This window comes from Leptosomus discolor, chromosome 11, assembly GCF_034619465.1.
Source record: "Leptosomus discolor isolate bLepDis1 chromosome 11, bLepDis1.hap2, whole genome shotgun sequence".
In the NCBI taxonomy this organism is placed as follows: Eukaryota; Metazoa; Chordata; class Aves; order Leptosomiformes; family Leptosomidae; genus Leptosomus; species Leptosomus discolor.
The window spans coordinates 8,057,538-8,559,004 of record NC_141401.1 but is presented as its reverse complement, the minus strand read 5'-3'; the positions used below and the strand labels follow the sequence as shown (position 1 = coordinate 8,559,004).

At 41.9% G+C, this 501,467-nt stretch overlaps 1 protein-coding gene across 1 annotated transcript; it reads right to left on the bottom strand.

Moving 5' to 3' along the window:
• Positions 1–222,803: 222,803 nt before the first annotated feature.
• On the bottom strand, positions 222,804–495,398 carry AGBL1 (AGBL carboxypeptidase 1). The gene is made up of 23 exons (XM_086471611.1): positions 495,345–495,398; positions 493,451–493,514; positions 491,989–492,135; positions 489,403–489,534; positions 486,886–486,979; positions 464,547–464,584; positions 453,428–453,636; positions 448,523–448,703; positions 447,492–447,565; positions 444,664–444,780; positions 443,086–443,687; positions 441,291–441,374; positions 440,146–440,232; positions 439,623–439,771; positions 436,284–436,371; positions 428,225–428,369; positions 424,632–424,785; positions 397,749–397,929; positions 357,373–357,502; positions 352,395–352,526; positions 348,173–348,349; positions 310,629–310,789; positions 222,804–223,110 (listed from the first exon to the last, which is right to left on the bottom strand). The coding sequence occupies exons 1-23, from the start codon at positions 495,396–495,398 to the stop codon at positions 222,804–222,806; spliced, it is 3,507 nt and encodes a 1,168-aa protein (XP_086327737.1).
• Positions 495,399–501,467: the final 6,069 nt, after the last annotated feature.

Sequence of the window (501,467 nt, the reverse complement as noted above, 5' to 3'; positions counted from 1 at the left end):
CTTTTCCTTCCAGTGACAGCAAGACTTGGGAGCAGGGGGAGAGCAGTCTAAGGAAGGGACTCAACTAGGACCTAGACTGTAAGGACACTTGTTTACCTACTAGGCTGTTGCCAGCTTCATACAGCAAGAAACCCACAGATTTTCATGAGCAGCTTCCTCCCCAGCTCTCTTGTTCCTGCTCCAGTTCTGAGGAATGACCTTCAGATGGCCTTCAGGTCTCCTTATCTTCACAGATCCATCTCAGGGGTATACAAACAGCCTGAAGAAAAGATGTCAGGGGCCGAATGGGTGTGTAATTCAGTGTCTGTCTCCCCCTTTTTCATCAGGGGAAAAGGCAGTGAAAGTGATAGAACAGAAAAAATATTTTCCTCAACAAGAATGATCCAGTTTCTTTTTAAACTCAGATACTTAAGATGCCATGCAGCGGTACCTATAAATATGCCTTACAATGTTGAATGAGCACAAGCAGTCTATTTGATTTTGTTTTTATGCCTGTTATTTCTCTCACCAAGAATTCAGCTGTTACTCAGCTCCCAGCAGGTTGTTCTGATTGCTGGAGAGATGGTTGGGATTGATTCCGGCTGTGATCTGTTCAAGTCCAGCCTCATTCTTATGTAGCTAGATTGAGACAATAGAAATAATCAGCAAGGGACTGAATTGTTGTTGCTGTATACTAAACCTTCTTGTGCAACACCAGGCTAAACCCTGAAGGGGTTGAACACCCACAACTTTGTCTGAAGTCAGTAAAGACTGTGGGTACTGAGAGGCACTGAAGATCACTATGATATTAGGAACAGAAAGGCAGAGAAATGCTACAGGAAAAAACCCTGAACATTATATCAGAAAAGACATTGGTTGGTTTATAATACAAGAAAATTCACTGCTGTACATGAGAAAAGACCCAATATTCACCCTGGCAACCAAGAACATTGGCCATCAGGACAGGAGCAGCTCTCTACCCTACAAACCTCTTCTCACTTTTAATTTCCTTTTTCTCCTTCTTTGGCTGATACAGAACAAATCCTGGCTTACAGCTTTCTTGAAAACTGAAATTAAGTGTAAGAGGCAGATTTGGGAGAGGAAGAGAGAGACCAGGTTCTGCTGGATGATACAACAGCGCTGCAGCCCAGCACCCTTTTCAGCAGCAAGTGTCTGGTGCTCCCATTCTTTTTATCCATTTTTTTTTCTCTCTGTACAACCGCTGTTTAGTGCAAGCAGTGTTCACAACGAGGACAAACCAGCTGGGTCCCCAAGGACAACCACCAGAAGGCTCCCGCTAAGCCGGGGCTGTTGGCGTAGCGGCGGCCGCCGGGAGCCGCGCCCCCGCGGGTCAGCACCGCGGACAGCGGCAGCCGCCAGCCCGCGCCCGCGGCAGCTCCGCGGCAGCTGCGCTCCTGGGGAGGGGCAGGGTCCTCCCTCTGCAGGGGCAGGGGGCTCCTGCCCACACCGGGAAGGGAACGGCGCTCTGGCCCCTCACCCTTTTCTCCCGTCCTTTTTTCTAGCCGGTGTCTTGTTTTCAAGCGATGGAGGTGGGATGGTTTAAAGCGCAAAACAATCAATCCAATGCAAGAGAGAACCGTTTTTCCTTCAGAATAAAACTCTCTGCTCCACTTCTTCCTGTACTGGTGTTCCACCTATGAAGGCTCCAACTCTAATATGGGCTGTGAAAGGTTCCTCTCTTTTTGTCTAGCAGGACGGTTTGGCAAACAGAGAGGTACTATACTGCTAGCCCTTCAGAAGTAGAGTATTTATTTTATTGGCAGCATCATGTGATTCAGCTTTGGCCATCAACTAAATTTGCTCGTCATAAAGGGTAATCAGACAAATCTCTTGGAAAATTCAAAGGGACATATTAATGACACCGTGGCCCCTGGAAGTTATTTTTACATCAATACACAAAAAAAACACATTACTGTGTAGTGGAGAGTTGTCAGAAGAATCAAAGATGAAGACCCAATGCAGGAAAGAGCAGGTGTCAACAGGCAAGGCTCCAAATGGAGAAGCAGTCATATCTCATATGATATCATATGATTCTATGATTCTGTGATGATGTCTCACGTACAAAAAAGGCAGGTACTTCAGTATCCAGCTTGCTCAGCCTGCGTACTTGGGATTTCATCCCACTTGTTTCCTGGGTCACAGTAAGGAAGGTATGCCCTCAAGTTAGGGTTGAACATCTCCTGAACCTCATCATTGTGGTGAGAAGCTATTGGGCAGGAGCATACAGGCCCATTCCATCCCTGAAAAATTCAGTGTGAGGATGAAAAGCCAGAAAAGTGGGCCAGAAAGTTGAGTTATTCCCCCCACCCAACACATGCTGCTTCCTAGAAGCAGTTTCCTTTCCATCTCATCTCCCACATACTCCCCAGCTGCGACTGACAGTTACTGCAATGGGACATCTGGATAGACACTCAGAGACAGAGAGGACTGGGAAGTGCCTGAGACACAAGACCTCAAAACTTATAAGTAACAATACTGAAAATGAGGAATTGAGGCCAGACTTCTGATGCTTAGGGCCATCTGGAAGTCAGAAGGAATGAGCTTGCATGGAGGGGATGGCAAAGATGATTTAATAAGATGCTCAGAGAACAAATGGTGCTAAGGGAAGGGAGCAAGGAAGCTTGCTGGGACACAGGGAGAGTAAGGAAATGGGCAAGGACTTAATTCCCAGTGGGGGGTCAGTAATCGCGAGGGTAGTGAAAGTCAGATGTGAGCTGTGATAAAGCAGAAGAGAACCCTACTCAGGTAAGAACTATGGATGTGAGGAAGCAGTCATTACAAAACAACGTGCGTGCATTTAAATGGGTCCTGAAGGTTTCTCCAGGTTTCTCCAGCCTTGCTGGGCTTCTCCCTGGCCCACCTTCTCTGCTTCAAACCCTTACAAATACCATAATTTTCACTGAATTTATTCTTCTCTCTTATGGCTCTGGTTTCAGTACAAGCAGGTTAGGAGGTTAGGTTCTTTTAGTTCCCTTCACTCCCCCTGCTCAGCCTCCACACCCAGCTAATTCCCTGTGTGAAGGAGAATTGCCTTTTTTTTTTTTTTTTTTTTTAGAAGTGTCCTTTAAATTTTCAGCTAAACTGGGAGGCAATTTCTTGCATGAGAGCTTTGTATAGATAGGCTTAAAGCAGAACAAAAATAAATAAATAAATACACTAAATTACCTTCTCCCCCACATTGTCTTAACAAAGTGCTGTTTTACATAAGAAATGAAGGATTTCTGTGCAGGCAAACGATTGACATTAATTTAGCTTTCAGCTCCCTCTGCCTCTTCTGTGTCAAGCAAGGAGGAAAGGTTTCCCCAGGTAAAGGCTGAGGATACACAGCCTCCTTGGGTGAGGGCTGTCTTGGGACCTTCAGGCCGTGTTTGGGATGGTGTTTAGGGGCTGCATTGTGCACTTGTCTCTGGTAATTTCTACAAAACATCTGTTGAAGCAGTATTATCCGTCAGTGGCTTGTGTGGCAATGTGACGACCTGGACAGAGAAACCACTGTGGTTTCCCTTGCTGGTACTCCTGCCACAAAGAGAAACACCCAGCCTCCAGAAAACTGCAAGGGTAGACTTGACTACCAGGAAACTACTCCTACTCCCAGCTGAACCGCCCTTCAACAGTGCAGGCATCCTTGGCCCCCAGAAGGTATTGCTCCACAGCTCACTCTGGCAGGCGAGCTTGGTTCTGAGAGGAGGATGGGGCTACATCTCAGAGGAAAGACATTTTGATGGCATTTTTGTTGTTACTATTATTTAAACCAGCTTATTTTAATCTCAGTTAATGTCACTGAAATTCTGCATGAGCAGAAAACAAATCCTCTGGTGATGTTTGCTGAATTGATTTTTTTTTTTGGCAGACTTTTTTTACCCCATGCACCAGCCCACATCTTTGCTTAGTTTGGGGCTTCTTTTGCATCTTTTGAATCCTATTTGCCATTTTGCAACTGAATTGCTGGTTCTCAACCTTTTCCATCCTGCAGTCTCCCCTTCTCCATATCAAAACTCACCATTTTCCCCTGCTGGGAACAACCCAGGTTACCCCTCAAGGGAGTACCTGGTGAGAGCAAGGTTCATGATCTCTGCCTGCCCATCCCACCTCCACTGGCTCCAACTCAGAGGATGAGGAACCCTGATCTGAGTGTTGGCCCAGGTAGGGTCCCTGCTCGTCCCCTACCTGCCACATCATGTGCATCAAGCACGCTGCTACCCTGGAAGGGGATGACTGATACAGTGTTAGTCAGACTTACAAGAAGACTTTTCAAATTAAGGATTTGCAGCGAGGTCAAGGGACCTTTTAAAGTGCTGAGGTATTTACCCTCCCCAGACCTTCCCTTCCTTCCTGCCCTGCTTTGTCCCTTCCTCTGACCCCAACCTTGAAATGAAACAGAAAATTATTTTTTTAAAACTGTGTCGATAACTTATGTTTAGTATAAAGGATGATTTAATGGCATCACCAAAGGTCATTTTTTTCATCTCTGTGTTACTGCCCCAGCCCCAGAGGCTGTGCAACCCCTCTTCCCCATAATTCCACTGCCCTCCCTTTCATTCACCTCACACATCCCTCTGTCACCACCGCACCACAGCGTACCACACACCAGAAACCTGCTTCAGGTTCAGCCAATGACCGTTGGAGAACAGAGATTTCAAACCGAAACCTCCACTCCAGACCACCACAAACTGGAACCATCTCCACCTTGAAAATAGTCAGTTGCTGCAGATGAAAGGCAGACTCATTTCTTGAATTATGTAAGTTTTTTTTTTTAAGCCTTTTATACCTATTTACGTGTGTGCGTGCGTGCACCACATGCACACGGTGGTATCTGTGTGCACAGATGCACACGAATCTCTCTCTCTCAAATATAAATATATTGTATGTTAGAGCTGTAAATAATCCTTGGTCATGTGTCTATGTCTTCTTCAAAGTATCATATCCTCAGTGTTATGTTAACAACGCCATTTATTGATTGATGAAACTGTGTGTAGACCTGTACCCTCCTGACATAGTTTATGTAGCTCTCTCTTCTCAAATAAAGTACAAAACTACCACTAGCAGGTCCTCCTCTCCTTTTTGTTCCATGCCAAACATTCAGCTTTAGTTCATAAAAGTCTATGCTGAAAATTAATGCAGTTTCCAGCTATCCCAACAGTGCAGGAACCTCCAGATGATGCTTTAGGGTTTGTGCATTGCTGGTCAGGCCAGCAGGCACAACAGTTGCTAACGAAATGTAATAATCTGTAGGTAAATTGTCCCGACTGCAGCAAATGAAGGTCTCACTATTGACCTGATTCGTTCTTCCCACCTACCAACAGCCTACACCAACCATAGTTCACTTCATCCTGGTAAAGGTGACAGGAGTCCATGCTGCTCCTCCCCTCTGTCACTGAATCTCCACATCATTACATCAAGCAGCCCTCCCGTGGTGCAGAAAACTCTCCTTGACTTAAAAGAATCCAGACATTTCTGTGTCGTGTTGTTGATATATTGTTGCCTGGATTGCTCAGCACCTAAACTCAGCTCCCCTGAGTAAATCTTGGGGCTAGGAACAAGACTTGGGATTATGGCAAAATCCACTACTATCACTCACTTCCCCTTGACTCTTGACACTGGCTTCATGCTGAAATCAAGGGACCAGATGATATTTACCATTGCAAGCTGAAAAAAAGCACAGATACACTTACTGGGCAAAACCATAAAGGTGATTTGTGAAATAACACTTAATTTACTGCAACTGACACCAGACTCTAGCTGCCAGGAATTTGACTGACAATTTCTATTTATTTATATCCTGCTATACAATATCTGCCTTAATGCTGTAAATTTTTCTGATTGGAATTTCACAGAGTCTGCCTGGATATTTATTGATCATAAAATAACCTGCACAACCTGTTAAAGTTAAGGCAGGGAGAACGGATGCCAGAGAAATCACTCGACAGGATCCGGGCACCACTGCCCAGGTAACAGAAGATGATTAGATGCTACTTTTACAGCATTATGTATTACTGAGAACCAACCTTTTGAACTGCTTTTCTGCTGTTTCCCAAAGGCTTTTTCTGAAATGCTTCCAAGAGCCTGGTGTTGAGTTCCTACCAGCAACTCCATATGGACCCTGCAACGTGCCTCATTTGCAGCTCCTTACCATTGAGAAATCCCACCTTTACAATGAAATCTGGTGTTTTCACAACTGTTCAGTAAGACAGCCCACATGGGAAATGTTTGGCTCTTTCTGCAGCAGTAAGACCACTTTTTTTTTTTTTTTTTAAAAAAATTATTATTTTTGGCAGGCAATGACAGAAGCATAAAATTTCTGCCCGCAGGGGAAAAATTGTGAAACTTGGTCCCAGTTGGGAGTTCCCATATTGCCCGGTGAACAGAGACTGTTATTTAGTTCACAGCTTCAACTACACAGCTTTCCAATATCTTCAATGGATTTTGCCTCCTGAGTTTGGGTTTTTTTCTTTTTTTGTTGTATTGTGTGTTGTGGGTGTTTGTTTGCTTTTTTTTTGCTAAGGAAGACTTTTGCTCCCCTGTGGAAATTAGAGGTGTATGCTCTTCTCCAGTCAGTGCACACACAAGCATACCTTGGTCATAGCCAAACCCACCGTTTCCCCAAGAAGTCTACACATCCCACCCCCAATCCAGCACACCCCCATCTTCTTACCAACAGCCTCCCAGTGTGACACCCCTCCCAAACCAGTGCACACACATATACCCCAGTACCCTAACTCACCACTCTTCTGCCTACCCCTGCTCTTGGTCAACAGAAGCCTACTCTTCTCCCCATAAATGCTGCACTAACTATCCATTCCTGAGCCCCAAACCGGGCTGCACCCTCACCCCTCATCAAACATAGCTCCCTTTCCTTTCTCTACATCAGAATAATAAACCAGAAGCTGATGATTTGCATTTTAGCACACTAGCTCTGGCTTGGCAGCCCAATGGACAGGGTTCCCTTTTAGTACTGATTTAAGGCATTTCTGTGATAGAGACTTTTGGAAATTCATTAAAAATACAATAAAGAAAAAAAAAAATCCTCACAATTTGACCGAGTTCGCTAGGATTCACCTCGTTCTGCTCTTCCCAGTACCTGTTGCAATTTGTCTTTGGCTATCCGAGACGAGGTGATTACACGAGCATGCAGTGGCTTGTGGAGTATCTAATGGGCTGAGAATAAAAACACACCAAAATAAGCAGCAGCTGAGGCTGCCTACAACTGGGCTGGCAGTCTACAGGCACATTGAACCAGACAGCATCCCTTGCGGGAAGGTGGGCAAAGGAAGGACTGGATCGACTCAGGGCTCCCTGTACTTCATTCCTGCCACAGCCACCCTGAATCAGCTCAGGCACACACAGTAACCTTTTCAAGCTCCATAAAACCCTTCACAGTTGTCGTGGTTTAACCCCAGCTGACAATTAAGGACCACACAGCCCCTCACTCACTCTTCTCTACAGTGGGATGGGGGAGAGAATCAGAAAAAAAAGCAGTAAAACTTGTGAGTTGAGATAAAGACAGTTTAATAGGACAGAAAAGGAAGGGATAATAGTAGTAGTAATAATCAATAGTAGTAACAGAAATGGCATGTACAAGTTATGCACCATACAATTGCTCACCACCCACTGCCTGATGCCCAGCCAATCCTATAAGCCATGGTGCCCCCCAGCCAACTCCCCCCAGTTTATATACTGGGCCTGATGTCATATGGTATGGAATACCCCTTTGGCTCGTTTGGGTTAGCTGTGCTTGCCAGTCCCCTCCCAGCTTCTTGTGCCTCCCAGCCTCCGCTGGCAGCTGAAAAGTTCTTGACTTAGTATAAACACTGCTCAGCATCATCAAAGCATCAGTGTGTTAGCAGCATCACTGCCATCCTAAATCAAAAACAGAGCACTATAGCAGCTACTAGGAAGAAAATTAACTTTATTCCGGCCGATACCAGGACAGCAGCTTACGCTTTAGAAATCAGGAAAGGCAAGCAGACCCCCGCATCCCCTCTGGTGGGAGGGAAGGGAGAGGTCCTGGCCTTCCCCCTCAGGCTGCAGAGAGAGCCAGACACTGCACGATATAATCACAAGGTAAAAGCGTAGGGCGGGAGTGGGGGAAATTGTTTCCTGTTGAATTGTGGCTGCTGTTATTCCCAGAGAAAAGCAGCAGGTATTCAGGAGCTTCTCATTAGCCAGCATGATTTCCATTAGGCTGTCTATTAACATTTTGTGGCTGTAATAAACACCTACATAATTAACACAAAAAAGGAGCCCTCTCTAGGCTAACACAAGTGTCCAGAAGAAGCTGGGAAAAGCACAGGCAGGCTGGTTCCTGCCTGGAAGATTCTGTCTGCAAAGGAATTGCTCCTTCCCTCCTCCTGGGACAAATTCCCTTCCAAAGAGTTATGCTTTAATGTTTCTGTCCTCCTGGCTCAGTTTAGGAAGACATCTACCTCCACTTTGCGGCTAGAAAAAAAACATTACAGAGCAGGGTAGAATTTGTCCCTGCAAATCTCACAGAGGAGATTCAGGAAACCCCAGCATTCCCTAGCCCTCAGCCATGGCTCTGAGGAGCCTTTTCCTGCTAAAAAATGACACAGAAAGAAATCCCTTTGGAACACGTGCATGATCACAGCTAGCAGACAAGGCTCAGGACCTTATACAAAGTCCCCATGGAAAGAAGACAGGGCTTGTTATAACTTGGGCATGTTTATATCTATGAGGTACTCTCTCTAGCACTTCAGGTCCACTGAGATCTGATGAATGATGGGGAAAACAAGCACAGAAGTAAAATGTGACCTTCCCCATGCCTCAGTCACAGGCTTGTCATGCCTCCTCCATCCTGCTAAGGTCATGAACAATGTTTCTGAGCATGGTACTCACAAGGAGAGCTCACAGGTAGCTGTGGCTCCTCCACAGCCCTTGCCCTCCTTCCCACCAATTGCCAAAGGTGCTCCTGCTAAGCCTGTGCACAGGAGATTGAGGACATGTCATTTTGACAGGGCTGCCTACCCCCACCCCCATTTCAGACTCCTGCTGCTAAGAATATATGTGCCCTTTATCGTAGCTTTGAAATAGAGAGAGACACTTTGGAATTCAATTAGTCAAACAGTTGCCACAGCAACAAAAACATATAAACTTAAATGATTTATGCTCACAGACACCGCTTCAAATAGGAATAAATTTAATACAGCAGCTGGGAATGAAATGCATTGTACAATAAGAAAATTGTATTTTTTCTCTCCCTGATGATAGGCCTCAAGGTCTTAATGCAATATAGATGAAAAAAGATATTTGGGCAGAAGGAAGCGGAATACATTGTGCTGTATGTACAATGCCTGCTTGGAGAGTACAACACATAATGAGCATGTACATCTAATCACAGAGCTGCAATTCTGTTTGCAGACAGCCACAGATCAAAGATTGCAGCTAGCAAATTGACTGCTTGGTTTCACTTTCTTTCTTCGGCTCTTCTCCCTTTCATGAAACCTTTCCTGTTAGACCCCACCCAGGAGAAAAACGAATCTACCCTTATTCCAGTAGCTTCTCCACCCACTACAGAGCCAGGTCCCAGCCTGGTAAAGAGAGGTTTGTGGGTTTTTTCTAGCAGAAATGCTTTGATTCAAACATAGTTCCGGGACTTGAAGTAGAGATTAATTCCAATAAATGTGCAGTAAAATTTTTCCTCTGCAGGAAAACTGCAAAAGCTTGCAAGGACATCTAGAATAGTCATTCAAAGTGACAATCACCTACAGTATTTTTGCACATGAAAGGCTGAACACGCAGTGAATGGCAGCCTCCCTACAGCTCTTCTTTGACTCAGAGATTCCCTGGAGAGAACCAGAGATACACGGGCTGTGGGAAGATAATGCACGTACAGACCACTGGCATTCGCAGAACCACAGAATGGCAGGGGTTGGAAGGGACCTCTGGAGATCATCCAGTCCAACCCCCTGCTAAAGCAGGGGCACCTACAGCAGGTCGCACAGGATCATGTCCAGGCGGGTTTTGAATATCTCCAGGGAAGGAGACTCCACAGCCTCCCTGGGCAGCCTGTTCCAGTGCTCTGCCACCCTCAGAGTAAAGAAGTTTTTCCTCATGTTGAGGCGGAACTTCCTGTGCTCCAGTTTGTGCCCGTTGCTCCTTGTCCTGGCCCTGGGCACCACTGAGAAGAGCCTGGCCCTGTCCTCTTGACACCTGCCCTTCGGGTACTTATAAGCATTGATTAGCATGTCTTCAGCGCATCCTCAGTCCAATACATACAAATACAGATTTTTCCAACCAGAAAAATTTTCATGAATGAAAAAGTGGTATAGGGACTTGGAAGTGCCTTATGGTTTGTTTCCAGTAAACAGGAATTGTCCAGAAAGTTGTGCAGAAGCTGCCTCCTTCCTTTCTAAAGGCACAGCAGCTGGTTTAACCCGGAATTGTGGAAAGTTGCATGCTTGCAGCTCATTTGCCTCTTTGTTGTAGTGCCAAAGCCAACTGCTGTCACACCTTGGCGGTGCCCGGACCAGAACCAGCCAAGCAGTGCCCGGAGTGCAAAAGAAAGTGGAGATTGAACCACTGGCTCTCCATTTTCCCCTAAGTGGAAGTTATCCTGTCTTCCTGGGAGGCATTTTGGATGTCATCACTTGCACCCACAAAGCCTGGGCACTCACTGCTACCAGTGGGAGCTGAGATTGCTAACATCCATGAAGGACTAATACAACGTTATGAGCAATTGTATGAGATCTTTCATCTGACCTGCTCAAACACACAGCATTTATAGCGGGAGTAAGATCTTTATTTCCTACCCAGATCATGCTCCTAGCACCTTACCCTGCGCTTCACAAGAACTTAAATAAGATGAATCCCATGTACTTTGGGACCCCTTGTGCAAAGGCAACTTCTCTCGCTTACGTTGTGTATCAAGTAAACATTACAATTCTAAGTACAATAGAGCAAAGGCAGCAAAGTAACTTTAAGAGAAACCGAATACTTTTTTCTAAGTATAAACCAACAAAAACACAGGCTGTAGCTCTAACAGAAGTTACAGGTTCCTCAATGTAGAAGATTATTGGGGTGAGTTTTTATGGTTTGTTTTGGGTAGGAGGTCAAGAGTGCTGCTCATTATTAGAGTTGGCAGGTGGGGTAGAGAGTTCAGGATGCTTTGGGCGCAAATCGAGATCGACACCTGCAATTTTCTTTGGCAGCTTTGGAAAGGAAAGCATGCAGATGCAGAACAACAACTAAACAAAGCTAATAATGAAATCATATTTATGTAGGCAGGAAGGAAGCTCAATTGCCAGGAGAGTACTAAAGTCTACAAGTGTAAATACATACCAAATAAGTCAGCTTGACGAGATGCCAAGTTTGTTCAGCAGAGTATGGCACTTTACTGCTGAAGTGCTCCTACAGGAGGGAAACCAGGAAAATGTCAAAAAGGTCAGTGGGTGAAATGTGTAGCTCCATCAGGAAACTATACAAACAAGCTCATGTCAGTAGGATTTAGCACTGTCTTGTGCGGTGCTTCTTGGTCCTGTCACATTAAAGCACAAGCATTTTGCTCCAGAGCTCTGGGTATTACTGATCTAGAGCTCCCTGCTCTCTTCACATGGCAAAGCAGAAAGTCCCACAATTTATAGATGAAGGAGCTGATGTACTAAGTTTGCCCACTTGAACATTCTAGATTTTAAGCACAAACTCAGAAAAACATACTTATTTCAGCTTGCAATGTTGACACCATGAGGGATGTCGTGGGGCAAGTGTGTGAGGATTTGTAGGACTTGTATGGCCAATATTTGACTATGAAACATCCAAGACAATAAAGGAAATAAAAAGTAGCTTTACAATATCTCTGAGTCTCACTCTCAGACCAGACTATTCACAGACTCTGAGTCAAGGCGAAAAAAAAAAATCTCCAAAAGAAGAACAAATACTACAAAGTATCTCTGGAGATGTTCAGGCTGGAAATCAGAGCCATCACAATATTTAGACCCTGGATCAATCTTCCACAGAGTTTGCAAAAGGCAAGATCCTAAACAGCTGAAAGATGGAGCTGAGCCAAAAGTATTCAGCTTGTAACAGCAAGTCTTGACTCAGCTGGGAAGTCCCCTTCATCTCCCTGTTCCTATGAAGGTAACATCTGTTCTACTCTTTCCCTGCTCCATCCCTCTTTCGTACGATGGCACAGAGAACAGCAGGCTGGCGTGTCCATCCCCACTCTGCTCCTTCTGGATTAGGGGATGGACCAGTTCAGCAGCCGGCTCCCCAAGCCACAAACTACACTTATCATCATCTTTACACGCCTTTACACAGCTGGCTCTCCTGATGATAATGTGTTCTACAGTTTCCCTTGCTGGCGTGGCTTATGTTAATACTCCATTAACATTGCTAATCAGAGACAGGCTTCTGGCAGCATCTCCAGGGGATGAGCAAATGTTGTCCTATGCCTTTTAGTTTAGGAGATCAGACTTTCAGATGAAATCCGTTCCCAACATCTCTGATTTCAGCAATTAAACGAAGCTGCAACATCTGGGAGCTGTTCAATGCTGGATGCATGTGGTTCTTACCACTCCAAAATAAGTCCTTTTAAACCCGCTTTTATGCCAATCCTCAGATATGTGACATTTGGAACTTTAATTCACTTGGGAAATCAAAGGCTGTTAGAAAGACGATATGGAATCAAATCAAAGATAAAAGGTACAGAAGGTCCTGAAGGTCTAAAAGTGCAGACAACTTCATCCCAAGAGATGAAAACCTCAGTATGGCAAACCTTAGTCACAAGAGGTGAAAACCCAGACACACGATGTGCATCATCCATTAGAGCCTCAAGCAGGCTTGCAGGGTTCCTTCTAATTGCAGTATGGCTACTGTAGTTCTTACTCCCTTAAAGTCCTGCCTTCTGGAGAAGCCTTTGGAAGGAGATGAGCAGCCAGTTTTTGAGCTGACCCTACTGCCTTTTGGAACAGCTTCTTTGCCCTCCCCTTCTCCAGCATGTTCCCAGGTCAGCTTACCCCATCCAGAAATCCAGATTTTAGTTTGATCTATTCCTTCTTACAGTTCAGGAATGCTTCCAAACACCCTTTAGCTTTTCAAAAGGAGTCTACTTTTATTTGAATTAAATAGAATCAGGCACTGTGATGTATTTGGTCTCAAGAAAGTGTTGGGAAGTTCTAGGCGCATAGGTGAAATGAAGGCAACTGCTTGTTAACTCATTTTCAAATCACCTCAGATTTTAGGTGCACTGCCATTCTCCACGGTATTCAGAGAGAGTATAAAACTAATGTTTGTTAAACAGAGAAGGCAAAAAAGAAAAAAACCCTACACAGTGGAAGTAACTTTATTTCCAAGAAAAGTATCATAAATGGGGCAGAATAAAACACAAATATCGAAAGATGTAATGCCTGTAAACCTCCCCAACTCCTTCAGCAACACGCAACAGCTGAACAGGAGGATGATGCAGTTAATCCAGTGAAATAGTGAGTTTGATCAGCAAATTTATGCTCTCATTCAAACAGATGCTTAAATCCGTTTAGCAGCCAAAATTAGGATATGCTTCCTGTCTACTTTTGCTTTTCCTCTCCCCTCACAGTCTCCCTACACCTCATGACTTCTTGTCTTAAATGGAAGGCACTTCCATCACAGGAGGGAATGCTTACTGGTGATGCCCAGTGATACAGATACAAGGAAGAACCGTTCAATTTTAACAAGCAGCTGCAGACCAGTTATATCTCACAGAAAAGCCAACACTTGCCTTTCCCAAAAAAGCCAACTCAATTTACAGAAAAAGGAGGAGAACTCACAAACAATCTACATCAGTATCGAAATGATTAAGTGCTATATGACTCATATCCATTTGGAAATGCTTCTCCAAAGCCCTAGAGGCCTCACCAGAACCTATTTAGATGCACAGCTCAGACATGCAGTAGCTGCAGGGGTTATTTCAAACACTTCAGGAGAGTGGTTTCTATGCCCACTCATTTTGAAGGTCTGAATTCCAATTTCAGCTGAGGGTATACCATGTTACTGAAGATGAGGAAAACTGCGTGCATACATGCAAGGTCCGTGGCACATGGATATGACCTTCAGTCACTGGTTGGAAGTGATTTCTAATACATCAGCTCATTGCTATAGTAATGTTCTTTGGAGCCATTAATTAACTCGCTGCTCTCTGAGGAAATGCTCGTTCCCTCCATCATTCAAGTCTGCTTAGAAAAACCACAGACCCGCAAAAGCTATGTGTGAAAGCCTGAGATTTCTGTGGGATGCAGCCAAGCAGACCGTGGGCAGGTGCTATGAAAACTTCCTCATATAGTGCTTCAGCACAGCTCCATCGCATCCCACAGCACCAGACCAGCGCTGCCAGACCAACACCCTCTTGCTCCGCTGAACTTAGTTCAACTGCCTGCCCCCAAAAACACTGCCAGCAGGACGTCCCAAATCTCAGTTCCACAGTCTCTGCCTCTCCAGCCTCACATTCTACCTCAGTGGAAAATGCCAATTAAGGCAAGATAAATAAAAGTCTAGTGAAAAAATCTGCCTGTTCCTCCTTGATATAAATTTTCATCTCTCTATTTATTCATTATTCAAAGGTTTTCACCAGCCTGTTTATGAATTTTTACCTTCTTGGACTGGAGCTTGTTTGCAAGTAGTTTAACACATGTCCTCCATAGTCAGTGCCAGAGCATGAGTGAACAGCTAGTTCACAGGTACTGCAAATCTTCCCTGGCTGGATGAGGGTTAACTGCCTTGAGCGAGGACTGAAACCCAAAAAGTAAAGGTAATGTGTGCCTCCTCTGCTCTTCTGCGATATTAACTATTCTGCAATTCACTTCTGTTTTGTTTCAGCAGCTTTCCTCACTGAATCATCAGAGAGCAAAATTGCTTCAAAATAATAACCGGCTACGTGGAGGGTTATTTGGAGAGGGAAAGAGCAGTTTTACTCTGGATTTACATAACTCTCAACTCACACATTTCACTTGCAGAGTAAAGTGTGCCTACACCTCTCTTCAGAGCTAGCACCTCCAGAGCCCACCCTCTCAACCTGACCTCTGCTTCCTCTCTTTATAGATGAAACACCCTCCCTTATGTAACACATATCACTTCTGCAGAGACTTTCAGCTCAGGAAGGGAATTTTTCCAGGTTTGGAACAGTAATGAATGGATTTTAGGCAAACTCAAGTCCCACACACCCCGACTAATATTGTGGAGCTGCTGCAGGTTAGTACTCCTGAAACCCGTAATAGACTAGTCCTGTCAAAGCATATAACATCTCTGGCGTTGACTAACATCACTGCACACTCTGAAGCAGCTCTATCCAGCAGATAGAAAGTACATTTGTAAGATTTCCGTTGCACTTGTCTCTCTCTTTCGCGCACAAAAATGAATCTTAAAGTACAGATTAATATTTAAACAATCAGGGCTACAAATATCTTCCAACCTTCCTGGGCAAGAAAGTTCTTGTATGGAAAAACAGAGTGGGGAAAATGCACAGGGGAAAAAAGACTCTTTTCAAATGGGAATTTACTTTTCATTTCCGCTCCCTTTGATATAACCAGGATTAACTGCATTTCATCCCCTTCTAAAGGACACGTTGGGTCCCCAGCTGTTTTTCCACTCTCAATCCCTGGAGAACAAAGCTTAGGACGTTAAATGAGTTTGGGAATCTCATCTTCACTTTTAATTAATTTGAAGCGAATGTATGCTAATGACAGCACCGCAGCAAGATTGCCAAAACTTTCCCTGTCTGCATAAGGAAGTGGTGAATACCAAGGAGCTCAGGATTTCACCAACAGCTTTAACCCTTACTTGCTGCAACTGCAGCCAAAACCTTGGGGTGGAATAGGGTCTGAAGTGTTCAGCAGTTGTCATCTCCGTACACCCCACGGAGAAATGCTGGCTACATCTTCTCCAAGCAGAGAGAGGAACTAGCCCTATAAGCCCTGTCCTGCTGGCTGTCAGAGTCCCGGCAAGAAGGACAATCAGAAATGCATCTCTCTGGGTTCAGACTGCGAGGAGCCGAACTGCCATTTCCCTCTTTAGAGCCACACTTCCAGCTCTTCCTCTTTGTTTTACATGAATTATAAAACTACAAATGCACTTCAAGTCCCTCATGTGGAAAAAATGACAGAAAACAGTCTGGTGATCTTATTTTCCTACCATTAGCTTCACTCATGGGTGGCAGCACCGGTAGCATCTTCAAAGGTTACTGCTTAGTTGGTTTTTAGAGGAAGAGAGTGGGGACAGATTAAGACAGAGATGAATGTTTGTTTGATTCTGGTGCTGACAAGGTAAGGTATGGCAGGAATGAGCGTTGGGGCAGGGATACTGAAAATCTGTCTCTGGAACTGGAGGCTGTTAAATCTGAGCACAGATAACTAATTTTAGCAGGGATCTTACAGGGGTTGAGGAAGCCATTCTGCAGAGACCACAACCCTCGCTGTCAGAAGTAATAAAAGCTCAGCTCAAACCATGATACAGAAATGGTTGAGGGAAAGCAAAAGCAGGAAAGTGGACTGGCTTTGCTGATCTTACAAGTAGATTCACTTATAGTCGATCTTGGTAAATGGAAAATAGAACAGGGAGCCATATCTGTACTGGAAATTAAGCCAAATGAGAAGTGAGATTAATGTGAGAGAAAGGATTTGGATCCATCAATCTATGTTAAAGGTCTTCAGGAGAGGCCTTAAGGACATTGTGGAGGCGAAGCAATGAGTTTAAACAGAGCAACTCCCACTGCCCTAATTCAGTGGGAACCATTCATCCATCACAGCCCTGCTTTGCCTCTCTTGTTCTGAGCCTACATCTTTGCAGGAATTATGCTCAGTGCATCCGTCCCAGCAGCATCTCCTTGCTTCCCTGCAGGACTTCTGCCTCTAGTCTCCTCCAAGCTCCCAGTTTGTCCATCATCTCAGTGCAAGTGTAGATATAGAGCATGTCTTGCTGCCCTATGGTGAAAGGATCTTGCTACCAAAATGGCAAGGTTCAGCACAGGAACATGGGTTACAGAGGTAAAGATGACCACAGATAGGAAGGAGGAGAATTAACTCATCAAACAAGCTTTGATATCCACCTGCTCTGGACCCTGTGTCCGGTTATGCAGTCAAGGAGCCAAACACTTGGAGATATATAGAAGTACAGGCTGTAACCACAAACATTTTAAAAGACCATGTTCAGAGGAGGCTTCTGTTCAGTTAAGACCTGAGGCATTAACATCAGCCTGGCTATGATCTGAATTTGTTTGTGCAGGTAACCAGCCTGCAGTCTGAGGTTAACATTAGAGTGCCTTTGCAGATGCGGAATGTGATTACCTCATTTAAATTAAGCAAAGATTCCTATAGCTGCTGTTGTGCAGTCACTTCCTCTCTGTAATTGAGCACCAGCATATTTACATCGGGGCTTTTGTGGTTGGGCGCAAGTCGTTTGCAAGATATTTTTACTGCTTGAGAGGGAATCTATGAGAAAGGATGAGGCAGAATGTCTTGGAATGCAAAGTACGGAGCTGGATTTTAACCACTGCACAAGAGCAAATGGGTTATGCTTGGCTTTTTACTATTCAGCTGGTAGCAATAAAACAGTGCTTGGCTTACTCCTTTACAGAGCCAAGTTCTTTATCATGAAAGAACAATAGTGAAAAAAGGCCTGTAAAGGAAGGAGGCAGCTTTCTGAAAAGTCCCCTTAAGACTGCCTCAGAGCTGAACACAGGAGACTTAACTCCTATGCCTCCAGCCCCTACGATGGCAGCTCTCTCCCCAGTTCCTCAATGCACCTCGGGTCAGAAGAGCAACAGTTAAGCCCTGTCTTGGTTAGTGAGATAAGCATGAACATGCCATTACAGCTACCCATCTTAAGGGGCAGGGAGAAAACTTCAGCTTCTTCTCAAGGCACTGCTCACTGATAAAGTGCAGAGGAAAGGTCCTTCCAGGCAGTAACGGAGAGCAGATCTGCCTCTGCATTCTGGGAGCTTTCCAGTAACGAATGCAGAAGTACCTGACTGCATCGTTGGTAGCACCGGTATCTGGAAGGATGATGTTCACCCAGAGGCTCCTAATCTTAGCATCCACTTAAGGCAGAGAAAAGACAGACCTCAACAGCAATGAATAGAAAAGGCTTCTTAAGTAAGACTGATGGGCACAGACGATCCTCTGGTGCTCTGCTTCCCCAGCTCCTAGATGTATATCAGTATCTCATACATTATACGGTCTTCTTACTCCTTGACTAGGGACAGAGTCATGGTTCAGTGTTTTAATTAGCCTACTCCAGGCTATCTCAGCCATAAAGGCTCACAGAGAGAAAGATAAACATTATGCAGAAATCATGTTAATTTATAAAATATTCAATTAAAGAAAACAAACAGTATAAACTAAGATCATCAGAGCTAGATGATGGGGAAACCATCCTGCTGGGAGTCAGCTGCCTCTGGCCTTGGGCAGGCTAACATATTACTCCTCTGCACTTCTTGCATCAGAAGGGGCCAGGGAGAAGAGAAACACCTGGGTGGTAAAGTTACAGAATGGGTCTTGCAGCAAGTGGTTTTGGCAGCTCAGTCCAGGGCTCCTTCACCTCCTCAGGGATCAAAACATTTGCCTTTATCTCAAGTTTTCTTCAAAGCAAGGGGAGGCACAGTCCATCCCAAGTTCATTAGTGTGTGGCAAAGTTCTGTTTCTTTACAGCCTAGCCCCACCATTTGCAGTTCTGCAAACTGCTGAAGTATAAAGCTGGCTTTCAGAGTCTTCTCTTGCACCCACACCAAACTGGGACTCTCAAGCTTTGCTGAGAAATCACTGTTTTCTAACAGGATGTGTGAAATGGGAGAGAGGATGCTGGGAACGAGAGCAGCAGCATGTTCTACCCCCAAGTTTGGGCACACAGCTGCAGGAGCAACACCTACATTCACATCTGGATCTCAAAGAAAAACATAGCATTTAGGGACAGAAAGGTCCATTTGCTCTCTCTCCTAGCCCCCCAGCAACAGATCTCTCCCCTGCGCTTGTCCTGTGTTTGATGACTCAAGCAACCAGTGCACTTCTACTTACTCTCTCAGGGAACAACTCTACAGCTTCAAGAATTTCCATGGGAGGAAAACTTAGAGGTGCAGCCTGTGTTTGCCCCAGTTGACTAAATAGGGTGGAAAGTGGAGATGAGGGTAAATATTGCCTTTAGCTTGTGCTGCGCCTCTGGAGTACTTGGGGCAGGCTTGTATCTGACCTCCCACCACCAATACTTCAGCAAAGTCCTTTTCGCTGGTGTGAGTCCCAGCTGAGAGCTCAGCATCTGGGCTGTAGGGACATGCCTCCTTCCCTGCCAGCCTGTGAAAAACAAGAGTCCCTCTGCATGTGCCCCAGGCAGTGACAAAGCAGCAAGTGGAGAGCTGCCTGTGCTGCTGGCCCTTGGCATTTCTTCTGCACCTTTTTCCAGCCTTTTTCCTGCAGGGCCAGTGTTGCTTTCAGAGAGGAAAAGGAAGCAGTGACCCTGCGAGTATTACAAACTGCTAAGCCTCTCTCTGGGGAATAGAGACACAGGACTGCTCTGGCCTCAGTAAGTTGCACGTTGTGTTACTATCTGAGATTCTCATTATCTCCAATGGAAGCTGTGATTTGTTTCTCAGTTCTCATTTCTCTTTGTACACAGTTACCTCTCCTTTTAAAGGCAGCTTTTCCTAGGAGCTCTGGCCTCAAAGGTTCCTTTTTCTTCATGTGTGAATTACAGATGTCACAAACACCTCCGACATGGTGCATGATTCCTCATTCAAATGCAGACTAGCTGAGGGGGAAAACAAGTCTTTAGATCTATAGCATCCCCTGGGGATATCAGCATAGGACACACACGTGTGCCAGTGATAAGCCAAACTAGACACTGGATGTCACCAGCACTCCACTGGAAACACAGAGGAGGGAGCAGGTATCTGGCAGTAAAAACCTCCACTCTTAAAGCAAGCAGTGTGGCTAGCTGAAAGAAGAAGTGTTGGCTGGGCATGAATTAACAAGGATCATCTAATGTACCTGAGAACCAGAATAAATCCAGCAAGAGAGACCCAAGCGAGGAGGTGAAGGAAAAGATGAAAGGAGATTGCTGTGCTAGCTTGGAGGGAAAAGCAAGACCAAGGATGGTGTAAGAATCTCCCAGGTATCCAACAGCCCACAGGCCTTAATAACTGTCAAAGAAAATAGGTGGTGCGATGGAGGATGGAGGAGGCCACCCCTGCCCCTGTAAATCCTGCATACCAACATGTCTTAAGGGCTTTCCAGAAGGGCCTTGCTTGTCAGTACAAATGAGAAATAACTTCCACCATGATCTAACATCTCTCAACGAAGAAAGCCTACCAATGCACATCAGCACCTTGATTTCCATGTTCACAGAAGCCTTTCACTCTTCTACCTCAAGGTCCTATGCCAGTATAAGAGAAGAGCAACCTTGACAAGATCTCAACCTGGCTGCTACTCAGATCCCAGCATGGGAGAAGAGGAGGAGAAGACTTCGGGCAAAGCCCCAGCTTGTTCTCAACAAGATCCATGCATTGAGGGACACAGAGAGGCAAGGTGTTTGAGGAGGAGACCGTGTAGCCTATATACACCACACCAGCCGTTCAATCCACAGTAGCACATTCACACTATGTCTGATGCTTTCTGGAAGGGTCCCCACCTCACAGACACATGTTCCACAGTTGATCTGGTTGCTTCCTGCAGAAGTGACTGGGATTACAGTGTGTGCAGCAGCTTGGGTAGACGTGATCCACACCACTGGGCTGCCAGATATGTGCAGTTCCTGGACAAAAGCATGGATCTCCTCATAGCCCTGTTAGGCTGCAGGCAGGTTCCTCTGACTGGAGATGCTGGAGAGCTTAATGTCCAAAGATGCTGTGTGAAAACAGGGATTCACACCTTTGTATGAGCATTGACAATGTTTCCTTCTGGATAGAAAGAAACAGCTCAACTGCCTGTTGTAGGCTCAGCCCTGCCAACATCCAGAGCAGAGTCCCTCATGAGAGGGCTTTGTTTTGGCAGCAAAAGGTGAGGTTTTGATACACACCTTCCTCCCAGCTCTGCAGCAAAGATTTGGGTGGGGGCTGTGAAATACAACACAAAGCTCAGGACAGCCATGGCTTTATTCCAGTTTGGGAGGTGAAGGCTCCCACCGAGCTTTTCCTAGCATGAAGAACCTCCTACCTGGCTGCGTAAATACTTTTGTGTCCAGCTGCTTTGTTTGGTTGCTTGTTTCAAGCTCGTCTCTCTCTAATACCTGGCTTTGCTGGAGTGCTGAGGGAGACAGGCACTTCAACCAACTGCCACCCTGCTTTCTCCTTCCATAAACGAAAGCATGGGAATGCTCCGCTGACCTTCTAAATACATAGGCTTCAAATTAAATTATAACATTGCTGATAATCAGCAGACCAGGGATTAAACTGATTGGGGCCCTGCCAGGCCAGATTTAGCTTTCATTAAGTTCTGCCCACAAATCAGACTTGCCCGTACCCTTGCTCTCTAAGTTATAACGTGCACAAATGCACAGAAGGAAAGCAAAAACCAAAGTACTTTACTGTTTAAAATTCTAATCCTTTCAAGGTCTGGAAATACCTGGGGTCTAGCTACCATGCTGTCTATCCAACATCTGCTGTTAGAAGTAAAAACCTGAAAGCAAGTCATTTACATGAGGGTTTAAGAGGGATGCAGAGAAACTACAAGAGCAGGGATATAATCAGTAGCACAGAGAAAGTCTGAAAGGAGCTTGTCGATCCCTATGAAATAGAGCAAGAGGCTTATTTAATTTTTTTTTTCTTATGTGTGTAAATTTCCTAAACAGCTGACCTAAATGAGTTCTTACCATGATCAGATAGCCTAGGACAACAGAGTAATCCTTCTAATAGGATTACAGGCTGTGCTAAAGGAGACTTCAGGCTTTTCTCCTCTGCATTGTAATATGTACACACATACACACACAGAGATTTGTGACTGGTACCTGCAAACCCGGCATTTTCCCCATCCCCTATTTATCCCTCCCATTACTCAGCCCTTCTCACCCGAATTCTCGTTTTCTCTACAATTGCTATAAAGTAGTCATTGAGAAAGGAGGAGGGAGTAAATCAGAGGTGAAATCGTAATACTGGACAGATAGAAATATGGGGAAATTAGCATCCAAAAATGCCAGTTTCAGTGGTGTTCCAGGGGAACTGGTATTTCCCAATGCCAGTCAGCCTTCCCAGTGCTGTTCAGCAAGGCGACATAAAATCCCTGCCACTAAGATTCGCAGACAACAGAAAAGCTGTCAGAACAGCATATAGCAATTCAGCAGGAGGTCCCACAGAGCTTTGCAGACCTCCTGGTATGCTGGACCTGTGCAAACCAAACACCTTAATAGAGACAAACACAGAAGTATGCATCAGAGGACAAACAAAGCAGGACAGATCTACCTACCAGGTGTGGGTGGAAAGCTGCAGGGAAGTGTGAGGGAGTCTCTGTGCATGGAGAACAAGAAAAGAAAGCAATGTACACACAAAAAGAGGAGTTATTTCCTAATATAGAAGTAACTGACTGTGAGGTCCCAGAGAAGGATATAGTCAGTAGTGCCTAATACAGTCTTTAGTCGCATGCAAAGGGATGGAGAAGGTGGCTTGTAACTTCAGACTGCATGAGTGAGACTGATGCTAGTGTGCCGATAACTGGTTTCACAAATACATATTTCAAAGGTTGCTAAGAAGCACTTAGAGATGGTGCTGGAGAGAATTACAAAAAAAAAGATGCAGTGGGAAAAATGCCTTGCTGTGAGGGACTAAGGAGCTCAATTCGCTTTATCAAAAAAGATAGTTGTAGGGGATAGCAACTTCCAGCAGCAAAGATCTCAAATATTAGAGAAGTTTCGGCTCATACACAGGAAGTCATAGTAAGAACCAACAGCAGCTGAAAGGTAAAGCCAGAAAAATCAAGCATACATTTGTAACAATGAGGAATAGGAAAAAAGGACAGGTTCTCTTTTTTTTTTTTTTTTTTTTATGCCTGCGAATTAAAACTTGGAAGACACGGAATTCTCCCTGGGAGGCATCCTTCAGCCAAACACATTCCTGCATTCAATGCAGAGGAAAGCAAATAAAATACACTGCCCTACTGTATTTCAAACTGCAGCCTAGATCAGGTGGTCATCTCTGCTGTGGGATGACTCTGTCCTGTCTGCCTTTCCCTGGAGATTCGCGGAACAACTGATCAACCAGCCAAAAAAAAAATCCACCCCAAGAGAGCCTACTAAAACAGGTGTCTCCTCTTGTGTTCATGCATGGACAGACACAAAGCAGTCCAGCTTCTTTTGAACACGTGCAGATCTGCATCTGAGAACATGCTCCTCAACACACACTAGCTCTCATGATTATGGTTTAGAGCAAGTGTCCCAGGTCTATTCCTAGTCCTGAAGGAGCACTGAAATGACAACATTTCACAGTGCTGAAGACTCACTTGAAGACCTGGGTCAGTTCACAATACAGGGCTCCTTGTTTTGGGCTCTCTCTTGCAGGACAGATGCCAGTCTTCCAAGAAGATGCTCTGATTAACCATATCATCTCCAAAGGACCCTCTGCCCAGCTCCCAGACACCACCACCTCACCCAAGGACAGAGGAACCGAGCTCCTCCATCTGTTACATACATACCAAAACTAGTTCTACAGCGAGGCTAATTTTTTTTCTTGATTTATTTTTAAAAAGAAAATTAATAAGAAGTATCAGAACAGACACTGCCTTTCTCTCGACATCATGGACTTCACTTACCAGGGACCGAAATGAGATCTCACAGCACAGCAAAGGGCTGTCAGATGAGAAGTTAATCCCCAAACCAACCGGAAAGGGAAAGAGATTTGAAAGATTTAGAAGTGACTTTTTGCTTGGCCTGGAAAAAACATCCTAGAGCCCTGGGTCAGCAGCTCTCCTGTGCCTGTGATTGAGTAGGTGAAATAATATAGATGACTGTGGCTGCAAATTAATTGGTGTTATATCCCTTATAAATCTGGACTACCTGGCCAAAGCATAATGCTCTCAGAGTGACTGAGAACTGCTGAAATATTTATAAGAATGAGATATTACTTTGGACTAGCTGAAACAGGGGATTGACTCCATCACTCCCTCCTCTCTCATCCCTTTCCCCCAAAATATGAAAAGAAGGAAGCAAAACGATTCCATTTCCACTTTAACCAAATGTTATCTTGAAATCAGAATTAATTTAACTTTTTGGAAGTGTATAATCCCTGCAGGCTGCATAGCCTCATAGGCGTGCCTTCAATATATAATACAACTAATACACAGACTAGCACCCCTCAGCTCCCCTGCAGAACCATACAGCCCCTCCAGCAGTAGGACCATACTAACAGAATTACTTTTGAAGGGGAAGAGAAGATGAAGGCATGGGATCCCTTTTCAAATGCTGCAATAAGCCATTAAACATGCTCACGTGGTTGAGGTTTACTCTAAAAGCTATCACATACACGGCAGTAGAAGGCTTGGACCTGAAGCTGATCTATGCTTTGGAAGGGGAAACTGCAAGAGATTTGCTGCTTCCAAGAGAAGAAAGCATTGCTGAAGGCCTGTCCTAGGTGAACCCAGGGTCTAACAAAGATCAAAACAGCACAGAAATCCCTGCAGGGCTCTAGGCCTTTCTTGTACAGATCTTTATGATGGGAGGGGAGAGGCTAGGGAAGCTGCAGTGATAACTAATCCAAGGAGGAGGAAATGAGAAGGAGAGAGGAAATTAAGAGAGAAGAAAACGGGTGAGGTGCTGAATGAAGAAAATCCAGGCGGTAGGAGGAACCTTCCCATGGGCACTTGGTGTGGCCCAGCATCTTAACCCACATCTCGCCAAACTGGTCCCCACCTAATGTTCCTCCTTTGCACAACAGATCTGAAATCTCCATCCATCTATCGCCTGTTCAACCAGTCAGAGACCTCCATGCTTAGCAGCACCCACTTGCTCACAGAAGCCATGTTTCTTTTAGGTCTCAGCAATAGTTATGAAAATGTCTACACACGATATTATTTGTAAGATATTTTATGATTCTATTAATAATGAAAAAGGAATCTCATCCATCTTCTTTCAGCACAGCACTGGGCTGTTTTGCATTGTGCGTGCAGGGAGCATTGTGCAGGCTGGCCAAAGGCCACCAGCTCCTTCTTCACTGATGTGTTTGAACCCTGACAAGACAGCATCTCTCACCTTAGAACTTGCTTCTTCTCAAGAGCTGTTTTTCACCCTTTAGACATACAGAACTGCAGCCAATTTCTTCACCAGTTGCCTAATAGCTATAGCAGTGTAGGGAAATGGGGGATATTTTTTCTCATGGGCCAAGGACAAAGCAACAAGAGTAATTGCCCGAGCTGGGTCTCCACACCAGGCTGAATCAAGTGCCTGTGTCCATCACCTACATGGTGGTAACAGCTCTGGCAAGTGCACTCAGGAATAACTAATGCCCCGCTTTTAGCTCTGACTTATCCCACCAGCTCTTGGCATCATGAGCCACTACTCTGAGCTAAATGAAGATTTAGCCTATGCTTGTTAACAGCCCAAGGTTTGGGAATGATCCCACCACCTCCTTATCAATGGCAATGGCTAAACTCCACACAAGGAATGGCCTGATCTCATTTCTTTGCTGGCCCATTTCTGTAACTGGGGAAGACATCCAGTACCCTCTCACCCACATGATCAATATTAATTCATTCCAAGTCCAGGTCTGCCCCCCTCCTCATTCCCCAGCTTCTTCCATCCCCAGCCAAGCATCATTTCCAACATACAGCACTTGCTGTGCAACCAAGACCCAGGACAAACCTGATCGTCTTCCAGCCCTAGGCCCCAGGACCCTTCCTGGCAGCTCCCATTGTCAGCAGGTCGATTGCAGAAAGGGTTATTATTAAAGCTTCCCTTTCTCCATTGTCTGGGGCTCTACCACAGCTCTGAGCCACACAAAAGCCACCGGCTGTGAGAATGACAGCACCAGGTGAAAAGCTTTCCCCTCTCTGTTGTGTGATGGGTCAGATGTCCAGCAGGATCAGCACTTCAGCAGCAACACAGAGAATTTTTAAAGGCATTTGTTTATCGTGGCCATATGCCACCATTTGATTGCCTGAAAAGCCCAGGAGGGCACCTAAACACAGTATCTCCCGGAGAGTGACAGTCAGGGCAGTCATCACTTGGTATTAAACAGACACCTTCAGTACAGATGGAAAAGACTACAAAAGAAGCATTCAAACAGCAGTTACATCCCTCTCTTACCCCTGGTGCCTGTTTCAACTTCTCAGCCTGTCATTAGGGGCTGCCATAGGGGACTGTATCACAAACAAACAGCATGAACGAACACAAGCAGAGAGCAGCTCTGCTCCCCTGGCACACTGCTGGCAAGAAAAGCCTCCACAGCAGCACAGGGCAACGGGGTACAGCTACCGGTACCCCTGCACCAGCCAGAGACCTCCCTTTTTCCCCAAAGGTGATGATAAAACATGGAGAAGGCTGTTTCTCAGTGCAAGAGAGGAAGCGCATTATGTAAGTTTGTGTTTGGATTTCTTGTACAGTTCTGCAAATGCACCAGTTCCCAGTTGTTCATGCTGGGAAAGGCATCATGATGGGCTCGCCTTCCATAGGCTTGCTTCCAACCACGGCTTTTAAAACTGGGAGAAATTTTTTAAAGCCCATTCTACCTCTCCAGAGAGCTGTCCACACACCCCACCCCAACTTGTTGGTGTTATTTTCCCAGAGAAACCAAAGACAGAAAAATAATTTTATACTAAGTTTGTGGTTTTTCCCTCCTCTTGTACTGCTTGGATGGAGAGGAAAACCCCAGAAAATTCTGAACCATCCAAATAAAAACCATATTCCTCATACAAATACTCTGAGATGGTTTAAAGCAATGAAACATTCTTCTTGTTCAAAACCTGCAGACTGTCAAAACTCCTCACAGAGCCATTTTGACAAGCTTAAACTATAAACCCGGTAAGGCTCGCTGCCCATTAATATTCTCCAAAGATTTCTTCCTCTATTTGACTGTCACCAAATGCAAACATCAGTTCTTCCAGACATTCTCATGTCTTGTAATGAACAAAAAGGTAAGGAAGTCAGAAAAATAATCTGAATATCCAAGATCTTGCAAACGAGCACTCAGTCTACCTGTAACTAGATTGCCTGAGTTCACCATCCTTCCTGACTGCTCTGTACAGGTAAACAACATGTTTTTTTACTCTGTTTTGCACAACCAATTTTGCACACAGTGAAACAGAGCTTATGAGGGCATCTCCCCCTCCAGCTTTCAGCATCACACACCTAGGCTTGTCCAACCAAAATGGACAGAGAAGTAATATCTGTGCAGCATAATTGCAGGGATCCCTCACAGGGATCTTCGCATCCAGGCTGACTGGGTAAGGACGTATCAGCAGCATCCAGCAAGTCCTACCAGCTAATCTGATCCCACAAGAACTCCTGAAAGGGGCCTATGGGCCCCACTTTGTGCACAGCTCTGTTACATGACCTGGAAATATTTGTGGAGAAGAAAAGCGCTTTTTCCATATGTCATGAGGCACTGTGAAGATCTATGCTTTGCACTCTTAAGTATTTTTAGTCAGTGTGGATCGCTGCAAGATGGACCACAAGCACCACATGCGCCTCCTTACTCAATGGCCTGTGCTTCACAGTGAGATCTAGTTGAGTGTTCGACAACGGCATAGATCAGCAAGGCTCTGCGCTCCTGTGGAAACTACATCAATAAGTGTACAGCTGAGACAAGGGAGTACAGGGACAAAAATATATATGATTAGATTCCCATCGGCTTGAAAGTTTCCCTGCACAGTCTGCCTCTGGGCTGCATCTTCCCAGCTAAGTTGAAGCAACAGATATATACTCTGGCAGGGCTTTGATATATTAAAAAAGGGAGGTGTCTGAGTCCACTCTAATCCTCTTAATGTGGCTCATTTTTAACCAGGCTTTCTCATAGGAACAGTCCCAAGGACACCTCCCTCCAGCTGAGTAGGGGCACCGGCATGCCTGCAATGCGCCAGTGACTGAAAAGTGTGGGAAATGTGCAGAAAAAGGCCTTTTTCTCTCTCTCTTCTCCCAAACATCGAGCATGACTGACTGCTGCCACTGCAGCTCCAATCCAACCGTGCAAATACCGGTCCCTATGCTAGCTGGGGAAAGCCACTGCCTGGATGCTGCAGGAACAGATGGAAATTTTACCTGGAAGAGAAGTGCATAAATAAAACCGATAAAAAGTTTATGCACATTCCACAAGTCCTAAGTGTGCTTTATCAGAGATATCAGCTCCTATGCTTAAACACTGCCAGTGGCTGCCAGGGAAAGAAAAATAAAAGGTCTCTTATAAAATTATTACCCTGTCACTTAAGTCAACAGCAGTGATACCATGATAGAAGCCAGCAGTTATGTCACATTGTTTTATCACTATAATTACATCAAGAACACAGTAACTGTCTGCGAGAGATAAGATGAGGGAAGCAGCTCTTCTTAAGCTTCCTGTTCACAGCACTGGGATTTGCAGGCTGTTTTGGGGTTTGGACATTACATACAATTACTGTCCTTGAGCTCTGAAGAGCCACATCACTGAAGAAATACAGCCAGAGGGCTCCCCTGACTCCTCCTGCTGCAGGTGAGTTTGTAGGAGTTGTCAAGGTTAGTCCTGAGGATCACAAAAGACCAAATTAGTGGAAATTTGCCTCCGGAGGCTCACAGGGAGCCCTAGATCCTAAAAGTTCGCAGCAGGGTTGCATGAACACTGCCACAAGGTGGTAGAGGAAAGCACGTAGCCACATCTGCTGAGCAGGAATCAACCTCTCCCCAGGCAGAAGAGATGTTTGCCTGGGACTACATCCATTTTGTAGGCCAAGAAAGGATTTGGCATGAAGCAGAAAAGCAATTCTGTGCAGCTTGTAGAGTCACATGCAAAGACACTGAAAGCTCTTCTCCTGACCCCAGATAGACCTGCAGTCCTATATCTCACACACATATACCCAAACCTCTCTTATACCCTACCGTGCAGATGCAAAGTGGTATAATACCTGCAGACCCCACTAGCTCCCCAAACAACCTGATGTCCTCCAAGTGCTTCCTTCAGGTGAGTGAATCCCTAATGCATCATGAGATTGTAACTATTTGCTGTTTTCTCATCCCACCTTTCCCCTTTGTTTTGGAATTCACTGCAATGTGGTTCCTTCAGCAACAGTGAACTCCTTGCTCCTATATCATGCTGACAACTTATCTCTTTTTATCCCTCTTTCCCATGGATCCCTCTATTTATTGTAAATTGTTCTGAGGCACCACGGTGTACAGCACACAGTACAATGGAGCCTGGAAAGCTGCAATTGCTACAGCTTTTAGTTGTCAAGTGAGATTGTGAAAACAAATAGTAAAAACGAGTTTCAGACAGTAAGTAGTTGTTTGGTGGATTTTTTTTTTTTTTAAAAAAAAAAACAGCAAAAGACAAGATAGGTCACAGACTATTGTATAAAGAGAGAAGCTGCCAGACTGGCCCAAAACCTGTTTTTCTACCACCCCCCTTACTCAGAAATTCATTGAATCATACAGTTATTAGGCCTTTCCACACTTGGACAAACAGGATTCAGGCAGCGAGTACATACAAGACTCTCCTGCATTCTGATCAGCAAGTGTGTTTTGATTGTAATTTGTTGTCCTCTGCTTAGCACAGAAAAAAAAACTCACAGTGGTACTACCCTTTTCATCCCAGAGTGGCTTTTCAGGGTTGGGTGGAGGTTGCCCTGCAAAGTCCAACACACAGACACTGACACCCTCAGTGGGAGTACTGATGGGAGGGATAGTCATCATCATGGTAGGCACATGCCTGGGAGGACGAGGGTGACACCTAACTCACCTCCTACAGAAGATGCTATTCGCCTTTCAGTACTTCATTAGTATTATTCGAGGCTGCAGAAGTCCCAAGGGAACCTCAGAGCTGTGGAATATGCATACAGGGACTCTCTTCTCTGCCAAACACAACACAGAGGAAGATGGTGCTGGGGAAAACAAACTGGTTTACTGTTTACCACCCTTTCTGCAGAAGTTTGAAATAAAATATCCTCTTGTCTGAAGTCAAGAGCAACAGTGCTGTTAAGGGTGATCTGTCATGCCACAGAATGTTATCATAGTAATTACATCAGGAACAGGTTTACTGTTTGAAAAAAGAAGAAAGATTGCAAGAAGCAATCCACCAAAACAGCAGCGGTGTCACAGCTGAGAGATATGCAGAGAAGAGAAATGCATTACATGGGAGTAGTTGAGAATGAATTCAGCATGGAGAGGGCTACATGTTGCTAGACTGTTTAGAGCACCGGTGAACATGTCTGTTTACAAGCCTGAATCAATGGTTCTGCAAGCACAAGGTTTCCATTTGCATCCACATGGGCACTTCTGCTAATTACACAAATGGATTTCCAGAGGGCCTTCAGAAAAACACAGAAGCACACAGAGATTTTTCCAGATTCCCAAAGAAATTAGCCTAATCAAAATCCCTGACAGCTACAGAGGCTGGAACTGTCATGCATCAAGAAAGGATTGTGCTTGCATGCCCCTTGACATCTCAGATTAATAGCAAAACCATGAGACTGAATGCTTGATCTGTCAGCAGCTCGGGGAAGGGACCTCTGTTGTTTTAAAGCCTTGTGGAAGCACACATGGGATACTAAACTGGGATCTTGTATTGAGCCTGTTCCCAGTATGGCAGGAGCTGACACCAGTGAGACAACATGCTTTCTTGCCTGCAGAGAAAGGGTCGTGCATCACTGAAAAAAATTATCTTTTTTTTTTTTTAATTTTTTCTCTAACTCAGCAAATTCCTGAGGAGGAGCATGACACAGCCCTTCTGAGATAAAATGAAGGTCATTACAGCCAGTCCAGTAGTAAGCTCCCAGCAGCAATATCATTTAAGGCTATTTCCTCTGCCTTAGAGTCACCCTGCTTCTTACTATGGAAACTTCTCCTGCTTACCTTGCGTGAGCTGCCAGGCATGTGCTGAAGGAGGCATAGGTGGGAGAGAGATTCAGAGGGAATGGCTAGCAGGGAAACCCACATAGATCATGATGATCCAAAGGAGACACAGCAGGGAATGTAGAAGGAAGGAACATTCAAGGCAGCGCAGCTTGCTACAGGCTGATGCAGGCACTAAGGCTTTCTACTTGGCAAAGTCAGGCTCTGCAAAGCCTGCTGCACGCTGCAAAGAGCTTGACAAACCTGGGTATTTCCACACCGCTTTCACCGAGACCTAGCCCTGGTGTGCCTTAGGATGTCACCATGCACAACTGCGCAAGAGCAGGATGAGAGATTGCATTGGTGTCCTCGCAAAGAGCCGCCCATTCATACAGGTCAGGAGTTTGACAGTCATTTATGGGGCATGCTCTGCAGCTGTGCCCTCACCTTCCTTGGACAGGAAAGCACAGAATGAAGCCCCACATGAAACAGGCTGTCGGCTTTTCTTAGGCCTGGATAAAATTGCTGTACAGCCCACAGCAAATCACCAGCCCAGTAATAAAGATTCCCCTCTCTTCCCTATGCCAGACCCTGATCTTACTCTTCTAAGCAACTCTAAACAGCACAGATCAGTTAGCAGACTCCAGTCTCACCTGCTGGCTGCTATGATCCTGGATCCTTTCCAGACCAGCTCCAGGCCATAGCATAATACACAGAAAACATGCATTGCCGGGGAAATTGTCCTATTATAGTGACAGATGGGTTCACTCATAGCTCTCTGGCTTGATATTTCCATGGTACCTCTAAACGCTGGTCAGCCAAGCATTCTCAGCCCCTCATCCTCAATACCCAGGAAAGCTCCCTGCCATGGGATACATCCCATTCAGAGCTACAAAGGCTCAGCCCCTCTGATCTTCAAGGCACTTTATCCCAGTGCCTAAACAGAGGTCAGTGTATGCAGCTGCAGGCATTCACTTTTGCAAGCTGCAGCTGGAAGAAGGCGCAGAAACATGGAGTTCATGCACTAGTAGAAATGCCATTAAACTGAAAGTGGAGCCAGGGCTCCGTTTGCCCAGGATAAGGAGTCCAACAGCCAATTCATCCTTTCACTGGGAAGTCTTTGTTCCTGCTGTTCCAGGTAACACTTTAATGGTTATGAGGAAGTCCTTCAAAGGTGCTGTAATTGGTGGTAATAACTTTTAAGTGCCCAAAGAAGCTGGTAGAAAAACAGGCAGATTAGGCATGGAGTCAGGACAGACGAGAGGGAAGTTTTAAGAACAATTTGCAAAGGACAAATATTTTGGTTTATGTTGTCTAACCTTCTGTTTCAAAAATCATCAACAGAGCAGGGAAAAAGCATTTTACGTGTGTGTGTTTGCAGAGGGCGGGAGGTGTAGAAAGTCAACTCTCCAGCAGGATAGCTGCGTTATTTATTAAATATACGGTAGAGTGAGGTAGGATTTATGACACAAGGTGTCAAGTAAGTTGGGAGTGTAAACACTAACCAGCTTTCCAATTAATTTAAGAAAAAACGTCCCTAAAACAAATAAAATGCAGGTGAGAGACCGATTCTCTAGTAAGCAAGTTTCAGTTATGATACTCTGCCCAAAAATATCTCGAGATATGGTGTGGGTAGCTACCCCCACCTCCATCAGCAGACCACTCCTGCAGTTGTGGCTGGGGTTCAGGTTAGGGCTGTAGCTCTTCCAAAATCCCACTGCACCCTGAGCACCAGAATAGGGGCTGGTGTCAGGATGAGGCTTTATCTCCATGCCTGTATTTCACAGATGAAGGTACACCAGTGTTGCTAAGGTCCCATCACCTCCAGAACAGGACTCAGAGTATTGATCAGGCAGGGCTTGCTGGGGCAGAGGGGAGAGCAGGTTCTTTACAGAGTTTTTTTGAGAGGCAAGGGGAGAGGTGACTTGTCCAGCCACCACATGTGTTTTTAAAGCCATCAGTGTGTTCACCCTAGCATTCAGATGGGTGAACACTAAAGGACAGACATACCAGGGGTGCACCTGCCACAAGAATGGTTTCTGCTTCCCCCAAAATCAAATCCTAACACAGCAGAGACCAGATTGAAGCCTAAGTTACAGCTAGCTCCAAGACAGCAGGGTCCTTGTTCTGTCTGAGTGCGGCTGTGAAAGACAGATTCAAAGCCTATGAAGTGTTTCTGGTCTTCAGTGCTTTACAGCTCAAGCACTTCGCTTCTGTAGTCCATTGAGCTCGTAAAAACAATGTCACACCCCCATAACAACATCACTTGGACTAACCAACACTGTCCTGACAGCCTCTGGTCAGGGCCCAGACAGGCTGACAATACACTTCTCATGAACACCCTTTGACAAAACCAGAAGCTCTCACTACCCAGGGCTTTCAAGCCAATACTTTCACTCAGGCTTTAATCTCTAAAATCAATTAAAAGCAAAGCAAATAAACCCAAGAGATCCTCTCCCCTGGGTTTCCTTCAGCTTCACAGGCAGGAGAAAAATTATCCTTCATAATATCACATTGAAAGCACGTACTGCAGATGGCTGTCACTCAGTCATTAAGTGCAGTATTGCAATTCCACCTATCGCTCTATGAACCAGGAGGATTTGTGCATACTTGATGCATGAGTAACATACTGGAGCATTCTGCATCCCTTATGAAAAGCCATTATAGATAAACCAGCCAGATCCCTGATAAGGCTTCAAAAGGCCTGGGAGTGTATTGCCTTCAAAAACATTGCCAGTCCCTTCCCGAGATAAGCCCCACTCCAACTCTGAGTCACACCTAAGCTCAGAGTTGCTTTCACACACCAGAGCTCTGCTTCCCATTGCTGCGACTAAACATGTCATCTCGTCTGGAAGGCAATAATGTACGACCAGGGAAGAGGCAGAACCCAGCTCTTACAGTAAAACGCCTCTTTAGTCAGAAACCAAGCAGACTTTTGTGACCGACAGATGCAAGCACAAGTTGTCAGACCCGGTGGGTTTTTACATGACACTAAAGCTGAGTCATAATGGAAATTTTAACTCAAGTCTTCACCTTTTGGTGCTGCCAGGTGTCACCTCCTGCATAGTTTGCATGCAACACTGCAAGACGGCAGTGTTGAGTCATCCAGTTCATCGTCCATCATGCTGTGACCAGTTTGCTGAAATTACTTGTGTGGATGTATGCCCGATTATTTTGTGAGTCACCATTCACAGATACCTGCTGGCCTGAACTATGAGGGAATATTAGCCCACCTCTCATCTGAAAAGTTAGTGCTATTTCTTGATGCAAGTGAATAGTCAACTAAGCCACATTGTATGCCAGTGATTGGAGGAGAGAGGAGCGTAAGCCATGAAGGTTGATAGCAAGACTTGTATTTGGTGCATTTTATAAGAAAAGATCATTTTTCAATAATGTTTGAGAAGTCTGACAATTTTGTGAAAGGAGCCACTAGGACTCTGCCACAGTAACACAACTCCCAAGCTCCTTAACACATCCATAACACATTTCTGAGCGTTCCCTTCAACTAGAGCTGCAGATACACCAGCTTGTTAATTATACTAAGATAAAGGGAAAATTTGGCAATTAAACTCTCATTTTTTGCTTATGTCCCTGTTAGGCTTTTGATAACACTGTCTGCTGCCTCAAGGCAACATTCCCCCACACAAGGTTTCCTGGAGACCCGCTGCTATGACTAAGCCTTCCATCACTGCTGTGTAATCACAGGCTCACACCAGGAGGTAAAGCTGCTCAGACTGTGTCAGCCATTGTAACTTGAACTTTCCTCACAGAGCATCTTAGGATGAGTTTCTCTAGCTGCTGAAAGCTCAGCAAAGCAGCTTTTAATGACTCTGCCAGAAGGAGCTGGTGAAATTTTTTGCCCCTTCGTCTAGGAAAGGTGACTCTCAAGGACCTATATTTGTGTGTTGGCTCTGGTGGTTCCTAAGATTTGACCACTGGAAAAGAAGAAGAGATGGAAAAGAGCAAAGCTGGTAATTTTGGTGTGCGCACTTGCATAACAATCCTCTCTAAGCACACACAAACATGCAGATAACTGTACAGCTCAAGCTGATCCCACTTCTTGTCAGTCTATCCCTATTCAAGCGAAGTCAGAGGCCATCAAGGACCTGAGTACAGTATTTAAGCACAGCTTTACTTTTGCCAGCAAAGAGCAGCCAAGCACAGAGGACAATAAGGCATCAGAAAGGGCAAAAGAATAATACTCTGTATTGTGCCTAACACATTGCCTCTTCTGGTTCAACAGTTGCTGCAGCACAGAGGGTTTAATTCTGGAGGCTAGTAACCCTTATAAAGCAGTTGGTATGTGCCACTGGCAGTGACGAGACACGGCAACAACTCATCCCCTTCTTAGTGAAAGAAGGTAAACTCTGAACTAAGGCAACGCAAGGTCGGTGAAATCTAAGACAAAGGTTAAACTTCTCCACATCTCAATGACACTAAAGACCTGTTGGCTGTGTAATTCTACACAAGGTTTCACAGTAAAAGCATCAACAGCATGGCGTGTTCCACCAGCTCAGCAAAGCAAAAAGAGCTATTTCTGGGTTTGTTACCTCCACCCAAGTTCCACCCTTTATCCAATAGCTCAGGGACAAATGAAAGGCTCCTTTCATGATTATTACAGAGTATTCCCCCAAACTGGCCCTCATCACTAGGGCAGACACACTTTGAAGGCAGGAACTGAGACAGATTCTCAGTTGGAGCCATTACGTAATGACACGCTGAGGACAGGTTGAGGAAAAGGGTGGTGTTCAAAGGAAACATTATATTTTATTTAACTTCTCAAATAGAGTAGTACTCAGTTTAAACTGTGGGCAAACACATTATCATACCTTGAACATTATTTAAGTATTTAGCTAGTTTCATGCCTTGGCCTGTGGAAGACTGACTTTTCTTCTACTTAGCTGAATTAAAGGACTTTTGCTCTTCCTCCTGCCCTCCAACTCCTCACCAAGCAAACAAGCTGTTTTCTGAAGAGCCAATATATTCTGCTGATCCCACCTGAGTAAATGCTGAAGTTTGAAGCTTCCATCAAATCTGACCTCAGGGACAAGGGGTAAGTTGGGGTTGAGGAAAATGAAGGGAAAAAACACACTTAGTTAAACGAACTTAGAAATATCAACCATCATGATCAGGAGGTGGATTCATACTTTTCGAAAGATTGTGAGAAAGAGGATGGAAGAAGTAAAAGAAGAGGTAAAGCCCTTTGGTATAGCACAAAGTGCCCATCAAGAGGCCCGACTAAATTTTCATTACATCCCGATAGTCACCGTAAAAGGAGAGGGCAATTCACCACCTCAGAATAAAGAGGAAAACCACTCAATTTGAATTGTCCATAAATATCCTGTACTTTGAGGCTTTGCACTGCTCAGCATTTAAATGGCACTTTAAAAAAGAAAATAAAGACAGGAAGGAGAAGGGAATATGTACCCTCAGGGGTAAATACAGCATGCCTAGGGAAAAGCAGGAAAACAAAGATCTTTATAGCTATTAAAGTTCATTTAAGCATCTGCCCTATCAAGAACTAATTAGCAAAGGAAAATTAATGTTTCTTACTGTTGGGATGTCTGTAAGTGGTGGTTTGTTAAAAGCAGCATTTGCTAGAGTGAAATTTAACTACATTACAGTCTGAGAAGCACATGCCTCATCTGTAACCTTTGTTAGTGCTACACGTGCTGCTGCTGCTTCCACCAGGGTTCAACCATCTTTGTGCTTGCTCTAATGCAGCGGCACTCGAAAGCCCCCTGCTGTGATCAGGGGTCTGTTGTACAAAGAACTGTACAAACACTCAATAAGAAATACTCCTCGTTCCATGAGCAACCAGCCAAACGGGCAGACAGACAAAGGCAGGAGGAAAAGTATCATGATCTCTATTTTTTGTACAAGAAGCTGAGCCTCAGAGAGGTGAGTGTGTACTTAGAGCTGATCTGTTGTGCCAGTGATATAATCAACATGCCTTTCTTGTTTACCTATACATGCTAGGAGGTCCTGATGCCTTTGTGATTCCCGGTGCTAACTGCACAGGCTCACAATCTTGTATTTGTTCGGATTTGACAACAAGCAGCAAACCCAGCCCTCCCAACTCCCACGAATGCCACACCGCCAGTGACTGTTAGAAAGCCAGCTAAATGAAAACTGAAACACACCAGTGATATTTAAAGAAATATTCGAGCCCTTGTAGTTAGAGCAGAAATGAATCCTTAAATTGACCTCCAATTCTGTCCATCCTAAAGCTCTCTTTGAAAGACAGCTCTTGCATCCCATCCTGATGGGCAACAAAACTGGGCAGTTCTGGAATGTGCTGAGTGAAGGTTTTCCAGCAGTGTCACCTACAAGTCCCCTACCATGGGATCACACGATCCCAGCCTAAGCATCCCTTGCAGAACACCACAGAGTGGGACAGGCTGCATTAGCAGGAGGTTTCAGGACATTTGCTGCATCACAGGTCACACACACCTGGCCTGATATGCATGCAGCGAGATCTGCATCTTGGCTATGAAGTGGGATGCTGCCTGCAGAGACATACTCTGGTACAAAGCAGATTAAGGGCAGCTTTGAATTTAATGCACGAGAACATACTGCTCAACCTGTCTGAAGGAAAAGCCCCTCCTGTCTCATCTAAACACACAGGGTCTGTCTTGACACTTGTAGGATGCCCTTCTATAAATCAGGCTCTAGCTGACTTGTGTGGTGCAAACAGGCTCTTTGGCCATGACTTGCAATGGGGCCAAAGTCATCAGACTCAGAAGAGATGAAAAGCACATTCTTTATAGTAGACATTATTCTTGCTATATCTCCCCACAGCTTTCCCTTTTAATATATTTGCACCATGCAGCTCTCCCTCAGCCTGACCCAGTACCAGCAAAGGCTGGAAAAAAGTCTGAGCTGCAGAATCCATGTTAGAAAACAAACCAGTCACTGGAGAGACCTTAACTTATGCTTTCCACTAACTCCTCCTCCTTCTCCCACGCATTGTCCAAGTAAATTGTATCCGTCAAGATCTCAGAGATACACTTCCCACTAGGAAAAGAAAGGGAATTTTTGCATGCAGTTCAGCACAGGATATAGGAACCAGCACTCCTGTCCTACCTAGTCCTCCCTCCATGGTCTCTAACACCTTCAATAGCTTCATGTAAATAGGGATATTCAGGAAAGCTGATATGTCTAATAATTGGTCTCAACTTTCTTGCAATTACTGTAGGAGCCAGGGGCTTTTATCAAACTCAGCTCTACCTTATCACCTCCTCACTGCTTCCCTCTTGCTTCTGACATCCTCTCCTGCAGGTGTTTCACTGTCAGCTTTGCACAGCCAGATACTTTACAGACCTAATAGAAGCAGACAAACAATGTCTATGTCTGAATGAATAGCTGATAATCACAGACATGGTCTTTGCCAAGGTTTTTTTTTTTTGAACACAGAAGCCCAGCTCAGCCTTCCTTCACCCCAGCATCCCAGTGCCAAAGCCCACAAATCACGTCAATGTAAGAAACGGGTGAAAAACAAAATCCAGTTCGTATTATCTGCCATCAAATGGCTGCTAAATAATGCAAAGAAATGAAAACAATTTGGTTTGGATGATTGATTATAGGGAAATTGCTCATACCTCCAAAGCGTGGCAATTCCAATCACATCTTTGTTTCATTTGTCAGCGAAGAAATTAAGTTCCTCTCCTGGCACAGCCCCTGTGCTGTCCTCTTAGCTACATTTGGCACACTGCATTGCTTTGCAGCAGTTACTTGTTCCACTTTGACACCTCACCTTGCCCCACCAGAGCTGCCAAGCAGCGACAACCTGGGACAAGAGATTCAGCTCCAGTTTAGCAGGCTACAGTGGCCCAGCTCTTCCCCGAGGCAGCTGCCCACGTTAACCCCAAACAGCCCTCACTCCAATCAGCACAAAGTGTTTGTGGCCTTGGAAAAGTCAAGAGCACCTGAGGATTTGCAGTCTGCTTCAAGAAGGTCTTCCCAAACTTGGATTTCCGTCCTTCACCTCTGTGCAATTATGCAATTTTAAACAGAGACGTGACCTTCTTCAGATCTTAAATGGAATATCGATAACTGCCTCACACATGAAAAAGAACAGGGATGAAAGAGGTACATTAGTGTCAATAAAAAGCAGAAAACAGTCCCACTCTTAGCTCTGAAAATCCAGTAACAAAAGGGATCTTCCAGTCCTGGACTCTGCTGTGACAGGCAGCAGTTCTCTATAAACCTTTGAATTAATTTAGCAAGTTCCATTTTAAAAACAAGTTCTGATTTTTGCCCCCAGCATTCCCATTATGAAAGGCTGTTTCAGAACATTGCTGTTCTGACGGTTTGAAACTTTCTTTCAATCTCCTGCCTAATTTATGCCTGGCCAGTTTTATACTTGTGTTGTTACACCAGTGCTGTTCTTTGGTTTAAAGAGTTCCTTTTCCTACTGATGTTTGCTCCACAATGATATATTAACAGAGCTGTCACATAAGGCACGTTTAACCTAGTTTTACCATTAAAAGATAAAGACTTCATCTAATTATAGATGGGTTTTTAACTCCTTAAGGAAGGGGCTATGTTTTTATATTGTGCTTCATTATAGATATATATGACAGAAAGGCATTTCATGGGATCATCAGAGGCAGGATCAAATATACTTAAATAACTATTTGTCCTAATAGTTGTTTGTCTAGCCCATTCCTAAAATTCACTAAGAAAGGGGATGCTACATCTTTCCCAGACAGCCCACTTCAGTGTTTTACATCTCTGGGGATTAGAAGGGTTTTACTAATAAACGTCTTAAATCATCTCTACTCTGAATTCAAGTACTTTTTTTTTTTTTTTTTCTTACACCAGTGACCATGGAAAATAGCTTATCATCAGCCTTTTTTATAAGTACTATTTATGTATAAGAAGACTGACTGCATCTCATTTCCATAATTTCTCTCATCAAATGAGAGAACAAATGCAGCACACCCCGTCTTTGTCTGTAGGACTTGTGTGCCTAGCCTCTTATCTTTCACTTATTTTGGTTTTCTTTTCACCCTGGACACTGTCTCCAAATTTCTTAATGGGTATAGGCAAGGTTTCACATCTGCTCCGGACACTCACACTTGGCTGAAGCTCTGCCAGCCCCAAGCAGGTTGTAATAATGGCATCTCATATCTGGCAGACAGCACTCTTGTTAATACAGTGTTGAATACAGTGAGTTGTTTTCCAGCAGCGTCACAGGGTTGACTCATATTCTACTTGTGAACCAGCACAACCCTGGTCCTCTCCTGCTGTACTGCTGCCTCATTGCATATTCCCTGTTTTGTGTTTGTGTATTCTGCTTTGCCTGCCTAAGAGGAGTGCTTTGCACTTGTCTTAATTTCATCTCTCTTGTTTTCAGGCAAGATCTCTCATTTGTAAAGACTGTTTTAAGTGCTGAGCCTTTCTAGCAGGGTCCCATATTTACCTGCCACAATGACAGGCAGTGTTTAAGACCTCCAGACAACAAGGCTACGATGAATCCTCTGCAGAAGCACACTGCCCTCCAGCACAGCTCAGCCAGGATACAAATGCAATCTCCACACCTAGTTACTTGCTCTTCCAACTAATATTCCGGTAAAGTTCTCGTAATCCTAAATTTTAGAGACTACTTCCCCCCAGAGGGATTACGTACCTTCTCCTGAGCAGTCTTCTACCAGAACATCATCTAATGACATTCCACAAGGCCTGCCTTTCAGACTCTCCAACTAACTAAACCTTCCCATCTACCCCATGATGCTTCCTCCCCATTCTATAGCCCTAGTCGCCCCTACCAACACCGTAAATCAGCCACAACCTTGAGGTGGGACCTCCACTTTCTTTGAAGCAGCTGCATGACACTGTCTGAAGCTGGAATACACTAATGCAAACTTTAACACAGGTTTCTTTTAAAGACAGATTAAGTAAGGGGTCAGAAAATGAACTTACCTTCTGGCCATTGTGTCCCTACAGCACAAGGTCCTCTTCTGCTCTGCCTCCTAGCAGCTTTCATTAGCTCTCTGCACCCAAATGTCCTCCTTCCCACCTCCACAAAGGTTGGCCAGGCCACTGCAAAGCTCTCGGGAGTCTTCCAGCCTGCGCTACTCCAGGCTGAGTATGTTCAAGAACCAGGTCTCAAAAAAACCGATCTCTGTAATAGAGGGCACTGCAAGATAAAGAGCCCTAGGACCCAGCCAGTGTCTTTTAGCATAAAAAAAAATCGTCTACAGGATCCCAGTGGTCAGGGAACATGCAAAGTAAATACTTTCATCACCCACCCACTTTTGTTTGTTTTGACATATTTCCATTTCTCTGCTCCCCACCACCTCACAGCTCAATTTTGTCAAGAAAGGCAGGGGGGTTTAAAGCTGTGAAAAGTTGTGAAGAGCAAAGCTTTCTAAATCACATTTCCCTGAAGGACATGGCACTGTCCTGGCATGCTTTCACACGAGGATTTCAAAGCACATCCCAGGGCTGTTACCTCCCTTGGCACTGCATTGACGTAGGGGTGCATCGTAGCCGTGTGCAAAGCCTGGAGAGGTTGCCTCAGATCATTCTTCTTGCAGGTGATGAGACCAACAGAAAGTGGATGAGTGCCCAGCTTAGAAGGGGAAGTAAACTCAGAACCAGAACTAGCGTGACAGCAGGTTTAAAGTGGAACATAACACAGGTTAAGACTCGGACTTGGCTTGCCAGTCCTCCCGGGGATGGCTGCATCTGCTCAGGTAGTGGGGGAATTAGAGGCTGGGTAATGGCATTCTTGTACCTCTTAGAGAGGCCTTCGCTGCACAGTAAGAACCACGGTCCTTCCCTAGAGGCTATCAGCTAGTTATCAACTAAATAAAAAACCCCATATCTTAGAGTACCTTGGTACTGGTGCTTGTGTGCCTGTAACAAGGAAGAGTAAGCAGTGTATCAGCAAATGTGCTGGCATAAATGGAGCAAAACGAAATCAGGTAGCTGTGCTGCTCCTTCTAAGAGTGATCCTTTAGGATTTGGCTGGAAAGTTGTGCTGAACCATGACCGTGGACAGAATGCTGATTCCAAGTTCAGCTCTCTCACCCATCGGCATTTTCCAAATGGCATTTTCTTGCGCTTGCTCAAGCGCCGAGCAAGCCTTCCTCCCTTCCCCCTGGAGTTGCCTGCTCTCATTCTCACATCTGCTCCCCATTCACACTAACTTAGGGCAGGATCTTTCCTGCTTGCCAGAGGTGTGAAGCCAATGTAAATTACTTTCCCTTTTGCATTGAGGGAAAGTCTTATTATCAACCTGTCAGATCTAGACAGCTGCCAAGATGCTTTATAAGAAGAATTAAATCAGGCACAATCTCAACAGATAGATTCTTGTCCCTCTTCGGGGGCCCATGCAGGGCTCTGGCCTTTGCCAGCAGCAGCAATGTAGATCAGCAGGTTTTTTTTTTTCTCTCAGCTGAGCTTTATCAGTCAAAGCCAAGCACGTGGGGGAGACTGCAGTAGCATAAAACAGTCCACTATCGTCAAACAGTAGGTTGTAAGAAAATTGTTTCCCAGGGTTTTAGCCAGAGACATCTCACAACAAGCTGACAGAGGAATTGCTTGGTTTCACCCTTGAAATGCAGCACTCATATTTGAAATTGGTGGTCAGTAGAGACGAGCATAGCCCCCAAAGCAGTTGGTATGCCAAAGAGAGGAGAAGACGGTACCCCTCACAGATAAAAGAAATGAAGAGAGAATTTTACATGACAGGACAAGATTATCTGCTTTGCAATCCAGCCAAGACATGGAAAGGAAACACATCATCTTCTCTCAGGCTTGGTAGTTTCTTTCCACACATCATGGACTCTGCTTCAAAGTGGAAGTGGTGGTTCTGGCACTGCTGTGACAGTGGTCAGGTAAATTGTAACCATTGTTTCTGCGGGATGCTCATTTGCTCAGTTGACTTCTCCAGCACTAAGTATCAACATATTTGCTTGGTTTATGAGTCCTGGTGAGTTCCCAAGCCACAGTTATGATGCTGGCATAGTGCCACAGATCCTGGAATGACCCAAAGACATCAGCAAATCCTCTTCTTCATGCTCTTGAACACAGGTGATTTATTCAGTCCTGAGAAGGTGGAGATCACAGGCAGAGGAAATTTTCCCGGATATTACTGGTCTACAGAAGTCAGATATGACCAGCTGAGGTTGCTTGGCCATGGTGCTCCTGGATGACATGGATGCACAGAGAGAGCATGACTTCAGAACACTGCAATGGTTCAGACAAGCAAATCCACTTCATATGATGATCCCTCCTTTCCCTGCTTCTGCAGTCATCCCTGGTCACCTCAGCACTTCATCTTCCCTAGGAGGAACAGCATCCTCCCTCCTCAGAACACAAAAACCTTTGGGGTAAGAGAAGCAGCAGAAACAGAAACAATACAGACACAACACTTTTGTTCTCTCAAAATGCTCAAATGGCAATTTACAGCCAACAGCTTTTCTGATGAGAAAGGAAAGCTGTTATTTGAATACCCTTGCACCCCAGCTGTGTTCCTCACTGCCTTTACCTCACTGCCTTTACAGCAACCACACTGACTGCAGTTCTGTGGGGGAAGGTTTTATGAAAGTCAGAAGTGGTAAAGGCAGTGGAAATTAGGAGGTAGAAAGAGTCCCTCCTTCTCTCATCATTTCCATCGCACTCCTGTAGTCTAGAGACTGGGATATGGCTATGCAGGATCACAGCTGCATTAGCTAGCTCTTGCTGAAATCACACAGATGCACACACGCTCACACTCCCATGGAAACGTGCTCCTGGCCTACGCCGATGATTTGTCTCATGCAGAACTGACACATTTTATGATCTAATTATTATCGCAAAGCTCTAAACATCGTCGAGTGAACTCTCAGCCTTTGCTCATCAATGCCCAACTGCTCCCAGTGATCTCTTCTGTTGGAGCAGCAGTTTGTTCGCTGCAGGAACTCTCTGTCATTTTGAGCTTGGGAACTAACAAACTAGAAAAAGTTCAGCCCAGGATTTGACATCTCCCTGCCAGAGGCTCAGATTTGATGTCCAAATCTGAGTTCGTGACATTCTGGGTATTTGGATTCTAGTCCCATGTAAGCCATGACAGACAGACCATAGCTTTCACCAGTTGGTTCTTGGCCTAGAAGGTTATAATTTCTGTTGAGGATCAATGGCATTTGAAATGGGATCAGCTGTATGCAGACAAAAAAATCCCACTTTCCTTTCTTATGTTTTGTACATAAATAGCCACTGTCCCACAAGCCCTGATGCCAGGATGCCCTGCTTGTCTGTAGCAGTGCTTTCGGAAGGAAGGATACTCAGTTTGTCACTGAGAAGGGAAGCCAAGGCATCTTGGATTCCTCCAGAGTTGCTGCTCCCTTCGAGCTGGCTGGATTATGGCCATCTGCGAAAAGAAACAGTTCAGCTATAGTTTTTACAGCACAAGTCTAATAGGAAGATTCCCATTGCCAGTGTGCTCTCAGGAGTCTGCAAGACATCAGCCTCCATGCAAGCTGGCTGGATGCTTCTCCAAAATCAGCCTACACACCTTGGCAGCACAGTCTGTCACTAATCCCTAGAAAACAACCCGCTTTAAGAGCTAAAAATAGATGTTTTGTTTTGTTGTTTTTTGGTTTTTTTTTTTAATTAATTACTCCTAAATGTCTATGTATTAGAACTATTAAGTCTGTAGTTTACAGCTGCCCTCAAATTAGCTTTTCACCTCCATTTACCTGTTTCCACACACATCGGTGATGGAAGAGACTGGCATATCCAGCCAGTGCCTGCAAATTAAGTGGCCTGTGAACCTTCTTAAGCCACAGAGGGAGAGGTATGAAGGTTGTGTGCAGAGACTGGTGCCATCAGTTTGTTGCTCACAGATGAGCAGCCCTGACTGGAACAAAAGCAATCAGCATAACCAAATACCAAGAAATAAGTAGTTAGGTATTTCAGCAAAGCAAATTCACATCCCTTACCCTTTTTAAATCTGTCTTTTTCCAATGGTCATGGGCAGCACTGAGGTCTTCTTAGCAGTTTTTAACACAGCAGAATTTCATGCCCTGGAAGTCTAGAAAGGAAAGGCAAAAATAAAACATAAAATTGCTCTCTCTGAACAACACACTAGTGTTACCTGGCACTGTGACTGTTTTGTATAGAAGCCTTGTCCATTAAGTACCATTCATAATTTTAGCAAAAACATGCATGTTTTCAGAAGCATGGAACTAATTTTTTTCAGCTACTGCTTTCAGTTTAGCTTTAGTAGTATGGAAAAGGAATGAGACGGAAAAGCCAGGGATGTTTCCATTGAAATCAATATATTTGCCCCAGTGAGAAATCACATTGGACCAACTTATAGCTGGTTTACTAATCACTATGAAAAGAAACTTTTTGTGAGCACCATCTCCTTTAGGGTCATGCCAGCTTCAACTAAACTTAAATGAAAAGATCTCCATGATTTCACCAGAAGCTGGATCTGGTCTGCAACAGAAACCTCTTCCCATCCAGCTGCAGGAATCCAAGTCAAATATCTGGGACCTTACAATCTCATTGCAAAATATCGTTTTGCCTGTCATACATCTTCCCTTACCTTGTGGTGCTTACAGCCCACCCCCCTGCCCCTCCCAAAGATGTCAACTAGAACAGCCTTATACTTGTTTGAGATTTCTGAGCTTGGTTGGAGCTCAGAGGCTGGAGGCGGGGGGAAAATAATCTCTTATTTGAACTTCAGCTCTGGTTCAATTACACCCTGGGGTAAAAGCTCAGGTTGATTTCATTTTATCCCAATGGCCTATTTCTTCTTTAATCTGCCCCGTTGTCCTTGCACCTGTTATGTAGACATATAGAAATCAAGAAGGCCTTAAATCTGCAGTCCCTCATTAAACAAGGCTCAGAGGTCTTTCAGAATAAACACAGATGTCTTTTTATTTCAATTCATCCATGTATACTGGGGCCTTCAGTGACTTTAATCATCACCACGACACTACAATTAAGATTATAAATTAAAGACCATTTTTGAAACCTGGCCTGGTTTCCATATCATAAAAACCCATAAGTTTAAAAAGGTGAAGAAACACTCACTGCACTGCATTGCTATCAACAGGCAATCCCTCTAGCTCAGCAGTCTTGGGTTTTATCACACACACGCAGAGCTCACAAGATCATAATCAATTAAGCATTTTGCTAAAGCACTTAGTCGGAATGGGAACATCTGGAGTTGAGATTCAATTGTCCAGAACTAGCTGCCTGATAATTAATATTCCTTCAAAAGGCTCTTCTATCAAGGTGTCCCTCCTGTTTCACCAGCCATTCCCCTGTGGCTTGGATACATTGCTGAGTAGCTGCTCGTCCCCCAGCCCAAGCTTGTATAGAAACAGTGGAGACAGAAGAGCTGGAGAACTTATGTTTCAGCATTACCCCAGGCACATCCACCAAGACTATGTATGAAAAACATCATCTCACTTCAACAGCAATGAGAAAAAACACACTTAAGGAAGTGTTCTAGAAAATGTATTTGTACTGCCTCCGTTGGACAAGTGCAAGGAGGATGGATTCACCATCACGAGACCTCATGAAAATTCACCTCCAACTCCAATATCTGCATTTCACAACTCTAAACGATCACAAACTTCAGTGGCCTTTGGACTGTGCTCTGGTGCAACTCAAATGCATCTTCTGCCATCACTAGTCAGGCCAAGCCCTGTATCTGTCTAGCTTACATGTGCAAGTTCAGGCTCTTCAAGCATAAATTGACATCTATATAATTGCTCCACACTTAGATAGTGGTTGCTGTTCCTTAATGCAGCCCTAAAAGCATGTCCAATTGAATTGCAAATATTTCTCTCTCACCCTGAGAGCAAGGGAGTCCCTTCAGCTGTCTGAAAAATGTCTGGTTTCAAAGAAACCTTGCTTTCTAGTTGCAGGGAAACAAAATAACTAGACTGAAGGGAATGCGTAGACACTGCATCAAGCAGTGATGTATCCATAAATATTGATAGAGCATATGGTAAGTACTGATAATGACCAGCTGGATATCTTCACCCAAAAAACCTCTTGGTACTTCTCAACTTTAACAGAGTTTGTCCACTATTTTCTTACCTTCTTTTTGCCCCAAACCATGTCCCCCTGCCAGATCTGCACACTGGTTTAGAGCCTGGTCCTGTCTTCACAAGTCTGTCCCAAAGCATCTTCATTGCTGTCTTCATTGAGCTCTGCCCTGCACCAGGGCAAAAAAAATCAAAATGCCCACACAATCTGCAAGTCCAGCTATGCCTATTTAGTTTCAAGTGCATTTCCAATCTCTTTAAGCTTCCAACAGGGAGAAAGGGATCTGATTCAATGCAATCTCATTCACACCTGTTCCCCTACTGCTGTGGAAGCATGATGTTGACTTCTCAGCAAACATAGCCCCATTCCTCAGGGTGTCTGCATTGCTTGCTTAGCTGAGCCCCATCAAATTATGTTCAAATCACACTAAGACAAGAGTAAGATCAGAATATGCCCCTTTCATACCTGGCTTTTTTATTTTTTATTTTTTTTCTAATAGAATCTATCTATCATCCAGAGAAATTTCAGTTTTTACAGAGCTGCTTCTTTTTCCCTCTGCAACTTGGGTCAAATCCTATAATTGAGCTGTGCTGAATTTGTTGCAATGTTCACATTGTTGTCCCCAGCTTGGTGGGGATGTGACAAATAAACGTTGCTGAGCTGTGCCCCAAATCCAAGATGAGAACACTAGAAGGGCTGTGGAAAAGAGCTGAGGCATCCTAGCCCAGCTCCAGGGACCCTGAAGCTGGAAGAGGATGAGGCAGGCACAGAGCAAATACTGCCCAGACCTTGCATGGGAAAGGAGGGCTGGAACTGCCTCTGCAGCTCCACATTTCTGGACACTGACACAGAGACTCTTCCGGATGTCCTGCTCTCTCAGTTGAGAGATATGCTGGAACCATCAGTCTCTAAATCAGAGCAGACATAGGGCCAGAAAGAAATAGAGGACGACAATAGAAGGTCAAATGGACAGAGAAGGTAAAATCACAAGGAAATAAAGAGAAACGAGGCTTTTTATTGGGCCCATTCTGAAGATGCACAGGTGGGAACATGACAAGGGCTGCTCTGACATGTAATTCAGGCTGGCTGTTGCTTAGAAATGGCTTAGAAAGCTGTTCTCCTCAATTATGTCTGGCTGGAAAACAGGCAGTGTGGAGAAGAAAGTGGACAGGAGGCATTACCTACGTGGGCCAACAGCCCGGAGCTTTGGAACAACAGTAGAAGAGCTTGGGTCACCTCAGGGGACAAATCTGGGGGCAACAGCACACTTCACCAGGGACTTCTACCCCCTACTTAATCAAGAGCAACTACAGATTTAAATAAGCATCTTCAGCATGGAAAAGGACTCTTTCAAGTTTACTACCCCCAAAGAACGTATCGGTCAACATGTGGGAAGGAAACAGTTCCCGTAAGGACACCACCCTCCCTTTCACCTCACCTCATTCTCACCTCTCCTTCCCTCCCTATCTCCAAACTCAAGAAGAAGAAGTGAGCTAAGAAGCCTTCTATTCCTGCTGTTCAGGGGCTCCCTGCACGGTTCGGCTGTCTTATTCCCTCATTACACTTATCATCTTTCTCATTATTATCCCAATGTCTCAGAGTCTGTGTGGAACATCAAGGACAGACTCCATATGGAAAACATAAAATCATAGAATCGTAGAACTGTTTAGACTGGAAAAGACCTTTAAGATCATCAAGTCCAATCTCTAACCTAGCACTGCCAAGTCCACCACTAAACGTGTCCCTAAGCATCACATCTACATCTTTTAAATATTTCCAGGTTTAGCTACTCAACCACTTCCCTGGGCAGCCTGTTCCAGTGCTTGACAACCCTTTCAGTGAAGGAATTTCACCTAATATCCAATCTAAACCTCCCCTGGCACAACTTGAGGCCACTTCCTCTTGTCCTATCACTTGTTACTTGGGAGAAGGGACTGACACCCACCGACCTACAACCTCCTTTCAGGTAGTTTAGAGAGCGATAAACTCTTCCCTCAGCCTCCTCTTCTCCAGGCTGAACAACCCCAGTTCCTTCAGCCGCTCCTCCTAAGACTTGTTCTCTGGACCCTTCCCCAGCTTTGTTGCCCTTCTTTGGACACGTTCCAGCACCTCAGTGTCCTTCTTGTAGTGAGAGGCCCAAAACTGCACACAGTATTCGAGATGCAGCCTCACCAGTGCCAAGTACAGAGGGACAATCTCTTCCCTAGCCCAGCTGGCCACATTATTTCTGATACAGGCCAGGATGCTGTTGGCCTTCTTGGCCACCTGGGCACACGTTCAGCCGGCTCATGTTCAGCTGGCTGTTGACCAGCACCCCCAGGTCCTTTTCCACCAGGCAGCTTTCCAGCCACTCATGCTCAAGCCTATGGTGTTGCATGGGGTTGTTGTGACCTAAGAGCCGGGTCCTGCACTTGGCCTTGTTGAACCTCATACAACTGGGCTCAGCTCATCGATTCAGCCTATCCTCAAGCAGATCAACGCTCCTGCCCAACTTGGTGTCATCTGCAAACTTACTGAGGGTGGACTAGATCCCCTTGTCCAGATAATTGATAAAGATAAACACACACCCCAGGAACTTCCTAGACTGTTTCCTCTGCTGTATTGAATTTTCAGCAGACATCTGATAAGTTGAAACCCCTCACAAGAGTAAGGGCTAGCAATTGTGAGACTTCTTGTAGCTGTTTATAGAATATTTCATCTGCCTCTCCATCCTGGTTTGGTGGTCTATAACATCATTCCACCATGATATCTGTCTTGCCGGTCTTCCCCCTGATTCTTACCTATAAACACTCAACTTTATTGTCACCTTCATTAAGCTCTAGACAGTCAATACACTCCCTAATATGCATGGCTATCCCACCACCTCTCCTTCCTTGCCTATCCCTTCTGAAGAATTTACAGCCATCCATTGCAGCACTCCAGTTGTGTGAGTCATCCCACCATGTTTTCATGATGGCAACTGTATCATAGCTTTCCTGCTGCACAATGGCTTCCAGCTCCTACTCATTTTTTGCCTGTGCTGCGTGCACTGGTGTAGATGCCCTTCGGTTGGGCTATTGATCCCACCCCCTTTTTGTGAGGAGAAGCCCTGATTCATATGTGACCATTCTCAGGCACTTCCATAGTTTCTAACACATCAATTACCTTTGCTTCTTTGCTGTCGCATGGAGCTCCATCCCCTACCTCCAGCAGGCTGAAGGACCGCCCTAGCATGCTGCTCCCAGGCTTATCTCTAGTGAGACTGGTTTTATCCCTTCGCCCTTCAAATCTAGTTTAAAGCTCCTTCAATAAGCCCTGGTAACTCCTCTGCAAAGATCCTTTTACCCCTTTGAGACAGGTCTACCCCATCTGTTGCCAGCAGGCCTGGTGTCATATAAACCAACCCATGACCAAAAAACCTTGAAATTCTGTCTGTGACACCAGACTTAGAGCCAGGTATTGATCTAGTGGCTCTTCCTGTTTCTTCCCCTCATCGTACCCTGCAACTGGAAGGATAGAGAACACTACTTGTGCTCCTGATCCCTTAACGAGTCATCCCAAGGCCCTGAAGCCTGTCTTGATTGCACTCAGACTTCTTGTTGCAACTTCATCACTGTCTTCCTGAAAAGTCAACAACGGATAATAATCTGAGGGCCATACCAGGGTAGGAAGCTTTCTCTTCACATCTTTAGCCAGGCCTCAGTGAAGAAACAGACTTCCCTAAGAGGGTCAGCCTGCATATTGGTCCTTCTGTTCCTTTCAGAAGGGAGTCCTCTAAGAAAATGACCTGTCTTTTTTCCATATGGAAGCAGTTTTGATGCAGGGCATAAGCTGACTTAACCTTGTCAACACCTCCAAGCTAGATGAACCATCATCCTCATCACTGTTCGGTTCCACCTGCAGAGCCTCACATGAACTATACAAGGGCACATGGGAACATGGGGTCATCACCCAGGAGACGTACCTGCTGCATCAGGCAGGAACTTCTCACCATTGCTCCCTATCCCTTAAGTCACTGCGTTCAGCCAGGTGGAGAAAGGATAGGGAATCCCTTGTATAGTTCATCCTGTCTGCCTCCTGGGCCTGTCCCAGGGAAGGCAGGGTGCAGCTGAGTAGCTTGTCTCTCTCTCATGCTCCCTGACAATCCTCAACCTGCTCGCCTCCTCCCAGATCTCCATCACTGAGCAAAGGAGTTCCTCTCCCTGGATGCACCTCCCACAGGGGTGCTCACTGCTGCCATCCCGTCCTGGCATAGGAGCAGAGCAGAGCCCTGGCACTGGGGTGGCAGCGTGTTCCCACCGCAGCTCTGTCTGGGCAGCTGTGTTGGTCGTGGTGGGGCAGAGTTTAGGGGGGCCATGGCTTTCTGCAGGGTGGATGGCATTGCTGCCTGGTCGACCTGGCAGGGCTTCAGCACCCTTCCTGCATGCCCTTGCTGATACACCACCCCCTGTTTCCCCACCCCAATCGCTGGCACTCCTTAATGGCTTCTTTTATACATGGGGGGCCCTTGCCCACCATTGCTCCTGGGTCCGCCAGGGTCTCCTCAGATGCTGTCATGCAAGCTGCCTGCTCCTGGCTGATCTCTCTGCTCCCCTGAGGTTCCTAGTTCAGGAACTGCCCCCCTCCCCATACACCCCACTAGAGCGCTCCGCCACAGATCCTGCTGGCACCAGAGCTGCTCACCTCGGTGACTGAGGGCCAGTGTCAGTCACAGCACCTTTAAATCTCCTCTGAGATTTAAATGTGCTTAAAGACTCCCCTGAGTCTTTAAACAACTCAGTCAATACATGGAGGACATATACCTTGGAGCATATGGCACATGTGCTGACTAACACTGTAGATAATGTCAATAATAAAGCTCTGTGGCACACACGAGCTGGGCTGCACAGCCTTCCATCTGAGGAGTTCAGTGCAGGCCTGGTTGCTGTGTCATATTTTTAATGCATGACATAAAATTAGAGAAGATGTAATGGGTTTATGTTTTCAAATAGGCTTCCAACTGTGCCACCTGGAAGTCAAGGAGGTGTGGGAGGATGAAAAACAAACCATTAGGTCATAAAAGCTCCAGGAGAAAACCAACCAGCATTTGATAACCCAGGTCTGTTCTCCAAGGTGCTCAGAGCACCCTGCAGTCTATGGAAATGCTCAGGGTTTATTCCTGAAAATTGCTACAGTCAGTGAGTTTCATGCTTTTGGAGTAAGTGCAGTAAATTGCCTCTTGGTAGGGAATAACAAGTCCTGAAGACAAATTGGTAACTGGACCTAATATCTCAGCTCCATGAGACTATATTTATTTTCTGTATCAGTTCTAGAGCTGAGACTCCCTGGCTTCCTGCCCCTACAACAGCCTCATCCTGGAGGTGATTTGCATCTCACACAGGGATACCCGAGTTGTGGGTTGATTTAGCACCTAGGGTTTTGTGGTTTGTAGTGGAGAGAGACTTGTGGAAGATACTTGGCAAAGTAAATAGTACAGAACTGCCAACAGATAGTCTTCTCCCTTTCACAGCCTCTAATGAGCCCTTTGCTTCTTATCAGAACAGCAAGGGAACAGACATCCCTCCAGCACATAACTGGCCCCTCTCTGAGGACCAGGAGATGAAACCGTAAGCAATGAGTTACAAACACGAAGTATTTCTGAACTCATTTGTCTGCTGATAGGATTCAGGCCTTATTCCAACCTGCAAATGGGATGTGCTTCAGTAGTTCTAAATCACTCAGCAGGTGATAAGTGGTTAACGCCTGGAGCTCTGAGGTGCCTTCAAAACGTAATTGCATACTAAAATAAAACAATAATTAAGTGGAAGATACAGAACCCTGCAATTTCTGAAAACCAGATCATTTTTTATAATGAATGTCTGAGGCTGGGAGTAGACAAGGTGTAGCCACAAAACAAGGGCGAATGGCTGAGTGAGACCTCAGGGCACGCGCTGCTCTGGCAGCTGAGGAAGGGAAGAAGTGATAGGACTTGAAAGCACCCATGGAAAGGATGCTCCAGGATGCCACCACAGCAGAGGCACAGTTGCATTTGATGAGCAGTGAGCCATTCAGGTTTGCACTTAAGGGGACAAACTTCAGGTTCGAAAGATCCAAAACCAAGACAACCGTGGCATTTTTTCAAAGTGCTGGGGGAAGAGGGAGGGGTTTACTAGGTGACAATTCCTGCCTTGTCAGCTGGCCATGGCCTTCATAATATGGATGGAGGGTCACAGCTTCTCAGTTCCCTTCAGGCTCCAATTAAACTGCCTCAGTAACTGTCACCTAGATCAAGCCCTTCTGGAGCCAGCGTAAATCAGATTTCTCACTCTCCTAGAACCATCCATCAGTGATTGATCTTGTCTGTGTGGGGATCCATATGCCAGTAATTCAAACAGGACATCCTTCACAGATTTTTTGATATCTGAGGTGCCAGAAGATATTTTATATTCCTGCATTTCCCCTTCCTTCTCTCCTTCCAAGTACAGAGACCAGAAGTCTCCATCTCTTCTTCAGGCAAGGTCTGCTGAACCTGCCCACCCCAAGAGCTCTGATTAGTCAGAGTAAAAGCCACTGCATTAACAGTTCAGTAAGTAAATACCCAATTGTTTTCATCCTCTTCACTACAGTGCGAACTGCATAGTTTTAATCATGCCTTTAGGCTTAATTCCGATTATTTCATTGCAAACAGCAAGAACGTATCATTACTTACAGTGCCATTCTAGGCTATGACTCAGTCCTTCAGGTCACCTGGTGATGAGGGAATCCTCATGTGTTACCAGCTTTCTGTGCCATTGCTTCTCATATGGTGACAAACTCCTGCAAGCCCTGAGCTGAGAATCAATGAGAAAGCATCAGCATAATTTAGGTCCTAAACTTGCAACCCTTCCAGCTTCACACACTCCTTGCAGATCTAATCCCACAGAAGACAAGCAGGGATAGACAAGTGAAAGCGTTACCATATACCTTTCAAACATGTGCCATGTTTTACAAGTTCACCATAGACAGTAACAGGGAGTTGGTATTTCACACGGGGCTGTCCTATATACCAGGCAGAGTATCGAGCTCAGTTTGTCTGTGTAGCAGCTTCAAAATATCTTTTCATAATCCAACCTGAGGTACCACATTGCGAAAGTACCTAGTGTTAATTGGCCCTTCGTTAACAACCTCCACAGAAGGTCAAGGCTGGAATGGGCAATGGAGAAGCTGTCTCCAGAGTGAACTTCTTACCCCCCCCCTTCCGAGTCAGGTTAAGGAGAAAACCAGATTCCACTGTCTGCCCTATAACTGTCCCCAGAGCTCCCCATACTGGCAAGAGATGCCAGACAATTTTGGCTTCTAAACATTTACACATTAAAAATGTCTGCCAGCACTTCAACAGATCTCCGGCCTCAGTGAGCAGGAAAGAGGCAGCAAGCAGCTAAATGCAGAGGTTATTTTTAACCTGGGCTCATTTCTTAGGGAAGAAATTATTCATAACCTGTATGCATGTGGTACATCGGATACAAGACAGGCTTGGCTGCAAATGCTCATTAATGGTGTTGCCAGCTCCCTTCTTTCTGCACTGGGAAGCAAGGGCTCTTCTTGCTGTCTTATAAGGGATTGCAGGGAAACTCTGAAGGTGTGAGATTACCTGTTCCGTGATCACCTCCACAGTGGATGCTTTGGTAGGAGAAGCAGCAGAGGCTTTGAGGCACATTGTAATTTTGGCACTAGCTGCCCATCTCCCATTTCATGCCACTCATGCTCAGAGCCATCCTTGCGACTTTCTTGCAGGTCCCGCTTCTGTTCCCTGCAGACACACTGTGAACACACTGGATCTTGCACCCTTCAGAGAGGTCTTCTTCCGAGACATAGACATGAGCTTAGCCTAAGGCAGCTCACATGTCTCTCCAGTCTTTTCTTTACATGGGGAAAGTCCAGGTTTCCTGCACTTGGAAAGCCTTTTCGTGCAGCCCTCTCACTTCCCCTAGCACTTATATCCTCCCTTGCCATAATCAGTGGTCAAATGCTTCTGGCCCAGCAAGGGCACAGATCACTTTGAACTGCAGTCCTGATAATTTGGTTTGGCAGGCAATATTTGGCTTTAAGACCTTTCTCATCTTTTTGATTTTACTTTTATAAAGTACATGCTCAAGGATTTCAACTCTGAAGGTAAAAAAGACTATTATGATCGTCTAATCTGACCTCCCACTTACATGTGGATATAAAAATTCACTCAGTGGTCCTTTACTGAGCTCAGGAACTTCTAGTTGAACTGGATTGCTTCTTTCAGAAAAGTGATCTGAACTTAATATATTGGATTTAAGTAACAGAGAGCTTACCGCATCCCTTCGGCAACCACTCCAGGGGTTCATCATCCCGTTGTTAAAAACATCCACCTCATTTCCCAATTGGAAATCAATGTTAGACAAACACAGACATTGGATCTTGTTACATCCCTTTCTCCACTGGCCTAAAAAGCCTTTTAACATTTGGTATTTTTGTGTATTTTCCCCTTAACTGTGAACAAGCTACTCCTACCATCTATGCAGTATGCCAGCTTTAGAGCAGAATACATGTAACACATATACAGCAGCTCTAAAACATATTGGTTCATCATCAGTCTCAGTCTGAGCAGCTTGGTTTTTCAATGTTTTTCTTCTTGGAGAGCCCTACTCCCATAGTTATCCCTAAGATCAGGTGGCTGCTTTCATGCCCTTACACCTTAGCCAACTCAGAGACACTATGCGCCACTGACCTCATCCTAACAGCTCTTTTGCTCACATTAAACATGAAAGTCAGGTCAGCAAATGTGCTTTTGGTTTGTATTAGCCTAAACCTCCTGCCATGTTTCAGGCTCCAAAAAGCTTGTGACACCATTGTAAAAACATTCAGTTCAGTTTAGCTGCTTAAAATTAGACTGTGAGTCTCCAGGTCCCTTGAGATGGATGTGTGCAATGGGGAGAAGGGAAGAAAAGAGAAAGAGACAAAGCTCAGAAATCAGCCAAAATACTTAGGCTCTAAGCTTAGCTCACAAACAATTGCAAACCATGTTTTCAATCTGTCGCTTAAGGACTCCTGGGATCCACAGACCACTTCTAAGAGTTCGTAACAGGTAGTTAAGAGAGCAAGTTGAGCCATAAATTCTTAGGAGACAATTCATCATGCCACTCAAAAAATTTTAGGGCCCATATTGCAAGTGGGGATAAGATCCATTGGTTACAGGACATGAGTACAACAATGCAGCTGAAGAGAAGCTTGTGCTCCTTTTCCTCCATGACAATCTGCTTCTAAGTGAAAAATCACACCTCAGTTAAGAAAGCATGGGCACTCCAGCTATCCACAGAAAGCAATTGGAAAAACAAAAGTATCTAATCAGCACATAGCTTTTGCTAGTTGCTCACACCAGACCAACAGCCCTCGCACATAACTTCCTCCAGAAACAACACTAAAGAGGAAGAAAAACAACATAAGCAACACAAAAGAAACAGTTATTTAAAGGGAATCAAAGCCAGCAACAAATCTTACAGCTAAAATCATCTAGAGCTTAAAGGGAAAAAATCTACCAAAAAAGCCTCCTCTCCTGACCGCCAAGAACCCCAAGCCACAGATCTGCATAGGCCTTTTCAGGGGGCAGAGGAAATTGAGGAGTTGAGGCAAGTGATGAATTGATGCCCAGCAGCTGGGCCGCTTGCTGGTCTGGAAGTCTGTGCACTCAGCCAAGCAGCTGTGTGCCTTCTCCCGGGCAGCTGAGAGGACTGTGATTAGCTACTTCTCCCCAAATTTCTTCCATGAGCAATTCACTCCAGCAAGCAGAAACACACCATGTATTGAACTTGCGTTTGTGAGGAAGGGGACAGCACAGGTGGGATGGATTAACCAGTATATAAATAAAAAGCCTAAGGTGCAGCAAAACAAGAATAAAAAAAATCCACTTGTATCATGAGCTCTGAAAAAAACTCTATCTTCAGATATTGTGGTGTATGCACACTTCCATCTTTCCCATGGCTAACAGTACTACACTACTAGCCTAAAACTTCTTTTCCTGAAAAGAAATATGTCTTTTTTTTTCTTTTTCTTTTTCTTTTTTTTGAGAAAAAGGACAGAGAAATCTTCATATGTATCCATAAAACATAACTTTTATTATCCCCCCATCTGCTTTCCCATCGGATGGCACGTATTTGCAAAGCAGCCTTTGGAGGCAAGGGAAAAGAAGGAAAGTAAGTAAGTTGCTGTGAAGAAATCTGAAGTGATGGGAAGATCCTAGGGTAGCTGTTGTAATTTATAATCAGCCCATTTAATACGGAACACTAATGCACAGCTGCTGAGCAAACTTGTCCAATATGTTTCTGCAACAGCAAAAAAGGCCTCTGAGGTCTTCTTGGCGCCTACATTACGCTACAAAGAAATTGTCTAATTGCAGAACCTTGTGTAGTTGTCAGTATTAACCTCTTTCCCTCACAGCCAGCCAAGCAACACAGCTCTCTTTTTTTTTTAGAAAGCCTGGAGCAAGAGGACCAAGGGAAAATGGATGAATAAATCCAACATGAAGAGTCTTTTACTGTTGATCCTAGATTTATATCGGGAATAATCTGTTTTTACCCCTGAGCAACGTACTAGGCCCATGATGCAAAGCAGGGCTCACCCTAAGACTAATAACATTTCCAAGCTCCCTTCTTCCATCTAACTTGCCAGTCTCTGCCACAAAATCTCTGGCTCATCGCGCAGGGGCTGAACCTGTAAATTGCCCTGATTGGGCAGAGAAAATGCACCAGAGTCCAGAGCTTTAATGCACCATTTAATCTTTGTGTACAGGGGACTTGACAGTGGTTCAGGCAGCTCTCAGGCTGGCTGCTGAAGGAAACTATTAGTAAAGCAACCCAGTGTCTCTGAAGAAGCCATAAAGCTTGGAAAGTAACTTAAAGTAACTTGGAGAGATGGCTAAGGAGACCTTTGAGCAGGAGTTTCTCTTTGTGGTTTCTAAAGCATCAGCGTCACAAGCTGAAATTAAATGACTTCTGTCTCAGAAGTCTAGGAGGTATCTGCAAACCTGAGGTTATGCACAAATGGGCCCCAGCTGACAGCCAGATCCCAGATGAAAAAGCAATGAGAGCTGTAATTTCAGATCTTAGGGGTCTACATGAGCATTTCAGTTCTCAGGGCTTCCACTTTGCTAGGGCTGTGTCTCCGAAAACTGGGTCTGAAACAGGCCTCAACACTTGCTCATAACTTCCATAACCTGCCTGGCATCCACCCAACCCTAGAAACCCTTGCTGTCTCTCTTGAAATTTGGCTTAGAAGACACAAATCCCAGCTTCAGGCTAAGTGAATATTTTGTGAACCATTCAGCAAGGCTGGCCCGAGTTCCAGTTTGCAGATGATTTGTTTTCTGTGGGAAGAGGCTAGCCAAACTCACCCACACAACATGAAGGCTGGTTGCTCAGCTAGAGTGAAGGTAAAGCTGAAACAGACTCTCTGTTCTTGAAGTCATGAGAAGTTCGTGATTGCTCAGGCAAGTGCTGTAACTGACAATCTTTAAAGCAATCAACTACACATAGAACGTACAGCTTGTAATTTTAGTTACAAACATATGAAATAAATTTAAGGACTTAAATAATCTTGTGTGTGTTGTATACTATTGTAACACAGACTTACAGAAACACTAAGTTTCTTAGTAACCTCCCAGAAGCCTCTGCAAGAAAACAAAACTGCCAATGAGCTTTGAATATTTGTTAATGCAGATGGTGCTGAGATTGTTAATCAAAGGACAAAAAATTATGGCTGAGCAGGCACCAGTCTGTCCACAAAGCCCTCTCCAATTAAAAGCAAAATGGTCATGTCAAGGATAAAGAAAAGGTTTCCCAAGGTATTAAATCTTGTCTAATTAACAATTGCTGAGAACAAGTGAGCATTTTGATTTGGATAAGTTTGAAAAACTCTGTGTTAACAAAACCTTATTAGAAATGGAAGTTATTCCAAGAGATCATGCAATAGAAAGACTTCACTAGGCTAGTAGTACAGTTTGGAAGAGCCTAGCTCTTCCCCAGTGGAGTTAGGTATCAGCCCTTGAAACATACTCGGTTGCATTGGGATAGTTATAGTGTGACGCAGAAAATGAGGCGGTTAAATAATAATTCTAGTAGACTACTCCTGATGTCTGTTTGTGGTGTCATGTTTGGTTTAAGGACACTAGAACAGTTTTGACCTTTTTTTTTTTTCTGAGGCTGCTCACTAACATACTCAGTCCCTTGGCTAATTAACAATCTCTACTAAGCACTATGGGATTCCTCCCTTTTGATCGCTGCCTACTGGCAGAGCAGTAACAGCAATGGGATCCAAAGATACGTTTTTTATTTTAAAATTGGTTTGTTGTTCTGTGGTTTAATATTTACTTTGCATTTGTGACCACAGCTCTCAGCTTGGGCCTTCAGAGCCTGAAATCCTCTCTTGCACTCCCAGCCCATCCTGGGACTAATTGTCTTCCAAGATCTGGACTGACTGCAGGCAGTCTGATGTGACCATAGGTGGTTGTGCTACTACAAAGCTCACACTTGCAGTTATTTTCCTAGCTACAAGAGGGTGACATTGTCACACATAGCTCGGCATTAATGCTATTTTAACCAGAAGACGACATGTTCCCTATCTTAGTTTATTCACGGTAGTCGTGAGGCAAGAGGGTTTAGACAAAGTCTACAAAGGCCACAAATTTTTGAGCCTGAACTTGAAAGTTCAGGGAGGAGAAATCCCTGTTTTATTAGCACTTCTAAAATTTACCTCCTTCCTAACATTGTAGCAATGGGTTTATTTCAAACTCCAATAATTTATGGAATAATTCAATCTATCAGTTTTCCTTTTGAAATACAGCTAGAGTCCACACATGAAATATGTTATGCCTGGGACATTTTCTCTAATTTCTGGAAGCTGCTATCAATTTTGTCCTGGAAGATATTTGGCTCTTTTTTACTACAAAAAAGGATTTAAAAATTAAAGAGAAAATAATCATTGATTCTTCACCTCTGTGAATCAAAACATCCTCATCCGGGTGTCACAGCAAAAGTCTCAACACCAAAGTGTCCAGAAGAACAAGAATCATTTTAGAGAGATTGGTAGGTGAAGAAGCTGCAAACAGGATTTCATGGAACCACTTTAGAGAGGATATGAAATATCCATGGGGAATTTATTAAAGCCAACAATGCAGCTATTCTGTAGCTTTTTGAGGGACACAGAGGATCAGGTCTTCAGCCTCTTTCAAGCTTCTTTCTGCACTTGAAATTACATTTGTTATCCACAAAACTGGCTGCAATTACTGTGCTGGAACAGGTTAGGTTGTGACTGACTGTATCTCTGCACACCCAGCCTCAGGAAAACTAGATGCAAATGCAGACTGTTTCATTTTGTGCATGAAAATTGGAATTTTTTATCAAAAAATGTGATCCTTACTGCCTCACCCAGTAAGTCAACCAGTTTGGAGTGTGAATAGATGATGAAAAAATGGGTCATCTATGGCTACTTCTAGTATTGATTTGCACTTCAAGTGAGTCATTATTGTCTGTCTTGTATTTCAGTCTGGACGTAAGAATACGTCATTAGCTCTGTAATTCATGGCAACTTGTGCTTATGGGGCATTTCTGAAGGGAAGCTGCTGCAATTATCTGAGCTAGACTTCTCCTCCATCCTTTCTTGGATCTTTTTCATTTCTCTTTCTCTTCTTTCCTTTGGGCAGCTGGATCCATGCGTTTTGCTTTGTGCCACAGCCACACATTGCTTTTTTCCTACTTTCCGTGCCTGCTTCCCAGACCTGAAATGGCACAGATGAAGCAAAGAGCATCACTCTCCCTGCCAACTCACCCTGAGCCACCCAGCCTTGATCAAAGCTGTGTCTCTGACTTCCTTCTCAGCCGAGCCTGCAGCCTAGCAGCTCTCCCCATTATACCACACTTACACATCTATGTGCAACAGCCCTTTAGGTGTGCTCTTTGGATGCCCTTTCCCAGACCTAACTACTAAATAGTTTCTTGCTGTGGTTAAAGCACTGGTTCCAATTCACCATCATTGCCTACTTCCCAGTTTCTACAGAAACAGCTGTTAAAATCCTCTTCCCAGTACCATATACTATGACATCCTTCACTCTGAATTCTTCTTGTACCAGGCTTCTGTGTGGGAAAGGATTTAGCTGATTTTCGACAAAAGTTACTGACTTTTTTTATTTATTTGTTTTATAATCAGCTAAGAGTAGGCTGTAGACTGGGCTCTTGGGTCAAATGCAGCATTAATGTTTCCTCCTTCTTCCACCTCTATTTTCTCCATATTCATTCAGGTGTAACATGAGAGGCAGACTCCTCCATCTCTTTCCATTCCTTATGCTAGCATTTCCCCACAGATTTTTTATTTGAATTTATGGTAATCACTTTTTTTCAAATGCTTTTTCATGACAGCGGTGATCTGCTTTTATCTTACCAGATCAGGTATGATCAACCTAGTACAGCCAAGTCGTGATCAAACCCATTGACCATTAAAACACCAATTCATATTTATTAGCTTGAAAAGTCTGGCTGTGCCCAGGCAGCTGGGACACGGAGTGGGACCCCGTGGCGCTGAGCCCTGGGTGCACGTGCAGGCACACGAGCAGGTCACTCTACTCCAGACCCCACTCAGTCACCGGCATGATTTCAAAGTGTTAAAAGTCTGATATAATTTATGAACTCATCTCAGTCTACACAAGCACTCAGGGAGTTAAAGCCAGCAGTTTATTTCATTTTTTTTATAGCGACTGTGTGCTTCTCAATTTCTGTATTATTCACACCTCAACAAATCTTATTTCATTAGATTTTGGGAACTGCAACAGTAATTTTGGTGATTAACTTTAAATTGGGGATAATGCACGAGCAGACATTAACATAATGTCAAAACAATTTTGTACAATTGTTACTTAACCTTGGTCAAATCATTTCCACCCCCAGCATCCTCCCAAATGGACCTTTATTAATATGACACAGACAAACACAAGAGAACCCTGGATTTTATGCAGGGAAATGATTAAACAAGAACGCTTATCAGAAATGATCACGCAGTGTAACAAGGCAGCAGGGCAAATCTCTGAATTCTCATATTCTCAGGGCTGCATCTGGCCTTTAGAGGAACTACATGAATGAGCCCTCGACAGGATGCTCGGGAAAGGTATCATAAATTGTCTTGCCTGGATGACAACTAGCGGAAGCTCAGCAGCAAGATGTTTAGCTTCTTGCATTTATTATACACAGGTGATTTTAAAACTGATGGATGGGTATTAATTACTGTGGAGACTGAAGATCTTTATTTCTATCCTGATGCCACAGCTAAACCTGAGAGAATCCATTTTTTAGGGCTGAAGGAGAGTTCATTCTCTGGGGCCTCTTCAGTCAACAGACAGATGAGAAAAAAGGCAAAAAACCCACAAGGAGTGATGTGTCAGGGACATGCTGGTGCCTCACACAGCTAGAGGATATGTTTACTCCTATGAAGACTCGCTACCTCCTCGCCGCAGGAGGCTGCTCGTATGAGCTCTGTTCATCGCTGCACAGGAACCACGTTCCCATCATACGCTGTAATTGTCAGAGAATCCTCCTGGGCTTTCATCTCGTTAACTGTCAGGGGAAAGTCAAAACGTTAAGCCAGGTGTCCAACTTCCAGTCTCACTGGATTTCCTAGGGCCCCATCTTGCAATTCCCAAAGCTTATTTTACAATTGATAGACCGGCTCCCGTTGGCATCAAGGGGAGTGGGATAACTCCCTCGTTGCTGATGCTGGGATGGAGGGGTGCTGGGTTTGTTGCAGCAGTGCTGGGAGACTGGCTGGCCAGGTACCTACTTTGCACCTGTACCTGCTTGAACACTCACTTCCAAAGCACACTAAAAACTGGAAATTGGTTGAAATTTGTGTCTGTCAATTCTGGCTGGGACGATTAAAGGAAAATACAGGGTAAATGGGAAAAAACCCTAATATGTCAATAGACCAGCTTTTATCCGAAGTGCAACCACAGAGATTAGTGCTCTTGGCAGAAGAACTCCCCTTTACCATCTAGCTGAGATGCTCCTGACCAGTTTGATGTTAGTTTGCATAGACCCATATGCTTGGAGAAGGAATCCCTCCCACAACCTCTGCTTGATGCAACACCTGGCAGTCCTTCAGGTCTGGACTGTGGCGAGGTTCCCATCAGTACCATCAAGCTCTGAAAATGTTTGGAAGTTTGAAAATATTTTGCTCTGTAAAGTATATCCTCTTCTATGTGTCCAGCCAGAGACACCCAACTTCCTAAGAGAGGAAGAAGCAAATAATCACCTTGCAATGACTGGGTGTGGATCCACAAATCACCTCCTGCAACTAAATTTCTCACATGAACCTTCATATAGATACTAAAATTTTGAAATGTTCAAGACCAATGATTGTTTTTGACAATGTTGACTTAAATTCATTCTGACATCTATTCCAAAAGTGTAGGGAGAAAGGTTGAATAACTTTTTGTTTTGTTTTGTTGTAGCTCATGATTTTATTAGAGATTTTTTTTTTTTTTTTATTTCACATAATCGGTCTGAATGGAACATAATAAATCTGAGAAGGTAATAAACAGCTCATAAAAAATCACTTTTCAAACTGTTGCTAAAACAACCTCACAACAGTTGGTGCACTAATGGCTCACTGGAGGGATCAGAGAAAGCTGAGGTGAGCTGTGAGCTTCAGGGTAACAAAAAGTGCTAGTTGTTAGCACAATACCATGGCTTTACATTAGGAAAAGTCAGTACCAGTGCATGTAGAAACCATGAGGTAACTATTAGGAGCTGTTTGCTCCTTTCTTTGCCTTTAATCTCTCCCATTTTTCTCTGTAATACACTGCAGTTTTGGTTTTGTCTTTTCTACACAGGGTCTGAAGTTGATTGCGAGGTCTTGCAGGGAGGTGTTTTGTGGCTTGCAGCAGGTAGAGTATGTGGCACAGATGTCCTGGGGAATCATCTGGACTGAACATCTGCTAAGGGGTTGGCAGTGATGTGAGGAACAAGATTTGATGTATGGGATGGTCTCTTCTCCATTGTGTTAATAGTTCCTTTTCCATTTGGAGGCCTTTTCTGTTTCAGACAGATGTGACTGATGCATATGCGTTTACCACGTCTGCATTTTACCAAACCCATATTCGTTAGGGGAAAAAAGAAGACATTTATGCAAACTCTCACAGCAAAGAAGTGTTTGGTTGAGAAGAAGCCCCTGTTACTGCCAAACCTCATTGCAACAACAAGCCCTCAGAGACACCGCGCATTAAACAAAGAGTCACGTTGTCTCTGCAAGCACCCGCTCGAGGAAGGAGGAACAAAGCATGAGTCACCATGACGTACACAAGTGAAATTATGAATAATAAGCTAAAAATAAAATGCTTTCAAATATAGTTGTGTTCCTAGTTCTGGCTGAGGAGCATATTCCTCCAGGGGAGATGATACCTTCCTGTCTCAACTGGGCAGCACCATCAGCCACACGCAGAGCCCCGAAGCAAGCAGTTCCCTAATTGCCCTGCAGCTGCAGCGCAGGACTTTGATCCTGCTAGATGATGCCAGCTACACTCTTCCTGAGGATGAGGCACTCTCTTGTTGTGGCGTCATCACTCTTCAGTCCTTTGAGGACAGACATTGCCCATTCAGAAGAGGCACCGTTTGTGTCAGCTCTCCTTAAAAGGAGACACAACATCTTGTAAGATTATCGAAATGTTACATTTTGAGCCTGCATTGAGTGGAGCCAAAGTTTCAGCATTAAATATCACCAACGATAGTCTTTTTCTCTGATAGGTACTGTGAGTAGCTAGTAAGAATATGTGAGCCAGGCTGTCAATGCAATGAATCTCCTCCTAAGCTTTTTAGTGCGCTGATATTTTACAATGTAAATTGCTGAGAGATGTCCCAGCAATGTAACAATATGAGCACATAAATTCTAAGGTCCTTGCTTGGTTTTCACAGCTTTTACATAGTGTTTAGCCACCTTGCCTGAGTAAAGGCAGGGTAAAGCCTAGGCACAGGCCTTAGCTGTGCTTGATACAGTTGAAAGAACCTGTAGCTCTTGATAACATTTCCAAGCATATAGCAGCTCCCGCTGGATGTCACTCAGAAGGGGAAGAAGACAAAAGATAAGTGGGCTCTTTTAAAGCTTATTTGCAAATTTGAACACCTCCCTCTGTTTTTGACTGTTTGCATTAAAAAAGGTAAATCTGACATTCTCCATGTGTGTAGTACATCGCCAGCTCAGCCTAAGATCCCACCACCTAGATGCTGGCAAATACTTGGAATTGTACCTGTACTCCAAATCTGGGTCAGACTGATATACAAGCCTAAGCAACAATGAGTGAGCAGAAGCCAAATATCAGAGAGACAATATTGGGCAAGCCTGGATTGACCTTGAAGTAGGGGAGGAACGAGCATCAGCATTTGGGTTGCCAGTGTGCAGTGCTGTTCCCCTCACCGTTTCCCAGGTGTAGTAAGAGCACTGAGGTGATAAATGCGCACTGAACAACTACATTAAGTGATTCATGAACATCTGCAGATATTATCACAGGACATGGGAGTCCAGGACACTTCTAAGGCTGTGAAACTCTCTGTGAAGAAGACAGCTGTGCTTGGATTTTGAAGACTAAATGTTTCTAACCTCCATGGGCTGGGAAGGGGACATCTCTCAGATCTTTAAAAGGAATGAGGAAACAACAGTGGTGTCTGACTTGTCTTTTTTTTGCTAATGAGCTATTAGAAGTTGTTTTTGAGCCGTACTCTTTGCCCTCATTATAATTGTGTTCCCATACACTCTGCCTGTTGTAATGAGGAAAAATCTGGACTGATGTGCAGTTTTAATGAGATACAGTATAGATGTAAAACAGAAAGACTAACATCTGAAACAAGACCTCAAAGTGGAGTAACAGAAACAGGTAGAGGATTTACCTCAACAGAGAAATCTGGGTATGAGACGAGGAAACAACCTTTTTCATGTCACAGGCAGAATAGATAAAACTTGATCCCAAAATTGAATGTGAATTCAAGAGGTGATATCTAGAAGGATTTAATTCACCAAGGGGAAAGGAGGGAAGCTAAAAGAGATCCAGCAGCTAATGACATCTACGAGTTGAATGGTGAGAGGAAATGCTCACTGTCGACAGCACCAAAGAGGAATGAAACAGCCAGCAGAACATTTCTTTTGTTCTTGTCTCATATCTTTTCATGAAAATTAAAAGGGCAGTTTTCACAGCTGGTGAAGGACTTTTTTTTTTCCCCTTCGCTCTGCCATCTGATGCTGTCTCCACTTTGAAAACAGCAAATTTATGCCTGAAGCTGAACGGGTAAAAATTGGACTCTGTTGCCTGTGGGTATTTTGCCATGAAGAGCAGCAGGATCTGATGAGAGATTTCATCCAGATAAAATCAGAGAATATTCAATGTCTCTGTTTTCTCAGAAGACTCTTCTGAGCAGCAAGAGTGAGCTAGGAGCCAGAGCTCAGCTGGGTGCACCCCAGAATGCTCAGGTCAGTCTGTGCTATGGGGGGAAAGAACAGGGTAGGACTGTCATTTTTTTGCCTGCATTCTCTGAACCCCATCTGCCAAAGCGAGAGAATTCCAGTCTGAACCCAGAGGGGAGGATTTCTTCACCATGCAACTATGTTATGTCTCGTGATGCTAAGAAGCAAGGATAAAACCTGTGTGAGTTCCCACCTTCTCAACAAACCTCTGTCTGATGGCACTCTTCCAGTGCACAACATTGTCCTCCCATCTTTGTAGCATCATGTTTCTCTTTGAAAGATCGGTAGTGAAACATTCACCAAGAAATACCCCAAAATATTTCCCATCAAATAGCAGGACAGGTCATGGCTCTTGAGAGAAGTAGGGGAAAAATCCCTTTCTTTCAGGAGGAACTGGGGCTCTTTTCTGAACCTGGATTTAGGGCATCACTATTGCTTTCTCTTTGTGCTTTGTACCTGCCTGCTGCTCTGAGCTGTGCATAAGCATATTCATATGGGGAGCAGTACAGTGGCCATGTTCAGAAGATAAGTCTTACAGCCATAAAGACTAGAGATTTCTGATAGTATCTTCAATGAAATTTTAAACACTGCAAATACTGATATGGCTGGTTCAGCATCCCAGTGCTGACTGGCTCATTCAGACTCTGGCTATGACTCAAAATGCTTTAGTCCCTATGTGTGTCCCTGAGAAGATTTCTGACCTGGGATGACTGTGGGCTTCAGAAAATCCCATGAGTGGAGGGGTTTGCTCACTGAATACCCAGAATTGCTGTTATCTCCCTGACTATACTAAATTGTGGCCAGATTTCTGTAGCTTCTCATTAGGAGAGAGGAAGCACAAACATTAAATGCAGGCTGCTTTCCGCAGTGCTTGGCCAGCTGCAGCTCTCAGTCCCAGAAGCCTGTTGTGGTGCATTTCCCAGCCTCTGTGCCTCCTGGGACTCACTCCACACTAAAAATTTCTCTGCTGTGACAGTGTTTCTCATTTTGCAATAGGACAGCCAACACGATGTTTTCACATGTCGTGCACTGTCCCTCGATGCAGCGTTTGGAAAATGCAGGATTGCTGTGGGTTTTTTTTGATCATTAGATGTGAAGGACTCAAAACTGGACAATTCTGAAGGGTTTCGTTATTGCAGATGCTGTTGGTTTGGGATGTAAAACCTTGCTCTGCTCTCTTGCATCCCACCTGGAGTGAGTTAGAGGAAGCAGACAATGAGAATTCTGCTTTTTACTATATTTTTCCCTGTTAGCAGTCATCAGAGCAGCAGCCACTGGCAGAAAGTTGGTGCACACGTTGGGGTGGGTGCATACACACTACAGAGTGTGTCAAACAAAGGTGAGTGCTTGCACATATAAAATACATGAAGTGTGGATCAGGCAACTGCACATCAATGTGCACATGATCAATGGATGTATTTGTGTGCATGTGGGTGCCTGAAGTGCCTCTACATTTTCGTGCGCATCTTTTATTTGTGTGCATGTATGTGAAGGCATATGTGCCTGAATTTAGCAGGGAGGAATTATGAAGAGTCACTTTGGGTCTAAGAAAGGGTCACTATTACTGCCTCTAGGAGTAGATATGTATGTTCAGAGGGAAGTGTGCTTCTGAAGGGCAATGCTCTCTTTGCATACGGCTGAAGGACTAAAGCCTCCATCTGGCATAGAAGGGATGAGGCAGGGATAGACCTAAGTCCGTTAAATGGAGGGGCCGTGAAGCATTGGCAGTGTTGTATGACCCAAGAATATGCCAATGGGGCTAAACTACCCTTGCCCCTGTGACAAATCCCCTTTAGGAGTGTCCTGACACCCTTTCAGACCCGCTGGGATGGTATTTGTCAGCTCTTGCAGCGTGGTCTGGATGTCGGTACCCATTCAGTTCTGGAGCATTTCCACTCTTGGCAAGAAGCTGTTAAAAATAAAGGGATGGCAGGGAGGGGGAATGTATCACCTAATTGATTAGCTCCGTGAATCACAGAGATGCCAGCCTGTCAAAGAGTAAATCACTGAAGCTGTCTTTGATGTCTCCTTCGGTCAAGGACACACCAGCCTGCTGCAAATGTTGTCTTTCCTTTAATGTGCTTTCTGCCTTTCTCTCTCTCTTTTAGACTTGTGCATGTGCATGCGGGGATTTTTTTCCACTGGATGCCTGCAGCTGCCATACCTTGTATTTTGATTCCCTCAGCAATTACTAGCTAAGCAGGGCTGGGTAGGACAGGCCTGCAGAGGAGAGATTACTAAGGAACGGGAAATACAAAGAGGGGTATTAGAGACCCCTCAAGGGATCTCTTTCCCTCCCACCACTGTGCTGTCACTCACTCTGAAAAATACCTCCCACTGCAAATAATCTTCCTGAAGGTAAAGAGGACCTCCAGTTAATCCCATCTTGTGGTAGCATCACTTGCTGGAGGAGACAGGAAATACAAATGAGGGTGGCTGTTGGCAGAAAGACATAGTCTCTTCGCACTATCTAAAGAGCTGTTGGTTGTTTCTTCCCATTTCCAGCATGGCTGGAGATTGACTAGCAGTCATGTAGTGCTGAAAGTCTACAATAAAAAGCTAAGTGGTGATGCAGCTTTTGTGATGGAATTTCAGCACTCCCAATAGGAGCTGAAGGCAGAAGCCACATGCAAAAAAAAAAAAAAAAAGTGCTATTCAGACAAAACAGAATAAGTTAACCAAATTCCTCTGAATTTCGAACCTGAGCTGGTTCCAAAGCTTCAGAAACTGTTTAAAGGCATATCTGATCTTGGTGCCAATACACACCACAACTCCTATCACGTGTGATCTCGGATGGAAGACTAGTCCCCAGGAATGAACTGCTTTTCTTTGGTTTCTTGCCAATGCCACCTGTCCGGCTCCATCTAGGTAAAGCAACACAGCAATAGCGAGCATTGGCTCAGACAGCGAGTCGGATCTGGGCCAGGCAGGGAGATGGCCTGTTAGTAGCTGTCGCTTGCTTGGCTGGGTTGGTTGTGAGGTGCTCAGAGAGGGTTCAGCAGTCGAAGGTTTCTGCCAAGATTTTCTGCACGACAGCACCCTCCTTACAGCAGTCTGTGGTCGGACTGAGCTTTTTACTTTGCTTCCCAAGAGCAGGCCTGAAAAGGGAAGGAGTTCTGACATTTCCAGGCTGTTCTCCTTTGAGGTCCCTGCAAACACAAGCTGCTCCCTGTCCCGGTGCATGCAGCCTATGTGTTAACAACAGAGAGGTACTGGCCACACAGGCAGAGAGAGTGGGGCTCTGGTGCTGGCTTCCTTCCTCAGAAGGTAGTCTGACCCTAAAAATGCTCATGGGAGTCTTGCAAGCAAAGCATGGTGCTCCCAGAGCATGCCTTGCTGTCGTTCACTCTCACTCCACCTCCCTGAAAAGCGACTCGGGGAATGTCATCACTCAGCAGGCTTAGGACAAGGCCAAAGTGTCAAAAATGAATGAGAGAAACTGCTAAAGGGCTGAAACAGCAACAAAGGTATTAGCTAAGAAGGATGAGATAAGCAGTAATGATGGAAGGATGCTTTATGCTAAATACGCTAAAATGCACTGTCTAGCTCTTATTTCAAACCACTGTAACTGGCGGTTTCTGTCTTCCAGGCTGAGTTTGCTGCCACAATGTTCCTCATGTAAGAGTTTTCAAATTGTGTCCAAGCCAACCCATCAACTGGTCTTTGGTAAGGTACCTGGGTGGATGTTGAGTCTAAAGTGACATTTCTTGTCTTTGAAACAGTTACTGAAGCACTTATCATTTGCCTACAGCTTTCTTGAACTGTGAAGACCAGTATATGGTACAGCTTTCCAGTGAGAATTCCGGCCTGTAGTTAATACCAGCTAGCTCTTCCTACTCTCCTTTCTCTTTGTCTTCAGCCTGTTACCTTAGGGGAGACTGAACACGTGTTCCAGCCTGTGATCACGCATGGACATGTGTTTCTGCTTTCCAAGAGAGCTAGAAACACCAGTCCTTGGAGACTGCACATGGAAACACTCTGAATGATTTGCCTTTTCATTCCCTGTCTCCATTTTGCGCTCTGTAAGTTTTAAATCCACTTCATCCATGCCGCGCTCATCCTGCATTGTTCTAAATTCCTCCTCAAAATGACAGTCAGTATCTGTTCAAATGCTTCATATGGCAATTGTGTTATCATTAGCAACCAAACGTGTAATTTTCTCCTCCTCTCCTCTCCCCAAAAGTATATTATCTTAGTTTATTAGACTCTGTTTCTATAAAACAAGCTACGGTATGAGGTACAATAAAAATATAGAGAAAGGTGATGAAGCATCTTCTTGTCACCTCTGAATTCTGACTGGTTTTCCAGATATGCAAGACATTAAGCCATTGTTAAGAATAGACATGTTAATCCCACTTGCAATCTTAGCTGCCAAAGCAGAGGTGACCACTTTTGGCTTTTGAAGGGCATAATACTGTTGAACTTAACAGGAATTTAACTTGCTGTGAATTCCTTGTGTATCTTTAATGAGAACTGCCTGACAAGATGCTAATGGCTGGATTCATCTACTGGAGAAGAGGTGATTATTAGAAATGTAAAGATGATGGTTTAACATTAAGGTGTATGTGTAAGTTCTTTATCTTGGCCTTGAGATCTTAAAGATCCTCTCAAAGGTAATCAATGGCACTTTAGTACCCTTTGAAGCTTTTATTCACAACACTTGCATGGTACTTTGTGCCACATTGACTTTACTATTTTCCTCCAATTTTGAACAAAATGACTCCAGACCTGCATTTAAGATGCTGTAAATGTGGTGATTTGTCAGCTTCATTCATGCAGTGCATCGGGGGCTCCCTTTCTGCAGTAAAATCTTGGGTCATCATTACATTATCCTGTGCTCTAGGACAACAATGGACTAATTGTTTAACTCTTCACCTGCCATTCTGTGAACTGATACACCACACATTAAAAGAACACAACAGGATCGGCATTGACCAACCAGAGAATTACAGCACTTGAAAGTGAAATTGATGTAATACTACAGTGAACTGGGCCCCAAGGCTCTGAAGGGCAATAATGTATATGCTAAGTGAATGACGGCTGGATGTTCAAACAGCTTCTTTAAAAATGCAAACCAATTTCTTAATTTTAAGTCTGCACATATATTTAGGGGTTGTTTTGGGACCTTATAAACAGACACTTTTTAATTTTTTTTTTTTTTTTAACTACATCTTCGATATCACACGGTCATATGAGCTAATCACTGTCAGAAACAGCTGCATGGTCCAAACTGTAATATCCTTCATGAGAAAGAAGAACCATCACAAACTACCTGTAAGAGATATTAGTCACATTCCTTGTTGTAATAGTGGAAGCACCCAGCTATAATGCTGGTGAAAGTGGTGTGAAAGCCAATTTAGAATGGAAAAAAATAGCTATGTGCAAGGTCTTTGAAGAAGAGACTGTAAATGTGCAACATGAAACAGGGAAATTGTTTTAGCTTCCTTATGATTTTAAGCCATATTTCATTTGCTCTGCCATCATTGCTGTCACAGCAGTAAGAACATTACAAAACCTACCAGAAGGAGCTGAGAAGGCTTCTTACACCACAACACCTAAAGATTCACTTTTTATAATCCCTAAACCCCACAGTACCCCAAGGAATCCCACCACCCTTTCTGTTCCATCCCAGAATCTGCCACTCAGGTTTTTGCCATTCACCTTGCCTATCCCACTCTGCAATGCTTAATAACCTCTTACTTTTCTCTTGATTTCTCTATATGGAAAAAGTCAAAGGCATTTATACCTCATGGATATAAATTGGAAAACTGCAGCTTTAAAAATATATCAAAAAGTGTAATTTATTCTTCAGCCTGAGAGATGCCATGAATCTCTCATTCCTCCATATCTTGTATTCAGCCAAGCTCTTTCCTGCAGCTGGTACTGTGAAGTGGTTTTCCTTGCAGCTTAAAAGGCTGGAGTCCACCTCACTTCAAAGGAGAGCTTCTTCCCAAGCACAGCTTTGTGACCCACCTGCAGGGAAGATCACGAAGAGTTCAGGGATCAGCGTCCCGAAGTTATGCATGGCCCAGGCCAGACTTGGCTACACAGTTCCTTCCGACTGGGAGCACTAAAAGTTTGGCATGATGTGTGAAATATTTAACCAGGCTGCCACTGTGTAAAAATTATAGAGTGTGCCTGAGCAGAACATCTGTCAGTGAGGTGGCAGCTGGCAGAGCCCGGCAAGGATTTTCTGGAGAGAAATGGGGCATTGCTTCCTAACTGAGCTGCAATGCTGAGCTGTGTGGAAGGGTGAGGGGAGCGTGTGTGAACAAGAGTGTTGCTCGCTTGATGAAGAGCCACAAGAACAAGTGCCCCAAGGAACCTCGTTTCAAAGGGCAAGCATGAATGCTGCAGTGTGAGAGAGGAGGTATGGATGTGTGTGGGAGCATGTGTGTTCAGCAGGGCGATTCCTCATGGCCCAGGCAATGGTCTCTGATTGCCCACAGGCTCTTCCTACCCTGGTTCTGTCAGTGGAGCATGACCCTAGACTTTTTTCCTTGCAGGTTTTTTTGCATGTGCAGGGGTCCAGCTCCAGGCCTTTTAAGAAGGGGACACCTGGAGCAAGCTGATGGTTTTACCGTGGGCCCAAGCCCTTGTCTTAGTGGTCTCAGTGCAGATGGGGCTAAGCAGTCCAGTCCACAGGCAGGTATCCAGGACCTGGCTCAGCAGAAGGCAAGAGCTTTGAGTTCAAAGATCATCCAACATAGTATGGGGAGAGATGGCTTTGATACTGCTCTCCCATTTGTACTCCTACTGCTCTCAAAGAAGCTACAGTTGACCTTCTCCAGGAGCAGAATTTGGGTGACCAGTGAGTGGCTTGCTCCTTACTCCTACCAAGAACCCAGTTCTCCCAAAACTGAGCTCACGGTAGAGCTTCCATGGGAAGGGACATTTGTGATCAGAAGGGAATTATAGAGCCCTAGGATCTCCCCTCAATGGCACAGGGAGGTGAGGCTGGGGGAAGGACAAGTACTGGAGGGAGGCGAGCAAGAAGAGGCTGAATCCAGCTTTTAGAGGGGGCAGGCTTGTCGGTGCTGAGGAGGGATATTTGGAGAGAGAACTTCAGGGGTGAGATGGCCTGTAGAAGTAAGTTTTGTTGCAAAAGCTCTTTGTCACTACAACAGGGCTTCAGTTCACCATTTCAATGCTTTGGCTCGTGCCAGGGTAACTCCTTACATGCACACATATGTGCCCACACCCCCACTCTCTTCTTTCACCAGATAAGGCATTGGTTAAGAAATGCAGTAATTAATTTTCCCATCATTGCCACTGCCATCCTACAGATACTTCTGTTGGCTTTTGAATTTAGCAGTACACTGAAAGTAAATATTTCCACTTTTTGCATTAAGGTAGAGATTGCCAGGCACTGAGAGTTTTATCCATGATGCAGGTCACTAGAAAGGGTTAATCAGCCAGGGGTACATATTGTTTAAGAGCAGAAGTGTGGGAGTGAGACAGTAAGAGAACAGAGTTGGACTCAACTTCTTTGCATTCTCCCCCACGCTCCTTTTGGAGGGTGTTTCAGGGACAGGCTGTGAGGAATGCACACTATCTAATCTGCATGTATAATGTAAATATGCACATTTTTATTTGCTCTCTCCATCTGCAGGGAACTTGCTGGCATCAGAACAGCCATGTGGTCTCACAGCAAAGTTTCCTTGTAACAGGGAAGGAGGAGACTTAGCAAGGCTGCTTGCTTTCTGCCTCATGCATACTGTGCAAATGGGTGCACAGAGTCTGTCCTACTCACACGTTCACATGTGTGCTCTTTGGTCTCAAGACCTGGGAAAAAAAAGCTGAACTGGGCTCCGTTTCAGGGAGCTGATTCATTGACTGAGCTGGAGAATCAATGTGGAGGGAAGGAAGAGAAGAAATTGCAGTTGGCCAACCTTAAATGATCATTTAAACCAATTTCTCTAACAAAGCAGAAAGTTGAAAAATAATTAATATTTAGGATAGGACAAACAGTTTTCGCCATTTGGAAGAGACAACGTTAAATGGATGCAAATTTAAGAATGCTAAGCTTTTCAGCATGAGGAAATCAAAATGTTTCATGTGCATTGTCAAAATAAAATGTCTAGGCTCTATGTTTTGCAGGATTTTTTCCTGTTTGCATTTGAAGCAAGTTGACTAATTTGCAGATTGACTAAAGCAGCCGGATTCTGCATTTTTACGTAAAAAAAAAAAAAGGAATTTTCATCAAGAGCTCTTACCCAGCTCCATTGTGGCCTTCTGAACAATGCTCATTATACTGGCTGGGAAGCAGCAGCAGCAGCTGGAGTTGCTTGCCCAGCCGTCAATAGCTTGCAGCGCTTGAAGTCCTGGATGTCCTATAAATTGCCTAGCTCCTGACTGGCTGTAATATCTGACTTTGCTCTGCAAAACATTTTGGTCACTTCAAATCAGGAGGAGGTGTTGCTGTACAGAAGCTAAGAGTGCAAAAACATAGAAGTTTGCACAAAGTCACCAGGATCTAGTGAAAAGTTCCTTCATAATGTCTTTCAAGAACACAGATCTGCCTTTACATGGATTTTTTTAAAGGCATAACTGACTGAGAAGGGTTTTTAATCTATTTTCCTTATTGTTCCACAGCATGCATGTGTATTTGTGTGAGGTATTTGTGTGTATGTGGTTGTCACAGTATAAATATTAATAGCACAAGGGTGAGAATACATGTGGCCCTCAAATGAGGTTATATAAACACACATCTGCTGCGCTATTTGTAAATTTATAAAGACACATTTCCATCAAGAGTGTGAAAGTCAAATAAGCGTGCAGAGAGAAAGAGCATGTATGTTTCACAAACTGCACAAGCAGCCTATAGGAATTACATGGTGCTACTATAAATCCCTGTCCCACTGAGGTCAACTGGAGCTGTGTCACTGACTTCAGGATCAGGACTTGGCACAGTGCACTTGCTGTGATTTCCCTGGATAAAGCAGACTGAGCTACTGGTGAAACAAAGGTCACACTGCTATCACAGCAGTGAAAAGTGCTGATCCCTCGTGGCTTGCTGACGTCTGAGCCTGATGGGGATGATGCAGCAGCGTAGCACCCCACAGAAGAAAGCTTTCAACCTTGCCTCCTGCGGACTCTGGTGTTCATGGGAAAAAAGGATCTGGAGAGGGTGGTGAACTAGGAGGAAAGCAGCTCTGCATTTGCATCCCTGCATTCCCCTACGCACTGAGCTCAGCTAAAGAGGGGCAGTGCTGGCACATCAGCAAGGCCAACAAAAGAGCATCACTTGTGTGTTTACAAAAGGGTGACATGTCAACAGTGTGCAGGCCAGATCTGTGGACTGTCACACAGTCCAATTTGTGCGGCTTTGCACTCACAGTCTCCCCAGGGAGGTTTTGAAGTCACTGTCAGACTACATTCTGGATGACAGGAGTTGATGGGTCTAAGGTTTCATCCCATGGACAAGGTGGAGCATGAAAGGAGATGAATCAGAGGCAGGAAGGTTTTAGACACAAGCAGGAATTGTTTTGTCCGTGAAATGGATCAAGAAATTAAAACCCCTTCATTTTCTGGGACTTTTAAATTCTGAGGAGCAATATTACACTCTTCCTACTGCAGAAGATGCTACTCAGACCCCAACGGCAAGTCTAGGATCATTATTTGGGCTCATAGAATTACCTTGGTCATTATTGTAGCCTTTGAATCAGGGGCATCTTCCTAAGCGGATTTTCTCAGCCTGCTGCAACAAAGCAAGACCATGACCAACTCAGATAAAGGCCCAAGCACGTTGGAATTTGTCTGAACCTTTTCCACATTCTGTTTCCCCTCAGGTTTGGTAGAAGTGTCTGAGAACGAGCTCCATAGGCTTCCTGAGGCAGCCTACCTCATAGGAAGGGTGCTGTGCAAAAATCTGCTGCTCTTTTTGTTTTGTTTTGTTTTTTAGCATTACTGATGTTTTAATAATTGGGCTAAAATGTAGTCATGTAGTCACTCAGCCCTGGGACATTCTTCATGGGCACAAAAGGCCAGGATTCCCCCTTTGTGTCTTCTTCACCAAGGTGTCTGAGTTGGTATAAGGTTGTGCCAGAATCCCTGGGTAACCAGTGAAGAGAAACAGGCATGTCCAGATGACAATTCAGACCTTAGGTGAGCTAAGGAAAGTGGGTTGAATCCAAACTTTGTTCTGCCTTTGATCAGGAAAACTTATCTTCTAATGGTCTAACTTTGTCCTCAATGGAGGGCATCCATCTGGGGGAGGTATTATGCAACAGGGCGGGTTGTAAATGTGTACTGGAAAACACTGCACACTCACCTCCCTCTGCAGACAAGACCTTATACTGAAATGAGAATAAGAGCTTTTCAGGTAATTGAATTTTCGGTTCACTAGCAAGAACACTTCTTTTCTGTGTTGTTTTTGACCGGTTATTTTCAAGCCAAAAGTAAAGGAAAAAAAGCATCTTGGTTTGAGTAAAACATTTCTTTTGTCCCTTTGTAAGAAGTAACAGATGGGTTTTGAGCACACCTTTCAAAATAAAATGGAAAGCAATTTCTAACCAAACCAAATTTACAAAGGAAAGATCAAAATATTTAGTTTGAAAGTGGCAAAATGAAATATTTAGATTTGAATAACAAATTCAATGTCAAAATGAAGTTTCTAAATTCCCCTTCCAGCCTCTGAGAAGTATTCAGTGAAGCAAATATAAATTTGCAAAGAGTTGCTCTTACCAAATCTGCATTGCCCACTGAAGGAAAATAATCCCCAAATGTCTTTCTGATCTAAAAATGATTCTACAAATGCAAAAGATCAGGCAGCTGTTTCTTGGACACAGTGCAGAGCTGTTTTAGCTAAAGTTCCAGCAAGGCTTTACAGTAACGTCTCTGCTCAGTGATCATGAATCCCCTGTAATTTGGTACGTAAAATTGTTCTTGTAGTGCCACATAGATAGAAGAGGGTCACCCATCCAGACTGCAGTATGAGAGCCACCTGGGCTTGATTTGTCTCACCTTTCTTTAAGTTATTTGTATATGTTCCAACCAGCAGACTGGCTTTTGCTATATTTAGTTTCAATCTGGGGAGAAGGGCTGAAGGGAATGATACAAATTTTACAGGAGTGTTTCGTGTTTTATCACAAGCCCTTCCTTCTTCCTTGTGCCAAATAAGAGTGAAAGAACTGGGTGGGGAGAATTAGTGGTTTCCCAGACTAGTACAATTGTGGAAATGGAGGAACCACATGGATTTGGCAGCGAAGGACTGGGGATAAGTTATAGAAAGGCACGACAGATGTTGATCTCCCAGTCTGCAGGGTGGAGGGAGCACCATTGGCCATTGGTCAGGAGCAAGCCCTTTTCTGGTTGCGTGACACACTGGCAGGTGGGTATGGCCGAGAAAAGCCTGGAGATGGAGACTTCAACTGACCTATGGACACACACAGAAAAAAAATGACCTTTCAGTATCCTCTAAGTCACGCATCATCATGGACATCTCACATTGCCTTGCCTGTGCTGGGATTAGAGAGCGCATGGGGGCAAAGAGCTGCTGCCTGATCCCAGCCGGCCGAGGCGCAGGTGATTGTGTGACGCCGACGGAACCACTTTTCTCAGCTGCCTCATCGCCCTCAACACTGTTCTTCAGACATGTACTTAGCTCAGCTGGATGTCCTGGCCTGACGCACCCTCTCCGTCATTATCTAGACAGGGATCTCAAAAGCCTTTTGAAATGCCCGTGATTGTGCGTGCGTTAGGTGGCAATTTGCCGGCTGGGGCCCCACGTTGCAGTCGGCAGTCGGCAGGACGGCAACTCACCTTGGGCAGGCGAGAGGTGTGTGTGTGTGCATGTTCCTCTTTTGCCCTCTCACTGTTGTTCCCTGGGTTTCTTCTTTCTGCACTGGAGAACAGCCTGTGGCAAAGCAGGGTCGCTAAACTTTTTCCTCCAGCCCTCTCCGAATACATTTGATAGAGGGGATAATTTATCTCTTCGTGGATGAACTCAGGAGCTTCAGAGGTTGAAATCTTTGCTTAGTTTTAGATGTCTATACATCTGAAATGCTTTTTGATCCATGAGGCCAGGGATATGAAGAAGACTGTGTGTTACCACTGGTGAAGTTATCCTGGACTTACATCACTGCACTGAATACATTGCATGGATTTTTGCTCCCCTCTGCAGTCTGCAGGGAGGTGTGTTTCTACATGGGGCCATCAGTCTGGAAGCTTCCATGAGCTTTGCTCAGCTGATGTGTGAGTGATGTGCTCTGCCTGGGGTTGGTGCTGTTGCAAGCTGTGGCCTGACCTTAGTGCCACTGTTTGGACGAGAATCCCCTCTGATTTTTTACAGGCATACTCTGTATAAACTAATCAAGGGGCGCTGGCTGCTGTCCCTCTGATGCATGCGCTTCTCACTTTGATTTTCCTCCCCTGTCACACATGGAGCTGCCAAGCAACCAGGCAGTATGATTGCATATTCCCCACATCCCTTCAGGATGGATATTAATCTGTTCAGCTGTATTTCACTCTGACTTCCTTCAGTAAGCACTGGGCTGGAGCACAGGGGAAGATGAAAGGAGGCATTGTGCAGTCAGGCACGATCCCTGAAGCAGCAGGGATTCAGCAAACTGTGGCTCCCCCAAGAATGTATCCTGGGCTAGGCTGGGAGTGATATGTGAGAGGTAGATATGGGTAAAAACACTCCACCTGCTGAAGAATCACATGAAAGGGGCCATCCTCAACAGGGAAATATGTAGATATTTGGGGGAAGGAAAAGTGTTTTCCCCAAAGGGCAACTTGTGTGGTGTTACAGAAAGTCACTGATAGCTGAGAAAATTGGTAAATCCTCCAAATGAACAAGAGCATTTGGGAATTTCTCTAGGAAAACTGCATAGAATAAGTGAATTTGCTAATTGTTCCACACCAGGTTATTTCATTTGGCTCCGGTTATGTCCTTCTAGCAAAATAAACTGTTTCTCATCCTCTCCGTGATAAGTGAGCAATGGAGTAATTACCTGAAATACTGCATTTGAATAGGAAAGCCACCAACATTATTAAAGCTACAACAAACAGTAGGGTCCTGCTGACTCCCGCTATTCTCACTGCCATATTTGCTTATTGTGTAACTCCAGATCTATGACACCTCTTCTCTGTCTCTTTGAAATAATGGTGTTTGCCTTTATACATCACTTTTCCACCACAGGTCTCAAAGCACTTCACAAAGACAAGTATCATTACTGTCATTTTACGGATGAGAAATACGGACAAAGGGATGTTAACCACCATTGGACCATCCTATTTTTACTCTTCTAACAACAGACCATCCATCTATGATGCAGGTCAAATTTCTCTCCTTCATTCCTGGATTGCTCTCTCTTGCCTGTTCATCCCAATAGAATCCAAAAGCTTATGCAGAGGTTTAAATTTATGTGGAGTTATTGACACTGTGTTCTGCTCTTTGTCTCCCTGTGGTTCCTGGAAATTCTTCTATTCCTGCCTGCTTTAGAAAGAGCTGAGATAATTCCTTTTCCTATGAGCACAGATTACAAAAACAGATCTGGTTCATGTATCTCCTAAACTCTGAAGGAGCCTGACTGTGGGAATCCAGTTAAGTCTGTTTGCAGGATAAAGGATAATTACAATATTCATTATTTTAGACTCAGGTTTCTACTCTAGCATTGCACCTGGCTTCACAGGGTGAAATGTTGTCTCTTTGTATTGGAGTCTTGTTGGCCCATCTCTACTCAACAATGCTTATGGTTGTGTTTAAAAATTCAGAGGAATTATATTTTAGACAGTAGCCTGTGCCTGACCTTTTTCACCCAGCATCAATTGTGGTGAGGAGAGAGAATGAATCTTTGCCTTTGAATGATAAACTGTTTAAAAATAGGGCTTATAATGGTAGCACTGACAGACTTTCATTTATAGCGGCTTCAGTAGAATGAAGATAGTATATTTCATGGGACAGAAGAGAGCGACAAGAGAAAAGAGAAAAAGAAAAGAACAATATTTATCTCTGAGGTGTTCCCCCAGCAAAACCAATTACCGGTCCTGTTTTTCTGCAAGATGTGAAATGGCTAGCAAAATATCAAGCAGTGGTGGAGAAGATGCTTTTTGTCACACCTGAATTTCCCTTTGGGACTTGGATAGGACACCAAAGACAGAAGAGATGAAAGGACATAATTCAGTCGGTCTCAGTAGATTTGCAGATGCTTATTTGTGTCAGAACCTTCACCCTCTGAGATCCTTTTCTGTTAGTGCAATGTACACTTTGGTGGAAGCAGGTTGAACTCAGAACATCCTCATCAGAAGGCCATTAAAATAGCTGCCCAAGGGGCAGCTGTCCCAGCAGGTTCTAAAAAAGAGCATAAGAACAGGCCAAGAATTTATGATGCTTTCTTTACATCTTCCTGAATCCCTGATGGTTTTAGCCCTTCATTGCTCTAGTTCTCCTGTTGCGCTCCCTGTGTACAGATATTTCTGAGTGCACAACATGATACTGTACAGGCATTTACATCTAAATTTTGAATCTGAACAACAAACCACATTGTGTAGGATCCCTGCAAACCAAGGTCAAAGCCACTTGGATCACAAATAGAGATGACTACACAAAGGCTTTAGAGTAAATTCTTAAGGAGAGAATAATGGAGACATGGAAGTAAATGTAAAATGGGATAAAACGTTAGATAGGTTTACCAAAGACACAGAGAGTGCCAGACTAACTCGATATCCTTCTTTGATAAGATAATTGATTTTCTAGACAAAGGAAATGCAGTAGATCTAATCTATCTGGATTTCAGTAAATCATTCGATACGGTGCTGCATGAGAAATTATTAGTTTTGTTGGCAAATATGGGGTTTAGCACAGGAACTGTAAGGCAAGCAAGGAAAAAAATGAAGGAAAAACAACAATAGGTTTGTTTAAAGAGAAAAACTTCAGATGGAAAGATGGGTAATAATGACAGTCCTGAAGGGGCTTCCTCGAGTCTAATCTGGCTCAAACATTCATGAATATTGTGTAGAAAAAGTGTGTATAACATTTGTACCTGTGGTACAAACCTGGAAAACGTTGCAAATGGGAAGAAGAGTTGGAATATTGTATGAAGAGTTAGATGATTTTGAGAGTTGGAGTAACAGAAACAGGATGGAAGATGCTAGTATAAACTGCTGCATCATGTATTTAGGTAACAGTAGCAATGGTTTTTACTATGATCTGTGGATCTGTCACTTAGCAATGACTTTAAAGGAGAAAAATACAGGTGTAACAATTGATGACAAGATATCTATGACCCACCAATATGATGTCAACATTAAAAAGTCAGTGTGGGGTTTGAGTATGACAGCTGGTATACTCTACTTGAAACAGAAAAGTACTGTTGCTGTTGTGCAAGGTGAGATCTCCTGATCTGGTGTCCGACGGTCAAGAGGGGTGGATTCAAAGTGGACCAATTGTGGAACAGGACAATATGACTGAGAGAATAGAGAGCTAGTCCTACCAGAAGAATTAGGAAGACCTGGCTTGTACAGACTCAGATAGCTATGTAGTGCTGTAAATACAGAAGAGGGCAAAAGAACTTTAACATAAAGGACAAGAAATAGCTGTTGGTAAAAGATATTAATAAACACATCCAGCTTAGATTTCAGAGGACAATCTCATTCCACCAGAATACTGAAAGTCAGTTAGGAGAAATGGTTTTTAAAAGGACTGCTAATTTAAAGACGGAAAGGGATTGGTTGTGGAAGAGCTGTTTTGGGGAGACTTGAACAGCACATGCCCAAAAGATTCAGTCTCCAGCACTGTTTTTTAGTCTCTTTTTAATCATCACAGAGAAATGAAATCATAAAACAGTGTGAATAAGGAAACAAACAGCCAGTCTCCTGGTTATATGTTCTATCAGTCCCCTGCTGGTGCCTTGGCTTAGAATTATTTGTGTTCATTCTCAGCATCTCATATCTTACCAGTTCAGCTCGATTTCTAGCACATATTTTTGCATTGCAGTTAGGTACATCTAGCTGAGACTGATATGCAATATTCACAACTCCCTGATAGCCATGAGATTCCTTTTAATATGGATTCCAGAGGTAAATTCTGCCCCTCAATGACAGGGGCATGTTATTCTCCTTTTAAAATGACCTTGCCTTTCATCCAGACCTCACTGGTCAATCTAAATTGTGTTGCTCCAATAAAATGTAGTTAGCTGATGGGGCCAGAGACATTTTTTCATCCGTAGGCATAGCCTGCAGCCTTAGTTTACAGTGGGTTAGTTGGCACTGATAGAGTGATCTCTCCATTGGAAAAACAGATTGACATGATGGGCATGAACAGTTTAGCAGGCTGGAGGCAGGGAAGCAGGAGTTTGCAAGCAAATTGGTTTAAGTACAGATTGTTTCATTTTTAAGAACAGCAGCGGGGTGCTCCGAAGTTGCATGCTGTTGCAGCTGTTTAGCCATTAGTTGAAGAAAAAAAAACCCAAAATGACAAGACACAGAAATAATCTTTGAATAGCGTCAAAATATTTCAAAATAGGATAAAAACCTTTAAAGAGCATCTTTTTTGAGTGGTAGGGGACAAGAGGTGAGATTGGCATCAGAAGATAAATAGGGGCGACGACATAGATTAGACTCAGAGAATTCACCCTCTATACTAATCCATAAAACAACAATTCAACACCCTGGACTAGGAATCCGTTTAATAGACATGAGGATAATGCAGAGTGAGCAGTGTAAATGCAGAAATGGAGTAAACCCAAGTAGAGTTAAACCAGAATGGTCTGCTGTGAGTTTACAAACAGCATGACTGTGACAGAGATTACACAGCGCACAGCCCTGTAGGGCTCTGTCCCTGCTATGTACATCAACAGATCAAGACATTGCGGTAATGTCAACACAGCTGCATTTTAGAACAACTTCAGCCTTTCATCAGGGAAGGCGTAAGCTTCTCTACTCACAGTCCCTGCTATTAGGAACTTAGAAGTCATTTAAAGATTAGCTGAGATGTTATTTCTATCAAGCACTCTTTAAGCTTAGCCATTAGCAGCAAATTGGCTGTGAATAGTGTCAGAGCACCTTTCATTCTGAAAGACAGATTACAGGTGAGGGACTTCCTGAACTAGAGGTGATACCCTTATATTTAATAATCCCTTACAGATTTTTCTCTCCTTATTTACCCAGCCGCTTTTTAAACCCGTATAAAAATTTAGCATCCACAACGTCCCATGGCAAGGGGTTCGAAAATGCATTGAGTGCAGAGTAATCTCCTGATGTATATTTTGAACTTGCCATCAACTAAATTTATCTGATAACGCCTCGTTCTCTTATTGAAAGAGCTAGTGCATGATAATTCCCTGCTTATATTTTCTACAGTGAAATAACAGCAGAAGGAAACAATCTCCTTGTGTGTCCGTAACGTATCTAATTTTGACCACGACAGACTCTGGCTTTGAGGGCATGTCAGATAGTGGGTCACAAATATCCCTTTGCTGCACAGCTGGAACAATGGGATGGCAGAAATTAGGACATCTTGAAGACCTGTATTTTCTGCTTCTTTTCCCTTCTCTCCATTTCCCAGGCTTATTTTGAGACTGATCTCTCTTACAATGCCTATGTAACTTGCAGGTGTTTCATGTCTGACCACATTGGCTGAAGCTTCTGTTATATAAGGAACAAGGCATATGCACAAGAAATCTGTATTTTTTTAGCTCAAGATGATAATAATAGTAGCTTAAGCGTCACTTATTTGTTGACAATGTCATAACTTGCCTATGAATAGCAGCATAGCGTAGTCATAGAAGTATAGCTAATTGAAGTCCATTTTGGTGAAACTACAAGAGAATTTGGCCTCTTGTTTAACAGCATTCACTTAATTTACTATGTTCCAAAGTAAGGATCAATAAACAAAAAAGCAAGCAAACAAAAGCTTTTGAGTTTATTCAGCAGAGAAAGAATTATGACATGAAGGATAATGTCTCCCTATTTTATAATACCTCTGGCAATAATATAGTGAAATTGTTATGAAGCCATGATCATATCAGAGACTTTGAGCAAAGAAACAACCACAACAAGACTCAGTTCTACATATATCCCTTCTCATGAGAGACAAATCAATCCATTCTCATAAATAATATACAAAATCCTTTGAATAGCTCAAGATTCAATACACTTATTAGAATGTCACTAGAGCCCTGGGAACCATGTGCATAAAAATGTAGGTGGAAAGAATGATCCAAGCTCCATCATTTCAAAAATTCCTAGATAAGAAGTGGTCATTAAAGATCCCATCTGATTTTATTGGAGGGAAGAGATTTAAAATACTGCAAGGACCCCACTCTTTGCTCTCATGTTGGTCAGCTGTGCTTGTTGAGAGGTTACTAAGTTTTATGCAAGGCAGATGAAATTGGATGAGGATGTGGGCAAGACTGGGGATTAGACATGCAATTTATGATGCTCTTTGGGCAGAGAAGATAGTAAATCTTTTGTAGTCATTTATAATATAATTTTTCCCTGGTTTGGATAACCTTTGTCTCCTCAAGGTCATATATAAAGATCTTTTTCAAAACAAAAGGCCCTCCTTTTTGTCTTCGTATCTGTCAGGCATGCTTATATCCTGGTGCCCCAATACGAAAGTGCTATGGAACAAGTTCTGAGTGTCAAAATGAAGTCGGCTTATTCAAGTAAAGGCTGTTGAAATAGCAGATCTTTTACTGGTCATATCTGGCAGACTTTACATACAAAATGGGTTAAATGAAGATCACACATGGTGCTGTTCCAAGGCAGAGCTGTTTCATATTTCTTAACTTCATGAGCCTTGCCTGTGCAGAATTAGTAGCTATCATGCCTGCAAGAGATAGACCTGTTCTGATTGCTTTCACAAAGGTTGACTTTTGTCTCAATTTATATTAATAAATCCTCATCTTTTGGAGGAAGGACTCCACTAAAGCTGCTGGAGACACACAGGTATTACATGAGGATAGCAGGCCAGCTTCAATATGCTCAACCCCAATTTGTGGGTCACCAGCACATCTCTCATTTTAAACCTTTATCCACAGCATGGAAGAACAATAGGTATCTCTTGGGACAAATGTTATTATCACTGTAACAGAGATCTCTAAACTGAGCCTTAGTGCTGTTGTTACTGTCCCTTGAAGAACTGACGCACCAGAGTTCTGCTTCTAGATTCTTGCCCAATCCTGATCTGATCCTGCTTTGAGCATGGGCATTTCACAGAAGAGTTTTGGTTTTGTTTGGGTTTCTTACTTTGCTAGTAAAAATCTCCAGGCATTCCTGGTAGTAACTCCTCTGTACCAAATACTGACCAGTATGAAAAAATCCATGTACATGGCAGGATACATCCCTGTGTCCTCAAAATCCATCATATGTATATTTTGCCTCCAAACTTCTGTTGTTTGTTGATATTCCAGTAATCCTGAGTCCAGAAAACCCCAAATCCTTTTGGTTCTTCTGCCTTCCTCCCTCACACCCCATCCCCAGTGACACAGTAGGCTGTCTTGTCCTCCAACCAAGGCTACCTCTGGGGTGAGTATTCTGTATTTCCTCACCTAAACTTTCTCCAAAATTGCCTCCCCTCTTGCACAGGCAGAGGAGAGTGAAGGTGTCAGCCAGCCCCACACCAAAAGTGAGATATTGTGCAGGCAGTGAGGCTGAGAGAGCCACCAAACGGATGGATTATTTTATGAATTGTACTGTGTGTTTTTTAAATAAACTCAGGGAAAACTACATCTTATGCTGAGCATACGACTACCATAATAGTTTGTCTCACAACAAGATTGTTAGCCAGAAGGGAGAGTGAAATTGTTGGTTTTTATATGTGTAACTAACCATGCCCAGACGGAAGGGTGCATTTGGCATAATTTGAAACACTGATGCATCTCAGGAAAAGCTCCCCCTCAAGGCTGTGGGGATACCCCACTTGGTGCAGTTCGGGGAGCTGGAACAAACCCTGCACGTCGTGCATAGAAGTTAGAGTGATGAGTGAATTTCTCAAGTATTTTAGGCACAGATAAGCTTGTCTTGACAATGACAAGCATGTCAGGAGCTGAGATTCTGCATCTTGGAGACACTAAAGCAAATGAGATGAATCTTACTAAGTAGCTACCTTGGGGAGAATTGTCTTATTTTTCTTATTTTCAAATAGAAAGCTTTTAAATACAGATCCAAGAGGACTAACGTGTCAGAAGCACTGAATGCTGATTCTTCATCATAAAAACAAAACACTGACATGAATGAGAGAAGGAACAAACCATATCAGCGTAACTGGACAGCCTATCTTGGTGGTCTGCTTCTGTGCTTTGGATTAGAGTTCCTCCTATCTTCACAGCTCATTTAACCAAGCCCAAGTGCTTCCTTTCACTGCCTGCCATCCTAATCTATGTAAACCAGCTCAGTCAGGCATTTTTCATTGAATTAATACATATTAATGGACAGTAATATATTTGTACTATTGCATACATTTTCTTGAAGTACAATTTTCCACCTAAAGCATTTTATTCGCATTGCTGCATGGTAACTGCATCCACAATAGTATCTTTAGTGATGATTCATTACAGAATATAATACAACTGTGCCAAACACTGTATTTTAATGGCATTATTTTTTTTAGCAGAATACGCGATTATATTTGTAGACTATTTGTATTATTGTCATTAACTGAAGAAGATAATTTTCTGCTCAGCTGTTGGGAAAAGCAGTGGACAGGTAGAAATCTTTCAGATATGAACAGAAATTATTTTTAAGAAGAGATAGAAAACAGCGGATGCAGGGTTTAGACTAAGCTTGACTCCATGATTTGGATGTATAGATTATATAGCACATGAAATGTAGTAAACATACATCAACAGGTGCCAAATGTTATTATAAATTGGGCAAAATTGAAGCTTAGATTAGATGACTGGAAAGTTGTTAAACAGATACATAATTCATTCACATTGGGGCTTCCACGTACTTATAGATCTGGCAGACATCTCATCAAAGTCTGTGTTTAAACTCAGATAGAACTGGTTATGCACGAGGGACAGCTGCTGTTAATGGTCAAACAGTTGCTCAGTGTAACGCAATGCATGTGTAGTAAGTAGGTGTTGGACATTCCCTTGTTCCCTTTGAAATGAATATTGTGTAGTGGAGACATAAGCAGGTAAAGAAGGTGGTGGAAGTAAGTTTGGCTTCAATTCCCGCTGAGTGATCTTTTCTCTGGGCTCACCTTTCTCTTCGTGCCCTGTAAGAAGCCCTCACTCCATCACAGGGTACCCCTGGGAATGCAAACAGACTGTTCGGCATGCTTCAGTCAATTTGCCGCCACAGTAGGAAAAACCAGAGATACAAGACACCATGTGGAACAAGATTGATGGGATAATAATGTGTGTCCATCTTTCTCACTGGAAAACTTCAGCATCAATTATTGTGTCAGCTGTAATTGTGTTGTCTGTTGAGGAGAGGCAGACAATGCCATTGTTCTAACAAGTCAGGAGGCTCTGTCCTTTCGTATCATGATTCGATATCTTTCTGAAGGGAATAAAGGCATCTCTTGAAAACTTAGCCACAACTAAACAGGCAAACCGTAATTAGCTGCAGCAAAATAATTAGCAACATAAATACCTTCAGGCAATAAGCAATTCCAGTTACTCCTATGGAGGCAGTTTGACCTCACTTAGTGACTATTACACATAACTTTCTGGAATCTTATTGACACTGTAGTGCCAAGATCTATGGGATCTGCCAAAGTTTGTTTCCATCACTTACCAAGGAAACAGCAGTTCTACAGTTGCTTAGGAGATTAATTAACTTATCAAATAATTAAGTAGACAGCCTGTAATGGAGGTTCCCATTTCATAACTGATTTATCACTTCAGAAGCTTCCCAGATTTAGCTTCTTTACATGAAGACTTCTATACCAAGAGAAAAATATTAAGACATGTCTGAATTGAGAGGAGCTTTGTGTACATCTAACTTACATGTCCAGGATTTTTCCTGATTTTACTCTGGATTTGTGAGGAATGTGAGAGTGATGCAATAAAACCTACATATATTTCACTGGAACAACAAATTGCATGTAACGATTGAACTTTCAGGGCTGGATGACTGTTTTTATTTAGGTGGTAGCAGATTAGCGTTGGCTGAATAACAAGACCAGATTTTTTAAATGAGCTACTGCTGCTGCAAGTGTTAAAATTATTTGGTCATCACTTGCGTCAGCAAGGGCTCCATGCATTAGATCCTGATCCTTGTCTCCTAGTCTCCCAAGGAAGAGAAATCAGACCTTTCACTGCAGAATCACTGCGGATCCAAATAAATGGTATCAACTCGTTTACTTGCTGTTATTTTTTCGTCACAGTGAAAGAGCTCTAATGACGAGGAAAGTATACTTCTTTTAGAGAAGCCATCACATCATGTGAAGGTAGGTGTTCATTACTAGTAATGAGAGGGCCAACTGCCCTAGACTAAAAAGTCGAGCTGGTTGTGGGAAGAGATACATCTGTTGACATGGAGCTGTGAAAATTGCATGGGCACATAAGCGGAAGAACATACTTCTGATGTTCAGATCATGACTTAGACAGATCCTGGTTCAGCTACCTCCTCTGCTCTCCAGCTACCTTGCCTTCCTGTGAGATACTGGTCAAGTCATACAGGACTATGAGAGGTCTTGAGTATGAGAACCACATTCAGAAGAGCTTAGCTTCAACTGCAGCACTTAAAAGAAGATCTTCCAGTTTGTTCCCCCATCTAAAAGGCTGGAGTTTTCTGGGAAGCTAGTACTGACTGAGGGTATTGGGCTATTCAGAAAACCATTGGTTCTTCATTATATTGTACCTCATCTGTGAAATGGGGATAAATAGGATTGCCCAGCACCCTAAAGGAGGTGGGTCTTGTGGGAGATGATGAAGTGTTTACTGATGAGCTAAATATGGAGTGAATTAACACTTTTAATGTACAGTAGCTTGTATTTGTTTCACTTGAAAGCATTGGAGATACCTAAAAAGCTTCATGGAATTTGTAGTATTAAATCTCTGAGGTTTCACTGATCTATCAGTTCTCTGAGATGGAAGGCAGTAAATAGAAGTGCCGTGAACCATTCACCTTGCCCCTGAATGCAGAACTTCATGTGAAAGTGTGACACACAGGACCGTGAAAGCTGGCTCTGCTGGTAAAATAAGCTCATTTTCATTGATTTTCTTAGAGGAATATGTATTACTTATATGAATATGCCGACATTTTGTTGGAACACACGTGAAAAATCCTGCCTGTTTGCCTGCCAAAGACCTTCCCGGGAAAACAGTTGTGCTAACCTGTTTAAAGAAAGCATCCACCAGGATATTATAATCCTGGGTAAACAGAAAAATACATCAAGAAATAAGTCTGAAACTGGATTTTGAGTCAGCCTGTGTTCTGAGGGGACACTGGTCTGGGGCAGTTTATTCCATCCTCTAGTTAACATGAATAATTGTTTTGTTTCAGGCTAGAAACTCTCGACTATCAATAAAATGTAGCTGGTGTAGTCAGCCTCCTGTGGGGTACTTAATGATCCATGAAACTGTTTAAAGGGAAGCTGCCAACCTGATTTTGGCCCAATCTGTGATTTTAGTTTTGATGTATCTATATTATACACATGCACATTTGCATTTTTTGGCTGCAAAATGGAAACTTCAGAAAGTGTAGGGCTGTCTGTGCAAACTACATTTTCCTCTTTTATGCACCTGGAATTGTATATCTTATTTCATGACATGATCGCAACTGTAATTTCCAAATCACCAGTGTAGTGTCGTGTGATCCTTCTCCCAAAGCATTGGGAGGCAGGGCAACTTCATTATGGAAATGATGGAAAGATGCACAGGGCAATGAAAATGACCAAAGAAGCCTCCACCTTCGGTGCCTCTACAGATGTGCACGAACTTACTTAAAAGCATTACTACCACTTTGCTTGCCTGGCTGCAGCGCATTCATACATGCACCTTCTTACGTCCAGATTTGCTGAGGAACATGGGGCAAATACAATTTGTCATTGCGTCATGCGGCTGTAAAACCCCAGCACGCGAGCAGTGCCATGCACGAGGAGCGGGACTAGGACCTTGCAGGCAGTTGAGACCTGTCCGCCTCGGATGTGGCAAATGGTATGGCAAGACAAATTAACTTGAGAGCATCCATTTGTCTTGTCTTTGGCCTTGCTTCACCCAGCTTTGAATGTTTTCCACTGAGCATATCGGCATGGGAATTGGCAATGCAGATTGTTACCTCCCTGTTGCATTCCCCCCCGCTTCACTTTAGAGTGGTGCATCTCAATTGAATTTATTTGCTGTCATAGTCGATCTCTTTAAAGACTCAGGGAAGAACACTTTAATTAGCCCTGCTGAAGTGGCAGGAGCCAAGTGAAGCCTGGTGGCTCTTGCTCTCCTTATGTTTGCATTTCCTGCCGTGTATACTTGCTGGCAAAATTTTAAACCTGGCTAATTGCTCTTTGTGGTGTCTAGACATCTTTAGCGACTGCTTCTTCCTTTTCTACTAGTGCTTATAATTTACATTCGCATGCTCCCCCCATTCACCCTGCACAGTCTCCAGATAGATACACCACACAGCACTTTACTCTCAAAAAAAGAATGAAGACAAGCTTGGAGGAGTTTGGAAGCTGCACCGTAACAAGCAGCCATGTTGTCCCAGCTTCTCCAGTTCCTGATGGATCCTTGCACCAGTTTTGCATCACTTGCGTCAGCAAGGGCTCCATGCATTAGATCCTGATCCTTGTCTCCTAGTCTCCCAAGGAAGAGAAATCAGACCTTTCACTGCAGAATCACTGCGGATCCAAATAAATGGTATCAACTCGTTTACTTGCTGTTATTTTTTCGTCACAGTGAAAGAGCTCTAATGACGAGGAAAGTATACTTCTTCTTTTAGAGAAGCCATCACATCATGTGAAGGTAGGTGCTCATTACTAGTAATGAGAGGGCCAACTGCCCTAGACTAAAAAGTCGAGCTGGTTGTGGGAAGAGATACATCTGTTGACATGGAGCTGTGAAAATTGCATGGGCACATAAGCGGAAGAGCTTGTGACAGAAAGGGCCTTACCTTAGCACTTGATCCACCTAGGAGGTATCGCATTAGGGTGTTACAGAGAGCACAGGGTTCAAGCTCACAGCCTGTAACTCTGACATGTCACTGCATCCTGAAAGAGCACCTGGAGGTGCCCAGCTATCTCGAACCTTCACCAGCAGTCTGTTCAGCTCTCTTCACACCACACAGTGGAGCACAGGTGTGGCCCAGGGTATCACACGATCAATCCTTTCCCCTTCAGCTGACTCTTATTTGCTCCCTCTGCTCATGTGGAACATGAAAGGCATTGTAAGCTGTATTAGAAAGCAAAATCCCCCTTCTAATTTCTCCTTCAGGAGAAGAAGCACAAAGGAGCCAGATGCCCAGCATATGACTTCGTTAGATATTAGTCTAAGACAGAACAGATGATCATCCTGTTCTTAATATATCTTTCAGGAATATTAGCAGACTGCTATAGCTTATGTTAGTCTCTTGAAGCTAAGCTCCTTTTTCCTCTGTACATGTTCCATATTCACCCTTCTCTTTCTCTCCCTATAGATAAAGCCATCATTCAGATCCTCTTCATCTGCCACTTCATTTCAGCAATTTTTCACCAACTGATGTTTCAATGTCTTTCCTCAGTTTAGTCCCTAGGAAATGTAACATTAATAGACTAGTATCTAATATTCAGTTCTATACCAAGGGGAGGGAAAATGGTTTATTTCCATGGGACCAAAAATAACCTGAAATCATTGCAATTCAATTCCTTGCTTGCTTTGTGTCCACTTGGGAAAATTTGGCCCATGGCAATTAGGAAGAGAATGAGACGAACTAATTTTTGTGTATGAGCTGATTAGAATCTGTAGAGATGTTTCTGCAGATGAAATGCTGCTTTGGTCCTATCACAGTTGCTGTCTCAAAATTCATCAAGCGCAGTGCAAAAATTATATTAATCACCCTGAAACTCAGGCAGGATGTCACACATCATGAAGCCATAGTCTGCTACAAAATGATTATTCAAACCTTCCCCCTCCAGAGAGGGCAGTACCTAGCCATACCTGGGCAGATGTTCAGGTCAGAGCTGAGAAGCTATGTAATGTGTCTTCCATTAATTCTACTGTAAAATAACTGTATTTGAAGCTAGCAAGTTAAGGCAGTTACAACTTTTTGACTTCAAACCAAGAATAGATACGTATGTTGATGTGACAATCTTTGAGTGCTGTGAGGAATGAACACTATTATCGTGCTGGAAAAGTGTTCCTTGTTTTCAAGCAGCTCTGCTAGCTGAAAATGGACACTGTGTATATGTTGTCCTGAAAACATTCAGGAAAAACATTTCAGAATGACAATGCACAGGCATGAAAATGTGTCTTTAAACCCCCAAATCCAATAAACAAGGCAGGAAGTCTTCCAGGGAGATATAACTTCTTGACTAATTTCTAAAACAATGGCTCTGAAAATAGCAGATGCTTCCTTCTTGCTTCTTGTTTACCTCCCTTCTCACCTTTAGAAGGACTGGCATTCACTCATGAAATGCCAGATCAGAAACAACTGCTGCCACTTATTTATAAATACCTCCTTTTAAACACTCTGCGTAATGACTGCGGAAGACAATGGGCCCTGGGTGACTCTGCTCCTCTAGAACAGTTCATGGGCTTCACTGCAATTATTTCCAATGATAATTGTAAAGATAACACCATTTAAAATATCTAATGTTTTATTCAATATTTCGGTGAGTTTCAATTACTTCCAATTATAATTCAACAGCTTTCTATTTAAAACAATTATTGTCCTTTACAAGCTGTTTTGAGTAAAATAAATTGTTTGCCTTTATTAATCCTTGGCTTCTTCCATATGTATTCATTCTGAGTCTCCCTTTGGTTTTCCAGTTCCCCATTAACTTGTGTAGCCTTCCATTAACCCTTTATGTGCCCTCCTACTCTACAACACAATCAAGCCTATGACAAAAAGCTGTCAGTGCAGCCCCTGAGACAATCACAGTCACTTAAACTCATTACAAATCAATATGATTCAATTACAGGCAACAAGACACAATTCTGGTTGATTGAATAGTGCTGGGGTACTTGGAGCTAAGCAGAGGCCACTAGGATGAGGGTGAGCTCCATCTCTAGGAAATGAAGGTGTCACTATGAGCAGCAACTATTTACATTGTAATGGGTTTGCATGGCAAGGTTTGGTAGTGGTGGGGTTACAGGGGTGGCTTCTGTGAGAAGCTGCTAGAAGCTTCCCCTATGTCCAATAAAGCCAATGCCAACTGGCTCCAAGACAGACCTGCTGCTGGATGAGCTGGTTGGCAATGGTGGTAGCGCCTCTGTGGTAACTTATTTAAGAAAAGGAAAAAATTGATTGTGCAGGAGTGATGGCAGCCGGAGTGAGGAGTGAGAATATGTGAGAGAAACAACCCTGCAGGCACCAAGGTCAGTGAAGAAGGAAAGAGAGGCACTGGAGCAAGGATTCCCATGCAACCTACTGTGAAGACCATGGTGAGGCAGGCTGTCCCCCTGCAGCCCATGGAGGTCCATGGTGGAGCAGATATCTGCCTACTCCCCATGGAAGACCCCACACTGGAGCAGATGGATGCCTGAAGGGGGCTGTGACCCCATGAGAAGCCTGCACTGGAGCAGGCTCCTGGCAGGACCTGTGGCACCATGGAGACAGAGGAGCCCACGCTGGGACAGGTCTACTGGCAGGACTTGTGACCCCATGGGGGACCCACGCTGGAACAGTTTGTGAAGAACTGCAGCCTGTGGGAAGGACTCAAGTTGGAGAAGTTCATGGAGGATTGTCCCCCATGAGAGGGATCCCATGCTGGAGCAGGGGAAGAGTGTGAGGAGTCCTCCCACTGAGGAGGAAGGAGCGTCAGTGATGAACTGACCTCAACCCCCATTCTTCTTCCCACTGCACTGCTTGTGGAGAGGAGGGGGAGAAATCAGGAACAAAGTTAATCCCAGGAAGAAGGGAGGGGTGGGGTGAAGGTGTTTTAAGATTTGGTTTTATTTCTTATTACCCCTCTCTGATTTGATTGGTAATAAATTAAGTTATTCCCCAAGTCAAATCTGTTTTGTCTGTGATGGTAATTGGTGGGTGACCTCCCTGTCCTTACCTCAACCCATGAGCCTTTCGTTATATTTTCTCTCCCCTCTCCAGCTGAGGAGGGGGAGTGGTAGAGTGGCTTTGATGGGCACCTGACATCCAGTCAGAGTCGACCCACCACAGTCCTTTTTGCCACCCAACATGGGCACACAAGGCAGGTGAGGAGAATATTGCTACAGTCCATCTTAAAACAGGAATACTGTGAGGTAAGACCATCCTTTGGTTCATTGACTTTGTGGGGAGATAGTGCTTGAAAGGAAAGAGTCTCCCTAAGATGTGCTTGCAGGGATGTAAACCTGTATGTTATTTTCTTATTTCTTTGTAGTGTAAAATATAACCATGGCCTGATAACACGAATTGGTTATGCTGTGATTTTGAAAAAAAAAAATCTTGATCATAAAATTATTTGAATCTATGAAAAAACCCCTCCCTTTCGATATGGGACAGGAAGAAACCCTTCATTTGCAAATTGTTGTCTCCTTGCAGTTCTTTGAAGGTGATTGCTCCCAGTTCAATAGCTTTACGTAACCGTGAGAGCTAGTGGGGAATAAAAAAGTTTATTTTGTATAGATGTAGAACAGAGGCACTTTGTCCTTCATTTCACTCAGTTCCTTTTTTTTTTCTTGATGAAAACTTGCCACATGTAAAACAGAGTAATCTTTTTTTTTTTTTTTTTAAATGTCATTGTATTTCCAAAGAGGAAAAAAAAAACCCAACAATGCAAAACTTTCAATTAAAACCCACGATTTTTAAAATCTTTTTTTCCTAGTGGGATATTGCTAAAAATGAAAGCATGTGTTCTTTTGTTTGGATTTTTTTGCCACAGTGTTTTCATTTAAGTAGGATTATTTTCCCACAAAAAAAAGGAAATACACATTAGACTAAAAACATCCATAATGCTTAAAAAATTTCATTTGGGATTTTTCTTTGGAAATGGAAAATTAGAGAAAATAAAAATAGGTCAGGAAAAGATTTCCGTTTAGCCAAAACAGTACTTTTGAATTAATTTATTCTCAATCAAAACATTTCACTCGGCTCTAATCACTGGTCTGAAGTCACCCTGCAGCACTCAGATGGAGTTGACTTAGATGCTCCCATGGGTTCCCATGAATTGGAAAAATAATCAGTCAATCATCTTCCTGCTTTCACAGTTTGCTGTTGTGGAGTAATTCTCAAGATCATACTATTCTCTTGCCGAAACACTTTGTCTGGTTTATATTTTTACCTAGCATGATGACTGCAGTATCTACGGCCCCAGTCCAGCAACGCACTTACCACATATTTAGTAAGCGTAGTCTCCTTGATGTTAATGAGGTATTCATGTACCTAAAGTTAAGCTCAAGCTTAAGTGATTTGTTGGATGGAGTCCTAAGCCCTGGAAAGGGGAGGTGCTGAGATCTGTTTTGTGGAAGTGTCCACAGCTTTTAAAGAAGTGTGGTTTGGCAGTGGTCAAAAGTTATATTGATTCAAGTAAATCAGTTTAGAAATTGATGAAGATCCATCTAAGCATCTTCCTTTCAAGGCTCCTTTCTATGTGACCTTAAAGCTAATTTGATGAGGGATGATCTCCAAGTAGTTTAAGAGCGGGACTTCTCTGACTGACCAAGCTCTGTTCATGAATGATTTGCTGAGCTTCTGAAGGCGTCTGCAATGAGTAACAGCTTGTGCTGAAAAGTGTGATATTTGTCCCTGGGCACCCATAAGTAATCACCTTGCTAAAGAGGAGGTCTGAACAAGCAAAGTCAACTTCTGAGGTTTTATACAAATTATATACTTTATAGCCATTTTTTACTTCAAAGTGATCAACCTATTGTGATCAAAGCTCCATTTCAGGTGATATAACCTGGAAATTACTGTAATGTACTCTGCTCTACTATTACTTACATTAAAAAAACTCCACCAGTATGCATAGTTGGAGGGCAAAGAAGGTTATTCCCACCTTCTTGCACTTTGTAACCTTATGGATCCCTCTGAAATGTAGCAGGCGACATCAGTCAGGTTATATAAATACAGCTATACAGTGCGGTGCAGTGATATACCTGTCCCTAGGGCTGTCAGAAAAGCCCCTGTCTTCCCTACAGAGGAGAAAAAAACATATATTTTTTGACAGTCAACAATCAATTGCTTCAGTGTTTTCCTGCAGACCTTACAGAAAAAATGTTTTTGAAATGTCAATTCAACATGCTTCAGAGACAAGTTTTCCTGACTGGCAAAAGGAAACTCATTACTGACAGTGCTATAGGGACAAAAAATTCTGCTGAAAACCATCAGCCAATGCCTTTGCCTTGGTCTGGGAAGCAGATAATGCAAAAGGATTGTGCAATTTGATGTGGGTCCACTGTTGGGCCGAGCATATTACAGGCTTGGGTGATAGCAGTAAAGTACTTCTAAACCAGGCCCAATTCTCACCTGCTGCATCTAACATATGCTTCAGCCACTTGGATTTGGGTGGGTTTTGGTACAGGTGTAATAGGTTGCCATGAGCTCTTAGTTGATCCTGACAAAACCCAATCTGTGAGTGAGATATTCTGAAGTCTGTCAGGTACAACAAAGTGGTACAGCACATTTTACTGCTTGTATATTAATCTTTTCTCTCTACAGAGATAAGAGACGAAATATCAATGTATTAAATCTCTAATTCATTGATTTCAGAATTAGTTTTTCAATTTTATCTCTGTATCTGATCATAGCTATCCAGGCACAAGGGACATGGATAAGAAATCCATAAGTACCAGTATGTGTTCAAAGAACAGCTATTCAAGATAACACACAAACACTAAAACAACGACAGACTGAAGTCAATGTGCCCAAATGTATTTTAATCGCTTCTTAATAAGTGGATAATTTTGAGAGGCTTCCTAACTCAATTGTCTTCTGCTTTTTCCATTTGTTCTTTTACAAATCCTCTTCAGAACGGAAGGGGGAAAGGTGTTGGAGCACACCAGTGCCTCTTGCTGATGCTGGCTGGGCTCAGGATATTTTGGAGTCCATTAATCAGATAGGTCCCAGTGTATTCCCATGCCACTGACTTAGCCCAATAGAGATGTTGTGCTGACCCCTTCCTTTCTCCTCTGCCGTCACTGCCTCTCCACCTTCCTCAGAGGGGTGAGAAGGTGCATTTCAGCGTATCTCATCATGGTTCAGTCTGATCCCCCTCACAGCTCTGCCACCACATCCCTGTGCAAAGCCCAGCATCCCCGAGGCAATCCATGCATCTTCATCACTGAGCCTCAGCCCCCTCCTGCAGTCCTCTTCCCAGCTTGGGTAGCCAAGAGGACTTGGGCTGCTGCCTATCGGATCTGCCCACACACCAGCTCTCTCCTCAACCCTGCTCAATGCCAAACAGTTCCTTCCCGAAATCTGCCTGCCTGACAGCCCCCACTGGGAGCATCCCGATACGCAGCCGTTTATGGTTTACGTTAGCGATGGGGACAGATAGTCAGGGTCTGTTCACCTGAGGCAGGGCTGCTGCTGAGGTGAAGTGATTAAAGTATTAACTGCTGGAATAGCTGTCCATCCCACTCATCTCCATCAGAAGCAATTAATATGGATTATATATATTTTGCAAGAAGAATATCTTTCCTTTCAAACCTTGGAGTAACTCCAGAGAGGATTAGGTGGAAGACTGAATGAGATAATTTGCATAAATTAGGTAAAATGTGAATAGTAATTTGCATTCAGAAAGACTCTCTTTGACTCTTTATGATATATTGATGCCATCTGGAGAACCTAGTTATGAACCAGACATTTCTTGGACTGATTTTCCCCAGGCTGTTCCCACAAACTTTGTGGGTATGTTCAGGAAGATTCCCCTCCCCTCCTATCGCTTGGAGCAGGGTTAAAGACCTTTTTATATGATTGGCCTTTTTCATTCAACAGATACAATTTAGATAGCTTAAGGAGAAATAAACGGTACATTGGAAATACTCAAATTGCTGTTCTTCACCGGAGGCAAACACTCTCACAGAGTGCTATGTCAAATGCCCATGTTAACATGGCAGTAGGGTACCAGGGTAAGAAAAAGGTCAGACCGGAGTTTCACATCATTTTTCTTTTCTCATCTTACGTCATTTCTTTAGGATCGTATTTTATGATCTTCTTTTTGCCTCCCTTTTAGTCACATAGCTTTTCCTTGCATTATACTATTTTCAGCCCCAGTCTTTCCTTTATCAGGCAAGGAGATGTCCTATGTCCTACTGGATTTCTCACACAGTCACAAGGAGCTTGCTGCACCCTGTCCAACTCCATGTCCAACATGCCGGAGCCAGTAATGTCATAGCGACTGTCCCCAGTGCCTCCAGCAAAACATATTAGCTGATTGCCACCCTCTTTCTCTGGCTGAGTTTAGTGGATCACATCACAGGATCACAGAATCACAGAATCACAAAATGGCAGGGGTTGGAAGGGACCTCTGGAGATCATCCAGTCCAGCTCCCCTGCTAAAATAGGTTCACCTACGGCAGGTTGTACAGGATCGTGTCCAGGTGGGTTTTGAACATCTCCAGTGTAGGAGACTCCACAACCTCCATGGGCAGCCTGTTCCAGTGCTCTGTCGTGCTCAGAGTAAAGTTTTATAAAGGCAGGAACTGAGGCAATTTGCCACAGGCATTCTTAAATCTCCAGGGCTTATAAATACTCTTCAAGGCAACAGACTTTTTGCTGCCTCTTGGAGCTGCGGGTGCAGCCATCACTAAATACCTCTATGGGTGGTTAAACAAGTGGTCTGCAGACTCTCTTCCCAGAGCTGCTACTGTTGCTTGCAGTAAGAACCTGCTGAACCTCAGCTCGCTTCTTTATATAGACAAAATCATCTGGCTGGAGCTAGACCAGGTGAAGGTAACACAGTCAGGGCATGGACGAATGACAATTAATGACGTAAAGACTTTACATGCCCCAAGGTTTTAGGGCAAAGAGGCAAAGATAAAGGGTCAGAGAAGTTCAAGATGCCAGAAATGAGCAGAAAACCTCTTTAGATGTAACCTTTTTAAAGCAGGATGGTAAAGGAAGCTGGCATCAGGTTTTGAATGTGATTTATAGTATACTTATACAACCAGAATTGCCACCAGCCCCCAAGAAACAATTATTTCCACAGTTCTTCTCAAGACGAATGTGTCTGAGCTAAGAGACAAACGAACTGGGGCATGAGTCACTTGCTCATGCAGTTGCCAAGTTCACAGATTGAACTCCGCGACAAGTCAAGTCCGTATCAGCTGCGCATGCTTGAGATGCTGTATTTGAAATATCTGAGATGAGCAGCACTTGACTAAAACTGACAAAATTGGGCTAAAGGTAATAAGATCAGATTCATTCTACATAAACACCGTCAGTTAAAAGGACGAATAGGGATTTGGTGATTATTTGATAATCGTATAAACTTATATATTTTGTAATGAAATTCTGAGAGCTCTGGAAAACACTCTCAGAGCTGCTGAATTAGAGATCATTTCTGTGTGACCTGAAGGCTGAGATGGTATCAAAAATATCCAAGAGGTTTCAGGCTCTAGATCCCTGATTGTGCCTAACTCCTTTAGACCATTCTTTTTTTTTCCTTTTCAAGAACACCAGCAACAACTTTTTATGTAACTTTGTATGTGTTACATAAACTTTTAAGAGTAAATGGCAAGTTAGCAATTTTCAGCTTAAATGTTTTTTTTTTTTCTGTTGGTGAATGTCGGTAGGTCAATACAAAGTCTTCGTAGAGGGGCTCAGTTTAAACAAATTTCCCCATTTGAAGAAACCATAATTTTTTTAAATGGTAAAACATCCTATTTCCTCATTCTCAACAGCTAAGTTAATTATGTTTTTATTTCACAAAGCTCGCTACTGTCTAAATGAAATATTTTCAAGGTAGCTAAATGAATTGTGCATTGATCTCATCTGTAGTTTTTTCAGATTATTTGTTCACAAACACTAAGGAATCCAGAACAGGGAAAACCATTTCAAAATCTTGCAAATTCCCACAGACAGAAAAGGCCTTTCCTTTACTGATCTAATAACAAAGAGCAATAATAATGAATGTCATAATTATAGTGATTGTGAGGATAGTTATTGGCAATTTAAATCAAAACTCTCCCAGAAAACAGGAGGAGGTGGGAAGGAGTGAGGTGGGTGGATGACGGCTTAGAAGGATGGTTATTGATCAAGTCGTTCATGGTGGATTAACTTAGGAAGGGCAAGTTAGATTTATTTTAGCTTTATCTATGAAAGGACATTGAATATTTACTTTATTTTTTTGCATATGTACAGCATAACTCAATGATTACACAAAATTTATACAAAAATACCCATACCAAAGAAGTTAAGTACTCATTATATTAGTTTTCCTAGCTCAGGAGAAGGACTGGATACTTCCTTGGGGTCTCCTCCAGCCCCATCTTCTGTGCTTCCGTATCCCATAGACCAACGCTTACAAACTGGCCTTTACTGGGCTGGGCTCAGAGCCACCTGGACAGTAACAGGAATTTCCATTAAGATCCATTTTGAGTCCAAAGAGCATTTGGGAAGGTGGTTTCGCCAGGCAAAATGGGAGGCTGTCCTACACTATCTCTAGACTCTAGGACAATTTATATCCAAGTGTTTTTTATCCTTTTTCAATTCACTGACCTCTAAAACCTACTTGCTTTCCATGTGTGAGGCCTGTCCAGCAATTCTGAGCCTACTGCCAACAGCTTCATAATTTTGCAAGATTTATAGCTGCTCACTGCAGATCCTTTAGAAATAGCCCACAGACCCCCAGGCATCCTTGGGTCAGTGGGTTGAAAACCACTGGTTTGCACCAAAGGACTCCCAAAGAAGTCCTGCACGAGGGTGGTGTAGCATCCTGAATGTGCCGAAACTAAAGGGACAGGCACAAATCTCAGCTGGAGATAATGGAGTAGAGAAGCATTCATGGCTTTAAAACGGCCCACTTGGGTACCGGTAGCAATGACCTACTTTACTCTATTCTCAGGCAGATCTTACAGCTCCATGCTGCTGCTTGGTACCGTGGCACTGCCAGAGCTCTGCATTTCAAAGCCGACTTGCGACCCAGCTACCTCTGCCGCACTGCGGGCACTGGCTATCGGGGTAAGGAGAGCAGTGCAGGTATAGCAAGCATCAGGGCTGAGCCCGTGTTTTCCTTGCAGTCCTGGGGGTCTTTTCTATGTGTTTTAGAGCACGAGGCTTCAGAACTCCCTGCCAAGAAAAATTGTTGACTTCTTTGTCTGGGATAACACTGAAATGTCCCAACTCTGATTAAAGTTGGCTTGTTTGCTTGCCCTCTCTGTAGTTACATGTGGGTATAGGATTCACCTATATCTGCTGCACTTTTTCCCCTGGAGAAAACACTTCAGCAGTACCGAGAGGAGTCTAATCAGGTATTAAAAACAAAGTGAATTTCACTTGCTGTAGAATCAGGGGTAAATTACTAGTGCAATGATAGAGCCCCTCTCCTGTTTTAATCCATTTTAATCTCATTGTTGGGTTAATAAAACCTATTGGTTTACTAAATCAATGTAGGGTGTGATTCATTATTATGCGTGCTGGTACACAGATCCTAACGCAAACTCTCTGCTATAGACTGGAGCATTACAGATCCAATGGAAGTTGGCTCCAGGGAAAAATTACCTCTTACCAGTTGTCACAGAAAGATAGTCGCTATGGTAAATTTTTGCTTGTGTGAGACAGAGGTTTTATTTGACTCTGTTGATGCTGAATGCACTTGAAATATTTTTATAAATGATATCATCTACAAGCAGAAAAGAAATCTCCCTTTGTTTGAGTTCATATTGGATTCATTTGTGACCATTAAGCAAAACAGCAATGTCCTATAATGAAGAGGGATTAGTAGGGAAACAAATATATTTGTTAGTTTTATTCTGCCCTGTGCATTTATTAGAACAAGCCTGTTTCCAGTTTGCATTTCATTTACTTTATGGCAGGCTGCTGGAGTTGAGACGTAAGTTAAAAAGATAAATTTATATAAACTCTGAATTTTTGCTGGTTTTCTGTCTCAGATCATATCATTCTTGCCAACTGTCTTCATCGAGGAGGGTCAATCTATATTCTACTAGAGAAACAGACACTATTTTTTCATGCTGTTCCTCCCAATAGCTCTCTGAAAACAATGAAGTTCTATGAACTTAAAAAGTATCTCTCTATTTATAGCTTTGCAGATATCAGAGATTTGACAGAATCTTTTTCTTCTTTAAAATCCCTTTTCAGTTGTGGGTTTTTTTGGTTTTTTTTTTTTGATTTTATTTTTAATTCCTATAAAAGGACTTGGAAGGTCTTGAATCAGAAAACACTGGTCTTGGTCTCTTGGGAGGTGTACACTGGTTTTCCTTGATCAATAATAAGCATCCAATCTGTCATACCCCATTTAAAAATCTGGGTAAAAAAATTTGTGCTGTACGCAGTCACAAATTCTTGCAAGTAAGAATACATCCAAGGGTAACAAAACCAGGACTCCCAAGGACTTCATGACAGCTGTGAAGGACTCCAGGCTCTGACATATGATCAAACAAGAGCAACCTAACAAGCTACCAAACATCAGAAGAGCCGAGGTAGCAGTCTGGGCACATGTTCTTGTCTTGTGACAAAGATATAATAATGCAATTTAACTTAGTAGACAGTGAAACAAAGTGAAGCTACATCAGCTTATTTTGCATTAGCTCCAGGCAAAGAGCATATGTATGGACAGGTACGTTTGCTGTGCAATAACTTATTAAGCCTCCATGACCTTATGTTTTATCCAAACCCTCAGATCTTCTTGCTTCGAATCTCTCAAGCTTTTACCACATCAGCCAAAGGGGATTCTTTAGCCAAGGCTCATCAGTGAAAAGCAGCAGTGGCACACCACCCCCTGTGCAGATTAATGTAATGCAAACAGACTGCACTGAGCTAATATGAGGTCTGCAGTCTCAATACCAGTAACATAAGGAGACAACCTGGCACAGGACAGACTCAAATCTTCAAGATGAGATCAAACATCTAAACCTTAATTCAGACTCAGGTCAATCGAAACAGAGTCCCTCTACAGGAAGAGGCCTCAGCTGCACAGTTGAAATGCCTGGATTTCAGCCTCCTCACAAACATTAAGGGACTTTTACAGACTTAAATGGCCTTTGCCCTGTACTTGTTTGGGGTGCCCTCTCCAATAAATGGCACTCTAGATGCAGGCTTTCAAAGAAAAACCAGGAAAATGTAGGGAACTAACTTTGAAACAGGAGTATTTGGTTTGGGAATTAAAAAGAAAAAGAGATAAAATGAGAGCTTGAAGATGGAAAAATCAGTCATGATTTTAGTTCATTAGGGCAGTGACAGTCTCAGCTGAGAGGGCTGAGCCCCTCTGAGCTCCATTTGTACACTGGTATAGATTGCTCTGGTGTGGTTGTTGTTGCCCTATTTCCTCCAGAAATCTGGGCTGGATCTCGGAGGCTGGAGTCTTTCTGTAAGCAGGGCAGGATGGTGGGATTAGTGCTTACCTTAGAGGGCTAAGTTACGTGAGAAGAGAATCTGAGCACTGATTGAGTAGAGGAAGTGACAAGGAAGGCTTTATTTCTTGTATATCCAGAAAGCCACCTATCTCTCTGTCCCTGCTTTGATGGGTTACCTTCTGCTTTTGTCATGATGCCAGCAGCACCCAGAAGTGGCCAGGGATGGAATTAATGATGGGAGTGTTTCTGACAGATACATCCCAACCAACCTTCTGGAAGCTGTAACCAGACTCCTCCTTCCCAGTACCTTTTCAAAGCTTCTCTTTCTTGTCTCTACTGGGATCTGGGGCCATCAAGGGCTGAAGTTGTCTAGCTTCAGCCCAAAGCCTGGAAATCAGGTGGGTTGGAGGAAATAGGGATGGCCACTTAAACTGTCATCTATAGGAAGATGATGGAACCGGGAGGGAGAGGGCTGATATTTGGGCTCTGTATTATTCACAGAATAGCAAAGGAAAGAACAAGGCAAGCATAGCATGTGGGTGTCTAGTTGATTGAGGTTATAGTTGGGTCCTTATTAGATTCACTAATGGAAAGGAGGGGGGAGCAGGAGACAGAGAGAAAAAATTAGGATGCTAGTACCTATGATCAGTAGTACAGATATAAATATGAATTCAGTTATTCTGAGGAGACTGGAAGTAACAGGCAGGATCTAGGGGAGTATGACAATGAGGGGCTGCTGAGGTTCCCTGACACTCAGGTGAAATAATTATAAAAAAGCCTATGTGCAAAGCTCTGACCATTCCAGTGTATCTCTTCTACTCCCAGTGCAAAGCTCTTTCCTTGTGCATTTGTGCATGGATATGCCCATGTACCCTCCAGATTATCTTAAAATAAATCCCCCGTTGACTCCTGCAGCACGATCCCAGCTGGCAGCCGTCGCTCTGGGCTGGCTGTGGCTGAGTGCTGTGTGGGTTACGCTTTCGTGTTCCAGCACGAGGCGGATCCAGGAGGGAAGAGACACAAACTCTGTTTTGTGTCAGGGCCAGGAAAAAATCTTCATGCATAGAGCTTGTAGGCAGACAACTCAAATTGCTGGCACAGAGCTAAACTCTGGAGTCTTCATAGTACCTGGAGGATTGTTCTTCTTAACCTACTTGCATTTTATTTTACTTGTCTCTTATTCGCTCCTCTGCCACTCGAACTGCTAAGTTACAAATCTGTCTAGTAGAAGAATCTCTGTTCCTTCAAATGGCCTCCCTGGGCTTTAGAACTCCATTAATTAGCATCTTTTAAATGGTTGGGTAATATTCGTTTCTCCTTTTCGAAACCATTTCCCCAAGCCCTAATTTTAATAAAGCTGGTGCTCATGAACATTTGAATATTAAAGCCCTTGGTTACAGAAAAACGAAAGAGGCATTTTAAAAGACAAGGATTACTTGAATGGCTGGCATAGTTTTGCATGTATGTGTGTGTGTGTGAATGTGCAGCACCTCTAAGATAAAACACGGTCTTAAAGACATTTCTGTGTCAGTGTGTATAAGGTCAGAATAAGTGGAATTTGGGACACAACTGTGTCTGTCAGGATAATAACAACATCAGGACCCACCGGGAGATGTAGTACGGCACAATACGCTTGAGTGTGGATGATAATTTAATTGAAAACACACCAGAAAGGGCTGTGTTTGCTTTCTATAGTTGCATGTACCATTTCAGGTGAGAAAGGTGAACTGAAAGTTACCATATACTTAAAGATCTTGTCCTAGGAAGGTTGTTTTGTATTTTCCATTGAGAGTATAAAATTCAGGTTTCTTCACTCAAACTTTATAACTCCACCAGCTGGGGCGGAAGCACTGTGCTTGATTTTGTGCAAAGCCTTTATCTGAATGGGATGATGCTACTAAAATCAGGTAGTTATATAATTTAAAAAAAAAATTTTTTTTGCATTGTCATTAAAGACCTCCAGTTCAGCAGAGTATCACTAGCAGGGGTTTCCTCACCTTGCCAGCAAGGTTCAGCTTTGCCCTGAAGGAATCAGAGAGCAGCCTGGGCTGCATCACCCTCTCTAGTTTTCTCCTGAGGCTGACAACAGAGGTGTCAGACTGATGATGTTTTTTGTTACGTTGATATATCTTGTCAGCTCCGGACAGGACATAGACTCTCTGATTCATATCTCACAGGCTAGCGGATCAGATGGCAATGATTTCTGTCTTATCACAAATCTAAGGCTTGGTGATCAGTGAGGTATAAGTATTTCTTCAGATACTTCAGCCTGCCTGGGCAAGATTTACAGCAGTTTCCTTGCTAAAAGGTTTTATACACTGTCAAACCTCTCCTAAGTCAGAGAGCTGCCTATCAATGGACCATTATTTGCTTGGAAAGCAGCTGTGTTTTCCCACTAGACGTAATGGCACAGCCATGATTTGTAGCTGTTGTAAAAGGATGATAATCTGTTATTCACAGCCCACCAAAGTTGTGGTCACAGGGTTTTGTTGAGCTGTACCTACTACCCAAGATAATATAATATGTTAAAAGTAGATTGAAAAGTTGGTTCTTCCTTTAATTCACCTGGCATGCTCCAGTCTCACTGTCCTGTCTGATGTGGCCATTGCTGACCCTGAAAGCGTCCTGAGGAAACCTTGGGGAGCTGATCCCAGCTGCTGGCCAATTCTCACACTGGCAATGCTCCTCACCTCTGGTGGAGCTCAGCCTCACGCTGAAAGACTTGGGGGAAAGAAGTAACCTATTTTTCAATAGTTTCATTCTCTGTATTTGACTCAGTGATGGATTAAGGCAACAGTTTCAATTCTTAGACCATTTTCTTCTTAACAAAAAGGCTTTTCAGGAACGCTGAAGCACTCTCTGTCTCTCTTGTGCAGGAACAATGCTCTGTGTGACAAGAATGCGTGTACTGCACTGAGCCTTTGTCCCTTCTGCCAAATCATGGGCCCCTATCCACTTAACCTTAAGGAGGTGTTCCTTAGCTGACCCCACTCACAGAACGGTCACGGGAGGTCAACATTGTACATTGACTTGCAGACAGAAGGCCAGCACCTGTATTTGGAGGCCAGCATGTTGAATTTGAAGGAATTGCAGCAAAATGATAATGCAAGAGAGCCCTTAGGATTCCATGCTAGACCTAGGGTCATGAAGATGGCTCCTCGTTACTCTGCAATTTCCCTCTAAGCCGTTGAAAACGTGTATGGTGCAGAAAATCTATCTACAGAGGTGTGGCTGAAAACTTTTGGGATTCACGCTTTGCATGATCACAAAATCCAAATTAGTAAATAATCCTGAGTTTTTATTCCTCTTCCACCTGCTGCTTTGAATCGTCTGTGTGGGCTAGGCTTGTTTCCAAAGGATAATTTTACAATTCCAAACTCTGTGTGCAAATGGAGGTTTGGTGAAGCAGAGGTTAATCTAGATTTGCTGCACATGAGCCTAAATGCAGCCTAGAAGTTTGGAGCTACTAGTGAAAGGCTGAAGTGCAATGGGTAATACAGAGGAGTAAATGGCTGGCTCAAGTGGCAATGGCCACACTGTGGCTCTTCAGTTGCATGTGGATCAGGAGCAGATCTATCTTCCACGACCTTTTTCTTGAGAGGCAGACCCTCGTTCTGCAGTGGAGGAGCCCAGAAGAGCAGCAATTGTTGCACATTGCAGCTGAAGCTCCCCTGCATCCATCTTACCCCAGGTATGTGGGACCTGCATGTGAATATTTTGACCTCTGGTTGGGAAAAATCAGAAAATTTACCCTCTTGGAGGAGGTTGAGCTTCTCTACCTCAAGTAAGAGCAATCAGCTGCCAGGTCAAGGGACGCTACAGGAAATGCGTTGTGACAGACAAGGCATTTTGCTGAGGTTTATATAGGGTTTTACCAGCTCCAACCATCCCACAATGTGCAGGATGTGCCTTCCTTGTTTTCTGCACTGGGTGGTCTTGTTCTTCTCTTAAATTTTGCTTGTGGTTAAATCATTGGGTGGTTTGTTTTAAAACTTGGAAAGCTCTGCCTTGTCTGCACTCATTTTGCAATAGAAATCTGATTTTGAAAGACAGAAAGAAAACAAGAGAGAGAAGAGGAATTTTAAATACTCAAAGTCAAATATTTACTTTCTCTCTCTTATTTCTCTGCATCTGATAAAATAATTGCCTAGAAGTGGAAACCCTTCTAGGTGAGATGCAGAAGAATACATTTTTTTTCAGGGAGATGCATACTAGGTGAAAGAGATTATTACTGGTTCTAAGTGCAGAATAAAACCCAGCTTCAGGCCTTCTTGGCTTAGGATGAAAACATCTTTTGAAGATTTCTATGCACACAGAGGAATGTGAACCTTTTTCTCTTGTAGTAATTGCATTTTTAGTCACAATTGCCTGTTATCTTTGCATTTCCCACAAGTGGAGATATTGGTTTCCACGGAGGGTTCGCTGTAGCTGTTCATCTCTCAAAACTCTTTGTGATATTATGAAATACCAGGCTGCCAAGTAATCAGCATGTTTTTTTCTAATGAACACACATGCGCAGGCAGTAATTTGTTTATTCAACTCCTTGTGCAGGTTTGCAGTTTACTCCAAAAGCAAGCAGCAGCATACAGAGAGACCAGATTATGGTTCAGGGGAGAGATGGACTCCCTTCTCAGGGACTGCACTGGGAGCAGATCCAAAGGCCATTCGTTCACTGGCAGTCCGTGACCCCACCTGTGGGAATCTGTTTAACTTTCCCCCATTCAAAGAATTTGAATTTTTTATTTCTTTATCAGTAAGCCTTTCCTGCATCATTCATGAAGTCTTTTTGTCAGTGTGGAAATAATTCAAATCACCTAAGTTTATTTTTCTCTTGTTCTCTATTTTTCCTGCAGTTTGATGAAACTGGCTTGGTCGGCTTCCCATTTGTTAACAGGCAGATTCACTTTCTGATTTTGATTCACGCACAACATAGCAAGAAAACAGCTCATGGGGGCGATCAAAACACCTCACTGAAACCATTTCTGCTTATTTTGTGTTTTGCAATTATTCTTTTTTGCTTTTTCCTTCAGCATTATGGAACTATTGAGTAAAAATTAGGTTGCCAACATCACTTAAAAATAAATGAATTATTTTAAATCCCTAGTTGATGTTAGAATCCATAGGCAGTCTTAAAAAAAAGAAAAAAGGCAAATATTTATCCTCAGAATCAGCATAATTGACATAGTTATTCTTTGTTTTACCTAACAAGCCCTGAATTTCAGATTACTTGCTTTTTTTCCACTGGTACTGGTGAATACCAAAAGTGTGGAAGCAAAGACAGGTTGCCAGATTGCTGAAGAAAAAAATTATTAATGCACTTTCCTCTTTGACTCTGGCCTCAGTCTGTTGGGAGGAGAGGAGTGTGAAGGTGAAAAGGGCAGTGAAACAATTTCTGAAAACCTGTGCAGTGGCTACAGGAGAACAGCATGAAAACAGGTCTGAAACTCCTTGAAGTATTGTTTTATCCCTGTGATAACCTCACTCAAAGCATCTTTCACCTCCTTTTTAGATTCTGCTACAAAAGAAAAGGGGAAAAACAGGCCAATGAAGAGGGATGGGAGAGATTTTTCTATTTCACAGTCTTTCCCAGAAATTTAGTGGTAACAAAAAGGAACGGACCCGTTCCTGGGGTGAACTTGGTGCTGTGCACTCTGTGAAGACCCTATTTGCAGCAGATTTGAGCTCTGCAAGCCCAGAACCACCCCTTGTCAAGTAGATCCTGTCCTAGAAGCTTGAAGAAAACTGGTAGTAACACGAAGCTGATAGTCTTGCCACTGGCTGTTGTTTCCACAGTGGGGCTGCAGACACTGAGCAGCCGGCTAACCGTGGTCCCTGGCAGTGGGTGGCAAGAGTAAGGCTCCTGGCCCTACACTTCATGTCCTCCTGTGAGGAGAAGCAAGCTGTGATATCAAAACCTTCATTCCCTTGGAGTGGAGACCTATCTACCTGTCATGACTCCTAACGTGATGTGTTTTCAATGCAGTTTTATGTGATGGATGGTTTGGGCCCCCTACCATTTACCTGCCAAAAGTTAATGTAAATGCTCCAGAAGTTTGCAGAGGAAATGAAAGCCCAGGATGTTTCTGAAATCTGGGAGACAGTGTGATTTACATCCTTGGCATTACAAAGAGCTTAAAATTTCTTGTGTTCCCATGAAACATTATTGGAGAGGTGGGGGTTTCTGAAAAATTATATTGGCTGAAATGCATCGATCAAGATGCTTGTGAATAGTGTAGTTGCTAACACAGATGGAAAGCTGATAACAGGCTAAGGGGGTTTCAGATCACGCTGCCATACAAGGACGTACTTTTACAGATGCTGGAACTGCTGAGCTAAATGCTTTTCATTTGAAAACTACTGCTTTGAATGGACAAGAAATGTCTTTGTTATACTTAGAGGTGGATTATGTGATGGGAAAAAATAGAAGGGCTACTTCATGTGCCAGCACATGAAACTGCCTCTGAGTATTGCCAGAAAAGAAGAATAGCACAGCAAAAGCTTCTCAAAAATCTGGCTTTAACGAGGAGCAGGTGTGAATTTTGCACGTAGGTTGCAGGGTGACTCCAGGGGAAAGGTGACGTATTATTGTGGTAGGGAATGAGAACACAGAGGAGCAGAGAAGCAGGAACCTCTGGACTCCAGGCCTTTAGATTTAATTTGGTGACATATGACGAACTATTCAACGGTTGCTGTGCTCAGAGATCAGTCACTCTCATTATCGGGACTGAGGCTGCCCAGTTCAGTGGCAGGGTTGCTTCAAATTGGGAAGGTCGAAGAGGCACTGGATACAGGGAAAATGCTACTTGGCAGAGAGGAGCACCTACAGGGTGGAAAAGCCTTAATGCTGGAGGCTCTGGACCCGAACAAAAAGACAGGGCAGTGGTAGACAGAAGCAAGGGATGCTGGTGGAACGGGTCTATTACAAGGTTTCCATCTTTGCAGATTATTTAGGGAACTACCCAATGTAACGGTGCCTTTAATTTTTTAAAATACAATTTAACTTCACATATTTTTGCCCTGTATAACCTCCTCTCGCCTCCTCCCAAAGAGATAATTTCAGTCCGCGCCGGTGTGTCGCCATGGAGACTACAGCCATGTGATGGCAAGACGTGACTCCACACCGCGGGAGTCTTACCACTTAATTATTTATTAATACGCTTTTACCCTTGTAGCCTCAAGAGATGTAACATCTTGTTACCAAGGCTGGGAGAGAAACAAGAAACAAAGGCACAAAAAAGTGAGGAAAAACACCGGCAATTACAAATAATTAATTAGAAGCACTATAAACATGCCAGGAAACACGTAATAGGAGTGGAAATTGAACTCAAAAACCTATAGGTCAATAGTATTTAGTTGAGGAAATATCTGACTTGTAGAGGAAAGACGCTCAATATATAGGAAGGTAATTTTCTGGCCTCAGTGTTCGCAAGGTCTTCACTGGGTGCCCACTGCAACCTGCTGGGAGCCTTCATGGAAATGTATGGTGCACGTTCTCAGCTGGAAATGAACCCTAACAACTAGATCATCTTGCCCTGCCTTTAGAATCTTGACGTAAAGATTTCAGTCACCCACATCGGGAATAAGAACCTTGGGAAAAACAGGAGCACGCAGCTTCAATTACTGGTCACAATTTCTGAACTGCAGAGGGTCTCTGGCAAACATTTGTGAAAAACCTCTCACTTCATGAATTTTTGGTTAAAACAGAGCTGGCAAATAACAGGTCAATTCACAGGAATGAGTGCCACATTATAAAAAAGGTCAAGATGCACAGCACGATTTCCTTGCTTTGCATTTGTTTTAATTGAACAGCTAATCCAGCCTATTATAATAGAAGATAAGTAAAGGCAAACCACTTATTTGAGTCATCTTTGAATCTCTTTACTTTGCTTTTCCCCCAGACCTCTATAAGAACTACAGCACTGGCAGACAATGTACCATTTTTTCTGCCCAATTTAATTAACCCAACAGCTTTCTTAGGGATCTTTGTGACTGCTACAATTGGTGACTTTACACTAGGAGGAGACAGAACAAGTTGGCACTTTTAGAGGGCTTGTAAGGGGACATCTGTGCCCTCTAGGTAAATATCAGACATGACAAGACAATGCACTGGGCAAGAAAAATGAAAATAATTCCGTAATATGTCTTCGAAGGGGAAAAAATATATATAAAAAAATCCTTCAACCCCAAGCACAATTCAAGGCAAAACCAGAGGAAGTGCATGGCACAGAGCCAACAAAATTTAAGGAACAAATCTAGCAAACAATGAAAAGAAACAGCTCTGACCAAAAACAACCATTAAATGTTAAATGCTGCTCTTGTAACTGACAACACCAACAACTTTAAAGGGCTGTTTTACTAGCGTGTGTATGTGTGTGTGGGGAATAGTCAGCCTCTCAAAGGGCTGACTGTAAATTTGTATTTCTTGTGGTTTGGTTTTTTTGTGGTTTTTTTGTTTGTTTTTTTTTTTTTTTTACTTTACAGTTTTGTGGTAATTGAAGGAGAAATCCAGACTAATTATAGTCAATGAGGCTGGAGCACTTGGCATCTGGTCTGTATGGGCACGAAGGACTGTAGGCAGCACTTGCCTACTTGCCCTCAAAGCTATAGGGCAGGTTCACCTGGAGGCACCTCTTTCTACCACGCATGAATGAAGCAACAGATCTTGCCGTGACTGGGACAGAGAGGAGAGGCAGTGGTAGACCAGGAAGGGAAAGGGTTTGCTGGCATTCCTGTGCATTTTGGGGTGTGTTTCCATTCTTTACTCTTTCACTTTGCCTGTAATGCACTCTCCAGAAGCATGATGCTCTGCTGGGTGCATACATAGCCACACAGTGGCCTTAGGTGGGATCTCAGTGTTTATCTCAAGCATTACCTAGTGTCCAAGAGTCTTAATTGCATTTTTCCTCATAATTTCTTCCCCCTTTGAAGAAGGACAGTGCTTGTGTGCACCTGTTCTGCCCAAAGGAGCCTAAGGGAAGGACTTCAGGTACAGAGGCACCTGAGGCAACTCCCAAAAATTGATGTCCTGATCCATCCTTGTCTGGCACAGGTCAGCAGTGTGTATCAAACCTGTCCCCAACCACCTTTCTTGCTAGTGTTAAATGAGAACAACCTTGAATGCTTTTGTTCATGTGAACAAACCATTGAGCCAGAAGACTTGTTCATGGTGTGGGGAACGAGGACTCAGGCTACCCCTTTTTCTTTGCTACTCCATTCTTCTCTTGTCCACGCTCTAAGTACCCCAAAGTCTCTGTCAGTTTGCCTCATCTGTCCCTATTGACTCAGCAGTGCATTCGTAAGGATTCACCCTTATCCAGCCCCCTGGACTTTTTTGGAAACAACTCCTAACACCTCCTGTATTTTCTGACACTATCCAGGCAATTACTTAATCATATTTAGTACAGCAAATTTAACCTGTCATTAAAAATATAATTGTTCTTCAAGATGCACTTCTTTCTTAAATGGAGGCTGAGCAGAGCTCCAAAGCCCTGACTGGAACTTTGCTGCAAAGCCTCTGGCAACAAAGAGCTTATTATTTGCAAAAGAGGAGATCCTAATTGGAAAATATGATGGAGAGAAAATAGTGAATCCCCAGTAATCTCCTTCCAAAATGATAATGCATGTGGTATAATGAATATTAATGTACCATATTTATGAAATGGGGACATTGGAAAGTGCAAGATAATGCACTTTCCTCCTCTGTGCATTGTACTTGACAAAAAACACGCCATGAAGTCACGTTCACCCAGCAGTCATCCTGCACACCTCTCTTTCAGACACAGCTGAACTGCTGCTAAACAAAAATGCACCCAAAATTTCCTTTATGTATGACTCTACAATAGCTACCATCTCATCTCTGGCATTCCTTACCTACAAGCCTCTTCTGGGTCATTACTCATTTCAATCAAACATGACACTCCTCATGCAGCCTTGTTCATCTCTGTGAAGCTAGGAAGTCTCATGAACATGGACCAACTCTGCTGAAAACATAGTGTTGCGCTAATTTCTAATATCGCTAAACACTGGGTATCAACCTGATAATGTTTCATCTCTATTAACATTAAATTTCAACGTCATTCAACTGGATTTGAAAGTCAGGTTTTTCAGCCCTTCCTGGCCCCTTTTAGACACTGAAACTACTTGTGTGAGTAGGTGCTAAGCCAAAAAAGTCAAGAACTCATAATCTAGCCCTTACTGAAATGCTAAGAGGTGCCGGAGTTTGTCCTGAAGTCCTTGGTGGAAATGCTGTTGCCCAGAGATCCCCCCCACATTGGCTAAATTCTTGTTTCCAACCATAAATTTTTTTAGGACAATTGCCTCTACCTTAAGTACAGTCATTACCTGTTCTGGCACACTTCTTTGTAATTTAACGTTGTAGACCTCAAAAGTAATTCCCAGAGAACGGGGGGTTATTGGGGAGAAATATTCTTTTATTTACTTGCTCATTCCCACACTAATATCTTCCTGCTATCTGCTTCCTTTGGAATTAGGTGGTTAACATAGTTACTGTGTAGAAAAGTAGATTTCCCCTGGTGCTCCTTGAAGTGAAGAAAGGATAATTTCAGTCATTTTCCTTTTTAGGCAATGCATCTGCCAGAACTATCTCAATATTTCTATAGAACAAATGAGACTGACAGACTGGGAGAGCAGGAAAGGGAGAGCCAGCAATAAGAGAGCTGGGTGGGACTCCGGGGATCTGCACTCAGCTCTGGCCACAAACTCAGTGTGTGACCTTAAGAAAACCATTTAATCTCCCTATTCCTTAGTTCTCTACCTGTCAAGAATTTTACTTTTCTTCAACTCTTTTTCTACCATGTTGGAGTAAGTTACAAGCTCTTAGATATGGTCTCTGTCTCATCCTGTCATGTTATTTAACAGAAAGGAACACAGATCTTTGCAGTGACCTGTAGAAACTAGAGTAGAGATAATAACAAAAATGACAAGGGGAAATATCATCCTCAGGACTACAACGGTGATTCCCTGTCTTCTGATTTCAGTCCACCTAATCCCCACAGAGAATCCAAATGTTGCAATCATCATGTGGTCCCACTAGGATTACAGAAATGATTCACCTACAAAATACTTTATCAGTTAGCACTCCTAAGATGACAATTTGGACATAAGGGTGGCCCTGGGGCTGTCATAGATCTTCACAGAGGTTGAACAAGGAGTGTGATGGCAAGTCATGTGCTCTGGATTTAAACATGGTCCCTGCTACTTCTGATAAAATAAGGTTTCAGCAACCTGCAGCTTAGAGGTTGTGTCACAAGAATAGTTTTGAATATATCCATGAAAGGGTGCCATACACAGGATATAGTGGCATATGTCCTGTAGAGACAACAGGACGTAAGTCATTGCAATAGCTTTGGGATGTGCTTCCTTCACTGTACCTCCAGCAAATGCTAGGATTTGCATCCACATGTGTTATTTCAGAAAGAATCCAGCGCTGTGAGAAAACACCTCCCTCAAGCTATCCAAAACTTTCAGCCACTGCCATTCAGGGCAATCTCTATATACAGAATAATTATTTTAATCAGGAAATGTGTTAGAAATAGGATACATGCAGCTGTTGTGTGGTTCCTTGCACTTCCTGGAATGGCTGCCTGAAGAAGTGGATTAAAACTGTAGGTGGAAGGGTAGTTGCCATGGGAACTGCATCACTGGAAGCTTCATCTCAATCTTTTCTTCCTTCTGATAAGTTTACACCCATTTTACCACTCTGAACAGGTACTATTGCATCTTGATTGTCCCTTGCTTTCATCAAGCTATTCGTAATGCCAAAAACCAGGAGTCAGGGTTTGGAAGTGAACCTAGTGGAATGAAATATGTGAAAGCCATGCCAGGGTTCCACTGAGGGGGCAGTTTTACGGCTGTCATGAGAGGGGCTGACTTCACTTTTGGCTCAGAGGACAAGCAGAAGACCTCAGGGTGGGGGAAGGAGTGACTCTTATTGGGCTACTGTTGTCAAAAGCCACCTCAGTCTCTGCAGGAGTGAGTGAATTGCTCTGGCAGTGCTGGGTACCATCCCAGGTGTGCCCACTGGGAGAGCAGGGCCCTCTGACTGCCCAGGGACCACTGGGCACTTGAGCAGTTCTTCACTCTCATGGTCTCCAGGAGTGGGAGGAGAAATGGTGGTTTTCTATCGGATAGGTGTCATTTTTAAATAAGAGGGGCATATGAGAGAGGTCATCTTCAGGGCACCACCCTCAAACACAGCAGGTGCCACTAGCCAACATTTTCTGTGAATACTTGTCTGTGCCAAGGGCTAACTGAGACTAAGTGCTGTGGTGTATCTCTGTGACAACGAAATAAACCCAAATTAAGCCAGCTTCTGAGATGAACCAGTGCAATGCAATTCTGGGTCCCTAAGACTGCAGTGGGATATAAAGCATGTTTTCTGCTGGAAAGGGAGTAGAGAGGGATGTTGGATGGAGCAAATTCACCCAACATGCAAGTTAAGCAGGGTATAGAGGTTAGTTTGCCCTGCTTCTGGAGTAAGGTGCTAGCTGGTGTCTGGCAATTCCAGGATCATATTTTGAAGTCTTGAATGACAGAACTTTTGAAAACTTTTCTGAACCTTGCCAGATTCACGCGCACGAATCCTGTTTCAGACATAAAGATCTGGATAATTGTAGCACAGAAAGCCCCTCCAGAGGCCTTGAGGACAGTTTGCTTTGCAGTGTTGGAAGCTAAAGTGAGAACCTAAAACTTCACTTCTCTGCCTCCTTGTCTGGTTTGTGGAGCTGATTCCTCCAGACACTCCAGGCTCTACAAACTTGTGTTATCAGATCTGTCTGGCTGTTCTGGTTTTCACAGCTGCCACTTCAGGGCTGTGTTAAACTGTTACATCAGGTAGTGGAGATGGCTCTCCAGACTTCCTCTGCTTTGTATCTGGGATGGAAACCTTGTCAAACTCTGATTAAAGTGAAGAAATGAAAGCGTGGGAGTGAAATCCAGTTACTTGCACAACAACTGTAATGCAACGGATCAGTTCCTCGCTGCTTATTTTTACAATGATCCCTACTGTTTGTGACAGTTCTGCTACTTCATTAATATCATGTATTTCATTGTTATCTGCACAGCCTCTGACAGGGCAGTTGGCTTTTCTGGGATTATTTCATAGAGGGTTGGAAGCCTGAAGGTTCATTCTGGGTGTGCTGAAGCACAAGATTTGTAGCAACCCTTAAGACTTACCATTCACCACTGAGATTTGGCTGATGAATCTGTTTGCTCAAGGGGGCAAATTCCAAATTTTACAAGATAAATCATCACGTTAGTTAATTTGTTTATTTCTTCCCTCATTTCAGGAGGACGTGGGGTTGGGTTCAATTTAGTCTAGCACTCCTGAAAATGGAAGTCCTGTTGCCAGCTCAGGTGTACTTTGCTATGCAAGCTTTCAACAGCCTCTGTCCAATACTATCACCCACCCTAATACTGGGTAAAAAGCTTGTGTTGATGTCCTAAAGAAGATAAGTCTGGTTTTACTGTGAGCCTTTCCCAAGCTCCAAACCCAGATGTAGCAGGTAGAAAAGCAACTTAAGGAAAAACACCCCAAACCAGCCCAAGAGATCTGCAGTCAAAGCAGTGAAACTTCTCAGCCTTTGCACTGAGGACAAAGGTATGCCATTGCTTTCAGCACTGCCTGCTTGACTCACCTCTGTGGAGCTCTGTATGAAAACACAACCTCTCCCCAGATAAAACTCATACAAGCTGCCACAGCATCCTCAGTCATTGCTGCTTGAGGTGGGGATAGTAGGGCTTCCTCATTACTGGCGCACTTTGCCTTCCTTTACAAACCAGTCTCTGGCTTTTGAAACAGAAGGCCCTAAATTCTTAGTACCTTCCTTGGGAGCTCACTTGGAGTCCCACTTCTGCTTCCCCTACTCTGAACTACTTGCCCTTCTCAGAGACCCTTAGGCGTCTCCTGCAGGATGTGAATAAGATGGACTTTATTCACAGATGTATGTGCAGTATTTCTGGCCAGGGTTATACGGACCATCGACTCTATAGTCCCTTTCAAGGCTTTAAAATCTCTGACTTGTTGATGCTTAGTCTGCGAAGCTAATGGTTCTGATATTGGTATGCTCATGATCTTGTGTTATTGGTTCAATACATTATTTTAACCTGCAGTTTGTGCTGAGAACTGTTTCCCTTAACCACATGGCTGATTTTTATCTCCTGTTCATTGTACAGAAATACACAGGTGATTGAAACTACCCCCAAGAAGTCTGGTGTGACATTCAAGAATATATTTTGAAAAGTTATCATCAGCATTTTCCTTGCATATTATTGTTCTGTAATTAAGCAATACGTGTGGCTTGAAAATCCTTAATAAATCTTAGCATGATTTATGGGGATCATTTGTTTCAACTTTTTGTTAAATGGCAGCAGATTTGGAGCTTTTATTACAAATTGTTTTAATTTAGACTTTAACCATCTTCTAGCCTCTGGATAAAGCACTTATTTGCTGCATGCCATTTTTTATCATTTAGGTGCTAGACCTAAAGCAAAAATAGAATGGAAGAACAGTCCCACTGGAGAGAAGCAAATGAGTGAGGCAAAGGGGTGAGGAGGAGACCAGACAGAGGAGGAAATGAAGAAGGAGATTGGGTGACTGATCCTCTAAGGAGCTAGCTGGAGAAATTGTGGTTGAGAATGGAGATGTTAAACTCATATTGTGAAATTGCAAGTCTTGGCATAGTTTTGTTCTTGGCTAGCTTCAAAGTGAAAGTTTGTGCAACAGGGAGATCAGTGACTGCTTCTGATGCCCAGAACGTGTGGACTCAGACCAACCCCAGCCTTTCCATGGTATGTGTGTAGGTGCAGCTATAATGAAATCAGGCTATCCACAGAAGAGGGCCACTAGCCTAGAGGACAAGAACACAGCCTCAGGAGTCATTTGCATCCATGTTTATCAAGCGCAGCTGAGGGTCAGGGTTCAAGACTGCTAAATCTAATCTGAAGTGGTCCTGAGAGAATGAATTATCTTCAGTTTAACTTGGGTTTCTAGTTTTGCTTTCCCCAAATACTCAGAGACCTCCAGTGCATGCAGGTGATGTTCCCAAATCCCTAGAGCTTAATGAGCTTTTGTTCGAGTCATTATTCGGTTAAAAAAGAAAAAACAACCTACTTTCCAGAAGGTGCATTTTTTGTTATTAGCACTTTTCTACCCATTACTCTCAGTTTTGGAAAAAAAACCAAAACCACGTGGTTTGAGAAACCAATCAAACCATGTGAAAAGTAAACAATTGGGACTAACGAACCTGAAAATGATCGGTCCAAATTATTGAGTGAATATAGCACTTAAGAGTAATGAAGCTACTTACACAGCACTGGGACTGGTTTCAGAGGTATTTGCCAACCAGACAGCAGTCTAAATTTGCAGCAAATGCTGGGCCTGATTCATCGCTGTGTTTTCTAAACCCGTGTGACTCCAGTGGCTGTATTGCAGAGTAATGAATCATGTTCATTACCCAAAATGCGCAGTCCCTCTGCTCACACCAGCCCATCACTTCCTATTTGGAGAGGTCTGGCAGAACTAAGTTGGATGTTATGCAAAATTTTTTTAGTCAGTTTTCAGTGGGTGCAAGAGGCAGTTGGTTGGATGCAGGAACGAGAGATGAGCCACCATCCAGCAGCAACCAGTGTTTTGCCCTGAGTGATGACATTTTTTCTGTTGATTGCTGGCCATGCCTATATTTTTTTCTCCTAGTCATAGTTTTATTTGAGAAGCAGAACCACAGCCACAAAGATGGCTCGGCCTTGCAGGGTTGTCTCTGCTTTGGGTCCTTAGAGTGCTCCGCAGAGACATCTGCAGAAGGACATCCTCAGTTCAGGGTCTTAGGCTCACAGAAGTAACTCCAGAGCCTGAGGCTACCAGCACTGGTCTGTTTTTTTCCACACCAACTTCACTGTGCAAATGAAAACAGAATCTGAAACTGAGTTGGATGTTTCTGTGCTGATTTAACATTGGAAACTTCAAATTCAACGTCAATTGAGGTGATTATATTCTGTGCAGCCCGTTTAACTGTTCTTAATACTAACAACAGTGGCCGATAATAGCACTTATGTGTGGCAGTGCCTGCAGTGGGAGGAAGGCTCAATGGCAGAGATGAAGAACCCTGACTTCTGCAGATCCGCAGTTTGTGTACGTGAAACACTGCAGCTGACAAGATGGACACCACTTGGATGAGAAGAGAAGGGGAGGGATGTGAAAGAGAAAGCTCAGCCACAAGGAGAGTTCAACCCCAAACTACTTTCCCTTCTCTGGATGAGGAATGGCTGTTTTTCATGAATTGGAAACCTCATTGCCAGCTACCTGCACATCACATCCAGAGCCCTGTAGTTGGGATGTGGAAGGATTTATAAACATGTAGGCTGGACTTTTATTTTCTGATAATCTAGTTTAGTGTGACAAATAGCCCCGTGAACAGGACACCCGCTGGCTCTCACCGTGCACACGTCACTTGGACAGCCTCCAGCTTTCCAGTGCCTGAGGTGTTGGCTTCCTTCCCAGCGCTTCCCTCTATCTGCAGCCCTCCAGCAAGTTTTCATCACTTCAGCCTCTTCCGAGGCAGTGACCCCGATGTACTTGTCATATGGTGTTCTAGAGATAGCCATGACATTTAGCAATGTGCCTGAGTGCCAAGCAAAATTTAGGAAGTTAGAAGGTACTTCACTTTCTTTACCATCCCTCTGCTCCTTCTTCTTGCTGCTCTCTTCCTCCCTCTTTGCTGTGCCATCCAGGGAGGTTGACGTCAATGTAGGTTGCTTTCCACATACTTCTGTAGCTTTACTACTATCTTACTGTGTAATAAAACTAGCAGCCCAGTCAGCTCCTCCAAAAGTGAGTTTACCTCTCTGTGAAATGGGGATATCATTTGCTTATTCTGCTAGACAGCTCCAGGCTCAATGTTTCCAGTAGTTAAATCATGTTTAAAACACCTCAGAAAGGAGTTTCAGTACCCCTTGTACCAGATGCTTGCCTTTATCCACTTCTCTATTACCACTCAGCTGACTTCCCACCAGCTTAAACGATTCCTTGCCTGCTGTAAATTGTGAAGCAATGGAAGGGAGCCATGTCATCCTTTACACAGAACCATGGCAACTTGATTCAATATAAACAATCCTGGCACCTCAAAGTCCCAAACATTTCCAGTTGATGGAATGAGTGTTTGTGAGAATATCAAATATCTCCGCTGAGCCCTACATCAGTCAAATGAGGTAGTCTGAATGGATCTCTTGATTTCAGGGGTATCTTCAAAGAGGCCTCAACCCATCTCAGAGCGCAAAATGTTATTACAGCAGGGTGGAACTTACTGAACTGTGTATTTACAAGCAGCAACAGCAGGATATACTGAGGTGGGCAGATAGGTGCGTTTTCCAAGGTGCAGAATTTATAATTTTGCTTGGGTACTATGCAGGAAAGGCGCACCTGTAGGAAAGGTGCTGTCCATTAATACATATGTGCACAGAGAACATTGATACATATATGTATTAATACATATGACACCCTCACGTGCTACATCCAAGAGCAAATGCTGTTGTGCGACTCACACTCACATTTCTATATGAGGCAGACTTTTCTCTTATCACTTTCTGATTATTCCTGAAAATTCAGCTATTGCATTCTCTGAATCATTGCAGTCCAGTTCTTATACAGACATCATTAGCCTATGGAAATACTCTTTTTTACCAGCAGATGAAACCATATGCTCATCCAGAGGCAATTACTCTTCTAATACAAGTTCTATAATAACCTTAAAGAGTACAGAATGGCATAATTGTTTGCTTTAATAAATACTTCAGAGCACTTTAGCTGCACTGTAAAATGGCTTCACAAAATCCTGTTTCAGCTTGTTCCAGCCTGTCTGCAATGACCGCCATCCTTCTGAAATTTTTTTTTTCCTTGGAATTTTGCTGTGACATCCAAACACGGACGTTTTGAATTACAAATGTGAGGAGTTAAGAATTCTTTTATCTTTCTCTTTTAAATGATTTTTCATCATGTGTTGGAGCCAAGTATCTATCAGTGTAAAATCAATAGCAGCTCCCAGAACTAAGAGAAAATGCCCCAGACTTAATAGGCTTCATGCACAGTCACTGCAGCTGTATACCTAAGAGGAAGCTAATAGAGTGACTCATTCTACAGGTTACTGATGTTTGAAATAAGCCCGTTGCTAAAATGGTTAGGAGCAATGTAATTCTTAACATTACAACCAAAGCAGGACTCCTGCTTCTTTGCCTTTACAGATACATCAGAACATCAACTATCTCTCTGGTCTCAGTTTTTAATACCTGAACAACTGTGTGTGCTAAAATAGAAATAACCAAACAATCTCCTTCTTCCTTTCTTCATTCCTGTGGGAAAGCATGTGAAAAGTTGTATGCTGAGTGACAAGGACAGATAGGAACTGAAGAGACATGTCCCTTTGCTGGGACTTCAGCATCCCATTGCCTGTTCTTGTGCAGCTAGAAGCAAAGGTCGATGACCTAGTCTTTTTTATTATTTTTTCTTTTCTAATATTTCAGGTGGGTCCAAGGCTTCATTTCCCTCCCTTCTCCCCTGCATGTTGTGAAGCAGCCAGTGAGTTGGGAAGGATCCTCTGGCTGACAAGAACTGTTACTTAAAACAAAATTATTCATCTGAGCACCAAATCCTCATTGAAGTCCATCTGAGTGGTACCCATGACACTGAACTTGCATGTGAATGCAAACTGCACTTTGGAACTGTCTTGATCAGGCACATACATTTCTCAGCAACTTTGTTCCTAGTCCCTCCATGAAGAGCAAGGCACAGCAGGACTACTAGCTGCATATCTATCAGGGAACACTGGAGAAAACAGAAGAAAGATGTTTCTTCTTTTTCCCAGGTCCTGCGATGTGATCCATCCAGAATACAAAACACACCCTGTGTCCAAGAAACTGCATCCAAAAACCACCCGGAGACATAAATATTGTGGCTGCAGAACATTTAACTAGTATGTAGATGGTCAAAACAGCAACATTATTACATATAATTCAGGAACATTAAAGAAAATATACTACTTGCTGGAAAGCATAGTGTTGCTCTCCATCTGCCTTATCACTGGATTCCAATGGTTGGGTGCCCACAGACCTTTTGCATTAAATTTTACATTGATTTTTATGACCAGTTATTACATGTAATGTCTGAGCACTCCAACTGCTCTGTCTCCTCCCTGGTGTGGTATGAAATAAAGTTCATGGCAGCAGTGTAATGGATGGCTCGGACCAACTCCAAAAGTGGGGGTTTATCAGGTAATTATTTGAGGGGAGTCAGAAAATGTGCTCTTTTATGTCTACATATAAAAACTGCATTAAGTTTAGAAAGAGCCAAAAAATGTCATATCATGAGTTCCCAGTGCTTATTACTTCAGCCCCATTTCTCTTTCCTCCCTTTCCCTTCCAGAGGAACATTTCTAGGCCCCTGACATGCTGGGAGGAGGCCAGCGTCCCATCACTTACAGCTCAAGGAGAAAAGGATGCACTGGTGTATCCCTTTCTGGAGCACATGTAGGTACTGAGCTGGGTGCTGGCAGAGCACAGGCTTTCTAGCAGCTGGCAAACCCAAAGCCTGCGCACCTCCCTTCATCAACTATAATGTGGCTTTCAAAATCCTAAGTGCTAAGGCTGCCTTAGCAGATACTTGGTAAAGATGTGCTAATACTGCCTGCACCCTGGGACCTTCCCTACAAGAAAGGCGGCTCTCGATGCTGACTTCAAGGGGAACTGCACCCTCACCAGGAAGGCTTAGCAGATGATGGATTTGCATAGGCTTGTACTGCATATTTGCACATTTCAGCTTTTTTTCCTTTGAAAAACTGCACGACTAAAAAAAAAGAGAAAAAAAATGTCGAAACATTTGCTGAAGTGAGAGTAATGAGTTAAAAAGAAATGGAAAATTTCCCCCTGATTTCTACACTGCATTTGCCTCTCTGGGCAAAACTAGGTGGATTGTGGCTCAGACTGGAAGGGGGATCAGAGTCACTTGATTGTTGTGGAGGGAATTGTGCCTTTTCTATGCGTCTCATTTGTGTCTATCTGAGAAGAGCTGGGCCCATTGTCTCAAAATTGCTTTGAGATGGGACAGGATGAAACAGGCTGCAGATACATGAGCTATTAGAGCTATTAGTGATGGTGATGTTAGACAGTATCGCTTGTCGGTCTATTTTACAGTTATAAATGTGTATCATTTAAAATACAATAAGGGGCCAGATGCTCAGATGGTGTCTGACATCTATCCACCAGGTTCTCACTGCTGCAGCTTTAGCATAAGTAACTGTCTTTCCAGGGAAGATAAATGTTAAAAAATTTTGTTGTTGATTTTGAGATCCAAGCTATGTCCATGACATCTGGATTCACTGTCCGGTCACATCTCTGTGGGATGGTATTTGATTGTGTATACATTGTCCTGAGGTTGCAAATTGGGAGTGGAAAGGAGGGTCCAAGACAATAACATAAGACCTTTTTACTGCAAATCTTCCAGGAATGCTTGCTTGTTCAAAGACAGAAAGTTAAAATAATTTTATTTTTAACAAGTCAGGGACCAAATAATCCCTTTTCTGACAGCCTGGACATCTTTCTCACTTCGGCAAATGCCAGTTTAACATGGGTAAAGGAAGATGAAAAGCTCTATGAATCACAGTCATTGGGTTCATGTCACCTACGTGTCTGCATAATGCCACTGGACCAGCTGCTGAACATTATCTTTGCTTTCTAATGCTCTAATTTTGGAGTTCTTTTGTGCAGATTATTACTAAAAATTTCATGTAATTAATATAAGTTATTTAGATTTGCAGTGTCAGGTATATTTTAGCTCAGAAAACATCATTATTCCTGTTGCTGTTATTATTAATTGCTAGCGTCGGTCACCCAATAGATGATAACAGATACAAATGTAGATTCAGTAAACACCAGCACTATGTCCCTGCCATGGCAGGGGCTTTGGAACTAGACAGTCTTTGAGGTCCCTTCCAACCCAAAACATTCTATGATTCTATGCACGACACAAGCTGATAAAAGCCAGGAAATTAACGAAAATCACATTTTTATTCTTGTTACTCTGCCTGAATTTGTGCAGTCTGACAAATCTGGTCTCTGTACCTTCAATGTCCCTTTGTTGTCAGGTAGCTGGTGCATTCAATTTAGTTTGCTATTGAACCATTCTTAATAAACATGCATTTAAATACTACATTTACTCACACAAATGAGGCCATGTTCCTCCTCCTCCTGCTCCAGGTGATTCTCAAACCTAGAGTACAACCGTCATATCCTTTTATTTTAAAATACGGTCAGCTGTGACTTTTGGACATGAAGTACGGTCACAGAACAGTCAATAGGTGTCTATGGCCATTATGTTAGGAAACACAGAAACATTTTTTCCAGTGGATTTCAAAGCCAGGTGGATACTATCCCCTGACCTAAGTGCTAAGGGAAAGGTGTCACAGAAAAATGTGTAGTTTACCTAGGAACGTGCAAGCTCACGTTGGCGGCTCAGGGAGTAGAGCTGATGACTCTCAACCCAGTCATAGACTCAATTCTCAGACCTGAATCCCTCCATGTTTTACCAGCTCTGACTATTTGGTCACAGCCCCCCACTTCCCATCTTGCAATGCCTGGTATCAGATGGTTCAAGGTGCTGCAAAAATTAACCCTGGTCTCACATGCAACTATGTATTTGAGATTGGGAAGGCGGAGGAGGGAAAATCAGTGCCTGGAAGATGGAAGTGAGCATCTTGGACCACGTAGTTTACCTTAGATTAGCACTACTGCAGCGCAGATGAGGGGAAGGAGATGTGCATTTGCCACTACCAGGAGGTTTCCAAGGTTTGAGTGCTGTTTGGGCTGCAGCTGGAGGCAAAATGAAAATACATTGCAGAGAGAGGACTAGAGGAATTAGAAATACTTAGATTTTGGTAAATATTTAAGCTAAAAAGGCACAGGTAGGTATACAATAGTCTCATAGCTATTGGCTTATGGCATGGTTTAATGTGAACCATTTAGGTGTCTGTTTTCATTCCAGTCGAGTTTGCCTTTTCCTTTTTTTTTTTTTTAACTTTTACTTTTCATATAATTCAGCCATTAGTATCTGAAGCGGTAGAAATTCTTTGCTTTACTGATGCTAAGAATTTCTAGTAGAAATTTTATGGAAAAATTCTATAGTCCACATACTCTGCAACAGGGGCAGGAATGTAAACTGCTGGTGAGGAGATTATCCTGTATCAGAAACATAAGATTTTCCCTATATCTCACCTACCCTAGCCAAGTTAGAAACAGCAAGAGACAACATGAAGAATTTGGAATTCAGTGCTTATATCTCCAGACTGTGTAGGAAATTGTAATTATGGCATGGCTTGATTTACAAGCACTTGATTTTGCAACCTTAACACCCTTGCAATGCAATATTTTTCACACAATGCAAGAATTCAGTCTTCCCTCAATGGGGCAGTGTCTCAGAGTGAGTTACATGCTTAACTCCTACTCAGATGTCCCGGAGCTACAGTGACTACTCAGGTATGGGCCATCAGACCTGGCCATAAGCAACTGCTGCAGACCACCATCAAAGTGCACAGGCAGGAGTGGTGGAGGGACCCTGGCTTGCCTTTAAAAAGGCTCCAGGGTGGGAGGATAAGGCTCATGACCTGCCTTTTTCTTGAGTCTGAATAATACTGACAGTCTCCAACTCTTCAGTCCAGTAAATTTTAAGCTGTTTTTATTAGAAAAAAAAAAAAGTGGGGGAAAAAAAAAGAAAAATAGAAAATCATGTCCCAAGTGATAAACTGTTTATAATAAATTAATCATTTTGGAGGGAGAGAATGTGGCATTCTGCACTTTCTAAGAGAACATCAGCAGAATAGGGTAGAGAGAGTATTATCTCTAAAAGCTGTGCATCACTCTCTTAAAATGTTACTGTCCCATTTCTAGCTGAACAGATAAACCTCTACAAGTTGGATGCAACTAGTACTAATGAATCAGAGTGCAGAGTCAGAAAATAAGAGCCATCCTCTGACTGCAAAAAAGTATCTTTCAAGAGAAAAGAAAAATTAAGTCATTATTTAAAAATTGTTCCACTAATGTGCTGTGAACAAAGGGCTGTTACCTGAAAGGACCAAACACCTTTTATTTCGGAGTACTTTATTTGCAGCAGGATTATAAACAAGATCCTCAACAAACCCTTCAAATAGAGCATGTGTTATTAAAAAATTCAGAAGCCTTTTTCCCATTTACCATTTCCTCGAGATGTTTTTTTGTTTTGCCTCCCTAATGCATGTACAATGTGTGCAGTCTTCGCACGGTTTTAACATACAAACCAAAGATTGGATGGAGGCAGTCAGCAGCACTTCATGTCTGAGTTTTTTGGTTTTCATTGAGTTCCTAGTGCCACAAAACCCCTTGCAAAGATCAAGGTAATGCAAGATCTGATCTTATACATGCTCATGTTGAGTGCAATGTTGAATGAAGACTCCAGGCTATTTTCATCATCCAAGCGCTAAAGTTTATTATCTGTAACACATTCCTGCCTAGAAGCGCTAACCAAGGTTGTGTTAGACACTAAAAAGCCACCTGGAGTTCTTGCCCTCAGGAAGAGCTAAATTGGACAAAACTGGAAGAAGACGGTTAGAAGGCAGAGATGAAGCAATTCGTCAAGGGTTGCAGAGCAGGCCAGTGGTATAGATGTAAGCCTGCATGCAATGAGCTAGTAATAGTGTCCTGATGGCAGTACCTTTGGGGGTGACACTAGCTGTTGACATAGTGTGTTTTGGGCAGCAAAGCGCCTTTGGTTTGCTCTCCCAATTGCACAGCTCCAGAAAGCTTGTATGACTGTGTCTCCCATGCTGAGAGAGATCCAGAGCCCTGCTCTGGGTATAATTTCTGAGCACGCTGCCTCCTTTGTGCTCCTTCTGTTGTCCCAGCACCCTGTCTGTGGGATGGCAGCACTCACTCCTCTTCAAGCTGCTGAGAAGCCTTGAATCAGTTCTAAAAGGCTGTTGGGCTCTTGAAAAAGATGGTGAAAAACACAGTCATAGACATAGCTGTCCTCAGGTAAGCTGATCCCTGTATTTCACAGGTGCTCCAGCCTCCTTTTTTTTTTTTCCCCCTGTGGTCTTTAGAATAGGCTCGTTCACTCCCCAAATCACTGTCTTTATCAAGCTGCTGGCTTCCAGCTAGTGCTCCTCAAATATTGCAGCTTCTATTCTTTCCATCCCAGAGAAATTTCAGAAAAGACTGAGCAAATTCTGAAAAAGGGCCTTGGCATTTTGAAATTTCTCGTGAAATGAAGTTTCCCTTCCTCAAACTGCATCTGCAAATTTCTTCATTGCAACGTTCATTGATGTATAAATATAATTCATACGAAAACCAACAGGATGAGGCTGAAACAAAATACTTCAACCTTACCCAAGCAGAATGTTAAATAAAAGTCACATGAATTTGATACTGCCCCCTGAAACATTCCGATTTTCAGAATCAGCATTTTCACATAGCAAGCTGTTCCATATCCCCTGCTGGCAACGGGCTTGGAGACATCAGCTTTTTCTGGAAAAGCTTTAAGAGCTGGGTATTATTATTGTTATTATTATCATCAATAATATGCAGAGGAAATGGAGCTGGAAAACAGAAGCAGGAGGATAGATTCTGCTACAACTTTCTATGTTCACTAGTAATATAATTTTGGATTCACAGGGTCACAGAGGAGAGGAGAATTCACCTCTACAAAATACTCTCCATCTTTCTTTGCCTCCGTGTTTCTATTTGTAAGCACATAAGGTGCACTCAGTGCATTCCTCTACTCCTTGGCAGACTCATTCACATGCTAAAACTGCCTGGTGCAACAGCAAAACTAACCCCTTAGTGCTCCTTTTGTGCTTTTGCCATTATTTTTTTGCCAATTGTATAGAATAGAAAGGTAACACCAATGTGCAGTAGAGGGAGGTCCTTGGACTGAGGTGAGCTCAACAGCACTCCAATCGGGTAAGCAAGGTGGTTGTACAGTGTGATGAGGCCAACGCTGCCTCCTGGCTGCAGAGATTCATTCAAATATCTGGTTGACAAGTGCAATTTAAAAGTCTTTAGGATGGGTGTTAAAGTACACACGCGTGGTTCTGTGCCCGTTCAATGAGCAATCCCATTAGGTGGCTAAGCCTGGATGGCAGAGAGCAGTGGAAATGAGAGTGGGGCAGGATGGGTTGGTGTCTCATGGCATGAGCTTCTCTCTCAGGCATCAGCAGCGGGTTTATGGCACAGCGCAGAAATCCAGGGGTAACTCTGTCTCTGAGGGTTTTCATCCCAGCTGGGTAGCCTGTGGCTGGCCATAGGGCTGCCGTTGCCTTTGCATGTCATTAAGTCCCCAAATGGTGTCTATAAATATATTTTCCTTTAGAAGGGATTATTGACACTCATGGCTGACATAGCTTTCCAGGCTTGGTCCTTCGTGCATGAAATGTATTGTCTTCCCCTTTAAGGAGTTTACTGCCTCACTGACCTTTATATTCTGCAAAGAGGCATTTTAATCTCCCACACTGCTGCGCTGCTAAGTGGTTTCTCATTTGACTTGTGCTACTCAGTGGTCTTTCCATGTTGACGGGCTCTATTAAGTCCCTGGGAGTTAGTCTGAAACTCTTCTAAGCTGTTATTTTCAGTAATAACACTCCTATTTGTTCCCCAGGTTCACCACATCCACAGGAGGTGGGAGGAGAGGTGGAAGCACAAATTCTCATTAAAAGAAAAAGCGTTTTTCTTTGGGAGTAAGCTACCTCAAGGTGACTGGAAAGGGACAGAACACTGGTTCCAGTATGAGCCAAGCTGGGACAGGAAATCTTTAAATCAATCAATTCTCCTACTGGAGAGTTTCCCAAAATGATATTTATCCCTCACAGCTTGTCAAGTAATCTCTATGAGACTGGAGAGTGTCTCAATATTTTACAGCTGAGTGTTGTACAAGTTCACTCCTATCAGCATTGTTTCCCTGTGTAGAGTTTGTACATAAACAAATTGTGAGTGCTCATTTTTCAACATTATTTCCATGTATAAGTCACTAGTCATATGACTTATTTTCCTTGAAAGGAATGGGGAAAAAACCCAAGAAAGACCTTAAGAGAACTCTCCGCAGAAGACAGAAGAACATGCATTTTTCACTGGGCTCATCTCTTTATCACAGAAAGGATGGGAACAGCCAGGTCATGTGTCTTGCAATCAGGAGCTAGTTAGCTCACCCAGGGTGGGGTGAGTAAGGTTAGGGACTGAATGAGCAAATGGCAGAGCTGGTTGGTCAGCTCAGGAAATTCCCTGGCCCCTCTACCTGAGAAATTAAAGCGACCCTTTCCACCGTTCTCCACTGCTTCATTATCCACTCTGTTTCTCGCCTCGGCTCTGCATTCTGGAGCCTTGAAACTCAATGACAGGGACAGCCCTAATGGTATTTCCAAACCTGTTTTTTTTTTTTTTTTTGGAAGTAAGCATGGTTAGAGATCGTGTAAGGAAACCCTCTGACTGTGAGGCCTTTGGTGCAAGTGCCTCGTGTTGTTGAAGTTCTTGTTGGTTAGAGATGACTGCAAGTCTTTGCACTTTTCCTCTTCCCGCACTCATTCACCAGTTCCACTCTGTCTTTTCCCTCTGTGCCCATAGTATAAGGCTGTTTTTATATGCCTGTACAGCTGTAGCATGATGAGGCATGGGGCTCCCGGTCTGATGACCTCAGGCACAGCAAAAATGGCTAGTAATGATCACCCAGCTGGGACCTGGATGGGGCTGCCAGTCTTCCTCACCTGAAGGCTGAGCCCTCTGCACTACTTAAAATAACCAGCACTGGCATTCACCAGTGAGATTGTTAGTGTTGGAGGAATAAGAAAACCAAATGATGAGAAAGCTGCTTGTGGATGATGCACTTTGACTCCTCCTGACTGAGCAAATGTGCAAGCGAAATCCTGCTGGAGCCACGTGGCACTTGTCACTGAGGCAAGACACTGAGAAATAACAGGAGGGCTGGAAGTGTTGTCTTACAGCAGCAGGCAGCTGCTGGGCAATGCTGCTTAAAGATATTCTTCACCAGTGGTGACACGTGGAAAAACAAGTGAGGACTAGGATGATATTTCCCCCCCCCCAGATGTTGCTCTTCTTATTTAGTTTCCTGGAGGATGAACTCTTTTTGTAGTATCATCTTTGTCTTCTAACTTCTCCAGAAGTTCACAACAGGGAGAAGCTGCTGAGTGCCTGCATGGTGACAGTTGGTGAACCACACAGAACTTCTTGGAGTATCTCCAGCTGGAGAAACCGCTCAGGCTGAAGGACACCATGGAGGCATTGTGCACAGAAAGAGTCTCCAAATACACCTCTCTGGGTGAGCTTTTGTTCATTATTTTCTGGGCTAGCCACAATGAAATGGTTTACACATATAGTACAATAATAATATCAACCTGATAATGACTAGGGAGAGGATAAGAAATGTGGGCTTTATCAAAAAAAATGATCTCTTTTAACAACAAATTGTAACTAATTAGACTTTGAATGGGAAATCAAATGAAAGTGCATGAAGGCTCAATTTTCCATACAGCTGACGATCTGACCTTTTTAGGAGTGGGAAAGAAAATTATTTTTAATTAACATGACTAATCATTTCCTGTCATTTTCAGATAATTGGCTTTGTCGAAAAAATGAGCTGTTTTGGGGGGAAACTGGAGGGGGGTGACAGTGGCAGATCCACTGGCACGTTTAACCTTTTAGATTCTGCCTGCAAAGGGAATATTGAAATCTTGTTATTGTGGTGAAGAGGCTTTATATGGAAATTTGGTGCCCTTCCCCTCTTCCTTTCCATATGGCTCATACAAATTCATACATAGAGGAAAAAAAAACTGACACACTGCTAGACTTCTTTCACTTTGAAACAGTCCTTTATTAAAAAACGCAGAGGAGACAGTTTAGCTAATAGACTGTTTTCTGGTACATCTTGAGGTCACTCATGTGATCTAGGACACAGGGTTAAATCTTGGAATCCTTAATAACATCTTCTGCTCAAGTTAGCTGGGAATTTAGCTTGACTGAGTGTAGCCAACTTTTATTCTGACTGAATGGTGAGCAACTGAAGGTGGCCAGACCAAGTGCTGTAGAGACAGTTTCATTGTACCTGCTTTCTCGAAATGTGGAAGCCTGTAATAGAAATCTTAGGCCACGAGATATGACTTCACTCACTTTTAAGCAGCAATGAAACCTGGTGTATTGGAGGCTTTCCTAGGCAATTGGTGTAAGGTTTTAATGCACACTTCAAGGGACGGGCAAAACGATTGGAGAGAGACCAAAGGAAAGCAGGAAGATCAAATGTCTCCAAAACATGACCTGCAAGCAAAGACTGAACAGCCTGAGATCGTTCAGCTGAGAGATGAGAAAATTCAGTGGGGAGCTTGAGTTTTGAATAACATTAAAAAGGCAGTTAAAAAGGCTATAATCTGTCCTCCTCTTTCAGAGTTAGTGGGGTAAGTAGAAACAGGAATAAATTGCAGCAGGAAAGACTCAGAATAGATATCAGGAAAAGCTTTCAAGTGACGAAGAGAGCAGAGCACCAGGAATACAGTAGAGTCCCTGTCTCTGGTAGTTCTTAAATGGGACAAACATCTGTCAAGGATGACATGAGGAAAGTTCATCCTGTCCTGGGGCAGGGAAATGGATCTGCTGCTCTGCTGAAGTCCCTTCCAAATGTGATGTTCATAATTGTATAGGAGAGGAAACATTCCCCTTTGATACCAGCAGACTGAATAAGGCTCTGAAATAATGGCCATGTTTTGAAACAGGAGGAAGACATGCACATAGGCAAAGTGAGTAGCAATATAAATGTAAGCCCCCGAAAAAAGCAGCTTGGTTAACCGAGTCAATATATACAGATTCTGTACTCCAGCAAGGAGCTGCTGATTGTAGCGTGATGCCTGCTTGTTCAGTGCACTGCTGGGGCATCAGTGGTTTCTCAGGCTCTGGGGTGGTTGCTGGTACAGCCATAAACTGGTTCTTGATATAATTTTCTTGACTTGATATTGCCTGTTATCTTTTGGCCAGCATGGACCATGAGATCATGCTGATGGCATTCACCCTGGTGTCTCTTGAAATGACAGTGATGGTGTTCACAGATACAGGGAAGGAACAGCTCAGCCTGTTGCTTCCTTCAAAAATTGCCTTTCTTCAGAAAAACTGAAGTCATGGCATGGTTCGCGCGGTTCTTCTGTTCCACCTCTAGTACTAAAAATAAAAACAGAGATTTGAGTTTAAACTGAATTTGTATCCCACGTCAAAGAAGTATCTCTGACTTTAAGTTTTTCCAAACTCCTCTGTCTCCTGTTGCCCCCACTTGCAGAGCACTCCAGTTTCAGGAGAATGAGGAATAAGCAGGATAAATTCCTAAACTACGTAAGAACAGCAACTCCCATCCCTTCCTCTTCTTTAACTGACATATTCCATAGCTATGCTTTCTCCTATTTTATTGATATCGAAACCATACAGTCATTTCTATTCATGAAGCAGATCAGAACAAGTTCCACTAATGACTAAGAGATGTATTTGGGAGTCTAGAATTCTGCAAATTAGCAATCAAACACAATAAAAAAATCAAAGAAACTGTATTACAAAATACACTTTGTTCATTTATTTTAACAAGTATCACTTATTTTCAATTATTTACAGTGCTAGTTAGCATACTCATAAAAGTACTGCAGCATATTGAGTTAAAAGTAATGGATTCTTAGTGCTGGGAAATCTCAGCAGAGCATGTTGCTATTAAACACTGGCAAAAAATGGGAAGTAAATGTTACGGTGGGTTGTTTTCTGGAGGTTTTTTTTGCTTGTTGTAGAGGACTTTTTGATGGGGTGAATATAATTGGCTCTGCAGATTAAGTGAGTTAGGAATTAGCTGATTTCTCACTGTGAACAATTTTGTAAAATCCCACATCACATGTCTTTCAGCTCCTCTCTCCCTTTAACAAATCCAACATTCAGGGCCTTATCTCAGGGTGTCCTTTTAGTCTGAATTCTCTGGCTTTCTTCAGCTGCTCATCATTTAAAGACAGTTATTTTTCTGGCATTTCATTTCCTGCTTTTTTCCCCTTCTTGCATTTTTTATAGATGGTGATAAATGTGAATAACAATGTGCCCAGTGTGAAAGGCGGAGTGTAAAACCCAGTTCCATTCGATTTTTCTTTTATTCTAACTTTAAGCCTCAGATTTACCCATGTCTCACTCCACTGGACCTGTCACCTGAATTAAATAGAGACTCTTAAAACCGATTGCTGCAAGGAAATAGATCTTAGAAGCAAGAACATAACAGCATCTTAAAGCAAATTTCCTAATAAATGTTGAACCTCATTTAAATTTTATTTCCCACCCCTGAGATATGGAAGCAGCTCAATGCTAATCAGAAAGGGAGAAAAGTGACCTTAATTTTGGATGATCTATTTTCAAAATCCTGTTGAAGGCAGCAAAATACTCCGATAATTTGCACATCATGTAAATGGCAGAGGAAGAGAGGGGCCGGCAGGCAGGGAATACTGAGACACACTTGTCTGCTTTTACGCATCACTGCTGACACCTGCTGCGTAACCGCCTGGCACAGCCATCTTCCTGAAAACAGTGAAGGAAGCGGCTCCTCTGCCTCCGTAAAGGGAGTCCCTGCTTTTATAGCAGGAGGGTCGCTGAGTCAAGCTTGTCCGCGCTGTGACGAATGAAGCAGGTTTAACAGCAAGAAAAAAATCCTTCTGTCTGGGTTGGGGAGAAGAGGCTTTTTCCAGCTGTATGCTGCTTTTTTCTTTCCAGTATTCAGGGCTCTTGCCTGTTTTTCAGTATTTGCTTGCCATCTTGGTAATTTGAGCTTTTTTCACTATCTCGGGCTCTGAACCGGATGGACTGAGCTGTCCTTGGGCCCTGGCCAAGGGAGGAGGGATCATCAGCAGGTGATGCTGTAGTCAGAGTTGATATAGATCCAGGGCAAGGTCGGTTTAGAAATAAAAGTGACCGTCTTGAGCAATGGTTGTTTCCTCAGCACATGTTGCTTGCTTGTTGAATGAGTGTGGGTTAATCTGGTTGGTGGCTCCTTGCCAACATGTGGGAGTTGCTCTGGCAAAAAGTGTGCTTTTCTCTCTGTTCCCGCTGTAAAATGAGGAGTTCTCACCTGCCACAAATCTTCATGCTGTAAAAAGCTGCTCAACACAGGGAGATGCCCAGCAGTGTTATCATAGTCATCTGACGTGACACAGTAAGCATTTAGGAGTCAGCTTACTTTGGCGTGGTGATACAATGAGGAATCTGATGGACAACTTGTGTTAACAACATACAGCATGGGAGGGGAAAAAATAGAAATAGAGAAGAATTTTCACTTTAAATAGATGCTTGATAAAAGACCAGAGGCAGGTAATGGATAGATTTGCTTTTTTAAGGAAGTGTCCATAGTGTTTGCATTTTATAATTGTTCCTGCAAATTGGTGTGAGCTGAATCTCAGCTCAGCTTTCTTGTGTTTTTCTTTTCTTTCCACATGGAATGGCAGAATACTAAACGGTTTCGTTTCCATCATGCCAGGGGTTACAGTGTGATCTCTAGTCATTCTTCCACTGAATGGCAAAACAGATGCCACCCCACCTTCACCCGTAGCAAGGGTCTGGGGAAGAAGCTTGGCAGGAGCCATCCCTGGAGACTGCCACAACAGCAGTGGAACTCATTCCTCCCGCCCTGAACAAAACAGACGACAAGTGGCAGAATGATGCTCCCCATCATTAATCCCACTGTGATTCTAAATGTCATGCTATTACTGTATGCACAAAGATACTTGAAGGTTTTCTGATTTCAATTATGATTATTATCTCCACTGAGAGATGTTTTTTCTGCTATTGGGAAATCTCTTTAGCTGATCTGCTCTGAAACAACAGCAGACAGCAGTAAATAGTCCTGTTTGTATTAAGCGTGCATTCTCACTGGACTCCCCCTGCCTTGTTGAGGTCCCCTTGCTTTGTCCCTCTCTGTGAGAGATGGTTGAGGGACTCTCTCAAGATGGGCTGCAGGAAGCAAGGATTCGACACACTGCAAAAAACACCCTCTTGTGAAATACTTAGGAACAGCACCTCCTCTGTGAGACAGACACTATGCGGGACTGGGAAGTGGTGAGGCTTGCTGCATGTTCGCTGAGATGTGACACAGGCACAGGAAAGGGAATTCAAGTGAAACAGACTTGCATGGTTGTTCCATTTAAGCCATTTGTGAAAAGGATGATGCCACTGTCAAGCTATAAAGTCATCCCCTCTAGTTTCCAAGAAACCTGGAACGTCCTGGTGCAGGGAGCTGACAGCAAATGATGTGGTCTTGTACTGTTGGTTCTCTTCCACGTTTAATTTTTCTCTGTCCTTTGAATTACCTATGCCAAGAGGAGTTCAAGATTTTTCCCTTCGCTAACATCACCACTAAAAATTTTACTCTAAAGGGCATTTGCTAGATGTGAAAATAAGTCACATACATTTGTCCCAGGCCTATCAAATCACACCCCAAATATTTGCGTGTTCGTGTAGCCAGTCTTTGAGGGCACCACACGCGGTAGGAGTTCACGGAAGTGTTAATGCTCTGCGAACAGTGAACACAGTGATGCAATGCCATTGAGAAGAGCATGGTGATATTGGGCAGCGTGAATTTTGAATCATCAAACCACACTTGGGGTCGTCAGTGGGACTGTAACTTTAATTTATGTACATCCTTTGGGAAGCAGTGCTTAGTGCGACATACTCCAGAGCAGCAGCAGCACAGGGGCTCCAGGCACCACCTGAGAGCCTCACTTCAGTTCCCAGGGGACAGACATCCACACTTAAAATGACCAGAACAACTCATCACCTCTCAGCAAGTTGGTCTCAGAAAGGCAGCCAAGAGCTGAGCTGGTCAGGAATAGAAATCACAGGGAAAGCAAGAGAAAGACAAATGACTAACAGATGTTTGCCCTGCTATTCCACCTGCACTATGGCTAAGGGGTCAGTCCACTGCAATCTGCAGGATACATCTTTTCCCTGATACTAAAAATGCTGACTACTCAGTGTTCCAGATACTTGCTGGTGTCTGTCCCAGTGTGCCAATTCTACATAATCTTACAGCTACCACAACCCCAGTAACATCTTTGTCCTCCTGCTTCTGGATATGAGCTTCCCTTTCCTCTATGACTAATTCCAGCAGCTTCTCTCCCACACAGGTTTAATACTGGAAATACTTTTGCTTCAAAATGTCTTTCTCTTCCTTCCTTCAGGTGTCCCTTTTCTGGGGTGAAGCATAAGCAAAAAAGATGAAGACACTTCCTAACCCCAAGACTGCCACTGGCTGCCATTTCTTATGAGTGTTGTACAGAGCCTCCCAGATGCACATTAAGCTTGATGTGGACTCTCTAAATCTCAAGAACATTTAATAAATGGGGAATTAGTCTGACTAAGTCATACTGGAGATGAATTTCTTACATTGATACAATCTCCAATGAGCACTGCACTTCATTTAATAAATGTATTTATTAAATACATAAAAGATTTGTAAATGGAGCTCTTGCCTTGCTGAACCTTATTAGCTTCATCCTTATTTAACATTTATTTTCTTGAGATGAGACAATATTTGTTAAATCTTGAACACGTCATTGCAAAATCCATCCGTGGTTTATTTAGTCTGACTCTAAATATTAAATTTCAACATTTGTTAGACCTGGCTCCTTGTTTAATCTACCAAGATCTCTAACAAGCACAGGGAAAGATTTGCTAACTCAAAAATAACTGTTATTGAATCTCCAGTGGGTTTGTAAAAAATCTACATAATATTTAATAAATCTGCCCTAAGATTTGCATAAATCTGTTTAACCTCCATTAAAATGGGAAAAGGAATTTGTTGGAGTCCTTGTCAGATTCATGCAAAACTTCATAAGTATATCAGATGTTACCAAAATCCTATTAAACTACCATGTGAGTTTTCTATTTCATTTCTCATTATTGTTGATTATTAATGTATTTGTGCATAAATAGCAGCTCTCTCCTCCTAGGCATTGCATCCCTCCTCCTGTCCTACTCACTCACTACCATCAGAATTCAGCTGGTAGTAAATTATAAGTCACGGCTAGAGCTGATCCCACTGCATTTCTGCTACGCCACCTTTTAGATTGCAGCCTGTAATTTTGCAGACCTTTGCTGGGAATGCATAGATTGCCTTTGTCAATTTTATACAACTTCTCTAAAGAGACACATTCTAAGAAAAAGTAATCGTGCTGTATCAATAGCAGAAGCAATGCTTCCCCACCTCTTATTAGCCCAGCATCTTGCCAGACTAAGACAGGCAGAATAACAAACGTTGTACTTAGTTTTCAACCTGCATGCAGAGCATTTTTATGTCTCTGTCTGGTTCCAGTATTTCTGGGGCAGCAATCCCAAATTATGTTTGGCCAAAAACCTCTGCCAACTTGTCTTGCAGATCACCCTGCACCCTGATCATAAAATTTCACTTCAAAAGAGAAAATTGAAAACAAGTACATTTTTGTCTCCTTCTGTATACCACTCCCCCTGGCCTTTCAGAGTCCAGGGACAGGTAAAGCACAGCCTGGGAACCCTTCTCCAGCACATGGACAGTATAGAAACATTAAGTGAGGATGTGAAAATAGTCTAATTTATTTGCTCTGGGTTTCCAGCTTTTTCATTTCTTGACAGTTACCTTGAAATCCCCTCTTTTCCATGACAATTAATGCAGATCCTTTCTTTAGTAGGTCTGACCTTGGAGCAGATAGCAAAGGGTAGCAGATGATATGTTAAAACTCTCAGTACTGGTGATGGAGGTTCAAACCCACTCAAGGCTGGAGTGGAAATGAGCTCAGCCATCTGAATCCTGTCACCATTTGTCAATAGCATTTTTCTTGCTTGGCATTCCGTGCACAGAAGGAGATAGCAGGAATACAACGGTGGACAGTGCTGCTGGGTACCTGCGTGAGGACTCATCACCTGAATAGCAGGTAGTGCTGCAGGGCAGAGGGAAGGGGCTTTTGATGAATGTTACAGAAATGCAAGGCTAGGGTAGCCACCAAGAGCGGCTGTTCTTGGAAACACGCTGGCAGAGCTAATTCTGGTACATAATGGGCAGATCCAGCTCTCCTTACAGGAGTTTCATGGTGGTGATATCAGACTCTTCCTTTATTGCTTATCAAAATCCTCTTACAAAAACATGATGCCAGTATATTATTTATTATGAGTGCTCCAATATGACAGTGAAGAAGACCAGACAGGCCAGACATGACAAATAACTGTTGGCAGTTAAAGCTGCTACTAAAAATAAAGAAATGAATTTATTAAAGGGTTATGGAGAAAGGTTTTGCTTTCCAGCTGATCCCATGTACAGGGCCCACATATTAAACATTTGAGTTTGAGCTCAAGTGAAATATGTAAGTTTCTAGAGATTTGTAAGTTTGCCTGTGATAATTTGCTACTGGGTTCAGGCTATTCTCCTAGTGATTTATAGCCTTGTATGTTCTAAGCAATATTTATCGCATCAGATAGCAGAGCCAGCTTTTAGGAAACCCTAGTATAGGTGACACAAGCCTTGTATATTTGGGGATTTTCTAAATATCATTTACAGGGTGGCAGAATTGTGGGAAATTCTTGGGGAAAGCATAAAAGAAAGACAGAGACGATGTAACTGCAGACACTTAGAAGTGGTCGGTGATTTTCTGAGTGTCTTAAGAAATGCTACTACATCTACTTTTGGAAAAACCTGGGCATTAGCATACTGAAAAATCTGTCCATGTGAACTGTGGCAGGAACACAACATAGAGATATGTAATATATATATATGTGTGTGTGTGTGTGTGTCTACTTCTGGAAACCTAGTCTCGTGAATTTTGAAGAACACCCCAAAGATTTCAGACTGCCTATATGCTAACCCAGTTATTTAACATATGAGCTGTTTTATCCTAAAAAGAGATCATGTCCCAGACAGGCATAGTTCTGCAGTCCCTGTTAATATATGTCTATGTATTGAGCCTGATGAATATAGAAAGTCTGGATACGCAGTTCTGAGATTCTACAGGAGGAAAACCAACTCCTCATCCAGTCCTGACCAGGACTGGATTTGAGACACAGCTATTTAAGAATCAGTCTGTAATAATGAGCACAATTTAATTTGATTCAACAGTCTTGTAGGACTGAGAAACAGATAAACAAACCCTTCACTTCAGTAGCATTAGCATTTATCTTGAGGAAAGCCGACTTCATAAAAAATGAGGCAGAAAATCGACTGCTAAGAGGGTAAAAACTTTTCCTGTGGCATGGAAATTATTGAAAAGATTGCATCAGGTGCTCACTAAAATTTAAGGCATCAAAAATTGAGAAGGAGTGAATACAGGCAAAAGGGCTATGCTTGGTTCAGCTGCAGATTTACAAAAAAAAGATACTTAAAGTAGAAGACATCTTCTGAAGAGCAGAAATCGGGCCAAAGAGAGGAAAACAGAAAAGAGCAAACTTGGCCAAGTTCAATGTAAAATTTGTCATATGGCAGGGCAAAATGATTCTCAGAAACAACTCCCAAAAGGCAATTGAGGTAACAACTCAAGCACATCAGGAACAAGAAACTTGTCAAATATTTTACTCTGGCAGTTCATGATTAGGGTGTAATGTGTGCTCAAGGAAGAAAAGGCTATAGTGGAAAAGCCTAATAAATTCTTTTATCAGAGTTCACCAGGGAGGAGGTCAGTAGTTTAAGAGGGATGAATCTGAAGCATTCACTGTCTGAAATGCGAGTAGAAAACTTTCAGAATATTTTTTACAAAGTGAGTTGTAATAACCCTTCCAGACCAGAAGATATTCTTTCTTGATAAATGTAACATGATGCACATGAGGAAAATCAATTTTAATTGTAAATACGTAGAAACGGGTTCTGAATTAGCTAGTGTCTCTCAGGACTTATCTTGGAATCACTATGAATTTCCCCGAAAAAATCAGTTTAATGCTCAGCAGAGGTCAAAGAGGCATATACAGTATGTTAGTAATAATTAGGAACAATCTAGAGTACAAAAGAAAAACTTATTTATACTGCTAAAGTGGCTTGAATCCTGATTGTTCTGGTTTTGCCATCTCAGATAAAAATTCTGTGGAACAAGAAGAAGCACAGAGATAGCTGGCAGGTATGACCAGATGGGTATGAAGCAGGTCCTGTGCACAGAAATCAAAAAGCTAGGAAAATAAATGAGTGAGTGGTGTATGTATGGTTATATAAAATAATACATAGCATGGAGGAAGTGACTGCAAACAATTATTCACTGTTTCTTACAAAGCAGAAATAAGAGGCGCCAAATAAACCAATCAGGCCATAGATCTAAACAAACAAAAGGAAGTCCTTTTCTACACACAAAGCATAATCAAACCATAGAACTCATTGCCCAAAGTATAAATGGGTTCAAAAAGCAATTAGACAAATTCATGGAAGAAAAGTACATCAAGGGCTTATTAAACACAGTGAAGTGGATCCAAGCTCCAATCTGGGACTCTTTAAGCTGCAGATTACTGAAAAATGAGGAGGGGTGTTGGCAGGGAATTTTCTTTCTCTGCTTTTTGTCTTTCTTATATTCATTTCTAAGCACCCACTACTAGCCATGGACAGAGAGGCTATTCTGCTCCAGCTGGATGTTTGCTCTGAGACTGGAGGGTTGTTCTTAGGCTGTTATCTTCCCTGTTGTAGTGACTATACAGAAATAATTTCCAATAGCTGTCAGCCTCGCTTCTCCATGGTCACTTCCTTTCATCTCTTGTATAGGAGCAGCTGTAGGGTTGGAAAGCTGCTGCCTCTACATGAAACCTCCTGTGTAAGCTAGAACCAAGGCACAAAGCTAGGCAGTGGGGTGTCTCAGTAGTCATGCATTCTGCACCTGCTCGGTGGATAAATCAGGAGCCATCAGTGCCTTCAGCAGCCACGTGAAGTCATGGTCTGGAGGAAAATCTCCTAAAGGCTGCCCTAGGATCAGCACACGGATGACAGCCGGGGCAACAGGTGCAAGGTGGATGCTGATAGAAGAGCACCAGGCTCACTAGCCCAGCCAACACCCCAGGGATTAAACTTCTGAAGCTCAGACAAAGCTGGTGCTGAAAAGCATACTTTGGTTTGTCCAGTCCCAATTGATAAATGACCACTAACTCACTTTGCAGAAACAGAGCTCCAAGGTCCACGTGGTGGGTCTGGAGAGTGACAAATATGTAGCACTGAGGAAACCTGGAAGCACCATACCACTCTTATCACAGTTAATCTTTGGAGCCACTTATCATACAGGGCTTTCAGTTACTAAGGTCCTTTTTAATTTAGAGTAAGTGTGTGTGGTAATTAGCCTTAACCAGGTCATTGATCTTACTGGAATATATTCTATGAGAACCTACATCCATCTTGCATACTTGTGGGAGGGAAGGCCTGACAAGCTTGACATCTTGACTCACAGTATTAATAAGGCAGGTTAATACTGACCTTCTGCTAGGGCCCTTCACACCTAGATGGTCATGGAAATCCAAGGGCATTTCTCTTATAAACCTGATTATTCCTTTGCATTCAGTAGTATAATTGCACTGACATGAGTAGAGGGTTTTCACCTTTACCTTACTGTAAGTACATAGATGTTATCCATGACCTGCCATCTACTTCACAAATATCACCAAGATTTATGGACAGTTTCAATAGGAAATTTGCTCCCTCCCTGGTTTCACTGCTCCCTGGGTTTGTCAACGACTTGCTGCTGCAATAAGAGGTGAGATGTCACAAGTGCTGTCCAGCTTTCCATGGGCTGCAAGGTTGGAGATGCTGAGAACTCAAGATGAATAGATTCATCTCAAGGGCATGTGCCTTGCTTCGGGGATGGAGGGATAGAGGCCCTGAACAGGCACTGTTTCACACTAACAGTTTCAGAGCAAATTTCTTCAAAATGGGTGATCAAATTAGCCAAAATCATTCAGCATCTGCCATTTCATCACATGAGCCACTCACCGTAACCACGCCTGTTCTTGATGGTAGGCTCAAGCCCAAGGTCAAGCAGCAATCATCATTCCCTGTCTTGCACCAGGTATTAAGGCCTGCCCATTATTAACTCTGCAAAGGTTCTCATTAGACTTAAATTTTCAAATTTCTGCTTGGAAAGGCTCTCTTCTGGGTTTTCAATAATTTTTTTTTTTTTTCTTTTTGCAAAGTTGGCTCTTTAGGAAACTCTGCATGGACTAATATCTCACTTTCCCCTTACAGCTTTTGTGGAAGACAAAGGGGAAGTGGGCTAGACCTCTCCCCTACCCAGATTTCCCACATCATGTTGTTGTTATTGCCAGGTTGTGGGGGTTTTGGGGGTTTTTGTTTGTTTGGGTATTTTTGTTTGTTTGTTTGGTGGGTTTTTTTTCGTTGATGTTTTTTTTTTTCCTTTTCTGGGTCTCCTGCCAAACATTTGTCTGCTTTGTCAGTTTTTTTTTTTTTTTTTTTTTTTTCTGAGGAAAAAAGCCTGTTTAATCTTAGCAAATGGTTTTTTTCCACTTCAATAGCCTCAAAATTTTCCCTGGAGAGCTGTAAGCCCTTTAAATATATTTAGGTTGCCAGATTTCTTATGTTCTCTCTCCAGGAAGCCAATTTTGCTTCTAAGCTCTTGAGAAAGGGCCAGTCTCATCTTTTCTTGCACTTTGAAGCTGTTGTACACCACTTTCCCTCTTTTCTCTTTCCTTTTCTCAGTGCTCGAGGTTTAACACTTGCTCCTGAGGTATCATAAAGGCCAGAAACCCTTCCCAGGCTTGTGTTAAGCTCCTTATCCATTCTGGGTCTTTCATCCTGTATCCATCAGCAACTCATTCTGGTGTTTCACGACAATCATCCCCACCTGCATTCTTGTGCACCAGGGTGAAGAGACTAACCACAACTAAATATTCCAGTGGCTGTGTGCCCTGCTCTGATTCAGAAGCTCCATGGGAGATTTTCTTTTTTTTTTTTTTTTTTTTTTTTTTTTTTCCCAAATCAGCTCTTTAGGAAACTCAGCACAGTCCATTATCTTATTTTGTCCACAACAATTCTTGTGAAAGACACAGAAGATGTTCCCAAGCTCCCTTTTTTCCTACTGAACATCACCCCTGGAACACATGCTGGGTGTGGAAATCCCAGAACAAAATGGGATCCTGGGATCTGGCCAGTTGCTTACGACCTAAACCTCTTTTCCAGATATCTCGCTTTGTTTCCTTACCACTTGAGCATGATCAGACAAAGATACAGTGCCTAACAAGTCTCACCACTCACACGGGGACGAGCCTGGTTCAATTACAAAAGGAAAGTGGCTCCAGCGTGCAAACTGAAGGCAAGACAGCTTGTAGTGTCTGTAACTGAACCAGCAAATGAGTTGTATAATATGTGACTTCTGGGACAAACACAAGTCCCTTCTTCAGATGTTGACAGGTTTATAAACAATGCAAAAGAAAAAAAAAAAGGGAAAAAAATGCAGCTGAAGTGTTCTGTGATGACCTGAGGAGAAGAAAGATTTACACTGCTGACTGACTGGCTTCATGGTGAGATTGGAGCAGTGTAAGTAATGTATCTTCAGACACTGGGGAACAGGCACGGCTACTCCATAAAAAGTGCTGGTTATTTTATAATCAACAGTTCTAATGCAAGAAACTCTAGGGTTCTCTTATTCATGATGATAAATTATTTCTGGGATCAATGAGATTCCTTTTTACTGGCCCCCTATTTAACATATATAAAAATATGCACACATTAATGTGCTTAAATAGCACCTTTCTAGCCAGGAATTAAAAACTTGTTTCACACATTATTCCGTAAATATGTCAAGACTGTTATTACCCTAAGGCAAGCTTTCACGAAGGCACTGTCCATCTGGTGTCACTGAGGTGCAAAGGAGATTTAATAAGCCAAGAGTGCATCTGGGAACAGACTACGGGTGTCCTGATTTGTGCTCTAACGAGCGTGTGTTCATCTCAAAGAGACACAGGGCTGCAATGTGCCAGGAATGCTGCTCTTGTCCATCCAGCATCCTGGGAACGGGGAATTATTCCCTGCGCTTGTCAGAAAATGGAATTCCCATCTTGGGCAGAAGGACAAGATTCCTCTCTTTGCTTTAGTCATGAACCAGGACAACAAGTTAAAACTATTAATATTTTTTTTCTGAACCAAAATATTCTGAAAATATTTCCTTTCAGTCTTATCAGAACACTCAGGCATGATATTATATTTCTTGCAAATCCATTCAAATAATAATTCCAGCTCACTCATGTACAGAAAAGCATAAGACCTGTCGCACTTAAAATCTCAAGCCACTGCTTGGTTAACTTGGAGGTCTGCAGGATGACCTTGGGCCTGAATACTAAAAAAGCAGCTTGAGAAAGAAAAGGTTCCAGGTGTAGTTACGGCAGGAGCCTGGCTACTGAGAAACACAGCGCAAAACACAAATAGGATTAGCTTCCATGAAATCTTAACGACGGCTGCGTAATTTATACAGGATTCTTTGGCTTGTTGGCATCGTTCTCACTTTCTGGGCTCCACTCCTGTTATCTCAGAGCAGGAGAAAGCCACTGTTGTTCCCCTGCCAGACCCAATAACCTTTAGTCAGATTTAAGAGAAAGTGTCTGTGGGAAATGAAGATTAACACTCTGGGGACAGGTGAGATTATCTCGTTGAAGGTCATTATAGTTTCCATAAATCGAATATATATGTCTATGTATACACACACTAATGTCCAGCGGATCTATAGCACAAGGTATAAATGGAAAGCCTGGGGAATATTTAATCACAAGGATTTATCGTATGGGTCTGGGTGCGGCAATGCACTGTGGAAGTGGCAGTGCAGAGAAGAGGACTGGCTAGAAAGTGCTAATGGTAATGCAAGGAAGGGTGTGTGACAGACCCAGTGTGTGAGTCCATGTGTGAGTGTGCCTTTAGGTTCTCTCTAATGGAAGAACAAAAATGAATCAACCAATAATTAAAGATTCCTTGCCCTATTTATATAAAAAAAGACTCTTTCCATGGTTGTTCATATTATGGCCCTGAAGCCCTGAGTCTAAATTCTTCCTTTATTGATTTATTTGCTCCGACAATGCAACGTCTGTAGCCTAATTTTTTGATAGCCTATTTTTTGATTGCTGTGTTTGGGACAGGATTATTGTTCTGAGTTGTGTATGACCACATTAATCACTTGTGTACACAAGGCACAGTGTGCATACTGAGTTGTCCTCTTATTTCACCTGTTGTCACAGGGCTACAAACACCAGACATACAACAGCAATTATCATTAGAAACGGACCAAAGCAAGTATATTCCAAGAGCTTGGCATGGGACAATTCACATGGCCTGGCTCAGCAATGGCGGTGCTCCGCTACCACAGTTTATACCCAAACATCTCCTAACCATTCACACAGGACTTAAAAGAAAACAAGCTATCTCCCTAACCCCATCTGCTTGGGTCCTCAACCTCCAGCAACGCAACCACAACCCTGTTAGCAGGGAGAGTCAATGGCAGAGTAAGGGGCTCTGTCAGGAACTGAAAATACATGTCTGTCTTCTGTAACAGTGGTGCAATCTATGTCTGCTTTAAATGGGAAAACCAGTTTTCTGGTCAAATCTGCTGCTAGCCTTCAAAATATATAAAATGCAACAAGCTGCATGTTCAGCACAGGGCTCAGCTCTCTGGGTTCTGAAAACTCTGTAAACCACTTTAATTTTGATCTGGTGAGTATCACATCTGCAGGTGGCTGGATGGGTCTGCACAGCAGCTCACAGACAAGTATTGTGTGTGCTGCATGCATTCAGTCCCCTCATTATGTAGCATTTCCAGCGAACACCTGATGCTTGTGCTTCTCTAATTTGTTTTTCAGGGAGTAGTTGCCAGTCACCTTCTATCTGTCTGTGATCAGCTACAGATCTGCCTGGCCATACGCCTGTCTTTGGAGAAACCATCCCACCAACGAGGGCTGGACCTACCTGGGCTGGAGGGGGAGAAGATGAGCAAGCAGCAGGGTTGCTAAGGACCCCAAGATGAGGAATTCCTTGAAGGACTTGCTTGTTATGGATTAGTGAGGCCGTGAGCTCTGTGCCCTCTGCAATGTCCTCAGAAAATGAACATTTGCATTACAGGGAGGTGGCTTTCTTCTGTCCCCTATATCCAGTTCTGGCTCTATAGTCTCTCTTCAAGCCATTTCTTTCTCTTTAGTGCAGTTATTAAACAAAATGGGAACTTGTGCATTGATTGTACAGGGGGAAAACTGCATACTGAAGAGGCTCCCATCTGAACAGGGTACCTCCTCTGGGGTTCCTCAGGTCTTCTGCCAATGCCTTTTTGCTCTTGCCCACAATGGCTTGTGCCTAGAAAGTGTAAGGCTATTTCCTGAGGTTTGCAGCTCACATGTGAGCTGGGTCAGCAGATCCACCAATGCCATGAACAGAGAGACAGGCATGAATCACTTGATTGTCTCTTGGCTGGAGCAGTGCTGCTGCAGCAATACAAATACCTGCCAGCAATGTCAAATGAAGCACTGCTCACTTTTTCAAGGAGATTTTATATGGGCATGTACTTTTCTTTCTGAAATAAAAGTCAGGAATAACCTATTAGTTATCTGTGCAGAGAAGAACTAATTCTCTCTTTGGGTTGGGTGTTGAGGAGTTTAGTCACCAGGGGAGCACAGTGTGTGTCCCCTCATCAGGAGAGATCACCTCCAATTTTCCCATGTGACCTCAGCGCCCTTCAGCATTGATCCTTATCATCTTGGCATGCTACCGAGGCTGCATGCAGTTTTGTGCCAGAATTAAGTGTGAATGATCATGGGTAATCATCTGAGTCATGGTACACTGATCTTGTCACAGTGAAGAAAAGGTACCTCTTACTTGTCTTCTTCTGTCATATTCTGTTAAAAATAAGTGCCTGACATTGTATGGCAAATAATTGAGACTTGTTTATTACAATCTGAGGAAAAGGATCAGAACCTCAGAGGTGGCAACCTTTCATCAGACCAGCAGAGTGACCTAGGGACTCAATTACACACAGCCTCCCATCAGGATCCAGAGGTAGGCAGACACTCTGAAAATCAGATAGCAACCCTGGAAGAACAAAGGAGAGGTGGGATCCATGCTGGATCATCTTCTGACTTTGCTAGCTCAGCCCCAAGCACTCTGAGCCCCTCATGCTGGCAAGGGTGATGCTGTAAAAGAAGTAGAAGATGACACAGAGGAATACAATAATGCGAACATGTAGAGGCATCACTTATGATGGGGGCTCCTTGGTTTCGGCATTATATCACTATGAACTGAGATATATTTCCTCCCCAAGAGGGAATATGATCTAAATAAGACAGGAAAGGAATAATAGGAAGTATTATTCTTCCAGTGTTACAGATAGGCAGCTGAGGCAAGCAACCATCTCGCACCTCTTTAGTGAGTCTGCAATAGAAATTGGTCTTAAATCTGCATCTCCTGGGGCCTATTGCAACACTTAAGCCACAAAATCAGCTTCTTTCCCTGTAGACTGGCTTTCTTCCTTGTACAAACACTCAGCTTTTAGCTGTTCTGCAAAACAGGCCTGGCCAACTCACAGGACCAGCCTTTCTCAAGAGGCTCTCAGTGCTGCTCACTTGGAAATATCTTCAGCAAGTTGGAGAGTCAGGGAGGGCCCTTGAAAAAAATGGCAATTAATCCCCTGGGTTTCATCTTCCACTTCACCTAAATAGAGACTTTCCACATGAACCACAGAAGTCAGCCACACTTCATTTACTCATGACTTTAAATATGAGTCACACATGGAAGTAGCTCCATGCCAGTGTTTCCACTAGAGACGGCTTAGTCAGACATGCTCATATCCCCTCCCTCCATGCCAAGGAATGGATTTACTGTCATTGTTTCTGTCCATCTTTCTGTCACACTTTTTTCCATCTTCTCTTTTCCCTCAGACAAGAAAAGCAGTGTAAGGACAGGGCACGTTTTACCTTCCTGTTGCAATGAGACTGAGGTTGTCTTTCGAGTCTGGCCCCTGATCCGAGATGACTTCTGCAGTCCAAGCAAAATTCCTGTCTCTCTCATTTGCAAACCACGTTTTGAGGACATGGAAAGAAGCATGAAGCAAAATATTAGACATATTCTGCCTGTAAGCTTTTTTTTTCTGTGTGTGATTTTGCCAATCATAACTTTGAGCATGCTAATACAGTGAAAAGGATATCTAGTGAGAAATGTTACTGATAGAGAACCACAGAAAGTACCGGTAAAGATCTAGCTGTCTGGACATCTCTCTGAATCCTATCAGAGCAATCTGAAGTTCTAGCATCTGTGAAAGTCTGCTGGCAAGCTTTCAGAGGTAGATTCCCTCATGAGCGAAGGTACATGAATAAGTGATTTATATTTTTTTTTGAGCTTTCAGTTGTGGAAGATCAGAATAGAGATTGATTTCAGGGTAATCCAAAGTACATATTTTAAAAAACATTCTTAACAAACAAAAGGTAAACTTGCAAATTGCGGTGGTTCAATAGAAAGATTTTCAGTGAACTAAACCCAAAGTTTCTTTCAGCTTCTGTTTCTTTGTGTTTTTTTTTTTATTATTTTTTATATAGCCCAAAATAATTATGCCTTTTTTATCTCCTTCAGAAAGTTCACGATCTTGAGTTAAAACAGCTGATTGAATTGACTTACATTAAGGGGATGTCTGGACTAAATTGACCAAACTGTATTTACTGTTTAAGAAATAAAACCAAACCGAACCCCTTTCATTCAGAAATTCAACCCCACCAGAAAAAACTTTCTCATGCCATTTCAGTTTTACGGTTTTATCCAGATTGTCGTTAAAATAACTAAGATGAATGATTTGCCAAAATTGGCTCCAGTTAGGTTTGGGACATAACTAACTTCCTTGAATTTGTCTTTATTTTACCTGAACGCTGCTGTCAGCTTTTACAAAACAGGCAGCATATCGTCTTCCTTATTTAACAACAGAATTTCGAAAGAATTTGGATCAGCTTCTTAAAGCAGAACAAAGCAATTAACAGGGCAACGTCGAAGACAAATTTTTAATAGGACTTGACCACTTAAGATCTCTTAATTCTGTGTCTGGCTGCTAAATATTGGTAAATCTAATCAGGGCTGGCAATAAATAAAATGTTTGTGACATCAGCAGTTCTGCCTGAACACTCAATGTGGAAAAAGCAAGGCTCTTTATCATCAGTGTGGAGACATTGGTATCTTGGGGGCATGGGAGGCTTGCACAAGCACTCAGGAATGCAGTTCTTTATTCAGATCCTTGGCTAATATTCTCAGCACTTTTGAGTTTGCAGATCTTGGCTGACAATCACAGGGTAACATGCTCTTTGTTATTATTAGGGCAGGATATGGACTGTAGAGGTCTAAAGCAGTAAACACCATGGAAACACCTTTGCCTTGGCATTTCTGCACTCCCATGCAGAATGGGAGTGGGAGGAGCAGCAGCAATCAACACATATATTTTAAGTTATCCATATTCCCCTCCACCCCCTTTTTTGAATCAGAAAAGATCCTTGCTTCTGAAGTTAAGTTAAAGGACTGAGGGGAAAAAATCAGGAAGATTTGTAGTTTATCCTTTCCCAGCCATTGAGTCTTGGTATTCCACCTGGGCAAATATGGCTACAAGGTCAGCACAGGCAAAAAAACCCAACAAACCTTGATCATCGAAACTTAAAGAAAAAAGCCTACTGAAAGTAGAGCTTCTTCACCATCACAAAGGCTTCAGAGCTCTCATGTTTAGCTCACAATACACAGGCAGTTTAGTGGCATCAATAGAGTTTGTCCTGCTTTGCCTATTGATGCCGTTAAGATTGTAACTCCATCCAAGAATATCCAATTTCTTAACACAAACACTTGACCTTTGGCTTTTGGGCACCCATGAGCAGAGGAAAACCGGAACCACGTTCTAAGCACCCTGCAGTGTGAAACAGCTAAAAGATGTCTATGTGGCAGGAAACAAGACCCTTATGGACAACTTTAGAGGTTTTCAGAAGGAGCTCTGCTAAGCTGAGAAAAGTATAGGAGCATTTGACCAACTTTCAGACATGCCTCTTCTCCCCTGGTTGTGAGCCATGGACGGTTGAAGGATTTCTACAGTCTGCTAGCTCTGTGAGTCCCACCACTCGGCCTTTCTGGCAGATCACTGTGCCATGCTCAGTGTCACAAGCCCCAGGCTGCCATCCCATTCACTTTGTGCAGCATTGGCAAAAAACCATCGACACTGGGTGAAACACTCGCCTAGATTGAAATCAGCTGCTGAACTCACCCAGTGCCCAAGGGAAGAGCCCACCCAATCATCTTGACAGTCAGTAATGTCAGGACCAATCTGATAATTATATTTGCTTTCCTTAAAGGATATTGTAATTCACTGAAAAGGAATTAGCAGCTCGAGGTCAGAAATACTACAGTTTCTTTACAGGGTGAAGGAGAAAGACTGGCAAACGATAAGCATAAATGCTCTCTACTGAAGCACATTTTCTTTTCTTTTCTTTTTTCTTTTTTGCTAGTTACCTGTTAATTAGGATAAAAGTGGGAAACACTATCTAACAAGGTTCCTGGGAGCAAACTGGAAAAAGCATTAATGAATTCAGTATTACGAGATGGTTCCTAAGCAACAGAACATTTCAGTTGAATATTAACCTTAGTCACGGGGAGAGAAAAAAATGGTCTCAAGAATAACCTAAACGCCACTGAATTAAGACAATGTCTCTTCTGTGCAGGACTGCTATTGGACATCTCAAGACAAGCATGGTTTGGGTAGTGTTTGAGCAAACTGGTGGCTGACATTTTAATTTCCAGACTTTTTTTGAATTTGTTTCCTGCTTCAGTATTAACAATAATCACGGCTGTTTATTAATAACAAAGCATCTTAGAAGCTGAGGTAAATCATAGTAGAAAGACATAAATCCTGTAACATTAAATTTTATAGAAGTATACTCCAAGAAGTGTGCCATCCATGAGTATGGTACAGCGTATCTTCAGGTAGAAAGAGATGAACATTGCAGGAATTATATAGCTGTTTGGCTAGATAACGTGATTGGATGGGTCCAAAACATTGCTCAGTACAAAAAGTGGGATCCCATACCTGAAAAGAGGTTGTCACAGATGTCAAGTAGTAACTTAGCAGCTGACTAAGGGGAAGAAATTTGTTAAACCATGGAAATTTGGTCATTTTTAATCGTGTTACGATATTCCCAGACAAAAATTGGAAGTCCATCACTCTCTTCTGTGCCTAAGTAGGATTTAATATCTTAAAGACATATGAAGGACACAGTTTTTTATCCTCAAAATTATAACACTTACTCTTTGAGCATGCAGTGAAATTTTTGAAGATGTACAAATCAATTAATTTGTTTATGAAATAAAATTAATCATAAATTCAGTCCCTTCAAAGAAGAGTAGCATCTAAGGCAATTTCTTCTTCGTCCCAAATGATTTGAAAGGACTGCAAATACAAACTCACGTAAATCAAGAACTTGCAGTGTGGTTATATTTAAATAAATTAAGTCGATCACTGTATTTGAGTTTGTGCAACTGTATAGAGGTTACCAACTTTCTTCTGGTCCACAACCAAGGGAAATCCAGTTTTGAGCAAACAGGGAAACTGTGACTTTTGAAGCAGGTTCACTGGTATGTTTTGGCAGCTCTGCCAATGCAAATCAGGTAGTAAGTGCCAGTTGTTGGTGTTTGCTGGCTGATATCTCAGAGCAGTGGTTCACAACCTGCAAAGTTCTATGGACTAGATGTGCCCATGAAAGACAACATAATCAAGCAAGTTCTTACAATGTGATATATTAAAAGAGGTTTTTAGTTTCAGTAGTAAATTTGTAGACTCACAAAGACTGAAATTCAATATGAAAATCTGCCCTTAAAATGAATTAAAAAAAAATACAGTTTAAGGCAGATTCTATATAACTGCTAATCTGTAGCACTATTATCTAATAACAGTCTCCCTGGGTTTCTTTACCAGTCTTGTATGACATTTCTGATAGTTAAGGGAAAACAGAAAAGAAACTGGAAAGCATTCCTAGACAAAAACAAAGTTAAAGCAGAGTTTAAATTGCATCATGTGTGTAATGTAAAGCTGAAAACTTTTTGGAAGAGACTGCGATTAACTCCCAAACTATATCTTGTGAAAGCTGGTCCAGAATTATTCTACCAAAAAAAAAAAAAAAAAAAAAGTAATTTTACATTCAGGTAGGAAACGTAAAGGTGATAAGTGATCTCAACTCTGCCTGCAGTGCTGATACTGGGGTGAAAACATGTGAAATATAATTGAATGAGTTTTTAAAGACCGTCGCTTAGAAGCTGATGATACCGAGTACCTGTAAGTGTAACCACCTTCTTGTTTCATGGCAGGACAGTGGCCAGGCATGGACGGCTCAGTGCTTCTCCATGTGGCACCTGAGCACTGGAGTAAAAGATCTTTGTCCATAACGGTGAAAAAGAGCACAGCTAAAGGAGGATCTGCTTTGGGCTTCTGTGTTTCTCATTTTCCTTTTTTTTTCTTTTGCCTTGGCCCATTGAATCCTTTTCCCCTCATATCTTGTCTCAATGTATGATTAGATGGTGGACAAGCAGTGCCCATCTAAAAATAACCTGCCTTTATTCAGTGCAAAGCATTAGCAATCTTGCATGCTGGGCTGGAGCAGGCACTCGGCTCTAACGGGCTGCTCAACATCAGGCGTATTTCCCTGACTGATGTTTACCTCCTTGTTTTGCAGAAGGCAGTGAGGAAGAAGGTGGCTCGGGTGAGTTAAAAGCCTCTGAAGGGTAGGGAAAGAAACCCTGTGCATGACAGCGTGCACCGCGCAGCAGGTTCTGCTTCACTAGGAACTGTTAATTGTCCTCCACGTGGAATTAACTCTCCAGTCATCCCAACAACTACCGCTGCATCTAAATCTTCCCTTTAATGGGCTCTCAGGGAGCAAGCGGCGTGCAACCTGAACTGTGCTCGCCACTACATCAATCTTCCCCTCATCACTCTCACGCTATGCAGCAATCAAGAGGAACAAGCATCGAGTGGAGCCGCTCGCCCTGGCTGTAATTCCTGACCCTGAGCTGCCGGTTCAACGCTTAGAGAGGAGATTTCCTCAAAGAGGGAGGGAGCTTTGGCAAAAGCATCTCCCACAGTGGAGATGAACCTGGGGAAGGGGCAAGATGGAAGAAGGGATCCTGGGCTGGGCATCACAAACCAGATATATCTCTGGGGGCGGGGGGGCAACAGAGAAAGCAGAAGGATCTACAAGTTTTCAAGCAGGAGGCAGCTCTTGATTTAAAAGGCTAATCAGAGGCATTAGAGACATGCTTTGGCTGTAAGCATTCAGGGATCAGTTCTGCTTCTTCACAGTATCCAGCACAATGGGATTCTGGAAATAAATAGCACTAAAAGTGGTTGATTTGAGGAGGGAGAAAGAGCTCCTTGGGAAAAGCAGGGGGAGTAGCCTTTATATCCACGTGCACCAGGGGATTCTGACCTGAGATAGAGGTTTGGTTAATTATAGCTGGTCAGGCATGCCAGTCATTTGATCAGGGATCTGAAGTATGTGTACAGAACTTTGGGAATCCAGTAATCGTTTATAAGAAGTGAAGGGTCAAGGTGAACAACTGTCACTGTATGTTGAAGGCTTGAATTGATTCCCATAAAACTGCCAGCTAAATAGTCCAGCTGGCAAATATAAACTTATGAAATACTTTTGCAAACAGGAAAAAAAATAATCAGTTGATAGATGATACTGTTTACACGGAATAAATTCTCGATCTCTGCTAAGAATAAGTGTTCATAGCTAAGCAACCGATTTCACAAGAGAAGGGTGGGAAGTGAGTTATTTTTCCCCCTGTGACCAAATTACACACTTTCCATTCACACATCTAGGTGCAAGAATAACCTTTCTGCAGACATTATTTTTTTAACAGTTTAATTAATATTTCTCTTTGCCTTGAGTAGTTCACAGAAACTGAAAAAAAAAGAAGATGACAGTGTAGCAACACAGAAAAAAGAAAGAAAAGCCCAGTGTTACTTTAACACTGACAACAAAAGTCACCCTTAGATGAATTAGTGATACACTCCTGGGGAAGTCTTCAGCTCCATATGGTGATATTTAATATTGGTCACGTAGAATCGGCCAAATCAACTCCACATCCCGCTGGTACCTGTGGGACCTGGTCCTGCCTGTTTAGCATTCCACTGCGACCACGCGTGAAACACTGCAATTGTCTCTCCTGATATAAATAAATAACTCCAGAATACCAAACTGAAAAGGGTGGGGATGGGAATGATAAACCCTGAGTCAGAGGCAACCACATGAGAAGGAGAGCGGCAGGGCTGTGGCTATGATTTAGTGGTGCTAATGAGCCCTGACAGAAGGAGCCTCCAACAAGCCTGTGTCAGTAGCGTAGGTCCTGTCTGATGAAAACCAGGCATTCAAGGTGCTGTATGGGTTCACAGGCCCCCTGTCTCTGGCCTGCTTTTTCATTTCTGAATTATTAGTTAGAAAAGCACCTCTTCCTTCTCACCAGAGGATAACTCTAAGCCTCCAAGTCAGCATGCGCATCCAGATTTGGCTCACTGCGGCACAGGGCTCAGCGTGTTCATGCTGGAGCTTTGGGGTTTTGGCTGTTCTCGATGGAGAAGACAAGGTAAGAACAAAGCTTGTCTGGGCTCTGCTCTGTCCTGAACAGCTGTTTTTCAAATGCTGCTTGTGAGAAACTCGCTTTCTTTGAGGAATAAGCTTCCCTGTTTGTCTTTGCTCCCTGATACTCACACCACAACTACTAATCCTGGCCAAGCATCCTGTATCTTGGAGCATAACCCAAGAGCTGGAAGCATTCAGCTTTGCTTAGCAGAAGTGACTGAATCATTCATCTGCCGCTAATGGGACCACCACAAGCCCTCTCCAATTATCCTTAAACCACCAACACACCCAGAGCTGTTTTCAGGAACACAAAGGAAGCTGTCCTTAATCCATGCTTATTTGCCTTGTGACACTGTTTCTGCCTCTTGAATGTAACATTCACAAGAAAATAAATTAATAGAATACTCTCCCAGCACCTGACCCACTCACTTTGCATGTATATGCACTGCTAGTACATAGGTTTTGCCACAGATTCACAAAGATATTTTATTTGGCGTTTGTTTTTTTTCAAGCCCATTGTCAGTACATCCCTGATCTGTACTTTCAAAGCTCATCACTATACAGAATTGTGCTGTTGATCTCGTGAGGTCCAATACTCACAAAAGACTCCAAGGCCATGCTGAGGTGGGAAACTCCTGGCATATAGTCTTTTCATACAGATTTTAATTGTTTATTTTGCCAAAGCAATAGAAGCAGTGAAGAAGCAGCAGCCACTAATGAAAATAAAGTCCCACATGTTTGGCAGCAGGCGAAAGCTGCGTCCTGACTGAGACGAATATCCTGGTCAATGGCTTAGGTCAAGTTCCACCTTATTACCCCCACATGTGTGAAGAACTCCCCACACGCACCCATCACAGATAAATGACCCACGTACACTTACACAATATTTATAACCACAGTTTTTCTTCCCTTGCCCTAAGTCAACTTATTCTTTGGTTTCCTGCTGCCCTGAAGTCCATCAAAGCAGGTTGCCATGGAAATGGTTGTGATGTGCTTTCACAATATTGTCGGCCCCTGAGTGTATATCAAGAGCTCTCTCTGCTGGTCTGGAATCACCAGCATCCTTCATGGCTCCAAATGGTCGCTTCACTGCTGGTACCTGGAAGCTCTCAGAAGTACAGCCTGTATTTCTAAGGATTGCCAGGGTCTGCAGTCTCACACAGTAGCTTCTGTTTTTGAACTAGCTGGAAATACTCAGCTTACTAAGAAACTAATGTCCAGCCTCTGTTTTCCTGCAATCTGCTTGTCGTTTGGTGAAGAGTGTTTAATGAAGTGACCAGGGGAGCAGTGGGGAAGGAGAAATCTTGCCTGTGGTGGAACTGCTATAGAAAACTCCAAAGCAAGACCGTAGGAAACTGGAGGGTTATGAGAAATAATTTTTTTTCCTATTTCAGCAGTGCTGTCAGCCTAGGAAAATTTGCAACGGCCTAACACCTTGCTCAAGTGCTACTTCTTTTCATTTCAGCAAAAGGTGGAGTTCCTTGTGTAGAGTGAGAACACACAAAAACCCCTTTTTCACATTTGCCATTACAACCTTAGAAGGACTGAGATTACTGTATGACTTTTACCTTACAGAGCCTCAGTAATTCTTCTATGGGCTGAGCATGCTTTGCCACCTCCTGAATACCCCCGGGACAGCAGAGTTAAAGCTTATTATTATCATCATTTGTTGTTGTTATCTCTTTCCTAAACTATGGCTTTTTAGGAGACCTGCACAGGACAGAGTCTGCTCTAGGTCCCAGAGGTTCTTACAGGCAAAAGATTTGCAGGAACCAGTTCTAGGTTTGCCTTCCACAGCCTGGAGGTGCCAGGCCATTAACAGACACAATCTGTCTACCAATCCCCTGATTTCCCTTTTTGCTTGAGTGTACATTCTCTGGATGCTGAAACCCACTAGAGAAGGTTTCTTTGCAACTGGCAGCCATGGAGCACCCTGAAACAAAGCCAACTCTTCCACCTTATGCCTCTTTCTCATAAAGTCAGTCTCAAGGAGCTGAGCTCTCAGAAACAGCCCCTTGAAAAACATTAAGATCTGACTTCTAACTGGTGTGATTACCGTATAAAAGGAAGAAAGTAAGATTTAATTAACCAGGCATTTCTTCTACCAAGCTTGCTCTCTGCTAAACACACAACTGAAGAGCTAAGCATGCTATTTCTCAGAAAGGGTTTGATTTTTTTTGTAACTGTCATGGCAATGACATCTTTCTGATGGACCCAATAACAGTGGAACAGCAAAGACAACTACTAAGGTGTTACTGGTTTTTTGCCTTCCACTTCTATGCACTAATTGCTACCTTTCAGCAGTGCCCAGATGGGCCTTTTTACTTTATAATAATAATTCCCAGAGTTGTATAACACTGTGCGGTTTTTTTAAGGTTTTGTTTTTGAATTGTTTACTTCAGAAGTGTGTGGCTGTGTGTGAAAGCTGCTTCTAATACGTGCACAAATCATCCAAGCTACTTTCTAGCCCCCAAGTCTGGGTTGAAGTTGCTTGGAGTCATAATTAATAAGGAACCTTTTGTTTCCTCCAACCACTGTATGTTTTTGCTTTACTTTATAAAAAGTAGAGAAAAAAATTCACCACGGATAATTCAGGAGGGAAACATAGCAATTAAATGGTGCGATGGAAGGATAAGGAGCAGAGGGGGCTGCTGATATTATCATCTGAAAATCTCAGAAAGAACAAAGTTGACCAAGGACAGATTATTTTCCCTCCAATCCTGATTCATAGTTAATAATTGGCACAAATAATCAATTGGAACCACTGTGCAAATGCATACAACAGAGGGGCCATGGTAAATGATTCTCTTCCATGAACTTATTAGAGCTGATTAAAATCTTGCCATTGATTTTTTTGGGCCATCCTGGGGAGAACAGACACGAGGTCAAACACACAATGGATAAGTGTATCATTAAATCTAGTCCTTCTGAGAGTTAAGAAAAAATGCCAAGAAGTTACATGGAAGTTTAAAGTGCTCATCTGAGATCTACCTGTTTCATAATGTTTCATTTTGACAACAGCCATCCCCCTCACATCCCACATCCAAAACTAATGAGATGTTTAGTCACCCAGAAGAGAGCATTGCGCCAAATACCAGCTCACAACATTTCCAACCTGAGGGAACAAAGTGAAGCTTATGTGACTGTTTTCAAGCCCCTAAAATGAAAGGTTTCAGTTGTTGAGTCTAATTTCTTCCCCATCCATTTTTTGGTTTCTCCTTCACTCAAAAGCATGAACACAAGACCATTCGGAAGGAGTGTATGGCGTCCGGGAAAGAAAAAGATGTTGCCAAGAGCAGGCTGTGAGGAAAGATTAGCCCAGATTTATCCAAGTCAACCAAATTACTCTACCCTCTGACTGTAACCTCCCGTGTAGTCAGTGGAAAGACTTCCAGGGAGTGATTTATTTTGCTACCCTCTGGAGGTGCTGGTGTCTCTCAATGAGTTAGTCCAAGGTAGTTAAGCACCTTGACTAGGTACTCCATCTAGACACTGCTGTGGATTTACAAGGGTTGGGAACGGAGAGCTTTTGGCCATTTATTACTGCTTATCAGTGCAATTTCTACTCCCATATCAAAGAGTACAGTCCCTCCTGCCCTCTTTTGTGTATTTGGGGCTGTCTGCCCCAGTTAGACATTAAATATTAGGTGAAGGAAATTTGAGCTTACACATAGATTTGAGGAGGATGCCACTGAGACTATTAAAAATCCTCAGACACTGCAATCATTCTACTGAAATTTATGCAGAAGTTCCTAGGTGTGGTGTAACATAGCAAGAAACCTCTTTGACATGTATTCTGGCTTGTGTGGCAGACTGTCCAAGTAAAGGCAAGGCTAATGGAGCAATGTGTCAAAGTTTTAGCCAACCTTAGCCATTTTCTGTGAGATGCTGAGCACAATGTGTGAGCCAGATACCCTCAAGGGCCACTAAGCCGTTGAGAATCAAAAGCACATCGAGCACAAGTTTGGATCAGGCCCATTTTTCCATTTCCTAATCCGCTCCACCTGGCCCAATAAAACCCTCGCTGCGTGAGCGGATGGTCCATGTGTGTGAAGCCTGGAGGCACCTGCCGCTCCCGCTGTACCTTAGCAAACCGCTGCCTGGGAACTTGGGAGAGATCCAGGTTCCTCCAACAACAATGAACAAGATGCTGCTTCATGTAAACCTCATTTGCATTTCTACTCTAAATCTGTTTCAACTCTACCATCCATATGTTTATCAGGGAAGAAAGGCAGAGCAAGGAAAGGGGAAAGCAACTGAGTGTCTTTTCTCAAATCATTGCACTCTCATTTTAACTTCCAATGTGTGCTGATTCCCCCCCCCTCCCCAAGTGTTTTTAAAACCTTCCTCCCACCTTCCTTCTTCTGTTCACTTGTCTCAGATCTTCATTAATGCTACAAACCCATCCCTGGAAATGTTTTCCCTTTGTAAAGACACCAGATTTAAAACAACTCTGTGGCATCTTTTAATCCACCAGCGCTTTTACTGTCTCTTCATGAATGATTCTGGTTGAAACTCAGATCTCTCCGGGCTGACCGATGGCAGAACCACATGGGAAGTAAACAGACAATGAACTTGGATAGCAAAGGCTTCCCAGTGATCAGGAGAGGATGCATCAGTTTGAAGGCAGCAATTTAAACCAAAGAGATGCTTCTTTGAACTCCCTGCACTGGTAGATGTGACAGGTTCAGCTGGAGAGGAGGGACAGGAGCTCACTGCATTGCCAGGCAGTCACTCTTCAGCATTTGGTGCTCTCAACAATATTGCTCAAAGGTGGGCAGGAAAGGATTCTGTGAGCAGTGTGTCATCACCCAAATTCTGTGAGGTGGAAAAAAGCTTTTTCTGGAGAGGTGGTATGAAGAAATCTAGGAGATTCTCAGTGCTTCATTTCTGCTTTTCTTTTAAACAAAACCTTTTAAGGTCCCATTTTGGAAGCTGACAGATTTTTCTTTTAAAGGTTAAATTAAAGCTAAAAACGAAATGCAAATTTTTCAATTCAACTCATGTAAAATGGGTCATCTGATCTGGGAACACCTCCCTGTGCTGCCCATTTCCTCAGTTCAGCAGACAGTGTGAAAATGGCAGGCAGTGCATCAGCCTAGGGCTGCCGTGGAACCCCTTGTCTTCCCTCAGCCAGAGAGGGAGTGAAAATTTTAAATGAGGGGTTTCCTTCTGGAAACTGAATGATGACATCCAGATCTCTCTGCTCAGCTGCTTCACCCACTGCTGAACTGAACAACACAGCAGACAACTACAGAGCTCCTCAGGGGTAGACTGAGGCTTGTTCTCTGGTCTGGAGGAACACTGGTTATTTTGCCATATGCAGGGTTTTGGTTTTGGTTATTTTGCTTTGTGTGAGATTAGGAGGAATTTTCCCCTGATGTCAGCTAAGCTTTCCTGTCCTTTCTGGTGCGCTGCGTGGCCTGCCTCATCGGCTCACCTAGAAGAGTAATGTATGCAATAGCCACACTACTATTGGAAAATCTAGGACGAGAGAGACATCCTCTGTCTCTCCTGCTGTCTTCTCTTGTGAAGACTAGCTGTGGGGTTTTTTTGTGTTTCACTCCAGGTCGTTGATGTGGGGTGGAGGGCAGTGGGACATGTTCTTCGATGGCAGGTAGAGCAGCTGTTCTGCAAGTATTTCTTAGACATATATTTACTCTATGGCTGCCTCTGATGGAAAGGACAGGACTTCATGACTTGAAATGGTCCTTCCTAGCCCTATGCCTCAAACAGCTAAATAGTCCCTTACGGGTCTCAGAAATAAACCCTGCATCTCTCTTGGGCTCTGCCATTCTCAGGGATGTTTGTGAAACGGGTCAGTGCAGTGGCACAGCAAAATGAAGCTTAAGCGAGCGGAATTCCTTCCCCGCCAGCCAGTTTCCACTAACTTCCTCCCACAAAGAATTTAGTTTAGAGTTAATTGAATTAGCAAAGGCCTTCAAATACTTCCACGAGGGATTGCCTTCGTTTTGGCCTTACAAAGCCAATCAAATCAGCAGAGCCAGTCAATGACTCACATTAATCATCTGAGAGAGCAAAGGGAAGAAAAAAAAACCAAAACAAAACCAAACAAAACAGAACAGCAAAAAAACCCCCAGACTGCAACTCTTAAAAACTTGGCTCACCCCAGACATGGAACACTAGATGAAAAATTGACTCTGTGAATTGCATTATAGATTTTGAAGATGGGTCTGTTTCTGAGAGTCTGAGATTGAAAGTCTGGTGCGTGCTGCTGAAGCTTACTACAGCAGGGACCAGCCTACGTTGGGGAACTCTGGAGAGCACACGCAATGAGCCCAGGGCTCACTGCACAGAGGTCAAAGGGTCTCTGTTTGTGCATGCTCTGCCCAGGGTATTGGATTTGCTGCACGTACTCAAGCCATTTGCCCCTTGCAAGTAAAACAAGTCGAGCATGTACACAGCAGGCACATGAACACCAGCGAGCGGCCCCCAGGGTCCCTCCTCAGATTGGAGAGGGTATCTGAGCTTTGTGAGAGCATTGTTATACATCTAGCTTTTTCCAGAGCTAAAAGCAGGACTGCCTTCTCAGTTTTTCAGTCAGATAGATTAACTGAGGAGCTCCCAGTTTTGCAGGTGGGTGTCCATCCTACCTCACAAAGAAGCCCATGGGGCATCCTTCACCATACTAGGTGAGTCACTGTGATACACAGATGTGGCATCAGCATCACGCAACTGGCACAACATGCTTCTCTGCAAATGTGCTCCTTCAGTTGCCATAGTAAAGGTACACCTCGGAGTGCTGCAGGCTGCAGTCCTACCGTGTATTAAATCCTTGCAACTTCTCACCCCAGATGAGCAGAGAACGCCTGCCACAACCTGTCAATTCAAAGGCAGCCCTATAAAATACAGTCAAAACAGGAAGGATTAAGCTACCTAGTTTGTCTCCTGGCCAGACAAAGAATTTAGGTTGGAGTTGAGGCCCATGTTTGCATCTCTTTCAAGCTTTCATTTTTAAATGAGTCTGTTACAGAAGGCAGCAGACTGAAAGCCTGTTCTTCCCAGTTTTTGTATGCTTGATGCTTAGTTTTAGAGCTGATAAAAATTTTTTATAAAGATCATTTACTGTCTTCTTTAAAAAAAAAAAAATCAGCTTTTCTCAGGAAAAGGATTGATTTTGATTAGTTTCTTGGTTCAAAATATTTCAAAAAAACTTTTGCACATGAGGGATTTTTGGATGTGGGACTTTCTTTTTTTTTTTTTTTTGTTAGTTTTTTGGTTTGGTTTTTTTTGTTTTATGGAAAACCCTAATTTCCTTACTTAGCTAGTGAGTTAGGAAGGGTAAAAAAATAAATCATCTTTGTGTGTATAAAAAGATGCTTCAGAGTATTGCAACAAAATTTCTAAAGCATCTAAACGGAAAATTTTTTGTTTGGTTTGGTTTTCTCAAAAAAACATATTGAGGCATGATTTTTCTTCCAAAAATGTGGGACAGAAATACATTCAAAAGACTTGAAGCACTGTATGGGACAAAAATCCTTATTTTATAGTTGTACTACAAAAACCCTGGAGGGTAAAAGATGAAAACAGAGCCCTGTATTTAACTTCTATAGTAACAAAAATAGTAGAAAGGGACAATTATTATTCTATTTTACTGGTAGGAAATGGTTATGCTAATTTTGATGGAATAAATGTATAGAACAGATCAGAGATAATAAAATGACTAAAGCAAGTGAAATACTAAAAATTCTTAAATGAAGTTCAGATGAGCTTTTATGTCTTTTGTTACATATAGTTTAGTAAGCAATGACAAGCTCTAGTGGCAAGCAATCACAATTAAAAATCGTTTAGTTCTTTTATTATATGCAAAAAAGAGAACAAATCTCAGCCAGAAGTTTTTGTAGCATAGAAAATTATGTAAAGCTTTCATTTTACAAGATCTGTTATTCATGATTTCTTTAGCAACAGCTTCAGTTGCATAAGATGACCCCTCCAGACAATCTTTTAGAGAGATTTAAAGATGGTATTGATGGGGAAAGGAAAAAAAGTATTGCGAAACTTTGTTCCTGCCCTTGTTTTTAGAGCCAAAGTTTTTTTCCTTAAAAACAAAACAAGATCAACCACATGAGGAAACATGACAAAAGAGAAAAAGGCAAGAAAAATAGCAAATAATGAGACTTCAGTGCTGGAAAAGGGCAGGTGAATTCTTGGTCACCTTAACCTCTCAGAAATTGGGAAAAATCATAACACTACTGGATATTTAAGATATTGCTTTCAGCTGCCTTTTTCTTCAGTGTTGTTTTGTGTTGTTATTGCAAAGATAGTTTTAGTTGGTTTCTTTTTTCTTTCTTTTCCTTTTTTTTTTTTTTTTAAACAAGGCAAGACAAAGATGACAGGGTGGGGGGAGAGAAGAAATAAGGTGGGGGAAAGAAAAAAAGAAGGAAGAGAGAAAACAACAAACCCAGCTGTCTGCAGGGTTGCCAGCGGTCTGGTAGAGCTGCTGGAGACAGCACTTACTTGGAACTTTCTCTAGAGCTCATTGCAGCGAATGTGTTCTCCTTGAGCAAGACAGCAAAGGCCTGAGCTGTTGCAGTGACAAGAAGCTCCTGTGGCCTCAGCATCTGCAGTGGTAAAGCCTGTTTCATCTATGCTCCTCTCTTCTTCTAACATCATACAAAGGATCCTCAAGGATGGAGATAAAAGGTAGTCTAACCTCTCAGCGCGCAAAGTCATCCAGCAGATGAAGAAAAACCAGGAATATATCAGATGTTTCCTGTCTCCCGGGTGAATTCCCTGCTCGTTGGGACACACTGCAAAGTCTACCAGTCCAGGATATCCTCATCACCACTTCCACAGCTCTGGAAAAGGCAAATGAGCCATGGCCAAGCGAGCTCAGGCCTTTCTGTTCTACCTTCCACTTGTCACTTCTCATTCAGGGGATGAAATAATCTGAGTGATTTGGAAATTATCAAGATTCACTCACTACCCATATTTTCACATCACAGGGAAAGGCAGAGATTGCTGGCAAAATGTGAAGTGCATGCTGAAAGCCCAGTTGAATTCCCGTGGTCCAGATTTTACTTCTGAAATCAAAAGATCTGAACTGTCTTCTTGGTCTTTTCAAAACTCTTCTTGTCTTTCAGCTTCTGTGAGAGCCCTTTTTCTCCAGCATGGTTCTGCCTGACCTATCCACACACTCAGGTGTCTTTCCTTCCTCCCTTCAGCATGATAGAGCTTGACTAGTGCCCTTCAGCTGGGTCTTTATCGTTATTAATTGTATTTATTAATAACAAACATAGAGATTTTTGTACTAGAATAGAAAACCACCCAGACAGGTTTCCAAAGTACTGTGAAGTCCACAAAAACACTGCAAGGGCAGAAATCACTGATGTTGAAATGCATCAGCAGGGCTCCACAGACCTCAGCAGAGTACATCTACATCAGTGAGTCCTAAAATGGACAAAAAGTGAGACAGATAACTCAGTTTATTACAGCTAAATTCAAATGCAATGTCTTTCTGGCACCAGTTGTGTGTAATTGTGTTTCCTCAGCATTTCTTGTGCTCCATGTATCTTCAAGCATATGGTCTCTAAGATCTTGAAGAAAGAGATGGATCACACCTTGCATGTTTGTCATGCATGATCTACTCATTGGCTGACACCAGCCACTTGCAAAGATTGTGCCGTAGAAAGGACTGATCTTTACTGATGGTCTCCTAGGAATTGCCATTGCCTATTAGTTATGTATCTTGGAAGGGAGAGGCAGGGCACTCGAAGTGGGAAGAGGGCACAGGAATGGGAGGGTCCATTCTTCAGCTCAATCACAGCAATCAATTTCCACCATCATAATTAAAAAGGAAAATAAAGAAGCAGTAACATGGCACTGAATCCTCATTACCTTGTTGGAGAGGGGACTGCAGCTGCTGCTTTGCTACACAAACTGCCTCATCCAAGCCAAGAGCTTAGTGCTTCTGGCTGGGTGGGGGGATTTATTAGGTAGTGCTGACTTGATCTGAGCACTCTAAACCGTATATGTACTGATTAATGTATCACAAACTTCAAGCACACTTTCCCTCCCTTTACCTCCTCTTTTCTTCCTTTTTGCAGGGGAGCAGGGAAGATGTACGATCCAGGTTTCAGCTAGAACATTTGTGTTCTAGAGAAATATTTATTTTTATTATATAATCCTCAAACAGGAAGACATAATAAACCCAGAAACTGGGATGGAAGCAGGTATCAAAGGGAGCAGAGACAGCCAGAAAGCATGATGACTGAGGCTCTACGTAGTGAGTATGAGCATTGTCACACAGCAAGAGCTTTTCAGATGCAAAGAGAATCACTAAAGGACTCACAGCCAAAAAGAACAAAAAAAGCCCCCAAAAACCATTAAACAACTGGCTTTCACAGGGGAAGAGGGACTTTTCTGGGCAAGGTCCCTTAGCAGACATTTTTCTCCAAGTCAACAATATTCTCAGAAAACCGTGTGGTATTTGGGTACTACAGTGCTGCTGATCTACAGAAGTCAAATCAGACAGTAGAATTGTTGCCAGCAGAACAATGTGATCAATCAGAGTTGGGTTTGCAATGAAAGATCATTACTTATCCAGTGACTCATACTCTCCACTGACACTCAGGAGACCCACACATTATTCCTGACTTTATTGCACAGCCTTGGAAAAGTTGCTTTGCCTTCTTGCTGTTTTCTAGCTTCTGCTTGCATGAATACTTGGTGTCTTTGAATGTTGACTCTCTGTTATCATAGGATGGAAAAGTTTCCAGAACAACACAGCTGCATGCATGAGAGGGGTTTTCTGTAATTATTGTGGCAGGAAAACAACAACAACAAAAAAGAAGAACAAATTCTTTGAAAGTGCTTGATGTCTTGCTATTGATTGAAGGTTTTCATTTGGTTTTGTAAAAACAAGAAAATCAAAGAATGAATTCCACCTTTATTTTGGCTGGATTTTGCTTTATTACTTCATTTCATTTCAATTTTATCTGTTTTGATAAGACAGTTGAGGTTTCTTTACTTCCCAGTGTAAATTGGATCAGGACATTTCTGATTACTGTACCAGATTTTCATGAGCTGGCATTCAAGCAATACTGCTATAAGCTCTCGTTGAACCTTACTGGCAGTAAAACTCAAAATTTGTGGAATACATAAGAAGTGAATGATGAGAACTTGTTTAAAAACTTGAATAAATATTCACCAGGGAAAACAAAAAGGCTGTGCTGCTTTCATAGAGCTAATATTAATTTACTGATTTCTTGATTAAAATGAAAATGGAAAAGTCATTCCCAGCAGGTCCTTCTTCTCTTGCTAAGTTAATAGCAGGGATGCCATTACACTGAAAATGATACATTCGATGCTGAAACCTAGAAATGTGTTCATTTCTTCAATTCATTCACCTGGTGAGGCTCAGTGATGTTCCACTTGGCTAGAACAATCTTCCTGCATTTGCTAGATTGAAAGAGAAGGGCAGAAAGAGCAAGTCATCTTTACGTGCTCTAACAACTGGCTCTTAACTGTAGCCCAGGAGTCTGATGCTGTGAAATGTCCCTGGAAGGGCAACACACCAGCAATCCAGTATTGCTACTGGTCAGCCACTGCGACCTACAGAGTGAGAGCAGAGAGCAAAAGTGACTTGGGAACGATGGAGTAATGTGGGATCTCTAACTTCACAGAAAGAAGGAAGGCACCATAGGCAAAAGATAGATGTGTGATCGAAGCACAGGAAAACTTATTTGTTGAAATGTGTTCTTTACAACTAACTCAGTTCAGGCAAAGACAGAGGCTTTGGGAGGTGTTCCTGGGCACGTGAGCCCAGCAGTGATCCCTGTTACTTTCAGTGATACCACTTCAAGACAGGGGGCTTTTTACCTCTCTCTGATGCTTGCCGACTCATATTGACATTAATCCTCAAAGATTTGGGTCCTTCACAAAGATCTGATATTACTTATTGCTTGTACCACCATTTTGCCCTTGCCATTGCTCCTTTTTGAGCGAAGCAAGTTAGTGGAGATGAAGTCAAGAAGTCCTTTCAGAGGACCTCAATACCTTCTGGAAAGGCTCATGAGGTTGAAAGGGAAAGATCCAGCTGCAAAGAAGTCATATCCAAAATGCCTTCAGACACCTGTAGGATGTTCTGCCTGGCATTCAGGTAATGGTTTGAAAAGGTCAAAGATCTCCACTGGGTTCTGGATATATCTACCGGTCTCTGCTTCCCTTGGGTACATAAAATGCCACACCTATGTTCAGATATTTGTTTTTGTCTCAAAATGCCAGTGGCTTTCTGCCGGTTATGTAAGGAGGACTTTTATTTTCAATAGCCAGGAAGTTGAAGGCCAAAGTTCTGATGAGGTACAGCTGAAGTGTGCAAGAGTTTTTCACAAGTGCCCAGCTCAGCTAGATTGTCAGCAGTCAGCAGAGCCTTGGCTGGTCCATGTCAAAGAATGATTCTTGCGGGGCTGCCAAAATGACATGAAGCTGATAGACAAGTCCTGCTTGTTATACACCACAGCTAAGTGCTTCCCACACACTCTGTAAGTACCTAAGGGAAATATGGGCTTCACAACCAAGTTAGTGTACAGATCCTCACAGTACGAGACAGCAACCAGCACGTGTAGTTCTGAATCAGCAGCCTTTGGAGAGCTGAATGCATTTGAAAAGGCCACTGCTACCAGCTGCGCTTCTCTAAGATGAATTTTGGATTTAGCACACAATTAATTTTCCCCTCCATGAATGAAAGGGACGTTGGATTCCTCAGGGGCAAACATCCCTGTGAGCTTGGCCACTAGGCAGGAGATGTTCCGCATCACAGATTCTGGGTCAAGTTGGGGCAGGGAGGGTGTGTTTCATTTCAAATATTAACCAGGATAAGCATTTTTTGTTGGATTCCAGAATCTCCCCAGGGAGAAAGTCCTAGTTGTAGGGAATGCGCAAGCGTTGATATTCCACTCATTCAGCGTTGATTGGCTGTGTTACTTGCATTGCTGCTGTGCCTCCAAAATCAATGCAACGTTAAGCAGTCAAAAGCCATTATAAGGCTCAGTCTGTTTAGCAGGATGCATTTAGACTTATGGTTAGGTCTGCTCTATTCCCAATAACGAGAATCAAATGAAGGTTTGGCTTGCAGAAGAATGTGACTTGAGCCATTTGTGTGCAAATTGGCTGTAGGGGCAGTGTTCGGGCATAAGCCATGCGTAACCCACAGTATCTAAACTACCCAGCCTGGAGAACAGATTTGGTAGATCCGAAGAAGTAGAGTGTGACATAATACAAAGGCAATGCTAAGGATCAGGAATATAGCACTAAATAACTAAATAACGTTATAGCACATAATGTTATAGACATAGACTACAAGGCTGTAGAATAGCAGGGTGACTTTTATGTCACAAAATTGATACCATCTCTGCTATGACTGAAGAAGACATAATCCCCAGAAGAGAAAAAGCAACAGGAACAGCTCACTGTGGTTCCAAGGTTGTTACCTGCTCTTGGATTGGGAAGTTACCTGAGGAAGGATTGTGTTTGTATCCCCTGCCCTAAAAGGGAGTGAAGCAGCGGAGTGGTATCTGAAGGGGCTACAGGACACCCAAAGGGAGAAGACATGATAAATAAGTACAGTCTCCATGACAAGGTCCAGTGCTTACAGAGCCATGATGGTTCAGAAACACTGCAAAACGGTTGTATGGATCCCTCAGGGAAGTGACTGAACGATCAGCTTCTGGCAAACAGATCACCCTTGGCCTGCCTTGTGATAGTTTTTCTTTCTTATTTTGCACTTGTAGGAAAACAGGAGTTTGATCTGGGGGTACTGCTCAGGGCTTGCCATGGTAAGAGGCAGCAGATGGAAGTATATAGGGAAACTGCTAACTGTGTGCTGCATGCAGGCTGGGGATACCCTGGAACTCCAGGGATAAACGCGCACTTTTGATATGCATGAAAAATGCAAACATAAAACCCTGAAGGAATCAAAAAATGAGAGATCCTGTTTTTCTGAATGAGCCCTTTAAATGACGCAGCTTTTGAATCCACTGTGCACAGTGCCAGCACAGTTGATAAAATGATGGATTATTGGATCAAGCCTGGCGAACATCAGAAGAACTCGCACTACTGAGCTGGAAGACTTGCTCTGCCACATCCTAGAACACCAGCCAGGCTTTGAGATCACATCCAAATCTGTTTGGTTTGGCTATTGCTTTCCTCCACAAAAGAGCAGAGGGGCAGCGCTGTGGAACACTTGCACTTTGCAAGGGGAGCTCTGAGAGCAGGAGCTGATGGAGGGAGGCAACTCGCTCGACTTGATGCGGAGCTCAAAGGTGAATTCCGGCTCCAAAGAGCATGTGAAATTTGCGGTTCACTGCAAACATTTTTTGCTGATTGTGTCACACTCAGTTTCCTAAGGAGGAAGTAGGGGAACTCAGCCTTATTTGCATGAGTTTCACATCCCTCTCCTTGGCTGAGAACATACTGTGCTATTCGATGGACAGCTCCTTTCTGATTCACTGCTCTAATTATGTTTTACAGCCGGAATATGGTACTTATGTCAAAGCTGATGGGTAAAATTCTACTGAGAAGCAACAACGTTTTGTAGCATTCTCCTGTTGTTTATTTCCATGACTTGCCTTCATTTTTTTCCCCTCAAGGCTCATTTTCCAGGCGCTAGTCATTCTAGAGAGAGATGTTCTCACCTCCTTGATGCTTTCTTTTCACTAACAGCCATATTCTTTTTTCATTTGTTTATTTATTGTACATTTGCAGGCATATGGTGACAGGAAGAGAAAGTAAGTAGAACAGGCTTAAGATTTGTCTAAAGTAGCTGATAAAGGGCCATAGCATCTGTCTGCAGGTAGACCTCCACAGTGACAATAATCTTTTTGCACAGGAGAACAGGACCATAGAGGCTTAGAGACACATATGCATATTTCCAAGACTAATTCAGGCCCCTGTGCTACACGGAACTGCCCCTGGTATTCTCTGTTATCCTCACACGTGGAACCTCTCCTGGACCACATGTCAAGGGAGAATAGTCATCAGTTGACTTACCCTCTCATCCCAGACAAAAGCCACCAGCAAGAGCTGGGCAGTTATCTCTTAGTCCCAGCCATCACTGGAGGGACTATCCCAAACTTAGGGAATCTACGCACCCCATTTTGGCTTGTTTACTTCTCCTGAGAGGCTCAAAGAAGTCATCCCTCCATTGTAAATCTGGCCTAATCATTCCTTACGCGACCAATTCACAGCACGGTGCAGCCCTTCCTGAGGGAGAAGAGCTGGTGCAATTCACGTGCACCCTATGGGAGAGAGGGAGGGGCTATTTCAGAGGAGACATAGCTGTAGACAGCATAGGACTCCAGAGCACCAGCGCTGCTGGGCTTAATTTCATGCCATTTTCTTTGTCTCCCATTATTTTCTTCAGCTCAGCAGATGTTGGAGCTGTTCCCAGGGCTCGATTATTCCCTGGCTATTTCATGCTGTAAACTACAGCAGGACTCCACGCCATTACGTACAGCCAGACAGATCTAGTGTTTCTGTGCGTGTTTGGCAGGTACAGAGAGAAGAGGGAGGGGGGAACATTCGCTGCTGCAACAGCAGCAGGATCACAGCTTGGGTAACAGGGAAAAAAAAAACCAAACATGATTTCTCATTTAACTGCGTTAAATGACAAATTGCTTACAGGCACGGCTGCCCACTGGGGAAACCAACACGAAAGTGGTTGTTTCTCATTTACTACAGACTGCTGACCAAAGGCAGAAGGGGAAGAAGGTGCATTTGAAATGTCGGTCAGGTGCCTTACTGTGCTCGACCACAGCTATTTTCTCCGTTTTTGCAAGAACATTTGGCATAATATTATTCTTAGTCCTTGGCAACATTCAAACGAAAAGAAAAAGCTCAGGTGACTGTTTCAAAGATAATTTTCTTTCACTGCTAAACTCCAAATACTGCTTCAGCAGAGCTTGAGGTACAGATGGTTTCCTTTTCTTTTTCTTCTTCTTTTTTTTTTTTTTTTCCTAAACTTAAACCTGCCAAACTTAGGGTTCAGAGAGCTGTCTTTTTCACACTGCACCTGCTGATGGTCCAAGCACCTACACTGTGCTGGAACAGTACTTTTGCACCACCCCTTCCCTGCCAAAAAACACATTCTGCTGTTGCTAAGGAAATTTTCTACCCAGATCTTGGCAGGGGAAAACAAATGCTTAATATATTAAAAAAAAAAAAAAAAAAAAAAACAACACAAAAACCAAACCAACAAAACTTTTCATTCCTTTGTTGTATTTGTTTGCTGTACCATACAGCATGCCTGTTCATAAAACATAAGGCTCATTTTCTTAGAATTGTAGAATAATTTAGGTTGGAAGGGACCTCTGGAGGTCACCTAGTACAACTGCCTGCAGAGCTAACTTCAAAGCAAGATCAGGCTGCTGAAGGTCTTTTGTAGTCAAATCTCGAAAGCTCCAAGGACAGAGAGCCACATCTCTCTGGGCCCCTGTTTCTGTACTTCAAAAAATTCACATCAATTTTTTTTTCCTTATGTGCAGTCAGAAATGCCTTTGCTGCAACTTGTACCCACTGGCTCTTGTCCATTTATTGTGCACCTCTGGGAAGAGTTTGGCTCTGTCTTTTCTATAATCACTCTTTCAAAGATCCATTTACTTATTAGCTGGTCACTGTGGAGAAGCAAGAATCTCCCAGCCTCATACACGTGGGTCTGCTTTGCTCTCCCCTACTCACATACCTCATCCTGTTCATGTTTTCTGCCCGATTTTTCCCGTTATCTTTGCCTGAGAAACCCATCCCACACACCCCAGTATGACCAAGCTGAGCAAGCCTATCGTGTAGAAGATGTGAAGGAAAGATACATGAGACAGATCTGAACAAAACATCAACACAGGTGTCCAGACAAGGGAAATAGTCACTGTGGCTCCCCCATAGCCATCTGAACACTCAGTTGGGACTGGCTGGCTGATGACTGTTTTGCAAGCATCAGGAAAAGCCACATTTTCCGCATTTTACTGTCTCAGCTTTGTTCTACTTTGCATACATATCTTTTGTCAAAACCAAGACATGTAAGTCCAATAATGAGTCCAAATTCAGCAACAATCTAACCTTTTCCTCCGCAGTGTGAAGGAACACTTGATAGAATTAACGTACACTAATTAACATATTCTTAGTGTCAGAAAAGGTCTTTGATAAGTTTTGGTTATATTTGGATGCTTGATCTTTGCGTTTCAGTTTCAGGATGCTTCACATTGTGCTTTTATTCTTTTCCTCTTACTCATACTGATCAATACATTTCTAAATTCTGGCATGAATCTTCAGGAGTATTTGCCATAGCTCTAAGTAGGCCAAAATCTCTGTACTTGACAACTCAAAAACACATTGAACTTTCTGAGATTGTACAATGACAGAGTCACGTTAACAGCTTTGACTCTATTTTCCAGCCAAATTGCAGATAACCTTTAAATAGTCTTATGGAGGGATTTCTCCTGTGACTAACAGGCCAGATTTGTACTTAAGAGTTCATTTTGTTCCCTGAATAAACAGAGGTTATCAAGAGGTGACATTTCAACAATAGCAACTGTTCTTATTTCTTCGGTAATACATGTCGATAGAGCTCTGTCTGGGGTGTACTAACGCATTCCCTAGACAGATAAAGTATAAAGATCTAGTAACAGCAGTTGATACTGAGGTGGGCTAAACCTGACTTTATGGCCCAAATTCTGGAAAGAGCTCTACAGCCTTAGTCTTCCACTGTTTCATTATACTATTGTATTTGGTTTTATATGCAATCGAGTATCAACAGGAAGAGAAAAAATATGCCAAAGGGAACAGTCTGTTGCGCTCTCTGTCAAAAATGTTTTAAAATGGTTCATTAAATAAGATAAATTGTTTTCTCATTACTATTCAAACAAGTAAATAATGCATTTTTGAAGAACACTTTATTAATTAAAAATGTTTATGTCTTTACTAAACAAAGTGCAGCAGCACTTTCTAATATCAAAGATGTTGTTATTTCTCTGGTGTTGTCATCTGCCTATTAAATTATCACTAAACAAACACAAAACATTAAATATTTACCCCTAGGGTCAAACTTAGCCTATAGAACTATACAGGGACCAGCTCTCCGTGCCTGACACTAAGGCTATTGATTCCTTGAAGGAACAAGGCTGATACCTTGCATTACTTGTACCTTTTGTCTTGAAGAAAAATACCAGCATGAAAAAAGCAAAAATACCACAAGAATCAAGGAGATGGGCTTATCTAGCAAGCATTCTGCATTGTGCATGCACCTGAGAAGGATTCTAGCTCAAGTTAAGAATAAACTGCAGGAATAGTTTCTGAACGTGTGTGTGGATTTAGAAAACTGATATTGATTCTCACTGTTTGCACCAGGTTGGATTGGAGGGATGGTCAGGATATTTCTGCAGAAGCAGGACTGTGAGACGAGCTGGAAGACTAGATTGCAATCTCATCTGAAAAGACTTCACTTTTAATCTCCTGGACACAATCCTAATATTTACTATGCAAAGCCACATGGCAGTGATGTGACAAGATGGGGTAAGAGGATGTATATGGCATTGATGGAAATAACTTTGGGGATGGAACCAACGATTATGAATTTTCCTCCTAATGAAATGCTTTTCAGAAAAGTATTTGTCACCTTTCAATGGCAAATGGAAATTTCTCAGTTGCCTCACACAAAACACAATCCTTTCTTCCTCATGTGACATTTAGACTAAAGGCTGCAGAAGTTCTTACATAAAAATATGGTGGAGTACTACTCTGTCAGAGAGGTGAGAAAGACATCATTCTTAATGACATTCCTTGTTCCATGGCCCAGCCCTGCAAAAATAAAAGAAACTCCTTCTGACTGCTGAAGGAAATGGCCATCTCTTCCACTCATAGGAGATGTCTAGCACTGCTGACTCAACTGTTGAGAAATAAATGATCTTTTATTAAGGGAACTTCTGGTTTATGTGTGTATGTTCACTCTTCCTAATACAATGTTCTAGTAAGGGCTTTTTTTTCTGTCCTTTCTGGTTGATAAATTCCTTCCTTCTCCTAGCAGGACCTGACATGTCTCTTCAAGGAAAGATCTGATGTTCTATTTCTCTAAAGACCTAAAGTTATAATACTTCAGGCTTGCCATCATTTGTGCACAGCAGTTATAAGACAGAAATCAAAGCAACATTAAGCTGATGGCCTGAGGAACAAGGCTCTTTTTTTGTGCCAGCACCACACCAGAGAGTGCTCCACAGCTAGGCTGCTTCTGTTGTAGTGTGTCTTGTTACAAGTTGGTTTTAGTGTCTGAAGAGAACGACAGGACCTTCTGTTGCATGTCTACATGATCCTCTGAGATCCCCTTGGTAGTCTTATGAAAAGAAAAGGAGATAGAGGAATTCAGTTTGGTGTATGTGCAGGAGCCAGTCTGATGTTTGCCTTGGAGAATTTTGGAGTTGATGTTTCAGCTCTTCATAAATGCCCTGAGGCAGGAGGTGCTGACTCACGGCCCCATTTGAGTTTGATCCCAGCACAATTCAGAGACTTATTTCCACAAGAAGGAAATATCCTGCTCAGCGTCTTAAAAGTGCTGCTGAGCCCAGTATTCAAAGTATTGCCCAGTATGGCAAACAGTGATCCAGGAGAGTCACATTCAAAAGTAGGAAGTCACTGCTGCTCCTGGGAGAAGCTGGAAGCTAAAAGCGTCTCCCATACCATGCTACCCCTGAGCTCCCATGGATCACAATTGTTCCTCTTCAAGCGATGGTCTGACACGCATCTCAAAGCACAGGATAGAAAATGGATTCCCTCTTCTGTCTTACTGCTGTGACATACTATGGTCCTTTTTATAGGTGAGCGCTAAGTAAAGCAACAGAGAGATTAGGATATGAGGTAACAAATACATTTGTAAGTGCAACAAAAATGCAGTCTTGAAATTTCACAGCCTGGCCTTTTATACCTCTCTCGAAATGAACAAAGGGACACGTCCAACATAATTTGAATTTTGGAGCTCCCACTTGACTATTCCCACTGAAGTAAGCATGTGAGGTGAGCAGGGGAGGCAGTGTCATTAAATGGAAAAAATGAACAAGGCAACATAGTTACTCTAAAGTCACAGGACTTTGGTTGTTCTGCGCTGATTACTTGAATGCTTTTTTTTGTGAAAAGCTCTTTCGTAAGGCACAGCTTCATTTCTGAAATGTTAACAAAGCGAAGGCCCCAGAAGCAGGCAAGAAAATTAGAAATGTTCACACATTTAAAAGCATATAAAAATAATCCGTTTCCATTTTCAGGACAGAAATGCAGGGAATTGCAGCAGTGTACATCACCCTGCTGAAAGTACCCGGGGCTTTGCAGATGGGAAAAGGGGCAAAACCAGCCCAAGCCACATGTGGGCAGTGAGTACTTCGTTATCAACGTGTTATTATCTGATGATCATTGCCTTCAGATTCTTAACAGCTAACAGTAAGTCTTGCTGATCAACAGGACCCCTGGGATAAGAAAGCTACTCTTCACTCATCTTCTTTCTGAGTTTTGGGCCTATTCTGGTCCCAGATCCCTCAGTCCGGATGGTACATCACAAATTCACTTCAATTACGTCATGTTATTCCAGCCTGGGCTAGCCAGAAGGTCTTGTAAACGTTTATAAGTGCAGAGCATGGTCACCTCCCAGCTGGAGTCCCTTGATACCATCAGTTTAAAGAGGCATGGAGGGCAGCTGGAGGGACAGGATACAGGAGACTGTTTTGCTTTCCTGGATGGCCAGTTATGAAAAAAGGCCCAGGGAAATCAGTGTCAGCCTTGCACAAAGGATCAGAAGGACAATGAACCTGATGGATTCAGCATGAACATCCCAAATATCTTCATAGTGTCTCATAGGCTTCTGCTTTATGATGCCCCATAGGGATCAGTATGCCTGTCTTGGAAAAAAGTGCAGGATGATATGTACAGATCAGCACCAAGGGTCTGAGAGAGGTGACCTGCTGAGGAAGGCGATGAAGGATTGAAAAGGGGAAGGAGCAGAGAGAAAGGGAGTCAGGGAAGGTAAGGCAGCAAGGGATCACAGGGACCTGCTGGGGCTGTGATTGAGAGGGAAGAAGAAGCAGAGGTGACTGATTAAAATAATGTTGGCTCTTGAATGTGTCTGACATTTGGATGAGACAGTGTCTCTAGTCAGTATTCAAAGCAATACCTGCCCAGGCTGGTTTCCTTACCAAAGGAAAAACAGCCTTCCCCTGAACATAAAGGCAAAAACTCTGATTTGATTGGGGGGGTGAGTACTTTGAAATTTTTTTAATTACCAAGTAAATTAAGAAGCTTAAAGGCAGGCAAGAGTCTAGCTGGTTCCCTGAACACCTCAACTACTGAACCTCACTTAAGACAATCCCACCCTTTGTGCATTTCCCATTCAGAAAAGATGATTAAGTGAACTGGAATAACTCAGTGAGTAAAAGCAAAACAACCTCGACTTCAGGAGGAGGAAAACTGGCTCCAAGCGCACATTTCAGTCTTTGTTCCAGTTATTTATTCCTTTTGTCTTTCAACATCCAGCAATCAAAGGAATTAAAAGGATTAAAAATCACGCACACAACAAGTGATGGCTTAATACATCAAAGCAGGTGTGACGACGAGTGGAATAGGAGCCAGGGAAAATGACAGCTTCAAATTAGAGCTCGAAAGCCTACACGTAGAGTGGTCACAACACAACACATGGATCCCTGTAAAACACAATCGCAATTCAAAATGCAGCCTGGGATTAAAGCAGAGCAAAATGCACTTGTCAATGTTACGGATGTTGCTGTGTCCTATGACACTTCAGATTAGAGATCACCAAAGCACATCCCCTTCTGTAGTTAACGCCAGCACAACGCTACTTGCCCAGTAATGCATTACGTTGGGCTGTGCCGCTAAACACACAGGAAGGTTTAGAGGTGTCTCCCCACCCCCTCACCTCTCAGGTGTTGTCAAACACTCTTTTCCTAAAATGAACAGGTTTTCTTAACGGTGTATTTCTGTCTTTCCCAGCTATAGTTATTGGTAGAGACCCTAACCTGCAGTGACAGGAATGTCTCAGCTCAAGGTTCCCAGACAGATTTAGCCCAATTAAAACATCCACTGAAGTAATATTCAAAAGCTACATGCAGCCTTATAAATAACCCACACAGCTGTAAATTGAGTATTTTCTCACACTTGCAGGAAAGGTTCCTGGCTTGTCATGTGCTCCAAAATGATTTACAGCTATCCCCCAAAAGGGCTGTAAATGAGAATAAATTAATGGGGGGTTCCGATGACCCACACTGCTGCATATAGAGGTGGGGAACAGGTTCAGGGTACTGTCAATTGCATTTTCAACTGTATCATGTTCAGAGCCCAGTAAAAATCACGTTTATTGGGCACAACTAACAATCTAGTTGAATCAGGACAGTCATGGAGTTGCCTCCAGCACAACCAGCATTTCCCTGCAGATCAGAAATGATCACCCATAGCTGAATATCATCACCCACCAGAGGGAAGCTGGCTTCTTCCCCAGTCCCACCTCCCTTTGACTGAAATGTTGCAGCAGATTGTGCAGGGTCTCCTCAATTGTTTCAGTGCAGAGTCAGTCTGCCCAGCTCAAGTCCCTTCCCTTGGGATACATCAGTGCTGTATCACATTGACATGATGCTGCTGCGACTGGCACTCTGAGGGGAATGCAATTCCCCTTCTACGCAAATAACTGAGATTTGTACTGAGAATGTACTTTTCATTTCAAATTGGAGCAAAGCAAAGAGAAAGTACACGCTTGCTGCCTCAGAGCAATGTACATGCTCAGATGCTTCACCAGATCAGGTCCTCAGTGTAGACAGGATCAATAAAGTTCATTGTTATGAACCACAATATAGAATTTCAATGTCCTGAGTTAAGCAGCTCCTGGTCACCTGGGACACAACGGCTGCTGATGCTGTTACAGCAGAACATCTTGCGGTTACTCAACAACATCAACACACTGCAATGCAGCGTGCAAGTCAGAGCATTTGGCCACTTACAGAGTGGTTGGTTTTCTGCCAGTACATCTGGCAATACTGCTCCCAGTGACTATCACCAGTGCATAGTACAGCAAGGCACCATCAATACTGGCCAGCTTTGTTATACAGTGAGTGTAGGAACGATATGTTCTCCAGACACATAATAAATCTATGCAAAATGAATATTGTATTTGTTGCCCAGAGACATGAAAATTTTGTCTTCCCTCCAATTGCTATCTTGGAAACACAAACTGATGGGGGTAAGAAGCAGCAGGGGAGGGCTCAGGATGCTCTGGCTGAATGACATGTTATTGAGCCTGTCATAACGGCCAATAGCAGACAGCCAGGTTTTCAGTTAACTCCCTGTGTGTGATGGAGTCAGATAGCTCTTCTATTAGCAGTACTTCAAAAGGCCAAAGAAACAGCAACACTTGTCCCCTTGAAGTATCACAACTTCTGAACACACTCAAAGAGGTTTGCAACTTTAAATAAGCCCTGAGCCAAAATTGGATCTTGATTACAAAGCTATTAGAAGGTTAAAAAAAGTGCAAGTTGAACAGAGGATGTAGTTGAAGTTACATCTCTAGCTTTCTAAGGAGGGAAAAGAAAGAGAATTAATTTCTGATTGATGAGTGGGTCAATGCAATTTGCTGGTCTACAGGTGAAAGCTGACTCTGTTATCAATACAAGTAAAGTGCAGTGCTGTACACGGCTAAACAGGAGGCATTTGAAGATCTCAACCGGTGTCTGCAAGGAAAGTTTGGGAATTATAGGAGATACAATTTAGATAAGCCTCTGAGGGAGCTCAACTGAGGATGAGAAGTGGAGGTCTTTCTCCCAGCTAGGTTCTTCCAAGGGAGAGTTAAACGGAGAGTACCTCTGGTGTCTTTGGTGCCCAGTGTGACATTGAACAATGTCTTTAGGACATCTTCTAAGAGCAGAAATCCTTTCTACCATCATCAGCAGTGCAGTTGAGCTTGGAAACAAATAAAACTCCTTCTCCAGTGAATCGGTGTCCTGTATCTCTGCTGGCCCTAAGAAGCCCAATTCTCACTCACGATTGCCCCTCACACTTAACTCTATTTCAGCCCTGAAGCCTTCCCCCCAATTTCTTTTCCGTGTCATTTGTATAAGGCAAGAAAAGCCCATGTTGCAGCTGTGCCAGTTATGTGCATGTGCTGGCCATCCATCTAGATGGATGCAGGACAGGTAATATTCATGGCAATCCTCGTTTAGCAGAAGCATGTAAATCTCACTCCTTTGCCTATTCTACTCTAAGGAACATAATTTCTTCTGTCCAGAATGGCTGAAATTGGTCAATTAATTTAGAGACCATTAGAGGAAGACTGAACGACTGACAGCCCAAAGGTGAGGGAGCGCATGATGAATTCTTAACTTCTTGGGCAACCAGGCTAAAAATAGTAATAGACTGAGAAAACACCAAACTGCAAGATGCCATGAATTATGCCCTGAAGAAGTCTGTCTGCAGCATCACTGAAGTGAAGGCGGGTGGGGAAATTCTTCTGAAAAACTGCTTGGAAAAGAAGTTCATCAGAGAAAAGTCAGTGCTTGCTATTATCTCTCTATTGCCTGGCCTCAGGAAGAACATAATTGCATTTCAGCTTAACGGTGAGGAAAAGAGGGTGAGACTTTCCCTGTCTTTGATCCCATATGTTTTACCAGGGAGAATCACTGTCTCCCCCTACAGGGTGATCCCTATCAGAGGCTAATGACTCTGCTAATGAGGATTATACAGCTGCCAATCTCCAGCTCCAGAGAGACACCTTGCAGGACAAAGTGTGCAGAGTTCAGTTCCCGAGGGAGAACCACCATAGGAGGACAACGCTGCGACATCCTGGGTTAACACTGGATGTGGTCACACAGGATGACTGAAGGAATCCTGTGCTGATAAAATGGTATTACTTCACTGCAAAACTCTGATTTGTTTCATCCCTCTAGTTATAAGTCAAGAAAGGAATATGTTCTTCTTTCCCTCCGGCAACACTCATTTGGATGCAAGTGGGAATTTCTTTTGGTGCTGTTCCTGGCTCTTCTCTTCGACAGACAGGAGAGTGCTTATTAGAGCAGATGCACAGAACATAGGAGAAAGCCTGGTCACATTCCCAGTGTTAGTCAGAGAAAATTCAAGTAAATGTCTGTCCACCCTGCAGTGAAACATTTGCCAGTCTTCCCAAGCTGTTCAAGAACAACTTAAGCTCAAACAGTGATTTGAGTAATACTGCAACGTGTACTGCCAGTCTCTATTAATCTGATGAATGGCAGATTTAAGCACTGTCTCTCCCACCACAAACCCACAAGAATCCCTCGGATTAAACACTCTTCAAGGGAAGAGATTCCCACATCCTTCATTAGGACATAGGAGCAGACTAGGCAGACTAGCCCAGCAGCCCAGGAGCTGCAGTCTCTAGCTCAGGACAGATCAGCATGGCAGAATCTGGTCCTTATCTTGCACCGCAGATAACACATGCTGTCCTACATCTCTCGAGTGCTTAATAAAAAGAAGCCTCCCTGTTTTAGACCTGTTCTTGGTCAGATGCAGAAGGTGGCCCCACTACTTAGCAGTCCTTCATGCCATCAGATCACCACGCACTTGAGTAAAACCCAGAGAAGAACAAAAGCAGAAAGAGGAGGCGAAGGGTTTGGGAGAGGCTGCAGTCTCACCTCCTGTCTGTGCGGCTGGGCAGTGGGATTTGTGATGCTCTGTTGCTGCTGTGCCAGAGCAACGTGAAAGTTTCCTCTGCCACAGAAAAGAAAGGGGGGGGGGGGGGGGGGAGGGAAGAAAAGAGAACCTTGTGAGAGGCATGTTGCTGTTACAGAAAAAACAGATATCAGATCAAAAAGGTCTGCTTAAAGACAGTACATGTGCCAGCTCCAGGGGATTTCAAATATTTATGGTTTGCTGCATTTTTAATCTTTAAGAGTTCCAGGGATGCTGCACATAGAATATGATGTGAGCATATTCCATGTCTGACATGACTGTGGCTTGTAAACTGCTGCAGCAGTGTGAAGGGGAAAGCAGGCTCACACCAGGGTTTCTGAGGCTCACCTTGCTGCAGGCCTAATGGGGTTTTTCCCTGTACCCTAGAAGCAAAATCTGAAATAAGCCCTTACCTGCTGACTCTGGCCCTGTTCCTGCCCCTAGCTATTCCATCCCAGGCAACATGCACAGCACCTTCGAAAGTGCTCTCGCTGCAGGCAAAAAGGTGCAAAAGAGATCCGGTGCGAGACAATCGCCTTAGGCCCACTGCCACCACTCCAAGATGTGTTATCCCACCTCTGTCACAGATGACACAAGAGAGTCCCCATTCTAATGCATAGCCCAAATAGATTTCTTGCCTTCCAGATGATTAATAACCTGAAGCAGATTAATATTTAAGATCACACTGGGGAGTAATTTCCAGGGTAAATCAGAGGTTTTGATTCTTCTGGTACAGAAGCATGGATGGAAGTGCTTCAGCAGGAGTTTGGCATGCGTGCAGAACACCTTCGGCGTACACAGGACTAATGCATCTCACACAGGTGCTGGAATTCATGATTATTTCAGCTCACGTCAGCTTCGATTAAAAGAGATTTCAGGTATGCTTGCTCATATACCTCCTCTTCTCTTCTCATGTTTCTTGAATAAAATAAACCTAACACCCAAAGCTAAGGTAGTATTTCAAGGATCTCAGTGGCTGCTGCACACTGGCTGATGTTTGTTTCTTAACTTGGGGTGGAGCTGCATAAATAATTCAGGTTCTTGTATTTTAACTGTCAGAGAAATTTAGGATCCTTAACCCATTTTGCCAGGGAGTCTGGGAGAGAGAAAATACTTTCTGGAGGGTAGAAATGTTCATGTTCACAAAGAAAATATAAGATGTGATATTCTGGGTATAAAAATTATGTCCTGCTCCACTTTTCTAAGAAAGTCTTTACTTTCACTCACTCTGAGGAGCCTGTAAAAGCCTGTCACATCAGCACTGCTATGGAGGTCACCATTTAAGTTGTCCCTCTATGATTACACTCAAGTCTCAAGGTGCTGATGAGCCAATGTGCTGGCAGGCTTTCCCTGAAAGCCCTGGTACCACACTGCATCTTTCCTGTGCTAGCGTGCTCCGAGACAGCACGAGCATCTGCCATCCACTCTGTGCCATGCCATACTTATCACTGGAGCTTATAAACCTGTGGGTTATAGCAGGAGAGTAGTACATCAAAAGACTGGCCTGTCCACTTTCCAAAAATGAGGGGGTCTGATCCATTTTGAGTGAGCTGAGTCATCCCATGGGGGGGATTTAAACATGCAGTATTTTTCTGTAGGGCACATAGAGATTGATCATTTTCCCCAGCTTTTGCCTGCCTACCGTAATCTGGCAACACTAAACGGTGCAAGGACAGCTCATTTGAGCAGCAGTTAAGGGATTACAACCGGACTGTGTCTGACTGTGCTTCTTTCTCTGTACAATGACCAGGTCATAATTAGGACAGGAATGATGGCGTTCAGTGATGTGGAGAGGCATTAAGCTGTTGAGCTTCTGGCACCGTGACCAGGTACATGCTGCCAGGTTTCAAAGTTCATCAGCTTTTAGGACTGGCAAAACTGTGGCTTCCTGCTGTGGCACAGCAGTGGAGGTACCGTGCATTTCTGCAGGGCCAGGCTGTGCTGCGAAAAGGCAAGAAGTGGGCATGGCAAGAAACGCAGCACAGCCTTGGTGCTCAGTCCATCCACCCTTACTCAGGGAAAGATGCGTGGCCCAAATCCTGTCCCCACCCACATAACCCCATAACAGCAGGATGCTCAACTGCTAAACGTGCACATTTATGGTGGTTTCACTGGAATTCAAGTATACATCCCAATTTAGGAAGAGCTACTGGAAATGCTGTGCCAAAACAGCCCCTTCGTCATCAAGCTGTTTGTAAGAACCCTTAATGCTGTTTTTCTCCCTTTTCATTATTTAATCCACCTGCCCTTTTGGAAAAGAAAATTCTGTTGACTGGCTTTTGTAATGATATCAATGTTCTGCTGTGTTAATTATTTATAACAGTATAAAAATGAGGCTAAGCACTGGAGGTGTGTTTGCCAAAGCCCCATCCCTACTCCCATGCATGCTTTTTTATCTCTCTGCATAGCAATGTTTTTGTTGGAGAGTTTTACCACCAATTCTTCCCTCCTTGTGAGTACTCAGTCAAGTAGAGCATTAGCCACGCTTGGCCCCTCTAGCATTTGAATTAGGAAATTGTCACCAGCACAGGAACGCCCTGGATTGCTCGGATAATGCCGTGTAACCCTCCCAGCAGAAATCTGGGTGCTTCAAATTTGCAATTTTTAAATGATTTCTAAGAATGCAGTGCAATGTGTTTGGTCCACATAAATTAAAAAAAAAAAAAGCTTTGCAATTTCCATGTGAGAATTTGTCAAGAAATAAATGACAGTACACAAGACCCTGCAACTTACTGGTTATTCAGTGCCCTAAGGGTAATAACTTTCCAGTCATTTTTATAGGGGGGTGTGTGTTCTGTGAAGACATGTATACACAGGGAGTGAATAAAAGAGTGTAAAAATATGGTTGGCCATATGTATCACAAAGGATATCCTAAATATTTTTAAAGCAACCTTCTATTGATAAGGCATTGGAATTTTTCTTTTTTAATTCTGCAACATGGCTTTGTATTTTGAACATGCTGCAAACACATGGTATTACTTCGAAACAGAAGCTTTATTTCATCTGTGTGTTTCTTGGAAGAAGTAACTCTGCTTTCTGATTTCAGATCAATTAGTTTGAGAATATGCTGAAGATTTTATGCAGTGTTAAAACATTTTCCTTTTATGACTATACTTTTTTTCCCAAGCTGTAGTAAAAGGTGAAAGGATAGAAAATGCACCTTTTTCTGTGGAGAAGACTACTCGAAGATTTCAGCCATAGTTTCACCATCCTGAAAGACAGACTATGAAAGATTATTCATCTGCCTTCCTATCTATCTACAGCAATATGGGTATCATCTGCTTCTATGATAAAAGCCTCCTGGGAGGCTATGCTGAGCTTATCAGATGTGGCAGCTGGTGAAATATCAGACAAGCAAGATAATAAATAATAAATGAGACTATATTTTTTAATCTGATGTTGGAAAATGTTAACTGTTAATCTGGATAATGGAGACTCCATGTCCTATAATCCCCTACCTGTGAACTTCAGGCAACCTCCCTCTGACAGCTTCAGCCCTGACTTCTCCCTGAAGTAAAGCTTCTGAAGGCATCAGCATTTCTCAAGGGCTTTCGCAGAAGAAAACACAACCTCATACTAAATAGGTTCATTTGCTTGGGGCTGATAATTAGTATTCCTTAACTGCATTTACCATCTCAGGGCTCAGATCCTGTGCTTTGAGAAATATCAGGAAACACTGCAGGTTCTTCTGTTGTTTTTCCCCAGAACAGCACCTTCTATAAGGGCCTTTCAGTCCCTTCAGCCTGCTGAAGCAGCTGGAGCCTCATTCTCCTAAATCAGCTTTTGCCCCTTCTTTGCTTTAGCTGGAAGATTAACAATTGAAAGCAAGGTTCTGTAAGCTTTTAAAGATTCATTCCTAGAAGTTCCTGGAAGGAAACGGCTTGGAAGCTACAGGGTATAATAAGATAAATGGAAATGCTTGTTCAAACCAGGCTGTGGTTGATTACATCTGGAGGTTGTTACAGCATGATCACCGATTCAAGTAGTGCTAGTGAGCACAACCCAGCACAGCCTCAAATAGGTGCCCAAAACAAAAACCCCAAGCAGCAGCAATGCTCTTTATCCCTGCACTGGGGATCTCTGCTGAGAATCTAGACTGAAACCTAACACTGACCTTTCTCCTCCTCATCCTCTCAGGGCAGAAGCTGCAAGTAGAACGGTATCCTGTGTACAACTCCCATGTGGTGGGGATGCTCAAAGCAGGGGGAGTCCGCAGCACTTGTCACATGCATGTCCCTCCCAGCAGCTGTTTTGCCTTGACCTGATCCAAACATTCTTGACAACAAGGGATGAGGAGTTGAACTCCACTACTGTACTACGCTGTGCTAAAGAAACAAAACCAGGCACATAAAGCCAAGCGTCAGATACTGGAGAACCTAATTTTGGCAGTTCCTTAAACAATCACATGAATGGTGTTTATGTCACAGGTAGCTTTTGCGACATGTAGCATCAAAATGTAGCAGGTGTTTTATTTACAGCTGCCATGGGGAAATATAGTCTGATGTAACTGTTAAAGATCTGTTTGTATTCCAGGCAGCAAACTACCATTTACAGGATGAAATTGTTTGCTGTTTAAACACTGCCAGTCAAGGACATTAATTGCTGTGGGTTAAATTAAACTAGATGGCACAGGAATAAGATCTGAAGCCTGGGAGGGGGGTGGGGAGGAAGGAGGAGGGGAGGAACAATCTTCTCTCATAAATAATGGGACCTTAAAAGGAATCTTTATAGGGACAGATTAATCTGCAAAGAGCCAAGTTCAAATCTGGTTCATGTCCCACAGATACACCAAGCAACCCTGGGGAAGCAAATACTGCCCCCACTCCAAAGGGAAGAGTTCAAGCTTCTATTGGGATATTTATTCCAAATATCTGATCAGCATCAAGTGCCATATCAGAGGCTGGCTGCCATCCAAGGTGGGAAAAGCCACACTGTGTGACAGGGAGAGGAGATGCTGTCTTGCCATTTTTAAATGAAGCCATAGTAAGAGCCAGTGGCAGCAGGTAGGCAAAGGGGCAAGTCCTCATGGCAACCTTTTTTTTCAATTCCTTGCAAATCTTTTACACGTGTACACATGCAAAGACATACAGAACAATATGTTCATTTTACTTTGAGGAGGGAGAGGTAATTTTAGTCCAATGTCTTGCACTTGTATTCAACCTGTGTGCCTTGCAGTAAGTTCCCTTTCTCAGCTCATGGGAAGGCATGTTATTTATTCCTTCACAAATGTAAGCCCATTGTAAATAAATAAATAACAGCTCTGGGCACTTTTTTTGGAGCCATCTTTAAAAACACTAATCAAAATGTAATAACAGGCTGGCAGCCAGCTTCACAATCCAGACTGTTGATAACCAGGCTAAGCTTTCCAGCCACAAAATTAGCATCACATCCACAAACAAAACTATCCTTCTGTCATTCACCCTGTCCCAACCCTTTGGGAAAAGGCAAGCATATCCCCACACCCCCTCAAAAAAAACCAAGAGCTTTGCAGCATGTTTTGAAGGTCAAGAAGTTACAGCACAGTTTAGATCAAGCATGGAATGAATTTTTAGCATGAGACCAGCAGAGAACATGCCCTGTTTCTGCAGTCTTCACCAACCCCATATCCTTTGCAGTTGTTTTGTAATACATTACTGACAGTAACCATAAGCACCTGCATTAGGTGCATCAGAGCAGCCATGACCTTCACAGGATGGCTCGTTTGGTTCACTCCATGTGAACACGGATTTCTTCTTCCAGCCCAGAAGGGGGTGGGCTGTGCCCATGAGAAGAACAACAGTCTTTGTCTTCTCATCCTCAGCCAAAGGGAGAGGACACTACTACTTTTTGTTTGCGATAATTGTAGGAGACACAGCCTGCCAGAGCAGGGCACCAGGACTCCAACACCCAGGACACCCATGGACATCCTGTCCAGTTATGCCTCTGTTGGGAAGCTTGGAGAGAATAATTCAAATACAGGCACAGATAGAAATTGACCCTCAGCATTAAATTAATTTCTCACAGCTCCAAGTATTTTGCTTTAAAAAAATACCTTGCAGCAACCCGAATGAATTGCATGCCTAGTCAAATTAAGACCATAATTAGCAAATCAGGACCTGGTTCCTCAGTCTGTGAAATCAGTTTTACCCTGAGGTAACGCTGTTGACTGCAGATGATCTGGCATGCACAAGTGAAGGCCTGGGATTTTAATCATTGTTTGCAAAGATGTAGTGCAGGCAGCAGTGATAACACCAGCAATACTTGCATCTCCCTCCCCTAGGGCCACACCAGAGCTCCCTGCTAAAAATTTGGCACTACTGGCTTTTAGGTGTCAGGAGAATTGAGTCATTTTCTGACAACACTATACCTAAATCAGTATTTAAATTGCATGTTAAATAAATGCTGTGATTATTAGGAGCAGACTTCTTGAAGTTGAACCACCAGGTAGCTGATAGCTATCCTATTACAAACTCCAGAAGCCTCAGTAGAGATGTACTTAATAATTGTTTGGCATTAATTTGTCATGCAATAATTATCCTATTAAATCTAAATTAAACCCTCCACTCAGACACTTCATCTAAAGTATGAACATAACAATTAAGAGAGGGGGAAAGGGGAATGATTTCTGCATCATTTTCAATGTAAGATTTCCTGCTTTTTGTGACTAGCAGCAGCAGCAGCAAAAGCTATTTAAAATATTGCGTCAAATAGAAATCATTCTGAAACTGATACACTCACACCACAAACAAAAATCCATCTTCCTAAGTTACATATGGTGCACAGCTTAGGATAGCATCTTGCTACACTGTAAGCTTCAAGGCATTTATTTCTTTACCATAAGGAAGTTCTGTATTGCACTTCCTTTCTAAGGAACAAAAAATAATTAAGAAAAATAAATTTAGACAATTGAAAAGGCTGGGATTGCTCTCATCTATCTAGCCAAATAAAAGCTCCAAAAACAGGCTGAATTTTTTTTTTTTTTTTTTTAATACAAGCTCCTCCTGTTGTCAACAGCCAGAAATCAGACTCTCCAGGGAGAGATTCATCCCACCCACCTCAGAGCTTAGATCTGACAGCTAAAATGAGAGAAGAACAAATCCCATCCAAAAGCCAGACAGGAAGCCTGGAAAAAGAACTGACTTAAATCCAGTTCTCATGTCCTAAACTGAGATTTGAGGCACAGAGCTGTTCTTCCACATAGGATAATAGAGCTTGAAGTGCTTAAAATGCCATTAAGTAGCACTTCTGAGCTGAGGACAGTCTGTGGGTGTATAAGATAGTTTTCTGGCCTTTTCCTGACCGATTTAATTTTAGTATGAAGAATGGCTTTTTAAAAACCAAACAAGTTCGCTTTCCACTATGGCTTGCAATTGCTCAATGAATTTCCACACAGGCTGCAGAGTAGCACAGTACATGACAGTCACTGGGAGTTTTATTCATCAATCCAAACTGTTCTTTTCATAGCATTTAGGTGTCTCTTCAAAAATGCAACCTCCTTCAATTAAAGAGCATCCTCTTTAGACAAAAGCAGTGTTTCACTGCTTTTATTTTTGCATGGGTTTTAGCTTTTTTTGTGGTCATGTTTTCCTTAGAGACAGCAGGGGGTTTTTATACTTTTCAGAACCTCCAAAATACCAGTTGTCGTATTGGTTTTATGGTGCATGATATTCTCCCTCCCTTCCCAGGCTGCCTAAGTCAAGCGTGTGTGTGTCTGTGCCATTCTCCTAGGAGATAATTACCTCTTCACCTTTCTCTTCCTCTGCTAACAGTCTCTACTCTGCCAACTGCATTTTCCCACAGAGATCATATTACTCATCTCTCTAACAAAACTCTGATGATTCCTCAACTTATACTTAGCTCTCCAGTCTGATACTTGTGTCTCTGTTCTTCAGCTGTATCAGTTTGTCTAATAAATGTCTTATCTAGATCCTTAGACTATTACAGCTACAAACAACACAGTGTTTCAAACAAAACCTTTTCCTCTAAATGACCAAAAAAATATGACAGGAAGGTTCATTGTGGATTAAACTATTCACTGACTCTGTTTTGCTCCCACAAGCCTATTTCCAGCAGCACAAGTCTGCTTGCGTTTAAAAGGTTGGTTTAAAAACCACAGAAAATAGATATCAAAGAGAGTAGAGTACATTAAAAAGGAAGAACACCACAGTTTGGTAGCAGGTACAAGAACAGTAAGTAACCAGATCTCTGAAAAGAGATTTGTAAAATTTAAACATAGATTAAACTGGGAAGGAAACTCATGCATTCAGAGACGCCTGCCAATAACAGACTGAGAAAGCCAGCATAAACAAGGTCTGTTCAGGTAATCATAAGCAAATATAATTCAAAGCAGATGAAATCAAAGTCTCTGTTGATCATGAATGGCACCCACACATGGTATATTTAGTAAAGTTTTCTTTTAAGTGATTTTAGTGCTGGTGAAAGTGTGAGACGGACAGACTAGAAGGCTCATTCCAACCTGTGAGGAGGGACAGCCAGGCCAGCAGCACCCTCTACTTCACTGTGGCCAGCCTTGGAGATGCAGAACCTCCAACAGACATCTCCACTCTCACCTTGCAGATCACCCAGTGCCTTGCAACCAAGTCAGTATAACGCCTCCTACAATACTGTGAGAAGGAGGGGAAACCCTAGAGTCTATGAAATACTCCACAACAGGAGTGGGGCATTCATGACCAGTCCCTCTCAGGAAAGGATTGGTCTGTGCTCCAAAACATTTCTTCACACAGGACTGCAAGGCAGCATTACCTCATTCCCATGACAAGAGGCCTTGGATCCATCATAACTGTCCATAAAACATTCCCTCATTTGGCCACAGACAGGGAAAACCTACATATGGAACTGCAAAGGAGACCTCAATTTTTTCTCCAAGGCAATTTTAGAAATGAAGTAAAAGATGGTCACAGGAGGGTTGACAATGCAGTTCTCTGAAATATCTGTCATGGAGATCATTTCCATTTAAGAACTGGAGATTCATTACCTCTGTTGCCTTTATGGAGCTAGCACCATTAAACCCCTTACTTGAGCGAAACCACAGGGTGTGTTGCTAATGGCTTCCAGGTTGCTTTTTGGATGGTGTGAAACCTGTTTGATAATTAGTTCTTTAAATTAGTGTTGTTTCCATTGTAATCAGTCCCCTCCCCAAATGATTTCACATCACTGTTTCTTTGTAATATTTTTTTGTCCCATTTCCCATTATCACCACTGGAACCACATTGATAACATTTATTTAATCTTTTGCCGCAGCTCTCCTGTACATTTACTGTCACCATCTGCACACACATTGCATTGATCAAATGAGACTTCCTAACTGCATTAGTGCATGTGGACTTATGAATACACCGAGTGTTTAAAGAAGCCTTTTTAAGACTTGTTACTGGCTGGCTATGTCCCTGCTGGAGTCCTCTTGGGAGACCCAAGGAAGAACAATTGTTTTATCCTTCCTAACAACACTAACACTGCTGCCTACCCCTGTTCTTTCACAGGGCCCTGGAGATCTTTTATAGCATCCTACACTGGCACTGCTGTGCTGTTAAACCCTCATGAATGCAACAATGAATTAATAACACTGCTATAAACCATAAACAATTGCCAACACAGAGGTAGCAGCAGTTCTTCTGCAACACCACCATCTTCTGATGCTTAGTCAGTGGATAAAACAAAATTGTCTGGTTCATCTTGCTCAGGCTGCTCAGAAGATATTTACAGGCCGATTCCCTTCCCTGCTTCCTTGTCTTTTTTTTTTTTTTTTTTGGTAGGAAGCAAACTAGGGCTCAAAGCCAAATATGAAATATCCTGGGGCTTTTCACTGCCTTATAAACAGTTAGTTACAGTCATCGATACATTGTTGGCATGTAATAAACCTTTAATGGCCAGACCGCTTGTAAAAATACATATCTATTATTGATGTATGTAACAGTTGTGCCTGAAGGCCCTCTTTGAGATGAGTTCCCCTTAATTTTAAGACCTAGGCATGTTCACATTAAACAGACACTTGGTAACTCAAAAAAACCTTAGCAGCCCAAATACAGAATCTAGAGAAACTCAATGATTTGACAGACATCATGGTGGAAGTGTGTGGCGCACATAAGAATAAGAGCACACCTTCTGTGGCAATTAAACACTTACTTATAATTCACCTACTCCTTATATTGGCAGGACATTGAAAGGGAGAATAAACTGGTAATGTAATGCTCAGTTGTAGATGGCAAAATTCTGGCTAGGACCTGCTAGAAAGCCAAAGTAATAATGCAAGAAAATAATTTCTGCTACTCTGATGATGTTCTCCCTTTCCAGAGTTTCCCCTCCAGAAAAACAAACTCATGAACTTCACCTTTAATCTGCAACAATGCATGATTTGCTGTAACATGCCTGCTCTGTGCACCATGTACCATAGGAGCAATATCATGACCTCCCATAGCCAGATCTTCTGTCTTCTCCAGCTCTGAGACTGGATGATCACTACAGAAGATCCTACTGTCACCACACCCCTGCCAGCAGCAAGCAAGCACCGGGATTTTCTGTCCAGGGCAATGACCCTGCACAACACAGCCTGCTTTCAGCCTTGAGCAAAACCAACGAGCAACAGCTGTTGAGCCAAGTACAACCACCAAGCTACATATGTCCAACCAAGTTAGAGGAATTTGGTCTTCTTGACCCATTGAGCCTGAAATAGCTAGGAATTCTCTGAGTCAACTTATTAAATGCATAAATACATATGCAGGCACAGAGGAAATGCCTTGGTAGACTGACCTTAGGCATTAAAATGAGCAGCAAAATATTTAGAGAAACCGTTAATACTGTGTTTTCTGTAAATGCACGCTGTACAAATGTGACTTAAGGAGCTCATGTTCTAGAGCAGTCCTTGTAAAAGGTAAGTGAAAATTTTAAATAAAGATAACATGTCCAGGGGTTTATGGATCATGCATAATTGCTTAAACCATATTAATATGGTGTTGGTACATGCATACCACTTCTGCTTGCCCCTATTTGATTTAAGCATTACACAGAGCAGCCTCACTTGTGGAAGACACACGCACAGCCATTCTGCTCATGCCAGGGGGGAAAGACAGAGTAAATTACTGTAGTATGCTCAGGGTTGAAATACATTGAGATCCCAGGACTTTCAGGCTGTGTAGTAACAAGTAAATTATTTACACAAGTGTTTCTGAATTTGCATCTTTATAAGGTTTTTCTACATGAAGGCCTGGTTTAAAAATCCTGAGGCTCTAATAAGCCTAAGAGATGTCTCCTTCCTCCAGACACCACCACCTCCTAGAATGACTAGCAGAAATGGTCAAGCAGAAATCCCTGGCTTATCAGGGTGATGGAGCTGCTATAAGAGAGTTGCATCATGAAGCCATCTTTCCTCAGCTTGAAGAGCTAGCAGACAGGCAGAGCTCGTGAAACTGGGGTTGAGGGAATCGTAGAGATTGTGAGTGTAAGGAATACAAAGATGTGGAGGATTGGGGAAAATATGTTGCTGAGCTTGTGTTTCAGGCATTCCTACTCAAGACACCAAACAGTGGCTATTGCTACATTAGTGAGCCACTTAAATCAACAGTAGTTCCCACAATGTCCTTGAGTTTCAGTCTGGGCAATGAAAGTGTAAGAGAACTAGCATATTTACTCTCTCATATAACAATCCCAGCTTTGTTACTTACTAGGGGTAGAACTCACAGAAAATGGCTTCAGCTGAGCCAATTTAACCAAGGCTCATATCCACTAGTTTCAACAATGCCTTCAAAGTTAAGTTTGGATGCTCAGGGGATCCCACCCCTTTATCAGCTTGCAGCTTATTCATGTTGAGGTCCTCTTCTTGTAGTTAGCCCAGAGCGATCTTCTCCTCAAATAATCTAGCAGTTATTTCCTGATTGCTGAAGACACTTGCCCACATAGCAGAACTAGCAGCCCATGATACTGTGGTTTAAGGAATGTCACTTTTTCCAGCAGGAAGAGTGCAAAAAGACATTGGAAATCCCCAGTGGTCAGGGAAATCTGTGAAAAAAAACCCCAAACAAACCACTGCTCTAACACAGATACTTGCATGCCAGGTTTCAGTCCAACTCTTTTGAGAAAGTCTTTAATAATGCCCTAATTTAGACATTCCTGTGCAGTACAATACAAGAAGCTGGAAAGCACAACTGTTACTAAGGTATGTAGGGCCGTTCAAGACCTGGATTTGACATTGAGTAGTCCCTGCAGGAGGAGCCTGCTTCAAAGACAATGTGTGCAATTGTAATTTTCACGCTATTTTTAGTGACCTTGTTTGTTGGCCACTGAGCGTAAGAATTTAACTGCATCTTCCCTTGAGCCTGGTGACCGTAAAGGCTCGAAGAAAAGTGTTGGTTATTATTGTTTGTTTCCCTTGAACATCCCATGGAGACTTCAAGACTATTTACTACAGTTATTCTGAACCTACAACTGATAAAGTTTCCATTACAGATCTTTAATGATTGGACATAGCTGGAGAAAGAGAGAATTTACCTTCCCTTCGCTTGGTGTTCACTGTTTGCAATCATAGAACTGTTCCTCTTTCCCCTGCTCCAGCTCTTCCTCTCCTCTTTCATTTCTCCCATAAACTTAAGGGTCAGCTCTAGGTCAGGCATAGATGGAGACAATGCAAACACATGTGGCCTCGCCAACCTGGGTTTAGCAGATGGTTTCTGGATAAATTGGATTAAAACACTGTCACCTCCAGAGCATATCTGTCCTCCCTGTCAGACACTCGCATTGTGCGGCAGCTTCCCTGATTTACCAGCTCCACACAAGGCACACTGGTCATGCTTTCTTTTGCCTAATTAAAGCAAAAGCCAGTAATAGGCACTGACACTCTGGAGAAAATAAGGTTTTGTTCTCATTTCAGAAGATGTTTAACCAACAGGTAATATATAATATTCCCAGCACTTTCACCCGTGTTATAAGAAATCAGAGGGACACTGCCAGCAGCATTCACTTCTCTAGACCCTATCTAGCCCTGCCCCTCACCGCTGCCCATGGCACAGGGTTGGATTAGATGATCTTCAAGGTCCCTTCCAACCCAAACCATTCTAAATTCTGTTGTTCTATCAGTCTCTGCTGCAAATATCTTCCACATGAAACTTTCCGTGCTCCTCAGCAGTCATCATCTGTCCCCTGCAACAAGACCCTGTAATTTCTGCCTGTGTTTTTCCTCTTTCTGCCAACGGACACGTTGCACTGCATTAACAGCTCAGGCTCATGCACTTAAAAATTTGTCAGTAGGGCTCAAATGATGACAATCTAAGATAAAAAGCAACAATTCTGCAGAAGTTTATGGGAAAGCAGTGAGGTACACGAAACAAAAATAAGAAAATAGCAAGCAAGCCTAAATTGCTCTCCAGCTTTGTGGATTAAAAAAAGCTAAGATTTGTCTGTCTTTCCATAACCCTAGAAGGGTCAAATATCCACCAGTTATTCCTGACATCAGCACATATTAAAGAGGCAGCAAATCGACCGTTACTTGACTAGGTTATTCCTAAAGCCAGTTTCTCTTAGTATTACATATAAAGCAATGTGTTTCTGTGAGTAATCAAAGAGAAATGAGAAACTGTATGGACTTTGGCACTATCCAATAGGAGTAAGGACAATAGCATATGCTTAGAAGACGTTTATGTGACTGCTGTAGAAAATACGCTTTTGTTAAGTTTCCTGTATTACATTTTAGCTGAGTCCTGATACAGAGAAAATCCTTTTGAAAGTCTTGTTCTTACACTGTTTCTGCCTTGCCCAAAACTAAGCAGCAGTGCTGAAGTCTTGCAAGGAAGCTCATTCCCTTGAGGTTGCTAATCAGCATTTTAGACAAAAGTTTGTGGAAGCTTCCAACTAAGACTTCAAACTTTTATCTGAAGCAAACCAGACTTCCAAATTGCATTCTGGTTTTTTAAGACAATCATTAATAATAGCAGCAAAATGAGAATTATAGAGATTATTTTTTCACGTGTTTTATTAACATGAAGGCAGAATCATGCCGGCCAGATCAGCATAGTTACATCAGAGATGAATTTGGTCCATTATTCAATTAATCCTTCAATACACTCCTGTGGTCGAGGTAATATATTATTATCTCCACTTCTGTTATTCCCATTACAGACATTAGTTCCAAGAATGTGAACCATTTATTGTCAGGGGTCCTGATCCTGTAATAGGATGTGCTGGCAGAGACCCCAATACCCACATCAAATTCCACTAGCCTGAATGAAACTCATCATCCTTCATCAGGACAATTGTTGCAAAATACCATTACATCCTATTGTGTCCACCCAGTTGAAAAAGTTCTTGCAGTATTTAATTTGAGCTGGCAATAATTAAACAAAGAATCTGTTTGCATTTACTGTAACTGGGGCATATTTAATTGACCACCCTGCTTTTGGGAACATCCCCTTGTCCACACAAAGGAAGAGGAAAACACAAGCAATACTAAGTGTCAAAACAGAAGTGCTCTCAGTAATCAACGAGAATAGATGTACAGTCAGCAAGCTCCACTTCACTGCCCACCAGTTAATGCAGCTGACTGATTTTTACATAGCAGTAGTAATTTAGTAATTTTTAATCTTTTTAAATACTTGGTGAAACAGTTCTCCTTTTTGACATTTGATCCACCTGCATTCATGTTTTATTTTGCATCAGAACCGTGCTTTTGAAGAGCATCTTCAGATTGTTTCTACTTACTGTGTCTTGACTCACATTGTGGAGTGATCTTAGCTGGGTTTCTTTTGGGTGTGTTAACTGATTCCTTTTGAGTGACACATAACTTGAAGATGTGTTCCAGGAGCATTTAAATTTGACCACTAATGAGTATTCAGTCTGTAAGGCTAGACTGGAGCTACCTAAAGGAAACCCCTTGATGTGTATACAGTGCGGACGCAGAACCCTCAGCAACAACAGTTGTGTTCTATGGTTCATAGTATTTGTTAATGCGGAACAATCCACTGTTCTACACCCTTGACCTGCAGCTAACTCCAGTGAAAACAACATCGCACAAACCAGTCAAGATGACAGCATTACTCCTGCAGAGTTGTTAGCATAGACACCTGCCCGTTGTGAGCCAGAGCAATATTCTAGACTTCCAAGACTGGTCTCCAAACAGCTATTAGATAGGCTGGGAACCTTAGCTGCAAACACAAAAATTCAGTAAGAAATAATTCTGCTTGCTAGTTAAACAGCAAAAAGCAAATAATAACAGCAAGCAATGTAGGAATGTCATATATTTTGTTCATTAGCATTGCTAACATGGAAAATGTTGCTTTCCCTGTGATGAATCTTACTCATTATACTTTGAATGTAGGAGAACATATTCTGAATGTTGTGTCAAACATACAAGCACATGCTGTATATTTAAAGTAACATGGAAAATGGCCAATTTTGAAATATTTTAAAAAGAAGGTTTTTATATTGCCACATATATTGCACACAGATGTTCAATACATTTTCTGAAGTATGTCGTACATCAAACATACAGGAAACCTTCCCCTCCCTTTCTAGGCTCCGCCTTCTTTGTAGGATATACTAGCTAAATTAATGTTCTTAATAAAAGACCCAAGGGCAAGAGATTCATGGTGTGATCTCTGGAGTTCATTATGCTCAAGACTGGACAACGCTCCCTAACATTTGTAGGCCTATCAGGTATTGCAACTGGTACCAAATTGCCTCAGCTAGAGCTATATTTTTTTTAATTCTAATTCTTACTGGAAACTGGCCCTCTTAGCAGAATAAAAAACAAAATAATGAGCCTGTCTCTTTAATCCCTGAGAGGACCTGTTAATTTATGTTCACTTACTGTTTAGTTTTCACGGGTCCTAAAATTTGCACAGGGCCTCAGTGTCTGATTTGTTCCATGATTAAGTGAAGCACAAAGTCAGAAATGCTGTTCTACAGCTCTTCAGTTACAATCTGCTTACAAACAATAGATCACTCCATGGTGTACAAGAACAAATACATTTTCCTCCTGTCATTTACTAACTCAGACAAATGCTTCCTTATTTACTGCCATACTACAGATCATGGAGAGATCAGGTTCTGCAGTGAGCAGGTCACCTGGATGGAAATAGAGTGCCTGATGTCATTTCCAGCTCTGGCACTAAAGCTCCATGTAAATTTTGAGTCAGTGTCTTCATTCTTTCTACTGTGAATTCTCATCTCTCTCACAGTAATGAGGACTAGTCTTTTTACAGTGGATTCCCCCACTGACTACTTCAAAACAAACTCTTCCACTGAATGAATATACCTCATACCCCTGAACGAAGTGACAGTTTGATTTGGAAGGTAAATGTTTATATGCTTTGATTCCTATTTTTTTTCCCCTCTGTATACATATACTCACACATTTTATGTATATATAAACATATATACTCCTAGAAGCGAGGTGAATCTAAGTTCTTACTTGTAAAACATGCACAGCGAAGGGAAGTATGAGGTATGAGCATGCACATCTCAAGTAACTTACTGCTGTTATAGTTTTCTTTGTAGGCAAATGCCAGGAAGGCTTCAGCAAACAAGAAACTTGTCCAACAAACCATACAGTGATAGGCATCGCATTGTGTTAACCAAAGATCCTGCATCTTGGACTTGCTTTGTTAGTGCAATGGTGGCTGAGATTGCTCTGTGTATCATCCACCCTTTGGGTTCTTTGCTGAAACCTATTAATCACCAAGAGGGCCCTTAACTTTGCTGATGTAAATAACAGATGTCCGCATACGAACACAGAAATTCCAAAATTTGGTTGAAACATCAGTTTCCTAACCTTTTATACCACATGAAACCACCAGCTGTAAGGCACAAATAAAAAAATTTTCTCTGAAAGCTACAATAGTACAGCCACAGAGGAACAACTGTCACAACATGAGTAAGTGTGAAAAACAAAAAAGCAAAAGAAAACCTCATTAAAGAAACAGACAACAGTAAACTAAGAAAAAAAGCTTTTTCCTTGCTCTTGTAAGAAATAATGGCAGTTGGAATAAAGATCAAATTCCCCATTTACGCTTTCCATGGCTTGCTTTTTTTTTTTTTAACGAACAAGAGAATTGAAACATGGAAGAGGACATGCTTTCTTGTTGAATGTAACTGAGTGTTTCCCGTGGAGGCATGCCATGCCACCACATTAATGGATTTCCATTTCACAGTTGCTTCTGCAGAAAGCAACAACCTTTGCCTTTGTATATATCAGAATCCAAGCAGAAAAAATAACTTCTGTATAGAAACAAGCACTTCCATAAACAATCAAAGAAACCAAGGGAGATTTTGGTTGAAGGAAAACAAAGCAAACCTGGAAGTGACAGCTGGAAATATGTTTTCTAGCACTTACAAACACTGATAAGATGCTGAAACATAGGATTCGTTTTGGCTTATAGAAACAAGTGTTTATTTCTAGAGAAGAAAGTAGATTTCCCAAAGAATTAAAAAATCCTACTTTGAGGCACATGTTTAACATCAGGCATAGCCCTTCCCAAGCACAGATTACATGAGAAAGAGATCTCTATTTCTTCCTTGGCCATATTAAATTTCTTCAAGCCATGACTATTAAAATGAAGGCTGAGCCATCAAAGTGTCACTGAGCTGAGGAAGGAGAATGAACTGAAGCTAAAGTAAACTACTTATGAACAAAAAACAAGGGCATTTATTTTAAGCAGAAATTAATTTATTTCATACTAACCTTGTACTAAAATCCAGCTGCAGTAGAAGGATGTCTAATTTGTCTGTTTCAGTTACCACTGAATAAAGATCTCTAGGTTTGATCCCTACCTTATAAAATCCTTTAGTGAAGGGGCAATGGACTAGATTATGGTCTTGCTTATGGCTGTGTAACTCAAGTAAATTCACTATAACACCACCTCTATAAATATTTACAGTTCATTGTAAACATTTTGAGAACTGCAGTAGGATCAAGCTTTACAGAGCACAAGATATTTTAAATATTGCAAATCTACATTTTGTACTTACAAACATCATCTACAGCACTTAAATTTGTCGCTGTGAACACCACTTCCTGGCGTAATGCAAATCCAATTCCTTCAGTCAAGACCAGGAGACTCAAAGGACATAGGTGATAGCACCTTGTTTCTTCTGTGGGAGTTGGAAGGGACTCAAGAAATCTAAAGCAGCATTGAATGGGATCACATGCAAAGATGGTTGGTTGAGTCTGGTTAGGTCTTAGCAGGAACCTGGGAGATGGCCTATTTGAGAGAAGGGAAGGCAATACTTTGCAGGCATTAATTCACTGAGAATCTTGTCATCCCTGGTTCTTTCATTTCTTAAACATGACATGCAAATTTCAAATTACACATTTTTGCTTGATAATTATTTAATAGGATAGGGATGGAGTAAGCAAATAATGGCTTGAGAAGGAACATTTAATTTCCAAGACTGTCCTGAGAGATGCTTCATTGAGGGGAGCCATAGCAATTACTTGCAATTTCAGTGTCAGACACATCTCACTAATTCAAGAGTCAGGCAGACAACGTGCATTAGCACTAGGAAGGTTGTAGATAGTGATAATCAGATAATGAACATCACAGTGGTGAATCTACAGGCAGAAATAACACAGCTGCTTGCTTGAGATTCTAAATGCAAATTATTTTGCAAATTTACTCAGTGAACTCTCAATTCTTTTTAATGCTTTGCTTTGGTTGAGATGATTCCTCGTTTACCTCATGACCTTTGGCAGATACTTGAATTTGTCTTGTTGATGAGGATTTTGGGTTGTAGGTGTTGAATGCAACGTACTTTCAAGTTGCAGGGAATTTAAGGACAGAGAGCAAAGTCCAGCAGTCAATGGTGTTATGCCAGTGCTATTGGATCAGTCTTCATGATTATATTTTTAAACAGCTGGATCTAACAACATATTAATACTGTTTATACCAGGCCCTCTTGGGAGAGTGATAGGCTTAAATATAACTTCCAGGGTTAGTTAAGACAAAAATCGCAGACTGAAAAGAGAGATAATGTGCTAACATCCATGGATCAGATCAGTCTCCTGGTTGACAATGTCATAGAAGATATGGAGCATAGTAAAACTGCACTAATTCGAGTATTGTTTACCACAAAGCCTAAGACTCAATGATGTGAATTGAAAATGGACATAGTCAAGCCTTGGAACAGAACTGTTGTCCTCCTGGTTCCTTTCACAAGGGAAGTCCTTTGATTCGCCTTACACCAAGGGACAACATTGGGTATAAGATGAACCTGGCTGCTAACCTCCTGTGCTGCTTTCATATCGCTGCACAGAAGCAAAACCACTGACAGATCCATGCAAGAGTTCCTGATGACTAAGAGATTTTTCTACAGAGCATTAACACTTCTCCATAAATACAAGAATGGACTGTACCACCCTAATTGTGCTGAGGAGTACTGTGCTCCTGGAGTACTCCAGTTGAAGTTATTGGTGGCCTGAATCAAAGTGGCAAGACTTGCCTTTTATCTATGCTCACTTGGATTGAGTACTTTGTCTGCGTATCTCTCATACAGTTGGTTAGTATATTCAGCAACAGCGATAGAGAATCCCCAAGTACCAACACAGTGATATTTCTGTTGTAAAGGTTAACACTCATTCAAATTGCTTTTATCCTTCCCCTCCTGTTGGGTAGGAAAATGTTCTTCAGATTTACTGTTCCAGAATGTTCTCTTTCAGGATCTCACTACTTTGCCCCCAAGATTTCCTCATTCTCTTCCTCCAAAGTTGCAAGAACAAATTACAAACACGATTATTTTCGACCTTAAATGGCTTTAACCGCAAAATACTAACAATCTTCATCCTAAATCTTATCATTGGACATTGGTCAAATAACAATTACCCTTTTTCTGACAGCTCTTGTCCTGTCTTCCTGCCAATGCTAAGTCATGAGTCTTTCAATCATTTGCTAATAGATGGAATGATTTCCTTTAGCTGAAAACTGTTTTGATACTATACTCCGTTCATCACCATCCCTCTGAATTGTGATGGGAAACCTTAAACACTTTGAGATGAGATAGATGGAGGGGTAGCTGGGAAGTTTTATCAGTTAATATTTGCGAAGCACCTAGAGATTTCAGAATAAAGGAGGCACGAGAAATGCAGAGATTTCTTGTCATGTTTCAATGCATGAATGCCAAAAAGAAGAAAGGGCGGGAAGAATCAAGTCAAATATTATGGTAGGCCTCAGAAAATTGATCTCTTTAATCCATGACTTCCCTGTTCTCTACCATCTCAATTGGCATTTGCAGAACTAGACTTCATTTATTTCCTCTGAGATTTTCCTGTAAAAAGGACCTGAATGGAGCTAGAGATTTCTATAGAGCACAGGTAATTAGTGCTGGAGGACTCTGATTATCTCTTTATACCACTCCTCACTATTTGACACAATTCCACATAATAAGCCTTTCCTTGAACAAACCTAGTTTGAGACAGTAGCTCCTAGGAGGCTGATTCATGGTGTGAGGAGAACAGTTTCAGCTTTCCATCATCTACAGACACTGGTCCTTTTTCTTCTTCACTTCTCATTAATGCTTATTGGGGAGCAGAAGAACCATGTATTGCACTTAAAGAGAAAAATCCCTGTCCCCTACCATTTCCTGCTGGTAGAAGCTGTGGGACAACCAACTGCTCATCTTTTTTTCTTGTTCTAATTTCCTTTCTATGTTTGTCCTTTTTTAATTAAAGTGAGATGAACAATCCACAAGATAAGCTCAGGAAAGCTACACTGAATATACATATGCATTTTAGTTTAATAAAAATTTAAAAGCTAATGTACTAAATAAAATCTAAAATTTTCCCCTAAACAGAGTGGGAATTAAAATAAAACCCAACAGCAACAAAACCAGGAAAGATCATGATCAATTAACGATGAATATTGTATCGCTTTGTGTTCACCATATATCAGTTCATGCCCAAAGAGGTGATTTGGAAGAGGGGCAGAACTATTAGGGGTCTTTAGGGAAATACCAACAAAGCCCAAAAAACTAAGCTATACGAGATAATAGTAGGCAATAGCAAAAGACCTTGAGGAACACGAGACTAATTAGAGAAGTCAGCCATGCATTTGGTTATCACTCCATTACAACAAATGGAAATGAGGCCAGGGGTTGAACGTCTCTGCTCAGGAACACCTTGGGAATAGGAGTAGGGAAAAACCTGATCTTACCTTATGGTAGTTATTTAAGTTCAGAGAACTTTAACTGATACAGAGCTGATTTCCAACAAAAAGACATAAAAAATAATAATCACTAAAGATCAGAAGTTCAGAAAACATTCAAGGAGGGACTGGATAAATAAAATTCCCACAGATTTTTTTATAACAGTTAATGGGGCAGGCAAGCTAACAAGGGAACTCATGACAAGGAGAAATAACCATTAAACTTCATGGATAGTTGTTTAGAAACAATTTTCTTGTGCCAATAGCTAGAAATGGTACAAGCTTCAATACTTTCATTTGTACTTAAATGAGAGGTCGCTTGTCAAATAGTTGTACAGAATAAATCTCAGTTCAAAGCATTTGAATGTATGCTTTGCTGTAAACATGGTAGTAATCGCACCTCTATTCAGCAGAATACTTGAAGTTATGCTGTGCTAAATCCTCTCTCACCTGTCTCTTGAGATTCCTCAATAAAAATTATTGGTTTGCATTTCAGCAACAAAGTGATTCCAATACAGTTTGTTTATAAAACATTTTGTCAACCAAATGGATCTTAAGGAGCTGCATATTCTTACAAAGCAAAATCAAAACCAAAAAAAACCACCCCGCCCTCTTCCTAAATGTGAATGGCAGTAGACAATCACGACAAAATGAAACCAGTTAGATTGCTGATTCCTCTCGGAAAGGCAAGCTTGTTTATAACACCATCAAAGACAGTAGACAGCCAGCCCAACCTGCTGCTGGGATGATGATCCTAATAAACAGTTTGAAGGTGCTAAAGTAGATAACAGTGCTGTTTCAAGAATCAGGCCCCATAATAAGTATCTGAGATTAGGCTGGTGAAAATGTCTACTGCTTCTCTTTCTAGCCATTTTTCAGAACTATTTTGCCACTCCTGCCTAAGCTTGTGATAGAGGCAGTACTTTTCTTTCTGTAGACAAAGCCCCATTGTTCAATGCTTCTGAATGCTATGACAACTAGAAGGGTGAAAGGCAACCTGCAAGTGACAGTAAATGCATTCTCTCTCTTTTTTAATATCCAGTGTGTATATCTGTAGTGCACTATTCAGCATGATTCTTCAGGGCTGCTTCATCAGACAGCTGGGAAAGTCAATCCATTGTCAAAGCAATAGCAGTTTGTGCTCTTCACTCAAGAATTTTTGGGTTCCTTGTTTCTACATTTTATGATGATACAGTGGCATCAGCTGGTGGCACAGACTGACATGGGCTGGATGCAAAGACTAAAATTCATTCAGCTAGCCAACCAATGCTGCTTTTGTTTGCCCTTCCTTTCCCTTCCTTTCTGTAGCTTGGCTTAATAGATTCAAACAGCCTTCATACCACAACAGAGAAACATTTCCTGCCCAGTCAACAGAGCTAGTTTCACATGTCTACTTAAAGTTAATGTTCTTGAGACACAATCAAAACAGAAGACAGATGTTTGATAAGTATCAATCTGGGTGGGGAGATCACAATGTATAAGAAAGAAAAGCAGAACCTTTTCATTCCCCCTAGGTAAAAAACCCCTTGTTTTCAGATTTGCAGTTAAAGTCTAGATTGCAACACGTAAAAGTTGCCAGACAGTGCAAGTTTGCAAGTGGCTTTGTTCGGGTTTTGGAAGAATTTTGATTCTGATACCCACCTCAGTCTAGTCAATTTGACAGATCTCTTGGCTAGATAAACTGCTGCTCCCTTGCAGGTCACTAGATGGTGATGGGGAATAAAGAGCTCTTAATGCAGACAGTGAAGCTTCAGACCTTGCTGTATTTAATGAGTGAAGGAACACTTGCTGCTCCCCATCATTCCTTACAATTCTACTCGCATCATGTAATCTCAGACAGCACAAATTACCATCAGTGTGAGATACCAGGAACGCCTCAAAAACCACCGTGGAGTTCAGTACAAGAGGTGGAGACAATGTCATCTCTAGGCTATCCCTCTGGGGTATAGCTTTAATTAACAAGGTTCTATCTAAAGAATTTGAGTTGGTTGTTTGAAAGAGCAAAGTCCATCTGGGCTCGTAGAAACAGGACCCATTTTAAATGATATTCCTTTTTATACAGCTTGGACATAGCAGAAACAAATGGCTAGAAGGGAAAAATCTTCCTAAGATAAAAAGGACATGGCTGCTCCCTGCTGAATCTCTGGCATGATGCCTACCAGTATTTGAGAAGAACAAAGCTGAGAAACAGAGATTGAGCACTGATAAGACGTGGCTACTATCTCTGAAACACTTGCACCCCACAGCTCACTAAAAAAAATCACTCACAGGCAAAGCCTTCAGCCTGAGAAGGAGATAGGGAATGGGAAGCTAGGCAGGTGACACTTATGAGTCTGTCTTGTTAAGAGGAGAACTGCAGAAACAAACACTGAAAAAAATATAAGCTGGTATCTTTTGTTACAGCTTTCAGGGGTGGGAAATACAGCAGCCCACAAGTGAGAAAAGGGACAATGCTTCTATACCCTAGATGCTACCCTAGAACTTGCAGCAGGAATTCCCACTCTTATCTATTCCCAGTGGCTTGGAGCTGAAAAAACCTTCTCTTTTCAGGAAGCTTCTCTTCTCCATTTTTTTGTGCCTGCTTATATTAAAACACCCCAAATGAGAATTTTTTTAAGTGCTGAAAAACTGGAAAGTACTCAAAGAGCAGCAAGGAGAAATGAATTATGAGTGCTGGAGGGACTCACTCGCAAGGAAAGATTAGAAGAACTAAATACGTCTGGCTTGGCAGAGAGATGACTAAGCAGGGGGGGAAGTGATAAATGTCTACAAATATTTGAAGGGTGTATACACTGAGGAGGCAGAGAGATTCTGCAGTGTGAGCCATACCAGGTGGTGGGATTAGGAGCAAAAGATGGAATCAGAAAAGGAAAGAAACAAAACCAAAAAACCTCACAAAGCAAAAATTCAACTGAAGGGTAGATGAACAAAAGTCCCCATGAAAGTGATATATATACACATCCCCCACACTGGGGACATGCAGATTTTCTCAGAGGTAGAGAACTCATCATACAAGACATATGCGAGGGCTGTGTGAGTGCTTTGATGCATGCAGAACTAAGGGAAAGAGTTGTGCCTTGATGCTGGGAGACCAGCAGGAGCCTCAGTGGACAACAGGTGTCCCACCAGCACTGTCAATTAGAGCTTCATACAGGAAGTGAAGGTAGTTGCTGTATCCAATTGAAATAACAAAAGAAAGGTTTGTTTGGAATAATTTAATGACCCTGAACTTAGTAGAGCTACAGGACTTTAACCAGATATACTCCGTTCAGATGGTCCCTGGGAATCAGGAAGCTTTGAGTCTATTACGCATTCAAAAAGATGGTGGTGGAAAGCCTTCAAGATCAAGACTGAAAGCAAAGCCATCATATTCCTTCATGTTAATCCAGTTTAACCACTCTCCAGCTTAACCAGGGTGAAAGGAGACAGGGAGAATGGGATTCATCCCCCAGCTTAGTTTCTGATGCAAAACATACCAGTGCTCCCTTTAGCACCTTGAAAAGTCAGGAACTAAATGTAGCCAGCTCCTCATTCAGGAAAACAAAAACCCCACTTTCCTTCCACTTTCAGACATGGAGGACCTCAGCCACCAGCATAGACATCTCCCCAGTACATTATTTCAAGCATCCTCCTGCTCCACATCAGAACACCCATCTGTGAACAAGCGGAAAGACAAGGCAATCAAGAGATCACCTGCACAGGCATGTGATTGAAGGTTATATCCTAGACCTCGTTCAGCTGGATTCCAGCCAGGACATGGAGCCCAATTGTTTTATAGGCACAGATGAACAGTGTCTCTTCCCATCAATAGATACAGGGCAGACCTCTAGTTTTGTCTTCCTGGAACAGTATCACTCAGCTCCCTGTCCAGCACTCAGCTGTTTTGCCTGAGAAGGTGACATGGGTTCAAGGTAATGCAACAAAATGCTTTGGGTCCTTCCTTAAGAGATGCATTTCCAGTGTTAAACATCTCTCTTGTACAGTTATGTGTAAACCAGGCAAAAGGAATTCCTGCAAGTCTGCATACAGGAAGCATGTCAAGACCTTTCTCTCTAAACTGGATTTGATTCAAAGTTTGATGGGAAGCCACAGGCTCAGTTTGTGTTTTCAGAGTACTTCGTGTCCCTAGCGGAGGACTGCAGGGATAAAGTCCCATGTCTTGACAGGGAACTCTAAACTGTGTGCTCATCTGCTTGGCAGCAGACCTAATTCTATTAAAACTGTTTTTGTAGGAGGAAGAAAAAAAAAAGAGACAATATTTGACCAAAGCAAAATTCCTAGCTGATGATTGTTTATTCCTCTAACCACCCACAGAAATAGGGGTGCAAATGGGGCAGCCAGAGGTCACAGCAGCTTGTGGGGTGGATCAGCCCAACTAACTAGACAATGGTACCATAAGGGAGAAGACACACTTCCCTCTGCCCCTGCAGAAAGTTAACACATTGCCAAGCATGGCCCTTCACACTTGGAACTGCAGCACTAAAAGCCTCAGTACAGGGATTACTTCCATTTCAGTTGGGTAAAGCACAGAGAGTAAGGGAGAACATCTTTGAGGGACAGAGGCAGTAGAGGGGAGGTTTTCCAGGATTTCCAGTATTGTAGGCAAACCCAAAGCCAGCAGTTGTCTCCAGCAAGCCAAAACTTCTAAGTAAAAGGTGTTCTTAATAACATAATTCCCACCAGAAATTACACTGGAGAGCCATCGCAAGGTCCTCCCACCCCAACAAGCTGGCTGCCCAACAAATAGATTCTTATCATTTATTAGAACCAAGTCCCAGTGCTCCTTGTTTACGAGCCAGCCCTAGGACAGAGCAGCTGTGATGATCTTTACATGTGGAAACGAGCATGAGACATCCCAAGTAAAACACGGGGAAAAAGGTGATAACAGATACGCTCCTCTCTCTGCTCTTCCTAAACACATGATCTGCCTGCTAACAGAAAGGATGAGAGATCTCAGCAGAGCCATTATGCAGCTCCTGCTCTCCTTACACTGATTGAAACAGAGACATACCTTGGTATGAGTGCAGCACTGCATAAAATAGGTGTTGAGTCTGCTGTAGAAGCCAGGATGTTTTAGCACTCACCAGGAAAAGCAGCAGCTACCTTCCAAGACTCAGCTGAGCCACTTTCAGGCAAAGTCTTGGGACTCATGGCAATGCAGTCATAACAGAAGACTCAGGCTGATCTTCACAAAACAACACAAATTCCAGTGTCGCAGCATGGCTGTAGGGAGTATAGTGCTGTGGCAGCCCTTTTTATTAATTAACTACACGTTTAACTTCAGCATCTTGGCTAAAATCTAGCATGGAGAATTACATTTCCTTTCTCTACCTGGACTTCTCTCAACAGCTTCAGCCAGAGAAGCTTTCACCCCTCATACTCCTGATGCAGCAAATACAGAGCAGGTGCAGTGTGCCACCCCAGCACAAGCTGCACTTCAATAGCAGGTGAGAAACTGCTCCTCAGTCTGCCTGACCCAAAGTCTCATGGACCCTACCGTGTAAACATAAGGCACTATTATCTCCACTCTCCACATGGAATCACTTTATGGAATTTATTATTATTATTTGGAGCTCAAATTGAAACCCTCTGGCCATGTATGAACACTAAGCCTGCTTAAGGAATGCAGGAAGCAGCTAAAGTGGTGAAGAGGCAAAGATTTATGACAGACAGAAAAGAAATTTTCTTTTCTAGCAACAAGCTTCACATTCCTAATCTAGTTCTGCCATTCTTTGCTACTCTCTACCAAACCTCTGACAGGTCTTAGAGACTAACACTTACCATGTTGCAATCTGTTCCTCTAAATCCTATTTTATCATAGTTTATAACCACCTGGCTAGATTCCCTGGGTGGTATTTTTCACTCTTTCTTATAGCCCCTAAGAGTATCTGTATTACCTGTGCCACAGCCTCCATCTTCACCACTCCCTTTCTTTCCTCCAGCATCACCTCAACTGTCCTTACCTGGTCTGCCTTTTATTTCTTCCCAGGGGAGCTCCCACCCTTTCTCATGCCCATTCAAATCATCACATTAGTGAGACAGATTGACAATGGCTTTCACCTGTCTCCTAAACAGAATTGCAGCCTCATCCCCTCCCTTTGCTTCAACAAAACCTACTTCTGTAAGATCTTTACAAATATATTTCTTCCCCTGACAAAATGACATTAGGTGAGGGTTTAAAGGAAGATCTGTGAAAGGAGAAAAATAGCAATGACAATGAGGAGTCCCGCCCAATTGTCTTTCTGAAAGCTCCAGATGTCTTTGTAACAGCATGAAAGTGCTTCCTGATTATTTCCAAGCTGAGGCTCAGGAAAGCCCTAAGAGTGGACAGGCGAGGGGAGAGCATGGATGTCAGCAATTGAACATGAACGTGTCTAAAGGGTTGGGGGGCTGAGGAATATATAAAACCTGCAGGAAGAAGAGGTGTAGTAGAAATGCTGTGGTCCCTGACATTCTCCCTGTGCTGCTAGAGCAGCCCCAGTAGCAGAGTTATAAGGGGAACTCAAGGCTCCACTTTTCCTCCCACACTAAAAACTTTCAGGTATTTCCGAGAGGGGGAACGAACAAGAGTCTGTAGGTCTCTATGCCCTGTGGACCCCCTTTACAGTCTTCAGCAAGGTTTTCCAGCAGAAGTTTCAACCAGAACTTATCAATTTCCCTCCAATCTCTCAAGAAACATCTTCTTACTTCGCAGTGACTTGTCCCTTCAGATCTTCCTCTCATAACATTAATGGGGCTGATCTCCACTCCCAGACCCAGACACCCTGGGAGGGTACAAGGGCAAGACCTGGACAGATGCCATCAGTGCTGCTCACACCCTCTCCAGAGCCAGCAGCGCTTGCTTGCAGGAAAGAGCGTGGCTAACACAAACCTCATGCTGTGTTCCCATGGCAACAAAAGTGTCATGTTCATCATCATCGTCTCATTTCTGGAAGAAAAGATATAGGTCCAATGAGGAAAAATTCAAGAGTCCTAAATGGCTTTGCTGAGGCTGGGCAGATTTTTAACATCATCGCTCGTACCATTCTGCCCAGGGGCTGCTGGGAAGCGCAGCACCCAGTGTAGTGAAGGCACACAGGTTTGAGCAGGAGGCTGTCTGGGATTAAAATGCACCCAGTCGGACACATACAGTTCACGTCTCATCTGCTTTGTGTCATTTTGATGCTAGGGACATATGATCAAACTACCACAGCTGTAGAAGTTACTAGATGTCAGCAGAAGAGGTTTCAGCTTCATCTGTCCTATCCCACATTCGATATGACCTAGGGATAATGGTTGCTATCCCTTATCTTTGCGCAGTGGCACCCAGTGGTTTATTAAACCACAGTAATCCAATAATATGGCTGAAGTTGGGGTTGCTCTGCCTGAGGCAGCAGAGACCTTTGTGTGCATCAAGTCCCCTCCTGGACTTGGTGAGCTGCCACCATCTCATTGTCTCACGCTTTTTTCTGCTGATATCTATGTCCCAGAAACCAGACCCAGCTAGGCTCCAGCATTTCTATTAGCAGGAATCTGTACGAGCTTCTCTTCTGTGACTGCACTGCAGCAATTAAAGCATTGCCACACAGATTTGTGCATGGGGGAGCTCACCTTTCAGTTCTAAGACAAACATGTTACAAAAGGGAGTCTAGAGATGCATCACTGGACACTTTTAGAGCTCTCTGATGTGTTCTTGCTGGAGGCATGAGAAGATCTAAGGCTGGAGGATTCATTTCAATCACTTTAAAAGTAGTTCCCCCAATTAGTAGGGTTGTTTTTTTTTTCTATGGAGAAAAAAAATCTAAAAGGAACTTCCATCCTAAAGAACAAAAAGAGAAGACTTTTAAAATGATGCTTAGGAGAAAAAAATCTGCCTGCAAAGGAAGATTATGCCTATGCTTGAGAGGAAAAGGGGAAGGGAAGCGTGGACGAGAGTGGCAGTGTTATAGAGAGTCCCTGGACAACGCAGGATTAAGTGATTTTAACACTCCACTGTCTCTACATCCCCACACCGAAGCATAACTCCAACAAGGGGCAATATTTAGACGACCTAGTATCATAAGTCAATGCAGATCAAGGGGAAATATCCCTTGACACTTGGGAGCAGGGGATATCTAAAGAGCTCTGAAATCCAAAACATTAGTGAAGTTGCTGTTAAACCTTAGCTTTAATCCTCTATTTTATTTTTATTTGGTTTGGTTTTCCCTCCCTGAGCAGTTTATCTGGCCCAGCACTGCAGCGTTCAAGTCAGATTTATACCTGTAACTGAGGCAAGTACTTTAGCTAAGAGGTTGTCCGTATCTGGAGCAACCTCTTCCTCCTTAAAGACCAGAGAGAAACCTCATGCAGGCAGCTTTTCATGAGAGAGATAGAGAGAAGCTGCTTATAGGCATTCACATGTGCTTTTATGGGAGAAGAAACTAGGGATTAAGGATGACAAAGGTCAAGGCAGATGGTTCCATGGACGTAATGATATTTTGGCCTCTGTATGACATCTATGAAGGATAGCCTACAGGAAAGTGCTCAATATTGTCCAGTAGGCCCTGGGCTCCAGGGGAGCTGCATTTTCTCCTAGGTCTCCAGTTGATTTGTAGCTTCACCTCGCTTGAGTCACTCAGCTATTTTACGCCTATGTTCAACCTTTGGGAAGCTCTCTACAACCAAAAGATGAACATCCCAGCCATTTCCATTGCCCAGACCACAGCTCTGAGCAGAGGAGAGAGAAGTATGTTTCAAAGCTCACTATTTCCTTTCTGGACTAACCCAAGCTAGCAATCAGCTGTGATGGTAATACAGATGGAAATACCCAAGGGGCCATTAAGGTTCAGCCTGGTGTCCTGTTATTCCATTCATAGGACAGGGGAAACAATATACTACCCTCAAGGTTAGGTGACGTTAAAGGAGACCATCAGCCTATAAGGGCCTGAGATCACAAATAAAAAATATCTGAATATCCTCAATTAAACACATCAGTGTATTCATTCATGCCTTGCTGAATTGTGTTTCTGCAGAGAGGATGAGCCATTCTGGCGGGGTGAGTAACTGTACAATTCCTTTCTCTTCCCCTCTGGAGCAGCCAAGCCAGGGTCAAGGCAGCTAACGAGAGAGATGTGCTGCCTGTTTGCTTGCTCCTGTGACTGGCTGCCCGTTTAGAGGCTGCCAGGTAGCTGGAGTGTGCCAGCCAGGTTTTTGCAAGCATGTGAAAATTGACAAATGTTACTCTGAGCTGGAAAGGGCAGATAATTGAGAGAATTAAAACTTAAAAAAAAAAAAAAAAAGAAAAAAGAGAGAACAGGGAGATGAGCCAGAGGGAAACACTTCAAAAGCCCACAGCCTGCAGCCCACAATAACAACAACAGCAAAAAGGAGACGGGACCTTTGTATTTTAATCAAAGGCAACTTTTTTTTTTTTTTTTTTAAAGGTATTGTGACTCTGCCATGCAGGAGCAGGTCTGGTTGTGGCCCCCTAGCTCCCTACCCCCAGAAGTGTCAGCATGACCAGCTGGCAAACAGAAATGAGGGTCTCCTTTGCTGCCTTCTTTCTGGACTGCCTGTGAACATCAGTGAAAGGAAGGCAAGAGTGAGCGGGTGCTTCAGGAGAAATGCCTCTAGGCGAGAAGACTGAAGGCTACAGGAAACCAAAGGCACTAGAAACATGACTGAAATCTAAATCCCAGCTTCCTCTGGCTGGTCTCTGTGTGAATACTGCATGTAGGATGCTAACGTGAAACCCAAAGCCAGCTGGATCAGCACCAGAAGGCAGCAGGGAGGCAATCACAGGGCACTAGGGCAGAGAGTGGCACCCACCTGGGTGGATTCAAGGGAGCTGTCAGGTCTGTAGATGTATAGAGTGACTCAGATATATAGATATATATGTGCATGTGCATGTGCATGTGACAGGAAGGCTGGAGAGGATAAGCGTGACCTCCTCAAAAGCCTAAGAAAGTTGTTTGTCTCTAATCCCTCCCCTCCATGCAGTGAAGAAGTCCTTGTCTCCACTGCTGAGGCAGGAAAAAAATGCCCACCTGCAGCCAGTGGGGCAAGTGGTCTTCACAAGAAGATTGTGTGGATACCAAACCTAGGCTTTTGCTGGGCTGTGGGTGTTGGGGTCTTTGTTCCCCAGCGCCTCTTTGTGAAGGATGGGGAAAAATGGAAAAAGAGAGAGGAATTTGAGCAGCGCAAAACCTGAGTGAGGAAGATCACATTAAGGCAGTGTGTCATAGGATGAAGAAACTGTCCTCATGACACGACATGTAATTGTTTCAATTAGTAGAAGAGAAGACACAATGAAAAAAAGAGTTTACAAAGGCAAAGCCTCAATTAAAAAAAAAAAAAAAAAACCAACTCAAAAGCAAACAACAGAGGAAGACAGGAGAATAATTTATGAAACACTGACTTATTTACATAAAAGGAAGACAAAAGATAGTGCATTTACTTGTAGTCAGAAGCTGAAATTTTTCATGGGGTTTTTAAGGCAGTGCCACGTGCAGCCACAAACATCAACAGCCCATGATTCTGCAGAATTTCCATAATGGCACAAAAAAATGAAGGCCAGAAGCAGTTGCATCTGGATTAAAATTCTCAGCCCTCCAAGGCTTGTATGGAGGGAGCAAGGCAATGTGGAGACATCATGTTTGGGTAGGGGAGCCACAAGCTGCAGAAAATATTTAAGCAGCCCCTCCAAAGAGGTACATTCCTGCAGGTGGTAAGATGCAGAAAACAGCTTGAAAAAGAAGAAGTTCAGTTTTTAATATACATTAGAAACTGTTAGCCTATTTTACGTAAAAACATCGAAGACAGTATGCCATTCAAAAACTCTAATGCAGAACAACAGGGGATATTTCACATGTGTTGTCTACACAGGTTGTTCAGGATTTTCAAGGGCATGTAGTGATTTTTGATAACACCTGCAGCATTACTACAGTGTGGGCAATTTCCATAATCAAAACTCCTGGATTGCTGCAACTGTAGGTAGTAAGGAAAACCCAGCTCTGTGTAAACACCCCTTCTTGCTCAAAAATTTTAGGGCTCACTGAGAAGAAAGGGCCAGTCTAATACTGCATGAAGTCAGAAAAAAATGAGCACTTTATTCTCCCCAGAATTATATTGAGGGGAGAACTTCTAGCTTCAAACAGAATATTCTTTTGCACCCTGACTCCCATTTCTGCTAAACTCCCTACAAAGTTTGCTAAGTGTCTCTTGATCCTCAGGCCAGCATTGAGCCTGGTAATCCTAATAAGTGCTCTCTGTGCAGTCACACAGAGGAGTGTGTTCTGCAGTTCCTACCTGCTGAAAATATCCAGGCATTTGGCAAAGTGTGTAGCACACAAGTCACATGGAATTTACTCTGTGAGGTCAATCTTGTGTCGTTTAACTCACAGTTTTTCAAGTGACAAAACTTGATGAAGGAAGACTGTGCCTGAAAACTGTGCTTGCCAGTTTTAACAACTGGCTTCTTGCTGCAAACCTGGTTTCTCTGCCATCCTCAGACTATCAGGGCTACAACGCTACTACCCCAAGGCTTGATACTTCCGACAAGGTGGCAAGGTAGCTGTGCAATGCCGCAAAGGACAACAGGTTTTTTCTGGATCCCTGCAAGTGTTTAACCAAGCAGCACCTCTGAGCCATTTAAGGTATGCTCACAGCTAACCTACACTGGGAAGAATTCAGTGACATTCAGGATATTAATAGATCCAAAGTCCCTTTGTTCCTGGGGAGCAGGCAGGGGACACTTCACCGTTTACGACCTGCAATTACTCTCCCAGCTAACAGAAAAGACTTTGTTGGCCGGCATCTACAACAATTACTGGGGCATGAGTGGTGTCATTTCTAACAGGGCCAGACAGGAGCGAGCATCCTGGTGTGCCACTGTCTCGCTCTCCGTCTCGGTCCCTCTGCGGTGCTCAGCCTGCCGCGCGCTTCCCATCAATGGTGTGGAGTTGCCAAGCAACATTTGTCGTGTCCCTCGGTGGGCTGCAGCTTACTGCTCTGTGGCAGCTCAGACTTTGAAGACAAGGGTTTGTTGTGAAGAGCGAAATAACTTTCCCTATCTCTTTCTATCTCCTCTCTTCCTACTTGATGAGGTGAAAAATGAATCATTCTGAATATGACAGATCAAATCCTGCATTCGGTTGCTCTGGGGTAAATCTTGTTGAAAATTGTCTTTGGGGACTAAATTCAGTGTTAGATGCCAAGGACTGGACCTGCATACCTGGCACACACGTCCAGAATACAGCTCTGTTCCTACATCATACACATTAGAAAAAAAGCAGCTAGAACTGGTCAAATCATAGATAAAATTATTGGCCAATAATTTATTCAGCTATAGTCACAAAGGAATTAATCTTATCCATTATTCTCAAACATGACTCAACCAGTTCCTGGAAATAACAGCTAAAGCCTTTTGCTCTGAGCTGCGAACCCTAAGATTTAAATTCTTATTTAATTCCACAGCTCTTTCTCTCTTGTTATTATGTTCAACAGTGTGCTGCTGCTGTTCGTGTGCCAATGATACAAGGTTATAAGGCTTAGACAGTTCAAAATGTTCTCTCCGCATCAGTAAAGCTGAAAAGTACAAAGCAGCCCTTACAACTGAGAGCAGTCAGGCCATCTGGCAGAGTGGCTTCAGTGTGTGCTTCCTGCTCCAGGGCTCTTGGTATCTACCTGGGTGCCAGCTGCCAGTGAGAGTGTGTGCCCTGATCCTGGTTTCATCTGGGATGTAGCCCCCAGGTCACCAGTATTTACTGTATTCGGCTCTGGAGGAGTGAGACTGGCAGAGCAAAGGATGGGGTTACAGGGCTGGATGGGGGGAGCTCTGAAGCAGAGCCCTACGCAGGAGAGGCTGGAGGTGAGGCTGGGAGGTGTGTTGACATAAACAGAGGTGTGTGAACAGGGGACTGAGTTTTAACAAAAAGATTTTGGATTTTCTGAAAAAATAAAGCTATTTTCCATGGTATTGACCCAGTTGTTTAAGCAAAATAATGCCTGCAAGTGTCACTGTGGGATACCATCTCGGAGTGGGTTTAAAGCTAGGTGTCTAGCTGCCTGAGCTGGTTGTTTGGCTTCACTCAGAAGTCAATGAGGCAAGGAAATACCTCAGCAAATGATCCTTTCCACATATCTTAGGAGAGGATGCAGACCCTCTGGAGGGGTCTGTCTCTCTAGATTTACTCTGTACATAACAATTTAGATTAGATGCCTGACTTCTAGAAAGCTAATGTTCGTGGACATGAATCCTGGCCTTCAAGAGTAGTCTCTCAGCTAGTGTGCACCTACCTTACTATGATTTCATATAAACTATATTTCATTACTTCCTTATGAAAATGTAATGTGAGAAAGTATTGAAAGCTTTCCTAAAGCAAAGAAACACGTTACTTCTGCCTTATCCTCTAAGCCAATTAGCCAATAAAAGAAGGGAATTAAATCAGCTTGACGAATCCATGTTGATTGTCTTTTACCACCTTCTTATCCTATAGCTGCTAATGAATTGTTTGTTTCATAATTTGTCAAGGTTTCTCTGTAGTCTCTCAGCTTAGCTGGCTGATTTAAATTTCCTGGATCTTTCTTTTTTGCATCTTCAACAAACAAATACCCTATTTGCCCTTCTCTAGTCTGCAGAACTCTCTCAATACAGCAGAAGCTCTTGAATTCCATTCCTAACTGTTCACAGACTACTTTCCTTGGACAACCTGCGGGGGAAAACCCTCAGGTCCAACAGTTTGAATTTGCTGGCTCAATGTAAGGATTCTTTAATTTACACCCCTTTGTTCTGGCCTATTTCTGTCCCCAAACCAGTGTGATTTCTGTTATATATATATTCAGTAGCAAGTTTTGGTGATAAGCAGAGTTAAAAAGGCGATGACCATTCCAACCCTCTGCATGTGCTCTCCTTCTGTGGTACATAATGCACACTTCCATTCCTTCTAGCATATTTGTAGGATTTCTTTTCCTTCCCTTGTGTGTTCCTAGCGTCTTTTAGCTCATTCTGTGCCAGGACCTTTCTGATTTCATCCACACATGCTTTGGTATCATTCTGTTCTCATTCCTAGTCATCTGCTGCTGCTTCAACTTTTTTTAAACAATTTCTCATTTCAAGGCATTAATGATGTCCTTACACACCTTTAGTGTTTCACTGCTCTTCTCCCTGCCTTAGATCTTGTCATTGCACCTCTGATCTAAGCCAGTGTTTGCTGGCCTGTATTCCTCTTTCCTTGACACAGCCTACCAATTCCCTGATGTTTCACAGCCAATTAATCCTTCTTCTGCTGTTCCTACTTTCTCTTTTCCATGTGTCTGGGAAGCTGATTAACTCATAGCTTGGTATATGTACTAAGGCTTTATATTCTTCCTGTTTAGCCCTTATACTCCTCACACTGGGGCAGAGCCATTTCAGATGTTTACCAGACTGCTCCATTGTTCTCCCAAGTGTCTCATTTTCACCTCTATTGAATTTCCCACGTTCCCAACTCACTAACCAGCACACTCCCTGGTTCTTGGAAGACCACTGTGCTGTCAAAAAATCCGAAGCCTTTTTGTCAACACTGTCCATGCGTTCACCTTGAGGATTTGCCTGGCCTACCCGTGCCACCTTCCACAGACACTGAAAGAAACACAACTGCCCCTGGAAGGGAGTTATCCATGATCACAGTGATGGGCAGTATTTTTATTTCAGTGATGGCAGATATATGATGGAAGCAGTAATTAATCCCTCCTGTTTGCCTTCTCTAAGGATGTCAAATTGTGTTGTAAATATTAGTGATTTGAGCCTTGTTGTGACCTCTTTCTCCAGAAAGAAATATTAATAACCCCACTTCATATATGGGGAAACAAGCTTAGAAAACCTGAAAAAAACTTTTTATGGAAATGCTGAGGCAAAAGCAGAAAAGCCTTGCAGATCTGTGCATGAGCTGCCAGAGCACAGACTGGAAACCATTCAGGAAAAGCCTTCAGTCAGGCATCTAGGAGGAAAGGGGCAAGAATAAGGGTTGTGATTACAATTAAATCAGCTGGTGAGGAGCAGCCCTCAGTGCCCAGAGCTGTTAGCCAAAGGCTATGGTAGTTTACTGGGACTGGAGTTATTGCCAGGGCATCCAATGGATGATTGTTTTTAGTGGTAGATTTGTCTTCCCCTCTTGCTGGTCCCTGCATGAGCTACAAGCAGCTTAATCAAAGGCTAAAAAAGCCCCTGATGCCAAAATAACTTCCTCATCATCTTGCTGGAGATCTTGCTAGACCGATAGCAGAGCCCTTCTTTCTGCCTCCTCCTTTCTCTCTCACTCCCTCCTGTTCACCTCTTTCATTTCTCTCCCCTCCACTTTTAAAAGTGAAATAGAGGAAAGAAAAGATGAGGAAAGTAGCAAAAAACTGCTGCATCGACAATAAAACGCCATGGATCTTCCAGAACCTGTCTGAGGATGTGAGTCCCTGGAGAGGAAACCTAAGGCCAGAAATTATACAGGCCTAACCATCATGAAAAGCACTCACAAAACACAGTGCTGAACACACAATGCAGCGCTGAGGATACAGACTTGGCTGCTGTTTATGGAGTGGGGAATACAGTGGCAGATTTATTCTACAGTAGAGAGGGTTGTTTCTTGGTAGCGCTAATACTGACACATTATCTGGGGACGGAAGAGGATGCACAAATGGGAACAATTCTCCCATTTCTCTGCCTGTGTCTCCCCCAAGTGCCCCCTACTCCTATTCCTGTCTGCTCTCTTCATCCCTCTCCCTGCACTGAGTCCCCTCCTTCCTCTCCTCTGATTTATTTCTTCTTTCTTTAGTCTTTTCCTTCACCTTTTCCCAATGCAATTACGTGAACAGAGTTTTTAGTTCTCCAAGCTTTTGCATATTATCTCTGGCTGGAACCTTGTGTCCAGCCCTCTGCTTGGAAAACCATACAAGTTTTCAAACACAGGGTTAAATCCTGCTCTCTCTAAAACACGTGTAAAAATTTCCAGGCTGTGAGCACTAGGCCATGGGACAGGATAGGCTGATAACAACCTGCAGTGAGAGAGTTTTAAAACTATCCAGCACAGATTAAAGAGGAACAGCCTGATGAACCATCATCCTACCTCACTGAAGTGGAAAGTAGTGATGGCAACTACCACTGACCTCCTGCACTGGATAATTCCAGCTGCCTTCTCAACTGGCAACAGCTGGAATCAGTATAGGGCAAACACCTGAGTAGTTTTACACCCCTATTTCTTCCCCTCCTTCCCCCCAAAACACACACCTACTTTCCCTCACACCTCACTGTATTTGCCACAAAGAATCAAAGCCTTGTTCATACGTTGCATCAGAACACAGGCTGGGAGCTGAAGACGAACAACTTGGTCAAAAGCACATAAGAGACCAGTGGCACAGCAAGAAATACAATCTGAGTATCCCAAATCAGCTGCCAAACAGTCGCCCACTCATATTTTGTGTCTCTTAAGTGATGGACAGTGGCAGTGGATCTCACCCAAAGACAGATAAGACAGGAGAGAGTGCAATCACCTGCATCTCTGCTTTTCGGCAGGAGGAGAAAAGCAGCAGAGGAGAGGGGCTGCTGTTTTTTCCCCTCCCTAATCTGCTTCCTGCTTGCTTCAAAAACAACCCAGTGCATGGTTGTTTGTTATTATTATCACTGTTATTTTCCAGAGTGCTGTAAAACCAGGGGATAGAGCACTCTGACAGCCTCATAACAAAGAGCAGATAAAACTAATTAGATTTTGTTCTTCCTTTAGTTTGCTGACTTGATTCTTTTTATTTTTATTGTTTAATTATTTATTTTTAGCCCAGAGGTTTGCACACACATGTATTTCACTAGACACTGGCGAGGCATCCTTAGGATCGTCTCTGATAGGAAAGGGCTATTGTGGCCAGGCGGGCCTGAGCGCTGGCAAGAGGCTGAGACAGAGAGTGCAGTGTGAGCGCTGCTCAGCGCTGCATCTTCTACCCATGTCATGTAAACCATGGCGGGGGGAGGAAGGAGAGCGGAGCTATTCACAGCCGCTAAGAGAGTCAGTGAGACAAAAGGCATCAGTAAAAAAAGTTAATGTGCCTGGCAGGAGCCCAAAACTGCTTTAGCTGTGGGGATGATGTGAGTGCCTCTAGGACACGGTCTCTTCTGGCCATTATGGAAATATCTGGCTTGAGTCTCAACCTGACAGCCTTGCTGACTCTTGAGGAATGGCAACTGTGGGGAGCAGGGCAACTTCCCTCTCCTCCCTCCCTTTCTCCATCGGCTGTTTCCAAATTCTTTGGGATTAGCTAGCGACAGCAAGAAAAGGCACTGGCCTCACTGCTCAGCACTTAGCAGGCTGAAGTGAGGTGACGTTCTTCAGCGCAGGGGACAACGGCTCCATTCACTGGGGAAATACCAAACCAGAATTACAAGTGTGCAAGAATAAACAAGGCTGGAGTTAATCTAAAGTTGTTTTACACTCTGTTTTATTAAAGTCAATGCACTTCCGTTCCTCTGTGCAGAGCCTAGTTCTGCTTAATTACCATGACTCAGGGAGAATTTTAATGGCATGGGGAGAGCAGTGCACACTGGAGGCCCTCTCCTGACCTCTAGAGGTCTGTTAAAAGAAGAAGAGCGTCTGCTCCCTGTTGAAGTTCCTGGAAGAAAAGAAGTAGCCCACAAAACTCTTTCTGCTGGAGGTTTCCAGATGCCATTCCCGACTGGTTGGTCACCCAACCTGCTCGCTGTGCTTCTTCCGCTCCCACCTTCTCAGCAGCAGGTTGAACACCCTTGGGCTCAGGGATTCGCCTGGCCATTGCTTTCTGCAGCATCCTCATGCTTGCTGACACAAACACAAACGTTAGAAGGTGCCAGGGAGAAGACTTGATCAGGCTTTTCGTATTGCACAGCAGCGTTTATGCAGGTGTGGTTGATGCGCATGGACACTTTGCTCCTGGCTTGGCTGCTGCACTTGGATCCCAGACAATGAAAACACCCTAAGGGCCTTTGCCATCCCTCTACCTCCTGCAGCTCCTAGCACAGGGATCTACCTAACAGTGGTACTGCTCATATACATTTGGCTCCAAGCATGCATGGAAGCTACATCTCCACTTTTGCTGCGTTAGGACAACTCTCCTGCAGTTTATTAATTCAATGAATCACAACTAGGGCAGAGTTTTCCCACTGAACTGAATTCTCCCTACCTTAAGAAACTCAGAATGAAACAGCTAGAAGGTTGAGACTGGCCTACAGTATTTATATCCAAAATAGTGGTGTCTCATTAAGAAAAATCTGATTTAAGAAGATTATTTTTTCTTCCTTTGCGATGAGGTGTACTGTTGTCAAGCCTCAGTAAGCATTGTTCGGTTATTGTTGTGGCAGGGCATCGGTACAGAACGTGGTGTGGGAGAGAAAAGCTGCTCTGGGTGGACACACGCACATCTAGACACATGTATGAACAATGGTATTTTTTGCCATGCCCTAAGGATGTGCTGAATGCTGAAGATCTTACAGCATGGCTTGTGTATGTTGCAGTCTGGACCTAGCACAATGTGAGCTTTTTGCCACGCACACGAATGTTGGATTTTGAAGTTACCTATGCACGTATACGTTTTTTTACTAATAAGCTTTGAAGCAACGTTATACAAACTATTATAATGCGAACACCTGTTTTACCTTTTTTGTGCCCATTCCTGTGAGCCAACCTTTTATGAAAATTCAGTATTATGTGCAACAAGCTGCACACTAAAGCAAGCAGAACAGGACATCTGTACAGAGACACACACCATACCTAATGAATTAGTTCGGTCTAAGAAGCTCAGCTTCTAAGGATCCAAGCTGCCTGTCTTTTGAGCAGAGTCATAAAGACAGAGCTAGAGACACAGAGAACTCTTATATGCAGGTAAAGACTTTAAAACACCTGGATACTGAAAACACAGCAGGACAGAGGGGAGCTGTTTCTCCAAAGAGCAAGCTCCTGCTGGAAAATATGTCTAGGTAGTCCGAGAAAAGTGTTCAGAAATGCCTCAGAGAAAACCTCATTCTGCACCAGGAATTCTCTTCACAAACAGCATAAAGATGAAAGGATGACATGGTGCTTTTAGTCATGCATCAATGTTAATAATAATAATAACTGGTAATTAAGGCCTTATAGTCTGTAATGCTACAACACACTCGCCTCGTTAAGTAGTGACAGAGTTGGGAGCCTCTTGCGTTGTGCAGTTGGTTCCATTTGGGTTCAAGGCAATTCTCCATTTGCAGCAGCAGAGTCTAAGACACACAAGAAGTTCAGGCCATAGGAGGTGTGAGATGACGTGATGTGGGCTTCATGAGCTGGAGATGTCAGGCACACATGTGGGTTCTCAGTCTGTGTTGGATTCTCAGGAATCAGGGTCTGTGTTTGCAGACAATTTTAGGAGATATCTGATATACTTTTTTTCATTTGAAGATCAAAGGAGAAGCTGTTCTGACTCCCTTATGGGAGTCACTGATAGAACATGTCCTGTATATAACCTACCGGTAATGTTTTCTACTATATTACTGTCTGGCAAAATGGTGTCCTGTTCCATGAACTAGGTCCTTAGTGGTATCATAATAAAACTAACAAAGAATAATCAGTCACTGGACAGATGCTTGGGCTAAATTCACTCTTGGGTATTGCCACCATCACTAATCTATTGACAGAACATTGGGGGACCCCTGGCTGCCTCAAGAGAACATGTTTTCCTCCTTAAAATGCCCCAAATAGCTCTCACTCACAACAGCTTTAAAGAGTAGCTCTAGTGGCCCAGTATGAACTGTTGTATCTGTACTCTCTTAGCTGAAAGGATGTCTCACAGTAAAAATATAATTTCACAGCATCTGTGAAACAAATTCTACACTCGGGCCCATCAGTCTGAGCATGAAGCGACTCAATTGAGATTATGCTGAACCAGTTCATTCCAGTGCAGCAAAGAGGTGAATTTAGCCCAGGTTTCCAGAGGACTGCTCTGTATCACTGGTGCTTTCCTTACCATGGCACATTGGATTTCCCATACTGTTGCTGAGATACAACCAACTTAGAATCATGTTCAACCTGACCCAACCTGTTGAACACAGTGTAAAAATTCTGATCAGACAGAAATCAGGTACATGCTCTACAGCTGAAGAGAAATGAATGGTGATGGAGAGCTCTGGCCAAAGGCATCAGTAACTGTCACTCTTCCAGGCAAAGGCTGCTTCCCATAATAAGAACCTAAACCAGGAAAAGGAGAATCATCTCTCATTCCTTGGTCTCAGAATACCATTCCTCAGGTCAATCTGTATCAAACCACATACCAGAGACAGCCGTGAAACGGGATTACATTTCGGAATGGATGATGTTCTCACATAGTAACATCTGGGCCAGTGGCCCCTCACTCTGCCTTGTGTACAAAGCGTAAGGAGTCATTCTCAATATATGTATGTATACAAATTACACAAACATATGGTTAATTTTCTATTCAGAACTGGAGCAACACATCTGGGAAGGATGCTGAAGCTGGCAAACAGGCAAACATGAGCAGTAACAAATTTGCTTACTGCTCTGCAAGTCAAAACCTTGTTCACACAGGGCTGCTCTCAAACCCACTGTACACCCCAAGCGCTGTCGAATGCAGTGGGAGAGCTGTACTGTTGGCTGCTGGTTGGCTGGAAATGTAGAGCCCCCTGAGAGCCTTGGAGCTGCATGTCTGTCCCGTGGTCGCTCCCTCATCTTCTGTCTCTCCTTCCACCCATGAGAGGCATTCCTGGATCTCTTGGTCTAGGTCTGAGAATCCCTCTTCTCCGTCAGAGCAACTGTCAGTATTGTAATCGATTTCTTCCACACAAGGAGGTTCATCATCAGTCTCCAGGCTGCTGTTGCTCCAGCTTCTGTAGAAAAATCACAAGAGAGACTGGACGTCATCAAAGGAGGGTGGTTCTCTGGGGGTAAGAGCAAGTAACATGGAAATGAGTTTTCTGGGCTCAATCCTGGCTCTGCTAGTAAGGCATGAGATGGCACTATGCAGGATCCTGTATGTCTTTGTGTCTGTTTCACCATCTGTAAAATGAAGGGTGGTACTTACCTACCTCACAGGAGAAACGCATTATTGCTGTTATCACTATTATTGCTAGTGCTTATAAAGAAACACAGTGCTTTATATACAGTCAACACCTTGAGGCACTTACAAGGTTATAGCAGCTGAAATATAGAAGGGAGGAGGTATTCAGTTTCCACAAGGTTGCTGGTTTAATCATCATCCACCTCACTGTAGTTCCACATTTAGTGTAAGACCTAATTAATCCAGGTGGTTGAAGTGCTTTGGCATCTTTTCCTCCTGTTCTGTGCAAGCTCAGAGCACAGCTAACAAGAGGAGCACTGCTGACAAGAGGCAGCACAAACAAAAAATGGAGGCTCTTGGGTCTTCAAGCACACTGGCTCCAAGGAGGGCAGAAATACCAGGAGTGTTTGTGTTTTGGAAGGAGTGTGAAATGGCTTTGACAGCATCAGTTCCTGAGGAAGGGCCAAATTCAGAGGCAAGTCTGAATAGCTGAGGAGAGACTCTAAACGGATGTCACAGCTACGTTGTCTGGCTCTCAGAAGGGTAGGTTACGCCACCTTAGCCTCCCGCCATTTGCTTACAGGAACGTTCATAAGCTTTCTTTACATGACCACTTTCAGTATATATTGTATTACGTTAGCGTAACCACTAGACTAGATGGCTCTGGGGTATAGGGTCTTTCTCCTACCTAGCTGCCTAGTTCCCATTTGGCCCTCAGCCCAGGAGGGCAGCTGGGTACATTTTTGAGACCAGAAAGAAGCCTGTGGTTTCAATGCTGCCTGGGTCAGAGTCTGGATGAATCAAGGGGACAGATACCGTGTTTTTCACCTCCAGCTCAATGTTTTCAATCAGACTCAAAGCAGGGGAATGTATTGCTTTGGGGGACTGGGAAAGGAATAATAATCTTCCACCTCTGGGCCAGAGTTTCTAATTTGTCCCAAGTTGGGAAGAATGAATGGCTTGGCAGATGGAGCATACACAGCTTTAATGTGTGGTCTGCTCATTTACATGTCAGTAACCGGAATAATGTTCCAGCTCTCAGCTGTTTCACAGCAGTGCCAGCATCTGAGGTTTCAGAACATACCAAAGGTGTAAAGTATTGCTTTTGGATGTATTGATCCTTTCTCTCTTCTACGCTCCAAAAAAGGCGTAAGATTTTCCTAGCTTTGAGACTGTGGATCTTAACTGTATACAGACTGCAAGCAGAAACAAGCAATGTCAACCCACTTCTCCTTCTCTGGCTGATCTCTGGCTTAGTTTACTTCAAAGACTGGGTATAAAGGATTCTCTGAAAGCTTAATAGAGCTGTAGAGCTTAAAAATAAATAACAGAATAATTATGCACTTTTACAGTTTCTGGCTCCACTTCAGTCTGCTCAGAAATCTGGGTCAGGAAGAACTCATACTGAAATTGAGTATGTGACATGAAACAAAACAAACAAACCAGCACAGACAGCAACAAGCAGTGGTCTCTACTGATTCTGACCAGTGGGTACTATTTCTTCTTTTTTTTTTTCATACAGACACATGGCATGAATTACCATGATACCAAGCAGCTATGATAACGTTCAAAGCTGACTAAACTCAGGGGAATGAGATTTTTCATTTATGAGCTCTGCTCTCACAGCTTTGCAATCAAAAAGAACCAAAGCATACCTACTTTCAATATCACATTTGTATGTTTGGGAGGAGCTGCAATGCCATTGGGACAGAGAATATCTGCCACCCAACTCACTGATATTTTATAGATGGAATGATTCAGTTTGCAACCTAGGAACTGAAGGTCAAACATTTGCATTAACGGGATAAGAATTTTTTTTAAAAGTTGCTATTATTACTTAAAACTGGGAAACCCAATAACAGAGGATCTTCTGAATTTTTTTGATAACTGAAATTATTTTAGAACTGGATTTCTGACAAAAGGGGGAAAATGACTGCTAGTACAAGAGCACTTTACTATAGAAGGGAAATCTGGAAGACAACAAACAGAGAATGAAAAACACACAAAACTGCCATTTCCTTACATTAAAGACAGTCTTTAGGAAGCAAGTATTTATGCATAAAACCTTTGTAATGGACTTCAAAAGCTCTCCCTTTTTGCCTACGTACACTGTACACAAAACATCAAGACCACGGCAACTCAATACTTGGTCAGATATACTGCAGGGAGAGGCTCCCCACAAGTGAGGATATGCCTAGACCATGTTTAGAGGTCAGGAAAGACTCTTCCTAGTTTGTTCTGCTCTTTTCTCCTTTGCTGTGACAGTGAACAAGCAAGCCGATTAGCACTGACCTTAGTAGTGGTTTCTCCAATTTGAACTGATACCCACTGGATCAATGCCACCACCACAAATCACATAGTGAGCTACCAAAGAGCAAATACATGGTACCAACTTCATCTCGCTGCCATCACAGGCTGTAGTCACACTGGTGACTTAAAAGTTGGAAGGCTCTTTATCACGCTACCAAACTCCACAAACCAGCTATACATCTCTACTGTATGGAATCTTCCATCCCAATAATTTGCTTTCTGCTGTAGGAAGATTTAAAACACATAGCAAAGCAATACAAATGGGCTAGTTCAAACCAGCAGGTTAGAGGTTCTTCTGAAAGGGGAGAGGTGACAGCACACAGCACGGGGGGGAGACAGCTAGTCCCACTAATGAAGCTGCCAAAGTCGTTACATGCTGCTTCTCCACATGGCAAAGACCAGCTCCTTTAGGAAAGAATGCAGATGGTGAAACGGTGTAATGAGCAGAACTGCCAACATCTAGATTATTCCACACCACTGCAGAGGGTGTGGCTTGCTTTTGTTTCCAAAAAGAGTTGTGGGGTTGTTTTGTTAGGGATAGGTTCTTGGTATTTTTGTTTGTTTATTATTTTAGTCTGATTTTTAAAAGCTGCAGAAGAGTTCCCCCTAAAAAAACTAAAAAGAAGAAAACCTCAGGGGACATGAAACAGATTTGCCAACGAATAATGATGTTGTCTTACCGAAGGTAAACAATGAGGAAAACCAACTACATTACATTAGAGAACTCCAAGACAAATATAGTCTATGAACACCACTGAACGTGAACACAGTACAGAAGAGGGGGAGGGAAGGCTGATAATATATCTACAGCTGACTGTCCCCCAGCTATCACAATAAAACATGTACGCATGTTGGTTGATCTACTAATTTAAAACCTACAGCCTCGTAGCCCTCATCTATTCCAGCCGATGGGAGCCACAACAGCAATTTGCAACTTTATGATGTGAGAAATAGAATTTCCTTGTTTTGATTTTTAATTTGCATATTTATTGAGATATGACTTGATCTTAATTAGTTCTCTTTTTCTATGTGGGTGTGTTTATATGTTTACTTAGTTTTGGAAAGAAGCAAGCTTTGGTATCCTGTAAAATAATTCTGGTTTTTGCTGACTTAACATGAGAAGGAGGAGAAGGGAGCCCAGTCCCTTGTTACTTGTCAGTGTTACTGGAGCTTTCTGGTATGACTGGAAAACACTTCTTTCAGGTGCTTCCTGCAAATACCTCATTCTAAGTCAGCCTACCTGTCAGGTCACAGCTTGCAAGTCAGCTGTCCTGCTGAACTGCATGTAAGAAAAGACAGTCTATAGTTCTGGCTGACAAACTATAGCTACATACTGTACATGGGGGTGATTGGTGATTTCTCCTCCATAAATTATTCTCCTTCACTTGTGCGTACACTTCCAGGGCATGGAGAAATATTAGAGATTTCCTAAGTAATTTCTTGAGATTTTTCACTCAGATTTTGCTTGTGTGGCAGGTCACTTGCTCTCTGTATATTTTACTGACTGGCTCAAACTAGAATATGTTTTATTTTTTCTGCTGGAAAGAACAGGCACTGACAACTGTCCCTCTTAGGGAATCTGTGACTATTGTTCAGGGTTGCTGCTTGACCTTCACTTGACAGGCCTCGCAGTTGCAAGTGCGTTAGAGAAGGAAATGGAGCATTTACTTTTTTTTTCATATTGCTCGTCTCACTCTTGTGAAATTTGCTGCAGTCTTACCCGAGAGAAACTGGAAGTGAGTGGTTAAAAGTTTCACACAAAAAAAGAGGAAAAAGCTAAGTCTGGGAATCGCTGCTGGTCATGGACATACCAATGACTCCCTGTGAAGAGTGTATCAACAAACAAGCAGACATGTCTTCATCGTCTCTTTGCAGTGAAAAATAGCACCCCAGTAGCTACATAATCCCCCACCCTGTCTGTAACCCTATTTTCTTCTTTCCTTAAACCTTCTCTCCACCATGGTATGTCCCAATCCTTTGGAAGCTGCCCAAGGCAGGGATGTGGCAGTGTATAATGAGTCAAGTATGTCTCTGATACTGTTCATAGACTAAATAAAGCAGGAAATGGCTTTCTTGAAAATTTTCAAGATATCAGATATTTCCCTGTGAGAAGAGAAAACAGAAAGTTTTATGTCCAACCTAAACAGGCCAAGTTCCCAGCAATTGTAGCATTCACCTGAAAGAAGGGTGTCCTTTTTCTCCACTCAAGCAGGGATAGGAGCCCACATCAAGTTCCCCGACCATAGTTATCACCTGTGCAGAAACAGTATCTCCTTCTTTTCCAACCAAGTTTTACTAATTCTATGAACAGTTATATACATGCTGGTAAGTAAAGTATTCTGCAGCACTTTATACTGCCCTCTCTGCAGTGAATTGGGATTGCCTTGCCCTTCTTTTTTTTGGCATTAAAATTCCACCAACGTCACGGAATCTAAAAGGGTGTGTGGTCTTGCACAGTTTTGCTTTTGAGGAATCCATATGTTTTATTAAGAGTATCTTACAGAAACACTGTTTCTGAAGTCTTCTGATGAATCTAAAATGAATCTTAAGCAGACACATTTGCAGTTATCCCAGAGTACAATTCTGCCTTTAATAGCTTCACGAAGTAGTATTTTAGGACATAAATGAAATAACTATGATGCTTTCAGGTAATTACACATTTAAGAAATACACTACAACAACAAGATGGCAATGAGGAAGGGCTTTAGTCTGCCCTCTGTGTCTTGATCCACTTGCTACAAGGTGTGGTGCACACCTTGTAATGACATTCTAATGTCATCTCTGCAGTTCAGGAGCTTCCCAGACAGCAGCCTGGGTTCCCCTCCTGCCTGAGAAAAGCCAGACAAGCCTCTATTTAGTCCCTGCCTTGCCAAGGGAGGGGATCAGCTACACACTGATGCAGGATGGCTATTGCATTAGCCTCCTTTGTTGCTACAGAGTAAACACTAATGATACGAAATTTGTAGTCTCCCATGAGATTGCACTTTCCAAAGACTCTTTGCCAAGGACTTTTGCATCTTACATCTCCTGAGAAAGTGTGTGCTAAGCCCAAGGCAATGTCAGGTGCCCTGGCTTTCAGCCCACCATGGCCCATCCTTTCACGAACAATATGAACATAATTAAACACTGCCTTGAATTCTGTTTACTATGGCTGAGAGATGTTTGGTCTTGTTTTGAGGGTGTTTTTTTTTTTTTCTTCCTGCTGCAAATAGCCAAGAGAAAGGTGTAATTCATTGCTAAGGCTTGTACTAATTAGATTTTCAGGGGTTCCCAGGGTAATTGCAGGCTGTAATATTTATAATTGATTTCGCTAGATTAAAAATAGATGTTTGGTGCACCAGTTAGATAAGTAAGAAGTAAGTGGGGCTTTATCATTTAGAGACAAAGGAAGACAACTTGTAAATAAAGGGAGAGCATGGAAAGCAAGAAACAGGCTGACTCCTGGACAATACTGTCCCCTAATGTTCATTCAGGCTTGCAACAATTTAGGCCTGGACAGCATCTTACTTGCATCTAACAGAAACTCTCTTACTCTTCTCAGGAATGACTGTTCCCATTCTCTTTGTTGATGAGAAGATGGCTGATGGCTGCTGTAAGAGCAGAGGAGACGCTGAGTACATGCCTTGCATTACACATGGCTGGGAAACTGAGAAGCCTTCTATGAATATGAAGAACAGCATTTAATTGAATTACATCATCTCATTGGTACAGCTTTGATCTTTCTGTGAAAGACAAGTTTGTATAGAGGACAAGCAGGCGTTTTTCTCCCATTTGAAGGGTACTAGCTTGACATTACATGACATTCCTGGATTCCAGATATCTCAGTTCAAATCCAAGCATGTTTCTAATGCTAACTAATAAAATTCACATGAGCTGATCTTTAGTCTTGCAGGATGGAAAAGCTGGTGGGAAGCCAAAGGCTGTGGATTCGGTCTTATAAACAATCATTAATTTCTTCCTAATGGAGAACCAATCTATATATCAGTGCAGGGCTAACACTGCATCTTTAGCATTCATATAGCTGTAGGCTTGTAAGCATTAACAAAACCCACTGACTTGAACAAATACAAGTCAGCCATGAAATGGAGCTACAAGAGTCGGTGCAGATCCCAAAGATAACTAGTTTTTCTTCTCTCATCCTTCAACAGTTCTTAGGTTTTGTCTCTTTTTCGTTAATATATTTACATTTCAGCACATGAAAGCACCATCCTGTGCGTACTTTAGGTGAGATTTGTGAATTCGTATATTCACTTTGGTCTGTGATGATGCACTCTTTCACATAGTGCAGTGCCTGGCTTGAATAAAACACTAAAGACCCTATAAATCTGCTGCTTGGAAAGGCAGACGTGAACAAAGCAGCTGCATCCCCATCAGCACTGAAAAGTTAAATCAGGGTACTAATTAAAGTTTCTGCTTACCTATGATGACAAGTTGGTTAAAGATGAACCTAAGCATGGGCATAAGCACAGCAAACTCTGGCTATATCTCCACAGACATACTATGCAACCTGCTAAATTTCAGTCACACCAAACAAGTTCAGCCGCTCTGCACAAGTGATGAACAGTTCATTCACCTAAAACTGGCATCCAGCATCGACTTCTCTGTGAATTCCTTGGCAACATGAGACATCCCTGAAGAAAACCTGAGACCTGATGCTTATATCTGCAGAGCACTGTGTTCTTGAGATTTGGGCCAAATTCCTGGACACCAGAACTCAAGCCCTAGAACACAAATTTTAAGCAAGTTGAAGACCTTTGTAAGAACCACGATATATTCAGGCACTGCTGGGAGACTGAGGCTGTGTTAGAGTATCTTGTGAAAGCATAGACCTGATCTTGGGTTTTAAATTCATATTACACTAAAACTTGGTGTTTATTTAAGAGAACAATACCACCCAGCATCAGTTCTGGACCAGCATGCAGGCAGCCCAACCCATGTTTGCTGTTGAAATCAATTAGAGGTTCTTGTCCAGCAAGTGCCTGTGAGACACCGCATTGGTATGTTTTGCTACCTTTGGCTACATGTTGCAGTCTTATGCCGAACAGAAATTTACGGCCAGCTCAAATGAAGCAACTAAGAGTAAATGGTTTAAAATCTGGTCCATTCTGATCTTGTTATATTCATTGCAAATGGGAGATAAACACAGGAAATAAAAGGTGGGTGACATAAAATAGATGGGATAATACCCATCCACCAGGCAACATTGTCAGTGGCTTGGATTTAGTTTGAGTTTAAGAATCAAAAGAAGTGCTTCCAAAACAGATAACATTTTGGCTTTCCACAGCTTAAGCTTCCTGTGGAAATACGAAGAGTCAAGTCTCCCCTGTATGGAAAGATATTTACTTAGACTACTGGAACTCAATAGGACACTGAATAATGTAAGATTTGCTGAAAATACAATTTTGGAAGTGTTTGGGAACATTTCTCACAGTGTGTCTACCTCAAGCAATTTCTTTTCAAGCAATAATCACGTTATTGATGATACTTAGCAGTCCAGCCACAGTAATACAGGAAGATTATTCGAATCCTTGTAATTGCTTTTGGGTGCTTCCAGTAATTGAGACGTTGGCACTGTAAAGGGTAACAGAAATGTGGAAATATTTTGGCTTAGATGCTGAAAATTTGTACTGCTGAGGATGAATAATATAAAGGCATGCAGGTTCTCCTGGGTTCTTGTTTCCCTTGGTGCTGTTTGATATAATTCCACTGACTTCATCCAAGTTTTGTAATTGGTTCTATATAACTCAAAAATCCGAGTTCCACATGTATATATCCCTTAGTTCTCTCTGAGCGACTTAAAAGATTTGGGATTTTGAAAGCAAAATGTTTTAAGATGGCCAAGACATGTCTAGGCTGTGTTTTAGTTACATATCTGGCTTATGTACAGAGTATTTTTTTGGTCAGATAACTATGCATGCAAGTATTTTCTTGCATACCAGGTGACAGATAGATATCTAACTACCTGACTGAACTAATAACGGCTGTAAATGACTACATTCCAATCACTATACCCCTTGGAAGAGAAAGAAACTTCTTGGCTGCTAGCTTTTCTTTGTGAAAATCTATTTTTAGCTGATAACCACTCTGATGTTTCAGAGAATCTACCTATGATAGATGTGTATATGTGTGTGTATATGTAAACATGTCTGTACAAGCACACAAAGTAGAACATCATCCCTTATCTATCTTTCCTTACAGATAGATAAATAACAGATACACATATATACACATATACTCAGACACCCACACACCTACACATCCACACAATTACATGGTTTGCCCTGTGTTCAGAGCACAGTTTTCATTACAAGACATAGGAGGTCTCAGGACATACTCCTACAGCTAGCTGAGAAACAGTAGATGGCCACTGAACCTTGATGCTGCTGCATTCAAGTGGAAGCAACCTCAGGGGAAGAGCTGGCTACTGACCAGGGCAAACCAGTTCTTTGATTCTAGTCTTTAGATGAGTGTTGACAAATCAGCAGGTCACCTGAAGGGGGACTTAGACCATCTGGGTAGGACTTGAGATATATTAGGATGGTCAACAGGCAGGCAGAAATGGTTGTCTAAAACATAAATCTATTTGAGAGCTTAAACTAGAAGCTAAAAGCAAGAGTCTGCGGCAAAAGTTAAGATCTTGGATTCTCAGTAAGGAAATATGGACATACTCCTATTTCACATGAACCTGATTTGTTCTTGCACCTTTTAAAGAAAGGACTGTTTTAGAAAGTCTTTTGCATAGCTCTTTTATCTTTCACAATCATGTGTCTTCAAGTGGGTAAACAATGACTGGGACTAAAAGTATCGATCTCTGGTAAAAAGAATGATTCTGGTTCAGGAGTGTCCAGAGAGGGGAGAGGGTATGGCACTGTGTGGGGTTCAACAGCTGGTTTACCACTGAATTCTGCTTTTAAGGAAAGCCTTCAGGCATATCTCAGCTTAAGGGCTACAGAAAACAGTTTCCGGAGCATACTGAAAACAATTAATTTAAGACCAACTCGATGGCAAAGCACTGAAGTCTGAGGTTCCAGCTGACGGACATTAGTCAACATGGCCATCTCTCAAAGTAACTTCATCTCTACAAGGTCCTACATTATCACAGATTTCTTTAAATTAATCCCCTTAAAAGTTATGCATCTCATTCTAGGGATGTTCATCACAACTAATCTGAGAAACTTCCTGTAGTGTAAAAAGTTCTGTGACTAATATATATGTTTTGTTCTCTCATCCTTTCCTGCTGAGAACAAGTGTGTTTAGTTGATATTATAACCAGGAAAGAGAGAGAGATACTCTGTGTGTGTGTAGCCCTAAGAATAAATGGCAGAGAAGGCAAGGTCAAAGAAATCTATCTTGCCTTTAAAGCAAATTGAAGTGGAGTTTATAGCAGAAACATCTGATGAAGTATGTGTGATCATAGTTAACTGATAATAGATCCAGGTTAAAACTTCAGCCTCTGCCCTTATCCTAAATCTTTTCTCAGACATAATGAGATTCAGATAAACCAAATCTGAACACTCATGTTCAATATATTTCAAAACATTCCCATCAATTATGTTTTTAACACCATATGGAACCAAATCCAAAACCTTGCTTAACCTCACTCATTATGCAGCTGATCTGCATATGCTTTGGACTCCATTAAGGACAACAAAAAAATGTCAGCTACAGCATATAAGCGGCAACTCTTGCTAATTCCTTGATCTTGCCAAAGCCCTGCCAGATGTTCCATGAAGAATAGCAAATATTTCATTATGCTCTCCCTGCCTCCTAAAATTTTTCTGTCAGGAATTGCAGGGATGAATTTCAGTGGTTTAGCACACAAGAAAAACAATAGGCATTTAGGATCGACACAAACATGAAACATCACCTTCATCCTACTTCAGAACTCAAACAGGGTTTAAAGGAATTCTTTGTGCCAGAAGGGCCTACCAGCCAGGAACATATGACTCCCAATAAACAGAGGAAAGAGGAAAAACAACAACCATTTGCTCTGATCTAAGGGGATGGCATCACCTTGCAAAAAGAACATAGTAAAGCACATATAAAAATTGCCATTGCTGTCCATTGTACAATAGATCTCCTAATACTTTCCTGTATTCCTGTTGTAGGTATTTAATAATGTTTCACCTGTATAATGGTGAGATGCTGTTTTCAAATGAATGCATTTGTAGCTTGTTGCATCAATCAATTCCCAGCAGGGAATAATTTTTAACATCACTGTTAACATGAGTATTTCCTGAATATTTTATAAAAATAAATTTTCAAATTCCTGTCAAAATGTTCTATGTGTTTTACCTGAAAGTTTTTCTTACTTTTTCTGTATGTGAATACGTGTGTGTATATTTATATATGCATATATAAATTCCCACTAAAATTCTTAAAAGAATACTAACACATCGCAGAAGCAAGGATATTCTGAGTGAAAGCTGCAGCAACATAAACTGAGAAAAGTATTCATTTAATCAAAATAAGACATGTATTTGCATGGATGGGGCAAATTAGAGCACAGCTTGCAGAGCAGTCAAACAGTCACTTCACAGAGAACCACCATGAGCATTTAACATCACTCTCTGATTTACAACCAAAAATGATAAAAGGTCAGTTCTTGTGTGCAGAGTAAGTGACTGAAAAGATATGTCAGACTGTGCACCAAGGGAAAATTGAATCATGAGGTTAAAACACGTGGGTTTGAAAGATCCGTGTCTTTCACTCAGTGGGCTTGCAGTCACTTTGAGCAAACTCCTTTTCTCTCTTTGCCCCAAATCCCCAATGACATCGATGCAGAAGGCTCCATCTCTCTACCTGGCTGCCAAGCTGGCATGGTGGCAGAGCCAGGGTATGTCTGAAGCCCTCCATCAGCTGCCTAGTCTGAATGAGGTGCAAAACTGTTTAATTTCCTCTTCTATGTAAGTGCCTTTCTCTCTAATGAAGGAGTAAGAAAATAGGTGCTTAATAACCTCGGTGGGTCTGGTCCAAAACCTCCTCTCAGCAAACCAAGACTTCAGTAAAGAAAGTAGCAAGTTTCTAGATCCATTAGGGAAAGAAGTGAGTGTTCATGATTCTGCCAGACAGGAAGGAAGAGTTTAGCTGGAGGAACGATGAGGACTCCTGCTGACATCAGGAGGAGAGAGAGGTGCTCGGTAGTACCAAGGATTAGCTGCCACGTCATATTTCAAAGAGAAATGTTGTAATTGTAGCAGTACTGAAAACAACTGAAGTCATAAAAGTGAAGGCGAGACTACCCAGATGGGAAAGAAGCTGTCGTGAACTGCCAGATTTTCTGTACCCAGTCTGGCCTTTGATTTTAAGCTGTCCATCTAGCCTGCCTAGCAGAAAAAGCCAACCATCCAGCTTGAGGAAACAAAGGCTGAGGACTTGTGCATGCTGGTTCCACTGGACCTGAAAACTTCATTAGTCAGGAAATCTTGTATTTCCTGGCATTTACCTTTGTATTCATGTTTTTCTAGCTCCTCATTTTGTCTCTTTGCTTCAGGAAGCTGATTATTGCACCAAAATAAAGTGACATCTGCTCTCCTCATGGTGGATTCTGTCTTCCAGGAACCGAAACACCAGGAAAAGCCCAGATCGTGAGTTGTTCTGGCTCGTGAATTGTCCCCTGAGGCATTGAAAAAGCCCACAAAAATTGTATTTGCCAGTACAAACAGCACAAATCCAAGCGCAAGAATATACAAGCACTCTTTACAGAAGGGTTGCATTTAGGAAGGTTATATTCATGAACGCATACAGGGTTCTTGACTGCTGTGCACTATGATAGAATCTCTCTTCTTCTTCCTTCTTCTCCATCAAATCATGATGGCATCATTTTCTCTACAGACCTTTTGCTGCACCAGCTTTACATAGGTAACCCTGCAATAACATTTGTAGTGTCGGTAACACACAACCCCTTAAAAAAACATTGTATGCTGCTGAAGAATCCAGGCTCTCAGAACGGTGGATATAATAGGATGGTGGAGCAGGTGCAGCTAAGTCAGACTGCCTCTGACTTTACCCTGAGTTTGCCAGGCTTACAATGGACTTTCTTCTTTTCTGCACAGCCAACCTGCAGATAAACTGTGTCAGATTTAATGGTGCATGATACAGGCAATTCAGTATCAAGGAGAAAAAAAGCATCTCTGAGCAAGATGGGTTATCAGCTCAGCTCAAAAAGCAGCCTATCAAGAAACACTGCCAAGGTGATTTCAGAAATCTATAATTTAGATGTTACCTTAAGCCTAAAACTTTGTTTGAAAAGTTCATACTTCTCACAATCAGACTAGCAAAGCCCAGGAGGATCAGAACAGCTATCAGTCCAGACGACAAAGTAATACACTTAGTGTGTATGAAATGCTGTACACATGAAAGGTATGGGGAGGATGGAAACATTATACAATTTTATCCTGCAAGGAATCAAAGCTGTTATTACACGGTAGTTTTCTCAGGGCTATTACACTCCATTGCTTACCCACCAATCAGCTTACCTTTCTGGGCTTCCCAGCAATACGAATCACTTTTAAATAACAATGCGTTTACTTTACATACAAGCTTTGTAGCCTGAAACACCCCATACTGCTTTCTGAAAAGGGAAGCAGCCTGATGATTTATCAGGGAAAGGTCTGCTGATGTGCATGGGGCTGCACTGGCATGTCCCAGCTGAGCAGCTGAACTCCTGAACAGCATCATTCACCAGTAATTTTGCAGCCATTTCTGAGGCAGGGAACACCACTGCTTTAAATCTTGTCATTTTTAGAACAGAAAGTGAAGAATTCTAAATTCAGTGAACAGCCAGTGCAACAATTTTAAGGAATGAAAGAAATAAGAAATATGCCCTGTGTCAAAACTTGGCAAAGGTGTAAGGCCTAGAGCCCTAATCCTTAATACTCAGGGTATTTCTCGGTTTGCTAGTGAGTAAGGATTGCTGTGCAATGACAATCATTTGATGACAATTGCAACAGCAGTGAGAGCCTGTGGCACTCTTCACGGCAGCGTTACACACTTACTGCACAGACGGGCACTATGGCAAGGCATGGTGCAGATTGCAGGCACTCCTGGAAGAGTGGTAGTTTGGGAAAGCACGGGGCTTGGAAAGCGGCAGAGCAAGGTCAGAGAGGCTGTATACACGGATCCAGAGCATTCCTTAGGCAGCCTTTTTCATCCATGCTCCTAGCAACAGGTCTCAGTGAAAAACAGCACAGACCCTGCTGGTTACCTTCCTCTGATGAACACATATTTACTGTAACTGCCTCCTATCACTTTAGCAGAAAAAATCCCAGATCCCAGAATTAAATACACTCACATAATTAGCGCCATATTAACCTAAGCTGCTGAAGGTGAATTCGTTAAGCAAAATGGGTAAATTATTATGTCGAAAGATCTGTGATGACGGAGGAGCAAAGCCAGTCACCCCAAACCAATAGCTCTAACTTCAGAGAGATGTTTCCTTCCACCTTCTTGTGCTGTTCTAGACATTTCTGATGCAAGAGAAGTCTGCAGGGAGACAATCAAGGAAGAAGAAAATTTCCTGAGCTGTGTATTCCCTTGCTGCTTTCAAGGTCTGCCCCCTCAGAAGCTTGGCATACCCTTCTCCCATGCTACTCCCTATAGTCAGGAAATGCCTAACATCTCACTTCTTACAGAAGGTCTCCTCCTTTGAGATAGATTAACCTAACACTCCTTAAAATCAGACCTATCAATTTCCTCTGTTGGAGACTTTGGATTTAGATATCTTTGCTGTACTGGAAAATATCCACTGATAACAAGCAATTATTATTACAATATATATACTTAGAGATAGAAACTGTCTGCTAGGAAAGATTTAAATGAAGCAGAGAGGGAAAAACCAAAAATACTATTCTCACTTAACCTGAAGGATTTTAATCACTTTCTCAGTGTGTTATACCCAAGAGCCCTTGGACAACTTCCTGAATGAGACTCAGTTGACACCCACCATGTAAAGCACTTGATTCTCTCATGATAACATTAAGCATCATTACTGATGATAGAGTTGAATGCTAACTTCAAATTTAATTTGGTGTTTGGAGCCATTAAAAATACATACAATCTCCTCTTCTCCCCACAAACTAGTGTTTGGGCCTTGAAGGCAGCATCCATAGCAAATTAAGAGACAGTTTGTGGAGTTGTTTCTGTGAGACTTCATAAGAGTGTGTTAGGTCAAATGATTTATAAAACATATCCTTAATATAATGCCTGTGATAGCAAGAATAGAAAACAAAGAGTTTGTGTTTAGGACTGTTTTAAAGCATTAACTGTAGTGGGGAGGAGGAGCTGCAGGAGAAGAGCAGAAGTTTATGTGCTTGTCTTTCCATCGCTGTGGACCTGCATGTTCGAGTCACAGAGGAAACGAACTGAGCAAACCAACTCTGGCATATACCAGAATGACTCTGAGGTCATTTTAAACTCACAGAGGGTTCAGAGCACAGGCGGACTGTGCTGGACAAGCAGCATTAGCAAGTAGCCTGGAGGATGCCTACCAGTGCCTGGAGAATGAACTTTGTGCGCTTCAAGGGCAGTGTGATAACATATGCTAAGTAGAGACTGATAGCCCCAAAATGAGCATCGCTGACATGGGGCTGAGCAATCAACAAAAGGAGAGATCCTGTCAAAGCACAGGGTAGAAAGGCGGTTACAGAGGTGAACAAACCAGTAGCTGGTACAGAAGTCCATTCAGTGGCAATACTGAAAACTGCAGTCTAGACCACAGCAAGGAAATGGGCCCTCTGTAAGGCTCTGGAGAGGCCTGAGATGAGATGGGACATGGTGAGGGTGGAAAGATGTAGAGTATGAACATACATTCACTCCTCCAACACCCTGTACTCCAGCAGTCCTCAGGACTGCTGACAACAGGAACCACAACAGGATCTGCCTCCCTGGAAAGTCTCAATTTGGGCAGCATCTGCTGGGTGTAGGAATAAGCCTGACAGCCTCAGCAGGAATAAGCATCTGCATAGATGACGACTCTTGCTCAAAGCCTGTTACAGGAGAACAGGTTGCTCTGCACTGCTGCCAGGACACTCAGTAGCAGGACTTTCGACTGCTGGCTGAGGTCAATAAGGTAGAGCTGGGAATGGAGCTCCCTACAGCGGCCTGTGGGGTTGTAACAGCAGCATGGGACAGACAAGCCCATAAGGTCAGGCCTGGGCCAGTACAACACAGTGGTGGAAATTATTTTGAAATATGTCACTGCTTGGTAAGCCTGGATACAAGACGGAAAGTTTGTACCCAGATTGTGGCCTATTTCCAATTCTGAAATCCAAACGCTTTATTTTCCCATTTACCTATCCAATGTTGCTTCAGCACTTAATTGTCTATCTGCTGGCCTGGCCTTTTCTGCCATGCTGTTGCCAAGCCATCAATGATGTGTCCATCAGGGTGAAACGAGCTTCGAATCAGGTGATAAATTGCTGGGTTTGCTGCAGCTGCTAACACCTCTTAAATGTTTAAACAGTATGATCGCACACATATCTAGTAGCTGCTTGGTTATGTTTATTTTGGATGAGGTACTGTGCAGTTTCTTAGATATGTGTGTCAAATATTCATAGATGGCAGGCTACTGAAATATCTTTCTGTAGTATTTATTTATAGAATTTATTTATCAACAGAATCAATCTTTACGTGCCTAGCTGCAGCATTACTTGTTGCCTTACTCATTTTTCCCAGACAGTGTCTGTCTATCTAACAATATCCCTCTTCCTGCAACATCTATTCGTAGTATGTCTGTACAAGGTATCTTGCCGTGTGTACTCATAGTATCCATCTCTTCAATTTTAACTATATATCGACTCCATCTAATGCTTGTCATCTGTCTGAAGCACTTGCTGTATCTCTCCACACCATCTCTTTATCTAGTCAATGGTATCTGTCTCTCCATAGTGACTCTCTATCCCTTTCAGTCACACACAGCACCAGAGTGCAATTTTGGACCACACCCATATTTTCCCTTTTTGCCAAACTTGGCTCACAAATCACCTATTAATTGATTTGTTTTGATAGAAAGGCTAGATGTGAGAAATGAACTCTGGAAGAGTATGAGTACCTTTGGGTCAAAGACTCTTTCCAGGCTTGTTTTCTTCCCTGCTGTGTGTGAACTGTTCACTACTTCGAGGGCAGGGAGCTGCACTAAGCTGCTGTTATGATGAAAGTCGTCTTCAAACAAAGATGCTGCAGTGACTATTGCCTCCCTGTTCTCCTCCCCTTTTCCTATTCCCTTTTTCTCTTCCCATCTTTCCTCTTTTCTACCCCAATGCTTTGCAGCCATTCCTCTAAGTTTGTTCCTTCCCTTCTTTTGCCCACTTGGCATTCTAAGGATGACAAGTGAAAGTCCCTTCCTATTAAAATTCACTGCCAAATAAATATTAAAGCAGGGGGAAAAATCCATTTGGCTTTGTGAGATTTACTGTAATCTGCAATGCAAGGCCCGGCACAACAGGTTAAATAGGTTTCACAGCCCATTTACACATTTCACAGGGTTATGAAGGACTTGGTGACCCTCAGCTCTTAGAAAGCCTATGATAGGGAGAGATCTACTCCCCACCAAGAGCACCGGTCCAAATGAGATGGAGAGGGACACACTCACGGGGCCAGGAAAGGAAGGACAGTAAAAACTGAAACCTCTTCTTGCTTTTTTTCTTCCTACTTTTTTCTCGTCCAGATGAATCGTGACAAGAACAGTACAAGAGATGGTCAGGTCACCTGGAAGTGATCAGAGAGTCTGTTAAAATGTCAGGAACATCTGAAAGAAAGTGGGGGGGAGGGTGCGGGGGGGGGGGCGGCTGATGGTGGAGGAGGTAGGGCAGAAAGAAAGCAGAGCACAGTATGACAGAAAAGGAGAGAGGGAAAACTTCCATGTCGTTGGTTTTGGTTCCCTGAGCAAAGACCCCAGCAGTTCATAATTTTCCTTCATGCAGGGCCAGTATGGTTCAATGGAAGAAAAAATATGCAGTAATTAATGAACAGCTTCACAGTTTTATGGATAGATTTAACTCTTTCCCTTGTTTAGATCTGCTGGAACTAAGACTGAGGGAGATGCAAGGTAAGGCAACATGAATTAACTAGTATTGACAGAGAAGGAGTAAATTATATTTTCACTGAATTCAGCAAAATTCCTAACAGCTTATGGACTTTAGAGAGGAAGCAGATTTCACCCAGAGAGTAAAGAACCTCTGGAGACTTTCTCCAGAATTGTCCAAGAGCAGAGACAAGAGATCCCTAAATGGAAGCAAAAATATTTGGGCCCCAGTAGTATCTGTCAGCTGAGGCAGTGGTAGAAATTTGCATTGCCTGCCAAGGGCTGGCACTGTCTTGGACTGGACACTACTTCTCTGCACCAAAATGTCTGGTACACCTCAGAATTTATCCTATCTGTCTTCATAGAGGTTTGTAAAATTTCTCTAACAAACGTTTGGGATAGTATCAGTATGTAGATATGTGATGTGTATTTCACAGAGGCAAGTGGAAATACTCAAATTTGTTTCAATTCAAAGCAATGCACAGGCAATAGGAAGAGTGGCTCAAGTAGCAGACCAAAAAGGAATAGTTGAATCCCTGCTCTTTTAGAGACTTTTATTCCAGCCTGGCCACCAGTTTGCCATGTGTTTTTGGCAAACTGCTGTGCATATTTCCCCTCCCATCACAGTCTGCCACATCTCTGTAGACTACTAGTTATGACTACTAGTCTGTGCCTCAGTTTCTTCATGGTGAAGAATGGGAATAACTGTGTTCTCAGGAGTGGCTATCAGCTGCATGATGACTAACTCTTAGGGAAGAGGGTGAGAGAAGACAATGCAGCCCTCAGATGAGAAGACAGAAGAATAACCTATCATTCCCCTTTCCTATTCCGGTTGTGACTGCTTAATATTGTTTTAAACATGCAACAACCATGAAAAAGCCCAGTGCTATGATAATTAGAGTGGGGAAAGTTTTTATGCAGGAGCAAGCCACGAACATGTCAATAGGTCCACAGGAGATGTCTCATGTTAGTGTTTGTCTCCTAAAGAAGTAAGCTACTGCCATGCCCAGACTCATGGCAAGGAGCGCAGGAAGAAACGGCAGTAGAAGGAAAAAAAGGGTGAATGATGATATCAGGGGTCATCTGCTCAAGAGGTTTTGCCCAAATGTCTCTCCTCATGTTCATCTAGACCATGCAGTGAAGACAAAGTATGTACTGATTGGAACAGGATGTGGAGACACTCCAAAGGTAGATCAGAAAGAACAATCCATCTCATCTGACTGGGCTATATAATTTACTCATTGTGAGCAGATGGGTTATGAGGTCTGCCATCAGTGATGAATTATATTCATGATAAGTCATTCCCAGCTAATGAGGATCCATTATCATTAGCTGCTAAAGAAGAATAACGGCTTGCCAGGATAGAGTGGGGGTTTTGCAAATTCCAGGGAGAAAAATCTGGGCTGGTAGCCACCTGGCAATTGAATTTTCAGGAAACTGAAGAGTTTCCAAGATGGATACATTCTGCTTACTTCAAGCCTTGGCTTTTAATTTCCCTGGGCAAGTTCAGGAGACAGAATGTAAAAGGAGGTGGAGGTGGAGGAGGAGGAAGCGAAGGAAAATAGTAGTAACCATATTTGATAAGACTGTGATTAAATCAAGGTCTCACTCTAATTACACTGCATTTAAATAAACTTTGCCTAGTAAGTAATTGTAATTAAACTGCAATTAAACATGTATTTATATCACCATTTCCTCCCCTGCACAGCTGTCTGTTTCCATCTCCTGTTGTTGCTGTCTACCTGCCAAAACCCCTGAATTCACCACAAGAGACTTTACATTTCCTTGGACTTCCCAGAGATGTTGTAGGGTGAAAGGTCTGAGACTCCCCCCATGCTCCCCCAGTGCAATCAGCTAAAAGGAGGTTCTGTTTCCAAGCTCTATGTGGGAAGACAGATGCAGCTGATGCTGTGATAAACTAGATCTGAGGAAAAGGTTGTGAGGGGCAGAGATATGAATGAAGGGAAGTAGGTGTCACTTTTCCTCTCACAGGAACTTAAAAAGGTACATATTTATTTCCCCCTTTTTGAAATTTCTTCACATTCAGGCCAGAAGTAAAGCTATCTTTCTTGCCTTCTGTAGAGCACCTTTGATACGAGTATATTTTCTAAATCCCCAGATCTCTGTTTACAGTATCACGTTTATGCTTGTGCATTGTTGTACATGACATGGAGCAAAAGAGCTCACTTACCTACACAATACCTACAGGTAAGAGTCCAGAGCTGAGAATAGAATTCTTGAGCTCTGTTTTCAGCTTTTTAGGAGTATTCACTAACTCTAGCCGTGTCTCAGTTTCCTTTATTTGCAGCACTGAGCTACCTATACATAACAACCTTACAGGTGGTCTTTAAAGTTTACTGCAGTTCTGAACAATTGTGTTAGGGAAGTCTGTTAGGGAAAAGCAGGAGGTTCCAGCTATTTAAAATGGAAACTAGTTCCTGTTCAGATTCTGAAGGCTGTAAGGAAGGGGAAGGAATGCCGGGAGAAACAAAAGAAGCAGCAAACAGCTAGAGGGAGAACCATAAAAATGAGGAGGTGAACACATATCACAGTGCAAAGGACGCCTGGGGCTAGCAAAAGCAAACCAGATTCTCTGCCCTACCTCCCTCCTTACCAGAGATGATGGAAAACATCTCCATTTGTGGCTGTGCTATCACATAGCTCTAATTAAGGGGCTGAAGGAATACCACTGTCACCCTCATCTGTTTGTGTTCAGTTGCTGAAAGGACACCATGCATCTCCGTGACAGCTAGTCATTACAGCTTCGTATGAGCACCCCTCCTTCTACCAGAATTATTGAGCCCTCTGTTAAATACCTCAGACGAGACCCTCGCCACATTTCTGTTACTCGAGGGAGGTAAGCCATGAAGCCCTTATGGAAATCACTGCTGGGAGGATAAGGGTATCTGATGGAGCAGAGACTGAATGCTAGACATGCTAGTAACATGCTAGACATGTTGCTTTAAAAGATACGCAGCAAAGGAGAGAATCTATATGTACACATGTGGGGTGCCCAAAAGTGCATATGGGCACGATGTAATATAATAATAAAAAAATTATTATTATCCAAAAGCAGTTAAACAAATTGTTTGTTTACTGGCAATTTCACCATGACTGCTGTGTTGTAAGCTGTATTCACTCCCTCCCTCCCTGTCCTCCTTCAGATATTTCTATTTTCTCCTTGAACAACTGGTCTCAGGAAGGTCCTTACACCAAGTATTGGTGAAAAAGAACAGAAGAGGCATCTTAAGCTTGATTTTCTTTGTGACGGTTGTCACAAAGACAGACACCTGATCTGGTGTGATCTGTCATGTCAAAGAATGTAGAACCCAACTCTGTGACTCTCAATTTCCTTCCAAACCTTTCTTTAACCTACAAACCTCAGTTCTACTTTCAGAAATAGCAGACAAAAGCAATACTACTAGAGTTACATTTATCAGAGGAAGGAATGGTCGTTTCTTGCCCTGCAGACTTTTACTCCAGAATCATTGTTTATTTATCGGTTAGTTCAGCAACATTGTTCACTCATAAACAACCTGATCTAAATAGTATCCTTTCCACAACTTGAATCCTTACTTTCTAAACCAAAGCCATGAAAACCCCCAAAGGCTGTCATCACTCACAGGGTGAAAACCCCCAAAGGCTGTCATCACCCACAGCTCCCCTGTATAGCTCTGTGTCTCACATCCTTTTTAATCAGGAACTGGTGAAAGAAATCCTGCTTTTTTAAGGTATGTGAACTGCTGCCTTCTCTCCCTTTGGCAACCTGCTGCCCACAGAGACATACCATTGAGTCCATGATTACTTTCAGTTTGATTCAGCTCAACTTAGAGGTGCAGTCAAAGGAGGCAAATGACCGTCACAGGTCAAAGCCCAAACCTTCCCTTCTCTTTAATGGCTCTGAGTGCCTCAGGCTTTTTGGTTTTGCTTGCAGTGAACTCCATTCTGCCAGTAATTTTGTTCTGCTATTAGGCAGTTGGAATAATGTGAACAATTATCAGCTCTGTGTGCATTCTCTGTCTTCCTATTTTAATGTAAATACATCTATGGGCAACCATGGATGGCCTTCAACCCCCTTACAAGATATCCAAGACAGATCTTTTAGAAATGAGGCTCAGACAACAGTCTTCTGAATACTTGGGACACAGTGTCCAGCTGTATGGATGGAACTGCTTGTGTTAGTGCAAGAGAAGACCTTCCTGTGTCTTCCTGTGCCTGTTTGTGTCACATCCATCAGCCGTCAGATCCAGGCTGTGCACTGTGAGTACTGTGTGTGCAACTGCAGACTCATTCACCTCCAGAATTGAATATTCACAATGAATCCTCACTCTCACATTGGCTTTGGTTGAGTTGTTGGAATCAACATAAGCCACGGGCAGATTAAAAATACCAATGAGTACGGCATCCCTTCCCTTCTGCATTCATTTGCACTGGAGTGGTAGACAGCAGCTAACAAAATGTTTCAGCGCAGGGGTTATTTTCTTCTCAATGGCCCACTAGACTGGTAATTTTTGCACTCTAAAAGCATGACCAAGAGCTATTGATAGGAATAAATGTTTTGTTGTTGACTTAGACATGGAAGGAATAAGGATCTATTTACTAGGAAAACCCAGTTATTCTCTCTGAAATCCCAGAGTAGAGGAAAGCTGTGAGGAGGAACGGGGAAAGCAGAACAGAAAGACTATGAAGGTAGAGGCAGAAGGCTATGAGATATCATCCTTCATTCAGCATGCAGATGAGTTTGCCAAGCAGGAAGCGAAATGAAGAAAAGGCGTCTGACGCATCACATGTCATCTCTCTGCTGTCACTCACACACTCTAATTACCCTTAAATCAAGTGCAATAGCTTCCCCAGCCCTGAAATACGTGCTGTCTGTCTCCTTATACACATAATAAGGCCTGCAGGGATTTCAGAGACTTTAGCCTTGCGTGTCTCATTGCTCTGATTTTGAGGTTTCTTTTATCATAAAATAAGCTGAAAAGCTTTGGAAGGCACAACTTTGTTTTTATAAATCCCTATTCTGCTTGCCCAACCTAGCAGAGTCAATGAATGTCCAAGATTGTGATTTGGATTATCTTTCACACAGTGTATTTGTGTACTGCTATTTCCTTATGTCATGTACTTGTTATGCTGCTTGTTACTCCAGTCATATCTAGCAAAGGAAGCAGTCACCATAGAGAACTTGCAATATTTCTAATTTACCTGAGATTTCTAGGGATGGGCAAAATCTTTTGGAAAGAAAAAAAAAAATAATCCCCAAACACTTGCTCCCTCCCCAGACTCCAGATTCCAATCAAAATTAGTTCCTCTTAGGGGAATTAAAGTTATGAAAATTTAGTTGAGCTCTCTTTTTTTTGCTGTTGCTATCTCCAGTTCTTGGCCTTCAATTTGCTAACAACTGTGGCTTGCCATCCCAGGAGACATGTACAAAATGAAATAATAAACCACTGTATGAAAGAGTGAAATTAGTTTCAGGTAGTTTAGCCACTTATAATTAGGCATCTAGTCTAAACTGAATTTTGTGGCTACCTTTCAAACTGATGGAGGGAGATAGTACATACATTGTAGCCATAGGCAAATAAAGTTCATCAATTAATCATCTTTTAGCAGTGCCTTCATCTCGTGAACTACAGAAGGTAGTATGGAACTAGCTCTGTTTAGACACTTACAGTTTACATGCAAAGGGCTAAATTTGGCAAAGCATCATGCTGCTGAGAAGGGACAATCCAATGGCATGTTTGAGCACAGATAGGTCTGTGCTCGTCTATTAAAATGGCCAATGCAGAAAGAGATGAGCCTAAACTGCTAAATCCACACATTCCTGCGAAGTTCAGCACCAGCGCTGCCTGAATATCTGGTGTCCTGATTTTGGATATGTGTCATTGAACTGGGGAAGGCCTAGAGCATGCAATAGATAAGCAGAAAAATATGTGTTTTGCTTAGGTATTCGCTTGCTTTTCTCTGCAAAGACAATGAACATGTTTTGCATTCATTACACCTGATGCAAAGTGAGAGCGATACTACCCCTAAAGAGCTTGTATGGGACGGGGCTGGAATATAAAAGCAGTATGATAATATATTAAGTGGCAATACAGTGTTATCCTGAAAATCTCAGCCTGTTAGCAAATGACGGTCTTGCTGAGAAACACGATGTGTGGTTTTCTGGCTCAGTCTTGCAGGGTATTTTTTGTTCCATCTGGATATAAGCAGACTATCCAGAGTCCAGGTTGAGCAGTCCATGAGGAGGAGACCTGGGATCAACATAGTTTAAGGGGGAGGTGTGGGCTGGATTTTTCAGTTCATTTTGTGAACAAAAAAACCCAGAAAGATGCCATCTGCTTGGTAAGGACTTGGAAGTAAACATTGCAGATGCTTACAATATTATAAAAATCCTATTCTTTATTTTGATTCCCAACTTGGAGGCATCCACAGAAAATACATCTACAAGAGGGATCTAAGAAAGAAAAGGATAGTGGATATGGGGATCTTTTCTACTACCGGTAGAAAAGAAAGCCCACTAGAATTTTGAGATGTACAGTGCTTGGGAAAACAGTGTTATTTTAAAATTAAGTTTGTGGCAGCCCTGTTGATTCCTAATACCCTGACTCTTCTCTGTTGCACAAAACTCAAGCCCCTTCCCACGCTAAATCTTGTTTAAAACTCTCCTTACATAAGTCTAGCCAGCTTGTTGGCGAAGACCCTCTTGCCCCACTCTGTCATTTTGTGCCCATGCCTGAAACCTGAAGAGGAAGAGGTGTGTTGGGTAAGGATGGCGGTGCATTCATAGTGTTGTGGAAGAAGTTAACACATTCACAGCCCACACACTCCTTATATCTATCTAGTGCTACCACCTACTTCACTTTGTGAACTTCTGATTACATTTTACCCATGTTAAAATAAACACTGCTGTAATGATAAACAACAAATAGTGAGCATGAAATATGACTGCTGACCTCACGTATGTGCCCACAATAGAGAGCAGAGGAGATTTCCATGAAGCATAGGAGGCAAATCAATAGCTCACTTATGATGTGGAAAGCAGTCTAGTGTGGCTTGCAAGAATTCACTGAATGTATAGGCTAAATTCATCATCTGGCAGTGGCATGCAAGGCACTGGTTCTGAAATGCTGTTGCCTAAGCATCAGCACTGCACATGCCTACCGTGTATATCAGATCCCCTGGTACGTGACTTGAATACTTCCCTTCCCATTTGTCTCTCTTCTTGGAAATGCTGAGCACAGTACGTAAAATCAGCAAGAGCAAGGAGTGCTCAGCAAATTTGAAAACAATGCCACAGGTAGGTAAATATCTGAGGAAGGAATGAGCTGCCAAACATCAGCCCCTTGTCTCCTTTGAATATTTTGCTTCTTATTTGTACATATGCATGTGCTGTAAAGCCTGTTTATCTGTTCTTTGCTTGCTCGATGAATCTCCAAAGCCTCCTGTGCCCTAGCTATGATTCATTTCTGTATAATTTCGTGAAAGGCAAACAAAATGTTTCCAGTTCCACACACTTGTCTGATATTGCTGGGCACTTCATCACTTGGAGGCAATTTTTTCCCACTAGTCTCTATCCTCCCTTCCCCTACCCTTTCTTCCCTGTACATGTAAAACCATCGCCCCTACATCCTGACCCCTCAGAGATTGCAAATCTTTTTAAGTGGAGGAAAGGTTGAGGCCCAGCTTTGTGCTTGATGCATTTTGTTTAAGTTGCTCGTGCTGTTCCAACATCTGTCATATCCTCCACAGCAGTGCAATCAAACTGTCAGGGCTGAGTGAAGTTTTGCTGATCCAATCTGCTCCTTCTGTGATTCCTGTCAAAAGCATCAGGAGGTGGTAGATACAGTTGTGTGCTCTTTAAGCAACAGATCTTTTTTTTTTTGGCACGTTAGAGGAACTGTTATTGTTTGTTTCTCTTCAGCTCACAAAGCGCTCTCTTTCCTTGCAAAGTATGTTCAAATGTGGCTGCAGTCTCAAGCCATGCTGAGACTTTCCAGACTCTGCTGCGTTCCTGTGGCTCCCCAGTTTTACACCCCTTCTCCCCATATGAGGTCAGAGCATATAAATATCTCTCAGTCTTGCTGATGTCTGTAATTCCACTACACATCTTGGAAGCACCCGAGAGGAAGTTACTTTTACATTATTATTAATGAGTAAATTAAACCAAAGGGTTGTGGGGGACAGGGAAGAGAGTCATATTTTAACAAACTTACTTCTGGATACTGTACCGTAAGTTGCCAGATGAACATTATTCCCTGTTAATGATACCAAAAGGATCTGATGCTAATTGATATTATTGATACTAATATCACTAATCACCTTGCCTAAAAGGATGGGATGTTCTTTCATCATTTAAAAAGCTTGTACCTTTGAGGTACCTTAATAACTGAAAGAATGAAGAAAAAAATTATTCCATTTATGCCCTGTTAATATGCAGATGGTATTTTTAAATAGCTTTCCAGCATGATGCACCTTTTCACTTCTGACTGAAGCCTTAAACACTTGCCACAAATTGGAAACTTACGGTTTTATCATTTAATAAAAAGAACCTGAGTCTGAGGTGAAGAGTATGGTTTCTGCCCCATTTCTGTGTGTGCCTCATAGCCTATGGCTTTACCATCAAGGCAGAAAGTCTTCTAATTACAGCAAAGCACCAATGGAAAATGGAACTTGGGATGCCACTGTGCCTTCTACTCTGATGCTTAGATTGGCTGGTGACTCCTGCTGTGATGAAAAAGCAGGTTCAGAAACACTTTGATTCATTAAAGAAAAATGTTTAAGAAAATGAAAAATCCTAGGATTACAGGCTTTGGTTCCCTAATACATTTGCTTCTCTAAAAATCTCCATCTCCAAACCTAACTGGTAAGAAAACATGTTTAACTTTCTGTGATCTGACTTTACCCCCTTCCAAAGCACCCCAGCCAAGGACAGGATTATTCTCCCTCAAACAAAGAAGAAATCTGAAAGCCCCAGCAGAGAGGAATCCAGTGCTGCATTTGGAAAGAGAAAAGATTGGCTCCAACTTCTAGCTTGGATACTGAACTTTATAATACACACACACTAAGTAAAACCATGGATTAATGACAAATAAACCCTTTTCTTGAGTCCAAATGTGCAAGGTTCAGGGCTCTGAAAATCCCACTTGGTATGTGGTTGTCATAACTAGGAGCTGGTCTTTTCTCTTGTACCTTTTTTGGCTTCTACCAGAGCTGTTGCTGTTCTGTAACCTACCCTTTCCAGTTGAAGTTCACAACGTGAGTAAGATAGATCCTAGGAAGACAGTCTCCCAAGCAAATACAGTGAAAGGAACGGACACTCGGACCATGCTCCTGAAAATCTGTCTCATGTGACCTAAACAGCTACTGTGAAATAAGGAAGGGGATAGAAAAATGAATGGCAGCACTTCCATGAGACTGAAAGCTTAGCAGGTTGGTTCTACCTAGGAGGGCTGTTGCAGCTACTGATTACACATCTTCTCATGCTGTGTTAACAACTCAGTCTGACTCCAGTTGACGCTGACATTTCTTTTGGATCACATCTGTGTTGTATGATGGAGTCCAATTGTGAGCTTTTTGGCAGCTGTACAGAGTACTAAGTATCCACTAATTTGAATTCTTTTCTGAGAGTATACATCTTTGGGGAATTTACTGCTTGCTTATCTTTGAATTCAAGTAATGTGGCATGCAGAAAACCAAAATTGAAGGATGACTTATAAGAGAAGTTGCAAACAAGATTTTTACTTGTCACAGGACCTGTCCTTATAAACAGGATCCATTAGACCAGCTGAAGTGAAAAAGTAGTCACGGAAGAAACAGTTGCAGTCTCTGAGGAGTAACCACCCTCTGAGGAAGAGAAAAATGTATTAACAATTTTGACTAAAACAGTAAGTTCCCAACTACTATCTGAAGCTGAACTTTTAGCAGTGCACCCATCTTGCACTTTAAAGGAAAAAAAGTTTGGAAAGTGAAATAGAAAATGGGAATCTTTCACTGGCAAGGACTGCAAAATAAGAACATCCCCACTTTTTTTTTTTTTTTTTTCCAGGGTGGAAAAAAAGGAAATTAAATCTGAGTTGGCCAATTAGCCCCCACGATCCCCAAAGGCAAGACAAGATCTTTTTTGCGGGAAAGCCTTGAGGTGAAGCCAATTCAATTAGTTTCCACAGCAAAACTGTCAAGACCCAAAAAACTAGGTGGAATAATGAACTGATTAAAACCTGTAATTGCAATTCAATGGAGGAAATCATTAATCATGGAGATGGCAACATTCTCTCATTTCCAGACTGTGTTCTGATGAGTTGCCAACAAAAAGCACTGTAGAAATAAAGGGCTAATGTAAACTGGAAAAGGACTATCCTGCATAGAAACTCATGTGGTTCCATGACTGACCTGAGGAAAAGAAAAACCTTCTCCAGACAATAACAGTAGTAAAAAAAAAAAGGTATAGGTGTATTTTTTCCTTATTCTTAATTCCTCAGCTGTCAGTGGTTAACACCACACATTAGAAAAGCTCATGGCTTGAGTGTCAGTGATGCACTGGACCACGCTCAAACCAAAGCACTTTCTTCCACCTTTAATTTCTTGTGTTTCTAATATTTTCTCCTCTTACCCTTTTCTCTTGCCCACCTGTCCAATGCAGGTGCTTTTGGTCTTGTCTTCATAATGGTGACAAACTGCTTGTGATGTTCCCAAAGCAGTTAGTACCTGAAAGAAAGGGGTAGTCAAGTTGCCAACTGGCAGCTCCTCCAGAAATGTTTAGACACCATGAGCATTTGTACCCTCTGCTGATTTCTCAGCTGCTGCAGATGCTGTCAGGGCACATGCTGCATTGCAAAGGGAACTAGAAAAAGGAACCTCACTTCTATTCAAACAAAAACTGATTTTAATCAAAGGTAATAATTTTATCTAAGTTATTGCAGATAACTCCACAGCTCAGCCAGGTCTTCATGCCATGGCTCTTCAACTTCAAAACCTTCATGCAACTCCTTTCTCTCCTGCTATCTCTTAAAGATTAAGCCTTCATGATTAAGCTGAGGAGACCAGCAAAGTCAGTCACACTCTCTTTTGTCAGACCAGGTTTTTCCCTTATCTGACTCCTTTACATCCTATCTCAAAAAGGAAGGGTTAGACTGGGGTTACCACTAAGCTACTGAAAGCATCAGGCCAGGCTGGAATGAGAGCATGCCGGATGATAAAGAGAAACAGGGTGGTGACAGAGAGGGTGAGAAGAGGTTTGAAAACCCAATATTGCGTTAAGGGTGTGTAACATACAAAACTGATCAGGAAATTAAATGCAAAGCATGATGGGAAGGAGCTGCTTCATTTCTGCCAAACCAGAATGAAAGTTAGCAGAAAAGGAAAAAATTGGGCGTTACTTCATTTTCAGAACTGATTTGTCAGCATGTAATATTTTCCAACGGCTGGATGCCATGTAACCTAAAATTCCACCGAACCCTGCGGGTGTTGTAATTAACAATGTTACCGCTAAGTGGCTCTTTACAAACAAGGAAGGTTCAAACCAGGGACATGAAAATTGTCCTGCTGGGAAGAAAGAATGTGAAGAAATAGAGTGAGAATGAATGAAAGCTTCTCTTAGCCTAGTAGACTCTTCCCCTGGAGAGCTCTGAAGAAGAAGAGCTTAATTAATTGTAGCACCATTGAAGCTCTGCAAAGAAAAATCCTATTAAGTCATGAGCTCCATCCTTCAGACTGCAGTCCAATTCCCATTGAGCTACCCAGGATAGTGCTCAGTGTCTCTAGTGAGGAGGTTTCTGGAAATACTAACTCACTGAAGCACTTGTGTATTGAACAGCAACAGAACTTTCATAACTTTGGGATGGAAAAGGCGTAATATCAGATCTCATGATCTGCAAGACCCTTCTCAAGTACTGGGTCTTTGCTTAAGGAATAAGGTAGAAGACACAAAGAAAAGCGGAGGGTGGAACAAGGTACATGGAAGGTGGATTTTCACCTTCCTTTTGGCTCCATACAAATTCATTGTTCTCTCCAAAAAATGTGTTTCCAGTCAGGAGAGTGTTCTTCACTTCAGATGAGAGAGATGGAGAGAGCAGTTACAGGTAGACTTTCTGTCTCTCAATTTATTGCAGCAAGCGGAAATGCAGCTTATTACAAACAAGCAAGTACAAAACGTACATGTTTTTGAACTCATTGGAGACATATGGAGCAACTCTGCCAACTACCTCACTTTAAGAGTGAATAAATACAGCCTTGAATTAATGTGATGCTTTAATAGACTGGCTTATTCCCTCTGCCTCTTTTTTTTTTTTTTTTTTTTTTTTTTTTTAAATTCCAGAAGCCAGCTGCAATTTCCAGATCTTGCTCTTAATATGTATAAATCCATTATTTATTTATTAACTTATTTTGCCACTAACGATCTGGGTGGAGGCTTGCCTGTCAACTAACCCGTGTCAAGGGAGGAAAAAAAAGCCCAACCTGATTTAAAGGCTTCAGCTTGTAAGTTGTGGGAGCAATGTGGCAGTTTAGAAGTCAGGGACAGTTTAGATGAATGGAGTTTTTTAGCTTGAAGTGGGGGTGAATGTTTTCGTTTGCCATGGGGAAATGAAGGGCTGCATTAAGCAATCCATATTCTGGATGCAACAATGCTTCCCGAAATGCCAGATGGGAGGTAAAAAATATAGGTTCACTTATTTCCACCTGGATATAGCCTTCCTAGCATTTTGCTGGGTGGAAAACTTGCTGCCTCCAGGCTGTCTTGAGGTGTGATATTTTCAAGGTGCTCTCTAAATTCTTAGCCCTGTTATACTGAATAATATCAACAGAACTCTCAACGTAAGCTCCCAGCAGGCTCCTATTGCACAAAATTCATCTGGTCTCACTTCCTGCACAGAAGCTTATTTGAAGCCTTTTTTTTTTCTGACTTTACAAGAGTAGGTGGGAACAAACTACCTTATGTTCATCAAGGATAAGAGGATGCACACAGACAGTACCTTGACACACTTATGTTGAAAACCACTGTCTTGTTCGTTTGGCAGAAACTTGTCCAGATAAACGGATCATAAGGAATACAAGTAAAGGGGCCTGTGAGGTTGGACAGACACCAGGGTAATTCTGAGACAGCTAGGGTGTGTATACTGAGCACTGTCAGATGAAACTATAGCACTGAAATAGATCTCTGGGGCTCCCAGACAATTTACACACCCTGGACTATCCCTGTCTTCTCTATTTCAGGATCCTGGAAAACCAAACAATTTAGAAGACAGCCAATGCCAAGATCCCTTGTTGGAGTCTCCAAACTCTGATGTTGCTTTCTGGGTGACCTCACCAGTCTTTCTGAAATCTCTAACAGTCCTCTGGGTCCCCCAGAGATTGTACTGGGATATGTTTACACTGCCTTTCATTTTTCTTTTCAAGATCTTGGTCATGTTTATTAATTTAAGCTTTGTTTCACAACACTGCATTTCTGCTGAAGGTGACACCATGTCTCCCCAGACTGGAGCGTTACTCTTTCAAGGTCATGCTTTAATGCCTGCCTGGCTCCTGCAAAACATCACTCTCTGAACCGCTCCTGATAGATCTTTTGGCCAAGAGTTCTGCTTATAACACATCAAACATGGTTCAAAAATGAGCACCGACTGACTGTCTTGATGAGGAGAAGCTGGGATTATGTTGAAGTTCTTTGTACTTTAGAGGTCAACACAACAACTTCCCCAACTGGCCTTCCTACGGCTGTAATTGCAAACCTTTTGCTCGATGTAATCAAGAAAATATGCCTTGAAAAACCATGAGTTGGTGGAAAAAGATCTCCTACAGAACTAGCATCAGGGAAATGAACTTTCTGCCTTCGGACCACAGGAAGAAATCAACTTTCATCTTTAGAAATCAAATGATCTTGCCATTTCTCAGCTCTCCAACTGCCTACCAGCTACAGATAGAGCTCCACCGACACCAAGAGAAAATGTTCTTACAGATAGGCCCAGCAACTGATATTTGAACTCTTTATTAAGCTGTCAATTTTAAAATGTATTAAACATAAGAGCCATGTCACCTTTATGTTTAGTATTTCAAATTAAGATAGAAAACAAAGTTCATTCGTCTGGGTTCAAGATTGTCAGCAGTACCATCCAGCAGATCCACACCTCAAACACTACTATGTTACAATATGCTGTACATATACCCACATCATAATGCTGGCATCCTAATTCCCATTGCTGAAAAGCTTTTCAAACCAACTCAAACTTTTCCTTTATTCATCCAAGCCGTTGCTGTTTGTGCTACTACATTTAGAGAGTAAATAATTCCCTTCCTCAAAAAATTTGCATTGTTCCCCAAAAGATGTTTATAGACTTCAATCATAGCCCCCCAAATTCTCTCTTTTCTAGACTACATACCTTTAGTTCCTCACATCTCTCCTCCTTTTGTTTCTCAAATCCCTCCAGGGCATAGCATAATGTGTATTTTTCTGGTTCTTCATATCTCTCAGAAACTGGGGAGGGTGAGAATCACACACTATTACTAAGTGCTACAAAGAAAAGCAGAGTAGCTAACAGTGTTAACAGTGTCTATGTTTAGGGTAGTCTGAATAACAAAAGGCAAGGTATTCCAGCAGTATAAAACAGCACAGCCCTACAAACACAATACAAACTGTCTTGATACATATCAGCAGAAGATCTGGTCATAAATACATCTTTATACATCCTCACAAAATTTCATCATATGCTTTGCTAAGGATTGGGGGGAATTCACAAGAATGACACTGTCTTATAAATTATGGTAGAGAGGACAGGCAGGAGAAAAAGAAAATCCAATCTAGATTTTTCTCCTAGGGAAAAAAATGCTTTGAAGTGTACTGGACTCAGAGTGTTTGAGTCACCATTTTTGTAGTATAACATAACACTGCATGATAGGATTACAGTGTTCATATCAACACGACTTTCTGGAGTGATGTAGAGCCATCAAACTGCAATGCTGAGTCATGTATGACATGATGAATGAGAGCTATGTGGTTGCTCACCTGATAAACTGACATAAAAATAGTACAAATTCAGGAGTCTGCTGGCAGCCCTCCATGCAATGCCACCTCTGGCTGTGTACAGACTCCCAGGAGGCCAGGCCACTGCAGACATTCAGGAGGAATGGGGCTAGCACGGATCACAAATTCTCAATGGACATTGTCCAGTGCAGTCCTTCTTAGACATATTTGCTTTTCTTCATAAAAGGAAACAGCAAACTTCAATCCCCTCCTATCATCATCAGAAATGTTTTCACGGTTTATTTCTACAGGTTAGAGAGCTGTTTAATCTCCAAGGAAGATAAAGTTTAATTCTTTCCTATGTTTAATTACATCCATAACTCGTCAGCATGTTTTTTGAGATTTGCATCTTTTGCAAAAACTGACCAGATTCAGACTCTGCTCTGCAGGCATTTCATCCTGCCACAGAGATCACCAAGGATCTCCAGTGTCTTTGTAGTTACCTGAAAGTTTACCAAAAGTGTCTCCTGAAGACTCATGACATCTGGTGATTCAGGCATCACTCACCCAGCATGCCCCAGAATGTCACTACGTCTGTCTCCTTTCCTGAGAAATCACTCCCATTTTTCAGCAGATCCTGGGGATTGCAACACCAAAAAAAACCCAAATAGAAGAATATGAAAAAGAGTCGAGACAGTAATACAGATAACATTATGCCATTTTGTGTAAAAGTAGGTTTCATCCTCTGCTAGAATAATGTGCTCAGGTTTAGTCACTAAAAAGGCCAAGCAGAAAGAGACACAGCGGAGGGCAGCAAAAGTAGATTGCATTATTATACAAGGGGAAGAAAGTAATCCATTAGAAAGAAAATGAAAAGCTTTGGGATGATGAGGGGTAGAAAGTAAAAGAGGGAGAGTAGATATATGAGAGAGCACTGCTGATAATGTCTAGAAGGGCAATTACTTGTCCCTTTCTCTGTACTCTTTCCCATAACCCAAGACCTGGAGGGCAATTTGCAATTAAGGGCCACCTATTGCAAACAGACAAAAATGAAACGCTGTTTAGCATGTAATTAACCTGTGGAACTCACTCCCACATGGTATTCCATGGACAAAGAGCTCAGACAGAGCCCAGGAAGGATTAGACACTACTAAGAAGAGATAAGATAGCGTTTTGTGTTCCATCAGCTTGGATAAAAATAAAATACAAAGAATATCAATCCTCCTGCTTCAGGGCCTAAGTTGCTCATTGTGATCAGCAGCAGGTAAAGCTCAGCAGGATGTGAAAGATGCAGTTCTGCCAATGAAAGCTTTAGTGCACTGCCCTTTCCTATGCGCTTCTTGTTACTTATCTCAGATGCTTATATGGCTCCTACAGTTCCAGTATACGAGTTCATTACAATCAGTAACATATTCATCATCACAATAACCTGAGAAGGTACAGAAGAGCTTTTCTCCTTCTATAGACTGTGAACAAAGAGACTTAGGGACATGTTGGAAGTCACGCAGGAGAAGGGAGCAGAGCACTGCATGGCACAGAACACCTGCTCTGTGCATCCATCCTGATCATTGGACCCTACTGCATCCCCGATTGGAGCTAGCTGGGAAAGCAGACAGTAGCTCCATTCCCATACCCCTTTCAAACACAAATGCCCCAACACTAAGCATGCCAGCAGTTTGATTAAATAGCATCCCTAGCAGGATCAACACAATCATTTAATCAGCCAAACAGTGACCAATGTTTCAGGGACCCAGTCCTCAGGTGGTACCTCCCAGCAGATTTCTCTGACCTTGTTGACACCCAGCACTACTCCAGCAGTTGGTTTGTCCTTTGGGATGAATTCCAGCTGGCAGTGCTGGATGGCATAAGGCCCCTTAGCATCTGATATTTCCCTCCTGCTGTGACTTATCCGTATGATTTTTGTACATGTAGCCCATTTAGGGTCAGGCCATGAAATTGCTGTATGTTTTTTTTTTTTTACCTAAGTTGTCCCAGCGAGTCAAACAGAACTACTCCCATGGGTTGCACAATCTGGCTATCTTTTAAAATGACAGATGTACAGAAACTGTGACTTTCCTCCATGTGGAGACGGGTCACACTTCTCCTTTGTCAAATGGCTGTGCATGTACTATACCTCTGTGTCACTTTTTATATTATAATTTATTTTTAATATATATTTAACCAACAGAGTCAATCTCTGATGACAAGAAAACTGCAGCACTCCTTTAACGTTCTCATTTTTTTTTTATTTTTTTAACCTTTCTTTTTCTTGAAGCAGTTTTGCCCCGAGACACAAACTTAAAAGGTCCACCATGATCTTTGCTGGAGAAAAGAGCCAACTTTGAAGATGTGATACAATGAATACACAGGTCATTTTGAGAATAAAACATGAAGACACACTAACCATGAAAGTTTTATTTCCTTCTCAAACGATAAGCATGTATGAAGGAGACTTTTTGCTACCTTTGGCCCATTGTGGAACACTTGTTAAAAAAATGTTCCTTGATACTAATCTCCAACTGGCGTTTCACTTATCTTGAACTCTCAAATGTCACCAGCTTTCAACCGGTGCTGCAAAAAGACATAACTTACATATCTATAAAAGGAAGAGTTCTACTTTAATCAAGTCTCTTTCTTTCTTCCTCCCTTCTTTTTTTTAATCCTTCCCTCCTTTCTTCCTTTCTCTATCCCAATACTGCATTTCTACTTTGATTTTGATTTCTAGTGCAAAAAAGGGCAAGAGGAGCACCTACTATTCTTAATTTGGCTAAGCCCCCATTAAGCTGACATATTTTCCCTTAATTTAGTACAGCACAAATTTTTAAGCAAATTTAGCTTGTAATAGGTTCTTCTACACGACCAGGGCCACAGACAACTTTTCTGAACTGGCTAGTGGATCCTGAAGAGGTGCCAACAGCACCCTGCACAGGTGAGGAAGGTCCTTCTTCGGAAATGCAAAGACACAGGATGGGAAAGGAAAATCGGATGCTCACAAAGGTTACAAATGTCACCTGCTTCAGTGCAACCTGCAGCTCTATAGTAAAACGTGACCATAAACAGAAAAGTTTTTGGTGCCACATGCCTTGGCCATGAACATGATGTGACTTCATTACACAGTAAATTTCCATGATGACCCATTCCAAAGCCAAGCAATGCAGGGACAGAGATATGCTTCATATAAGGGAAGCATCAAACAGTCGAGGGTGCAGCTCAGGATGGTGCTGACAAAGATCAATAAAAAATTGCTTCATTAAGAGATCTTGCTATAAATCAAAAATCTAATTAAGCACATTCCACAACTCATGTCGCAGGGAGAGTACAGGCAAATGCCAGTTACAGATTCCTTGATCATTGGCTTGATGGGCACAAGAGATGTACAGCTGAGTCGTGCAGCTGGATGTATGGATTCGAGGCTAATGATGATGTCACCACTTTGGGAAAGAAAAGACTCAAATTCCATGTTCAGCAAGGCTGCCAGAAATTGTCAGTGCTCCATATTACTCCTTAACCTGAATCATCATTAGATTATTGCCTCTGAAGTTCACATTCTGAAAAAGTAATCTGGTTCTGTAATAACGCATTTAGTTGCAGCACCAGTGAGCCAACATATCATAAGAGGATAATTATATGGGTAGTTCTTGCCTTTCTACTAGTATCTTATCCCTTAGATCTAAACAGCGGACTCACTTTCTATAGTACTGCTCATCTGAGCATATCAAAGTGCTTTGTAGACGTTCATTATAAGTAATTACCAGCTGGCACGTGTGAATAATTTACAGGATAGTAGAAGTGAAATTCCTACAGCTCTCTCACTTTGTTTCTCTGCTCTGCACTTTTTACCCTTTCTCTTCTTTGCTCTTCCCTCTTTTCCTGGCCACTGTAAATTAGGAATATCAGTAATTTGAATATCTTCTTAAATGTCCTGGTTTTGGCCGGAATAAAGTTAATTTTCTTCCTAGTAGCTGGTATAGTGCTGTGTTTTGGATTTAGGATGAGAATAATGTTGCTAACACACTGATGTTTTGTAGTTGCTGAGTGGTGTTTATACTAAGTCAAGGACTTTTCAGCTTCTCATACTGCCCTGCCAGCAGAGGCTGGGGGGCACAAGAAGCTGGGAGGGGACACAGCAAGCACAGCTGACCCAAGCAAGCCAAAGGGGTATTCCATACCATATGACATCACACCCAGCACATAAACCGAGGGGATCCACAGCTTAGGGATTGGCTGGGCATCAGTCAACAGGTGGTGAGAAACTGGATTGTGCATCACTTGTTTTGTATGTTCTATTATCAGTAGGATTATTTTCCCTTGTTTTCTGTCCTTTACCTCAACTGTCTTTGCCTCAACTCATGAGGTTTTTGGTGGTTTTTTGTCAGTTGTCTCCCCCATCCCACTTCAGGGGGGAGAGCGAGTGAACAGCTGTGTGGTACTTAATTGCCAGCTGGGGTTAAACCACGACACTAAATCATGTCTCTAGGCACCTATACCTACAAATATCTGGTCCTAAATTTGGAAGCAAATCTAAAGCAGAAGTCTAAGACAGAGATCCCTTCCCAGAACCAGCTGTGCTAGTGGAAGTGTTTCTGCCTCCAGCTGCTTTTTATCTTACATGAACTGATCCATCAGCACTAACTTAGCCTTCTATCCAAGTAAAATGTAATGGTAACCAGTGAGTAGGTGTGAACTTCAAGGCAATAAGTGGAAGAGAATCTGACTCTAAAATACACCCCACTAAGATGTTGAGAAAGCCAGAGAAATTACCAGACCTGAACTCATTAAATTCAGTTAGAGTCACTTCTGAATATGTCTCATTAAGTCAAATACAGTTTAAGTTTATTGATCAACAGGAAAAAAAAAAAAAAGTATTGTTTTCAAAATTGGTGGGGTTTTTACTCCCTTTTCTGCAGAGATTTTAAACAATTCTGTGCACTCAGTCTTTGCCTTTCATTTTTCCCTGTCAGCTTTGGGATTCTATCTCCCAGGGAAGTCTACATTTAACAGCCATGAGCATTTAAAACATAACTGTGAATTGTCGTAATTGTCATTTTGAGCAGAGGCTGGGATTTCTGGGTTTCTTTTTTTTTTTTTTTTTTTCCTACCAGGAACTTAATTGCCTTTTTAAAATAAAGTCGATGCTTGGGGGAGTTTAACACTTGAATAAGAAAAGAATGGTGACCACTCTCAGACACTCAGAAAGAAAAGCAGCTCAAAGAACCAGAAGTAGAAAGGTGTGGCAAGTGGCTAAAGGTGTGACACAGAGCCCAGTGAAGTACAATGGCTGAACACAAAGGACAAAGGAAAAAATAGAGCAGATGTCTACCAAGCCAATACGAAAAGGCTGAAATATTAAATAACCAGAAAGGAAAAAAGGGAGAGCTTTCATGGCAGGAGAAAGAAAGGGCAAAAGAGAAAGAAGTAGCACAATGACAACATAGTCTTATACACACAGGAGGAAAAAAGAAAAGTGTCCAATGCTAGAACATATGGACAAAGAAAAATAACCCCAACCACAGATGGATTTCCAAGGCAACGCATAGAAATGTAACAAAAATTAAGACAAGAAAGAAACTAGGTGAATTGCTTAAAATCTCCATGAAAAAAATTAAAACCCCAAAACATTTTGAAAAAAAGCAAATAACCTTTTCTAGCTTAACAAAAACGTTAATTTTCTAAAAAGGCCATTTTCTAACACAAGTTTTCCCATTCAGCTAATGTCAACCAGCTCCAGTTACGTATTCCAGGCCTCTAGGGCAAAACATAATCTATCTGTGTTTGAAATGAGAACATCTTTGTTCAGACCTTAGGCCAACAGCAACCAGGGGAACCATCAGTGGTGTGGAGAAATCAACAGGAAGAGAACAATAGGGGAATATTTGAGCACACTTTGAATGTCAGATAGTGCCCAAGAGGTCAAGTATACCTGAGCCAAATAGTCACTTTTAATATCCATAACTCATTAGGATGCCTTCAAAATGTTTCTGAACATCTCCTTGCATACAGGCTGCACGAGCTCCAGTTTCTGATGGAGTAAGCTAAGAAGCTTCTCCAACATGCAGCCATGTAGTAGCTGCAATGTGCTGTTTGTATAGCCCTTCAAGGGTTTCCAGGTCTTTAAGAAGCTGGTATCTAACGGATCAGCCAACTCACTCCAATGAGGAAGGCATAAGCAGCTGGACAGTAAAGGTTTATTGTTTGAGTCCAGCTGACGGAAGGCTTCACCCAGGTGAGACTGCCATTGGTATCTGCACAATTGCTGCGTCTGCTCTGTCCACAAGCAGAGTTTCACCAACCAAACGTTCCCTTCCCAAGAGCCCGCACCTGACAACGCAGCACAAAATCCCCTCCATGCTCTAAAGCAGTCGCCCAGGAGAATGGCTAGAAAGGCGAAGAACATTATACCATTTCAAAGCCCTGAGCCCAGGCTCTTTTTTCTAGCTACCACAGCTGTGATGAGATGGAAGTATCACTCTGTAATCAGAGCCGCCAAATGGATGGATCGATACAGAGCTATCAGCAATTAGCACCGTTGTAACTGCCTGGCACATTTTTTATTTATTGAAGCGGGCAAGTCAAGATGCCTGGGGGATAAGCAGTTTCTGGCACACAAAGATATGAGGAGAAAGGGAGAAAAAGGATAACATTGTTCCTATTGGAGACTACCCCTTTTCCCTCCCTTCGCTGCTCTCACAGCTTTGAGGCACATGGGCATGTGTGCATTGCATATCATTACAGAAACAGCTGACTCGTGGCGGAGGCCAGGTGGCACAGTAGGCTACTGCATCTCTCTTTCGCCTTCGGAGTCAGAGATGGGATAAGTTTGCCAGTCTCAGGGTATTCCCACGTGGATTTTTATTTGTTTCAGACCTGTGTGTGCACTTTTTTCACCTAAAGGAGTTTTCATGACTGAAAGAACTGGCAATGTCACAGGCCAGGATTTAATAGAAATGAGAATCGCTAGAGGGGTAGAACTGGGGAAAACAGATATAAATCAAAGACTTGGATGCATTAGCAGAGCTACACATAAAGGCTGTGATGAGAACGGCTGGAAATAGCCAAGTTTATATTGAGGAGAAAAAGCTGAGGAGAGCTCTGTGGAGGCCTGGGACTAGAAGAAGTCGCCACTCAGAACTGTGAGGTAGAAAATCGCTGTGGCCTCTAACCACAATACCACAGTTTTCCTTCACCTTCACAAATAAGAGGAAAAACACCCAACATTTCAATAATGAAACAAAACACCTTATAGCAAGTGCTGATTTTTAAAATATGGTTCTAGCCGTACAATCTACCCCAGCTGGTTTTGCTCTGTTGGTATTAGCTGTTTCTTGAGGCATGATTGCTTCTGATTTTGGAATGCGTTAGTGTTCAGCTCAGCTTTAGGGATCATCCTACAGGAGAGAGGCAAGGAGAATTTTTAAAAGAGCCAGATAGTAGCATTATTTTTAAGCTAGCAGTTACTATTCTTTCTCACAGGAACACCTCCCTGCTGATACTGCCAATCCAAGTCAGCCCTCACCCTGAAGGGCACTTCTAGTCTGCACTTCACATATAGCTGTAAGAGCTCAACCATGAAAGGGAGCAGTAGGCACATCCTATATCCCAGCTGCAGCTCCCCGCCTCTCTGCTACTTCACCCAGCTGGAGAAGTTCAGTTTCACTGTGCCCTGACTGAATTAACCCAAGTTCAGGCAAGCTCTGCACAAGCCTTCTCAGTCCCAACATTGAGGCCAGAGGGATTCCTTCAGGACACTGTCATTACTGCAGATACATAACCTTTGATTTCTTGGGGGTAATTTCAGCTCTGTTTCCATAGCTGATGAAGAGTCTACTGTGTACTGACTTGAGGCAATTGCAGCAGGGTATTTCAAGTCAATCTCAACTAACCACCCCCCGACACCGCCACCTCCCTTATTTATACCCAACAACTGAACATTGCAAGTCAATGACCATCGACAATATGACATATGGATCTACAGAACTAGCGAGTCTAATATCAACTGAACTGACAGTGCTGGATTCTGGCTACCATCAGAGGAGAGACAAATGTTCCAGCTGTCAATACATGTACCCTTGCATCGACCTTGTGTGAAGAACCCTCAGCCTGAGGGAGTAATAGAAATCAATTAAAATTCTTTGGAGTGCCAAATTCTCCATACCTTTCAGCAGTTTCCTCTGCTACAGGTGGACCCTTTATATGTGTTTATACAGCAAACAGCTAAAGCTTTAAGGAATTAACGAGATGGTAAGGGTTTTTTGTTGTTGTTGTTTTCTGATAGAATCAGGGATCTCACCTCTTTTTCAAAGCCCACAGGACCAAATGTTTGAAATTTTTCATTGATTCTGCAGTTTCCTTTTCCAATCTTGTTTGCAAAAAGCTCTTGACATTTCTCCTGCACTTGAAGAGGGCATTTATAGTTGTCACTTTTGCCTACTCTGAGCATCCATCCTCCACATGAACAGCTTCTTCCTGGAGTCAAAGAGGACATCTAATACTTTCGAAGAGGCAGGTTTGCAGTAAGGATCTGCTCACAGGGGAGTAGCACAGACTGTGAAAGTGTGTTCCAGCTGTTCAGGCCTGCTTAAATGTCCCTTCAGGGTACACTTCAGCTCAAAGGAACTCTGGCCAGACTGTAGCTAACCCTATGATCTAGTGCTACTAGTAGGCAGAGGTTTAGCACAGCTGAGAATCAAGCCGTAGGTCCCAATACAGCTCACCCTTACTACTCTTTAAACCCACAAACATCAATTGGTAGTGAATGCTGACAGTGGTCTGCTTGAATCAATCAGAAAAAGACAGATAATTTCCTACAGCCTGCCCAAGAACAACACAACAGCAATAATTTTGCATTAATGTGGGCCTGGGCTGCAGCTGAGACTATTGTCTTGAAGTGCAAGGATCCCCATTTTAGCTCCAATGCTTCAAATCCTGAAACTTCCCATAATTCACTTCATAGACTAGCAAATGGATTGTTCAGTCATGGGAAAGCACTGACTGTCTTACCTGTTTCAGCTTCCCAGAGTCAGACTCAGAGAGTAGGGAGTGGAACATGGGAGCACTGTGAGTGTGGACTGGGCAGTGGCACAAAATGCAAAGTGAGAAGAGCTCTGCTCAAAATAACAGTGATAAATCTGAAAAGCAGTTATTCTCTGTCTACTTAGTTGGTGGTGTTGACAAACTATATCTCCTTTGCTTTTTCCACAATTACGCTATTAACTAGACTTCTGGAAGCAATAATACCTCTTTATCTAGTATCAGTATACACTGAGATTTGAAATTACTTTTGATGACAAAATGCAGGTTTGAGTGCTCTCACTGGCATATACCAGGTCTGAGACATTAGCATCAAGAGATGCTGTGAATGTGCCACAGTCCTTCATTGCTCTCAGAATAGCAGACGATCTCTGCTAAAAGGGCACTGTGATTTGCTGGTCAGAACCTTAGCTTAAAATGGACAAAGTAGCCCCGAGGTTGAGAATGGCTTGTTTCTTCATTACAAGCTCTTCACCCATCCTTACAGACACAGACCTGCAGCTAATGACTGCAACAGGCTCACCAGAGACACTGCAGAATTCGGTGCTTTAGCATAACAGCGACTGCTCATCGCTGAGCAGTGATTATCTTGTCATACCAGCATTTCCTTCTCTTAGGCAGAGATGGTTAAGTTATCTGGAGAATGCCTAAAACACACATTTTTGAGAGGGAACTGTGAGGTGATGGATTATGGGAGACTGCCAACATAGGAACTGGAGCCATTAAGACTGACTGAGGTCTGATTACAGTTTTGCACAGCGTAAGGGCACATCTGAAGAGGTGTAATTTAAAGGCTCATTGCTTGCTTCCTACCCAGCGTTGTGCGAGAGGGAAAAACTGCTGGAGTCCGGTCCATTTGAAATCACCTGTTTGTGTTCTACTATGGAATAGTCTACAAAAATCACATGAAATACTAAGCAATGAAAATGCTTGGCTCGTTCGGAATTGCTTCAAAGTGATCAGCCAGCAATTGGAAAAATAGAGCTGGAATTGATGTAACATTCCCTGATACTTGCTTTTTTGTAACTCCCCTGAAGTAGGAAGCCTGCATTTCATTACTCTAACTTTCCTGAAGAGAACTAGCTATTTTCTTATGCATTTCCTTGTCCCATTTATATTCTGCCCTGCAAAGCTACCATTAGTGCATGCATGTTGTGCAATACAGGATTTCTATAAAGGAAGAACTGGATTAGGAAAACGAATGTCACCTTCTGCCACTGAGAGACAGAGGATAGAAAGAAGTTTTTATTTCCATAACGACCGTTGTTTCTGGCTTTGCTTTATTACTTAGGAGCAAACTCAGACACATCAGCCAGGACTGGTAGAGCATGTTTGTCCTGTTAACTTAGATGCTGGCTGTATTCTGACCCAGATAGAGAGCTGAACAGCTGATTTAAGCTTCCTGAGTTTTCACATGTGTGGGCCAGTAGGCCATCCAGTTTAGCAATATATCAAAGGCAGGGAGAGATTTGGGTTTTGCCTGGAAAATACAATTCCTCACCAGGTTGTGATGAGGGCTTGAGGTGGTTTCGAGGTGCTTGCTTTGTGTTTTTACTGGTGAAGCTCTTGTTAAAGAGAGAGAGAATTTTTATTCTGACTAGCTTCCACATCCCAGTGCCAAACACCACCTACTCTGACAGCACCTCTTTCTTTTCTTTCCTACCAGGATCTACCTGCCAGACTCTGTCATGCTGCTGTTCATACTCCTGTCTTTTTAATCTCTGAGTCCCTTTTTTCATTCACTACTGTCAGATGCCTTGAGCAGGAAGCTGCAGACCTCCTGAAAAGACCTCAAGCCTTTAACATATCCACAGTCTGGTCATCAAGAAAACTTCCATGCCAAAGAAAAGAAAACTCTTCAGTCACAAGGAGTAGGCCAGTCCTACAGCCATCAATTAAAGAGATGCACTGATTACCCTGAGTCAGTGTATTTCACATGCAGACACACAGTATCATGCATTTGTTAGAGAAAATCTGCGTTAGCATGAGCAAAGCAGAAAAAAACCCCAAACTTTGTGATCATTTGTAAATTCAGTGAACACTTGAAATCTGCTTTGGGGTAATGAGTGTCCCCGGGCCACTGACAAGGCTCTTTGCATCCTGCCCCAGCTCACTTTGTCTTTCTCTGGTTCAGAATCCAGCACAGGAATCTGAAAGCATTTGCTCTTTTCCCCACCAGCACAGTACAAAGTCAGACTCGTTTCCTTCCCACCAGAAAGAAAGGCAGTTTCACATCCAGGACAGTGATATCTTGACTGTTAGGCCAGGTAATATGAATTTTGCTTTGCAGCGGGAGCTGCTCCTCAAAGGTGGTGAGGAGGTCGCAGTAGCCTGGGCCATGGCAGAGATGCTGGCCCTACCCGTAGTCCATGCTGCAAAGCTGGTCTTATAGTGGCAACCTTGGGAATACACAGTCTTCAGTTTCTTTGCCTAGTGAGCCCCTGCCTTTCAGCAGCAGGATATTCTTTAGCAGTTACAAAAGGGGGCAAAAAGGACTATTTGATTTAGAGTAAGGGTTTAGTCCCAGGGTGTCTTTTTCCACGAAACAGTGGATTTTCTTTAATTTTTTTTAGACTCTTGGCTGGTGGAGCTGGCTGACTAATGTGATGAGAGAAAGGAGGAGTGAGCAGGTATTCTAAGGGTGCCATTAAAAAAAAAAATTCTAAAAATACACCGTGACTGGAATCATGTGAGTCCTGCTGAGACTGGGTGGAACGAGTGTCTAAAAAGATTACATGAAGGGGAGGAAGGAAAAATAAAATAAAATAAAAATAATTTCATACGTGGTAATATTTTCCTTAAAAAAACCCAGAAAGGCTGGGAGCCCCTGAGGAAACACCAGGCAGTTTCACAGCAATTCCTTTGGGAGCTGGTTGCTTTCCTGAGACTCCTAATTAATTATACATGCTAGTGAAGAGATATAATGGGGCTTCTAATAAAACAAAAAACAAAATTTAAAATGAAAGAGATAGGTAGAAGGAAGACAAAATTACTTTGTTAATCCAAGTTTAAACTAATTTCACTTTAATCAGAAGCTGACAGGAAAGTGGTAAGCCCTGCTGTTTGTCACATTCAGCAGAGATGTCCCCACTGTCTTTAACCGATAAAACATTTCATTGCTGACCTCCAGTGGGAGAAGAACATTTCCTTTAATGCTGTTGAGTGCAGTTTCCACAGATCGCGGTACTTATTACACTCTTCTCCATGGTCATTGCTCCATCAGCCTGAACAAATGGGATCTTTGTGAGTCTAAATTCTTTTACTTTTTTTAGGGCAGTAGGAGTATCTGGCTCTTAGAAGCTGCAATGACCTCCAAAATAAGGCCAGCCCAGGCAAATCTAGGTTAAAAAAAAGTCTTTTGGCTCACCGAAACAAAGGTGAAAAGTCTTTTCAGTTACAGCAGTTTCAAAGGGTTGAATATCAGATTTCTGCCTTACAAATCTCAAGTGTTCTGATCCATAGCTCTGAGTAATGTATAGAGTTCACAGAAACCATCTCCATCCTTTATATGGCTTCTTCCCCTTCTTCAGACCTTCTGGAATGTAGCCCACAGCTGTTGTTCATTTATTGAGTTTTATTTTGATTTCTCCAATAAAAAAATAAAATCACACGACCCTGGTTGCTCTTGACTTCAGTTATCAAAACAAAAATAGAACAGCAGCATAACCTAAGAGCCAAAAGGGTATAGATCCTCCCAAACAAAACATAAAAGTCATCATATGAGCAATCCCCTCCCGTCTGCAGAAGCAGATGCGCTGTGTGCCTTGCATTCTGATGGCAAACCATAATGCCAGCTACTCTGGGCCAAGGATGGGAATTTCTTCCACCGCCAAGGGCCCTTCATAGAGATGCTTCTCACAGAGGCTCAAATGCCTCCACTGAGCAGAGCTCAGGTAATAAAATGCAAAGAGTGCTTCTCTCTTTTCTCAAGTAGGACATTTCAAACAACTTCAGACTTCAAGTGAGAGGCAACCTTTCAGTTGAATCTCAATATTAACAGGCAGGCAGCTTGGGTCTGGACCACGCATGGTATAGACTGCCATGGAAAGGGATTATCCTCTGTACCAATGTTGATTATACTCTGACTGCATATTGATGGCCCAGGGGGTGCCCTGCAGCAAGTTCTCACTGAAAGGCAAAAAAATCCAACCCAAATAATAAATCATCAGAATAGCAATCTTTAAATCTAAAAGAAATGGTAACAATACCTAGCTATCATCTCTCAACGTGCCGCTTTAAGTTCATATACCAACAACACAGGATCCAACATCTTTGTGAGACTAATTGTGCTTTAGGTGGCAAAGGCACCATCTCTTCATGGCTTCCAGTCCTTTCCATTTATACCAGAGCACTCCATCTTCTGCCTTTATACTGTCAGACACTTCTTATTTAGGGTTAGAGGTCAGGTATTTTCTCCAAACACCACACAACACCAGCTCCATCGCAGTCTTGCTAGATTTTCAAGCAAGTATCTCTGAGACTCACCTCAGATTTGCAAGGATATAACAGACATCCTTCAAATCTCTCATTAACACTCCCATTTTCTGTGATGCCTGTAAAAATATGGAAATGACAGGCTATAATTTCTGACTATTTTGCTGATCAGTACTGGCAAATCATTTCCTCTCTTCTTTTTCTGGACCCACCCGTCTGTGCTCTTTTGCCTTACCCATAAGCTGTGAGCTCCTTGGGTAAGAAACAGCCCTTCTGTTACAAGTTTGCACATTGCCTAGCACAGCAAGGTCCTACTTCACAACTCTGCGATGCTACAGATACAACTACTAACAACAGCAACAGCAAACACAATCTATTTCTTCTCCTGCTCACTTGCATCTGGACTGAGTGTCAGTATGTAGCTGGCACGTTTGTCCAAATCTCATTTTACAGGAAACCTAGGGGCAAGAGTCATCTCTCATCTGCAGAGATGATATCTCTCTTTTTGCTGCCCATTTCCCCATGACAGCAGACCCTGGCTGCTCTTCACCAGTTGAAGACCAGATGTGACACTGGTCCGATGCCAGTTGGCAACTCTTATGTCTTTGTAAAATAAGGGCATTGAAAAAAGCCAGGCTAAAAACAAAGAGATTCTCTTGGACCGGCTAGAAATAGGGCAGTTGGATATGAGCAGTCATGTAAGGAGGAATGGATTGAAACCACCAATTAACCTCAAGTAGGTCAAAGAGCTACTGCAGGCTAACACATTCCAGTCACAGATGACAGAGGCTGAATTTAAAGCAACGGCCTAAAAGAGGAAATCATTATACCACATGCCTAAACTCCTGCGTCAATCTGCCTTCAGAATTAAGTGTTTTAGACTCTCTGTTTTTATCAAGCCATATTTCCATGCACAGCACTGTGACTCTCACTGTGGCAGCACAGACCTGACATCTGCAGTTAAACTTTACTCTTTCAAATGTGCACAGACCTATGCATTACAGAGCATGAAATCCCACTTAGCTTTCTTCAATTATTAACAACATTGCTGCTTTAACTTTCTTCTGACTTCCCAAATAAACTGATTGTCTGGATTACTATTGCTAAGCAAAACTTTGTAGTATTTGATGTTCTGTCTTAATATCTCTGAATTTAGATCTTTGCAGACGCATCTCCACTTCTCCCAACCAGATTCAGGTTGGCAAAGCAATTTCTCCTTACAAAACCACTTCAATCTTTCTGCTTATTTTAGAATGACTTTTCATTCTCCCATTTGCGTTTTTCTCATTTAAGGTATGCGCTATATACTGAAGCTCTCTGAGCCTTTATTACCACCAGACTTTTAGTCCATTACAGACCAATGTTTTCTTCCTTTGTATTTTGCTCAATGTACCAACATTAATATCTACATCGTGGGGCTTGTCTGCCTGTTGTTTGTGATCTGTAAATTGCAACAGAATTGTGCTACATGACCTCCTGCATCCACCAGGACTAGCATGGTAAACAATGTCTAACTAGAGACATTTTCTTTCTCCTGCCATCTCTCTACAGATTACACTATTACTTTATAAACAGCAGCTCTTCTGCACTTTTCATAGTTCCCCATACATCCAGCACACTTTTAAGAACAGGTCTATTCACATGTGGTATAGTTTCAACCAAAGAAATAAAATCCTATAAAATGGGGGGTTTTGTACTATACTCGAAGTTAACATCACCTCCCATTCTTCTAACACATGAATGAACCTTATGTTCACAGGCTTGGTGAGAACACATAAAGGGCTGGAACAAAAAAGAACCAAAAGCCTGGTACAGCAAAGTCTGCTGTGCCACTTTTGGCCAGTTCCCCTGTAGGACTATGTGCAACTGCTGGTGCAGTCCTTCTCCGGCACCAATCTCATCACTCGGGTCAGATTTACACCTATCTCATCGTGCACATGACAATGCCAGGCCAGTCAAAGCAGGAAAGGTGAAAATTTCTCTAGGTGAATACACAATAACACAGAGGAGACTGCCCATTGACAGTCAAACACAACCGAGCTCCTCCAAACCAAGAACAATGAGCCAAAATACTATTTTCTGTTTCCCATTTATAGCACAAATAAAAGATTGACAAACATCCTGATGTTGTCTAGCTTTATGATTCTAAGAAGATTTCTTCTCTTAGATGGAGCATATGGACAATCTCTGTCAAATCACTGTGTCAATCACAAGCCAGATTTACACCTGTAGAGCGCACAGCCTCGTGCACATTTCCTCAAGGCTTTTTCTGCCTTTACTTCACATTCTGCATCTTCCAAGCTGTCTCGAGCAATTCTGAATCTGTCAAGAAGAGTTTTTTCTTCTTCTTGCATGGCCTCTATTGTATGGCCCTTGCATACCTGATAAAGATGTCCTCAGAGAAAAAGGGAGAAGGCTAGGAGTGCAATACAGACTGTGATGTACAAGAGCTATGATTTGCTTCCCACAGCTCAAGAGAGGTTAAGAGAAAAAGAAAAAAAATGAGGGCAAATCTAAAGCTAGACTGTGTTTGTTGAAGAACAAAAAGCGTATCAGTGATTTACAGCCACTTTTACTCCAGAATCCCACACTTCATCTTCTAGCACAGGACCAAGATAATGAGAATTAGGCAAGAGGTTCCTGAGGACAGAAGCACTCTTCTTGCAACAGCTGATAAAAGTCAGGTGTAGGCTGTCATTACCTTCTCTTGCTCAAAGAACCCTTTTCAGTTCACCAAAGTAAAATGGCATCAGGGCTAATACACAGACACATTTTGATCATGCTGTTCTATATTTCTTTCACTGTCTGACAAACGAGATATTACTTCTTCAAGTGCATTCTCTACTTATCAGCCTGGTTTCTTGTTTCACATTGGGTTTTGCGGACACTACACTTTAAGGAGTCAGAGTATGATGGAGTGCCAGCTAATGCTTGAATAAAACAGTCTCTGAATTCAAAGATGAAATGGAGAAAAAGAAAAAATATATCTTGTACAGATATGTCAAACTTCGTCCTCAAAGTGGCATCCTTCCTTCTGGGAAGCAGCTAGAATCATTTTGAAAGAATTTTCAATCTCTGCTGCTCACAAGAGGAAGGGATTGCTACCTTTTCTCTACAGGCATTAGGTCACATATAGGGAAACAAGGGAAATCTATATTACTTGGTACTTTGAATCAATTCTCCACATATCTTTTCTAAAGGAACACTTTGTGTAAGGTAGGTTACTCCATTTTCAAAACATAATAAACTTCCTTGAAGTAGTTGTAAAGTAGGACTTGAATTTATCCCCCACCCCCTGTTTTAGAAGCCTATTTCTGGAACTGTTCACCCTATATTGCTTTGATATCAACATCCTCTCTGAATGCAATTAATCCCACCTGAGATTCAAATCATCCACCAGAAGTCCCTTTCTCCCCACATTGACTGGATAGCCTGCTAAGGAAAAGATGTGTTCTCCTACATAGCCCTGTCATAGGTTTCATGTGGGCTTCGTGTTAGGTAGAAAGACCCCCAGAGGGAGACCAGAACATTGTAGTGCAAATTCACACAGAAGTTACTGCATCCTGCCTTCTCCATGCAGAGCTACCCTTAAACTGTCCCCTGTTGATATATCCCAGACTGGGATGGGAAGGGGGCAAAGAAAACTCAGAAACTGGCAGAGAAAAATCACTTGATCAGTATATAGCTCACACCTTTGTAGACACTTCATTGCTCTGCTACAGGTTGCTACAGGAAATTCCATGCCAGTGGCAGTCATGCTGACCACCAGTTAATGTGATTAACTCTACAGGCAGAAAGTGACAGATGTTGTGTCTAGAAAGCAACAGGAGTTTGGCATGGGAACACTTCTTACAAGCTGCAAATATGCATGTAAGCAGATCACCTCGTGTGAATATTAAAGAAATTAAAAGATACTCTACTGAGCCATAGCTTGTTCTACAGTTACCCCAGAAGATACAGAAAAATAATAAACGCCCAAAATAATTCAAAAAGCATTAAACACAGTTCTGGAAAATGCACTGGAACCCATTTTCAAAGCTATCTCTTGCTTTTCAAGGCATGGCAACTGTGGGAATCTGTACAGAGCCTTGGATTACACAGAGCCTCGGTGTATTGGTGGGCAAGGGACAGGTGATGAGGTGAGAAATGCAGAGAGGTTCATCACATAGCTCTGCAAATTATCACATGGGTAGCACACATCCACAGATGTACACGTTCTCCATGGCTGTGCATATGAGTGTCTAGGAAACTACCACACTAAATATATCACTTAATGCAAAGGAAGGCTCATAAAAGATAGCGGATTAACAATCCTGAGCAGAAACTGGAGCTCCGCCGCAGTCCCAGAGAAAAATCACAGTGACTCCTGAGGATGAGGTTTTCATTTCACTTGAGACTGTGAGCTAGTTTCTTTTAGGTCAAATAAAGAACTGGCAGTGGAAGATGAAGTTTTGTCTTAGCCTTTGCCAGTTAGACACGTGGTTGAGTTATGGGACCCTCATGTGCTATGATCCACTGTCTGAGTAGCACTAGTTTCATTTGACCTGAATTTTTAGCAAATAAATTGTGACCCAATTTCTTTTTTGGTGCCACTTATGTGAAAAACTTAATCTCTGATCAGTTTTGCAGAAATTGGATCACGATGGTAGATTGTGCAAAAGGCCATGAAATCGACAAAACCATAAATGAGAATATACTGTAAATCTAATTAAAAAAATCTTGTCCATGTTACTACTAAATCTTCTTTTTATTTGGTGGAGGGGATAGACAGCCTTCGAGGTTATAGGTCACTTGTCTTTTAACTTCGTACATTTCTAATGGAGAGAGAGAGCGACCATATAGGTAAAAAGAAAGGAAAGGGAAAAAAGAAAACAAACAAAAGACAGGCACATCCTTCAGCCTTTTGTTTCCATAACATCCACTGTTATCTCACAACTTTTGTGGTTTCTCACTGCATTTAGAAAGTCATTGAAAAATGTTAATGGTCTGGTGGCAAAGCAGCCATTGGGAATGAAGAATGAGCCAGAGAGGGAATGAGGGTATGCAGCTAATGATTTCCTACACGAGCTGATTAAACATTGCCCTTCCATCTCTTGCCACCTAATTCCCTCCATCACTGATTTATGGAAAAAAACCCACCATGTATGACTCCTGCAGTTTTATTAGCCGGTAACAATTTAGCACCACAAGAGGCTTTTTCCCAGCTTCTAATTTTCTTATAATGAAGAAGGAAAAAAAAAAAAAGGATGGGGAAAAAAAAAAAATCATTGCAATGTCTTTGTTTAAAGGTGGGAGGGGGGGAGGAAGTGAGAGAATTTAGTCCAAAAAACCTAATAGAAATACCAAGGAGGGCACCAGGTTCAGCACTTGGGATCCTGTTTATGATGAGAGGATCATTACTTCACAGAAATCATTATCCTTTTCAAGGCACAGAAGAAGACAAGTACAAGTTCCTATAAATGGAATCTGTCTGGTGCTATTTCAGTTGGTTTATAAATAGCTCTGTACCTCATTTTCCCTAATACAGCAATGCCTGCTGCTAGGCCCTTTCCAGTAAAAGATTCATGACATTTCTTGAAAAAGTAAGCAGGGAGGATAGGGTAAATCTGCTTTATTTCTTTTTATGATTTTTAAGTTTGTCTTTTTCACCATTAGGCCCAGTTCTAGAAAGAAAAGTGTAAAGGCTTCTGTACCTACGGAAAGCCCTGCTTCAGTTAGCTGCACTCCTCGGAGGAGCAGGAGTGCAGACACGAGATATCCTTTGCAAAACAGAGGCTGTGTAATTGCAGGAGTTCATGCAGTATTGGGGAAAAGTTGCGGTCAACCACCACTGTGACGACCCTGTGATTCCAGGCTAGTGGAAGAGATTTTCATAGTGGGACTCAGTAGAAAAGGAGTTGCCACAGGTTTCCACCCTCTAGGAGGAACTAGCAGCTCATCAGCAAGGAGTTTACAGCAGTTCAGATGAGATTTGCTCAGCAAACCATTTGGCACCTTAAAGCCAGATGCTTCATAAAAGCTGGTCTGTTAGGCATCCTTTATTTTAAACAGAAAGATTAATCCCATTTCAGACTGGGTCCGCCTGCTGATCTCAACGGATGCAGCACTCGGACACTTCAGCGTGCTCAGCTGGCAGATAAATAGTCACTTTCTTTTGGTTGGTTGGGTTTTCTGCTGGCCTGACGTGCTGAAGTGGTTGTGAGAGTGAGACAAAAGCCAGAGTCACTGAATGAGGAGAGGCAGAGATGTGCAGCCAGGAGCGGGCAGCAGTTAGATTGGAAACCATCTAGGTATGAGTTATAATGTGTCTCAGGAATGTAGGAAATTACATACTAGATTAAAACCATACATATCCTATGTTTGACATCAATCAGCGCCAGGCATTTTAAAGGGAAATGCAAGATATCTCCTTTAGTAAATGATTATTTGATCTGCCCTGACGATTTTTTTCCCTTTAACCCCATTAATGGCAGCCTGGGTTTGCACTGGGGAGGGAAAAAAAAAAAAAAAAAAGAAGAAAAGATTATTTAAGCTCCTTCCTAAGTTACTGAAAATTTCATAAAGATTATAAAAGTTCTATGTAAAATCTTGGTAATCTTGTTATGCAAATCCTACTATTCACCACCAGTGCAGAGGTACTGCAGCCAAGTTTTTTAGTGAAAAATTATTTCACCAAAGTGAAAGATGCAGTTTGCATAAGTCGCCAAACAGCTATTGCAATGGAGTACACTTCAATCAAGTAGGTTTGAAATCAGGCTCCATATAATATTACTGGTATGATGGACTTCTGACAGGAGCTGACGGAAGGTTTCTCAGAAAGTTAATGTAAAATTGAATGGTGGTACCTAAGGAGGGGCCATGGAAAGGAGGAAGAAGAGGAAGAACAGGGAGACAGAGCTGGTGAGAGCATGGACTGGAAATCCAGGCTGGCTGTAATCACTGGTGCCATCAAGACAGAGGCGACAGGCTTTTTCTGGCTTCTGTGAAAGTATGGCACTTCCCAACCTCTTCCTCGGCTGCAGAAAGCTTAGCTTTCCCCTGTACTGCAAGGAACAAGGAGGCCAGGCTAGCTTTTCCTAGCAACCTCCTTCCCAAGCAACTTCTGTGCTGCCTGTCCCTAGAGCTGGTCTCTGATTTCCTGAAACTCATTTAAAGAGATGGACTTTTGCTACGTAGCATCTGAAAACAAGATCATCAGAAACCAATCGACCTTTTTGTTGCATTTGAGTATAATAAAAAATAATCAACATCCACATACAAGCAAATATCCAGGCTTAAACTGAGCCTAATTTAAATTTGACTAGAAGACCAACAACAGTGACCACTGTGCCAACTGAGGACATTTTGTCTAAACTTTCCAGTTTCTTAGAGAAAGCCTTTGTATCTGGATTACACTCAGTACAATGACTTTGTCTTGGCCAGGGCTTTAGCTGCCATGGCTACAACAATGAGCTAGATCCTCAGGGAGGGTAAGAGAATCCCACGAAAACCCATGGAGCTGCATCTATTTAAACCAGACATGAGACTAATAATTTCATAAGATCAGTTGAAGCTGTAATTGAAGACCAACTCAAGAAGAAAAGATTTCCCTCTTGAGATCAAAATAACGTATCTATTTGAATTTTTGAAAGCAAGAGAAACAAAGTTGGCCTAGCTACCTCCTCAATTATGGATATCACAAAGTGGTCACCTATACCCACATGTATTTTTTAATTCTTCTAACTCTCCACCCGCATTTTTTCTTTCCCTTGAACAGGCACTGAGACCAAAGTTCATCATTCTGCAGAAATATTTCCCGGTCTACTTTCTCTTCCCCATACAGACATACAGATGATACAATTTCCCCTGCTATCATTTCAGAATGAAAAGCTTTTGATAAATTTCAGATTGCAAAGGCGTTTGTCCCTCTCATTCTCCCTGACTTGTGTACTGAGAATATGCTACAGCAGAACGAAATCCAAGAGAGAAAACATGTATGTGTGGAGGAGAGAGAATGATTTAAACAACAGAAAGGGCACAGTCAGATTTCCCTAGAGTCCAAAAATCCACGTTGACCGAAAGCTCATCTCAGTACCGAAGGAAGACTGAGAAGTTCTAGGAGGAAGGTAACAAAGAAACCCTTTTGCATGAAGATATTAATTCCATTAATTATCACACATTGAAACAAAAGGTGCAAAACTGTTCTACGACAAGACATGTGTGCTTCATGCACAGTACGCACAGAGCTTCAGGGAATCGTGAATTCGGAAAGCCATGTTTCTCTTTATATTTATACAATGCCATACTGTGATGTCCCCAAATCTTAATTGGGGTCTGCAGGCCCTATCATACCAATAATAAAAGCAGCTATTTAAATCACTGCAAATAACGTACATTGATGTATGTCAATCAAAAGCCTTCTCAGCTCTACATCAAGAGGCTGTGTGCAAAGGTAAAATGAAGGAATGTGTGATATACTTTCCTGAATCCAGTCCTGCTCCCACTGAGGCCAACAGCAAGACTCTTGTTGACTTCACTTACAGCATAATAGTGTTTATAAGAAAGAAGTATTATTTCCCTGTTGACAGTTCAGTCTTTGGGCATGCCATAAATAAAAGCTTTGTATTCTCTTCTATGCCTTTTACCCTCTTGCCCAGATAATGCAATTCTTGGATTTACAGTCTGCACAAGACAGGTGAAACAGTTCTGACACAGAATGGCACAAGCCCACAATTCAGATTATTTACAAGTGACAGGCCAAGTGACAGGGCAATGATTTTCACCAGCAAAATTTCGGGGCAGAGTAAGGTAAGAAAGCCTTACTTTGGCACGTATAATCGTGTAAAGGTTTTAGAAAGCTAGTCAAAATTCCAAATTTCTAGAATTTTGCCAGATTAGAACATAAAATTACTGTGATTTTGTTTCCCCAACAAGGATATATCATAGCAAATGACATATTCTGTATTACTAATACTAAAATAGTACAAAAAATTAAGAAAAACAATAAAAGTAATAGAAAATGAAATTAAGTCAACTTTTTCCCCAAAGAAAAACCCAAACTATTTTCAAAAAGGATTCAAAAATATCTGTTCTAGGCAGATTCTTGGAAGATTCTTTGATTTTCTGAAAAAGATACATTTCACTAAAGCTGTGTTTTCTCATGGAAAATGGTTGCAATTAAATTCTCCTGAACAGCAATATGTCATATCCCATATGCAAGCTACAGCTGAGCGCTAGTGATTCCCATGTTTGCTTAGATATTTATGGCATCATTTATAGCTACTCCATTATGGTGAGAAATATTTTGACTTAATTCTTTAGATACAGCGCAATGGGGCCTAGACAGCTGACAAATGACAAATTGGAACTAGTCTGTACTTACACCTAGCATCTTTTTAGGACACATTCCAACCACCTGGCTGCATTGCTTCCTCAGACCTGCACGCTGGGTTGCCAGTAATCATTAAAACCACAGGGCTAGTCTGTAAACCAGAAAATCTTCCGTGACAGAGATGACAAATATCAATAGTATGAAAAAATGATGCAACGGGCTCTATGTAAGTCCTGGTCTAGATTTACAACATGTTCTTGGAAAGTATTTTGATCATCACATATCCTTCTTATGGTTTAAAAAGAAATATTATGCTATTGCTTTCACAAATTGTACATCTATGTCAATTTACAGAAGATGCAGTGTTTCCTTTCTTTGTCCTCAAAAATCCTATACCAGATGTTCTTGCAGTCTTGGTTATACTGAGAAAAGTCTGTAAGACATCCATATTACAGATTCTTCTTTAAGTAAAATTTCCATGAAGCATTATCATAATGCTAATTACTTCTTGAGGTTTCAGAAAACACCGTGTTCAGAAGTGAGTGCTGCTCTTCCATTCGTATGTTTCTTACAAGGGTATTAAAGGTCTTTGTTGCAGTCAGCAGGTTTCTGCTGGCCTGGTTTGAGATGCACTGACAGCTGAGTCAGGCTTTCCAGCAGAAACGCTATGTGTGTTTCTATTTCTCTTATAAGCATTACCTGTGGAAGAGATCTTTCTTCTCTCCTTTCTCCTCCTTTATCTCAGTGCAGCAGTCCTTAATCACTTAGCTCCTGGGAAAGTTTTGAACCAAATTGGTACAGCATGGAGCAAAGTCAGGTGTGGCTGGAGCTAAGCAGATACGAACTGTGTACTCTGCTGTTATCTCTTTGGAGAGAAGTCTTAAAAGACCCCACTGTGGAGGCCAGGATTTATTATTCCTATTTCTACAGAGCCAAAGCACAAAGATGTAAAGGCCAGTACTTCAGGCATTTTATGAAAAATGCACGAGTTGCTGGCTTCCAGCCATTGGGGGAGAGCTCAGCCTAGAACAGCCCATTAGTTTCGCAAATGATCATTGTCGAGTGGTTTTAGTAGCATTTTCTAAATGGATAAGATTAAAAAAGAGTTTCAGAAGAAGCAGGACTAGCAAAGCTCAAGTTCCTATTGATTCACCTAAGCCATTTCCTCGCTCTGCATCAGCCCTGGTTCCCCAACAAAGCCCTCCATGAACACCAAAAGCAGTGGAGCAAGCCCACAACAATCTGTAGGTTGATTAATATAGGTATGCCAACTGGCCAGTCAGCCTGCTGCTGCAAGGAAGATATTTACCAGACAAGATCTACCTGCCCTCACCAGTGGGGGTGTGACCAGGGGCGTCTCTGTTCTATTTTAACCCTTGTTTTCAATACTGTTCTAGGGTCTTTTTTTTACCCCCTCTTCCACATTTGATTGCAACTGGATAATGCATTCAAATGTTATTGGTGAAGACAAGCAGCACTGTCGCTAAGATACTTTGAAGCAAAGCAAGTGATCAGCCATACTGCTGACATTCACCAGTAGCCCTGCTGGCTAGATAAGGTGAACGGTCAGTGTACAACAAAGGACCGGTCAAATTCTGATTTCTGAATCTGGTTAATAAGAATCTTGTCTGAAGACAAAGAAGGTGATGCTGCCCTGACTTAACTCTTTTATGTACCAGGAATTTAGCCTGTGGTATCTTCAGTCTCTACTTTCATTAACAGTTGTTCAACCGTTAACAGCAGATTCATCAACATTTCCATTAATTTACAGAAACATACAGAACTCCAAACCACAGCTTCCCTTATGTAGCTAGAATAGATCTGATAAAATATAGCAGAAGAACGCATTAAAAAACTAGGACTACAGTGGAATGAGGAGGACAACCTGATGCTTATGATTTTCTACTTACCATCACACAGCCAGCCCAAGGATTGGCCTTACAGCTTTTAGATCTGGCACTTGGGTTTTCTTGTCTCTCTCTAGCCTGGATTTACAGGTTGAGATATTAAAACCAAACCAGAATGATTGATGTTCTTGTGTTCTACCAGAAGTTACTGCTTAGTTTTTCTCACACTGTCCCCTGATTTGTTTGTTCTGTGGTTGTGACCCTCAACTTCTAATTAGTTAGGAAGGTCACTTAAAAAGGAAATTCTTCTGCCAGCTTCCACTCTGTATCAGCTCTGAGTTCTCGTAGTGCTCAAAGAGAAAGCCAGCCTAACCTTCAGTTTCTCTTCTCTGATAATTACTAGGTAGAGACATGCATGTATCTATAGAACGGTGTTTTTGTTAATATTATTTTGCAGTAGAGCTTAGCAGCCTGAGAAAGCTATGAAAACCACTAAGGTAGATAATGTACAGACATGGAGAGCTTTGACACAAGAGCAACATTCTCTGGGGAAACACGCCCCTATATTCTGCATACGTGCGCGTGATTAACACTTGGTAGTTCACACAAGGTACTCTGTTGCTCTTTCACCAAACGGCAGGTTATTTCATATGATCTCACCTGCGCTAACACAACACTGTGGTCATCCTGGAGCAGTGGGTGTGTTGTAATCAGCTATGTTGTGTTCATGTCAAATAATAAAATACCATATCTAATCTCAAGTTCTCAAAGAGATCTTCTGAGCACCATACACCTAATTTATTTTTTGGCGAGTGAATAAAGGCAAAGAAAATCCAGTTGTGATTAAGAGTAGTAAACCAGTACTTGCAACTCCTTAAGAGTATGATCTCAAGATTTTGTCTAAACTAGGCAAGTCTGAATCAGGATGATGGAAGGGACTCTATTGAAAACCCAGATGCTGTAAAGAACTAGGAGTTAGTATAGGATGGCCTTGCTTGTTAGTCTGTATGGAATCAGTGCCCAATGCGTAGCTGTCTTTTGGATAAGATGTAAAATCAAATTCTTGATAACCCTGGCCTTTCTTGCAAGCACAAAACTTTTAAAATCCCAGATTCTGGCCAAATTCCAGTTAAGAAGATTATACTCTGTCTACATAAAATACTACTGTTGTTTCTCTCTTCACCTGTTAACAAATTTGATGTAGCTCTTGATGGAGTAGAGCAGTTGCTGTGTTCCACTCCAGAAGTGTTGCATTTCAGCAGGGAGTGAGCAATCTCTTTGTATGCTGTAAGAAAAGCCCTCTGGGATTCTTTCGAATGAAAGGAGCTGAATAAATCTCAGTTATTGCTATTATGACTTTCTCCGGCATTTATCCACAGAATAAATGGATAAGTAAGTTGATTTTCAGGCTGCTCTTCATTATTTCCTGAACAAAACTACCTGAAAGTGCTTCACTATTACTTATACAAAATTTAATTTGGTGACTAATAGACCCAGGCAACTAAAGCAGGCAGAAGTCTATAATCAACATAAGGAGACTTGTATTTATTAGGCAGTGTCTGGGGACTCCCAGGGACACAAAGGTTCTGTGAACTTTCCAAATTGCATACTGGGCTTTTATAAGGTTCCCAGGACTCATCTGAATTCACACAACTTTTCTTCCTCTGTAGCTCACATTCACATGGCTAGATCCTAGTCCCCATCTTGGTTGCTTTGAAATACAGGAAGAAATCCACTGCTGGCTTCTCTCATACCTGGCTGCCCACTCTTACTGCTTTCCCAAAAGGAAAAAAACTCTGAAGAAATAGTGTGTGTAGCCACGATGTCTTTATGGCCTCTGTTGCTTAGCTACCAGAAGGGTCCTACATGGCTACTGATAGCTGGCACAAATATGAGCAGCTTGACACTGTTTTTCTTTGCACTGGGGACCTGCTGGAACCATTCTTCACCCTACTGGTATTTTATTTATATTTCACTGGACTTAATCCTCGCTCCTCTCTCTGACTCCAGTTCTCAAATGCAAGTCAGTAGAAAACATAACCACAGATAGCCCAGGTCTCGCTGTAGAAGTTTCAGTTTTTGAGATCAACCGGAGGCAAACAAATGTGCTCCTCCTGCTTAATACTTCAGAAGAGGAGTTGAAAGCACAAGCCAGGGAAGGATCGTGTTCACACTACTTCTCACACCCTGTCCCAGCAAAGTTAAGGGTAGGAAAGTTCCAAACCCAGAGCACGAAGGCTTTTTACAGTGGGATCAGATTACCGGAGATTCAACATTGGCCTTCTGCCAGACCGTGGGTAGTCATCCTTTCCCAGCTATTTTGTGCCTAGCCCAGAAGTGTTCCTTTCACTGTACAAAAGTTTGCAGGATAATAGGAGTCTTTCAGGCAAGAAGTCTATTCTGACCCGATGAAAAAAGATACTAAGAGCAACTGCTCAGGAGAAATGCTTTCAGATCAGGTTACTTACCGCAGAATCACAAGGTGAACCTCTGAGGAAAATAATTTTTCTACTACCTGATGATCTTTCATTACATACATTCCTAACCCCTGAAGAATAAGCCTTGCTGACTAAGCCTGTCTCTTCAGTTACTCATTCTAGCACCTTTTGATAATTCAGGGATCCCAAGCAAATCCATATTAATAATCCAGGGATCACTTGCCCTTCTACATTAGATGCTCAGATAACCTGGCATGGGGATGAATGAAGATATACACAGACACCTAAAGGGCAACGTTTTTGTATTCACTGTGAATACACTTGGAAGACTGAAATGCTAGAACAATTCTCAAAGGTCTGGTGGACCCTTGCACTGTAAAAGTTTATAGTGTCTCTCATAAATCCTTGCCACAGAAGCAATACACTAATATTGCAGTGCTTACTCTACAGAACCTGCCTGCAGCTCAGTTACTGACTCAGGTCAGGTAGTTATCTATATTGATTAAAGAGCCTGTGCAACTTCACTAATTAATTTTCATAATTAGCAGCTACCTTTTTAAAGTTTGCTTTACCTTTACAGCTATCCATCTCCTTAAACAGCAAATGGGAGGTGGAACTATCAAGCTTCTATGGAAAAGTATTTCTTTTAAAGCCTTATCTGGACTAACCAGATGGAAACAGAGACTATAACAGAAACCTTTAAAACTTCGCCATAAGTGTGGTGCTAAATTATTTGCTACTTCAAGCTCTTTTGTCGTATAGGCAACCATAACTCTTTGTATAACTAAGCTTTTGAAGTTAGTTTTCTATCTTCCCCTGGGACTGGCAAGTCAGAAGAGACCAACACATCCCTCCTCCCTATGGGACTTGGTGTCGAGCTGTTCAGAAGAAACCAGGCTTTTGTTCTACCGGGGGCAGATAAGAGATACTGAGCCAACTACAAGAACACAAGGCCAAAAGAGAAACATGAGTGAGTCATCGTACAGGGATCCACCATGACTCTGTGATGGGTGGACAGCTAACTCCAGCGTGGCGATGTACACAGAGGGGAGCTTCCACCATACACAGTAAGCCAAGCAGAAGGAAAAGGAATCACACAACATGAACTATTAATCTAGTGCTGAAATCTGAAACTGAGAAGTCTGTGCATTTAGTGACTAGACACGAGCCTCTGTCACAACAACTAAAATGACAGCCAGTAGATGGAAGAGGTCATAGTTTAATCAATTCTCTCTCTCTTTTCTTTACATAACTGAGGGTGATAGGCAGCTAATACATTTCACAGCCATGTGATAAATTGCACTGTCACCTGCACTTTGCCTGATACTCCTTCTTTGTCAAGGCTATTTCCACCATCCCTACTCTCACTCCAACGCAACTGCACTAAAAGTCACAAGTGTGTCAACTTCTTTCCTCTGACAAGTGAAATTTTTCCATTAGTCTTTCTTGTGCACAAGATCTAGGATGAGGCACCTGTAGTGTTAAACCAGTGAGAACTTTCATGGCCTCAATCATGAGCTCTAAGTTACTGCAAAAAGGAATGTCTCATCTTTGCCCTATGGCTGACTGTGTTTCTTTCTTGCTGCAGAAAAGTCAAAAATTCAGAGTTTACAGCTGTGACACATTCAAGTAGAAATAAAAATATTAGGGGTTTTTTTGTGTGTTAATTTTCTCTTTCCCTAAATCTTGTGTGAGTCAGATTCTTGCCAGCCAAATCATTCATTTTTACAGGCCATGTGACAAAGAGTTCCCTGGCATTTGGAAGGACAACATTCCATATTCATTCATGTCTTTGCCATGCACGATAAATAAGGCAGCTATCCCAAAAGAAAAACTAAAAATTATTTCAGCTTATTGAGACTCTTTATTTCTTAACAGCGTAAGCTGCATGACGGGTATTGTCTGTAGTCTATCAGCCTCCCAGGTCAGTCACTCTTTAGGGACATGGCTTCTTTCTAGCCCTTACTCATGGATTTATGGAAACAAAAGGGGGTGGTACATGCAAACAGTGAACTGCTACATTGCCAGGGTCCTGAATTTAGACATGTCCATATGGAGTGGAATATAAACAGGAGCAAATTCTATTATCACAAAGGGCAATATTCTACTTACATATTTAGCCCAATCACTACCTTTGACACTGAAGTAATAAATCTCAGTTGCCTCCATAAAATAAGGCTCCCAGGCACTGAATTGAGCTTGGTTCAAATTGCGTATGAGTGCCGCACTATTTTTCTGCTCTCTGGGTTCAGCCATCATAAGTAAATATCACAGCAGCATGATTGGAAAATTGCCCTCAAAGGTGATAAAATACAGGATTCATCAGATTTTGATGTGTTCCTGAAAATGGATAGCTGTCTTTTCTCACTTGGCAGCCTGGAAGAATCAGGACTTGGAGACACACTGCAGGAAGCAGAATATATTCCTGGAAGGGCAGGACTTCCCCCTGCTTTTCTGCAGGCATCCTTCTCTGACTCCCTATTTCTCTCTTCCCTCCACTGCTGCGACGCTTTCCTTTTTTGCTTTTTGCTTCTCCTAAGAAGACTCCAAAGAAGGTGTTTTGCGTTGAAGCGTTAATCTAATTAGAAGCCAAGGTACTACAACCTCATTTCACAGAAAGTTCAGCATCAATATGCTCAGAGTGTGAGCAAAATGCAAAGCTGGGGAAGCACTCCATCAGAGTAGGGCAATGTTGCTCAGGATGAAGGCAGGCAGTTTCTATGCCTTTGCTGCTGTTTTCACAGTTTTGTTTTCTCAGGGCACCAAATCCCTTCCTCCTCCACCTTGAGTGGAAAAGAATTGCAGTAAGAAGAAAAAAGACTTTTTGCTTTGTTTTGATTATTCTTCAGTGAAGTTCCATGTGGTGGGAACAAGAAAACTCTAGGATGGCTGACACAAAGAGGAGATGTCAAGCATTTGCCACTTCATATTCAGAGAGGCATTCAGAATATCTTTAACAAATTGTTTCCCTTCACACAGTCTTTTCCTAGAAAAATACACATTCTTACTGTTTCTTGATCTAATTATTTGCTAAAAGACAAGACATTAACAAATACGATGGCAGATGGACGTAGGGGAAGATCCCTTCTCATTAGTCTGCTTTTCCCAATTGCACTAATCATTCACTTTTAAAGATCAGGCTAGAAACAACCCTGATCTTCATTTTAACCATCTGATCTGGCTTCACCAAGAGAAATGCTGAGTCCAGCAATGAACATGTAACTGAATTTGTTGCCTAAGATCTGCTGAGTTATTTTAGTGCAATTACATGTGCAAACACTCTATTGGACTAAACGATGATTTAGCTAAATTGGGAAACCGATCAATTTCAGCTGATTTAATTTGGATCACTGTTATTCAAGAATCTGAATGTGGCCAAGTGGGCTATAATTCGTGCCTTTTTTTTTTTTTTTTTTTTTTTTTAACTTCTGTCAGAGTTAGGGCATGGACATATTTCTATAAAGCTGAAACAAAACTTTGACTGGTTAAGATAGAAGAAATTATTTTAGGTCACTAAATAGCACTTTCTAAACCTCAATCTCAGGAAACAAAGGCTGTCATAGTTTAATTTGTGACTCAGAAATGGGAACAATGCATTAATATACCAGGATATTTCAGGATATTGGACACAGACTGTTATCAAGTACCACTCACCATTACCATTCCACATTTAAACCATCCCTTCTGAAATGACTTTTTTATACCCAGAAAAATTGCAATGAGTAATAGATTATTCTGCAACCTTTTCCTCTTTTCTGCTTGAGAAAATCTGGATGTAAGACAATGATTTTTCTTCAGTGTCATGGAGGATGTTTCTGTTTCATTGCTGGAGAAGCTCGGCTTTCAAAATCAACAATCGCAAGATCTGCATGTCCTTCCCATGACTGTTCTATAATCTATTCTTCTACCTCCTTCTGTCCCAGATCACCCTTAGCCAGGATGCTGGCAGAAAGCATGACAGAAGGAATGCAAACATGATCAAACCAAACACAAAAATTCAAACTCACATTTGCTGGAAATGTTTTGCAGTGTTTAGCTATCTCTTCTCTTCATAGTCACGATACAAAGCCCTGGACAATGGGCAGATAAATACTAGGCATGATGACATTAACAGCATCAAAGTAGTGGAAATATATTCTTCAGTTGTAGCTCTTTACATCAAAAGCTTGAAGGCATATACTGTTTTCTTTGTCTCATGTTGTACAGAAGAGGGAAAGAGCTAATTAAAGCCATTGAATTTTGTCAGAGCTTCAGTGAAAAAAAGTTACTTCACAAGAACAAATAATTCTGCTTAGAGGTTTTTTGTTTCTATGTTCTCTGTTAGTACAGCAGCTAAGAAAGTAGCCAGCTTGACTGAAAGATCTGAGGTAGTACTGATGATGCCAGAGGTACCTACACAAGAGAAAAAAAATCATCCTTTGATTTGTAAAGTGGACAAATTGGATTTGGACATCATTGACAGAGATTGAACATGACACCCCACAAGGTAATCTTTGCAGCCACTTTTCTGAACTATAATTATATTTTAATGAAGGGGTAAAAGGCAAGAAGAAGTCAATGAAATAACCAGGACTCCATAGAGATCAACACCATTCTGGCTTTGTCTCAGGCTTATCTGAGGAAGTCAGGTACTGTTTTCTATTCTCATTTTAAAACTAATCTCCTTTTTGGTATGTATTATAAATGTGGATTAGAAAGCCTTGGCTTCATATAATGTGGCTGGAACAGAGGAAAAGAAGAGGCCAAAACCATAACAGAAGAAACCACTAGAAATAGGAAACTCTTGACATGGGATAAAGAAAGAAAAAGAAAACAGAAACAAATGCTCCAAGAACTTCCAAGTCACATTCTCCAGGGTTTTCCCAAAACTTTTGCTTCAGGATTTATCTAAGTTCCCATACAGATCCTCCAAAAATGCACATGCTGGGCAAAGAAGGCGGGTTCTCACACACACAGTAATTCAATACAGCAATCAAACCCTTGTTTCTCAGCACTACGGGATCTACTCTTTGTTCCCTCACTAGGAACGACAGCATAGGGCTCAGAATGAATCAGAGTCCCTGTTTGTGCTTTCAGGGACAGGATGAAACCTAAACATAATCAACATGTGCCAGTGTGAATCTGGAGCACATACCGTAATTCTAGGCCAGGGCTGGCAAGTAACTCTGCTAATGCACTCACTCAGTCTTCGGTTGTGTTATCTCCAGTTTTTTCCAGCCCTGCCTCACTTCCCAGCTGCAGTCCTCTCCTATCCCTGCACTCAGTCCCAAGCCCCAGTGCAGCTCTCTAATTCACATAAAAGTTCAGCCTCAAAATTAGCTTGGAGTATATGCAAGGTGGAGCATCTCATTCATCAGTTGTGAAATGAAACATATTCTCTTCCCAGAGTATCTGATGGAGCTCGCAATTTAAGAAGAGTGCTTCTAAGTTTGTATAATATTTCATATCTAATCTTATCCCTTAGTGAATGACCAGACCTTAGGAAATTTATTGTGAGCAGAGGAGCAGCAATGGGGGAGAGAAAACAGAAATCCATATGAAAAATCTTGTTCTTTTCTTTTTCCTTTCTTTTCTTTTCTTTTTCCTTTTCCTCTCTCCTGTTTTTCCTTGGGTTATTCTTTGCTTTGAAACAGTGAACTTACAAATGTGTCTACCACTTCCCTGAAGGTCTAAAGAATAATATCCCAAGAAAATGATTTGTCTTTTTTTCATGTTATCTTCTTCTCCCTCTTAACATCCAGCTGAAAGGCTGCATCTCAGAAATAATTATTATTCTTCATATTGCAGGCAGGACATCAGAGTGCCTTTTGCTCCAAAAAAGATACAAAACATGATTAGATACAAATGTGATTAAAAAAAAATGAAAGTATTGAAATTTCCTTGCTCAAGACTGCATTCTCACAAACCGTGCACTTGGGGTCTGATCCAAAACTCTCTAAATTCAATAAAAAGACTCATATTATATTCAGTGGGCTCTGGATCAGCCCCTTTCACCTCATGTCTAAGTCTCTATTCACAGAACAGTTTTCATCTCTTCAGGTAGATAATGGCATTTAGAAATGGTGGAAGGTCCTGTTCTTCTTTCTACCAATGCAGGTGAGGTGCATTTCTACTGAACGAGTGCTAAACATGACTGAAAGAACATGTCCCTGGGTCACAAAACTCCACCCGAATGATAACACCCCACATGGAATAAATTAAATACTTTTGTCCTCCTTTTATTCTGCAAGCGAAGCAGCCAAAGCTTTGGGGTTTATGCTGGAAATCAGCTGCATGGTAAATTTAAATACAGCCACTTTAGTTAAAGACATCAACCGATGTAAGCCAAACTGAGCCCCATATAAAGCTGTGCTTACCTAACGTGGTAAACAGTGTTTAAGTTCATACTCGGAGTGAAATCAAGGAAACTTTGTGCATGGGCAGTCTGGGAGAACTAGAGGCGCTCAGCTGATCCTGCACACCTCTCAGGATTTGGCGGCCACTCAGCTGCTATGTGGCATCAAAAACATGTCTTGTGAATACTGCTAAAGATCCAAGCTATCGAGTGCCTCAGCTCCCAAAACTTTGATGAGAATCAAGAAATACAAACGCACAATAAACTGCTCAGGGCTGTGCAAGATTAAACTTGAGATTTTAATTAAGAGTTTTATTAAGAAATTTGGAATCCAGTATATAAACATATGAGTAAATGATATTTAGCAAGCAGTTTGTCCTTAAGCCCTCTTATGAACGGTTCTGGTCCAGAAGACCAAAAGACTCTGGAGCAAAGTGAATGCAGGTATGGCCTCCATACACTCCTGTATTTCCTTTTCCTTTCAATTTCTCCCTTTTGTTTATTTATTTGTTTAAGTTCATACCTTCCTTCTGATTTCCTCTATACTTTCCCCAGCTTAGATAAGGTTGGTCTTCATTTATCAATGGTGACTGTCCTGCCATATAAAATTGCACATCATGCTTTCTATCCTATGGGATACGCACTTTTCAGCAAGCTATAAATCAGTATGAGCTAGAAGTTACTGTAATTAGAAGAGACACAAAGCCAACAGAGTCCAATTACAGATTTCAATCTTCAGATAATAAACACTAGGGAAAATTGATAATACACTCCAAAACAGAGGCATGCGCACTCCCACACCTAAACACACCCACTTCCATGTGTATACACAGAGATGATGTCTGCTCTGTCCCAGTAAGCCTATAGTCTTTGCAAAAGAAATTTTAAAAGTTTAAACTTCCTAAAGAGCGTGCTAAAAAAAGAATTCTTATGGGGAGTCTAAGAGGCCCTCAGTGGACAGGGCAAATAGGCTGTGTGGACATGGGATACTCCCTGACTCATCACTGTTGAAAAGTCTTCTTGCTACAACTGTTCTCAGAGAGTTCAGAGACTAACCAAACACTCGGTGCTCTAGACTTGAGCCCCATTTTCATGAGAAGTGGTGGAGAGAGGCATCAGTAATTATGTCTTCAGCATAATATTTATGTACCGTTCCTAGGACAAAGAAGCCTGCTGAGGACAAACCAACTATTGGATACGAAAGAAGTTAGCTAATGGTCTTTGGAGGCAGTCAAAAGGATAATTAATGAGTAGCATGAGGCAAGCAAGAGGATAATTCCTGAGTAGCATGTGAAGGTGTACAGCTTTTTCAGAATGGACAGGCAAGGGAATTAGAGACTCATATGTTAAGGCTTTCATGCACTTCCTCTGAAATACTGATTAGAGTGGGAAATAGGTTTGCTGACAGTGCCTGCATAACGATTAAGGACAGTAAGTAAATGAGCACTGTGACAATACTGGTACCCTGTATCACCAGTGAGATCTATCACGAAGGCCCGCCAGTAAAGCTGCTTGCATTTGAATGTGTCATGTTTAGGCCCTGAGCAGTGCAGGATATGAATAAAATTATATGAGAAAGACTTTAAATGTTTACAGCACAGAATTAATAGAATATTGTGATCAAAAGCTTAGCAGGGTAACCAACAACCCTCACTCCAGCATGAGGTAGGGAAGGGCCAGTAAAGAAGGAAATAAAGGATTATCTAGACTTAGTCAGAAGTAAAAAAAAAACCACACTATTTGCTGACACTGACCAGTGTCAAACCTTTTGAGCTTATTGGATTCCCCCAGATTCTACAAGGTAAACCAAGGGTACCCAGCAAGAGATCGGAAAGCAAATCTCTTCATGGGTTTACAGTCATCAGGCATCCAGCTGGTATAATCAAATGATTCAGTAGGCCAGTTCTGGGTTATTACAGATCACCAGCCAGACTAAAGGAGTGTCAATACACTGGAGGCTACCTCCAATCTAATTTTAATACCTTCAATCGACCAAAACCTCCTGTCAATACCTTCGAAGAATGAAGAGATTTTGGGAAACAGAACTTGCAGAATGAGAGATAAAGCCAAGGTCTTCAGATAAAATGAGCAAAGGTTTTGCTTCTTGTTTTGTAACAACAAGCGTGTGATGAAATTTGCAATCTGTGTTTGAGCTACGCTTTAACAGAACTATGGGGCTTTATTAATCTTGTAAATTTGCCTGACTGTGAGTATGATTTCCAAGCAAAGCTGACTCTGAACAGAAAGACTGTTTCCTTCAGAAGCAACGAACCCTGATATCTAGCAGATTTTCTCACTTGTAAAGACCTTGTCAACCCAGCACAAGACATGCAGTTCTCTAGCATTAGAGCACAAATTCACATTTTCCTTGCAAGGAGCATCAGAAGAGAATAACAACATAAATTCCAAGGTGCTTCCATGGAAGACTTCACCAAAGCTTAGCGAAAGAGTAAGATCAAGAGGATAAGGCTTTACATAAATTTCCCATAGCAGAGAACTCAATGGAGATGGGTGGGTGGGGATCCTGAAGAATTTTCTTTCTGAAGAGACTTAAGAAGAACTCTACATTCCTGAGAAAAATGACATAAATGCAAACTACGTTATTACAAAGAAAGATAGCCAAAGGGTTAAGAGACCAACTTGGTCACATCACAAGGTCTTAATTGACTTCAAATATATGGCAAAAGTACAAAGGAAGTTGAAAAAAGGGTTAAAATAGGTTAATACTGATGAGTGCAAAAGTACAGAAAGAAAAGCTAGGAATAAACCTTGAAAAATGAAGGCACAAAGTGAGATGAGACTGGCAAAAATATCACACAGAAAAGGATATAATTCTTTAAGTTTGTTAGTAGTAAAAGGCAGCAAAAATTGTTAGCCCACTTTCCAGAAAAGGAAAACCTATTGACAATAAGGCTGAGAAGAGTGATTTCGCATCAATTTTCATAAAAAAGCCATCTGTGATGAATTAACATTGTTAAGAACTAACAAAGGAGCAAAGGAGGTCTAGAATACAAAAAGAATAGGTTAGAGAAGTTACTTAGCTTAGATCCTTCCAAAAGAGCTGAATCTGCTCTATTCCTTCTGCAGCAATAAGGAACTGACTCAATCAATCTCAAAGCTGTTAACGATTATTTTTTCAGAACTTAGGAAAGATTGGTGATGAACTAGATAACCGACACAATGTAGTAACTGCCTTTTGAAGATAGAAAAAGGAGAAGACAGCAAACGATAGACCTGTCAGCTTAACTCCAGTTCCTCAGAACAAAGAAACAATTTGGAAGTACCTAGGAGAAAAGAAGTGTGTATCAGTCAACACAGCTTTGTCAGGAACAAATTATGATGGCCCATTCTAATTTGCTTAGTATCAGGGGAATACCCAGTGGACAAGATATCATATAGCAGTGGTTTTTTGAAACTATTTCAAATTCTCAGAACAAATAATCAGCATGGTCTAGATGAACTACAGCAGAGTAAATATATAAACTGTTCAGAAAATTGTACTCAGAAAGCAGTTCTCAATGTTTCACTGTCAAAATGGATAGAAGTGTTGAATGAGCTTCTGACTCTGTCATGGATTTGGTACAATTCAATATTTTCATTAAAGATTTAGACAAAATAGGAAGTATGTTAATTCAATTTGCAGATGACACCAAAGACAGACAAAGGTTCTATTAAAATTCAAAATCATTTTGACAAACTAGAAATGTAGCCTCAAGAAAACAGTTGCAATTTAATAGGGTCAAGTACTAGTTACTACAATTAGACACAAATAATCAATGGTACAAACACATGAATGAGAAGCAATAACAAGGTAGCATTTCTACTGGAAAAAAAAGCAATCTGCATCATTGAAGATTACAAGCTGAACACAAGCTAGCCATTCCTTTCTGTTACAAAAGTGTAAATACAATACTGGGTGTCTGTAAAGAACGTAACTGGGAAGATGTGTAAATTAATCTGTTCTCTCTTGATACAGCACTATTAAGATCTCCACTAGTGTTCTGTTTCCAGTTTGGACAAAGCAGTTCAAGGAGCACTTGACCCAAATGAAAAGGGTCCAGAGGACACATTGAAAACCAAATAATCTCTATGTCTAGCCCGGATAGGGTAAAAGATGACTGACAAGGACTTCCTGTAGAAAAACAGAGTTTAAGCTAGATATCTGGGAAACGTAAGGGTAGTAGGAGCTGAAATAGGTTATTCAGAGTCAGTCTGGTAATTCTGTTATTAGAGTTCGTTCAGAAAAGATTAGACTAACATATCAAGAACGATACAGGTAAGGCTGATCCTCACTGAGGGAAACAGATGACCTGTGGAGATCCCTGCCAGCACTTAACTTCTCTGATTTCATGCAAACACAAATGAAGCCAGAAGTTCATTCCCCACAATGATAATATAGGAGGAATAATTTCTGTACTAACTGGCAAAGCAGAGGTAAAGGAGCAGCAGGATTGTAAGGTCAGGTCTGCTAGAGCAGTGCAGGATAACTTTCATAACTTTCCACCAACCACAGCAGGAATAGTTGCATATCAGAAATGGGATGCACTAGTAAGATTGCACGTGACACCTGAACCAGGGAAATCAATTGCTGTTGGAGACAACAATATTTAAAAGCAGATCACCGTAAGGTCAAAAGACAGGAAGATGAAGAGGTGCAAGTCTATATCAACAACCACTGACTGAACCGTGCAGTGTTAAAGGAAGGCTTGAATAAAATTTGTTCATGCTATAGCTAAACTTAGGGAGTATTACATATCACTCCTTTCTTGCAAACTCACTCCTCCTCACAAAAAGTCCATAGAAGATCAGGAGAAAGGGAATTAGAATGAGCTTTCATCGATGAGCTGTTAGGCACAAATAGATTAATGAAAGCTGTGTACAATGCAGCAGTAGCGACAAGGCTTGGCAAGGCTGTAATCACTGAGTATTAGTTTATAGCCATATAGATGAAGGAGAGAGGCCACTCTGGGCACAGCTGCCAAGTGAATCACAGCAGATCAGGAGCAGAGGGCTTCCCTTCAGAAGGCTGAGCTGGAAACATGGTACTAGGAATTCTTTTTGTTACCAATTTCATCTAATCTCTTCTCTTCTCTCTAAATCCCTTTTCTATTCTAGGCTTTGTTTCTCCGGACCACTTGCAACATTCCTTTGTTGTGACTGAAGGAAGAAAACAAAAGAAGTGGCAAAGCATTTTGCTGTAGTAAAAGCAGAAAGAAGAAATGTTTTGCTCACTGAACGTATACTCTGCATTCTTAACTGTCCTGATCCAAAACACAGTAAAGTCTTCGATTGCCTTGGGTCACCTCCACAGTACAAGCTGATATTTCATCAGTTTGGTGTGGATTACACGGGACTGAATTACCCCATCCTGTATAAACTCTGGATTGGATTTTATACAGTCTGTGGACCTGATATCTCCTTTCATTTACCCATCTGCATTTTAGCAAGGGCTGCTAAGTAGGTGTCTTTCAATAGGATTTGAGAAGATGCATTTCCAGCTTTCACACTCAGATAGGAAGAGGCTTAGACTCTAAAAGAGAAAGAACAGATTACAGCCAAATACTATACTTTTTGTCATTTTTCTTTTTTCCCCGTCATTTTTTCCGTATCATTGAGATAGCTTTCCCTAGTTAGTTATCCTGCTACTCAATCAAAGCAGAACCTATGAAAGGTGTGTAAGATAGATGGGATGAATTGCTCCCAATGACTGTAAAGAAAGATTTTTAATAACGGACGTGTCCAGATTCTTAACTTTGAGATGGTTAATGAGGTGGATGAATCCGATTTGGTGGGCCTGAAGGACTTTGGTATAGTTTTCTTTGTGTCCATGTGTGTTTCTCCCCCACCTCCCCCTGCCATCAACTCCAACATTAAGTGGAATAAACTTTACCATAACAAGCTACAGGTAGGCAAAAATAAAGTGTGCCTTGTCTTTTCTAGAAATGAATTAGCTCCGGTGCTATAAAATCTCTTATCGTGCTGGATTCAAAGGCAGACCCCTCTAATACTTTAAGCACAGCAGAAATATGCACTGTTGCTGCTGGGAGATTTATTCATGTCACAACCAAAGTACTTCACATGTCCAAGAAGACTAAGTCCTTTGGCTTTTACCTCTTGTGACATCCTCAATGCATTAGCTTTTCCATCCATAGACAAAAGTATACTAGGGATTAATAGGGCTCAGCAACTCAAAACACACAGATTGTCAGACTCAGTAATCAGCCTGAAGAATTTTGAGGACAGTTGTTATTTACAGAAAGTGATAAGAGACTCAGCAGAACACTTAACTCTAAATAAACAATGTTGAAACTTCACTACCCAGAAAGTCCTAAGTGGCAAATAGGCAGCTCAGATGTTCCCAAGTGCAGTTTGATTGCATTCATGCTGAGAGGTAGCAGAAGCAGAAGATGGCAAAGGGTAAGTCAGAAAGCAGGGGGCCTTTCTCACATGGATTCTCTCTCATTTAAACTAGCGTTTAGCTCTGGTTTGTTAGTTCGTTAAGAATGTGTTACAAAAACCAGTCTCAACACACTGATCACCAGCTCCATTGTGCATGGCATGTGTTACAACGTACAGCTCAGTAATAGGCATCTTTTGGCATCTAGGCAGCAGCAGGTCTCACTCCAAAGGCTATGTAGAGCCTGAAGGGAGATGGCAAGGCCTTTTTGCAGCATGGATTTACAGGTAACTGTAAAGTGAATTCTCTTTTCTGCTGTTCTCTTCACCAGAGTACCCGTACTTGGCAACATGAAGGGAGACATTTCATTTGCACAGCAAGCAAGCTTGTGGTAAAGTGCAATGAACAAGACAGGCAGTATAAATCTTGCTTTAACAAGAACACTGCTGCGTGGATTCTAAATTAACCCTGGGTCCAAGCTGCAGCCCAGCCTGAGAGGGAATCATGTAGAGAATGTCCCATTAGAGCAGCAAAGAGACTGCAGCCAAACCCCATCTCCTTAGAAACATGTGGTAACTTACCTCCATCCCATCCCGCCACTGTGAATTTGAACAAAGAGGGTGAGTTGGGGGTCCTGAGCATGCAGCATGGAAGACACTGTTTTAGCACTTTACCTTACTTAAACCTGAACGTGGTTTCTGCTCACCCTCATGCTGGAAAAAACACTCTCCAACAAGCTGCTGCTATTCGCACCAGGACTTGCAATTGAGCTCTAAATATAGCAAGATGGCACAACAGAGAGGGGTCCTGAACTTCTGTTAGCACCAGGAACCAGAGCTTAGTGATGTGAATGGGCTGATAACAGTTTCTGTCCTTGGGCACTTTGTGGTTGGACGTTGACGGCTGATGAATTCCTTCCAGTGGCTTTTTTTGATATACCATTATAACCAGGCGAGTGTTGAGCTAAAATAAATCCTAACAGCATTCAGAAATAAAATAGTGTGCTGCCCAAGACCAGCCCTTGCTGATCTTTGAACTTGGTTGTTATCTTAAAGGAAACCCTCTTCTGAACTTTGGTATGAATCTAATTAATGAGTTAATTCCCTGCTAATCTATTCTCTTCTTTATGTCTCTTTCATGATTAATTTAGTTCCAGTGAATTTCCTTTACTGACTGCAGAGTAGAAACATATTTCCTATCCTATTAATCTCCACTTCTGACCCATCAGCAGGGACTAAACAAAGGCATATGCCTCCATGCCTTTATTTTCTGAACAATTACAGAGCACAGGCAAATTCTAGAAAAGCAAGGTGTGAACAAGTAGGGAAATTCTCCAGGCATACTTGTGCCACTGCTATAGAGGAGATGGAAGTAGGCTGGACACCCAGAATGTGTAAAGGCTGTGGATAGTTGAAAACCCTGCCTGATTATACCAGCTACAGATCTGGCTGAGAGGATGATCTAGCAAGGTTGCAAACTGCATGGGAACGTCTCTCAGTGGGCAAAGGATCAGAAAAAAAAAGCCCAGGCCAAACTCTAAGGAGACAAACCTCTGTTGAGGGGGACATGGAAGAGATCTGGGTTTCACTGCTCCTGAACCTCTAGGCTCCCTGATATACTTCCAATATTTTCCTGGTGTGGAGGGGAAGGTCATGTTTGGAGGATAGACAGACTTCTCTGTCTCCCTTCACCTTCAACACTCTTGTTAAAAGAAAAGAAATTTGGCCTGTTCCCCTTCTATCTATTTAGGTAATATTCACTCTTTCAGCATTTAAAAAAGTCTTAGAATGGAGTCCCCACCATTAAAAAATCCTGATTATTTGCTGTTCAAATGTAAAAGAAAAAAAAAAAAAAAAAGAAACTGCAGGGATGGGAAAGGTTACCTTCCTGGGATCACAGACCTACCCTCACAGCTCTCACATGTACTTCAAGGAAGCATTTAGGAAGAGGGAAAGAAAAGAGGGAAAGAAAAAAAAAAAAAAAAAAAAAAAGAAAATATAAAAAGAAGCAAAACCAAACCAGCCCCCTCCCTAAAAATTAAACCAAAATGTATTGGGGCTTTCTGTGTAACATCCATGGTAGAACAGTGCTGTCAGCAGTTAGCATCACAAACCTTCCTTCTGATGCCACAGTGTGTCAAGGACATTTTTAATGATGGATCAAGGGCACCACTGTTTGCAAGGTGTCCTGTCTAAGCTGTGTTAACAGCAGCTGCCTTAGCACACCGATCCAGCATCCCACAAGGGATGCAGTAAAAGCAGGAAAGCACCACAATGCAGCGGAGATCTCTATGCAAACAGGTGTGCTGTTTTCGTGGCCGCTCCTGTTATACCTGCAGGGAAAATCACCCCTGAAGTTTCACTAAACATCTTTCTATTGCTTCTTTCCTAATAGCTGGTTACCTAGAGTCACTCTGAGAAATGAGACATGAGGAAAAATACTCTGTAAAGGGCAGAGATCTCAAGTGATCCTATATATTATCCCTTCTCAGATAAATTCCAGCCCCTATGGCAGAGTATTCAATTGCTGAGAAATGTAAGGAGTTAGCAGATGTGTTACAGGAGAGCCCTATAGATGTCTGACACTGGTGAGGAGAAACTCCTGATGGACCTTTGCCATCAGAGGCACCTGAGCTGGCAAAGGCAGCAAAGATCAAAAGCTATGCAAGGATGCAGAGAGCACCACTCCCAGCTTCGCTGTAACACCAGGTGCGGGGTTATGCATGACTAGATTTCCCAAACAGACTCGTGTACAGCGAGCAGCAGCAGCATCGTGGACTTAGCCTTCAGGCCTTGCTCTCCAGGGACTTTCTCTGCTCGGAGATGAGTCTTTGATCCTGAACCGTACATTTGCACAATAAGTGTTCGGGTATGACTTTAAAAAACGAGAGAAAAAAGTGAAAAAAAGACATGTGTCTGCATCTCGTGTCTCCAATTTACTCCTCCTTGAAAGGGGCAAAGGCACCTCAGATACACTGTCAAAGCGCTTAAACCAATTTTTCAGCCTAATCCATTATTTATATTTCCACCCAACCCTCTCTTTAATCCTGTGCTCCTAAAACTAAGGTATGGGGTTTTTTGTGATATTGAGAATCAGTTCCATGAGCTGCAGGAGAAGAAAGAGGGTTTAAGTCTTGGCCTGCCGTTACCCTTCCATATCCACCTCTTTCAGGGACTCTTCATCTTCTGCTCCCTGTTCTATACCAGCACAAACTGCCAGCATCTCACCCTCACCCACTTGTTTGTCTCTTTTCTACTTGGCACTTTCTGGGCTATTTAAGTGAGAATAAGCACTGGCTTCAGGCCAGACATATAACACTGAAATCTAAAAGGTCTGGAAAAGAAAAAAACAAAAACAAACAAACAAACAAAAAACGAAAAAAAGAGACATGATTTCTTATGGGCATGCACTTTCACATGAGAGACTCTAGTTTCCTCTACCAAGCCCATTTGTGGCCAGTAATCTTCCAAGATAATCACTTAAAGATAAAATGGTTTCTCCAATACAGTTCATTAAACCAGGTGAGGATACTGCTGATTAATCCAGGAACCTACCATCCTTCTTGAAAATATTAAACCTCAACGGCAAGGCACATGGACAACGCTGAAAATATTACAGAACTGTTACTTTAACAAATGCTGCACTTTCCCTAGCAAAACCATCTTGAATTCTTGTCTTCCTATATCTAAAAAGATACCTCGTAAATGAGCAGGGTTCCAAAGCAGGTGGTAAAAGTAGTTAGAGGTATAGGGAGACTGGAAAAATTGAGCATCTCTCACGACCAGATGCATGAGAAGGGAGGTGATAGTTGTTTACAAAATAACTGGCAATTTGGGCTCTCCCAATTATTCTTTCTTACAGCAGAGGACAAACGTGCATTTGCAAAGGTGAAAGACCAGCTGATGAAAGAAAATACTTTCTCTTTCTGCAGAACACACAGCTAATCTGTAAAACACATGACATACCAGGGTGCAGCCAGGAGCAATGTAAGATTCAAAAGGCATTAGGCACTTATCTAGAAAATGAGAGCACTGGAACATTTCATTAGATAGGATTATTGTTATTGTAATTATTTGGAAAGGCTACAAATTTTCGTGTTTCCAGCTATAAATAAATCACTGTCTGAAGACAGAAAGGCATTCCCTCAGAGGGTAGGGGTGTTCTGTAATTGTCCACTATGGCAATTTCTTGCCTCTCTCTTCGAAATCTCCGATGCTGAACACTGTCAGAAAGGATACTTAGCAGTATTATAGTAGATCCTCTCTTCTTATGATTCACTTATTCATAGATGAAAACACAAGTTGTGTGCTAGAACGAAAAATAAGTAATAATACCAGGGAAAGCCTGACAAGATAAATCCAGGTAAAAATACTTTACCTAAATTCTTGGCTGCCCCCTACAGTTCAATAGAACATGAAACACTTTTATTGTTTGAAACGGGTGTTTGCTTTCTCTTTGAATTGCATTGGACTTTTATCTTTTAATGAGATACTGGTGCTTTTTGGAGGATGCTAGAAAATGGCATCTTCAGAAACAATTCTGAAGTGCAGAGTGTGATGTAAAAACTTGCTGGGTAGACTAGACAGAGAAATAGGTAAAGAACAGATGCTTTCTATTCTTCCTCTTATTCTTAATTTCTGATGATACTGGCCTGATAGCAGAATCTTTTTCTGGAATTCTGCTGCTTCTGTTGCTTATTCTGCCTTCCAAGTCCAAATCCTTAAACTCATGTTGAAATAGGGATTTAAGGTAGTAAGTAACTGTTAACACTTAAAAAGAAGCCATAATAGTTTAAATGGTGAATGATGTGCCACAGATGAAGCTGCTGATTATGTATCTTTAAATGGTTAGGGATGTATTTGAAAGTCTAACCACAAAGCATGCTACTGTTACTTTCAAAAATAAATTTGACCTTCCAGAAATTAACCTTTCCTCCCTCTAAACACCACAAGTTTTAACAGGAAAAAAATGGAAGTAGGAATGGGAGATGGAACAGAGGGGAAATATAGAGAGAACAAGCCCAAATAGATGCAAAGGAAAGGCTTTTTCTTCTTTCCTCTTACACTGTTCTGCCTCTGCCTCTCCCTCCTGCTCCGACAGTAACCCTTGCCCTGGCACATTGGCTTTGCTTAGCGCCCATGGTCCAGAGAGCAGCTGCCTGAAACCTCAGCATCTACCCACAGACAGGGTAGAAAGAAGCCATAACCTTTCCTTGGGAAAGGAAAGTTCACTAGAAACAGGGGTTGGGTTTTGTTTGTTTTGGCCATTGTATCCCAATCAAATTCTTTCAGATTTACAACTTTCCATAGAGTTCTGCCAACACATCTCAGCATCCTTTCCTACTTCTCTACCAACATCCCCGCAAACACACCGAGTCTTTCCAGCACATCACAGGCCCATCTGCATTGTTCCAGTCCAGAATCAGCCCCACACCTCTCACATTGCACGGTGACAGTGATGAGAAAGTGGCTGTGCTCCGTCCTGGACTTCTGCCTTACCTGGGCTGCATTACTACGTGCTACAGACTGGCCAGGGCCAAAAAAGGATGGGTCTTTCACCTTGTACTTGAAAGTGAACTTCCCCCACATTCCCCCACATTCATGGGAATTGTATCTGTGATTTTAAGCTTGAGGACAAAATAAAAGGCTAAGAATTACTTTCATGTGGATCTTCCCCCTCATATCCTTCTGGTTGCAGCTACAGCCTAACTCACACAAGTAACTCACAAGTTCTTTTTGCAAACATCACAGTTAACCTATATATCCTAATAAATCCATATGGTTTCTGAGAGAATATAATGAATTATCAGAGGCTACAAGGACTGACTTTCACATTTGTACCTCTATGCATAAGCACTCATCTGCACTGGTACATGTGTGTGCCGGGTCCTAAAACAACAACCTGCACAGTTTGTCTCATGTCTCACACAATACCTCTGTCATGCCTCTCTCTACAATATCTAGCGTGGCAGCAAGAGGCAAGGAATGTGTGTGAGTCACAGCCACAATACACTGAACAGCCGGAGCCTCTGACAAAATATACAATACAGCTGAGATGTCAGTGGAGGTGGCTTTGGAGTACTTTGAAATGCTGTTCAAGTGCCAACTTTCACCTCCAAATATGACACTTTGCTCGCCCACCTGCTTTCCTTCCAGGCTATGTGCTCCTTTTACTGCAACTTGACAGCTTTAATTATGAATTTCTCCGCCTTCTCTATCCATTTAACCATTTAGTCTCTCATTTGTCTCACTAAGTTTTTTTTATATGCTCCTAGATAGCAGTTGTACACTGTCGGCACAGTACAAGAGGCCTGGTCAGACTCTCATTTGCAGGCTGGGCACCAGACCAAAAGGAGTTGCAATATGCTATTTGCCTCGAAAGCAGAAACCTCTGCTCTTTGCAGAGAAAGGATGCAGCGATGGGGACACAATGTGCCTAGGAGCATCGTTATATCAAAACCATTTGTCTCTCCTTAACTTTTATTGTCTGAATAACTTACGCAGGTACAAATTTCTGACCTGGTAAAAAGCTGGATCCCGCTGGTGGTTTTAGAGGGGATTCAGCTCCTTCTAGCCCTATATTTCACCCATGAAAGGAGATCTATTTTAGACAGTAGCAATGTGTGTGCTAATGTCACCACCACTGCTATGTAAGACTATGAGACTCTGATGCTACCAATGGGTGGGGAGACATTTTGCTCTATACAGTCTCACAGACCACTGGCGTTCATTTTGGTTTCGTAGAATCATATCATAGAATGGTTTGGGTTGGAAGGGACCTCAGAGATCATCTATTTCAACCCCCCCTGCCATGGGCAGAGGCACCTCCCACTAGACCAGGTTGCTCAAGGCTCCATCCAACCTTGAACCCTTCCAGGGATGGGGCATCAGCAATGTCCTTAGGCAATCTATTCCAGTGTCTCACCACCCTCAGGGTGAAAAATTTCTTTCTTATATCTAGTCTAAACCTGCCCTCTACCAGCTTCCAACCATTACCCCTCGTCCTATCACTGCAGGCCCTTGTTAAAAGGTCTCTCTCCAGCCTTGTTTGCTTCTAAATTCTCTGATGGTTGGACATCTGGGCCCCTATGTTGAATCCAAGAATTAAAACTCCACATGGTGAAGTGTTTGATCCAGATAATCCGCGTCAAAAAGTCTGTTGTTCATGTGATCTATGCCCTATGATTAACCCTCCAACACACGGGACAGTAAAGCCTGTTTTGACTCTCAACCAGCCTCACTTTCATATACATGAGCCTGTTCCTCAAGAAGCTCTGTTGGGAGCTGTGGACATATTAATTAGAGGTCACCTCAAGTGACAATTACAATAAAGAGAACAACTCATCAGAGGCAAAATACACTACTTCCACAAAAATGTGTTTTCTCCTAAATGGTTGGAGGTTCATTTTGCCTAACTACCATCCTACTCACTCATTCCACTTCTTCTCCTGCCTGAAGGAAGGTACTGTGGCATGTATCTGTATGAAAGATCTGCTTGTTCTCTGGTTTTCACAAGTCTCAAGTTCTTTTTCGGACACTGGGAACAGCATTTGGAAAAATTCCAAAAGGAAATACTAAATCACCAAGACCCTTGAAATAGTCTTATCATTTATCCATGGTTCCCACCAGCCTGAAGGACTCCTACCACATTTATGCCTTGTTCATCCATACCCTCTTAATATCAAACAGCCGAAAGCAAAGGACAGAGATCAGTAGAGTGGCACTGACAAAGTCTCCTCCTCCTGCTATTGTCCACAGCCCCAAATCTAATGCAAGTGGTGTTTCAGCTACTGCTGCGGTATATGTATATAAAGAGGCTATATATGGTCCTCTGAACCTGCCTTTTCAGCACTAGACCTGTGACACATTGTGTGAAATCCCACCTCTGCCTGCATTCAAGATGACCACTAGACTAAACAGACTGATCCTTCCATCATCCTTTGAACTTCTTTAGAAAACATCTATCTATTCTGCTCCAGTGTCAGCACTATCCTAGTCTAAAGACCACCTCAGAAGAAAGTGTACCTCCCTCATAATGCATTCCTTTGGGGGACACTTCATAAATAGGAATCACTTCCAAACCCATGATAGCAATCAGCGTTATTTTTCTATCCCAGCATGTGAAGGGCCTCAGTGGCTTTCATATTTCAAGGTACATCTTAAGGGAAAAGGATTGCAGCACAGAAATACAGATGCTCCTAATCAATACGAAAATGTCTAATACCAGACAGCACTATAGCAATATGCCTCACAGAAAGGGCAATGCAGAGCCCATTTGTTCTGCTGGATATATACAAGTTCATTATCTGTAGTCCAGTCAGATTTCTACATGTATGGTAATTTGAATAACCTCAGACAGACATGATAGCAAGCAGTGCTTTTTGTGCATGCTTGAAGTTCTGTCTATGATCTCTTTATCTTCCATTTGCTCTTTTTCTCTCCTTCCTTTCTGGTGCTATTTAAATTGCTATTATTAGCTATTAAATGATAAATTAAATACCCCCAAAATAAGCATGAATAATTGTACCCAGTGTAGCATAGCTGGGGCTGGCATTTGGTAACAATTAACTGAAGCTGTGCAGCTCCCAAGGTATTTCATAATAATAATAATAAAAAAAATCAATAGGAGAAAAATAGGGACAGCTCCAGAAAGTGTTAATGAAAAGTTGCTGAATTACAGTGGCTCACCTGTGAAGAGCTACATGAAAGCCTTCTGAATACCAAATATATTCATTATAGGCTGTATTGCTTGGCTGAACCTCCAAAGAATTCACTGGGCTTGTATTCTCACAATAACAAAGCAGAGATGCTGAAGAGTGCAGGATGAGAAGGATGAAGGGGTGGATGGAAGAAGGCTCACGTTCTTATTTAGAAAACATGATTACCAAGGCATAGAATGACAATCAAATCTAAAGCCTGTAATAGATCCTTGAAATCTGAGTTTTTTTCCTATCAATAGCAGAGGCAGCAATTCTTTAGGTCAGACCCTGTGGGGCAAGTAGGTATCACTCTTTTATGAAATCAGTGTGAAAGATCAATGGAGAGTGTTACAAGACAGTCAGGAGTTAAGGCATTTCCTGAACTGATCCTAAATGGTTACAGCAACATGAGGCCACTCCAAAGCCAAAGCCCAGCTTCAGCTACTCTCATACCTGTCACATTGAATTAATGTTAGACTGTGCTCTCACAAGCGTTATAGGAAATGCATTTAAAACTCCTTTTGCCCCATGTTCTGCACCACCAAAGTGACACGGTAGTTTGGGTTACTTAGGTACATTTTTCTCCAGCGTCCAAATACAGAAATCCCACATCCAGAGACGCTCATAAAACAGTAGAAATTTCAAACTCCTTTACCAGCAATAAAATCTGTGACTAAGCTAAAAAATAGAATCAATAAACAACATCCTCTTCTGAAAACTGTCACAAGGTATTTAATGTCTACAGATGATCAAGGTTAAAAATGCACCAAATCTTTACTTAAAGAAAAATGAAGCTTCAATCAAATAGAAATCTGAATCAAAATGGTCAAATAATTCCTGCTGATTTTCTCCCCATGGGGTTAGATTCACTACATGATGAAAGAGCACTTTCATCTTCATCCATATGTCAGAGGACTCCCCAGAATCTAACTGTTCAGTCTGGCTCAGGGGACTGGATGCCACGACTGCTGGTACATCCAGACAATGGGATATTTTGCAGGGTGAAGCACTGCTTTGCACCCAAACCCTTCAGTTGAATTTTGTTCAAGTTTGTAGAATCAAAACAAATATAATGTCAAGGAATGACACCCACATTCACCTGTGGGTATAGAAAGACCCACAACACCAGGCAAGGGACCTGTTTCCCATCACTGCACATAAGTATAATGCTACATTTCTGCTATTCAAAGGTGCACTAAAGATGCCCCAAATGAACTTTGCAGTTTCTTGTTTCTTGTCTGCTTCATCTCCCAAAATTCACTTTTAGTTTGATCTGAATCACATTTTGGCTGCAGAGCTTAAAAGACGAGTGGAATTGCTTGCACAGCCATAATCAAGGGAAGGTGCATTATAGTGAAAAGATGGGAAATCTAACAGTTCAATACTATCCAGGATCACAATGGTGCATCAATATGGTATAGAAGAGCAGCAAGCACAGTTCCAAATGATCTGCAAATCCTTCTTGTCAATTCTTGGCTTTGTCATCCATATGCTGACCAATCTAACTCTGTTCAGTGTATGCAAGATGAAAAGATTACATCTGGACAAAGGACCAGAGCAGCGATTAAGCTTTCTGCTTTTGATTAATAGCAGAGCTAGACATATTTACCATCTGGGGTGGAGAAAGATTTGGCTCTGCTCAAGAAAGGTAAGAAATGATGAAGAAACACAGGAGATTAATAATATCTGAATCAGCAGAAAATGCATAATGTCTTCGCAAAAGCCTGTCTCAACATGCAAGATGTGTCTCATGAACAAATGGCTACAATTGCTGCAGTGTACGCAAAATATTTTCTAGCACAACCTGGAGGACAGAGAAGAAGAAAATGAAGGAATGTGCCATCAGCTCAAACCATGAGGAAGAGGGGAGGATATCTATGGTCGGGTGTTGCTCTTGCTTTTTCTCTCTCTCAAACCTGCTTTAAGTGAACAAACAGTCACTTCCCATCTTTGTGGTCCTGACGAATGTGAAGCTACCTGCATGGTGTTAACTTAAAACCTAATTGCTTTTACACCAAATGAGGCATGAAACCTATTATCAAAAAACATGATGTCCGAAGTACAAGCTGGCATTTCATTTTCCCAGCAGAGAGCTTCTGAATGCCAGAATTGACTGCAAGGCACGGCAGGAGGCTGGAAAGACAAAATTAGTGATTCTTCCTGGGGTATAGCAATAGCGCGCTTGTGAGGCCAAATTTGAGAGAGGGCAGAATAAAGTGCCTGGATGAGCAGCTGACACATTGCTTTGTTTTTTGAAGTTGGCTGCAAAGCCCAGAAAATTCTGCACATATTTGGCCTTTGACATTGGCCGTAAGACCAATCATATTCAATGCTGGTGGAAAAAGGACTATCTGAGGCAGAAAAACACCTAAATATTACTTGTGACAAAGAAAGCCACAAACAACGGACTCACTAAGTAGTTCTTGTACAATGTAAGGGTGATAATGCCTGAATAACTGTGAGAGTGAGTATGAAGTGTCCCAGGAGCACAGCTTGCTAATTAAGAGACCAGCTAATATCTGGAGCAATTTAACTCCTCTTCCTCACCATCACACATTATAAGTCTAATGTATCTTGTGTATGTACTACATCTTACATTTTCTCCACCTTTTGGCATGTTCGTGAGACAGCTGCCACATAGACATGTTGAGGACCAGTGACACAAAGCTGTTGGGCCAACTTCATGACGTCCAAGGGTTCCCTGGGTTTAAGGGAAATAGTCTACTGTCCCACTAGCAGTATAGCCCCACTGATGGAAGTTCAGCCCCCTTCCTTATTCTCAGATGCAGCAACTCTGCTATTCTGCCTCTTCTGCAAACTTATTCCAACAGTTACCCCACTCATGCTTGTAAATGACTCTGTTTACAGTTCATGCTTTAGGGGAAAGATAGACTGTAGACCGGGGACAGAAAGAAATTCTTGCCTGTGTACCAAACCATACCTAGCTAGATCTGCTAAAGGTTTCTTCCACTTTTCTTTGGCTCATTGGAGACAGTACACCGAACGCAATGGACCTGATCTGGTGTGAGAAATCCCCCATTCACACAGGATGCCTCCATTAGGCCAGTCACTTCCCTGACAGCTATTACCTTGCTCCAATTCGCTAACCACTGATTCTGACAGAGCTATATAAAGTGCACAGCAAATAGTTTATTCCAGGGAAGCAGGCAGGGTCCAGCCTGCTCCTTCATCCCCTTCCCAGCAGTGGTGAAAGAATAAGGCCGCAAAATACCCGGAGCAGAGACAGCCTGAAGAGGAAAATTAAAAGACATATACAGTTATAAACCTTGACAGGTGAAAACGTTTGCTGTCGGAGGAAGATGCTGAGACGCCAAGTCAATGCCACGCACACCAGACACCAGGGCAAAGAGACAAATGCAGGACATGAACTGCAGGGATTTCACAACAGAAAAGACCTCTGGTTCCACAGCTTTTGATCTATGTACCTTTGCAACAAGACTTTTCACCTGAGAGTCAGCTACATCCAGTGCTGGATTAACTTCTTGTTTCATGGCTTGACCTGTCGCCCAGAGTACTATAGAGATGAGCACTCAGAAACACATATTTAGGAAACACATTAGATTGAAATAGACTTATTTAACATAAACACTGTGCAACACATCACACTGCTCACAGCTTAATTTCAGCTTGCTTTCCACAAACCAAAACCCTAACAACTAAATAAAGCTTATGTTTTCATTCAAGGTTGAACAGTCCTAACTCTTTTTATTTTGATATTGGTGAATACTGCTGTGATAAGAATTGCCCATATTTGTACCTTTTTCTAGACATGTCAGCAGGGTAGTCCTTGGGACACACTTTCCTTTGCCAGAAAACATTATCTACAGTCAGAGCTATTGCTTCACACTTAAATATCTATAGTACATAGTATTTCCTCAGACCAGGATAGTACAGACTTCTGGAATAGGGATAGCCTGCAAGCTGTTTAAAGCCACTGCTGCTCATGGCATAAAGCACATAAGAAAAAAAATGTGCAAAGTAACCACCCAGACACCACCATGTCCATTGCACCTGAAGGATTCCCAAGTCTCTGCTGTGGCAAAGGCACATAAAAATTTGTGTATTTTCATTCACATCTACTCACACTTTCAGCAGCAGAGAGTATAGAAAGTATTTGAGGATGCTGTGCATTTGTGGTAACAACAGAAGACAACAGAGCTAGTTGTAGCTAGTAGCTACAAACATTTCATTCTCCTTAAACCCATAAAGATGGGTCTAGTTAAAGAAGCAGCAGAGTATAGTTTCCACTGATGTAATGATATACCAACAGTAAGCTGCAAGGCTCTAGTGACCTCCTTGTGTTACCTAAAAGAGCTAGATTAGATTTAATCCTTACAGAGTAAGTTTAGAGTGAGTGGTACCCCTCAGCTTCCTCCATAGAAATGTTTTGGTGGTGAATTTTTTTTTTCCCCCCAAAGTCTGTGAGTTGAGCGAGAGGTGTAGAAACAGTTGCCCTCCTGCCTGTATCAGTGTGCTGTCTACATTCTGCATTCTTCTATTTGTTCCAGTATGGCTCCTACTCCCACTAAAATCAAATCATGCAATTGTCTTGGCTAGACTCACAGAAACCCAGGAGCAAAGTATTAACTCTCTGAATCAGAATCAATCATTTTCTATGAATTTTTAAAGAAGAATATATTAGCAAACTCTTTGGTCCCTGCATCTCCCTTCCCCCAACCTTCTGCAACAAGCTCCTACAATACGACATATCTAGGTAGGATTAAACAATTCATCTGTTTACCTGGTCTGCAAACGGTAACAAGTTGCACCTTAGCTACTAAAATTCCATGAACCTGCAATTATACCCAGCAGAGTGAAAATGAGCAAATAGCTGTCACATTGCCTTTGAGCAGTGACATTATATCCCTGGATGCCATGGGGGTACTCACTGACTCGGCAAACCTGAAGGGACAGAAGGCTTTGCTTTCAGCTACCACGGACACATTTGGAACAATAAGGGAGTTTTACAAAGTAAGGGAACTTTTTTTGTTGTGATTAACTTCTTTAAAAATATTTGTGATTAGATAATTTCTTACTATTATTTTGGTACTGATCAACTACCATGCAATACTGGGAAAATGGAATGAACTCTCATTAGTATAAAACTAACTAAAGGAAAAAGTAGCAGAAGAATACAAAGATTAGGGAAAATGCTCACTGAGTTGCTGTGACCAGATGGCTTTTCTTCAGTATCTGAGGTTAGTCAGTTTGATGTTTTTCTTGCCGTAAGAGAAGTTATTTTAATGCAAAGGCCCTTCTAGCTCCAGTTCAAAAGTGGGAGTTTGATTTATATCTCAAAACCATTCGCCTAGCCAGGCTTCAGTAGTTCTCTCTAATGATATACCAATGATTTGTTGGATGGCTGTCCACAACATGGATGGTGTTTAGCATAAGCCTCAATTGCTTCATTTATATGTTCGCATGTACAAGTGAGCACAGCTAATCCAAAGTAACGTCTCTATATTTTAGCCCTTTTTTCATTGTCCCTCATAAACATTAAAAACTGCGAACAAGCTTGTAAGAATGGTTTTCGGCATGAGGAACAGGTGGTGGTAATGATGGTTAAGTATTCCTGCAGGGGCGAGACTGGAAGCCTGCTATAAATTACGGGAGCTTTTCTGCAACTGAAAAACTTGGTTTTCATTGATGAAGCTGAGAGCACTCTTTGATGACAAAGCCATTGGGGAACTTCAAATCATATCACATCACTAAGTTTTCTTTCTCCATTTGTCTTGGAAAAACTTTATTGCAAGCATATGTTCTTGCACATAGCACTAACAAATGATGGTGGCCTAGAAAAAAAATATGCATTTCTGCTGCATCACAAATTCAAGGTGAAAAGTCCCACACCCCGACACTCATCCAGGTCAAATTCCCCCATACATTTATAATAAAGCAACCTCACTTAAATACGTCCCATTGAATGTAGGAAGCAAATAAATTAATTTTGCAATTTGGAAAAACACCTCCTAAATAATCAGTGAGGTCACAACTTCTTCATATGCATCAAAAAGTCACAAAACTATGCTCTAAATGTCTGTGGGACTCAATTCAGTGAGGAAAAGAGGAATTTCTGGGAGTACCCTTGCAGAATTCAGGCCTACAGTTTCTAAATCATGCTATCAAAGTCCTTTTTTAATCTGCAATATTTGTCCCCTACACTGCAGCTCTTAGAGAATGTCTTCCTTGTAGGACATCCTCTCTGTGGAGGAACTGGGGTGGACAGAACACTGCCTGACACTCCAGTGAGCAGAAATATGTTTCCTGTTGATGCATTTTTCTGGGGTGATACCATCCCCATGCTTCAGTAATCAGTTTTAATAGGAAAACAGAAATCAAGTTCTTTTCTTTCAACTTTTTTATCCACACGGATGGCTCCAGGGCATGGAACACTGTTTTAGTAGTTTCTTTGGGAGTCAACTGTATCTTTATCGCAAATTACTCTCAATACACTCCAGTTCCCAAGATGCAAATATCAGCCATAATGAGAGTCCATTTCTGCAGATTTAAACCCAAAACATATCCCCAGCAACTTGATTCCCACAGGAGAACCCACTGACCTTTGTGCCCTCTCCGTTATCTCCTCCTCCAGATCTAGCAGGAGTGCTGCCTGAGCCATCACCTTCTTGCTGCAAGGCAGGGATTTGAGGTACAGAATGAGCAAACCAAGGCAAAACTTGCTTCCCATCTCCTCCAGCTCTTGAGTTCCCAGCTGCAGGCCCTGATGGAGAGAGGCAGAAAGTTTCAGTGCTGAGTGTGCATTTCACTGTACATGGAAAGGGTCAGGCTTGTTTTGCAGAAGGACAACTCTTAGCGTTCCTTCTTCCATTCTGAGTTAAGGTTTCATTCACATTTGCTACGTGTGGAAATTTCCCCTACAGAATAATTTGTAAATTAATTGACAGCACTTGGTCTACAGAAGCTGTTCTAAAATAGCCTCTGTTTTACAAATGGGGAAACAGAGGCAAATAGCTTAACTGCCCCAACTACATTTGCGGAAATAGTCATTGTAAAAATTAGACGCAGACCTCAGGAGAATCTGACTGTAAATACACTTTTACAAATCATTCGGACTAATTTTTTCTTTCTGTCTGTATAAGAGTCATCTTCATAAGCAACAGGAAAAAAAATATAGGTCCTAAGACTGTAAACACTGGGCGGTGGCAAAGATAAAAAAAGGAAACTGGGGGGTGGAGAGAAGGAGGAAGAGATCTTTAACAAGTTATGAATTGTTTTTTAAGAAAATCAATTTCAAAGTAATTGCAAAATAACAAACACCTCTAAGGAATTTCTCAGTCTATTAAAAGCTGATGTCTCTCTAGCAGAGACAAGCAGGGACAGAGAAGCGCAAACATGGTTTGGATTATCAACATCATATTTCAAGGGAGGACTCCTTCAAGCCGTGGATTCTGGATTCTCGCTTGGAAGAACCCTGATTGCAAGTAGTCTGTGTTTGGTTTTTTGCTACTTAAAAAAAAAATAAAATAAAGATCTAGCAAAGAAGGAACACACAAGGGCCTGCATAGGAGTAAGTCAATGTAACTGATGACAGTTTCATGCAAGCAGTGAGAGGGCAGGAGAAAAACAATATACTAAAAAGAAACTAAGAAACTGCAAAATCCCTCATCTTTGGCATTTGGTGATCACATCACATGTACTCCTAAATGCTAACACATCAGAGGTTGAATCAATTGCTGCCTCTGCCAAGACCAGCCCTGTGCACCTTTGCAACACAAAACATCTCCACAGCAAACCTCCTGACAAGAACTCCAGCTCCATTTCCAAGACTGTTTCCTTAGCAACTCTCAGAGGTCCATGCTCACAGTCCTGGCACCAGTCTCATGCATGGTGTGATCTCCGTGCCAGCATCACCTGCGCTTGACTCTACTAGATATTGGTTAGTGAACATCTTATGGGTAATGAAGCTGCACATGTTCTGGTAATCCATGACAGGAGGTTGAGCTCTGATCTCATGTTGGTTTTTTTGCTTTTTTGTTGGTGGTTTGTTTTTTGGGTTTTTTTATAAAGTTGTTGAATTTGTAAAGTGGTTTGGGATCCTTGGGTCTGAGCAGCTCTGTAGAGCTGAAAGATTATTTCTGAGCCGAAAACATGCAGGTGGATAGAAGAAAGAAGAGGTTTCTCACATAAACTTCTACAGCTGCCTTGCAAAGCTGAGGTTTTCTTGTGCACCTTTGTTAGACGGCATGAAAACCACCACTTCATCTCTAGCATGTCCAGCATGTGCAAATATCATCTGGCATTACAAACACCCTATCTGATAACAAATACTTTTTCCTATAGTAAAGATGTTGTAGTTCTGTTTCTTTTCTGAGAACTGTGAGCGAAGCATGAATCTGTAAGTACAATAATGAACATGAACAACACAAAATAATACAGGGCTCAAACACATACTGAGTGGCTGAACAACTAGATAAGCACAGGACCCACCCAGAAAAGCACACAGAGAATCTGAGAAAATATAGCTTCAGGGCTAGGCAGGGTCTAGAATCTCTGGAGAACTGACTTCTGCTCTTAGAACCATCTCTTAAGTATTTTTATTACAGTGAGAAAATCTCTGACACCATTTCTTCTCTCCATCCTGTTCACCTTCACTGCAAGCTTTGTCAAGCAAGATCCAGGTACAATGAACTGTAGCAATAATTAATAATAGTAAGAAAACACAGGGAGAGGCTTATGGGAACCAAGGGTCATTAATGGAAAACAATGAGAGTGCTTAGCAGCTTGCACAGACTCCTAAATGTTTTATTATTTTACTTTAGAAGACTTAAGATATTTTAGCGTGGCAGAGTTACAATTGGCAAGCCGAAGTGGTGACATTTCTGAGCAAAAATATGTCATTTCCACAGCAAGAGAATTATTTTCTTAGGGGCAAAAAATACAAAGAACATCTCGCAGCTTTCCCTGGGGTGCATCTCAGGGTCTTGCTTCCAAGATCAAGGCAACATACTAAATACCTATCAATCCAGGAGATGCGAATAGTGACTGTGCTAAAACTCAGCCTGTGGCTTTATGATTCCCTGGAGCTTTATTCAGGATATGATAAAGCCTTAAGAAACTATGAGCAGAGAAATAATAATAATAAAACTGTAATATACCTCAGAAACCTCAGACAGTAATTGCTCATGCACTGAAGTTAGCTGCTGTACGATGGACCCATATTGCTTTGATACCAAACAGCTTGGGAGTAACAGCTGGAAACCTCAGCTAGAGGATTACTTGTTAACATACTTTATTCACTTCAAACACAGACAGACTTTTATTTTTCAACTCAGATAATTCTCTCTTTCTCCTTCCTCCCTCCTCAGCTCTCAGCAGAGGGTGGAGCTGGAGGTGTGTAGCATGACTACCATTAAACTGAAGCTGTTGGCAGAACTGACACATCAAACCAACGTTATTGATGGCATCTGTCAGCAGTGCCAGGAGCTAGTGTAGTGGTTAATAATCGGTCCCACTTGCATTGCTGAAAGGGAAGCCTGGTCTCTAGGCATTTCCTTTGTAGCTGTGCAGCGCACACAGTTGTAAAAATGTTGAGATTGTGCTTACAACTCGGTGTTATAAAAATATTCTACAAGAAATGCAAGAAAGAAGAAAAGAACAGTAGAAGTGGTGCAGAAGTTGGTTTGGTTAAGAAGCTGGTAGGAAGCACACCTCCACGGCAGCGAAGCTGTCTTGCTTTCACGTGTTGTGGCAGTGTATGGTCCCTTTGCCACAGCTGTACAGGAGGAAGATGCTCTCTGCCTGACAGCACCTCCCCTGCAGTGTCCTGCTGGTCTGAGTTCTCACTGACCCCGTCTTTCTTTCTAGCATAATGCTTTACGGCTCTGTCCTCCTTTGGACACATCCGTGTGAGCAGTGGAGCGTGGTGCAAAGTGTTCCAAGCCAGCAGAATCTAAGCAAATTCTGAAGCAGGAAACAGTATCTCTTCACCAGAAATTCTCAGACAAGCTCATCAGTCCTAATTAGTCCAGCCTCAGAAACATGTTAACAAAGCCTTCCTACTTTGATGGTCAGCTCACATCTCCACAGTTTCTGCTCTCCGTCACATGAAAGTACCAGTCTGGGCCAGCACCACCTTGATGCATCATGTTCCACTGTGCGATACAAATTGGTTCCACAGGCCATGTCATACAGTCTTTTGAGGGCATCATGTTAAGGGATAACGGGTTAATTGTTTCCTTGCTGTTATAGAGAATAATGGAGCTGAACAACTTTCCTAATCTCTTTTCACACTTTCACACTGCAACCAACAACATGGGAGGAGGCAACACCTAATAACAGTACAAGTTTTGCATATATATAGATTTTTTTATGGAAAGAAACGATTTCCAGAGGTAGGGGACACAACCAATCAGAGGAATGAAAGAGACACTTAGTCTATTAACCCCTGGTCTAGTTAAACCAATTAATTTCTTGCCTTTTCTGCCAAAACTGTTGCTAGCGTAACTGATGGGACAGTAGGATGCTCACCTGCATGTCTTAATTGACACTGTTACTGTAATAGGAAACTGGGGAGCAGGAAAAAAAGGCTTTTACTTGACATCATTTGGCCAGGATGTTGTCAATATAAATTTTCCTAAACAAAATTGATCAAATAGTACTGAAATAAGAGTTCAATCATACTCAACATTAATGTATCAAATAAATACCCACAACTAGATGTTTCCAATATCTCTCAACTTGCCCTCAAAATACTTCACAGGCTAAATGACAATGTAATGGAAAAACTTTGTTATTCATTACTTACATGCTTTAAATACGCCTGCAGCCAAAGGCAGCAATAGTTTCATAACACAGATGATGCTGAAGAAGGTGGAAGGACTCCAGAAGTTAAATCAGAAATTTCTCCACAAGGGTAACTAAAGCTACAGTAAAATTAGAGTTGGAAAATACTAATAAACACAAGTAGACAGAAGATTTCAGAGGGATCAATTGTTTCCTACAAGGGATCTTTGGCATGCAGCATGGCCACTTCAGCAGCCTCTCCCAGTTTTGGTCACTGTTCAATCCTTGGGGCAATAGCTTTTCCCTGCAAACTCACTTCCAGTCAATACATATACATACAGTTACAAAATTTTCTCTGCATCTCGACATCTTTACACATGCACAATGGTTTATGCCCTAAGGCTGGGTATAAATAAATTGGCAGTCTGGTTTCTCACTAATTCCATCAGTGAGCTCTCCCTCAGAATACTAATAGAAACCATTTGGAGGCTCTAGAGGATAAACCAGGGAGGTGAATGAAACATTTGGTGCCTGGTGTCTGCAGCCTTATTTTAGCTTGGGCCAGCCCTGAACGTTACTGTCCTTTCAACCCCTGTGAATGAAAGTATGCAGACACACACTGGGGAAATGGCTATTTAGACAACTAGGACAGTAGGGAATAAGCCAGGTTTTCTCATGCCCCAAAGCTCCCTAAGCAGCAGGTATGGCATGCAAAATAGATGAAGCGGAGGGGATGGGGATGGGAATTTGGGCCAAAAGATTTCAAGAGGATTAAGCAAGCAGAAAAGGCTGAAGTTGCAAGAAAAAAAATAGGCTAACAGGAATTTCTAGAAAGAAAGATGAGAGGGGCTGGAGTTAGAGTCAGAAGATAAAAGGATGGGAGAGATAAAAGGATGAGAAAGAAGGTGGGGTTGTTGAGGTCAATGGATGCTGATACAGAGGAACGATAACAAGAAGAAAGCTAATGGAAATCTCTACCCCCTTCTCACCCTTAGAGAGGTGTGCCTCGCTCTGAACGTCTGTCCTCATTACATCTGGTACTTTGGCCACATGGTGAGGAAACAAGGCCTAGCTTGCTTTGAATCCCCTCACAAAACTTTTGCTGAACTCAGCTGGTGGTTTTGGCCTAGCAAACTTCTTGGGTACAGAAGCAAAGAAGTGGTTGTTGTTTTAATCATTCATATGGACTCTTTCACTAGTTAAAATACATACGTTACAGGCAACACTGTTCAAGGAACAGAGTGAATGGGAATATGAAATACCTTCTCCCTCCGATCTGCAGAAAGGGTCCTGAAAAATCTTCTCATAGGAGAACTGGGGATTTAGCAAACAAAAATTCGTGGCCAAGTTCTCCAGTAAAACAATTTTTTAGGTTATGATTTCTCCAGGTCTATTGTGGGGAAGGGTTTCTTCCTTCCTTCTGCTGTGCTGACTAGGTGTTTGTCTGGCATTCCCACCCCTACACCTTCCCCTCACAGTATTACTACAGCTGTCTCCCTGTCCTTTCCCTCCACCCTTCTCTCCCTCTCCAACTTCTTCTTCTCTGCTCCTCCCTCAGCATCCTTTCTCCCTTCCTTAATCAGCTCCAGTGAATGACTCCATCCTCAGTATATGGCAAGCTCATGTGTTGGAAGAGCCAAAGATATTATATTGGCATTGCGTTTGCCAGCCTCTGCTATCTACTTTGCTTGGCCACTCTAACCCACTCACTGCTACTTCATCTTTTATGTCAACAAATTACAAACTAGCTGAGATCGGGAGGGGGTGGCTTTAACTTCCCTCCTCCCCAAAGACCATGCATATACAAAGAGGTGCAAGTTAGACAGGGAATTCTGTCATGTCCATTGGATGCTGTTGCACCTGTTTTGTGTTGCTGTATGGGACTTAAGATGGTACAGAGTACTAGAAAGCCCAGTTTTGCCAGATTGCTTCTTGAATAGCACAGGGACAGACTTTTTTTTTTTTTTTTTTTTTTTTTTTGATGTGGGCCATAATCATGAAGGGTTGTCATGTCAGGAGCAAAAGATGAACAAAAAGAGAAAGAGAAATGAAGATACTTTCCCCCTATGCAGACAAACCATATAGGAAGATGCTATTCTTTGCAGAGTTCTTACTTTCCAATAAAGTTGAATAGTACATTGGTTTTCTGTCTCGTTCATTACTATGTGACATGCTAGGGATGTAATTTTAGGCTCTGGATGGATCTGGACTAGCATCAACAGATTATCCTTCTCTCTGCAGACACTAAGCAATCTTTCACCTCATCCCACAGTGTCTTTTCAAACAGAATTGAAGAGGCTGAGTGAATAATATGCCAGGCCAGAGTTGAACACTTTGGAGGAATCTGCATTGTTTCACAGTGACGGGGTCAGGAGTGTCTCAAGATCTGATCTAAGGATGCAGAGAGTTCTGCGGAGGAGAAGCCTGCCTGCACCATCTGATGAAGAAGAGTCTCTTGGAAGTGACAGGCCAGAGGGCAACTTTCTATACCAGAGCTAACAAAAATCATGCAATACTATTAAAAACAAAACAACAACAAAAAAATCCCACCACCAAAAAACAACAACAAAGAACCCTACAACCAAAAAAACCAAACAAAACCAAACCAAAAAACCCATGCTGATTCCTAAATGAAAACAAATGCTGCTCCAGGACACAAGCCTCCTACTTGGCAGACAGGGAACAGAATTAAGGAACTGTTCAAAGTCATGTAGGGATCCTGGGGCAGTGTGAGGAAAGAAAGCAATTACGTTGGTGACAACCCGGTGCTTTGTCTTTCTTTCCCATGCTTCCAGTATTTGCAACAGGTTAACTGCTATCACCCCATCTAACCATGCCTTGAAAATTCATCAGTAGTCTCTCCATGACTTTCTTTCATATACATACTTTTTCCTGCTATCGGAACACTGTGGAACCTGGAACAAGTCACAGACGGGTTATAGCCTGAGGTGTCTGGAGATTGAATTTGAGGTGGGGCTCTAAGTATGTCTCAGCATGTGTCAAATGAATTAGCTCTTAAAAGCAGTCTGGGAAAGCAAGAAGCTGAAATTTTGCAAGCCCTAAATTGGCAGCCTAATCCCTGGATCACTTTTCTTCTCTCTCTTCCACTTAAAAGTTTCTCTGTATAAACAACTTCAGTGTATAGAAAAGTGACCAGACTCTTGGCCCACCCAAGCCTTATTTTCAGCTATGAATTTACCTCATTTGGCCGTATTTCACCATGTGTGTAAAATAATTTTCTAATCCTGGCTGGCAATCACCACATGCCTTGGAACAAAAGGATTTATGATACTTATTATTTTATTCTGGCTAATGTAAATGCAGATGCTATTCATAAAGTGTCTAACCCGCTTTAAAAATTCTTAACAAGGTATTTGTCTTTGTAATGTCATACACTATGAGGATCCCCAGGTTAATTATGTGTCACATGAAGAATCAATTGTTGCATCTTAATTTCATGAAATGGCCACATATCCTTGTATTATATTACACAACACTTTGTTATTTTTCTGTGTGATTTAAAGTAACAACCCTTGGAACTTCCAAAGTAGTTTGTATCTTAAAATTCACTGTGCTATAAACTGCAATGGAGGAAACATTGCAGCCTTTCCCTCTCACCCCAATAAAATACAGGCTATTCTTCTCATTATAAAGGTGCTGAAAATATATATTGACCAAAATGACACAGCAAGGCTACTGTGCTTCTATTCCCCACCCAAAATTAGACTCCAGGATCATGGCACCTCTCACTTTTGCACCAACACAGGAGCCGAGGTACTAGAGTAGATTTAGTGAGAAGCCAACACAGCGTGACCCAGGCATCACCCCCACTGCTCCATACTCTGTCCCACACTATCTCCGGCGCTCTGCTCCCACACCAGCACATTACAGAGACTAGCACAATGGTGAAACTGTGTCTTGGCCTGGCAGCGAGGTTATGTAGAAGAGAATCCAACAGGATGGCGAGCATGCTTCCTGCTGCACTGCCGACAAACATCCACACCACTGCGAAGTTTCTCCTCCTCACGGTGCTCAGTGTTACTTCTACATGTTACTGTGCGCTCTGCGTTCTAACATTTTATTCCTTCCCTTTATAACTTGATAGCTCTAGTATCCCTAATGATTTCCCTATATTGAAGATGCCTTCCAGGCCACTAAACACTTTCACATGCTCCCTCTAGTCTCTTTTTATCACTGCTTTGTCTCTTACAAAAGAAATGACCCATAACAAACGCAGTACTCCACAGGAGGTATTGCCATTCACGTCTGTATGGGTATTATAACATCTTCCAAGACTACCTCTTTCTTCACACATGCAGGCATCTTGTTCACTTTTTTCTTTATTGCTGCTGCTGCACATGGCACAGACACCTTTATCAAGCTGTCTTTATAATAGCTACTTATGTTTTCCTGAATGGTTAGAGCTAATTCAGAGCCCAGCCATGTGTCTGAATGGTTTAAACTGTTCCTTCAAACATGCTTTACCCTGCCACTGCCTATGTTTCATCTTCCATTCTAGTATCCACAATCTTCCAATCCTCCTTCCTACTATATAATTTGTATCAGCTGCAAACAGTACTTCTTACTATCTTACTGTTTTCCTTTCCTTCCAGTCATTATAAATATTGACCAGCACCAGTTCACAGAGTGATAGCTGGAGTTAAGTTACTACCAATTTCTTTCCATCTCGAGCATGCCTTATGCATCCTACCTATTTTTTCAGCCTTTTAACTAGGCTTTGACTACACAAACAGTCCTTTTGTGTCTCACTCCATAACTCCCAATATTTCTTGATATCTTATTTGCAGGAAGTTCTCTTTTTATCAGCTCTGACGTAACTAGAGTGCCCAACAATTCAACCTGCGTGAAAATTAATCTGGGTTCACCCTTGAAAACCGTGGGTGAAACATTACGTACTATTTCTCCTCCAAACACCTTTCAAAAAAATAAAAGTATTATCAAGGCACTATTGACACTCTCAGTCACTGTCTTTCCTCATACCTGTGTTACACTCCAGTGCTTGTGGTTCTCTCATCCCATGGAATAAGTTTTTAAACATGACGAAACATAATTAGCACCTTGTAAACATGTTTTAGATGGTCTGCTATCAAGTCAGCTGACCATTTTTAATGATTTCTTTTTAGTAGTTCAAATTCTCTGTTCTTAGTTTTCTTACAACTCCTACAAGAACAAAATCGGGGCTTCATCTTACTCTGAGTTAGACAAATGTAAAATAATACAGCAGACATCGTGCAAGCATTGTGTTTGTGTATAAGGCAGCCACAGCAACACGCTCTGTTCCCATCCTGCCTACCAGCCCTTCCAATGTACTTGTGGCTCCAGGGCAGCAGAAATAGCTCCAGAATGCATCCAAATCTCAGCCTACACAATGTCTTATTATTCCAGTCCCGAGGGTCCCTTATTTTCTTCCAAAGCCTTTTGATCATGCCTTGAAGCATACTACTTTTTTCCAGATCTAACCATGCTCTCCAAAAAAATCGCTCATTTCCTCTGAGATCTTCTGCCAATGGCCTCAGAGCAGAGCTTCCACCTGGTGGTGGTTTTCCTGCCCAGACCACATCACATGCCACATGCTAGCTTCCGTGGTGGAATACTTATGTGCATGTGTTCAGAAGAGATTATCCTGACACTCTCTGTGTCTCCTTAAAACCTTACTTTAAATAGGTCCTCACACGGAGATCCACAGGTGAGAGGTAAGGACACAGAGCCATCTACAGGTCTGCAGCTTCCTCTCCCATTTCAATTTTCTTTACTCTAACCTTTCATGCACCCTATGTCCATCCCCTTATGCCGATACAAGTCAAGAGATACCTGAGAATTTTCCTAAATTATAAATGACTCCCCCTAGGCTAATGTCTCTTTTTCATATCATAAATTCTCTTTGGTCATCTTCAGCAAATGCCATCAAAGCTGGCCTCCCCCCACCCATTCCTCCCTACAACCTCAGGATCAGTGACAGGAAGCAACTACGATTCTACAATTTATTGTATTAGCACTTCTGAAACAACAAAGGAGTCATTGATTTTCCAAGCCAACGGCACATGGGAAAGCACAAAAAGCATCTATGCCCATCTCAGATCAGAGAGGAAAGAGATATTGCATAGGAGAGGGCTTCCCCCAGCCTGGTAACTGCTCCCTTTGAAGCTGAAGGATGGGAGTACAAGCATGAAGCTTGTTGGTTGTTTTCTTGCAGGTGTCAGCATAATCATTCTGACACAGGACTCTTCTTGCTGCTTGTCACATTTAACAGAAAAATGGACAATAACTGTGAAAATGTGACTGTTTCTTTTTTCTCTTTCTTTCTTTTGAATACTCTGTACTAGCCACCTAGAGAATGGCTGATAACACTGAAGGTAATTCAGGCAAAGGTACTGCAGGATCCTCTTTGATGTCTGCTCTGATTTAATATAGGTCCGTGTAACGAACGTGTAATACAATAATACCATATAAAGAGGAAAAGAATACATGAGAAAGCTGGGTCAAAGGGAGATTTTACCAGACGGCCCAAGGGCAAGTCGCTGCTCGTTTTATTAAGAGGCTGGGTTAGGAAAGACATCCTGTGATGAGTCCCAGGAATGCGGACCCCACAGCCAGAAATCAAACATCAGGAAAGTTCTTCCAAGTGGAACAGATGCCACCAACTGCTAACCAGGGTTTACAGGTCTGCAGAGTCCAAAGGCTCATTTTATCACCAGCTCACACGACCAGTGGTACAAAATGACAGCCACTAAAATAGCTGATGGATATTTTTACCTTAGTTTTGTCTGAAAAAATTATTATTAGAAGGAAAACAAAAATGGAGATTAAAACAGAAGCTTCTAGATTATTTCAGGAGAAATGAACCTGTGGTACTTGTCCATGAGGAACTAATAAGCAGCATACAGGTGATTTTAGACATTGGGACTTATTTACCAAGGAGGAGAATCAGCTAGACCTGGCATTGGATGCAGACTTTTGCAAACCACCTATAAGCCTTTTCCCCTATATAATCCCACCAGCACAGGCTCAGTTTAACGCCTACACTTACTGTGCTTTTGGAGAGAAAAAGAAACCAGGTCTTTGAAGACTGTAAGGAACAGACTGAAGAAAGGAAGACAAGATCAGAGAGACAGAGGTAGGGGGAGGGGGAGGCAGCTATCTCTAGCAAGTGTGATAACTAATGTGACTCACACAAAAGCATCTTACGTTTCCCCTTGTTCTGCTGTGGATATTTCCACATTGGCTTTTTCAGAGATGGAGACCAGCATGAAGTAAAATGCCTAGCAGCTGATAAATGCTTCACCTCCTAGAGAATCAGCTGCGAAACATACAGGCCTTGTGAAAGTAAACTACAAGTCTCCGAGCCTTTGAAAACCTACTGACCATTCACTGCAAAGCAGGCAAACTTTTATCAGCAGAGAAGATGCAGACTCCAGATTATAGGCTTTCAGGATTTCTCATCTTGCAGCTGTACCACCTGAGAAAATCTGCATAAGAACAAGCTGCCTTTTTCTTAGGAGTCCTTTTCAACCTGCTTTTATACTTTCCGCTGAAAATGATAATCCTCTGTTTGTGACATTGCAATCATTTCTACTACAATCAAGTATTCCGCCCAAAAGGAGGATTACTGCTTCAGTTTGTGGAAGTATATGGACTTTCAGAGGAACAAAGCAGTCAGTTTCTAAGCAAATGACCTTGCCAATAGAGAAAAAAATACAACAAAGATGTAAAAACAACACTACATGTGATCAGATCTGGCACTTCCAAGAGGCTTCTGATGCCGTTTAAGTTCATAAAAACTGACTTTTCCTATAGGTGTTTGTACAATGGAGTTGGAAAAAGTAGCAAGAGACATTTCTCTTTGCTGTGCCACTCCAGTATTCACTCAGATTTTTCCTTTGACAAGCTAGCAATGCTTTAAAACTAAACATCAGACACACATATATAGAAAACCCACTGCAGTGCACAACTCCATCCTTTTAGCACTGTCCTGTGAGGAGGAGCATCACCGCACGTGGTGCTGAACGTCAAAGGACTGGCTTTAACCTGTGCCTTTGGCAGTTGTTCTGAAATCCAAAGAACAAACAGCTAAAAAAAAAAAAAAAGCCTTTGTTTCTCTGTCCTTTTTTTTTTTTTTTTGGCAAGAACATAATTTAGCATGACTCTCCACAGAACAATTTGCATGAGATTACCCACAATGCACTGCGTTATGGTAATACACTTCAACCTCTGATGCATATTAGACTGACAGTGTTAAAAATCTGTCAAAGGAAAGATAAATGATACAGGAAAATGATGATGTAAGACAGGACAGTAAACAGTCTGCACTTGTGTAATCTGCCAAAATTCAGGCTAAAATTGGCCTGAGAAAGAGAATGAGAGTGTTGTGCACTCAGAACAGCTTTAGGGAATGTTCCCAACTCAAGCAGAAAACAATACCTGACTGAGACATGGATGCAATCACAAAGGAATGGAAAGTACAACAAACCAGAACTAAGAGCTGAATAGGATACAAGGAGAAATTTTCTTCATTTCTTTAATTTCCCACTGGGTAGCCACCTGGAGGGAATATTCCGTCTCGCTCATCCAAGGACGGTTCGGTTCACTGCACTTCACCACACACATTCACTCACTCTGCCTTCTGCTCCTCTCCAAGCCCTGCTGCATCTTCTGATGCTGGTAGCAATTCCCAATAGATCCTGGACAGTCTCTCTATTCAAAAACAGCTGTCCTGAAACACTGAGCCCCAGGGCTATATCAGTCCCTATATCCAAACTACTGGCATGTCCTTCCTGCAGTCACAGATGGCCACTCTGCCCTTCAGCTGGTTTCGCCAAGGGAATGAAGACTCTCTAATATTTTCTAACATGGGTCTTGCACTTTCCCATAGGAAATAGCCACAGGAAAATAGCATCAAATGTAACTCTCCCCTTCAGTCAATTCCATACACTGCTTTCCTAGTAATTTGAGTAAACAAATATCACTCCTCAAATCCTTAATTGAGGGATAAATCTGTTTTGGTATCCAGTGAAGAATCATTTAATTGGCATGGGGACTTTTCTGCAAAGCCCTCAGACAAGCAAGGGCAAAGGATGCCAAGGGGAGAACCAGACATAGTGCTGGTCAAGGGGAGGGTATATGGTTGGATGTAATATTTTCCACGGAGGTCTTCTCATTAGTTCTCTCAAAGCTGAGTCACAGAAAAATGAACAAAATAAGGGATGAGGTGAAATTATATTTGCTGAAGTGGAGTTACAGAGATTAGTGTATTAATTAATCAAGACAACGATGTCAGCAAGGGCCTGACCTTTATTCCTGCCCTAGTAACAGCTTTGCCCCAGGTGACTTTCGGCTTGCATGCTAAAGCCATTTAGATACATCCCTCAATTAATCGCAGAATACCCTCTGGGAGACAGGAAAGCAGTACTGCAAGCGGGGATGCTGAATCAGAGGAAGAGTAACTGGTCAAAGGCACCTCACCAAGGACATTGGCAGAGCTAGGGAGAGAGGCCACAATTCTCTTTACCTTTCACACTTCACTTCTCATTGTTAGGAACAAAATTGTTTGAAGATATTAATCTGGAATTCTGACAGGTTTTTTTTAAAAAAATAATCAGAGACTAACAAGAAATAAAGATTGTTTCCAAAAAATCACATCCCAACACCAAATGAAAAGTCTGTTTTGAAAAGAACTTCTGTCCTTTTTGTGATAAAACAACAGCAAGACACGAAACTCGGACAAAGCGACAGACAGCTGCCAAGAGCAGAACAGTCAAATCTTCAGTTACACACCACCACCACCACCCCTACTTCTCCCCTTTCTCCTGAGACTAAATCCTTCCCTCAGGCAGATTAGCTGTCCATCCCCATGCTCTGGGGAGCCTGGATCCCTTTACTTAATGTCTGTCATACAGCTGGTACACTCTCAGCTGCTTGAGTACCAGCCTGAGGACAAACAGGTCCAGCAAGCCTCTGAGCACCGCTGTCACTATAACAAAGTCCAGTCTCTGTTGGTGCAGCTGGGGGGCAGAATACAAGGTGGACTGGGAGCTGCTGCTGCCCCCACACAAGCAGCCACGGAACAGGCTCAGGAAGACAGCGTATAATCACAGGCTTTCAGGCAATAGAAAGATTAAAAAGCTGTGCGAGTTCAGGAGAGAGTGGCAGCAGATGGATGCAACATTGGAAGACGTCTGCTTCTGTCAGAACAGCTGTTATTACAGCAGCTGAAGAACCTCAATCTTTTTTCACCTCCCAAGCAAAAGCAACAAACATATCTGTCCATCAATCTTGCCCACAGGCCCCACTGACTTCCTGGCTTCACCTTGGACCTGCCTTGTCACTACAGACTTACCAAGGAATTGCTAGGCTGGCCCCAGTCATCATCACTGGACCTGGTCCTGGTTCACTGGCTCGTGTTCCTAGCTTCATCACCATGGACTCGTTTGGTGACCTGGGCTCTTAGTTGAACTGACTGTTCTTCACAGGTCTGGCCTGCTCACCTTGCTCAGCAGCTGTGGGACAGGGCCTTGGCTGGCAAGGAGAGATATCTGATATTAACTCCATTTCTCCCATTGCTATCACTGGCCTTAATTCATTTCTCAGTACAGGCACTCCAAACCGTCTGTCTTAACCCCAGATGAGCAGTAGTGCAGAAGTTGTACTCGGATGAGAGAAACTGGTCCCTCAAACTGTCTGGCTGTCACTGGCTGAGATGAACCTGCCTGCCCCTTCTTCTACAGCTCTACAGTCCTTCACGTTCAGTCCTGATGTTGGGGAAATCTCAGACAAGAAGGGCCGTAATGTTGATGGAGGCTGGACTGGCACATACTCAGCTTTCATCCACACTCCTCAATATAGAGGTTACAACATCCTAAACTACAGCTAGATTAAGACCAACTTCACTGCATTGCATTACGCTCACTTGTCTGACACCTTCCTGTCCATAAGTAGCTACACGTGCTTGAATTTGGTCAAAAAGCTTTCCAGTACAAACAAACCTTTTAACTTTAGGTGCCAAATTAATTTTTGTTAAAGCCAACAGGGTTACTTCATGTTAGAATCCAACTACAAAAATAGATTTCTTTTCCTCTTCCCTAGCTATTGTTGGCAAACATTAATTCTAGTGAGAGAAGCTATTTCTGGGCTTTTATTGGCAAGTCTTATGTTTAGAGACTAAAGGAAGGAACTGGCTGACAGTGGAAAAAACATTAGATGTGACTTTCAAGAAATGCCAGTTTCTGCCAAGTTCTTACGTACATTTATCTTTAAAAAAAAAAAAACAAAACCAAAAAAACCCCAAAAACCAAAACCACACGTAAAAAGAGCCACACAACAACAACAGCAAAAAGAAACAACCAAACCCAAAAATCCAAACCAAACCAACAAAAAACCCAAAGGCTTTATTGGCTGCTACTAGTAGAGGTTACACCTGTGACTATGAGTGAGAGAAAAAGGCATATATGGAACATTCTCTGTCTCAGACTGACAATAAACTGCATGGTCACTGCCATAGGTGCCCTTTCATTTCGTTTGTGCCTCTACTTTCACAGAGGAAAATCCCTTGTTTCTTAGTACAGAATCACCGCTAAGCACAATTGAGGTGGAGTTTCTAGCAGGTTTTTACACGTTGTATTATATCTTGCTTGGGCTGATGTGTACTCATCAGACATGCTCATACATCTGTGCATACACACGCACATGATCACAGATGCACAAGGACACATCTCCAAGACACAGGTACCATAACAAACAGCACATATTCCCAAGTACACAATTAAAATACTATGTTCATCAGACACACCAGTACACATCTGCACACTTGAAGGTCTGAGATTACATGTATTGGCCTAGTTGCCACACTCAATCATAGTCTTCCATCAACACACTTCCAAGTTTGCACTCACAAACATTCGCTGCACATGAACACCCCACTAGTAAAAACACTCACCTAGTGTGAGATTCAGGAAAGTACAGACAGGTAGCTAAATGGAAATACACAGAGATTCATATCTGTTTCTCTTGTAAATTGTGGGCATGGTCTTCATGCATTTATTAACAACATGCTAATAATTTATAGTAATTAGTGTTATAATAGGAAAGTAGAAGAATGCAGATCTCGGTCCTTTATAAGTGAATTCATTAAACCCAGCTATACTTGTCACCCCCAATACATACAAAGGGATAGCACAGAATTGTTTTTTTATTTCCCAGACAGTGTAACCAGGATTTATTCACCAATGAGCTAAGAAACAACACAGTAAAAATGACTAAATGGAAACCTAAAGTTAAGCCCTTTTGCACAGAGCCAAGCTGAGCAGTACTTTGAAACTAAATGAAAATAAAAAACGATTGGCAAATGATTTGGGAAAAATATACCCTGTCCTTTTTCACTTCTTTGTATATATGTGAACATAGTACACTTGTCAGGAAGCAGTGGATTATGTGGGCTATAGTCATATGTAAGCATAAATCTGTGCTGTACTTTCTGTGACTCAGTACCACCAACCCTGCCCTGCCCTGCTCACGCTCCTCCACCAGTGCAGTCTCTGCCATTCCAGTTTCAGACTGGAAAATACAACAGACCCCACCTTCAGCAGGCCCAGCTCCACAACTTAAGAATTTCCCCTTGCAATTCCCCTAAAGCCACTCCAAAGTCCCTTAGTCTGGTGTCAGTCTTAAGCCAAGGAACAGAAATACAAACTTACAGCTACTGAAACCATTCAAATGCATGTGCGATCAAACACCTCACCTTTTGTTCTGTCCAACCCTGCAGCCTCTCTTCTGCATCCAAACCCCACAAAGGATTGTGTGCAATGAGTAAAGACCCCTACTGGGTTTCTTACCACATCTTTAAGAGCTGTGGGCACATTCAGTCATGGGGCAAAACATTCACTCATAGGCAAATAGTAAGCTCACAGAGGCAGGTTACATGAGCTACACGTGGTATTATCCTCTCCGTGTACACTACTGCTGATTTTCCCTCCAAATGGAAAACAAATTCTCTACAATCTTGTAGACAGAATTCTCTCTATATAACAAGTAATTGTGGGATGTTACACTCAAAAGTGCCACGTGCCATGGAGGAAAAATGATCTTAAGGCTTTGTTTTTTCTTTTTATTTTTTCCTTCCTTCCCTTTTAAATTCAAGCACATATACCTAAATAAGATGCCTTTTGAGGTTATGCCAAGCCTCTGTATTGTTGACACAGAAATATGGGTAAAATACTTCTGGTTGTCTTGGGAGTATTCTGGATGTCTCATAGAGAAGGCCTTCAAATACTGATTCTGCCTTTTTGGAAGCTCTTTAAGGTTTAGATTCTGGACAAGGACTTATGAGAGCTCACATTTAATTCAGTTTATGATAGCTGTACACTCTCAAATGAAATCAGTGGAACTGGCTGGAAAGAGTAGGTTATTTAATGAAGCACATTGGGGATTGAAATATCTGTTATTTAATGTTCACGAAACAAGCCCCTCTGCAAAATTTTGCCCTCCCTTATTTCAACCAGTCAGGATCTCCAGCAATGACAGCCTGACCTTAAATGCCATCTGGACTGTACTTACGTATTCTGAGCAGGTCTAGAAGAGACACATGCTTTTCGTTCTTGGGATGTGTGAGCAGATAATAAGCCAAATCTGTACCACAATGAATTTGATCTCTTAAGTCTGTCCTTCTTTTAAGAACGTTTTCACATGAATTCATAAATCTACCTGAGCTTTTTCTCTCCCGGAGATAATCACAAAAGATTATTCCAGAGAGACATAGAAAATACTGGTAAGATTTCACCTCCTTTCTAGCAATGAACTCACAGAAGATACCATGCATGTTACACCAGTCAACAGCAGACACTATATTAATTGAATACCCTAATATCAAGTGTCTGCCCTTGTCATTAGTGTCAAATGCACAAATAACAAGCCACCGTTTACACATCTATGGGGTACTGAGTATCTCTGAATCAAAAGGCTGAGGGTACTCAAATGGGATCTGACTCCACATCTCCAGTTGAAAGGGTCTTGCTTTGTCCTGTCCTCGGCCACAAAAGTTTTTTTAATTCCCAAAATGTTTATGCTGAGAAGGACATTTCTGAAGAGATGTAGAAGATCCTAGAGAAAGTTGAGAAGAGTTAGGGAAGACAGTGATGAGTTTCTTTCAGCCTTTTGATAAACACTGGCTGAACGGTAAGGAGAAAACTTTACAAGGGATAAGCCGTTTCCCCTCTGTCTACAATGCAGCAGGTAACATCAGCTTAAAGAAGCAGTACTGACAGGCATTGCCTGTGCTGTTTTGCTTTCCATCACCTTGGCTTCCCTCACGTCAATAAGGTGTCACTGAACTGGACTGCACAGTATGAGGAGGTTGCCCTACCCTTCTGGTCCAATCTCAGCTGGAAGAAGGGATGGGACAGGACCTCAGAAGGCATCCATCTCCTCTGCTGTCCTGTGGGCTACCATACGCAAGCAACATATGTACAAATGCCAGCACTGCAAGCGTGCTGCCTTTCAGAAGGCTTCGTTGCAATCCTATACACCACACTCCGCACCTCCACTCTAGTTAGTTACAAACGCAAAGGAACTGAAATACAAATCTCCCCCTAGCTTTGCATTTACTAAAAGGTCACCAAGGAAGTGTGAATTTTTTCCTGTGAACAGAGATATCAGAAACTAATGAAATCTGAACTCCATCATTGCTGTGTGCATTTTCTTTTCAGTCTTCATTTAGACATGAGCTCCTTTTCCCCTTCACAGGCTACTACAGACTCCCACATGCGCTATGCAAGAAAGATTTGTTGCCAACAGAAAAAATGTTAACAGTCACAAGCATTCCAGGTTTCCCAACTAGGTGGGCTTGAATGGAGGGGTGGGGGCATCAGACCTTGATGGCACCAGATTAATCTCAACGACAATAAGCTATCAAGGTAAGAGAATGTTAAATGTCTGTTTTCATATGTAAAATTGGGAGTGACATGGTTTGCCTTGCTGCAGTTTCTTCTTTTGTTGTCGTTTTGCATAAAAGACCCGGCTTATTTCTCAAAAGGTGTGCTAGCTTTGTGGAGTTACCACCTAGCACCCTTTTCTGCACAGAACTGGAGCTGAGCAAGTATCTGGACTCTGTGTGTTTTCCAGCTCTTTGCACATCGAGTAAAAGAATCCCGATTTTTTGGGACAACAGATTTAACAGGAAGACTGAGGGTTATGCATCTCTGCCTTCTCCCCACCCTGCCAGCACTAGCAACTGTGGCGGTGTCACACGGCAGCAAAATGCCACGCCGTCCATCATTTTAGCTGCACCTAGCCCAATATAGACCAAGTAGCCCCGTGTGCTGTTACACATACACATAAGATACACCAACTCATCTATTTCAAGCAATACTGATGCCAATTACACACGTTCTGTGTTCTGCCTGTAAGCAGAGATAAATGCACCCTCACAGACATAGGCACATCCTTGTGCACAACTTCGTCCAAGCATAATGTACAAATGCATCCCCTAGCGCACATTCAAGCACACTGCTAGCTACAGCATATACAAATCCACTTGAAAAGCATAATCATGTACATCCTATTACTCACCGTGCTACCATACCATTACAAACTTGCATGCTCATGTCTGTACTCAAACACACACCCTTCCTGACCCCACCTCTAGGAACACAAGAAGTCTGGGAATCAATAACCACTTACAGCCCTTCAATCCAACACTGTCAACTTTGTTCTACCCTGTTTACAGTGACAGACAAGCAGACTAAAGATATGGGACATCAGTATGCAGAGGAGGAGAGGTGGGCACTGTGTCAGCATAAGAATCAGGCAGACGCTGCTGAATCCAGTAAGGGCTGTTCTTGCCTCCTGCAACTGACTGAGCAGACCTGCTACTGCCCCAGAAACCTTCTGCTTTATTCCTAGGACATTAGTGCAACCAGACAGAACAGAACAGGGCAATAACCACAGGCCATTTTCCTGAAATAACATAATCGTACATAGGAAGATTCAAAAAGAATCCAATTCTTATCTGTTTCCAAAGCCTAAGCAATGATGTTGTCCACATAAAGACGTGCTATGTGATCAGCATCACACCAAAACAACACGATACCTTATCCTGCACAGGAGACAGTGTGAAACTAAATACACTTCAGGCACAGCAGGCCACCTTTAAAATTGCCAGGGTACTTTGCTGACCTTTTAAAGTGAATGAGCATGCAAATACAGTGCACCTGAGAATAGTCAATACCTGTGCCAATGAATTGCAATCAACTTTGCAGCATCCAGAATAGCCAAAAAGCTGTCAAGTATTCCTAAAGCCTGATGTGAGCTCTAAACATGTGCCTTTGTCACAGCCCACAGCCTCACCTGCACAACCGGCATCTGAACATCCCGGAGCCACTTGATCTCAGCCCACAGCACAGCCTCATTCTCACAATCCTGAGTTTCTCACTGTATCTATATTCAGAGATCTCACTTCTGCATTTTGAACAAATCCTATTATGCCAGACATGAATCTCTCCTGGGCAGAGACTGGCATTAATATAAATATAATTATGGTTGTTCAATAAATGTACGATGTCTGCCAATCTATCTCGTTAAATTAACTGCAGGAGTGAATATTGCATTAGTCGTGACAAGGCCCATTTTCAAAGCTGACATTTAATACCAGGCCCCAGTACAAATCATACTTCAGGGTACATGAATCAAAGGATTTGGTGAGTATCTGTGAAGACTGAATGTGTGAAACCATAGAAGCAGTTTTGGTGGTTTGCTGCAGGTATCCAGTCTATTCAACACATTTCCCTCGTGCTGATGAATCAGATAAGAAATTTGAGTCATTTCAGTGTATGTGGGGGTTAGTGGGGTTGTGCTTGACCCAGAAAACGCTTCAGTCCTTTGACTCCCTGGAAGCCCTTCCAATCACTAAACATACTGGCTTGATCAGAAAAGTGACCTTTCTGTCACTCTTTCGGAGCCAGCCTGAGTTCTGCTTTCAGATCCCATTTATTTCACTCTCCCTCACTGGAAAAGACAAAAGGGCTGCTCTTAAAAGGTCACTGCAAAATTGGTGTCCAACTGCCTACTGCAAAATCCATGTGGGCCATCAGACTGCAGGGAACACAGAGCTTATCACATAGCACAGTCATTGCTTTCATCTTTGGTGGAAAGGTTCCTTCTAGTAGCATAGGCCACAGCATTGATTTCTGGTGCCTGTTCACCTGGGTGCAGGACAACTGAAGGTTGTGAGCCACGTACAAAGTTACTCAGGCTTGTTTCTGTTGTATTATAGGGTCATGTCCTTTCTTCCCCATCATTGCCAAGCACTGAGGCATGTATGCTCTGGGCCATCACGGCATGGTTATACAGCCCTTCTCCTTAACTCAGACAACAGCCAGATCCAAGCCTGTTACTTGTCATGGCTAGGAAGGAAAATATGAGGAAGGCAATAAAAACAGAATTGAAGGCATAATACAATGGAAAAAGAGTGGCAAAGTAAATACCTTCAGAAGTGCTAGAATCCTCCACTGTTTTCATGCAGAGACAGCACTTCAAACCAAACATTCTTCTCACTCGACTTTCAATTATCTTGCAGGATAAAATAATTTTGTAAACTACCAGCTCCCCCTCCGAATCAGAGCAACTCTCTGCATTTGCAATCTGCTGACCAACAGCTTTTAAAGGAATTACTATCAAAAAAACCCACCACAACAGTACCTTCCACCACAATGTCAACTGCCCTTCTGATCCTGTGGCAAAATCAAATTAATATACATATTTTGAACTATATTTTCTAAAATACATAAGTGATCTCTAGCAGGATTTATCTACTCTAAAATGGACAAAATTTCTGGTCTTTTTTAGCCGCGGTTGCACATAGCTGTACTTCTCTCAAACTCATTTGCAGTATCTTCCTCAAACTCATTAAAAATTATCATTCTCTTTCTTGCTTTGTATGAATCTCAGACTCAATTTTATTGTGGAGTTCAGTCATTATTTCCAGCACCCCCAAAGGAAACTTTCTGCTTTATTCCAAAAGCTAAGAAGAGGTGGGACACAATTAGGGATTCAGTTAGAAGTGTTTTGAGAAAGCTTTTTTTTTAATCTAAGCCAAAACTTCTTTTAGGTGTATAACAGGTTAGAGGTGATATTCTCAGGAAGAGATGCTCAGCTCTTGGGTGACAATTTTATCAGACCCCATAAGAAAGATACCCTTTGCAATTGAGCTCCCCTTCTCCCTATGAACAATTAAATATAAATTGGAGCAGTAGTTTAGACTGAAGCTGTTCCATCGTAGGTGAGTACCATTGCTACCGAGTTATAGAATTAACCTCCTCCTGGCTCAAGGAATATCTCATTATTTACACAAAATGTAACAACTATTAAAGAAGCAGGGACAAGTTCAACAAAGAACCTTCTGGTTATCTAAGTCCTTGCTTTGAATCAGGCAGACTAGAATCTGAGTTTTCTTCAGCCCAAAAGAGTGTAATAATCTATTCTGTGATCAGCTGTTTTCAATTTTTACAAGTTACTTTAAAAGATGGCGTTTTCACCCTAGTGCAAAATGGGAACATTAACTTGAAATTTCAGAAGATTTCAAAGACACTACCTGCTTTGCACAACTGTATGTTGATATTTTTCTCTCCTGAGATGAAAGGTGCTGAGGAAGTGCTGACTACGATGACGACAACAGAAAATGAGGTAAACTATCTTTGAAGGTGTAAGTCCTAGTATCAGCCTGGCAAGACTTCGATCTCTTTAATCCCTAAAGTAAAAAAAGTTGCCAGGACTAAGCGGGCAGTCAATAGAGTAGAAGATTTCCCGTTTCTGGGGCAGAGGGAACAAACTGAATAGGTGTGTCTCACAGATGCCAATCCATGGCAGATACAAAGGGTCCTGAAAACGAACAGTGTGTTCCCTCTACACCTAGTCCAGTAAGCTAATAAACCCCAGAGGAAGAAGTGATAAGGGGAAGAACAGTCAGTTAGCATCATCATTATCGAGAATGCCCAGACTATAACATACCTCAAACTTTGGAAAGATAACAACATTATGGGTGGAAAAAGAAACACCTCTAACAAATTAAACTTACTACTTTAATGAGTATATCTGTTTAACAATATCATTAATGCAATAATTCCTATAGTAGTGTTCTAGAGCTTGTTTTCTAGTTATGGTACCAAATACTTTCTTGCTGTACTGACTGCCATGAATTTTTACTTTTTAGCTTCTTATATCCGTTTCCTCCATTACATTGGCAGGCATCTATTTTCCCTGTTTTCTTTGTTCAGTGTCAATAAATCTATGCTATTATCCCTCAGAAGAATATTTTCATCAGCCAAATTTAGGAAAATTACCTCTGCTATTGTTTACTAATTACATTCAGAAATGCTAGTAAACAATTAGTGATAACAAACAAGAAACTGAGACTGAAATAACAGAAATCTGTTTTACTATAATCAATCTATCATGTAGATTTTTCATCAATATTATGATTCACTGTCCTCTACAGTCTAATTATTGCCTTGTCTTTGCTACAAAACCAGGATCAGTTTTACCTGAATACGTCCTCAATTCTTGATTAGAGAATTGTGCCTTTTTGGATATGTAACAAAATGCTTTTCAAAAAGGGTTCATTTTTTTTTCACAATACTTCTGTATATTTTTTTCCTCTTGTGGTTGGATTTATCTATAATATTTCCTCAGCTCTGGAAAATCATCCCTTATTAAGGAAAAAAATATACAGGAACACATGTTAATAGGAACATTGTCCTCTGCCCATATTAAATGTAATTGGGTCGTGATCACTGGTGTCTAGGTAACCACAAACTCCCACACCAAAGACTAATTCATCCTGTTATAATGTAGTCCAAAATAGAGTTACATTGGATACTATGTCTTTTGTGTTAGAAAATAGTCATCTGTAGTGTCTGGAGTCTTTGATGGTATTTACTGCTGCCACATGAAATCTCAGGTATGTCTCACCCAAATTGAAATCCATAGCTACGCATTTACTTTTTGTGTATGGATACAAGGACTTATGAGGTAACTTATCCCATTCTCTAGTTTGATCCCCTGTGCCAGGCAGGCTCATTTCCTACATTTTGTCAGCATACCTGCAATATGTAGACCTGAATTATCAGTAAATGAAGATGTAACACACTGCCATTCCCCCCCCCCCCCCCCCCCCCCCAGCCAGACGCGCTTACTACCCTTTCTGTCCTCCACAAGAAGGGCATAGGACAGTATCTGGAGATTCTGAAATTCCAGAAATGATATTATTGAAAATTGAAATTATATAAATGAAGAGAAAAAAAAAATTTCCTAACAGGTTTCAGTACAACCAATTACATTACACTTTATCAGCAAGATCTTTCAATTGGTCTTGCTCATTCCTTAGTAGTAGTATGTAGACATTTGAGAAATGTATTCCTTCAGCAGTTTTTCCCACACTGGTTCAATTTCCTTATGACAAGCTATTTGAGTTTGAACCGCATTTGTTTGCATAGAGCTTGCTCCCCCCCACCCTTCAGCATTATTTTGTTTTACTTCATGAAAGGTTAGTACTCTTCCTCCAAAGCACAAGGGTCCCTCATCCATGTGACCTCCATGACTATTAGAACATGGCTGGCTTCTCCAAAAAAAGTCTTTTGCTTCACATCATTTATGCAGCTAATGGTTATCTTTCCATCTATCCTTCCTTCTTTTATTTACAGCTCTGAAAACCTCTCTGAGAAAACCGTCAAGATTTTTGTCTTTCCTTTTCATCAAGAGCCTTGAAGAATCCTGTGATACACCACTCCTATGTACACTGCCGTGTGTTCCCAACATGCATCAACCAAACCTACCTTTGCACCTTATTCTTTTGCTCTAGGCAGACAATTCACTGTCACATTATACTTTTGTTTACTCCTCTGTCCACTTTTCCTAAGTCAGGATCACTTATGACAACTACCTGGTTGAAAGTATCTCCTTTTTTTTGTTTTGTTTTACAGCAAAGGGCATTCAGAGATATCCTTCTAATTTTCTACATGACAGTAGCTGTCTTAAGGAGTATCTGAAAAAAGAATACCACTCAACACCAGCATTGAATATCTCCAAGTTCTCTTCTCTTGGCTACAAATAACCAACATCCTTTTTTTGATTTCTACTATCTTCAGCTTCCTCATGTCTGATCCTTCCCTGCTTACGGCACATATGCAAATGATTTCTGAATTGTCCCTGGTATATGCATTTCTGCAGCATTGTATGCTGTGCTGAAATGTCTCTTTCTAGACCATGTATCTTCACTCGTAGATCTCCCACCATCTGGCAGCACATGCATCAAAAACTCATACCTTAGACAAACATTAGAACATAGCACACCCACAGCATATCACAGCAGCTTTTTTTTCTTCATCATCCATACGCAGTATGCAATATAGGGTCTTACCTAAAGATAAGCCATAAAACTCCAAATTCCATTCAAAACCCTCCTGCTAGGCATATCAATTTCTGTCTCAGAGTTCATCCAGCTTAAGCACACCCTTACTTTACAAAGGTAAGTTTATCACATACAGAATCACATATTTCTGCTCTGTTATTCAGAATTAAAGTGTTTGCAATTCAGTTTGGCTTAATTTACTTTAAAAATCAGTTAAGCCAAATTTAATTAATGCCACCTTAATTCTGCTTCAGAGTGTTGACACGTAGCTTAATGTGGTTTAGCACAGGACTTTACACTTGCACCTTTAGCTAATTCAGAGGCGTTTTCCTGCATGTTCTGATATAGACAAACCATTAAAGAATTCTGCCTGTCTAATTAATTATCAAAAAAGATTGAAAGGTGATTTGGTTGCATTTTGTAAGTACCTTTAAGAGAAGAAACTGCAAGACTAAATGTCTCTCTAAACCAGCAAAGAAAAATAACAAGAACGCAGCCGAAAACAGCAGGCAGATGAATTCAAATTAGAATAAGGCAATAATATTCAACAGTTACTGACCCCTGGATCAAAACACCAGGGGACAGATGGATTTCCAATCATGTGACGTTCTCAAATCCAGTCTGAATATTTTTCTACAAAACCTATTTACACAAACACAAGTTATTTGGCTTCGTACAAATCTGCCTGGGTGAAGCCCAAAGGCTTCTGATGTATAACAGGTCAAACCAGAAGAGCTAATCGTCTCTTCTGACTATTAGAACTCCGTGAACATGTTATCAAGATTCTGTTTTCAGTGCCTAATGCTTTTCCCCGGCAACTGCAGCCTTCCTTGCTACAGGACAGGCTCCATCTGGACATGGCAGACAAGGGCAGGAGGACTGAGCCCCTTTTGCTCTTACTACGACACCGAAATATTAGTTAAGTCTTCAGTCCAAACTTGAGACTTCTGCTTCTGAGTCCTGCTTCATATACCACCACGTGCATAGGTCTCATACACATGCAGCGCGGCATGATGGCCTGTCTCCTACTGTTGATTTGGGATCCCCTACCACGTCCTTCCAGCGTCTCAAGTCACAGAAAGGGAGGCAGGCTGTGGAGCTGTGCTACATAGAAAGGACACTGTTATTGTGCTCAAGGAGCTGTGATAGAAGCAGAACCTCCAAGTGTGGGCTCATGCAATACCCACCTCCTCCAGCTGGAAGACCTGACCCTGCTCAAGGACAAACCCACCACAAGGTGCAGTCTACAGCCATGCATGTATTATTTATGATGTTTACAGTACCAAGCAAGGGTACATGTTGTTGTTTAAGTAAAAAGAAACGTCAGTACTCTGTCAGTGAGGAAGGAATTTAGTACTTTCAATGCAGAGGAATAACAGTCAGTCCTGGTATACTGCGTAACTTGAAATAAATTTTGTGGTAGAAATCAAAATAGAGAGCAAAGATAACATAATTACTGCAAGAGTTTAGCACATGTGAAAAGATAAACCTGGATTAGAAACTAAACAAAGAAATGAACCAAAGAAACAAGAGGTGGGTGGAACCAGGGTGTATCTACAGATTTTGAGACTGGAAAGAATGACTAGACCATTTAATTTCATTTTAGAGGAGACCAGACCAGGGGACCTGGGAGTAGATAATAGAGGCATAAGGATGGCAGCAAACATGGATAGAGAGCTGAGAGATGAAACAGACTGGGAGCTACTGCAGCTGTGGGAAGTGCATCTTACAAGGATACAGAAACCAGTAAAGGGACAGAACTGAGAAAGCAAGGAGGTCAGGTTCCAATATATAGTCTACATTTAACGATGGACAGCATATACATATCGCAGGCAACAACTAGTGGAATTCACTGCTGCAGGAAGCCCTGTCTGAGAAAAGATTATGAAAAAGGATGAAAAAGTGCCACAATTATTCACAGAGAATGTAGCTCATTATGTCAAGGTTTTGATAATCGGGCCTCATGCTGCAGTGTGTGAAGCAAAGGAGAGGCAGGTCAGGCTGGTAGGATTATTTCCTTTCTGTGTCTCAGTGTAATTGAATCAGTTGCATTATAGGCTGGTTTTGTTTTCTTCTGAGCCATGAGGAACCAGGCTCTGTATGAGACAGGATACCTGATTATATGGACCAATGGTCTGATCCAGCATGGCAAATGTTACGATCCTAAGAGAAGCAAAATCAATCTTTGCAGAAAATCCTGTATGCAAAAGACTTTGAAATTTAGATATTTTAAAATCCATGCAGAGTGAAAGACAAACATGGCTTTTTTAGCTGGTGATTTTGCCACCTCCCCATTCTTATTTTCCATGCCTGAGTTCATGATTAGACTAGGAGCTTCATCAAAGGGCAATTTTCAGCTGCCAGATAGATTTGTACAATAAATCCACACGGGGCCAGATTAACAAGCAAGAGAGACATCATAAATCAAAAAGCTAGCTGCTGTAATTCCACAAAAAACTTGAAAGGATGATACGCAATGATATTTGGTCTTTTAAACAGACACCGTTCAAATACTACAGTTAGTTTTCATTAGGAATGTTGCTTTTCTATCCCTTATCCTTCCCAAGAGTTTTTTCTTTAGCAGGCTGAAATCCCATGGGTTTTCAAGGTCATGTCATTCAGGATTGCTTAGCATGCTTCAAATAAACCAGTAACTTTTCATCCAGAAAAGTCACATACATGTGTGTGACTGATTCGTCACACCACTGTAATATTTATAATAGAAAATTAAAAATAATCTTTAAACATCAAGCTTGCTTGAGTTCTGTAGTTTTCTGTTTGCTCTAATAATTTGTGCTGCGAACATAGCTAAGACTCTAACAAATCCACATCTGAAGTCAAAGCAGGTCCTCAGATATACCCATAAACTGAATAAATACAATTCAGAGATTAACTTGACCACAAATTGCTAGTTATTTTCAGCCTTCTGGCACTACAAAAGACTGTTTGACTTCTGAGCATGGCAGCAGCATTGATTTCAATACTAGGAGGGTTTGTTCCTTCTTACAGCACATGGAAGAATCCACTCCCTTGGTCATAAGGTGACAGTATTTGTTGTTTTTATGTTTCTGCATGATTACACTGGTTTTGTTCATTTTCAGATGGGGCCACAATAACAGCATCCTGTCAACAGGGTGAAAATATGGAGGTCAGCCACCAATTCATATCTTGTTCCCTCACAAAATGCAATCTCTTCTCCATTCAACACAACTGCATTTGCAAATGGATTTCTTGCTTCCAGCATCTAGGTTGCCCAGATCTGTAATGCCAAAACCCGGGATTCTTCCATCTAATCCTGCTTTCTCAAATTCTGGAAGATAAGTATAACAGGATACTCACACTTCTATTGTAATCTTGTTACTCATACCCTTTGTAGAGAAACAGTTTGATAGCCCCTATCTCTGTCTATCACCTCCTTTCTCAAGTACAGCATTGGAATATGGAAAGACTGGGTTGCAACCAAGTATCCAGGGAAGCACAAAAGCAGCTGAGGGAGAAAGACCCCATAAACAAAGCAGAAACATCAGTTGTTTATAATACACTAGGGAAAAAAGAAATCTATCTACAGCCTTTTGTATGTTCCATTGTATGCTAATGTTATTGTTAGCACCCCTCTTTCTGCAGATATATAGTATATATAAAATAGGGTGTCTTTATACTGAAGGAGAAGGAAACTAGGGAAATGTCCATGCACATGAAATGGCATGACAGGGACACTCTTGAGCCCAAAGTTATCTTAGCTGTTAGGACCGATCCATGGCAGCCTGCAGCATCACCCCAGGATGCCTGTAGAGTTCTCATCCAGGACTAACGCATTTGACTCAATAAAGCCTAGCAGGACCAGAGAACACAGGTTATGTGGCTACAAATCAAAAGACATGTAATGTCAGCCTAATCACTATGTTGCTCCGGCAATTATCATAAACCACACTTTTTGGCACTGTTAATAGTGTTACTCATTTTCATACTATAAAGATTCATCACTTCTGTGTGAAAATGCTGTGTCAAAAGCTAAAACATCCCTCATCAATGTTTATAAGTGCGTAAAGGGCGAGTGTCAGGAGGATGGAGCTGGGCTCTTCTTGGTGATGTCCAGTGATAGGACAAGGGGCAATGTGCGCGAGCTGGAGCACAGGAGGTTCCACATAAACATAAAGAAAAACTTTTTCACTGTGAGGGTGACAGAGCACTGGAACAGGCTGCCCAGAGAGGCTGTGGAGTCTCCTTCTCTGGAGACATTCAATACCCACCTGTACATGTTCCTGTGTGACCTACTCTAAGTGGTCCTGCTCTGGCAGGGGGTTGGACTAGATGATTTTCGAGGTCCTTTCCAACTCCTGACACTCTGTGATTCTGTGATCTGGAAATGCCAGTGGTCAGTACTAATCTACACCATACTAACCTTGGTATACAAGTACTAACCTTGGCGGGAAAGTCCAGAACAGGATCACACAGCAAGCTTGAAAGACTAGTGCTGTGGGAGTAGCCTGTGATATCACTTCCCTGTGGCTCATTTCCCACTAGGGATGCCTCAAAAACTCAGTCTGAGGTGTGTTAAAATCTCTACTGTGACAGCTCTTCCATACAGACTTTCACATTTTCTTTAACCAAAGGTCTGCAGTTAGAATAACTTACCGACAAGTACATGACAAAGGATAAAATCCAGTGCCTCTCCTGGCTTTTATCAGTAACAGAGCTGGCAGAGGCACTCTTGTTTCCTTCCAGACAGAATCTAAGAGGGAGGAAACACATTCACAAGCTATTCCCAGTGCATGGCTAATATGTCCTTCTTTCCGAGACTATCAAGGTCTCTGGAATATCTCTCTAAAGCTAATTATCCAAATCTACCTTGATATAGCATCCCTGAACTTAGCAAGTCAGGGATACAGCTGGCTCAACATCTTAGGAGAAATACTGAAAATAAAACATAATGGTTTAAGTTACCATCTTCATCCATGATCCAGCTAGCATCAGTGATCGTCTTCTCTCATATATATATATATATATACATCCCAATATATAATTCTTTGAGTACACACCAATAAGGAGAAAGTCTAAAATATTGTTGCCCAGTGCCCTCTAACAATTCTTATGTTGGTTTTAGAGCTCCCTGAGTGCTTTGGGGACAGGAAGGCTAAAGAAAACTACGTGTCCATTCTTCTCCATTAAGTGTCACTCTCCCCTGTTTCTAGTAACCATGTGAGTTCAAACACAATGGAACACCCCTCAGCCCCATAACGCTTGAATCTTTCAACCTGGGAACAGGAAAGCAGATGGCCTGAGTAATAACCGAAACAAACACTGCAGCAGGTGCCAGGGAGGACTTTTTCCAAAATCTGTTTCAAGGCAGCATTTGTGGGGCACCTCAACCGATGGAGTAGTGCACCATATTTGGCAGGCAACCACCCCTATACTAACTTCTCAAAAGAGGTAAGGAACTATTCAGTCACCCTGAAATAACAATTGTTTGACTTTGCAGTAGCAAACTCAGTCTATTGGTTTAAGAGACAATTGCTTTTCCAGTCATTCACAAAACGCCTAACATTTGGTGAACATTGGAAGAGGGGCTGAGTGATCTCAGCAAAAGGCTTTGAGCAGTCATATTAGTCCCAGAAAGAGGGTCTTGTCCTATATAGGGCTAAAAACCCCCCAAACAAACCAGTTCCCCTGCCCCAAAAAGCCCCAGATGAATAAGAAATAAGTCTTCTCCAGAAATGATGACTATTGAGCACCTTCAATAAAAAATTAGTAAATAGTGATAACATCCGTGACTTTTGGGAACAGAGGTTATATTTACATGTCTTGTGGGTTTGGTCACACTTACCTTAATACAACTGTCTTATTACCCATCAAGAAAGATGAGACCAGCCAGCCAGTCTTACTGACAAAATCCAGTTTTCTTGGAGATATAAGGGCCAAAGAATCCCTACAAAGTTCTCCCAGTTCTGTGATGTGCTTTTCCAAACAATCTGAGAGTGCCAAAGACAGCACACCTTCGAACTCCTATTGTTTAACGTGGCACAAAGCAAACAGATGTGAACACAGTTAAGCATGTGATTTCTTAGTTGACATACTATCAAATAATTAGAACAAACCAACCAATACAAAACAACACCTGAAAAGGGAAAATCCTGCAGCAGTTCATATAAGAATCTACAAGGAAGACAAACACCCACCATCTCCTGAGTTGTTTGCTCAGAAACCCTTTCTCTCCTCTTCCCACGCACGCCTTTCCAACTTCCTAAATGCCATCAATCCTTACACAGTTTTAGGAAGTGAGGCCCACAAGCCTAAAAGGTACAATTAGACTGTCTTATAAAATTAATCGCCTATCAATTAGTGCAAGGGGTTGGCAGAAATAATAGAAGCAGGAAAATAAAGCAAAGAGGATGCAAACTTTTGGCTTGGGTACAAATTAAGAGAATAGAACAAACAAAACCCTTAATTTGAACCTTGAGTCCTTAGATTACTATTAGATAACTATTTTTTTCTGTACTTTTCTTGCTGTTACAGCTGCTTCCAATTTGAGCCACTGTGGACCAGAACTGGGAGCGGAACTATCAGAAAGAAGATCATTCTTTGTTATTCTCAGCATCTGCTTTTGAATGAGATCCCCAGAGCACAGAGGGTCAGCTAAACACACACATTTTAAACGTGACTTTTTAAAAAAGAAACTCTTGAATGCTTTTGAAACTTACCATACTTAGGAAAGTATAAGCTCTGGGGGACAAAAGAAATCAGAAATGGGGAAAAGTCTGTCAAACTTGCAAAGATGATCTAAGCATTTTCCAGAAACATACACCAGAAAGTACAGACTATATGCTATTTGTTTACTTTTTCTTTCTGCAAGTACTTATCAAATATGCTTTATGGCAAAAATATTGCTGAAACCATTTTTATTGGCAGCTGGATAATGGCAAGAGACCAAATTAAAGTTATTTGTAGGTTTGTGCACCAGACTTCAAATTACAAGAACAATATACATCTTACTAGAGAACAGAAGCGTTACCATGTGACCTGCAAACTCCATCAAAACAACTCAATTTCTGAGTATTAACTGTAATAAACTACTTATGAATAAAGCATACATAAAAATTCCTCACAGAAATTTGGTAAGTAATATTCAGTAGGAAGGAAGATGAAGAAAATATTTCATTGCCTACAGACAGCTATAAAGAAATAGTGCTGTGATTCAATGGACAAATCATACATCGGTAACAATTTGGCTAATTTGGGCAGAAGTAGGTTAAACCAGAGAAGTCCATCTCCAAAGGACTAGAGAGGAAAGGCTTTCATCTTCGCATATTGCCTTAGTTCAGCCACACTTCCATGATAAATAACTGGTTCACTCCTCATTTTAAATAATTCAGCCCATGCTAGCCAGGTTAAAGGAGATGGATAATGTCAGATCTTCCATTTAGACTATCTATCACCACTTTTGTTCAACAAAGACTTTTTGAACGACTATCAAGTTTTATGGACTGTATCGGCCAGGCTTCTTGGTGCTGAACTCTCTGCTCCCAGTATCTCTGCAAAGTGATGGCTTTTCCCTTAAACAAGCCTGATGAGAAAATTTGGGGTATTCAGTTCCTCTGACTTAGGAGCATTAAACTGGACAGAAAAAAAAAACACAAAATAAAAAAAAAAAAAACAAAACTTCTTTCTCAGCTCCTCTGAAGGCTTTCTTCAAAGAGGAATCCATATCACTAGTAAAATCTCCTTCAAAGGGCACTGTCAAGGTATCTGCAATAATTTTAAAACTCACTTGTTACTCCTTGTTGTTTATAATCCCTTCAAAGCAAGAAGCTAAAATCTGTTTCCGTTAGTACTACATCTCATTCACTGGGCACAACATGCCAAGGAAAATGCTTTTCCAACATAACATGAAGCTGAATTTTTTAGATTTGCTATAATACCAAGACACACTGTTTGGAACTCAGCTGTACACCATGGCACAGAAGATATTAACTTGTAGGACGATAGACGGAGTCATGCATGGAACAGCACAGTGCAACATTATAGAAGGGTCTTAATTAGTATGTTAGGTAACAAGGAATCAAGAAGAGTGGTGAAACAGCGTAACACGATAGAACACGGTAACATCAAAGAGATATGCAAGTTTAAAAATTAATCACACAAGAAACCTGGGAAAATATCAGTATGTGTCGCTGGGGATTTGATTGGTTTGGGGTCATGATTGTACCTGACCGTACCTGTACTCAGCAGAACTTCCTACAGTACAGACTTGCATCCAGTCTTTTAAAAACAACAGATGAGAATGGGCTCTACATCGCACAAAAGGGAGGCAGCAATAAAAATCGCATGGTAAGCTGGAGGGGTAAAAGCTTCAACAAGGGAACAGTGCAGACTGCCTTCACATGAGCAAAGAAATGATAAGCAGTTTCTTTGATTTTTTTTTTTTTTTAAAGTTGTTTTCTGTTTTGACCACAGGGTTGTAAACTGGCTGAAGCAGGAGGGAGAATTCCCGGTAGAAACTGACTGCTTTGTTTTTAGCAACTTTCAAATGGAAACACTGTGTCTCTAAGACTGAATTGGGCAATCCAGACGAAATGAAAAAGAGTTTGGGTATTTTTTCTCCTTCTTTTCTTCTTCCTTAAGTTGAACAAAACCTTAGATAAGATCAATAGTTTCTTTAGTTTTATTTTTGCTTCATTAAGGGTAGTTGGCTTATTGCGTTTCCATTGATCACACAGACAGGGAGATTCGACAGAGACAAACCATCTCTTTTCTCCTTTCATTTCCGCCCTCAGCCCCATTTGAAATAAAATGACTTTTAAACGAGGCTGGGGTCATTTCTTTCTCGTTTACATATCAATAGTACCAAATTCCTGCCTCACCTTTCAGTCACTAAACTATTTTAAAAACGAAAGCTACATTTCAACCCAAGAGAGGACACATACATTCCTTGCAAAAACTCTCAAAGCATCTTTTCTGGACTCTCTATCACAAAAACTAGGTTCTGGCTTACCTTAGCTCTTCCTCAACATGTGGTGACAGGGGGCACACTTACCAGCCTTGGGCAATTAATATTTTAACCTCTTGCAGCCTCTATGAGGCTTTCTTGCTTTTTCTAAATTCTTTGCACAATCCCTATCAGATGTCTCTGTACAACTCCAAGTATTGTATCTGTGCCCATAGCCAGCAAAACAGCTACTTGAATTCCTTTCATTGCTTACAAGCAGGAAGAAAGCTAAAGACCAGGATCCAGGTATGCTGCACTCTTAAAAGTTTGATCACTAATTCACTGAACGATGCTGGACTTGGGAGCACCTGCTGCTTAAAATGAGATATTTGAAATCCTAGCTGCTGTTTGTACTGTACTTCAGGGTATAAAAGCATCAAAAACATAAGGGCATGCTTGCCCAGAGGAGATTCTGGATATATCCCTACAGGGAGATCAATCCTATGCAATTAGAAGCTGCTTCTATTCACAGTTAAACACAAATCTATTAACATAAATACCAGAAAGCTCTAAATATAGGATGCTAACATCTCCTACCTGAGCATTAGTGTCAGCCTATTGTTCACACACACATCAACTTGAGGGTCAAAGAGTGAAGAACTCAGGCTGAAGTCTCCAGAAAAACGTGACTTCTTATGTGATTATTTCCAGTTTACAGGCATAATTTCAGGGCTTAAAGATACTAATGAAGTATCTTTGGCTTGATAGAGGGAAGCTAAATATTAAACGATATTAGGCAATGAAATCTTCAGGTCTGCCTGTCAAGTCCATACCCTAAATAATCCACTTGCAGGAACAAGCAAACAAACAAGCAAGAACCAACTCCAAAGACCGCTAAAAGGAAAAGGAAATATCCTATTAATATCAATTATTTGAAACCTATAGTTTATCTATTTAGATGCAGCTCCAGCATAAATGTTAACATAAGAAATTGTATTCCATTTTGATACTAACATGTTGGGTACTTTGTGTAATTGGAAAAAACAAGTGGAAATACTTTAAAGATGCCTGACTCAGAGAAACTGCAAAAAGTGTATTATCCTTGTGAAGAAGAAATGGTGAAGAAATGCCCCCTCATGGGAATATTTATGTATCCTCCGTCTTTGAGATGAATGATAAGCCTAAACAAAGAAAAAAATATAAAAAAATAAAAGATATGTGACCTCATAAAAATAATTCAGTGATCCAACTGGGACTCAGCTATTCAGTGTGTCAGAATGGAAACTTCAGAACTGCTTTAAGGTTTATAGACTTCCTTATGGGCCATACGAACATTAGATTCTGCTACCAGTCACAAGCCTCCATACATCAGCTTGCTTTTTTCCTCAGTGAGTGCCTGTGGTCCTGATCACTGATGAAAGAGAAGAAAAGAAAAATGCAGAAAATAATTTCACACATTTTAAAGGATTTCTTTAAAAAAATAATCCTGAACCATTTGCATTAGGTCTTTCTGCTTATTTTGGGTAGCTCTGCTATATAATACAAGGGCCCTGTGGATGGCACCGTGCTTAAACGCAACATCTGAATGTGACATTTAACGTTATCGTCCTACTATTTCAAGCACCTAATGGCACAAATTAAGCAAATTTGGGTTAAAGACCTCACACATGTTGAAGGAGGCCAAATAATTAGATATTGATACAATCTGATGTGTCACTGTCTCTAGGTCTTACTGCGGTTATCTAGGAAACAAGTGAAATCCTCCTCTATGGAGATCATTAGGAGTTTTGTCATTGACTTCAGTCAAGGTAGATTTTTCCCCTGCTGTCTAAAAAGATTCAAAACCACTGTCTTGACCTGTGGTGCCTATTAAAAAACCATTAGCAATTCTCAGGAGTAGGAAGTGTTAGATGTAATGCCCAGGGCAATTATATTCTCTTTCTTTAAACTGTCTGCTGTTTATTTCTTCTGCCTTTCCTGTCTTGGAATTGATGTGTGTAGAGTAGAGTATGGTTAAAACAGCAGCTGAGTACTTCCTGGCTACATTCAACAGAAAGGTAAAAGGGTTAGTATAGAGCTTCCAAAGATAATCATTTTAATGTCTTATTCATTAATTGTTATTTTTAATAATGGCTCTTTCCTCAAGGGTCTTTCAGGATCCTTAACTGCTTATTAACGCTGTAGAGATAAGGATTGTTCCCTAGAGGAAGAAATGACGTGGAATATGGAAGTCTTTCAATGGAAGTGACAGGTTTGGGAAAGGAAGAGGAGAAAGAATTCGCCATTTGAGTGAACGCAATTGCAGACTTCACCCTGTGTACTTAAAAAATGCCAGGAGATTTCATAAGAGTGATGTGTCTGATGCATTCGGTACAACTACAGCCCTTCCTACCAAGACTGGAACCTCATTTGATGTGGAATTCGTGTCTGTCTAGATCACAGTCACAGGTATACCTTGAGCTCATGGGCAGCTGTCAAAACTAGCCTTAGATTAACGACCTTTGTCTGTCAGTAACAGGCAATTCCAAATGCAGGATTCTCAGTGCAGGCTCTTAAATTTAGCCAGGTGAATGCTCAGGTAGCCAGCCTGTACCAAAGAGCTTGGTGCCACTAGCAGTAAAGTTAATTATGTTAGAACTAGGCCTAAAGATGCCCATATGATCTGCCAACGCATTTGTTTTCACAACACTGTGAATGCCCTTATAAGGATAAGTGCACTGTATCATCTTAAAACCACTCCTTCCCTCAACTCTATGCTTTTGGCTCCAGACTGGAGTTTCTTTTTATTTCGCTGTTGAATGAAACATCAGAACAAGGACTGTACCTTCCTGGCATGGAAGGTAAAAGAGTGAGGGATCATGAAAAGATTTCACTGAGGAGAGACTCAGAAGCATGGCTACATGTGTCTGAAGAGAGCAGACAATGCTATGCATAAAGACAGTTGCTTTCTCCTCTGCTTTACCCTTCCAAGCTCATGAGACATGCATTAGGAGGAAGCTGGCACAGGGTTCTGTGAAAGATTTACTCACTTTGTAAAGTCCATGGCTGCAGCCGCAGTACGTGCTCTCCATGGTGTAGCTCCTCAACACACCCATTTCCTTCCATACCACCACCCGGGCCGTCGACTCCCGGGACTTCTCCACCAGGAAGCTGCAGCTGTTCATGACAAATGCAGGGGCCACTTTATCCAGGATTTTAGGAAGAGTCTATGAGAAAATATCAGCAGCGATAAGAAAATGGATTGAACAGATGTGCATGTGTTTATATCACACACACATACACAGAGAACACCTGTGTTTTTTAATGTGTATGTAATCGAATCTATCTGTAGACACTGTTACTGAGAGCTCCAACCAGTGCATTATGTCCATCCCATGTGAAATCTTCAGATTCTAACATTTGTTTCATCCCAAAGACTAAAATGCAAAATATCCAGTACACTTGGTATATCTCATTCAAAATCAAATGTTTCCACACCCAAGAGTTTGAGACTGCTGAAGTCACAGAGTTTTGTTTCCAGGCTGCTTCAACATTAACCTACACCTTCCTGTAGTGCTGCCGAGAGGGCTGCAGTCATGGTTCAGTGCCTGATATTCCCATGCTCCCCTCTGCAGCTATATTACATCTCCTCCTATCATGCATCCACAGTTTGACAGGGGATTCAGCTATGGGAGGAGTTCTTTCTGAACCTAGCACAGAGCAGAGAAAGGGGATATGATTCTCACAGAAGGTCGCGCATAATTATATGAAAATAGAGCTCCACATTTAACTAACTTGCATTGTGAGACAAACCAAAATATTCTCATCTGAGTCCAAATGACATTTTATACACTTCATTTAGAGAATCATAATAAAAAGTAATTGTGAAAACCCAGTAAAAATTACACCTTAGCCCTGAGTGTTTTTCTTATTCTAGAAATCATATTTCCCAACAACAAAGTCTATAAACACTCTTAATACACCACAGTATCAAATATTTCCACTAGTGCAGAGGCAACACTTACTTAGTCATTACACAGTGCTAAATGTGTTACTTTTGCACTCCATTAAAACTTATAGCAGGTACATTAACACAAGGTGTGCTCTGTGTGGAGACTGCACCTTTAGGTACCCACAGACACATATACATGCACGTGTGTACGTGCGTCTAAATTTTAGTGCTGCCATACTAACCACAATGTGTGACAAAAGACCATTTGATCCTTTTAGAGAAGAGCAAGCAAAATGAGGACATTCAATATTTCTTTGATGACAGCTTTCTTAACCACCTGAACCGAATGGAATAATATAGAAGGGGTTCCTGCTTATTGCTAATGGCATTTGCCCTTGATTTTCATTCAGTTTGGGCGGTAAAAGCCAACCAGCTAATTTCACTTTCCAATAACAATCAGTTTCACCGACCAATTCTGTTCTGCTGAGCTTTACTTCGTAGCACTGTAGGGGAATATTTAGTTTAATTGAAAGTGAAAGAATAATGTCTTTTCCTAAAACATGTTTGATGAGAATGATAAATCTTTGGCCTAAACTATTTTACACCACCTCCTGCAAACAGCTTAACCGTACACATTTCCATAACAAGAAAGTGAATTTCGTTTTTCAGTATATTCTAGCTACAGCTATCAATGGACTTTACCAGTTCTATAGGGTACAGATCTTTAAAGATCTTTAAGGTCCATTTTGCAGATGAAAAAAAATGAAGTGGAGAAAACTGGAAAAAAGCAAGAGATTGCATTATGAATCTGAGACCACAGTGAGCCTCACTCCTCAGTCAAGATCTTCAGTATGCTACGAAGAGCTACAGCACTCCCTTTCCTGTGAGCATACTGAACAGTACAACCTTTAAAACTGACTGCTTGACTTAGACGAAGCACCCAACATTCCTGAAATACCTTCAACATACTACTTGCTTCATGGGGATCAAAAAATAGTATGCTTTCATGCAGTGCCTCCAGGTTTTCCTGGAACTGGGTTGAACAGGAATTAAGAAAATGCAGCAAAGCCGTATTGCCCGGAGGTCTATAAGCCTCAGCACAATATGAGATACAGTTAAACTGTACTTGAAGGTTCAGATGGTTCAGATAAGAGCAGAATGAAAACTAACACACAGATTTTTTGTAAATATACTATCAAATGCAATAATCAGATCCCTAATCCAGTTTAGCTTTTTAAAACTATTGAAATTACATGCATAATCAATCTTTTACATTTAATTAAATAAAAATGCTGGCAGGTAACAGTAATGTCTCTGTACGCAGGACTCATTTAGGAGCATTAGTAAATCTGAATTTAATATTCTTTTTATTTTACCAGCATTCACTCAATTTCACATTAATGGTTCTTTCTTCTCTACCTATTCTTCTCATTAATTATCTTTCAATAGTATATTTTGAAAGAGTGAAAACATACCCTTTTAAAAGATGCCTTTATAATAATGCAGCAGTGTGACTGTGTTCCCTTTCTCATGCACAGCTGGATTTAGCATGTACAACAGCAAAGGCAGCTACTCCCCTCACGCAGCACTCTGTCCATAAACCTCCAATCCCATTAGGAAAGAACAGAAATATATTTCTTTACTGATGTCTCTGCAGAGATTGCTGTCAAAGGGGCCTGGAATGGCTATCAAAAGGACAAATCTTCAAGCTGGGCTTTGCGATGCCAATGCTGTGCAAGTCACCCAAGGCCACCAAATATTGGAAGGTAATGAAGACTTGTGCTCCCGTATATTGCCAAGGGCTACAGCTGAGTCTATGACCTATGAGGCAAAGACTGTTCCAAAACCCAACATTTTCTTGAGGTATTTCATTCCTGCTCCTGGGGGGAAGAATCAATCATGGAGGCCAGATTAATCCCCACTTACCTACAGGAGGCAGGAGAGAAACCTGCGAAACAGTGCAAGGAAGCATGTCTGAGACAGGGGTAATTAACTGCTACGGTTTGCAATTGCAGATGTGGTCTCCCATATACCCAGTTTCCCTAGCCTAAGAAGGAAGAGGGTGACCATAGGCAGGAACTGCAGCAGGCACAGATCTCCCGTTTTGTGCAAAAGAGAGGATCTGAACCACAAAATCTTTATTATAGGCCACTGCAGCCTTGGGGCCCTTCTTCATTGCAGATTCAAGACAGGCTCCAGATGCCGACAGCGGCATTTAAATTCTGTTTGTGTAACAGTGAACCATCCTCAGCCTTTTCAAGCCCTCTGTATTCAAACACAGCAAAAGATGTCCTGAGTGTAAGCACCCTCCCTGCTTTCTTTGTGAAACAGAGTGTTTGCCACAGGGACCCCTCATGACAAACACAGGAGCACTTTCTTGCAGTAAAGTTTCAGTATGTTGTGTACAATGCCATTAGATCAACACGGAAGATGTGGCGTCCTTATGGAAGGATAATCAGTATTTGTGCTGAAGTAGCAAAAATTATACAGAGAAAGTGAAAAAGACTTTTCAGCCTCTTTCAGGTTGGAGTGAACCAGGCTACGGCTCTATAATCAGATTAAGGTCACAATTAATGTTTTGTGAAATTAACGTTTTAAAGAGTGTAATTAGAGCTTATAAGATTCTTTTTTTTTCTTCCACAGAAATTTGTCATTTGAGAGGAGAACATCATCTAAACAGGCACAACAAAAAAATAAGATGGGCAGGAAATCCAAAGAACAGTTTGATGAACAAGGCATTCACATGAAGTAGAGATAAAACAGATTTTAGTATTTGTTCTAATTCCAGAAATTTTTCCCTAGCTATAACACCAAGCACTTGCTGTGGAGATAACTCCATTATGTCAGATCTGTTTGATACCCATTGAATCCTATGGTGTTTTCAGTGGGACCAGGAGCGTCTTGTGATAAAGCAATTCAACTGAGTAAGACAGTGGCACATTGTCATTTTCTCGGTTACCATTACATAATTCCTATTTATTTTCTTATTATGGTAGGGTGAGAGGACAAAAGCATAAGTATATTCAGAAATTATAAACCACAGAAAAATACGTCTGTCGTACTGGGCCGTAGCCAAAGACTGTAACACAGCATCTTACTAAAATGAAATAATTAAGGGCCCACCTACTGACAATACTATTGCTCATATCTGGTGCATGAAGATACTATGATGCATGATTTGAAACTCTCTGGATCATTATTCCTCTGGAGTAAGGGAAGCTTGCACCTATCTCCAGAGTTTGTGAGCTGGTTTCATCTCAACTAGCTGCAGAGATGCACAGGCACGCCGGTAGTTGCAGAAAGGAAGGAAGTGGACCTACCCTGTAGCCAACATCTTCTGTGATAACTGCTCTGTCAACCATGCAGCCTGCTTGCCACAAGGTCTCCTTGATGCTGCAGCCATAAAGAAACACGTTCTTTTTCTGGGAGTGCCCATGGTAGTCACAGAATACCTAGGGAAAGGAAAAAAGAAACACAAACCATTGAAAAATTTTCCTGGCTCTTCATAATAAACACTGTAAGATTATAGGGGGTGTTAATGGTTTTTTTTTTGGTTGGTTGGTTGGTGGTTTTTTTTTTTTCAGCTCTCTTCAGAGTAGCTTAGACTCTGGGCCATGACTATAACCTGTGTCAAACTTTGTTAGTCAGTTATATCTTGCTTTATTTATTTGATCTGACATGATCTCAGGGATCCAGAGTCAAGACTAGTGCATTTCTGTCTGCAGCAGAAATAAGCATGACACCTGTGCAAGAATCCATGGCAACTCAGGAACCTGAGAGTTCATGGTAACTTATGATACAACAACAGAGCAATTTGTCAGGCTCTTTCTGCTTCTAAACTCCTAAGATCCAGCTTTATTCTCATAAGATTTGAAATCTGTGCTTTCCCAAGCAATTAATCATCACTTTGTTGTCTTTAAATTCAAAGCTTGCCCTACATAATTTTCAGGAAAAATATAATTGTGCAATTGTATTGCACAATGCTGTCGGATCTTTGCACGAATTCCTGAAAGCCAAGCACAGAACATGACCTATCTTCATGGCAAATAATCTCATACTACACTATCTGTCTATCTAATCCATCTCTCTCATGTCAGCTGTCATATAAACTAGGCACAAGGCACATTCCCAGTTTCAGTGGAAGTGTTGATTGCCTTTATGGGTAGATACCGAGCCCTATAGAAATGAAAATCACAGTTTAATGACCCAAGAGGTAAATATTGACCCAAGTCTTAAAGAATAATCAATCTCAGTGCCCTCTGAGATATGAAGTCGATGTACACACTGCTGTTACATATATTCTCCATGTCTTTATCAGGAATATTCAGAAATCTGTCAATGAAAAGACAAGAACTTCTAAAGAGAAGGAATTGGTTCATTTTAAACCAGTATTCACAGGGAATAGAAAGGACCTTCAAGATTTCATTGAAACAGTTTTCCAGGGCTTATGTCGGAGACAAAACAATGGGTGTAGGAAGGTAGGGAAGAATTATGGATCAATATAAAGAGAGATGGGGGAGAAATATGGGGTAAAAAAATATACATATTCTTACATAAATACGTAATACAAGAGAGGAGAAAGAGATGGAGCAGATGAGCTCCTTCCACCAACTGTTAGGGCAAGATCTACCCTAGTATGTTTATTTACCAGCTATACAGTAGCTAAGTTTAGTTGCAGCAAGTCAGGGAGTTTAAGGAATTGAGCATGTCCGTTGTTTCAGCTCCTCTGACAAGCAGTAGGTTGACATACTGGAGACACCAAGGTACATGTGCATAAAGAACCACCTCACTGCTCCTAACTAGGTGAACAATTCTACATATCTCGTAACTTCTGTGCTGCTCCTTCTTTTGGTTTCTGACCTGTCAGCTTTCCCTCCTGCATCACCACTCACTTCCAGCTCTCTGCAGTATACGGGGTCTGCACCTCCCCTTCCCTGCAGCATGCACTTGCTGCACCTGAAGCGTGTGAATAGCGACCTACCTAGCAACAACTGCTCTCGCTTTACTGATACCCTTGCCATCCACCAAAGGCAGAAAGGGGAGGACAAACAGGGCAGCCTGAGAGCTGCTTGTTGGTGCAAACCTACAACCGGCATCATTTCCAAAGGAAAAAAAGCCGACATTGCACAGACCCCAGAGATTCAGCCCCCTCAGGCTGTGGGCACATTTTGCAGGGCTTATGCAGCCCCTGCACTTGGAGTAACTCTGTCTGAACCACGTGCAATTATCCTGTAATATCTCCTTCCAAAGAGCTGCATTTATTAGTTCTTTTAATGACAGATATTTTTCCAGCTAATGTTTCATCTAAGTTATCAGTAATACACAGTCATAGCTTAGGTTAACCACAGGTACCACCTAGAATTTATTCCCATGAATATCAAAGAGGATTTTATAGCTTTTGTCTTGTTTCAAGGCAGAGAACCCAGCTCAATTGGGTGTCAATTACCCCTCAATTTACAGAATTACCAACCCACAAAAGACACAATATATTATCTGCCTAAAATATTGTTTTATATACCAGAAACCACACAGAGATGATCAGATAGTCAGATAGCAGGGCTGCCTGACCAGTAGCGGGTCTATAATTTTGCACCTCAAGAAACCTGCAGATGAGTCCTTAGTGACAGGCCTGGAATGAGACCTCTTTATTGGTAAAGGATTATCAAAGCCATGTTGTGTAATACAGCTGCTGTTTCAGGTCACGAGATCTTTCACTGATTGTCACCAGCTTCTACAGTAGAAGTGTCAGTGCTACTGGAAATACTTCATTCTATTTGCAAGTTGCATAGAGCTACATTTTAATGATGTTTGCTGGGTACTGCAGTCACTCCCAATGTCTATACTCAATTATTCTTTATAACACATTCTTCTGCCTCATTTTCACACTACAGGGTAGTCTCCGCATTCAGCCAAGGCTGAGCTATATTTTGTAGTTTGAACACCCAATATAGAACTCTTCCTGGGCTACCTCTGGGCAAACACTAAGCAAACTTGTGATCTACCAGTTCTTTTTCTCCAGCCTGTCCTTCCACAGGGCTGGGACACTAATACACACAAACCACTCAAACTCCCAAGGCTTGCACTCGCTGGGATATGACTCAAGACACACATGCAAATTTTTATCTATTTAAAGTTATTTGCCAGCACTGATCATCCTAAAGGTAGAGACTGATTTCTAACTCAAAAACAACCCTCCTCATGAGTCACAGAACCAGTCACCTTTTAAAATAAAGGAAAAGCAAGATAGAAAATGGAAGACCAGAAAATCTGTTGGAAAACAGAACATTTTGAAATTTCTTTTTTTTTTTTTGTGTGTAGCCTCATTTTTTTTTCCTTACTAGCATTGTGACAAGACTTTGAATCTCAGAGTTTTGAGGTACACATGCCTAGGGTTTTTTCCTCACAATGAGCTACATCCTTGCAGGCGGGTGTTTGTTTCCAACTTGATTTAACCCCTTTGAATGGTAGTAAACTGCTCAGTGCCTCCTGGTTCCTAGGAAGTTCTTTCTGTCCCCTCCAAGGGCATCCTCCTCTTCACTGCAGCTCAGACTCTTGGTACAAGATGCAGCTTCCCAGTTGTGTGCTGCAATTGCATTGTCAACAATAACTTCTAAACCATAGCAGTTTCTCACCACAAATACTCGAGGAAAGATTAACTTCCCTCTCCCCATCAGAGCTGGCTGCTCCCAGACAAAAGGCCTCCAACACTCCCAACTTTGCTGCTCTCAGTTCAAAGGAAATCCCATGCCACAGAGGGCTGCAATGAACATGTGCATTCAGCCCCTTCTCTTACTAGGGTTCCCAGAGCCATGCAGAAGTTTGGGGTTTTTTGTGGGTTTTGTTTAGTTTGGTTTTTGGTTTTGTTTTTTTTTTTTTAAAAAAAAAAAAAAAAGCACTTATCCGGCTGTTGTCTATAGAACTTGCCAATTAAAATGGCTTTGGTTTGAAAGGCTGTTAACGTAAAAGTTCCTTCCTTTTCTCCTTCAAGCAGCTTTTCTCTGCTTTGAAGAAACTGTTTGCGCATCCCCAGGATAAATGGAACTGAATGACTTCACAGACATCATTTGGCTATAGTGAACTTGGCTCCATGGCATCTTGGAGGTAAAAAAAGAGAAAAAAAAAAAAAAAAAAGAAAGAAGAAAATAAAAGAGAAAGAAGAAACCCAGTGCTCTTCTGGAGGAGCAAAAAGGCATTTTTGACCATGTATAAACTAAAATCAATGTACTCTTCAAAGGCAGAGAAAAATCAGTTTACCAAGTCTGACATGCAGCCTGTGAATGAAGGAGATGATAGGATCAATAGTCTCCCTTCACTCAGCAATGATGAAAACTTGCCCTGAGTGTTCAGCTTTATGCACCTGGATATGACAAGGATGGTTTTGTATTAGAAAAGGCCAGATAACAAATATCAGGGTAAAGCAAGACTGATCCAACAGTGCTCTGAACCAAAGGAAAAGGTTGGTGAGTGAATTCACAACTGCCTGCAGAGTTGAATTTCAGGGCTGTTGCCTTAGACAAATACCATATTCCCACAGGAATACTCTTAAAGCAGCTCAGATATTTTCACCTTGTTTGGGGCTTTTCTCATCAAGCCCAGAGAGGATTTGGTGTTCTTGGGCACTTCCTGCCTGACTGTAGCTATCATCAGCCAACCTGCCAGTCTGTGCATCCACACCTGTTTATTAATGTTTGAAACTCCCCATGGTTTTTCTCCTGGTGTCTCAGAACTATCTTTTCATTCTGCTGGGCAATAAGATTGAGCAGATGGGATGGATCCTAGCCCTATTCCACTTGCAGCTTTAGGCAAGACCCATCTCTCATGAATTTCCGGTACCCCCCAAAACCAGACAGTTTCTTCCCATGAACATAGCAGCACGGAAGTTCAGACATTTTGAGGGCTGATACCTGTGTTTTTGTGACTGCGTGGGTTGTTCCAACATGGGCTTTTGCACAGTCCTTTCAGACTAAATCTTTGCGGAATTTCTCCTATCATTGCCATGAAGATAGCAAGAACCTACTCATAATATTTACCTTAATTTGAGTACTCTGAGAATATCAAAGAGCTTTAAGAAATTCATTTTCTCTTTATATTCCAGGTGTGCAAAGATTCTGAATTTTGGAGTTGTTGATTAGAAGATTCAGTAAGTAATAAACATCCAAGACTCAAAACAATTCCGTGAGATGAACGTGTAACAGCACATGATACTTTCCAAATCACTCTAGCTCTAAAACAAGACCGTTCACACAACTGCAGTAAGCAATGCATAAAAAGTAACAAAAGATCCTAGAAGGCACTCACCAGAGGAGCCCGGCCAATGCTGCGCAGATAATAGAGAAGACCTTTGGCGTGGTAAATAGTTGGATGGAGCTCGGAACTGGGTGTCAACCACTGTCTGTTCAGATCATCCCCACTCAATGAGCAACGGTGGCTGAAATCAGAAAGCAACACACCACAAACTAGTAAAACAACAGCTGATTCCGAAGAACTTCCAATTCTGGCAAGCGCTGGCACAAGGACAGGGAATGTCAATTAGAACACATACATAAAGGTTTTGAACAGTGGGCTGGAATGAAATGACAGTCCGTATTATATTTCAAAGGAGCTTATAGCATATAAATTTTATCATTTCCTTTCCTTCCAAGATTCACATAGTTGCAGTCCTCAAAATAAAAGCAGTTTTCTCTTTACTTGAGTATGCACAAATCAAATGATTATTTTCCAAACAAAAAGTCTTCTGAAATGTTCCAAGTTCTGTGCTATCTACGAAATTCACCCAGCTTACATAGAGCACCTCCACAGCAAACAAGTACGTCTAACTCCTACTCATTCTAATTGAAGACAGGCACTTGAATCTCTTCGACTAGTCTGAAATATGAATGCACTTAAATGAGATGAGCTGCATATCTCATTTAAGCTTCTCCACTCACAAGAAATGCTGCTATCTAAAGCGCATCAAGAAGATCTTGATGCATGCTACATCATTATGTAGAACAATTACCTAGTTCACTGCAAAGGCTGAATAAAAAGCTAAATAAGGATCCCAGATTTGCACTGAGAAAATGTTTCCCTTAGTTGGCTTGAACGTATTCTGTTACTGACTCAGTGATCAGTGGAAGCTTGTGTAGGATACTTGACCGTATGGGGCAGTACCTCACTGCACAATTTTGCAAAATCCAACTAATCTCCCTTGTTAGTGACTGTGTGTGGATCCGAGCCTCCTCACAATCTTCAAAGATTTTGTGGTAATTCAGTTCATAATTTTCCAGCACGGTGTGCTGATAAAACTCGGGAACCAACCATTTTCCAGCATATGAAATATTGTGGTAGGTCCTTATCTCCATACTACCCAGTTCAGCACTAGAATTCTTCTGGTGGCATTGTAAACCTGGACTGGCTTGTGCTTCAGAAAAAAAAAAAAATTCCTAAGCATTGGATGACTTTCTAGTTACAGAGTTATATCCAGCTTTGTTGTTCCAGTCTCCTAGAACAAAATAAAGTACAAATGTATTTGTGGAGATAAGTTGTTGAATCAGCAAAGCCTTGCACTGCAGCTAGGGTGTGTTGCATGTAGCATCTTGGCATTAACAATGCCTTGCAAACAATGCTTGAAGGAAATCAGTTGTAGAGCAGGAATGTTTTCAAAAAAAGAAACTATAAACAATGGAGAAATGGATATAATAAGTCACTAAGAATATGTCATACATTTTTAATGTGGAACAACGAGGTCTGTAATGCCATCTTGGGGGTTCTGACAACATCACAAGATCCATTCCAAGTTTGCTCTAGTTTTAGTGTTACCTGAATTCCCTTCTTTCTTCAATCCATAGCTCCCATGTTACTCATTCAGCAAATCAGAAAATATTAGCAGTAGCTAACACATGGGAAGTCAGCAAATGCTGCTGTGATGCTTCTGCCAAAAATTCTACATGAAAACATGACTTCTGTTATGTTTCTTAATGACTTTTCAGATAAAGTTACCTTTAGGCTCACCTTTCCTGATCTTTAGGACAACAGCTGCTCAATTGAGATTAGCAGCTGTATTTCTGCCAAGAACATGTGTGCTTACACAGTTTCCTTTCAATAGGTACAGCTCCACATAAAGAGTCATTGGGTTGCGTTCAGAAACTCACCTTTCCCCAATGTGACTAGTAAAAAATATGACACAAACATTTCCTTGACAGAAGCATGTGATGTTTTCCTGCACCACAGTGATATCAAGGAGTATAACTAACTGAAAAATAACGGAATTTCCATTCTGTGGGAATAAATGATAGCTGGACTTTTATTCTCATCTTAAATTCAACGTCAAGAAGGAAAAAAGTCTTGTTATTTCAGACCTACAGAAATACATTTTCAACATTATCATTCCCCACAGAAAAACCCCAAACTACTCCCCCCACATTTCCTGGTGGGATTGACCCTAGTTTATGTCTACTCAAACTATCCACGTGTCCCTCTGCTACATGCCTTGGCACGTGCTGGAAGAGTCCAACATACAAAGCCAAACGTGCAGAGAGGTAGAAAAGTGACAACTGAAAACTATTCCTGAAAGGATCCAGTAAATACAGAGATTAATGTTAAACCAACCTCAAGCTCAACTTTTATTTCGCTATTTCTTAGACTAAACTAAAAACCTCTGTAAAAAATTTCCTTATTCCTTCAGAACATAGAAAGAAATCCCATGATCTGTTAGAAAAACATGTAAGAAAAACTACTAATCAAGTCTATTAACACACGTTAAAGCCAAGTAGACAGTGTGACAAGGCACTGGTGTTTCCTGCTGCAGAGTCTGGTTCCAATGTGGCCTGTGGACTGCAATGCATCACTTCTACTTGAGCACAGCTTACACACATCTCTGCGGTTCACAGCACCCTCGCTCTTCAGACAAGTTTCACTCTGTCCATACTAGAATTTACCAACTTTGTTGTTCTGATACAAATTGTGACTTTTCTTAAAGGTGACCATACGACAAGACAATCCCCTCCCCTGCAGCTCACAGATGCTGCTGGTTGCTTAATATTAGTTTAGTAAGTGTAACCCATCTCTAAAACAATAATTCAAAAGCTCTTATTTACTGCAGGGAAGGGCGGAAACATCTCTGCATGTAGGCAAGAGCTAGGAGACAAGGTTCAGCTTTGTCCCTTCAACGATTAACGTCTCTGCTCATTTAAACGACCTTTAAATATTAGTTCTCAGCCTGGCAGCTTGTAGACACAGCTCTTAAGGAGATGTAGAACTTTAATTAAATCATGAAAGGCTGTTTTTTTTCCATCCCTCTCCCTCCTCCCATCATACTGTTAAAGTCTGCTTACTTTTGTAGATACTAGCGCCCCGCCAGCCCTGTTCCCCCTTATCCACTCCTTTCTCCTCTCTTTCCTAATAGCAATGACATTCACAGACAATGGTTTTGTCCGTTATGCTCTGTGACCAAGGGTGAAGGTAAAATATTAAGCTGATTTCAAGTGCTGATAGCAAATAAAGGGACTGGGAAGCTGAGACTGACTTTGAATGTTTGGCAGGATTTAATGAAATTCACTGTTCAAATCAAAGGTGTTTCTTACAACACAGTTCCAATCTATTGTATTTGCTTTAAATGTTTTATGTGTCTTTTTCTCCTTTGCAGCATTAGCAAGGCTACCTGCCACCTTGGATGGGTCTAGTGACAGCAAAAAGGAAATTATGAAAACATTTGCCAAAAAGAATTCCAGTAAGTAAAGAAAACCACACCTCTGTGTCTCTATACAGATTACCTGTAATTCTGCTATTTGTTGTATATCTTCAACCCAAATGCATTACCCAGATATGTTCAAAACAATTAAACTATTTCTTTTGTTCACAAGCCTGATACTTTTGTTATAGCCCTGTCTCCTCTTCTACCTTTATACAGCCAGAACACTTTGATGCGTATCAGCCTATGGGATAGCTATTAGTGCTCTCTGGGGCAGTGCTTGGCTACCGAGTGGAGCACAGCAAAAGGAGTTGAAACAAACACATTTGACATTCTCCAAGCAGAGAAATACCTAGTAGTATTCCTGTAGGTATCTGTAGAATGACTCAAGAGAAGCAATGGGGCTGGTAGAAGAAGAAATCCTCTGATCCTTACTAACTAAACTTTTCTAAATGGATGTGGCCAGAAAACACCGACTGTCACAATGATCCAGGGCAAGATGTTCAACACTTACTATTGCCCAAGGAAAGAAACACTTGGGGCAGTCTGTCCTTCAGATGTACTCCAATAATGCCACATAGTCCAGTAAGATGAGTAAAACCAAAGCATTCAAGCCATCCAATCCCTGGCGAAAAGATAAGTGTTCAAGTGATTGGTTCCAAGCAAAGTAAATTCATCCTTAGGTGAATTTGTTCGTGAGTTCTAGCTTCAAGTGTCATCATTATATGCCACCAATAATATGTCTGGTTTTATGCAATCCTCAGCTCTAAAGATACATAAATGCAGGTAGTCACGTAGGAGAACTACTCCATGAAAACTGGATCCCTGGCATCTGAAGTTGATACCAGAGACAGAAACCTCAGACTGAGATTCCCCTTCTGAACCCAGAGGAGGTAACTGAACTTCTAACTGAAACACTAGACTCTTGCTTGAAGGCAGGGACACCTCCCAGGGAGTCAGTGAGAAACAGATTAAGTAGCTAAAGAGCGGATTTGTTCAGTTTAAGGTAGAGCTGTATTTTAAGTCTGTTTGTGCTTTTAAGGCTTTGCTCACCTCAAAGCCTGACATTAAGTTTTACTAAAGATCTGTTTTCTTTGTTGTCTTACTCTTAAGCCTGCTTGGCTTTGAAGACAAGGTAACCTCAGATACTGAACTAAATTCTGCACGAGCCATGGATGGAGAGATGCTACCTGGTCCTAACCTAAGGGTTGACAAGGTCAATGGAACCTTTAAGTTGATTGAAATAAGCCTGGATCAGTTCCCTGCACAGGTACAAAAATGGGAGGGGTGGGGGAAGAGAGAGAGAAAAAGGTAAATACACAGGAAAAAAAAAGCCAAAGGGAACAGGACATGCAGAGTAGACAGACTGGGGGACAAATACAATGCACAAGATATTAGACAAGGAAGAAAACAAGAAATGGAGAGAAAGTCACTTTTTAAAGAAAAGGTGTTGCTGTTCTTGGAAGATAAAATGATTCAAAGTCTCCTGTCCATTACAGATAAATGGAAATACAGGGCCCATCATATTAAATGAATGATGTCAGGACTGATAACAACAGCACCTGGGGCATGGGGAACTATAAAATCTAAAGGGATGCACTGTGTTTGATATGTAGAGAGCAGCATCACCATTCACTGTGCATCTTAAAAGGAGACAGCAGTACTAGCATTGGATAAGAATATCTATATAAAAGGAAGTAGGCATAAGTAAACATCACGACCTCATTGAGCAGCATGGGACAGCCTTAAACAGACAGCATGCTGGACTTTATAAATTAACTACTGCCTAGGATGGAAGCTGGAATATTTGCTTTAAGGTGTTTCGGACTTGCCATTCAGAAAGCTCAGAGAAAAAAGGCAGGTGGGAATCCTTGATTTCTCTCATTTTTAAATATTTTCAGAGAGCAAGACCCGGTGACGTCAGGAAGCAGCAGCATCAGCAAAGCCCTCCCTCATAATTTAAAGGATGGTGTCAGAAATATAACTATTTCCTGTCTTTGACTCTGGCTTTGTTCAAGCCCACGTGTCGAAGAAATCATAATGACTATATTCATCACATGTCCATTTCACAGAGATGCTCATCCAATGCCACCCAAGCATTGCGTCACAGTATTGCCCTGTGTTGCCAGTGATGATTCCAGAAACAGAATATCACCAGAACAATGTACATACTGGAGGCTCTACACTGAGGGCAATCCAATGAAACAGTATGCTTATGCAATGTAGAACAGTCTGGGTTTTAAGTGTTTGGATATTTATCAGAAGCTTTAGAATGACAGCTAACTGGTCTTCCATCCTCTGAAATTTCTGTGTCTAAACAGTGTAAGAGAAAATACAAAGTGCTGAGGACCTCCTTGTAGAGCCCTTCTTTTATTCTATTTCATTTTATGGCAGACATATATACAGACTTGCACCACAGCACACTACATCTGGAATCAAAGACGGGGGGGATTAGAGGGTAGGGTATTTTTCCTACTGTGCTCTGAACTGCACTGTTTATTTCATGGTGGAGCATCTTTCCCACCATGAAAGCGGGCCACTTAAATCTCCCTCTGAGACACCTCACTTTTGCATCTTGGCAAGCCCCAGATTATTCCTGCAGTGAGGTGATCCCTTTACCTGGAAGTCTTTACACTACAAGGAGTGAAGAAGGTGATGCTCTTCCTTTGTTCAGGGTGTGAAGTTATTAGGTTTTCCTCTGTTTACAGTGAAATACAGGTAGAATAGCTGCAAGGCATATACACAGACACTGATGAATGAAACAGTTCCCATCAGCATTACTGCAGCTAACAATTAATTTCTGATCATTCATTCTTTCCTTCTGACTGCAAGCAACATGAATACAACATCTTTGCCTGTATAAAACCAGGCTCAAGAGCAGTTTACCCTCCCGACATAACCAAAGCAGCTGGGAGGTTCAGAAGCCACAATCCTTATTCCATGTCTCTCTTTCTTCCAGTGTGCATTTCATTTCTAAATCATATTTGGAGTCCCCTCCCCACTTACTTATGACCTGCTGCAATGCTAATTTCCCTCAAGCCTCATTTGGACCTGCTTTCATCATGAGTAAAGGCCACAGTAAGTATTAGAGCACCAAGACAGGCATGCATTCTTTATCTAGATGATGCAAACCATGTCCGGAAAGTTAACTTCTCCTAAGAGATCCCCATGAAGTACCAAGCAATAGTGATTTTTCAATTGCCTCTTACCACCAAGTTTATTTTACCTCTAGGCCTTCAAGAGGAAATTTTTTTACTACTTTCTTCTCTTTTTTTATTGTACCTTACACACACACACACACAAACTTATCTCCTGAATGACACTTGTGTTATCTGGCTGCCAACCAATTTAAGGATGCCATTGAAAGGATCCATCTCATTTTGGACCATGGCTGCTGTACGACTCTTCCCTCTCAGCACTGACTAACAAATCCATGACGCATAATGCTTCCTCTCAGGCAAACGCTATCCTGAAGTATCACTCTGTCAGCTTCTTCTTGCCTCCCTACAGCTCAGCACTGATACTAATTAGCCTAATGAGCCTTCAGTGTTTCATTTGCTACATCTGACTGATTTTGTCACAATGGACAATCCTTGCTTCCCAAGATAAACGATGCAGTCTGTGCTCTTCCTGTTCCGTGCATGTAACTGTATCTCTATCCTTGCTCAGCTCCCTCTGTTATAAGGGTTCCTTTTCTCTCTGTGGACACATTTCATTAAGTCACATTTAGTCACAAACCAGTTAGAGATGCAGAGTGAGATCTGCTTCACCCCAGCTAACGCTGTCAACGTCATAATCAAATAAGACAAGAAGTTCACATGATCTACTGAAAAGGTGGCTTAACAGCACTGTCACAGATAAGTGAACCTCTCTAGCTGTTCCATGTCAAATTATGTCCATCAGATTTCTATTTCTTCTAGTTGTAACAACAGTAATTATTAAATACCAGATAATTCATTCATCTGGAGTTGCCCATGCGTTGCACCGCGATTTATGAAAATAATGCAGGGAATAATGCTTTGTACTGATTTATGAAGGAGCAAATAAGGATTCAGGGAGCAAATAAAAACTAGGTTCTCAGTTTCTTGATTTTGTCCATGAGATGGGGTCATCTGAAGAGTCAGCTGTCAGGATATTCAAATAGTTTATATATCATCGATAAAAAAGGCCTTAAAACAGCTTTTTTTTGTCATTGGTTTTGGATAGAAAAGTCAATTTTCAGCTCAAGAAGTTTCTTATATAAAGTATCTACTTTCTGCAGGAAGAGCTGACTTTTCCTCACCAATCAAACACCCCATTTCCCTCAAAACTTTTCATCCAAAACTCCAAATTGTACCATCCAAAATATCAGAACTGTTTAAGAGAGATGTCTCTGCATATGTTAGAAAACATGTATTTGAGGTTTCTCTGGCACTCATTCCTCTCTGTCAGGGCCACATGTCCCTTAATGCAGCATCAAGACTCCATGACAGCAATTCAGTAAAGATGCAGAATTCTAATGCAACATGGGAGTTCTGGTTTGGCTGAGGGACCCAGGACAACAGGGCAGCCAAACAACTCACGAATGGCACCACGATGACACTTCCAAATGGAAATATTGTTTTTAAATGGGAAGATTTGGCTCCAGTTTTGACTACCCATTATTCATAGAAAAGCTTAAGCTTTCCATAGGAGGAAAAATACATTTTCCCAAACAGCCCCACTTACATCCTCCTACAAGTGACGTCAGCAAATCCTGATTTTGCAGGCAGGGATACTGAGAAGTGAAGGCACTCATGCAACAAAGCAGAAAATCAAAGAAAAACTAGGAACAGAACCTGAGATCTGATGGAAACAAATCCAATTAACTAAAACTTTGCTTTTAAATTAATGTCCTTTAGCCTGTTTCTAATTCCTGAATTCTTTCTTATTTTAAATGTGGTTTCTATCCATATAGCTGAAGAAGATTCTTAACTGACTTAAGCTAATTGCTCACATATGGGTTGCATCGAATTAAATGAGTTGATTTAAAAATCTGTTAAGTTAAATCAGTGCCATCTCTGCATATAAATGAGTACTAAGGATTGCAATTTGCAGATGATTGTTCTAAAACTTGAACCAAAATAAATAATGCAGAAGGGCAAAGTGTGGCATCATACATTAACAGCAAGAATCACAAACAGATGGGCATGTAGAAGCCGAGTAAAAAAAAAAAAAAAAAAGAATGTGAAGCAATGACTTCAGATCTCCACTAGCTCTTCTTAGAATCCTTACTTAGCCAAGCAGTCCAGGCGGTAGTGGTTCTTGATGTCCTCTACTGCTGTGGAGCTGAAGAGGTGACAAGAGTGAAAGGAAAAACTCTCAAAGCAGTTGCTGTGAATTAGAGTTCAGATTCTTCCAAATCTTTTCTAATAAATCACAGAACGATTGGACTAATACAACATTACTGCCAGTAAATAGCAAAGAACCCTTGTACTTGTTTTTTAACAATGAGACAAGCCCAAGATACAGTACCTTCCTGGATCATCACTAGGTCATCCTGGCCTCACCCTATGCAACATCATCTATAAGGTTTTGTCCTGTTTCTAATGTCCCAGATTCATGGACTAGGCATCGATTAGGGCATCCTCCCCCTATCCCAGAAGACTACTCTGCTTGGAAACCTGGATTCCATTTCTAGTCTGGGGTCTGCAAAGCTTTATACGGCAATTGGACTTGTTTCAGCAAGCTAACACCTCACAGCAAAACAGGACAGTGACTTGCCAGCTGACAGTAAAGACAGAAAAAAAGGAGAAAAGAAAGAGGCCAAGAAGAAGAAAGCAATGAAGGTGAGGAAGATTGTAGTCACTCCTCCCAGGCTGAGGTGTGTTGTGTCCCCATTCTCCATCAGCTCAGCCATCTTCCTCAACAAAAACAAGCAGCAGGGATAAGTCTCTGCAAGTCACACCTGCATGACGAGGTGTCATATTCCAAAATAAGATGCATTTAAGCACATATATTTTCAGCCCTGTAGGAAGCTGGAAGGTTGTTTTGCCAAACTACTTCTGTTGTTTTCTAAAAAGAGGTTAATAATAAACTTTAAAAAAAAAGTAAAACGTGTCTGCTCCAGATTAGGCAGAGCTGGTGGTCCCCGGTAATGCTGAGGAGGCTCACACGTTCATTCTTCAGTATTAATTCCCATTACTCAAAAAAGATGCTGTTTTTCTTCTCTAAAAAAGAACTGGGACAGGGTAGGTTTATTTTGTCACTAAGTTGCTCAGCTCGGCTTAGAAGTACAAAAAGGGACCTCACCATACACGAGGCTGTGATACGATTTATAGTGGAATTGGCCACAGGCTCACATACACAAAGACACACTATATTTCCTCCATTAGTAAATTATAGTTCTGACAAAGCAGCATTAACTGAAATATGCTGAGTGGTAGCATATAAGGTAACACAAAACCAAGAACATAGCTTGCCAACTCCATTCCTTTGCAGGGCAGGCACGGGCTAGCTAAGGAAAGTAACACTGGGTTGTGTTTAGTTGCTCATGCTAGAAGGGCTTCCTCTTTTTTCTCCCATCTCTCCCCACTCTTTTTTCCCAGACTTGCCGTAAACCAAATATGATTATGAAGTTATTACTATTAATATCTACAATATCACTGGAAACTCCCAGTATACTGCGCTATAGTGTTATGGGACATGACCTTTACTCACTTCACATGCTGCTTGCATGGCAAATATAATTTCTCTGAAATAAAGTAGCATTTTCTCACAGGTTACTCAGCAGTGATAGACATGAATCTAGTTTTGTTATATTTCTCCTTTCTGACATGGGATTTCTAACTCTGCCTGTGAATTCCACGGAGAGTCAGGAGTTCCTATAACTCTGTACTGGTTTCAACTGGGATGGAGTTAATTTACTTCCTTATAGCTGGTACAGCGTTGTGTTTTGAATTTAGTGTGAGAATAATGTTGCTAACACACAGATGCTGTAGTTGTTGCTAAGTAGTGCTGATACTAATTTAAGGATTTTTCAGTTTCCCATGTTCTGCCAGCAATGAGGTGCACAAGAGACTGAGAGGGAGCATAGCCAGGACAGCTGACCCGAACTAGCCAAAGGGTTACTGCATACCGTAGAACGTCATGCTCAGTATAGAAACTGAAGGCAGTTGGCCCGGAGGCGGAACTCGCTGCTCAGGGGCTGTTTGGGCATCGGTCAGCGGGTTACGAGGAATTGCAATGTGCGTCACTTGTCTTTTCTTGAGTTTTATTTCTCTCCCTCTTTTTTTCTATATTCATTTTCATTACAAGTACTATTTTAGCTCAGTTTAGTTATTAAACTGTTCTTATATCAACCTACAAGTTTTTGGTTTTTTTTTCCCTATTCTCCTCCCCATCCCACTGTGGGGGGAGGAGTGAGGGAGTGGCTGCATGGTGCATAGTTGCCAGCTGGGCTCAAACCACAACAAGCACTGTTTTCTTTCTTTGCAATAAATGTTCCCTTCTGGGGAGATGAACGGTATTTATGGATCAAACGTGTTTACAACACAGCTTCTAAGTCAAACCAGAAACAAAAAAAAAAAACCCACAAAACACAGCACAATCACTAAACCCCAAAACTAAACCCCTAGAAAACCCAACAAAACCACCGTCTCTTATTTTCTTGTTACACATTCCACCTGACTTTGAAGGGATGCGGCTAGTTTCCATTTAGCCAGACGTATATTCCTGCATTCTTTCTTTCCCAGCACATGGTATCTTCCTCAAAGATGTTCTACCTCTATGTAATACTTCTCTCCAGTGTTGTGAACTCTTGGCTAACACTTTGCATGATTCCCTCATGTGTTCAGGAAGACCTTTAAGGGTTTGGAATACTTGAGTAACGAGTTAGAAATACCATCGCTCCAGTAACTGGAGACAGCTTCATGCAATCACTAGTAAGCAAATAGTTTGATAAGTCATTCCAGTTACCAAAAAAAAAGGGGAAAAAAAAATCCCCTAATGCCACTCATTGTTTTGCAGACCCTCCTGCTCACGAATGTGTATGCCTTCTCCCCTACTACATCCTTTCTGTAAGAGTCTTGGGTAAAGTGAAGAAAGATTGAATTCTTCCATTGCCCAGGACAGAGAAACTAAGCATCTTAAGACTGCCACACAAATGATGAATTTAAATTGTCCCTGTATGAAACATGGAAGCTACTACCAAGGCCACATCCAGCCTGTAGACAGTGAAGTTTTACCAACAAAGCATCTGTTCACCAGAATGGGCATGTCAAACAATTATTTAACAATGATAAAGGAAGGGAGACAAAAAGATAAAGGTTCTGCATTCTGCAATTCTCAGCAAAGCAAATTCAGTCCTCTGCTACCAGGAAGCTAATCCTTCAGTGTATCCTCAGCAATCAGAAGGGCATTTGGGGGACTGATCTGCCAGTGAGTAGAGTAAGCAGTCACGGAGAAGGAAAGCAGTTCAGGGTTATGTCTGTAGATGCACTAAGCTCTCTTTTATTTGTTTACTTTCCCTCATGCACATGCACTATGAGCCTTCAAGTCTCAGCTGAATGCTAATTCTGATACTAAAAAACTAAAACAAATTGCACTTACATAACTGCTCATCCAAGCACAGTGTCTCTGGGCACTTCACAATAGTAAAGTTAAACGAAGCATTCAATACACACTTATTAAAATAAAGTATCCACTAGAGAAACCTGATGGGCTTGCTGAGCTGTGCAAAACATTCAGAAAAATTAAAAATATACACATATAACTAGCAGTAACAGCTAGAATTACTGTAAAACCAAAAAAACCTGAACCAAGTTCTCCAGAAAGCTCAAAAACCCCAGCAAGACTTTAACAAAGGTTTAAAAATGTTCATTTAAGTGCAAAGTATTTCAGTGCTGGCACTGAAAATTCAGGGTGCATAGACAGATTTAAGATTCCTAAGAGGTGTTATCAGAATCTCAGGGGAGCTGAAAGACTTGCAATAGATACCATGCCGAACACATTAGCTGTAGAAGTCTTGCTGGAAGTTTCTAGTAAAGAAAACTAGGGCACTAGATAGGAACAAATGTATAAAAGTGATTCGTATCCACTTGTGTGAGCAAAAAATCCAAGCTGTTTTTGCATAGCAATTGACAAATTTTAATTGGGAACTAGTGCGATCAAAAAATTCCCTCTTGAAACAGATTTGTAGAGTGAAGTTACTTGAATACTGAAATAAATGACCTGATTTTTCAAAATATGGCACTACTCATCACTGCCTATTGAAGTTCAATAGAGTTGCAAGCACTCAACATCTTCCAAAGTCAGGAAATTCTAACTAGGTTCCTAAAAAAAATTGGATGAAGGCAACTAATTTATGGTCCTTACTGTTCATTTTTAACTCTGTTCTTAAATTGAATCAGAAAGCTTGAAGTATCAGAAGATATTAGCAGTATTCCAGAATGGAGGATACAATGCTTTATCCAGACATTTGGGGCTTTTTTTGTGTTAGCTCTTCCCTGCATCCCCTCATTTTTAATTCAATATAATAGAAAAATAATCTTTGAAAAGGGAATGTGTTGTGAATATTTTGGGATTAATGGGTAAGCCTGAAGACACCCTTGAAGAAAACCAATGATCAGCATCCCATCTTAGTAGCAAAATGTTTAAAAATCTTTCAGATAAGTGGCACTGTCTTTTTTCAGTGAGTTAAGAATATCAGGTCCTGATCAAAAGTTGAAATATTTCACAGGCAAGTAGATCACGAAGTACCAGGCTGACAAAGTCCCTTATTTAGACCTGGAGAAAAGGAGTAAGAAGAAAGCTCTAACAGAACCTCTCAATCACTTACTGTAAGACGTATAGGAGGGTAATTTACAGATATAGCTCTTCTACTTACAAGGCCAATGGGTAAAAATTGACACAGTGAAAGCGATTTATATCTACTGGATAATCTAAGTCACCACACTCAGATACTAACCAAAGAACAGGACCATGTTGTCTGTCTTTACAAAAACCAATGACTGAGGGCTACAGTTTTTCTCTGTCGAAATAGCAAACTCTTTTTGGCTTCCTCGTGGAGAAAGAAGATTTCACATATCTATATAAAAGAGCTGAACACATTTTAACGGTTAATACACATTTGGATTCAACAGGTGAATGACAGCACCAATGCATTGCAAAGCCCATCATATTGGGCAATACGACATTTGTCTCTAAGGAGAAACTATGCTAAGCTCCAACTTTGAACCAAGAGGTTTTCAAAACTGTTTTCCGAAGAGCATTATCGTGTCACTGCTGAGAAACAACCTCAGATGTAACTTCGAGACACTGATTTCAGTGGAGATGTACCTATACTGTCTCCCTCAGTAGAACGACATGGAAAGAAATCACAGAGAAATAAAGTTTTCTCTATACCAAGATGGACTGAAAGAGGAACAAGCATGGTGCTTGCTTAAAATCCTAATAAAAGGCAGGAGGGCTAACAAGTCTCTAGAATATTTCTGATGATACCTGATAGTGTTTTTCCTTTTTTAATTTCTTCAGGACTCCTTGTTCTTTGAGCTGTCTACTACTCACAGACCCAAGAGAGATTTAAAGACTCACCTGCATAACATTTAGTCAATATAGATAGGCTCGCAGAAATATCCCCTACAAAAAAATCAATGTGCAAATTCAAGGAGGCCATTCTGATCAGCTGGAACAAAGGTCACCCAAGGTTGCCAATTACTTTGACCAAGACTATGTTTTCACAGGAATAAAGAATAGCATAGGAAAGACCTTAAGATCTAAGTTGGTTTCCTCCTACATAGAGGCAACATAGCTCAGTTGTCACAGACCGTATTTAGGTAAATTACTGCTTTCTCAACTTGATGGCTTGTCTTATCATTTTGGGGTATTTATAAGCAAGTAAAGTCACTTGCTGCCTACAGGATAGGACCTAGATAAAACTTTAACCAAACAGCCTTCTACCCTTCTTGACCAGCTTCATTCCAATAGCACTGAGTACTTAATAATGCTATATAGTATGGCATAATCCTTAATAGTTATAATTTTTGTTAAGACATAACAATGTCTACAAAATCCCTCCAAAAAAAGTCAGAGAAAAATATACAATGTTTTCCAGGAAGTTGATAAAGTTTTTGTTCTGGCCAGCTGGTGAGTTTGATCACCAAAAATTGCTGGTGAGTTAGGCAGAAAAAGTGTACCAAAGCAGTTATATTTGTTTCTGGTTTTGGACGTCCAAAATAAAGATATAACTTTTTTTTAAAAAAAAATTAATCATTCCCAACCTCCCTCAGAGTATGGCAAATGTATGTTTAATGCAAAATCTCCATTTCAATAGGACCATCATTTTTCAAACAAACACTCTGACATTTCAAACAATTATATTATAATTAAATTAAGCCCAAAGAGCTTCTTTAAGGTGTTACTGCCATCACTGTAGATGGGTAAACTAACTACGAAACAGTTTAATGACTTGTCTGAAATCACATGGTAAACATTTGAGGAAAGTGGAAAAATAATGATTCAAAGAGAAAAAAAACATTCATAATTTTTTTTTTTTTTTAACCTATTCACAGCCAGGAAAGCAATTACTTAGTGGTCCTCAAAGATTGACGGCATGAAGGATACTTATCTTTATTCCCGAGCACTGAAATTTACCAGTGACAGGGAGCAAAACAAGATTGCAACTAGGAAAAGAAAAAAAAGGAAGAATTAGGTCTATAGAGTCCATTTCTCTTCAGCTCACAAGGCAAATTTGTTGGCCTGAAAACCACGCTCGCTGAATTGCAGTATTGAATGTATTTCTCATGGTGTGACTCCACAGCTGCAAAATCCCAGCTGCAATTAGGTAACTGTAGGGCTGGATGTTCTATCATTTTTATACATGCAGGCACTCCAGCAGCGGTTGTGGCAGGCTGCAGCTGGCCTGCCATCAGCCCCCAGCTGCTGTCTCGCAGAAAGGCAGTAACTGCAATTGTGTGTAAAAATTAGTAAAACACAGATTTTGCGGGCATTGAAATGGGTTGAAATTGCTTAACACGGTTTCAGTCTAGCACTTCCCAGCTCAGTCAGGTGAATATGACTCACTTGGAAGAAATCACAGAACATGGTATTACACCATCTGACAGGGAAAGGTGATTAGGTGATCTCCTAAGCATTAAGTCTTCAAGCAGATGAAGAATCACTGAATTTCTAAGTAGAAGCATTTTAGAGGAAATATAAAACCCTCATGATTCCAGTTGTGAATCTCCAATGACTAAAGATTAAGATGGTGCTTTTTCATCACATTTGTCTGTGAGGAGGATTTTTATTTCTTCTGTAGCATACAGTACTGGTTGCTGTCCAAAAGAAATACTGCATTGAATGGTTCACAGATGTTAAGGATGAATTATGGCATCGTGGTTTACATTCGAAACCACAAACTTATGTCTTCCTCAATATTAAAGTTACACTCTAGGTGTTCCATGTTGGTGAATACTTCTGAATAAACCCTCTGGAGGGTACAAACACAGCTCTGGTTCAGCTGGTATAAGTTTAAGATAATTCCATCAGAAGATACTGATTAATTTAAAAGGACTTGGTGCTTAACACACATTTGAACCATCACACATCTAACATTTTTTCTTCACCTTTGGCATCTGATTGTCCCATCTTTCTCTTCTTTGATCCCCCAGTCAAGCCCATTTAATGCTTAAACACATTCACATCAGATCCTTTTGAGATTCCAATGCTGCTCAGGAATTTCACATTTCATTCTTGTGTAGACACGACCATCTCTCCACCACCTCAAGAATTAAGCAAGAAAAAAAAAACACAACCAAACAACAAAACCAACAAACAAACAAACTCACACACACACACAAAAAAAAAAACCAACCAAAAAAAACCCACACCCTAAACTGAAAGCTGTCACAACAAAGACAAAGTCTACTAACCATTCTCTAGACAGTAGTCAAACACTGGAACAGGCTGCCCAGGGAAGTGGTGGAGTCACTATCCCTGGAGGTGTTCAAAAAATGTGTAGATATGGCACTTCAGGACATGGTTTAGTGGGCATGGTGGTATTAGGTCAATGGTTGGACTTGATGATCTCAAAGGTCTATTCCAACCTAACAGTTCCTTTGATTCTCTGCAAATATGCCTCTTTTCTTTCCATTTGTTCCAAGTGTAAAGGTCTGGTAAAAGAACAGCCTGCTCTGCTATACGGTGTTGTCCAAGTAACTTAAAAACTTTAACTAGGCCAAGATACCTTTTGTCAATAAAGACAAGAACATGTGAAGAACTGCAGGTCCCCTTCCTGCTTCATACAGGTCTGTCGCTTTACCTGTATGTCAGTAAAGCACTGAGGAAGAGTTCCACTTAGAGTTTTAACATTATCACACACTGTTGGCACACACGCTAAAGATATATTGCCTACTGCTGCAACATTTGGAAAAAGAATGCCAAGCCCCATCGTTATGAGCTGTTTATCATTGACACCAAAGAGCTACTGGAATGGGAGGACTTGGGCACAGCACTGCCAAAAGTGGATGTTAGGCCTGGCAATGAGAAGATAATAGGTTGCTACAGGGCTGCCCTGACATGCTACTGGCACTACCCTTCGGGTAGAGCTTACTACCTTGAATTGGCAGAAAGACATCAGAGTTCAGCCTCACTCTCCCCAGACAGTCTTTCAGTCTATCACAAACAACAACTAATACGGACACTGAAAGAAAATAGGTGATTTTTTCCACACCAGGGTGGTTGTCTGACATACAGTTTAAATTTTCTCCTTGCATGAGAAAGAGTGCAAGCAGGAATTAACCCAATTTAAAGATCTCTGCTGTTGTCCTACAAAGCGAACAGGATGAGTCAGTAGTCAGTGACTGATTTGCTGTCACCATTTATTCCAAGATCCCTGTTTACTCTAATAAATCCTCATGCTATTGCCTTACTCCAGACAACAAATAATCATCAGGTCTTACTCATCTAATAGGGTCAGTAAGATACATGCACAAAGCCACTCAGCCTCACAGACAGCACCAGCTTTGAGCTTTCACAGTATTCCTTCACAGCTGCTTCTGTTCATCCTATGGGGTCCTCCAGGGATGATTTGTCATGGTCCATAGCAAGTTGCCTAACAGTTTCTAGCATAATTCAGTGACAGATTACATCATTGTTTCAACTGGAGTGCCTCAGGGGGTCTCCTCTTTCTTGCTCTTTCCTTCGCCAAGTTCCACTCACATCTACCATCTCAGCAGGGTTGTTATTTGAAGCAATGACAATGCTTTGGAAGAGGTTCCAAGGTAAATTAATTTGCATCCATCACAAATTCCACTATCTCACAGAAAGTCTCCAGGATAGAAAACTTCTGAAGACAGTGGAGGCTTAACAAAGATCCCACTGTTTATTATTGACATGAGCTCTCCCTTAAGAAGCAAAAGGTATCTTGCTGCAGCAGCAGTTCGGGAGATGCCACTTGAACAAAATAACAATAGGAATCAATTCAGTCAAATCATATTTCTTACAGGTTAGTATATTCTCCTGAAGCAGAGGAATTATCAAGAATAAAGCTTAGGACAAATGGATAGACATTTTTTATTTCCATGTGTAAAATACCTCATGAGTCTTAAAAGAAAGAATGACTTCCCTGGGTACCCTGATTCAGTGATCTGAGTTGAAGTTCGTTCCAAAACATGTTTCCCATCATTGCAAAGGGATATCTGAGTCAACTATATTCTCAAAGTATTATTTACATCCAATTCTCAGGATTTCATCAAATGCAAAGTGACTACGCTGATTGAATGGACACAGCCCCATAATCACATTCAGAGAAGAGAGCTGCTTGAATTTTATTTCTTTATTTACTTACTGATTTATTATTATTATTATTTAGATGTCTGCTTGTAACTGCAAATATGCCTTCGTTGCTCCATTAACCTGATTGCTTATCTATGTTTCAAACTCAGCCCAGAAAGTCCAGACAGGAAATATCTATGCAACATTCGGAGAAGCTGTGCCTTGCATTTATGGCTGAGACCGTGGCTTACACTTTTAATAAATACCAGTGCAGGTTTCCTGCACAGTAAATACATATTCTCTGAGAGACTGTATGTGTACATACACACACCAGGTCTTAGCAAGAGCTGCAATGGCAAGGAAGCACCAGTACATATCTTCTTTTTGCTGTTCCCAAAGGATATGCGGTTTCCTTGCCATCACAACCCTAACATACAGTGTTTGCTACTTGTTGACAAAGATGCAAATTGCATTTCCTCTGCCAGCAGATGTTTAAGCCAGATGTTTCACTACCAGATTCTGATGAGTTTACAGATAAAGCTGAAAGGTTGTTCTCAAGACAGGAAGATAAAGAAAAAAACAGGAGCAGCCTACGGAGCACAATCGGGTTATGCTTCCAGTTACACTGTCAGACTGCAAAGTAACTTCACTTACTCCAGCAGATCAACTGTGAATCTACAGTGGGGTGTAGGAAAACAGAATCCAACCATAAGCCAAGGTACCTATGTTAACCAATTTGCCCTTCAAGCTAAAAGCTATAGAAATGCTTCACACAATGCTACTTAGAAGGCCATCTAGACATCTATTTATCATTTCCTGAAGCAGAGCAAACAAGAAAATTAATCAAATCACTCTTTTCCTGTTTGTGTGACTAGCCAGCAGATACATGTTTTCAGGACATTCATGGGCTCAGATTCTAATGCCAAAGTTATCACTGTTAGCATTCAGTGCATTATGCTACACATTAAAAAAAAAAGTGATTTGTATTAATAACAGGAACACATGAAAAGAAACTCTTTAGAAAAAAGCCATAAGGATTGTTATTCCTTCTGTTCCTGAACATAAGATTACCTCAGCAAACAGGTTAAAAAATAAGGTCTTTCTTTTGTGACAGATGTGGTAACACCCATCACCATTATAAGGGCACGCTCAGAACTCAGTATTGACACTTGGTGTCACCTATCGAATATGATGATGACAAATGTCAAGTTTTGTCCTGTTGGACCAGAATTGCCATGTGATACCTGTCAATTCTTTACTATGCTTTTCTACCTTCCTTTTAACTTCTATTACACGGTATGAAAGGAAAGATGCCTTCATTCTCTTGACTATAAATATCTTCATTACACTTCATAGTTGCAGTGGTGAAATGGTTACAAATGGTGAAAAACATTGCTCAAAAAAGAAAACAGTAAAAAAATACAATGGTTATCAGCAGGTTGATCTATCAGTGACTTTCATAAACCCAGATGCCCCACAGATATGACACAGATAATTCGAGGTAAATAAAGATGATCTTCCTCTCAAATGTACCCACTACCAAGCATGTGGCAGAATATTAAAAACCAAACCGAAACAAAAAAAAAACAAAACCAAGAAAACAAAACCCAAAAAAAAAAAAAAATCCCACACAAAACACCAGAAATCATATGTGAACACTTATTTTCTCTTCCCTACTGGACATCTATCTTTTTTACTTCCAGGTATAACAGTATATAAAAGCAACTCTCTTCCCAAATCCCTACTGGAAGCAACAGGAACATTATGTTAAAATCAGCTCCACACAGACGAATGTTTTATTCATATCCACAACTAAAAAAAAAGCATATACTAGTTAATTTTACCTAAATAAAAAACACAATGTGGCTTTTAAATGATTTTAAGTTCTTTTCCTGCCCTGCTGAGATAAATTTTACCCATTTTGGATGAGTGGTATCAAATGCAGATACTGAGAGTGAAACCCCAGAGATGTTTACAGTAAGCCATGGAATCTAGGGGCCCTTCCACATGTCCCGCAGATAAATGGATATTACTAACATGAATTTTAAAACAAGTGATCAAATCCAATCCTACTTCACTCAGCCAAATGAATTTCAAGGAGCAGAAACAGATAAGCCTGCTACCATTTTCAAGGTTGATAGTTGCTCTTCTCTTCTTATTCTTCCCCACCAACATCACCTGTTTTGCACAATATGTGGTTAATATCGTAATCACTGAACTATTAGTCAGAGAATTTACGAGCACCACTTCTTATTTCTTGGTGACGAATAGAAATTGCAATAGAAATGAAAGCTATGGTTTGGAAGATATAAAACCAGGAATCTTTTTAATGGGATTTGAGCTTGCTCCAGATCTGAGGAGAGTTTAGGCTACACTAAAGATTTCTGAATGCTAATAAGACCATTTAGCTCTCCCTGTTATTTAATATAAAACAGTTCTACAAAAGTAATAGGGAAAAATATTGTAATAGTGCAGGCCAACAGGGAGAAAAGCTACTTAAGGAATATGATATAGCCTGTTTTGTTGAATAGGGAAGGATGAATTATTTCACAAATTCAGGAGAGCCACTTGGTCAGAGTTTCCTCAGGTGACAGCACGGATGAGTTCCACATTGATACAATGGTGTCCACAGGTAAATATCGAGGTTTAATGGCAGAACAACACAGAGGGGGGGCAGAAAGAGAAACAAGACACATCACACATCAGAATGTGGTACACTGAAGATAGCTGACACTAAGAACACACCTTTTCAACCAGTACTAAGTCTCCTAAAATTCATAATACCCTAAATAACTCCTAGGATCTTGGATACCAAGTTTATATAATGACCTGTCTGCCTAAGAACAGCTAGAGAAACTTATAAACTTTTCTATATTCTGTGTGGAAACTGACCTCTCTAAATCACAGTATTTTGTGATGTCCTTCTTTGAACCCATTTGACAAAAATGAACGATCTTCAAACAGTCTCTCTATTAAGAGGAAAAAACAGTAAACAGAGCTCTCTGAATGGTCCCCGCCAGGAATGACAAAGGACGCTTTGGAGCTTCCACGGTCCTTGGTCCACATCATACTAAACAGGAAATTTATATAATCCCAGTGGATTACCAAAACAAAAATAAATAAAAAATGAAGAGTGGGAGAGTGGCAGACAAAAGGCAGAAGCAGAATTGCATGGGGAGAGAAAGACCTTCACAGAGAAAGAAAGGGCAAAAAGGAAAGACAGAGACAGATTCTGAACTGAAAAGAAATTAGGATCTCACTCCCTATGGGGGGTAAAGCAAGGGAAAAAATCACTGTATGCTGGGATAGCAAGGAAAACCAACCAAAATATTTACATTTCTATTCACACAACTGAAAGGGTAGAAAGCATAAGAAAAAAAACAACTTGGCCCTCAGGGGGTTTCTCAGTGTTATTTTGTTTGCACATAGAGACCTAGGACTTCACTTAGAGCATCTTCCATTAGCTCTGCTGCAGAGAATTACAAATGAGGAATCAGGTCATTCACTGGAAAAAATGCTAATATCAGTCTCCTATGGCTAAGAAGATTCTGCAGTGTGGTGGTTCTGGCTGAAAGTTCATGCTGCAAATCCAAGTAGCACTGGGTGAACATCTGATTGAAATCCTGGACAAAATGCCAGACAAACTCTTGCTCGCATCCGAAACCCAGAAAGTTGAGAAAAACAGCACTCTCTTGTCATTTGACAATGTTTCTTTTCCTTTCCTGTCTTCTGCAAAGTGACACAAATATTGAAAGAATCTCATTTTCGGTATGCTCCTTCTTACCAAGAATCCTAACACAATTTATGGACTATAATTATAAACCAGACAGTGAAACATACAGGAACTGAAGACAACAGCTGTTCTCAAATCCAGGGCTAACAATACAACATTATCAGTCCCAAAAAGCAATTACAGCCTACAGGACCTTTAAACCAGAAAAAAACTGGAAATCAAACACAAAGGCAGATAAAGGCTGCGACTCGGTATCCAGCCTGAGATGCCAGCCCATGATTTGTGGCTGTAAACTATTGACAACCTGCTCTAGCAGGTAATAAGATACTGGTATCATTTACCTGTTACTGAAGTGCAGCTAGAACATTCAAATACGATAAAGTGACACCACTACATCGTGATGGAAAGTAAGAAAGCAATGTGTTTATCAACTGAAACTAGTGCTCCAAGGGAGGGAACAGCGTAAGTGTTTGACACATCATCAAGGATTACTGCCCTATTTAACAAGATCTCTCTGATTATAGGTAATGACAACAGCAATAGCTTGTAGCCTGGACTATAGCTTTTGAAGACCAAAGCAGAAGGTGCCACGTGGCAGTTCTTCTCATTTTCTGAACTAAGTACATGGTGGCTCAAATTTTTGAGTCTTCTCTTGAGGCTAGAGAGAATTCAACATCCAGAACAGAGAATCAACAGATGTCATAACTGGAGTAAGCATTAACCTTTATAACATCTGAAGAAATATCTTCCTGTCAGAGCTGCTTTGGGTTTTGTTTTTTTTTTTTTAAACCTATTTTGTCTTAAGAACACACTCTGAAAACAGAATACAATGCTAGTGTGCTACCAATATTCACTGGAGTAAGAAAGCTAAAGGAGCATGGAGAGATGCATGGATGGTGTTGAGATGCTTTTCTTCACTCTGCTGACTGATTCTCATGACTCCTTATATTAAATATCAAACTGGAATTCAGAATTTTTCCCTGCTTTGCTTGTTCATCTTTTCTCCCAGCTTGACTTTTCTTTGTTAGCTTTACCCTTCGGATTTCTTACCCCTGGCTCTGCCATTCCAGGCACTTCTTTTCTCTGTACTCAGCCAGGTCTCCCTCACTGTGACTTCAGCTGTAGGCGTTAGCAAAATTGGCTGCTTTGATTAGAAATGTGTGAGTGGAAGGCAGATAATAGCCTGGTTCTCTACACCTGATCTCCCAGTGAGGGGTCAGTGATAGGGGTCAACAGCTGAAATAAGTGTCTCATCACATGAAGAGTTTGTGAAGGAAAAGCTGTACTGTCAAATAAAGTGGAGCACAGCAGCACTGGGAGTTGGAGGGGGCTGAGTTATCTGTATATTTAGGTTGGTTTGTGTTTAGCAAATTTTGTTCCAGGCAGGACCTTCCAGCTTAACAGGCATGGAACCTGAAGTCCTGTATTGAACTACAGAACAGATGCACCTGAGGTACTTGCAACTCCACCCTCCCAGAAATGGGTTTGTTAAGAGGGTCTACAGAAGCTGTAGCCACTCCTCTACCAAGGCTGTCATCTCATATGCAAAAAGGCTGCAGTAATAATCTGGAAGCAAAGGGATTTTCTTAAGACAGTTCACTGATGGGCTCTGATTAAATTATCTCCAAAGTAATCCATTTGTTGATTGACACTTGTAACACGAAGACCAGCCCAGATCATTTGACACTGGCCACCGGTGAATCATTGAGTTAAAGCCTTTACTTTAAATGTTACCGTTATGAATGAAATGTCAAGTAGTGACATTTGATATTCTGCACCAATTACTACTGTGCATGTGGCACATAAACACCACTTAAGCAGAGTCAGAATCAGGCTTTTAGGACTTCAGGGATCAAAAGAGACAGACTACTTGTCTAGGTTTATAGACTACACAGCTATTGAGGGTCCATTAATCAAGCAGGGAAAAAAACCAGCCACTACAGCTGATGAAAAAAAAAAAAAAAGAAAAAAAACAAAACAAAACAAAAAAAGAGATATGGACAAAAGGAGGTTGAAATGGACGGGTGTCCCAATGTTACACCACATATCCCTTGCTCCTCTTGAATGGCCACTGGTGCGTGTGTCAATCTGGAATTAATGACAAAAATAAAGAGGCACTGCTGGGTTAAAGGTGACAGAGAGAGAAGAAATCTGAAATCAAATGCCAACAAACTTTCCAACAGCAGATGGCACAGAGCTGTGAAAGTCTGCCCTATTACTTCTTAACTTGAATGGTCAACAAGAGAAAGTGTCCTACAGAGGCTATTCCGATATCAGGTGATACATCCAGTATCAAAGCCCTGTTCTTTCCCTCAAAAGTATTTTCTTTAATTTACATTTATAATAACAATGGTACCATCCTTCTACTATGTTTGCCTGCCTTTCCTGTGCCTGACATATATAGGATAGATAAAGACTTTCGTTCCACTGCATTTCAGATTCGAACTACCAAACAGAAGTGAAAGGAAGGAATAGGGAAAGTCTAGGGATGTATCAGGGGACAGAACCATACTTTCAATCCAAAACTTGATGTTACACAGCATTTCTTTAGAGAAAGCTTAGCTGTTCAGCACTGACTGGGTTTTTGAAAACTTTTGATTGAATGACTTTCGAGACAACTGTTGAAGCTAAGGTTCATTCTTGACAAAGACATAAAACTACAGTATCTCAGATGTTTAAACAAAAATTGACTTTAAAATTCTGAACTCAAAACTCAGGGGTTATTAATTCCCAGCTTTCTTATTTTCTCTTTTGAACACACCATGGACCCTACCTACAGCATCCTCCAGCCGTCTGTGTAGCTACTCCTCTTTTTAGTGAGCATGTGTTCAGAGGAAGCCAGCATGATGGATAACAGAAGTCCTTTGACATACCGTGTCATTTATCACTTAACAGCCTCAATACTGCTAAGAGGGCCTTCTCCATATGTCACTGTCATCTCCTGTGCCACCCCAATGCATCAAAAAGAAAAGTTTGAATATGAAGCACTGTAATTCCTAAGTCACAGCTCATTGCAGCTTTCCAGACATGAAGAACCACTCTGTCTATCTGCCAGCTTGTTTGTTTAATTTTCACCATCTTAGATATGTGAGAAATTAAGTCTTTAGTGTAGAAGAAAACCAGAAGAAAGTCAGAAGTCTGTCAGGGAAAAGGAAGGTAAAAGTCTCTAATTCCATCAGGAATCCAATGTGACATTTTGAAGTGGAAAAGAAAAGGCAGCCTATGAGCGCTAGGCATTAGAGAATTACTAAGAGTCCCATCTCCTTCCCGGTCTGGGAAAGAGGTTCCCTAATGGCCTGATGTGAAACTAGCAAGCTTAAAGCAATGCAGATAAGCTCCTGAACTCAGCTGCCTAATGGAGACATATCTCATCTCTTCAGCCCCTTCAAGGGTACAAAATGGAGCTAAGGCTTCCAGGAAAGCCTCTTGAGATTATCCAGCAGGTCCTGCTTCAGGCTACCTAAAGTAATCAGAAATCACTCCCTAATGCAAAATTTCAGCAAGTCAGTTCCCAAGTGACACCTGAAACCGCAAACAAGAGGAGGCTGGAGCGACTCCACGGACCTCAGCTCTGCTCTGTTACACTAACACAAATCCACAAGTCTCTGTGCTGTCTCCCGGGCATTAGCGCAGATGGCAAATCAGACCACAATCTATCCAGGCTCTTTTGCCATTAGCCTGCAGGAATATAGCCTGACTATGGTACTGGCTCAGATTAATTGATTGCAATATCATGTCTGGGCTGCCTGAGCACAGACAGAAGCAGCCTGTAGTACTCACACCTCTTTCTTTGCTTACTACATTCTGAATTACCTTCCCACCTCCAGTGTGAAATAGCCAAGGCCATGACTCTCCACTCACATTTCTAGCCTCCAAAACACTCATGCAACAGCTTGCTCTTACAAGCCCCATCCTGCACTGCCCAGGGCCTGGTCTCTGCAGAGCACCCCCAGCACCACCTGGGCATCCATGACTCTCCAGATGAGCGCAGAATAGGCTCTTTTTAGTCAAAGCGCCCTTGAAGCACCCATGATTGAGCAGAACTCCCACATCCAACCAGGCAAATTGTCATACCATCCACCCTGTGGGTCTATGAACCACCATTAGAAAGTCAAACCTTCCTTTTCACATTCTTTTAGCCATTTACAAAGCTTCCCACCACCATTCCTGGCCCAAATTTATATAAACCGTTTAATAGATGCATTTTGTACTTGTTAGCATTTAGGTTAGAAAAACTTCAGTATTACTTCAAATGATTCTCAGACTCCCCCAGTGTGAATGGAGTTAAATTCCAAGAATTAAGATGCCACTTTGGATCACAATGAGTGATTTAAAAAATATGGCTTGCTACTTCATTAGGTCATTGTCATGCAGTATTTGTATATTTCCATTTCATAAAAATACAATTTTCTTTCAGAAGAATCACAGACAAATTACATCTTGAAAATTAATAAATAAATCTTTATTACACTCACCCTTAATAGGACTATTAATATGAAGGAACTCCAAAATTAATTTATTCCTTAGCAAAGCTGTACTGACAAAACTTCATACTTTGGTAGCATTCACATTGCTACAGTCCTTTCCTGATGCCTACTCTTTCTTAAAGGGGAATCACAGAAGGTATATTAAATACAATCTTCTTTACAAGTGTTATTTCAATTGACTGAGTCATAAGTCAGCTGACTCAAAAGTTTCTAATTTTGGTGCAAATTTCAGTGTACTCAAGGTCTTTGAGCAGCAGTTTAGCATTAGCCCCAATAATCTTCCAGTCCCAAGTCAGATTGGACTTCTTCATCCTCTCTGTTAAGTTTTTGCAGTAAATGCTCTATACAGATATATTAAACATGTGACAGAAGAGCCTGGTGAGCCTCTAGGAAGCCTATGGGCCAGGTCACTAAGAAGCCCTTCAAAGGCCTTTGTACCCCTATAAGCAGTTCTCTCCCTGAAACTGCCAGGATGGACCTCTGAATCAACGGTATCGCTCCTGCTTTCCTTTGTATTTCAGAGTTTGGCGTAAAGACAGACTTGTTTATGCCTATGAAGGGAAAGTAAGAAGCAAAAGAACAATAATTCAGCTAAGGGCAAGCCTTGGTCATTATTTGGACCACTAGGCAACAGGGTTGAATTATGGCTTGCCATGACAGCACCCTAAATAACTGTTAGCTGGAAATACTAGCTTACATTACAGAAACAATTACAAGAGTTAACCATTTGGAAAAGGAAAACATGCTGCCGAAGAACTGCTGTTCAGCCACTGCAGTTCACATTCCTCAGATTAGAATAGAAATTTCAAGGGGGAAATAATAAATCAATCCAAGTTTATGTCCAAGTAAAGCAACATGTTTTCAGGATAGCACGCAACAAAACATATGCATATTTATGTTGCCGATTTGCACAAATCCATTCCCGCAGGATGAACGTAATAATTGAAAATAAGAGCACAAACGGCCACTTAAATGCCTAAACCCCAACTTGAGTAATTGTGCATGCAAATGCATACGTATTTTTCAAGCACAACTGCATCCTTTCAATCCTGACAATCTGGATCAAAATGGTTTCTATTAGCATGATTGTATATGCATTTACACTCATAGAATACTGTATCATTTGGACCAGAGAATTTTTGGCAAACCTCAAAGCAACTTCCTTATTTAGGCTTAGATCAGATTTAAGCAAGAATTAGCAGTGACAGAATTGTGCATGGACCACAGCTAGTTTGTGGACAATTAGAGCTTGCTACATATATGCTCTTTAGGGACCAACCATCCCATCTGAGTCTGTGCAAGTAAAATTATGGTTTCAGAGCTGCCACATGTGTTTCTCAAAGATTAATAAAATACTTAGGGAAAACATGCAAAACAGAAGGGGTTTGATTGCACTTGAGTGGTTTCTTTTAAAGTCGCTCTGTAGTTAGCAACATCTGCTGCAGACCTAGTTGCCACAACTTCTGCCCAATGGCTTAAAACCAGCAACTCCCAGCATTCAGAGGCAACAGGTTCAGAAGTTACAAAAGAGCTATTTTGCACTGGCCCAAAGGTGGTACAGTAAGCAATACCTGAAAGTGAAGTAGGTAGTTTGTTATGTCACTTCGAGATATTTTAGGACAAAAGATAAAACAAATAAATTGCTGCCATCAGTACACTCAATCATAACTGATAAAAAAGTGAGAGGTGTGAGCACTAGCAAAGCCAGTTCATTATAAATAACAGCCCTGAGCTGGGCTTTTGTTTTTGAGAAGAAACTGTGTAATGGAAAGATATGCTTGATTTGGTTTATTTCTGCTGTTTACAACAACAGAGGCTTTTTCTCAATATTCACCTTTTTATTTACATTCCCAGCTGTATTAGTGTTAGGAGCCTAAAAGCTCAAAGCCATTGATATGGACACTATTTGATTTTGAGCAGACTGTGTGCTGGATGGGATTACATACCCTCCAAATCTGTCTAAAGATAGATAGAGCAGTTGCACAGTTCAAGGGTGCCCTCACCTGCATGTCAGGGAAAGAGTCAGAAATTATTGTGACTTAAGACAGTTAGTTCTTCTCGACTGGAAAGTAGCATGTGCATGAGACCAGACAACATATTCCCCGAACATGAAGTTATTTCAAAGGAAACTCTCTTTGTGTAACGTACATGTTCTGAAGGAGGGAAAACAACTATTCTCCCACTGCCTTCACTCAGAAGACTTCCATGTCTGACCTTTACGCTTGTTTATAGTGTGACACCAGACAGGTAAATCAGCAGAAGGTTTGGCTACTCTGTGCAGATGGTTCAACCCACAAAGTGTCAGCTGCCTTTCCAGAGATCCCAGCCTAACCCCAAAGATTTTATTCTCGTCACCTAAAAATATCGAAGTAAAACATAGATTAATCTCAATCTCCCATAGCCCCGTCTACTCTACTTCTAGACTTTGCAATCACAGGTATACTCCGGACCTGCTTTGCCTAACGTTATAACCATCTAAACATAAAATTCACTATTAGCTCAAATGTAGTACTAGAGATTTCTATATACAGACCAAGATCTGTTAGAGACTTGGACGAGAGACCACCAATTTTTTTTCACGTCACCGGAGCAAGGATTTAAAACCGTGACAGTGTAGAAGTGACTGATTAGTGCAATAAACCACATTGCTACATAAGCCTCTTCCCCTGCCTCTTCTCATTTCTAAATGGTATTAAAATAGTTTATGGGTGTTCGGCTGCTCCACATTTTATGTCCTCTTACGTGTCATAATCATTACAGGGAAGACAGAAAAATCATCACTTTTTTAATCTTTGCCTTTTGTTTTTATGTTAATGACCTTTTGTTAGCTAACAGACAATGAATACAGGAAACGTTCCTCAAGAAGTATGTTTTCATTAACGTTATTACTGTTAGTGCTGGTAGAAGGCACCATGGATCAGAGCTAGAATTGGGAACCAATTTTCTGCTTTAGGCAGAGTTCAGTGGGGTCAAGTATCCTTGGGAGAACTGGTACTTCCCTCTCCTTCAAAAACTGAGCTTATGAACATTTTGGGAGAAAAATGACGGAACATGGGGGACAGAAAAGGAAGCTCTACTGCTAGAGATGCTGTCATGGGATGCACATGGCAAGAATCCTTGCACTCACACCTTGTTACTGTCTGGTGACTTAAAAAAAAACCCACAAAACAACAAAACTAGCATTACATGAAGATACTGACCTGATTGTGGATTGTTATATGTATTTAGAAATAAATCCTTTTCCCTATTTGCATTCTATAATATATACACAGTAGAATATAGCAACTCTTCTCCAACTATTATAGTAATTATGCCTTAAGTCCTTGTCATTTGTGGCAGACAAATGGAAGGAATCCAAAAGGTGAATTAGGATATAGAGTATATTGTTCACTACCACTTCTTTGTGTTCTGCTTCCCCAGACAGGGAAGAGTCCTGTGGGGTATAGTGAGACATATAACCATTTTATATAAGGACCCAACTGCTTGAGAAATTCAACAAGACAGTTCTAAAAGGCCATGTAAAAGTTGCTCAGCTCTACACAATTCTGAACATAGCACAATTTCTATAGAATTCTACAGCATAAATTGTTACTATTCCCATGCTGTAAAATACCATCAGAGTTACATGACAGTCCCTGTCAGGGATACGGTATCATTGAGCTAGGGTGTGTTCAAACACTAACTTCACAGTTTTGCAGTAAGCATAGACCCAAGGTGCACCATTACTGGAACTCTTTTCCTTGCCAGTCTTACCCTCTGCCTCCTCCCTCCCCTGCCTAGCTCAAACCTGGGCTATACGACTTCAAACGCTCTTCAGTTTTTCTACCCCTCAAAGACTCAGAGCTGCTTTGCATCATTAAAATGGTGCTGTGCCTTTTTTCCCTGACTCCCAGCAGTGGTGCCTGTTAGGCTGCAGAAGAGGTTTTGATTTTCACTCTTTGTCATTCCAACGTTGACTCAATTCTCTGGTTTTCATTTTCTTGATGCTTCTGTGGGACTTTCAGCTGGATTTATAAATTAGGTTGGCGATTTGCTGAAATCACTGGAGCAAAATTTGCCCATGTAATTACCCCAATTGCATGTGCAATCATACGAACCATGTGCACAGGTGAACAATTCAACTTCAGCTGGTCTGCTGTAGGTACATTTTTGCACAAGTAATTTTGGAAACATAAGCCTTCAAATGAAGCTTATTTTTGCGGATAAGCCTCTTCGTCCTATTTCTATGAACGTCACTTTCAATTGCCAATCCGTTTCTCCAATCCAAGACCATTATATATCTCTTCTCCTATCATAGTACTTTTGCCAGCTTTTATTGTTACATTTGAATAACACATTCCAAAGAGAGGGCAGAGAAAAGTGAGAGAGAAATACAGAAATAAATAAAAATGTTAAAAACAACGTTAGCCAAAACACAGCACTAATCCAACACAGAATTTTTTAAAAGCAAACTCATGGAAAAGCAGCTTTACACTTGCATAACTGAGCTCCAGAGTTTTTTATTCATAGGCTTTCAAAAGGAATTTCTGTGCATATTTCACAAAAAATGATGTATTTTAATACTTTAAAGGGTCTGAATGGTCATATAAAACGTGAAATGTCACCTGGAACTCCAGGGATGTCCAGTTTTCAGGGCAAAAGAAATACTGCCTAATTTATTACACAGTATAATATATGAAGGTATATTACAAGAGACAATAACCTTCATTCCCAGGCAATTTCAGTTTTCCAGGTAGTGTGGGTATTGCAGTAAAGTACTGGACATTCTTCACTGCATCTATAAAAGTGAAGGTTTTACAATTTCATTTTGTGGACTTCTCTTTTCCTATCCTATGAATACCAATCCCATCTCTGAATCTGTAGCTTCCAATAAGCATTAACTTGGATAAGCAGACTTGATCTTGAGATGGGTCACCAAACCAGCCCCTCTACCGGTGATATCGGCTCATCTCTAAAATATTTAACTTTGATATCAGTATTTGACACCTACTACAATTAGGTAAGAAGTAAAATCGAAGTTCAGAGTAATTATATTTCTCAATATATGTTTACCTATGCAGCCAGCTGTGTCAAGGTTTGCAGATACCTAGATACCTCCTGCAAATTCCAAGAAGGTATAAAGAGACTCCTGATTATTAATAAAATTCTCCAACTCCTGCATCAATAATACTGAGGTATCCTTCACTAATCTTCATCAGATGGTTATAGAAGTCATTGCAGCAGGATGCTTTCCCTATCCCAGGATGTAATACTCAAGGAGAGCTGTAACTACAAATCTCACACCTCCATGAAGAGCAACATGTGGCCAGGGCTGAGAAGATGGATTAGGCTACATGAGAGTCAACAGCTCAGCATCCTTATCATTTTCACCAATCCTAATGCATAGGCTGTGCCACTAATGCATCAGTTCCTAACAAGGGCCCAGCTGCTCCTTGCCTGTCTCTATAAAGAGTCTATCACTGACACAATGGATATAGGAATAATATACTACAAAGGGGACTCAAATAAGAGTAATAACAAACAAAAGGAATAATAATATACAATTGAGCTAACAATAATAATATAATTCAATCATTTCATTAACTGCTAAAAGCTAGCTTTGTACACCCATCTCCTGGCTCCTCAAAATATCTTCAAAGGAGCACACACATCTGATTATGAACTCCCATCGTCAGTCATGAAAACGGACACGAATGCAAAACAATTCCTTTCTGAGCCTCTGGAACATTGTGTTCGTATCTAATATACATGCTAACTTGAAAATACAAGGTAGTATCTATCTCAAATTAAATAATTTTCAAGGCTAGAATCTTTGTTTAGTAGTCCAAGACAGTAATATCACTGAGCCTGCATCAAATGTTTTTTGTAGTGAAATTGCCAGGTGACCTTGCATCACCAGCATAAATTGTATCAAAGAGCCAAGGGAGATGCACTCAACCTATGGGCTTCATTTGCTGTTTAAGAGCTTCACAAAGACTGCACATGCTCTTGCAACTGGAAGACTCATGAAACAAGGGACAATGCATTAGATCCTTCCAGTTCTTAATATGGCCATTAACTAATTAGTTTTCCTGGCCATTTAGGAGAAAAACATTCTCCGTTCTACTGGAAAGCAACAATACAGTACTTTCATTATTCAAAACTCAATACTTTCATTATTCAAAACCCGCCTGGATGCAGTCGTGTGTAACCTTCTGTAAGTGAACCTGCTTTGGCATGGGGGTTTGGATTAGATGATCTCCAGAAGTCCCTTCCAACCCCTACCATTCTGTGATAAGAAACCTGCAGGCAGGAGAATGAGGTCCCAGTCTTTAGAGTTCAACAAACCCTAGGCCCTGTCCATATAAAACTTTCTACTGCTGGGGTTTTTTTGTTCTCTACCAAGGCACAGAGATAGTAGTGCAGTTCTCTGGGCAATTTGTCAAAAAACAGTAGTTGTGTTGGTCTGTTTTTAGGCTGGATACTGGGACAAGCAGTTATAATGCATATAGATTGAGTACACTCTCTGGCCCAAGCTCCTGAAAGCACATGGGATATGCTGGAAGATAAAAAGAATGACAGCAAAGCACCCAAAATTTCAGCTGATCAGCTTCTGGGAAACAAAAGCACCAAGCAATAAAGCCAACCATTGACACAAAGCTGGTGCTGAGTCGCATAGACAATGATATCACACAGGCTCCTGTTTTAGCGACTCAGCCACACAATAAATTAGGTGAGGGTGTTAGAACAACAGCTGGCTGCTAATTAGTCACAGCCCCCCTCAGCAGGGTATCAACAAAGTGGCAGAGAATATCTCAAGTAAATTAAATTTTAAAAAATCCTACTGCAATCACTCCCCCAGCAGACCCTTCCTTCATCTCCCCTCTCGGCTTTTTATTTATTGTAATTACTTTAGTAATAAGATTTGTTTCCTTGTTATTATATATATTACCATACAGAGTAACAACAACAGCAACAACAAAATAATAGCTGGGAAGAGTTATGTGGCTTATTTATCTCCTTGGCTGTTATTGGGCCACTGGGTGGAGAGAGCGATGAGGAGGTGGGGGCCTGGGAAAAGCAGTAAATAGAAGAGAAAGCATATTCCTCAGGAGCAGAGATGTATGGGGGCATATTTACGAAGGAGGAAGCACTGACAATGAGTGAATAGAGCTAATAACTCAGGGGGCCCAGCAGCTCCAGCTGATAAAGGAAGGAATAAACAATCCTGCATTGGAAGCGCTGTCAGAAGGGAGAGTCCTGGGGTGCAGCCGTCTGCATGTGGATGTTTATCACAGAAGGAGAGCCAAGGATGGGCTGTCACATCAGCACAGCGCAAAGGGCCTTGGTTGAAATTGGAACACCTCCCACAGCACAGACGGAGAACTGCACAGTGCCGGGCCAGACCCCATTTCTGGGCCCACCAAGGAACAGCTTGCAGAGACGAGAGGTGAGGAATACTGAAGCTCATATGCTTGCTGTGCACACACCCGCCACATTTACTACCCTAAGCTCACAAATTCATCACTGCTTTCTTAGTGGAGGGCAACAGAAGTAACACCTGAGGCACTAAAGCAGCAACTAGCTGAGAAAACTTCTACTCTGCTTGGGGAATGTTAGCCCACACTTCATATGCACTTCCCAGAGCCACATACCAAGCCAGTGTAGATGCTCCCAAAACTGGTACCTTCATCCCCTCTGAGGTCTCGAGGGAAGTATATGCACTTCCTAGATCTGATACTAAGCCAGTACCGATGTCCCAGAACTGGCACTTCCATCCCCTCTGAGGTCTTGAGGAAAGAGTCAGTAAAAGCAAATATGCCACCTTACAATGTGCAACTCAGAGCACAGCCCTTACAGACAAGTAAGGGTTGAATCTTTGACGAAATGCTTTCTTGTATCCAAGTATACCTTGGCTTCCACACATGTCTACCCAACTACTTTTGGTATGGTGGTGCCACTTTAGATGAAGAACTTCTGATGACAATGTGGGGGAAGGACTCATGCAGTGTCTGCCAAAGAACAGCAACACACTAATCCTGTAGTACTTCTCTCTCCTAAAGACAAACTCTCCCACTGCATTAATTTGAAAACTCTTCTTTCCCAGCCTTCCCACATCTCTGCACTATCCTTAGAGAAACACACACATCATAGACTAGCTAGTCTGGAGACAGCCTTTGGAGTGTGTTTGCAGAGTTCATGGCACCAATTTAGTTACGCAAAGCCAGATTCTGAGAATTAAACTCCTCTTCAATCCTCTGACCGCAGAGAAGCAAGGAAGAGAAGGAGCAGGAGGAAAGGAGGGATGTCTGCATTTATACAGCTTTGTGTGACATCATCTCAAGACTTAATCCTTGAGGATGCAGTTCTGGACCATAAACTGGCCATTAGGTTTTTTTCCTGTCCCCTGTCAGTTCTGCCCCTTATTGTCTAAAGAGCGCAATGTCTCAATGTGGGAGAGTAAGCATTAATGTAGAAGACAAAAAAAAGCCGTATATACAAATAGTGCATTTTGGGTGTAGAGATAAATGTGCTTCTCTCCTCCTCTTAAAAGTGTCCTTCAAAAAAACCAAAGGACCAGGTTCCAAAGAATAAGTGGGTGCACAGTCATTTTTCCCTCTGTAACTTTTGAGAGTGTTCAGAGGAAACCTGTTCTGGAGGATATTATAGTGGACCCTCTCCATTTCAGTAACTGTCAATGTAAAACTTTTCTCTGCTGGATTTGTGGAAGTAATGAACAAAGGCCCATAAGTAAAATGGGATGGAATAAACAGCCTAAATAAAGTGGGAGTGAATGTCAGTGGAGAGACAGGAAACCCAGCACATCACCTGCCTTACCTTTGAGCAGCAGAAAAGCTTGCTCAGCCTGTGTTATGGGTGGGCAGGTGCAGGAGGGAACAGGGTGTTTTTACACCAGATAAAGAATAGTCCATGGCTATAATCCAAAATGCAAATTAGGATTTCTTCTTCCTAATTGCTACTATGGTTACCCCATGGCTTTGAAGAAATCATGCAGCTCCCAAAAAATTCATCTTCCTTGACCAAAAAAAAAGACTCCGCAGCTCTCATCTCCACTGCTTGGTTCGTTTATAAAATGCATCAAGTTCTTTTCAGTGAAAAGCTTCTTTGATTCAACAGGAGGGAGGGGAGAGTGAGAAAAGGGCAGACAGAAGAAAAGAAAGAGGAAGTGTTAAAAGGAAGTAGAGGAAGAAGGTGGCAATGTAGGACACAGCCACAAACTCTGAGAACAGTGATATTGGCCAGTTACGGATTTGTCAGTGGGAAGAGAATTTCTGAATATGCAAAACACAGACACTCCACGAGCAGTCTGCATGTGAGGGATTTTTAAAAACAAAATCATTTCCCCAGGAGCTTCCATCTCTTCCTTGATCAATGATGTTGCAAGGCTGATCATTTTTAATGTAATATTTCTGGGAACTGGGGAGGGGGGAAAATGGTCATCAAACAGGCACAGTTGGCAAGCATCGAGTTTTAGCATTTGGCATCATTTATTACTGCTGTTTGTGGTGATATAAATTAGGTTATACTGATATAATTAATAACCCTAAATTTAGGTGTAATAAATACCAATATTTATCTAGAACTGCAGTATCTGAAGAAGTCCAGCCAAGACCACAAAATGTTGACTGCCGTGTTGTGACTGTGAGCAGACGTGTGGGAGTGCCAGGTGTGTGTAGAAGGCTTGCAGGGCTGAGCAGCTGCTGGGGAACAGCCGCACGAGCAGGTTGCTGCCAGGAGGGCACACAGCAGGTGCACACAGAAGACAGCGTACGAGCACATCGCAAGTTCGCATGCAGCTGCACGGGCGTGGGCACACACACAACTCAGTGCTCAAATGTGTGATAATGAGTTTACGTGGAACAGCGTGGACAGCAAACAGTGTTCTGTTTCTTTAAAAAAATGTCTTTTTGTGCTGCTATAATTAGGCTTTTTACAAGTTCCCTTACTGAACCCCGCTTTCCAGATTTTCCACAACTGTGACTGTAATTGACCTAGTGTCAGGGTACAAAGATTTCACTTGAACAGATGAGTTTTTTTAAAGGCAATGCAAAGTTTCACCAAAGGCTACTCTGCACCATTCCTTATAAATCTAGAGTTTGCAGAGAACAGTACTTTCCATGTTCTACAGGTTAAAAACAAGCTTAACAGCAGTAGCTCTAGACTGAAGAGAAAATGCTCTCGGTATGTATACTTCAGTCTTCATTTAAAACTGCTCAAAGGTTATGGTATGTCTTATCTCATTCCCTAAGGAAGAAAACAGCCAAAAGGAGGGGGCAATGACCAAGGTCTCATAGTCCATCAGCAGCAGAACCAGGAAGAAAGCACATGTCTCTCGCTCACCGACTGCATTTTTTATCGCTTTCCTAATTAAAATAATACTCTTCTTCATGGATTCTCCAACAATTAATAGAGATTAATTCCTTTTAAAACTTCCCTATTTTACTACGATTTAGTTTAAAAATGGGCTAGAGGTACAGGTCAAGGTAGTGAGCCGTAAGACCGAACAACAGTTATTACTTTGGATTCTAAATAACGACTTGTGCAAACTAAGTCAGGCTGCAAGCACACTTTATGTTAAGTATATGGCTGTCACTTCAGACTGATTTACACTAGTGGTCTTGGAGATTAAGATTATTTTTTCCTTGTAATTTATAGCCAAAGAAAAAAAATTAAAACATACAAATAACCACACCAGGTCAGACCACAAGCCTATATGAGGCAGCATCTTGTCACCAGCAGTGGTCAAAAGCCAGCATCTGGCAGAAAGTATAAGATGAACTTAATGAAAAGCAGTGTCTATAATTTAAAATATATAGCCCTTATCAGATCAGATGAATATTATTTGACAAATCCTACACCTGAGTGCTGTTCAGGATGGAGCAAAACAGTCAGCCACACACAGCAACACAAATACTCTCTGGGTTGAACAAAGCCAAATTAGCTGCAATATTTGGTAGTGATCTATATTTTTGTGCGATTACAACCCCTCTCACACATGCACACTTACATCACCACTACCTTCATTTAGCACCAGTGACAGGGCTGCAAGACTTTCCATCGCTGACAGACAGGAACGGATTCTCAGAGCGCTGACTGAAGTGAAAGGGAGGGTAGAGAGCTGCTTCTCAGCTCAGCCACACGCAGCTGGAGCATAATCGCATTACTGCGGTCCTATCTGTGTTAGAGGAACGTTCTCCGCATGTAACTTTCAGATCGCATTAACCAAAGCAAATACCAAGGCCCTGATCATCTTGCTGCTGCATGAGGCTCCCAAAGTGTGATCATGCGGTACCCTGCTGGGATGAGCACTCTTCCACTGAGCTGCACCTGCGGCAGGGAGCCAGCTGGGGAAGGGGCACAGCTGGGTTGCTGGAAGAAATCCTTTGTAACCACGCACTGGCATTCGTCTCTGTGACGGGAGGGAAGCGTTATGCTCACCCCAGCACACAGGGCTGGGGAGGAGGGAGAGTAAGGAGATTCAAAGAGCTGCCAACAAAAAAGAATCCAACTGTTTCTTAAATAAAGTCACTGAGATACCAAGATGACTGCAATAGAGGCACTGAAGAAATCCTTGTTTCACAATAAGATATAAGATCACTGGTTACCACACGTAGGTCTTCCCAGCATCCAGCACAGGGCCAAGATACATGTTGGCCTGGACAGTGGATATGATGCCTTCAGTATGTCCGGTCCTCGGGGGGGGGGGGGGGGGGGGGGGGGGCGGGGGGGAAGTGTGAGAGCAGAGCAACTGGTATAAAAGCAGAAGAAAACAGCAGGTTGCGATGCTGGCAGAGTATCAGGCACTCCAGCAGTCTGTTCGGGAATGCCTGGTGGGACTTGCACAAAAGGGATTGTGAATTTCAGGGCAAACAAGTTGCTTCATGAAATGGGGAAATGAGGTCATAAAATGGGGTTTAGAGATGTAAAAAATATTTAGGAAGTATCTTCTTACAAGGTCGATGATGGGCTACAGACCAGCTTCCTCAGAAAACAGTTTCACTCTTAACAGTTGACTTGAAAGATAACACAGTTTACTAGAGCATTTAAACTTGAACAAGCTGGAACATTAAGTAGCCAAACAAATCTGCATGTGCACATACAGACATTAAGGGCCTGAAAGCTTTTTGCGTTTTGCAATGTGCATGGTTATCTCTAGCAGACCACCAGTAAATGTGAAGCCTAGAACAGAAGCATTTCGTTCAATGTAGGAGGACCCAAGTCTACTAAAGAAGCACGTGGGAAGAAATAAGAATAATATCTGGGCCATAGGAAACTTCACAGGAAAAAAGTATTTAAGTTAAAGCATAAAGAAATGGTTCTCTCCCTTCCCCAGGCCTCACGATCCATTACAGAGCCATGACCAAGTCCCTGTTCCCCTGCTCCTATCCCACATGCAAGGCTTACCACACTTTTTAACTCATCACCAGATTTAACTACAGTTTTAAAGTCTTCTGCACCAGGGAAGGGAAAACACCTTCCCGTGTGACCCAAGCCCAGGCAGTGCACTTCATCCAGGTGTCACCAAGAGCCACGTCCTCCCTCCTGAGGGCCCCTTCTCTGCTACGCTCACTCCTGACAGCTGGAGAAAAAAGGTCAGACATTCCCTCCAGTCCTCCATCTGCTGGAAACTTTAATTAAGTGCAGTGAAAGGAAAAAAAGAAAGGGGGAAAAAAGCCACAACCTTTCTTTTTTGCTTCTGCTGTCTGAAAGGATCAAGGAAGCATTTGGTGTCAACAGAGGCTTCGAATACTCTGGGGCAGTATCCAGCTACTCTGAACAGTCCTGCTAGACTACTCATATGCTCAAGTCCTGGGAAACGTAGCAGCACAAAAGCTATGACTGTTCATAGTCACAGGCTAGAGACTGTCAGAAAAACCCAAGCCGCTCTTTGCTGAACATCTCTTCCCAAATGAAATGAATTAGTTTAGAACCAAACTCAACTCAGTTGTTGCTCAGGATTATTTTTCTGTTCCTGCAGGTTTTATGTGCACCACCTGACACAGAAGCAGATAGGAGAACGTAGCTTTAGAGAAGTTATCCCTCCATACTCTGCTATGTGTTTCAGAGTCCATCTTTCAGCTTCAAGATTTGTTCAGTGATCCATTGCAACAAGCTGGGGGACACGAGTGTTGCCAAAATCTGCAAGACCTTCTCACTAAAATGCACAACTCAACAGTGGGATGCGATCATAATGTCCTGAATCAGATACAGGACTGACAGTTACTAACCTACAGCCGCTCCATGAACACCCAATGAAGTGAGCAAACTTCACCGTCTGCAGAGATACTGGAGATTTTTTCCAGCAAAGTACAAGCCTACTTTATCTTAGTGCACCCTTCAAGCCTTCAAAGATAATTCCTCTTTCACTGGCTGCATAGCAATATTTATTTAATGTTAGCATATTAGGAGCAGAGCTGTACTTTTTCCAGTCATGTACAGGGACAGGGAAGGCAAGATAGTGTGGGTGGGCAGGGATGGCGTAAAGGCAAAGAATGCAAAAGGAATCAGTATTTTCCAAGCTCAGATTCAGTATCTCTTAGGAAACATGTGGGAGGGAAGATTGAAAAGGAGGTGGGAGAAGGAGGGAGCTTCACTATATGGAAATATTTCCATGAAAATGTGAAAGTTTAACAGATCCTTACTCATCTTCCCCTCCATCAGGCTATACAAAGCATTAATTAAAGCCAGCTATTCCCAAGTATATCTGTCTTGCAGGTGAAGTCTGCCCTGCTGCTTTAGCAGAAAAGATAGACCTCCATTTATCAAGGAAGATCCTGTTTCTCTGGCACCGCTAACACTCCACTGAGGCAATTGAGAGATCTTATGGCCACATACAGTACAGAATCACTCACATCTGACAAATGCAAGAGAGCACACTAGGCTATATCTCAGATTCACATTTTCTGTACAGGATTGATAACAGGACAAATAGAACACAAGGCAAAGGGAATTCTCCTGACCCAAAACATTGAAGACGAGACCAGCTAGGTGCGCAGGGCTAAGGCCTGCAGAGAAACCCAGAAAAACTCCAGAATAAGTACACGTCACAACTCACTTGCCATTGATGACTCCATCAGGATTAAGCATGGGGACAATCTTGAAAATAAAACATTTCCTCAGGAGATCAGCAATGGGATCACTGCTCACAAGGAACTCCAGGGTCCCCTTCATTACCCAACTGGCGTTGCTTTCACCAGGGTGAACACGGGCCATTAGAAACACATAAGGACGATTGCCTGTAAAACAAAGCAAAAAAAACCAACCAGCCTAGACAGGACTTCTCTTTTAATAATATCTTTGCAAGTGGTTTTTATTCCTTTTTCATTGAGATAACAACCCAAAGTGTATTTTAGGGAAAATACACCCCTAAATAGTTCAGACATTTCCTGAAGGTGCTATTTGCCAACTGACCCAGGTTTGATCTTCAGAACCAGCACGTGCTAGTTTCATCCCTATCCCTTTTCTTGATTAGTCTATGATACCTTACAGATATTTACATGGACCATTAGGGGGCATTTTGCATGAGCAGATTCCTGCCTGTCAAAATGGCACCAGAATACTTTCTGGCAATTCTTGAAAGTTTGATCCTATCAAACTGCACTAAGGTTTAGAAGGGAGCTAGAAATTATTTAGTTTTCTAAGGTCCTGCTACACTTTCAGTATTTCACCGTTAACAATTGAGAACTTCCCAAATCTCTAAGCAGATCTGTCCACCTGTAAGGGCTCCAAGGACATGTAAGCTGTTTGATCTCTGTCAGTAACCTGTGTTGTAGGGTCAGAATCATAACTATCAAGTTAAACTGATATAATTAAAAAAATACATTAATATGTTAACGAGATAAGCTGCAGAGGCCGAGTACTCAAAACTAACCATCATTTCAAATCCATCCAACAAAAGGTAGAAATAACAATGTACATAACTAAGACAGTCTGTTACTTTTGCTGGAAAGTTTTCAGTTTTATTATAACATAGACGCAGACTCGGATTTGCAAAGCTGATTTTCAGAAGTTGCAACTGGAAGAGTTCAGATTTTTCTAGCAATACATTTGGTGTGGGAGACATAAGCAGTGGGAATTCAGTGTAGGGAAAAGGGTCTGGGGGGTGCTTTCTATAAAAAAAAATTTAAATATTTAAATCTTACTAAACACTTCATTGATAAGCTCTACTGAACTGGTTTCGAAGTAGGCTTGCAACTTAAGAGAGAAAGTTTCCTTGTTATCAGATATGTTATTTGCTGTTCCTGTGAAAATGCACCCACATTTGGTCTAGCTATAAGTCTCCAAAAAACTTTCAGTGTACATATGCTTTGTAAAGATCAAGTTTGACAGCAGATTCTTTGAAGATTCCATCTGTGCTGAGCATACTCCACGGATTGGCCAAGGAAACAAGAGAAGGCAGAGGGAGACACCTGCCAGGCACAGAAAATAAAGGGAAAGGACAAAGAAATTATCTGTCTTAAAATGATTCTTTTGTGAGCATTCACAATCTCAGGCCATTGTCACAAGTCAACCTGACAGATTTACTTTAGTGGAAACCATTATCTGTCAGAGCATCACAGTGATGCCAGGATAGGTTTGTCCTGCTCTATCAGGAAACGTCAGAGCTCAGTCTCTGTTCCCTTCTGTGAATTGAGGGACCCCAGCTGACAGGCTTGGGAGTAGTAACAGGACAGAAAACAAGACCAAAGACATCAGCTGAGTGCCCTTGTAAACAAATGCTGAACTAGCAAGTTATCCGTCTTTGCCCTTAGCTCCCAAAGCTGTCCTTCAGTTTCCAAATCCTTTATTAACCACTAATCAGTTAACATGAAGCAGGGAGGCAGGACACCATGCTGAAAAACAATCAAAGAATAAGCACTAATTTTTCTCCTTAACTCTATATTCTGTATAGTACTGCTCAATATGTACATTACAGTACAATTTAGTTACATCTTTCAGGAACGCACTCAGATTCGGAAACAATTACCCCTCCACACTTTCACGCTTTCCTCTTAAGATGTTGGTGGGCACTAGAAGAGTGACTTGCACTCTCAGCTCAAAGAGCTCATACAGAGCAATCATATTCTGGTCCAGCAAAGGAACTGGAACTCTGTTTCTCAATAGCCATATATTAGTCTTATCATTCTTACACCTTACCTTACCGTGAGGTTAGTATATTTTTACCGATGTGCATACATAAGTGCCTAAGACACTTACGGATTGCAAAAGATTCTTGTAGCTCCTGCAGAACCACTAGCCATTCTGATTTTTTTTTTCTCCAAAATCAGAGTACACAATTTCTGTTCTGCTCCAGCTAGTTGTGCAATACAGTCTACCTTAGTAATGCTTTAAAACAGCAACAAGCAAAAACTAGCTTTCACGAAGACATCAGCTGCATTTTGCCATTTCCAAACACTTTCTTCTTTCTCCCATCATCATGATTTAGTGCTGTTTTGCAGGCTCATTGCTGAGCTAAACCTACGGGACTGTGCTGTTGTAGCTGAGAATGAGGCTCTTGAGGACTCCTAATGGACAACAGCTGTAAATAGCACAAAGCAAAATAAAACATGTTCTCTTTTGCAATTGATGAATACAGCTTTAACCACTCTTATCTCTTCCGTATATTGGGAGAGAGCGCAGCATCTTAATTGAGAGGTTCTTTCCTCAGTCAAAATAAGAAAAAAGAAACTCTAAGCAAGGGCTTTCTCATCTTAGAAATCCAGGGAAGTATGCCATAATTCTGCTAATTACAAATAGCATGGGACTGGCAGAGACCTGAGTTCTGTTCTTCCTCTCAAGGCTGATCAAAGTCAAACTTGTCTTACTTAGATTCAATGTCAGAAAAGCTTCTGGGGTTTCCAGATCTTTAAAGCCAGGAAATGAGGGGTGGGGGAAGAGACCAGGCAGAGATCGTCTACACTGTTTCCCTGTGGGCAAAAATGAAGGGGCCCATAGCCAGTAGGTCCAGCCAAGGAAATCTCTTTATTCCAGTTAAAGCTCCCTTTAAAAGCTCCCCTCCTGACAAGCACATCCACAGTTCTGACATCCCATCCACAAAGGAGTCATAGCGAAGGTATGTACCAGCAAGGAAACTGCAGAGCTTGTCAACTGCCTGTTCCCTTCACAGAAGTCATAGCAGCCAAATCCGATATCCAAATGCTGTGCTCCACCCCAGACTGCACCCAGCGTGAAGACTAATGAAGCAGCAAATAGAGCAAAGAGCTGACAACATGGTCATAAAACTTGTTACCCTTGAAACACCTGGGAGACAAAGATTTGACTCTATGGCAGGCAGGAGTCACTACAGCATATAAAGACCTGGACAGGCTAGAGAGTTGGGTGGAGAGGAACCCAACGAAGTTCAACAAGGGCAAGTGTAGGGTCCTGCACCTGCAGAGGAATAACCCCATGCACCAGTACAGGTTAGGGGTTGTTGCTGGAAAGCAGTTCGGCAGAAAAGGACCTGGGAGTCCAGGGAGACCTGGCCAGCAGCTCAGGGGAGGTTATCCTCTCCCTCTACTCTGGCCTGGTGAGGCTACATCTGGAGTATTCTGTCCAGTTCTGGGCTCCTCAGTTCAAGAGAGACAAGGAACTACTGGACAGAGACCAGTGGAGGGCTATGAAGGTGATGAGGGGACTGGAGTGTCTCTCTTGTGAGGAAAGGCTGAGACACCTGGGTCTGCTTAGTCTGGAGAAGAGAAGACTGAGAGGGGACCTTATCAATGCTTATAAACATTTAAAGGGACAGGACAGGACAAGAGGCAATGGGCACAAACTGGAGCACAGGAAGTTCCACCTGAACATGAGGAAAAAATTCCTTACTCTGAGGGTGGCAGAGCACTGGAACAGGCTGCCCAGGGAGGTTGTGGAGCCTCCTTCTCCGGAGATATTCAAAACCCACCTGGATGTGACCCTGTGCAACCTGCTGTACGTGAACCTGCTTTAGCAGGGGGTTGGACTGGATGATCTCCAGGTGTATCTTCCAACCTTTAATATTCTGTGATTCTGCGATATCCAGTTACTAATAGGTCTTGAAATTATTGTGACAGCTGTGATAAACATTAGAGCTCATGAAAGCAGCAGACAGCAGCACTGGCCAGCCATACTGAGCACTCCAACTGGCAGGCACCACTCAAGATTTCGGCACTCAGTTCAGCTGCTTCACTTCATTCTTGACTTCCAACACCCCCATAGACTGCAGCCCTGGCCAGACCACCTCAGTACTACCCAGCATAGCTTGCTGGTTTACACTGATGTCCAGCTGCCCTTCTCTCTGTGCTGTTTCAGAGCTCCTTGTACTACCTCCTGTGCCCCGCTAAACCTATCTTCAGGACACACAACCGCAGGTTTTCTCACATACATACTTCCAGGCCCAGAACTGAGCTTGTCTTCAAGATCTTCAGGCCAACAGTTAGGCAGATCCCCCCCAAATTTTGGGAAAGCTGCCAGAAAGCTCAGCTTAGCCACTTATCTCTACAAAGCCCACGTGATAGATAATCTTCTGTGGGAACGTAAATAATAAAAAGAGAAAGGAGAGGAACCTTTTCATGCTACATAAAGCCTTATCCAACAGATCATGTCTCATTACACTGTGTTACATTTCAACATGCCCAGAATATAACATGGCACCAACAATACCCAAGGTGAGAGATGAAAGCATCACTGATTCCTCTTACAAAACTTTAGGCAATACCTCTTTAAGTAATAATTCTATTAATGTGTCACCTGCTTCCCATGTCCCCTTCTCTTCACTCACTTTGACTGTGAATACACGCATGAAAATAAGAGTTTTGTTCTTCCAGCACTGCTAACTTGCTGCTTAATCTCCTGCCTGTTATAAGGATCCTCCTCTAGTCATGTCATCAGCAAGGTTCTCTAAGGGATGCCTTTGATGTCACTAGTCACGACATCAGTTGGGGAAAGAGCAGCCTGAAAGAAATGAAGAAAACCCCATTAACACAGCAGTGTCCCTCATCAATAGGAGCACAGAAAGGAAATGAAATGCCGTTCCAGATGCCCTGACCTGGGCTGATGTTCTAAATTATTTCAAGCTGAGATTGGAGCCATGCCATTTGTAAAGGGTCAGGGCATTGAAACAACACAGGGCTAGGACTTTATAAAGAGTCAAAAGGAATTATATACAGAGCATGTGAGAAATTCAACCTAGATGCAGGTCTTGACTGGAATTTTTCTGGCTGCGCTTCTGCGTAGCTCTCTTCCCTTTACCCCAAGCCCAGGGCCATTAAAACACAAAATTATTTTTTTCCCTTATGCTTAAATACGGCATGACTTTATCATGAGCATTACACAAATCAAAGGGTCAAGTTTACCCCAGGACATAGTAGACAGAAACTAAGAAAGCTAAACTCTCCCTTCCAACTTAGTTAGCGGTGGTCACTACAGGGTGTTCTGTGAGTCAAATGACAGGTAAAGAGGAGCACCACCGTGTAGCTCTTCCATGCATGTCACAGCTGCACCCTCCCCTGGATAAATCTGATATGCCCAAGGCTGCATACACAAAGCCAGAGTGAAGATAGGATATGGTGTGATGTACAGTGAATATATTAAGGTACATTTGTAAAAAGCATCAAATACTGAGATCACAGAAAACATGAGACTGATCTGAGGCAGAATCCGTATCAGACACTTCACTCCCCTCCTAAAACTTTTCCACTAGCTGTCAGTCGTTCAGTTGCCTTAAGATAGAATAATTCTTTCCTTCCCATCACCCCTCACCCCAAAATTGCTGTCTCCTTGCTGACCCTGCTTTTGGCTAAATGCTCCAAAAGCAGACACATCTTAAGACAGAGGCAAAATACACAGTCTGGCAGAACCAGCTGTTTTTTCCCAGAATCATCAATGAGCTATTCCTTTCTTAAATAGGTCTGTGTTATATGTATTATTACTATTACCTACGGCAAAGAAGAGAACATCACAAATCACTTTGGCTGCCTGTTCTCTACCTTCATAGCTTGGTGGGGGAGTTTCAGTCTCCAAGTTGCTTGGCAACCTCCTTTTGTGCAAGTGTTTTGTGAATTCATTCACCCCTGAATCAGAGATGATCAGGGAGCTGAATATGGGTACAGACTGCCCAGCCTTGGTGCAGCTTGACACCCTACTACTGCTGGTTTTTAACTCCAGGTAGCTGGTCAGCAAGTTGCCAAGTTTGTTTTGGGGCAAACTCCAAAATCTCAAGCTCTGAAAGCAGCAGGAACCACTACTATTATTTAGCGTGACCTTCTGCACGGCTGAAGCCTAAGGAAACACACGTGAAATAATTCCTGTCCAAATCAAAGCATGCCACTTGCAGAAGATTGGGGACAACAAAATCTTATTTTTAGAACTTGGAAAACCTACTATAACCCTTTGCAAATTATTTCCATTTATAACCAACATCCCCATCTTAATTATGTGCACCTGAATTAGCCTAGCTGAAATTTCCAACCATGGCATTGTGATCCATTTTTGGGTTTGCCAACTCAATATTCCCTGGCATACCTGCCCTCACTCTGCACACCCTCTGAGCTGCTTGGATAACATCACACTTCAAAACTGAAACCACATAGCTGTTATGGCACAGCTACCTTATTAGACTGGTGACAAGCAAGCTACCTCATGTTTACCTCCTCCCAAATCTCCATCACTGAGCAAAGGAGTTCCTCTCCCTGGGTGCACCTCCCACAGGGGTGCTCACTGCTGCCATCCCATCCTGGCACAAGACCAGGGCAGAGCCTTGGCACTGGGGTGGCAGCGTGTTCCCACCGCAGCTCTGTCTGGGCAGCTGCATTGTTCATGGTGGGACAGAGCTTAGGGGGGCCATGGCTTTCTGCAGGGTGGATGACATTGCTGCCTGGTTGACCTGGCAGGGCTTCAACACCCTTCCTGCATGCACTTCCATGCAAATTGCTGCATCACCCTGTTCACCCCCCTGGTCACTGGCACTCCCTAAGGGCGTCTTTTATACTTGGGGGGCCCTTGCCCACCATTGCTCCTGGCCCCACTTGGGTCTCCTCACCTTCTCTGGTGCAAGATGCTGGTTCCTGGAGGGTCTTTCCGCTCCCTTGAGGTTCCTGGTTTGGGAAAACCCCTCAGTGTACCCCACTGGAGCACTCTGCCATGGATCCTGCCAGCATTGGAGCTGCTCTCCTCGGCAACTGAGGGCCAGTGTCGATCACACCACCTTTAAATCTCCCACTCACCTCTCACGAGCCGTAGGCTCCTGGTGGGTCTCTCCACTCCCCTCAGTCAGATTTCAAGGGAATAAAAATCAAGATGGGGGACAGCTGGTTAGGAAGAAGTACTGCCAATAAGGATCAGGGGATTATAGAGGATGAGTTAGTGATGCAAAGCAGTTCCAAAAATGTCAGCTCTCCTGGGATGTACTCACAGGCAACATCAGAGCTAAGACGAGGAATGTTGTTACTTCACTCCGTTCAACCTCATGAACAAAAACAACTAGCTGGAGTGCTGTGCCCACTGCTGGCCACCATAGTTAAAAAATTAATTTGATGAAGACTAAAGAGGTTATTAAGAATTATAAAAGGTTCAGAAGTCATAACTCACAAATAAAAATTGAAGAAAATGGGCTTTAAACTCAGAAAGGAAAGAAGAAGGAGATAACCTTTAAACTGCAAAAGGCTGCTATAAAAAGAGATAGCAATCAGTTGTTCTCACTGTCCATTGGGACTTGCACAAAAAGAAATGCAAGTTATTGTCTGTTAGCTAAGCCAATCTGTAATGACTTCACTTCCTTCACTGGTGTGTCTATATATTTATGCTACCTTCTGCTAGGTCTCTTTATTCGTAAAGTCCTACATCAAGCCACTCCACTACAGTGCCCAGAACAGTGTCAGTGCAAGACCTATAGCCACATAGGTCACTCTAGCTACCCTTTTAGAAATTTGGTCCAAGATTCCCCTCTGGTCCTCTGTGTTCTGACAGCTGCTAGAATCACTGTTCCAGTCTACAGGGCACCTCAGCCATCTCCTTTGATGCTAGGTCTAAGAAGCTAAGTCTACTTACTACTTAATGTTAGCCACTTTAAAACATATTAAACATTAGCCAGTAATTAGCAACTAATCAGATATGTTTCATCACCATGATATTTTGATATCGTTTGGACTTCTTCCCACATACAGATCAGAAATATTTATGGAAAGTTCTGTCTTGCCTGCTCTGTTAGTGAAAATCCTGCCACTTTAGGATTGTAGTAATATAATTACTGGGATTTCTTTCTTTAGTAATTATCTTCCAAAGCTTCTCTATTATCCTTAAGTCTACTGGTTCTCACCTTCTGTGTATGCACCCTTTGAAAGGGATGAGAAACAAACTCTAAGATCAGCTCCAAGAGTCTTGCCAACAGATTATCTAGCTAGCTGATGAAGGGAGCTCCAGATCATCTGTCAAAGGCAGGCAAGGATCTATCATCCCTGATTCTATAACAGACACATTACAGCCTTAATTTGTTGTACGGCAGCAGGCAATTCCAGATACTCAAGTATTTTGTACTGCTATGGCCTGACCATCAGTCCATATGTTTTTCATCCAGCATGGGGAAAACGTACTTTGCTTTGCAGAGATACAAAACCTCTGAGACATGGCAAGCTGAAAAAGAAGTATTTTCAAATTAAGTACATATGCGACTGTCACCTTCTGAGTTTTTTGAATGAAGATAACAACACTGGCCTCAAAGAACCAGTCAGCAGATCCTCAGAAGACTGGAAGACACTGGAGCAGAGATCCACCAAAACAGACTCTATAGTGTTCTCATTCAGTATGATTAGAGAAGTGTCAGCATTGCCCTGAACTGTCCCACACCTAAAAGAAGGTGCAGGCAGGAGATAAGTGCAGCAGAGACCTACAGGATAACTGCTGTACAGGCATAGTTCAGAGATCCATAGAGCTATGAAATCCACGGGCTCTTTTCTGAGAGAAGAATTTCATCTGAAATGAAATCAGGCAGGAGGAGCAGACTGAAAAAGCTTCCATTGTCATAAAAATACCTCCCTGGGTAATCCACAGTGATGGAAAAAGGAAACTCTGATAATTTATGTGACAGTTTAATGGGATTTTTGTGACACATGATACTTTAGAAAGAATTTGCCCAAATAGGACAGACAGGACTTTAATAAGGCTTCAGCTCCAAAACAGCAATATTTTCACCCCTTACTTTTACATTTCATTCTATATATCCACTACTCACTCACAGACAATCTATCTCATTTGCAAGGCACGTTTCAACATTGTAAGAGCAACAACTCTGCATTTCCTAGTTACACCCCTAGCCAGACAGACCTATGCATATCTGATCTCTGAAGGGATCAAGCTGACTTCGCACCTAGAGGGCAGAGCATCGCTGAGCTGTGACTTCTGAGGCATGAGTTGCCCTCTGGCCATGTCCCCAGCTCTGTAGATGGCATTAATATCTTCCTGCAGAAATGAAGGGCAGCAGACGGACAGACTGCAGCAGGAGTCACTTGCAGAAGGGACACCCCCAGAGCACACTCCAGGAGTAAATGGCCTTTACACCATGAGTAATGCTTCAACCCATGTCTCCCACTTATGAGGGACACAGCCTTTACCCCAATATAACACCCCATGCCCTTCACTGCCATTGCTTTGGGAACAGGCAGATCAGCAAGAGAAATCGCTTAGAGTACTAAACTGAGGTGAAGCCAGGGTTAATGGGATGAAACTTCACAAAGGAACATTTAGGCTGAATATCAGTGAGTTATATTGAAGAGTCTCCCCTCTGGAGAGGTAGAAGTTAACATTAAAACCACATTGCCCAGAGCACAAGAAGCCGTTCTGTAGACATCGATCTTGGAGTAGCTGGGGAGAGAATAACCCAACAGGCATTTGTTTTCTTTACTAATTTCGATGGATTCAGTTCTGAAGCCTTTATTTTTCTGGAAAATCTCCTTCTGGGAATCTAGGCTGGAGAGGAATAGTAAAAAGCTCTGTGAAGATCTTAATATTTTGTCCAGTCTTTCTGTGACCGCAGCAGGCTAAGATCGACACAGGACCTGTACTGGGGCCTGTTAGCCCTAAAATGGGCACGGAAAATGGAACACCTATCAGTGTTTCTTTCACCACTGGAAATAATTTATTTTGCTGTTAAATTTGGCTATTATCTGTTGTGTAGTCCTTCAAGCTGTTCTGCTCTACAACAGACAAATTCTATAGTAAAGACCTTTTTGCCCATAAACTGCCTAAACAGAACAGAGATTTAAAACCTACCTAATGTCACCTACAGCATAAAGCAATGTTTATTCTTAAATACATGTTGTGCCTTTAAGAGACACGGATCCACCTCTGCCTCTGACTTGAGGTCTTCCTCAGGGAATGACTTGTAAGAAATAAAATATATTAAAAGGAAGTGCAATCAGAGTCTCTCATTATCAAAGGGATAAAATATCAATTTCTGTTGAGATAAAAAGCATCACAGATTGGCTCTGATGGGAAAAATTAAATTCTTGGTCTTCACTTGATTTGATGTTTATCACTCCATTGCTCCAGAAATACCCTGGCAGGGAATGTTTCTTAAAACTATTATCCTATATTTCTCCTGCAGTAAGCAAGCTATGAGAGTTTTAACTTGTGTATTTTGTTACATATGAAAAACTCAGAGAAAAAGGGAAGAAAACAGACAAGTCTACAAAAGACACCTTCTAACACTTCACTATGTCAACAACTTCACAGTGAAGGACCTCCTGCAGGTTCACCTCATTTGTCACATCACTAAATTGACTTTTACATCACTGCTGCCCAAGTCTATCCTAAAATTTAGAAATGCCATTGCCCAGAGCTGATCGCAAAGAAATTTTCACTTTCCACAGACAAGACATTGATAAGGTAAAACTGTCTCCCAGTTTTGAACAACGAATCTTGCTTTGATGGCGAGTTCTTAGATGAACTCCCCAAATGACTGAGTAAAAGAATGCAAATAAGGGAGCAACATAAAAGGCTTTTCAGTCAGATCATCATGACAGCAAAACTGGCGTTGGACCAATGTTCTTGTATCGTGGCACGAGCAACAATATTTTTTCCATCTTCTAGACTATATGACAAGTTGTGCAACAGACACAAAGCAGAGTTTGGCTAAACTGGAAGTATTTAGTACCAGAATGATGCAGAAATATTTTTTAACTAGAAGACTATCTTACTGTACTTATCTGTACTCTGACCAGTACAGCTTCCTGCCTACTTTAGCCTCAACAAGAAGCCTACTTCTGTGTATAAAATTTTATCTTGATAAAGACCAAAGCGGGAGGCACTAGCACTTTCATGTCTAAAACACAATAAATAGGACTTCATCTTTTTTTTTTTCCTCCCCTGAAATATTTAGGGGAACTCATACCAGTAGCAGATCTAGTATTAGTGGCCAGTCCTAATCTCTATTCCCCTACTGTCCTCCAGCACCCTAGAAGTAACAGTGTTTTAACATCTTGTGTTTAAACCTCATATCAAGAGCTCACATTAGTTGTTTAGGCCATAAGCGGAACATAACAAGAAGGATAACAGATGATGAACCTTGAAGTTCCCAAGCAAGTTCATACTAAATTATTTTCAAGCAGTTCTATTACTGAAATGCCCTAAGGATGAAGAAAGAATCAGGATCGTATGGCACAATCAGAATCCCAGAAACTTGTGAAAACCAGGTGGAACAAGATTTGCCACTGCGTAAAACAGGTAACATGCAGAATTTTCAAACAGTATGCGATCAGACACTAAGCAGTCACTGTTTAAGGTCAGTAAGAAGTTCTTCCCTTCAGATGCTAGCAAAATGATTTCTAATGAATGATATCTTCCTACATCAATCACTACAGGGAGCAGAATGTCGAGCTAGGAAGACTACTAGTCTGTCTGAGGAAAACTATTTCTTCATAGGAATAAGAGGGTAGGAAGGCTAGGGAAAGGAAAAAATGTTCTTTTTTTCCCCCCACAAGTTGCTACAGAGCAGAGAAAAAGGTACTCATTAGTAAGGAAGTCAGGCTGCAAAACAGTCTTGGCAGTCCCAGAAGGAAACATAAGTAGAATTGGAACATATGATGTTCCACTTCCTTACCACTTCATGTATCATTGCAAAAGTGGGAGTTTTCACATGAAAGGTTTTTCATAGTTTCCTAAGTTATATTCAATTTATTAAAAAAAAAAAAAAAAAATCAATCTTCTCCAGAAAGTTGAGGCAAATCATTTGACAGCATGAGTGATGGCTGCTAATCAGTTTGAATTCCTGATGTGTAGTACACAGACTAGCTTCATGAAGCTGAATCCTTCTATAGTAGCTCAGCCACTCTACAGCCTGTACAGTCCACAGCATGAGCTCCTCTCTTACTTGCCAGAAGAAGCACTTGTACCAAAACCATTACATTTCAGAGCATTCACTACCACTTAATCTTCTGCTCTGTAAACTATCAGAATGCTTTTAAAAGAAACACTTATTTAAATAAAAGAAAATCCCTGTAAATCATGGTCATGACAGGCTAATGGCTAGCATTGCAAAGATGATTTATCTTCTTGTTATATCTAACAAAGCTTCTTATGCTAATACCTTGTTTTCAAAATATGAAGAGACTTCTAACTGATGTTTTGTAACTGCAAAAATATACAGGTAATGAAAAACACCCTACATCAAAAAATAACCTTCACCTGCCATCTAACATCCCCATCAACTCTCAGAATCAAAAGATCTCCTTAAATTATTTTTGTTTTCTATGTTATTTAGTGTGCTTTCTTCATGGATGAAGAATCCAACTATTCAGTCCCACTGACTGTTTGTGATCCAAATTCATTTTAGAGTTTGCATGTATTAGTTGCATGCTTTAATTTGATTTTTTTTGATTTCTGTCTATTAAATTAGATTTGAGGTAGGTTAGATAGCCTCACAGGGAGCATCTCACCAGCACTACGCTTTGTACAAATATCAATTATTTTATCTGGGCTGAGCCTAATTTCAAGTTACATCTTGATAGGCCGACAAATAAGGTCACGGTATCTGCATTGTTAGTGATATCCCAGCTGGTGGGAAAGACCTTTGACAAGTTAGAAGGTGGGTCCTGGGAGCATTCTGATTAAAAGGGTGCGTTGTAGAGTATGAAATCAAGCAGCAAGTCATCACTTATGAGCAGGAGCGTTGTTTCAAATCTGTCTACAGACACTCTGAATAGCTTGGAGGTCTGTCACCTATGTCAGCACAGAGACTATAAACATGTCACTACATTTTTATTGCTCATTCACAGTTAGTAAGCACCAAAACACAAGGGAGAATAGGGATAGTGGGGGCACCACAGCCACTGAGATCCCAGAGTCCTTCATCTCTCTCTTGCTTATTCTTTTGCCTCTGGCCAGTTGCTCTTTGCGAAGAACAACTCCCATGTGTCGAGTTGTGCCTCATGGTGACCCTCTAGCTGTTGTTTTTGTGCCCTTTCAAAATGCTTGACAAAACTGTTACAGAAGGAGTTTGGCATCTGGAAGCTGTGACACACACGATATGACCCGATTCATAAAACATAACTAAACAGCTTGGGCTGCCAGAGGCCAGGATTTACAGGACTGCATTTCAAGAACGGCCTCCAACGCCTGCTCTGCTAAATGCACTTTCCTACTCTGCTGCAATACAAATTCCCAAGCTGTGTTAGGGTGACCTGCAATATTAGGAAGCGACAAAGCAGCTAGACATTAATCTTGTTAGGGCCTACCTTATCCACTGCTGGTCAGGGAGGGGAAGGAATGACCTCAGCTCTGGTTGCAACTTTTACACCAGAGTACAGGGGTAGGGAGCAGAGTAAAAAAACAAGACAACATCATTTTTCAGAAATTCCTCCAGCACAGAAAGCACAAAGGAAAAAATAAAATCACAGATCATTTCTGCTGTGTTACCCACTACAGCCTCATTTTTACAATAGAAGATTCCCCAAATTTGTATTTCTAGCAGATGCAGCCTGACCCACAAGGAAGTTAAGGACTTCCTGCTCTACCTATCTACCTTCTTTTCTTCATCTCGACTTCAATCACTAGTCAGTCTTCTGTTGGGTGCCTACCATGGACCTAAACGTCCTTTGGGACTCTTGTCAAAGTTACTCTGATGCCAACAATACTAAATTCCATCTCACTCATCTTCTCTTGTAATCTGTAGTCTGTGAAGCATTTCATGTTTCAATTTAAGAAAGCAGGGATTTACAGAAAAATCAAGTAAGTTGCCCAAGGATAAAACAGGAATCGGTCACAAAGTTGGAAGCTCAAGATCTGTTTCCTAAGCCCCAGTCACAAAGTATCCTGTGCACCTTAACCCGAGAATTTCTACGTAATCCATTACTTCAAAGCCCTTCTTCCTCTTTTCATTAGTCATAAAAATGAATTGAATCCTGCACTTAAACATCATCAGTAGAGCCCTCTCAGTTATGTTAATCATCCTACACCATGATGCTACAACACGGATATCATTTTCATACTGAAACCCACCAACCCTTCCTAAAATTAGCATTTGCAGAGTGCTATGATATTCCTGCATCCATCACCATTATGTCACCCTTTCAGACTTGGGAAGAAAGCAACAGACGATGTGAAAGCGGTAAGGGAAGAATGAGGAAAGGAAATGGGACGTTTTAGTAGGTGACTCTGGTTTTCTTGAAAAATAAAAATAAATAGAGAAATTTAGAACATTTGGGGGACTCAAAAGAAAACTCCATAATGCCTTCTAATGTTTTCAACGAGTCACCCACAAGTCCTTCCTTATCTATGGGTCAAGACATACCTCCAACCCCATTCTGAACTACTCATTCACTCATACTTATCACATCTGCCCCCATCAGGTTTTAATAAAAATTTCAGCATATTTTATTCAGCCTTGTCTACTTCAAAGACACAGAAGCAGCACACAGGCTAAGCCAGAAAATCTTCAAAACAGTTCGTTAAACAAATTCAATGAAGAAAGAAGAGAAAAAGCTTGTAAAAAGAATTACAAAGTGGCAAGGAAAATTACATTTTTTTTCCCCCCACAGCTAAGTAGCACAACAATTGCAACTGATAGAGCAAATTAAATTCTAAATGCACTAGTGATTTGATAGATATCATTTTCTGAGTGTTACTGAAAAAATGCCTTCTTTGGGAAAAGAGTTAAGATCTGGAACAAGTCCTGTTGGTTCCGGGGCCTGATTTGATTATGCAAAGTTCATTAACAAAAAGTTAAGATGAAGCAAAGGCATGGAACTTCTCTAAGATGCCACATGCCTTAAGAAAATCTATCCTGATGAAACTAGCAAAGCAATTTGTTAGAAGGTGTGTTACAGATATAATAGGTAGCTGGTGACTTTCTCCCTCACCCTTCTTATCAGAAGGCCACAATAGATAACACTGACCAGTACTGTTCCTTCTGCAACGTAATTCTGCAAAATCATCTATCAAAACAAAGCAGGGGAAATCAGAGAAAACCCAAAATGAGCTAAAATGAAAAAAACTCGATGCACCTAATTTTCTGTCAGCTAGAAAGCAATATCCAACAGCCACATAATAAATGCCCTGAAATGATACAGAAGTCCCAGTTTAGCTCTCTGCGGACACTGGTGCACTTTGCAGTGTCTACCATGTCACTCGTCAACTAGTTGATCTTATCAGCACATTTGCAGTCTGAACATAGCAGCTGTCTCCACTTTATTAGCAATTTCTATTTCTGCATTAGAAACAGGTGGGCAATCTCAGAGAACTAACAAGTTTCTCTTTGATGTAGAGATGGACAAATCCCCTCATTAACAGAGCAACATTTTAAAAATCATTATGGGGTATTTTTAGTACTGCTGTATAATTGCAGTCCATTAATCACAAATACTTGTTTCTAGAATCTGTCAATTATACACAACAAAGTTTGTCAGCCTGTGGTGCCTGCAAACTACCAGTTTCAATGTATTGCTGTACTTATTTTACTGGTATAAGATTGGCTGCATCAGTCACATAGTAATGGATCCCATTCACCGATTAGAGAAACTAAACTCAGTTAAACAGGTCTAACAGAAGTCTGCATAGATTCTTCCAGTAAAATCAATTTACAGGTGGGAATTAGAAACAGCAGGTGTTCAGAATTACAGATACAAAACCAGGAGAAGAACAAACGCACACAGTGTATTGCTAAAATGCCTCTTCACTTGCTAATGCTCTTGGGTAGATTAATATTAGGATCAGCAAAGAGAAATACCATTTGCTATGTTTCAGATGAGTGTTAGACCCCCTCGCACAGATGTGGGCAGAGTAGCTGAACAAGCTATCTGCTTGCAGCTCTGGCAAACATGCAGTAAAGCTCTTCCATACAATCCACATAACTCCAATCATTTGTAATACACGACTAGCTAGGTCAGCCTTTATCAGACAAAAACGGATAGCTTGGAACATTAAGTCCAGAAATTGGATCGCTGTTTTCCAGAAAGTTTTCAAAGCCTTGAGGTATCAGGTGAATGACTTTCTATTTTAAATTAAGCTTCAATACACAGTCTTTCCAAACCAGTCAGCCAAGATTTAAAAGCACCAAGAAACCTCCCAATTTAATATGATAAAGGTGAAAACAACATGAAAGTTGTAATTCCACCCGTGCCGTTTCCCAACAGTCTGTTAGTTCTGTGTATTGAACAGGTTTGTCTGTACATAGCAGAAGTTTATTGGCAGAATGAGAAATGCAAGATTCACAGGATCATGAAAAAACACCTAAGAGTAGCAGGCTTCCCTGTTAGCAGGACACACTCTGGTTTCTGTCACAGCCTAGCAACTCTTTAACGCAATCGGTGCAAGACTTGACCATCTTCCCCTAAACTACCCCCAAGCTGAGCTCCCAAACTGAACGCAATAGTTAGCTAGAAGAGTGGCAGAGCCCACTGTTTGCCCACCTGACCTAATCTTGCTACCCACTATCAAAAAATAGTTTGTTCCTATAAGATTGTCAGGCATCAGAAAGCAATGTGCATCTAGCTCAATCTGTGTATCAGCAGAGCCTTTCTCTTCCAGAAAGAAAAAAAAAAATTGAACCAGAGACAAAAACTGCTCTCTATGACATCAAGTGCAATTGTTTGGGTCTGACAGCAGCTGGTACACATGCTGGACTCTGTGAGCTTTCCAGCTATGGATTACTCTTTCACAAGACCAACCTGCCAGCTGTCCTGTCCCTTATTCCCTGACCACAGCTTGCCTCATAGTTACCAGTTTGAGGTACAACCAAACAGAAAGAACAACTGGTCACTGGGACAGCCCAGCAGCTCAACCCCTGTTCTTAGAGCAGTACTTCTTAATTGCCTTAGAGGGAGCAGACAGGGCAGATGGGAAAAATTTTTAAAAATCACACACAAGCCACAGCTCTACTGTTACAAAACTCCACTTTCTTACCTTATAACTGGTTTCTAACCCAGGGGCCGCAGGGACCTTCTTACTGGCTGTTTATTCATGGAGTGGGGGTGATCCACAGACAGCCACACCATCCACAACTTCAGCTCTAGCTAGCAGAAGCAACCGATTTAACACAGGCGTTGAGGGGCAAACCCAACTACCTTCAGGCCAACCCACTTTATACCCTGCATCAGCAGGTGCTCCAGACCTTATAATTTGTGAAAAACAATAATCTGTGCAGTAAGACACATAACCAGTTGGGAAATACTATGACCAATTGGGCAATATTGTGACCAGCTGAAAGACAACCCTTCCTGACCTCTGCTTTTACCTTGAGGCACAAGCATTAACTCTTCACCCCTTAGTAAGCATATTGCTTGTAATGATATTCAGTTTCTGCAGTTAATCTGACTCTAAAATTATGTCCTCCTTCATAAAGCCCATCTCTGTCACATTGAGAACAGATTTAACTCAATTCAAGAGCTTCTCTGGCTAATTTATACAGTACCACATTGACCTTTTAGCGTATGCCCCACAGGACTGTGTGTGACTGGAATTTATGGCCAAGCAGGGGAAACGTGCAGCTCACTGAAATACAGGGTGGGTTTTTTCATGCCACGATTTGAAGTTGATAACAGAAACCCAGTAGCAGTTCAATGCTTGGTCACCATTTTTGAGGGAGTAAAAGCTGCCTGGGGGCTCCACGGGGCTGTGTTTCAATACCTCTACCAGATACACAGATAGGCCATTGGAAGCACAGCATCTGCAAGTTTTTCCTGAATTGTTTCCACCTAAGGGAGAGAAGATGAATTTTTTCCCCCTTCTGTTAAGTTAAGAATTTGGACAACCTATCACTCCTATGGAAGATTGTAGCTCCACTGCAATGAGGCTGGGGCACTGGGGTGTTGTGAGACAGGTGTGTTCCAAGCAGCTGGCTATAAATTTCCAAAGCAATGTAGGAAATACACATGATCAAACAGTTTTCATTTTGACTCATAATTTTCAATGCCTTATAACAAAAATACAAGTAGTACCACACTCCTGTGAAAAGGCACTTCTGAGGCACTTGATAAACCAATCACAAATGAAAATAATTATGACTAAGATATGTGCTGGCTTAGATTTTCAGGATGTTTAATTCATTAGCATCCTAGAAAAGGCTCTGATATTCTAGAAGGCTGGAGCATAGCCAGTGCTAAGCACTGCAGATGTTCTAGTCCAAGTCCATACCAACCAAAAAAGACGTCTTTAACTTACGTTCCAGAAAATGCTGCTGTTATCAGAGTATTTCTTCTCTGGAAAGGACATGCAAAAGTTACAAGCCTCTCGAGACAAAGATAAGACTCTTACAATTCAAAGAAGGAAAGTTAACAAAACAAGTGCCGAAGAAACAGCAGAAAATTCTATAGCACTATCCCCCAAGAAGAGGAAGGGCTTAGAACAAATCTCCAAATTTCAGAAGGAAGGTTATTTAAAAAAAAAAATATGCAGAAGACTATAGATGAATGAAGAGCAGCCACTGCACTGCAAATTTATCTCACTTCAGGTGGCTGTTCTGCTAGCATCCTGCATAAGGCAAAGGATGGGAAAGAAAGAGAAATTACCCTAGCATTTATTTTCTCCCTTTGCAAAAAACACTGTGGTTGCCTGTGCTTCAAGGCTCATTTTTAGCATCCTTGTATTTTCTGTACACTGCTTGCTGCCTTGACTGATTGGATTCAATATATTAATATGCATTTTGCCAAAGTCACAGAAGGTTGACCGTAGTGTCAAAGCTGTGCTGGCTGAGTCAGTTCCACCAAATGCTGGGATTTGAAGAGCGGTTTATACATCATGAAAAATACTGGCATCGGTCTGCAGGCAGCCACGTATCTGTCTCACAAATTTCGTGTTCCATTCAACCAACATCCACCTTTATGGCAGTAGACTGGATACTCAAATAGGAACATAGTGTTGCAGGAATTTGCCTGCTCTTCTCGCAATGAGCTGCCACATTGTTATGACTGGGATATCAGAAAGAAAAGAGAGAAGCGATGTTTGAAATTGAAAGACAATCTTAAGAAATTGAGTGCACACTGTCAGTGTTCTGTACCTGGAGATCATGGCTTTGGCTTCAGATGCTTGATAAACTGCCTATTCATGTGGAAAAAAAAAAAAAACCATATCCTTGATTCTATAATTATTTAGCACTGTAGAATACATGACAATTTTATTCAGCCTTTCTTCACTACTGAATTAAAGCAGGATCACAGTTTTCACAACAGCTGACTCTTCCTGTCACCAAAACCAAAGTGTTTGGTACAAAGCAAGAGAGAACCAGCACCTCTGCCTGCCACCCCTGCAAATTAGGAGCAAATCTTCAATTCAAGGGAATACACAGACACAAAACTCACTATTGCAGATGCAAGAATAAAGCAAAAAATGTTTTTCTCCACAATTTGCTATAATCATCTCATTCAATTTCTATACACACTAAAATGTTCACTTTTAACCATAATTGCAAATAAGTAGCAGAGATAGAGAAGGGATGAAAGGAAAAAGCAGAACAGGTTCTCTAAATGGAGTATTTTAAGGTAATGTAATGGTGGTGGACTCTTTCTGCGTAAGATTGCAATTTGGACCACGTTTACCTAGCTAGCTAGAAAAACAATCTAAGACAACATCCTCTGTTCATATTCAGTGGAAATGCAGTCTAATAGGGAGCCACCTGAGGAGTGAAGGCTTTTTTCAGCTCTTGGTTTCTCTCCTGAGACTTTCATCAGTAGTAGCAACGGTTCTTTCTTCATATACGACACTTGCAGTGCAGAAGTGGCATTATAAAAGCCTATCGGTCCTTTTCACAGAAACCACTCAGCATCCAGACAAACATGGGAAACTGGATTGCTCTATATTTGGCACACGAATGCGACCTAAGGGTTCAGCAGCATCGGATATACTGTGTGCATGTGTGCTGGAGGAGGCACAGCATTGAATGACACTAGAAGAACAGATGCGCTTGCTGTTATGAACTGTTTCCAACCAGCACAATGCCAGGTTAGTACTCCAGCTGAATTGCTACAGGCAGTTCTTCTGGCTGCTTGAAAGATCATTACTAATCAAAGCAGGTCATTCTACCTCCCTATCTCAACATTATTAGATGAGAGCTTCCTTTAAAGAGTGCATTTTCCTTTGGGGCAGACTAACTCCAATAAGGCGTTGATCTAATTTGATCCGTGTTTCACTTGGAAATATGTCATCTCCAGTTTTGAAAAAGTTATTCAAGAGAAGAGATCTTGAACCTTTCATAATTAACATGCAACACTGGCTGCCACGCAGGGAGCAGGCACAGTTATAATAACTTGGAGTCAATAATTCATAAACTATAATGCATTATTAATCAATTATCGAGGCCTGAATTACATTTAATGAGATTAAGCTGATTGGAGCACTAAGCTGTTTGAATCATATTGATTTAATCAATGTGCTTAATTAAACTGTGTACATTTTCCACATGATCATTATTTCCCAGTATCCTGCATAAGCGGCCTCTGCAATTCACATCCTCTGCTGTTCCTTGCTTCGGAATTGCTCTTTACAGCAAATTATATTTAAAGGTAAAGGGCTTGTTTCTTTCTGAGAAAAGATCAAAGTTGCAAAACAACCATCTAAATAGCTTATACAAGCAGATTGAAATGTTAGAATATTTCTCCTAACAACATCTTTCTGATTCTGTAGGCTTAAGATGAGACCAAGTAAACATACCTTATTAGTCTCACTTTATCCCTCATGCTAGTTCTGGGACCATCCGCAGATTCAAAGGGACAAGCATCGTGCCATACCTATCCCAAAAACGTTACTCTTTCCATCTTTAGAAACATGTTTAGACTCAGACAGAGAATGTGTTTCAACTCCCCAAAAGACTACATTTAAGATAAGCACATGTCATTACCTCTTTATGGTAATACTCATAATAGTTTCCCCAGCCTTGCATAAAGAGGACATGATGACAGAAGAGCAATGCAAAGTAACAGCTATTGCAGATGTAAATCCATTTGCTAGTGTCATATTTTGTTTAATTTCTCTCCCCACTGCTGTTAATTAGCTGGAACATTTAGGCTTAACTTTAAACCCCACAATTCAGCTCTGTAATGCCACACACTGCTAAAAGGACACTCATCAGGTGTGTTGACTGGGGGAAATACTCATAACACACTGCTTAATCAGTATTGTTAATGGGAATCACAACAGTACAACCAGCCACGAAGAGGGCTTTGCAATTACTTTCTTTGTGAGACCATAAACAATGACTGTCCCACCCCACTCTGCAGAGCAGCATTGTTCTCAGTGGATGCAGGATTAACCCCCACGGCAATATATGATGCTCGTGGTTTTCAGCCAAGAACGCAGCAATGCTTGCCATTGTCAGATGAAGCAGTACGCTGCTGTACCACCTTAGATCCATTGAAACTTTCATTCCTGTAAGGAATTCATTTGGGACTGTTTCAGTTTTTCCTCTCTATTACCACTAACCAGGATGGCGCATACTCTGCATCACTTCAGAGATGTCCTCCCCTTTCCATTCTCTAACTAAAGGCAAGAGCTAACCCACACCATCTCAGTGTACAGCCAGGAAACACCTCCTGAGGAACACTCATATGGCAAGCTTAAAACAGCACAGCGTAAACTGTTCTCCTCTGATCAGTCATTTTGCATCTGGTGGTTTTAATCCCATCACTCTGTTGACAATAGCAACATATCGGTGTCCTCTACTTTCTTAACTAGAAGACAATTTTATCATTGCCTGTGTATGAGTGTTTAGATCTTTTACTTACACTTCTTTGAAGAGTTAATCTGCCCATTCGCTCTGCCACTTACAACAGTAAACTACGGCTTGCAGGGTCTAGTCAGCTGTCTGCCAGGGAGTTTAGTAGAACACAGTTACATGCTGCACATTTGCATACATAACACTGTGAATTAAGGGTTTGCAAACTATTACTGAGCACACGTGCATGCTGTTAACACTGCCTTCACTGGGCTGTGTGTGGCAAACCCAAGAAAACCAGAGCTTTGCAAGCACCTAATAACGTCATTGCGCAGGGAGTTGGCACCAAGATCGGAAATTTTATCGGTTGCAGGGCCACGAGCTCCTTGCAAATCACAGAGACACAGTGGGACAGCTCGCGTGACCGGAATACTGTCACGGATGGCTACGTACTTTTTAGGAAAGACAGGCCAGTGGGGCGAGGTGGTGGAGTTGCTCTTTATGTGAGACAGCAGCTGGAATGTACTGAGCATTACCTGGGGGGGAGGTGTGAGGAACGAGTCAAGAGCTTATGGAAGGTGTCCTGTTTGTACTGAGCTGTTGCACAACTGAGATGGAAAGCAGAGGGGGCCAAAGAGCTCCTGGCTCACTTCTTGCTTTCTTCATAGCAGTTTCAGAACTGAGCATTTAATAAATATTGTTCAGTATGCCACCATCACATAAAGAGGAGAGAGAAAGAGAGGAAGGAGAAAGAAGCCTAAAGTGAATATCAAAGGCTCACATAAACAAGGCATAACGAAGGAAAACAACAGCCCGTTTTTCTTCCCTTCAGTATGCGGTGAATGTGCAGTGCCTGCAAGCATGCATGGCTTGTGCTTCCTACTAGCAAGGAGCACATTAATAAATTTAACTCAGACAAATTTAACCATCCTAGGGCCACATTAATCAAAAGGCTGACAAGACTAATCTGAGAGAGTTGAGAAAGGAAAATAAAGCACAGCTGACAGAGGATGCTACGCCCTCTTTGTCCATGGGCCACTCCCACTCTGTCAGCACCTCCAGTACTGCAGTAACTCCTTCCCACTGCACTCCCTCTGGGCTGATCATGCTGTCCTCCCAACACTCTTTGCCCACCCAATGCCTCTTCATCTGTGATGTGTCCTACTCCCCGTGTGTCTATATTAAAGAAGGATTTAGAGTGTCTAAGCACGATCATGTGCAACAGCCACGAAGTCCTGACGAGATTTGTGCTTTGCCTGTGCCACTGGCATTATCAAAAATAATCTCTAAAGGTACAGATTAACAAATGTACGAAGGAGAAATAACAAATTTGATAGGAAAGCAAAATGACTGTAGCTCATGAAAACTATGAATTGGCTAGAATCAGAAGGAAAGAACAAGGGCTATCAATTTTTGTTCATTACCCATGTGCCGAGTTCCCCAGTGCTGGAGCTTCACATCACTTAAGCTGAAATACGTACACATGGAGACTGTACAAATGAATGGGAGTTATTACTGGGAAAACCTTCCACCCTTTGATTTCTTCTTATTTAGCTCTAAGTTGTTGCTTCTGAGTAATGTTTTCAGTGTGGAAAATATTGACAAATAGGTCCTTCCATCAGCCAAACCACTTCACAGAAAGAAGGGCATGTCATACAACACGAGGAAACTGAGAAGTGACTGCTGATGAAAGCCAGACAAAGCAACACGAAATAGGCTAAGTGCATCCCCAAAAGCCATAATTATCCAAGCTGCTTAAACAAAATAAGCACATACGTGATTATCCAGATTTGCCTAGAGGCATCCCCACAGCACAAAACATGGTGTGCTGCCTTACTGTTCTTTCACTTGATAAAACAACAAATGTTTCAATCACCTAAAAGTATTGGTGTTTGCTTTTATGGTTTTGGGAACTTGAGAGAAACTGTGTTGCCTTGCCTTGACACTGTCTTTCCCCCAACAATTTCTATTTCAGTTCAGACAAACTGGGTTTTCTCCATGTTCTGCTCTGAGTTCAGTTTGTTCATGGATAGATCTAGGAATTCCCCAATCTTATGGCATTGCAATGCTTCAGAGGAAGAGTTGTTTAGTGGCACATGATTTCATGGCGTTTCAGTCAGAGCTACAAGATCCCACCAAATCCACATAATCTCACAATTTTTTTTCTCTTGAAAATAAAGAGGTCTTCACCTATGAGTTGAGATTTGAACCCAGATGCTGAATATTACAACAGCCTGAAGCGTTCAAAACGAGTATTCTGTCCAAGATCTTCATAGATCCTTTATGAATCTTTCAGCAAATCTGTGCTGAATAAGAAAGTAAAGCCTGGTCTTCACATACTGGTTAATGACCTTTGAAAGCCTGCCAGACTCTCCTTTAACCGTGCAAGATGCCTTCTGATACACTCTGACAATACAGCTCTCCAGAAAATGGCAATGCCTCCTAATATTTTCACGTTTATATCATGATACTCCCTAAAAGCAGTGTGACTCGGTATATTATTGAGCTGGTCAGTACTGAGTTGTCATTTCCTCATGATCTTCATTACAGCATATGTGCCTCTCGATTGTCTTGAATATAGGTTGTAAGTCTGCATACACAGAGGCTATCTGTTCTCTCATACTGTACCACACCTGGCACAATGAGGTTTCAGTTCAAGGCTAGCCCTAAGCCCTGTAGACGGTATAAAGTCTAGTGTATTATTAGCACATGCAGTTGCGTTTCCCTCTTGTCTCTGGTTCCAAAGGTGAAAACATACTTAACTATTCCTGCTTTAGTTCCACTGGTACAGGCCTAAGATTTTCTGTTGGATTTTCAAATCATTATCACTGTATTTGCATGACTGCAGAGCTGGGCATGTTGTGGGGGTTGCTCAGAAAGCAAGAATGCTGTTTTACAAAAATGCTGGAAATTCTGAAATTGGTTTTTTTTGCTTTCCTATGACAAAAACACACCTTTCAGAAAGTCCTTTCAAAGCCAAAAAGGCTAAATTCAGTGTTTAGCACTTTATTCACTCATCATGTGATGGACTCACTCCAAGTCCTTGCTTTGATAAATCCAAACATTAGTTTATCTTTTGCTTTATACCTTTGTTGGAAAGGCGTACTCACTTGGGCAGAAAAACTTGTTCATTGCATGTCTCTTCTGGATGCCTCCAATCCTCAAATGAAATATACCAACTTACATTCTTTCCATTGCCCTGTTAAGACCTCCTGCCATGAGGTTTAAAAATTGGTGTCAACAGCTAGCATCTAACCAGGTGATCATCCACAGTGTGCCAAGGACTTCTTCCTATAACCAGCCTCCCCCGCCACAGCTCCCACTCACTGGTTTGTACTGTTCTGTATCATCATTACCATGGACAAAAGTGCATAAGGGCAGGAATTATCTCTTTGTGTCAGGCATGGACAGCACCCACCACAGCCAGACCCCCTAATCGTGTGTCATATGTGCTGCTCTAGTGTAAATAATATTAATAACAGCAACACCAACAATCCAATTTTTCCTTCTGACACTGCCTCCAGTTTCCACCATTAAAGCTTCATATGTGCATGCACCTCATGAATTCCCACGTAGCTTGTACTTGGCAATTTTGCTTTAAGAATCCAACCTAGAAAAGCACATTCATGTTCAGAAATTTGCTAATTCAGTGTAAATGCTCAATTTATAATAAAATCATTATAATAAAAAGGTATGAGCTCGGGATGATTACGCTGTAATGTCAGCATAACTGCAGTCACTGAGCTCTAAACCTGAACCAGGAAAGATAGCAATAATTTTCACCAACACTGATATTTTAGCTTCCTTTCAGTTTATGCGTGCAGCATGGGCATTATGAGGAGTTCTACTCACATATCAACACATACCCCTGAGAGAACAATTCTGCAATGAGAAACATGGTTCCTATTACAAAATCCCTTTGGATACTTCTAGCCTAATATCTCTGTGAGATAATGATACATATTTGCTTAACATCCAAAAAGATCTTAAGACAATTTAGTTTTCCACACTCCCTCAAAGTTCTCAACCTGTGTTTTAGATGTGTAAAAATCAGAGATAAAAGAAGTCAGTTTATGTCTTGTTACTGACTCAAGAGAAAAAGTCAACCTACATGTAAGTAGTTAGTCATTTAGGCTTTCAAATCAAAGTTAACCCAATGTAATGCTATCCAGAATCTTCTTATCACTTGCTGTTGATTACAGAAACTTGCATATCTTAGTCTTGTTAATCAAGGCCACTGAAAGCCTAAATCTTTGACTTTCACAATAAAAAATAACCACCTTTAGCTATAACATGGCAACTACAATATTTACCATTAGATAGTACACCATCAGTTAGGACTCAGACAGAATGCAAGGAGCTGTATTGTGTCCAGATGGATCTACTGGGCATGTTGGAGGAGCTGGAATTTCACCAGAACACTTCGATTTCTGTCCAGAGCTGGGAAAGAGTGATCTTGTAATATTTTTTTTCCTCACCAAGTTCAAGACCTCAAAATACGTAAAACATTTCAGCATGGAACAACAACACACCAAAAAAAACCCTCAAATTTTGTGTTAAATTGGTTACTTGAACATAGTTTCTTGCTGCTGGAGATATTTGATATTGAACTTTGTTTCAGATCATTAAAGAAATATTTGAAGTAAAAAATGGTGTCAGCTCTCCTCCCTCCTCTGTGTAAATCTGTAATTTTTAAGAAATCATTGTGATTGGCTACTCCCCACATTTAGATTTCTTTTTCCAGAATAAGAAAGGCAAGAAAATCGACATATTCACAAAACAGGTTTTCATGTCAGCCATGGCAATGATCACAACTCACCAGCATCTTTTTTAATGCTTCATTTGGCTACTTACAGAATTGCTCCAAGTCGTCTCTTTTTTTAGATTCTGGCATGGCAGTGATTGTGATCAATGGGCATAGATTTCCTCCTAGCGTCTGGCAGAGTGTCTGCTGCCTCCAGTAAACCTTCTTGGCGTTCCTATTTTGTTCCAGGATATCAAGATGGGCCTGAGAAAGAAGCACGGAAGTGGATTTATAAATGAGTTCACAGTCTGTAAAGTCTGGTTTTATTCCATTAGCTGTGTGTTATTATTGGTACTAATTTCATCTCTTGCTAAGGTCCCAGGTTCTCTTTTCTGCCAGTTAATATCATCACCTTTTGCATTGCAGAAATATGCACAAGCCTTTCAGAATACCTCTCCGTTCACTGAAGCTGTACAGGTCTATTCGCTCTTATATCAAAATCTAGTGGAAGGTGTCCCTGCCCATTGCAGGGACGTTGGACTAGATGACCTTTAAAGGTCCCTTCCAACCCAAACCCTTCTATGACTCTATGATTTTACCTGGACAGTTCTAGGGGCTTTTCTTATTAGTGTGAAGGAATTTCTATGCATACATGAAGTCCAAAAGAGAAATTCCCCCTCTTTATATTTTAATATGGAACATGTAGAAACGTGAGAAAACTCACCATTTTTGAGTGTTTATAAACTTGTTAGCTGTCAAGCACATGCCAGTGAAACTCAGGAACAACTCCACACCAGAGGCAGCCAAAAAGTTTACATCAAGACAACATTTTATACAGTCAGTAGTGGGAAATTTGAAGAGCATCTTTCCAAGAATTTATTTTAAAAGAAGATTTTTCTCCCCCTCCCCCCACCCTGCAAAGTTTCTGGCAGTTTTATACAGTTCTTAAGAACAGCTTCTTGAGAAAATTGAGGAAAAGAATTGGCAGCTTAAAAAAAAATTACTTTTTGGAACAAATTTTGATCGCCTCATTAGACACATAGCCACTTGTCACCCACGCGCCAGATGATGCGTAGTTATCTCTATTTACATTGTAGTTGCAAGTGGCAAAATTAGTGTAAGTAATCCCATCTCAGGGTGTTGTTAAGTGTTGTGGAGCACCAGTTGTCTCTCAGTTGGTAGAAATAGGTATAGCGCACTGTGGACACTTGTCGTAACAGTACGGTAACTGCAATACGCCACTTCACTGAACAACCCTTACATGGTAACTCTTTATCTTTACAAGGCAGGGTTAAATTTCAATCAACATTTATGAGACAAGACATTTCTGTTCCTCAGCTCTTGGAGCTCGCTGTCCTTCAGACTGCTTCCCCAGTAACCATTTTAATGCAAACGCAGAACTGAAATTTACAGTCATCTGTTTCACAAAACAATTAACATACTGCTCTATAAAGTAAATTCAGTTATTAGACGCATCTAATGATTTCATATAGATACAGAGAATTCAATATAATCATTTACTTATGTTCCTGATACCCAGTGAAGCTTAATTGGGTATAGCTGCCACAGAGATTTCAGCTAGATATGCAAACAATTAACACTGTGATATAAAAACAGATAAATTACTGTTCATAAAATAAATGGAATTACTAATGGACAAAAAGTAATGAACTGCAGAATGCAACCAGTTCAAACAGGATTCTGCAATGTGTATTTCCTGTAAATATGCCTGTAACTATTAAATATATATGATGTTTTAAAACATTTTCAAATTACTAACTCCATATACAAGTTTATCTTCTTCCCCAAAGCACTGTGTATTTAATTGAGCCCTTGGGTTCATAATTGCTTTTAATTTACTACTGATATGTAAAATCAACATACTTCACCAGTGGACAAATGCTTTAAAATGAAATCTGGTGCAAAACCCTGATTTAGTTTATTTACCGTGGCAATTAAAGTAACATGGAAATGTGTAAATTGCATCGCTTGACATTTTAAATTAGTCCAAGAAAAAAGCCTCTTAGATTTATTAGAGGCCACAATTTTGCTTTGGCTGAAGAGCTGGACATGATACTCTATCAATCTTTTCCACCCATAATCCCCATTTACAAAACTTTATGGTCCTTACTGAGTCCGAGTTCATTTAAACTTTTCCTGGGGCAAAATTCCTTTTAACTTCAATGAGCATTTTATTTGAAGAGGCAGTGAAATACTTCAAGACTTGGCCCTGCAAGTCTAGGAATAACATCTTTTTCATCTCTATTCTATTCATTCAGGAGCAGGTGAGATATTCAGGGATTCCCAGAGCGTACAAACTCTCCAAGTCTCTCTTGCTTTTGTGCCAGCAGAAGATAGAAATCAATAACAGTAAAATAATGATGAGGCACTGCATTTCAGTAATAAAGTATGGTGGTGAATAAGTCCACGCAATTCTTCAGTATTGCATTTGTCTTTTCCCTGCAGACTGTAGTATATACATGCCTTCAAGTCTACAGGTCAAACCCCACTACTGGAGCATGCTCTCTTTGTCATTGATTTTGAGGAGTGCCTAATGAGAAGTGAGCTGGCAGGCATATTTTGGACTGTGAAGGCTTGACTGGCCCTCTCCCAGATATTGTAAGGAGTTTCTTTGAACATCTATAATAGGATGCAAAGCAGTTGACAAGAGACTGCTGTTTGAGTGGGAATTAATCTAAGCTTAACTATGCTGGCATGCTGAGCAGCATGGCCAGTAAGTGGAGGAGGACACTGTGTCCCTTGAAAGCATAGTCTTTTATATCTGGTAAAGGAAAACTGATATCATTATAAAAAAAAAATAGAGTGAGCCCAAACTTCACCAACCCACACCAGCATTTATTGCCCAGAAGAAAGAGGGTTGACAATGGAAATTGAGGAGAGAAGGAAAGGGAACTGACCTACTGGAACTGCATGTCTTCATTTTCAGTAATAGCTTTCTCATCTCATCTCCCAGAACTATTAATTTCCCTTCTTTTATCCTACCTTCTTTTCAGACCTTGGGCTCTCCTACATGAATCATAGAGAAAGCATATTGGATGCATTTCCCAGAAAATTCCCTTACCATCCACCCTGGCCAGAAAAAGCTGTAGAAAACAAATTCTTCCCCAGGAAGCAAACTTTGTACAACTTAATAACAGAATTTATGTCTTGAACTTGTATTCTTTTAGTTTCTGTGCTGACAGCACTGGTAGTGGTGTCACAAATATCTACTGCACTCTAACTGGCACAGAGGAAAGTGCTGACAAAGTATTTAGATGAGGTCCAGCACTGTGGTATTGCTGGATGCAGCGGTGAAAGCTGAGCTGTTATCCTTTGTCAGGAGGAGGAGCAGGGAGGTTTCACTTCTGAGTTACCATTAGCCTTAGCCCTCTGCTTCCCACCCCTTCAGGAAAAGGATCCTGCAACCCTAAGCAAATGGAGACGTCTTTGGTTTGCATTATGACTAGTACAAGCACTGATGGTTTGTACCTCAGCTTATCCCATACAGAAATTTCTTTTCTCCTACACCATTCTGAGCTTCAGAGCTGGCAGGGGCTGCAGACACAAACAAAACACTGAAAGCATCATGATCATTCATTGCCTGTGAAAACAGTCCTCTATGCTATCTCGAAATCTACACATATCCAAGCACCTCCAACCTGTCAGGCTCATTAGCTTAGCTAGGCGGACATATCAGCATTACCATCATTGTTGAGTAGGTATAGGGGTAATGATAGGCCAGGTAGCAGACATCATCTTTATGAGGGAACTTGATGCTGAAAGTGAGAGTGTAGTAGAATTTTCCTCTCATGCCTCCTCCTGCAGCTGCACTACAGCAGTAGTGGTTTCTGAAAGAAGAGAAAGAGGGAGGGAAGTAGATGGTTTTCACTTCTAAATGCACATTTGGAGAAACCATGAAAGAACTAAGTATTCAGAGAAATGTCCACCCTGAATGAGCTTTCATCTTATGCTGTAGGTGGGCTCCAAACAGAACCAGTCATTGTACCAAGACTCGGAAGTCCCCATGCAAGTACAATCAATCCAATCCCAGCAATGAACAGGTACAAAAATACAGCACAGTGCTAAACTACATCCAGTAACACAGCAATGCACCTATAGACTATATGAAAGGAGGAAAGTTACAGAAACCGTGGCTCTACTAGACAGAAATGCAAGCAGGATCACAATGGTGAGTACTACTGACCAAGGTGGTACCCCAGATTCAAGGGTGTCTAGGGAGTCACGCAGTAAACAAAGACCAGCAGGGAGTTAAGAGAACTATGTGTGGCAGTACTGGGAGCAGGCAGTCACAGCTAGTCATGTGCTGTTGATGGATGGGAGCGCTCTCCTAGGAAAATAGCACTTTGTTTCATTTTGTGAAGGTGCAAATAAGAAAGACGCTAGTTCATATAGCACAGTCCAGACATTTTTAAACTAATGCATTCAGCTAACATTGCTGTATTTCTTCCAACATCCAAATTATCTTGCTCAGATATGCAGGTACCTCTTCACAGCCCTGAACAATGCCACATGAAAATATGCTGTGAAAGCCTGGAATTTAGAAAATATGAATACCCTACCAAACTAACCAGTCAGTTCCACCACAGGAAGAAAAGGGATATTCCAGGAATTAAAAAAAAAAAAAAAAAAAACACCAAAAAAAAAACCTGAACACATACACAAAAATATTTCAAATATCATCAAAGACGAGTGGGTTTGCGTAGGGACTGCACACAGATGAGAAGTGACCTTGTACAGATATGCAGGTTCTGAACTACTCAAGAAAATCCTCTCTTTTGGCTTCCTCCTTTCCAAAGACTTGAGCCTCTCCCTGTCAGGGAGCAGCAGGGACCAGTTCCTTTCTAAAAGATGGGGAGCTGAGCTTGGTATGGAAGCCAGCAGGACAGGGCCTCGCCAGCCAGGGTCCCCTCCCACGCACTCGAGTAGGGCATGCCTGGGGATAGTAGACATGTTCAACCACAGGTTCAACCACATGACCAGATTATCAGACAAGTTTGTGGTGATGAGGCAGGTCTGGGTCAAGGCAGGAGGTCGGTCTACGGATCGTGATCCAGATACCAGAGTTGATAGCAAAGCACACACAGCAGTGACTGAGCTGGAGCCTCCCTGCAACAGAGCTCAGACAGGGACTGGGCGGCCAGGACAGAGCTCAAGCAGAGCTCTGAGCCCACGGGCAGAGGGTGTGGGTGCAGGCCCTGAGTAAGGCTACTCAGGATCATCAAGGTCTAATAGTGCACTCAGGCCCCCGACACTCACTTCACTAAAATTACAAAATCTTAAAGGGAGCTTCTCAATCTAGTTCCAGGATCAGATCTCTTGCAGGATACTTCCTCTGATAAAGAGATGACTTTAGGCTGAGTAAGAAATTTTTCTTTCACCAGAGATGAAGAGACAGTTCATGCACTTTAGGGAGAAGCCTCACAGCAAATCGCATCCGTAAGTACATTTCAAACATATTTTTCCCATACTGCACCAATTACGCTGTTGCCGAACCTTCTGATTCTGAAGGACTGAGAGGTTTCTTTGACAAATGTTATCATCAACGTTGCATTAAAATGCAAAATAGAAGAGGCAACCAAAAGATGCAATTTCAGTTCCTGAAATTTACAATACTAGTTTATTTTGCCGCTGTTCATTTTTATTCAAAAGGGTGGAGAGAAAAGATAATTATTCTTGTCAAATTCTCCAAAATAATCAGCTCTTTTTCATAAGGAAGACACAATACAATGCTGCTGGGTTTTCACCTGAATTTAATAGTTAGGAACATGTGGGGTGAGTGATTGTGACTGGATCAATAGACAGTACAGGAACACTGAGTCACAGTGGCAAACTGAAAAGCCTATGATTTTATTCTCAGCTGAACCCTTCACCCCGACATTTCTTTTGCAAATAACCACCTTTATATTGGACAAAGAGACTCAGAGAAATAAAAAATGCAATGAACCCACAAATATAGAAGCATCTAGTTAGCTATTATGTATGTATTTCAGTGGATCTGGAATTTGAGTTTGTCTTTTTTTTTTAAGTCAAAACAATAACATTTAGTCTATTTCCTGTTAATTTTGGCAGTGAAGGATAATTAACCACCATTGCTTGTATAGGTCATAAGGGAAGTACTCATCTCCATAACCTCTATTATATTCAGTGTCACTTGGAATTTAGATGACCTCATTCATAAAGAAGACACAAAGTGCTGAGATCTTCTGAATCCTCCTCTCCAAATTCACATCTCTAGTTAAAGGTGTGGGAGGAAACAGATCTTTGCAGGCTGATGCTGCCTGAATATCTTACACATTATTCCCACCTGCCCCTAATGCTCCAGTAAAGGCTTCTCCCTCTATAGTCTGTAATTCTGCAGCCAAAAATGCCTCTTCTGTCTAATATCTCCACTTAACCCAGAGTTTTTGCAGCACCCGACACCCCTGACCTTGATGCTATGCTGGTAGTCAATGGTCCTTACTCCTGACAGTGCTCAGATTGCATGATCCTGAGGGTACCAATGCACGGCACTCTTACTGCACTGCTTAGCAGCACATTTCATTCTTGTTCCAAGCACTTCTGCTGTTCCAGCAGACTCCCTGCCCAGGACAGGTATTTCCAGACTTTTGAATCACTTCTTGACACCTGCTTCAACCTATAGCAAACTATCTGGTAGTAACAGGAAGTTTACAGGTGGTATTGTGAAGCTTCAACATTCTTCACTCATACATTAAAAAGAAAAATCCCCTGTGTGTAAGCAGTGTAAATGATGATGTATTCTTACTGCATGTAATCTGGTCTCCTCACAATCCATCATACAATGCAATAGCTCTGAATCTTCTTAAAAGAAACCTAAAAAAATAACATTTTTTTCCTCTTTGCCTCCCTCTCTTTCTGCTGCCGTTGCCCCAAGATGGCTCTGTTGCGTCCTTGTTTCTTCACCAGGCTAATAGTTTTTCTTCCTCACCCCATTTTGATCACAACACTCTACCATACCAGCTTGAAGCCCAAATTAACAAGCAAGGAAGAGGGAAGGAAAAAAAGACCCCAGCAACATCTGGTCCTCACTACCATATTTCTGTTCTCTTTCAAAAAATGTTCAAAGTCTCACATGTTCTCTAGAAACTAATATGCTGATTATTGGAAAGAAAATGAGACACCAAAGTGGGTTTTTTAATCAGCATGCAAGCTGTATCTACTGTGCCTTCTAGTCACTTTGTAGAAGTGAAATCGTTTTGCTTGCTGTTCTCCTTCAGAAACAATGTACAGGTAGTATATTTCTAGCATGGCTGTGATGGAAAGTTAATTAATAATAATTATAATACTACTTATCACTTACTCTGCACGATAATTTTTTGAGCTTATAAGACCTTTGCAAGCATTATCTAATTAAAACTTGCTTCCCATTTATCTACTCCCATTCTTTGTGTGGCAGATAAGTGACTCTAATTTTCCATCCTTTATAGACAGGGAAACTGAGACACAGACACATAAAGCCACTTGGCCACAGATACAGGCAGGTCAGTAAAGGAGCTAGATTGTAACTCCGGAATTTAAAAGCACCAAGCATTGCAAGAACAACATCTCTTGGTCATCTTGTCTTCAGACTTCCTGTCTGCAGCATTTAGTATAGTAAAAAGGGAATGGAATATGGCATTGTATCAGACTAAAACGGCCAAAGAAGATATCAATATCCTGGATTTCTAGGCTATTTTAAAACAGAGTCCAAATGGAAGGTGAAGTATTTATTATTTCTAATCTGCTGATACATTCCCTTTGTCCAAAATCCTTCTACCATCTTGACTCTGGTGTCCTCGTTCTACATGTCCTGACCTTCTTACATCTCTAAGTGTGGCTGCTAAATGCACATGCTTTTGTAACACCCTGGTTCATACCATAAAAAAACAACACTATTTAACAATTACAGGGCATGGCTGTTATTTTGGGGTCTGCCACACTCAAAACTGGAAAATGCACAACACAACTTCCTTTACAAGGGCCAAATCCATGTTAAGGCATCTTTATTGTCAAGATTGCAGGCAGAATCCCAGTCAAAGCAGAATATTCCCACAGCCATCTTGCTATTAAGGCCTTCAGTCATATTGTAAAGGTCAGGTGCTCTCAGACAGACTGTTGTCTCAGTCCTCTCTTGTAGATCTCATTAGAACTGAGAGGTTGTCTGCTAATACTATGATGATGATTTCATCTAATGTGATTATAAAGAAGCTGAAAGAGAAGACCTAGTTCTGACACTGCTATGATCACCAAACAGCCAAGTGGTGATCTGAGAACAAAACACTCCATGTACCTCATTACTATCTGTGAACTGACTATTGTCTGACAAGGCTGGAGGTTAGATAATACGCTTAGAATGAGCCATGAAACCAAAGGCACAAGCACATTGTCACCAATTCAGCATGCTGCCATTGTTCCTTAAATAATTTGCCAGAAAGGGATATTATTCAGCACATAAAAGCTGCCAAGACAGCAAGTGAATTAGATGATCTTATAGTAACTGCAACTCTGTTTATCATGGGTGTATCCTGTCACTTCACAGAGAGGCAATAAAATAGAGCAGAAGTGTCACTCAGCTTCCTTTTGACAAGCGCATTGCTAATATTCTCTGTAACATAAAAACTCTCATGAGACATATGGGAAAGGTACACGATGACAGAGCTGTGCCACAACATTCATCTTTATGAGTGAACTGTCCCATCTTCAGTGAAGATGAATGTCAGCAAAGATCAGCCAACGTGCATCACCCAGACGCCTTGCAAATGTGCCTTTCCTCCCAATGTCCTTCATCTCAGAGGTTGCTCTCAATAAAAGCCCTGCTGCAAAAACAATTACGGGCATCTTTGAGTTCCTCCTTATTTTTGTGAGTCTATCACTCTTTTCCCATATTTATGAATAACTCCTGGTAAAAGTAACTAGATGAGGTTCCCTTCAAAATGTGCCAGTCTCACCCCAGGATACCTGTGACCAGGGTGAATGGAAATGAAGTTAAGTCTTTCCCCAAAATACAGGCAGCATGATGTCTCTGTATCAGTCCCATCTCCTCCTATTCTGAGCCAAAGTCTCAGCAACGCCAAACATACTTTCTTCACATTCCCTCCCACCTACGGCTTCTCATGAATTTCTTTTATAATCAATGAAATAAAAAGAGTAGAGATTCAGAATAGCTGAAAGTACACATATGTGTGTGTATGTGCATTCCCGTATCTACAAAAACATGTGTAAACCTGGAGTAAACAGTAAATGAGACAGACAACAAGTAGTTATCCTAGATTAATATATTGACATATAAGTCAACGTACAGTTAGAAAACACAGAACATTCCAAATCAATAAAACTCCATTCTCTCACAAATTCCGAACAAGACTCTGATTACAAGCTTAATTGTACAATCATGGCTTAATCTCAGAAGTCAGCTCCTGTTTAATCACTGTACAAGAACTGCCTTGTTAATGACATGAGCAGCCGCTGCTATGGTAATCAGTGCATAAAGTTTGCCAAACCAGAAGCCCATGCTTACAGGAGCCAGAGGTTACAGGCATGCAAAGGGAAGCCACTGCACCACAGTACATTAGCTCTTGAGGTAGAAAAGGTTAGGTGAGTAAATGTTAGTGAAAAGCACTTGGAACAAAATAAAATAGCTACTCAAGTTGCTATAGACAGGATGCCAGGTTAAGGGTTGAGAGAAGATAATCTGAGCCTTCAGCCCACACACACACACCCACCCCCCCCCCCCCCAAAAAAAAAAAAGAAAGAAAAGAAAAGATTAAAATAGAAATTTAGTACTATTGGAATTTTTATGTGTCAACACAAGTTTGAGGCTCTGCTACTTCTGGGAGGCAGCCCACTGTCACTGTTCGAGTATTTTGTCTCATCAAATCCACTTGTAAACATGTCCACCTCTGAACCTAACAGCAAAAATGTGAACTACAACACAAATACAATTTCTTACAAAAAGAAAGCCCATAATTTCACATTGGTTTCTAAAATCAGTCTCATCACTTGAGTTCACAAAGAAAGGAGTACCATTTAGAACATCAGAAAAGTTCAGCACTGTTCCAAGAGCACTAGTCACTATGCCAGACAATTCTCATTATTGTGAATTGTGTTAACACCTTTCTGTTTTCTGTATTTCCCTGCCTGTCTGCAGTCAGTGGGTAGCCTAAGCCCTGTGCTTCAGCTGCAAGGTATTTGTGGCAAGGACAAGACATTGATTTGTTTACACAGTGCCTAATGTGGTACTCAGAGTCCTGAGACAGTGAGGCATTTTGGTGATGCAAATTGGTGAATAGGAATCTTGATAGAAAAAATAATTAGAAGAACAAAAAAAAAAAGGGGAAAACTTTTCACTCAGGCATTCTCAGGTCATGACAGGTAAGGCCAGGAAAAAATAGTTATTTAACATCAAGTGCTACAGTATTTGATTACAAAGGAACTTCATCTATAATGCTCCATCAGTTCATCCTCAACATGTGACCTCTTTTTTCCAGTGCAAGGCTCCTCTTCCTGCTTGTACCACCCCAGGCTACATCAGTCCCAGACATCCCACTCACAGGTGTGGGATTAAACCAAATACATTTACTCATATCTAATTTTCCTCCCTGTTCTGTTCTGTCCCCCAGCCTTCAACTCTGCACAGATTTTCTAATCCAAAACATACCAATTATCATAGTCCTCAAAACCTTTCTTTCAATCATCATCTTTAAAATAATTAATAAATGTTGTGGGTAACTTTTTGGAAGCCTTGAGAAAATAAAACAGGGTTCATTCAACCTACTAAAACCCCAAGCTCTGCGCTTTTCTCCTTTAACTGTAAAAAACAGAATGAATCAGAGATCAATTTTCTGCATGGAAGTAAGATACCCGAGTGAGAATGTTTCTCACATGAGTCAAGCTGCAGCTCAGATACAATCTAAAGATGAGACTGGTTTAGTGTTTTTCTTCTGAGGCTATGACACTGCAGAAACAGCCTGAAACAGAACTTGCATAAACATCAGCATTGAGCTTGTCATAACTCCTTTACACCACTGCTGCCCGGCTCCAGTAGAAAGACAAAAGTTCCCGTAGGACAGTGAGTAAGGCTAATCCCTACTGTTTCTGCTGTCAGGACGAGGTCTATATGGTGTCAATAAGCGTGGTCCACAGAGTAGTTTACCTTCTAGGATTTGAGTTCCAGCTCTGTAAAGAGGGGAGGCTTGTGAAGATACGAAGGTATAGAGATAGGTTTACAAACAAACGCATGCATATTTGTATATGTCTATTTCTACATATATGTCTATATAGATGTATATAATGTATATACACATACACCCATCTCCAAACACCCTTATGTATATGCTAACCTTTTCTTTAGCTCCTCAGCTCCTATGTCTCTTACAAAAGTCAATGTATGCAAAAGAAAAACAATGATGCTACCCAGCTCATTTCTTCCTGGGCAGGGGAAAAAGCCAACTACGCTAACTTTGAGGGTTAAGCTTCTTTGTATTCCTGGCTGCGTCAACAAGGTTGACCCTCTTGGGGAAGGGAATTCTGCACATGCCCTGTTTCTCCCCAGACACCCAGTACAGAGTTCTCACATGTAGCTGTTTTCTAAAGGTGGAAGCACATAACACATTGAACTAGCACCAATTTAGAGACACTTGAAACAGGTGGCACTGGTGGTCAAAGGTTAACAACATCAATACAGTTGACAGGAGTGGAACAGAGGGGAAAGGAAGCCACAAATTATTCAACAAAAATGCACTTACTTGTAGTAGCAGATATCATGCCCTGCCCGAAGCCAGCGAGGCCTGCCCTGGAGAGCTTCCTTCACTGAATACATGACAAGCTGCATGCCTACATAAAACAAGACAGATTCAAGTGACACGACTTCCCTGGCTGGAAGAGACAGAGGTGGGGAAGAAAAGGCTAAACAAGAAGCATCATTATTTTGTCTCTGCTCTCTCTGCAGATAGTTTATGCAAAGTAAATACAATTTCCAAAGTTCCACGCTTTGTTCTGATACAGTCATGTGTGCACAAAAAGTGCCTCCAGAAGAAATGAGCTGAACAGATTCATTAGAAAATAAATTATCCTACTGGTCTTTGCAAAGGAGGACTTGAAGGCACTCTGTTTACAAAGAGAAGAAAAGGAAGAACAGAATAGGAATCAAGGTATCAACAAGATCAGTAATTTGATTAGTCCGATATTTTATGCTTGGCTGCACCATTATTGAAACTTTAATCCTACCACGGCATCAGAGATCTGCAGTGCACCCATTACTGTACCTTCAGAAAGTGGCAAGTAAAACTAGAAGGTCTTAAACTTGACATTAGACCTAAATAATACCTATGTGTCATAAATGCTGATAACAATAACATCTGTCTTTGTACTGCATTATACCAGAAGATGACTTCTTCCTGACCTCCAAAATATTACCATTTCATGCCCTGAGGTACAAGGCTTTCTCTGATCTGAGCTGCGTATACATTACTCACAGCTCCATGAAGCCAGCCTATCTGCAGGCAGTTTTTGTATCAAATTCCTTTGCTCTACACACCTGCCTTCTCTTTTACAGGTGCAGTAAGGATCCTGCCCTCACCAGCGAAGCTCTCTGCGCAGGGCGTCCCTGGTGAGGTGCTGGCAGCCAGGGGCTGCAGTGGTGGCCTCTGCCCTGGGGTGGTGCCAGCCAGCTCCAGTGGACCCAGCACAACCACAGCTGAGCCCAGCAGTGACATTGGCAGCACTTTTGTGAAAGTGTATTTGAGAAAGGGAAAAATGCCCTTTCAAGTATTTATGCACATTGGTAAGTTGCCCCCTGAGCCTTCTGTTGGCTGTTCTTATGCTGGGAGGAGGTGATGCTTGAAGTTCATTAATATTGATGACATATTTCAATAAGCAGCTATTCAGTTTCCTTTCTTCCTTTAGGTTTCTCTGTTAAACTCTCCAGCACTTTAAGAGCTGGCAAGTGTAGCAGCAGAAATGCTCACCTTTGGCTGTGGTGTGGGGTAGAACTAACTAGCCTACAGCTAGGAGTAACCTCTATACTGCTGTTTCCTGAACCAGCACTGTAAGCCATGTTAGAAGCAATTCTGTGTTTGGTTCCAGGACATGTGCCACAGTGAGTTTCAAGAGACACAGGCCTGCCCAGAAGCCCAGTTCATCAGACAAGGGTGTGAGGCTCAGGGTCTCCTGTGCTCTCAACGTCCCAGGTGCCAGCTCCTGCCCTTCTCCGAGTCAAAAGGACACACACACCGAACTGCCTCAGAGTGATCGCAGACAATAGTCTGCCATCTCATTTTAATTAAAAAAAATATAAAAAGATCAGGTTTTCCTTTCCACTTTCTCTATGGAAACATTCCGCTTTAGGAAAAAAGAAAGAAACCACACAAATCAGGCTTCTGACAAAATTCCATTATTTCCCATGTTAGAGCAAGTTAGGGGAAAAGGGGGAAGGAAAGAGCTGGAGGCTGCACCTCCTGGTCATAACAATTTCATTAAATATCCTTTTTGCCAATGTGAAAGTTACACAGTTCCATCTAACCAAGAGCAAAAGGGAATGGAAAAATCAAAACAGATCAGTAACTAGGAGCTGTAAAGTACTGCCACATCATCACAAGTGGAAGCTTTTAGTAGTATAGCACGGACATTAGCCCAGGAAAGTGCAGTGGGAATGTAGCAAATAAACAGTATCTCTTACCAACAGTCTGTGTAAATATTATGCATGTACTGGAAGGGGTAGTGAGCCTCGCTCAGCCAAGCCAGAACTCCACTGCCCTCTCAGAGCAGCAGAATTAACCCAAAGAATTTAACAGCCAATCCCATGTACAAGCCGTATAAAAGCAAGCCATGGCTTAGCCTCCCTCCTTACACTGGATGGTATTTTCACAGTTTTCTTCCAAATGTATTTTTCATTGCATGCTCAAACGTGTGAGTCATGTACAATTTCAGGTGCACAAAATGAGATTATAAATGCCAGCAACAGCCAAACTAGCAGATAACAAGCAACTTTCCACCAACAGCAGACAGAAGCTCTAACTATGAAGCTACTGGTGGCTGTATCAGGGCCTGTACAGCAGGACCTCAATGTACTTCATTTTCAGGCTGCTACCAGACACACCACACCGAATTGTTTAGTCATTCAGGAAAGCAGAATAAGATGACAAAATTAAAAATTTAAAAAAAAAAAAAAAGGCGGCATTTTCATTTGGGATCTATATGAATATTTGAACTCCAGCCCTTAGGGTGAAAGACCAAATGCCTTACAATTCATTACGCCACTCATCCAACCAGTTTCACAAATACAACTGACAAGTCATTCCAGCTCCTAGTGCTATTTGGTTTAGGTACGTTGATCCTGAGAGAGCTTTCCTGGTGATATCGAAGGCTGTATCCACAGGGCTTCAGAGGAATGTGAAGTCTGATATTAGGGGCTTATTAAATATTCTGAGTCAGGTCTTGAGCTGTTGTAAATTACCACAGCTCCATGGAAACAAAAAAAAAAAAAAACAGCCTATGCCAGCTAAGAATTCAACCTACAGTCTGCAGGCAGAAGAAATAATTTCTTTTCTAAAATGGGCATTGAAAACTGGGGTTTGTCCTGCATATTTCTGAGCAATGCCACCTTCTTCACGAACCATAGACTATGACAGGAGTTCAAAGACAGCAAGGAACAGAAGATTTTTTAATCATTAATATCAGCAGAAATCTCAGCAGGTCTGAAGGCAGAGATATCTTTCTGGATCAGCTCAAAGAACCATGAATATTTGTTTGAGGATTATCTACATTTATTTAAATCCTAGAAGCAGTCCTATGCTGCTCATTCAATTCTAGCAGATCTTCTTTTTTCCCCTTTCCCAACCCCAGTGCCATTCTTCCTCAGTTCTGGTCTCTAAACACAGAACAATGACACTTTTTTTCCCCACAAATCCTCTCCGAGGTCTCAATATTCAGCTTACTCCCAGTCCTGAGAATAAAGAAAGGTCCTTTGACAAATCTAAAATAACTCTTTCAGTGGATTTCAGGGCAAGGAAAGTTCAAAACCTTTATCACATTAAAAAGACATTCTTGTGAACAGAAGACTACCCTAATTCCTCAAAGACTCATACCATAATTAAATTGGCTATTGAACTTCTCACAGTTGATAATGTTGAAGCGATAAGGAACTGCTAATTTCATGTCACGGACTTCAAAGTAGAACCACTGGTGATGCTGGTTGCTGTTCACATCTGCATTCATAATTAAGTCATACTCAAACCTGTAAAGGAAAACCAGAAAAAAATGGTGGCCATGAACATCCTACCAGCCTGCCACAGAACCTGCTGAGGACAGCAGGCTGCATAATAAAATTCATTAATATCATGTGAGAGTCAAAGAACACCATTAAACTAGTGATGCTCAAACACACCATTAAATACTCACATTATGTCATTCATGTCAAAACATTTTGAGCTCTGTTTTCTCACTCCTGTTACTTTCAGGACATCTAGGTGTTGGAAGGCATGATAAGCTCTGAATCATATAACCTGCTTCCCTGGCCAACCCTTTCCAAACCCAGGAGAACTCCACCACTTCAAGCTGTGGTCACAGCAGAAAGGCAGGTTGGGACGCAGACACTGCAGGTATACTTACTCACGCACTTGGATGGCTTTGCGAAGGTTTCCCGATTCAAACTTGGAGAAGAATGTCAGACAGCCTGGAGCGCCTGGGCTTGAGTGACTGCAGTAGATCAAAGCAAGGATACCTATAGCAAGTTGCTTCAAAGACAAGCTTTCCCCAGCACCTTTTGTACTCTAAAATAAGGTTTTATTTTTTTTTTTAAGCAAGACCCTGAGAAGTAGCAAGAGGTAAGCAAATCCATAATCTTCCTATCCTATGCAGCATTCTTCTCTACTCTTGCTTAGTGATTCTAAATCACATCATCTTTTCCTTTCCCAACACTCCCTTTTGTCCCAGTTCATATTTACTTTCTTTTTACCGGTTACTTTCCCCACTGAGTTATTCCTCTTGGTTTATTAATTGCACAAGGCAGCTTTACATAATTACTGTATGTTTACTCTTCCCTTATCTATATAGTTTCCTTCTCCTAAATCTTAGAAACCCTTAAATTAATCCTGAACTCACAAACTTCTCCTACCTAAAACTGTCCTTCACCGCTTTTTCCTCTAAAGAATTTTCTCTGAGTCACTCATCCTTCCTCTGAATGCAATTTCTTTCTATTTGGGACCCTCTCGGCTGCCCTGTGCTACATCTTCTCAAAGACCATAACTGCTGGCCGTAGTTGAGCACTTAAAACAATTCACAAGGCTGGATGTTTGTTTTCAGAAGCTTTTTATAAGTGCTACACCTTTCAGGGCACACCTACAGCATGCGACGCTGGCTGTAGAGACACTGAAGTGCCCTCTCAATGGGAAATGCTGCTTCAGGGTGCAGAGTGACTGCATCTGGATTCATAGGTACAATTCCCAGAGTCAGTCTGAATGCGTCTGTTCCAAATCGGTACATGCAATGCAGACATATCCAGGGACACCATAGAGTCCCTTTGACGTATAGATTTTCTTGTTCTGCCTATAAAGTTTTGAGGTTCTCTTGCTCCAGCGACTTCCACAACAAATCCTTTCCCCAGAGCCGTGTGCCAGGGATCTCCTCCTCTTGGGCCTTTGTCTCCTAGGTTACCTCTTCTATGCCTTTATCAGGCTGAACAAGTGAACTGAGCTTTCTGCCCAACGCAGCATTGATAGTGCCCTTGGTGACAGTACTCAATTTAAGGTACCCACCTGGGCTCGTCTAAATCAAAAACAGTTCTGCCTATCACATCACCCGGATGGATTAAGCGGCGAACATCGTCTAGCACTTTGTCCCTAAAAAAGAAAAAAAAAAAAAGGCAAATTGTAACGACACTGTAGGAAATCTCAGTATAGGGTGAGCTTGTAGAATAAATATGAAGAGATTTAGGAAATTCTTGTGAAGAACTGGTAAGGAAGAGGACTTCCACGTGTTAACTCCAGGTGAACTGCAATTGGTGGGTTTTTTCTTGGGTTTTTTTTTTTGGTTTTGGTTTTACACTATGAAAAACCTCCTGCTCCATTCTCATTCCAAGTTGCCTTTTAGGTTAAATGACTGACTATGTAAATTTTTCATTCTCTACAGTATTCTGTCAAGTTTGATTTATCTCCAGTTCTTCCCAGTCAATGTCAATCTCCCAAATGGCCAGCTTGCCCCATGATGAAATATCTGCCATAACTTATAAACTTACTAGTCTCTCTCACAGTGAATCTTGACTCTAAATCAAGCTAATTTCTACTCCTTACTGAGGTTCTCTGATCCCTAAAGATGATCAAATGTGGAATACCAGATATTCCTCCTGACCTTTGCAGCAATCATGTTATGCCCTGAAGCATGATATGATTATTCCCATTTTAGCTGTATGGTTACACATGTTATTACAGTCATAAAAGCAAAGCTTTTAGAGCAACAGTGCAAGGAGAAGATGGAAGAGTGATTTTTGCCTCTAAATAAGATTTTTAGCTTTTGTATTTGCTGCAGAAAGCATCATTATCTCTCTAGGGGTCCAAAATGAGTGGTCTTCACAAATGCCATTTGATTAGCATTGATCAACTTTAAAGTTTAGCATAGAATCCAGCCTCTTTAGTATCTGCTAATAATTCCCTATCCTACTAAAAGAAAAAGTAAAGCCATTGCACACAGCCACACATGGAACAGAAAAAACAGTAGTTGTAAGACGAGCTTCCTCTTCCAGCACAGCATCAAAACACAGCTTTCCCCTCATCTGAACACCTGAAATAACATGAGAAAAACATTGCCTCTAGCAATGTGCCATAGGGGAGATTGCTCTATTTCTTTCTGCATATTGCATGCCATATCTGCTGTCTTCTCCTAGTAGGCTGGGCAGCAGGGAGGGAAAGCAGCTTACTTACCTTGACCACGCTGCTGCTCTCTGGCCCATGACAGACTTCCCTGAAGCAGACGTGCATGCTAGGGAAGGAGGACAAGGTTCTGGAGGACCCCATGGAGCAGGCAGAGGGTGAGAGGCACAGCGAGAAGGGACACAGCAGTAGAAGGGTAGACAGGGAGATTCCCGAGAACAACCTGACACACACACAGCTCAGAGGACAGAAAGGATTTTTCCTCAAAGAGCCAGATGGGACCCAATGTTGCAAGCACTAAAAGTGGCTACCGCCTTGATCTATGAGACAAAGAAAGCAATGCACAGACAGTTCACAACTCACCCACTGACACATAGAAAGTCCGTGTCAGAGATAGGAAAGAGGCTTGCTTCCTAATCCTGTTCATAATACAGTTAGATATCACTTTCCTCAGGAGGAAAATCCAAATAAGATCATCCTGCTGTTTCTCCTTGCAGCAAATCATTGTATAGCCCAAAATTTGTTCTATAACTTCCTAAGACATTCGGAGATATTATAGTCAGAACCTACATAAACCAGTTTATCTGAGTTTTTGTTTTTTTGGTTTTTTGTTTTTTGGGTTTTTGTTTTTTTTTTTTTTTTTATCTGAGCTCTCAGCGTGGTAATTATATTAAAGCACAATCACCTTTGAACCCCATATTTGCGGTCCATCATGGGCTTGCTGTAAGGAGGTGGCTGGTGACCCCAGAAATCAGGGAATGCCGAGTCTTTGTAGTCTGGTATGGACTTAACACACTTGGCCCTAGCTATGTAGAAGTGAGGGCTGTGGAACGGGATATCCCTCTGGCATTTCTCCAGAAGATTTGTCACTATGTCTGAGCTCTCCAGCCACCCTCCAGGATTAGGATTGATTGAGGCCTCACATTCAGGGTAAAACATTTTTTGGTACCAAGTAACATCTTTTGGGAGGGGGCATAAAGCGAGTACATGACTTATTGCTGGATCTTCCTCTTCACTGGAGTCTGCATCGTGGGCTGCTTCTGCAATGTCTCTCTTTTCATCAGTCTGATCCCATCTGCACTTCTCCTCCTTTTTCCAGCTCTGCGGTGGGACTTTGAAATCCTTTTCCCCTGGATCTGGTCCCATCTCTGTGACACTTTGGTTTCTCCATCTGTAGTTTGGATGTTTCACAGAAGTAGCACTTGGAATGAAATGAGAAGGAGTAGAATGAAGACTCTTAGTCCTGTCCTCCAAGCTCTTCTCTTCCTCAGACTCTGATTCAAGCTCCTTTAAATTTGAAAAGCAGAAGAAATTAAAAGAAACTAAAGACAGATTGCACCTCCTTCCAGAGCAAACCTTTCAAGGAAGAAAGAGAAAATATTTACAAATCTCACAAAACTGTACTAAGACAGCCAGAGTAAAATCAGCCCATGGAACACATGCCAGAATTTCTCTAACTACAAAGCCGTTTCAACAGTAGTCCTCAGAAACTAAAAGGATCAGATTGAGTCATCTGGGTGAGTCATCTCCAACCAAAACTGATTGTTCTAACAAATTAGGGAAGATAGTTTGCAAGGTATTTTTTTATAATATAAATGTTATAGCAGGGTAAAGGAGGCCAATCTGACATGCAAAACTCCACCCCTACCTTCACGCAAAAGCAAAATTTAATCCCATTTGGTTACTTATGTTCATAATAAATGTTACAGCATTGCATGTGCAGGAGATATATTAAGCCAGTGATCCTTTCCAGATTCATATTTGAATCATGGTTTTCAGCTCTTCTAAATTCCAAGACCGGTAATGAGTGTGATACTCCATATTTCTTGTCCCAAACTGCAATAGAACAATGATTTGAACCGTGCATTTTACTCAGCAGCAGTGCAATCATCTCCATCACTTCCTTCAAAACACTAGCTGACAGTATTTATTTTCGATGTCTCATTCTGATCTTGATATTGCCATTGAAACTGCCAGCAAGGACACAAATTATTACATGACAAGTTTCTCGTATGGCAATTGGTTCAATAGCGCTTAGTTAATCCATACCTAGAATTAACAACAATCATCACTCCCTTTCTATCACTCTTGATTCACACCAATAAACTATAGCAAAAAGTCTTAAACTTTGTTCTTCCAGTCCTATAAGATATCTAGGTTTCCTTTTGCAATAGCCTTGTCTAGTTATCTCTTGTCAGTACTCCCTTTCAAGTATTTCTTAAACTCTTGAATATTCACAAAGGAAGCTGCACTATGATAGTACCTGAAAGTTATGGGAAAGTTCTGGACACATTGCTTCATACTGTCCAAACTCTTCCTCTGGCCGGTCAGGCACTGGCCTTGATGTCAATTTGTTGACATCTGTCTCCAAGTCATAATCCTTCAAAAGTAGAATTAGAAAAACATGTATGTTAAACATGCCCCACAAGATGACTGTTAAAGTAATGTTCTGCATAACACTGTTGATTTCTAATGACACCATACTCATTACATGAGTCTTATACTTGTGAAGGCTGTTAAAGTCATTTTATGGAATGGAAAATAGAGGCACAATAGGAAAGACTACATTGTGAAAAAGGGGAATTTGATGGTTTTGATATTTGAGTACATAATTAGAGACACCATGAAAAAATGGTTTCAAAAAAACATCAAGACTGAAACGTGAACCTTTTTATAAGCATCTCAGCTTAGGAGGTTTCAAAATAAGAGACACCAACAACTACTAGCTATTTCTGAGCATATTGTCCATTCCCTTGATTATGTTGCATAAGGCAGTAGACACAGGCCCTCAAGACAGAATTGGTGATATTCTGATTCAAAGAAACAATAATCAAATAAATTTATATTCAGCAAGAAAAATCTTAAAGTATATTGAAGACAAAATTGTTGTCACAGGCCACCAGGAAAAATAGAAAGCTTGGCACTTCTACTTTTGATTTAGACAACCACATTGTTTCTCTGAGTGTCTACCAATCAAACGGAAAGGCCCATATCTGTATCAGTGAACTTGCAGGCACCCATTGCTTATATTTTATTTTTATCTCTCAATGCTGCTTATAGAAATCTGTGGAACTCTTGCCCAATCCATCTTCTACACTCTCTACATTTCTTGATATTTTTATATGAAAAAAAGTTTTTTAGATCTCAACCACGAACAAATCAGGAATAAGAACGATATCTGAAACTTTTACAGTCAAAGGCAACTGTGCGTTGATGTGCAACCTCCTCCATATCAGATAGGAGAACCAAAACCAAACTGCGTCAAGCATTAAGTCATAAGAACCAAGAAAAAATGGGGCAAGAGAGAAGGATGGAAACATGCCATTGATAACTGGCATTACACCGCAGCATTATTCAAATAATTCAACATGTCATTAGCATGCCCCATCAAATGCCAAATAAGTGATTTGCTCCTGATAAATAGACTCATTTCTGAAGCTGTTGTCAGAAGAGAATAAAATTGAATTGCCTGAATGCAAGTGTGTCCATGACATTTCAAACCCTGAGCCACACATGTATTGCAAAGCAGAGTTTGAACTGCTGTTGGGCCTAGTTGAAAAGGAAACAAAGACCTGCATGGAGTATGGGGTCAGTTCAAAAGAATTTGCCACTAACATAACATAATGATGCATAAGCAGCTTCAAACTTGCTGAAGATTTGAGTTGAGTAGGATAAATAGTTGATATGATGATTTTGATTTTCATAGAACTGTCTGAATGGTTACTGATGGAAGCATAGAACCAAGTTTCAGTTTGGTTGGTATTACTAGTATGCATGGGTATGCATTATGTGGCTGTGGAAATGTTTGTGAATCACATCAGTACCAGGAAATATTGTGCAAATGATATCTCATACAAAAAAGGTAAACTGAAAGTTCTTTATCAATTCCTTGCTTGCTTTCCCTTTAGAAAGGTTTGTCACGGGAGATATATGACCAGCACACCAGACAAACAGCACTTAAAACTCATATTCAAAGCAAGCTCTTAAGCAAAAAAACCTGCTCGCATCTACTTGGTAAATCCTTATGAATAATGAAATAGTTCAGAGGAATATAGGATCTGTTTCTGAGTGAATAACTAATTAAAGGAGGAGATAAATTCACTATGAACCTTATTCCTAATGAGCATCTTGACAAGCTCTAATATTCAGATAAAAAAAGCCAGACAGGGGCAAGTTAGGACACTGAGCTAATGTGGGGTTTTGTTGGTTTTTTTTGGTTTTAACGTCCTTTTTTCATTGGTGACATCAGTTTAATACTTGAGGAGAAAAAGACAGGGCAAGTAATGAAAACGCCCTTCCACAGAAGTCTCACTCATTTCTAATTAGGCTGTATTTGTAACTTCATTTCTTTAATTTGCCTTCCCAAACCACTATGTAGATAAGACTTATTAGCAGCATTCATACTTCACATTTGCATATGTGCTTGTATGTATTTTCACAACAAAAAAGTTTGCACTCTCATCCTCAGCTGGCAGGGTTTTTTTTTTTTGCCAGTTAGGTAATGCAGGCAGAGTGCAAAGGGAGAAGTCAGGAAAGTATTTAATAATTCATTGTATTATTTGTCTGTGTGCAGCAGCAAATAAAGGAGGAATATAAGTTCAAAAGTCCCAGCTGTGGCTTAAAAGAACTAACCTTTTTCTTAGGGTGGGTGCATAGCCCAAATATGCTCTGATGTGGGAAGGAAAATAGGGTTAGTCTTTCTTCGGTGGTAATGCAATTTTCCCCTAGTAAGTGCCATTTCTGGACTACACCTAGAGGAATCAAAGATCCGTCATTTATCCCTGACTGTGCATGTGATTCTGATAGTCACTGGTCAGTCTCTTCGCAGGAACAGAGAAGTCACCAAACCTTCACCATCCTGGGTAACAAGCATGGCAGTTAGTAAGACAAATGCAGGGGATGCTAATGATGTCAGCACTTTCTTTTCTTCTTTCAAGAATACTTATATTATTCATGTAGTGTATTTATGTGGGACCACATGCATATCTAGATTCTCTGCTTAGACATCTTATCAGGATGTCAAAATAGACAATGAAAAGTTTTACTTTCCAGTATATGGATGATTAAGGAAAATGTGGCTCATATACCTACCTCCTCCTTACTCTCCACATCCTCATTATCCAGGTCTTTTTCAGCCTCTTCCTCTCCATCACTTTCATAGTCACCTGCAGAAGTAGAAAAAGAGGTAGAAGCAAGGATGTTCAGCCTAATATCCCTCTCAGGCCATCCACAGAAACATGTGCAACCTCTCCTATGTGTGGCACACACACCTGCCAACCACGACCCACCACAACCCTGATCAAAGCAGATTCTATTTGTTAATCTAATATAAATGAATTTGACACTAAATCTCACACTTTTTAAAGCTCTGTTCTCTTGGACTCAAGGACTGCCTTTCCAAACCGTGACAAATGTCACCATGATATGGATCCAACTCCTATTACAAAGCAATACAGAGATTTTCTGCTTGGCTGCAATGATATTACAGGATGCTCTTAATCTATATTATCTAGATTAGGGTGTTTTACTGCTATCATCATTATAGTATTGGAGCATCCTCCATATGAAACTGAAAGCAACAGAGAAATTGCTTATGTGTATCACGGAGTCTGCCATTTCTCCGTTTCTGTGGAGTGGCTATCCTGCCTGGGCTTAAGTTCTGCTTTTCAGCAAGTGCGCACATTTTTTACTCATGCAGCGTGACTGCGATCTGCTTTTATTTTAGAAAAGAAAAAGGATAATACTTCCTGCAATTCCCCACTGAGAAATCTGTAGGGCAGTGTTCCCCCCACAAACAGTCATGCACAGGCACAATTCTCTTTCCCGCTGTTGTTGTGGCGGAGCAGTGGTATCTCCAGCCTCTGTCATGCCCACTCTGTTTCATTACTTTTTGGAAAAGAAAAGGATTTTCTTTTTTCCTTTTAATCTTCTTTCATTTAGTCTCCAAACAGAAGCTCCAAGCTTCAAGACAACCTAGGAGTAGTTTCATCTCTACTGAGTGACACTGTAGACCATCAGATTAATTTCAACTGTAAACCTCAGGACTAGACTGCCCAGACTCCCTTTCCCAGATTCCACGTTTAATTCTCATGGCATGCTCCTTTTCCTCCTACTAAGCTCACCCTTCAGCCATTTAACTTCAGATCCCTCACATGGAGGTTCAGCCTTGGCATTCCCAGGAAGCGGGAAGGAATAGGAACTTCTTACTGTCGCCACAGGCAGAGGCTCCTTTGGGTAGCACTTTCTTAGAACCTGAGTCACAATGGTTACAATAGGATCCAGATTTTTGCAAGATAAACAGTCCTAGGAACCAATGGAGAACAATGTTAAGTATTGTCTCTTACAATTGTCCTGTCTATTACACACAATCCCCCAGAGCAGAGACACTCTTCTGATTGGAATATGAAATATTTATGGCTTTTTTTTTTCCTGCTTCTCTGTTCCTTCCCCCCCCCCCCCCCGCTTCTTTTCTCCTTTTACAATTACAGAAATATGCCTGGAATAGTAAGACCTCAAGTTCTTGCAGTCTGTTTCTTACAGAAATACAGGCTAGCATGGACCTCGGGGGACTTTCACCGGTACACGTCATTTAGAAGACAAAACATCCCCTTAGCTCTGCTCTAAGACATTGTAGCCAGGGTATATTGAAGGAAGGCATGATAGTAGCATAAGCTAATATATTCTAGCTAAACAGGTAACAGTAGCACTGAAGAGATAAGTTCTTTAATATGGATTGAAAAAATCCTGCAGGGAGCCCATGTATATATTTTGGCTGCCAACACATGCCAAACTCTCTGCTTCTGTGTCTTCACCAGAACTATACCCAGAGAGATATCATGCCAAAACTAACACAGGTAAGCTATCTCAATTACACCATTATTTCACTGTACTTGCTGTACACAATGTATACTCGAAGAAAGCATTCCTACTGTACTCTATTCTATATGATTAAGTATTAGGCCAAATAGTTAGTCTGAAAAATCAGTATCTATTACTAGCTGTAAAATATTGAATTCCTGCAGTATCCCACACTTTCTACTTGTACAATCCAGAGTAGAAGTGTAAGGAGCTATGAGAGCTCAGGTGTACTTCAAAGATATAGAACATTTTCATATTTTTATTAGCACACTATGCAAGTGAACTCCTTGGTCTTTCGTTGCAAAGAGAACACACACACACATCACCCACCCCAAACCAAAAGCAAAGACCCCTTGGAAGATCATAGTAGGTGTACATCTTTGATATAACAGAGACAGGGAGTTTGGATAAGCAAATTACAGCTGCTGCACTAAGCTGAAGTTGTTTGAAACCAATAGTTGTGATGGTCAGAAAACTAAGCCTTCAGATTTCCCCAAGTACAGTGCATCTGTACCACAGCGACTGACTAATCAATGTAGTGTCCTATCCAAGTTCACGAGTTGTACTGCGCCTATCAGCATGTTATCTTTAGTGGCTTGGGACTAAGAGTTAGCTCATCAGAACAGTAAGGCAAGTCAAATAAGCAGCATGAATATGCTATAAGACAAAAGAGGTATGTTACAACACATTCTAATAGCATTTATCATTTTTGCACCCCTTCAGCACAGAAAAACAGAACATCCTAGAGGGCAGAATAGAAATTTTGTGCCATTGTCTGACAGCCCATAGTTAGGATTTGGCCTGGCCAAAAAAAACACCAAAGTTCAGCAGAACCAGGAAGATGACCAAAGAACATAACAAAGTACTTTATTTTAATCAAGAACAAGAAAATGGCTATATTGGGCTGGTTTTTGTTGTACAGTATTTTGTTCTGTTTTCTCATGTATGATTGAATGGCATTATAAGATTCAGTGGGATTAACCAGGATTCCCGTAGGGAGGCTAGAAAAATCATCTAAAGCTGACATGTTTACAAGACTCACTACAAGAATCTGAACATGTATTTCTAGATCTCTGGCTGTTAGGAACAAGGAGGAGAGAAAAGGCGATTTTGAAAGCATCTCCAAGGAAAGTTTTATTGTGGTTAGAGCAAACACCAAGGAGAACTGCTTTCTATTTCCAGTGTTTCAATTTATTAACTCTTTCACATGGTGGTTTGTTGCTTTTTTTTACTTGTTATTAAAGGAAAGATAAGTAAAATTTGTCTACATGTGGGAACAGAATAACATTCTTGAACAGTCTTATTATAGTTTACTAAAACTGTTCTGGTTTTACTAGAACAGTGAACAGAGGACTGTATACATACCTGCCTTGGGCCAGCCATCTTAATTTACCACCAAATGAATTGAAATAGTCAAGAACAAATCTTGTTCATCCAGATCCACACATGGAGTTATTCAACGATTCTATTTGAAAGTCATATTTTTCTTTACAGCAGATTAGCTTACAACTGCAAACAAGCCGTCAGATACCTTACAGGGAATTTGTGGGATGTTCATTACAGGTGAAAAATGTTCCATCACTGTATTGGAAAAGACTTTTTTTACTGGCACCTGAGAACTAGCTGAATTCAGAGGATCTGCTTTTTAGCATCCACACTCAATCTTTCCTCTACTGAGTGTGGAATAGTCAAGATACTATATGTATGTGATGCACACGAAAAAGGGTGTTTCAACATCACAGTAAGGCAAAAGGTAATGATGCCAACGAATGATACTACTGGGAAATACTAAGCAGAGTATAGGATAATATTACCCTAGTGTAGACCCTAGTACAGGAAAGTTGAAGAGAAGCCAGGAAAGCTGAAGAGATCAGATGGATAAATAATAAAATAGCAAAATAATGTTCCATGCACCAGTCTCTCCTAAAGCAGATACAAACCTGTTTTCTTGTCTCAGAGTAGGCAGCTCCCTGTCACTGCACACAAAGCCAGACAGTTACTAGTGTGAACGCACCATTTAACTGCTATGAAAGTCTAAGGGGACCTTGGAAACAGACAACAAAGCAGAAAGTGCTTCCTTTCCATGATTGATTTCGTTATCTAAAATTATTTTTCCTTTCAGGTAGGAGCAGAACTCAAAATATCTCTAAATTCTCCTAAAATATCTCTAAATTCTCCTCAAATAAAGTATCAGTCACTTCTAATCTATGTAAGGAGACAGTCTTTGAACTATTGGCTCTTAGTGCAAAGACATAGGCTTAAGGGCTATTAAAAACTCGGGTATTTCAGCTGTCCATCAGCCCGTATAATAAGCAGCTGGAGAGGTTTCAATTGAAAACGAGCCTTGTAAACAGGAGTTCCACTGGGGGTTGTTAAAATAAACCCATCTTGGCAAAACTGTTACCATTTCAGTAGATTAAAAAGAAAAAGTTTTGGCAGAATTTTCCTAGCCAGCTTTTAACACCTTTAAAATCTCGTTAGCTGCTCAGAGTTTGGTCAAGGCTAATCACCACAGCCAGCAAATTCCTAAAGGCACTGAAAGACTGTCTGCACACACAGAGCCATTGCTTTCCCAAGCAGGAGTTTGTCTTGCCCTGTCTCTTTGTCTCTTACTACAGCCTGCAGTTCTTCTCAGGAGAATAGATTGCCCATTTTTTATCTACCATTAAGATTACGAAGATTTCAGTAACTACAGCAGCCTCTACCTCAGGTCAGAGGAGGGAAGAGCATGAGTGAGACCTTCTAGGGCTGCCAGACTCCTCCCGACACTTCGTGTCCTGGAGAGACGCTGTAAGACTGACAATATCCCAAAGAAGTTGTGAGGGAACATTGAGCTTTGAATTTATTAACCTCGGTAATTCCCCTTCTATGATGTCCCTAGTGCATGGTAGAAAAAAGTGAACTAGAGGCCCCTGAAGCTGTCGTTTCCGCTCCACTTCTAACCTTTGGAAGGATTAGTGTTATCAGTGTTCATTGGAGCCTTAGTATGTCATTTCCTGTTTGTTTACCCAAGGTGACCCCACTTTTGCACTTTCCATGGGGTTGCTCCCAGGCTGAGCTATCAGGATATGTTAGCTCAGAAAGCTACATGGGCTGTAGAAGGCTCTTGAGAAGGAAAGAGCTGACATCCACCCTCAAGCAGCTGTTGCCATCCACCCTGTTCAAGTTTCTGCAGACCAGGAACTTCTCATTAAGAGAGGCTGCACTCCCTTGAAAGACCTGCTTGTCCTGTCCACCTCACCCCACCTGAAAAAGCAGTCAATTCCTCATGTGGAAAATTAAGTGAAAAAACCAATCTGCCATCTACTACTAGTAAGAAACATCTTTCAGTCACAGGAGAATTGTTCGTTACAGTGATGGGAAAGGTGAAGAAGCAAATAGACTGGATCATAAGGCAATGGATTTTCTGGAACAGAAGGGACAGGTTTTTCATTCTGTCTGTGATAGTGCTAGAATGATGTAATGCACTGCCCAGTAAGAATGACAATGGAAACACTCCTTGTGGAATCACAAGGGGCAAAAAATGAAGTTTTCTCTGTAAGTGACTTCTCCAAAGAAGGCTAAGGAAGCATATTGGTGAGAGACTCGGAGAAAACCATTACTGTTCTGTACCTGCCCTTTCTGTACCTTACAGGGAGCCCATCCTCAGGACCATATCATCTTTCTTGATGAACCCACATCAATGTTTCACAAAATTTGGCCTCTTGAAAAACAGTTGATGTATGTTTCTCATTAGCAAACCAACACTGCCTAAATCAACACTTTTTTGTGCAAAAGGTAGGGTGGAATTATCCATCTGGATACCTGAAAGGAAACATCTCATAAAACACCTAAGCAACTCTTCTGTGGAGACACTGCACCCTTCTTTGGCAGAGGAAGTTCAAATAGACAGCCGGACCCACAGGGGAGGAGAAAAAAAGAATTAAAAAGCCTGAACTACAATTTCCATGAGTCTCAGTAGGAATTAAAATTAGTCTTAAACTGAAACATTTCCACTTTTCTGAAGTACTAACTGTGAAAAAGTCAAGACTTTTTATTTTAACATTATCATTTTTTTCATTGATATGTTATATAAATTCAGGATAAAACTACGGTATTTACTGCACTGTGAGGCAGAACTCACCACTAACCCCCAATCCATCTCACTTAAGCACAAAAGTGCCATATACCTGTACACTTGTGAAGAGAATCTCCATACCCCGGGAACCAAGGAAAGTCTCCCTGCCCAGCTGGATGTTGGTGATGTGCTTTAAGCAGAGCAGGAGACCTCTACGGATATAAATGTAGTTGTTGGAGACATCATTGTGATGCCAGTCTTGATAGAGCCTCAGCAATCCACCCAGGTAGCCTCTGTTCACTGCCCTTCGGCTGTTAGACTCTGCAAATGAAGAGAAAAGGCTGAATTAAACTGTTTCCACTACTCACACTGTTTGATAACCACGTGTCTACTCAGTGCTTGAACTCAGACTTTAGCACCTGCTCGTTATTGCTTAGTGGTCTCAGTTAAAAAAAAAAATCTTTTTGTTACAATTTAGTATATTGTTTGCTAAACATGATCTAGGCTTTTATAATCATAGATGCAAAGAAAATGAAGCAGTCTCTCTCCTGTCTAGATGGAAATAGCTGCTCCTGAACCCTCCAGATGAATCAAATCATGGGTAGGGAAGGGGCATAGCCCGTATCTCCTTCCAAGCGTTAATAAACTTAATTCCAATTGCAGCACCATAAGAGTTCCTGAAACTAAAGAAGCTCCTGAGGAGTGAGAAAAGCTAAAAAACAGTAAGATTAGCTGACAGTGGGTCACATAATCTTCACATAGTACTGTACTTCAGTCCTGAGAGTACACCTTGCTGAGATCGACAAATCCAGAAATCTTGTAGCTGCACAATCTCGTCACAGCCAGCAAAGTTATGTTTAACTTTTAAACGTATTCCCACACATACCTGTATAACAAAGCCATGAATCAAATGATTCTAAAAACCCACAGTATTTAAAAATTTACAAAACACCAATACAAGCAGCAGCAATTTGGGCTTTTTTCTGTTGCTTCCCAGCTCTGAGGTTTTAAAGGTCACATCCAGATAATGTTTAAAGGTTTTCATGTATGGGCAAGAAAATAAAGCTTAAAAAATAAGCTTTATAAAAATATAAAAGGAAAACTGCAATGTTCCCTTAATCATGTAGCTCAGTGATGTCACACTAAAAGCAGAAGACTATAAAATACCAATTCTGCTGAGTATTCTAAAATTCTAACATCCCTTCACCCACTGCATTTCCTGCCCTGCCCCATAGGACAAACATGAAGCCATACCAGACTTGAGGCTCCCTCCCTTCAAACCAACCCTACTAAACATATTTTCCTGACTAGTCCTGACATTCCTCACTGTGGCACACATTAGAAGCTGTCAGGAGCTCAGTAATCAACCAAGGGGCCAGGTAACATACGCAAGACTGGAGCTCAGCTCCCTGAATACCGATCAGCATTTGCAGCTCACAGCAGATGGCTCTTGGTATGGGTTCTCCAGAGCTAGTAGGCTCCAATTCATTTCCAGTTCATTAAACAAAGTGCCAGAGCCTCTCACACCTGGAATGTTAAAGTCATCAGTGGGGATTTACAGGACAGTAGAAGCAGCTAGAGGTTGAGAGAGAACAGAAAGATACTGCATGAAGAAAATCAGTAACAAAGGAAGCCATGGAGAGAGTAAGCAGGAAGCAGCTAGTAAAACCTCAATCCCAGTGATGAAGTAGATGGAGATATCAGAATGGGGAAAAAAGTTGCCCAAAGTTATCTTGGTCTGCTCTCTGCAGTAAACTCTTACCTAGAGAAGGGATTAGAGGGTAGTTCTGCTACCTAGTGCTGTCCTGCAATTTTCCCTACCATTGGCACCACAGGGCAGGCAAAAACCAGCACCCCCAGACCTGTCTGCCCACTTGTTTTAATCCTGCTCTGTATCTTCAAACCACCCTGTTGACATGCCTCCACACTGACCTGCTGGTCCCACAGCTATTCCAGTCCTACACAGCTTTGCCCAGTTTCCTACACCTTGGCCTACAGATCTCTCTAGCACTTATCCCTTTGTTGTTAACCAACTCTGCCAGTACATCTGGTATTTCGGGGCTCAGCAGTTATCAGCATGTAGAAGGTCATCCTTCTCCTTTGACCTTCACTCTATGTTTCTTTTTTCTATTTGAGTTTCTGCAAGAAAACTTTAATTGCTTGAGAATCCCTTATCAATCCCAAAGATTTTATTCATGATTTCCTGTTAATCCTCAAACAGCTGTCATGTTTACTAACCTACAGGATGACTAACCTCTTAAATCAGTCAATCTTCCTTGAAGAATTACTCTGGAAGCTCTGTAAAAGTCAATAAGTATATAAAACATGACAAGAAGAGAGTCAGGGAGTGTAAGGTAGGGACAATTTGGATCAGACTCAGAGCTTCCCTGAACTGTTCACAGGCAGATAAAATTGGACTAGATCTAGGGATTTATAGCCCCCAGCATTCAGTGCTTGAAGTCTAAGCTTTCTGTGTCAATGTCAATAGGACAAGAGAAATATTGGAAAGTACTATGGGTAGAGCTTCTCAGGGAAGTTATTTAAAAAAAAAAATTCTCATAATATGTGTTTGTAATATTTTCCTTATGTCTTTCAAGTCAGACTTACACATTTGGATCCCAGCTCCATAGGGACCAGAACACACAAGCGTCCCATGCCTCAGTTTTATCACTGGATGAAAAGCAGGGAGGAAGTTGAGCAAAATGACTTCACCATGTTTCCCCTTGTGTTTTCCATAGTACTTGTCACACTTAAAATCAAAACAGTTGCTTTGAAAAGTGAATCTGAGATAGCCTGTTCTGTGAGGAAGAGATGGAAGAGGCAGGACTACAGTTTTCTCAGCACTTTGATCAGAAGCCATGAGAATTACTTGCTGAAGGGGCAAAAAAACCCAAACCCATTTTTTTTGTTTCTCCATTCTGATTTCATTGATTCTCCTCTGCTCTCCTATGTTGCCAGTGTTTTTCTTACTTTTTCTTCCATTTTTTCCAGTTGTATAGTCAATAAAGTAGTGAATAAATGAATGAGGAAGTATGCCAAGATCTCCAGAAGGCAAAAATGGAAAAAGGAGGCCACCCCACCTGTCTGTGTCTGTTGCTCTCTCCATCTAGGGATGCACCTGCATGGGTATCTCTCTGTATTTTGGCATAAAATACAGATGGTGGAAATGAATCATACAGGTATAAGCAGCACTGCACAGATTTGTAGGCAGCAAGAACCCACCCCTCCTGGAGTGAGTATGCATGATCTGTGTGGTAAGTGTTAAAACGTCCTATGTCTTTTGACCCTTTTGCTATTATTCTTACATTAGTCCCATTCTTTCTCCCGGTACATAGACTGTGTTCAGTAGAAATGAAAGTTCTCCTCTCACACAGCTTTCATAAGTGCTCAGGGATGATGCTTCCTATTTGGATTCACGTTTGGTCCGTGCGATGGATGCACTCCTCCTGCATGAACTATCTGAACAAGGCAGATTCTCAGCTAGTAGGCCTAACTGAAGTTAATCCTGTTGTATGAGGCTATCAGTGATAACTCAGCACCAAAACCTCAAAAAATGATTTGGCTAGAGGCTGGGCTGATAAGTGGCCAAAACTGCTTTAACAGCAGAAAATCTGACTACAAATCAACTGCTTTATGCTATGAATACCCACAGCCGTCAGGGCCTATTGAGCTCTCCCACCATAGCAGCTACCTCCCCTTGAGTAGGCACACCTCTCAAGGTTGCCCCTCAAGGCTGAGAGATCCCTTAGCTGACACCAGACATTGATGGTTTGGTAAGCAACATTTTTTGCATGCATGTAACATTTAAGATATATATAGTAAGCTTACATGATAATCTTTTTATCCCATACTAACTTTAAGTGTAGTAAATAGTAGAGTATTGACCACCAATCCATCTGTACTTACTAAATATTTTGCATACCTAAATTTACTGATTAAAATTCAATAAATTATTAGATCAGATCTGAGTGATCTCCGACTCTTCTCCTGCAACAGACTGTCTTCCTAATCTTATTCTGGCATCTCTGACAGGGGAGGACTGTCTTCACTGCCTTCCCCAAATCTGTCACTGTCATAGTATTTTCTTTGCAAGAGTTTCAACTCCGCATGCTGGGGCTGAGATGGGCGATAGGGGAATGCTCAATGTTGCCTTAGTTCCCCCACACTGCTTGAACTGATCCTTCACTTCTGTCTTCCAGGACAGTGCTACTAACCAGTGAATGTTTAAGCACTGCAGCACAGAACATCTGGCCTCAATAATATGTGCAGCTTGCCAGAAACATTTGATATGGATGCACAGCCAATATGTGGAAGCATCAAATGGTTAAAGGTGCATCTAAATTAGCAAGGGAGTTGCACTACAAAGAAAAACCCAGTTTTGACAGAACTCTGATTATGCTGGGGGACAAGGACAGACTCTAAAGCCAGGGTTTCAGCCTAGTAGATAAAAGTCTCATGACTGCCAGTGGTTCTGTGCTATGGACATTTCTGAAGCCCTTTGAAGTGTTTGCCAGGAACATAGGAAGCACTGGAAAACATGCAGCCTGTTTAATTACAAAACTGAATTACAGTCAACCTGAAATATGATGAGCAATGCATTGCTTACCAGGCAGAACAAAGAGATATTTATCTTTCTGTCTGCTTAAATCTCTTTGTTGATGCCACTCAGTTGATTCATTATTTCAAGAACATAGTCGCTACAGTTTGGAGACCAGAATGGCCTGCTAAGTTAACCCTGTGGCCCCTAAAGATGTGAAAGTAATAAGAAAGTATCCAACTTCCCCAATCTGCTCTAATGATTGCCTCTTATGATGCAAGATATCTTCTAAAGCAAAGAGAAAATTCAGTCATTGAGAGGCCATTTTTGCTAAAGGTAAGCATGAGGGTTCCCTATAGAAAGAAAACGAACTGTCCCCGTGAAGTAACCTAGTCACCCATCAAGTGCTGGAATGAATTCAGACCCAGCGGGTTCTACAATTCCAGTAAGAAACTGGTATTAGATCAACTCTGGTTGGAAGCCAGAAGGCTAATGTAATTGTGCCCTACAAACTTCAGAATCCAGACATTTATTTAAGCATTTAGGATAATTATTAACAGCAACATAAAGGTAGAGAATACAGGCAGGTTTGCTAGCAACCGCAAGTGCTACATTTTGCTCCTAGACCAGGAATCAGCCACAAGCTTAGCTTCAGCACAAGAACAGCTCATTTTTTCTACTCCAAAATATTTGATTTAGTTTCAGGTGTTGATCAATTCAGTGGCAGTTATACAACCTGTATTAGAACATGGTGATTCTTCTCTACTTTGCCTTTGTTACACTATTCATGTGTAAAAATTAAGAAAAAGCAAGCCAACCCCTTCTGAAACTTTTGAACTAAACCCAGAAAGAAACTGATTTTCAAAAAGGCTTTTTATTTTTCTCCTTTATTTTTCAGTTGCAAGGCATCTTCTTGTTGTAACTCAATAGAAAGCTGGAAAGCCACAAAATAAAAAAAACAACCCACATTTGCACAAAATTTCCAGCTTGATTTTTCTGACCAAAGTGGTTTGAAAGAGTTCAAATAAGGATGCTAGAATTTGGAAGACTTCCTCAAATTCAGCCACTGAATTTTCATAAGCCAGATCATCACTGGAGGCACAAACACTGCCCATGCCAAGACAAAGGCAGTAAGCAATCACTATTAAAGATGTCAGAGAATAATGCAGCTCCTTGACACTTCGGTTCCATTATACCCAGCCTAAGGAGCACAACAGTGCAAAGCTGTTATGCCCCAGGAGATGAAAACAACCTTTTTCTCCGGTGCACAAAGTTACTTTCTGTTTGGGATATGTCTATGAATGAAGAGCAGTCTTGGGGAAGCAAATATAAAGGACATCCAAAAATAATTGTTCCCCCCATAAAGTGGCTCTTTGCAAAGAGATAACTTAAAAATATAGAATAACTTAAAAATATAGAATCAAGACTGTTTGCATACTGAAATTCAGGAAGAAAGCAAAGACATAGAACTTGTTTTAGACTATCATGAAAGGAACTATTTGCAAAATTCAACTCTGATCACAACACCCTACAAGTTGTAGTGATAGATTTGGGGCCAGACTGATAATGGAATTTGAATCCAGAGGTGGATCATGAAGTCTTAAACTGATCATGAGAAATGGGTACCTGCTGAAATATGAGGCAAATCACAGACATTGTGCCGTTGGCTACAGGAACTGACATGGTTTAACCATAGAGTTATTTTGACGCAAGATCTAAGACCTACATCAGTAGATCTCTTGCAAAACATTATGAATTCTGACCTAGAGGGTGCAGGCCTTTCAGAAACCATAATCTGCTTACGTGCTAGAACATTGCTTTCTGTTTCTTGCTGAGTTACTTGCCCCTCCTTGATGTCAGCATAAAAGGAAGAGAATGACACTGATTATTTTATCCCAGCAGCCACAAGACATAATCCTTATGCTTTGATAAAAAATAAAAAGCAGGTGAAAGGTTAAATAAAGGTTAGTTGACGGAAGATGAGGAGGAAAGAGCACAAAATGAGAGATGAAGGGCTGGGGGGAAAAGAGAAGGCAAGACGATAAAGATGACAAAAGGAGGAAGGAAGAGATATAGAAAGAGGGGAAAGGGCATTTGTAATAACTGCTGTTAGCACACAGAATTGTCTTGATGAAATGAAATAAGCATGATCAGGGGGTCACCACAACCTGTCTTTTTAAATTGCTCATTACAATCTCACTAGGCAGGCATTGCAACAAGGGCCCTGCCCATTTCCCTGACCCTTTCCTTCAATATCCACTGTGCAAATGCCTCCATGATCAGTTCTAGCTCATTCCTTTAAAGACACACAAGCTGCTAATTTGGGGAAGCACAGACAGTCAGGAATAACAAATACAACCAAAATTAGATTAAAATAACCTGCTGATAAACAAATTGTTAACGAAAAAATATCAGATTAAGCACTATCAGGAGCAGGGATCCCTGTAATGACATTGCCACCATGTGGCATGAGGTGCCGAACAGCAGTGTCCAGTTTGTTCCATCACACTGCCTTCAGCCTGCAGACCCCTGGATAGGCACTTGTCCGGGCTTATGTAGCAGGTGTCCAGTTTTCTTCCACTCTCTCAAAACGGGGAATGGTTTGCCTATTTTATTTTGGAGGGCGGCTGAGTACATTAGAAGCAACAGAGCCCATGGTTAACAACAACATGGAGGGCAGCCCTCACCTTCCACCACTGCTCAAACAGCCTCTGGCTGGGGTATGCTCCCTCCACATCTGAGCCTCTTGCAGGTAAAGAAGAGCTTAGTGATGAGTTCCCCAGGCCTTAAGACTGAACTGGAGCAAGATACAGATACAGATGTACAGAGGAAAAGCAGAACAAAGCCAAAAGGAGGCTGAAAAAGTAGCAGTCGTACTCTGGGACAGAGAGAAGAAACTCTGGCAAGGATGCTGTGCCTCATCCCACCTCAGTTCATCTACAGCTGTCAGTATCTACCTCCTCATCCCCACCCTGGGCTGTACTAAGCATCTAGAAATCAAGGAAGGAAGGGTGGACAGGTATAACACTGAGAAGCTTGACTGTAACATCCAAAAGAAGTATAAAAAACCTCCTGATATTCTCATGGCAGTTCAGCACCACATTTACCAAGCAGCATGTTCAGCCCTGTATAATAATGTCAGAGGGAGTTAACAGTGTGGTGGAGAGAAAACAGATATTAAAAAAACCAGCAAGGCAATGGAGGAAAGACTTGCTACGAGCTGTTTGCTCATGCACATTCGCATGGCAGGTGGAGAACAGCAGCTGGGAGAGTAGCACACAAGTATTGGTAAAGCATTCCAGGAGGCTTAGAAAGATAAGTCAGGAGTGAGAGGCTGGCTGATGGTCAGGCAAGAAACATCTTTTCTGTACCAGTAATCTGAGCTTCCACTGACAGAAAGATGCAGCACTGTCATTAGAAGGAACCTAAACTTCTTTTCCTCCATTATTCACCATCTCCATGACTGTCACTGATTTCCACTATGTACAGGGGAACAGGACAACTAGCATCACTCTGATTTTGATTTTGGGTTTCCAAAAATTTCTTCCCTGTTAGGAGTGAAGCACAAGTTTGTAGTGTCCCATCAGTTATTTCTTTGGACAGTCTTATGCTTTCCCTCCTGAAGCACAACAGCAACAATTTCCTGGGTACAGCTGGAGCAGTAATTTTTTCTTATACTGATGCCTTCTTTCCTGGCAGATCTTGCTTCTTGCAGTTATGCACCTGTTAAGTGGGCATTTAGCATCAGCTTCTCTTAGGAAAGGGACAGAGGCCAAAAAGTTTCTAGCCAGCCCCTGGCTCTGCAGGTGGACAGTGTGTCAAGCAGTTTATGGAAGTCTGAGGAGCTGAAGATGGATGTTTCTGAACCCATCAGGGAGACACACTGCCATCTGCCTGCTTTCTTTAAAACTACTGCGTGTTTTTCCGTTGCAGCCCACTAATAAAAGCAAGGACACTTATCCTCCAGCACAGCTCCATGTATGACCATAACCCTTCGTGATCACTGTGGGCTGAAGCAGTTAAGGATACGACAGCCCTACAGGGAGACGCTCCAGAATTGGTGTGTTCTTGTCCTGTCTGTTTTACAGCCTTCAGCCCCAACAAAATCTCACCACCATTTCCCAGCAAGTGGGTTACTGCAAGCCTCCAAAAAAGCTCACAATAATCAGTCCAATTCAGTACTGTAACAGATTCCAGGATTCCTGACTCCCATTTGGTTTTTATCCCATCTAAAACATGCTAACAGGCTTCTGGGTGCTTTGCCATGTACAGTTTTACCCCTTGTTTTCATATGCAATTTCCAAGTGCTATAGGATTCACCAGATTCGATTTTTAACTTCCTAAGAACTCCTGCACCAAAGGCACTAAGGTCATGGGCATAAATAAATTAACTGTGACAAACAAAGCTGTTCCAACACAAACATGAAAAAGAATTCAGCTTTTTTCTGGCGATAGTGAATTTATCTCTGGAAGAACCAGAGGTGGTTTTTGCATCTCCTGACCCACACCTCCCAAAAGACACAGCCTGCTCATTTGTATGCAGCTACCGGAGCAGTCTACTGCAGAAGCCTGGAGCTTCTTGTGTTCCAAGACACAGGGCAAGGAGAAAATTAAAGACTTTCTTGACCACTCAGCATCAGAGTGCAGAAAACATCAGAAAACACATTTCAGGCTGATTTGTGGGCTGTGGTGCTTGATTTGGTTGCACAGTATTGGCACCATTTCCCAAATCCAGTTCTAGTACCTTAAGAAAAAGAGTCAGCTGAAATTAGACCATGTGTTTTCCTAAAAAAAAAATCACTTTTTCACAGAAGCAGCAGCTGGTGTTGCTGCAATAACATTGTTCAGCTGCGAATGATAAAGGAGAAAAGGACACATAACAGCAAACTGGGAAGGGTGTCTCAAAACGAAGAACTATCTCTCCCAAGCAATGCCTTTGTTTGCAATGGTCAACAGTAGAAATGAACACAAGAACCCTAACCTGTACGTGACTGAGATCAACCAGAGTGACAGTGTATGGACTGCTTGGACTGAATGGGAGTTCATTTTTTGTATCTCACCTGAAACAAACAATCAGAATGATCAGTGTGTTCTTCCAGTACTGGAAACCCTTTCTGCACTTCCTAAAGCACAGAAAGCCTGAAAGAACCAGACAAGATGCCTTCACAATTTAAATTTCCTGAGAAGAGTCACACAGAATATTTCAAAGAGTAAATGCCTTTAGAAACTTACCTCACTCCAGGCGAAAAAGGGCTGGGAGAATTTGGAGCTAATCCAATGCTTTTAGATTCCCTAGATCATTCTCATCTTTCCCCCCACAACTTTCACGACATGTGTTTACAACTCCCCAGAAGACTACATTTCACAGCTTCCCTTGGTAATTGGTCCTCCACTTCTATATGCTGTTCTCATCTCCAGACTCAGAACAAGCCTCCAAGTAGAAAACTTTTCCTATAAATATCTTGGGACAACATAACTTCACCTCCCATTCCTAGTACTTACCATAAAACAGAAGTGCAGGAGAAAAGCTCAAGCTGCCAGATGAGCTTTCAGCTCTTGCTCCACTTTTTCACCCTTCTCTGTAAATTTCTTTCTACTCTGAAGGCTAATTTTGCTTTTGTATTACAAGCAGTGTGGTGTAGCCCCACAACACCCTTAAGATTTAGTGCCCAAACCACAAGGTCTTTCCTTGTTGCAATAAAGTGACCTTTAAATCTAGGTAGCAAGGTTAATACGGAGGCATTATTTCAGAATTCATCATTTGAGTTGCTGCAACTCAGATATGATCCCATTGCAGCATGCTCATTTAAGCACTGCTTCCAGGGCTACAATTTTTCACAAATGCATTTATGCCTAAACTAGAAGGGGCAGGGGAAAAAAAGGGGGCAGGGGAAGAGAGAAGGACAATACACCATCATGATTTATTGTAGAATAGATTGTCTGCAATAGAAGAGTGCTCTTTCTTAATCAAAGCTTTATTAAATCCTGGTAATAAAAAAGGTAAGTGATTTTGGATGGGATAAAGGCAAAAAAAAGGGTAGCACATTCATTTCAGAACAAATCACACCAGCAGTGTGTGACTGAGAACCCATGTTAAGGTCTTTAACACAGACAGCCAGCTGGTGCAAATGTTAAGCACAGCCTGCCATAGCAGGGCTGTACCTTGGCAATCACTAGGTCTCAGCCCTGTCTACACATCATCAGACCTGACAAGCTTGCAAGGGAGAATAAGGTCATCTCTTTTGGACTACAGAAGTTTTCCAGGCCTTTGCCAACAACATCATTGTTACCAGGTAAGCATGTAATACAACAGGACCACAAAACAGACAGGTCCTGGTCCCACTTCCCAGTGGCGCTGGAAAAAAGGCAGTAAGCATTTGTCACTGGCTTGAGGTGATCCTCACTTATTCCACTGTACCAAGCCCTAGGACAACCACTGTTCCTTAAATACTCAATAAGGATCTAGTCTGGCTCCCTCAGCACCTTGCTCCCTGGGACTTGGAGCTCCAAGAATCACAGCTAGACATACAGGAAAGTACTGCACTACTGCCTCTCTTTTCTAAGCACTGCTCTTTGGGACTGAGGGAAGAGGGGATACCAAGGGAGAATGAGGTTCAACAGGATCATTCTGTCCAGCAGAACAGCACAGAAAGGAAAGTCAGAAAAAATATGAAGGAAAAAAAAAAGAACTTACTTGATTTCAGTAAAGCTGCCAGAGCCTCAATGGCTGCCCTGGGGAAAGAGAAAGGGAGAAAATGTCAATTTCTTCAATAATTTTTGTAACCTTCATCTTCACAGTCTTCTGGGTCAAGCTTCCCAGCTGGTCTAAATTGACAGCTTATGATGGACTTTGACAGAACAGCAATGTTTTACACCAGCAGAGGATCCAGACTCTGCAGCTGACTCAGTTATTCTAAAAGCTCATTAGCCCTCTAGCTTTGGTGTTACACTGATTTGTAAAGATCATTACATTTAAAGCAACACCCACATATCCGAAGTAATGAAGCAAGTCTTTAAACTGCTGCCCAAGAGCTATTTTGTTGTATCAGAAACTCAGCACATGCCCACTCCAGACACCAGTGCTTCTATCTACATCAGTAGATGATAACCTCTGCATCAAACTGGGACTTTCATGTCAATATTTCCACCCAAATTCCACTCCCTTCTCTGTTTTTCAAAAAAAAAGTTTCACCACTCTCCTCCCTCCCACCAGCTTTAGCTGAAAGGAAAATTTAATTTCTTTTAATTATAACAATGTCTTGCATTGCAGTGGCATGTAAAGGTCCCCACTCAGATCAGAACATGTAAGAAAGTTGCTAAAGCTCTGTGGTAAGACCGCTTGCCCCATGGAACTTAAAGTAGCTAGCCCCATGGAGCTTAGAGTAAGTAGCTAGAGGGGAAAGATACACAGAGAGATTTCTGTTGACCTCCTGCATCATTTCACTGTGCAGGTGAGCAACTCAACCTGCCCAAGTCAGCATAGCACTGGTTCGAATAGGAGCTGATCACTAACATTTGCAGCTTGAAAAGCTGAACTGAGACATCCTTGCTCCCCACCATCTGGATGGAAGTTTCTTCAATCACGTGGTATAAAAATGTCCATCCCACTAGCCCCATAGAAAAATTTCTTTTCCAGTCACATTCTGCTGGAGCAAGAAGATCCATATTCTAGCCTGTGTTATTAAGTAACCATGTTCTTACTGCTGTGAAGCTACAAGTGCCCACAGCTGATTAAATACAGCTACAAAAGCCTCCATGCCCAAGGATTCCTTAAAATGTAATCTCTTTGCAAACCAATCCCCAAATAAAATCATATTAACTTCCATATTGAGCCAATTATCATCCTGCTGCAAAAAATAAATATTTTTTGTCATCAGGCTGCTGTTGGTTGTGCATCCTAACAGTGGCTGAGACTAAGAGAGATTCAAGAGCTTGTTCTTGCTGATGTTGGGTCAACATCCCTATCTAATGTAATTCTTTCACAATGAATCTGTCAGAGTTCAACAATAGCATTACAAACAAACTGCAAGAGAAATGCACACACATACAGATACAATAGGAAATCTGTAGCCAAAAATCTCACCAGTGGAAACCCAGTCATGCTTTTATTGTTTCTTTAACTCCACCTAAACAGCAAGCATTCAGCTGGTGGGAGGAATACTGTCAGCCACCAGCTATTCAGGATGCTCAGAACAGGGGTAATCTACAGCCACCGATCACTAAGTCTTTCCCTGAGTTTAAAGTTTAGAACAAAGTAAACAGCTCTAAGCAAGTGAAAATTCCATCCAGAGCATCTCCCAAAGCTCACACTCAAGTACATATCTTGTAAAGGAGACTACATTATATATCTACATTTGCAGGCTTAAGGTGATGTCTCAATCACATGCTAGTGCTAGAATAGCAGAGCAACGAAGAAAGGACCAGAGTGTTTCTGGCTCCAAGTAGAGGAGATCCAAGGATTTCCTATAGGCATTTGGTTTATTTTGGGGGTGCTCATGAGCATTGCAAAGAGTTTCAGTAGAGCTATGCCACTGTCAATGTCAGGACTGCCAATAAACCTCCCATCAACCAAACAGTCACCAAATCTGGATTCTCCAATACTTTTTGGGGTCTGTAAGCCACATTGTATACAGATAACTCCATTCATCCCCAGAGGACCTCAAACTTCCCAAACCATTTCCTCAGATGGTGTAATCTCCTATTCCTAACATTTTTGAGTCCCCATTCTAATTCCTCATCACACTTGCCCCAAAAGACCAAAGCTCTTCCTGGCTATACCATAGCTAATTCTTCAGTAGCCTTAACCACCCCGGTCACTTTTCTCCTGGCTTGGAGGGAGCTGGTCTGCTCTGAGTCAAGGGCTAAGAGCTATTTATGCTTTTGATGTGACCTGGTAGAGCAGGTTTGCAACTGCTTTTCTTGTGAAGCTGAGAAATCCAAGACTATCATAAAGATGTAAGCAAAGCCACCACGATGGTACCGTGAGATGGAAAATTCAGACGCGTCCTAAAAAAAATAAAGGTAGTATTGCCCAGATTCCAGCACAATCAGAACATTTTCATAATCACCACTTACTTCTGAAGCAACATTACAGACCTGCAGCTGTAGATAGCTGGATTTCCCACATCCCAGGCTAACAGCCTAGACACATCTCATCCTATGTCTGTGCATAGTACTGCAATAAAATAAAGCAAAACCAAACTAATATGTTTCATGTCTCCAAATACTATAATTCATCAGAAGAGTTTTGGCATAGGCAATATGCAGTGTTCTGATGTCCTACAGCATGTGTTCTACAGTTAGTCATAGGCAGGTGCAGACCCAGTAGACTGACCTCAACAGTACACATTGCTTTAGAACAAATTTTGAAAGAAAAAAATAAAGACATGAGGGTAAACTGAAAAACACATAAAACAGGTTTAAGGGATAAAAATGGACTTACCAAGGGTAGATCAAGCCAGCCTAACTTGATATCTTTCTTTGATAAGTTAACCGATTTTTCTAGACAAGGTAATTATGGTAGATCTAATTTATCTATACTTCAATAAAACATTTGATATGGTTCCACACGGGAAATTATTAGCCAAGCTGGAGAACATGGGGATTAGTGTAAGGACTGCAACATGGGTAAGGAACTGGTTAAAAAGGCAATGACGGGGGTTGTGCTGAAAGGAACTATTAGTCTGGAGGAAAGTTATGTGTGGAAATCCTCAAGGATGTTTTGAGACTGATCTTATTTTATCTTTTCATTAATGACCTTGGCACAAAAAGTCAGAGTATACTAACAAAATCTGCTGACCATGTGAAGTCAGGAGCTGTTGCCAATAGCAGAGAGTCCAGAATATCTTTCAGGAGTAACAGGATGTTCTTGAGTTCTGAAGCAATAGAAATGTGATGAAATGTAATAGTCAAAGTGCAAGGTTACACATTTAGAGTTTAATAAGAACTGCTGTTATGAGAAGGGGCTCATGGTTTGGAAAGGAGTAGGACACCCTGGATATATGAGCCCATTAGAGAATAAGAACAAGCATGATCCAGCAGGATGAAAACCATGAAAAGTACAGATCAAGTCTCAGGAAAGCCACTGCCAGTGGAGAAGGGAAAGTATGAATGTTTTCCTACAAGGCTTCAATTGAACAGCTGTGTGCAGTACTCATGAGGAACTATGTAGAAAAGTGCTAAGGAAATCATTATGGTAACGGAGACATATGTCATGAGGAGTCTTAAAGATCACCGTTTTGTCACCTGAGCAAAATGATAGTTAAGAGGCAACTTGATTGTTCTGCATGAACACACTGGGTAGGGGAGAAGTAAACACTGAGGAAGGCAGAAAGATACATAAACTGAAGAACAAAGTTGGCATAAGGACAAATGGATATAAAATAGCCATGAATAGATTTCAAGTGGAAATTACAGGATTTTTTAAGCACTGGAAAATGAAGCTCTGAAACATACTGTTGGCAGCAATGGGACAAACAACCTAACTAGTCTGAAAAGGGAGCCTGAATTACTTGTCATGGGACAGTTAAGCTCAGTTGCCAAGGAAGAAAGGGTCTGAAAAAACTTAACCAGGAATGACTGTAGTCCTATATCCCTACATTTTAATCACAGATATAATGGAAATTAAATGAGAAACAGGTATTCTAAGCACAGTTAAATAGCCAGGCTAGAAAAGAGCAGCTGCACCAGCTTAAGCTGAAAGCCCAAATAGTCTAGCATCCTGTGGCCAACAGTGGCCAAGGGAAGCATGAAAGACCAGAACAAAACCAGTGCTAGAACTTCCAGAACAGACTCAGACCTCAGCAGGTTCCAGGCCAAAGATTTCATAAGCTAGCAATGGTGCCTTTGGGAGGTTTTTTAGCTCTTAGTTGATTTTGCATCTATATATTTGCTGGGCACTTTTGAACTCATGCAAACTCTTAACATCCACAATCATCCTGGGAAAGGGGTTCGTACCTATACTATATAGAGTTATCTACCTGTATTTGCTTTAAGTTTGGTCTGTAAATCAGCAATGTAATTTACACTAAGTCAGCTGTCAGCAAGTATCCCCAGAATATTACCTATCTGATGCTGAACAAATCCAAATATATAAAACACCCTATGGAAAAGTAGTAAGAAGTCACAGAAGAGAATGCAGAATGGACTTTCATTAAAAACAGCAGCAAGCTGATGGATGCATCGATAGGCTTACAGAAAGCCAGACAAATGGTGTTTGTGATATCAGGACCTCTTAACACTATACAGCAAACCAACAAGCATCTTTACTGGCATCAGAAGATACAATGAGATGAGTAAGCCTGGGACAGGAAGACAGCAAGAAGGAAATAATAAATTGTGAGTGAGAGCAAAGATGAGGCAGAGGGAAGATAGGAACAGGAGGAAAAGTTTAAGAGCACAAGAAAGATGACTTGATGAGCCATATGCTAGACCAGAGAATTTGATAGCATGCCCAGTGCAGAACTCTCCATTTGTCTCAAGAAGGAACAGGGGGGGAGAGAAATCACTAAAAAACCTGCCAAATCTGTCCAGATGCCTTCCTCTGATTTTCTGTTCCTTGCTGTAATATGTAGGTAAAAATCTTAGCTCTTTTATCAGCCCAGTGTATCTCAAAGGAGATTCATATTTCAAAAAAAGGATGTATAAAGTTGCCCTATCTTAAAAGGCATAATAATAAATGCTGCTCCATAATCAGAAAACATTAAAAACTCCCTGTAGTAGCAGTTGAGACAGCCACTCTGAAGAATGGAAATCTTTGAAGTGTTTCCAAGTCAGCAGCTTGGATATCAGGGCAGGAGTACAACTAGCAGACAGATAGACAAACACAACTTCCAGATCCTGTGCTTAGGAACCAGGAGCAACAAAGAAAAACTCTGCTTCCCAAGCCAAAGCACAATTGGATTAGCCAGTAAAACCAGGCTGCTAAAGAGCATAGACAAAGAAGTCCTATGCCTAGGTCATCCTTTTAACGCCAAGCTACCAGGACAGTGTTAGCTGGAAATTACTGCAGACAGAGGAGACAGAAAGGCAGGTTGTCTCGGGCTTTCTTCTCTGCTTTGATCTCAGCTCAAAAGGTTGTAGCAGTGGGCAGTATGATGGACAATGCTGTGCCTCTGTTTCTTGAATAGATAATTTTTTTCTGTTCTACCCCATTATTAAAAAAACAAAACAAAACAACAACTCCTGAAAATTAAAAACCTCACTACAGAAGAGATGCCTGGCAGACTACATGAAAGGATTGTAAGACTCACAGGACACATTGATGTTGGTGCCCACCTGTTCAGGACTATCTTGGAACTACGGACAGGGATCAGCAGAGAAGCCAAAGACCGAACAAAGAAATGATCCAAACAGGCTCTGCAAATCAGTCCCCAAGTAATTTAACTAGCCTTCCTTCTCCTGTGGCATTGTACCTTCTACATGTTTAAGCACAAAATCCTCTCCAAATTATCGAAAGCTAATGACTTGCTGCTTCATTAAATGCCTTTTCAACTTGATACCTGACCTAATTCCTAAAAGCAATCACACCTAGATAAAGACATAAAGCACTATATTTGTAGAAACATAAGAAAAGGTTCTGCCCCTGACCAGCAACCCGCATTGCTTCAGCCCATGCTCCCTCCTTTTGCCCTTCACCCTGCTATTTCACAGTATACTCACTTGCTACTGTCATGTTTATTTATATCACAAGCGGTGTGGGCCAGGGACCATGCAATATATATTTGCACAGCATCTAGCACAATGGGCACCCTGACCGAGTGCTCAAGGTATTACAGCTTACATGCTTAAAGCCCCTAAGATTTCATAGCCCCTGTCTCTGGGAGGAATTAAGAGCCCTCAAGCATACATATTGCCTGGCTGCATTTTACCTCCAACCCCTGGGACTCATACTTAACTACCAGAGTTTACACATTCACAGAGCAACTCACTCAAAAGACAATTTCACATTTGACAACTGAGAGGCATTTGGAAACAACATGTAGGCACCAAGGCAATAGGTGCCTCATAAATCCTACCAGAAGGTAGATCTCATCCGAGACAGATGCCTTGAATAGTCATTTCCCTTGTGGCCCAGAAGTACAGATTTTAAATATGCAGGCACTTGCACAGTGATTTGTTTTGTTTTAAATGCTTGAAACCAGCAGCTTCACAAGCCTTGGAAATATGGGTGGGCAAAAGCTGCTTATGCTGCTGGCATTTTCATAGCACTGCTGTTCTAGGACTTATACAAAAACACCCATCATGTCCACTTTAACTCCAGCTTGTTAGCTAGGCATTAAAACTTATGCTAAAGGCAAAGCCTGCTCACAGTCTGCAGTGCCCCACACACTGCCAACAGGCAGAGTTTGGAAATCCAGCTGTTGTGCACAGATGTGCTTTCAGTGTAATGATCAAGGAAAGGGAATAAAAAAATCACATAATGGTTACTTTAATTCCAGTGACCAGCTTTTTTTCCTGGAAAAGCACACATTGTCTTTAACACAAATATACATCTATGGAACCTATTCTCTGTGATGCAATTCATTTTGCAGAATAGAGGTAATGAACAAACAAAAAATGCACAGAAATTAAATGCATACTGAACAGTGTTTCCTCCCCATCTTTAAAGATTTATGGAAGGTTGTGAGGAAAAAAGTGTGCATAGGTGCCAAAGTCAATGCTAATAGCCAACAAGACTTAATAGCAAAAGGAATGAAGTTTCCCTGCTTTTTAACCCTACGGCTGATCCAGGAGGATATTTTCTCCTATCTTGCATTTTGGCGAGATGAAGTCAATGTGTTCCCCAAAAGACTCGCTGCTCCTTGTAAAGAAGTTATAGTTGTGATGCAGAAGCCCCACTGTGAGGTCCTCTCTTGCTCTCATGGCTAATGCAATAAGCATATCTCAGTTCCCAGGTTCAGCTCAAAGCCTTCACTGTAGCATCTTCCAAACATCTCTGCCTGCCCTGGAGCCTGTTAGGTTAAAATCAGTAAAAAAAAAAATATATATATATCTATCTTTCATCTCTGCCTCCCAGAAAGAAGAGTCACTCCTGGGTTATCCTCCGGGCATCCTTACAAGTGTCCTACTCTCTCATGTAGAAGAAGGACAGAAGGAGAGACAGCTGTATCCTAAAATTTCAACCTATTCTTTACAGGTCTAAATTAAATTAGCTTCAAAGTAGTAACAAGGAACAAGGTAGATGAGGCACACTTAAATCCTCGCCAAAAAAATGCCCAGGCATTTCTTACAGCATGGTGCAGAGCTGGCACTGCTTCCTCAGGCAGAAGCCATACCTCAGAAGATTTCCCATTCCTGTCAGCTCCCTCTGTAGGGTTAGATGTCACCAATATGGCTGAGGCAGGCTGTGACAGCTTGTCATTCACATCAAGAGGAAGGGACTGAAAGGATCACAGTCAGACGGGATTCTTAACAGTTTCGTCACCCAGGCAATTTCAGGCCGGTAGTGTGAGAATCCAGCTCTCCCACCCAAGGAACACACGTAGGGGGACTGAGAAAGGGGCTTGATGCTATCCTGGATTGATTAAGGAGTGGTAGGGATACTTACCAAGGCCACATCTGCTAACAAGCATAAGCACAGCCCTAAAAGCCATCTCATACACAGTTAAAGCATGTCAGTGAGTGGGGGTTAAATCCCCCTCCTTTCCCTAGACAGCTATCTTCCAATCCCAATCCAGTTATTAGTGAGGAAGAGCCCAGTGGCCTGTCAGATCACTCCTTAGTTGTCAATTTATTCATAAATTATCAGTTCACCATGCCCAGCAGCTTTTGCTCTGAAGACTCCATGGATTGACACGCACATTCTCATGGTGAATTAGGTGCTCAATGGACATGGGAGAGACCCAGCCCCATTCTGCTTGCTTCTGGACCATTCTGCCTTGAACTTTTCCAAATGCTGTGTACACCCAGAGTAAGGGCAGGGAGAGGGACACGATCCACATACCTGGTAAAACCCTGCTTACTGCATGAAGCAGCCAAAGGGCACTGCTTGGGGACATACCCAGGAACCCTAGGCTCAAATCTCAGCAGGACAACAGTGACTTCCTTCCTCAAGAGAAATTGAATTGCAGGTTCTTTGCCATTGGGGAGTCTCTGATGGTAAACTATAAAAAAGAAGTTAGAGCTTGGGGGTACCCAGGACTTTACGATGCCAGAAAATGAGCCTGCACTCACATTATATCTCCTGCAAACAGCTGCAAGACTTTTATTTTATGGATAGTATCAATTGCTGGCAGTGAGATATCCAAGGGCAGCTTGTGTTGCTGACGGTCTAGGTAGTGAGGCATCTAACATGCCACTGCTTGTGACCAGAGCAATTTGAGAGCACAAAAAGAAGGCAGGTTTCAAAGTAATCAAGGCTAAGAGCTGTAGTTCTCCCTGACTACTGGTTAGTACAAACCATCTCTAAGGCAGCAGTAATCTCAGGGTACATCTTTAAAAAGCACTTTGTAATGAAAGGTGCTCTTGAGCTGTAAAGCAGCAGCGTTCAAAACAGCAACCTTTATGGTGTGTAACTAGGCTGCTGCGATGGATGGGAAATTTGAGTTTTCATTTCAGCTGCTCCTGAAGTTTCACTGCTTAGTATTTTGAGGTTTGGTTGGTTGGTCTTTTTAATCAAACAAATAAATGTCTTCCAGGGAAAGTAATTTTTAAAGTCTGTACAATTTAAGGGACTTGGAAATGATGTGAAATATGAAGCTGAAGGACTTAAAAAGCACCGTCTTCCTTGCTCTCTACCAAGAAACAAGGCTGACTTGTGTGGCCGCCTTTTCTTTGAGCCAAAGTCAGATGCTTCAGAATAAAAGAAGGAATGACTGATATTGAACACAAGATTTAAAACTGTGTTTGTTTTTTAATCTAATGGTACTGTTTCCATATTACAAGGCTCTAGAAATGGATCCATCAGTTTGAGTTCACATGGCACTTCACTTTCCCCTCTGGTCCTATTCAGATGATGGACATCCATAAAGCCTGGCCAAAAGGAACAAAGCTTAAAACCTCTAGGGAATAGAGCTGGCTTACAGAGTTTCTTTGAATATACCAGAGCAAGAAGCAGTTTCATGCAGGCACAGCAACTGGAATCATTCTTCCTGTGCTACACGACAAGCTGCAACTTGGGTGTTTGTGAACTGGCAATACTGTCATAACATAACCCTATAGCCCTACTCAGTTCTGCCTATTGGTGATGTGCCCAGTTACACTCTGCCTGTAGTACTAAGGCCGTGGTTTAAACGTGTGAGTTGCTCTTTACACATCACCTGCAGCACTGACAGCACACAATATTACATCCACATTGGCAGTAGGGAGAAAGTGGAAAGAGATACTCATACCAATTAATCTTCTTGCATGCAACACTTTCCATTTATCAATCTCCATGTGCTTCCCAAGCAGTTAAGCATTATTTTTCTTCACTAGGCACACAGCTTAGGCAGTCTCTATACATTTCTTACCTAAATCCCAAAGGATGGTGGTCAGTTAGAGCTGCCTGAAAAGCTTGCACAGAAGTAGAATTTTGACAAAATAGAAGAAAACATGCAGAAGCTGTCACATTTTCTCCTGTTTTCCAGCCGCTTTTCATCTTTTCCAATGACTGTTCCCTCACATACATACTTAGCCCTTCAGCACTGAATTTGCTGTGAATTAGGCGCTTTACAGTTTGGTGGTCCTAACTGATGCTGCTGAATATGAACATGCTTGGAAATACTGGGGGATTCATTTGTTAGCCATGTGTGTACACAACACTGAGCTTAATTGGTACTATTAAATAAGTCTCAAATTGAGAACAATGCACAAACATGTTTGAGAAAAGCAAAGTAGCCTTCTCTTACAGATTCACATTAGGCATCTTGACCTGAATTTAAAAGGCATTTTTATGTCTAAACACGCAGCTAGCACTCAGCAAGAGTTTTGAAAGCCCCTTAGTATATTAAGGTCAGAACTACCTTTTAACTGTACAAGTTAAGCCTTTAACCTGCCAAGAGGCTTTCTGTTATGGTTACATTCCCTTTCATCTTCGCATATCTAAACACCTCTGAAAATCTATTCACTCATTCAGAAAACTCAGCCCTCATTGACCCAAGTCCCTTCAGTCAACCCCAACAGCCAGGTTAGAAATTTTTCAGATCTGTCTTGTATGCAAAAGAAATGCCAATTTTACCCACGGTGTGTTGTCAAAACAGAGAACTGAAAGACACCTGTAGAACAGTGCTAGAAACACATAGTATTGACTAGTTTTGCCACTGGCAAGTATTGTAAGCATGAAGTCTTTGAGAAAATAGATGTTGCAATTGCAGAGCAGGGAGGAAAGTTTATCAACTTGCTTGGGATTTTCAACAAACGTTCAGCAGAAAAAAAGCCATCCTGCCATTTGCCTCCCTCTGCCATTCTGTGGTTTGTCTCACTCGACAGGTAGGACAGGGAAATGGGGTTACTGCTCTATTGTGTAGTAAACAGAGACACATCTTTGAAGGTAAAAGAGCCAAGGTGTGGGAAGTGAACAACTTCCACACTGCCCTACAACAGCTTTCTGGACGTAAGATCTCTGAGCTGTGATAGAAAAAGCAGAAGAGTCATCTGAGGACATGTGAGCAGGTTCAAACTAAATAGGACAGATGTTGCAAATGAGGATGCATCTTCTGCAGAAGCTGTCTGTACAAGTAGACTGAGCCACCTTCACGAAAGGCCACAGCCCCAAACAGCAGCATATGCACCACCACTCCAACACCTGCTATGAATTTGTCCTTGTCCTGTCCTCGCCTCTGCAGCTCAGAAGTAGAACATTTTACTGCACGGAAATGCAGGCTCCAGGTCACAGATGAGGCTCTCTGCAACCATAGTACCTCAAGATGTTTAGCAGTTCAAAGAACAACAATGGGCTACATGAGATGACAGTGGCATAGGTAGGAGTCCTGAGAAAGAAAGAGAAGTACGTTTAGCTTAGTAGTACTCCCAAGAGTCAAAGAAATAGTATTGTGTTAGATCACCCATATTATCTTCCATACAGCACTTTGCCCAGCTGGTGACTGAGATTCAACATGCAGGATACATTGGGACTTTGGGAGGATGAGCAGCAAGTCTGTACTACCAACAGCAGCCAAAGCACAGCCTCAGGTTTCATCCCCACATCTACAAGAAAGGTTTGGGAGCAGGCAGCATGCACTAAGCCTTGAGTGCAACACAGGTCACTAAAACATCATGAAGCTTGCAAGGCTGGTTGAAAGCCAGCATCTCACTGTTGTGGTTGATCCAGCCAACCACAGACTAATGAATTTTTTCAGTTACACATGTATAATTTCTTATTAAGCAATAATCTGGTCACATCTTAATGCTGGTGCCTGTTCTTCACAACACTTAAAATGCTAGAGGATTTAGAACGAAGAAAAAGTCAGTAACAAGCTGAAATGCAGCAAATACTGGGTCAAATTCTCCTGATATTTGCTGTTTGAAAGCTGCAATGTCACACTGGCATAACTGCAGGGGCTTTTTGAAGCAGTAATTCGCAGAAGCCTAAGCAATAAATGTTAGTGTAATTTTTTTCCTCTCTCCTTTCATTGGAATGTTTCCATCTGATATAATTAAGCCAGACTCTGGGATTTGAAAACAGACCGTATCAAAGCCAAGGCTGGTAGAACTTGAGCTGTAAATACAAGAATGAAGCAATGGGGATAAATAATTAAAAAGCACAGTAAAAATTATGATCGTTATCAGGATGGTTCTTCCACGTGCACTTGTTTTTTTCTTACACAGAAAAATCTGGAAGGTGGTGAAAGCTGGAATAACCACAAATATGTAAGTGCAATTTCAAACAATGATAAACAAGAAGGAAATGAAGCTTTTGAGTAGACAGCGAGAGCTGTTGTGCCATTGCAATGTATGTCCTATGGTCCATGAAAAGCCCAAACCCTATCCATTTAACATAGGGGAGGAAAGAAACTCATGGAGTAGATGTGCCAAAGATATCAGATTATTCTTTCTTTTCTGTTCTGTTGCTGCAGCCTGACAATAAAAGCTTGGTATCGGAGCTATGACCTTTCCAAGGTTTGTAAACTTCAGCGGGAGTTTCTATTCCCAACCCCAGAGCTGGTCCATATTAGGAGTAAGCAGCCCTGCTCTTCCTCAGCAGCCACTTCCTCAAGTTTTCAGGTTCTCCCCTCCATGTTTCACTCCCTGTCTCTGAACACATCCCAGAGCAGCTCCACTCCGGGTTTATTTGCAGATTTTATTGGCATTGCTGCCATTCCAAGTGTTGCCCTGCAGATAAAGAGGCAGAGAAAAGCCCTGCCAGTGTTAGCAAGCCAGAGACCTGTGCTGCATCTGTAGCACTGCTGCTACAAAACCTTCTCACCCTAACAAAACTCACTTCATCTGTGCTTAGTAAATACTAGAGTATTTCCCCATTTCTCCATAATCAGCATTTGATAACTACACAAAAGAGCCCGAAAAAGGCTGTGAAAACTTTGGAGCTCTCTCCCCTGCCCACTGGAAGTAACACTGTTGTGTTGCCTCTGTATTGCTAAAACCAGCTACCCCAATGCTGCTACAGCTGGTGCAGCTCCAACGGTGCTATCAGGACAGGGAATCCTAGTGTAGAGAGGCTGTTGCTAAGGGCTTTGACACTGTGTCATATAACTCTGCTCAGGGCAGGTCTAATCACTGTTGTACTTTAAAACCACTGATAGGTCTAGAGACTGGCTTACAACTTCACCTGCCAGCATTGCCAGTGCTGATGGAGCTGGAAAAAAGCCACAGCAACCCCAGGAAGCTTAGGGCTGTTTTCCTTGTGGGGACAGCACATGATCAGTGCCAGTATTGTGCAAAATTGTTGCTGTAGAAGCTCTGCACTGAGGCTTCCTTTCATTGTTGTTTCCATCAAATTTCCCTTGTCTACCTTTGGACAGGAAGTTTTTGCAGGGAGGATTTCACAGCTGCTTTCTACCCCCTTCACAGGCTTCTGGGTGGGAGGAGAAATGGCAGTAAATCAAGGGAAAGGCAAAAGCAAGAGGAGATTCCTGGGCTTTCATATGCGCTGACACACAAGTGAGTGCTCTCAGTTCCTTATCTACTCACTCTCTGGCCTCTATCAGAGATTCACGTCATTACCCAACTCAACGATTTCTGAGGGGGGATATTTTTCTTTGTCTGACACAGAAAAATGGACACTTGCAAACAGGCAGGGGTAGGCACCTCTTCATAACCTCCATGCACAAATTCAGCTGGCTTTCCTTAGAAATCCCTTCCCTTCAGTCCCAGTCCCCCAGAGCTGTCTGGCTGATTCTTTCTGAAAGCTTTGGCACTTAACATCCACCTCAAGCGTGCTTACAAGGTCACACAACCATGTGGCTCAACCCTTTCCTTGCTCTGCCAGCTCCACATTCACTCCACAGTCCTCTTCAACTGCATCCTGCCTCAGCACAAGACCTTTCACAAGTTCACCTCTGCTCTTCTCTCCCCTTCCTCATTTTGCCCCCTCCATCTCTGTCCTCTCTGAATGCCTTAGACACAACTGACCATACCTTCACTGTCCTTAGAAAGGCATTAGAAAGGTGTAGTTTTAAGTGTGTGCATTGAGCATATGAGAAGTCTTCTCTGGTGATATGCCCACAGTAACACACCATGTCTCAGATTAGCACTTCAGACAGATCTTTTGTCTTCTACCATTAGACTTTTTGCCTTCTTTACTCTTATAGCCCTACCAGCACTGGTGAAAGCCTTCCTCTGCACCTCCAGATCAGGAACATCTTGCCCACTCCTCATCTCTCAGGTAACATATCAACTTCCAGAAGTCATTTCTTCCTAGATTGCAAAGTATTTTTTAATCCTTCTAGCTCTAGTCTAATTTTTTAAAATTTTGATTTATTCCACTCTGGTCATTCTGTGCTACTCTCAAAATGCTTAGTATAATCAGTACAGACCAGCCTTCACCTATAATTCTATGGGACTATCATACTCAGCTGCAAGGAACCATTGTTAACATTAGCAATTAATTTAACTCTGGGAAATGCTCTGAGATGCAACTGATGTACGAAATGAAGTCCTACCTTCCGTTTGGATGGAAGTAACAGTGTTTTCCCCAGCTACGTCAGAGATACACCTCACAGTTTCTAAGCAGCAATGCGATTGCAATGCAGTGAGGCAGCCAAGCATTAACTTTAGTGTAGTCAGCACAAAGACTGACAGCAAGACAGATATAGCAACATGAATACAACCAGACTGGATATCATGTCCTAAGAAGCTTGGGTAGCCCACACTGGAAGCCTTGCTGCAAGCCTTAACAGTTATTAGCAGAATGAGGTAAATTAAAGTTAAGGCAGAGAAAATCTCCCAGCCAATGAGCACAGAGTTGCCTGCAGTATAGACATACCCAAAGCCATCATGTGAGGTCAGCCATGAATTGCATCTACCATAGCCACCGGGGGTGAAAAGTCAAGAACTCGAGAACAGCAGCAACTTGCCCTCATACCGCCTTTCCAAATATAACCTGCTAGCTCAAAGGGAAAGAAGTAATAGACTAGCATAAAAAGGCCTTCAGTTGAAAGCATTGCTTCTTTTTCAAATTGTTACTTCTACCTGAAAGACAAAACATGTACTAGATTTAAAAGAAAAAAGCAAACCCCTTTCAAAATAGCAGTCTCACTAGGTGGGTCCATTTATAAACCAGTTCCTCCCTTCCCATGACATATCAAGTTAAGATTAGAAGTGGATTTCTCTGTATAGCATTCGTTTGCCAATTTCTTACACCATAGAAGTAGGTGCAGCGGTGCTTAATCTTGCCATACCAGAGGCTACCAAGAGATGGCACCAGGGTTTCTGCATGCAACTTGTTCGTCCAGCCATCTGAAGTAACCTTGGTGTATGGTATTCCCCTATGCCTCATCAATTCTTCATCTATTTTCAAATCTCATCTGAAAGCATCTTTCTCCTTTGCCTCTACCCCTTAATTTTTCAATTTCTCTCATCTGCTGCTATTAACGGTACAATGCCAGTAAAGTATAATTCTGCAATGCAACTATTTACTCTGCAAAACAGCACCAAGATACCATCAGTCTGAAATGAGATTTTATAACTCATTATTAATATTAGAACAGGTCATTCTTTGAGAGAAAACACACAGACCGTAAAAAGAACGGAGAAGGAACTGCATAAAACTGAGACACCTTTGCTCCAAAATAATTTCTTCTATTACAATGGCTCATTGCATTAAATTCGAACACTAGGGTTTATTTGCTTATCTCTGTGATGTACCCATTGCTGCTCCATGTTATCTGAGATATTAGTGAAGTTGAAAAGACATATAATATAAACAAGAATTTTAAAGACAACCTTTCTTCCCTTTTTGCTGGCATAGTCTCATTCAGAACACTACTTACCAGTTTTATTTAGGAGAAATTCTAGGCTAAATCCCATTTAGATCAAGGCCAGATGGGAAGCATGTCATTTAATTGTGACATAGCTCAAAAGAAATATTTCAGCCCCTCCTGTGAATTTTCTACAGGGATCAAATGAACCAAATAGCAATTTGAAAATAAGCAGGCACTAAGCATTGATTAATTCTGACCACATTCCAATAGAATTGTGTGTTACTTCCCAATTAAATATCCAAACCGCTCAACACGATTAATGGCAAAACACAGACTAACAAGAGGAATTAAGGATGATTTGCTTTTGATCTGCTATCAGGAACCGTTGCCAAATAAACAAAGGCATAAAGCAGTATGTGGAGCATTCCTCAAAAACAGACCATCACAACAGCTACCATATCAGGTTGCAGAGGAACTAATCATCATGTTGGTGCGTTGAGTTTCTTCTTCTCAATATTGGCTGGCAATGGTCATGCAACATGTTCTTCTGTCCAAGCAGAGAGCAGCTGAAAATTTAGGACAATGCAGGAGATGGAAGTGCAGCAAATGTATATGGTAGTCTACCAGCAAGATGTTATCCAGGATTAAGGCTGAGGAAACTAACCGCCTGCACTGGGTCTAGGACTCATTTGCAACTGTATTTCTTCCATGTGTGTCTCCATCATTCTTAACAGAAGAGTTCCAGTGTTCAGGTCATCCCCGCTACACATCTCTTGTTTTCATCTAAAACAGACATAGCCCACTGCCATTCTGATTTCTTCTGTTGTTAACATCACAGGAGACCATTTTTACAAGCGTTTGTTGATGTGGCAGCTTGGTCACTTTTCAACACTATAGGCTTAATGCTTACATTTTATCTTACATTAAAACCACCAGTCCCAAGATGAGAAAACAGGATCTCAGTTGTGTGAAAACAAAACAGATTTCATAGAAGAACAGAATAATATATATACGCACACACATATATTCAAAGCCTGTTTTGAAGCTGTGTGCAGCCTCTTACATCTTCAGCATTTCCAGGGTCTTCGTACTCTCCTTGGTCAATCTGACACAACATCCAATTACATACAGACCCATCAGATTCGGGCTTTTAGCTTTAGATGTACTCTCGATCACATTGACATCACCTCTTCACTTGCATGAGCTCTGCTTTCAGTACTCCAGTAAAAATCATCTTCTCAGCTCACATTGTGACAAAAGTATTTGATACAGGAATCACTTCCCGACCATAGCAACAGTGTCATTATTATTCTTGCATTTTTCAGATTCATGAGCCACTCCTCACCTCAAATCACTTCTGAGCACACGTCACTGAAGAAAAGTCACACGTGGTGTTGTGTTCTCATTTCCTCTTCCTGGGTGTTGAGCCCTGACACTAGTTGGAGGGGACTGCATTTTCCACCTTTCTCTCAGCAACTGACTACCTGACTTAATCTTAAATGCCCATCATTCTACTTCCAAGTTACCCACTCCAGACTCATCCTCCACTCAGAGAGAAATAAACACTTCCAAGACAGCTCAAGTTTCTAGAGGCAAACATTTAATACAGATGAAGGGAACTTGCTTCTTTTTTCCTTTAGGATGTGAGCAGTCCAGATATCCACCTCAGGTGGATTAGGTACATGAGAGGATTTCCTTCCCTTAATGGAAAGGGAGATTATCAGCACATGTTTGAGGAGGTGGGACCATTCAATGAGCACCGAACATAAGAAGAATTGTGATCAAGTATCAGAAGTGAGCAATGCTGGACATTGAGCAAAGGCAGATAATTTCTGCATATCACATTTTCTAGGGAATTAATTTGGCCTCGTTCCCAGACCTTTTTTATTCACTTTCCACTTTTAATTAAGTAGTCAAACTTTACTGGAACAGCTCAGTACAGAGAGCCAAGTTCTGTGAATATTCACAGAAATAGAGTTTTTATTCTGACAAATACTCGTTCTTGTTGCAATCTCTCATATGAGGTTTATGTGAACACTCACAATTAGCCATCACTGCTCACTGTGGTAAATAGGTACTCACAAAGAGCTTTGCAAAGCAAACAAAAGACTGTAAAATTTCTTTTACTAAAACCGCAGAAATAAGACTGCCCTTCAACTTTTTAACAACAGAAAAAGGTAACAAAATGGAGGGAACGACTCAGGCATGAATCACACAATCATTTGACATTTTCTAATATACAGATCTTCCTCATATGAAAGAATCGTAGGTTCTGGGGTTTTATTTTCACTCACTTTGATAATCTACCTTCAACCTGAGGAGCTCTAGAAGAAGCCTGCACAACTTGTAGTCACATACAACATACAGCCTCCAAAGCCATTGGCCTGACATGCCAGCAGCCTGGGGAGATTATCTGATGCTTGGCCACCTGGAGACAGTCATACAGAGGAGACACAGCTCCTGCTTGGCCAGAGAGCAAACATCTGCCACTGTTACATTCCACACCCAGCTGCCCACAACACATCCAAATATCTCTCAGAACAAGTAAATTGGGAAAGTGAGAAAGGGTGTTGAAACGGACACTGGAAAGTAGGAGAAGAGTAGAAGATAAGGAACATATGGGGAATAAGTAAGCTGACAGGAGCAGGAACCATTGCACTGTGTGAGGCATCAGGGATGTTGCATTAGAGAAGGTGTTGATGGAGTGAAGATTTTGGCATCCAGTACACACACTTTTATCAGATATCCCAGCTACTAACATAAACAGAACGGAGAAAAACAGGACATCATCTGGCTTTATTTTAAACAGCCCCTATAAAAGGTATCAGAAAAATTCTGCTGCAGCACAGCATCATGACACACAGGCAAGACAGTCGAGAGTCTCCATCTCACTTGGATTTCACAGTGCTTAACTCAAGAGTCCTCTAAACCTCAGAGTTCTCTATTTTTTCATGTGGTTTTTACTTCAGATATGGGTAGTCCTGGAGAGACCCACACAGTTATGACACCAGCAACCTGAAGACCTCAAATGCCTAACTAAGACCAATAAAGTCCATGAGTCACAGTCTCAGAGGAATCAGAGCTACTTGGCATGCACCCAGAGAAGGTCAACTGGAGCACGGGAGAGTATTCTAAATAACCAAGAGCTTTGCCACCGGGAAAAATAAATAGAACTATGTATCTTGTTTCCACATCTTAGCTAGCTAGATAAATAGCTCTCATAGTGCACTCTCCAGGGGAGATTCTTAAAGTGACCTTGGTCCTGCTGTCGCCCAGGACAGGAGAATGCAGGCGTATCCACAAGAGAAGTGGTGCATTTTCAGTGCTGCATTCCTGGCAGCCGATCAAAGAACAAGGATAATCTCAGCCCCCACAGTTGCCGGCTGTTCCTTCCCAGCAGCAAGGCAAATCATGGTCGCACATAGTTATGAAATGGAGAGAAAGCATCGAGAGCAAATACAAAGGAAGGATCAGAGGCTTGCTGGGAGGACATTGGAGCTTTCCTCCACAAGCAAGTTACAGACTAGCATTCTCTTCAAGTCCCATACCGATAGCCAAAAACAAGCAGATATTTTTGTGACCGAACCACACCAAAATAACCCACTCCAGATTTCAGCATAGCCACAGCAACTTTGGGAAAAGCTGCACCAGCGTCAGATGACCAGAATCACATGCTGAACTAGACAAAGCACATGACCCCTTTTTATTCTTTCTCCCCATCTCAGAAAACCCACCAATAAGCTTCCTCTCCCAGTCACCCTACAAATTTTTCACTAGAGCAGCTTAAAAAAATAGAAAGACATTTTCACACATATCCACTTCTATTTTCTGACAAACTCTAAAGATGCCTGGGATTTGCAGACCATAGCTATCTCAGACATTCACTAATGCTGGGAAAGAAGATCTGTAACCCACTCCATAGTCTGGATTTCTGGTCTCAGGACCTAAATTCTTGTTAAGAACATCTCTTGAACCTACCTTCCCCAGTGAGAGCAGTGTTTCCAAATGAACTGCTAGCAAGCACAGTCCCAACTAAATAATAAGGAACTAGTACCTTTAAATAGATTGCAAGCATTCTTTAAAACAAAACAGGTTCCTGCACTTCTGATGTAAAACAGACTGTCTTCACCTTCTCAGCTGCTCCTAGTTATGAAATGAAACAAGTAGCTTTGAACCCTAGGCAGGCCAGCTGAGTGGTTACCAGGCTTCAGCTGATTTATGGCTCTTGTTTGTAAAACCAAGTGTAGGTGGGAGCCAAATCACCTTTTTCTGTGAACTAGGTCCCAGGAAAGATTGTATCCTCTGTTTGCACAATCATACAACAGTGTTTTAAGAGCATAAATATTTTAGGAAAAAAAGGAAATTAGGGAACTGAACTAGCAATGAGGAAGATCAGGTAGACAACAATTAATGTATAAGTTACCTTTTTTCAAAGGGAAAATAAACCCAAGCTTTTCATCAATAAATAAAATGGCTTATTAGCAATAAAATTGGAGTTTTATTGAGGGAAATTTCTGGTTTGTGTGTGCATGTCCCAAATGGAAAAAAGGTCCACAGAAGAGGTCAAAACAATTCTTATACAACAGATAAAAGGAAGAAAAACTGAAATATTGCACACTGGCAATTTGGAATTATTGAAATCAAAAGCAGCGTTTTTCTGTGAAGGCTATTTCATTCCCTTTCTGCTTAGAAGTGAGTATTCTACACCACTTTACAGCCTACATTACAACAACCCTCAGCAGCACTAGCTGCATCTCCAAATGAATATCAGCAAAAAGCCAGGCAAGAAATGTGTGACAGTTACCAAGTTTTCCACTTCCCGCAGAGGAAACAGCAAATGGAAAAAGCAGCTTTGCACAAAATTCATTTTGCAGCCAGTCCCATTGCTTAACGGAGAACTAATACAGGCCCAAGTCCCATTACACACAGATCCTGACCTATGAGGCTATCACAGAAGTAGAACTAACATTAGTCTAATCACAGCCCACAGTTCCATAGGAAGGAAATCATGGAATTGAGTGGAATTTGCTTGCTTAGTTAAACACAGGCATGGATCCATCAATCACTTTTGGTTGCCTCAGAAGTCAAGCCCAGATCTGGGTTTAACTCATCCTGAGCAGCCTTGTCACACAAAAAGGCAGTTCTCCAGGCTGCCTTAATTTTAAAGATTAAATTTATAACGTGAAGCCTAAGGGGAATCTTGGAGGGTGCTCAGATATCCTAGGAATAATATCCTAGCGATAATATTCTTTGAGTTGGGTAATACCCAAATCCCTGTGTAGGAATCAACCTGACGTACTTTTGGACAGACCATGTAGAGGAATCACAGGTACTCTGGCTGAGAGAGAACTGAAGCTGTGAAGCAGTTCCAGGTACTTAGCACTATACTAGAAAGACAAAAATGCAGGCAAATGTGAGTTGGCTTCTATTAACAAGGCAGCTGCGGGAAGCTGTGTATCTGCTGGGCCACTCTGTGTCTTATTTAGCAAAGCAAACTGTTCAAATTTTTTGTATAGCCCCGGACACGTAGGCAGAAGAACCAGAAGAGTGCTGCATTTAGCAAACAACAGTACCATGTGTTGATGTGCAAGTTCATCACTTACGGATAGTGGAAATTAATTCAAATTCCTTCCCATGCAATGTATTATGTAACTGGCCATATTGGGAGAACTGGTATCAGTCTTTGATGGTAACAGCAAGATGGACATTATTTACTGGTGCCCTCATCCAGAGTGACTGGTTCCCACCTCACCCACAGCTGAGTAAGTAGCGGCCAAACTGTCATGCCGTGTTTGTCCATCCACTTCTTACCTACAAGTGATGCTCAGCCTAAAGCTACTTCCTCAGTGACCACCAGCCATGAACCTCACCCATGTCGGGTCCATGCAGAAGCCAAAACTGACTGAATGTTGCCATGTCCTTGCCAAGACATGTGTGAACAAATAGGGACCACGTGCTCTACAAGGCGTTGCATGTCTAAGCAGGAGAATGGGCAGGTTCTGTGTTGCTTAAGCAAATGTGATTGTGTGAGCACAGCTCATAGCAGTAAATTCTTCCTCCTGTTTGTAATGAGCAAGCCACAGAAATGCCTTATGTCCTTCTGTGGATGTTTTCCACATTACAAAGTTTGCCATGAAAGGCATCTGAAGAAGCGGTCAGAACAGAGAACTTGGGGACTAATGTTCGGCATTAAGATGGAGATACAAAATGGACTTGCTGTCTTCAGAAAAAAACTATCTGAAATATTTGGGATGGCCTTAAAATAGACCCAGATTAGTACTAGTAAGAACTGTCACACTTCCAGAATATCATGGTCTCAACTGCCTACAAAAGGAGGATGAGGGCAGCACTGCCACAATTCTGCTGTACCTGTCCCCAGGCCAGTGGCGGCAGGAGGTTCTTGCTAAGGGGTAGGCAGGAGCGGTTTGTCTGCTGCCAGCACATGCTTCTCAAACTCCTGTCCTGACTGGGAAATGAAGGGCAATACCTGGCAATCAAACTGCCATCCCTGTATAGGGTACACTACAAATAAACGGCCACCAGCATGAATCATATGATGAATCATGGCATTAACATGTCCTTCAGGGAACTATTTCTGCCTGTTAAAAAACCCTGCAGATTTAAAGTGAGTGGAAATTACGCATCCATTTCTGATTTCTTTGCCCCTTCAAGTGAAACCAAAATTTTATTTTTTACTGTCCTGGAAAGATGGGTTCCCTTGGGGATACTGCCTACCTGACTGTCCTGACGTGTCTCTTGCTGTAGGGGGTGATGACTTTGAAAAGTAGCTCCATGGCTCCATTGATGCCAAGTGTGGTTCCTGTGGTAACTAAGCCAATAAAGAGAAAAGCAGTCAGATATGAAGCAGGCAATCTGCAACATGGTGTTTAGAGGTGGTGCAAGGAAGGGAGTAGCTGCCTCTGGGGCTATGAGCAGTTTTCTCTGGGCTCCCAATTGAACTTCACAGGTCGTTTTAGAAACACAGAAACTGAAGCAGAAAGCTCTCTGTGGACACAATCTGAGCCAAAATCAGACACAAAAACGGTCCTACAGTTCTTCACCGAGTTCTCCAAAACCCCTTTTCCTGTAAATACTGTACTCTCCAGAGTACAAATTATAGTTAAACAGGGTCATCTCCCAGCAAAGTGCCAGGGCTCGAATTCATCCCACATTTCCCACAGGCAACTCAATAAGGACAGTGTATTTCATAGGGGCATGGAGGGCAGTTTTCATTCTGTAGTATTATTCAGCAGCATGGAAATGGTTTTTAAGGGGTAGGGGTGCTTCTGAATGCAGCTTAATTTCAGCTAGGCAAATTTTGCCTTTAATCCTTCACTTGCTAACACACTAGGAACTTTTATAGATAAATTTTGCCATCGATTTAAAAAGTGCCCAATGCATAAACCAGGTGTTTAGCTAGACCTCCCCACTGTGATACAGGATCTCTGTGTAAAGAAGGGACGAATACAGACCTGAAATATTAAATACAAGCAAACAGGGTGAAAGGATCAGTAATGAAGAGCGGCCAGAGGGAGACCTGGCTTCCTGCCCACTGCTGAGTTTTGGCTATTTTGTAAATATCTCCCAACGGTCATCAGAGAGCTGCCAGAGGGCCCATCATCTCCTACAGTCCTACCGTGTCACCGCCAAGTTATCCTGTGATGGAAAGCTTTGCAAGGCTTGCCAGCTGCTTTCACACTAGCTGGTAACTCATTAGAGACAGGGCGGTGGACAAGGCTGCTTGAACTCATCCTGCCCCAGAGTGGGATGTGGGCTGCCACACATAACTGGTTCCAGAGACTGTGAAGGGAGCAACCCAGAGCAAAGAACTGCTGCATGAGATTGTGACCAAGCACTTATCTTTTCTGTTTTCGTATCTAAGCACTCTTACAGTTTTATATGCTTCTAGATCCTCTTTAGTTCCACACCGTAAAATAATTTTTAAGGTTGGGAACATGTAATGTCCTAGTTTGGTACAACATCCACATAGACCTTCACATAACCTCTCCTGCAGCTTCCCAGCTGGGCCACAGAGACCACAAAGTCAAAGCTACTCATGGAAGGGGGAAGCACATCTGGGGAGTGCTGGAGATACCCGGATAGTAACAGATGCTCCATCAAAGGAGCAGAGGTGGGGTTCTGGGGTCTGAAACCAGGAAGGAAGCCAGGCTGCAGTGTGCATCCTAAAACCTCTGCAAAACCTGCAGCTGAATTGGGATGCAGGTGCACTGAAGCAGGGAGCAGGGAAGTGTGTAGATCATCCTTTTGGGTGGGAGACAGCACAGGGTCACACTACACAGCTGTGAAACCCAAATAAAGGCACGTTTCAGCTTCTGGCCTTGGCTGCATTTTCAGTCACACTCAGCCTTTCAAATACTGCTTATCACAGGGAGAGGGGTTGAATGTTGAGGCTTGGCTGCTTGCCTGAGAAAGCCCATTGCATGAAGCTAGCTCCTGCACAGATAGAAGGGACCTGCAGGGCTGGGCGCCAGGAGTGCTAAATCTTAAGATGCATATAGCAGACTGCAGACAGGATGGCTGTCAAGAATTATCTGCTGGATGAGGGATGTGGGGAAGGAGAGGAAGGGGTTAGAATGAGCAAAGGGAAATTTTTGCTGACAGACTCAGTGCTCTCCAGTAGGGAAAGCCTCTATGAATCTGTAGTGAATCTGGGAAAGAATACTGGAAATCCCGTTGCTTGAATCATTTAAAATGAGGGCATTGCCACACAAGAAAAGCTGAGATAGTGCATGTCTGAGGGGGGATAGTAGGACTGGGATCTAACATGTATTTCCAGAGGAACTTGAATGAGTAACTGATTTCTCTCTCCCTCTGTTTCTCCACCCTTATACTACTTCCTCATGGAGCTGCTCTGAGGATCAATACAACACAGAAGAATGAAACGTTTGGCTATTATGGTAGTGGGAACTGCATAGAGCCTTAAGGCACCTAAGTCTCAGAGCAAAGGAGTTGACTGTTTATACTCTAGAATAGGAGACCATTGCCATGAATATTTTTCACTACAGCACTTTTATCTTCACAGTCCACAGATGAAATACACTGTAAAGTTTGTATAGGCTCCTTGAGGAGCACCTCTTTATGTGGTCATTCTGGCTTTTGTGCCTGATTCTGTATATTAACAGTGCATGGGCACTAACCTTAATCGGGAATGATGTTTCTTTCACTGAAATTGCTAAAAAAGGGCTCTGGTGGTTGTCACATGGAAGAGAAGAGGAAAATCCAGGCACTTACTGTTAGAAGCACAAACCCGCAGGACCCAGAGGCAGTGGGTGAGGTGCAGGTGGTGGCCCAGGTTTCTTCTTACCAAGCTCAGTATTATATCAGTTGCTTCTGCCTTCTGCACTTTCAAACCAAACTTCTTATCTGTGAAAGCAAATATGAATCAAACTATTACAAAGACCAGGTCTCTGCAGCAGTGCTGATAAACGTATTTGCACCAAATCTTACAACTCAAGATCTCATGACAAAGGCATTCAAATGTATCAATCAGTTAGATCAGAATTATTCACACTGAAAAGAGGAAAACATGGGATTTACCTAAAGTCACATTTACAAATCATAGAATGGTATGGTTAAAGGTCAACTAGTCCAACCACCCTGCAGTGAGCAGGACATCTTTAGCTAGATCAGGTTGCTCAGAGCCTTATCCAGCCTCTTCATGAATGTTTCCAGGGATGATGGTTCTATCACCTCTCTGGGCAGCCTGTTCCAGTGTTTCATCACCCTCACTGTAAAAAATTTCTTCCTTAAATCTGGCTTAAATCTACCTTCTTTTAGTTTAAACCATTAGTCCTTGTCTTATCGCAACAGGCCCTACTAGAAGTCTGTTCCCCATCTTTCTTATAAGCCCTCTTTAAGTACTGAAAGGCTGCAATCTGGTCTCCCTAGAGCCTTCTGCTCCAGGCTAAGCAACCTCAGTTCTCTCAGCCTTCCCTCATAGGAGAGCTGTTCCCTCCCTCTGATCATTTCTGTGGCCTCTTCTGGGCTCACTCCAACAGGTCCATGTCTTTCCTGTGCTGAGGACCCCAGAGCTGGACACAGCACTGCAGGTGGAGTGTCACCAGAGCCGAGTAGAGGGGGAGAATCCCATCCCTCGACCTGCTGGCCACACTTCTTTTGATGCAGCCAGGATATGGTTGGCCTTCTGGGCTGTGAGTGCACATTGCTGGCTCATGTCCAACTTTGTCCACCAGTACCCCCAAGCCCTTCTCAGCAGGGCTGCTCTCAATTCCTTCATCCTCCAGCCTGTATTGACACCAGGGGTTGACCTAACCCAGTTGCAGGACTTTGCACAACCTCATGAGGTTCACATGGGCCCACTTCTTGAGCTTGTCCAAGTCCCTCTAGATGGCATCCCATCCCTCAGATGTGTCAACCGCACCACTCAGCTTGGTGTCATCTGAAGGTGCACTTGATCCCACTGTCTATGATATTGATGAAGATGTTAAACAGTACTGGTCCCAGTATGGACCCCTGAGGGAAACCAGTTGTCACTGATTTCCATTCAGACATTGAGCCATTGACCACTACTCTCCAGATGCAATCATCCAGCCAATTCCTTATCCACTGAATAGTCCATCCATCAAATCCCTATCTCTCCAATTTAGAAAGAAGGATGTTATGGGGGACTTTGTCAAAGGCCTTACAGAAATCCAGATAGGTGACATCCATAGATCTTCCCTTGTCTGCTGATCACAGAAGGCCACTAGGTTAGTCAGACAAGGCTTGCCCTTAGTGAAGCTATGCTGGATGTCTCGAATCACATCCTTGTCCTCTATGTGCCTTAGTATAGTTTCTAGGAGGATCTGTTTCATGATCTTCCCAGGCACTGAGGTGAGGCTGACAGGTCAGTATTCCCAGGGTCCTACTTTCTATCCTTTTTAACAACAGATGTAAAGTTCCCATTTTTTTAGTCACTGGGGACTTAACCTGGTTGCCATGACTTTTCAAATATCATAGGGAGTGGCTTGGCAACTACATCAGCCAATTCCCTCAGGATTCTGGGATGCATCTCATCAGGTCCCATAGACTTACGTATGTTCAGGTTCCTCAGGTAGTCTTGAATCTAATCTTCTCTTCCAGTGGGAGGGACTTTGTTCCCCCAGTCCCTGCCTTGAGGTCCATCTACTCAAGAGGTGTGGGAGAGAAGTTGCCAGTGAAGACTGAAGCAAAAAAGTTGTTGAGTACCTCAGCATTATCCTCATCTGTTTGCCAGTTGTGTTTATCATGAGGGGTACACTTTCTTTTTCCAGCTGATGTATCTACAAAAGCTACTGCCTTTTGCCTGTTGGGTGGAGGATATAGGATCCCCGCAGTCTTGTGGTTTTTCTGGTGGATGTTCCTGGCTCTCTCTTGGTGGAGCAGAGCATGGTTCCACCAGTCTATCTCTCCTGTGAGAGCTACCAGCTCCTGGTGGGTCTTTCTGCTGCCCTGGCGTTTCCCTGCCTCAGGAAACACCCTCTGTATGCCAAGATCTGCCACTCCGCCGCGGATTGGGCCATCAAAGAGAAATCGTATTTTAAGATTTTGCTTAGGTTAAGGGAAAACAAAAAAAATTTCTGCCGGGGGGGCTTTCAACTACAAGGCCAACCCAAGGCAGAACACGGATGAAACCTGTGTAAGAAGCAGCTCTACGTGCGTGTATGCCCTCCCTGCCTTGTTGCAGAATCTCTTCCTGGCCAAACTGCAGACAAGCGGCACACCTCAAAACGAAACTCACAGCTGTCTATCAAACACATCCCAGTGCTGACTATTCCTGGGGCTATCCGTCAGTTTTGAGCCCCCCCACCCATGAAGTCCCTCACCGCTCAGCAGTACCTCTTTGGCCGACCCTGGCCAGCAGGCGAAGCAGAGGCAGGAGGGTGCTGTGGTCGGGCGGCTCCACGCGGGCAGCGGTGGCGAGAGCCTGCAGCAGCGCCTCAGTGCCACCTTTGCTGATCACATAGTGAATTCTCCGGCCAGTCCCTGGGGAAAAGAGGAGAGACTGCTCAGAGTATCCCTTCCCTGAGCCACAACGATTGCACTTTTACCCCTCATGGAGCACACAAAGCTCGCATGACCTTCCGACGGTGTTTTATTGCTATGAACCCAAAGGTGTTTGCTGAATTGACCATGGATCTCAGGTGCCCCTGGCCTGGAGACACAGCTAATGGCCTCATGGTAAAACTATGCACTCTGCTGCCTCTTGCTCTGGCAGTCATTATCTTTACAAACCCATGTCCTGCAGGAGTTATTCATTGTGCTTTGAAATGCAGCAGAAAGGAATAAGCAGAGACACCAACAGGTTTCAAAGGAGCAGAAGGCTCAGTGATCTTTTCTTAGATACTGGAAATTAAACAAGCAACAAACTTCTGCCAAATGAACAAGGATCCTAGGGAAACTTTGGATAGAGCTTTCAAACAAATCTATGTCTCCAGAGAATCCACACTCTAATACTGTGGGTCCTACTCTGCCAACAAACATTGATCCATGGGTGATTTCAGCAGCAACTTCAGGCTCCGTGGTTGGAGGAAGTCGCACATTCAGCTCCTGGAGGGGAGACAATACCTTGTGTCCCCTCCACATAGGCAATCCTTCCATCTAGTTAAGGAACTGCAGGGCTTCAAAAGAGAGTCCCAGCTGGATGGGATGATGTCTGTGGTGGGGCTCCGAGGAGTGGGGAATACAAGAGGCTCCAGCACCCACGGATGCAGCCCCCACAGCCTAGCACCTTGGTTGGGTTGAGAGTTGTTTAGCAAATGACATTTTTGAGGTGGAGCAGGAAGAAAAAGCAACTTAATTATTTTTTCAGTTCTTTTGCCATTTCACTTATTTTTTCACGTGGCTCAGGCACATGCAGCAATGTGACTTCCTTGCAGCCCCAAGGTAGAGTCTCCTTTTGGGGAAATGCTGAACTCTCTCCATTAGAGAGTCCCTGAGCTCTGAGAAGTCAGGTTCTTCTCTCTTTCTCACTGCCCTCTCTCCAATGGCACTGGTGAACATTTCCAGTGGTTGACTGACAGGGATTATGAAATACTTTGAAATTCATGGGCATCTTTTAAATTAAAAAAATAGGAGGCTTTCTCTGGGTCTTTTTTTTTTTTTTTTTCTTTAACTTACTGAAAAAGATCAGTTTTCCAAACACAAGAGTAAGGACTGATGATCTACAGATACAATTCATGTTTTGTTCACCTTGCAAACACCTGTCCAAGATTAAGAAGGTGTGAATCCCCTGACCTATTTGAGGATTCTCTTTCTGCCCCTAGCCCGCAGGCATTGCCCCAGAGCTTTGCTTACTTACCCAGAGAAAGCAAGTCAGTGAGGACACTAAGGATATTCAGGATGACATCCTTGTCACAGGAGCTCTACAATGGAAACACACCAAATTTAGGGATCAATTCGGAACAGTGAACTTCATGCTACACAGGGCTGCAGTGCATCATGTGGTGCAGAGGCATTGAGATCCTTGTTTGGATACTAAGTACTTTTCATGCCATCTGGCCAGTGAATATATGGAACCAAATTGATAGTACATTTTAAAAGCCTCTGACAGACATACTGATCCTATTACACAGTATTTAATACACAGTAGCGTTTCTGCAGAATCTACACCTAAATCTCTCTTTTTTGGTTTGGTCTGGTTACCTCAAAGTTGAGGAAATTCTGTATCACACAGAAATGTTAAATGTGGGGTGGTTTTTCATGACAGCATCCCTTATTACTGGCAGTTGAAGAAGAATATCTTTAAACAATATTAATCTTATTTACAAGAAAATTCCCCCATCTTCGAGCTTTGCAGCCACAACTACATGGAAGCCTGGAATTTGGGGAGCAGAAAAATGCCCTAAACTTATTTGTAATCAAGACCAATTAAGCACCACACCTTCTACTTTAAATTTTGTGTTAGAGGAAATAAGATATACTGTACTTGAGGAGAAAGAAACACATGATATCTACCATCCATCTGTGTGATACACTAGACCCCTTCTATAATCCTCCTCCAACCCAGGCTGCACTGCTGAGACTGAAGAATTAATCACCAGCCTGTATTGCTGTGTGAGGGATTTGGGTACATTCTACATCTCTTAGTTTCCATACAGATAAAATACAACACAATATAACTTTCCAATATAATAGAAAACTTGCATTTGCGTAGCCTTGATCCTGAAGAACCTCAGGATCACATAAACTATAATGGAATCACTTTAGCTCCCATTAAATTATTACAATAGGATAATATCTTACAAATATATGGCTCCTATATTTCTGAATGTTGAAGTGCTTCAGAAACTTAGCCTACTAGTATGTATTCTGGATATATGGGATCATTTTAACAGTCAAATTGATTCAACCATTTTCTGACATATTTAAGATTATGCAACTGAATATTTAAGACATGGAATTGAGGAGTAACACCTAGCAAAAATAAACTCTAGAAAGAATACTAGGGAAATCTAATTCATGTATGTAATAATGACTGTTAATGCAAATGGACACTTTTTTTTCCAAAAGTTCCCTGCTAAAGTCACAGCGTAAGATGACATAGTGCTGAGGATTGTGTAGCTAATTAGGAAGCTGCAAATCATACCTCCTCCTCCTTTGTTATATTTGGGGAGGGTATGCCTTGAGTGAGACATGGGGATGAAGCAGGAAAATGGTCAGTTTTCACAGTCAGAGCAGGTGACTTTCAGCCTGGAGAATCAAGTTTCCACCTCTGCTGCAGAACTCCTGTAGGATGCTCGGCAGCTGCCTTCAACCAAACCTCCTTCTGTATTGGCAAATTATATGTGCCATCTTCTGCATGCAATATCTACATTAGCGCTGATGTATCCTAACTTGTTTATCCTTACCATTACGCAATCTTAGATTTCTTTTTTAATCATAATTATTAATGAAAACTAACTTCAAATCTCTGAAAAGCAGAATTCCCTCCATACTGGTTTTGCTCAACTACCAGTGCTACCGAACTTTAACTGCTCAATACACATTTCATACTGGCACAAGTGAGCAACAGGGACAAGAGTATCAGCAGGAGAGTGAGACAAAAGATCAAGATGTGGTCAGGGGAAGAGGAAGGAAGAAAGAAGAGTCAGAGAAGGATGAGAGATTGGAGCAAACAGGCAGAGAATCACTTCTGAAATGGATGACTCAAGGGAGAAGGGTCTGTGAGCACTGATGCCTTTTTAAAGACTCACCTTACTTTTGCTATTAGCTAAAATCCACAGGAAAAGCGCATGTCTCATCCCCATCTCAGAGCTGGCCCATGCCCAGAGCGAGAGCCTGCTGTTTCTATTCATTACTACATTAACTCAACAAGCAGAGATCTCTGCACTGAACATAAAAGTTCAGCCCTTTTATGAACTGTGTAGAAATCAAAAGGCTCAGTATGATAGGGTTACTGCTCCTTTCAGAGCCAAGACAAACAGAACACATGGTTTTAATGAAATCCAGTAACTCTCAGTTCACCAAGTATTGCCACCCTCACCTCAGAGAAGGGGTCCCACTTCGTGTTACTGGCTCAAGGGACCACACAGAGAAGAAAATCAGCAGCAGGGTCAGAGCAGCTCTGAATACTGTTACTTCTACATAACACATATCATTTTAGTCATATGTTAATCTTGATACTTCATGTCTTTGTTCATTAGTCCACAGTCCTGACTGTCTCAAGTCTCCCCGAGCAAACAAAGAGCAATCAAAGCTCTCTTCCCGAGTTTCTCAGCATTTTTTAGCATAGGGACTTAATAGTCAGGGGCACGCTGTCAGGAGTGATGAGTATCCACCAAATTTACTGACTCCAGGAAGAGTTACTGTTCTCAGCACCTTTTTAAATATCAGGCTTGCCTAAATCAGACAGTCCTCTGGTTTTGTCTTGCTGCCTCTCAGTATTCCTTTCCTCTGTAGGTGGATGGATTACACATTAAGGTTTCATAATGAAGTCTACATTGATTTATGCTCCTATTACACAGGGTTGTTTATTTTAACTGATTGGATTGTGGGTTTCCTAAGCCATTAACACAAATAGTGATGACATAAGATATCCTCTGACTTTCCATGAGCTTTATTCAGGGACTCAAGTGAACAAAGAACTTGAGGGGACATGAAAGATCAACCTCTAAAATGTGCAAATTAGAGCTGTGTGATATTGCCAAACATTTTACCTGAGCATTTACTCCTTATTTTAACACTAAAACTGTAATTGTGTTGGTGCTCTATTGTTCCCCTTCTTCCAGCACACTAGTGAGGGAATTGGATGACTTGTGTGTTTGCTGAAACAGCGGATAAAACCCTAGTCCCATTACAAATTCTAACATATTTCCCACTAACTTTAGTGGCACTACTGAATAATACACAATACTGCAGAATAACACAGCTCCAATTTATAACAGCAAGACAACACAGAAAAAACAACCCTAAAGTTTCTGTTGTCTTGCAAGATGGAAACTTGCCTGTTGAAAAGAACCAGCTCAGATTTTGACTAATTAGCTTGAGATTTTCGAAGTCATCAAAGATACTTGGACACTGAAATTATTAGAATCAACTGTTTAAATTAATACTTACACCAAACTGTTTATGGGTGAATTGCCAACAAATTCATTCATAAAAAATATTCAGTAAATCTTTTTGAACAGTAAGTACAAATGAGAAAATCACAACTTGTGCCTGATCTAAAAAAGATGAATAGAGTAATTTCTTTAATGCAAATTAGTTACCCAGCTCTGGTTAAAATAAACACATTAGTTATTTTTATTGAAAGATATGTTTGACGCTTCAAGAACAAACCATAAGCAAAGAAAGAAGTAAAATTCCTCTCGCTAAATATTTTCTGTTCCTGCCAGCACTTACGAATGTTAGATACAACATCTATACATGCACAGACTAATGTAGATGCATTCATAGTATATGGGTGGAATGAGAGCACAGAAATGTTCCCAGAGGCTCAAGTTAGATTACAAAATCACCAACCTCCTGCAGGATTTCACTAAAAGGATTTAAAGTTAGAGCCAAATAGTTACCTACTAACAACAGCCTGTAGCTGCCTTTCACGGCTTGCAACCGGACAAAGGCTAAGGTAGCAAAAGCCATCATAAAATATCAAGCACGGCTGTACTTTTTGGCCGGAGCCCCTCATCTTAGTCTTACTTCAGCAAAGCCTGCTGTCTTTCTCACCCAACCAGAAGCATCACGGGGCTGAGTTCAGATGCATTTAATCAGCTCCCGGCTGATAGTTCCTCTCTGGGCTTTTTCTGGGAATTAATCCCTGAAACACTGGGGCTTTGGTTAGCTTGGCTGAAGCTCCTCATAGATAAACAGCAGGAGGACAGAGAAAGCCAAGAATAAAAAAATGCCCCAGCGCATAGTCATTGATACATTGCAGGCAGCAAGTGATTAGTTAGTGACATTGGGTTTGGAGGACAACAGCTTGATCCCAAGATCCTTCTGACTGACATCTCAGGTTATTTTGCTGACCCACGCACAATTAAGCAGGGAAGGAGTTCCTGTCTCCTTGCCCTGCTCCTGCAAACACGCCAGGACAAGCTGTTATTTACTCAAGACAAGATTATAAAATTGCAACTAAGCCACAGTAACAAGTAATCTCCTTTTGTCAGGGGTCTCCTGGGAAGTTTTCCACAAGATTTGAAGACCCAGCAGAGGTGGGGGTTTTCCTCTCCCACCTGAAGGACAGCAGCTACCAGTGCAGTCCCCTTTTAGTGCTGGCTTAAAACAAAGACTTCCCATAAACTCAGTTTTTGTGTAGCTCTTGGGCTTTCATGTCTTTTTCCCAAAGGCCAGTATTTTTCCAAATGAGACATGCAAACTACTGAGAGTGTTTACTGCGAGTCTAAGCATTAATGCTGAAAAAAGCAGGATGCCCAGAAAGAAATCAGACAGCATTAATTTGTGCAGCATGATATTAACTAATAAATATTTTATTTGGGGAAAGAGACACAAAGCAGTTATTCCACTCACAAAAATAATAAATGCAAAATCAAAGAAGTCACTCCTGCAAGACAGTGCATAACATGATTTCTACCAATACTCTTATTAAATTAATTGTTGAGTATAGCCTCACAAAGCTGTGTGACTGCCTAGGGAAAAAAAAAAAAAGAAACGAAAACAAAAAAAAAGAAACGAAAACAAAACCAAAAATGTCTGTTTTTAAAGAAAAGCTGTTGCAAACAAACTTCCAGATCTGTTTTTTTCAGAGACAACAAGGAATAGGATGTCCAGTTCCACGGGTTTTTTGTTTGTTTGTTTTTAAATAGCCTGTTTCTAAATAGGGAAGCAGGATTTGATGTGTTCAAAATACATCCTTCTTTCTTCTCTTACCCTTAATAAATTTGCTCACACAAATAGCAGCAGTCAGAAACCTAACTGTCTGTGTAATGAGACTTGCATCTGCAAGTAAGATTTCTCACTGTGCACTCAAAGCCTATTGATGAGAAGCACTGGTACAAAATTAATACCAGCTAAAATCAAGACTAGGTTAAGGGCCAAGCATCATTATTCCTCACTCTCTTCTGAGAGCTCTAGAAACTATTGGGCTGCTAATAATTGTATTAATGTTTAAATCAGAGACTCCTCTCCCGACGTTCTGCTGCCAGCGAGGTGGAGGTGTGTACCAGACCCAACTGCTGGGCACAGCTGCTCACCGCTGGCATTGTGGATTTGCCAGCTGGGTATCTTCTTTCCACAACTGACGATCCAGCCTTACAATAACTGTGAAGCCAGGTTTGGTGCCTTATGTTCTGTGCCTTGTCAGACTAAATTGCTTTTTCTAATTTAAGTGAAGCTAAAAATTCACACTTAAATGAGAGAGCAAAATACCCTGGAGAGTTCTTTGTCTGTGTGCTCCCACCCTCAGCCTCAATATTCAGCCAGCTAACCATGATTTCTTCTTGTTGGAAGGTTATTATCTACAGTATTGAATATATGAAAGTTCAGGAAAAAAAAATAATCATTATTTCTGAGGGGAGAAAAGGGTTCAGGGATCTCTAAAATATCACTAGGCAACCTCAGAACAAGTCTGTATTCAAATTAAAGTGATTACAGCCTGAATTTTGTTATTACTGAAGCACTTTCTTACAATACTACCATCATCCAGCTTTAGAAGGATCCCAAGAAGTCATGGTCATGCTGCCCGTGCTCCCAAAACACCCATCCACACATCCCAGCGTCACCACAGATGTCTCCACCCTCTGTGGCAAACAGTAAGTGCATTTCTTTGGCCTAATCTGGATTTCCTCTGCTGAGGAGTTGATAGGCCTGAGCAAGCCAGGAAACTCAAAGGAGACATGGAAGGGAAAGGGGCTATTTAAAGACTCAGAGAGGAGGACCTTGCTGCTCGGGTGGTGTCCTAAGTGACCTCCTTAATCCTGCAAGAAAGGCGTTCGCAGCTGTGTGGGATCACGTAGCCCTCAAACTGTACACAGGGCAGCCAAGGGGCCTTCCAGAACAAGACATGTGGTCTGACAAGTTCTTGCTCCTGTTCTCAAGCCTTAGAGACAAGTCCCTCTTGCTGGCTCCTGCATGCCCCTGAGAGGCAAGGTTAGTACTCCATTTACCCAAGGACCAGTCATTTTCATTCCTGATGATGCTTAACACCAAGCCAAGTTCTACCCATCAACCCAAAGTAGTAGGTATGCGGTTTGTACCAGGGAATATAGCAAATACTCATAAAAAATGTCCCTCACTCTGGCTTCATGCAATCAGGTGGGGGGCTTTTTTTCATGGTCTGCAGTGACCTGAAGGAATGTTTTTTTCTCATCCTTGTTTGCACTTGGGTGTGATAACCTGCAATTTTCTTTTCAATAACATACCAGGTCACTGCTGGGTGTAGTGATTACACACCCTTCACAATGGACGGCAGTTCATCCGGGCAACTGGGCCGAAGTAGTGCCTCGAAGCCAACTTCTAACATGCTATTGTACAGGGCTTTGCTCCTACTCATTGAGCTTCAGGGCTTCTTCTCAAAGGATATATACCGCACTCTGTGGGACTCAACTGCTTCAAGGCAGATATGGGTAAATTCCAAACTTATATCTGAATGTCTTCAAAACATTAAAGGTGTTGAGATGTAACAGCTTGGCCTGAGCTGATCTCTAGCCAAAATTACTTGGTGAATAACATGGTGGAAATCATCTGTGCCAAAGAATCTTACTATATTTAATGCAATAAATTGCACTAACATAACACCTTTCATCACAGGATCACAGATTTCTTCACAAATATTAATTAACACCTGCCCCGCTGCATCCCTCATCAAGAAGATCGGATTCATTGTCCCTTATTTCCCTGGCGGCAAATATCACCCTGTGGTGGGAAATTCACTTAGTCAACTAATACTTATGGGGATCAGTGACGGAGCCCAGACAGCTATTCCAACAAAATGAAGCAGAAATACTGTCCTCACAGAAGTATTATAGCTCTCAATCACACACTTACTTCCATTTATTTGTGGGGGTTTCAAAGATTTCCTTCTCTGAGATCAGTCTTCTCCTCCCAACTTCCCTGCAGTAATAAAATATATTCACGTCCAGGAATTAGGCCCTGATACACTGCAATATCTTGGATATTGTTGGCAAAGTAAATGGCTTCTTTCTCTTCCTTCTTTCTCTTCCTTCTTTCTCTTCCTTCTTTCTCTTCCTTCTTTCTCTTCCTTCTTTCTCTTCCTTCCTTCCTTCCTTCCTTCCTTCCTTCCTGCCAAAGTTCTATGTTCTCAAAGAAAAACTTGTCCTTATGCAGAAGTTCCTCCTGATACAAAGTTCCTTTGTGTCACTTGCTCTTCTCTAATGCACCTCTAATAGAGCAATTACTTTATTATGCAGAACCGGTGGTAAAACACATTATTATATAACCTTAAAATGCTTCTGTCAAATTGGAAGTGTTAAAAGAATGAGGGAACTTTGAGATAAATCAAAACACACGATATTCTGCAAAAGGCTTTTAGACTTTCCTTTGAATATTTCTAATGTTCTTTCTGTAATTTCTACTGCAGATGAATTCTCTCAGGTTTCATCTCTTATTTCACAATAAGTTACCTATGACACCTAAAGATTTTGACTAGATTTAATGTTATATCACTCATTTTTTTCCTCTTTTTAATCTATTTTTATTTTAATGCCAAAATTATCCTAGTATATGTCTTTCACACTCTCTTAAGAAGTTTCTATAAGGCATTAACCATTCTTGCACAACGATCTTTATTTATATGCATGTTAGCACCTACTGTTTATTGCTGTTTCTTGGATTTATTCCTATATTTTATATTACTTTAACCGAACTATTTTACTGAACTATTTTGAAATATTAATGTTTCA

Coding starts and splice junctions, on each gene's coding strand:
- AGBL1 (XM_086471611.1), bottom strand. CDS start 495,398: ATGGGGATGAGACATGCGCTTTTCCTGTGGATTTTAGCTAATAGCAAA. Junction 486,980..489,402: donor GCGGGTTTGTGCTTCTAACA/GTAAGTGCCTGG, acceptor TTATTGGCTTAG/TTACCACAGGAACCACACTT. Junction 453,637..464,546: donor GGCAGCTTTACTGAAATCAA/GTAAGTTCTTTT, acceptor CTTCATTTGCAG/AGTCTAACAGCCGAAGGGCA.